Source organism: Balaenoptera physalus, assembly GCF_965194825.1.
Source record: "Balaenoptera physalus genome assembly, chromosome: 9".
In the NCBI taxonomy this organism is placed as follows: Eukaryota; Metazoa; Chordata; class Mammalia; order Artiodactyla; family Balaenopteridae; genus Balaenoptera; species Balaenoptera physalus.
The window spans coordinates 51,388,389-51,904,061 of NC_138888.1; the positions used below are offsets into that span (position 1 = coordinate 51,388,389).

Below are 515,673 nucleotides of genomic sequence, written 5' to 3' on the forward strand. Positions count from 1 at the left end.
GTTCCTCATTCATAAAATGAGAAGAATACCATCTAGGATTGTTGGAAGGGTTGGGTGAAATGAGATTATGAATCTAAAGCATTTAGGATTAGAATCTGAGGAGGAGGGGGCGCTTTTTAAAATAATGATGCCCAGGCTCCTTCTTGGACCAACCAAATTAGAATCTTTAAGAGCAGGATCTAGCACTGATATTTTTTTAAATGTTTGCCGTGTGATTCCAAGGCAGGGAAGGTTGAGAAGAGTGAGCTAGAGGTCTTTCTTCTGCACACTCCAGTGTTTGCCCTCAGCTATGACTAACTGGCTTCTGCTTAAGAATGATGACAGAGCCATTAACTAACTACACACAGGGGGTAGGTTCCCTACATGTAACATCTCAGTTTATCTTTAGAACAACCTACACAAGCAGGGACCATCCCCCTCATTTTACAGGATTTTCCCTGAGATCACACAGTAAGCGGAAGGCCCAGGATTTGAACTGAGGTCTGTCTGAATCCATGGCATGTGCTCTTCCCCCAACCCTGCACTGCCTCTCCAACAGCAGTTCTTTATGTGGGCCATTTGGCCTAGAGAAATGAGGATAGAACTAGATAAGCAAGCATAACCACAAGCACTAACCCAACCAGACAATAGCTGGTGGTTATCTGGCCAAACCTGCCCCCCTCAGGTTGTTTTAGGGCTCTCTCATATGTTTTTAAAGTTTCTGAGTCAATTGCCAACATTTAGAAAGGAGATATCACCTAAGAGCTAGATTTCTAACTCTCCTTGAAAAATCAGATCTGGTAACACTGGCACCATACTCACAGGGCAACAATGAGCTGGTACATGCTCTCCAGTTCCCCTCTTCCTCATCAGGCCCTCTTCCCTCACTTATGCATCCTGACTGATCTCTAGGCACTTGATTCAGCCACCCTGTCTTGCATCTTCTACCTCTGCTAGAGCTGGTTCATTCCAGTGTGTGAGAAACAACTGTGTACATCTCTTCCCAACTCTTTGTTTAGTGAATCAAACTGGTAGCTTGAAGTAGACTGCTGTGGAAATATTCAACCCCCAGAAATGGCAAATGATAATAACCAAGTCTTCTGTTTTTCTTTCTGAGAGCCAGTTTGCTAGCACACCATTATCTCTACTCTTCTCAGCCACTGTCTGGTATTCTGAGGACAGAGATGGGTTCTGAATAAAAAGTGAAGGCAACAAACACTTGAGAAACTGCACCTCAGCTCTGCTTAGCAATTGATTATACATTTCTAACCTTGTTTTTATAGTACTTCAATTTAACATGGTGGGTAGATACCCAGAACAAACCTCTTGATGAAAACTAAAGCTGGATAAGATTTTAAAATATTTTTTTAAATGAATCATTGAGCTGGCAAGAAAACCACGGAAACTAAAAACAAAGTTAAAGTGGGACCCCTGGGAAGTGAGCAAGCTCGTAGAAAATCTGTCAAACAATAGTATCATGAGTTTTCACATTGCCAAGGTGCAGGGGCTGAGAGACAGAAGATAAAGCCTCACGCCTCCACAAAATCATGAGCAAAATAAGAATCTGTCCCAATGTAAATTGATACAACCACTATGGAAAAGAGTATGGAAGTTCCTCAAAAAAATTAAAACCAGAATTACCATATGATCCAGCAATCTCACTTCTGGGTATATATCCAAGAGAAATGAAATCATCTCAAAAAGATATCTGTACCCCACATCCATTCATAATAGCCAAGACATGGAAACAACCTAAGTATCTGTCAACAGATGCATGGGAAAAGAAGATGTGGTGTATATATGTAACGGAATATTCCTCAGCCATAAAAAAGGAAATCCTGCCATTTGTGAAAACATGGATGTACCTTGAGGGTATTATGCTAAGTGAAATAAGTCAGACAGAAAAAGGCTGTATGATCTCATTTACAAGTGTAAACTAAAAAAGCCAAACTCACAGAAACTGAAAGTAGATTGGTGGTTGCCATAGACTGGAGAATGGGGGAAATGGGAAGACGTTGGTCAAAGGGTATAAACTTTTAGTTATTAAATGAATAAGTTTTGGTGACTATAGTTAAGAATACTGTTGTATACGTGAAAGTTGCTAAGAGAGTAGATCTTAAATATTCTCACCACATACAAAAAACAAGTAACTATGTGAGGTAACGTATATGTTAATTAACCTTATTGTGGCAATCATTTTACAATATATATGTATATCAAATCATATATACCTTAAACTTACACAATCTTGTATGTCAATTATATCTCAGTAAAGCTGGGAAAAAATAATAATTTCATACAAACTAAAAATTTATGTATTAAAAAAAGAAATTCGCCATAAAACTGGGACTCCAAAGAGCCAAAGTGAAGATGAATGTGAAACTGATCTGCTATGCAGAAGAGGACCCCCTACAGTTTGGTTGTCTTGATCCTGGTGCTGGGTGAATTTAGAAAAGATGTCTAAATCTTCCTTGAGAGCTCATAACTATGGTGTGGTCTACACGTAAGATTGTGACCCAAATTCATGATACCACAGAATTTAAAAATCTTAATGAGTTCAAGTTTTGGGTGCTCCAAACAACCGGCAGAAGCAAACACAACACCTCTCTGAAGGAATATCTGGAACCTACACTGCTAAGGATGCAGATGAAGTTGCAGGAACAAAAGCTCACAGCCAGAAAACACAAAGCACACATGAAAGCAAGCCCCCATAAGTAAGAGCAGACAGAAACAAAACGTAGGGTCAGACACATGAAGATTTGGGGTACTGGGAATAAGCAGATGCAGAAAATAAGTGTGCTTAATGTATTTCAAGAAATAAAAGAGAAGTTTGAAAATGTAAACAAGGAAAAAGAGTCTAAAAAAAACCTGAGTATTGCAATTTAGGTTAAAAATTTAAAAAGCTGAGTGGATTTGAAATCAAAGTACTTCTTTCTTATTTTTAATTTTTTCTCCCCAACTAGATTTTGAGACACAAGCCCCTTGAAGACACAGGATCCAGGCTGAACACTTCATAGGTTATTGCTTGCCGGACGAAGGAAAGTAGTACTCAACTCTGCTTTTGAAAGTCAGCAATAAGACTCAGTTTGTGACTACTTTTTCAATATTCTATTGTAATATCCAACAAATCACTTCTAAGGGAAAGAAAGACATGAAAGCAGACTTAGTGCAATGCTGCCAGTGACTGGCCTGCAGCAGATAGCATTGGGCTTGGTAAGTGGTCCATCTACTCCACTTCTCATCTTGGGAAAACTTGTGAAGTGAGCATGTGTCCATGTCCACTTGGTAGAAAATCTATTTTAAATGCCTAGTGACTGGAATATTAAATACAAATTACTATAAAACATTGATGTGGTACTTAAAGAAATCAAGGCCATATGGAACCATTCATTGCTCTTCAGAATGTATGGCATCTCCCTGGTGCAATGTGGCATGTCCACTAACGTGTGAAGTTTTCTGGAATAGTCTGATACTAAAGCCCACACAGCGTATGATTTAGGGCTCAGGGGACATCAGATCTGATTTTTGCTTCTCCCAAATCCACACCTGGAAATGGAGCAAACCTGTGAAACAGGAAGATGACAGAGAAAAAATTTTACAGTTTGACAAAGTTTGCAGGTATGATTTGAAATTCTCAAGCCAGCAAGGTATGAGGCCTGTGCTTATGTTACAGTGAACCCTGGCTGTAACATAGAAAATACCACATAAAGCTACTACCACAGTTGCTGTGAGGATGGTGTATTTGAGCTTGAATGCTATTCATTAATGATGGTTCAAACATCTTAGGAGAAAGTTTTCCTTCACTGAAAGAACTTTTCTCTGAGTTCGGTTCTTCTTGGTGGCCTATCAGAGGAGGGTTGTTCATGGGACGTGCTTTGTGAGCCCACTCGGCCCACTCCGGGGGATGGAGTTCAAGGCGTGTGACCTAAGAGCGCCTGGGTTCTCACCAGAGAAGAAATTCTGGTCCGTGGTTAAATCCCCGCTTCTCAGAAGGTGGCTCTTCTCCTCATGTTGGGAAAGGCTCACCTTCACTCCTTTTCCCGCTCCCTGGAGTAGCTCACATTCCTTTAACACATTTCTGTGCCCTCTTAAGGGCTACTTATGCTCATTTCTGGAAGGACACCTGATGCCGTCAAAATGGGTGACAAAATCCCTAAGTGAGACATATGTGAGGAGGAAGTGTCTAGGCCTCCAGCGTTAAATCTGAACCTCACGCATTTGCACAGCATTTTGAGTCCTTTGTTATCTCATTTCTCAAATGTATAATTTGGAGGCTTTTTTTTTTTTTTACACTTAAAATGACTTTCATAAAATCTGTATTTGGGAAACAAATAACTAAGCCAAGTGAATAATGCCATAAAAGAACACAATCTCCCAATTCATAATATATGCAAATGTCAAATCACTATGTAGTATACCTGAAACTAACATAATATTATATGTCAACTATATTTCAATTAAAAAAAAAAAACCATCATAATCCCTGGGATACCTGTCCTGTTTGGGGAACTGATGAAACCCAAGTACTTTTGGTCAGGCTTTCCTATTCTCCATGAAACTCCCTTTGGAGTTTGTGGAGATTTTCCCAACCAATAAAAGGATGAGGTTTGAGCTGGGCCTTTTTTTTCCCACTTTTTGTGCCATAAAAATATGCTGTTGACATGGATGGACCTAGAGACTGTCATACTGAGTGAAGTAAGTCAGAGAGAGAAAGACAAATATCATATGATATGGCTTATATGTGGAATCTAAAAAAAAGGTACAAAGGAACTTATCTACAAAACAGAAATAGAGTCACAGATGTAGAAAACAAACTTATGGTTACCAGGGGGTAATGGCGGGGAGGGATAAATTGGGAGATTGGGATTGATATATACACACTACTATGTATAAAATAGATAATTAGTAAGGAGCTACTGTATAGCACAGCGAACTCTACTCAATACTCTGTAATGACCTATATGGGAAAAGAATCTAAAAAAGAGTGGAGATATGTATATGTATAACTTGATTTTTTTGCTGTACACTTGAAACTAACACAACATTGTAAATCAACTACACTCCAACAAAAATTTTTTTTAACAATGTTGTTGAAGAGTGAATGGGCTGTCACGACAACTGACTGGAAGGGTTGTGAGTGACATGGAGCCTTAAGATGGGAGGGACTGGGGGCTGCACAGGCGGCCTTTCTCCAGTGGACAGGCAGTGGAGAGGAGGGCCCAAAAGCTAAGGGAAAGTCAGTGGCCTCAGAAACCATTGTCAGCAGGCCCCCAGACCTGATGACTCTCTGGGTTAAATGGCAAAATTAAGTTTCTTTATCTGCTGAGTAGAGAATCAGGCCTGATCTGAGGAAACCATAGGCAAAAGAATTCCATGAGGCCCAGACTAAAAGAGGTGGCCATTTTGACCCATTTCCCACCTAAAAATGCAATGTTATCAATAAATTGTTCTTCTCAAACTAATTGATCCCCAAGTGAACAATTAGAGTTGCATTCCTTTCTCAGTAGTATAAGACTTGTTTGTCTATATAGGTTTTAAGTTATTCCCCTCCACTTTTTCACAGTTGCTGTACATTAATACTGAAATTAGGCCAGGTCGAAATTCATCTGTCATTGTTTCTTAACTTCTGAATTCAAGAAATACTCAGGGGGCTTCCCTGGTGGTGCAGTGGTTGAGAGTCTGCCTGCCAATGCAGGGGACACGGGTTCGAGCCCTGGTCTGGGAAGATCCCACATGACGCGGAGCAGCTGGGCCCGTGAGCCACAATTACTGAGCCTGCGCGTCTGGAGCCTGTGCTCCACAACAAGAGAGGCCGCGATAGTGAGAGGCCCGCGCACCGCGATGAAGAGTGGCCCCCGCTTGCCACAACTGGAGAAAGCCCTCGCACAGAAACGAAGACCCAACACAGCCATAAGTAAAAATTAATTAATTAATTAGTTTTAAAAAAAATCTTCCAAAAAAAAAAAGAAATACTCAGAAGGTGAGAATGTTAGATGGCTTGAAAAATTCCTTCTGGAAGTCCTTAATGTTGTCTACTAATGCTACTTCATTCTGTCAGATATAAAAATTTATTAACCTTGAATGTCCCAACTTATCCAATATGAATCTCAGGCACTTAAAATGTTTTAAAAAATACTTATATTTTTTACTTGTCCTATATCTCTGAGGGTGGATCTCCCATCTCCCTCAGCATATACTTTTTTTTCCACTTTTTATCAAGAAATCTAACCTGCTTTCAGAAAATCACAGAACAGTTGACAGTTTATGTAACAGTGCCCAGTTTAATGAGTGGTTACCAAGAGAACACCCATATTAAAAGTAACACCTGGGTCAAGAAATAGACTATTACTAGCACCTTACAAATTCCTGGGGTGCCCTTCCCCATCGAAACCCTCCTCTCTCCCCCTCAAAGTAATCACTCCTAACTTTTGTGGTAATCATTGCTTTGCTATTCTTCATAGCTTTCCACCTATGTTTGCATCCCTAAACCGTATCATTTAGTTTTGCCTGGTTTTGATCTTCATATGAATGGAATCACACCGCATCTGTTCTTTTGTGTCTTGCTTCTCCCTCTTGATATTATGTTTGTAAGCTTCACCCATGTTGCTGTGTGCTGCTGTACGTCACTCATTTTCGTGGCCACGTGGTACTCTGTTGTATGAAGAGTTATCTATCTATCCATAACCTGTATAGAGATATCTAAATTTATCTCTTGTAATATTGATGGCTAATTGGGTTGCTTCCAGTTTAGGGCAATTGTGACCATTGTTTTTCTGAACATTCCTAGGCATGCATGCATGAGTTTAGTATATACTTAATAAAGGCACTTCCGGGTCAAAGCCACGTGCATCTTCCAATTCACTGAATGCCAGACAGTTCTCCAAAGTGGTTGTACAGTTTACACTCTCACCAACACAGTATGAATGTGCACCTCATCCACACTCTCACTAGCACTTGGAATCGTTGGACTGTTTAAATTTTTAATTTTCTTCTTTTAGTGATGATGGATTTAAACAATTTAGATGTAATTAAGATTAATTGGGCAACTGCTAAGACGCAGTGCCTGGACTAGGAGTTTCTGTACATATTTAATCATCATTAATCACAATAGCCCTATAAAAGAGATGATGTTCTCCCCATTTCGGAAATAAGGAAACTGAAGCCACAGCCGGGAGTTTCCCAGCTGAGGCCCTGACAGAGCTGGGACTGGAACCCAGGTCTGGTTCACTGTAAAGGGCACGGTCTCTCCACATTATCACGCAGTCCCCCCTCGTCATCATCTGGAAGACGGCTGACTGGGTTGGAGTGCCTCCTACGGCCCACCTAAGGCCTTCACTGGGGGCTGGGCCCTGACTCTGACCTCACACATGCCCAGCTCCAGATGACAGATCTCACCACCCAAAGGAGACATTACAGGAGGTTTCCGCTGCACTAACCCGGCAGAACCACATTTCTCTTGTTATAAAGGATTCCTCTTAAATGCTCTTTAACTAGCTTATTCTGTTTCGTTTAATGCCCTTCTAGAAACCCACTCTTCTCTTTCAGCTTCAGCCTTAGTCCTTTTGCAATGGGATTTTTCCTTTCCAGACTGAGCTACTTGAGGGCAAAGACTGTGTCTTGATCCCTTTTTTAAAAAATCATGGGGACTTCCCTGGTGGCACAGTGGTTAAGAATCTGCCCACCAATGCAGGGGACACAGGTTCGAGCCCTGGTCTGGGAAGATCCCACATGCCGCGGAGCAGCTAAGCCTGTGTGCCACAACTACTGAGCCTGCACTCTAGAGCCCTCGAGCCACAACTAATGAGCCCGCGTGCCACAACTACTGAAGCCCATGCGCCTAGAGCCTGTGCTCCACAACAAGAGAAGCCACCGCGATGAGAAGAGTGGCCCACGCACCGCAACGAAGAGTAGCCCCCGCTCGCCACAACTAGAGAAAGCCCGCGCACAGCAACGAAGACCCAATGCAGCCATAAATAAATAAATAAATAAATAAAATCATGTTTGGGGCGGTGTCAGTCAAAAGATACAAAGTTTCATTTATACAAGATGAATAAATTCTGGAGGTCTTACAACATGCGGCCTATAATTAACAATACTGTATTATACACTTAAAATTTTGCTAAGAGGGTAGATCTTCTGTTAAGTGCTCTACTATGAAAGAAAAAAATCTAATTTAAAAAACAACAACCCAAAACGAAAGAAAGAAATAGGGTGGAAATAAACTTTTGGAGGTGATGGTCTCATGGGTGTATACTTATCTTCAAAGTCATCAAGTTGTATGTTAAATATGTACAGCTTTTTTTTGGTCATACCTCAAAAAATGGTTAAAATAGAATAAAATAAATTATAAGTTGAATGCCCAGGTCAGAGATCAACATGGGAGAAAGAACACAGGGACCAGGAGATGTGGCTCCCGTTCTCTGCTCCATCCTCAAGTCACTCAGGCCTTTTGACCTTCCCCAGTCTCAATTTCCTCTTCTATAAAAATGAAAGGGCTGACGAGAGAATCTCAGAGGCACTTTCCAGCGCTAGCATCTGTGACTGTGTTAATTTCTTCAACAAGCACTTATCTAACACCTTCTGTTTCCACCCTTCTACAAACAAAACTTCTGGCCCATATCATTGATACTCAGGTAAAATGTCATGGAGCCGTTTTGTTTTCCCTTGTTTCATGTTCGTGGGTATTTGTTATTTCTTCATGGTTTACCTATTTCTAACCTTTAGATTTAGCTCTTTTTTAATCAAGGGCCACCTTTGCTGTTTCCCCAATTGATTGTGAGGCCAGGGATTGTGTCTAGCTTGTCTTTGTCTCTTCAGCACATAGAAGGCACTCAACAAATGGAGAAGGAAAGAAGGAAGGACAGGAGGAAGGAAGGGAGGACAGATCTTTGGAATCTTCCTATACCTGTGATATCACTGAGCACAGATAGTCACTATTTAAACTACACTCCCTGCTCATGGAGCTGCCATTGGTAGCAGGCTCTGACCTTTTACTGTATCAGCAAATCATCGGAGCTATACAAAATTACATTACTTTTATTGAAGCCTTTTGCAGGTACCTAATGTAATCATGGCCTTGATAAAGGATGCCAAGTGCTCCTGAGTGCAAAGGAGAAGAGAAAAATATTATAGCAAAGTTACCAGACTCATTTGGCTCCTAACCATAGAAAATCTGCCCTGGAGGATCCTTATTTCTGCTGAATTGGCATTACTGTAAAACAGCCTGCTTTCTGTTCGTTTGTGTTAGTGTGTTTTAGAGATGCTCTTTAGGAAGGTCTAATTTTCTTTACCTGGGTCCAGCTCTGGCCCTGCCAACTTCCTGGTGACCCGTAATTTACTATGAATATGTCCCAATTACACTTGCTTCCAAAGTTGCCACCATGTCCCTAACTCAAGTGTAAAATACAAAATTCTTGTTTGCTCAACCGTGTTTTCCCGTGCTTAGCCAGGGTGCCCTCCTGCACTCATGTGACAACCCCTGGCCCTTGGAAAAAGAAACCTATGGACTTCTGGACCTGGAGTGGGGAGGGGGAAAGGGGCAAGGTGGGGGGAGGGATAGACTTGCCAACACCAACTCCCCACCCCACTCCCCAAAGTCTAACCACTGGCTGGTTTTGGAGCATTAATCAGGTGGCCTGATTTATTTTTCCTTTACCACTTAGCTCTAAGGTATCCAGGGGAGGAGGACTAATCTCTAGGTAGAAAGGTGAATTCCTTTTTAAAGCACTGGAATGAGCCTGTAATAGAGCCAGACTGCCTTCAGGCTAAGTTTCTCTCTACAAGGTTTGTCTTTCTCAAGCCAGCCAGCCCTTGGAGAGGTTCTGAGGGAAGACCCCGTTTCAGTGGGGAAGGCAGAGAGAACTGTCTCAGCTCTATACCAGGTGAGGCCAATGAGGAGTTAAGGTCCTGGAGTAGGGGAACCGGTGGGAAGCAGACATGACCATCTAACTCTTGCCCCTTTTGGCTCCCCTGGAGCACATCACAGCAGATGCTGTGTGTCAGGCCCCAGAGTTGATTATGGTACCATCCCTCCTCCCCTTCTCCCCTCCCCGCCGTCCCTTTCTACCTCCTCTCCCCACCCTCATAGTCCCCAGTTATTCAGCAACAGAACCTTGTGGGTGGAGGGTCCGATGTCAAGTGCCACGTCCTTGCCTGTTTGTCCCAAGGCTCTCAGCCTCCCAGTGCTGTGCTAACGCCAAGGCTCTGAGGTCAAAGCTTCTGTGGGCCCATTTTTAAAAACTAGATGATAGATTTCTTAAGGGTAGGGATACATCTCAGCCTTTTTCCCCTCCTGGGTTTACTGGAGCTGTTACAACGGCTCTGCCAATATCCTCCAAACATTGTCTGAGATTGAAAAACAGTATCTCACACATCCATGCATTACTATTTTTGAATGGTATTTAGGCACCATTGTAAACACTTATTATGAATTTTTCTCAATTCATCAATAATAAGGTAGAGCCACAATCATGGGAGAGACCTTGGCTCCTTTTGACATTAAAAGGGGGCCCTCATATACAGAAAGGTTGGGCAAAAGATATCGATGGATGTTTTTACCTGACTGACTGTTGATTATCCCCATTCCCAGATCCCTGGCTTCCTATTCTTTTGTGATGAGGCTAAGGAAAGATGCCAACACTCTCTCATGGACAAGGGGGTTCTGCATTACTGGGTGATGGGCTTGATGTCTTTGCACTTCTGCCTTAGTTGACCTGCAACTGTTGTCATAGGAAAGATTCACCTTGGGGGGAAATACCCCTTTTTAAAAAGAGATGAACAACTAATAAAGCTCTTAACATCTATTCCGGGTTTTATAACCACAACCAATGCCCACATTCTAATCTTGCCTATCTTTTTTTTTTTAAACAGACATTTTTCACAGTTCTAGAGGCCGGAAGTCCAAGATTAGGGTGCCAGCATGGTCTGGTTCTTTTTTTTTTTTTTTAACACCTTCATTGGAGTATAATTGCTTTACAATTGTGTGTTAGTTTCTGCTGTATCACAAAGTGAATCAGCTATACATATACATATATCCCCATATCCCCTCCCTCTTGCATCTCCGTCCCACCCTCCCTATCCCACCCTTCTAGGTGGTCACAAAGCACCTAGCTGATCTCCCTGTGCTATGCAGCTGCTTCCCACTAGCTATCTATTTTACATTTGGTAGTGTATATATGTCCATGCCACTCTCTCACTTCATCCCAGCTTACCCTTCCCCCTCCCCATGTCCTCAAGTCCATTCTCTACGCCGTCTTTACTCCTGTCCTGCCCCTAGGTCCTTCAGAACCATTTTTGTTTTAGATTCCATATATATGTGTTAGCATCCAGTATTTGTTTTTCTCTTTCTGACTTACTTCACTCTGTATGACAGACTCTAGGTCCATCCACCTCACTTCAAATAACTCTATTGCATTCCTTTATATGGCTGAGTAATATTCCATTGTATATATGTGCCACATCTTCTTTATCCATTCATCTGTCGATGGACACTTAGGTTGCTTCCATGTCCTGACTATTGTAAATAGAGCTGAAATGAACATTGTGGTACATGACTCTTTTTGAATTATGGTTTTCTCAGGGTATATGCCCAGTAGTGGGATTGCTGGGTCATATGGTAGTTCTGTTTTTAGTTTTATAAGGAACCTCCATATTGTTTTCCATAGTGGCTGTATCAATTTACATTCCCACCAATAGTGCAAGAGTTCCCTTTTCTCCACACCCTCTCAAGCATTTATTGTTTGTAGATTTTCTGATGATGCCCATTGTAACCAGTGTGAGGTGATACCTCATTGTAGTTTTGATTTGCATTTCTCTAATGATTAGTGATGTTGAGCATCCTTTCATGTCTTTGTTGGCAATCTGTATATCTTCTTGGGAGAAATGTCTATTTAGGTCTTCTGCCCATTTTTGGATTGGGTTGTTTGTTTTTTTGATACTGAACTGCATGACCTGCTTGTATATTTTGGAGATTAAACCTTGTCAGTTGCTTTGTTTGCAAATATTTTCTCCAATTCTGAGGGTTCTCTTTTGGTCTTGTTTATGGTTTCCTTTGCTGTGCAAAAGCTTTTCAGTTTCATTAGGTCCTATTTTTTTATTTTTGTTTTTATTTCCATTTCCCTAGGAGGTGGGTCAAAAAGGTTCTTGCTGTGATTTATGTCATAGAGTGTTCTGCCTATGTTTTCCTCTAAGAGTTTTATAGTGTCTGGCCTTACATTTAGGTCTTTAATCCATTTTGAGTTTATTTTTGTGTATGGTGTTAGGAAGTGTTCTAATTTCATTATTTTACAGGTAGTTGTCCAGTTTTCCCAGCACCACTTATTGAAGAGGCTGTCTTTTCTGCATTGTATATTCTTGCCTCCTTTATCAAAGATAAGGTGACCAGAGTTTGAGAGGATAGGTGTTAGCTCTTCTCTAAATGTTTGACGGAATTTGCCTGTGAAGCCATCTGGTCCTGAGCTTTTGTTTGTTGGAAGATTTTTCATCACAGTTTCAATTTCAGTGCTTGTGATTGGTCTGCTTATATTTTCTATTACTTCCTGGTTCACTCTCAGAAGGTTGTGCTTTTCTAAGAATTTGTCCATTTCTTCCACGTTGTCCATTTTATTGGCGTATAGTTGCTTGTAGTAATCTCTCATGATCCTTTGCATTACTGCAGTGTCAGTTGTTACTTCTCCTTTTTCATTTCTAATTCTGTTGATTTGAGTCTTTTCCCTTTTATTCTTGTTGAGTCTGGCTAATGGTTTATCACTTTTGTTTATCTTCTCAAAGAACCAGCTTTTAGTTTTATTGATCTTTGCTATCATTTCCATCATTTCTTTTTCATTTATTTCTGATCTGATCTTTATGGTTTCTTTCCATCTGCTAACTTTGGGGTTTTTTTGTTCTTCTTTCTCTAATTGCTTTAGGTGTAAGGTTAGGTTGTTTATTTGAGATGTTTCTTGTTTCTTGAGGTAGGATTGTATTGCTATAAACTTCCCTCTTAGAACTGTTTTGCTGCATCCCATAGGTTTTGGGTCATCGTGTTTTCATTGTCATTTGTTTCTAGGTATTTTTTGATTTCCTCTTTGATTTCTTCAGTGATCTCTTGGTTATTTGTAGCATATTGTTTAGCCTCCAAGTGTGTGTATTTTTTACAGTTTTTTTTTCCTATAATTGGTATCTAATCTCATAACACTGTGGTCAGAAAAGATACTTCATATGATTTTAATTTTCTTAAATTTACCAAGGCTTGATTTGTGACCCAAGATATGAGCTATCCTGGAGAATGTTCCATGAACACTTGAGAAGAAAGTGTATTCTGTTGTTTTGGGATGGAATGTCCTATAAATGTCAATTAAGTCCATCTTGTTTAATGTGTCATTTAAAGCTTGTGTTTCCCTGTTTATTTTTATTTTGGATGATCTGTCTGTTGGTGAAAGTGGGGTGTTAAAGTCCCCTACTATTACTGTGTTACTATCGATTTCCCCTTTTATGGCTGTTAGCATTTGCCTTATGTATTGAGGTGCTCCCATGTTGCATGCATAAATATTTAAAATTGTTATATCCTCTTCTTAGACTGATCGCTTGATCATTATGTAGTGTCTTTCTTTGTCTCTTGTAACATTCTTTATTTTAAAGTCTATTTTGTCTGATATGAGAATTGCTACTCCAGCTTTCTTTAGATTCCCATTTCCATCCCCTCACTTTTAGTCTGTATGTGTCCCTAGGTCAGAAGTGGGTCTCTTGTAGACAGCATATATATGGATCTTGTTTTGTATCCATTCGGCCAGTCTGTGTCTTTTGGTTGGAGCATTTAATCCATTTACATTTAAGGTAATTATGGATATGTATGTTCCTTTTACCATTTTCTTAGTTGTTTTTGGTTTGTTTTTGTAGGTCCTTTCCTTCTCTTGTGTTTCCTGCCTAGAGAAGTTCCTTTAGCATTTGTTGTGAAGCTGGTTTGGTGGTGCTGAATTCTCTTAGCTTTTGCTTGCCTGTAAAGGTTTTAATTTCTCCATCAAATCTGAATGAGATTCTTGCTGGGTAGAGTAATCTTGGTTGTAGGTTTTCCCCTTTCATCACTTTAAATATGTCCTGACACACCCTTCTAGCTTGCAGAGTTTCTGCTGAGAAATCAGCTGTTAACCTTATGGGGATTCCCTTGTATGTTATTTGTTGCTTTTCCCTTGCTGCTTTTAATATTTTTTCTTTGTATTTAATTTTTGATAGTTTGATTAACATGTGTCTTGGCGTGTTTCTCCTTGGATTTATCCTGCCTGGGACTCTCTGCACTTCCTGGACTTGACTATTTCCTTTCCCATATTAGGGAAGTTTTCAACTATAATCTCTTCAAATATTTTCTCAGTCCCTTTCTTTTTCTCTTCTTCTGGGACCCCTGTAATTCAAATGTTGGTGTGTTTAATGTTGTCCCAGAGGTCTCTGAGACTGTCCTCAATTCTTTTCATTCTTTCTTCTTTATTCTGCTCTGCAGTAGTTATTTCCACTATTTTCTCTTCCAGGTCACTTCTCCGTTCTTCTGCCTCAGTTATTCTGCTATTGATTCCTTCTAGAGAATTTTTAATTTCATTTATTGTGTTGTTCATTATTGTTTGTTTGCTGTTTAGTTCTTCTAGGTCCTTGTTAAACGTTTCTTGCATTTTCTCCATTCTATTTCCAAGATTTTGGATCATCTTTACTATCATTACTCTGAATTCTGTTTCAGGTAGACTGCCTATGTCCTCTTCGTTTGTTTGGGCTGGTGGGTTTTTACCTTGCTCCTTCATCTGCTGTGTGTTTCTCTGTCTTCTCATCTTGCTTAACTTACTGTGTTTGGGGTCTCCTTTTCGCAGGCTGCAGTTTCATAGTTCCTGCTGTTTTTGGTGTCTGCCCCCAGTGGGTAAGGTTGGTTCAGTGGGTTGTGTAGGCTTCCTGGTGGAGGGGACTGGTGCCTGTGTTCTGGTGGATGAGGCTGGATCTTGTCTTTCTGGTGGGCAGGACTGCGTCCAGTGCTGTGTTTTGGGGTGTCTGTGAACTTAATATGATTTTAGGCAGCCTTTCTACTAATGGGTGGGGTTGTGTTCCTGTCTTGTTAGTTGTTTGGCATGGGGTGTCCAGAACTGGAGCTTGCTGGTCGTTGGGTGGAACTGGGTCTTAGCGTTGAGACAGAGATCTTTGGGAGAGTTCTCGCCGATTGATATTACGAGCGGCCGGGAGGTCTCTGTTGGACCAATGTCCTGAACTCGGCTCTCCCACCTCAGTGGCTCAGGCCTGACACCTGGCCGGAGCACCAAGACCATGTCAGCCACACGCCTTAGGCTTCTAAAAATGCATCAAGCATCCCCTGCATAGAAGTCTGATTTTCTTCTGTTGTAATTCACTTTCCAGTCCTTGAAGATTGGCTCTATTAGGTCACTCTTCTGACGCTCAGCAAGGCTCTAATCTTGCATATCTTTAAAAAATTAAATAGTTGCTGAAAAGTGAATCAATCACCTCAGGGATGAGACCCAAGCTTGCAGCATTTTTCTCCTGAAAGGGTTGTTTTTCAGAACAATCTTGGGAGGCAAAACTGGGGCTTGCCAAATCAGTATTTGGGGCCCCAGTCAGTATTTGTGTCACTGTTTTGCCTGCGTGAACCCTGCGTGAACCCAGGTCCACTATGTGTCCTGAGCCAAATGTCATCCCAATGCTCCTGACACCCTTGCTGTTGCCATCCTTGTTGCCATGCATGTGATGCTGTTTGACATCAGTCTCTCTGCAGGGGTCACTGTGGATTGTCATTAACCTCCTGGCTGTGGGCTCCCTGCTCTTGATGCCACTGGCTGCCAGGTACCCTGGATCCCTGGAAAATGGCCAGTGGCAGGGCACCCCTGAGCTCACTCAGTCACACCGCAGGGCCCATCAGGCTGTGCTCAGGGGCCGGCAGCTGTCCGAGCACTAGATTACAGACTTCTCCAAGCTCCCAGTGCATGACCCCACCAATGCCTCCTTGTTCCAAAGTCATTTTGTACCAATGACACATCTCCACTTTAATTCTATTTCTCAAGTTCCTTTCATCTGAACCACCAGACTTTCTCCCGATGCCCAATCCAGAAAACATGCCAACTGAAGAAAGGTTCATTCTTAGGCCAGGCTTTCCGGGTCCCCCAGAAGCCAGTCAGAGTCTGCTCCGTGACTGCACTTGGAGAAAGCCAGACGCCTTGAGACACCCTACTCATCAAGGCCCAAGCACCCTGCCTACTCCTCTACGGCCTTCATCCTAGTAACTCTGGAGTCTTCAGTTCGTTTTAATTTTCACCTCCCAGCCGCCATGTGTAAGGCATTCAGAGGGTCAGGATGGGAACAGAAAGAACTTCGGTAAAGTTTCAAGAAGAATCTCCTGATTAAAATGAAAATACATAGTGACCACAGTTATGTTGCTTCTCTCCCAGCCTAAGATGCCAAGAAACACAGCGATGTGTATGAGATAGGATGAAGTTATTCACCAGAAGGAGTAGCCCAAGCTGGCGGAGCAGCCGGCCAGAGGCTGCACCCTCCCCCCCACCTCTAACCTCACGAGGCTCCTCTAAGCACAGAGACTCCACGTTTCCCTGGTGAGGACAATCAGATACCCTGAGGAAAGAGAGAAAGTGAACACGAAGGACCAAGAAGAGACAGTCTCTAACTGCCACACATGGTTACGTACAAAGTTTGTTCAGACCAGAATTCATGTTTCTCGTCATCTCAGCTGAGCCCGTGAGGGTTCATGAGACAGGTGTTGCCTTCAGGTGCGGGGAGTTGAGGCTGAGACAATCAGGTGGGGTCACAACAAGACTGAGGTCTCAGCCACAGCACCTGTCTCCAAATCCATCCTTCCCAGAATCCCCCTGACAAAGAAAATGTCTTTCTCCACTACCTCTGGCACTTGTCAAGAGGCGGCTCTTTCTGGTGAGTGTTTGTAACTCAGTTGGTGTCACTGTCTCCCTTAAGTAGAGAATGATGTCAGAATTTAGGGATCATCCCAGGGACCACAGCCACCTGAATCCCAGGCATTTCACTGTTCCCGGAGGTTCCGGGAAGGTCGGACACACGTGGTGCCCTGATACCAATCTTCCCAGAAAAACACCTTTCACCTGCCACACTCAGGGCACTTCTCTTACCTGCTTTATCGCACTGAGGTAGGCCACAACCAGGACCCCCACTTTGCAGATGGAGAAAGAGAGGCAGAGGGCAAAGGAAAAAGCAGAAACAGGTATCCGTCCCTGGTGGTTGCATTCACTATCAAACTTCACAGCATCCACTTATTTGAGTTGGCACCTCTTATTGTTTTACAGAAAAAAAAAGTGATTTCTCTCCTTACTAACTTACCCCAAACGGGGAGCTGGCCAGGCACTGGCAGGTTGTGGTTTTCCTAAGTGGAGCAAGCGACCCCAGGGCCTTCTTCTGCGCAGCCCAGAAGTCGCAGGTCTTTGCCTGTTTTTACTGATCTCCTCCTGCCATCTTGTGGCCAAGAGCTGAGCATACATGCGAATTCCGATCATTTCCCTTGCTCTGAATTATCAGTCTCTGTCTCTCGCAATCCACACCCTGGGAGGGAAAATCCACTGGACCCATAATTTATTTACTCCTTAGAATGAAACAGGTGAAAAGAAACTGATTGTCTGAGAACATGGTAAAGTTACCAAAAGGGAGGCGGAAAACATCAGATGCCAACTTTTAGCAAGTTGATCTTTTGCTGAAATTGGGTAGCTGAGGTGCCCTGAGAATCGGGGCCCTCTCATTAACTCAGCTTTGCTTTGAATGCAAAACTAACTAGGATTCAGGACAGATTCTACAAACAAGTCTTAATTTAACCAGCAATGCAGCCAGCCCATTAGTGATATTCCAGAACATTTATGATGCCTCTGTTGCATAGTTCAGCTAAATTTACTGTTCTCTCATTGTTTAAATTGGGACTGTTCATGTTTTAAGTAACAGCAAATATCAACCAAATCAAAGGAATTTCTTGGCTCCTATAACTGAAAAAAAACAAAAGTGGGGGAAAACCCAGGCACAGATTGATCCAGAAGTTCATGTTGTATTAGGCTCTGGGTCCAAGTCTCTGTGATTCTTTCTACTCTGATCTCCACTGAATGTTGGCATCAACCCCGGGCTGCAGAACTCACTGTTAGCATTGCCAGGGCAGGCCTCATATCGTCAGGCTACATGGTCCAAAGAAAGATAGGATCTCTCTTCTAGTAGTGCCCAGAAGATCCAGGAAGCTTCCTGGTCAGAAGTCTGTGGTAAATATTTCCCCCTCTTTGTGAGGACCAGGCTGGGTCCTGTGCTCACCCCTAAGTCAATCACAATGCCCAAGGGGAATGGGATCCTCTGACTGGTGTAAGCCAAACAGGGGCCACTCCTGGAGTTGGAGTGGGATCAGTCTCATGCAGCACCCTTGGCTGTCACAAAACAAGGTGGGGCATTGCCAAAGAAAATGGGCAATTTTCTGAATTTTGATGGAAGCAAAGGAATAGATGCCAGGGAGGTAGCCCATACAAGTGTACTACACTAATGTGTGGTCTCCAGTGTTTTTCACCGTATACTTCAGTCAATAAACATGATGCAGGGGCTTCCCTGGTGGTGCAGTGGTTAAGAATCCGCCTACCAATGCAGGGGACACGGGTTCGAGCCCTGGTCCGGGAAGATCCCACATGTCGCAGAGCAACAAAGCCCGTGCACCACAACTACTGAGCCTGCACTCTAGAACCCGCGAGCCACAACTACTGAGCCTGTGCTCTAGAGCCCGCGAGCCACAACTACTGAGCCTGTGCTCTAGAGCCCGCGAGCCACAACTACTGAGCCCGCGCGCCTAGAGCCTGTGTTCCGCAACAAGAGAAGCCACCGCAATGAGAAGCCCACGCACCGGGATGAAGAGCAGCCCCCGCTCGACGCAACTAGAGAAAGTCCGCGCACAGCAACGAAGACCAAACGCAGCCAAAAATAAATAAATAAAATACATAAATTTATAATAAATAAACATGATGCATATTTTGCTACCAATGTAGCTACCACTAATGTAACAATATATGTGTACATTATAAAACAAAAATATATTTTAAAGGCTGAAATAAAAGAAAAATTGTAAATAGTTGTTTTATGTTATTTTATTTATTAACAGGGTTCAAAAGCTCTTTGCCATCAAGACTGTGATTGGAAATACTTTATTCTCTTTTTTAAAATCTTAGCTTAATACTTTATGATGCAAAGCCCTAGTCTTTCTTTAAAAAAATTTTTAATTGATGTATAGTTGATTTACAATGTTTGTTAGTTTCAGGTGTACAGCACAGTGATTTGGTTATATATATATATTCTTATATATATAACATATATATTCTTTTTCAGCTTCTTTTCCCTTATAGGTTATTACAAAATATTGAGTATAGTTCCCTGTGCTATACAGTAGGTACTTGTTGGTTATCTATTCTATATATAGCAGTGTATGTTAATCCCAAACTCCCAGTTTATCCCTCCCCATCCCTTCCCCTTTGGTAACCATAAGTTTGTTTGCTATGTCTGTGGGTCTATTTCTGCTTTGTAAATAAGTTTATTTGTAATTTTTTTCAGATTCCACATATAAGCAATATCATATGATATTTGTCTTTCTCTGACTTACTTCACTTAGTATGATAATTTCTAGGTCCATTCATGTTGCTGCAAATGGCGTTATTTCATTCTTTTTTATGGCTGAGTAATATTCCATTCTATATACGTACACATCTTCTGTATCCATTCATCTGTCGATGGACATTTAGATTGCTTCCATGTCTTGGCTATTGTAAATAGTGCTGCAGTGAACTTTGGGGTGCATGTACCTTTTCAAATTAGAGTTTTCTCTGCATATATGCCCAGGAGTAGAATCACTGGATCATATGGTAACTCTATTTTTAGTCTTTTAAGTAACCTCCATACTGTTCTCCATAGTAGCTGTATCAAGTTACATTCACACCAACAGTATAAGAGGGTTCCTTTTTCTCCACACCCTCTTCAGCATTTATTATTTGTAGATTTTTTTGAAGATGGCCATTTTAACAAAAATTTAAGAAAGTAAGTTTATAGAAGTATGTCAGGTAGTTAATAAAATGTTTTTTTCTGTATTTTGGATGTTTGTGGCATTTCTCAGCCTTTGAAAATTTCTTATGACTTAATTATAAAACAAATTTATTAATGTGTTATAATTATTTATACAGTAATTTTCTCATTCTAAGTAAATATTCACTTTCATACTTAATTTTACATTTGGAACCTTAAGTGGGTTCCCCCAAGTTATATAATCTCCAAGTCCCACAAAACCTTGATTCAAGCCTGCCGATGCCCTGAGATTTCAAACCCAACTCCTGCCCTTCTGCACCCCTCTGCCACTTGAGTGGTGCAAGTTGTTTCTTTCAAACCTTGTTTTTACTTTTGATTGTCTCACAAACCAGCTGTTCTTTCAATTAAATTTTCATGTTAGGGTTTTCTGAATTAATGAAGTTTATACTTATTTAACACTGAAATCTCACTACTGAAAAAAAAATCCCCAAATTTGGAGTTATTTGTATTTCAACACTCACTTTCATGTCCCACAGTGAAATGCTTTGACAACATTCTGTCAGGCTGCTTTGCCACACCAAAGGCCTAGTCTTAAGTTTATATCTATACTTGGTTTTAATGGCTTTTATAGAAAAATGAGATACTGATATGTAGATTCAAATTAGGAAAATTATATAATTATATTAATGGCTGTACTTCCTAATTCTTGATACTAGTTTTTCAGTTCTACCCACCATTTACACAGTTTTTTTTTCCATCTCCTTGATACCAAAAGGTTTTTTTCTTATACAAATGAACCCTTAATTTGGAAGATCATAAGACTTTATGTTTTTAAGCGTGTAGACGTGGGAATTTTTATAGATGATGTCATTTTTGGCCACAAATCACATCTTGATGCAATATTCCCAGACATGTTCAAATTGTTCTCTTTATAGCAGCAGTTACAGTCATTGTAAAGCTGCTTCTTTCTCACTCTTATTTTTAAAATATCACCCATTCTTTCAAGGTACTGTTTTTAAAAATACTCATTAGTAGCATACTACTAAACTACTTATCACAGGAAAAGTTGGCAAATTTATAACAATTAAGGTTTTTTTCTTTTCTTTGTCAAAGAAAAATGCATAACTCATCTTTAAGTCCAAAAATTTCTTTTAAGCACTTTGACATGAGCAATTCAAAAACCTCTATGTGGTACAAAAGTTTTTCATGTCCACGTCTATCCTCCACCATTTCATTTACAAAATACTGTAAAGATCCTCTTACTGAAAGGTCTTGTTTTTATAAAAGTAGCCACGTCAATGACAACCTGCAACACTAAACTGTAGCGAGAGGTGATTCATTGCTGGCGAATGGACAAGAGAGGGAGCCATTGTCAGGTCTCAGCACTGTGGTTGCCACCTCGCCCTAAGGACAAGTCACGTGACTCTGGCTGCCTGCCAGTGGACCTAGAGAGGCGCTAAGGGAAAGCCAGATTGTGAAAACAAGTAAAACAATTTTTATTTCTAAGTTTTTAGTTTATTTCTAAATTTTAAATAATCAATAAAATAAAAGAGAACTTCCATGCTTTCTTCCTGCATCTCAGGGTTGTCATGTGCTCCTGTGGTGTGCACTCCCCCCAGTTTGGAGACCACTGCCCCTTGGTAGTACTTTCAGGATGCTGGTCATGCCTGTCCCGCACCAACCATGGATTTCTAAGCTTCTCAGGAGCAGGGGCTGTGCCTGGTCCTTCCCATCCCTCCGGAGAACCCAGCACAGGGAGAGCAAAGCTCAGCTGCTCCGTGATGCTGGATTGATGGATGACTGCATTCTGCCAGCCAGGGGTCCTAGGTTGTGCAGATGCCTGTGCAGACCCAGCTGGGGTAAGGCTCAGAGATGAATAAATCCCAGGCCCTATTCTTTTTTTTTTTTTTAAATTTATTTATTTTTACTTTTGATTTTTGGCTGTGTTGGGTCTTTGTTGCTGCGCACGGGCTTTCTCTAGTTGCGGCGAGCGGGGGCTACTCTTTGTTTGTGGTGCATGGGCTTCTCAATGCGGTGGCTTCTCTTGTTGCGGAGCACGGGCTCTAGAGTGCACAGGCTTCAGTAGATGCGGCACGTGGGCTCAGTAGTTGTGGCTCACGAGCTCTAGAGTGCAGGCTCAGTAGTTGTGGCGCATGGGCTTAGTTGCTCCAGGGCATGTGGGATCTTCCTGGCAGAGCTTGAACCTGTGTCCCCTGCATTGGCAGGCGGATTAACCACTGGGCCACCAGGGAAGCCCCCAGGCCCTATTCTTGAGCCTTCCTCATGTACTGGGGTGAGGGATGTCTAAACATGAGATGTCATACAACCCAGGGCAGAATGAAGTAGGAGCTGCTGGAGAAATGCAAGAAGGGGTGCGGGAGAATGGAGTAAAAGACTTTTGGTTCTCATTCATTCTCCTTAGAAGGATTACAAAAGGCTTCCTGGGGGAGGTGGCATTTTGTTCAGTGGTATAGTTTTTTGTACCATTGAAACAAGGGGAAAGGATAGAGAGAAGAGGATGAAGTGGCCTTTAGGAGATGTCATCAAGGAGGAGTGCCTGTTGGGAGAAAGTATAGGTGGAGGAAGGAGAGCTCACCATATCACTCTCAAGGACAGACTAAAAAATTCCACGGGTGGTGGGCTGGGACATTATAGTAGCATCTCCTCAGCATTCCAGATACATTGGAGTTTTAATAAAAGTGTTTGCCTAATGGGTAAAGAAAGTCATTAGATGTGGACTCACAGATACTCTTCCTCTTCCTCCCACATCAGTAATATGGTCCTATTTTAGGGAGGCAATAGCTTCCCTCTGTCTAGAATGCCCTCCCCAGAGGGTCACACAGCTGGTCCCCGTGTCATCTGGGGCTCCACTCAGATGTTGCCTTCTCAGAGGGCTTCTCTGACCCCCTAATTGAGGGGAGAGCGCAGGCACTCTCCATCACATCACCCTTCTTTTTTGTCTCAGCACTTAAGACCCTGATGTTTTCTTGTTTATTTTTATAGTGATTTGTTAACTATTGTTCCCTCCACACTTCCCCCACCCCCCCACATACAAATATAAGGGTCAGGGCTGCTGTGCTCACCCAGCACAAGTATTGAGTGAGTGACTTCACCCAGGTCCTCTTAAAATACTTGTTATAAGGTCATTTTGATGAAATGGTCCAACTTGAGATTACCCCAAATCCACTTATGGGAAAAAAGAGAGGGGGAGGGAGACAGAGAGAGACAGAGACAGAGGAATATAAGAGAGTGCGAACTGCTCCAGTGAAATCTGATGTACGAGGTTACCAGGCAAATTTAGTTTAACTCCTATTTAAATCTAATTAATTATTTTCTCTTACTTCAGTTAAATAATCTTACTGTGTTTTATGCACCTCTCAAAGATGCCTTAGGTTATAGAGAAATGTGGTAGAACTAATAAATACATTAAAAATATTTGGGGTATGTAACTTTTGAGTATTTGATTTCTCCACAGATTTCTTTAGGAACATTAAAGGTATTGTCTTTGTTTCTCAATTTTAGTTAATCCCAGTTTCTCTGAGAGCACTTCTTTGAAATACAGATTTCTAGGCCCCTCCACTGAAGATTCAAATTCATTAAGTTTAGGGTGGAGTCCAATAATCTGCATTAAGCTTCCCAGGTGATTCTGCTGGTTCAACAGGTTTGGGAAACCATATATAAATGATCTTATACCATCATCTAGAAAACAATATCAATGGTTCATTCTACTGCTTGAAAGTTCTGTAAGGAAAATAGTGTTGTACGATTTTACTTACAATTTGCTGATGATAATGTCGACACTAGGCCAGACTCTCCCTGAACGTGCAGGACACCTCAGGGGGCCTCTTGGGTGGCCGAGGGCCTTTGGCCTCCCTGGGAGGAGAGCAGTGCAGGACCTCAGGCTCTTCTGCACCCTCAGCATCACCAGCAGCCGTGCCTGGGCGGGGGGGCACCCTGACCCTGTTACCTTCCAGAGAGCAGGAAGCACTCTGAACCCTTCCCTTCCTGGAAGAGGCTGCTGCACACAGACATGGATTGACCATGACTGACAGGTGCTTAATGTGGTGTCCATGGGCCCCACAAGAATCCAGGCAATGGCGTTGAGGGTCTGTGTGCAGAACTCGGCCGCGTTTCCGTTACCTTGAGAAGAGGTTTCTGAGCATCCATCCTAGGTTCTCAGTGGAGGCCACGACTCAGCTTAGAGAAGGAGGCCGTTTCTTCACAGCATCACAGGGCCAACTGGACGCACTCCTCGGCAGCCCCACCCCACAGGGGGAGGTTTGTGCTGGGGAGGGACGCGGGGCCCTCCTTACGCTGCTGCAGAAGAAGCACAAACACAAACACTCCGGGCAGCGATCCGCAGGAGGAAGCTTGAAGGTGGAAATGGGCTGCCCCAGCCAGGGTCTGGGGGCAGGAGTGCAGGGGTGACAACAGCTACCATCTGGGCCTCCAAGTTCATGGGCAGGTTCCTCAGGTCGCCTCTCTCATTCTTCAGAGGGCACTAAAGTGTCAGCCTGAAAAATGGGGAGGAATGGGCATCCCTGTGACCCAGCACAGCTCTCAGGAGGACCATCATAGACGACAGTTACCATCAGACGGATGTCGGCTGTGTCACGTGCTCGTCCCCAGAACACCTGCAAGATAGGTGTCCTTTCCCGGTTAGGAACATACCAGGGTCACGCGGCCGTTGACGGGCAGAGCAGGCACTTAACCCCAGGTCTGTCTGACTCCAAACAGCAAGCTAGCCCCCTTGGATGAGTGAGAAAAACCAAGGTCCGTAGGCACTGGGCTTTACTGGGACTCAAGCCAGCCGGCGTCTCCTGGTCCTGGTCCGGACCGTCCTACCTCCCACGGAGCTTGGCAAGAGGAGGAAGGAAAGCAGGAACCGGAAGCTGTGCTCTGCAGAGGACGAGCAGGCGGAGGCATGCTGTGAATGCAGGGAGAGAACAGGTGTGAGGACACCCTCTCCCCAGCCTCGAAACCCCGGGGCACAGTTTCTGGCCTTGAGGCAGAATTGAAGGGGCTAAAACCCAGGGGCACAATCTGGGGATGGCCCGGAGCCTCGGAGGAGAAAGCTCTTCCGGAGCCAGGGGTCAAGGTGAGTCTAGAGGCCACACCCAGGCTGCAGACCCAGTTCAGCCCCGAATGAGGAGCCGGGCCCTGGGCCTCACTAGGAGCTGTCACACCAGTTCCAGCAGGAAGAAGGACCTGCTCTCAGCTGGCATCAGAAAGCCACCCTGGAACCCTCTATCTGGTGCTCTGACCCCAGCTCTGAGTATCACTGTCCTGCCCCTCTCCTCTGCCCCCTGAAGGGCTCCTCTCCCGCCATCTCCCAGCAGCTCCTTCTCTTCCTCCTCACAGCGTGGGTTACACTGCAGGGATCCCACCATGAGGGTGTAGCTCACCCATACGCTGGGTGTCTATTTTGCCCCAAACTGAATGTTACCTCATCATGCTTTGAGGATTACCTTTGTGCTGTTAAATTATGTCAGTACCACAAAGGTATAAGCAATTATTTTTAATTCTGTAGACTGTTACTCTAATCAACAGAAATCAACTGATGCTTCTTTAGCAATTGAATTTAATAGTCTTCATGTTACAGAATTTGGTAAAAATATGATAGGTTATTAGTGCAAAACAAGGGGCACGTTTTGATGACATCAGCAGTTTTCACACCATGCACCCTGAATTTTGGGTTCTAAAGATGAACTGTGAAGTCTGGGAGGACCACATTACATCCCAGTTCTCTGTGACCATTCAGAAGAATAACATTCAGGTCATTATATCTCCCTCTTCTGAATTTCCACTTAGTAATTTCTCATAGTATTTATCGCACTCTGCCCTGTGTATTAGCACTGTGTATCCACACTCAGTTCATCTCCTGGGCAGGAGGGATGGGTCTTGTCACCCTGCACCTCTCCCCCAGCATACAACATCTGTTGCTCTGTCCTTTCTCTGCCTTTTACTAAACTTCCTGGCTGACTTAAGTGCTCTCAGTGTTCCCAGGATAGCTGGGCAAGCTGCTCTCTTGGCACTTACCACATTATGTCCATTTGTTGTCCCCGAAAGGTCAGGAGCCCATCACAGCGAGGGAGTTTGTCTCATTCACCTCGGTGTGCCTAGCTCCTGGCACAGAGCAGATGGCAAGTAAATGATGAATGAATGAATGATCAGTGAATATCTGTACAAGATTTTTTAACAGCTTTATTGAGATATAATTCACATATCCTAAAATTCTACCATTCGAAGTGTACACAGTTCAGTAGTTTTCAGTATATTCTCAGAATTGTGCAATCATGACCACAATCTAATTTCAGACCCCCTGAAATTACCCCTAGAAAAAACCCTGTACCCATCAGCAATTATTCCTCACTCCTGCCACCACCTCTAGGCCCTACTTTCTGTCTCTATGGATTTGCCTACTTTGGACATTTCACATACATAGAATCATACAGTATGCAGCTTCTGTGACTGGCTTCTTTCGTTTAACATAATGTGCTCCAGGTCCGTCCATGTTGTAGTTATGTATTGGTACTTCATCTTTCAAATGCTGAATAATTACCCATTGTATGGGTATACCACATCATGTGTATTCATCAGTTCGTGGATATTTGGGTTGTTTCACTATGGGGCTAATATGGATAATGCTGTCTATGAACATTCACGTACAAGTTTTTGTGGGGACATATACTTTCATTTCAATTGGGTAAATACCTAGGAGTGGAATTGCTGGATTATACAGTAACTTTAAATGTTTAACGTTTTGTGGAACTGCCAAGCTACTTTCCAAAGCTGCACCATTTTACATTTTCATCAGCAATGAATGAGGGTTCCAGTTTCCCTTCCTCCTTGCCAGTACTTGTTTTACCTGTCTCTCTGATTCTAGCCATCCTAGCGGTGTGAAGTGGTAGCTCATTGTGGTTTTGATTTGCATTTCCCTAATGAGATATTGAACATTTTTGCTCAATATATGGAATATTTTTCATGTGTTTATTGGCCACTTATATTTGTGCACTATTCAATCAAATTATAAATATCAGAACTTCACAGAGAAAAACTTCGTAGATGAGGCCCAAAGAATAATGCTAAGTGACTTGTCCAAGGTTATGTAAGCTACAGCAATACAAGGTCTCAAATACACTCCTGACTCCTAACCAGTGCTCTGTTGTTACCCCGCTGGCCCTTCTGTCAGGTTGCCTCTGGATCCCTACCCCACTGGATGAGCGAAGTGTCTGGATTCCTTATGAGTCAGGATAAGCATGTGCTCGAGCTAGTGCTGCTTGATTTTATGCCTGTTGGCCATCTGTTTATCTTCTTTGGGGAAATGTCTATTTAGGTCTTCTGACCACTTTCTGACTGGGTTGTTTGTTTTTTTGATACTGGCTATATGAGCTGTTTGTATATTTTGGAAATTAAGTCCTTGTTGGGAGCATCATTTGCAAACATTTTCTCCCAGTCTGTAGGTTGTCTTTTCGTTTTGTGGATGGTTTCCTTTGCTATGCAAACGCTTTTAATTTTAATTAGGTCCCATTTGTCCCACTCCGAATAGACTTTCTACAAACCCTCATCGCCAATCCCAAAAATGTCTGTTGTCTTTGTACCTCCCTGGAGTCCCAGTATGCTGGAGAAATTCTGATGATTCTGCCCCAAATATTTTCCATTCTTCTCTCTTTTGAGGGACCTCTGGTGCATCAAATTATGTTGATCATATGCCTCAGTTTATGATACACTGACATCATTTGCCCATGGGAGGCAGCCTTTTTAATTTTCCTCTCTCATCCACCATATTCAATCTCATTTCCTTCCTCCCATAAGCATCCACTCTAGTGTATGCTGTTTCCCTCTAATCTATTTCCATAAGTATATTTAGATTTTGTGTGCCCTAGAAAAATATTTAGTGTAATTTTGCATGTGGGTTTCCAAACTTATGTTAATGGTATTAACTCTAATTTTCCCTCAGTGGTATGTGAGCCTTGTCCATGATGCCGTACATAAACACGCTTCGTTGCTTCTGACCCTGCAGAGGATTCCCTTGCGGGCAGAGTCCACCTTCCTTAGCCGTTCATTCCCCTAGTGATAGATTCCCAGTGGCCTCCAGTTAGTCCATCTTTTTGACACTCAGTTTTCTCATCAGACAAAAACACTAGTGGTGATAATACCTCCTTTTACATAATGATCGTACTGATTGATACTTCAAAGCTTTGCCGACTACCGTGTTCCAGTTCTTTGCCATCCCATATGGTGCTGTGAGGAGCAATCCCCTTGTCCATGCCCCTACACCCACATCTTTCCTATCCCAGCCCTCAAGGTCCACAATTGCTCAATAAATGGGGACTATTATTAGTACTGCTGTGGCAGACAAGGCCATTAGCACAAGATTTGGGTCTAGAAGACATGTTTCCGGGCTGTGTCACCTTGAGCCTCCATCTCCTCTTAGGAAGTAAAGATAATCACACCTTCAGAGAACTGCTGTGGATGAAATGATAGGGTAGAAGCGAGTGCTTTGCAAAGTAGGAAGCACTGCTGGGTTAGCTAGTCTGCTGTAGTAGGGGTGGAGAAGGCAGGAGAGTCTAGGGAAGGAGGAGAAGCAGAGGAAGGAAGAAGAGGAACAGGCTCTCGGAGGCGGCAGGGAGGCCCTTAAGAGGCCTTGGTGTGCATCACAGCAGCAGCGTTTACTCTCTGGGAAGTGCCCTGGTGAGGAGTCACGAGTCCCACATGGGCCCAACTCTGTGTGGTCAGGGGAAAGACCTCCTGATTGGCGGTTATCAACCCTGGCTGCACATTAGAATCCCCTGGGGAGAATCCCACGGGGAGCTCTACCAAGTACCTACCTGGGGTCCCACATCTCACCAACTGCGTCTGACTCTCCGGGGTAGGCCTGGGAACTACAATTTTGAGAACCTTGGCTCTCCAATTCCGTGATTCTTAGACAATTTTTTTGTCAGTTCTTCCCACTGACCACAAGATGGTGCCCTCTTTCTGGGAAATCTTTGATGTTCGACGACAATCCATTTTCTCTATTAATCCTGAAAGAATGGGTTTGAAATTAACAATCTTCACAGCATCTCATTAAGCCAGAATTCTGTGCCGTTGGTGTCTAGCCATGTAATGTGCATCTTTTCCCTTCTGCTAGAAACCGTATTGAGTTGGGATAGGTCATCTCTTGTTTTGCATTCTTCAAGGGGCTATGATGCAAAGCAGAGGAGGCATTTATTGTTGCTTTCTGATCATAATCATCACTATCAGTAACAACTAATATGTATTTAATTTTTTGCCATTTGCAAAGTGCTCTTTACCAACTATCCTCAGAATAACCTTATGAAATGGAAATTGCTGCTCTCATTTCTAGATGAGAAAACAAAGGCTCAAAGCACTAGCTCAAGGTCACAAAGCAAAAGTTGGCAGAACCAGATCCAGGGCCCTTCCCTCTGTACTCGGATAAGAGCAGGTGCATCAGAGAGATCAGCTCTCAACTGATGGGGCCCCGACAAGTACAGCCCTGAGAGAGGAAACTTCTCAGGATGACCTCTGGAAGACTTCCTGAGTGAGCTTGGAAGATGGACAGATGTCCTTCTGGAATTTCACACCATCACAGATGACAAACAGGTCAGTAGGTGACACATTTGACTGGGTTGAGTCGAGACGAGATGAGGTGACGTATGTGAAGTTTTTAGTGCAAAGCTGTATAAGGCAGCAGACACTCAACAAGAGGATAGATTGTATTATTTTAAATTTTCTGTACCAGGAAAATAAACTGCTGTGCCAGTGGGTAAAATGAATCTGCCTTAAAGAATAAGTTATAAATTCATCTCCAAAGAAAATCCTTTTCTACTAGCAAGTGATGTCTTATGAGGCTAGTGGATCTGAGGAAGGTCATTTACAAGATCACCGACTTACTACCAGACGGAGTCCCACAATTGATCAGGAACCCAAATGTCAGGACCCAGGACCCCAATCCCTCTGGGTGTTTTTACCCCAGATGAAGGGGCTGCAAGTGTAGGTTCAAGTTACTTGGAGTAGCAAGAATGTTTTCAGGACAGAAGCAGTTACATGGAAGTTTATTAAATTAGTAGTTTGATCATTTTACTGACTCCAGTGTACATCTTAGCAGTTGTTGGACCCGCTTTCTGTACTTCAGCTTCCCTGTCTGAAAATGGTATAACAGTATGTATCTCATTGAATTATTATAAGGATCAAAATAGTTTATTTATAAAGCACTTAGAACCATGCCCAGCACATAGTAAGCATGATGTGTCTCTTAAATAATGTTAAATAAATAAATGGATATGAGTATACCCATTTACATATTTTACAAATAAAATTTTAATATTTTTCAAAGTTCCAAGTAATTTAAAAATTATGTTATTTGCACACTTGTAGGTACAAGGAATATATATATTCAGGGAGATTAAAATATTGCCTATGACTAAAATTTGAAATCCCACTGAAAATGCATAAATTTGATTAGAACAGTACTATAGTCTTTGGTGCCTTGTAAACATCAGAAATAGGTTGAAAATTCTTTAAGTCTATTATATCATTATTACTGATGTTGACAAATAAGCCTATCAACTGTCTAAAGAAATACAAGAATAATGCAGTGATCAGATTTTTTTTTTCTTTTTTTTAAAGAGAAGTGTTCCTTTTTCTCCACTTGATTTCTTCTAAATTCGGAGATTAGTGGTCATTTTGGAGGGTACTCTTGGCATTTTCCCAACTATAAAGACCCTCAGTGTGACCCTCGGTCACCTACTAGGTGAGAGGGAGTGTTCCACAGCAATAGTCAGCTCAAACCTCCATCTTCAAAGTATGAATTTAAAGCATTTTTTAAAAAAGAGAGAGAGAGCGTATTTGCTCTGAGAGATTTCATGCAATCCCAGGGAGAAAGACTGGAATGCTGAGAGGGTAACTGGGACAGGACTTGGAAGAAAAAAACACATGAATTGAAATGTTGCTTTCCAATCTAGGGGTCATTTTCATGTTTCACTTTAGCATCAATTTCCTTTTTAGTAGAACTACCATACTGTTTCCTTGTAGGAGTTTTTCTTTAAGTCTTTGGTTTCTTTTTCTTGCAGCCTGTTTTATGAAACAGACTCTGTGGAGAGGAGATAGGGATAAAAATGTACCATCTCCAGCTACCTCCTGATAAGCCCTCCTCTGCCTTCCTGGTACCTAGGCCCGAATTACAGGGCCTAGGTAAACTGACAAAAACTGTATTTTAAAAGGAGTTTAAGTTCTTTAGTACCAAAATTATAGGGCGTTTACACTGAGAACTCCATAGGCTTCTGTGCATTGAGCCAAGGCTCTAACTAACATCACATTATTGTTTCTATGGAAAAATGAAATTCTCGTTTCAAATATCTGACCTCAAATAAACTTTTGCAACAGAACTTGAGTGGGGGACTATTTCACATACACCCACAGACTCAGGGACCGTTCCTGTTTCTATCGATCAGGCTGTCTACCAGTCTGTCTAGCCATTCACACTGTCTTTTTATTAAGGAATAGCATAACTGGCAAAGAAATGTGAAAACAAAAAGCTAAGATTGAAAGACTCAAGTTAAACATTTTATACTTTTTGAGTTCAAAGCAATGGTTCTATTGTAAGTTCATCTTCACTGAGTTAAACAAAAAAGAATCACTATTAAAAATGATCTCGTTTTTATAGAGGTGGTGTGGTATAAAACATAGTACATGAGTTTTGTAGCTGTAAACTATGAATCTCAGGTCAAGCTACTTTTCTAAGCCTCAGTTTTCTTGTCTATAAACAGGGATGATTATATTATCTCTCTAGGATTATTTTTTATGTGAGATTTAGAAATGTCTAGCAATAAATCTGGCACACAGTGGTTATTTCCTGTCCTTTCTCCCTTATATCCTGTTTAACCTCTTTTTGAACTCACTGTTTCACTTCCATAAAAATATTTTCAAATCACATTTAATTTTCAGAAGGCTTGATTTAAATGTTTCTCTATTCTTGGGCACCTTATCTATCCATCTGATTGACTTAGGTTAATGTCCAAAATAGACTAATATGGATAGATTATTAACTTATAAATTATTAATACATAGGTTCAAAGAGCTTACTTACGTAAATTATAATCATTTATTTAAACTGACTCACCTGTGCCTACTCCCCCAAAATAGTTGATTTTCACAAGACTTTGTGGATTTCACATTTTTTTCTTTTCTCTTGAATAGGGATTTAGACTCTTGTAACAGCCTCAACCAAGTCCTTCTGTGACAACAGTTAGCAAACTCAGGTTGTACTTGAATAGTCAAGGAATGACCTCAATGGAGGACAAATTGGATTTTATTTAAGTAGGTTCGTCAAGCGTTCTTTCCCATTTACTGTTAGGCCCATTGCGCAGCAGAAGCAGAGGCAAGGGTGGCAGTGACATCCTGTGACCAGAGCAAATGCATGTGAGCAGTGGGAAGGAGCCGTGGTCCACAGGGTCCTATGACCTCAGGTGAGGAGAGCCCATTCTGCTGCTTAGCGTATCCAGGACTCCGCCCCTCCCAACACTCTCTCACTGGTCCCCATTCCTGGTGTCTGTCCTCCTCCTGGCTGTCAGAGTTGGGGGATCTACCTGTCAGTTGGAATTTGACACCCTCGCTCCTTTTTCTATGGTATCATAATCCTCGATTTTTTTCAGGCAACTCTGTGTCCACTGGAGATCAGGTCCTGCCTGCCAAGCTTGAACTCAGGGTAGAAAACATATTCTCTGTTGTAAGGAAGTCTGGAGGCCTGGGAGATTTAGAGTAATTCATAGCGCCCAACAGTCACATGGATAAGTCCATATTCTAAAATGTTACTGACTTCAGTTTAAAATAAGATCAGAGAAGGGGGGTCCTTCAAGATGGCAGAGGAGTAAGACATGGAGATCACCTTGCTCCCCACAAATACATCAAAAATACATCTACATGTGGAACAACTCCTACAGAACACCTGCTGAACGCTGGCAGAAGACCTCAGACTTCCCAAAAGGCAGGAAACTCCCCTCATACCTGGGTAGGGCAAAAGAAAAAAGAAAAAACAGAGACAAAAGAACAGGGACGGGACCTGTCCCTCTGGGAGGGAGCTGTGAAGGAGGAAAAGTTTCCACACACTAGGAAGCCCCTCCGTGGGTGGAGACGGGGGGTGGGCGGGGAGGGGAGCTTCAGAGCCACTGAGGAGAGCGCAGCAACAGGGGTGCAGAGGGCAAAGCGGAGAGATCCCCGCACAGAGGATCAGTGCTGACCAGTACTCACCAGCCTGAGAGGCTTGTCTGCTCACCCAACAGGGCGGGTGGGGGCTGGGAGCTGAGGCTCGGGCTTCGGAGGTCGGATCCCAGGGAGAGGACTGGGGTTGGCTGCGTGAACACAGCCTGAAGGGGCTAGTGCGCCACAGCTAGCCAGGAGGGAGTCCGGGAAAAAGTCTGGACCTGCCTAAGAGGCAAGAGACCATTGTTTCGGGGTGTGCGAGGAGAGGGGATTCCTTCCCTGTCTGTCCACAGAAGGCAGAGCACCAACTAAGCAAGCTACAGAGACGGGCGTGAGCCACAGCTATCAGCTCAGACACGAGAGACGGGCATGAAACGCCAATGCTCCTGCTGCAGCCACCAAGAATCCTGTGTGCAAGCACAGGTCACTCTCCAAACCCCCCATCCCCCCAGAGCCTGTGCAGCCCATCACTGCCAGGGTCCCATGATCCAGGGGCAACCTCCCCGGGAGAACACACAGCACACCTCAGGCTGTTGCAACATCATGCTGGCCTCTGCCGCTGCAGGCTTGCCCCACATTCCAATTATACTCCACCCTCCCCTGGCCTGAGTGAGCCAGAGACCCTTAATCAGCCGCTGCTTTAACTCCCTCTTGTCTGGGCAGGGAACAGATGCCTGAGGGCGACCTACATGCAGAGGCGGGGCCAAATCCAAAGCTGAACCCCAGGAGCTGTGCAAACAAAGAAGAGAAAGGGAAATCTCTCCCAGCAGCATCAGGAGCAGCGGATTAAATGTCCACAATCAACTTGATGTACCCTGCATCTGCGGAATACCTGAATAGACAACGAATCATCCCAAACTGAGGAGGTGGACTTTGGGAGCAACTGTAGACTTTGGGTTTGCTGTCTGTGACTGACTTGTTTCTGATTTTTATGTTTATCTTAGTATAGTTTTTAGTGCTTGTTATCATTGGTGGATTTGTTTCTCGGTTTGGTTGTGCTCTTCTTTTTTTTATTATTATTACTATTTTATATTTTTTACTTTAATAATTTTTTTTATAACTTTAAAAATTTATTATCATTTTTTTCTTTCTTTTCTTCTCCCTTTTCTTCTGAGCTGTGTGGCTGACAGGGTCTTGGTGCTCTGGCCTGGTGTCAGGCCTGAGCATCTGAGGTGGGAGAGCTGAGCTCAGGACATTGGACCATCAGAGACCTCCCAGCCCCACGTGATATCAATTGGTGAGAGCTCTCCCAAGGATCTCTGTCTCAACGCTAAGACCCAGCTCCACCCAACGACCAGCAAGCTCCAGTGCTGAACATCCCATACCAAACAACTAGCAAGATAGGAACACAACCCCACCCATTAGCAGAGAGGCTGCCTAAAATCATACTAAGTTCACAGACACTCCAAAACATGCCACTGGACACGGCCCTGCCCACCAGAAAGACAAGATCCAGCCCCACCCACCAGAACACAGGCACCAGTCCCCTCCACCAGGAAGCCTACACAACCCACTGAGCCAACCTTACCCACTGGGGGCAAACACCAAAAACAACAGGAACCACAAACCTGCAGCCTGCGAAAAGGAGACCCCAAACGCAGTAAGTTAAGCAAGATGAGAAGACAGAGAAATACACAGCAGATGAAGGAGCAAGGTAAAAACCCACCAGACCAAAGAAATGAAGAGGAAATAGGCAGTCTACCTGAAAAAGAATTCAGAGTAATGATAGTAAAGATGATCCAAAATCTTGGAAATAGAATGGAGAAAATACAAGAAACGTTTAACAAGGACCTAGAAGAACTAAAGAGCAAACAAACAATAATGAACAACACAATAAATGAAATTAAAAATTCTCTAGAAGGAATCAATAGCAGAATAACTGAGGCAGAAGAACAGATAAGTGACCTGGAAGATAAAATAGTAGAAAAAACTACCACAGAGCAGAATAAAGAAAAAAGAATGAAAAGAATTGAGGACAGTCTCAGAGACCTCTGGGGCAACATTAAACACACCAACATTCGAATAATAGGGGTCCCAGAAGAGGAAGAGAAACAGAAAGGGACTGAGAAAATATTTGAAGAGATTATAGTTGAAAACTTCCCTAATATGGGAAAGGAAATAGTCAAGTCCAGGAAGTGCAGAGAGTCCCAGGCAGGATAAATCCAAGGAGAAACACGCCAAGACACATGTTAATCAAACTATCAAAAATTAAATACAAAGAAAAAATATTAAAAGCAGCAAGGGAAAAGCAACAAATAACATACAAGGGAATCCCCATAAGGTTAACAGCTGATTTCTCAGCAGAAACTCTGCAAGCTAGAAGGGTGTGTCAGGACATATTTAAAGTGATGAAAGGGAAAAACCTACAACCAAGATTACTCTACCCAGCAAGGATCTCATTCAGATTCGACGGAGAAATTAAACCTTTACAGGCAAGCAAAAGCTAAGAGAATTCAGTACCACCAAACCAGCTCTACAACAAATGCTAAAGGAACTTCTCTAGGCAGGAAACACAAGAGAAGGAAAGGACCTACAAAAACAAACCCAAAACAATTAAGAAAATGGTAATAGGAACATACATATCAATAACTACCTTAAATATAAATGGATTATATGCTCCAACCAAAAGACACAGACTGGCTGAATGGATACAAAAACAAGATCCGTATACATGCTGTCTACAAGAGACCCATTTCAGACCTAGGGACACATACAGACTGAAAGTGAGGGGATAGAAAAAGATATTCCATGCAAATGGAAATCAAAAGAAAGCTGGAGTAGCAATTCTCATATCAGACAAAATAGGCTTTAAAATAAAGAATGTTACGAGAGACAAAGAAGCACACTACATAATGATCAAGGGATCAATCCAAGAAGAAGATATAACAATTGTATATTTATGCATGCAACATAAAAGCACCTCCATACATAAGGCAAAGGCTAATAGCCATAAAAGGGGAAATCGACAGTAACACAATAATAGTAGGGGACTTTAACACCCCACTTTCACCAATGGACAGATCATCCAAAATGAAAATAAATAAGGAAACACAAGCTTTAAATGACACATTAAACAAGATGGACTTAATAGATATTTACAGGACATTCCATCCAAAAACAACAGAATACACTTTCTTCTCAAGTGTTCATGGAACATTCTCCAGGATAGATCATATCTTGGGTCACAAATCAAGCCTTGGTAAATTTAAGAAAATTGAAATCATACCAAGTATCTTTTCCGAACACAGTGTTATGAGATTAGATACCAATTATACGGAAAAAAAAGTGTAAAAAATACAAACACATGGAGGCTAAACAATATGCCACTAAATAACCAAGAGATCACTGAGGAAATCAAAAAATACCTAGAGACAAATGACAATGAAAACACGACGACCCAACACCTATGGGATGCAGCAAAACCAGTTCTAAGAGGGAAGTTTATACCAATACAATCCTACCTCAAGAAACAACAGGGCTTCCCTGGTGGCGCAGTGGTTGAGAGTCTGCCTGCCAATGCAGGGGACACGGGTTCGAGCCCTGGTCTGGGAAGATCCCACATGCCGCGGAGCAAATAAGCCCGTGTGCCACAACTACTGAGCCTGTGCGTCTGGAAGCCTGTGCTCCGCAACAAGAGAGGCCGCAACAGTGAGAGGCCCGCGCACCGCGATGAAGAGTGGTCCCCGCTCACCGCAACTAGAGAAAGCCCTCGCACAGAAACAAAGACCCAACACAGCCAAAAATAAATATAAATAAATAAATTAAAAAAAAAAAAAGAAACAAGAAACATCTCAAATAAACAACCTAACCTTACACCTAAAGCAAGTAGAGAAAGAAGAACATAAAACCTGCAACGTTAGCAGAAGGCAAGAAATCATAAAGACTAGATCAGAAATAAATGAAAAAGAAATGAAGGAAACAGTAGCAAAGATCAATAAAACTAAAAGCTGGTTCTTTGAGAAGATAAACAAAAGTGATAAACCATTAGCTAGACTCATCAAGAAAAGGGAAAAGACTCAAATCAACAGAATTAGAAATGAAAAAGGAGAAGTAACAACTGACACTGCAGAAATGCAAAGGATCATGAGAGATTACTACAAGCAACTCTATGCCAATAAAATGGACAACCTGGAAGAAATGGACAAATTCTTAGAAAAGCACAACCTTCTGAGACTGAACCAGGAAGAAAGAGAAAATATAAACAGACCAATCACAAGCACTGAAATTGACACTGTGATTAAAAATATTCCAACAAACAAAAGCCCAGGACCAGATGGCTTCACAGGCAAATTCTATCAAACATTTAGAGAAGAGCTAACAGCTATCCTTCTCAAACTCTTCCAAAATATAGCAGAGGGAGGAACACTCCCAAACTCATTCTATGAGGCCACCATCATCCTGATAACAAAACCAGACAAAGACATCACAAAAAAGGAAAACTACAGGCCAATATAACTGATGAACGTAGATGCAAAATTCCTCAACAAAATACTAGCAAACAGAATCCAACAGCACATTAAAAGGATCATACACCATGATCAAGTGGGGTTTATCCCAGGAATGCAAGGATTCTTCAATATACACAAATCAATCAATGTGATACACCATATTAACAAATTGAAGGTTAAAAACCATATGATCATCTCAATAGATACAGAAAAAGCTTTCAACAAAATTCAACACCCATTTATAATAAAAACCCTCCAAAACGTAGGCATAGAGGGAACTTACCTCAACATAATAAAGGCCATATATGACAGACCCACAGCCAACATCGTTCTCAATGGTGAAAAACTGAAACCATTTCCTCTAAAAACAGGAACAAGACAAGGTTGCCCACTCTCACAACTATTTTTAAACACAGTTTCAGAAATTTTAGCCACAGCAATCAGAGAAGAAAAAGAAATAAAAGGAATCCAAATCAGAAAAGAAGTAAAGCTGTCACTGTTTGCAGATGACATGATACTATACATAGAGAATCCTAAAGATACTACCAGAAAACTACTAGAGCTAATCAGTGTATCTGGTAAAGTAGCAGGATATGAAATTAATGCACAGAAATCTCTTGCATTTCTATACACTAATGATGAAAAATCTGAAAGAGGAATTAAGGAAACACTCCCATTTACCACTGCAACAAAAAGAATAAAATACCTAGGAATAAACCTACCTAAGGAGACAAAAGACCTGTATGCAGAAAACTATAAGACACTGATGAAAGAAATTAAAGATGATACAAACAGATGGAGAGATATACCATGTTCTTGGATTGGAAGACTCAACATTGTAAAAATGACTCTACTACCCAAAGCAATCTACAGATTTAGTGCAATCCCTATCAAACTACCACTGGCATTTTTCACAGAACTAGAACAAAAAATTTCACAATTTGTATGGAAACACAAAAGACCCCAAACAGCCAAAGCAATCTTGAGAAAGAAAAATGGAGCTGGAGGAATCAGATTCCCTGACTTCAGACTACAGTACAAAGCTACAGTAATCAAGACAGTATGGTACTGGCACAAAAACAGAAATATACATCAATAGAACAGAATAGAAAGCCCAGAGGTAAACCCACACACATCTGGTCACCTTATCTTTGATAAAGGAGGCAAGAATACACAATGGAGAAAAGACAGCCTCTTCAATAAGTGGTGCTGGGAAAACTGGACAGCTACCTGTAAAAGAATGAAATTAGAACACTTCCTAACACCATACACAAAAATAAACTCAAAATGGTTTAAAGACCTAAATGTAAGGCCAGACACTATAAAACTCTTAGAGGAAAACATCGGAAGAACGCTCTTTGACATAAATCACAGCAAGATCCTTTTTGACCCACCTCCTAGAGAAATGGAAATAAAAAAATAAACAAATGGGACCTAATGAAACTGAAAAGCTTTTGCTCAGCAAAGGAAACCATAAACAAGACGAAAAGACAACCCTCAGAATGGGAGAAAATATTTGCAAATGAAGCAGCTGACAAAGGATTAATCTCCAAAATATACAAGCAGCTCATGCAGCTCAATATCAAGAAAACAAACAACCCAATCCAAAAATTGGCTGAAGACCTAAATAGACATTTCTCCAAAGTAGATATACAGATTGCCAATAAAGACATGAAAGGATGCTCAACATCAGTAACCATCAGAGAAATGCAAATCAAAACTACAATGAGGTATCACCTCACACTGGTCAGAATGGCCACCATCAAAAAATCTACAAACAATAAATGCTGGAGAAGGTGTGGAGAAAAAGGAACCCTCTTGCCCTGTTGGTGGGAATGTAAATTGATACAGCCACTATGGAGAACAGTATGGAGGGTCCTTAAAAAACTAAAAATAGAACTACCCATACGACCCTGCAATCCCACTACTGGGCATATACCCTGAGAAAACCATAATTCAAAAAGAGTCATTTACCGAAATGATCATTGCAGCTCTATTTACAATAGCCAGGACATGGAAGCAACATAAGTGTCCATCAACAGATGAATGGATAAAGGTGTGCCACATATATACAATGGAATATTACTCAGCCATAAAAAGGAACGAAATAGAGTTATTTGAAGTGAGGTGGATGGACCTAGAGGCTTTCATACAGAGCGAAGTAAGTCAGAAAGAGAAAAACAAATACTGTATGCTAACACATAAAATATGGAATCTAAAAAAAAAAAAAAAAAAAAGGTTCTGATGAACCTAGGGGCCAGACAGGAATAAAGATGCAGATGTAGAAAATGGACTTGAGAACACGGGGCAGGGGAAGGGTAAGCTGGGACCAAGTGAGAGAGTGGCATGGACATATATACACTACCAAATGTAAAATAGATAGCTAGTAGGAAGCAGCCACATAGCAAAGGGAGATCAGCTCGGTGCTTTGTGTCCACCTAGAGGGGTGGGATGCAGAGGGTGGGAAGGAGATGCAAGAGGGAGGAGATAAGGGGATATATGTATACATATAGCTGATTCACTTTGTTATACAGCAGAAACTAACACAACATTGTAAAGCAATTATACTCCAAGAAAGATGTTTAAAAAAAAAAAAAGCCAGGGTCATATAAGGTACCATGGGGGAAAAAGAAAAGAAATAAGATCATAAAGCTTTCCTTGTTTTGAATTGAAATGTAGAGTTTTTTCTTCCCCTATCATAAAGATGTGTTTCTATTGTGTGTCTACCATGTAGCCAAAGCTCAGAGATGTCCGGACACCCTGCATTTACCGTGTGTGTGTGTGTGTTCAAGGTTCGTTCAGGTGGCTTAATATGAAACCAAAATGCCTAGTCCTACATTCAACTTCAGGAGTGCTGATTTTAATTTTGTGGTGCAGAAATAAGGCCAAATAAATAGGCAAAAAGTAGACCTAAAAATGGCTTTAACTTACTAATCCACTACATCTTTGACAGCAATTTTAGATAAAAATGGTCCAGAGGACAAAGTGCTTAATTAATGATGAGAAAATGATTCCTTCAAGTCCCATAATAAAGAGTTCTCCCTGCGGTAATGATTTGCCCAGAGTTTTATTCATGCAAAAGTGACGGCTACTTCTTGCTTCTGTCCCCTTCATTCCAGTATCGTTCAGTCTGCATTTCTGTGAGTCGGGAAATTGTGCGCTGAAATGCAAAGATTTCCTCTTCTCCAGTAAACATGGCGAGTCCTTCTGCTGAGTCCTGGTTACCAAAAAACAAAACAAAACAACAACCTAGCACCAATTAAAACCCCCACAACTAAAAATTTAAAGAACTAAGTACAGGCTTTAAAAAATACTTCTTGGGTTTATATTACAAAATATTCTATAAATTTTTTTCATATACAATTTCTTAAATTAGACTAGAGAATCGGCTAATTTAAACCAATAATCAATAAACAGAACAAATTACCAGGGAGGAAACATTCGATGAATAATTAAAGCTGAAACAACACCCCAAAATCCAAATAAGAAAATTTTTGCTCAGATGAAAGTTCTCTACAAAATCTAACGGAAGGACATTCCAGACAGAAAAGGAATTTTTTCTCAAAAAGTGCACAGCAGAAATAAGTAACAGAAAAACCCAGAAGTTCTGGTATGTCAGGACAAGGCTGAGACCCTCTTCTGAAGCTCCACAGACAGGGCCACATTCCTGAGGGGAGGCCTGAAGACGAACTTCTGAAGAGCCTTTTCCAAACTGGGTGACTGAGATGTCTCCTGTGGGCCTGGAGATCGTGCCTGGGAGCTTACTTCGGGAAGGCCAGAGCTGCTTTTGGTCTTGAACTGCTGGGACACTTGATCCTCCCATGTAGCAGCTGAGCTGGGGAGCCCCCTGTGAGGCCAGTAAACATCCTGGGACTGGTGATTCCAACACCAGCCTGTGGCCAGAAGTGAACGTTGAATTTTTGTCTCTTTCCTTAAGGGTTTGCTATTACACTCTTTCAGAGAAAAGTTCTGGACTCCTAAGTCCAAGTTACTGACCTACTGTAAAACTGCATCACCCTACGGTCACATGCCCTGATTTCTTCATGATTATTAGCCCCAAGTGCTTAGCTTACTTTGCCCTGTATCTGAACCCTGATCAGAAGAAAAATTTTAAAGCCAATGATTTAAAGGACTTTAGGAACTGAGATCATGTAGCCCCTTAAGTGTATTCTTCCAAATTGTTGAAGACTTTATTTGGATGTATCACTCTTAGAGAAATGGGATCATAAGCAGCTATTTATTTCTACATGTAGATTTAAATAATCATATTTTGAAAGTTTACTTTTTAAAGAATTATTGGCCTCATTTTCCCAGATTCCTGAGAACGCGTAATTTCTACTCAGGTCAATAAGGAACTGTCTCCTCATTCCAAATAGCCTTTCAACACCGGGGTTGAAAGAATGGGGCTGGCCTCATTCTGGGGGTGAATGTTCATAGTTTTAAATTTTTGACTAATACTTCAATTGCCTACAGTTGAGAAATATACCCTGTAACATTCATGCAGAAGAAGGAAATGCAAAGTCACTTCTGCTTGGCTTGGGGTGAAGCACCAGACTCCAAGCTCCAGGAGAACTAGGCCAGCATAGGCTGGTTACCAACAGTGTGTCCCCAGAGCCTGGCACCCACAGGTGTTCCACAAATGTCTACAGAATGGGGGTTAGGAGATGAAGCATGGATTTCTTTTAAAGCAAGGGCCTTGCCAGGCACTTCATAGTCCTGGAATAGCCAGTTCACATGGTTGGATACTGTATCATGCACTCTACAAATCCAGCAGACATGAAGAAGGATATCCAGAAAAGGCAGCATGGCGTAGCAGAATGCCGAATGAGCCCAGAACCAAAGACGGTGCCTGGATCCAGCTCTGGCCTGACATTAGTCAGTGGTGTAACCGCAGGCCCATTAATCCACTTCCCTGGACTTTGTTTTTATCATATGTAAAAATGATCACGAAGATTCCTTCCACTCTAAGGCTGTAATTCTCTACATTTAGTGATGCTGAGGATACGTCTGCTATACTGGCTTTAGAAGAGAGCAGCAAATCAGTGGTTAAATACATACTGCATTCCTTCTTCAAAATGTAGCCATGCATCAAACCAAAAACAATTAAGCTGTTTTATAATAAAAAGAGATTATGTTAATATCGCCTACCTGGCTCAGCCCCAAATCATCCATCAGTATTCTGCTTTGCTCCAACTCACTGTCATGATGTTCATACAAAAATAAGCTTGATACGGGAGTTGATGCAGAGCAAATTATGCGCACCTGAAACAGAGGAAAATGAGTAAATGGTGTTACTCCTTACCTTTCACAAGTTGAAGGTAAAAACAAATTTCTCATAAAATAAAAATCTGTTTGTCATAACAGGGAGCTTGGATTTTTGCTTTTAAAATGTTCATATTTGTTCTAACAGTTTGAGTCTCTTTAAAGTGATATATATATTTTTAAATGGTTCTAAATATATGCAGCAAAACTGGTACTTGGTGAAAATACACTTTTATGAGTTTATAGAATGCATATTTACAAAAGAACAATGCCTTGAACTCCTCTTTCAATCTAAGTAACAGTCTTAACTTTATTTCTACTTCTACACATTTTCTCCGAGTCCTATCTTTATTTTGGAAAAAAAAATATTTTAAAGCTTCAATCTATGACATTTTTTTTCCTATTTCATTAATCTGTTTTTCTAATTAGAGATTTTAGCTGATTATCCTGAAGTTATCCTAAATTATCCTAAAGCTACTAAAAATTTCATTAATCTCCATGCTTAAACGTCCATAAAAGAAGCATAAGCAAAATGTGGTTGTCAAAGTTTCAAAACTGGCAGGACCCATTTACACTGTATCTTCTTCATGAATAAAAATCTTGCATAAATAAGTGAATATAGCATTTCTTTTTTAAAAAATAATTATATGGAAATCTCTCTTTTTTAAAATTTATTTTTATTTATTTTTGGCTGTGTTGGGTCTTCGTTGCTGCACGCGGGCTTTCCCTAGTTGCGGCGAGTGGGGGCTACTCTTCGTTGCGGTGCACAGGCTTCTCATTGCGGTGGCTTCTCGTTATGGCACACGGGCTTAGTTGCTCCGCGGCATGTGGGATCTTCCCAGACCAAGGCTCGAACCCGTGTCCCCTGCATTGGCAGGCAGATTCCTAACCACTGCACCACCAGGGAAGCCCCAGCATTTCTTTAAGGTGGATTTCAATATTTGGAAAACTTTTTTCCTATTTCTGGAATATCTCTGAAATGTAAATAGACAAACCACATAACCCATATTCAGATAGCCTAGGATCACAGATGTTTCCAAATGTATTTTTGAAACAAAATACTTTTTAAAAAAGCCTTTTGACCACGTCCATATTTTTTCTTATAGTTTGAGTCTCTTTAAAGTGATATTTTTAAACTGCATAGTACTTTACAAATATTTCCACACAGCTTATACCACCCTCTGAAGTAGGGAACAAAGGTTTTTTGTTTTTTTTTTTTTTAAATAAATTTATTTATTTATGGGTGTGTTGGGTCTTTGTTTCTGTGCGAGGGCTTTCTCTAGTTGCGGCGAGTGGGGGCCACTCTTCATCGCGGTGCGCGGGCCTCTCACTGTCGTGGCCTCTCTTGTTGCGGAGCACAGGCTCCAGACGCGCAGGCTCAGTAGTTGTGGCTCACGGGCCTAGTTGCTCCGCGGCATGTGGGGTCTTCCCAGGCCAGGGCTCGAACCCGTGTCCCCTACATTGGCAGGCAGATTCTCAACCACTGCGCCACCCGGGAAGCCCCCGGGAACAAAGGTTTTATTGGGCAACCTGGGGCCTGGAGAGGTCTCAACTTGTGATAACAGCCCAGATCTTCCAGTTCTAAGTTCAGTGGTTTTTCCATTACAACTGAGGTTGACATTTTTACCTGACTGTTTGGAGCCCATCTCTGTGTGCATCAAAGATGCTCCCCAGATGCACCGTTACCACTTTGCTGCATAGGTGACTGCTAAGTTCAGTGCATTGCTACTCTACTTATACCCTGAGTTTCCAGAACCTACATTTATTTCAGCATCCTGCCAGACATCCTTCAAAAAGACTAAGCTTGACATTAATATTTCTTGATTACATAGTGTTTGAGTGTACATACGTGATCATATATCAGAAACAGCTTTTTTATCTTTATAAATTTTATTTCCACTAGTTTATATACAAAACATACTCTTCTTGATGTTTAAGGAGACCTGAATTTGTTTTCAGGATTCACAGCCATCTTTTTAAAATCATTATTTAAGTAAATATGCTGATACTTTAAAATAATGTATTGATGTTTGGGACTAGTCTTTCTATATCCAAATGGCCTTTTACCTCCTCTTATAAATTATTTAAATCACAAATGATACTTTTTTCATTACTTAGATGGGAATGCCCTCATTTCACAGATACATCTAGAATACATTCTAGAACAATGTCTGTTTAATGCTCCCAATTTCTGAAATAAGATAATTTCGACTATGCTTTAAAAAAAGAGTATAAACTCCAAATGCGTGATTTAGTTAAAGCAAATGTTAGGAGAGTAGTTCTGATATTTCATCATATTGCCAGATAAATCTTTTTGTCTAATGAAGAAGTGAAATAGTGGGGGGAGGTAGGATCAGGGGGTGGGACTAAGGGGTGGGGACCATAAGCTTTCTTTAAGGTATTCCTAGCCGAAAGATTAAAAAAAAATAAGAGTTTATCAATCCTCCAGTCTAAGAACCACCTACCAATGCCCCTCTCCCACTTTCTTCTTGAAGCACTGCCCTCTAAAAACAGAGTGCCACCTCCAGGCGATTTATTCTGGACCCCATGCGATTATTTCAGAGCAGAGTCTCTGGATGAGTGACCCAGAAGGAGACAAGTGACAGGACTTGACCCCTAAGCTCTGGTGTTCTCAGCTTCCTGCCTCTGCTGACTCCCTGCTCGCACACCCCCTGGAAGCATGCAGCAGATTTTGATCGTGCTAAGGCAGGCTGCCCTCGGCGTTGCACCAGAGCCACGCAGGCTGCCCTTCATGCTCAGGCCCATCACAGGGCCTTTGCTGCAAACTCGCCACCCTGGTGAGGGCTCTTCACCCTGCACTTTGAGCTTGGCCATCACACCTCAGCGTCTGTGAGCAGCACCTGAGGAACTGGTGAACGAGCAGGCTCCAGGCCCCATCCTTGGTCCTCATTTGCTGGTGGGGGTGGGATGGGCTTGGAATCCGGATCTTAAGTAGCTCAGGTGATTCTGGTGCAGCTGGTCCTCAGCAGGACTTTCCATGCCCACCCCCATGTCCCACACAAAGATCAGTTTACTCTCCCCCTGTACTCTCACAGCACCAACTCCCCTCTCTTTCCAAGAGAACATCCCAGTGAGGACTTTACACTCAGCTCTGCGCACATTTCATTAGTGTTTCTTCAGCACTAGACTATCAGCTCCATGAAGGCAGGCACCATGTCTGGCTTTGCTTGTCACTGAATTAGCACTGTGCTTGGCATGATAAAGGTTGTTGAATGAATGAATAAAGGAAACATTAAAAATCTCACCTCTCCCTCCCAGCAGATTCTGGTACTTTCTCCTCCCCTCAAAGTCCCTTCAATTTTAGAATCACTGCTCTATCTCTTTCTGTGCAAGGAGTAAGGAGGAAAAACTGTATCTAACAGTGAAACAATATTTTACTCTAAATTGAAGTGGTACTTATACTTTACTGTAAATATATATTTATAGGTATATACTATTAATCGTGGCTCACCTTCATTGAAAGCTTACTGTACGCCACACGATGTTCTAAGTACTTTACATGCTCACGTACCTCACAACAATCTTATGAGGTAAATACCATTATTGCCTTCTTTTGCTAAAGAAGGCAATTCAAGTTCCAGAGGTTAAACTGGTCTTCAAGGTATTCAGCCTGGTCCCAGGGCCTACTCCTTAACCACTAGGCAATACTGCCTCTGATGAAGGGACAAAGGCTCTGCAATTCATGCTAAATCACCTGGATTTTTTTTTTCTTTTTTAAAAAAGAGATGACAGTTACTGGGATTTCTGGGTCAGAGGGAGAGAAAACTCTAATACTGAGGAGGGCACTTTAGTCATTCATTCATTCATTATTTTATCAGTCCAATAATTTATTCATGCAACAAGTATTTATTGAGCACTCAATCTAGGTGAGGCATTGTGCTGTGCATCCTCATAGGCAGAGCACATGATATGTCTGGTTGAATGAAGGATTTGGTAATATAGCAGACTGTCTTATGATGGGATTTTTAATATAGTACTATTACTATTACTGCTACTCCCAATAGTACTTATACAGCATTCAGCTTGTGCCAAGTGTTGTTTTAAATGGTTTACCTGGATTAGTTTATTTTGTCCTCACAACAGTTCTCCGAAGTAAATACTATTATTATCTCCAATTTGCAGATGAAGAAACGGGTACAGAGAAGTAAGTGGTAGACCAGGATTCCAGCCCAGATAATCTCGCTCCACAGTCCAAAATGTTTAGTTCTGAGAAAATGTACCACATCCTTACCTTGAAATCATAAAAGTTATCAATGAGAGTTATGAATCTCCGAGCTTCGGTCCTCTTTGCCAGGGTAAATTGTGGAATGTTTCGTAAAAATACTGTATCAAAATTCTTTGACAGTTCCAAATAGTCACTGGCTCCAAGTGGCTATAATTAAAATGAAATAAAGAATAGAAAATTGAAATAAGCCAATTCTGGTTGAAAACATCTCTTTTTCTTGTCATGGTGTGATCTAGGTGGTAGCTTTGGGGTAACTTGACCAAACGGGGCAGTGTTTTCAGAGTAGGCTGAGGACAGAGTTCACTATACTGTAACAGTGCTGTAAACAAGTAAGAGAGAAGGCAAGACCTTGGTGGGAAGTGAAAGAATAACTCTGGCCACCTCCGCTGGTATCTTGTAGGCCCCCCATCCTAAATCCAGTCTTTACTCTTTTTTATTTATACAACATGACTTTAAACACACCCTAACAAATCCCTCCTACGACTTAACTGCAAACTGTCACTACTGGTAAATAGAGCTGTCTTATCATGGCAGCTGAATATTATGTCACCATTTTGAAATAAAGACTATGCTCCAGCATGAAAAGCATCAGAAAATATCTTTCATTTAATTTGAGGTACAATTACTCAAGTACAATGTAGTAAACACTGCTAACCTCTGTAAGGAATACCAGAGGGTTTTCATGAGCAGAAGTAGACCAAGACCTCAAGCATAACGTGGTGCAGCTGCTACCTCTACACACGAGGAGGATGCAGCACTCAGGGTCCACAAAACCATTCACAAAGGTGCCACCTACAGATGTAAAGTGCTTGCTCCTGAAACAGGAAGTTAACTCACGACAGTTATGAAAACGACTTGCGAACACTCTTTGGGGTTAGGAACACTCCCAGGAGAGTCACTTCTCATTTTAAGTTGTGTGTGGATGACTGTGCCCTGTGGGCAGGAACCATGAGCAGGGCCAGGAGAGTGTTTCTGGCCCTGCGAGAATGTGGAGGAGACTAGCAGGTCAGGAGCTGCTCTCAGGTCCCTCTGGAAGCTCTTGGATTCCAACAACTGATCCCTGGGACACAGATGGCTAAGCCTCCTCAATTTCTGGCAGAATTCATTAATACTCCTCCCTGTTCAAAAATGTCTCCCTCACTGGGGTGGTAATTTGCATTAAAACTCCTGCTTTCAGAAATGTAGACAGGGCTATGTTCCTGGGAGAATCAGGGAATTGCAAGGAAGGGGAGAGTCATTCTCACCTTAGAGTCCATCCATTTAAGGCCACCACTATACTAATGACCAGCTAAAATCAGTTATATTCAGAAAACTTCTAGTAGAGGTGTGGGGAGGTAAGAGTAAATCAGAGAGTGAAGCTTGGGGGAGGTGGTTCCCTCAAGAAGAGCAGTTCTAAGAAGGATGCAGTAACTACGAGCCTAGGGCGAAGGGGCACAACACCAGAGAGAGAGCACAAAGAATGACATGATGCCTTTGAAATCTGCTTAGAGAGGCCCCTTCCCCCCCTCTCCTCTCACCAACCAAATAACAAATGGGGCCAGAAAAGAGATGACCTTGCCTTTTCCATTTCCCTTCCCTGGCTGGATAGCCTCTACCTCCAGACCCAGTGCCTGACCTTAGCTGAGACTCCCTGCTCACCTCAGCCATAGGGGCTCGAATGTGCGTGTGGTTTATTTTGGTCTAACCTTGACTCTGTTAGTCAAGAGGAAACACTGCTGTCAAGCTTGATGTGGACCAGGAGGGTGTGTTAACAGAGCAGCTCGGAACAAGGGCTCTAGACAGCCTGGGTTTGAATCCTCAGTCTGTAACTTATTAATGGTGTGTCTTTGGCAAGTAACCTAATCTTTCTGTTCCTTAGTTTTCCCATCTGTAAAATGAGAATTGTTTCCTATCTCACAGCGTTGTGAGGATTAAACAAAATAATACATGCAAAGCATTTTACACAGTGCCTGGAACACACATTACCACTCAACCCACTTTAGCTGCTTTTTATTTTTATTATTTTCAGCTCAAATGATTAGGCTCAGTACAAATGAGTTGAAGGTGTGAAGAAGTGTCATTCTCAATAGGACCAGTTAGCGTTTTGCTCTACCCCCCCGACTACATGCTAAACCCTAAATCAGCCTTTGTGCATTTGCCTGTCCTCAGAGTCACAGCAGGGACCAGATGAGACTGTGGAATCCCATGTAATGAAAACAATTCCCGAAAGGGGGAGGGGGAAGGTAATATACAGTGTCTTCCTGTAAAAAGGAGAACGCATACAATAAGACACTCATGCTCTGAGGGTGACACTACTTTTCTGAGATCAGTTAGAATTTAGAGTCTCATCTTTTGTAAATCAGAAATTATATGTAAAAAAAAATGTAAAACCTCATCTTAGGTATGTAGTTATGTATAATTAAGCTCACTCTTTATGCATGGATATGATTTCTATCAGTATAACTACATGCCCAAGGAAAATCATTATCAGAAGTGCACTGAAGTGCCTAGGGCAGCTGAAAATCAGAATTCTGCCCACTCAGCTATTTTTACAAATTATATACCTTTGTCAGTAGGCTCTGCATTTGCCATTATACTGGCAAATATCCCTTTCCTTCATATCCCTCAGACAATTATGTGCTCATTCATGTAAAGAAAACTAAGCTTAATATAGTTATCTATCTCCTTTAAGAACAATAGTCATTGGGGGAAGTTGTTTAATGGGTGCAGAATTTCAGTTTGGGATGATGAGAAAGTTCTAGGGATGGAGAGTTGTGATGGTTGCACAGCATGTGAGTATAATTAATGCCACTGAAATGTACACTTTAAAAATGATTAAAGTGGTAAGTTTTATGTCATATATTATTTTGCCACAATAAAAAAATAGTCATTAAATAAAGGAGAGCTTATTAATTGCCAAAGAAATCCCAATTTAGGCTATGAAGAGAGTAATATCACCTTTTTCTTTAAAAATATGAAAAATAATGAAATGTATTAATCAAAGAAGGAAGTCTTTTCCCCAAAGAAATCAGCTCCAAAAAGATTAATTTAAAACATAAAGTTTGTGGTGCAGTGGTTAAGAATCTGCCTGCCAATGCAGGGGACACGGGTTCGAGCCCTGGTCTGGGAAGATCCCACATGCCACGGAGCAACTAGGCCCGTGAGCCACAACTACTGAGCCTGCGCGTCTGGAGCCTGTGCTCCGCAATGGGAGAGGCCGTGACAGTGAGAGGCCCGCGCACCGCAATGAAGAGTGGCCCCCGCTTGCCGGAACTGGAGAAAGCCTTCTCACAGAAACGAAGACCCAACACACCCAAAAATAAATAAATAAATAAATTTAAAACATAAAGTTTTAAAAAATATTTATTTAAAGAGTCTGTTTTCTTATCCTGGCTTCGATGTTGAAGTGTCTAAGAAGTGACACTCAACAAACTTCCCCAGGATCGAATCTGGGGAGAGATGGGGGTTTCTTATTAGTTAGAAACACTATTTTTCATTAATTAAATAAGTTAAATAGTTGTGAGAGAAAATACCATAAGGACTTTGGAATTATGGTCTGTCACGTCTAGTATGTGACCTTGAGCAAGTCTTTCTGAACTTCCATTTCCTCATCTGTAAAAGAGGGATCATAACCTGTCTCATAGGTTTGTCCCAAGGATTTGATGCATTGATTGCATGTAAAATCTTACAACAGTGGTGGTTACACAGTAAGTGATCAATAAATGTTAGTTCTTAACTTACAGAGTTCATGTGAGAAGTAAGTAAAATGATTTATGCATAGTATGCTGTTTGGCATACAACACTTAATAAATAGTAGCTATTCTTTTATTAACTATTAAATAACCTTCTCCTCAGCTCACAAAGCCAGGCAAGTGAACAGTTCAACAGTTCAACAGTCCAGTCTGACTCTGCCTTTGCACTCAGGAGGTAAGAGCCACTCCCTCTGGTCCTTCCTGTCTGTGGTCCACCAAAATATCTGCCCTCCTGGAACCTCAGCCCTCCATGAAGTCATATGTAGAGGACAAAAATAGCATATGTCTCAGGCCCTCTCCTTCCCACATGTCTTGTGGTAATAACACGAGCACCTGTGTGTGCTAAAGCCTCAGGCCCACATAATGAACAGCCCCTAACCCAGTACATGTCACATAGGAAGTGCTTAATATTTATTGAACGCATTAGTGAGTGTATGAATAAAACACAACATAGCCTGGGGAGCAGGCCTACTCCTTCTTTTATACACATTTGTCACCAAAGTAATTGAAACACCTACCAAAAAATCCCACTTTTTCTTAGTTGGCCCAAATTCCTCACTCCCCAGGTAAGCCTCTGTTGTATATCCTAGAAAACACATGTAGGAACATTCTAGAAAAGATATAGACCATAATGTTAACAATGGTTATCTTTGGATAGTGGAATGAAAGATTAATTTTGTTTCTTTGTTATACTTTGTGGACTTTTTATCCCCAGTGAACTTGTGTTACTTTTGAATAGCAAAAACAATAATGCTTTTTTTGGAGATCATTTTTAGAGCGGGCATCTTATCATTTATGCCTCACCTGTGTGAGATCATAGTATCGGTTTTGTCATGGACATTTCTCTTTTTATCCCTAAGCTTTCTTAATCTATAGAAGTAGGATTTTTTTCAGGGACATTTAAAAAAATAAATCATAAGCTGAATGCGTGTGTTCTCCTTTAAAGTTTGGAAAAGGAAAACGGATTTGATATTTGGGATGAAATCTGACTTTGGTTGTATAGTTACATTCAGCTAATGATTCTTCACACCAGGGAGACAAGAGGGAGGGAGGGGATGGGATGAATGGCAGCATTCCCAAATAGTTCATGTTAAGCCCTCATGGCCGAGCACCAGAGTCCCCAGATCAAAGGCCTAGTAATGTCAAAATGCAAGTCTTTGCCTTTAACCCTTGTTGTTTTGTGTGTATCAGTAAAGAGTTCACCCTGTATATTACAAAGAGGAGAGACACATATGGACCTCAGAAATGGTCCTGAGATTAGACAGTGGATGATGTTAATTGTGCATCTTTTCTTTAAAGCAATGAATTGGAATCTAGATCTCGTCTTTGCAGACCAACTTTCTATAATCAAAAATAACTTGCATATATTTATTGCTACCCTTTGAAGAAAATGAGTGGTGAAAAATAATTTAAAATAAAGATCGACATCTCTATGCTTACCACAATTAAACCTGATGCTTACCACAATTAAAATAACTAAAATTCACTGCAAAATTTGTTTTCTCCAGGAAATTATGCTATATACTCAATGAGATCTGTACATGAATTGGAAATTAAAAATTGCTTATATAAAATTAAAAATCAATAGTATACAATATTTACAGCTTGTTAGGTATATGTTAGCCCAGCTTGTTAGCCCAGGTTGATATACTCCCATTGATATCGTGTCTTAATCTGAGCAATTTTTCTCCACGTGAGCTTGATGACCAGCGCATTGTGTTCCTTTTTTCCATAACTGTCAGACAATATCCAGTCCATCTGCACGTGTTTATTACCTCTGCTCTGTTTTCTCTCTCTCTCTCTTCCCCTTCTGCTACTCTAAATGAACCTAAGTTAAACTTCATCATCTCCATTTCTTTTATCCTTTCTTTTGTATTTTCTTTTTTTCACTTCTTCATGATTCATTTTGGATAATTTCCTCTGACCTATATTCTACTCCACGATGCTTCTCCCTAGCTGTGTTTTATCTGCTCTTAAACTCATCCATTGAGTTCTTAACTTTGGTTATACACTTTACAGTTCTGGAAATTCTACTGGTTCTTTTTCAAGGTTGATATCTCTCTTTTTATATTTTCTAGATTCCTACACTTAAATTTCCAAGCCTACCTTTCTTTTTAAATCTCTTTGAATATGTAAGCTTAGTTGTTTAAAATATGAACTCATAATTCCAATATCTGGTGTTTTAATTTTATTGTCTTGTCTCCTCATATGTTTGGTTAACTTTGTGTACTGTATTTTTTCTTTGAAAAAAAAACACTTGTAGAACGAATTTCAAGTTCAAGGCTTGAAAGTATTCTGAGCTACTTGGCTCACACAAAGTTTGACTGAAGTCCACAGAGAGCTGGTTTACTTTTGGCTCACTCTTATTCCTAGAGTGCAGTCCTTTAGGGCTCCAACCAAAGTGGAGAGCAGTTTACTAGGTCCCCCACCTTTGGTTGGCCCTAGTCTCTGCCTTTTGTCTCACTACCCAACTAGGCTGCCAAAAGCAAGTTCAGTTCAGCTCAACTTGTTTTTTAAAAGAAGACTTCTAGTGCTCACCAATGTCTATGTTTTCTTCATTTTCCTGGGCACACAGATAGATTACATTTAGGTGTGGCCGTGTGATCATATTCAGGCCAGTGGAATGCAACAGAAGGTGATATGCATCACTTCTAGGTATGGCCCATAAATACCTCCCACACAGACTCCTCACTTCCTTTACTCATCTCCTGGTTGAACAGAGAGGACTCTGAGGACTTAAAGGAGGGTGGAGGCACAAGAGGGATGAAGCCTGGATCCATGAGGGACCACATGGAGCAGTTTCCTGGCCAACCTGCACTGGATGGTGATATGAGCAAGAAACACATGTTTATTTGTTAAGCCTCTGAGATTTGGGCGTTGTCTGTTTCCACAGTTAGCCTATTCTAATACTTAATTCATCCAACTTCTTTCATTGTCCTAACTACAAGGTTGGTGCAAATTACTGATAAAGAGTCCACAATTATTGGAAGTGGATGGCTTCCTAACACTTCCTGTATGAACAAGGATTCTTATTCACATAAGATGGTAACTATCAAAAATTTCTCTTCAAATTTTCTTCAGATTATCATTAAAATTTTTTAAATCAGGAACTGCATTTAGCCATTTCCAACATCAAATGTGATTCTTAAAAAGCTATATTCATAGAGATAACTTTTCTCATTACAAATTTGAAAAGATTTTATTTGACAGTTTTGTTCAAATTCAGTGTTTGACATATTTAAAACATCTTTGTAAATTTATTTTTCTTCTCATGATTACATAATATACAGAAATATAATAAATGTTTTCACCAAACCACATATAGATGCTGCCAAATCATATTATATAGCCCAGTGTGCCATGGTATCACCAATGGTATCATTTTTGATGTGTGACATCTTGATCACTATGACCAATAAGCTGATACTAATGTTTCCACAGGACCACTCACCCCCTCTCTTTCACTAGCATTCAGTATTTAAAGGTGTCTGGGGCATTCAAATGCATTAACTAAAAAATTCTCTGTAAGATTATGATAATTTAAAATTCATTTAAAATATTTTTGGAGAAATGAAGAATGTCTATATGGGGTAGTCTGATTACAATTATGGCTCCAATTATTCTTGCCTCTTTGTCCACACCCTTTGGATTGTGACTTTCCAGCTGTAGCATGAAGACATGGAGTCTATCTGCACAACTCTTCAATCTGGGCTGGACTTGTAATTTATCACAGCCAATAGAATGAGGCAAAAGTGACAAATTTCCAGTTGTGAGCTTAGGTCTCAAGAGGCTTTGCATGCTTCTGCTCACTCTGTTGCAGCACCTAGGCTGGCCTGCTAGAAGAGGAAGGGACAGAAGGAGAGCCAATTGTCTAAGCTGAGAAAGCATCTCAGGCCAGCCTACAGCCAGCCAGCCCCCCAAACAGACGAGAGAGCCCAACGAAGATCAGCAAGGCTGAGTGCTGATGCATAAGTGAGCCCAAAATAGATCAAAACAATTTCCCAGCTGACTTCCCAACTTCCTAGCCGACTAGAGAGCAATAATAAATGCTTATTTTTTTTTAAGCCACTGAATTTGGGGTGATTTGCTGAAATACTATACTTGCTACAGAGAGATTTACTAAGAAAAGCCCATGTTTTAGAAGTCATTAGCAAGTTCAGCACATGTAGAAAAAATATGACCTAGCTTTTATAGCAAAAGATTGATTTTACACTAAAAATAGAACTACCATATGACCCAGCAATCCCACTACTGGGCATATACCCTGAGAAAACCATAATTCAAAAAGAGTCATGTACCACAATGTTCATTGCAGCACTACTTACAATAGCCAGGACATGGAAGCAACCTAAGTGTCCATCAAATGGATAAAGCAGATGTGGCACATATATACAATGGAATATTACTCAGCCATAAGAAGAAACAAAATTGAGTTATTTGTAGTGAGGTGGATGGACCTAGAGTCTGTCATACAGAGTGAAGTCAGAAAGAGAAAAACAAATACCATATGCTAACACATATATATGGAATCTAAAAAAAAATAAAAAATGGTTCTGACGAACCTAGGGGCAGGACAGGAATAAAGATGCAGACATAGAGAATGGACTTGAGGACACGGGGAGGGGGAAGGGTAAGCTGGGACGAAGTGAGAGAGTAGCATTGACATATATACACTACCAAATGTAAATTAGATAGTGGGAAGCAGCCGCATAGCACAAGGAGATCAGCTTGGTGCTTTGTGACCACCTAGAGGGGTGGGATAGGGAGGGTGGGAGGGAGACGCAAGAGGGAGGGATATGGGGATATATGTAAACATATAGCTGATTCACTTTGTTATACAGCAAAAACTAACACAACATTGTAAAGCAATTATACACCAATAAAGATGTTTAAAAAAAAGATTGGTTTTACATAATTAATAAATACATGTAAGCACATATAGTGTCATTTATTTTATGTTCATTTATTTTTGTAATCAATTTTGGAATTTTTACGGTGCAGTATAAAACTTATTTCCAAAAATAAAACATGATTTACTGTATACAAGAACTAGAAGAAAAAAAGCCAGAAAATTATGTGGCATCCTTATTTAGAGTACAAGGTGACATGGACCCAATTGAATGAAAACAGAAAGCCATAGAGAGAAAGCAAGTTGACATGAAAAAGGAATTGGGGGAGACAAGGACTGACTGCAATAAAATTAGAATTGTAAGAGCATTCCAATAGAAAAAGAATGAATTTGAACAGACAATTCATGGAAAAAAAATTATAAAAATTATAAGGGGCTAATAAGCAAACAAAAAAAATAGTCAAGTTCAGTAGTAACCAAAGTAAGACAAAATAAGAATGATGTATCATTTTTCATATTGCAATTCTGTAAAGAAAAATAAATTACACTACTCAATGCTGGAAAGCATATAATGAGATATCCATTGCTGCTGGATGAGTAAATCAGTTCAGGTGTTCCAGAAAAAAAATTGTTGGGTTGTATTAAGAGCCCTAAAAGAAGTCATAAACTTGACCCAGTCATTCTGCTTCTAGAAATCAATCTATAGGAAATAATCAGAAATTCAACCAAAGGCTATACACAAGGATTATTTATGACTATGAGAACCCAAAAGCAACTTTAAAGTATAACAAACAGAGGAATGGCTCAATAGGGCACATTAATATAATGCAATAATATGTTGCCAACAAATAATGGTGTTTATGAAAAATATTTTATGATATGGAAACATGCTTATGGTAAAAAGTTAAGTGAAAAAAGGATAACGAAAAATTATAATTGTATTCAAAACATATATGTAGGACAAAGGCTAAGTAAATAAGTAAAAAATACTAACAGTTGCTATCTCTAAGTGGTCTGAGTGATAGACTTAGAGGTATTTTTATGATCTACTTTAAGATTTTTCTGATGACTCTTAAAAAATACGGTTTGAACTGTGTGGGTCCACTTACACGCAGAATTTTTTTGGTAGTAAATACTGCAGTGCCACATGATCCATGGTTGGTTGAATCCAAGGGTGCGGAACCTTGGACGTAGAGGAACAGAGTATACAGAGGGCCAACTATAAATTATACATGGATCTTCAACTGCGTGGAGGGCCAGCACCCCTAATCCTGCATAGTTCAAGGATCAACTGCACTATTTATTCACCTCAGTGTCCCTAGCACCTTGCACAGACCAGGGAACAGAGTCTTGCATAATACAAGATTGGTGAATAAATGAATACAGTCACCAATTCTTCTTCAAAATCAATTATATTTACTGAATGTTTAATAAATACAAGGTATTGTACTAAATCCTACAAGGACTTTGCAAAACACAGAGAAGACACATTTTTCCACTTTTTTGACTTCACTAACATACCACTAAATTGCATGCACGTGATACCTATGGCAGCTGCAAATATTTATAGTTACGTTTTGCATTAGTTGATCTGCCTATGTAAGTAAACCATAGCATAAGACACTGTTTGAAATCATAATTAGTATTATAAATTCATGCATTGTGTCCTATGAATAACTAAAGCATATGATTATTTTTGAGTACTAAATGGCTCCCCAGTTAGTAGCATCCTTAAGTATATTATTTTAGCTCAAAATTCAAGTAGCATTACCAAATGCAGATTCTTCTTATGATAGATAAGGATGACAGTCTCCATCTTTCTACCTGAACAATTAAAAAGTTTGTCTTTTATGTGGCTGGTTATCTGGATAATTTTCTAAACAGGAACAATTAAAATCCACTTATTCAATGGTTTATGCATTCTTGACTATTGTTTCAAACTCTTTGTTTCTGTGGAAACCTGATGAAAACTTAAAGAACTTTAAATCTATAAAGAGTTTGCTAAGGGCATTTGTTTTCCTTAATTACCAAGAATATACAGCTGGATTATAGGTAGCACAGTTTCTCTAACAAATTTTTAGGAATAAAGAGCTCGCCTGCTGTCTTATTTCTCCTGTATGAGAAACAGCACAGCTGTCTGTTTTGGTTTGACCCCTGGGCCGGGAGTGAGGATTTTCTCAATGCCACACCAATGTGAAAGGCACGAGCATTACCACCAGCCTGCCTTCTGCCCTGCAATGAGCAGTTGATCCACTTCAGTGACACGAATGAGCTGCCAGCTTGAGTTTCTTTTTTCTCTGCCTGGCTAATGCTTGTTCTGCCACCATTATTTCAGCTCAAGTAGGACGATTATTATTTCAAGCGCTGTCTAGATTATACTGTCCTAAGGGTTACTCTTTATCTGTATAGACTCCTCTTTATAAATTCCTTGTAGTGATGCCCTGATAGCTCCTAATTAAACAAGTATGTGTGGCACCTTGCTTTGTTTACACAGAAATGACAATATCTCAGATCTTAAAGAGAAGTACCTTTTAATAGGAAAAAAAAATGCTTGAATGGAATTCAGATGAATGTGTCCTTTTCAAAACAAACAAAAAAAAATAAAAAGAATTGACATTAAAACAACTATGTGCACCAAACTAATAAAGATAATAATTAGAAAAACAGCACTGAAATGTGTGCAAATAATTTCCCAAGGTTGGTCATATGGTGCCTTAATATGAGAAATCTCATTAATATGAAGACCATAACATCCAGCTGGGAAATATCTCACCATTCCAGAAAATACTACCAACGCTTACACATTCTACTTCAGATGTTCTTTTTGTGCTGAGGAAAAGTCTTACTACTTGATTTACACAGTCTCAATGGCAGGAGGCTAGTTCTACCTAGATCTGCCAGATCTTTGCCTAACACTCTATCCCCTCTACGGCCAAATAACAATGGTTAATACAGTATTCTATTGGGGGGGGGGTGTCATATTTTTATTTTAAGAGAATTTGTAGAAACAATGACTCAACAAAAACAAAAAATCAATGTGGCAAACCAGAGGCAATTGTACCCTTTCCCCACCCTGACGCAACTAGCTCTGCGTATCTAATAGATCTCCAAATCCTGGAGATGTCTAATTCTGGAGATTCTGGAACTGAAAACTTTCTCGAAACACAAACCGCATCATATCAGATCTACTGAGTGCCTACTATGTGAAAAGCACTGTGCCGGGTTTATTTCTAGGAATTCTTCTAGTTCGATTGGGGAGTGGAAAACCCATTTGACTTAGAGCCTGTAGCATAGAAAACCAAAATGAAAAATATGGAGATAGGTTAAAAACACAACATTAGAAGAACATGAAGAAGTAGGAAATCATTAGCATCATCATTATTATTAATAAGCACCACTGAGTGTAAGCATCAATACCACTCTAAGGCAATACATTAAAACCACAAAAGAATCTCCATGGGATGGTAAGAATTACTGGAATGGATTATACTAACCACCTGGGATTGAGTAAGTAGAGACCATAATTTGTTAAGCAATTAGCTGGCATCTGACTGGAACGTCCAATTGTTTAGTAGACGTCTAAAATTTGAGGAGCGTCAAGAGTTGCCCCTTTAGGAAATGCGATAACTGGGTTTGATTATGCCAACAAAATTAACATCATGAATGAGCTAGTGTAGCTTAGAACCCTCTATTCAGAAAGACCCTAAATACTTCTGGAATTAGAAAGTCCTGCCCAGGTAATTTATTCAGTTTAAGCTTTCAATTTAACTATGCATGATAGTCAGAAAGCAGCCTAGAGTCTATACAAAACAGGACTGCTTCTTTGGTTTTTAAGTCTGAGACAAATGAGCCTTCACAGCCTCCTTCACAGACCTTGGCTAACCATGTCCCAGAATCTACCCTCACCATGGGATTATTCAATCTGGCTAGACTCTCTTGCTAGTTCTCAGGGTATCTAAAGTTTCTGAATTAAGGTAATGAGAGGGTTATGCTTTAGATTTTATAAGAAGCCATGGGGGTGGGGGGAGCGGGGGGACTTCCCTAGCAGTCTAGTGGTTAAGACTCCGTGCTTCCAATGCAGGGGGCATGGGTTTGATCCCTGGTCGGGCAGGAAGTTCCTCATGCAGCATGGAGCAGCCAAAAACAAAAAAACAAAAAAAAACCATGGGGATACTTTGAATTACTAGGTTTTGTTTATAATGACTCCCAAAATTTGTTTAAGCTTTAAGCCAATTCTAACCAGATTCTAGAAAAATGGGAACAACACAAGTGAGCTGAACAATGCATTATACTGATCATTTAGCCTAATAAGAGAACCCATATTCTCCATGTCCGGGAACACAGGCAGCAGGACAGTTTTCAAAAACATGCCATATACAATGTGTGTGTGTGTGTGTGTGTGTGTGTGTGAATAAGTATTTCACTAGTTAAAGATTTTTTTTTCTTTGCCTGCGTTGGGTCTTCGTTGCTGCATGCAGGCTTTCTCTAGTTGCAGCGAACGGGGGCTACTCTTCGTTGCGGTGCGCGGGCTCCAGGGGCGCGGGCTTCAGTAGTTGTGGCACGTGGGCTCAGTAGTTGTGGCACACGGGCTTAGTTGCTCCGTGGCATGTGGGATCTTCCCAGAGCAGGGTTTGAACCCGTGTCCCCTACATTGGCAGGCAGATTCTTAACCACTGTGCCACCAGGGAAGTCCTAGTTTTTGATTCAAGTTTTTGATTGGAAGGTATTTAGTTTAATGTGGTCCTCTACTGTTAAGTAACCATGTATAATCAATCTTTTAAAATCATAAACCATGAGGAAATTTTATTTTAGCTGCACAAACAGCTAGTTCTTTGAAATGATTAACCTAGATATTAGCAATCCAGCAGACATTGAAAAAAATATTGGCAGGGGGAAGAAAAATAGCCCAATGGTTGCTAGAATCATTTCACAAAATCATTTGTTAAAATAATGCTATAACAACCCCCTTCTAATTTCCTACTGCAAAAGAGATTTTCTTAGCTCATTCAAAACAAATGGAAATTTAAGCATTATTGTTAAAGCCTCAGACATTATGATATCTGATTGTATAGACTACAGAAGGTAATAAATGTACGTGGCCAAGGCTGATACATGTTTCCATCCTTTTCATTTTCTATTTTTAATTTAATGATTTTAATAAGAATGTACATGATAATGATGAAGTAATTAGTAACAATACTACCAAAATCATTGAAATCAGTAACTGATAGAAGATTAGCACTTGATGGTGAACATAATTGAGCCATCCTGAGCATCCCTCAGTAGAGGGCAGTATTTGCTACATCTCATGGGAGGAAAGGCAGTATTATAAATTCGTCTGGCTTTGAGATCTATCCGGAAGAAATTTGAAAGATTACCCCCATATGGTGCAACATGAGGTTCTATACCCTTTGCTACTGGTTCTACACGTGCATATGAAATGAAAGGTCGATCAATGTTAACTTTTCCCTCTGGATTTCAGGGGCATGAAAAGTTACATTTAGGACACTAAAAAGTAACTTTGTAAAGAACTTTAGAATAGCAAAGAAATTATTTTAAATTTGAGAATGATGGCTTCTGAACGTGTTAAAATCTAACAAATGAAGAGATTGTATTGTTTTTGTTTTGCTTTCTTTGTGAGCAGTCATTGGGAAGAAACTGAATCATCTTAGAGGTGGCTATTAGAAAAGCCTAAGCAGAGTTGGAAAAGTAGATATTAAAGAGTTATCCTTCCTCATACTCTTCTGCTTTCCAAATCATGGAAATACTCAGTGAAAAATGCTAAATTCATACTCTAAAGATATTAAAACATGAAACAGAGCAAGGTTGTATGCCTCACTGTACCGCTGCATACACAAAGGGCCAACTCCTTGAAACTAAGACCAATAGAATTCTTCACTCCATCTTCTTGTCAAAGAGACAACTGTGAATTATCTGCTACCCAAATTTTATTAAAAGATACAGCATTCGTGAAAGGCTTGAAAGTGAGTCTATCCAATCTCTAAACATTTAAAACTATTTCTCTGGATCAAGTCAAATAATAAAGAGAAAAGCTTAGTTGCAAAGTACTTTTTTGACCTCTATAGCACTAGTTTCATTGAACTGTACTTTGTCATTGTGCCCCTGGCTTATATATAAGAATCTGTACAATACAAACTTGTATTAGCAGCAGGAATGGTGCTGAGAAAATTGTCCACTGGCATCTTTCAGATGTCCCTTTATGAAAGGTACAAGTCCCGCTCCCTGCTCTGCCCCACCCCCCCGGCAAAATCTTCACTTCTTCTGAGTAACTAACTTGCTTCTATCTTCTAACTTACTAAGTATCCTTTCCCCTCTTTGGCTGGAGGGAGGCTAAGTGTTGGTTTAATTTTTCAATTTTAAGAACTTTGTAGAAGTTTATGATATAGATTGATGTATATTAACTTTTCTTGTCTTTCAACTTTTCTCTATTTTCCCTTTGCTCTAATTTTTTTTAAAGTCTATTTAATTCTATTTGTGTATGTATGTGGGTGTCTTTGTATACATATGGGTACACATACATACAAAATGCTTTTTGGAATCAAGTAATGTATAAATAAATACACACTAAAATTAACTCTTTTTCTATTTATTTTTAAAGCTTATTTTGTTATTTAGTTTCCTTTAGATAGGCGATAAAACAGAATCAGGGAAATAACATGTCAGTAAGAACTTAGATAATAAACAGCAGTGCCTCTTAATTTTGTTAGTTAACAATTATGCACTGAACACCTATCAGTTACACAGTACTAAATGTAGAGAGCAGTATTCTTAGAGAAGGTGGGTTTTCAAAGGAGAGGGAATTTGCCCAGTGTAGAAAGTAGAAATCTATTTCATAAACATGGACTTAAATGGAATTTAGTGAAGACAGAAGAAGCCTGAGAAAAGCAAACCATCACTGGCTATAGTAAAGCACTGAAGGGGGAGATTAGAAAATGTATTGCAAGGGCTGCAGCAATCCAGAATGATGTGAATATTTAACAATTTGGATTTGTATTAGGACATGATAGGGAAATGCAGAAAGTTCAGGAAAGAAGCTGAGAATATAATAATTTGCTGTTTACAGAGTTTTTTACATACATTAAAGCTGAAAGCAGTAAGATTAGGTTAAGTTGCTTGTTATATACTCCTATTAAGACCTTCTACAAAGTAACATCCAAATCCTAAGATGTTACCAATCTAGTAAATTACTTCCATTTTAAAAAATTCAATAAAATGGTGGGAAATTTTATTGCTCCTACTGTACCTTTGATTCATCTACAGTAGTACGTTGGCTGTTTCCTTCTACTGACTCTCGTGATAACACATTTTCCAACCCCACCCCTACCCATCATCTCTTCCTTTTTCTATGTCAGTTCAGGTGACTTCATTGACCCCTTTAGGCTCCAAACTAACACATCTCTATAAATATCTTCCAGGTGTGTATCTTCCGTACTAGACTTCCAAATGTTTGTAAGAGCTCTTCACTTACCTCTGGTATTTCTGTTAAGGGTTCTGCTGTTCCTCTGGTCATCCAAACTGAAAATGTCAGAGCTCTCAGTGACTTGCCTTGAACCTGAGACCCCTCTACATCCAATCCCATAGATTTCTCTCATATCCATCTGTTTTTTCCAATCATGCAAATTTGGTTTATGTCCCTGGTTGAGGGGTCAATTAGGAACTGAAACCAAGTCCATGCTGTTTGCTAAGCCAGGTACCCTGATGAGGGGCAGCATCTACCTAGAGGAAGGGGCACACTTTGTTCCACACAAAGGCATGACTTGCTCACTTAGGTCCATGCCCATCTTCAGGGGTGGCTTTATCTAATGCACACAAGGCTCCACATATGGTAGCAGCAGTGCCAATCTTGCCAGATTATCCAATACTGATCTGTTAAAAAATAATGACTAGTTTGTTTTATGCTGACGAAGGTTCTAATCCAAACTCTACTACCTGATATGCAAACCCCTTTACACTGACTTCAACCCTTCTATCCTGCCTGAGTACACACCACTCTCCCACACATAACCGAAGTTCCAGCCATGACTCTTAAATTCTCTACATAGAGAATTCTGGATTGTCAGTTTTTTCCTTTCAGCACTTTAAAGATGTTGTTGTACTGTTTTCAGGTCTCTATTGCTTCCAATGAGAAGTCAGTTCTTAATGATATCGTCGTTCCTCTAGCTGCTTTGAAATTTTTTTTATCTTTGGTTTTCAACAGTTTGACCATGATGTGCCTAGGAGTGATTTTCTTTGTATCTGCTAGAAGTTTTTTGAGCTTCTAGAATCTGTAAAATTACATCTTTTACTAAATTTCAGCCATTTTCTTCAAAAATTTTTTTTCTGTCCCACTCTTTCTTCCTTTTCCTTCTGGGACTCCATGACACATGAGTTAAACCTTTTGATAAAGTTTCTTAAGTCATGAGAGTTTGTTAATTTTTTTTTATTGTTTTCTGTTTTTCAGATGGCATAATTTCTATTATCTGTCTTTAAGTGCACCAGCTCTCCAATCATCTGCAATCTAGTGTTAAGTACATATAGTGAACTTAAAAATTTTTAAGTCTAGAATTTTTAATTTTTAGTATTAGAATTTCCATTTGGTTCTTTTTTATAGTTTCAATTTCTCTAAGATTTCCTATTTGTTCATTAAATTCCAGTATATATTTCCTTCATATCCCTGAGTATAGATATAAAAATTACTTTAAAATCTTTGCCTCTAATTCCAACATCTGTGTCATTTCAGGGTCAGTTTCTGTTAATTACCTTTTCCTCTTTTAAAATGGGTCAGATTTTCCTGTGTCTGCCCACATCTAGGAATTTTGGATTGTATTCTGGATATTGTGAATGATATGTTGCAGAGACTTGGGATTCTTTTATATTCCACCAAAGTATATTGATGTTGTTGTTGTTGCTAGTTTAGCAGGTAATTAAACTGGCTAGTCTCAAACTCCAAACTCTGTCTCCTCTGTGATGGGCAGCGACTGAAATCTCTGTTCAATTTTTTTTAGCCTTAGTTGCACATATATAGTTCAGCCCAAGATTTAGGCAGAGTTTATATGAAGAATGTTGGGCTCTTTCTCTGTGTTTCTCTCCTTTCCATAATTTCTCCTCTTATTCTCTAGCTGCTATGGTCACTCTCCTCTGATTCCTCAAGTCAGGAATACTGCAGGTTTCCATCTATTTTTAAATATCCCATAAGAAGCCAACTGTGATCTGCTCTCAGGCAAAAAACTACAAAAATAAGAATTCATCGGTATCAATTTCTTCTTCCGTGTGTGGATAGTGTTCCACTTTCTCCCTGCTTCTGGTTGCTCAATAATGCCTTCCAGATAATTATTTTTTAGATTTGTCCAGAGTTACAATTGTGATCTATAGGTGGGTTGGTCAAATAGGAGCTACTCTGTCATTAATGGAAGTAGGATCCTCCAGAGTCTTCAAGTCTCTAAACATACTCTGTCATTTCCTACCTGTGTGTTTTTCATAGAAACATAAAACATCAGAGGAGGAAGAGGTCACAAAAGTTGCCCTCATGATCCCTTACCCTTAGGAACAACCAAACAACCACCCCTCATGCGCTCTTCCTCCTCCCCTGCACCAGCCGAGTCTCCAACCATGCGGCCTTCAAGGCTCACTTCCTCTTTACTACCCACAGCATTCTGGTCATACAGATTTTGTGGTACTAATTATAATCTGCCTCACATTCTGGTGACCTATATACGAGTCACGTTCTCTCCTCTAAATTAAGACTAACTATGGTGACTGACTCTTAATTCATCTTGTTACCCCCTATAGCACCTAGAACTATGCCAGCTTTCCATTAAGTACAGTAGGTCTCACTTTCCATGGTTTCAGTTACCTGTGGTGAACCCTGGTCAGAAAATTTTAAATGGAAAATTCCAGAAATAAACAATTTGTAAAATTCTAAATTGCACACATGAGCAGTGTGATGAAATCTTGCACGGTCCCATTCAGAATGTGAATCTCCCCTTTGTCCAGGGTATCCCGCCATTAGTCACTTAGTAGCCATCTCAGGTATCAGATCGACTCTCCTGGTATCCCAGTGCTTATGTTGAAGTAACCCCTATTTTACTTAATAATGGCCCCAAAGTGCAAAGGGAGTAATGCTGGCAATTCGGATATGCCAAAGAGAAACCGTAAAGTGCTTCCCTTAAGTGAAAAGGTAAAAGTTCTCGACTTAATAAGGAAAGAAAAAAATCGTATGCTGAGGTTGCTAAGATCTACAGTAAGAATGAATCTTCTATCCAGAATATTGTGAAGGAAAAAGAAATTCGTGCTAACTTTGCTGTTGCACCTCAAACTGCAAAAGTTACAGCCATAGTGCATGATAAGTGCCTAGTTAAGATGGAAAAGGAATTAGCTTTGTACAATAAGGTACTTTGAGAGAGAGAGAGACCACATTCACATAACTTCTATTATAGTATATTGTTATAATTAAGCTATTTTATTATTAGTTATTGTTAATTTCTTACTATGCCTAATTTATAAGTTAAACTTTATCATAGTTATGTATGTATAGGAAAAACAATAGTATATATAGGCTTAATAGTATCCATGGTATCAGGTATCCACCACAGATAAAGAGGGACTACTGTACTCAGTAAATATCTACTGAATGACTGGGGAAAAGGGACATAAAATATAAAATGGGTAGGGCTCTCTCTGTTACCCTGCTTCCCTCCCTCCCTTCCTCCCTCCCTCCCTCCCTCCTGCCCTCCCTTCCTTCCTTCCCTTCTCCCTCCCTTCCTCCCTCTCTCTCTTTCTTTCCCTCCCTCCCTCCCGTCCTTCCTTCCTTCCTTGACCACGGGGCATGTGGCATCTTACTTCCCAGACCAGGGATCAAACCCACACCCCCTGCAGTGGAAGCATGGAGTCTTAACCACTGCACTGCCAGGTAAGTCCCTGTTATCCTGCTTTAAAGGTTACTTAAACAAATATCTAGCATGTTGGTTTATTTATTTAGCAAGTTTCCTTCCTGAAAGGATGACATTCCCAAGAGGAGATACTATTTGCTGACCCACTAGAACATGCTGGTGAAAGTTACAACCTTTCCTAGAGTTTACTGCCCCATTAATTTTCCTAAAACATTACTTTATGTATCATGTTCCTGCTCAAAACCTCTGTAGATGACTCTCTGTGGATCAGGGTAAGAAGTCTATACTTCACTGCCTGATTTTATAGCAAATCTGTCTAGGATTTTCATTCTTCCCTTTTCTCTCCAACATGCACTCTGCTCTTATTAGGCAAGTTTCTTCTCTTCCTCCTGAAACATTTGGTGCTTGGCTTCAGATCATGGCTGAAATACCTTCACTCTGCTTGTCTAAATTCTACTCACCTTTCAAGGTCAAGATAATTTTCCTCCTTAAATTTCATGTCTCCTCAGAGCCTTCCCAATCCTTATTATCCTTACCTTTAACTCCTGATGCACTCATAATAATGTATTTAACTAGTGAGCACGGCTCTTTAAAATACTGTTATAGCTGAAAGGAGTGACAGAAATTAGCTGATCACATCATGCATTTTACAGATGAGGTACTTGGACCCAGAGAGGTTAAGTGACCTGCCTAAGGCCACTCAGCTACATAGTATCTGAGTAACGATTCGGATTCATATTTCTTGATTCAGTTGGGCCTCTTTCCACTCTACTGCATTGTTTGGTATTTGGTTCATGTTATTTCCTTTATTAAATTGTAAACTCTTTGAAAAAACTTCTTCCACTCCTTTTATATTCTTCATAACATAGTGGCATACAGATATGGAAGCACTTAAATAGTTGCTGACCACTGAATCATTGTAGCAGTCTTGGGAGGGAAATCTTACATAACATATATTTCTTGATTAACAATAAAAGATAAAAGAGTTAAGTAATACTTGACCCTTGACAATAAATAATATTGCTCACCATCTGGTTCTACAAGAATGAAGTCACTAGCCACTGACCTTTAGTAGTCACTGACCTTTAACACACCCTGAAAGGAGTTCAGGGTGGAGATCAGGAAGGAGGTACTCTATGCTCTGGGGAAACTGGCAGAACAGGCCTGCACGTAGATATTTTCAGATAGATTTTACTCAATTTCTTGCATCTTCCCATACTTAGAAAAGCACTAAAATCATTAATGGAGACACCTGCTCCTCATGACTAGCAGCAACCTTGATGTATGCTTGATTGCATGTATCCTCTTTGCCAAAACCATATATATACTGATCTACCCCTTACCTCTTTGGAGCAGTTCCTCAGAGCTATCTGAGAGGCTGTCTCCTGGGCTATAGTCCTCAGTAAGTCCCCAGATAAAACTGAACTCACAGTTCTCACGTTGTGCTTTTTTTTCTAGTCCACACCCTAAAATACGTGGAAATCTTATGATTTCTTAATACTATACCTCACTTCCAGTTTTTTCTCAAAATCTTTTGCCTGACTCCACAGTATCTTCACAAGTTATTTTAAGAAACGAAACAGTATATTCTAGTAATTCTCAAACTTTTTTCTATAAAATACATCTCAAAGTAATAATATGTCTAGTGAGATGTACCTTATTGAATATTCTAACTAGCAATGTAGTAAATAATTACTAATTCTGAGTTAACTGATCTAATCTAGAGGAAGGTACTATGGAGTATATCAAATCGTGTACTTTATGATGAGAAACAGAAAAACTTAAAAATTACAAATCAAAGAATTACTTGATTAAAACATTTTTCTATTAAAAAAAAAATCAAGCCAGTTGGAGGTTAGCGTTAGGAAAGCCATCAGTGTTAAAGCTCTTTTAAAAATCAAGCAAGTACTTTTAAAGTGTTTTATAGTCATGTTAATTGATTGGCCTAGATTTTCTCAACCCTTTACTCATCATTTCATTGTATAGGTCTTCTGTTTAGAGAACTATTCCCAATAATTATTTAGGGCTGTGATACATGTATTATTAAAAGCCAAGTGAGATCACCTACTCTAAATTCTTTTTTAAAACTCTCATTTTACAAAGTTAATGACCACTTTAATTTTTTTTTTTTTTTTTTTTTGGCTGTGTTGGGTCTTCATTGCCGCCCTTGGGCTTTCTCTAGTTGTGGAGAGCGGGGGGCTACTCTTCGTTGCAGTGCACCATCTTCTCATTGTGGTGGCTTCTCTTGTTGCAGAGCACGGGCTCTAGGCACGCGGGCTTCTGTAGTTGTGGCACGTGGGTTCAGCAGTTGTGGCTCGCAGGCTCTATAGTGCAGGCTCAGTAGTTGTGGCACACAGGCTTAGCTGCTCCGCAGCATGTGGGATCTTCCCAGACCAGGGCTCGTGTGTTCCTTGCATTGGCAGGTGGATTCTTAACCACTGCACCACCAGGGAAGTCCAATGACCACTTTAATTTTTAAAGTTTTAATTCACACTTCTTAATCATTGTCTGAGCAGACACATTCCTCCCAAAGACCAAAGCAAATATTAAATATTAGTTTGTCATGCCTTCCTAGAGTAGGTCTTAAAAGGAATATGAGGAGTTGCGTCTACTACTAGCTCTGATTCTCAAAATAATTTTATTCCTAAGAAAGAGGACATGTTGAAGGTATACAGTTCTTAGCACACTGACTCGTCCCTTGAGGTCCCCTGCAAATTCTGAGGCAACTTCTCCCCACTACAGGGACTGGATACATTTTTTTTTTTAAATTATTGGAGTATAGCTGCTTTACAATGTTGTGTTAGTTTCTGCTGTACAGCAAAGTGAATCAGTTATACGTATACATATATCCCCTCTTTTTTAGATTTCCTTCCCATTTAGGTCACCACAGAGCATTGAGTAGAGCTTCCTGCGCTATACGAAGGTTCACATTAGTTATCTGTTTTATACATAGTAGTGTATATATGTCAATCCCTGTCTGCCAATTCATCCCATCCACCCCCCTTCCCCGCCTTGGTATCCATAAGTTTGTTCTCTACTTCTGCTTCTGTGTCTCTATTTCTGCTTTGCAAATAAGTTCATCTGTACCATTTTTCTAGATTCCACATATAAGCAATATTACATGATAGTTGTTTTTCTCTTTCTGACTTACTTCACTCTGTATGACGAATACATTTTTTTTTTGACGAATACATTTTTAAATCGTTTCAGTTAGGCAGCACAACATAAATATATTCAGGAAAATGAAAGCAAATTTTCTCCCTTAGAGAAGCTTCAGGCAGCTGAGTCTGAGAAGTCCATAGCCTGCAGAGCTTAAAATTTTTGTTGCCATATTCGCTGCATCAGCTAAGGAGCTGTTCTTACCCCAGTTTGGGAACAGAAGCTGAGCAAGACTACTCAGACTCACAATGAGTCCTGCAACAGAAAACTTCCCATGTGAAGAAATTTGGAAGGCACTCTCTCCACCCAGTTTTTCTCCATTCCTTCAGATTCTTCTTACCTCCCTTTTTATCATGGAAATGACCACAATTATTTTAAGTGGCCACAGTTTTCTAACTTCTAATCTAGCCCCTTTTTTCTTAATATAAAATTTATTTATTTATTTATTGGCTGCGTTGGGTCTTCATTGCTGAGCGCGGGCTTTCTCTAGTTGCGGCGAGCAGGGCCTACTCTTTGTTGCGGTGCGTGGGTTTCTCATTGCAGTGGCTTCTCGTTGCAGAGCACGGGCTTCTAGGCACGCAGGCTTCAGTAATTGTGGCACACAGGCTCAGTAGTTGTGGCTCGCAGGCTCTAGAGCACAGGCTCAGTAGTTGTGGCACACGGGCTTAGTTGCTCCACGGCATGTGGGATCTTCCCAGACCAGGGCTCGAACCCGTGTCCCCTGCATTGGCAGGTGGATCCTTAACCACTGAGCCACGAGGGAAGTCCTAATCTAGCCCCTTTTTAATGGGCATTTCTCTTAAAGTCCTTTTTCCTTTAAAATAATAAAACATAAAAAACATAACAATTTTTAACCCAATATATAGTTATTTCCCTGGAAGAGACAAATCATCATCAACAATTAGTAAAAACTGATCCTTCAGTCTAACTTCCAACCTTATAGAGAATTCTTTTTCTTTCATTTACAAAATTTCAGGATAATTATGTAAATTCAGGTTAAAAGTTACTTGTATACACCTTAACTTTTTAAATCAAATTATGGTATAGGTCAATTATGAGGTTTTATTCCAAAAACCTTCTTTATAATTCAGAGGGCCAATATGAAACAGCTGGCTCCAAGATGTATGTTGAAATTTGACATCTTACTGCATATGTCCTATATTCCTTCTCACACATTTAACTGTACCCCTCAAACTGGCACAGCAAGGCAAGCATGGGTTTGTAGGGAGGATTCAGGATTAGTTGAATGGTTAGATAAGATGGCTTCAAGGTGCCTTTCTACACCAAGACTATGACTCTTTAGCTTAAGGGTTGACTAGGAATGAGGGTAGGGAAAGACAAAGGACAGAAAGACTTAGGACTCATTTTTGACATTGGATTCACATTCTACCCTACAAGAATCTGACCCATTCTCTACTAAGCTCTTTGCTATCTCACTTCTGCCCTACCTGTTCCCTATGCTTTAGCCAGGCTAGCAGACTGCCTTATTTGCACATGGTATTAGCAGAGGTCAGAATATTTGGGAAAAGGACACACACGGATCAGCAATGCTACCAGAACGGTTTTGCTGCTGGGAAGGTAAAGGGCCAAGGAGACTCCTGGGATGCCTCAGCTCTGGTGATTAATTCCCTTACTCCCTGATGCTAATCACCACCACTGGCATCCAAACACCATCAGCCTTGACTCTTGGCCAAATAGTAGAGATAAAAGCTATTCATCCTTTAATATTTACTGAGAGTATACCAAGTACACAAACCAGAAGTAGTTCCCAATCCCTGGTTTCATTTGGAATACATGAAATGAAATAGAGACAGAACAGAGAAAGAGAAGGGAAACGTCTTTTAGCAACTCCTCCAAGAGATTCTATTCAATACAGTTCGATAATTCTAACAATATACAAACTAATATGATATAATAAAGACTAATAGACAGTTGAAAGCCAAAACACATATCTGATGGATCTCCATTCCTTGAATACCAAGAACCAAAGAAGAAAGCTAATGAACAAAAAGTTGATAATGAACAATGTATACACCCATGCATATGCATCAACCTATATATTTTTCCGCTCAGACTTTTTACAAACACACCTGGCCACCTGTCATTATTTTTAAGACACAAATAACAAACTACTCTTGCAAACAGTTACTTGTGAGCACAGTTATCAGTTGAGGAAACAATTTTCTGCAGGTGTAAAAATTACATTTCTCAATAAGAAAAATTTAGGTATAGTCAGTTTACTCATTAAGCCTTTAGAATTTAGTTTTGGCCTGCTTTCTTTGAATAGGGTACTTTCGTTTTAGGTCCACAGAAATTTAACTCTAAAGAAAGTAGTTCTCCAACTTTTTGGTTTCCTGACCCCCTAGCACTCTTAAAAATTACTGAGGAACCCATGAACTTTTGCTTATGTGGGTTATATCTCCCAATAGTTACTGTATTAGAAATGCAAACTGAGAAAATTTTAAAATATTTATTAATTTATTTAAAATAACAATGATAAAACCATTATATTCAACCCATAAAATTAATAGAAATAACATTTTTATGAAAATAATTATATTTCTAAAATGAAAATAGTAAGAAGAGTAGCATTGTTTTATACTTTTGGCAAATCTCTTTAATGTCTGGCATAATAGAAGATAGTGGAATTCTCATACCTGCTTCTACAGTCAAACTATTGTGATATGTCGCTTTGGTTGAATCATAAGAAAATCTAGCCTCACACAAATATGTAGTTGGAAAAGGGAAAAGTATTTTAACAGCCTTGTTAGATAATTGTGGATTTTCTTCTTTGCTGCTACATGAAAACTCAACAAGCACTTCCTTCCAAAGAGCTCACTATGGAAAGAGGGGAAAAAGAGTAACTTTATAGTGGAGACAAACACTACCTCAGACAAGTGTGATCAAGGTTAACATCAACAGTGATAAGTCATGTTGATAATATGTACCCTTGATATGATCCGATGAAAATAGCACTTGACCTCTGTGGTCTTCCTCCCAAAGCCCACAATTCCAGTCAAATCATGAGAAAAACATCAGACAAATCCCATCTGAGGGACAATCTACAAAATAACTGACCAGTATTCCTCAAAACCGTCAGGGTCATCAAAAACAAGGCAAGTCTGAGAAACTGTCATAACCAAGAGGAATCTAAAGAGGCATGATGACTAAAGGTAATGTGGTATCCTGGATGGGATCCTGGAACAGAAAAAGGATACTGGGTAAAAACTAAGAAAGTGTGAATAATATATGGACTTTAGTTAATCATATCAATATTGGTTCATTAATTGTAACGAATATACCATACTAATGTAAGATGTTAATAATAGGGGAAGTTGGATTTGGGAGTATATGGAAACTCTCTGGACTACCTTCTCAATTTTTCTGTAAGCTTAAAACTTCTAAAATATAGTCTATTTAAAATTTTTTAAAAACTTGACAAGAAGTAATTTTTTAAATGATAGTTGCAATGTAGAGTCTGAAACAATATTAGTGTATTTTTTAAATTCTGTTATATTAAAATCCATTAGTCTTTCTTGCATTTTAAATGGACCTTCGTCATGCATGATTTTGTAAGAGTATGCATTGGTTATTGGAAAATATTCATTCAAAGAGTAATGCATATCTTCTAAATGTTGACACATTTAATTATACAATACCAAAACTTAGCATTTGTTAATATCACCATCGATCTCATCAGAAAAAAATACTTTAGAATTGGGAAGAGGTGCCAAGTTCATGGTGGCACCAACAAGTTTTCCAAAATTCTATTTTTTACTTGTTTGCTCAAATTTTATCATTGGCAACAAATACTTGTAGTTGTTTTCTTAAAGTGACAGTTTTATTGAATCTTTGTTCATTTTCAAGAAAATGTCTGTCAAACACTGTGAGAAAATGTCTGCCAAACCTGAATAACCATAGTCTATCTGTCACTTATTCTTCCAAGTGAAAATGGTGTTCCAAGAAAAAAGTGACTAGTTTAGCTAGCAACTCAAACAATTGCACAAGTGCTTTTCCTAAAGACAACCATTGTATTTGGTACACAGCAGAAGAGCTTTATGTGTACTTCCTTCATGACAGTGAGTATTAAAAAGACATGTTCTCAGGGCTTCCCTGGTGGTGCAGTGATTAAGAATCCGACTGCCAATGCAGGGGACACGGGTTTGAGCCCTGGTCTGGGAAGATACCACATGCCACGGAGCAGCTAAGCCCGTGCGCCACAACTACTGAGCCTGTGCTCTGGAGCCTGTGAGCCACAACTACTGAGCCTGTGTGCCACAACTACTGAAGCCTGCATGCCTAGAAGCCCGTGCTCTGCAACAAGAGAAGCCACTGCAATGAGAAGCCCACACACCACAAAGAAGCATAGCCCCCCGCTCGCTGCAACTAGAGAAAGCCTGCGTGCAGCAACGAAGACCCAACGCAGCCAATAAATAAATAAATAAATAAATAAATATTTTTTAAAAATAAAAAATAAAAAGACATGTTCTCAAGGGTTGAGATTTAACAATATTAATCATTTTTACTGCTTCTTCAAGGACATTTTAAAGTAGAACTGTAAGTATTCTTCATGGGCAATGAAGAATATAACATGGTTTGGTGCCATTGCCTTGATTCATGCTAAAGCGCCAGCAATTTTATCCACCATTGCTTTTGCACCATTACTGCAAATGTCACCACAGTGGAAAAGGCAAACAGTATCCTAGTATTATTATAGAGAGTTTTGACCTCCAGGACCTCTGAAAGGGTTTCAGGACGCCTAGATGCCTAAGAACTGCACTTCAAAAACCACTGACTTAAGTGATGACATTTCTGACTTCTCCATTACCTTCTGATTGAGCCAAGTAACTATGTCAAGGAAAGGAAAGGAATCCCTAAAGCTTATGTCATGTCTGGAGAAATGAATCTGCCTCACTTTCCTTTACCACGCCTCTGATATGGAGGTAATGACAGGGAACAAAGACCACCCAAACATATTCTCTTTTACCCTCCCATAGTTCTCTAAAGCAGGGCTTCCCAACCTTTTTAATATCATGGCCAGGAGAAAAAAATGATAATATTTTCACTAAGGAGTAAAGGAATGAGGCTGCCTAAGGCTTGAGGTCCCTGTCCTGGAGGCACAGGCCCTATATTGCCTTCAGGAGGATGGAGGGGTCAGTAGCTGGGCCCATTCCCAGTGGGCATGCCAAGGCATATGAGTTGGACAGTTCTGCACTAAGGTTCTAGCAGAGAGGCAGGTCTCTCAGACTGGAGGATATCTTGTTCCCCAGCCAGCTTCACGCTTTATAAAGGGCTCGAAGCTTAGCTCAGATGTGGGAATTCACAAAGTATCTGATTGTACTTCATGGTAGAACCAGAATTATATTAAAGGTTTGATGTAGAACCTTTCCAGAACATTTTCAGATATACTGTAGTGATTAAGAGCACAGAATCTGACTCCTAGACTACCAAGGAGTTCAAGTCCTGGCTCTGCCACTTACTAGCTATGTGATCTTGGGAAAGTAACTTAACATCTTGGTGCCTCAATTTCTCCACCTATAAATGGGGACAATAATAATGCCTACCTATTGTAAGTATAAAATGAATTAATAAAGTACTTAGAACGATGCCTGATACATGGTAATATTTGCTATTATTACTATGCAGGTGCTATAGGGTCTCCGAATTGAGACTGCTTCTCTGAGCATGACAGTGTTGAATTGTAGATTTGCAGAGAATAAGAATCCCACAGATAACAAAAGATTAGATGTTAACCTGAAGGATTCCAGATCTGAGGAACTGTGCTTGGTGCTGGGAGGGGTACAGGTGTGAGAAGAGGGTAATAGCCCAGGCCTTTTTAGTTTTACTTATGGCATACGTCAAGGGCTTAGAGTTTGAACTTCCTTTAACATGTTAAGATACTAATAGATAAGTTTCTACCTAATATATATGTCTATAAATATATTATTTTTTCTTGGAAAGGGCCATGGTTCAAAAATACTGGTTATAAGCTATCAACCCATCCACTCCTGGCCAAAGGTGTTTTTCATGATAGTGTCAGGATGGGTGGTTGGGTGAGTCTCAGACTTCAAGAGCCTCCCAGAAATCTAGAAGGGCAATCCAATGCTGGGACTGTCCCAGACACACTAGATGCCCGCTTCTTTACCTTGAGCTGGATGTGCTTTCTTCTTTACTGAATGGTTTGTGGCAACTATTTAGCCTAGCTCATAATATCATTATAACTAATAAAGAGTTTTAGGCTACCTCTGAAAGTACAATGATTTTAAGAGTCCTCTTCATGCAAAGTGTTCTATATCTGAATTGCCATAGTTATAATGTTGCAAAGAAATGCAAAATCATCATAACAAGAAAATAGTTACAAATAAACTGACCACTTAAAAATGTAGCCCTTCCAGAAATAACAAAGATCAGAGTGGAAATAATAAAATAGAGACTACAAAGACAATAGAAAAGATCAATAAAACTAAGAGTCAGTTCTTCGAAAACATAAAATTGACAGACCTTTAGCTAGATTCACCAAGAGAAAAAGAGAGAGGACTCAAATAAATAAAGTCAGAAATTAAAGAGGAGATGTTACAATTGATACCACAGAAATACGAAGAATAAAAGAGACTATTATGTGTTCATAGTAGCACTATTCACAATAGCCAAAACATAGAAACAACCTAAATGTCCATCGACAGATAAATGGATAAAGATGATGTGGTACATATATGCAATGGAATATTACTCAGCCATAAAAAGGAACGAAATGTCACTTGCAGCAACATGGATGCAACTAGAGATTATCATACCAAGTGAAGTAAGTCAGAAAGAGAAACACAAATACCATATGATATCACTTATATGTGGAATCTAAAATATGGCACAAATGAACGTATCTACAAAATAGAAACAGACTCACAGACATAAAGAACAGACTTGTGGTTGCCAAGGGGGAGGGGGGTGGGGGCTGGAAGGACTGGGAGTGTGGGAATAGCAGATGTAAACTATTATATATAGGATGCATAAACAACAAGGTCCTACTGTATAGCACAGGGAACTATATTCAGTATGCTGTGATAAACCACAGTGGAAAAGAATATTAAAAAAAAAGAATGTGTGTATGTGTATAACTGAGTCACTTTGCTGTACAGCAGAGATTGGCACAACATCGTTAATCAACTATATTTCAATTAAAAAGTTAAATTAAAAAAAAAGAGACTCATGAACAATTATATACCCACAAATTTGACAACCTGGAAGAAATGGATAAATTCCTAGAAGCATACAACATACCAACACTGAATCATGAAAAAATAGAAAATTTAGCAGTGAACTTGAATAAATAATCAAAAACCTCCCAACAAACAAAAGTCCAGGACCAGACAGCTTCACTGGTGAATTCTACCAATCATTCAAAGAAGAATTAATACCAATACTTCCCAAACTCTTCTAAAAAACAGAAGCAGTAACACTTCCAAATACATTTTATGAGTCCAGCATTATCCTGATACTAAAACCAGACAAGGATACCACAAGAAAAGAAAATTATAGGCCAATATCCCTGCTGAACATAGATGCAAAAATCCCCAACAAAATATTAGCAAACCAAGTTCAACAATACATTAAAAGGATCACACGCAATATTAAAATGGGATTTATTCCAGTGATACAAGGATGGTTCAACATATGCAAATCAATCTGACACAGCACATTAACAAAATGAAGGATAAAAATCATTTAATCATCTCAATAGATGCAGAAAAAGCATTTGACAAGATTCAACATCATTTATGATGAAAACTTTAAACAAAGTAGATATAGAGGTAATGTACCTCAACATAATAAAGGCCATATGTAACAAGCCCACAGCGAACATCAGACTCTACAGTAAAAAGCTAAAAGCTTTTCCTCTCAGATCAAGAACAACACAAAGATGCCCACTCTCAGCACTTTCATGCAACATAGTATTGGAAGCCCTAGCCAGAGTAACTAGGCAAGAAGAAGAAATAAAATGCATCCAAATTGAAGGGAAGAAGTAAGACTGTCACTGTTTGCAGATGACATGATATTATATGTAGAATACCCTAAAGACTCCACCAAAAAAACTATTAGAACTAATAAAAAGAATTCAGTAAAGTCACAGAATACAAAATCATATACAAAATTTGTTGTGTTTCTATACACTAACAACCAACTATCAGAAAGAGAAATTAAGAAAACAATCTCATTTACAGTTGCATCAAAAAGAATAAAATGCCTGAGAATAAATTTAACTAAGGAAGCGAAACACCTATATACTGAAAACTACAAGAGATTAATGAAAGAAATTAAAGATACAAATAAATGAAAGGATAGTCCATGCTCATGGATTAGAAGAATTAATATTGTTAAAATGTCCATACTACCCAAAGCAATCTATAGATTCAATGTAATCCCTATCAAAATTCCAGGGTTATTTTTCACAAAAATAGAACAAACAATCCCAAAATTTATATGGAACCACAGAAGATCCTGAATAGCCAAAGGAATACTGAGAAAGAACAGGCCTGGAGGCATCATGCTCCCTGATTTCAAACTATATTAGAAAGCCATAGTAACCAAAACAGCATGGTATTGGCATAAAAACAGATGCGTAGATCAATGGAACAGAACAGAGAACCCAGAAATGAATCCATATATATGGTCAATTAATTTATGACAAAGGAGCCAAGAATATACAATGGGGAAAGGACAGTCTCTTCAATAAATGGTGATGTGAAAACTGGACAGCCATATGCAAAAGAATGAAACTTGATCACTATCTTACACCATACACAAAAATTAACTCAAAATGGATTAAAAAATTGAACATAAGACCTGAAACCATAAAACTCTTAGAAGAAAACACGGGCAGTAAGCTCCTTGACGTAGGCCTTGGTGATGACTCTTTGAATCTGACACCAAAAACAAAAGCAACAAAAGCAAAAATAAAGCAGGATTACATCAGACTAAAAAGCTTCTGCCCAGCAAAGGAAACCATCAACAAAATGAAAAGGCAACCTATTGAATGGAAGAAAATATTTGCAAATCATATATCTGATGAGGGGTTAATATCCAAAACATATGAAGAACTCATCCAATTTAATAGCAAAAAAAAAAAAAAAAATCCAGTTAGAAATGGGCAGATGGGACTTCCCTGGTGGCACAGTGGTTAAGAATCCGCCTGCCAATGCAGGGGACACGGGTTCGAGCCCTGGTGCGGGAAGATCCCACATGCCACAGAGCAACTAAGCCCATGTGCCACAACTACTGAGCCTGCGCTCTAGAGCGTGTGAGCCACAACTACTGAAGTCTGCACGCCTAGAGCCTGTGCTCCACAAAAAAGAGAAGCCACTGCAACGAGAAGCCCACGCACCGCAACGAATAGTACCCTCGCCGCAACTAGAGAAAGCCCATGCACAGCAACGAAGACCCAATGCAGCCAAAAATAAATTAATTAATTAATTAAAAATAAAAATGGGTGGATGATCTGAATAGATATTGTTCCAAAGAAAACACAGATGACCAACAGATACATGAAGAGATGTTTAACATCACTAATCCTCAGGGAAATGCAACTCAAATCCACAGTGAGATATCATCTCACACCATTTAGAATGGCTATTATCAAAAAGACAAGAAATAACAAGCGTTGGTAAGGATGTGGAGAAAAGGGAACCCTTGTGCGCTGTTGGTCAGAATGTAAATTGGTACAGACACTATGGAGAATAGTATGGAGGTTCCTCAAAAAAATTAAAAATAGATATGATCTAGCAATTCCACTTCTGAGTATTTATCTAAAGAAAACAAAAACACTAACTTGAAGAGATATATGCACCACATGTTCACTGCAGCATTATTTACAACAGCCAAGACATGGAAACAACTTAAGTATCCATCAATGGATGAAAGCATGTGTGGTATATCTATATACTGTAATATTATTCAGCCATAAAAAAAAAAAGAAATCTTGCCACTTGCAACAACATGAATGGACCTTGAGGGCATTATGCTAAATGAAATAAGTCAGAGAGAGAAAGACAAATACTGTATGGTCTCACTTATATGTGGAATCTAAAAAAACGAAAACAAAAAAACAAAAAAACAAGCTCATACATACAGAGAGCAGATTGGTAGTTGCCAGAGGTGGGGGTTGGGGGGGGTGTGGGAGAAATGGGTGAAAGGGGTCAAAAGGTACAAACTTTTAGTTATAAAATAAATAAGTCATGGGGATATAATGTATAGCATGGTAGCTATAATTAATAATATTGTATTACATATTTGAATATTGCTTAGAAGATAGATCTTAAAAGTTCTCATCACAAGAAAAAAATTTTTTGTAATTATATAAGGTGACTGATGTTAACTAGATTTATTGTGGTGATCATTTTGCAATGTATACAAATACTGAATCATTATGTTGTACACCTGAAACTAATATAATGTTATAGGTCAATTATACCTCAATTTTTAAAATGTAACCCTTCCTCAAACTTCCATCACAGCTTAATACTAGTACTTAATCCAACCTATCATATCAATGTCTAATGTCAGTCATCCAGTCTGACATAGTAAACATCCTACAATTACAATATGGATATAAAGCAAACTTATCCATGCAAAGCCACTGACAAATGAAGATCTGGCTAACTTGAAGAAGAAAAAACTCAACAAGGATAGTGACACCATAAAAACTTTAAAAGAATAAAAACACTTTAAAAGAAAGTAACTGAAATATTCATGAATTAAAACAGGACTTTGAAAAAACTGATGATATCCTTAAATGTTTTTATAAATATGATTTTCCATGTACTCGAACAACCAGTCATGAAGTGTAGGATATACTATTTTATCATCCTAAAATTTTGTCAAGAAAGTTATGCCAAAAATAAATAGTAATTTGTTCACTGTTTATTTTAGGAATTTAGTTCTTAGTTGTTATTATAGTCCATATTTTTGTCAAAAAAAGATAAAAATATCTATTTTTATAAGTGTTATCTTAATTTTTCAAGATAAAGTCCCAATCAATCTTCTTCCTCACCACCCCAATACAGTAGACTATGAAGATGTTGGTCTCTGATTTAGTGGCTTTTTCCTGGTACTAAGTCTCCTGAAATAATGAGCACATAAAAAATAGAGATAGGGCTTCCCTGGTGGCGCAGTGGTTGAGAATCTGCCTGCTAATGCAGGGGACACGGGTTCGAGCCCTGGTCTGGGAAGATCCCACATGCCGCGGAGCAACTAGGCCCGTGAGCCACAACTACTGAGCCTGCGCGTCTGGAGCTTGTGCTCCGCAACAAGAGAGGCCACGATAGTGAGAGGCCCGCGCACTGCGATGAAGAGTGGCCCCCACTTGCCGCAACTAGAGAAAGCCCTCGCACAGAAACGAAGACCCAACATAGCAATCAATCAATCAATCAATCAATCAATCAATCAATCTTTAAAAAAAAAAAATAGAGATAAATACTCAGTAGCTGCTCCAAGAGACCACCTTTGCCTTACTACCTCAAGACACAACAGGTCTGTCCTTCCCCTTTCCTCACTAGGTCCCCTTCTATGGAAGTGGGGGGAGCTTCTCAGATATATAAAATTTTTCTCAAGTGGCAAAGTAAGTAAAACTTAAATGGAAGCCTTAATAAAATTATGTCTGAAGATATTAGGTTATTAGGACCTTGATGAGATTGATGCAATAGAAGTGTGAAGTGTCCGTATCACACAGAATAACCTTCACAATCAGAGACTGATGTTATCACCTTGTCAGAGGATTCTAATTCATCCTAATCCTTATTGGTCTTGAAGTGCTTTATTTCTGTGATAACATTTGTAGATTGGTTTCTCTCTCTGGTTTGAAAATTACAAATTTAGAAGTAATGAAGTCACTAGTTTTTAAGAAAAGTAGTCATAATATGGCTAGCAGGTATAAAAAATACTTTCTCTTCCCCCTGAAAAACAATTCTTTTTTAGCTACCTAAAATTCAAGATAAATCAGAGAGACTAGTTGGAATGATAATTTATATATAATTGAGGTATTATGCTTAAAGATATATGTAACTGGCTTTGTTTTTCTCAAGATTTACAGTCAATTGAATACCCATTGAGTACTGAGAATTCCCAGAGCTTTTAAAAGGCAGAATTCATATCTATAATTACTCTGTAATCAACACTTCTCATTTATATGAATATATATGTACATATTTTTTTCTCTGTTGGATATATTGTTATATAATATAGATGTCACAGTTATAAAAATTCACTTTCTTTGACCTTGGCCCAAATAGGTCAGATATTACGACAATAACAGATAAGCCATAAGAACAAGGAATGGAAATTCTTTTATGTCATACTTCCTTGGATCATGGTATTATTACTTCGCCTTCCTTTCCCCTGGTACTAATCTCACCTCATTTTTTTAAAAAATTTTCTTATGTTTGACTTTTACAAAATATCCCTAAAGCTGATTTTAGTTTTGCTTCCAGTAATAGCTGACAGTTCTCTCTGTTTCTAATTTTGTTTTAGAGCCCTTCTAAGAGTAAATTTCATGCCAGTATCTATAAAAAGCACATGGGTATATACACATGAGTATTTCTCTTAATGAGACTTTTAAATCAGTTCTGACTCTGTGAATTGTATTTTAAGGTCTGAAACAGGAAGAGAGGAAAATATGAAGTATTTTAACATGTGAAAAGGCCAATGAGTCTGAACGTGTCTGGATACTCACTCTCTCACATAGCTCTTCAAATGTGCAGTCGGCAACGGTTCCACAGGCTTTATTCAGCCGCAGCTCTCTGCCTTGCACTTTTAGAATCCTTGGTCTAGTTACTATGGGAACATGAACAAAGACTCAATCTTGTCTGGATAATTACTATAAAATTCATCTCTTACAGATAGGAAATGCATAGCTTGATGAATAATAGCACATGATTCAACACATAAATTAGACAAAATGCTGATACAATGACTGCCACTTGAGTGTGGCATCAACCCATATACAGCAATGGAACTTATTAATTGGTCAGTGGAGATTGGGCATTGTGTTCTAAATGTATTCTCTTTCAAGAGAAATTAACTTACGTACAATCATTTTGTTTCTGAGCCAGCTCATCAAACAACTTATCCATGACAGCCTCCACATCAGCTTCACTTGTGCTACAGTGAAAAGAATAATAGAATATGAAATTAATAACACTTGAAGCCAACATCAAACAGCTGCCTGAGCCTGCTTAGCTTTTTGCCCATAAAAAAAAAGAACAGGATGTTATGCTCTAAATACAAACATCAGATTTAGAATACACTTAAAAGCAGAGAATATTAACTCTCAGGTAGATGATTCTGCCTTATTTGCATACACTGAAAGACTTCTGTGCTTCTGGCTGTTTTCAGTAATGAGACGATACAGGCAGAGTAAATCCATTAATACTATGTGTACACAATGAGAAGAAAGGCTTCTGGCTCTCTCTTGCATGCAAAACAAGAGCAAATAGACAAGGCAGTCAAGCATCCAGCAAAGTATCCTTTGAAATCTCTACTGCGAGGGTACATGTGAAATTAAATACTGAATCTGCCTTTTAAAAAAATCAAGCCAAGCCACTGACTGAGAGGATCAAACATCCAGAATTAAATTACCAGCTTCAAAATACCAACTTGATCTGCACATCAATAACTTTATCAGACTTTGAGTATAAGGACGATTATAGACCACACAGTTTCTCTCAAAAGTGTCCTTGTCGGAAACTCAAGAAAACTCTCTCCTTCTGTGATGCCCACCATTGCAGCTACTATGAAGTTAGTCTCGACAAAGAATCCTTTGTATTCTAATTAGAAATCACCATATGGTTTAGGGAACCCACATATACAAATGTGATAATACTATGGCTTTTTTTCCTCTCACTTTTTTTTTTTAAAAAAGGACTGATAAATTAACAGTCAATAAAATAAAAATAACTGGCAGAAGAAATAAACGTTGTTAAAAAAAAACCTTCAAGTTAAAATATAAGTTTACTTCAACTCTATATACAAACTTATACAGGATGACCTGCCAATATGCTTAATTTTGACACACAAATCACTCTTATCTAGGAGTGGAAGCAATTAACCTCCATTCTGGACATCCGTCTTAATGAAGTCTTATTGAAAACTAATATGATAAATTATTTTTTCTTTAGATTAAGCTTAAACTAAACCAAAATAATTTCTCCCTTGAGATAATTATCAGGTGGCAAGCATTTAACACATAAGCACCTAATTCTTCAAATGTTCTACAGTAAAAGCACACAGTCATTATGAAGGGTTTGGAACTGTCACATTTCAAGTAATAACCACTCCACCTCAAGGATCTTAAAAATATCATTTGCAATGGTTGGCTTTGCAGGGGAATGCTATTTGACTTATATAAAGTCTTGTATGATATTTGAATAGAGCTGTATTAAAGTAATAAAATGATACTACAGAAAGAGTGATTATAGAGATTAAACAATTTTAAAGGTACAAAGAAATCATACAAGCCAATGTAAATGTCAATGTCCACACCAAGCACATGTATGTTTAGATGGCTTTGCCAACATCATTCATAGGAATTCATTTGGAATCATCTCCACCTTGCAATGGAGATGTACACACATACAACTGATGGAGAAGGGAGCTACTTTTTAAGGGATATATAAAGGAGAAAGCAATGTCAGCCACCCAGGACATCTGCTGGCTTTCAGAAAGTTAACCTGTCCTTAGGTTAGGCATGTTACCCAATAAAGGGGGAGAACTGAATTCTGAAAAATAACTAAAATAGAAGACAGTCACGTTTCTCAAAGCATATTTGGTTAACAAACAATTGCTTATAAACTTCCTCAGTGGTGATTTCTTTGTTATTCTGTGCTCAAATATACTATAATATTAAAATATGGCTCACTAGACTTTAGTTAGGCCACATCTATGAAATTGCTATATGTGATTTCATTTATAGTGAAATTATATGTGAAATGATACAATTATTTTTATTATGATAGTACCTTATAAGAATTCTATTATATTATCATAAAAAGTTACTCAGGGACTTCCCTGGTGGAGCAGTGGTTAAGAATCCGCCTTCCAATGCAGGAGACACGGGTTCGAGCCCTGGTCCGTGAAGATCCCACATGCCGCAGAGCAACTAAGCCTGTGTGCCACAACTACTGAGCCTGCGCTCTAGAGTCTGCGAGCCACAACTGCTCAGCCCGCGCGCCTAGAGCCTGTGCTCCCCAACAAGAGAAGCCACTGCAATGAGAAGTCCGTGCACTGCAACGAAGAGTAGCCCTGGCTCGTCACAACTAGAGAAAGCCCGCAAGCAGCAACGAAGACCCAACAAGACCCAACGCAACCAAAAATAAATTAATTAATTAATTAATCAATTAATTTAAAAAAAAGTTACTCAGAAGTTACAACATGTAAAATAAAAAATTTTATTGGTGTAAAGTGGTCTAAAAATAAACATTCATAAAAGCATTTTATGTAGCTCACAACTGAACAGACTGTTATCCATCTAAGCCAACTTGCACTTGACCTCAGGGAATAAGAAGCTCTACTGACCTGCTGGGGGACAGAAACCTTATCTGCATATTGTCTTAAAAGCAGGAGGGGCTAGTGTGTTATTTTGGTTTTATCAGATGTATCTATATTGATATAAAATAAACAATGAAGCTATGAAAGAAATCATTACCAGAAATGAATGTATTCATAATCCCTTAACAATAACTCACAAGAAAACACTAGTCTTCTCACACTCCACTCAGACTTCAGATTTCCCTACTTAAGAGGATGCATCAATCAGAGCTCATTAATATTTTTAAGAATAAAAATGAGAGTAGTAAAAAAGAGAAATTAAAAGTTACCTGTCTAGGGGCTTCCCTGGTGGCGCAGTGGTTGGGAGTCCGCCTGCCAATGCTGGGGACACGGGTTCGAGCCCTGGTCTGGGAAGACCCCACGTGCCGCGGAACGGCTGGGCCGGTGAGCCACAATTACTGAGCCTGCGCGTCTGGAGCCTGTGCTCCACAACAAGAGAGGCCGCGATAGTGAGAGGCCCGCGCACCGCGATGAAGAGTGGCCCCCGTTTGCCACAACTGGAGAAAGCCCTCGCGCAGAAACGAAGACCCAACACAGCCATAAATAAATAAATAAACAAATACTTAAAAAAAAAAAAAGTTACCTGTCTATACTGGCCTAAAAGATACAGAGTTTTACTTAATATTCAGGTTCATATCTGGTTTAAACATCTTTGACTATGTTTTTTAATTCTAGTACAAAATTTGGATGATTCTGAACTTTTTCAATGTGTCACACAGGAAATTAAAAAAGCTATCATTTGCTGAGCAACTATTATGTAGCAGTTAATTTACCTAAACCATACCCACATTACCATGTAGTATGTATTATCATGTTTTTACTGAAGAGAAAACTGAAACTCAGAATTAAGTCATTTTATCTAAGATCTGAATACATAAAAATTTAAATTTTCTGTATAACGGAAAGTATTACAAATAAAATGTACACATCAAATTGGGAAACATAGTGGCAACATTTATGGCATACAACTAATATTTTCAATGTATTAAAAACTCCAACATATAAAAAATTGAATACCCCAATAGAAAAACTGTGAAAGGACCTGAACAGGCAAATTGCATTAAAAAAAACAGCTCAGTAGGCAAAAAGTATGTGTAAAGTGTTTCATTCTTACTAGTGATAAAAATGCAATGTAAAATCATGAGAGGCCATACTTTTATCCAAACTGGCAGAGATAAGGAAAAAGATAAAATAGCTGGAGCAAGCATAGGTAAGGGGAAAAAGAACCCTCTTATGTACCACGGGGAGGAATGTAAAACTGGTTACAAGAGTTCAAGGCAACCAGATAATATGTAATAAAAGCACTAAAAACATGCATATCATATCACCCAGCTATTCCACCTGTAGGAATCTCACTTATGGAAATAATAATGTTTAACGACTACAAGGATGTTCACTGTGACACTGCTAACAACAAAAAAGTGAAAAAGAACCTAAATGTCCAACAATGGGGAATCTAAAGTACATTTGGATACACCCATACAATGGATCATTATGCAGTTTTTGCATTGTGCTATTTTTCCCTCTTGTCCTGGAATTGTAATTAAGGCTCAAAGTTGATGGACAGAAGTGTTGAGTACCCTCAGATTTCTAAAGAGAACCACCAATAAGCCACCAATAACTGGATCCAGACTCCTGCCCCTGTGGTTAAATAATGAGAAGAACCAGCCCTATTCCAAATGCCACCCTCCTCCACCTTCCCCCCTATTCCTCACACCATAGTGTCTTTCTAAGGAGGGGAAAGAGGATCAGGAATCACTGGCTTTTGTGTCTAGTATTTGTGGTAAGAACCTTTTCCCTCCCTTCCCCTTAGGAAAGAAGAGGGTGATTTACCCTCCCCAAAAAACAAGTGATGAGGGAAAGTGATTCTTAGAGAATCACTTGGAAAGATTAGGGAAGCCTGGAAGAAGAAAAGACTGGCATTGCTTTCCTTAGTTGGATGAGCAGGACCTTAGTAGATTGAGAAATCAGAAGGTGGGAGGTGGGGTACTGAGTTAAGATGAAGCAATCCAGTTCTCACCAAAATCTCCCCAAAGGTTTGGCACTACTAGATATACTCAAAAATGTAGGTGAGGGGTCAGGCTGGAAACACAGGAATTGTTTGAAAATAAGACAAAGGCAGTTCCTTAGATTCTCTCCTTTCACCTGGACAGTCAGACTCCTATAATTCCTCCACTCCAACTGAAACTGGCAAGTTTACTGTCTGGGACACTTTTAACACTGAGAAAGGGTGAGAGACACTGTACTACAATTCTACAAAGTAAACAGTGAAACCAACAGTCCTTACCTCTTCAGCATCCAGAACCCTACCAGTCCAGGAAGCTTCCATCCCAAGAAGTAGACAGAAAAATTGGAGGAAACTCAATAGCCAAAAAAAAAAAAAAAAGACCTGCAGATACTGACATTTGGGGGTTTTTCATTGGAAAACCTGACCTGCCACCTTATTACCCTCTAGTGAAGCCCACCAATCAATAAAACCCTATCTATGCACACAGAACTTCTAATCGGCTTTTCAGTGCTTGTGAATGGACAACAAGTACTTCTAGGCATTTAAGGAAATCCTCTAGGATATAAGATAGAGATCACAATAAAGAAGTAGAGAAAAGGATCTTGGAGGAAGGAAAGAAAAAAATACAGAGACCAAAAGGGGAAAAATACACTCTAATATGCCTAGTATTATATAGGCATATTGCACTGCATAAATGCTATAAACAAAAAGGACAACTTGGGGGCTTCCCTGGTGGCACAGTGGTTGAGAGTCTGCCTGCCAATGCAGGGTACACAGGTTCGAGCCCTGGTCTGGGAAGATCCCACATGCTGCGGAGCAACTAGGCCCGTGAGCCACAATTACTGAGCCTGCGCGTCTGGAGCCTGTGCTCCGCAACAGGAGAGGCCGCGATGGTGGGAGGCCCATGCACCGCGATGAAGAGTGGCCCCCACTTGCCGCAACTAGAGAAAGCCCTCGCACAGAAACGGAGACCCAACACAGCCATAACTAACTAACTAAATAAATAAATAAATAAGACTTAAAAAAAAGGACAACTTGGGCATAAGAAAGAACTCTGAATATGACTACTAAATAAAAAATTTAGGGAAAAAGGTTGAAGTAATCTTTCAGAAAATAGAGCAGAAAGACAAAAAGATGGAAAATAAAAAAGAAAATAAAAGAATTAGAAGATAAATCCAGAAGGTTCAATATCTAACCAGGAGGTGTTCTAAAGACTATTGGCGGGCAGGGCGGGGGGTGGCGGAAATTATCAAAGAAAAAAAGAAAATTAAATTTCTTAGAACTGAAGGACATGATTTTCTAAATTGAAAGAGTCCCAGCACAAAGAATGGGGGAAAAGCTCCATTCTAAGGCACATTATTATGAAGTTTCAGGAAACTAGAAATAAAGAAAGACTATTCTAACAACTTCAGAAGGGAAAAACAGGTCAAATACAAAAGATCAAGAAACATTCACATCGAACTTTGCAACAGCAATAATGGAAACGTGAAGATAATAGCATAGTGCTTAAAAGTTTTGAAGGGAACATTATTGTCAAACTATCCATGACCAGTCAAACTATTAATCAAGTAAAATAAGGACATTTTTGGACAGATGAGCCCTCAAAAAATATATTTCCCATGCAGTCTTCTCAAGAAGATAGTAGAAGTTGTGCTCTATCAGAACAGGGAGAGGAGTTATGCTTCTAGTAGGGCCAACTAAGCTCTGCCCTAGCTGACTCTCCTGCTGATGGCAGCTGTAAACTCTGCACAAAGTACAAAAACAGGTAACCTGAAGGCACTGGAAAGTGAACAGAAGCAGGCAGATTCTAGAAGAAGCTGACACTTGGGAGAAGGGAAAAATGGCGTGTTACTCATTTTTACAGCTTTTTCAGGCGAAAGACAATAAAATCAGTACTGCTCAGGGCAACTAAAATTCCAACAGAAAACCTACAGTCCTTATGGCATGAAGAACCAGAGGAGAGTTGCAGGTAATCACACAGCTGGAAAATCGGGGAATTCCAGAAAAAGTGTTTCCAAATTCCCGAAAGATATTAATCTGGAAAATCCCTGAAATCCTAAGTAATTCTGTATTTATCACAACACTTTATGTGTTCTCAAATAATGTGCCCATAATAATAATAAACAGTGAACCATTTTTCTATTATAGGATTATACTAAAAGTTTCAGCAGTTTTCTGTCCAAAAAACTCCATAATAATAATAAATTCATGGCTTATCACTAGTATAAGTCAATATACTATGACAAGATTATGTATTTCAATAACATGTTAAAATGATCTCTACCTGATAAAGACTTATGATAGTAGAAAACATTAGAAGGAAACATTAACACAAAATAAATGCTAAATAAAAGTATTTTAAAATTTAAATACAACAGAAGTTTAATATGTGAAAGTCACCATTTTTAAGGTTTTTATTTTTATTATTTCTTAAAGGTTTTTAAAACACGAAGTATTAATTACCGAATCTGATAGTCCTGACCTTTGCTGGTTAACAAATATTCCAGACATAGGAAAGTGTCTTTCATTTTGCACCGACATTGATCAAATCAATGACAGTGTGTCCTAAATGATTTTCAAATTGGATATCAGGGTACATATTGCTTCATATAAACTCATTTCCTTTATTAGCAAGTGTCTGGCTTTGTTTACTCAATATTATGAGATTCATCCATGCATGTAGAAGTAGTTTGTTTATTTTTGTTTCTGTACAGTAATATTCTATTGCATGAAAATACCACAGTTTATTATCATTCTACTGTTGATGAGTGTATTAGTCTGCTAGGGCTGCCACAAATGAATATCACAGACTGGTGGCTTAAACAACAAAAATTTATTTTATCACAGTTCTGGAGGCTGGAGGTCTTAATATCAAGGTGTCGGCAGGTTTGATTTCTTTTGCGGTTTATCTCCTTGGCTTGCAGGTAGCCATCTTATTGCTGTGTCCTCACATGGTCTTTCCTCTGTTGTCTCTTCCTCTTCTTATAAGGACACCAATCCTATGAGATTAGGGTTCCACCCATATGACCCCATTTAATTAATTACCTCCTTAAAGGCCCTATCCCCAAAAACAGTCCCACTGGGGGTTAGGGCTTCACCTATGAATTTTGGGGGAATACAATTCAGTCCCTAACAATAAACATTTGTGTAGTTTATAGTTTGGGGCCACTGTGAATAGTTCTACTGTGAACATTCTAATACATGCCTTTTGGTAAACTCATGTATACATGTTTGCTGGGTATACAACTAGGAGCAGAATTGCTATTCATAGGGTATATCTACATTCAGCTTAGTAGATACTGCCAAGCAGTTTTCCAAAGGAGTTGTAGCAATTTACTCTCTCACTTGCAGTGTACAAGAAGTTCTACTTGTTCCACATCCTTGCCAATACTTGGTATTTTCCATCTCTTCCATTTTAGTGATTATGGTGAAGGTATGATAAATAATTTTAATCTAAGTTGCTGCAAATCATTTTTGGAAATGGAATAAAAATACAAATATAATCAATGCAAGTTAATCCAGAAGGATTTTCTTGGTAAAATGTCACTATGATAGACAAGAAAATTTGTAAATCTATTCTTAAAAACACCTAAGATCTCTGGACTTTTTTAAGTAGGAAATTTCAAGAATGCAACTTTATTGTAAAATTTCAGCCAGAGAAAATGCCTTTAACTTCAAAATGGGGCTGGTGGTGGTGGTGGTGATTCACTTATAATGGAGAAAAAAAACTAGAGTAACAGCAGTGAGTCCGCAACTCCAGGGCCCTCTTGTCAGTTTTCCAGTGAAACTATTTAAAAAGACAGCAGCATTACCTTACACTAAAAATCTATACTCAGAAATACAACCATGTCTGTGAACCTTACACTAAAAATCTATACTCAGAAATACAACCATGTCTGTGAAACTCTAAAAAAGGATGAGGGTCAGCTAGTTTCAAAAAAAAAAATCAAGTGTTTGGAACATACAACCCAAGGTTGGCAACAGGTATATTCAGAAAATGAATGTACAAAAACCACACAAGGATATAGATTATACAAAAATACAGTGATTAAAATTATAACATTATAATTATAAACATACTTGAAAAATATTTCAGCCTAACCAATAAAACTGAGGAGGGATAAAGCCTGGTAGTCAAAAGAAGTTGCATGGAAAAGCTACAGCCTAAAGAGGGCACTAAATTAAACATGACTTTTTAATGTAAAAGGGGAGATAAATTCAGAGTTTTCTTCTGGGGCTACAAGAATATCATGTCACATGGATGGAAGAACATGTTCTGCTCAGCTTTGTGTAGTTCAATTTTTTTAAAAAAAAATTTTAATGAGATTCTTGTCTGCTTACGTTCTTTTTTTTTTTTATGTATGTATGTATGTATGTATGGCTGTGTTGGGTCTTCGTTTCTGTGCGAGGGCTTTCTCTAGTTGTGGCAAGCGGGGGCCACTCTTCATCGCGGTGCGCGGGCCTCTCACTATCGCGGCCTCTCGTTGTGGAGCACAGGCTCCAGACGCGCAGGCTCAGTAATTGTGGCTCACAGGCCGAGTTGCTCCGCGGCATGTGGGATCTTCCCAGGCCAGGGCTCAAACCCGCGTCCCCTGCATTGGCAGGCAGATTCTCAACCACTGTGTCACCAGGGAAGCCCCTGTGTAGTTCAATTTTAACCACAGAGGCATATCTTAAGGAAGACTGCCTTGAGTAGCATCAAAATGATCAGGAGAAAATACAGGAATTAAGCTTAGATGCTTTGAATTGTATCCCCCTTTCTCTCATGAGGGGAGACAGAAACATAAGCTCTTACAAGTGAGTAGGGATAAAGAATTTAAGGGACTTTAATTCTGGGTAACTGCCCCATCAGTGGGATGCTACGTAGAGCAGATAAGATGCAAAATAAAAAACAAATATAGTATATTAACGCATATATGTGGAATCTGAAAAAATTGGTATAGACGATCTTATTTACAAAGCAGAAAAAGAGACGAGACGTAGAGAACAAACGCATGGATACCAAGGGGACCAGGGTGGGGTGGGGGGAGAGATGAATTGCGAGATTGGGATTGACATATAAACACTATTGATACTGTGTATAAAATAGATAACTAAAGAGAACATACTGCATAGTACAGGGAACTCTACTCAATGCTCTGTGGTGACCTAAGTGAGAAGGAAATCCAAAAAAGAGGGGACATATGTATACGTATAGCTGATTCACTTTGCGGTACAGTAGAGACTAACACAACATTGTAAAGCAACTACACTGCAATAAAAATTTTTAAAAAAAGAAAAAATCTGCTCATAGATAATCAAAAGGCGACCATGGTAAGAGAATTAAAAGTCATTCTGAAGAAGAAGCAGAATCACTCTTTTCAAATGCTTTTTGTTGGGGGGCTGAGTGTGAGGGGCCCAAGCAGAGCACAGACTCTGTTTCCTTTGTTCTAAATGCTCTGGGTAAAATCTACCCATTTCATTGCTTCTGTCACCTTTTGTTAAGCTCAGAAACTGCACTGGAGGGGCAAGTTTCCATTTTCTGTTGAGTAGAACTACTCTGTCTTTAAGTCAGAAAAGCCCTGGAATCGACCACTGTTTCGTTGCCAGGAAATTTGGCATCAACAACTATAGGAATCCTGGAGTACAGTACCCTGGATTAAAAGCCTGACTGCTTCGGAAGTATGAGAATCATGATTTATTATTCCATAATAAATTAGTAAACGGAGAGGAAAGTAATCAGTCATTTCAATTTTGAGAAAATTTCTATAGCTGAAATAAGGCATTCAACATAAGACTTACACTCAAGAAATAGAATATGTCAAAAAAGACCTTATTGTTGCTGAATCATTTGAAATTCTCTACAAAAATTCCAAAACAAGTGGAGATTTCTAGAAGAGGGTCACACATGAATTTAAATGGAAATTAATTTCTTCAAGAACCTCCTACTTCATTAGGATTGACTCAGAGGAACAGAATGCTACCCACACTTTACCCCTTTATCCCCTTTTAAAAATCAACAGCTTGTTAAGGTATCAACAAGTAGAATAGGGTTGGCTTTCCTTGGTCCCTCTCTCTCCATGTTCTCTATTCCAGAGAGCCAAAGTTGATTCAACGAGAGAGAAATTTCCCCTTCCTCTTAGAGTTCTTGTGCCAAACTTCCCTGGCAGTGAGCCTTCTCACTCTACTGATTCCTTGTGCATTCATGCTGTACAGCTCTTTGTGCTCATACCAAACATAATCTGGGGCTGGAGGCAGGTCTAAGATTAAGTTGGTTTATACTCGCCTTAATATAAAACGGACTTGGTTGCATTTCAAATACTTTAGGTTTGTTTTACATAACAGAACCAGTTGTTAGGATGGATTTTGTCCTAGTATTTATCTTCTTCTCAATCACTCAAAGGCCTAATTGACTGTTCAGAGATCCATTTCAGTCTCTAAATTTCCCACCCTTCTCAATCACCTGGAGAGTAACTTAACTGGTTCCATTAATCTTGACCTATGCATAATGCAGCAAGCGGGATCTAGCACCTTTAGCTCTCAAATTCCAGACCTTAATCACCTCCCCCTTTCTCAGCCCCAAACTCTACATAAAATTTCTACTAAATCTATATATTGCATTCCCCCCAAAGAAATCAGTGGTGTAACATGTAAAATTGCAACTTGGTAGATCTAAAAATAATTATTTTTCATAAAATTTCAGAAAGGCTATAATGATTAAATATTTTAAACAACAACAATAAAAATGAAGAAGAAGCTGGAGAGTAAGAATCTCTAAATCCTCTTTAGGTGAAGAAGATAGTCACATCCACCTCAGAAAGAGAGGCCAGGGAGTTTTAATAGGTATAAAAAAGGTACACAGCAAAACTAACTAAAGATATAGGACTTCTGCCGGATCAGCTTTACTTATGTTGAAGATTTTTAGTTATAAATGTGATATATTTGAAGATGAAATAACAAGACAAGAATTCTAAGGAAATTTAGCAACTTTCTTCTGTACTTTTATATGTATAAGTATATATATTATCTACTCATGTACATGTTGTATATATAGCTTATTTATACTTTACTAGATGAGTACAGTCATGTAATTGAATACTTTGTCAATGTGTTTAGCTGGAAATGGTGAGCCAGCTCTATTCTGGTTGTGTCTGGCCTGCTGGAAAACAAACACTGTAACATGCTATTGTCAAATTACAGTTCAGTAAAGGAATATAAGATAAAAGGTGTGCTGAGCTGACTGATGGAAACTGATACCCAAATATATACAAGATGGACTTCTTTCGCTGCTTTCCCACTTTTTAGGTGGTGTTTCAAATAGTTTCAAATCCTTGAAATTAATTTTTAATTCAGCAGTCCTTGTGTTAATATAAGATTAATTAATATTTAAATGTACAACTAAATTATGTCAAATAGGACAATTTTGTGATTTTTAAGAGACATAATAAATGGCCTGCCTGATGCCCTATAATGCCCTATAATACATAAAGCAGAAAATGCCCTATAATACATAAAGCAGAAAACTCTTACTGTTGTATTTTACTAATATACAGTTGTAAGATTGCAATGTCACAGAGCCTTACTCATTGATAAAATATCAACAGGAGTTCTTATGACAAAGATACTACTGTGTATCTACTTTTGAGAATCAACTATATTTTCCCACCATAGAGACCTTTTCCCTACAGGTGGTCTTAGGGTAAAGATTCATTACCATTACTGATATTTTAATTATCAAAACATATAGCAACATGCAATGCTTCATTTTGAATTTGAGACAACATTTCAGTTTGAATGAAACTTTATACTTCTCATAGAGATAAAAGTTCTTCACTAAAAAATGTCAAAAAATATAATGGAAAACAATCATTAAAAGGATGAAAATATTACACTAAAAATATTCACTTAATGTAATAGAAATCAGTAAAGGAAGAACAGAGAAACAAGAAAGTCATGAAACATAAAGAAAATGAAAAATAAAAGAGCAGATGTAAACCCAATTATATCAATAATAACATAATTTGTGAATGAATTAAACAATTTAATCAAAGGCAGAGATTGGTAGACTGGATAAAAAAGCTAGTTCCAACTATATGCTATCTACAGGAGATATGCTTTAGGTTCAAAGATACAAATAGGTTGAAAGTAAAAGGACGAAAAAAAGATACATTGTGAAAAAAGCAACCACTACTAATATCAGACAAAACAGCCTTTAAAACAACAACAAAAATGTGATTAGAGACTAAAAGGAATATTTTATAATGATAAAAGTATCAATCCATCAGGATGATATAACAATTACAAATATATATGTGCCTAGAAACAGAGCCCTCAAAATTCATGAAGCAAAAACTGACATAACTTAAGGGAGAAACAGACAATTCAACAGTAATAGTTGGAGACTTCAATATCCAACTTTCAACAATGGATAGAACAACTAGGGAGAAGATCAACAGGAAATAATTAGACTTGAACTACACTATACACAAATTAGACTAACAGACATCTAAATAAACACTCCACTCAATAACAACAGAATATACATTTTCTCAAATGCACATGGAACCTTATCAAAGAAAGATCATATCCTAGGCCATAAAACAGGCCTAAATAAATTAAAAAGAATTGAAATTATACAAAGAATGTTCTCCAATCACAGTAGAGTGAAATTAGAAATTGGTAACAGAGAGTTATTTGGGAAATTCACAAATATGTGGAAATTAAACAGCACACTCCTAAATAACCAATGGGTCAAAAAAAGAAATCTAAAGGAAAATTAGAAAATACTTTGAGACAATAAAAATGAAGACGTAACATACCAAAACTCATGAGATGCAGCAAAAGTAGTGCTTATATAGGGAAATTTATAGTTATAAATGCCTACATTAAAAGAGAAGAAAGGGCTTCCCTGGTGGTGCAGCGGTTGAGAATCTGCCTGCCAATGCAGGGGACACGGGTTCGAGCCCTGGTTTGGGAAGATCCCACATGCCGCGGAGAGACTAGGCCCGTGAGCCACAATTGCTGAGCCTGCGCGTCTGGAGCCTGTGCTCCGCAACAAGAGAGGCCGCGATAATGAGAGGCCCGCGCACCGCGATGAAGAGTGGCCCCCGCTTGCCGCAACTAGAGAAAGCCCTTGCACAGAAACGAAGACCCAACACAGCCATAAAATAAATAAATAAACAAAACAAAACAAAAATATCCCAAGTTCCAAAGTCAAGTTTGGAGTATAACTTTAAAAAAAAAAAAAAAAAAAAGAGAAGAAAAATCTCAAACCAACAACCTAACTTCTATCATAAGACCGTGGACAAAGATAAAATTAACCTAAAACAAGTGGAAGGAAGGAAATAATAAGGATTAGAGTGGAAATTCATGAAATAAAGAATAGAAAAATAATACAGCAACTCAATAAAACCAAAAGTTAGTTCTTTGAAAAAGTGAATAAAATGGACAAACATTTAGCTAAATGGACTAAGAAAAAGAGAGAAAACTAAAATTACTAAAATCAGGGATGAAAGAAAGGACATTACTACCAACCTTATAGAAATAAAAAGAATTATAAGGGAATACTATTAACAACTGGGTACCAACAAATTAGATAACTTGGATAAAATGGGCAAATTCCTAGAAGGACCCAAACCACTGAAGCCAACTCAAGAAAAAAGATATAATCTGAACAGAAGAGGAGGGATCTCTTCAAAACTCATTCTATGAGGCCAGTATTACCTTGATAGCAAAATCAGACAAAGACACCACCAAAAAGAAAACTACTGACCAATATCTCTCATGAGTATAAACACAAAAATCCTCAACAAAATGCTAGTAAACTAAGTCCAGCAATATATAAAAAGTATTATACACCACAACCAAGAGAGATTTATCCCAGAAATGCAAGACTGATTTAAAATCCAAAAATCAATTAATAAAATACACCATATCAATAGGATAATGGACAAAAACCACATGATCATCTCAATAGAAACAGAAAATGCATTTGACAAAATCCAACACCCCTTCATGATAAAAACACTCAAAAACTAGGAATAGAAGGGAATGTCCTTAATTTAATAAAGGGCATCTAAGAAAAACCCAGAGCTAACATCATAATTAATGGTGAAAGACTGAAGTCTTTCCCCCAAGCTCAGGAATAAGTCAAGGGTGTCCACTCTCTATGATAGAATATACCACTTCTATTCAACATTTCACTGAAGGTTCTAGACAGGAAATTTAGGCAAGAAAAATAGATAAAGGGCATTCAGATTGAAAAGGGAGAAGTAAACTATCTCTATTTCCAGATGATATGATCTTATATTTAGAAAATCCTAAGAAATCTACTAGAAACTATTAGAACTAATAAACAAGTTTAGCAAGGTTTCAGGTTATGAGATCAATACACAAAAATCAATTACAATCACCATTGTAAAGCAATTATACTTCAATAAAGATATTTTTAAAAATCAATTACATTGCTATACAGTAGCAATGAACAAACCAAAAAGGAAATTAGGAAAACAATTCCATTTACACTAGTTTAAAACAGAATAAAATGTTTATGAATAAATTTAACAAAAGAATTGCAAATTTTATACACTGAAAACTATAAAACATTGTTGAAAGGAATTAAAGAAGACCAAAATAAATGGAAAGACAGCTGTTATGAGTTGAATTGTGTCCTCCAGAAAGATGTTAAAGTACTAGCTCCCAATACCTGTGAATGTGACCTTATTTTGAAATAGGGTCTTTGCAAATGTAATTAAGCTTAGATGAGGTCATACTGGATTAGAGTTGTCCCTAACATGATAACTGGTGTCCTTATATGAAGAGCAAATTTGGAACACACACACACACACACACACACACACACACACACACACACACACACACGGAAAATAGCATATGAAGTTAAAGGCAGAGACTAGAGCAATGCACCTACAAGCCAAAGAACTCCACCAGAAGCATGGAGCACATTGTCCATACTGCCCAGAAAGAACCAAACTGCCAACACTTTGATTTCAGACTTCTAGCCTCCAGAATGAGAGGATAAATTTCCACTTTCTAAGATATCAGTTAGCAGTACTTTGTATGGCAGCCCTAGAAAATGAAAAGAACATTACATGTTCATGGATCTGAAGACTTCATACTGTAGTCCCCAATGTAATTTACAAATTCAACACAATCCCTATCAAAAGTCCAGCTGGCTTCTTTGTAGAACTTGACAAGCTGATCCTAAAATTCATACGGAAATTCAAAGGACTCAGAATAGCCAAAACAATCTTGAACACCCAACAAAACAAAACAAAGTTGGAGGACTCACACTTCCTAATTTCAAAACTTAGAACAAAGTTATGGAAATCAAGACAGTGTGGTATTGACATAAAGTTAGACAAATAGATCAATGGAATATAATAATTGAGAGACCAGAAATAACCCTTTACATTTACAGTCAGTTGATTTTCAAAAAGGGAGTCAATACAATTCAGTAGGGCAAGAAGAGTCTTTTCAACAAATAGTGCTGAGGCAGCTAGATATCCACATACAAAAGAAAGAAGATAGACCACTACCTCACACCACATATAAAAATAACTTGAAATTAACCAAATACCTAAATATAAGAGCTAAAACTATAAAACTCTTAGAAGAAAACATAGGCATAAATCATTGTGACCTTGGATTAGGCAATAGTTTCTCAAATGTGACACCAAAAGCATAAGCAACAAAAAAAAAAATAAATTGGACCTCATTAAAATTTAAAAATTTTGTGCTTCAAAGGACACCAAACAAAATTAAAAAAAAAAAGAATGTGAGAATATTTTTGCAAATCATATATCTGACATGGAACTTGTATCTAGAATACATAAAGAACACTTAAAATTCAACAATAAAAAGACAAATGACCCAATTTAAAAATAGGCAAAGTATGTAAAAGAATGAAATTAGAACATTTTCTTATGTCATACATAAAAATAAACTCAAAATGGATTAAAGACCTAAATGTAAGACCAGAAACCATAAAACTCCTAGAAGAAAACATAGGCCAAACACACTTTGACGTAAATCTTGGCAATATTTTTTTGGATCTGTCCTCTAAAGCAAAGGAAATAAAAGTAAAAATAAACAAATGGGACCTAATTAGATTTAAAAGCTTTTCCACAGCAAAGGAAACTATCGACAAAATGAAAAGAAATCAATAAAATATAAAACATAAAGCAACAGAGAGAATAAAACAAAGCTGTTTCTTTGAGAAGATGAATAGAACTAATAAAACTCTCGCTAGCATAATCAGAAAAAAAAATAGGGAAGATTTGTACCTTTTTTAAAAAAACTTTTTATTGTGGAAAATTTCACACATGTATACATGTAAAGACAATAGTATAATAAACCTGATGTAACAATCGCCCACTCAATACATGGCCAGTCTTGTTTCAACTATACCTCCCCTTAATTCTCCCATCCTGGATTATTTTAAAGCACATCCCATACATTGTATTATTTTATCTGTAAATATTTTAGTTTTTGACTATGCTTATGACTAAGTAGATAAACCTATATGTTCCGTGTCATGATGCTAAGAATAAAATTTAATCTGTAAATGTCAAAAATGTCCCCAATGGTCTTCTTCCCTTCCCCAGACTTAAGAATTAACCAGATCAACAGTCTGAACCTCATGAAACTAGACAGTTTCTCTAATTGCCAGAGGCAGAAATCCTGTACCCCTCCCTCTGAGGAACAGACTTCAGGAAGGCCTAGTCTGGTCTTGTTGAAGAATGGGAAACTGACCTTTGATTCACACTGATTGACAGTGAACATTCAGGCATGTCCTGGGGTTTGTACCTGGTGAGCAGGCAGGCACATAGCCAGAGTGTCTCTAAACCACTCACCCAAGAATGATAAACATGACCTGTTGGGATCCTTGTCCTGATCAGGTGCTATATGTCAGCTTCACAGGCCAGAAAAACTTAAACTTCCAATGAGAATATGCTATGTTGTCTTCTGTTTTACTCAACTGTCTCCATATGGATACGTTTCTGTATCTTTTGCTGCTAAATAAATTTCATATTGTTTACCTGTATGGTATCTTCTCTTCAATACCATCATGGCTCCACTGTGACACCATGCACTAGTGTCAGAAGTAGGACTGATATGAGTGTAGAAGACTCTAAAAGATACATGAGAGAATTCAGGGAACTGAAGGGAAAGTATAGCAGGCCCACGTTTGGCATCAGTCCATAAAAACTTTGGTGTAGGTGACCAGAGATCAAGTGTTTCAATGGGGTTATGCACACAGCCTAACCTATGCAGGGACCCTGGGCAGCCTAGTCCATGGAACTGAAACAAATCACAGTCTAAAAGGAAGGGGGGACTTCCTTGGTGGCAGAGTGGTTAAGAATCTGCCTGCCTATGCAGGGAACATGGGTTTGAGCCCTGGTCCGGGAAGATCCCACATGCTGCGGAGCAACTAAGCCCATGTGCCACAACTACTGAGCCTGCGCTCTAGAGCCCTTGAGCCACAACTACTGAGCCCACGTGCCACAACTACTGAAGCCTGCGTGCCTAGAGCCCGTGCTCCGCAACAAGAGAAGCCACCGCAATGAGAAGCCCACGCACCCTAACGAAGAGTAGCCCCCGCTCACCGCAACTAGAGAAAGCCCACGGCCAGCAACGAAGACCCAGCACAGCCATACATACACATATACATACATACATACATACATAAATAAAAATTTAAAAAATAAAAGGAAGGGAGCCAGACTTAACAATTTTCAAGTTGCCTCTATTGGCAGGTGTTTCAGAGGTTCTTCAGTGGGAACTGAAATAGGAAATGGCTGGGCTGGTACTCTGGTGAGAAAAACTAAGACTGAAACTGCAGATTCCAATGTCTGGGGCAGAAACAACTGGAATGGTAATGATGGGGGATGAGGAGAAGGTCCCAAGATGCCCTAGAGACTCTGCTGAACCAGAAGGTGGCAACGTTCCAGGCAGAAGACAGATCTCTGTCAAAGTTTTAGGCATGAGAAGATATGACAAACAAGCTAAGAAATGTTTTAAATTTTCATCAATGGTTGTCCCAGTTGGGGGCAGGGGAGTATGTGTAGGGAATATCACAGGCAAAAAAACAAGAAATTTTTAATTGTGGGGAAGTAAGTTGTAACATGCTTGAGTTCCAGTCTTTGTTTTCACAGACCTTTCTTCTAAGACAGAGCTGTACCTTGAGGCTGTGTGTTTTTAGCCAGCAAACTTTTTTTTTAAAACGGTGTTCAAAGATATATTCTTAGAAGTAATTTCCTATTTGGAATAGATGTTTCCCAAGTGGAAAATTAAGAGTACTTGAGACATGAAGTTTCCATTGGTAAAAGTATTTAAGAAGAAATTCCTTAAAACTGTTCAAAAGATGGATGAATACATGTACTATGTTAGCCAGGTAAGAATACGTGACTATTTGGGCTGTGAAAAGTTGCAACATATATTTTTCATCATTTCAGTATGATCCATAGTCCCCATATACATGGAATTGAAATGGTCTTGAGACAATTTAATTGAGGGATTAAAAAACTGAATAACGTATTCAGATATAATTTTGTTGAAGTGGTGGATAACTTTGGTGGATAGGAGCCAAATGAAATAAAGGGAGAAAGTCTGGCTTCTTTAAGGTTAAAAGTCTGATAAATGTCCCCTGTGAGGAGAGACAGTTATCCCTGGGTCTCTCACTCACCCACATTCTTGCTAAGTATGCCAAGAATGCAAGGCCTTAACAATTTCTTAAGGTGTATTTGCAGAGAGAAATCTTGAGGGATGAGGCAACGTCTCCCTTGAGAAAAAAGCAGGCTTGCTTACTTCTGACTATAAATTGGTACATTCCCCAAACTCAGAGTTCCTCTCCTGTAACACAACTCACTGCCTATGCAGGCATCCATCTGTGCCCTCAGCAAAACTCCTCCTCCCTTCCCTAACGGGACTAGGGAGCAAGGAGGGAACTGACTCAACATGCTATCTGTGCCTAGAGTAATAAAATCCTTTGTCTCTGACCCAGGTTTCTTGTGTCTTCTGCCAGCATTCATGAAATAATACAGGCAAAGCTATTACTTCATAAGTAGGGTAAAATCAAATCCAAAGCCCAACACCTCCCTCTACCCCTTTTGGTTCAGTTTAAAATATTCCACTGAGGCCATGGCTTCTATGTTGGGGGTAGGGTGTTTGTATGTGAGTATGGTGGAGATATGGTGTTTGAATAGGAAACCTCTCCCCAACTTCCTTCCTTCCTTCTTTTTAGTAGAAAAAAAGAACCTGCACTACTCAGCTCCTGAATGAAAAAGAAAAAAGACAGAGAGTGACGGTGAGTCCAAGGTGACCTGACCTCCTCTCTCCAGGAAAACATAACCCTTCACAGAATTTACAGCAAAATGGTCTGGGGCAGCAACCCATGGACCCCTCAGCAGTGGTGCGTCCTGTCAGAAAAGAGATGCTCATTGTTGCATATATAAAATGATAACCTCTAGTGTCACCAGCCCCATAGCAGAGAGCTAATCTGAAGCAGTTAAATTCTCTGGAAGGCATGGGATGGGGCCTCCTTTGGCAAACACCAGGTAATTCACAATAAATTGCTGGTCCAAGTTTCCACCCAAGTGCAAACAAGAAGCCCAATGTTTGGTTGAGCTGTATGGATTTTGGCAAACCATAGTCCCCTCATGGGGAATCTTACTGAGCCCAATCCACCAAGAAACCAGTAAGAAAATGACTTTGTGCTCACCTCTGGGGAGATCAGTTACCACAGAATGAAAAACTGGAGAACCATGGGATGTTTTAATCTATGCAAAAGTTTGGATTTTTGCACTCAAGCTCTGTGGCTTACAACATGCTAAATTTAAATTCTCTTTTGAGTTAGTTTTATGTGAGATTAAAAACTTCTTGGGATGAGCCAAAAGCAACTGGAACTTATTTATAAAGGTACTCTAGGATTTCTAAATTTAATGTGATATAAAACTACAACTGAAATAGATTACATACAAACATACAATGGCTTGTATGAATTAGTTCTTGTGTAACTCAGACAATATTATGAACTATAGAAATTGTTCCATGTCAAATTTTGGAGCAGTTTTTTAAATCTCTGGTAATTCTTGATATTATATGAATTACGTTTTGGGACATTTTAGATTGGCTTTTGGAAAGTTAGACTAATAAAATACTGAATTAATGACTATTTCTATTTAATTAAAGATCATATATGGGATTCTGCATATATGAAATTCTGAGATAGTGCGTGATGTTCCCCTAGAGGGAAGCTAGAATTTTGCTTTTCTTTTTTTTAGTTGGAATGCCAGTGAGATTGACAAAGGGAGTAGTCAGGACTTGTATATTCAGGAACCAATTCCAGATGTTTAGGCAGAGGGTAATAAAGAGAAATACATGCTTTAATAGGGCAATATATAGCATGGCACATTAAAATCTGTTATAGAGGGGAAAGTAATGTTTTCCTATAGGAACAAGATAAAACGAAACCTAATTAAATTAGAAATGTTAACATGACCCCAGGAACTTTTCTTTTACTCTTTCATGAAAGAAGTTCTACTCAAGGGCTCATCTGAAACAATACAAATGACATCCCTAGCATCCCATCTGGGTATCTAATACTATTCTCCCACTTCTGAGATGACTTTAATTTCTAATACTCCTCAGGCACACATATCTGCCTTCCCTCTGAGGTGTGCCCCCAGGCTCTATATTCTTGATTATCAGATTATGATAAAGCTCTTTTGATGTTAAATTCATAAATAAATCTACTTCCCTAGGACGTCCCTGGTGGCCAAGTGGTTAAGCATCCGCTTGCAATGCAGGGGACACGGGTTCAAGCCCTGGTCTGGGAAGATCCCACATGCCGCAGAGCAACTAAGCCTGTGCGCCACAACTACTGAGCCTGCGCTCTAGAACCTGCGAGCCACAACTACTGAAGCCCGCGTGCCACAACAACTGAAGCCCACGCGCCTAGAGTCCATGCTCCGCAACAAGAGAAGCCACCATGAGAAGCCCGCGCAGTGCAACGAAGAGTAGCCCCCACTTGCCACAACTAGAGAAAGCCTGTGCACAGCAACGAAGACCCAATGCAGCCAAAAATAAATAAATTTTTTAAAAAAATCTACTTTCCTTGAAGGTTAAAGAATTTACATATTTTTAAGAAAGCCATTCTAGGGCTTCCCTGGTGGCGCAGTGGTTGAGAGTCTGCCTGCCAGTGCAGGGTACACGGATTCGAGCCCTGGTCTGGGAAGATCCCACATGCCGCGGAGCAACTGGGCCCGTGAGCCACAATTACTGAGCCTGCACGTCTGGAGCCTGTGCTCCGCAACAGGAGAGGCCGCGACAGTGAGAGGCCTGCGCACCGTGATGAAGAGTGGCCCCCACTCGCCGCAACTGGAGAAAGCCTTCGCACAGAAACGAAGACCCAACACAGCCAAAAATAAATAAATAAATAAATAATTTTAAAAAATAAAAATAAAAAAAAGAAAGCCATTCTAGAGTTCCACGGTAGCTTTTGTAGATTCTAGTTTTCTGGATTCTGGGACGTTGTTAGATTCTGATTTCCTCCAGTACTTGTTTAAAGTACAAACCTGAATTTCCATGTGTTAGAACTGTATTACTTTTTTCAGGAAGAGGAAGAGGCAACACAGGGTAGGTCAGAGAGAAAGTGGCTCTGCTAAAGCAAAAGCTGCCTTTCCAACTCCTGTAAATTCCACCGAGACCTCTCTAGCACCTGGAAACAAATTTCATGACTTAGAGTCAGGCAACCGTCTTTACTGAAGGAACTCCCCTTTAGGAAAATGTTTTAATTCTTCCACATAAGGATATACTTTGTGGGAAAACAAGGAACAAGGATTTGAAAAAGAATAAAAGGAATAATAATAAATTAATTTCTAAGTACCATACATCTGGCACATCAAGAAATAGGTAGCAAAGCTTCAGGGAAATCTTGTGAATATCAGAAAAATAAAAAGACCAGAAAGCACAAACATAAAAGAAATGGAGAGGAAAAAGTCCAAGTTAAAGCAGAAAAAAAAGTGTTCTAAGAATTTTTCAAAATTATAAAGTATTTAAAGACAAAGTACTTAAGGGCAGATGAAGAACCTCCTATAATAATCATCAGAATCTGAATAATAAACTGAAACAGTCCCCTTGGTACACTGTAAAGTATGCAATTTTAATTATGTGATTTTTCCAGCTAATTTCTGCTTCAAAAACAGTAAAGTATTTCTGCTTACAAGGCGGCAGAGACAAGAACTTTTCTGAACCTCTCATATGCACGTTGTCATCAAAATTTAAATTAGCAGAAACATGCCTTAGAGTTAAATCACAATTAGCCCTTAGACAGACCTATTTACTGAGAACCCACTAGGTGCCCAACACTAGCAGCATACACTAAACAACACTTTGCATTTGTAAAGCACTTTTCCTTTTCAGGTTCTCACAAATGACATTTTAAAACAAACTATATTTGTTTTTCAGCATTAACTACACATGCTGAACACATCTATTATTATAAATTGCTCCTACTCAGGAGTGTCTGAGCTTTTTAAAAAATAATTAATTAATTAATTAATTTTTTGTTTGGCTGTGTTGGGTCTTCGTTGCTGTGCGTGCGGGCTTTCTCTAGCTGTGGTGAGCGGGGGCTACTCTTCATTGCGGTGCGCAGGCTTCTCATTGCGGTGGCTTCTCTTGTTGCAGAGCACGGGCTCTAGGCATGCGGGATTCAATAGTTGTGGCACGCAGGCTCAGTAGTTGTGGTGCACGGGCTTAGTTGCTCCGTGGCATGTGGGATCTTCCCGGGCCAGGGATCGAACCTGTGTACCCTGCATTGGCAGGATGATTCTTAACCACTGTGCCACCAGGGAAGCCTGAGTCTGAGCTTTTAAAAGACAAAATATATCCAGTTGTACTTGTGTATATATATATATTTACATAGTTATGTATGGAAGTCAATCAACAATGATAAATACAAACAGATTGACAAAATAAAACAATTTTCAGGGAACAGAAATGACACATTTGTTAGAAGATGTCCACAAATAATTAATTACTTGAGCACAATAAAGATATTCTCTTAATACTAGAGTTTCTTAAAAAGGATACTCATTACTTTCTAACCATCTGTCATCACTCCTCCCCAAAAAACTAATTAGGGTTTCCTCCAATCACACATTATAAATCATGCAAATGTGGATGGCAAAAAACACAGTTTAAAGAAGTTAACATTATAACATTTTGTATTTTAAAAATCACAGGCTTTAGAACTAGGCTTTCATTTTCTAATAATTACCCTGCTTATTTTTGTCATCTTTTCCTGATTAATTATTAGATATTAAACTAGAAAATTAAAATTAAAAAAAAACTTACAGGTAGTAGAGTTCTCCTGCAGCAGGAAGTTCCCTTTTCCGATAATCTATCCCAGAATCTAGCTGGACCGTATTACAGTATTCCTACAATCCAAACACATAAAATATCTTTTTAAACAAATGGTGGCTTAGAATTATAATCTTTCTGCTATCCTATTTTTTTTTAATTTTCCTCAATAAAATAATGAGTTTAGGACAAAACAATAGAACTCATGTAAGAATCATAAATGTTGCAATATTAAACATATATTAAGCCAAAAAATATCAGTTTAATAAAATTAAGATTTGTAGCATGCCTTCCTCAAACTTTGCTAAAACTGTGCTGTCAGCAAATTCCCCAAATAACTGCATTAGATATTTTAAAATTCCAATTTCCATTACTCTGAAGTGAGAAGCTGGAGGCTATCAGAAAAAATAACTCATGGGTCTTAAGCATCACGATGGGAGACAGACAGTCTAAGAAAGCTGCATCAGAACATTAGCATCCACATTTTAAACTGAATGATCATACTAAAGTGATGCTATAGGTATACCTGCCCTTCACTTCTAAATGATAGCCACTGCCCTTGTTCCTTAGCTCCCTCTCTAGCCATCAATGTCTTCAGAGTTCTTTCCTGCTTTGAATGCTTCCGTTCAACCTGAATGGTCCTGTGCCACTGCTGTCCTTGTCTCCTCCCAATTACTCTTTCCTTTCCATCCTCTGGGGTGCATGTATGCATGGAAACTCCCATACACACACACACACACACACACACACCCCTTAACATTCTTACTATGGAAGCAAATGAACTTTTACTACACCTATGCTGGTCAGCTGGCTTTTTGGGAAGATACACACACACACACATACACACAAACACACACACACACATACTCATTCCAGTAGAACAGTGGTAAGCAAGAGTTCTCAGAACAATTCAAGTAACATTTACAGGCTGACCTTTTTGTTTTCATTTGAAATAAAAATTGCATTAAGAAAATTCATGAGGAAAAACCGTATTTTAACAACTTTACTACTTTTATTAATGAAAAACTGCATTTGGAAGCTAAGGTAATTGTGGTGGATTATATTTTCCAAAGATGGCTGCAGTAATGTCTCCATCTCAACAGGTTGTGACGTTGACCTTCTAACCATCATGAAGTAGGGTCTAGGGACTTCCCTAGTGGTCCAGTGGCTAAGACTCAGCGCTTCCAATGCAGGGGGCCCAGGTTTGATCCCTGGTCAGGGAACTAGATGCCACATGCTGCAACTAAGAGTTCGCATGCCATGACTAAAGATCCCGCGTGCTGCAACTAAGACCTGGTGCAGCCAAATAAATAAATATTTTAAAAAAAAGAAGTGGGGTCTGTGCTCCCCACTTGAATCCTGTGGCTATGGTGAAAATGATGCTATACAATAATATCTGATGTGACATTTGAGGCAGCTTCTTTCTTGTTGGCTAGAATACTTGCTCCAGAACCCTAAACTGCCAGGTAAGCATCACCTGTCTGGAGGCAACCAGGAGAGCTTAAAGTAGCCCATAGAGAGGCCTTGAGATGACATGAAGACAGAGGTGTTGGACCGGTCTCCAGCTGTTCCAGTTGTAGCCACTGTCATAGTGAGGGAGCCAGAACTGCCAGCTGAGATTTTCTCAAATCCCAGAACCACAGAAACCAGAAGGGATAATAATGTTATTTTAATTTTGCAGTCATTTGTTATGCAGCAATAGATAATCAGAAGAGCACTATCTGGGCACACTTGGGATGTAGCAACATTCTTCCTCCCTGAAATTACATCCTGGGTTGTACTGCTATGCAAGAGCTCTTCATCATCTGTACTACAGGGAAGAGACTGTACACAGTGGCAGCGAGAATGCATTTCCCCTCCTCCTATGCTACAGCCGCTAAAGGCTCAGGGAAGTAAAATAGGGTGATCAACCATCCCTCTGAGACTGAGAGGTTTCCCCAAGACTGAGGTTTTTTTTTTCTGAAAGCAGCACTTTCAGTGCTAATACCACGAGAGTCCTGGGCACACTGGGATAGTTGGTCACCCTCGGAGTGAAGACCAACTGGCCTGGAAGGCTGGAAAAGTTATGGCATTTTGAGTAGCAATTGTGAATTAGGTTAGAATAAAATAATCCTCAAGAAGAGGCCGCTCCCCTGGGGAGCCTACAAAGCTAAGCTTTTTAACTACACATTTGAAGAACCACCCCCTGAAGCTAACAGAGTCACGCCACTGTGCAATGCTTGGCCTAAGCAGCCACCCACACCTCCCGAGCTCATCATCCCAAGTGGCTCAAACCCACCCTCAGGACTCAGGCCCTTAACTCATCTCAGCAGAAAGAAATACAGCATTGCCCAAATACATGCATCCCACTCTCCCATTGCCTCAGAGACCTGTTAAAAAAAAAAAAGGTATAGCCATACATCTCTCTTCTTCTCAACTTTGAGTTAATGTAGGAAACCTGGGAAAGGAGACATTTCCTCCCCTGACCCCTTCTATAACTGGGGCTCAGCCACCCAGTGCAAAGAAAGAAGGCGATGCACTTGTTCAGGTAGCACTTCTTTCTCTCTCTCTCTCTGAGGGAAATCTGTCCTGGTTTGGTAAGGGCCAACTATTCATAAGCTACCTATAATACATACAATATAGTACATGGTGGAAAAGTATATTCACATAAGTGTATTTCCCCAGGTTCTCTATTTCTTTTAAACAACAATTTATCTTATATTACTCAATATTCCTAATTTAGTCAAAAATTATTCTTCTTTATTTTTTTGCTATTAAAAAAATAAGGCTAATGAAAGTTATACGAGCTTCAATTTCTCCTTCTGGGTAACAAACTTCTCTCTCATATGAGTGATTAAACCCTACCAAATGATTGCATTTGTACATTCACTAATCACCACCAAGGAATACCTAATCAGCAGCATAAGAACTACAACCGAAGCCCTTAGATGTTAGCCCTTAATTGTCTGAAAAATACTAACACTCAGTATATATTTTTAAAGAAAAATAAACCTCAAAATTTCTGATCTTATTCACTTAAGCTAGAGTCTTCAAACCACTGTGCAGAAGGGTGGAGGAAGGTGAAAACTAACTTTATTTCCAAGTTGAGGATGAATCTAGTCAAAAGGGCCTGATCTCTAAGCAATTTCCTAATTTCCAGGGATATTTACAAGACCTGTGACCTCTTACCACCATCCAATTCAAATGCATAAAACTAATCAGCCAGCAAACTGAATTTATTTTGAAATAGTTTGTATATTTATATATACAAAGGACAAATACAATTACACAAGCTAAAAATGCAATTAGGAAACTTGAGGAGGAAAAGGAGGCAGGTTAACGCACCCTTGGGAGCATATTCATGAGTCAAAGGCTTTTGACTTTGGAAAGAAAAATATACCACTAAAATAATTGTATTCCAACAGTTTGCATTTTCCTCAAGATCTATTGTGTGTATTTTTAGCAATTCTTAATAATACCATTAGAAAAATAGCATCTCACAAAATAACTTTTTATAGCTTCCAGTCTGGCTTTTCCCTTCCCAGTTGGAACAAAAGAACAATAAATATAGTGGAGAAAAATCCTTTAAAAGTACAACATATTAACCTTGTCAGCAAAGATTGAAATAATAAAGATTTGCCTCCCTTAAATACTTTTATTATAAAGTAATTTTTGCTTACTCTAGAAAATTTGGAAAAACAGAAAAACAAAAAACATAAAACCAATCACATAAATCAAAGTTTTATGTCTTATCTAAGTGATGACATTAAATAGGAATTTAAAGATCTAAATTATTGGTGTTTTTCTTGACAGTATTCAACTGTTAGGTTTTTTTTTTTTTTTAAGTATTTGTTTAGTTATTTTTATTTATGGCTGTGTTGGGTCTTCGTTTCTGTGTGAGGGCTTATCTCTAGTTGTGGCAAGCGGGGGCCACTCTTCATCACGGTGCGCGGGCCTCTCACTATCGCGGCCTCCCTTGTTGCGGAGCACAGGCTCCAGACACGCAGGCTCAGTAATTGTGGCTCACGGGCCCAGTTGCTCCGCGGCATGTGGGATCTTCCCAGACCAGGGCTCAAACCCGTGTCCCCTGCACTGGCACGCAGATTCTCAACCACTGTGCCACCAGGGAAGCCCAAACTGTTAGGTTTTATACATTTTTAATAAGTAAGCATAAAAGGAAAAAAGGTTGAGACTTTTTCTAGTTCTAGGATATAAAATATTTTAATAGCTAAGATCTATCTTTTTGCTTAATTAGTAAAAAGTGTACCTTTTTAAACTAAAAAAAGAGACACATGCTTATTGTAAAAAATTCAAATATCAAACATATAAAAATAGAAAGTTTACCCCCTTCTCAGAAAAAAGTTTGCTTATCGCTTATATCCTTCCAAGTTTTTCCTTTACACCTAGAAATGATGATAGAAAGATAGAGAAACTGGGATCATAGTACACACAGTTCTAAGCTTAATCCTGTTTGGTACCTTAAAATTTCTGAGAGAAATAACTATTTAAATACTGAAAAGCTATACTGCATACTGTACTATTTTCTTTGTTAAAAATACAATTCCATAAGTAAACAACAAGTAAGAGTACAAAAAAAGATACTGAACCAAAAAAAGGGTGGGAGACTGGGTGGGGATGTCTTTTTAAATTCTATTTATTTTTTGAGGCAGCATACATTCAAATATACATACTGAAGCAGCTATACATTCTGACAGCTGCTTCAGTCTCATTTAAAATAATCATGTGATACTACTTCTAAGATATCAATGATATATAAAAATTCAATACATACTTTTAAGCCTTTTATAATTTACGTATAACAAATACAGAAAAGTATACAAATAAGTGTTCAGCTCAATCAAGAAATATAACATTACTAGCACCTCTGAAGCCCCTTAGTATCCTCTTTTACCTTTCCAAAGGTAACCAGTATACTGATTCTAGCATCATAGAATTTTGCCTGTTTCTGGAGCTTTATATAAGTAGAATTATATAGTATGTATTCTTTTGTGAGTGGGCTCCTTTATGGTTTACAAGATACATCCATCCACATGTTTTGTGTAGTTGTAGCTTATTGATTGTTGTATCATACCCACAATGTGAATATGCCACAATTTATTGATTCATTCTACTGTTGATGGACATTTGGGTTGTTTCTAGTTATTAGCTCTTTCCAATAATGCAGGCACAAACATTCTTCCACATGATTTTTGGTACATATGTGCACATGCTCTTCCTGGATATATACTGCCTAGAAGAGTAACTGCTTGATCATAGGATAAGAGTATACTCAGCTTTAGTGAATACTGCCAGTTTTCCAAGGTGATTGTGCAACCTACACTCCCACCAGTGGTGTATGTGCATTCATTAGTATGTATTAGCTACGGGTATAAAGAAATACAATTGATTTTTGAATAGTGGCCTTAGATCCAGCAGTCTTAGAAACTCATTTATTAGAGTAATTTTTTTTTTTAATTTTATTTATTTATTATTTTTATTTATGGCTGTGCTGGGTCTTCGTTTCTGTGCGAGGGCTTTCTCTAGTCGCAGCAAGTGGGGGCCACTCTTCATCGCGGTGCGCAGGCCTCTCACTATCGAGTTGTGGCGGAGCACAGGCTCCAGACGCGCAGGCTCAGTAATTGTGGCTCACGGGCTCAGTTGCTCCGCGGCATGTGGGATCCTCCCAGACCAGGGCTCGAACCCGTGTCTCCTGCATTGGCAGGCAGATTCTCAACCACTGCGCCACCAGGGAAGCCCTAGAGTAATTTTTTGTATACTGATCTCCAGGATGATACTAAAGATATTCCATATATTTCATAGGTATGCTGCATTGTTTTATTCACAAAAATGTACACCTATGGTTTAACAAGTCCCCTGCAAATTCAATATTTATTTTGAATCATCCTAACAATCATCACTGAATACTATATGCTGGGCACATCCCTGGTAACTGGAGATAAATAATGAATAAGATACAGCTTTTGCTCTGACAGTCTGGTAGAATTCAGATATTTTCCTCAAGTTATCATATTCTGCTCCTCCCAATCATAGACATAATTTTTCAGAGTTGATTAGTCTTCCACCAATTGCTTAGCTATGTGATTTTAGCCTGCTACTTAACCTCTCTGGATGGCAGTTTTCTCCTCCATAAAATAAAGGAATTGAATCATGATGCCTTTCAGTCTAAAATTCTTAACATTATTGCTGAAGTTCTCTCACTTCAGGGCTAAGTTCTTCTTTGGGCTTTTTGAGTTTTGGAGTCTACCTCAAGCCACCTCAGCTCCTTTGCTTTCTCGATCATCTCATGCTCCAAAGTAAATACAAACTTTTTTTTTCTCCACTGCCCCACTCCTCCTTCCCTGGCTACCCCAGTTGTCTCTGACACTTAAAACACCCACACCCTATCACTGTAGCAGGTAAGGTCTGTGTCTCTTTTTTTCAATCAAGCAACTTCAGAATTTCTCTCCCCTGCCAAAGGCAGGAAAGGAAGATATTTAACAATTGCGAAGTACCTATTATATGACTCAACTGTGTCAGTCAACTGAGGTGAATTTCTCATTATAATCCTCACAATAAGCATACACAGAACAAAGTAATCATTTTTATATCCCTATTTTACAGTTAAAGAAATGTATGAGGGAGGTTATTACTATTTTTTTTTTAATCACTGCCATGGGTTGAATTGTGTCCCCTGCAAATTCATATGTTGAAGGCCTAATCCTAGTACCTCAGAATGTGACAGTATTTGGAGATAAGACCCTTTGAAAGGTGACCGCATTAAAGTGAGGTGTTTATGTGGGCCCTAATCCAATATAACTGGCGTCCTTATAAAAGGAGGAAATTAGGACACAGACGTGTGTGCACAAAGGAAGGACCATGTGAAGACAGAGGGAGAAGAGAGCCATCTGCAAGTCAAGGAGAGAGGCCTCAGAGAAAATCAACCCCATCAACACCTTGATCTTGGACTTCTAGCCTCCAGAACTGTGAGAAAATACATTTCTGTTGCTTGAGCCACCCAGGCTGTGGTATTTTGTTATGGTAGCCCTATTGAACCAGTATAATCACTAATACTCTTGTCCCATTAATAAGCATACAGGAAGGCATTTTTTAAAGAACAGTAAAAAAGGAAAGAATAGTTCTGAGATTAAAAAAAAAAAAAAAAAAAGCCAGGACTGAAGCTAAAAAGCACACCTATATATACTTGCTTCTAAGCTGAGCCACAAATCTTACCCTTTCTGCAGCTACAGCTGCAAGGGAAAACAGTTTTCCTTTGAATTCGTAGAGCTCCAGAGAGGCCACATAGTTTGTAGGTAGCTGAGCCATGATTTGCCCAGATCATTCTTGCCCCCAAATCCATGGTCTTCCCACCATGTCACACTGCTTTATTAAGCAGCAGCCACAGGTTCATTTTTCTTTCACCTTATACAATTTACTGTATTTTGGGGATTAATTTTTGCTCCCCAACTCCTCCATCCCTGTCCCAAAGTAATTACCTCTGCCCAGTATAAATATGCTAATTGCTCTTCTAGAGATCCATGCTGTATGATTCAATTTTTTTAATTTTTATTTATTTATTTGGCTGCGCCGGGTCTTAGTTGCGGCACACAGGATCTTCGTTGCTGCGTGTGGGATCTTCATTGCGGCATGCAGGATCTTTAGTTGCAGCATGTGAACTCTTAGTGGCGACATGTGGGTTCTAGTTCCCCGACCAGGGATCGAACCCGGGCCCCCTGCATTGGGAGCGTGGAGTCTTAGCCACTGGACCACCAGGAAGTCCCCATACTGTATGATTCTATTATGATTTCCTTCAGGTATTTAGTCCAAAACTGTGTACGAGATATATGCACCTATACTAAATCTACACTTTAATGGGTTGTATTACAGTAAACTTCCATTATATAGGACATTTTCTATGTTTAAAGTGTCTGGCCAACTCATAGTTCACTGTTTTTATGACCTTTACTTGATCATCTAAACTGATGTTGTCAGTCTTGGAAGGTAAACTCCAAGAGAGCAGGGGCTGCCTGCTTAACTCGGGGCACAGCACCATATACTCATGGGCCAACAAAGCAGGACTGGAGGCCAATGATGATGATGATCTCCCCTCTCTCATGAGTAGAAAAAGGAAAGTACAAACTAATCTCTGATGATTACCCTCTTCTGCAAACTACACATGAAGATTCTGCTCATATTTTAAAAGGTCTCATAATAAGACTGCCATAAAACCAGTAAGAGAATTTGAGATATAAATAAGTGGGTCTATCTTTATCATCAATATCATCAAAGAGTAAACAGTGATATACGGGCGTACCTTGTGCCAGAAACCATTCTAAACTCTTTATATTCCTCTTAACCACTCTAAAAGGTAGGCATTATTATTAATATTCTCATTTTACAGATGGATAAGGAAACAAAGCACAGAGAAGTTATGAAACTTGCCCATTGTCAAAGAGCACAAAAGTGGTAGACTCAGGATTCAAACCCAAGCATTTTGGTTACAGTGTTCATATTCTTAACTACTTTGCTATGTTGCCACCCCAGGATATGTTCAAGCAACCAGGGCTCTTACTTGGATATACAAAGCAATGCAAAATTCATGTGGGCTTGTGGTCACCTTATCTTTGATAAAGGAGGCAAGAATATACAGTGGAGAAAAGACAGCCTCTTCAATAAGTGGTGCTGGGAAAACTGGACAGCTACATGTAAAAGAATGATATTAGGACACTCCCTAACAACATACACAAAAATAAACTCAAAATAGATTAAAGACCTAAATGTAAGGCCAGACACTATCAAACAGAGGAAAACATAGGCAGAACATTCTATGACATAAATCACAGCAAGATCCTTTTTGACCCACCTCCTAGAGAAATGGAAATGAAAACAAAAGTAAACAAATGGGACCTAATGAAACTGAAAAGCTTTTGCACAGCAAAGGAAACCATAAACAAGATGAGAAGATGACTCTCAGAATGGGAGAAAACATTTGCAAATGAAGCAACTGACAAAGGATTAATCTCCAAAATATACAAGCAGCTCATGCAGCTCAATACCAAAAAAACAAACAACCCAATCCAAAAATGGGCAGAAGTCCTAAATAGACATTTCTCCAAAGAAGATACACAGATCGCCAACAAACACATGAAAGAATGCTCAACATCATTAATCATTAGAGAAATGCAAATCAAAACTACAATGAGGTATCACCTCACACCAGTCAGAATGGCCATCATCAAAAAATCTACAAACAATAAATGCTGGAGAGGGTGTGGAGAAAAGGGAACGCTCCTGCACTGTTGGTGGGAATGTAAATTGATACAGCCACTATGGAGAACAGTATGGAGGTTCCTTAATAAACTAAAAATAGAACTACCATATGACCCAGCAATCCCACTACTGGGCATATACCCTGAGAAAACCATAGTTCAAAAAGAGTCATGTACCAAAATGTTCACTGCAGCTCTATTTACAATAGCCAGGACATGGAAGCAACATAAGTGTCCATCAACAGATGAATGGATAAAGAAGACGTAGCACATATATACAGTGGAATATTACTCAGCCATAAAAAGAAATGAAATTGAGTTATTTGTAGTGAGGTGGATGGACCTAGAGTCTGTCATACAGAGTGAAGTAAGTCAGAAAGAGAAAAACAAATACCGTATGCTAACATATATATATGGAATCTAAAAAAAAAAAAAATGGTCATGAAGAACCTAGGGGCAAGACGGGAATAAAGACACAGACCTACTAGAGAATGGACTTGAGAACACGGGGAGGGGGAAGGGTAAGCTGGGACAAAGTGAGAGAGTGGCATGGACATATATACACTACCAAACGTAAAATAGATAGCTAGTGGGAAGCAGCCGCATAGCACAGGGAGATCAGCTCAGTGCTTTGTGACCACCTAGAGGGGTGGGATAGGGAGGGTGGGAGGGAGGGAGATGCAAGAGGGAAGAGATATGGGGACATATGTATAGGTATAACTGATTCACTTTGTTATAAAGCAGAAACTAACACACCATTGTAAAGCAATTATACTCCAATAAAGATGTTTAAAAAATAAAATAAAAATAAAATGATAAAAAAAAAGAAAATTCATGTGAGCTTATTGGGAAGTTCTTGCAGTACTCTGTTAGCCTGCTGGGGAAAGTCCTACTTCTGTTGCTCATATGCTAACCAGGTAAGGCATCTAGTATTGACAGTTATCTGGAGAAGCAGCTATACTGCAATGAACAGATTTGTTTATTTATATACAACCTAGCTCCATACAAAAATGATACAGGGCAGCGTTTTAGAGACTCCGTCCAGCTATATTATACCACATATAACAAACTGGAAGTTTTCCTACAGTGATTAAGATAACAGAAACAGATTTGGGTTTCAAGCCTGTTAAGTTCTATGAGACGAGGATCATATCTATGTTGTTTATTATTGTGTCCCCAGTACTTAGCACAGCATCTAGTACATAGTAAATGCTTGGTAAATACTGATTAACTGAACGGATCATTAGCAAACTCATCTATGTGCAAAGCTTAGGTATAAGTTAGTATGTTAGGAACTACAGAAAGAAGCCAACCAATACAGTCCTCTTCCCAAGGAACTTTTATGGGAATTGACTGAGCAAGATTCTTGCTAAAACTGGACTCAGCACGGACGGACACAGACATTGTAGGCCAAAGCTGAAGCCGAGTAGAGAATAGGGGTCAGAGGAGGATAACTAAAGTATGGTCCAGGAAAATCTTTGTTAAAACTCAGCTGAGACAGGAAACTCAGCCAAGAAGTTCTGTCTCCTCCAAGTAAGAGTTCCATCCCAAAGCAGGATTTCCTCACACCAAAGAGATAGAACAGAAAATATTTCCACAACCATAAAACAAAAGTCCTGGGCTATGTTGATTAGGCTGATTATACCCACCACAACCAATTCATGTAGCTCGGGGAATGGCACAAGCTAACTGGTTTAGGTTTGAGTTTCTTAAATCAATGCAAGTGGCAGGGAAGATGGAAATACCCTGGTGAGTAGACCAGTGGTTCTCAACACTGGCTGCATGTTAGCTTTAGCTGGGAATTATTTAGAAAGTGCCGCTCCACTCCCAGGCATTTTTGCAGGGGAGGATTTGGTTGGCTGAATTTGTCTCTTGTTTGAAGCTCCTTCAGCGATTCTAATGGGCAGCCAAGGCTGAGAATCATTGGCTCAGCCTAATCAGGCCCCACCTCTGATCAGTTCCATCCAAATCAAATGGCTACTACACAAAAGCAGAAAGATGAAATGGATTTGGGGGAAATAACCACAATGTCCACCACAGGTGGTAACTAAAGCCACAGGATGACAGAGGGTTGCTGTTTATGATCCTAGACTCACAGAGCCAGAGATTGGTAGCATTGATACCCTTCTTGTTTATGTTTGGATAAAGTGAGGTGAAAAGGAAATCAGCATTACTCTGCAATGGGGTAATGGACATAAAAGCCTATGAGTTGTCAAGCACTATTTGAATGAACAAAGGAAAAAAAATAAAATAACAAGGAAACAAAGGATTGATAAAACTTAATGTGGGCTAGAAAAATGTTCTAAAGCTGGAGTAGTTTGAGTAGATGAAAAGGGTTTGGAACAAATTTGCCTAGGAAAAAAACTATGGGAATGTGCAGAAAGGATAGAAGGAGACCTGGTGGGAAGATACTACAAATGAGTCCAGCAAAGGATTGCAACATCTCAAACACAATGACCGTTAAGTTTATAGATGACCATAAGTTTTCAACTCACATTTCCCATTGTAAATGAGGTGACATCTTTATCTTTTTGAACACCACCATGATTTGGAACATCCCAATATTCCTTTGAAATAATAAGTTTCTGAATATGTCACTAAAAATAGTTTCAAAGTAACTGATTACAAAAAATTTAAAAAAAAAAAAAAGGAAGCAAAGCACCAGCATCTGGTGGCACACCTCATCAAGCTCAGCAAGTGCAGCACTAAGGCCAGCACAACAGTTGTAGGGTCTTCCCGTCAGTGTTTGGAACTCTGAGATGGAACCATGGTCCTTCAATCACACCACCACTCTCACCACCTCTAAAAGGAAAGGTGAAACAGCTGACTGTGGCAACTGCTGCTGTGAACCAGAGGTCTTGTTCAAAATGTCAATGACTTACTTTCTCTTCCATATGCTTTACCTTAGACATACTGATTTCTAGAAAATATTTGGACTCTAGTAAAGTATGGTATTTATCATCTTTAAGCTATCAGGAAATAGGAAATTGTGGAGAGCAAAAATCTGTACTGTCAACCTGGTCAAGACTTTGAGTGTCGTTAGCTTATCAGTTTCCTGATAAGACTTAATTAACTTGGATGATCTAAGATATCAGTGTGCATCCCAAATAGCTATGTGGCAGGATGGTGAGCAACAGAATTGATGAAGTCATGTCCTATCAAATTGTTTTGGCACAGAAATGGAAAACAAAACAAAGAATCCTAATGTTTGTAAGAAGAGACTGTTTCTGTTCATCAGAGAAGTGGTAATCTTTGAGCCAAGGGATGCTACAGAGAGGTTTACATGTTTTCTATTTGTTATACAGAGGATGCCCCAAAGCCATTTAATCAAGAAAATAAATATTTAATCATGGTTATCTTTGTAAAACTGCCATAGAAGAATAAAAATTACAACAGCTACCATTTATTGGTAGTTAATTTTACAACAACCTATAAAGATAGAATTATTGGCCTCAATTGACCAATGCAGTACTGGAAATTTAAAAAGATCAAATATTCTGATCTCTACTTGTCTGGAGTTATTTAGCTCATAGGGAGCAGAAGACCTGAACTCAGGTCTGCAGACCATGTGCTCTTCACCACTACACATACCTCCTATGTTCAGAGTAAGACATAGAACAAAAGTTCAAAAATTCCACCACCCTTAAATATTTTGGTAATTACGATTTTGCAATAACCTGCTGCTGACTCAGTATGTAGAAGCAACTTCTAATGAAATTCCCAGAGCATATTACCTCAACTCCACATGATTTCTTGTCATTTATTTATATCCTACTGTGTTGTACAAGGGTTAATGTGGCTTCTTAAAAATATGGCATCTTACCATTTGTAAATTCAATTTCGCCATTTAATTATCAGTGACAAATAAAGAGTAATTTGACAAACCAACCAAAGCTTTAATTGCATAGAAACTTTGATTTAGAAATTCCATTTATAGGAATCTAACCTACAGAAAACATTGACTCATGCAACTAAAAATACATTTGTAAACAGGCTTTTTAAGCATTATTTAAAAAGCAAAAAACTAGAATAAACCTAAGTATAAAATAGCAGATTAGTTATAAAAATGATAGTGCAGCTATAATGTGAAATACAAAGCAGCCATTTAAAAGAATGAGATAGAGTCATATTTGAGATCAAAAGATCTCTAGGATACCTCCAAGGGATAAAAGCACAAGTCAGATTAAGATGTAACTATTACCCCACTGATTTACAACAAAACAAAACTGTATGTTTAGGCATATACAGAGACATGTATGCATATCAATGCTTGAAAATATACACTAACTTTTTTCCAGCTTTACTGAGATATAATTGACATATCACATTGTGTAAGTTTAAGTTGTATAACTGATACACTTGGTATATTGCAAAATGATTACCACAGTAGCATTGGTTAACACCTCCACCATCTTACGTAATTACCATTTCTTTTTTTGTGGTAAGAATATTTAAGATCTACTCTCTTAGCAACTTTCAAGTATATAATACAGTATCCTTAACTATAATCACCATACTGTACATTAGTCATCTCGTAACTGAAAAGTTTGTATCCTTTAACCAACATTTCCTCATTTCCCCCACTCCCAAGCCTCTGGTGACCACCAATCTACTCTCTGTTTCTATCAGTTCAGCTTTTTTAGATTCCACATATGAGTGATATCATCCAGTATTTGTCTTTCTCTTGTCTGACTTACTTCACTTAGCAGAATGCCCTCAAGGTTCATCTATTTTGTCACAAGTGGCAGGATTTCCTTCTTTCTCTTGGCTGAAAAATATTCGTGTGTGTGTGTGTGTGTGTGTGTGTGTGTGTGCGCGCCACATCTTTTTTATCCATTCACCCATTGATTGACACTTAGGTTGTTTCCACATGTTGGCTACTGTGAATAACACTGCAAGGAACATGGGAATGCAGATATCTCTTCAAGATAGTGATTTCATCTCCTTTGAATAAATACCCAGAAGTGGGACTGCTGGGTGATATGCTAGCTCTCTTTTTAATTATTTGAGGAACTTCCATACTGTTTTCCATAGTGGCTGCACCAATTTACAGCCCCATCAACATTACACGAGGGTTTCCTTTTCTCCATATTCTCCCCAACATATATCTCTTATCCTTTTGAGAGCAGCCATTTTAATAAATGTGAGGTGATATCTCATTGTGGTTTTGATTTGCATTTCCCTGATGTGATTATTGATGATGAGCTTCTTTCCATGTATCTATTGGCCATCTGTATGTCTTCTTTGGAAAAATGTCTATTCAGTTCCTCTGCCCATTTTTTGAAGTACCCTATTATCAGTGTAATGTTGCCCAGTTCTCCCTGCAGATCTGTTAGTATTTGCTTAATATACCTAGGTGCTTCAATGTTGCATGCATATGTATTTATGATTGTTATATCTTCTTGATGAATTGATCATTTTATCATTATAATGATCTTCTTTGCCTCTTATTGCAGTTTTTAATTTAAAATCTATTTTGTCTGATGTAAGTAGAGCTATCCCTGTTCTCTTTTGGTTTCCACTTGCATTTAATATCTTTTTTCATCCCTTCACTTTGAGCCTAGGTGTCCTTAAAACTCAAGTGAGTCTCTTGTAGGCAGCATATAGTTTGGTCTTCTTTTTTAAAATCCATCCAGCTACTCTATATCTTTTGACTGGAGAGTTAACCCATTTACATTTAGAGTAATTATTGATAGGTAAGGACTTACTAATGCCATCTTGTTAATTGTTCTATGGCTGTTTTATAGTTCCCTTGTTCCTCTCTTGCTGCCTTCCTTTGTGAACAGATAATTTTCCTAGTGGTATGCTATGACTCCCTTCTCTTTATCTTCTGTGAATTTTTGTTTTGTGGTTACTGTGAGGCTTACATAAAATATATTACAGATACAACAGTCCATCTTACACTGATAACAACTTAACTTCAATCACATGCAAAAACTCTACCATTTTACTACCTGATCTTTTTTGTTTTTGATGTCACAGTTTACCAATTTTATATTGTGTACTCATTAACAAATTATTGTTGCTATACAGTTATTTTTAATACTCTTGTCCTTTAAGCTTTATACTAGAGTTAAGTGGCTAACACACCACCATATTACAGGATTAGGGTATTCTGAATTTGACTATGTACTTACCTTTACCAGTGTGTTGTATATTTTCATATGTTTTCATGTTACTAATTACTGTCCTTTCATTTCAGTTTGAAGAACTCCTTTCAGCATTTCTTGTCGGGCAGTTCTAGTGGTAATAAACTTCCTCAGCTTCTGTTTGTCTGAGAAAGTTGTTATCTATACTTTACTTCAAAAGAGCAACTCTTGGTTGGCAAATTTTTTTAATTTCAGCACTTTGAAATAAAACACATCCCACTCTCTCCTGGCCTGTAAGGTTTCTACTGAAAAGTCTGCTGCTAGCCTTACAGAGGATCCCCTATAAGTTACAAATTTCTTATCTCTTGCAGCTTTTAAGATTCTCTCTTTGTCTTTGATTTCTGACAGTTTTTTAAATAAATTTATTTATTTTATTTATTTATTTTTTGCTGCATTGGGTCTTCGTTGCTGCGTGTGGGCTTTCTCTAGTTGTGGCGAGCAGGGGCTACTCTTCATTGTGGTGCATGGGCTTCTCATTGTGGTGGCTTCTCTTGTTGCGGAGCATGGGCTCTAGGCACACGGGCTTCAGTATTTGTAGCATACAGGCTCAGTAGTTGTGGCTCTCGGGCTCTAGAGCACAGGCTCATTAGTTGTGGCGCATGGGCTTAGTTGCTCCACGGCATGTGGGATCTTCCCAGACCAGGGATCGAACCCATGTCCCCTGCACCAGCAGGCAGATTCTCAACCACTGGGCCACCAGGGAAGTCCCAGACAGTTTTATTATAATGTGTCTTGGAGAGGATTCTTTAAGTTGAGTTTGTTTGATGACCTATAAGCTTCATGAACCTGGATATCCAAATCTCTCTCCGGAATTGGGAAGTTTTCTGCCATTATTTCTTTAAATAAACTTTCTACCCCCTTTCCCTCTCTTCTCCTTCTGGAACCCCAATAATTCACAGACTGTTTCTTCTGATGGTATCCCATAGATTATGTAGTCTTTCTTTATTCTTTTTTCTTTGTTATCCTCTGATTGGATAATTTTAAAGTCCCTGTCTTCAGTCTCACTGATTCTTTCTTCTCCTTGATGAGGTGTGATACTGGATGCTCTCTATTGCATTTTTTTTTCATTTCATTCATTGTATTCTTTTTTATGATCTATCTCTTTGTTAAACTTCTCACCTTGTGTATTGTTTTCCTGATTTTGTTGAATTGTCTTCATGTGTTTTCTTAAAGCCACTGAGTTTCCTTAAAACAGCTATTTTGAATTCCTTATGGTGTAAATCCCATATCTCCGTGTCTTTGGGATCAGTTATTGGAAGATTATTGTGATCCTTTGGTGGTGTCACATTTCCTTGATTTTTGGTGTTCCTTGATGTTTTGTGTTGCTGTCTTCACATTTGAAGTAACAGTCACTCCTCTAGTCTTTACTAATTGCTTTCAGGACAGAAATACCTTCCATCAGCCCTACTAGGGATTTTGAGGCTTTCTCAGACCTTCTAAGCAGGGGTCCCCAACCCCCAGGCCACGGACCAGTACCAGTCCATGGCCTCTTAGGAACTGGGCCACACAGCAGGAGGTGAGCAGTGGGCAAGTCAGTGAGGCTTCATAGGCTGCTCCCCATCGCTTGCATTACTGCCTGAACCATCCCCCCTCCCCATCCATGGAAACCAGTCCCTGGCACCAAAAAGGTTGGGGACCGCTTCTTCTAAGGATACGCCTGCTTGATAATTCTTGCTCCCTCTTGTGGAAGAATTTTTAAGCTTGTATGCCTTCTCTGGATCCTGCAACACACCAAGCCGAGTGCTGACAGCCTCCCTTTTGTTTTCCCAAAGGTGGCACTAAAGCTCAAGTTTGTGGTCTCTCCCTGGTCTGCATATTCAGGCTGACTTTCTGAACATGCTCACAAATCATCTGCTAAAGCTCACTCTTAGGAGCACACACAGGGCACCAGCCCCAGAGTGGGGGGTTGGGGGGGAGAGTACATAAAGCACTGGGAATGACTTGGACCAGTTGGGGGGGGATCTGTGGGCAAGGTGTCCCAGGGGCTGGTAGGCAGGCTTCTTGATGGTGTCCATGAAGCAGTCAGTAGGATCCACCTCCCTTTAATGTCCTCCAAGAGTCCTATCTGCTGCTCTCCCAGCCTCTTCCCACCCTCCAATCATGCACCTCTTGATTCAGTACTCTGGATGGGGCAAAAGATAAATGAGCCTCTTTGGAAGCATCTGCATAGCTGGGGAAGCTGGAAGATCATTCACGTGCTCTTTCCCCTGCAGGAGAACTCACAGGCCAAGATCTCTCTTGGTCCCAAGCTGTGCTGCCTTGGGGGGGACAGTGATGTGGATAAAGTCAAAATATTCCTCTTACCCTCTCCAATGCATCCAAATTCGTATTTGTTTTTTGCTCCAACAGTGTGGTGGAACCTCTCCACTAGAAATCTGGACATCCACAAAGGCTCTCCCTAGTCCTTGGGTGATTGTTTAAGATAGTGTTTCCAGGGGCTCCCAGACCATGGTCAGGATGGCTGGAGCTGGTTCATGGGCCACTGCAGGGTCCACAGAAAGGACCAAGGTCTGTATGTGTTGCCTGACACATGGGTGGGCAAGCCTTCTCCCAGGTCCCGTGGTGTATGGTGCTGAATCTGACAGCTCTCACAAAGGCAGCTCTCACAAAGGTCTGTGGATGGATGCCAAATTGTTGGTGGTGGAGGGGGAAACATGAACAAGACGTATCTTATTCAGCCAAGATGCTGATGTGACTCCTCCACATTCAATTTTTAACAGTGGTTACCCCTGAAGAGGAAAGAGTAATGAGGTTGGGGTGGAAGGTGGAAGGTAATGGGGAGAAAATGTGGGGAGTAGTGAAGGGGGAACTTTCAATATGCAATATATATACACTAATATGATGTTTGGATTTTTTAACCTAGCACAGATTCATATATCTCTCATGAAATTTTATAAAAGGAAAGATCTTAGAGAACTCCATGTATTGTGCCCAAATAGTGGTGCTCGGAGAAAGCTGATAGCTATCTTACTGAAATCACAGCTATTATACATTTCCAGCTCTGTCATAACAAACAAAATTTTAATTAATATTCCATTCTTCTCCCGCTGTTTACTTTATCCAAGAAAGCCAGAGTTCTCATTCTGGAGGTAAAAAAAAGAAAAACATAAGAATGACATAGACGGGAAAGAAGTTGATGAGTGTACCTTTTGAGAATCTTTCTTTTTTTAAATTAATTAATAGATTAATTTCTTTCTGGCTGCGTTGGGTCTTCATTGCTGCACACGGGCTTTCTCTAGTTGTGATGAGTGGGGGCTACTCTTCATTGCGGTGTGCGGGCTTCTCATTGCAGTGGCTTCTCCTGTTGTGCAGCATGGGCTCTAGGTGCACGGGCTTCAGTAGTTGCAGCACACAGGCTCAGCAGCTGTGGCTCACGGGCTTAGTTGCTCCACGGCATGTGGTATCTTCCCAGACCAGGGCTCGAACCCATGTCTCCTGCATTGGTAGGTGGATTCTTAACCACTGCGCCACCAGGGAAGTCCCGAGAATCTCTTTTATAAGCATGCTACCAAATGCATAACTGCAGCTCCTATAAGTTTCATTTTCTCCCACAAAAAGGAACTGTGTAATACATTTCCAGGCGAATAGGAACTTCCCACTATACATGCAGCTTTGCACACTCTGTTTTTTCAAATCTAGTCAATTTACCCACAAGATTTTTCCTTCTTCTGTACAAATAATCAGAGGTTAAATAATAACTTTTCGATCTCAAAATATGTAACCATACTATAAATACACAAAGTCCATGATGCATATGACTCATTTACACTATAATCACAACTTTTAGAATAATAAGAAAAACTAAGTCTCAATAATATGTTTCTGTCTACTTTCAGAGAGTTCATTATTAAGACTTCTAGTATCCAGGGTAGCATTATAAATACTCTAAACTCTGGTTCTGCTCTTTCTTCATTGTATTTGCTCAACTTTTTGTCATTTCACTAGTCATTAGCACTTTTATCTGAAGATGAAAAGAGAAAGAGAAAGAAGACAAATTCAATCTTTCAGCTTATTCTTATCTCTGATAAAAGATGTGAAGAGTAAATTTTAAGCTACTAGCTAAAACAAGATTTGGATATCACTATATTTAACTTATCACTGCACACGACTAAAGGTAGATTAATAAGGTAAATTATACTTTTATAAAAGAAACGTAAAGATTGATAAATATTTTATCAAATATTCTTATTGATAAAAGCAATTGAGAATTAATTCTACCCAAAGACAATAAGATTATAACATACAAATACAGTGAATATATAATGTTAATACACACACACACGGTGCAACATGGTTTGAAAGAAAGAACTCTCAGTAAAAAGCAGGAAATCTGGGTTCCAGACCTGGCTCTGCCAGTAGCTGGGCAATCTTAGGTAAGATGATCTTAGGCATGTGTCAGTTACCTCCACTGCACGACGAGGTGGTAGGATAAATGTTTCTAAGGCTCCTTCAAACTCTGACACCCTGTGAGTATGTGTGTACACACAAACACACACACACACTTATTTTTATTTACAGGCAAGGCTGTTCTCACTAGCCTATACCACTATGGCATGACTGATGTTCACAGCCCAGCACCCATTCTGATTGGTCTGTCAATGCTGTACCAGTTGTTAAACAGTTTGAATTATCATCCTATTTACAGCCACCCCCAAATTACAAAATGTCTAACATGTGTATAGCCCTGTGCTTGCAGTCTGCCTTTTCCACCCACAATGAGGATATTCCAAAGTCAAATAGGCTCTCTTAACCTCCAGTTGTAACTTAGAGTACAACCCCTTTCCTACTACCATTTGCCCCCTCAAAAAGAGTTTCTACACATTTCGTGTTCTGTATTTCTCAGCTCTCATTATTCATATCTTATTTAGTTCCATGTCAGGTAACTTCCCACATACACTGAAACTATTTTTAGCTTTCTTCCTCTGCCTTCACCTTCTCCCTTCTAAGCCTTGTCCAGTTTTCTCAAGAAAGCCTCTACTTCATTCCAATTAGAGCAAAACAAAATCGTAAGCATGACTATTAAACTAAGAATGATGGCAGTGATACATCTAAATAAAGAAATTAAAAGGCAAAACACACACACACACAGAAGAAAAAAAAGGCAAAACAAACGAAAAAAAAAATTTTTTAGGGACTTCCCTGTGGTCCAACGGGTAAGACTCCGCGCTCCCAATGCAGGGGGCCCAGATTCAATCCCTGGTCAGGGAACTAGATCCCACATGCATGCCACAACTAAGAGTCTGCATACCCCAACTAAGAAGCCCACATGCCACAACGAAGATCACACATGCCGCAACTAAGGCCTGGCACAGCCTAAATAAATAAATAAATAAATAAATAAATAAATAAATAAATATTTTTAAATTTTAAAGGCAAAACAAAGGTCCAGTTTCATCAACCTCTAAAATTTGTAGACACATACAGGAGTCCATTCAAAATACACAAAAATTTCCATTTCATCCTCTCATCCTCTATAATTATCAGCATTACAGAAGGTAGAAAACTTATTTAAAATTTGTGATTTTACTTTAATATATTGCTGTTTTATATAACTGTTAGCATTATAATCTCCCAACACACAGTTAATCACTCCTCACTCATTCTGTACCGTAGCAGAGTATTTCTCCTATACTGTATTATAATTATTTGTTGGTGTGTCTAATTCCTTGACTAGAACATCCTGATTTCCTTGATGGCAGAATTCACCTCAGGACAATATTCATCACTGTAACCCCAGTGACTAAGCACTTAATAAATGCATGTTAAAATCTGAATATTGTTTTCTTCTATTTTGTCTTAGAAAGGTATAATATTTGAGCTACTTGGGCAATTAGGCTTTTGTAGACTAGCTAGCCCAGGACTTAAACACCACATTTAGGACAATGTTTGGGGACGAAATCTATCATAGTTCAAAAGAAATAACTTACAAGTAAACTTCTGAAACAATCTTTTTGAAAATTCGTAGCATGATAAGGGCCTTGGCAGTCTTGTAGTCCAATCCCATCATTTACAGAGGAAAAAAAAGTAAAATCAAGCAGATTCAAGGGACTTGCCCAAAGTCAGTGACAGAGCCAGTTTCACAACAGACTGCCTTCTTAACCCATTGTTTTTTCTGCTGTATCAAGGAAACCACATAAATATGCGACATGACTGGGTGGTTTCTTCTGTTTTCAGTTGTTAAGAATTTTAAAGATTTAAGTTATTTTAGACATTATGCCAGAGTTTATTCAGTTAATGAACTATATTTTTATAATCTATGAATTCTAGCAATTATTATTCATTCATTATTGGTTGAGGAATACACTAAAAGGGCTTCCACATGTCTTCAGAGACAAATTACAAAGTTCACATTTAATAACAACAAAAACAAGTTGAATACTGACTACAGATAGTAAGAGTACATTCTGATTATACATTAAGAAGTCTTTTTATTAAGTCTAATTTAAGTGCCAATCTACACTTTGTTCTTATTAATTTTATATATTTGTGTGACTATTCAGAGTGGTCATTGTCTCAATAACCTACATATACTATTTAACACCAACTTAAAAATGGGAAGTATAGATACAGTCAGTAGTAAATAAATATATAAAGTGTTTTGGACCAAGCACCCCTATATACTATTTTGAGAGAGAAAAGCTAAATTTACTATAGCAGGAAAAGATTTCTTGGATATCTTGAAGCCTCAAAAACTTGGCCAAACTATTGTTCAGTGTGCACACAGTTTGTGTCTTCATGCTCAGATGTTGTTGAAACAGCAGACTTAAAAGAAATAATGTCAATGAATCCTACCAAGCACTATACATGACCTCTGGGGTAATTAGCAATCATTCAAAAGCAACAAGACTAAAATGTTCTATTCTTTATTACTGTCAGCTCTTATCTTGATCAGCATTTTAATAAAGATGGTTCGTTTCTAAGACAGTTTCATGAATCAGTCATAATTACATTCTGACATGCAGTGAATAGTAAAGCAAAACTAAATATCACTTCATCAACCTTTCTAACCTTTATGCAAGTGTTAACTGTAAATAATTTTTACACAATCCTACAACAGAGAATCTGCATATTTCTTAGCTTTGTACATACTTTACCCCAAATGAATTTCCTGTGACCTATACCTGAAAAACACAATCAGCCATAATTATCCAGTTTTGTGAGATGTTCAGGTGTTGCCTTTCAGAGTTCAAATCAACTTCAAGTATAAAAGCCTACTTTATTCTACAAATGGCACAATATGCAAAATGGGTTAAGTAGCCAAAAGCATCTCAGAGCATTGTGGCTTGAAAGAAGTCTATCCAGAATCAAAATGTCAGAACAAAAATACACTAAAGCAAAGCAGTACTTATAAAAATAGATTCACAGATTGCACACTAAGAAATGGATCACATAGGGGCTTCCCTGGTGGCGCAGTGGTTAAGAATCCGCCTCCCAATGCACAGGACATGGGTTCGAGCCCTGGTCCGGGAAGATCCCACTAGCCGCGGAGCAACTAAGCCCATGCGCCGCAACTACTGAAGCCCGAGCACCTAGATCCCATGCTCCGCAACAAGAGAAGCCACCACAATGAGAAGCCCACGCACCGCAACAAAGAGTAGCCCCTGCTCGCTACAACTAGAGAAAGCCCGCGCGCAGCAACAAAGACCCAACACAGCCAAAAATAAATAAATAAATATTAAAAAAAAAAAGAAATGGATCACTGATGACTACTGCAGAAAATCTTATAAATAAAATATGTTAAAAGAATATTAATTAGAAGGAAACCTGAACATTTAAGTAACTGAAGGGTAGATTTTTTAAAAATGTAATTCCAAAATAGCTGATGGAAGAGGGTAAAAATTTATCAGAAATATAAACTTACTTAGAGATAAACTATTCTGATACTAAAGATAATGTGTAAACTGTTTTAGCCACCCCCACCAAATACATGATTTACATTAGAGTTTTGAAATAGCTAATTTCTCTTTTTGCTGAGGGCTAATTTTAAAAAATATTTTAGATAGTCAAAGTGAACATAATTCAACTACTAGAATAAATTGTTACTACATTTTAGATGATTTATCATTTCAGGTCTCAGAAAATTTGAAAATAAACGCAATTCTTTCTCAAGAATATTTCTTGTGTTCCCAGTAGTAGACACAGAATATCCACACAGAGCCAGGTTCCCAACCTGTATTTCCACTAAGTCCCTCAAGTAAGTAGTAAAATTTTGAAACCAAACTGATATCCACTTAAGAACTAACTACAGTGAAATAGAAACATAATTACCACTTTACTTTGTGTAATTTCAATTTGAAAAATAGGTTCTTTTGAAAACCAATCTAAAATCATCCTCTATATGTTTTCTTATACATTTTATTATAAAACAACCTCACTAGAATGTTACCAATCTGAGGCAAAAAGGAATATAGTAAGCATCTTTTTCATATGAAATTAAAAACAGAAAAGTATTAAGTCTTTTATGTGATAATTTTTAACTCCTCTATTTAGTTTTCTTGATCATTATTCCTTTCTCTTACTGGAGGTGCAAGCAAAGAAGGGAAAAGAAGTGCTGATTTAAGAAAACAGATTTCCCAGAAAGAAAAAAAACTGTGATTAAGATTTAAACAAAAGCTAAAGATGGCTTCCTCTGAGCACTGATGAGGTCTGCTACCTCGTTACTAACAACTGAAAACTTGTGATGCATTTTGTTTCAAGAGAATCCAAAAGTCCTTGCTATAAAGCAAAAGTGGGGGGGGGAAGCGGATCCATTCACTCTTTCTGTATCACCACCATTATGTAAGAAGTATAAAACACTGCCTTTATGCTGCCAAACCACAATGACTCTTCCTACATCAAAGGATTTTCACCACTAGGGTTTTTTCTTCAAAATTTATTCAAGCTAAGGGCAGAGAGACAACAATTCATACACGCTAATTACGTCTAATTATCTATTCCCTTTTCTGACCAGCTCCGACCAGTGTTATTTGCTATCTGGATTTCTCACAACCTCCCTTTGCCCTGTCCATCCAGCCTAACAGTGAAGGCTTTGAAGAAAACAGTTGTGGCTTTTTTAGAGTTTTCTCAATATAGAGTTCAAGCAATTAAATAATTATTCTGTTAGTTTTGACACATTTATGCGTTAAATATGAGGACCTCTTGGTTAATTTGACAAATTCCTCACATCTCTTCATGGTTGGAATCATAGTAACACCCTCTCTTACAGGAGCTTCTCCTCATGCTTTCTTTTCATGATCTAAATGAAATGTTGATTGGATTAAAGTTCTTCTCTGCAGACCTCCATGGTGGCCTATGACAAAGAGCTTAAAAGTTCTATTAATTGGCTTGGGTTTTCAGGGAGGGGAAAGGGAGAATTTTATTTCACATTACATCACTAGTCAAGAAAATTGCCACATGTAATTAAACTAATTTGTCTCATGAGTCAAAGAAACAGCTAATTCATATTTAAGACACACTTCCCTTAAACCATTTTCATCATCAAAGAATTAATTTCTTGTAATTTAACCAAAAATAACTATTTATTATTCTAAGAGAAGAGAATTCAAGACTTAAACAGTACGTGTTTTACATATAAGCAATAGCTTGCTGTATTCTAGTTTGATATAAATATGTAGTTATATATTTTATATATAATTATACAAATACAAATATATATTTATATATTTCATGGGAAATAGTTTTTCTCATTTTATATAAGACATTGATGGAAAATAGTATTTTAAAAGGCATACATCCAAAATTACTTTTTCATAGGTAGGTTCTGACTAATAGAAGGTGTACATTCTGGTATGAAGATGGACAAAATTACATTTTAAATCCATATCACAACAATTTTTATTCTAGATACTTATTAATTTCATGGACACAGCACAAAAACACTATTACAAATAAAGCTTAATGCCTGTACTATAGCCAATTTTTTAAAATATATTTTCTCAAACATATATAAAATAGGTTTATGAAAATATCTTAGGTAATTTACTTAATTTATCTGCCTAAAACTTGCTAATTATAGGAATGTTTTACAAGTCAAACAGTAATTTTTGTATCTTAAAATATTAAATACTAAAATTCAAATGAACACTTTAGTGGTTTTGGGGGGAAAGCCAAAACTCTTTTCAATTCAGGATTCCAATTTACTACTTTTGTTCTGTCTTTTGTTTCTTTCAATCTTAAGTATTAAAAAGCCAACTCATAAGTAAAGACATTATCACACTAACAAAGGATTAATCCCTGCTAGGCTGACTCAGGTGACAACACAGTGGAGGTCAGTGGGGCTGACACTGACCTCAAAGGCTGACTCTGATTATTTAGCCCTGTGAAAGCTCTAGTATTGAAAGTTATAATGAACAAACTGACAAATCAATTTCACCAATGAAATGAAAATTGTGGCCGGAAAAAACAGCAAAAATACACTTAGCAAGTCTATAAATCCTTATGCAGGTGGCTGGACAAAGGGTGAACACTGAAGAATTTTATATAAGGGTTATACACAATTTTGCTAAAGTTTATAACTAGAGAGCACACTATGGTAATAGTCTCAAAGAGTTCAGTATAGAAAAAAAAAAAAAGTTCACTATAGGTATAAGATCCCTCAGGAAACAAAAACATAAAGGCTAATACATAGCTTAATTTATTTTTTTCAAGCTTTAGATAAAGGATGCATAACAGCTAAGAAACAATAACAACCAAGTAGAAGAAATGAAGTCATTGCTTGACATTAAACTAATATTACAAAAATAGTAATAATAACAAAACTATTACTACCTTAGATTACAAAGTATTTTTATGTGTTGCATATTTACACTCAACAAATGTTAAACCAAATCAGATTATGATGCTTTCCAAGTGGGCAACTCTTTTATCAGGAAAAGGAAAATTCGTATTTATAAATGTTAATGCTAGTATCTTATTTTTCTCCAATTTCATCATCTGACACTCATCAAAGAGAAAATTATACTGTAGAATTCCTTGCTGGTTATTTTTGACCAGCTTACAGTTATCATTTCAGTAATCTATTAATCACCTAACTCACTTAATTTTAAATAGAAATAAAAAATTTAAGGATTAGTTTGCTAAAATGTTAGTGTCAACGAGAGTTAAAGTGCTGTATTATTGATAATAGATTCTATTGTTTTGTGGCAAAAATACTACATACGAAATTGCACAGGAACATTTCCCACGAGGGGATTATTTTAGATTTGTCCATACTGTTAAACCAAATAAGAAAATCGTAAAAAGAAAGTTAATGAAATTCACATGGAGAATTTTTTTTTAACTCTAAATATTATGTATAGCATTTATCTCTTTCAGGGCTCATTACAGAATGAATCAAACAAAATGGTTGATGTAGGTGTAAGTGATGGAGTGAAGAGAGAGATTTTTTTTACCTAAATATAAAACACCCTCCAAAATATGGAGTGCAAGATTTGACCACATGGGAAGAGCAATGCTTGCCAGGCAATCCATTTATCAAGAAGGCTAATAATAGCAGTCCAGTTGAAATTAACCTAAAAAACTATTCTGATCAAAATATCAGTTGGTCCCCTTTTTCTTTTAACCACAATAGTTTTAAATAATGTTTACAATGCAGTGAGATTATGTTCAAGTATTATTCAATGCATGTACATTTAAGATATTATTCTTTTAAAATGTATACAATTGAAGACATTCTAAGAAAGTTGGTCCTAGCAAAGCTGATATCTCTCAAGTTACCAAATTATTTGAAACTGATACTAGACCACCCTCTTGCCTTTAGTTCACCAAGCATCCTCCTTTCAATTAACTATTTATCCAGAAAGCTCTTGAAATGTTGCCTTCTCCAAGACCTACTAATGAATCTATGCTGACACATAATTTCCATCAAATAAAACAACTCATAGTTTATGGAAAACAAGTGTTATTTACATTTTATTTTTAACAGTTGTTTGTCACTCTGTCCTTTGTATGTTGCATAGATCAGGGGTAAGAAAACCTTTTCTTTAAAGAGCCAGACAGTAAATACTTCAGGCTTTAAAGACCATAGTTCTCTGCCATAACTACGCAACTCTGCAACTCTGCAATAGTAGTGTGAAAACAGACATAGAAAATACATAAACAAATGAACATTAAGTTTTTCAATAAAACTTTATTTACAAAAACAGGTGGCAGGCCAGATTTGGCCACTGGCTGTAGTTTATTAACCCCTGGTATAGATTATCACAGTCTGCTTTAAAATACTGCAGTGCAGAGACTGAGACAGATGTATTTAATTTTATAAATTGGTGCTATGTAGATACCAACAAATGCTTCCAAAACTATATCTGTTTGCATACTTCAGAAGAATTACATAAGTTTTACTAAAATCACAACAAAGATTCTTCAAGAATAAATCAGCAAAATCAGGACATCAAGTCATAACGAAGTTTCAAGTTTGAAGCAGGCACGATAATCATAATACTAACCATCTTTTTTATATAAATAAGGGAATATTAACTACCACAATGTTTCTTTTTTTCCACTTACATACAATACAAAACATATTCTGCTTTTATGTTGGGTGGGGGAAAATCTGAGTTTTAAATAAATTCCCAAGCCTCAAGTAAACAGAAGAATAGTGATAGTTATTTTATGAAAACTCAATGAGCTAAGTACTAATCACAACATTTTTAATCTATAATTCTCATGCTTCTGTCTTTCCCATGTGCTTTTTCTTCCATGATGAATGCCCTTTCTCACTTTGCCTGGTAACTTTAACTTGTTACTTAGTTCTTAATTTAAACCTAATCTGCTCTTAGGAAATACTCCTTGCATGTGCCATCTTCTCTACTCAAACTGCTAGTGTGGGTTGAGGCCCCTTTTTTATACTGTTTGCATTCTGTAGTTAACTCAACTACAGAAGTTCACACATGATATGAAAAAAATTTTATTGTCTGATTTACAGACCAAAGTAAGACACTATTTAATCAAATTCAATGTCCTACCACCACCGTTTTCTTACCATAATATCTCCATTAATAAGTTATTACTAACACACCACTGTAAAGCAATTATACTCCAATAAAGATGTTAAAAAAAAAAAAAGAGGAGAACAAAAATAAATAAATAAAAAAAAATAAGTTATTAGCTTTGACTGGTAGTACAAAATCTTAAAGTAGGTTCTTCAGGAAGCTTCATGAGAGCTGTAATTCTTGAGTTACCATATATCCAAAAATATACATCTGTGGGCTTGGATTTTCATAACAGCCTAGCTGACAAGAGGACACATCTTTTCTTTTTTAATATAGTAAAAACTATTCTATTCTATTCCAGTATCAACTTGTGGTGGAAAAGTCTCAGTCCAGCTTGATTTTTTTCCCATTGGTTCTTCTTCTATGTAATTGTAGATTCTCTCTTTATCCTTGAAGTTCAGTTTTGCACCAGAAAAATACATTATTCTTTTATTTTATGTTCTCTTTTTTAGAAATACTAATTATGTGAATATTTGATCTCTGTTGTCTATTTTCCATACTAGCATCTTCTCTGTAATAGTTTTTATCTCTGACTTCATTTAGTGTGATTCTTTTCTTAACTCTGATCTCTGTATTGCTGATTTTATTTTCAGTAGTGTTGATTCTTTAACTTACTTTTGCTAAAACACTTTTCACTTTTTTAATGGGTCCACCTTCAATCTGTTTTTTTTTAGCTCTGCCAGCTCATTTTTCATCTAATTTTACATTTTTTCATCTCTGATCTCTTATTTCATCAGTACCATAACTTTAATTTCTTTTTCTTTTAACTAGTCCTATTGTATTTTCGCTCTCCTTTTAAAAAAAAAAAAAAAAGATTTATTATTTATTTATTTATTTTATTTTTTGGTTGCATCGGATCTTTCGTTGCAGCGTACAGGCTCTTTGTTGTGGTGCATGGGCTTCTCTCTAGTTGTGGCGTGCAGGTTCTCTCTTCTCTAGTTGTGGCGTGCAGGCTCCAAGGCGTGTAGACTCTGTACTTGTGGTGTGCGGGTTCCAGAGTGTGTGGGCTCTGTAGTTTGCAGCACGCAGGCTCTCTAGTTGAGGCACACGAGCTCAGTAGTTGTGGTGCGCAGGCTTAGTTGCCCTGTGGCATGTGGGATCTTAGTTCCCCGACCAGGGATGGAACCTGCGTCCCCTGTACTGTAAGGTGGATTCTTTACCACTGGACCACCAGGAAAGTCCCTAATTTCTTTGAAAATATAACAAAGTGTTATCTGAAAAAAATCTCCCATTTCCTGAGATAATTCTTCTTCTAAAGCATATTCTTCAAGTGCTTTTACTTGTTGGTTCATGCCTACCTCTCCCATCTGCTCCTGATGCTTCCTTCTTATGCCTGTCATTTCATCTTTTTAACAGTCTCTATACATGGGACCCATGTTCAGTCCATTTTGCTTTTTGCTGATTTCTCAGTTTTGAATATGGGTAGTCTTATACAGGTCTGCTGATTTTCTAGGAAGGGTGGGGAAAAATTTACTTACTTAAAAATGTTTTTTACTATAAAAATAATACAGTATCATTCCAGAAATCTTTGAAAGGTCTAAAAGAGATAATTTAAATCATCTATAATCTTATTATTCAGAAATAAATCCTCTTTACATTTTGGGATATTTATTTCCAGTATTTTCCATGTATGTATATTACTTCCATAGCTGAGAGAGTAATATACTCCTACATCGTATTTCTTTCACTCATATTATCCGTGAGCATTATTCTACATTATCACGTGTTTTGAAAGTGTCATTCTAAATAACTGTAGTATATCCCCTCATGTGACTATACCATCTTTTACTTAACAAATCCTCTAAACATGGGAGAGAAAGACGTGCCCATCATTGCTTTTTTTTTTTTTATAGTTATCCTATTTATATTTTGTATCTATGGAAAAATATGGCTCTGAGCTCCCAAATTACAAAAAAAAAAAAAAAAATCCTGCATTATTCTTCTTTACAACTAAAAACTAAGAAAGAGACTAATGCTTTTGACCAAGGCAGAGTAGCTGAAACTCAATTTTGCCCTCCTGCCATAAATCACTAAAACACTGGATAAAACATGTGAAACATCTGATGTCAGACATACACAATGGGTAGCAAAGGACAGCAATCCCTGAGATGTGGGAAGTAAATAAGGCAAGCAAGTATTATATTTCCCCTGGCTTTCCATCTACAGGTCATTTCTAGACTTCAGCACAGCAGTCTAAATGAGTTGAGGAGACAATATCAGGGTTTTGGAAAGCTGAGGCAGTTGCAATTTGTATGGTACAGTTCAGTAAGGAGGAAGTTCTACAGAGAAAGAGTTGCAGATAATCTACATAGAAAAGGTCTGTAATCTTTAGTTGAATGTAAAATTGCACATGTACATGATGAAACTTGACAAGACGGGAGAGAACAATCCACACAAAGCTGGGAGATGCAAGCATTCTGAACAGCCAGAGTAGAGAGACTGCAGTGAACACTAAGAGGGGGGATTCAGTAGAGAACCTATAAGGGTGACATCCAGAAGAAGGGCTAAAACAGTCCTAGAGTAAAGGTTACACTAGACACGATAACAAATTTTAAAAATAAGCCTCAGAAGGATCAGGATGACCTGCAAGAAAAAACCACTTGCCAATAAAAGTCAACAGTCTTAAAGGAAATAACAGAGACTCAGTGCAATAATCACAATGTCCATCATCCCATCACAAATTACTAAACTTGCAAAGAAGCAGGAAAATATGACCCACAACCAGGAAAAAAAAAATCAGGCCATAGAAACAAAATCAGAAATGACAAGAGATGACAGAATTAGCAGACAAGAACTTTTAATAAACTGACTTCTGCTTTTGGGAAGACAGAGTAGCTGTACATTCCCCTGTTCCTCCTGCTATGTACAATTTAAAATCCTGGAAATTATATATAAAACAAACATAAGAAAACACTGAATAGGAGAAAGAAAGAAAAACAGCGAAGGACCTCAAGACCTGAATAACAATAGAATGGTGAGTTCTCTAGTCTTCTTTTGACTCATGTATCTCAGACTTAGAAGTGAAGAAGCCGGCGACCCAGAAATGCCAACGGACACAGACAAATGAGGCTCCAACAAAAGTCTGCTCTCTTTAGCCAAAGGACCAGGAAAATGGCAGTGTAACAAGAAAGAAAACTTTTAGACAATAACAGTTCTACTGCAGCAAATACCACAGAAAACTGTGGTGCCACCTCCACCCATTCTAGCAAAGGCTGAAGGGAGCCTTGAATTAAACTCTCACAAGGATGTAATGAGGCCCACAAACACTCCTGCCAGGCTAATGTCAAAGAAGGAAGGCCAGGGACTTCCCTGGCGGTCCAGTGGTTAAGACTTTGCACTTCCAGTGCAGGGGATGCAGGTTCGATCCCTTGTTGGGGAACGTAGGTCCCACATATGCCACGCGGTGAGGCAAAAAAAAAAAAAAAAAAAAAAAAGAGATGGAAGGCCAAGTAGGGAGCTGGAACTTTCATCCCTGCCAGTCAATAATGAGCATCCTCCCCATCCCCACAATGTCAGTGGAAATTAAACCCCTCCACCAGCAGTAACACGGAGTACCCTTGCCTCAGGTGTCAATAGGCTGAATAGGGAACCCAGACTTCTACGTATGTCTGGCAGTAACAAGGCAGTGCCTCTCCTCCTTCCAGAAGAGTGTCCAAATAGCCAGTTAAAACAGAAAGTTTAAATAAGATCCACAAAGAAGATATACAAATGGCCAAGAAGCACAGGAAAAGATGCTCGACATCACTAATCATTTAAGAAATGCAAAGCAAAACACAATGAAGGGGACTTACCTGCTGGCGCAGTGGTTAAGAATCCTCCTGCCAATGCAGGGGACATGGGTTCGAGCCCTGGTCCGGGAAGATCCCACATGCCGCGGAGCAACTAAGCACATGCACCACAATTAGTGAGCCTGTGCTCTAGAGCCCGTGAGCTGCAACTACTGAACCTGCACGCCACAACTACTGAAGCTCGTGCACCCTAGAGCCCACGCACCACAACTACTCAGCTCACGCACCACAACTACCGAAGCCCAAGTGCTCTAGGGCATGTGGCCAACAGATGAATGGATAAACAAAACTGGTATAAACATATAATGGAATATTAGCCTTAAAAGGTAATGGAATTCTAACTCTTGCTACAGCATGGATGAATCTTGAAGTCATTATGCTAAATGAAATAGGCCAGACAAAAAAGGACAAATATTATATGATTCTACTTATATAAGGTACCTAGAAATGACAAATTCACAGGGACAGAAAGTAGAAAGGTGGTTACCAGGATCTGGGGGAGGGGAAGAATAGGGAGTGATTATTTAAAGAGTACAGGGTTTCAGTTTGGGAAGATGAAAAAGTTCCGGAGATGCATGGTGGTGATGGTTGCTCAACAATGTGAGTGTACTTAATGCCAATGAACTGTACATTTAAAACGGTTAAAGTGGTAAATCTTATGTTATACATATTTTACCACAATAAAATATCAATTAAAAAATATAAGATTCAAAGTCTCATGACAAATTATGAAACCATCCAAGTTTTAGTTGAAAATCACTCATACCAAAAACCACAAAGACCTCAAACAGAATATAAAAAGACAAACGCCAACATCAAGATGACAGAGATGTTAGAATTATCTGATAAAGATTTGAAAGCAGGGTTTCCCTGGTGGCGCAGTGGTTAAGAATCCGCCTGCCAATGCAGGGGACACGGGTTCAAGCCCTGGTCCGGGAAGATCCCACGTGCCACGGAGCAACTAAGCCCGTGCACCACAACTACTGAGTCTGAGCTCTAGAGCCTGTGAGCCACAACTACTGAGCACACGTGCCACAGCTGCTGAAGCCCGTGTGCCTAGAGCCCATGCTCCGCAACAAGTGAAGCCACTGCAATGAGAAGCCCATGCACCGCAACAAAAGAGTAGCTCCCGCTCACCGCAACTAGAGGAAGCCTGTGCACAGCAACAAAGACCCAATGCAGCCAAAATAAATAAATAAATAAATAAATAAAATTTATAAAAAAAAAGATTTGAAAGCGGACATGATAAAATGCTTCATCAGGAAATAATGACTATGCTTGAAACAAGGAGAATTACTACTTCATGATAAAAAATAACTTTTAAAAGTTCCATTCAAAAGCAATATTGAATCATTTTAAATCTGTATGCAACTCACAACAGAGCCTCCAAATATGTAAGGTCAATGACAGAATTATAAGAGAAATGGATAAATTCACAGTCATAGTGGGAGATGTTTTCCATAAGCCTCTCAATAACTGATGTGAAAAATATGTAAGAATAAAGATTTGAACAGCATAATTAACAAACCTATTGATAATTTAATGGGTATTATATGTATCACACAATAACTGGCGAGTACTCATTATTTTCAAGAATGCTGAGAATATTTACAAAAATTATCCACATATTGGGCCATAAAGCAAGTTTCAACAAATGTGAAAGAACTGAAGTCACAAAGGGCACATTCTCTGACCACAATGCAATTAAGCATTTATTAAGAAAACAGTAACAAAAGGATAACTAGAAAATTCTCATATGTTTGGAAATTAAGAAATAGACTTCTAGATAATTCATGGGTTAAAGAAGAAATCACAATGGAAATTAGAAAACACTTTGAACTTGAGAGTGGAAATACTAAATATCAAAACTTCATGGATGCAGCTATTCAGAGGGAAATAAATAGCCTTAAATGCATTTAAGAAAGAAGGTTAAAATGAGATAAAAATTAATCTCAGTAAATTTTAAAAAAGAACAGCAAAATAAACTCAAAGAAAGTACAAGAAAAAAACAAGAAACTCCCTATTTAAAAGGCAGTAAAAAGTATATGTAAGAGTTTTCTGTTTTGTTTTGTTTTCCTTTGCTTTTTACAAGCGGTTTCTAGAGGAAATGTACCTGATCATTTCCTATATCCCTTCTAGTCCTATGGCTTCTTTTCTTTTTTTATAAATTGTGGTAAAATACAAATAACTTAAAATTTATCATTTTAACCATTTTTAAGTGTATAATTCAATGGCATTAAGTATATTCACAATGTTATGCAACCATCACCATTATCCATTTCCAGAACTTTTCATCATCCTAAACAGAGACTCTGCACCCACGAAACAATAACTCCCTTTTCCCCTTTCCTCCCAGCCCCTGGTAACCTCTATTTTACTTTCTGTCTCTATCAATTTGCCTTTCCTAGGTACCTCATATAAGTGGAATCATATAATATTTGTCCTTTTGTGTCTGGCTTATCTCACCTAACATGTTTTCAAGGTTTATGCATAATGTATCACATCAGAATTTCATTCCTTTTTATGGCAGAACAATATTTCATTATATGAATATATTATATTTTGTTTATTCATCTATTGATGGACCTATGGCTTGTACTATTTTTAATATTTATTTATTTATTTGGCTGCATCGGGTCTTAGCTGCAGCACGCGGGATCTTCATTGTGGTGCGCAGGCTTCTCTCTAGTTGTGGTGCCTGGGCTCTAAAGCGTGCGGGCTTAGTTGCCCCGCGGCATGTGGGATCTTAGTTCCCCGACCAGGGATTGAACCCGTGTCCCCTGCGTTGGAAGGCGGACTCTTAACCACTGGACCACCAGGGAAGTCCCAGACCTATGGCTTTTAATAACATATTAGTCCTCCTCATCATTCTTACTATCTTATGAAAATATTGTTCACTAATAGCTTACATAAGTTTTTGGTCATTTTGCAATACTCCAAGCAACAAATCACAAATTCTTGTGGTGAATTACAAACTTGTTATCACTCAGTTTACAGAGGAAAATGTAAAGGAGAAAAAGGATTTTACACTGTACTTTTCCCCAAAATAAATTTCTATCTCTTTTTATTAAACTAAGATCCTCTATTTGTTTTTTTTGTTTGTTTGTTTTGTTTTTTGACAAAAATTGTAGCAATATTTTATTGGCTCTATTTGTTTTAAGTCTATCTTAAAACAAAGTTTTGATATTTAGTATTTCCACTTCTACTATACATGTCTCTCAGCTGGGCAAAATGAAAGAGTAATGCTAGCATGTGTGAATAGGTAAAATGAATATGAAACAACTTTGCCTTACAAGGGAAACTTCATATGCCCACCAAAAAAGCTCCAGGGAAACCAGCTCTAGTGTACATTTCATCAGACTGATGTTTTGTTACATGTGAAAAGTCTTTTAAATAAATGAGACCTTTTAGATATTTTCTCATCCAATCTGGTATTTAGTTTCCTGGAAATTTCAGTTCATATTTAATTTCAAATTGTGTATTATCTCAGTTCTTGTTGGATCTCAAATCAGATTATTCATCTCTTTGGTTTTTCTTACTCTTTAAAAAAATTTAAGGGTGGGAAAGGGAAAGGAAATTAAATTCAATCTGGTCAATTTAGTTGTCTATTAGTAATGCTATTATATGTTAAAGTATGACAAATAACTGACCAAAAAATAAGGTTTGGGGTTAAAAAAAGTACAAGAAATGAAATGGAGGTATTTGTAATGAGGTGGATGGAGTTAGAGTCTGTCATACAGAGTGAAGTAAGTCAGAAAGAGAAAAACAAATACAGTATGCTAACACATATATACGGAATCTAAGGGGAAAAAAAAAAAAAAAAAGGCCATGAAGAACCTAGTGGCAAGACGGGAATAAAGACACAGACCTACTAGAGAATGGACTTGAGGATATGGGGAGGGGGTGGGGTGAGATGTGACAGGGTAAGAGAGTGTCATGGACATATATACACTACCAAATGTAAAATAGATAACTAGTGGGAAGCAGCCGCATAGCACAGGGAGATCAGCTCGGTGCTTTGTGACCATCTAGAGGGATGGGATGGGGAGGGTGGGAGGGAGGGAGATGCAAGAGGGAAGAGAAATGGGAACATATTGTATATGTATAACTGATTCACTTTGTTATAAAGCAGAAGCTAACACACCATTGTAAGGCAATTATACTTCAATAAAGATGTTAAAAAAAAAAAAAAAAAAAAGTACAGCTACAAAGTTCCCTGAGAATCTTTTAGTTTGTTTCATTTGTGAGCCATCTCTTTATATTTTGTGTATTTTATGCTACATGAAGAAACTATTTTTAGCATCTATTTTTCTTAGCTTCCCTGTTTATATTTTGGTATCTACATACACCACATTACTTTGGATTCCTGGCGTGGAGAAAACATGCAAATCTACCTTCTCCTCAAATGTAAAACATGAATACAAAGGGGAAAAAATTACTAACAGCATAAATCTTCAAAAAGTACTTTTTCCTACATCTGAAACTATCTCAGAGAAACTAAAATCTTCTGGGAACCTAAAATTGGTTAAGGAAACAGATGTTTGGATAGCACAGGGAATAAAGTTTAGCACTAACAATAGCTCCAACAAAAGTATATTTCAAAGAGATTGTCTGACTACATCTTCAGAATATTTGAATATAAAATGTTTTTACTCCTCCTTCTTGGTTAAGAATTTTTGAGGTTTTAGGTCTTTTTAAAAAAAAAAAATACAATTCTATCCTTTCTTTAGATATGTTGTTATGGACAGGGAAAAATGTGCCTGAGAGTTACAGGAATTATATTTTGGCATATACGCTTCTTTTTGGTAATTATTTTACCAAAAACATTTTGCTTTGTGTTATCTGTGTACATAGTATATGCCCAACCAGATTATAAATGACTTGCAAGCAAGAAACACAACCTAGTTAATGATTATATTATCCATTATGCCTAATGTAGCACTTTGCACATAGTAGGTTCCGAATAAATATTGGTAGAATGTAGAATTATTGAATAATCGTGTAAAAAATTACTAAAATTAACAGTGAAAAAGAAGGCTACTTTATTCTTCATCATATTGTAATGAAGCCTATTTTAAACTCTATGCAGTGATGATACACACAAATATTTAAACTATTTATGTATCTCAACTTGACATAATTTCATGATAACTTGATGGCAATCACATTTAAATATATTACAATATTTTTGTAATAATGCTACTTCAAAATAGCAACTTTAATAGCTGGGAAAACATGTTAATGGCCATTACCTGAAGGAAACAAGGAACATTAAACATTTTTTCAGAAATCAATGTATAAGTTGAAACATTCCACTATAATATTTATAAGCAAACCTCAAATTAAAATTTATAAAATGCAAACTATCAAATGCTGCAGCTGGACAGTAATTTAGACTATATTTTGTAATTTTTCCTGTGTACATATTGATGAATACTATATAAAAAAGATTTTTTTCTCCTTTAGAGTCTTTAACTATTACCATCAAGTATCAAAATAAATTCTGCTTGAATGCAAGACCATAGCAACCCTATAAAAGCCCTTGATTATCAATAAATATGTTATTAGTCAGTGAACATAAGTAAGTGATTTTCCTTACCTTCAGGACAGCTATGAATGGTACAAAGTTAGCTCTTTGGAGTCCATTCTTATAGAGATCTGAAAGAAAAAATTAGTATTAGCTTTTCACTTCACTTAAAACATGTTAGCTTATATTTTAGCCTGGCAAATAAAGCCTTCTACTGATGAAAAAGATAAAGAAGCAAAAAAGAAGAAAAATAACCAAAACTAATCTCTATTCTGGTACTATACAAAATTTATTATATTCTTAATAACAGAAAAAATTAACAATCACAGAAAGAATATCAAAAGGCATTCAATCAAATTAGCTTTAAATTATAATAAAAAGCAAGAAAAGAATTTGGAAGATATCACGAATAATCCTAAATCAATAATTCAACATAAAAAAATGATCTATTTAAAAGTATTTAATATTTGAACACACAGATTCTACTGGGAAACAAATTATATTTTCCTTTTCTCATCTATAATAAAAGTTCTCAGTACAGAAGACTGTGTAACACAGTTTGCCATTTAAGAAAACACATCAACAGACAGAACTGTGCATATATTTATATCAAGTTGATATATTTCCATTAAAGTAAATAACATTAAGGCCACTTTCAAAGAAACTACCTAAAAATTAAAACTCCATTCTTAATAGACTGTAAAGTTAATGTAATTATATATCATAAACAGGTAGTTTTTGTTGCCTTATAATAGTGTTTTTTATATATATGTATATGTGCCATGGTGTATGTATATTCATATGCATATATACACACATAAACACACATATTGTTAAGAATAAATAAATGGAAAGGAGAAACAAATTTTAAGCTTTGCATACTTTTTGTTAAAATGGAGACTTGGAATATTCTTTTCAGAAGGTTGAATTTTAATTGCACATAAAACATTCCTTTTAAGGAATTCCCTGGCATTCAGCAGTTTAGGACTCTACGCTCTCACTGCCAAAGGCCCAGGTTCGATCCCTGGTCAGGGAACTAAGATCTCACAAGCCGTGCGGCACAGCCTAAATAGATAAATTAATTAAATATTCCTTTTAAAAGTCAACTCTATAATGTAATGAGATTTAAAAAATAAAAAAGTATAAAAATGAGAACAGTAAAAAGTTTTCCAAATTATAAAAATCACAAGTTAGTTTGTGTCTCAATTTTTCTTTTTAAGTATTACATTATGGGATCCTTTCTATATTTCCTTGTTTAAAGAAAATTTGATAACTAAGATTTCAACTGCCACATTTACTTATGGAAATAAAATATGGTCATTAGGAAACATTTATTCTCTTTAGAAAAATATTCATCATAACATCATTATAGTGAAGAAAGTATTTGCATAAGCTCTTTGGTTAATTAAGGACTACAGGCTTTAAATTCAGTTACATTTAAAATTTTTATTTAGTGATATTATAAAAGGTAAGATAATGCAGGCTTTAAATTCAGTTACATTTAAAATTTTTATTTAGTGATATTATAAAAGGTAAGATAATGCTAGCCAGATATTATAAAAGGTAAGATAATGCTAGCCAGGATCTTTTCAAAATGAGATCTTTTTTTCCTATAATCAATACCTCGAATGAGTAAAATGGGTAAATGCAGGAAATGGGTTTAAAGTTAGGTATTTTCATAGTCTTCCCTAATTACAAAGTTGCTGGGGAAGGTGCACAAAAACACTGCTATACGATAAGAGTTGACAGCCATGATTGCCAGTAAGTGGTAAAAATCAAAAATGAAATACTTTTTTAAATACACTCGATGTTTATAGCAGCTTTATCATAATAGCTAAAATTGCAGCTTTATCTGTAACAGCCAAAAACGAGAAACAATCCAAATGTCCATCATTAGGTGAATGGATAAACTGTGGCATATCTGTGTAATGAAATACTACTCAGCAATAAAAAAGATAAACTATTCATACACACAAAAAAATAGATGAATCTCAAAATAATTATATGGGGTAAAAGAGGCAAAACCCTTCTACCCCTCAAAAAAAAGAGTACCATGCTGTGTGATTCCACATATATATAACTGTAGGAAAAGCCAACTAATCTATAATAATCTAAAGCAAATCAGTTGCCTGGGAAAGGGAGGGATTGGGACAGGGATGGCAGGGAGAGATGAAAAAGGGGAGGAGGAAATTTGGGGTGTGATGGAAATGCTAATTATATTGTTGGGGTGGTGATTTCACAGAGGTATACATATGTCAGTATTTTAAAAATTGTATCCTTTAAGTATGTGCCATTTATTGTATGTCAATTATGCCTCAATAAGCTCTTTGAAAATTTATTAGAGAAAGAAACATACACAACACTAGTGAATATCAAAAAACAAAATGTTACAGAATTAAAACTAAAATATTACAGTAATAAAAGTTTATGTTAAGGTAACATTTTGGTCTTACTCACGGAATATCTTTTTTTATGGACATATAAGGCAGGCTCTGATATGTAGTTTAACAGGCATGAACTGTTCAGTAGGTTAATGACAATGAGAAATGTAAAGGCCCACTTGTAATATTCTTGATTAAAAGATTTCCACTCAGCAAAATTAAAGTAGAATAACAATGCCTTTAAGTCTTTGAGATTTAATTTTTAAAGGGTAAACTTTTTTTTTTTTTTAACATCTTTATTGACGTATAATTGCCTTACAATGGTGTGTTAGCTTCTGCTTTATAACAAAGTGAATCAGTTATACACATACAATATGTTCCCATATCTCTTTCCTGTTGCATCTCCCTCCCTCCCACCCTCCCCATCCCACCCCTCTAGGTGGTCACAATGCACCAAGCTGATCTCCCTGTGCTATGTGGCTGCTTCCCACTAGCTATCTATTTTACATTTGGTAGTGTATATATGTCCATGACACTCTCTTACCCTGTCACATCTCACCCCACCCCCTCCCCATATCCTCAAGTCCATTCTCTAGTAGGTCTATGTCTTTATTCCCATCTTGCCACTAGGTTCTTCATGGCCTTTTTTTTTTTTTTCTTCCTTAGATTCCGTATATATGTGTTAGCATACTGTATTTGTTTTTCTCTTTCTGACTTACTTCACTCTGTATGACTGACTCTAACTCCATCCACCTCATTACAAATACCTCCATTTCATTTCTTTTTATGGCTGAGTAATATTCCATTGTATATATGTGCCACATCTTCTTTATCCATTCATCTGTCGATGGACATTTAGGTTGCTTCCATGTCCTGGCTATTGTAAATAGAGCTGCAATGAACATTTTGGTACATGACTCTTTTTGAACTATGGTTTTCTCAGGGTATATGCCCAGTAGTGGGATTGCTGGGTCGTATGGTAGTTCTATTTGTATTTTTTTAAGGAACCTCCATACTGTTCTCCATAGTGGCTGTATCAATTTACATTCCCACCAACAGTGCAAGAGTGTTCCCTTTCCTCCACACCCTCTCCAGCATTTATTGTTTCTAGATTTTTTGATGATGGCCATTCTGACCAGTGTGAGATGATATCTCATTGTAGTTTTGATTTGCATTTCTCTAATGATTAATGATGTTGAGCATTCTTTCATGTGTCTGTTGGCCATCTGTATATCTTCTTTGGAGAAATGTCTATTTAGGTCTTCTGCCCATTTTTGGATTGGGTTGTTCGTTTTTTTGTTATTGAGCTGCATGAGCTGCTTGTAAATCTTGGAGATTAATCCTTTGTCAGTTGCTTCATTTGCAAATATTTTCTCCCATTCTGATGGTTGTCTTTTGGTCTTGTTTATGGTTTCCTTTGCTGTGCAAAAGCTTTTAAGTTTCATTAGGTCCCATTTGTTTATTTGTGTTCTTATTTCCATTTCTCTGGGAGCTGGGTCAAAAAGAATCTTGCTGTGATGTATGTCATAGAGTGTTCTGCCTATGTTTTCCTCTAAGAGTTTGATAGTGTCTGGCCTTACACTTAGGTCTTTAATCCATTTTGAGTTTATTTTTGTGCATGGTGTCAGGGAGTGTTCTAATTTCATACTTTTACATGTATCTGTCCAATTTTCCCAGCACCACTTATTGAAGAGGCTGTCTTTTCTCCACTGTATATGCTTGCCTCCTTTATCAAAGATAAGGTGACCATATGTGTGTGGGTTTATCTCTGGGCTTTCTATCCTGTTCCATTGATCTATATTTCTGTTTTTGTGCCAGTACCATACTGTCTTGATTACTGTAGCTTTGTAATATAGTCTGAAGTCAGGGAGCCTGATTCCCCCAGCTCCATTTTTCGTTCTCAAGATTGCTTTGGCTATTCGGGGTCTTTTGTGTTTCCATACAAATTGTGAAATTTTTTGTTCTAGTTCTGTGAAAAATGCCAGTGGTAGTTTGATAGGGATTGCATTGAATCTGTAGATTGCTTTGGGTAGTAGAGTCATTTTCCAGGAGATTCTTATTTTAGTATAGATTAAAAGAAAATGGAGCCTTTAGGCCACGTAAGCAGGAAGAGCTACTTAGCTTCTTTTTAAAAATCTAACTGGAGTTCAAACAGTATTTTACTAGATGTATAGATAATACAGCTAATTAAATGTTCCCATTTGATGGTATATTACAATTTTATATTCAATTCAACATACATTAATGAATTCCTATTATTTGTCTGCACTGAAATGAGTGAAGACAGAAGATAAATAAAAGGAGGAACTAGCATTTAGAGAACACCTACTAGGAGCCAGGCAATTTGCTAGACACTGTACACAAATTACAATAACCCTGCATAGTAAATATTTCTACCTCCATTTTACAGATAAAGAAACTGATACTCAGAGTTTTTAAAATAATTTGCTGAATTCCCAGCCAGTAATTGGTATATCTAGAATTTTTGAGGAAGGTCTTTAATGAAGTTAAAACTCATAGGCTTTTTCAGAACCATGTTGTGACCAGCTGGACTTGTCACAGCTGACAGACACAACCAGATCATAACCATGATACAAGGTAAAAAGGGATACAAGGTATAAACATAATATATAGAACACGAACTACTCATTTTACCTGGGTTCAAAGGCAGCTTTGCAGGTAACAATGGGACTAGAGCACCTTGGAAAAATAAGCGGGGTGCCACCAAGCAGAGGAGAAGGAAGCGTATCCTAGGCAGAAGAGTCAGCACAAGCTCATGACTTTAGCTCTACCTTCTTTTCTAATACTATACAATCTATTGCTCAAATCCCACATTTTCTAACAAGCCTTCCTTGAATCCACTATTGTGGACAGACTTTTAGAGTGGCCTTCCATAATCCCAGACCTGGTCATCATAGCTTTATATGAACACTGGACACCAGAAAAAAGGGACAGTTATCCCTGAGAATAGGAAACAAATGCACTTAGTGTCTGGGGAAGTTTATAGCACTCTGCACAAGGAGGGGGAACCCAAACAGAGCCTGGAAGTCTCCCCAGCTGAGGAGATAGGTGAGAGTCCAGGGAGGAAAAAGCAGCTAGAGTTCACAGAGCAGCATACCAGAGAAAAGACAGCTGCCCAGTGAAAAAGCTCTAAAGATCTGCTGAGGGTCCCAGTTAAGTCCCCAGCTGAGTACTGATCAGCATATGTGTGTGAGGAAATTACCTGAAGCCAGGAGAAGAATCATCTGAAAGTACTCAAGGAAACCATCAATGGGGCTCACACATGGCTGGGAAGAGTGCCTGTCTCCACCAGACAGACTGGAAAACCTCTAAATTTATAGGGCATTGAGCAGAAGACTGAAAAGGGATTTATCTCAGTAGTGAGAAAAATTAGTCCTAGATTAAATGTGCTCTAGTCCTGCCATACAAAACTTAAAAGCAATACCCAAAAGAATCAAACTGTTTGTAAGAAAGAAAATAAAGCTCAAGAATATTTATAGGGATATAAAAATATCCAATACCCAACAAAGTAAAATTCATATTGTCTAACATCTAATAAAAAATTACCAAGCATGCAGCGAAATGGGAAAATATGACCCAGAACAAGGAGAAAAATCAACTGACAGAAACAGACTTAGGAATGACATAGGTGATAAATTTAGAAGACAAGAACATTAAAACAGTTATTGCTGTATTCCATGTGTTCAAGCAGCTGGAAGAGCAAGCACATCAAATAAAGACATGGGAAATATAAAAAGACCCAAGAAGAACTTTTTGAGATGCAAACTTACAATATGTGAGACAAAAAAAATATGCTGGATGGGAATGATAGCAGATTAGACACTGCAGAAGAAAATATTAGTGAACTTTAAATCATAGCAATAGAAACTAGCCAAAATGAAGCACAGAGAGGAAAAAAACTATGAAAAAATGCAGAGAATAAGTGAGCTCTGGGACAACTTTATGCAACCCAATATATGTGGAATTGCAGGACCCGAAGGGGAGAAGAGGAGGGGATAGAAAAAATATTTGAAGAAATAATGACCAAATTATTTCCAAACTTGATGAAAACTATAAACCCATAGATCTAAGTTGCTCATTAAAGCCCAAGCACAAGAAACATGAATAAAACCACATCAAGGCATATTATAATCAAACTGCTTATAATTGGTGATCAAAGGAGGAAACAAACAAACAAACAAACCCTTAAAAGCAGCCAGAGGCAAAAATATATATTACATACAGAGGAATAAGGATAAGAACAATAGCAACTTCTCATTGGAAACAATGCAAGCCAGAACATGGTAGAGCAACATCTTTAAAGGTCAAAAAGAGAAAAAACAAAACTGTCCACATAGAATTCTATCCTGAGCAAAAATATCTTTTCAAATACAGACTTCTTGTGACATACAAAAGCTGAAAGAATTCATCACCGGAACACCAGAACTGTAAGAAATCTTTAAAGGAAGTCCTTAGGCAGAAAAGTAATATTGGATGGAACCCTGGAATATATAAATGAGTAAAGAGCACCAGAAATGGTAACTGTGGGTTAATATGAGACTTTTTTTTATTATTATTATCTAAATTCTTTTAAAAGATAATTATTTAAAGCAAAAATAATATATTGTGGGATTTATAACATATTTGGAAATAAAATGTATGAAAACAATAGCATAAAGACTAGGAGGAGAGAAATGGGTGTACACTGTGGAAAGTTCTTAGACTATACCTGAAGCAGTCTAATATCACTTGAAGGTAGACTGTGATAAGTTAAAGATATATACTAAAATCTCCAAAGCAAACCATAAAACCTTATATAAAACTTCATAAAAATGAAACTACAGGGCTTCCCTGGTGGCGCAGTGGTTGAGAATCTGCCTGCCAATGCAGGGGACACGGGTTCGAGCCCTGGTCTGGGAGGATCCCACATGCCACGGAGCAACTGGGCCCGTGAGCCACAATTACTGAGCCTGCGCGTCTGGAGCCTGTGCTCTGCAACAAGAGAGGCCGCGATGGTGAGAGGCCCGCGCACCGCGATGAGGAGTGGTCCCCACTTGCCGCAACTAGAGAAAGCCCTCGCACAGAAACGAAGACTCAACACAGTCATAAATAAATAAATAAATAAATAAAAGATCGTGAATATCTTTAAAAAAAAAAAAAAAAATGAAACTACAGAGTATATATTCTTTTGTATAAGGCTTCTTTAACTCAGCCTAATGTTTCTGAAATTCATCCATGTTATTATGTGCTCATTCCTAGTCATTGCCAAGTACCAATAGTGTGTTTAGTGACACACAAATTTAAAAATCTGAAGGAAAAATTAGGGTGATCTACACATTTATTGTTGTTGATGTTAATTTTCCACGTGTATCCTTGGCTAATGTTTTCAATGAAACTGCTTTAGAGATGGCAGGAAGATGAAATCCTCTCCATCAATCCTATGAATAGTCCTATAAATTGAATCCATTTTTGATTCAAATAATAATTGCCAGCCTCCATTTTAGATATCCTATGCCATTTTAAATGGTGCAACCCTTTATAACAGTGATAATGGGGATCCAGGGAAATTACAGGCTCCACAGACTCTTTTTTTTTTTTAAGAAGCATGAAAGAGAAACTTAATAAAATGTTACATAAAACCTTCACTGCAAAAATACTACCTTATATATTTATTTTCAGTAAAGTCAAACACCAATGAAGTAGTTTTTCACACCAGAGTTTCTTTTTATAACAGAATTCAATGAACAGAAATATCATGACTGGAGTCTTCAATGAGAAAACAGACCTTGGGTATTTTGGGGAATCTCCTGTGCACAAAGAAGACTCAAAACCAGCCAGGCAAAAATTAGTCGCAAAGATTCGAACTCCCCTGTTAACTTTTAGAACCAACTATTTCATTATCAAGTGTGAGAGGCTGAGGGTCAGCCAACAACAGCTTTTTTTCACTTTGACTCTAAAGGTTGTCTTTGGAGTCAGAAGCCCTTACTACCAAATGGGGTGGGGGGGGGGGGTTGGTGTGATTGAATGGAATTCTTTGAGTAACTTCTTTAGAGTCCTTTAAGTTCACTGTGGTTTTTGCACTGATCTCTACAAAAATTATATGGCTGAGTCAGTGCAATCCTTAGCATCTCTCTCCATGACTCACCTTTTGCAATAATATCGCACTTATTTCCTGCTACATCAACTACAAAATTAGATGGGACTTGCTGTCAAAGATCTTTTAATTCATTCCTTAATGTTGAAAATACGTCTCCTTTTTGGCATCATAAATCATTATAAATAACATCGGTGGTAAGGCAGAAAATCATTCTTGTGTAGCTGTATCCCAGGTTAGGAATTTATGTCACTCATTTTGGTGCTAGACAAAAGATGCCCTGTTGTTGAACTGATCTTAGGCTCAGAACTGTTTTCCACAAACCACCACACAATACTTGATTTACCCACAACTGTAATCCCTAGTGGACAAACTCCAGCACCAAGGCCAGGAAGTCAGGGGCGCAGGACCCCTGCTGCCATGAACTGAGGACAGAGAAGCAGAGTCCAGCACAAGCATCCTCTGGTGGGGCCAAAGGGACCAGCAGGGCCTGCCTCAGTCAATTTAATCTGTCGTTAATAAGCCCACACACATCAGGCTTCGTATTATTACTGTTTGTAGAATGTATCTCTTTGCATCCATTTACTTTCAATCTATAATTATATTTAAAGTATATCTCTTGATATTTTTTAATCCATCCTGATAACCTCTACCTTTTACTGGAATGTTTAGTTCATTTAACATTTAGGTCTATGATTTTTTTAAAATATGTATTTATTTATTTATTTAGGCTGCACCAGGACTTAGCTGTGGCATGCAGGATCTTAGTTGCCACGTGCGGGATCTTTAGCTGTGGCATGTGGACTCTTAGTTGTGGCATGCATGCAGGATCTAGTTCCCCGACCAGGGATCGAACCCAGGCCCCCTGCACTGGGAGCATGGAGCCTTACCCACTGGACCACCAGGGAAGTCCCTAGGTCTATGATTTTATTATTTGTTTTCTTTTTGTCTCCTCTACATTTTCTTCCTCTGTTCACCTTTTCTTGCCTTTTTTCAATTATTTGAATATATTTTAAAATTCCTTTTTGTCAACTGGCCTTTATTTTATTCCTGTTGTTCTAGGGGTTACAATATATACAGGCATACCTCATTTTACTGTGCTTTGCTTTATTGATCTTTGCTGATACTGCATTTTTCCAAATTGAAGGTTTGTGGGAACCATGTGTCATGCAAGTCTATCAGCACCATTTTTCCAACATCATTTGCTCACTTCATGTCTCTGTGTCATATTTTGGTAATTCTCACAATATTTCAAACTTTTTCATTATTATTATATTTGTTTTGGTGATCTACAACCAGTGATCTCTGATGTTATTGAAAGCAGCTCTTTTGCCCCTTTCCTCTTTGTCCATTTCTGTTCCCTTCTAACCTTAAAAGAACCTAATTATAGGAATGAGATCATTAAGCAATTGAAACTAACTCCCGACTTATGCTCTCTTGAATATACACTGTACCTTGTCTAACCTGTTGATTATTTTCCTAGATAAAAAGTAAGAATGCATCAAAAAAAATCTTTAAAAAAAAAAAAAAGGAAGAATTAAGCAGTTAAAAAATTACTAGCTCTCTACACCCAACAGCCTCCTTAGCAATCCTGCAGGCAGATCACACAGGCAAGATAACATCTGAAGAAAGAGACAGCCAGTCTGCACTCAATGGAGAATGATGCAGAACCAAACCTCCTGCCTTGATGATTCACTGAGATTCTTTGCCCCCATTTTTCCCTTTAAAAACTGTCATGGTGGGCTTCCCTGGTGGTGCAGTGGTTGAGAATCCACCTGCCAATGCAGGGGACATGGGTTCAAGCCCTGGCCTGGGAAGATCCCACATGCCGTGGAGCAACTGGGCCCATGAGCCACAACTACTGAGCCTGCGCGTCTGGAGCCTGTGCTCCGCAACAAGAGAGGCCGCGATAGTGAGAGGCCCACGCACCGCGATGAAGAGTGGCCCCCGCTTGCCGCAACTAGAGAAAGCCCTCGCACAGAAATGAAGACCCAACACAGCCAAAAATAAATAAATAAATTAATTAATTAAAAAAAAACAAAACTGTCATGGTTGAGGAGAATCTTTGGAGTTGGTCTCTAGACACAAGTCCACCTTCTTCACAGATTGCCAGCTTTTCTGATTAAAGCACCTTTCTTTTCTACTGATGCTTGCCTCTCAAATTAGTGGCTTATGAATGGCAAGCAGCCAAACCTGGGTTCAGTTACATTACTATTGCAAAAAGATTACAACTCATTTAAGACTCAGATGATGGTTTGCATTTTTTAGCAATAAAGTATTTTTTACTTAAGGTGTGTAAGTTGCTTTTTTAGACATAATGCTATTGCACACTTTATAGACTACAGTATAGTATAAACATAATGTTTAAATGCACTAGAAAACCAAAAAATTTGTGTCACTCACTTTATTGCAATATTCACTGTATTGCAGTGGTCTGGATATCTCCACAGTATCTTAAAGGTATGCCTGTATCCTTAACTTTTCACACTCTACTTAGAATTAATATCATACCACTTCACACAAAAAAATGTAGAAACCTTCCATCCATATAAGTCCATCTAAACACCTCCCTTTATGCTATAGGTGTCATATGGATCATATCTACACACATTATAAACCCCACAAGACAATGTTATAATTTCTCATAAAATATCATTTCTATTTTTAAGAAATTAAGAAGAAAAACTAGTTACTGATAGTTACTCCAATATTTACCATTTCTGATGTTCTTCATTTCTTCTTGAGGATCCAAGTGTCTGTTAATATTTCCTTTCTACCTGGAGAACTTCTTTTAGAATATCTTGTGGTGCATATCTTATGCTGATAAATTTTTTAGTTTTCTTTCATATCAGAATGTCTTTATTTTGTTTTTATTCTTGAAGGAAATTTTTATTTGATATAAAATTCTAGGTTGACAATTTCTTCCCCAGCATTTTAAAGATGTTGTTCCACTGTCTCTGACCTCCATAGTTTCTAATGGAAGTCATCAAAAGCTAAACATTGTTCCCCTGTATTTAATGTCATTTTTCTCTGGCTGCCTTCTAGATTTCCTCTTTACCTTAGGTTTTTAGCAGTTTGACTACAATGTGCCTAAGCAGTGTTTTCTTGTATTTATTCTGCTTGCATTTAACTGAGCTTCTTGAATCTGTAAATTTATATCTTCACCCCAGATTGGGAAATTTTCGGTCATTATTTATTCAAAAGATTTTCTGCCATTTATCTCTCCTTGCCTTCTTGGATTCCAATTAGAAATATGTTAGAAAGCTTGTTATAGCTCTACAAATTCTTAAGTCTCTGTTTCTTTACTTCTGTCATTTTCTATTCTTCACCTTGGGTAATTTCAAGTTCTCTGGCTCTTTGGTCTGTTATCTCCATTCTGCTATTAAGCTCTTTAGGTTAATTTTTTTATTTAAGATACTGTCTTTTTTAGTTCTAGAATTTAAATTTGGTACATTTTTTATGGTTTATATTTCTCTGCTGATATTCCTTATCCTTTCATTCATTATGAACATATTTTTTTTACCTCATTTCCCCCAAAGTTATAGTTATAGTTCTTGCTTTAAAGCCCTTGTCTGCTAATTCCAACAGCTGGGTCATATTGGGGTTGCTATCTGTTGATGGTTTTTTTCTCTTGAGGATAGGTCAATATTTCCTCATTCATCACTTTGAGATGGTATCCTGGACCTTATGGATTTTGTTTCTGAAGAGTGTTGATATTTTTGTTTTAGCAGGAAATTACCTTGGTTGGACTCAAACTATAAACTTGAATCTCAGTTCACTACCCTATCATTAGGAAGCTTGTGGTTTGCTCTGCAAATGTATGGTTCAGAGGCCAGTCAGAGATTTGGGCAGAATTTATACACAGAACTTGAAACTTGGGGCTATACCAATCTAGTTCTCAGTGAGATTCGTTTTTCATTTTCCAGCAGTAATGCTTGCCCTAAACTCTGCCATCTGGTTCTTCTGGCCAGAAAGACTGTGGGTTTTCTATCAGAATTTTAGTCATCCAACGCAGCACTAACTTTACCTGTCCTAAAGCTGATAGCCATTCTTTAAAAAGAAAGAAAAAAAAAATTTTAAAAACAGGAAATTCTCTCCATTTTGGACCCTCTTCCAAGTTTTGTCTCCCCTCTATAATCTTTCTGACTTTTTTTCACTCTCTAGGACCTTCAAATAGTTGTGTTACATATTTTGTTCAGAATGTATTATTGTTGTCTGCAAGAAGGTCATTTGACTAGGAGCCTACTCAGCCACATCAGAAGAAGTTTTAGTTTTTAATAGAGGAATGTAACCCATTTATATTTCCTGTCATTGACAAGGAATGCCTGATCTTGTTTCACGCTTTTTATTTTTTATTTTTATTTTTTGCTGTTTCTTCTGCTTTCTAGTTTTTGCTCTAAGAAATATTTTTACTTTGATCCCTTGTCTTTTCTAGTAATTTGAAAAGTAGAAGGTGTATCTTAAATTCCAAAATACTTGACTGTATATTACCCTAGTTATCAGTGCCACAAATAATGATACTGTCACTCAGGATCTGTAAACCCTCTCTCAAGGGGAACAAAATTCACAAATATATAAGCAAGCAGTAACTACAAATATTCACTTATACTCAATTCATTGTTATGATCAATTTTCTTATTTCAACCACTTCTTTTTAATAAGTTCACATTTTAAGACCTCTTTCCTCCAGAGGACTTACTTAATTTTTTTAAAATCATTTCATTCTTGGGCTTCCCTGATGGTGCAGTGGTTAAGAATCCGCCTGACAATGCAGGGGACACGGGTTTGAGCCCTGGTCCAGAAAGATCCCATATGCCGTGGAGCAACTAAGCCCGTGCGCCACAACTACTGAGCCTGCACTTCAGAGCCTGCAAGCCACAACTACTGAGCCTGCGTGCCACAACTACTGAAGCCCGCGTGCCTAGAGCCCGTGCTCCACAACAAGAGAAGCCACACAATGAGAAGCCTGCACACCGCAACGAAGAGTAGCCCCTGCTCATCACAACTAGAGAAAGCCCGCAAGGAGCAATGAAAACCCAATGCAGCCAAAAATAAAATAAATTAATTTTTTTAAAAAATCATTTCATTCTTTATTCTCTTTCTACACATTGGCAGAGCTTCTTAAGTTGCTTCCCTTATCACTGATTTCATTTTCTATAGTTTTAATTCTACACTTCAGTGCTTCAAATGCTGATTTTAATTGATTTAATTTAATTAATTTAAACCCCTTTATGTCATGTAGCTTTCTTTAATTTCATCTAATTTCTCAGTAAAAAGGTTTTCAACTAATCTCTTTGTCTTCTCTCAGCTTAGATCTTCTATATCACAGAGTCTATGTTTTCCTGATTTTTAAAGAATACAAAACAGAAATCTTCTAATGCTTACTTACTTCTCTTTCCTACTTATCGTTCCCATATTAGGGTATTTTCTATTCACATAACCTTGAAAAAGGAGTGGTATGACTAATCTTGGAGAACCCCTCTAATCAAGATATGTGGTGATTCCCTTCCCTATCCACCTAGTTGTTCTTATACTGTCTGTAATGTAGTTCAGTGTTAAAAAGTGATAATTGACATCCTTGCCTTGTTCATTCTTGCAGTAGATATACCACAGTGTCCCCAATAAGCATATTTCTGACTTTTGAACTGATATACATATATTTGGTTTCATATTAAGAAACTTTCCATCTATTTACATGTTATGGAGTGATTCTATCAAGATGTTGGATTTTGCCAAATGCTCTTTCAAGCTTTTATGGCGAACATCAATAGATTTTTTTTCTTCCTAAAAATATTAATATGATAAATTACATTAGTGTGTGTGTGTGTGTGTGCATGCACCAACTTTCTAGTGATATCCAGTCTTTTATTTACTATAGATACATTGGCTTGAGTTAGAATCACACAGTGTCGTTGCCTAATAATCTAAGTAAGGCAGACTTATTCTTGGACATTCTAATGCTATCTATAGCATTTTCATTATAATAAATAGCAAATTAAAAACTAGAAAGTCCACAATGCACTCTTCAGTCAACAGGGGACTTTTTTCCTTTAGCACTTTGTGTTTTACTGTCAAAGAAGCATAGTCATTTCAAGTTACATATTCTTTTTCCCCATAAAAATATATTCTTATTTTTGATTGAATAAGTCCTTAAGTTTAATTATTAATTTCAATTTAATTAACTTAACCTACCAGTCTATTATTAATCTGTTCTTAGGGTCTCCATGCACTTAAATCTATAATATTGCTTTTCCCTGCTAGAATATCATGAAATTAACATTTTTTTTCAGAACCTAAAAAGTGAGTAGCATATATATGATATTTTAATTGTGGATTTTTGTTTCTGTCTTCTAATGACCTGACAGTATAATCTTTGAAAAGTAAAAATATGTCTATTTGTACATGAGCCATATAACCTAAATGACAAAAATGCTAAATAAATCATTTACTTGAGATTTTATAAAAATACAAAATTGAATATAAACTATCTCTAGATATAGTTTATCTAAAAATTTCCCAGCAATTTCCTACTCCTATGGATCCTCTTTGCTTCAAGTTTAAGAACCTTAACCAGATTACCCTAGAAAATATAAAATAGCACTACAAATGTTGTGTTACAAATGTTTAAAATATAATAAACATATTTTGAGCTTGCCAGAAAGTAGGAAAATCCCTGCAGATCAGTAAACAAACAGGAAGCTAAAAGCTAAAGTTGTAATCATGAACTGACATTGGTTTGAGATTTTAACAACTACACGGTGTACAGGATGAGGCCTTGGACCCAAGCAAGGCAGGACTTAGAAGTGAGGACTAGAAAAAAACAGTGACATAAAGGCAGTCACTCTTTGGTACCTTATTCCCTTCACCCCCTCAAGTATTGCTTCCCTTTCTTTTCTTCTACCGGACTTTCCCAGACCACTCTCCTCCATAGCTATTTTCTCTGCTAAGTTCCTAAATTCTGGTGTTGCTTTTACTTGGTTATCAATTGTTTTCTATTAAAATTATTAATTATTTATTAAATGTTTCTGATCATTTTCTATTAAAATTAATAATTTATTTGTCTATAAATTGACAATTAAGTTATTAACTGAGAAAAGATGAGTGTTTGTAATCTCCACCAACAATAACCCCTATTCTTGTCCAGGAAATTGATGCATTATAACTAGAAATGGAAGGAATGAGATGAATAATGTGGAAGAAAATTAAACACAGCAGCTAAAGAGTTAACAGAGGGGAAGAAAATACAGTGTTCTTGTCTACTGGGCAACATCTTCTGGACTTCTAACCTCCAGATCATTCTGTCTTTATTGAATGAAGGCACCACTACCCACCCAGTTGTACAGGCCAGAAATTTAGAAATTGTCCTTTCCCTTTTCCTCAGTATCCAACCTATAACAAGGTGCTATCCATTTTACTTCTTAACTATCTTTCAAATCTATCCTCTCTATATACTATATCAGGTTTTCTCAACCTCAGAACTATTAATATTTTGGGCTAGATAGTTCTTTGTTGTGGGGGGTATCCCTATACACTACAGGATGTTTTGGCAGAATTCTTGGCTTCTACCTACTAGATGCCAGTAGCAGCACCAAACCCCCCATCCTGTCTAGTGATAACCAAAGATGTCTCGAACATTGCCAAATATCCCTTGGTTTGCAAAACAGCCCCCCAGTTGAGAATCACTGCCTTATACCAAGTTATTATCATTTCTTGCCCAGTATACTGCAATAGCTTCCTAGTGTTTCTCCCTGAATCCACCATATCACCGCATCCCATCCTGTAACCCATTCTCCATACGATAACCAGAGTGATATTCCAAATCCAATCTTATCAGTCCCTGCCTAAAGCACTACAGTGGCTCCCCATTTCTCTTAGAATAAAATCCAAAATCCTTACTACTGCTTTATAAGGTCCTAGCGCTCACTTCTCCAGATTCATCTTGTACCTCACTGTATCCTACTTCCCCTACTTCACTGCACTCTAGCCACACTGGCTACCTTTCAGTTCCTCAAATGGGTCATTCTCTCTCCAACCATTGGGCTTTGCCTCAACTCTCTGCCAGGAAGGTTCTTCTCCCACTTCTCATAACACTCTTAGAATAAGTAGATGCTATTTTTAAAATAATAATAACTATCTGGGGGCTGTAGATTAAAAGCTGTAACCTAAAGAAAAAGTTGAATGCATTCTGATGGCTGGAAAAGAGGACACACTGTATCTGGGACAGAGTAGACAAAGATTAGTGATGACCAACAAGGAGAAAAGATAGAGGACAATGTGTCAAAAGAGTCACAAAACCTACTTTCTAGACCCTGTTCTATCACTCACTATCCATGTGATTTGTTTTTAATCTATATACAGGAAAATTAACTTTTTTGTTGTCCAGTTCTATGAGTTTAACACATGTAACGACCAGTACAATCGGGACACAAAACAGTTCCAAAACCCAAAATTCTCTGGTGCTGGCCCTTCGTGGTCAAACACCTCCCCACACCAGCCCTTGGCAACAACTGACCCATTCTTTGTCCTACACTTTTTCCTTTTCCTGAGATTCATACGTAATCTCTCTGAGTCTTGTTTCTTCAGTCATGAAATTATATACACGCACACACACACACACCATGAGGAGATGGTATATATACATACCATCTTCTTTATATTAAAATATTAAGCTACTTATGATGATTGTCTGTCACGGCTGAAAAACCTGGTATATGTTAAACATCCTGTCTAGGTTCATATTTAGAAAAGGCTTTCTTTGAATTTGTGGCTAATGCCCAATTTTTGGAATTCTGCATCTTAGACTTTCAGTCTTCTCCAGAAGGATGGCTCCATCTCGGATTTCTGTGTGCTACCTTGGTGGGCCTGTAACTTTGCTTAGTCCTACAAAGCTATGAGCTCCAGAATGTTCCTAACCTCTCCTGTGGTTGTCCTTCCTCAGTGGACCACACTGCAGTAGCTTGAGCAGCTGACTGCAATTTTCTTTTCAGCAGTATTTGTTGGGGGGCGGGGGGTGGCGTTCCAAGCTTGTTCTAGCACTTTGCTCTTTATGAACATAGCTTATCATTGAATGTCTAAAGGTAATACTGAAGATACTGTTAAGTGAACAGTCAACTGGAGGAGAATCAAGCCTCACATCCCCATCGATGATCTAATATGAAAAACTCACTGCCTTGTCTCATAGAGTTGTTACACTAATAAATCACAAGAATGCTATATATAACATTATAAGGATTTTAATAAATGCATCTGACAAAATCATTCATAATTCTCTTACAGTGTAACAGATTAGGTATAACTGTAATTGTTTGAATAACTAGGTCTTAAGGTATTGATTAACTAATTAATGTCTCCCTAAAATAAGGCCTCTAATGGTATACTACAGGAGTCTAAACTTGGCCCTACCCTATTTACACATTTTAGTTAATGAATGGCTGAAGACATAAAAGCACGATTACTAAGTTTATAAATGTCATAGCTAGTAGGGGTAGCTAAAAATAATTTATTAGAATCATACTTCAAAAAATATCAACATAAATCAATAATATGGAACAACGTAGGCAAAATAATAAGCTGAAATGTAATAGGAAGAAAAAAGAGATCAACTACAAATATATAGAAAGAGAGAGACCTAGTTTGACAACAGCTCACATAGTAATATCTGGGCATATTAGTAGATTACAAATTCATTATAAGTCATTAATGTGACATGACTTAATTTAAAAAGAAAAAACTCACACTATTACATTGCTCTTTTCAGGTTCAGTTATAAACTCCATGTTACCAATTCCAGTGGTCAATTCTCAATCTCATTTTTCACCTCCTAGCAGCATTTAACAAAGGTGATCATCCATCGTTTTTGTACCACTTTCCTTTTCCTTGCTTGACATTCTCTTGGCTCTCCTCCTACTCACTGGCTGCTCTTACCAGCTTCCTTTAGGACTGATGACTCCCAAATTTATATCTCCAGTCCAAACCATTCCATTGAAATCCAAACTCTTAAATGCATCAGCCTCATAATCGTAGAAACCCTACTTCCCTACCCAAATTAGCTGTTCCTATAGTCTTCCCCATCTCAGTAAACAGCAATTTTATCCTTCCAATTGCTCAGGCCAAAATCTTTGAGTCGTTCTTGATCTTTTTTTTTTTCCATACCCCATATTCATTCCATCAGTAAATCCTTTTGACTCTGTCTACAAAATCTGACCACTCCTACCCACCTGCGCTGCTCCATCATGTCCCCTCGGGATTGTTACAGTCATCTCCTAAATGGTCTCCCTACTTCCAACCTTGAAACCTCATCCCCACAATCTATTCTCAGTACTGCAGCCAGAGAGATCCTTTAAGAACACACATTTATTCAACATTCATTCTAAGACTATTTACTGAGATCCATCCATGTGCAAGGCACTGTTTCAGGTGCTTAAAATATGTATATCTGTGAACAGAAGAGATAAAAGTTGCTGCCCTCCTGAAGCTTTTACATCCTGGCAGAGGACAGATAATAAACTATATATATAGTAAATAAGTAAACTACATGGTGGGTCCATAAGTGCTATGTGAAAAAAATAGAGCAGGTAAAGAGAAGTGGTGCCGGGAAAAAAGAGCATGGGTTGTAGATTTAAATGGGAGATGAGTCTAGGCTTCATTGGCAAAGTAACCTTTGAGCAAAGACCCAAAAGAGGTAAGAACTTAGCCATGCAGGTATCTGGCAGAATAGCATTCCAGTCAGATGTTAATATTAAGAATGCATAAAGTATTATTTTTGGTTCCTTCAACCTTCAACTGACCACATGATGGGCTGAAAGACACAAAATTTAAACTTGTTGTTTTTATCTATATATTCTTGTATTTTAATTCTTAAATAATGTCCTAATAAGCCACAAGTGCTTTTTCAGAAATGATAAATGAAGTATCAGAAAACACTTATGCAGGAAAGCTTTAAGTCTTTATCCAAGATTCAGTTAGGAACTTTTTCTTTCATTTCATTGAATTTCTTTTATGGCCCATAAAATGCAGTTAGAGAGGCCTGTATTTTTTTGATATGCACACATGGCATATCTAATACTCAGGGAAAAACTGCAAGTGCATCAAACATGGGAGATCACCTGGATTTAGCTTGCTAAGAATATAAACATTTTTCAAATATTATACAAATACCGACTGATTTTTCAGATTAAGTTAGTTATAAAACGTAGGATAAAGCAAAGTAATCAGATTTATTAACACAATAAAATGAGTCCAAAATTGTGAATTTTTAAAAGCTTGTTCGTTTCTACCTAATTGGATAAGACGCTACAGCACAATGTTTGTTTTTACCTTCCGGTGGCCTGTTGGATGTTGCCACAACGACGACCCCGTTTTTGAACAGATTTTCAAAAAGCTGTTTCAGAATCATGGCATCAGCAATGTCAGTGACCTGTGGACAGCAATACATTTGTTTTATTTTAATTTCACTTCTGCTCTAACAAATTTGCTAATGGTTCATCCTTTTTTTTTTTTTTAAAGATAGAAGTGAATTCCAAGAGAAAAATTCTAATTATCATGAAGAAAAGAGTAGATAATTAAAAGCATGAAAGCCTGCAGTCTTTAAACTTGACTCTTCTTTTTTGCAAGCCTATCATTTCTATGCAAATTATCAAATGATTCTATGCTAACTTATTTTATAGAACTACAGGTGGAAAGCACAGATAATTGTCCTAAACATCTAGGAAGTCTAACTAATTAGAACTAACATGACCAACTCCCCCCTCCTACTCCCATCACAGCCTCCCTTCCCGAATAAAGAGGAGAGAGAGAAAAAGAAAAAAAAAAAAAAAAAAAAAAACACAGGCTATTTTAGATTTCTAATACCTTTCTGGCAAAGGTCCCTGAAAAGGTGACTTTAAATGGTCATGGGACTTTAGAAATAAGGACAAGTAGCCAGTGAGACATAATCAGCTGCTGTTGAAAATAGAATGATATGACATAGATACTATTGTGCAATTGTTGCACAAAACAATTCAACAGATGGCCCATCACAAAAATAAGCAATTTCATTGTTCTTTTTAAGTGCTTTCTATTACTGTCCATGAATAATCAAAAGGCACTGCAGTCACTTCCAGCACAGCCAGCCTCTGCTAACCTTCCCAAACACAAATATTCCTTCTACCAAAAAAAAAAAAAAACCTTACAAGAATGGTTAACACAGTGCTTAAAAAAAAAAAGCTTCTGACAAAACCAGAAATGCATAATGCAGATAAAACTATTTCATCTAAGTTACAGAGATACATATAACCACTGATCTTTTCTAAAATTATTTTTTAAAATCCACAATTAGCAAGTAAGCTTAATGGTAACTTTTTAAAAAGCTTTTTAAAATCCCCAAAAATAGAGTGAGGCTCAAGAGGGAGGGGATATGGGGATACACGTATGCATATAGCTGATTCACTTTGTTGTACAGCAGAAACTAACACAACATTGTAAAGCATTTATACTCCAATAGAGATGTGAAAAAAAAATTAAAATAAAAATAAAATACAGAGCTCCCGAAAAAAAAAATCCCCAAAAATACAGAAATTAGGGAGGGAATGAAGTTGACTTCAAAAAATAAATATATAGTGAAGATTGATGTTAATCATTGCACCTTCCTCTAAGAATATAAGAACATGGGTTTTAGATACTCCCAATGTAAAAATGCTTTGATCTTCCTTTAACAGCACATTTTAGATAATTCAATAAAACTTATTTTATATTCACAAAATATATCACATAATATATATCACATTGTTATTTTTAAACCATGTTAAAGTACACAGAAACTAGTGGAATTCTTTCAAATTAGATCGTAATACTGAAAGTTGCCATCTAAATGGTTATAACACTATGAACAACAACAACCTGGGTGACAGAGGTCTAAATCACTTTTCTCTTTCAGCTGATATCTTACTCAAAAGTTTAATTATTTCCTTTCCACCTGAACAAAACCAAACCAAACCGGGATATGGGAATGAATGTGCAGATCTTTTTTTTTTTTGCTGTTTCAGGCTATAACTTTAAAACATTAACTAAAAAACTACTGAAGATTCCTTAAATTAAAAAGACTTCAGGAACTTACAAAGTGGTGATTAAAATGAAAAGGAAAGTGGTACTGATATTATTTAATTTGGAGCTTAGGATCACTGTCAAATTTTGCTTCCGCCAAAACACTCACAGAGAAGGCCCTTTTCAAATGCTTAAACACCAGTGGCATTTCTGATGAGAGGACAGAACAAGCTTGCAAATTTTAGAAGCAACTGCACTTTTAAATTGGATTCCCAATACACTGACTTTTAAAAAGAATGATATCAATTAAAATTACCCAGTTTTAGAGAATAAAAATGATCATTCGACTATCTCGCTGAGGTTCTTGAAAAAAATAAAAATAGCTTTTGTGCCCTAAGGTTCAGAAAAGTGAAGGGACGTTTAGCTTATAACACTGTACAAAGGTTTAAACTGAAAGTTGAAGAAAGCAAACAATAAGGACTTGTGGTTGAATTATAATTTGTTGTTTTTGTATTACAGAATGTTTTTGCTCTAGCAGAGCAAATTAACTTGGAGAAGCTATGGCTAATTAATAAAGCAGGAGTCACTTGGTGTAGCCGGGTGCCAATGTATACTCTTTTGATCTTGTCCCCGCACTTGTTCAGCTTTGCTGGGGAACAGCAATTTTACAGTATAAGTGAACAGAAGACAATTGGCCACACATTCTTGAAGAGCGAGCTTTTTCAGCACCCAGCATTTCATTACCACCAGGAACAAAAGAGAAGGCTACAGATTACCACTAAGGGTAGTCTGCTAATACAGAGAGTGGAGACATTTCATTAGCATTAAAGAGAGAAGATTTTTTATGACCTAGAGTTGCTTTCCATTATGACTCACTTAAGTTAAAAAAGGAAAAAAAAAATCTAACGGTTAATTTACATGTGTAAGTGCTTGAGTCTCAGTCATCCACTGATTGGTACAGTGCCATGTAATGAGTGACAAACATAAGCATGCATTATTAGTAATTAGTATTAGCACAGAAATAAGCATCTATTTTTATTAGCAGTTTTTAATAGCTTTGCTGTTTTATAAAAACGGTCAAAACTATTTTTTAAATGATATTGATAGCTTACAGAGGAGAATTTTGAATGATATTCTGCTCATCAGAATTCTTTTTTTCTTGGGGGGGGGCCATATTAGTAAAACATCTATCCAGTGTCCCTAAAAAGAGACCTGAAAAAATAACATTTTTTAAAAATTCGGTCTCCTTCAGTATTCTGATATCTTCAGAATCACAAATGGTTTAATAAGAAATGTTAATATTCAAAGAGAATATAATGAAGACCCTAAAGAAAACTTTATTCTTTTATTTCAGTAATTAAAACACATAAAAACATCCTATCTACAAATTTCTCAAACAAGATAAGAATACTGTATCTATCACACGTAAAACTGAAATGCTACACTTAGTAAAGATGACCAAGCTAATGAGGAATACCTTCTGCAAATGTAATCCGAATGCTACGAAAACATAATCTTAAAAATGCCCTAAATTCAAGAGAAAAGACTATATTCTTGTTTTTAAGCAGCAACAACTCCCATTCATCCCCCTAGTAAAATAAGTATTATATTAATTAACACCACCTAATGGCCAATAATAACTAGTTAAAAATCAAGACCACTAATAGGATTCAATTTGAAAAGTGAAGTGGTGATTGCAGACATACTGTTGTTAAGATTAAAGTGCCTAAAAAATTCTTTGCTAGTAAATCAGCAATGTATCGTACTAGGCTTAATAGGCTTAAGGATAATTTTTAGGTTCCATCATTAAAACATCTACTAAAAGCCCACCCAGTTCTAGGTCTGTATATTTAAACACATAATAGAAGACATATAGCAAAGAGAACACATAACATAGCTTTTACTACTAGTGAATAAGAGCACTGATGATGGATTCAAACGTAGTTACCAGCTGTATGACCTCGGAAAAGTCACTTAACCTCTCTGACCCTTAATTCCCTCATCAATCCAATAAAGGCAGTAATAACAACTACTCTGCAAAATCGTTACGATACATACAGTAAATCCTCAAAAAATGTTAATTATGACTGTTACCTATATATGTTACGTATGCTAGGTTAAGTCCATATTATTTACATATAGCTATACAGAATTTTAGCTGTAGATGGAATGATACATAGCATAGTACAGTAGTTAGGAACACAGAAAGCACACAGTAAACAGTAGCTAATATTATTACAGAATATACTAATAGATAAAATAAAAGCTTTCTAATAAATAAATGGGCATTGAATCAAACAGTTCATAAAAGATGGATATTAACAGTAAGCAAATAGATATGAAAAAAAATCAACCATAATAATACTTAAAGAAATATACATTAAAACAATGAGATCCCATTTTTCACCTATTAAATTAGACAAAAATGTGAAGATAACTTAGAATGTTGACAGGAAAAAATGCAGGTTGTTAAATATAAGGGAAGTGGGACTTAGTTGGGGGACTACTTCAATAGTTATCATTTGGTACTAAGATTTATTCATTCATCCGTTTACTCATTATTATTGTTCATTAATTCATTCTCGAGCACTGTTCTAGACATTTCAGATACGTCAATTAGCAACACAAAGATTCCTGCCTTCAAGTTTACATTCCTGTAGAGAAATAATGATAATAAGCTATAAATACAATAAATAAGTAAATATATATCAGAAGGCAATATATGTTATGAAAAAAAAGGAGGGTAAGGGGCATTAGAAGAGTGGGGGTCAATGGCAAATTGCAATTTTAAACAGGGTATAGGCCTTGTTAAGGAAGTAACTGAGCAAAGATCTGAAGAAGTAAGAGAATTATCCTGATGGACATGTGGGGGAGGTTATTCCATGCAGAAAGTGCAAAGGCTTGGCTTGTTTGTTCTAAATTGTACAGATGTTGGGGGTCAGAGTGCTGGTACAGCAATATTCTGGGGTATCATTTTACCCTTTTGATTTTTAGAAAAGGGGGACAAGTAGAGATCTGGACTTGTAATTAATCCAGTTTTGATGTGCTAGAGGAGCTTCTCTAAGACCAGTGAAAGATAGTCCAGGATACTAAAACTAGGAAATCTAGGCTCTGCTCAGTGATCACTCTGCCCTTAGGGGACACATTCTTGCCCTTAGATTCTCGATTTCCCTGGCTCTTCTCCAAAAGGGGTGTATGCAAATATTGGTCTTTTCTTGCATGCAGTGGTAAGCTCCAAGGTTCAAGTTTGGTACTTCAGGGGAAACAAAACAGCAAGATTATTAACATTTTTCATTCTAGGACATTTAGGCCAACTTTGCTCAAGGGAAGAGGGTCAACTCTAACATACTAGAACGCTACACTGAAATTTGTGAGCAAATAAAAGCAATCAATTTGTTTTTCAGTCTTGTTCTGTTGTCTCTGTGCATATTTTCTTCAGCGCCCTGGTGAGAAAGAAGCATTTGGTATAACACCCACTATTAACTATGGTTCCCTAATCTATGAAGAAAATAGGATTGGAAAAAGTAGGGAGCATTGAGTGAATCTGAAAGTATAGGAGATAATGTTAGAGAGGAAGCAGGGGGGTTTGAGCAAGGGGAATGACACCAACTTATATAGCATAATATATCCCACCTTCAAGTTTAAGCCCTTTTAAGTTGGGTTTTCTGTTACCTGCAGCCAAAAGCTTCCTACTAGATACCTCATCTCTTTGCTTTTCTTGGGCTTTGGTTCATCAGGTAAACCTTCCATTAGAGGTAACAGATTTTATATTAAGGAAGGTGAGATTTCCTCACAGTACTCCTATTTATTCTATCTTTTCTAGATCATAGGGAAATCCTTCTTGACACAGAAGATAAGAGCAAAACATGAATTGAATAGTTCCTTTCTCATCAAGACTCTTTGCAAGAAACAGGCACAGGAGATTCAGCTAAACATAAGGGGTTTTATACTTGAGACCTCAGGATGGAAGAGCACTGAAAGCACCTCCTGGGAACAGGAACTGGAGATTGGCATGAAATTACAGGTAGCTCTGCAGCTGTCTAGGGAGCACCCTGGTACTCCTCCTCCTAATGTGATTCAGCTACTTCCTATGTCTCTTTGTTCCTGTCTCATTACTAAGTGGGCACTTCCCTCTGCATCTTTTAGTTCAAATACACGAGAAAAAGTATATGATTGGCTCAACCCCCAGGGCACACCACACAAGTCCAAGGTTGTTGACAAGCTTGTGGACTGGCTACTCATAGATCAGATATCCAGACACGATCCATTTGGCTGTGGGACAGATAGGGTTCTGTAGTATGGAATAAGGCTCTTTAAGACAACTGGGATGAATGAGTAAGTGAATGAATGAATATCAAACCAACTCTGGATAAGGCAGGAGAAGACAGACAGAGCCATCACATCCACTTTCTTCTCTTCGTTAGCAAGAAACATTTTATAAGCAAGAGGTCTGTCTCCCTCTTGATCTCCCTTACACATCCTTAATATATAATTTGAAAAATCCTTTTTGTTGCCTTACATTTCTTTTACAAGATTTGGTTCATCCTGATAGATAGTTGCTTTTGTTTCCTTCTTCCCAACCATGTATCAATCTTCTAAAATCTGAACTCAATGGAGAATGCCCAGAGCAACCAGACAGGTTTCTGTTAGGACCTCACTATCAGGGTGGCATTATGACTTTCATGGGCCCTTTAACCTTCAGAAGCCCCTTCCTCAATTAAAAACTAAATTTACTTAAAAATATATATATATAAATATACATATATACATAAATTATATTTTATAACTGTATTGGTATAAGACAAATATAGTACAGATGCAGACAGATACAGGCTGGATTCATTATTGACATATTCATTTATTCTTCAAATTTTAAAAGAATTTAAATTAAAATATTTTCATGGGCCCCTAAAACTATCATGGACCCTCAGCACCATACCAATGTTGCCTAATGGGTAATTTGGCCCTGCTTGCCATAAATCTTCTCAGGATCTGCTTTGTACAACCATACTTTTAACTTTTCCTAACCTTCTGAAACAGTCTTGCCAATGGTCCTCATGTCACAGAAACATGCCACTCATTTCTCTGAATGTTTTAAAATTTACATTTTTTAAGTTAAGGGTAATGAGTTTTACCTGATACCTAAGAAATTCTGATGCCTTTATATTCCTCATATACATGTTGGAAATAACAGTAACTATTTAATAGAATTAAATGAAGTAAGGAGGTAAAAACACTTGGTAAACCATGAATTACTTTACAAAGGTTGGGTATTAATATACTTTTAAAATTTTAATTTCAATACCTTAATCAAAAATTTAACTGTGATGGATGAAGGAACAACATAAAACCCCAGAAAAACAACTAAATGAAGTGGACATAGGCAACCTTCCAGAAAAATGATAGTGAAGATGATCCAGGACCTTGGAAAAAGAATGGAGGCAAAGATCGAGAAGATGCAAGAAATGTTTAACAAAGACCTAGAAGAATTAAAGAACAAACACCTAGAAGAAATAAAGAACAACCAAACAGAGATGAACAATACAATAACTGAAATGAAAAATACACTAGAAGGAATCTATAGCAGAATAACTGAGGCAGAAGAACGGATAAGTGACCTGGAAGACAGAATGGTGGAATTCACTGACACGGAACAGAATAAAGAAAAAAGAATGAAAAGAAATGAAGACAGCCTAATAGGCCTCTGGGACAACATTAAACGTGACAACATTTGCATTATAGGGGTCCCAGAAGGAGAAGAGAGAGAGAAAGAACCCAAGAAAATATTTGAAGAGATTATAGTCAAAAACTTCCCTAACATGGGAAAGTAAATAGCCACCCAAGTCCAGGAAGTGCAGAGAGTCCCATACAGGATAAACCCAAGGAGAAACACGCGAGACACACAGTAATCAAACTGACAAAAATTAAAGACAAGGAAAAATTATTGAAAGCAACAAGGGAAAAACGACAAATAACATACAACGGAACTCCCATAAGGTTAACAACTGATTTCTCAGCAGAAGGGAGTGGCATGATATATTTAAAGTGATGAAAGGGAAGAACCTACAACTAAGATTACTCTATCTGGCAAGGATCTCATTCAGATTCGACGGAGAAATCAAAAGTTTTACAGACAAGCAAAAGCTAAGAGAATTCAGCACCATCAAACCAGCTCTACAACAAATGTTAAAGGAACATCTCTAAGGAAACATAACAGAAGAAAAGGACCTACAAAAACAAACCCATAATAATTAAGAAAATGGTCATAGGAACATACATATCGATAATTACCTTAAACATGAATGGATTAAATGCTCCAACCAAAAGACAGGCTTGCTGAATAGATACAAAAACAAGAGCCCTGAGATATGGGAACATATTGTATGTGTATAACTGATTCACTTTGTTATAAAGCAGAAGCTAGCACACCATTGTAAGGCAATTATACTTCAATAAAGATGTTTAAAAAAAAAAAAAAACAGGAGCCCTATATATGCTGTCTGCAAGAGATCAACTTCAGACCTCGGGACACATACAGACTGAAAGTGATGGGATGGAAAAAGATATTCCATGCAAATGGAAATCAAAAGAAAGCTGGAGTAACTATACTCATATCAGATAAAATAGACTTTAAAACAAAGAATATTACAAGAGACAAGGAAGGACACTACATAATGATCAAGGAAGCAATCCAAGAAGAAGATATAACAATTATAAATATATATGCACCCAACATAGGAGCACCTCAATACATAAGGCAACTGCTAACAGCTATAAAAGAGGAAATCGACAGTAACACAATAATAGTGGGGGACTTTAACATCTCACTTACACCAATGGACAGATCATCCAAACAGAAAATTAATAAGGATACACAAGCTTTAAATGACACAGTAGACCAGATAGATTTAATTGATATTTATAGGACATTCCATCCAAAAACAGCAGACTACACTTTCTTCTCAAGTGCGCATGGAACATTCTCCAGGATAGATCACATCTTGGGTCACAAATCAAGCCTCAGTAAATTTAAGAAAATTGAAATCATATCAAGCATCTTTTCTGACCACAATGCTATGAGACTAGATATCAATTACAGGGGAAAAAACGTAAAAAACACATGGAGGCTAAACAATACGTTACTAAATAACCAAGAGATCACTGAAGAAATCAAAAAATACCTAGAGACAAATGACAACGAAAACACAATGATCCAAAACCTGTGGAATGCAGCAAAAGCAGTTCTAAGAGGGAAGTTTATAGCAATACAAGCTTACCTCAAGAAACAAGAAAATTCTCAAATAAACAATCTACCTTTACACCTAAAGGAACTAAAGAAAGAAGAACAAACAAAACCCAAAGTTAGTAGAAGGAAAGAAATCATAAAGATCAGAGCAGAAATAAATGAAATAGAAACAAAGAAAACAATAGCAAAGATCAATAAAACTAAAAGCTGGTTCTTTGAGAAGATAAACATTAGCCAGACTCATCAAGAAAAAGAGGGAGAGGACTCAAATCAATAAAATCAGAAATGAAAAAGGAGAAGTTACAACAGACATGACAGAAATACAAAGCATCATAAGAGACTACTACAAGCAACTCTATGCCAATAAAATGGACAACCTGGAAGAAATGGACAAATTCTTAGAAAGGTATAACCTTCCAAGACTGAACCAGGAAGAAACAGAAAATATGAACAGACCAATCACAAGTAATGAAATTGAAACTGTGATTAAAAATCTTCCAATGAACAAAAGTCCCGGACCAGATGGCTTCACAGGTGAATTCTATTAAACATTTAGAGAAGAGCTAACACTCATCCTTCTCAAACTCTTCCAAAAAATTGCAGAGGAAGGAACACTCCCAAACTCATTCTATGAGGCCACCATCGCCCTGATACCAAAACCAGAAAAAGATACTACAAAAAAAGAAAATTACAGACAATATCACTGATGAATATAGATGCAAAAATCCTCGACAAAACACTAGCAAACAGAATCCAACAACACATTAAAAGGATCATACACCATGTTCAAGTGGGATTTATCCCAGGGATGCAAGGATTCTTCAATATACGTAAATCAATCAATGTGATACACCATATTAACAAATTGAAGAATAAAAACCATATGAAAAAAAAAATTTAACTGTGACAAATACCTGATAACTGTGGCAAAAGGAGAAGGTCCTGAGTCGTGTATAAGTTTATTTTGCTTTAAAAAGTTGACACAATACAAGTAACATATAGAAATAGTGCTTTGTTCACATCACTTGTTTCCCTGTTTCAATAAAACTTCTGTTTCTAAATGGAAAAAAACATTTAACTGTGTCGATTCAACTTTGTTTAGAGATATTTTGGTTAAAAGACTCATAATAAGAAACCAAGAGAAATGGCCTTCACTGATTGAACACTGACTTTTGTTGTTAAAGTCCACATAACTGCTAACTTGGTGCTATTTTTAGAACTAAATGAGGCCCTTCTCTTTCTGCAGTACACCGGTGTACTTAGTATACCTTCAGAGTAGCAGAGGAACATCTCTTTTCCATAAGCCTTTCTTTTGAAGACCTTTGTAGTTCTACAATACAAAGTGCGAATGCCAGGCCGTCTGAATATGATTGAAGGGAGAAAGAAATAAAAATTCCTCCTCCCCACTTGGTTCAGTATAACACCATTCCTGGTAAAAATTCTCCTTTCTCCTCTATCATAAATCGAGACCACTGTTAGCTATGAGTATCGAGTTGCTAGAGGAGACCTACATGCCTCATTTGCGATACAGGCATCCTGGCCACATCATCTTTCCACTAACCCAGGTTTTTAAGCACAGAAGAACAGGAGATAACTCACTACCAATTTAAATGCATAATTTCAGAGAATCTTAAAACTGGAAGAAACTTTAAAATTCAACTAGGGCAATTTCCTCACTTCATTACAAATACACTGTGAGGCTTAGATGAGATGTATGAATCACTCAGGGCCTGCCTCAGGGTAGGCATATAACAAATGTTAGTCTGCTACTCCTGAAAGTTCTCTGGGCCTTTATTCTAGGCAATGAGACAGGAGTTTCTGAACTCAGCCCCAGAAATATTTTTTCAAAAGCTTTGGGTGTGATGTCGTTTTTAAGCTTATATTCAGTCCTTGTGGATTTTTCTATTTTCATTCCAATAATCAATTGCTCTTATGGTAAGCATCTTAGAAAAACCAACTATTACATTTCATAACTACTAAAAAGAGCAGTCAAATAAAGAGAAAGTAATTCTTAACCTAGAGTATCTTCTATTATTATTATTATTGTTATTGTTATATTATTATTTATTACTACTATTATAACACTGGGCATGACATAGGATACAGAATAAGCATAAGACATGGTGTTTGCTTTGATGTGTTGTTCTCATAAGAAATAAAGATCAGGAAATAATGTACTACCAATTTAAACGCACAATTTTGAATCCTAAAACTAGAATAAACTTTAAAATTTCAACTGGGAAAGAGAAATTTCACCTAGGGCAATTCTCTTCCTTCATCACAGATAAGTGGTGAAGCTTAAATGAGATGTGTGAATCACCTGTTTTTTTTTAATAACAGTTTTAAAAAACAGTCTAACATCTTTAAAGACATTATTTTGTAATAATTATATTATCTCCATCGTGGTGTAGGGGAAATGTGAATCCACTGACTAGAAAATAGGGGTAGGCAAACTTCCTATAGAAGGCAGAATAGTAAATATTTTAGGCTTTGCAAGCCATATACGGTGTCTGTTACATTTTCTTTTTCTTTTTTTTTTTAATAATAATCTTTTATTTATTTATTTATTTTTATAATTATTTTTGGCTGTGTTGGGTCTTCGTTTCTGTGCGAGGGCTTTCCCCAGTTGCGGCAAGCGGGGGCCACCCTTCATCGCGGTGCGCGGGCCTCTTCACTATCGCGGCCTCTCCTGTTGCGGAGCACAGGCTCCAGACGCGCAGGCTCAGTAGTTGTGGCTCACGGGCCCAGCCGCTCCGCGGCATGCGGGATCCTCCCAGACCAGGGCCCGAACCCGTGTCCCCTGCACTAGCAGGCAGACTCTCAACCACTGCGCCACCAGGGAAGCCCCTCTTTTTCTTTTTTTTAATGACCTTTTACAAATATAAAAATCTTCCTCTTCTCACTGGCCATACAAAAGCAGATGGGCCAGATTTGCCCTGTGCAAGCTGTGGTTTGCTGACCTCTGGACTAGATAATAAAATTAAAGCCATAAGAGATAATGTATTAAATCAATTTATAAAACTGATAAAATCAGGAACAGAATTTAAATACTCATACTTCATTCAGTATACCGTTCTACATCTATGAAACATCTCTACCTTACCTGAAATTCATCGAAACATAAGAGACATGCTTCTTCACTGATTTCTTCAGCTATAGGAGCTATTGGATCATATGATTTAGCCATAAATCCTGGTTTCCTTTTTGGCAAACTCTGTTTAAGGCGGTGTATTCCTTAAATGGATGAAATTAAACACAAATCAAATATTGTATTAACAGTACATTTTAGATAACTAAAACATATTTTTAAAATCTCTAAATGAAACACAGTGTGAACATAAAAATGAAGTTTAAATTTCACATACAAACAAATATGATTATTGAGGTTGGTTGCAGTTTCTCTACCTCAAAATAAGTTGTTCACGTATTACTATATTCCCATGGTTGTAATGACACTTTGTGGTCATTCCATCTCCACTCTTCAATCACTTCAGAGATGACAAAGCGATAGAATAGATGATTATATTGTGACTGATGGATCAACACACGGATCTTAGCCCTGAGGATTTCACAGATGCAGGCAAAGGAGGTGATCCTGCCCTCTATGTCTAGCGTATCTAATCAGGATGTTCCCTTGTTACCAGCCAGTCCCACTTCGTTCACTATATGTTACTAAATGCTGAAAGTATTCTAAGAAAAGTACAATATTCCTGCCCAGAGAAGGTTACTGTATAGCTAGTAAACAAATAATGCAAAGATGAAATAACATAACCCTGACAAAGAAATAAAGTATACATACAAGAACAAACTGAATGCTTACATGCTAAGGTGACACAGAGGAAAAGGCCTAATCCAGAATAACTTTGTGAAACAGGTGAGGCTTAAACATTTCTTATTGATCCTTAGTAGAAAGAGAAAATGCCTGACCTTCATAGAGTAACCTCTGTTCTCTGATTTGGAAGTAATGAATTTGTCTCTAGGATCAACTCTGGACACATTACTAATTGCTTCAATATAGCACAAAACAAATGAAACCAAATAAAATCTTACTTTAGCAAAAATCTAACTTTTTAAAAGATTAAGAACTTTAAGATGAGAAAAATTATTTTGTAGTGTTTGTCCATTTAAAAATCACTTCTTTCAGATCATTAACTTACTTTTGTGAACATCTAGCATGAAACCATGAAAATGAACCCGTTTTTTCCTCTTCATTTCCACATAAGCATAAAACATGTCCATCACCATTGTTTTCCCTGTACCTTAAAAAAAAAAAACAACTATTAAACAGTATGTACTGATTGCTCTAATGATTGTTCATTAGCTTTGGGATAATGAAACCACACTCTGCTACTGGAAAGCTTAAGACTATGTTAACTTTTTTAAAAGCAGTGTTTATTTCTTATGCTAAAGTACCTAAAAATAAAATATTGATATTATTCTTTTCTGTTAAAATCCTGTTTTTAGGAAATACAACATTTAGTTAGCACTCCAGGGACTATTTCCTCCAGAGAACTATGCTTTTAAACTGGCAAGATTTACAGATTATTCATTCTTCAGTTTCTCTTCCAAAAGGCACAGTATAAATAAAATAACTTTAATTAAGTAATTATTTATTGGGCCATTACAAAGGATGAGGAACTGTCTTAGGCACTATAGGAAAATTTACCAGTGAAAAATAAGAAAATACAGATTAGCACCTAACATAAACACTGAAAATAAATAATAGATGTTAGAGCTGGAGAATTGCCAATTATGACACTTTTTTCCAAAAAAATTTATTTATTTGTTTATTTATTTTTGGCTGCATTGGGTCTTCGTTGCTGAGCGCGGGCTTTCTCCAGTTGCGGTGAGCGGGGTCTACTCTTCCTTGCAGTGCACGGGCTTCTCATTGCGGTGGCTTCTCTTGTCGTGGAGCACGGGCTCTAGGTGCGTGGGCTTCAGTAGTTGTGGCACGTGGGCTCAGTAGTTGTGGCACGCGGGCTCAGTAGTTGTGGCTTGCAGGCTCTAGAGCGCAGGCTCAGTAGTTGTAGCGCATGGGCTTAGTTGCTCCACGGCTTGTGGGATCTTCCCCCACCAGGGCTCAAACCTGTGTCACCTGCACTGGCAGGGGGATTCTTAACCACTACGCCACCAGGGAAGTCCTATAACACTTTTTTAAAAAGCTGAGAATACTGGCTTTCAAAATGAGGCTTACTTAAAGAAATTCAGATACAGTTAACCCTTATAATTAAATTATCTAATTTTCAGCACTCAAACTGTTAATCACTGCAATCAGATTAGTAATCGAATCATCAACAGCCTGAGCATTTCACAAGGCATGCACAGGAAGCCTATTCCCTCACAGAAAGCCCAGAGCTCTGGGGACACTGACAGTGGTCAAGTTTGGTTCACACCGAGCATTACCCAGCAGGCAGGCCAGGGGATGCTGGTCTTGCCTCTCATCCTCACTGCTTCCTCCACCACCACTTTACCAAAGCGTCCAGGCTCTCCTTGCAGGAGCTGCAATTATTATTATTATTATTATTTTTAATCAGTCATCAATTTTATAGACATCAGTGTATACATGTCAATCCCAATCGCCCAATTCAGCACACCATCATACCCACCCCACCGCAGTTTTCCCCCCTTGGTGTCCATACGCTTGTTCTCTACATCTGTGTCGCAACTTCTGCCCTGCAAACGGGTTCATCTGTACCATTTTTCTAGGTTCCACATAACGTGCGTTAATATACGATATTTGTTTTTCTCTTTCTGACTTACTTCACTCTGTATGACAGTCTCTAGATCCATCCACATCTCAACAAATGACTCAATTTCGTTTCTTTTTATGGCTGAGTAATATTCCATAGTACATATATACCACAACTTCTTTATCCATTCGTCTGTCGATGGGCATTTAGGTTGCTTCCATGACCTGGCTATTGTAAATAGTGCTGCAATGAACATTGGGGTGCATGTGTCCTTTTGAATTATGGTTTTCTCTGGGTATATGCCCAGTAGTAGGATTGCTGGGTCATATGGTAATTCTATTTTTAGTTTTTTAAGGAACCTCCATACTGTTCTCCATAGTGGCTGTATCAATTTACATTCCCACCAACAGTGCAAGAAGGTTCCCTTTTCTCCACACCCTCTCCAGCATTTGTTGTTTGTAGATTTTCTGATGATGCCCATTCTAACTGGTGTGAGATGATACCTCATTGTAGTTTTGATTTGCATTTCTCTAATAATTAGTGATGTTGAGCATCTTTTCATGTGCTTCTTGGCCATCTGTATGTCTTCTTTGGAGAAATGTCTATTTAGGTCTTCTGCCCATTTTTGGATTGGGTTGTTTGTTTCTTTAATATTGAGCTGAATGAGCTGTTTATATATTTCGGAGATTAATCCTTTGTCTGTTGATTCGTTTGCAAATATTTTCTCCCATTCTGAGGGTTGTCTTTTCGTCTTGTTTATGGTTTCCTTTGCTGTGCAAAAGCTTTTAAGTTTCATTAGGTCCCATTTGTTTATTTTTGTTTTTATTTCCATTCCTCTAGGAGGTGGATCAAAAAGGATCTTGCTGTGATTTATGTCATAGAGTGTTCTGCCTATGTTTTCCTCTAAGAGTTTTATAGTGTCTGGCCTTACATTTAGGTCTTTAATCCATTTTGAGTTTATTTTTGTGTATGGTGTTAGGGAGTTTTCTAATTTCATTCTTTTTTTGTTTTTTTTTTAATAAATTTATTTATTTATTTATTTATTTTTGGCTGTGTTGGGTGTTCGTTTCTGTGCAAGGGCTTTCTCTGGTTGCGGCGAGTGGGGGCCACTCTTCATCGCGGTGCGCAGGCCTCTCACTATCGCGGCCTCTCTTGTTGCGGAGCACAGGCTCCAGACGCGCAGGCTCAGTAGTTGTGGCTCACGGGCCCAATTGCTCCGTGGCATGTGGGATCTTCCCAGACAAGGGCTCGAACCCGTGTCCCCTGCATTGGCAGGCGGATTCTCAACCACTGCACCACCAGGGAAGCCCCTAATTTCATTCTTTTACATGTAGCTGTCCAGTTTCCCCAGCACCACTTATTGAAGAGGCTATCTTTTCTCCATTGTATATTCTTGCCTCCTTTATCAAATATAAAGTGACCATAGGTGCGTGGGTTTATCTCTGGGCTTCCTATCCTGTTCCATTGATCTATATTTCTGTTTTTGTGCCAATACCATATTGTCTTGATTACTGTAGCTTTGTAGTATAGTCTGAAGTCCAGGAGCCTGATTCCTCCAGCTCCGTTTTTCTTTCTCAAGATTGCTTTGGCTATTCGGGGTCTTTTGTGTTTCCATACAAATTGTGAAATTTTTTGTTCTAGTTCTGTGAAAAATGCCATTGGTAGTTTGGTAGGGATTGCATTGAATCTGTAGATTGCTCTGGGTAGTATAGTCATTTTCACAATGTTGATTCTTCCAATCTAAGAACATGGTATATCTCTCCATCTGTTTGTATCATCTTTAATTTCTTTCATCAGTGTCTTATAGTTTTCTGCATACAGGTCTTTTGTCTCCTTAGGTAGGTTTATTCCTAGGTATTTTATTCTTTTCGTTGCAGTGGTAAATGGGAGTGTTTCCTTAATTTCTCTTTCAGATTTTTCATCATTAGTGTACAGGAATGCAAGAGATTTCTGTGCATTAATTTTGTATCCTGCTACTTTACCAAATTCACTGATTAGCTCTAGTAGTTTTCTGATGGTATCTTTAGGATTGTCTATGTATAGTATCATGTCATCTGCAAACAGTGACAGTTTTACATCTTCGTTTCTGATTTGAATTTCTTTTATTTCTTTTTCTTCTTTGATTGCTGTGGCTAAAACTTCCAAAACTATGTTGAATAATAGTGGTGAGAGTGGGCAACCTTGTCTTGTTCCTGATCTTAGTGGAAATGGTTTCAGTTTTCACCATTGAGACCGATGTTGGCTGTGGGTTTGACATATATGGCCTTTATTATGTTGAGATAAGTTCCCTCTTTGCCCACTTTCTTGAGGGTGTTTATCATAATTGGATGTTGAATTTTGTTGAAAGCTTTTTCTGCATCTATTGAGATGATCATATGGTTTTTCTCCTTCAATTTGTTAAGAATGGTTTATCACATTGATTGATTTGTGTATATTGAAGAATCCTTGCATTCCTGGGATAAACCCCACTTGATCATGGTGTATGATCCTTTTAATGTGCTGTTAGATTCTGTTTGCTAGTATTTTGTTGAGGATTTTTGCATCTATGTTCATCAGTGATATTGGCCTGTAGTTTTCTTTTCTTGTGACGTCTTTGTCTGGTTTTGGTATCAGGGTGATGGTGGCCTCATAAAATGAGTTTGGGAGTGTTCCTCCCTCTGCTATATTTTGGAAGAGTTTGAGAGGATAGGTGTTAGCTCTTCTCTAAATGTTTAATGGAATTTGCCTGTGAAGCCATCTGGTCCTGGGCTTTTGTTTGTTGGAAGATTTTTCATCACAGTTTCAATTTCAGTGCTTGTGATTGGTCTGCTTATATTTTCTATTACTTCCTGGTTCACTCTCAGAAGGTTGTGCTTTTCTAAGAATTTGTCCATTTCTTCCAGGTTGTCCATTTTATTGGCATAGAGTTGCTTGTAGTAATCTCTCATGATCTTTTGCGTTTCTGCAGTGTCAGTTGTTACTTCTCCTTTTTCATTTCTAATTCTGTTGATCTGAGTCTTTTCCCTTTTATTCTTGTTGAGTCTGGCTAATGGTTTATCAATTTTGTTTATCTTCTCAAAGAACCAGCTTTTAGTTTTATTGATCTTTGCTATTGTTTTCTTTGTTTCTATTTCATTTATTTCTGCTCTGATCTTTATGATTTCTTTCCTTCTGCTAACTTTGGGTTTTGTTTGTTCTTCTTTCTCTAGTTCCTTTAGGTGTAAGGTTAGATTGTTTACTTGAGATTTTTCTTGTTTCTTTAGGTAGGCTTGTATAGCTATAAACTTCCCTCTTAGAACTGCTTTTGCTGCATCCCATAGGTTTTGGATCATCGTGTTTTCATTGTCATTTGTCTCTAGGTATTTTTTGATTTCCTCTTTGATTTCTTCAGTGATCTCTTGGTTATTTAGTAACGTATTGTTTAGCCTCTATGTGTTTGTGCTTTTCACGTTTTTTTCCTTGTAATTCATTTCTAATCTCATAGCATTGTGGTCAGAAAAGATGCTTGATATGATTTCAATTTTCTTAAATTTACTGAGGCTTGATTTGTGACCCAAGATGTGATCTATCCTGGAGAATGGTCTGTGTGCACTTGAGAAGAAAGTGTAATCTGCTGTTTTTGGATGGAATGTCCTATAAATATCAACTAAATCTATCTGGTTTATTGTGTCATTTAAAGCTTCTGTTTCCTTATTTATTTTCATTTTGGATGATCTGTCCATTGGTGTAAGTGAGGTGTTAAAGTCCCCCACTATTATTGTGCTACTGTCGATTTCCTCTTTTATAGCTGTTAGCAGTTGCCTTATGTATTGAGGTGCTCCTATGTTGGGTGCATATATATTTATAATTGTTATATCTTCTTCTTGGATTGATTCCTTGATCATTATGTAGTGTCCTTCCTTGTCTCTTGTAACATTCTTTATTTTAAAGTCTATTTTATCTGATATGAGTATAGTTACTCCAACTTTCTTTTGATTTCCATTTGCATGGAATATCTTTTTCCATCCCGTCACTTTCAGTCTGTATGTGTCCCTAGGTCTGAAGTGGGTCTCTTGTAGACAGCATATATATGGGTCTTGTTTTTGTATCCATTCAGCAAGCCTGTGTCTTTTGGTTGGAGCATTTAATCCATTCACGTTTAAGGTAATTATTGATATGTATGTTCCTCTGACCATTTTCTTAATTGTTTTGGGTTTGTTTTTGTAGGTCCTTTTCTTCTCTTGTGTTTCCCACTTAGAGAAGTTCCTTTAGCATTTGTTGTAGAGCTGGTTTGCTGGTGCTGAATTCTCTTAGCTTTTGCTTGTCCGTAAAGCTTTTGATTTCTCCATCAAATCTAAGTGAGATTCTTGCCAGGTAGAGTAATCTTGGTTGTAGGTTCTTCCCTTTCATCACTTTAAGTATATCATGCCACTCCCTTCTGGCTTGTAGAGTTTCTGCTGAGAAATCAGCTGTTAACCTTATGGGAGTTCCCTTGTATGTTATTTGTCATTTTTCCCTTGCTGCTTTCAATAATTTTTCTTTGTCTTTAATTTTTGCCACTTTGATTACCATGTGTCTCGGCATGTTTCTCCTTGGGTTTATCCTGTATGGGACTCTCTGCGCTTCCTGGACTTGGGTGGCTATTTCCTTTCCCATGTTAGGGAAGTTTTCTACTATAATCTCTTCAAATATTTTCTCTGTTCCTTTCTCTCTCTCTTCTCCTTCTGGGACACCTATAATGCGAATGTTGTTGCGTTTAATGTTGTCCCAGAGGTCTCTTAGGCTGTCTTCATTTCTTTTCCTTCTTTTTTCTTTAGTGTGTTCTGCAGCAGTGAATTCCACCATTCTGTCTTCCAGGTCACTTATCCGTTCTTCTGCCTCAGTTATTCTGCTATTGATTCCTTCTAGTGTAGTTTTCATTTCAGTTATTGTATTGTTCATCTCTGTTTGTTTGTTCTTTAATTCTTCTAGGTCTTTGTTAAACATTTCTTGCATCTTCTCGATCTTTGCCTCCATTCTTATTCCAAGGTCCTGGATCATCTTCACTATCATTATTCTGAATTCTTTTTCTGGAAGGTTGCCTATGTCCACTTCATTTAGTTGTTTTTCTGGGGTTTTATCTTGTTCCTTCATCTGGTATATAGCCCTCTGCCTTTTCATCTTGTCTATCTTTCTGTGAATGTGGTTTTTGTTCCACAGGCTACAGGATTGTAGTTTTTCTTGCTTCTGTTGTCTGCCCTCTGGTGGTTGAGGCTATCTAAGAGGCTTGATGGGAGGCTCTGGTGGTGGGTAGAGCTGACTGTTGCTGTCAGGAGCTGCAATTATTATACTAACTTCAAAGGCAGCTCAGGAAGCAAGATTTGAGTCTTAAATCTGTTGAGCTTTCCTCCATTCCATAAGATGACTTTGGGCCATGCCATTTGAATTGTCAGAAAGTTTTCTATATATGAAAATACAATTCACAGGACCTCCCTGGTGGCTAAGACTCCGCGCTCTCAATGCTAGGGGCCCGGGTTTGACCCCTGGTCAGGGAATTAGATCCCGCATGCAGGCTGCAATGCAGACCCAGCGCAGCCAAATAAATAAATAAATAAATAAAATTTTTAAAAAAAGAAAATACAACTCACCAGACAGATTTTTAATGAGAAGACCATTTAGATTGGAAAGTAATTTTTTGCAAAAATATTCAGTACAAGTCTCTTGATACAGTGAGTGGCAGCAAATTTTATATCATTACATTTACACAAAGAAGTAAATTAATAAAGTTTTAAATTCTGCTGCATGAAGCATAGTATACTTATAGATCCAGAAAAGAAGTCATGAATTATCTAACAAAAAATGTGAACAATATATATTTGAACATAATCATCGTGCTCTTCTTCAAAAATGTGCTTAAAATGTAACAAAACCGTCATATAAAAAGTTTCTGAAAATAAAAGCAAAAAGAAGAAATCATAATGGAAAAAACTGATAGACTAGAATATGTAAAATTCAAACTTCTGAATATCAAAATCACCATAAATAAAATATTCTTATTTATTTAATCAACATATTTTCATTGAATGCCTACCATGTGTGAGGCCCTATTCTAGGTGCTTATTAGGAAATGGCAGTGAACAAAACTAACAAAAATCCCTGTCCTCATGGAACTTGGCAGTTTAACATTATATATCTTTATATCTTTTCCTCATACACTGTTGGTGGGAATGTAAATTGGTGCAGCCGCTATGGAAAACAGTATGGAGACTCCTTAAAAAACTAAAAATAGAACTACCATGTGATCCAGCAATTCCACTCTTGGGTATATATCTGGAAACAATGAAAACACCAACTTGAAAAGATACATGCATCCCAATGTTCACAGCAGCACTATTTACAATAGCCAGGACATGGAAGCAACCCAAGTGCCCATCAACAGACAACTGGATTAAGAAGATGAGCCCTATGTCACTCCAACTTTTAGCTTGGAGGCACCTTCCAGATTGCTGCACAGAGAAGGTGAATCCAAGTAGAACACCCAGGTCTGAGTGAGTTGAATTAAGAGAGATCAGGATTATGGGAGTCCAAAACGTAGGTGAAATTTGCAAGGCAAAGTGCCAGAGAGGAGGAAGCTATATAATGAAAGAGCTCCAGAAACCAACAGGTGGACACTCTTGAGTCTTTGGCTGAATAATAGCTGCTCATGAGTAGGGTTATACTTCATGATGTGAGGCAAGGGAAGCTGTGTTATGAACCACTAGGAAACTGTGTGATAAACAATTTCCAGAGATACTGATACATACAACAACTTGAATGACTCTCCAATGAATTACACTGAGGGGAAAAAAAAACCAAAGCCAATCTTAAAAAGTTACATACTTTTTCATTTATATAACATTTTTTTAAATTGATTTGTCTCCATTTAATCTTTTTTTTAAATTAATTTATTTATTTGTTTTTGTTTTTGGTTGTGTTGGGTCTTCGTTGTGGTGCACGGCTTCTCATTGCGGTGGCTTCTCTTGTTGTGGAGCACGGGCTCTAGGCTCACAGGCTCAGTAGTTATGGCTCGCGGGCTCTAGAGCGCAGGCTCAGTAGTTGCGGTGCACGGGCTTAGCTGCCCCGCGGCATGTGGGATCTTCCCGGACCAGGGCTCGAACCCATGTCCCCTGCATTGGCAGGTGGACTCTTAACCACTGCGCCACCAGGGAAGCCCTATATAACGTTTTTGAAATGACAGAATTTTAGAAATGGAGAACAGATTAGTGACTGCCAGGATGTAGAAATGGAGTGTGGATATGTATGGTTATAAAATTATGGGCAATACAAGGGATTCTTGTGGTGATACAGTTGTTCAGTATCTTGACTGTGGTGGTGGATACATGAACCTACAGAGGTGATAAAGTGTACAGAACTAAATACACACATAAATGAGTACAGCACAGCTGATGTGAAACTCGTGGATACAGAGTGCTGACTGTATTCCTTGTACTAGGCCATTTTATATAAGGGACCTGAATATCACCAAATTTTGATATCCTTGGGGACCCCTAGAGCCAATCCCCTGTGGATACCAAGGGATGACTATACAAGTAAAACTGGAGAAATCTGAACAAGATTGGTGAATTGTATCAATGTCAATATCCTGGTTGTGATATTTTTACTATAGTTTTGCAAAATGTTGCCTTAGAGGGGAAATGAGTGTATACAGATCTCTCTGAATTACTTCTTATAACTGTATGTGAATCTATAATTATCTCAATGAAATTTTCAATTAAAAAAAAACTTCAAATGAATCAAACTGGCATGCAAGTAACTTATTTAACTCCCTGTCAAAATAAAATTCAACATATAAAAATTATATAATCCTCACAACGTTTGAAAAAAATTTTGACAAAATTCAACACACATACATGATAAAAACTCTCAGCAAACTAGGAAAAGAAGCAGACTTCCTCGACCTCATAAAGGACAAATACCAAAAAACCTACACTGAAAAGATGCTCAATATCACCAATTATTTGAAAATTGCAAAACAAAACTACAGTGAGATACCACTTCACATCCATTAGGATAGCTATTATGAAAACAACAAACAAACAGAAAATAATGTATTGATAAGGGTGTGGAAAAATGGAGACCCTTGTATATTACTGGTGGGAATGTAAAATTGTGCAGCTGCTATTGAAAACAGTGTGGCAGTTCCTCAAAAAATTAAACACAGAATGACCATATGATCCAGCAATTCCACTTCTGGATATACACAAAAGAATTGAAAGCTGGGATTCAAACAAATATTTGTTCATCAATGTTTATAGCAGCATTATTCACAGAAGTCAGAAGATGGAAACAACCCAAACATCCATCGACAGATGAATGGATAAACAAAATTGGTATATACAATATAATGCAATATTATTCAGGCTTAAAAAAGAATGAAAAAAAAAAAAGAAAAAAAAAGAATGAAATTCTGACATATGCTACAACATGGATGAATCTTGAAGATACTATGCTAGGTGAAATAAGCCAGAAACAAAAGGATAAATATTATATCATCCCACTTACATGAGGTCCCTAGAGTCATCAAATTCATAGAGACAGAAGTAGAACAGTGGTTGCCAGGGACTGGGAAGGAGGGGGTTATAGAATGGGTGTTATTGTTTAATAGGTACAGAGTTTCAGTTTGGGAAGATAAAAATGTTCTGGAGATGAATAGTGGTGATGTTTGCATAACAATGTCAATGTACTTAATGCCACTGAACTGTACAGTTAAAATGATAAATTTTATATTATATATATGTTGCCACAATAAAAGAAACTAATACATTAAACACACACACACACACACACACACCCTACAGTTAACATCATACTTAACTAGGGAAGACTGAACACTTCTCCCCTAAAATTTGACACAAGGCAAGGACATCCACTCTCATGACTTCTATTCAACATTGTACTGCATCCTAGCTAATGCAATGAGGCAAGAAAAAGAACTAGAAGGCATAGAAATTGTAAAGGAAAAAGTTAAATTGTCTTTATTCACAGATATGATTATGTTCACAAAAAATCCTGAAGAAGCTACCCAATAACCAGGAGTTATAAGAGTTAATAATTATAAGAGTTAATAATTGAATTTAGAAAGGTCATCAAAAAAATCAATTGATTCTATACACTAGCAGTGATCAACTGGAAATTTAAATGTTAACATACAATACCATTTGCAGTAAAATATCCGGGAATAAATTTATCAAAAAATATGGCAAACCTCTGCACTACAAACTACAAAACCCCACTGAGAGAAATTAAAGAAGATATTTCAGGGACTTCCCTGGTGGCGCAGTGGTTAAGAATCTGCCTGCCAATGCAGGGGACACAGGTTCGAGCCCTGGTCCAGGAAGATCCCACATGCCAAGGAGCAACTAAGCCCGTGCGCCACAACTATTGAGCCTGCGCTCTAGAGCCCGTGAGCCACAACTACTGAAGCCCACATGCCTAGAGCCCATGCTCCACAACAAGAGAAGCCACCGCAATGAGAAGCCCGCGCACCACAGTGAAGAGTCGCCCCCACTCGCCGCAACTAGAGAAAGCCGGCGCGCAGCAACAGAGACCCAACGCAGCCAAAAATAAAGAAATAAAGAAATAAAGAAGATGTTTTAAAATGAAGAAATATACCATGCTCATAGATTGGAATACTCAATATTTTAAGTTATCAATTCTCTGTAGACATTGCTCTATAGCTTCAACATAATCCCAATCAAAATCCCAGGATTTTTTTTTAAAGAAATGAACAAGCTTATTCTAAAATGAACATGGAAATGCAAAGGCTACAGAATAGCCAAAATAATCTTGAAAAAGACAAAGTTGGAAGACTCACATCACACCACAGAGATGCATCAGCAAAATCCAAGCTGTAGGAAATCCTACAGGACAAAGATGTTTATAAGTATGTATGTATACATATGTGTGTGGTGTGCACACACCCAAGCATATACTACCTCCGGATGTAAAATATAGTACTTACTGTGAGTCATTTTCAAAAATGTTTCAAAGCCATTGCCACAGTGTGTAAGCTTTGGGTGAGCAAAGGCTGTGTCTGCTTTTATTCACCATTACATTTCCAGAAACAATAGACTGCCTGGCACAAGGCAAGTGCTCAACAAGCATTTGTCAAGTGACTGGAAGAATGAGGACAGATGTTGGAAAAAAGTAGGGAAGAAACCAGCACTAAATTTCACCTGCTTCATAATTTTGCTTTGGTCTCTACAGAATCCTAAATAAAACCTTGTAATTTTCTCAGGATAAGATTCTTACTAGGGGAGTCATTTATAAAACCTAAAAATCTTTTAAATTCTAACTTTTAAGCCTATATTTGGGAAGCCAAAAAATGACTACTCGAGAGCCCCCTCTAGTGGTGCCCTTTTCACAGCTGACCCCCTGCAGAAGGAGCTGGAAGTGGTAATACCTCCACCACTGCCTCCCACCCGAGAAGAATTTTGCTTTCCAACTCCTAACCTTAAAACCAGTCTACCTTTCCACTGGTGAAATTACCAATGTGAAACAGGTAAGGTTAAACCAGGAGACAGCAAAAAAGGGACTGACAAACAAAAATGTACTTTATTCTCTTCTAATGTACGGGAGAAATCATTAACCCTGCCATCACCACTCATTCTGCTAGTCTAGAGCTGAAACCTTGTTGTAAGAAAGCCAGCTGTAGGGTAAGAATGAAGCCACAAAATACTACTACTGCAGCTTTTGACTTTTGCGTGAGATATGATAAGCATTTTATTAATGAAAACATTTCAAGATTGAACCATGATGATATCAATGCTCCTGGGGTTCCCGTATTGAGGGTCCATTTGAGTCAATCATCTCAACATACCTATGAAGATAGAGTAGAGTGAAGTGGGCATGACAGAGTCCAAGCCAAGGGCATGAATAAGGAGAGGGAAAGGGATGCTATGAAACAGACATCTCTTTTCCACCAAGTCTCTTTAAAATTTAATATCTGTTTCCCAAGTCTAAAAAAGAAAAATAATAAAGAATAAGAGCTTGTAAAGGCATTCTGAGGCTATTCTCCCAGCCAGCGAGCCCCCCCAAAGTGAGAATTTGACCTATCTTTTATTACCTATTTTGTAAGTATTCTAAACTAAACTGAGTATGGCCACCAAAATGTTCATCTCACTTATTTCAGAATTCCTTTCTCTTCCCCTCTCTACATTATGAAGATGTTTCTAGCCAAAGATTGCCACACACCCAGCCTCTGTGAATATCCCGTGTTACACATCTTTTCTAATCCCTTCAAACATTCAGATAAATTACGTTTATTGTACCTCCCTTCAATTCATTAGAATATGGCTGTATTTTCCAAACTAAAAATCCAACAACTTTCATAGTTGTTGTTGTTTTTTTTTTAAGTCCTTTTGTAGAAGTGGAAACAGTTGTGCCTTACTAATCATCTCCATTTATGGTTAAGTGGTTAAGGTAACAGGAGGAACAAAGATGCTGATTTTAGCAATGACAGAACATGAAAGTGAAGGTATAGGAAGTAAACGTTCTCCAAAGAGGCAAAAAATGAGAGATGACAACAGAATGATATCTGCTAGCGGTGCCCAAAGGTGCAGACACATAAAACTGCTCAAGTACCTGGTATAAATTAGATTCTAAATAAGAAGCATACATTGGTCTCAAAAATACCAATTAGCCAATGAACTTAGAAAAAGAATAGTTTGAGCTTCTTTCACATTTTTAAAATCTGCAAGTTTGAAGAACTTGAAGAATCTCTATCATTCGCTTTTTAGATACTAACTAATTCCCTTTATATTAGATTTGCTAAATCTATAAATGTAAAACAGGCATTTAGAGGCATTAGTAAACAAATCAGAAGAAGAGGGAGGACCCAGAAAAGAACAGTTTGCTCTCTAAGGCAGTATAACTACTTATTCAACTTCTATTATTTTTCTTACCCTAAAATTCTTATTAAGATAACGAACCTCTGCCGCCACTTCCTCACAATGCAAATTTGTTGATCTCGTTACATTAAATGTGCATTTTGAGTATGTAAAGAACTGAATGACAAGCCATAAGGTCAGAGGAAGGAGGAGCCACCTTCATGACATCAGTGAAGGTGGGTAACCAGGGAGAGGTTTAAAACTGGAGAAAAAGATTTGATTGAAGGAAATAGAAACCAGAAAACAGACAACTTCAGCAAGAATGAAGTCAGGGAAGAAGCAAGACGTTAACTGATTAGGAAAATCCAGAAAGTAAGTGACAGCTCATAAGGTTTCCAAGAAAATGTGAGTCTTTGTGCCCAGTGCATGGAAGTGGGAGACCAAGGAAATGTTACCACTCATATGTTAAGAACGTCTATTCAGGGACTTCCCTGGTGGCGCAATGGTTAATAATCCGCCTGCCAATTCAGGGGACAGGGGTTCGAGCCCTGGTCAGGGAAGATCCCACATGCCGCAGAGCAACTAAGCCTGTGCACCACAACTAGTGGGCCTGCACTCTAGAGCCCACGAGCCACAACTACTGAGCCCGAGCGCCACAACTACTGAAGCCCACACGCCTAGAGCCCGTGCTCCTCAACAAGAGAAGCTACCACAATGAGAAGCCTACGCACTGCCACGAAGAGCAGCCCCCACTCGCCGCAACTAGAGATAGTCCGCGCACAGCAACGAAGACCCAACGCAGCCAAAATAAGTAAATAAATAAATTTATTTTTTTTAAAAAGTAAAAACAAACAGCTTATTTTTTTTTTTAAGTTATTAACCTGAGTCAAATAGCACTGAGCAATGAGATTCTGGTTTATCTAATAACCTATCTAGAAATGACTTCCTTCCCTGAGATCAACTCACTTTGTACATTAAATAATGTTTGCACCCTAACATGCTAACTAACCCTGCCTTCAACTGCAGTCACCCTATGAGAAATAAAAGTAAAAACTAAGATAACTGCACTCCTCTCCTCTCTCCTATTTTACCTCACCTCATCCTGTTCCTGCTGGTAGTGTACTGAGGGATAGAAATGGAAGTTATCCCTGAGTGAAAGCTGGGAAACTTTTTGTTTGGACCACTTAAAACTTATTTTAACACACTTACCAACATCTCCATAAACATACAGGCCCCTTGGAGGTTTGCTCCTTGAAAAAAGCTGCAAATTAAGAACAAATTATAAATCTCCAACATGGAAATAATCGAATATCATCATATACATAGTGTTCCTAACCGTGCTATATATACAGGACTGAAATGGGCTACTGCACACAGTAAGTACAAAAAACTTGATATAAAAGGCTATGAAGCCCCACTTAGGTTTTAATATAGGAGGCAAGAATCATAGTAGCTCAGAGCAAGGCTCTGAAGTCACACAACTTAAGTTTACATCCACTTCACAATTTACTAACCATGTAATCTTCCCCCTCTTTCCCAAATGGGCTCCCCAAACAATGACAGCCTAGCTCATTCCCAGCAAGCAAGAGATCAGAAGACTTCTTCTAAAGAAAGTGAATGGTTTCCAGAAATAAAGGCCCAAAGGCACCTAGTGTGGGTTTCTCCCAAAGAAAGAACTGGGCCCCTATCAGATCACCTTACAGTAAAGCATACTAGTCAACAAACCTCTTAAGATGGAGCCTTCAATCAGCTCATTAGTATCTGAAAAGACTCTAAAACGAATTGACAGCCAAGAATCAATAGAAATTTGAAAAAACACCCCAAAAACTCCCATTATGAAAGTTGGAGACCACAGCAAATATACAGGGGGCAAAAAACTCCAAGGAAACAGAGACTACACACACAGCAAAAGGAAACTTCAAAATAAAACTGTAACCAATATAATTAATATGCTGAGGAAAATAAAAGAAGTTATTAAAACTATAAAGCAGGAACAAAATGCAATTTTTAAAAGCAATATTAAGAACAAAAGAGAGTACTTTGAAATTTAACATATGGTAGCAGAAACAAAATTCCAGAAAAGGTATTAGAAGATAAGCTTGAGGAAATGTTAAAGAAATACAACAAATAAACAATAACAATGAAAGATGGAAAATATAAGAAAATTACACGATTAATTCAGGAGGTCCAATATCTGACCAAAAGGAATTCCAGAAAGAGAAAATAGAGAAAAAAGAGAGGAGGAAATTACCTAAGATTTTTCTCAGATCTGAAGGACGAAATTTCAAGATTGGGAGGACAGAATAAGTGTCCAACACAATGAGGGAAATAAGACCCATACCAAGTCACAATCCTGAAATTTCAGACACCAGGGATATAAAGGAAATCCTACAAATGTCCAAGGTGGCAGTGGGGTGGGCATTCAGGGGGAAAGGTGGTGGGGGGCGGGTGGCTGGAGACAGGTCACAAACAACCGATAAAAACTTGAATAAAGTTTGAGGGACAGTGATTTCCAATCTAATCCATCCAATCTATCCATCAAGTGTGAAAATGGGAAACTGACATTCCATACATACAGGGTCTCAAAAAACCCTCCCCAACAGAAATAGGAACACCTAGGCTCCATGAAACACAGAGGATCCTGGGGAGAATGCCCTGGTAAGACGGAGGGCTGCTCTCTAGAACCACAGTGGCACAAGCAGGACAAGAAAGCAATCAAGTCCAGACCAAAACAGGAGGATGGAGGCCTCAAAGGAAGAAACAAAATGGAATTTCTCTTTGCCTGATATTATTATCAACCCAAATTACCTTCCTGAATTTTGCTCCACTTAGAAGAGTAACCTTCAAACTCTATGACAGTTCCTAGACACCTGTGCAAAAACCAAGGTGAGCCAGAGCTGAGAGAGTTCAGAAAGGGTAAAAGCAGAAAGAAGCGAAGGTTATGCCACTTAGCACCAACCAGAGCAGTCAATATTTTGACAGAGAACATTTTCAAAAGCTAGACTTCAGGATCCACTACCTAATGCTTTTGTTTTTTAATCTGTGGATTCACTCCAGCATGCCTCAGAAACCTCTCTCGCTTTCCTGTCCCTCAGCTTTCTCTATAAATCCAGCCTCTGACTCCAGCACGCCCCTTCCAAAAGAACCTTCACCCATGGTTTAGGCAAAAGGACCTTCTTTGCTTTGATTCTGCCAGGTGGATGCCTTCCCTGTGTTCCTCTGCACATTAACTCTCCATCTATTCTTAAATCTCAACTCAAAACAGATGCCACTCCTGACAAAACCTCTTAATTTGTCTTGTTGTAATATCTTATATGAACAATTCTTGTACATTGGTTATTCTATTTTCAATTTGCCAGAAAAAAAGCATCATGCTCCTCAATAACTTTAGAACAGCTTCAAATTAGAAAACTTAAATACAACCTAATAATCTCTAAGTATGTTCTATGTATTAGAAATCTTTTGAAAGCAACTTTTTGCATAAGGTAACTGGAAATGTTATAGCAATTCTTCACATCACATTTTGTAGAAACAGTCCGGGATCTAGTCATGATATAATCAACATATGCTGAATCAATGAAGTTCAAGCCAAAAATTTAACAAAGATGGGGGGAAATGATGACATGGGAAGAGCTCAACGCTGCTAAAAAAAAAAAAAAAAAAAAAAAATCACTTGGGCCTATCTTCTGTTTTACCCAAACTCAACGTATTTTTGAAAGAGCACTTTGGCAAATATTATAGTACATTATCTATTACATATATAATTTATATTATATTATATTTTATGGCAATATTTAGAAGATGATAAAGAGATATGGTTATAGAGTATCAAAGGAAAAGATTCTCAAACATCTGAGATCACAAATATCTCGTATGGCATAAATACTGTTTAAGAAGCAGATTTTACTCCAAATAAATTGATAAACACAATGGATACTCCTCTAACAATAAATGTTAGACATCACCTATCTAAACTATGTTATATACACACCAAGTATTTTCACTTGGAGAGGCAGGTTAGTTTTCTCCTCATAAAATTTCAGTCTTCCAAAAATTATTGAAATTATCTCAAAGGATTAAAAAATCTATATTTTAAGGGGAAAATCAGAGGATTGAATGGAGAACAGAAAGACTATTTAGAAGGCTGTAAAATGGGTCCTGAAGAAGTTTTTTAATTCTTTATTCATAGTGGTCAATTCAGGGAGAGTTAGGTTCACACAGTTTTCTTCAAAATAACTACACAGGCACCCACATAATTTACATGCTCCTAATTTACATTTTCTCACAATTTACCGTATTTTTCAGGTCCATTAAATTTCCTTTCCCAATGTTTTAATTTCCTGTAATGTGTTCCTATGTCTCCGAGCACTCCACCCTGGCATAGTTCCTGGGTGCTGGGGTTCTACATGTGCTCCCATCCTCCACAAGCCTCTTCATCCTGCTCTCTACCCTAGGGGGCAACCTTGCTGGCTGGCTGCTAGCTGGGTTCAGCCCCTGGGAGGCACTACTTGCAGGAGATAGGAGGGAGGGCGTGGAGAGAAATCCGGGTCATTCTCTCCCGTTGCTTCCCTGCTTCAGTGCTGTGTCTCTAGCAGAGCTGCATCCCTCCAGAATCATTAGGTCCTCATGCCACAGCTACAGCTCTCTGCAGGCTCCTCCTTCACTCCTCCATCCTTTGTTTGCTGCCTTAGGCCTGCCCTGCCCATGACTAAGTCATCTCTTGATTCAGTCTTTAAAGTGCTGTGAACAGTTTCCTGACAGAACTCTGATACATGCCCAACCTCTAAAATACACACACTTAACACTAACTAGACAAAGACTTGAAGATCTGAACATGAATAAGTTTCTCCAGTGACCGGTTGTAAGATTTGTCATGTTACTTATATCTTAGGGAATTTGTGAAGTAGGATGATGACACCTTCTCTAATGTGTTTTTGATAAGGATCCAGTGATACTGTATTACAGATTGTGCAGATGGTAAGCTTAAGGATGATGTTGGAAGACCGTGGAAAGCTATCACCTACCTCCACTAAGCATAAAAGATATAAGGAAATAGTATTAGAGTTGAACTCAAAAGATCTGGGTACAAATTCTGGTTTGGCTACTTATTAGCTATGTGACTCTGGGTAAGCCACATCAACTCTACAACCAGCCATTTCCTTATCTGTTGGGTGCAGGACACAGCACTGGGGAGTTCCCACTCACTGCCCACCTCTGCACACCTAATCACAAGGCCCACTCACTCATGCTGAAGACTGTAAACTTCATGTACTGATACCTGCTTCTATCCAAACCTATGGACCACGAAGAAGAAACATCGCACCCTTTGACACACCCTTCTCAAAGATCTGAACAACATTAATGTACACTTAAGCTATTTTATATCTATACAAACTCTACCAAACAAATCAAGAATACATTCAAGAACATGGAGCACATTTTCAAATACTGTGCATATTCCAAGCCATAAAGGAAACCTCAATAAACTCCAAAGAATCACTGTACTCCAACCAAAATGGAATAAAATTAGAAATAAATGATGGAAGGATAGCTAAAAATAGAAAAACCTCATACTAAGATATTGACTTTTGCTCACATTCCCTCACGTCCACCCAGACTTCTGGGATTGCAATTTCATATAGGAAGTTGAAGGAGGTCCAACCCAACGCCTTCTGTTTTCTCTTTATAAAGATGTAGACGTCTGCTGAAAGTGATAGGGGAAGTGTAGTTCAGCTTGAAGGGAGCTAAGAAGGCTCTAGAGAATCGTTACAGAGAAGAGTGAACTAACCAGCGAAACAGATTTGTTGACAAAATGGAGGGGCACGCCTCAGAGCTTTCAGATTGTTCTCAACAATCTTCTATACCTGTGCAGTAGCCATGTCCTTTAGGTGAGAATGATCCCACTCCCAGCTCTATCCTCTACAACCGGATGAGGGGTTCAAGGGTGAGCTTATGACTAAATTCAGTCAAGCAGAGTTCTGTTGTTCAACTCTAGGTGAAAGAGAAGCTCTAGTCTTCTGGGCAGTATGCTGTGTAGATGTGATGCTAGTTTCCTACTTTGAGATAAGCCAAGCTGAACACAAAGCCAAAATAATCAAGAGGGCAAGATCAAGAAGATCTCCAAGTAAGTAATGGAGTCAGGGGCCTAATACACTGCACCTGAAGCATACTTATCCTTGGACTTCTACATGAGCCAATGATTACTCGTATTATTTGACCTAGTTTTAGTTGGGTTTTCTGTTATGCACAACTGAAAGCATTCTAAGTGATGTCATAATATATTTTACTAGGCCATATTAATGGTTTGATATAAGTATTTATAAAAGTATCTGAAAGTATCTATTCTCAAGAGAGAGCTATAGTAATCAAAACAGTATGGTATTGGTATTAAAACAGACACACAGATCAATGGAACAGAACAGAGAGCCCAGAAATAAATCCACACATATATGATTAATTAATTTATATCAAAGGAGCCAAGGGTATACAAAGGAGCCAAGGTCAAAGGAGCCAAGGGTCTATAAAGGAGCCAAGATTCAAGGATAGTTTCTTCAATAAACGGTGTTGGGAAAACTGGACAGCCACATGAAAAAAAAAATGAAACTGGACCACTACTTATACACAAAAACCAACTCAAAATGGATTATAGACTTGAACATAAGACCTGAAACCATAAAACTCCTAAAAGAAAACACAGGTGGTGAGCTGCTTGACACTGGTCTTAGCAATGACTTTTTGGATTTAATATCAAAAGCAAAGGCAACAAAAGCAAAAATAAACAAATGGGACCTTATCAAACTAAAAAGCAAAAGAAACAATCAACAAAATGGAAAGGCAACCTACCAAATGAGAAAAAATATTTTCAAATCATATGTGATAAAGGGTTAGTATCTAAAATACACAAAGAACTCATACAACTCAACAGCAAGAAAACAATCCAATTAAAAGACGGTCAGAAAATCTGAATAGACATTCTTTCCAAAGAAGTCATACACATGGCTAAAAGGCACGTGAAAAGATGCTCAACGTCACTAATCATCAGGAAATGAAATCAAAACCACAACGAGATATCATCTCACATCTGTTAGAATGGCTATTACCAAAAAAAACAAGAAATTAGTGTTGATGAGGATGTGGAGAAAGGGAACCCTCATGCACTGTTGGTAGGAATGTAAATTGGTGCAGCCACTATGGAAAACAGTATGGAGGTTCCTCAAAAAGTTAAAAATAGAACTACCATATGATCTAGCAATTCCACTTCTAGAAATTTATCCAAATGAAAACACTAGCTCAAAAAGATATATCTGCAACTCCTTTTTCATTGCAGCATCATTTACAATAGCCAAAACGTGGAAACAACTTAAGTGTTATACACACACACAATGTAAATTATTCAACCATTAAAAAAGAAAGAAATCCACATCTGTGACAACACTGATGGACACTGAGGGCATTATGCTATGAGAAATAAATCAGACAGAGAAAGACAACGTGTGAACTCATATGTGGAATCTAAAAAAACAAAAAAACTAAACTCATAGGTATCTAGTCAAGAGAGCATGTCAAGTTTAGGAGACTTACTATAATAAGTATTACAATACTATATACTAAATCAAAAGGGAGGATAATAAGAAAAGCAGTTGTCAGAAAAATGTCATTAAAATTTTTTTAAATGATATGAATAAATTGCCAATTGTCCAATAAAGAAATGTGCTGATGTCACAAGTGTTTGGGGTCCTAGTTGTTATGCATTTAGCGATGCACTTCAAACCACTAAATTTAGTAAAAATTTATGATTTGAATTTTATATACATAAAAGCCCACTTCCACACAGAGAATCTTTTGAACGTGAGGATTATATTTTTTAAAGTAAATATCTGATAATTATTCTATCAAAATTTTATTAGACAAAGTCAAATGTAAAGCATGATTACTGGATTCAAACACACACACAGTTAAAAGAACATTTGGGGGACAACTGAAGAAACCTGAATATGGGCTTCATATTTAGGAATGCCAGATAAAATACAGGATGCCAGTTAAATTTGAATTTCACACTGATATCAAATAATTTTTTAGTACATGTATGTCCCAAATATCACATGGTACATATATATACTAAAAAACTATTCATTATTTATCTGAAATTCAGGTTTATCTGGACATCCTGTATTTTTGTTTGCTAAATCGAGTGGCCCTATTTTAGATATCACTACATCAATGTTAAGTTTCTTGGGTGTGATAATGGTAATATAGTTATTCAGGAAAAGGTCCTTGTTAGGAGATACATAATGATGTTTTTAGAGGTCAAGTGTTATGATATTACAACTTACTTTCAGATGATTAAAGAAAAAATATTGAGAGAGAGAGAGAGAAAAAGAAAACAAATGTGGCAAAATGTTAACCATTAGTGGTTTTAAGTGTACTGTTGAAATTTTTCAAAATAAAAAGTTGCGAAAAACAAAACAGAATTTGGTAAGGTGATTAATTACTGTATTACTTTTACTTTTGAACTAAGTCTAAAATTATTCTAAAAATATCTACATATTTGCATTTTAGACAATTGCTTTCAAAACTATTCCTTTAACTTCTGCAAAGTAAACATTTGCCATCCATCATTCCAAATATTTTGATTTAATCATTCTAACTTTATCCTTTGTTCCTTATGATATTAAAATTCTAGCATTAAAAATAATCCAAGGTGATTCTCATCAAAGTTATAAATTAAAACAGCATGTCCTCCACCTTTCTGGGTTACTGTCTACCTGCTAGTCAAGTATAATTTCCATTAGGACAATTAGATAATAAGGGTGATGCTTTAACATAAAGAGTTGGTTTCAATTTGTTTAAAATGCAGGAATGCTCCTTTTCCTGTTTCTCCCTACTCCCCTCACCATTCCATTACTAACTCCTAAAATGATAGAGACAGTGATTCCAGCTGGAATACTGAGCATAATTACATCTTTTAAAAACAAGCATTATATCATTCTCTACATAGACCACTGTTTAATAAAAGTAGATCACTTCAGGTTTCTAAGAAGATCATTAAAACTAAAAAACTGAACCATATGTTAGCACCCACAAATTCTCTTTAAATGAAAATCTTTTTTGAAATACCATCAGTTGATTTGCAAAAGAACCCTTGTAACCTAAAGTACACCAATTTGTTCAGTTTACTAGTATAATTAAGCCTTTTAAGCACCTAAATAACAAGTGTGGGGGCAGAGTTTAACCTCTACAACTAGCATAAAAATGGCTCAATTTCTGATTATAACAGAATTTGAAGATGCAAATGACTTTTTACTGTTGCATGCACTCAAGCAACAAGCATTTCTAAGTGCCTATGTGTGTCAGTGGGAAACAAATGACAGGAGGCAATTTCTTCAGCAAATCCTTCCAGTTCACTCACTCCTAACTGATATTCGAATTCTGGACTAGCTTAGGAGAAGATAAGCTAGGTGTGACCTACTCCAGTCCACCACTTGTTCAGAGGGATGTCCAGGACTTAAGCATAATTCTCAAACCTACCTGGAGTTTATCAGAAGAAGGATGTGGAAAATATTCCTCAGTCTGAACCTAGTTGAGGTTCTGAATTTGAGGGATTAAAGTGGCCTTCCAGGCTTCTCCTGGATTTTCAAAGAACTGACACTATGGAGGAAATAAGAACACAAACATGTCCACAGAGAAGCAAGTGAATATAAAAACTCACAGAGGGCTTCCCTGGTGGCGCAGTGGTTAAGAATCCGCCTGCCAATGCAGGAGACACGGGTTTGAGCCCTGGTCTGGGAAGATCCCACATGCCGTGGAGCAACTAAGCCCGTGCGCCACAACTACTGAGCCTGCACTCTAGAGCCCGCAAGCCACAACTACTGAGCCCATGTGCCATAACTACTGAAGCCTGTGTGCCTAGAGCCCATGCTCCGCAACAAGAGAAGCCACGACAATGAGAAGCCCACGCACAGCAACGAAGAGTAGCCCCTGCTCACCGCAACTAGAGAAAGCCCGTGCACAGCAACGAAGACCCAACACAACCAATAAATAAATAAATTAATTAATTATTTTAAAAAACAAAAAAACTCACAGAGACACCTATGCTCTCACACAGACGTATGGATAGGCTCACAGCCACCAGGACAATTGCCTTCAGAGTCAGCAGAGAATTATTTTGTGAATCTTCAGTGATTGCTTTGTTATTCATTCAAATCTTCATGTTTTTTTCATTTATTCCAGAAACATGGATTGAGCATTGATCACCTACTTTGTACCAGGCAGTGAGCTAAGTTCTGCAGACCTACAAGATCCAGAAAATAATGACATGGTATTTACTAAAGGAGCATGTGGTCACCAGGTGGGCCATGTGAGATGGTCTACAGTAAAAAGATGGGGGCACAGGCAGCCTTAACAAAGACCCAAAGGCAAGAGAAGGCCCCAGTCTTGTCTAACAATCTTCAAGTAGCTTGTCATAGCTGCTGCTTTTATTGCCAGCAGACAACAAAGACAGATGAGGCTGGCAAGAGGCAGGGACCAGGCAGGCTCTCAAGGACCCTATAGAACATGCTAATGAGTTTGTACTTTCTCTGGAGGGCACTGAGAAGCCTTAAGCAGGAGAATGGTCCAATCAGATTATCCGTTAGAAATATCATTATTGATACAGTGTGGAGAATGCATTGAATGGGAGGAAACTGGAGGAAAAGACAACACTACCTACTACCTGCTCTGCTGACAAGCCACCCTTGCCAGGTGGAAGTGTGGTTCAGGGAGAAATACTTGTGGGGGCTTTTTGTGGTTCATCAGGGCAAAGGTAACTGAAGGCAGCTCTGTGGTGGTCTTCACTGCCATGAAGGGACTATGGATTACCTTGGAGCTTCATGCTTCTCCTGGAGAAGCTGTACATGGCTGTGGCAGTGTGGCCTGAAATGTGTGTTCAGTGTTCAGGTCCTAATATCTGCACATCTCCATTGGAGATGATGGCATGGATTGGAATTGCTCAGTTTTTCTTTATAGTTCTCTTGTTTCCAAATAGAGGTTTTCACTCAGTTAAAAACCAATTATAGGGACTTCCCTCATGGTCCAGTGGGTAAGACTCCGTGCTCCCAATGCAGGGGGCCTGGGTTCGATCCCTGGTCCAGGAACTAGATCCCACATGTGTGCTGCAACTAAGAGTTCACATGCCACAACCAAAAAGTCCGCATGCCGCAACTGAAGATCCCACATGCTGCTACTAAGACCCGGTGCAGCCAAAATAAATAAATAAATAAATAAATAAACAAAACTGTATAAAGCAAAATCAGAATTACTATCCAACTTAAAAAAACTAATTGAAGGCAAATATCTAACTCCTGAAAAGCTTAATATTGTTAAAAGACAATATAGCTTCTTAGAGTTATCCTTAAGAGATGCCAACTTCATAGAGAATCTTTAGGAACAGCAAATGTGGAGGCAACTGGTGAAGAACTCCAAGCTTCAGGCTTAAATAGATTTATGGAAAAACAACTGAAAAAAAAAATCTAAACAATTTAGAACTAGATTAATTGACTGGTAACTTTATAAGGAGAATGAAATCACTAGAACAGAAATCAAAATCTACCACATCCTATGGCTTTTCCAAATAAAGCAATGCCCTTCACCAAAGGGTCGGCCTATATCTGAAAAGAGGTCTTTCCACTGCCCTTTACTCAGATTCTCACCCTTACCAGCATGCTTTCCTCCCTACTTCTTCCTCCATGTCCTTGTTGCCAGTGGATCCAAGTGAACAAGCCTTAAAATAGATACCTGTTTCCCTTCTTCATAAATATTTTCTGCCAAGGGATTTTTCTAGTCTCCTGTCTATCCATCCTGATTTTCCTCTCTTATGTGCTGGATTTCCCCCCACCATTCCCACATCCTGAAAAGAATAAAGAATTATCTTTAGGGTTGATTCAGTCTTCACACAAGCCTACTATTGAACATTCTGAATCTGAGAAGAAACTTGAGACCTTTTTTTTTCTTTGTCTCTCTTCAAATGTAATTTTGATTTCTCAATTTTAGTTTCAAAAACTGCTGTTATTTAAGTGATAACACTTTTGCACAAGTGGAAGCTTTATAGAATAATAATTCTCAGAAATGTTTTATAAAGTTTATTTAAATATTAATCTTGAGTGCATTATTTACATTTTATTATTCTCTTTAAATAGTAAATATTGAATTTAATTTGATTAACAGTCCATTATTATAGGAATAATACTGAATTTATGTAATACTGAAACTGTTACATGACCAATTCAGAAACTGGACACATTTGAAATAGCAAAGCCATTCTATATACCAGAGCAGCAACCTATTTTAAGACAAATGTGAAAGTAACTTGAATATATTTTTAATTGATATATTTCTTTAACATGTGAAAAAGGAATTTTAAACATAGTTATATTGATCCTTCTTAGAGGCAAATAGTTAATACATATAAACTTAAATATATAAATTTGTTGCATATATATACATTTTAAATTTATTTATTTTTTAATTTATTTATTTTTTTGTTTTTGAGTTGGGTCTTTGCTGCTGTCTGCGAGCTTTCTCTAATTGCGGCGAGCCGCAGCTACTCTTCGTTGTGGTGCGCAGGCTTCTCACTGCAGTGGCTTCTCTTGTTGCGGAGCACGGGCTCTAGGCATGCGGGCTTCAGTAGTTGTGGCATGCGTACTCAGTAGTTGTGGCTCGCGGGCTCTAGAGCACAGGCTCAGTAGCTGTGGCGCACGGGCTTAGTTGCTCCGCGGTGTGTGGGATCTTCCTGGCCCAGGGCTTGAGCCCGTGTCCCCTGCATTGGCAGGCAGATTCTTAACTGCTGCGCCACCAGGGAAGCCCAGCATATATTTTTTATGGGATTTATGTTGTTAATTTTGATGTATACCCTTAGAAACTTGTCCTTCAAGAGTAAAGGAATAGTAATTTGATTCATAAAATTTCTTTATGAGAAACAGAATTAGAAGTCTCAAGTGAAGCAATAATATGGAATAAAATAAATTTAAATCCTTTTATTTAGAGTGGGTTTTCAAAGACTGTCCCCATATGCATTTATACCCATCTGAATTTTTGTACTTAATTCACTGAGTTATAAACAGCTGTTTATGACCATTTCTTCCACTGAATAAGGTATCACTGAAATAACAAAACGTTAACCTTAATTAACACCTGTATCCTTGGCTCCATGGAGCCTAGTACATAGTGAGGACCAACTCTTCTTGTTGTTGTTGAACTGAATTTATAAATGATAATTCAGGGCATTCTGATAAACAAAGAGATACATTTTCTAGTTAGGCATGATAAATTTTTCTGTAAAATGAAAAATCATTTGCTTTTTCCAGCTACACAATAGAACTTCTTTCCCCAGTGCTCACCCTGAAGATGAATTAATCTCCTAAAGGACAAGAAGACACTTGGTTAATTATTTCCCCAGTATGTAAAATGAACACATTACCTGGAAAAGACAAACTCTGCTGAACATGGGGTAAGATTAAGTCCAATGTACATAGAACTCAGAAACATCTGGCATTCATGAAAAAGATTTAAGGCCAAGAAAACTCAGCTCATGAGATTTCAGAAGGAGGAAAGAAGTTTCATCGCTAAAAACCTCTTACTAAGATATTCCTTATGTCTTGCTGAGTACTTTTTGAGCTAATAATACCCCTTCCTCACTCAGTCTATTTGTAAGAAGCAAATGCTGAACTAGTAGAGTCTAGAATTATATTATCAGGAAAAGTTATAATTTCCTCAAAATTATTTTCTTAAATCAACTAACCTGTTGAAATATCTCACAGTTACACTTAAAAATACTTTTATTATGGAATATTATAAACATGCTAAATTGGAGAAAATATTGAATACCTGGTTACCTGCCACTCAGCTTTATCAACTCTTTATATTTTGAAAAATATATTCCAAAATTTAATAACACATTAGATAGAGTTGAAGCCCCCCCTTTGTGCCCTTCTTGCTCAGAGTTAATAATCCTGATTTTGAAGTTTATCATCCCAACATTCCATTTTAAAAAATACGTTCTGATTTACTTATCTATTTTTGTGGCATCTGCTAGTTATCACCCCAAAACAGACTCTTCTTTGTCCATTTTTCTACTAAGTTGTTTGATTTTTTTTTCTATTTTTGGTAGGAGTTCTTTATATATTCTAGATATATATAGTCAATTATTATAGTCAATCTATTAGTCAATTATTTTTGATGCAAATATTTTCTCCCAGTCTGTGGTCCGCCTTTTCACCTTTCTATGGTGCTTATTGTTGACTAGAAGTTTTAAATTTTAGTGGAGTCAAGTGTATCCAACTTTACCTTTATACTTTAAACTTTCATATCTTGTATAAGAGAGTCTTCCTTTTCCCAGGTTCACAAAGATAATCCTCTATATTTTCTTCAAGAAGTTCTAAAGTTTCACTTTAAACTTAGAACACTGACTCTATGGAATTTATGTTTATGTTCAGAGAGGTAGGTACCTAATTTTATTTTACTTTCCACAAAGATCATCAATTGTCTCATCCCTGTTTACTGACTAGACCATCTTTTTTCCACTGATTTTCGGTGTCAACTCAATGGTATATCAAGTCTCCATGTATGTTCTAGACTTTCGACTTTGTTCCATTTGTCTGTTTGTCTATATAATAAATTAGTGAATAGTTCTTTTGACTAGAGGCAGGTATACATAAAGGGAAGTAATGGAAAATCAGATTGGAAAGCTAGACTAAGTAGAGTTCCAACAGAACCTTGAATACTATTAATGGTCTCCCACCAGCCCTCAAATCTAGTCAGGAAGCAGTCATCCATCTACAGCAGGGGTCGGCAAATTACGGCCTATAGGCTAAATCCAGTCTGACATCTGTTTTTCTAAATAAATATTTATCAGAATACATTTATTTTTGTATTATCCATGGCTACTCTGACTGCAATGGCAGAACTGAATAGCTATGACAGAGATCATATGGCCCCCTAACCCTAAAAGATTTCCTACATGGTCCTTTACAGAAAATATTTGCCAACCCCTGATCTAGAGACCTGACCAAAATCTCAGCATAGATTCCATGGCTCTAATGCCTCCTTATGGCCTACATAATTCTGCTGCCATAACCAAAGTAGTCAGTTTTGGCAGACAATGACAGATAAAATTCTTATCTCGGACATTATAAAATAGGGCTATACCCCTTTTCTTTAAATTTATTTTAAGGAATTTATAAAAGACATTCTCATCTGGCAAGGGGGTGGGGGGGGGGAGAACTGGGTGAAGGTGGTCAAAAAGTACAAACTTCTAGTTATAAGATAAATAACAGGGATGTAATGTACAACATGATTAATATAATTAGCACTCATGTATGTTATATGTGAAAGTTGTTAGGAGTTCTAAGAGTTCCTAAGAGTTCTCATCACAAGAAAAAAGTATTTTTTTCTTTCTCTTTTATTTTGTATCTACAGGAGATGACAGATATTCACTGGACTTATGTGGTAATCATTTCATGATGCATGTAAGTCAAATCAGTATGCTCTATACCTTAATTATACAGTGCTATATATCAAATATATCTCAATAAAACTGGAAGAAAAAACGCAAAAAAAAAAAAAAGACATTCTCATCTACATTGACGGCATAATTTTACCTTCAGAACTATGACAAAACTTAAAATGTAATTGCATACATTTGTTAATTATTCTGGAGACTGAAGCAGGCCCATTAAACTCTGAAATTTCAGACTTTAAATGAGTCTTTGGCATGTGTTAGTTCTCAAAAAACAATACAGTTTGACTCACTTCCTTACAAATAATGCTGTCATTGGGTTAGGACGTAATCTTGTTTCGGCTTTCATAAAAATTTGATACAAGAAAATATTCATTTAAAAATATTTCTGGTCTTTAATAAAGCTGTAGCTATAGATGTCTATTTCATACTCAATGTTGCTTATGATGTTCTGAAGGATAAACTACCAGGAAACAGGGAGGCTTTACCTAAATCACACTGCTCAACCTACTTCACCTATAGGAAATGCCAATTCTAAGAAGAGGAACGGAGAGTATAAATGCTCACTTCCTTAGCTGGGGGAGAGAAGGGAGGAACTGAGGAAAAACCAGCAAACTGCCTAGTCTTGGATAAATAACTGAAGGGACCCAGACAATAGGCCTCCTGCATCTCCTGAGAGAAAATTCCACAGCCCAGCATTCCAGGTATCCTATTCATGGTCTCCAGATGCTAGAAGCCAGATCACAGAAAGCACCAAGACCTTAGATTAGCCGGATTCAAGGCAGCGCAGGTCGTCTCTACCTGCTATATGCATTGTTCTTGGCAGAGTGAGGAGAGGCATCCAAATGAAAGACCATAGGTTGTAAAAGGAAGTTTGAAATAATAATTTCTCGTTAGGGAAAAGCAAAATTATTTTGTGAAGAGCACGAGAAAAGGAAAAAGAATTTTGTTCCCCGCTCCTCCTCCCAATTCCCAGGTCTCTCTGGCTATGGTTTCTCCTCCCCAGAGATGAAAAAACCTGGCTGCCTGTATACACCTGATTAATGGAAACAGAGATTTTCAGAGTAGCTCCACACTCTTTAATTCTCTCCCTCAATGACTCTAGAAATGCTTGATTTGGCTGTGTAAAAGTAATTCTAGTTATAGTGATTTACATGAACTACTTTACTTACCATTTATGCCTAATTACTTCACAGCGCAATAACAATTATGCATACATTAAATGTGTCAGATTAACCTGGCTGTAAGTTTTATTTGATAACAAAAGTAAAGTGTTCATAAACGCTTATTCTTCATAGTTTGTTGCTCATATAGCATAGTCATCTGCTCATAACTTTGTCAAATTTTTACTAGAGAAAACATTTTTATGTAGGTAGGTGAAAGCAGCCTAATAGTCTGCCACCAATTTTTTCTCACTGACTAATAATTCTGGCATTTTGTGAAGAAGGTGCATTTTATTCTAACATTATGGCTTACCCTTACAGAAAGTTTCTTAGGAGTACAATTTTTTTTTAAAAAGTCCACCAAAATGAATATTTAAACATCTGCATCAAAAACAAAATCAAATGCCCATATATGCTAACTGAAATAAGTCAGACAAAGACAATACTGTATGTTCTCATTTACACGCAGAATTTTTAAAAAGCCTAATTCATAGGATGGTGGTTACCAAGGGCTGTGGGGTAGGGGAAATGGTGAAATACTGGTCAAAGGGTACAAACTCTCAGCTATAATATGAATAAGTTCTGGGAATCATGGTGATTATAATTAACAATACAGTATTATATTATATACTTGAAAGTTGTTAAAAGAGTAGATCTTAAATGTTTTTACCACAAAGAGAAACAGTAATTATGTGAAGCGATATAGGTGTTAACTAACTTTATTATGGTAATCATTTTGCAATGTGTACAGGTATCAAATCATCACATTGCACACCTTAAACTTACATATGTTATCTGTCAATAATATCTCAATAAAGCTGGGGGAAAAATCAAATGTCCATGAAATTATAAACCCTATTTACCAAAATCAAGAACTCTACATACTAACAAAGTTCTACTGCTGGAAAACCTAACAGTCCAAAGTTTCCTTCTCTGATAATCAGCATATCAGTCTTTATTTTTAGAAGAAGTAGGTCTGTGGCACCTTTAGAATCTTCAAAACTAAAGCTTTTATATATGTTTTATTCAAATTACATTTGATATTTGGGTCTTTTTCAATGTTTGAAAAACATTGAAAAACAATGATTTGGTGGGCTTAAGAAACTACAGGACAAATACTATCATAAAGAGATGTCGATCCATTTACTAAACATTCATTCACATATGCATTGGGATTTAACAAATATAAGCTTTCATTAGACACATTTGAAACTACCTGACTTGTCACATTTCCTCCTTACATAAGAATTACCCAATAAAACCAGGACCTCTAGATAGAAGGTACTGCATTTACTTACTGCTAAATAGCTATCTATTTACTAGGCAAATCCAGCATAGCCAATTTACAAATCAAAGGTGGAAGTATGGGAAAATACCCTTAAGAAGAGCCAAATAATAATTTTAAAGAAAAAAACCAGGTTGTTGAATTGGCAACCAGATAAGTTAATTTAAGGAATATTTTATTAAGGAATGGAAGTTCACCAACCCCTGTAAGATGAGCCCTAGGGATGATACAGAGTGGGGAGGAGGAAAAGGACTGTATTTCCAAAAGGGAGAGGGCTAGAAAGGGAATAAGATACAACAGTCATGAGAGAAATTTAACTTTCAGATAACAAAAAAAAATCTGGTAAGTAAAACATCTTGTTTCCTGGCTATGACACGTAACAAAGTTGTTATTTTATTTGGAAGACCTCCTGTATTGCAAACTATAATTAGGTATGCAGTACCTAAGCAATCTGTATTTTCCAAACTTTTTCCTTCTTGACTCACCCATAAACTTTTGGAAACACAGGAAAAAGAGAAAAGGTTGGCCATCAAAAGGGATAAGTCATCATCATTTCCCATAACCACTGTTCTGGATTAGCTAACACACTCTGGCTCCCACACTCACAGTCCACTTCTGAGGGAAACCGCCCTGCTCACGGGAGCCCTGGATGGCACCTTATACAGAGATCCAATCTTTGTGCTGACTAGCAGCCTCTGGAAAACTGGTGTGAAAGCTCTGGCCAAACAGGGATGAAGTGTTTGGGTGGACTGTTAGATTTTTACTCAGGAATTTAAACCACGGATACAGGAAAAGAACTGAGAAGCTGGTAGAATGAACAGAAGTGGGTAAGGGCATGGGGAAAAGGAACAAAGAGTAAGCAGATTATGTGAATGGCAGGGTTCTGGAGAATCAATGGGTACCTCCTACTACAAGTCATCAAAGCTTTCAGAGCCGCTGACACTGCTGAAAGCTGGCACAGGCTCTGTGAGGCCTGGCTGAGTGATGGAGATGCCCTTCATTGCTATTTTCTTATGTAATCTTATTCTACATCTCCATTTCTCTCTGAAACCTAAATAATTCTCTATTCCTTTTAACCAAAAGATGTTAACACAATGGCAGCCTTTTCCTTATATAAAAATAAAACTATTTCATTACACTCTGAAGTGCTTTTTAAAAAGTAAAATTACTTTCAGTAGGGTTTTTAAATAAAGTACTACTAACATATTGTTATACAATACCTTTCTTATAAAGATCTTATAATAAAAGAATATTTGTGTAGGGGGTGGGGGGAGGAGGTTTGGTCAGTCAGTTAAAGGAAAAGCAGTTTCTTAGTTTGAACAATACTCTAACTCTTATAACGATTAATGCCCCTCATGATTTGAGGATGACGCCACTGATGACAATGGCTTCTACAGCAGGATAAGGAATGGGAGTTTTCCTGGTGTCTCAGAATTTCACCAAAAACTCAAAGCTGAGGACAAGGGGAGACAGGTCCCCCTACACACTAAAGAGAGGCACTAATTGTATCCATGCAGGAATTACTTAAAAAGAGAAAAGAAAAAAGTCAAAAAACAGCCCTAAAACCAAAGTAATCAAAGCAGAAAGTTGTTAGCTGGGTAAAGAATTCTGTGGCATTTCCCCCAGATGAACTTCATGCCAAGTGCAGGGGGTCCCCAAGAGAAACATCCAAGGAGATTAGCATTAAGGAAAAAATGGGCTGGATACTCATTTAGGTGAGAAAAAAATACAGACAGCTACCAAAGCGGGGTGTGAAAGAATTCATGGAAGAACTTGACACGTGTCCCCAGGAGTATAGGGGTGCACAGGACAAAGACAGACACTGGTGCTTGCTTCTTATATCTGCAGAAGTCCAAGGGCAGGAGACTGACTGAAGCTGCCCATGCAGAAGGGGTTGGAGAAATGAGATGTGATACTTCCTGTGGCCTAAGTAGATGCCATAAAGGTGACCTGGTTAGCGCTGTCCTGAAAGGACCTCCCTAAGAAGGCTAAGTGCAAGGGCAAGGCCATCTCAGCCCCACGTAGTGGTGTGAGGTGTTCCATTAAGAGTCATAAGAGGTCAGTCACAGAGTGGAGCAGCAGGGACGTCCTCATGGGAGTCCTGAAGAATCCACCCAGTGCCCCCCACAGAAAGCTAGCATGTCAGCATCTACCACACAAAAGGCCCTTAACTGGTCACTTAAGACTCTGCTGTTTCACTCTAATCTTCTATCCCCCTCATTCTGACCCTAGAGAAGCCAAGCGAGCAGAGAGAGGAGAAGAAGAGAGAGAAGAAGAAGCCACTCCCTCTTCTCTGCTGCTGATCCTGGGCCAGGCCTAACCTAGAGGGAGGGAGAAGCTTTGCAATGCACACAAGTTTTCCCTTTGACTGGTATTTAGGGTCTTTTTTTTTAAATACCTCAATATGAAGCTATTTGAATCCCCCTGAAGGTGAAAGAAAGCTATGGAACATCAAGAGGTCAGAAATGGGGATCCAACAGAGCTTGTTTAAAGGAACTGGTAGGAAATTTTCAAGCTCTTTCATCATTGTACCCAACTGCATTTAATCCATTTTTAAAATGCTTACATTTTTAACTGTTCAATCTTTAATGTCACACAAACCTTACCTTAGAAAAAAGGCCTTCTGCCTCTATACTGTATCCTTTAAGGTCCTCATGTAATTCCTGCAAACACTGTATGACTCTTCTTTGATGTTCATCGTCCTTTAGCTCACGAGCTTTGATCAGAAAGTCATAGTGGTCCAGTGGTCCATGGCAAACAGCTAAAGCTTTTGAATAAACCTCTGTAGCAGCAGTTGGAGACATACTCTTGGCTGTCTGAACTGTATAGGCTATAAACAAAAATATATATATAATTTTAGACTTTCTGAAATGAAGATATTTCATAGTGCTCTACATTATTTCTTAATGGCCACATTAAAACTTTTAACCAGTTATAATTATATATATTTGAGCAGTTGTTGTAAATATCACTTTGATGAAAATAATAATATAAAACACATTTTGTAACATAAATATATTTATAAATGTCTCAGTTTAATAAACCCCAAACTCATAAGCTATCACTACAACCCCTCTTCCAGGAAAAATGGAATGTCTGCTTTGCCTCCACTCCAATGAATGAGCCACCTGGGTTCATCACATCCTTCCTCACAGCAGGGGTGGTACCTTTCTTTACATTAGGCCTAAATCTGGTTCTTCAGTACAAAGACAGAGACTTAGACACTAGTCACAAAGGGTTTTCTACTGCCTCTTTATTCGCTGTCTAAAACAACACAGCATTCAGATGTTACCACATTGAATTCAGCCCACTGCTTGCCAGACTCCTTCCCTTTTCCATCACCTTCAGGTTGAACACAAAGAGTTGAGACACAACAGAGTGTCTGTCTCAAAGCAGGGAGGTGTGTTAATCCTTTTTTTAGCTTCTTGGGGAAGAAAACTGATTGCCTGTGGTAAGGTCCAGTTATAACTCCATTCCTTATCCAGGGCAGGTTTAGTGAGCAGCAAACTGGCACATTTTTAGACAAAGATTTTACAAGGGTATTCTGCCATTGTTTCTCTTGTTTCATTGAATACCATGTTTCCTTTGTTTCAATAATATGGAAAATACTTAATTTAGGAAAAAAATTAACAGTCACAACATTATTTCCATCATTTTCTAAAAAAGGCAAAAAAAAAAATCCTTAAATATACCATGACTGTTGGGGATAGGGCAGAGCTATCCTCTAATAACTGTTCTCCCTTTCTGAATAAAGGTTTTAGCTGGGTACAAGGCTGCCTAGTGAAATATTCCATATCCTGGCCTCTCTGGCAGCCAGGATGGTCATGTGAACAATGGGATGTAAGCTGAAATGTGTGCAGCTCCGCTCTGGAGCACTTAAAGGGAAAGGGCGAATCCCACTCCTCCCCTTCCCTTCCCTCCCTCTGACTGGAAAGAAAGTGCCATGACTGCAGCTGGAAGAGCCAACCTGGCAAGGAGAGGCGCACAGAATGCTGAGCAAAGCAGAGCAAAGTTCCCTAACAATGCTGAGCTGCCAAACCAGCTCTGGACCACCTGCCTGGATTTTTATGTAAAATAAATGTCTATCTTGCTTTTCAAGCAGTGTATTTTAGGGTCTCTTTGTTACGGAGGCCTAAATTGTACCCTAACTAATACAGGGGGCTTACAGCCTGCAAAAGAGAACTGGACTAAGGGTCTCCTGGAACCCTAGGCCTCATAGGACCAAGAACAAGGCTTGGGTTCATGTTGAAGCTGGAGGCATAGGTTGAGAGTTCCATAAAGGTTTCCAGCAATTTGAGATGTTTACCAGACTGGTATAAGAAACATATTTGCCCTTGGTCCACAGTCCCTAGTACAGAGCTCATAAAACTCTTGGAATTTCCTAAGTGATAGAGTGTTTTCTGTTTATCATAATGAGCCTCTTTCCATCCCACATATGCTAATGAACTCAGCGTAGGGCCCCAAGATAACCTCAGGACATGGCTGGTCCCCAGAAAGACCAAGTGTTTAGAAAGTTGGAACTTTCAGCCCCACCCACCAACCTGGGAGGGCAGGGGAGGCTGGAGATTAAATTCTATAAACACCTTTTTTTTTTTTGTATTTGAATACTCAAAGCAGCAGCTTTACTTATAATATTTAACAGCTGGAATGAACCCAAATGTCCATCAGTTGATGAATGGGTTAACGATGGTATATCCACACAATGGAATATTACTCAGAAGTAAAAAAGATTAAACTACTGATAAATATAACAATGTAGATGAATCTTAAAAGTATTACGCTAATTGAAAAAAGCCAGAAGCAAAATTCAATTTTATATGATTACAGTATACGAAGTTCTAGAAAAAGCAAAACTTTTCTAGTGAAAGAAAGCAAATCAGTGGTTTCTAGAACCCAGGAATAAGGTTATGGGATTGGTAGCAAAGGGGTAGGAGCAAATTTTAGGGGTGATGGAGATATTCTATATCATGATTATGATGGTGGTTACATGACTGTATACATTTGTCATAACTCATTGAATTGTTCACCTAAAATCAATGAATGTTATTTGTATACAAATTGTACTTCAATAAAGGTTTCACAGGAAAAAGGGAAACATTGGGCTATAGATGTGGTTTTACAAGTTAGCTTTTAAAAATTATAGGGCTTCCCTGGTGTTACAGTGGTTAAGAATCTGCCTGCCAATGAAGGGGACACGGGTTTGAGCCCTGGTCCGGGAAGATGTCACACGCTGCGGAGCAACTAAGCCCATGCGCCACAACTACTGAGCCTGTGCTCTAGAACCCACGAGCCACAACTACTGAGCATGCGTGCCACAACTAGTGAAGCCCTCACGCCTAGAGCTCATGTTCCGCAACAAGAGAAGCCACCGCAGTGAGAAGCCCGTGCACCGCAACAAAGAGTAGCCCCCGCTCGCCGCAACTAGAGAAAGCCTGCGCGCAGCAACAAAGAGCCAACTCAGCCAAAAATTAATTAATTATTTAAGTAATTTTTAAAAATTATATGTTTACATGCTTCTATAAACACTCTTGAACAATAAGATATGGAGAGCTTCCAGGATGGTGAAAACATCAAGGTGCCAGGAAGGTGACATACCCAGAGAGGGCACGGAAGCTCCACATCCCTGCTCCCATCCCTTGCCCTGTGCATCTCTTCCATTTGTCTGTTCCTGAGTTCTATGTACCCTTTATAATAAACTGATAAACATAAGTAAAGTGTTTTTTCTGAGTTCTATGACCATTACTAGTAAATTATCAAATTTAGCTAAGTATCAACCCCCTAAATTTGTAGTCAGACATGCGGAAGTGTGGGTAGCTTGGGCAGCCCATTTGCAGCCGGCCTCTGAGGTGGGGCCACTTTTGTGGGATTGGCCCTTTAACTTGGGGGATCCGATCCTACCTCCAGGTAGATCGTGCCAGAACTGAATTGACAGATACCCATTAGTGTTGGAGGATTTGAGAATCTCACAACCAGGGAAAATGCTCTTTTCCACTCCCTGGAATCAACCAAGTAAGAAACCTAAGATAATACTAATTTCCTTCTCCTCCATCCCATAAACCCTTTCCCCAGCCCTCAACCAGGTCCTCAGCCAATCAATCATCAGTGCTATTCAATTTTACATCCTAAATACTCTCTAATCCATTCCCTCCTCCCATCTTCACACAACCACTCCAGCTGGGCCTCTTATTGTCTCTGGCTTGGCCTCCCTGCTTCTGATCGCCTCCTGCCTCACATTTACCACGACCACACCACAATCTCTAAAAATATCTTCCATCAACTACAGGGATGATCTTGCTAAAATCTCAATGTGATTTTATCAATATTTTGCTTAAAATTCATCTCATTGTTTAAAGGCGTGGTTTTCTTTTTTTTTTTTTAAGGGAAACAGTTTTTTTCTTTGGCTGTGCCAGGTCTTAGTTGCAGCACGCAGGATCTTTAGTTGCGGCATGTGAACTCTTAGTTGCGGCATGTGGGATCTAGTTCCCTGACCAGGGATCGAACCCGGACCCCCTGCACTGGGAGCACAGAGTCTTAGCCACTGGGCCACCAAGGAAGTCCCTAAAGGAGTGGTTTTCAAATGCAATTTTAACAGCAGCACCTTTTTCTATACAAAACTTTCCATCGGATCCCAGATTTATTTAAGAGAAAAGAAGAGGGAGTAACAAAGTCCTGACCTCTTCACATCTCCCTCATTCCCACGCCCATACCAGCCCATTTCCAAAGCAGCCCCTAAGGCCACTTCCCCACCTTATAGAATCACATTAAGTAAGAATAGTGTGCAGAAAAGAGTTAACACAGCAGGCCTGAGACTACGGTCCTTAGCAATGCCTGCTTGCAAAAATGGGCCCTTGACTGGGAACTTGGGTTCCCATCATTCCCAGAAATGGTAAGAGTGACTCACTGTGCCTAAATGTTTGTATCGTATACAAACAATGTGATTTATGCTGAACACCTCGTTTCCTTCTATAAGTCTGTAATTTTGGCACATGCTAGGCAGAGGGTGCCTAAGTAACCACCGCTCAACTCTAGGCATTGAGCCTATAATGAGCTTCCCTAATAGACAACATTTCACACCTGTTGTCACAGTAAGTTGCTGGAAGAATTAAGCATGTTCTGTTTGACTCTCCTGGGAGAAGACGCTTGTAAGCTTGTGCCTAATCTTCTCTGAACGTTGTCCCACACGCATTTTCCCTTTGCTACTTGTGCTCTGTATCCTTTCGCTATAATAAATCGTAGCTGTGAGTATAACCATATGCTGAGTCCTCTGAGTCTCCCTAGTAAATCACCAAACCTGGGGGTAGTCTTGGGGATTCCCAACATAGATAGTGTCCTCATTCTGAGGTTCAAGGAATCCATAATAGGGGCACAGCCTGCATTTTCAGACTACTCCCCCTCTACTCTCCAAAATGCATCTATGTTTTCAATACAAGAAATGACTGAGTACCACCACATGTAATGGGTAATAGGGAATATCAAAGTTGACTTGTTTTAAGTGCGGATGGAAGAACAAAAAAATTGCAGCAGTAATGTATCAAGATCAACTGGAAATAGCAAGTAAAATGAATTTGGGTACAGAGAAACTGGTTATGAAACTATTCTAAGTGGGAATAATACAGGCCCAAATTAGGATGGCAACAGCAGAAATGTTAGGAAGCGGGGTAGAATGGAAAATGCAAAGGTAGATTCAATAATGTGGGTTGCCTTCTAGTCAAACTGGATTGCTCACCATATCTCAAACATTTTCCATTCTTTCATTTCATAACCATGCCTTTGTTCACACATTGTCCCAACTGGATAGCCTCCTCCTCCAACCCTCTGCCAGCCTAATTTCTCCTCCACAAATCTCAACTCACCCTCAGCTCCCTACCATCAGATTTCCAAACTCACCTGTATCTACCCCATTCTCTTTTCTTTCTGCAGTTACAGCTTAAGAGCTATTTCTCATTCCATCAAGGGCTATTAATGCCTTCACTCATCCTCTAATCAGTGGATTAATTTTTTGGAAAAAAAATCATGACCCAATATACACACAAATATACATAACTGAAAAACAAGTTTCATGAAGTAATAACTAATTTAGTAAAAGTATGAAATAGTAAGAAAAAAGGATTTTTCTATGCATGATATTCTCTGGTATTTTATACACATATATTTTTATTATTCACATCTAAAGAACCACTAGATTTAGTTATACTAAATGCCTTATATGATACTTATTTACCTTTTTGTTTTCTGTCCCCATCAGAACATATGCTCTTTTTTTTTTTTTTTTTTTTTTAATTTTATTTATTTATTTATTTATGGCTGTGTTGGGTCTTCGTTTCCGTGAGAGGGCTTTCCCTAGTTGCGGCGAGCGGGGGCCACTCTTCATCACGGTGCGCGGGCCTCTCACTATCGTGACCTCCCTTGCTGCCGAGCACAGGCTCCAGACGCGCAGGCTCAGCAATTGTGGCTCACGGGCCCAGTTGCTCCGCGGCATGTGGAATCCTCCCAGACCAGGGCTCGAACCCGTGTCCCCTGCATCTGCAGGCAGACTCTCAACCACTGTGCCACCAGGGAAGCCCAGAACATATGCTCTTTGAGGGCAACAGTGCCTGACATGATTGGTGCTTATTAAACATTTCTTGAATCCCCTCCCTTCTTACATTTTCAGAGATGTCATTCTCTTCATTAATCACCTCTGTACTATATCATCTCCCTTCCCCTCTCTACTAGTTTTTTTCATATCAGCTCAACCCTCTCCTCTTAAAATAATAACAACAACAACAAACAACCTCCTTGACTTGACACCTGCTCTCCCTCCTTCCCTTCATAGCCAAACCACTTGAAAGAGTTGCCTTTACTTTTTCTGGCCATCCCCTCACATCCTGCTCATTTCTCAACCCACTATAATCAAGTTTTTACTGAGATGGCTTCTGCCAAGTTCACCCAATGCCTTTTTTAAAAAAATATTTATTATTTATTTATTTATTTATTTATTTATTTATTTTTGGCTGCGTCGGGTCTTAACTGCAGCCCGCAGGATCTTCATTGAGGCATGCAGGATCTTTCGTTGCGGCATGTGGGCTTCTCTCTAGTTGTGGCACGTGAGCTCCAGAGCCCACGGGCTCCCTAGTTGTAGTGCATGGGCTCCAGAGCACATGGGATCAGCAGTTGCAGCACGTGGGCTCTGTAGTTGCGGTGCACCGGCTAACTGTGGCGCGCGGGCTTAGTTGCCCTGTGGCATGGGGGATCCTAGTTCCTCGACCAGGGATAGAACCCGCGTCCCCTGCATTGGAAGGCAGATTCTTAACCTCTGGACTACCAGGGAAGTCCCCACCCAACTCCTATTGTTACCAAATCCAGTAGCTATTCCTCAGTCTTCATATTCCTGTTTACAATTATAAAATGTCTAATTTTTAAAGTTATTCATAGGAACCATCAGGACTGTGGGCAAAGTACATTGTTTCTATTGGGATCTGGCTTTGGAGAGGCTTAAAGTCTTTTGCTTCCACTTTTATTTTTACTAACCCAACATCTTTATTGAGTAGTTTATACTTCATTCACATTTCTCAAAAAAGAAAACCAAGTTACACTGAAGATGAGGCATCACTTCAGGCAATCATCAGACATAAAAAGAGAATCATGGGTTATCTAGTACTGCATATAAGAAGCATATAAGTTGCCATTCTATCCCAACAACAAGTAAAAAGCTGAAAAATCAACGTACCTTCTCAGATCCATAAGAGAAGGAAGGACACAGGACAAACTGCTGCCCCCAAGATTGAAAAGAAAGTGATTGGTGTAAATGAACCAATTAAAAGATTGTCAGAGTGGCTCAAAACCCAAGACTCAATTACATGTTGACTAAAATAAACTCACTTTAAATTCAAAGACACATACATATGAAAAGTAAATGGATGGATACAGCAGAAACTAACACAACATTGTAAAGCAATTATAATCCAATAAAGATATTTTTAAAAAACAGATGGAAAAAAATACACCATGCTAACACTAATCAAAAGAAAGCAAGAGTAGCTATATTAATTTCAGACAGACCAGACTTCAAAGCAAAGAAAGTTATCAGAGATACAGAAGGATGTTACATAAAGATAAAAGAGTTGATTCCCCAAGAAGACATAACAATCGTTAATGTATATGCACCTAACAACAGACCATCAAGTTAAACTATATGAGGTAAAAACTGATAGAACTATAAGGAAAAATAGATGAATCCACTATCATAGTTGGAGACTTCAGTACCCCTCTAGCAGAAATGGACAGATCCAGTAGGCAGAAAATCAGTAAGGACTTAGTTGAACTCAACAACACCATCAATCAACTGGCTAAACTTGACATCTATAGAATAATTCATCCAACAACAGCACAATACACATTATTCTCAAGCTCACACAGAACATTCACCAAGATAGATCACATTCTGGGTCACAGAACACACCTTACCAAAGTTAAAAGAACAGAAATCATACAATGTCTGCCATCAGACCACAATGGAATTAAACTAGAAATCAATAACAGAAAGATAAATGGAAAATTCTAAAAGATGCAGAGACTATGGGACTTCCCTGGTGGCACAGTGGTTAAGAATCCGCCTGCCAATGCAGGGGACACAGGTTCGATCCCTGGTCCAGGAAGATCCCACGTGCCACAGAGCAACTAAGCCTGTGTGCCACAACTACTGAGCCTGCGCTCTAGAACCCGCAAGCCACAACTACTGAAGCCAGCACGCCTTAGAGACCATGCTCCGCAACAAGAGAAGCCACCGCAATGAGAAGCCCGCACACCTCAACGAAGAGTAGTCCCTGCTCGCCGCAACTAGAGAAAGCCTATGCGCGGCAATGAAGACCCAACGCAGCCAAAAAAAAAAAATTTTTTGAATTTAAAAATAAAATAAAATATGCAGAGACTAAACAACACACTTCTAAATAACATATGGGTCAATGAAGAAACCTCAAGATAAATGTAAAAATTCTTTGAGTTAAATGAAAATGGAAGCACAATTTATCAAAATTTGTGGGATGCAGCAAAAGCAGTGATTAAAGGCAAATGTATAGCAATGAATGCATATATTAGAAAGAAGAAAGATCTAAAATCAATCATCTAAGTTTCCACCTTAAGAAACTAGAAAAAGAAAATTAAATCCAAAGTAAGCAGAAGAAAAGAAATAAGAGCAGAAATCAGTGGAACTGAAAACAACAGAGAAAATCAATGAAACCAAACACTGGCTCTTTGAAAAGATCAATAAAATTGATAAGCCTCTGGCCAGGCTAACAAGGAAAAAGGAGAGAAGACACAAATTGCTAATATCAGAAATGAAAGAGGGATATCACTATAGATCCCATGGACATTAAAAGGATAACAAAGGAATACTATGAACGACTCAACCCATAAATTTGAGAACCTAGGTGAAATGGACAAATTCCTTGAAAGACACAATCAGTCAAAATTCACACAAGAAGAAACAGACAATCTAAATAGGTCTGCATCTATTAAAGAAACTGAATCAATAATTAATAGTCTTCCAAAATAGAAAGCATCAGGCACAGATGGGTTCACTGATGAATTCTACCAAACATTTAAAGAATTATACTAATTCTCTACAATCTCTTTCAGAGGATTAGAAGCAGAAGGAATACTTCCTAACTCATTCTATGAGGCCAGCATTTCCCTAATACCAAAATAAGACAAAGACGTTACAAGAAAAGAAAACTACACCAATATCTCTAGTGAACGTAGACGCAAAAATCCCTAACAAAATACTACCAAATCAAATCCAACAATGTATAAAAAGAATTACACACTATAAACAAGTGAGAATTATCCCAGGAATGCAAGGCTGGTTCAACCTTTTTTCTTTCTTTTTTTTTTGGCTGTGCCGCATGGCATCCAGGATCTTAGCTCCCTGACCAGGGATCGAATCCATGCCCTCTACAGTGGAATCATGGAGTCTTAACCACTGGACCACCAGGGAAGTCCCTGGTTCAACATTTTAAAATGAATTAATGTAATCCATCGCATCAACAGACTAAAGAAGAAAAATCACATGATCAGATCAATAAATGCAGAAAAAGCATCTGACAAAAACTTATACACATTCATGATAAAAACTCTCAGTAAACTAGGAATAGAGGGAACTTCCTCATCTTGATAAAGAATACCTACAAAAAACCAACAGTGAACATCATACTTAATGGTAAGAAACTAGATGTTTCCCACTAAGATCAAGAACAAGGCAAGGATGTCCCCTCTCCTCACTCCTTATCAACATAGTACTAGATAAATCCATAAGAGAAGAAAAGGAAATAAAAGGTATACAGATTGAGAAGGAAGATATAAAATGGTCTGTTCCCAAATGACATGGTCATCTATACAGAAAATACAAAAGAATCACTAAAATAACTCCTGGGACTAACAAGTAATTATAGTAAGGATACAAGGTTAATATACAAAAGTCAACTGCTTTCATATATGCCTGCAATGAACAAGTGGAATGTGAAATTTAAAACACAATACCAGAAAAAAAAAAAAAAAAACACAATACAAGGACTTCCCTGATGGTCCAGTGGGTAAGACTCCGTGCTCCCAATACAGGAAGCCCAGGTTCGATCCCTCGTAGGGGAACTAGATCCTGCATGCATGCTGCAACTAAGAGTGCACATGCCACAACTAAGAAGTCCACATGCCACAACTAAGAAGTCCGCATGCTGCAACTAAGAGTCTGCATGCCGCAACTAAGAAGTCCGCATGCTGCAACTAAGAAGCCCGCATGCCATAACTCTGAGCTCCCATGCCACAACTAAAGATCCCACATGCCACAACAAAGGATCCTGCATGTTGCAACTAAGACCTGGCACAACCAAAATCAATCAATCAATCAATAAATATATTTTTTTAAAAAACACAATACCATTTACGTTAGCACCCCCTAAAAATGAAATACTTTGGTATAAATCTAACAAAATATGTACAAGATCTATATAAACAAAACTACAAAACTCTGATGAACAAAATCAAAGAACTTAAAAATGGAGAGATATTCCATGTTCATGTATAGGAAGACTCAATATTGTCAAAATGTCAGTTCTTCCCAACTTGATCTATAGATTCAACGGAATCCCAATTAAAATCCTAGCAAGTTATTTTGTGGATACTGACAAAATAATTCTCAAGTTTAAATGAAGAAGCAAAAGACTCAGAATAACCAACACAATACTGAAGGAGAAAAACAAAATTGGAGGACTGACACTACCCAACTTTAAGACCTACTATAAAGCTACAATAATCCTGACAGTGTGGTATTGCCAAAAGAATAGACAAATAGATCAATGGAACATAACAGAGTCCAGAAATAGGCCCACATAAATATAGCCAATTGATCTTTGACAAAGGAGCAAGGGCAATACAATGGAGCAAAAGATAAGTCTTTTCAACAAATGATGCTGGGACAACTGGACATCCACATGCAAAAAAAAATGAATCTAGACACAGACCTTAAACCCTACACAAAAATTAACTCAAAATGCATCATAGATCTAAATGTAAAAGAAAAAACTATAAAACTCCTAGAAGATAACATGGGAGAAATACAGGAGACGTAGGAGAAACCTAGATGAGCTTGGGTATAGCTTTGACTTTTTAGATACAACACCAAAGGCACAATCCATGAAAGAAATCATTGAAAGCTAGACTTCATTAAATTAAAAACTTCAGTTCTGCAAAAGACAATGCCATGATCTCAAAAGACAAACCACAGACTGGGAGAAGATATTTGCAAAAGACCCATCTCATAAAGGACTATTATCCAAAATATACAAAGAACTCTAAAAACTCACAGCAAGAAAACAATCTGATTAAAAACTGGGCCAAACGGGACTTCCCTGGTGGCACAGTGGTTAAGAATCCGCCTGCCAATGCAGGGGACACAGGTTCGAGCCCTGCTCTGGGAAGATCCCACATGCCACGGAGCAACTAAGCCCGTGCGCCACAACTACTGAACTTGTGCTCTAGAGCCTGCGAGCCGCAACTACTGAGCCCACATGCCGCAACTACTGAAGCCCACGCGCCTAGAGCCCATGCTCCGCAACAAGAGAAGCCACTGCAATGAGAAGCCCGCGCACTGCAACGAAGAGTAGCCCCTGCTTGCTGCAACTAAACAAAGCCCACACGCAGCAATGAAGACCCAACGCAGCCAAAAATAAAACTAAAGTAAAATAAAATAAATTTAAAAAAAAACAACTGGGCCAAAGACTTTAACAGAAACCACACCAAAGAAGATATACAGATGACAAAGAAGCATATGAAAAGATCTCCACATCATATGTCATCAGGGAAATGCAAATTAAAAGAACTATGAGAAGGAATTCCCTGGTGGTCAGCAGTTAGGACTTGGCACTTTCACTGCAGGGCCCAGGTTCAATCCCTGGTCAGGGAATGCAAGCTATGTGACATGGCCAAAAAAAATGAGATACCACTACACACCTATTAGAATGGCCAAAATCCCAAACACTGACAAATGCTGCCCAGTATGTGGAACAATAGGACCTCTCTTTCCTGGTGAGAATGCAAAATGGTACAGCCACTTTAGAAGACAGTTTGGCGGTTTCTTACAAAACTAAACATACTCTTACCATACAATCCAACAATCATTATCCTTGGTATTTACCCAAAGAAGCTGGAAATTTATGTCCACAAAAAAACCTGCACACACATATTTATAGCAGTTTTATTCATAATTGTCAAAACTTGGAAGCAACAAAGATGTCCTTCAGTAGGAGAATGGATAAATAAACCGGTACATCCAGACAATGGAATATTATTCAGCACTAAAAAGAAATGAGTCTATCAAACCTTGAAAACACATGGAAAAAACTTAAACGCACATAACTAAGTGAAAGACCAATTTGAAAAAGCTACATACTGTAAGGTCCTATATTCTAATTATATGACATTCTGGAAAAGGCAAAACTATTGACAGTAAAAAGATCAGTAGTAAACAAAGGGAGGGGGTAGGTAGGAAGAAGGTGTGAATAGGCAGAGCACAGAGGATTTTTAGGATAGTGAAAATACCCTAAAATATACACTAATGTGCATATGTGTCATTGTACATTTGTCCATATTCGTAGAATGTACTACACCAAGAGTGAACCCCATTGTAAACTATGGACTTTGGATGATGATGCTGTGTCAATGTAGGTTCATCGACTGTAACAAATGTACCTCTCTGGTATGGGATGTTGATAATTGGGGAGTATTGATAACAGGGGACATGTGGGGGGCAGGAGGTATATGGGAAATCTCTGTACCTTCCTCTGAATTTTGCTGTGAACCTAAACTGCTCTAAAAAATATCAGTCTTTAAAAAAAAAAAAAAAATCAGTCTTTTTAAAAAGAAAAGGAAAGAGAGAATCAGTCAGGCAAGACACTCAAGGCTGAGAGATTGGCCAGCTTAGGCCTGGACAGCAGCTGTATAAATTGAATCACAAAAGACTTCTCAAAAGCTGCACTAAATTAAATCTGTTACTGCATCAGTGTACACAAATTATGTGATGCTGCTGCCATATTATTTTGATTTGTATTAATTTGTCTTATTGTACTCCAAATGGACAGTGGGAAAATGCCATTCTGAAGATCCACAAACTAATCTACAAACATAAATGGAAGATTTTAGAGTCACAAAAAGTCTGAGCTGTTCTAGTACTTCAATTTTGTACCGTATTTCACTACTTTTTCCTAAACAAAGTTTAAGGAAGATCCCACTATACTCCATAGCCCACTTGTTATAAGATTTAGTCAATATCATGATGTCTTAGCATCTGAATAATCTATTATAACTTTCTAGATAGTATTTTAACAAATACTTCAATTTTTCTCCCCAAGGAAAATAAATGAGTTTCCCCAGGCTTTGAGTGTATTTGTTATTACTTCAATTTCCCCTGCTCCAACTTTTTTTTGAAGTGAACATAACCTCCAGATTTTATTGTCTTCACAATAAAAAGATGAAGTTTAGAACTGGAGTACTTAGCCCTTTCTCTTATCTCCTCCCAGTTCAAAATGCTTGCTGGTCTTAACAGTCAGTACTCTCTAACTCTGCAGCACTTTCTAGGCTCAATGCATTCAAGCCTCAGCACAATCTCCACTTGTAGTTTTAGCCTTTTTTCCAGAAAAGCAGCTTAGTCTGCTTCCTGTCATAAGACCGCTTTCCCTGGGCATTCAGAGAGTCCTTGCCCTTCTTGTCCTGTGTCACTCTGTGGGTTTAATGCTTGGCACGCTTCTTACAGTTAGTTTGGCAAGTTTCAGGGATATACGCCACGTTTGTCTGTTTGTGGGGGTGCTATCGGCAGGGGAAGAAGCGATTTCCCCCAATATTTAAGTTTTCATCTGAAGACAGAGGTTTAGAACAAAAAAATTCTTCTGAAGTTCTCCAGTCTTACAGTCTATGCTAATATGTTCCACTTAAACAATCTCATGGCATTAATAAGTAATATAATAGGGACTTCTCTGGTGGTCCAGTAGTTAAGACTCCTTGCTCCCAATGCAGGGGGCCCAGGTTCGATCCCTGTTCAGGGAACTAGATCCTGCATGCCACAACTAAAAGATCCCACACGCTGCAACGAAGATCCTGTGTGCCACAGCTAAGACCCGGCGCAGCCAAATAAATAAATAAATATTAAAAATAATAATAATAAGTAATATAATAAACCACATTTATGCTCTTCTTAATGGCACATGGTAACCTATAACACAGAAAGAAGAGGCAACTCAACAGCAACAATTACAAAAGAAATTAGAAAAAGGCAAATTGTCACTAACAGCCCTAACAAGAATTGTTATATACACGTAGGTTTTTTTTTTTTTTAAACAAGGTCTTGACTTGGGGTCCATGACAAGTCAATTGGCAGGGAATGGGGGGGATGGTCTGAGAGCCCTCTGAAATTAAAAGAAAATTGTTTGTGTGTATGTGTGTATGTTTGTGCATTTCTTCTGAGGTAAGATCTCTAAATATACTACAGATTCCTTCAGATTTTCAAACAAGTGAACAAAAACTGATTAAGAACCACTGTTTTAAAAATAATTGTCAAAACAATTTTAGAAGGAAATTCTATTAATAGCATCTCACATTTATTGAGCACCTACTGTGTGCCAGGGACTAGGTTAAGTAACTTAACATAATTACTTGTTTTACTCCTCACAATAATCCTATTATACAAATAACTTAAAAATCCATGGATATGGACTTATATATACTGCCAAATGTAAAACAGATAGCTAGTGGGAAGCAGCCGCATAACACAGGGAGATCAGCTCCTTGCAGTGCTTTGTAACCACCTAGAGGGGTGGGATAGGGAGGGTGGGAGGGAGACGTAAGAGGGAGGAGATATGGGGATATATGTATGCATATGGCTGATTCACTTTGTTATACAGCAGAAACTAACATACCATTGTGAAGCAATTATACTCCAATAAAGATGTTAAAAAAAATAATTTAAAAAAAAATCCATGGATAAATCTGTTCATTGATTCATTCACTCAGGTTTCTTAAGAACCAACTATATAGCTCAGGCACTATTCATGTCACTGGTGAAACAACAATTAAAAACAAATTTCTTTCCTTATGGAGCCTTCCCTCCAGTCAAGGGGAAGAGAGACAAAAAATTAAATAAAGAGCAACAACAGATCACATAATAATCAGTATGATGGTGAAAATAAAACAGAGTGATATCCTAGGACCTCTGACCAACAGCATGGCATCCCCAGGGAGCTCAACAGAAGTACGGAATCTCAGGCCCTACCCTAGGGGTCTGAATCAAAATTTGCATTTTTAACAAAATACATAGGTGTTTCATATGCACACTGAAGACTGAGAAGCACCATGCTAGGGAATGATTGAGGACTCCTATAGATTATGAGGAAAAGCTTTCCTGTGGAAGTGACATAAGTTGACACCTGAATGCCCAAAGGAGTCAGCCCTGAGGAAGATCTGGGAGAACTTCCCAGGCAGAGCGAAGAGCTCTGGCAAAAACCCTAAAGTGAAAATGGAAATAAGCTTCACATTTTTAAAGAAAGAAAAGAAAGTTTACGTGGCTGATTTAAATGAACAAGGTGAAAAATAATAAAAATAAATAAATAAATAAATAAATGAATGAATCAATGAATGAATGAACAAGGTGGAGTATGTTACAAGGAGGTGAAGTTGGAAAGGAGAGGAAGGACCAGATCATGTAGTGTCTTGTAAGCCATGGTAAATAGTGTGAATTTGATAGGATTAAGATCAAGTAGAAGGTTTTGATCAGGGGTGTGTCACAATTTGTTTTTTAAAAGATTAATCTGGGACTTCCCTGGTGGTGCAGTGGTTAAGAATCCGCCTGCCAATGCAGGGGACATGGGTTTGAGCCCTGGTCCGGTAAGATCCCACATGCTGCGGAGCAACTAAGCCCTTGTGCCACAGCTGCTGAGCCTGCGCTCTGGAGCCCGCGTGCCACAACTGCTGAAGCCCGCGCGCCTAGAGCTCGTGTTCCAAAACAAAAGAGGCCACCGCAAGGAGAAGCCCGCATGCAGCAACGAAGAGTAGCCCCCAGTCGCCGCAACTAGAGAAAAGCCCACGCACAGCAATGGAGACCCAACACAGCCAACAATAAATAAATAAAAATAAATCAAAAAAAAAAAAAGATTAATCTGTTTGTAGAAAATAAGATAATAGGAATGCAAAAGGAAAGCAGAAATGGAGGAATAGTATGGTATTCAATAATGCTATTATATATTATATATAATATACATATATTTTTATATATGTATGTAGTTTTATATTGTATGGAATTCAATAAAACTATTATACATATATATATAAAATACATATATATGTAAATTTTTTTTTAAGTGGAAGCAGAGAGACTAGTTAGGAAACTCTTAACAATAGTACAGTTCAGAGATGTCTATGATTTGGACCAGAGAGTTAGCACTGCAAGTTGCAGGTTAAGTAAACTAACCAAGATCATATAGTTAATAACAACAGCAGCAACAATCGCTAACCTTTAGTGGGTACTCACTAAGTGCCAGGTACTTTTCTAAGTACTTTACATACCTTCATTCATTTAATCTTCACAACCACCCTATGATGTAGGTACTAACATATTCCGACCTTAAAGGTGAAGAAACTGAGGCACAGAGGGACTAAGTAAGTAACCTGTCCATGTTCCCATAGCTAGGTAGTGGCAGAGCCAGCATTTGTACCTACAGGTCCAGCAGGGAGGCAGGATGTTATAGTGGAAGCAGCATGGGCTCTGGAGTCATACCCTCCAGATTTATCTCCTGACTCCACCATTTTGACTCTGGATCATGGCAGCTTGGGCACATGATCACCATCCTAGCCAATGATGCCTAAGAGGAAGTCAGCTTCTGCCAAAGTTTCTCCTGATACTCTTCAAAAGGAGACCAGGACAGAAACTCATTCCTTCCTGCCTTTGTACTTTTACCTGTGAAATTAAGATAGCTGGACTGCTGCAAGCACCTTAAGAACATGAGGGGAAATGCTGCTCACACACTGAGGACAACAATAATCTTGACATATGTTGTGATAGTTAATTTTATTTGGCAACTTGACTGGGCCATCGAGTGCCTATACATTTAGTCAAACATTATTCTGGATGTGTCTGTGAGGGTATTTCTTTTTTTTTTTTTTTTAATTTATTTAATTTATTTATTAATTTATTTTTGTCTGTATTGGGCCTTCGTTGCTGCGCGCGGGCTTTTCTCTAGTTGCGGCGAGCGGGGGTTACTCTTCTTTGCGGTGCACTGGCTTCTCACTGCGGTGGCTTCTCTTGTTGCGGAGCAGGGTCTCTAGGCGCGTGGGCTTCAGTAGTTGCAGCACAGGGGCTCAGTAGTTGTGGCTTGCAGTCTTACTAGTTGTGGCGCACGGGCTTAGTTGCTCCGCGGCATGTGGGATCTTCCCGGACCAGGGCTCAAACCCGTGTCCCCTGCATTGGCAGGCGGATTCTTAACCACTGCGCCATCAGGGAAGCCCCAGTGAGGGTATTTCTGATGAGGTTAACACCTGAAGCAGAAGACTGAGTAGACTGTTCTCCCTTATGTGGGTGGGCCTCATCCAATCACTTGAAGCCCTGAATAGAACAAAAGGCTGACCTTCCCCTTAGTAAGAGGGAACTCCTTCCGCCTGACTGCCTTTAAGCTGGAACATCGGTTTTCTCCTGCCTTTGGACTCAAACTGAAACATCAGTTCTTCATGGGTCTTAAGCCTGCCAGTCTTTGGACTAGAACTACACTATGGGCTCTCCTGGTTCTCAGGCCTTCGGACTCAGACTGGAATTACACTACCAACTCTCCTGGGTCTCTGGGTCTCCAGCTTGCTGACTGTAGATCTTGGGACCTGTCAACCTCCATAATTGCATGAGCTGATTCCTTATAATAAATCTCTTTCTAAACGTATATACATCTTATTGGTTCTGTCTCTCTGGAGAACCCTGACTAAAACATATGTCATAAAGCTTAACTGTGTTGACACTGTTTCCATAGAGCTGAGAAATAACAACAAAGGGGATGTGTGGTCTCTGTGTTCTTTGCTGCTTTAATTTGGAATGGAATTTCAAATTCTACACAAAGGTAGATAGTTAAGAAAGTCTTAGAGATATTCTTTAGGAACTTAAGCAAAATGGTGGAACAGACTATTTCAACAAAAAGTAAGCATTTTCCTTTCAGAAATGTTATTTTAAAGGTTTGCTTCACCCTTAAGGTATTTTTGTTTTAATACCTGAGGTTAAATATTTTTTGAGAATCCATCTCCAACTTCATACTCAAAATCAGTAGAGATGTAGTTTAATGTGTAGAAATTTTACATACAACTTGTCAGTAAAGTGGGGTTCAGCTCAAAAACACTCTGTAAAGATTTCTCAGCTCAAAAGTATCCTATGATTAAAGGAAAGAATTGAAGATACGCAAGATAACACATGACCATACAAATTTAAAGAGTTTTCAAGGTAAAGAAAACTATCTTTTTGTACTATTCCTTCCTAGACGGTTGTGTGTTCAGAAATATTCAATACGATTTGTGATGAGCCTTGACTACTTCAAGGCATTACATGTGTTTACTTCAGTAGAATTAAGGATGTTATACAAAATTAACAGATTACGAGAGGTATCCATGTAACCCAGAAAAGTTATCTGCTTTAGGTTCATTTTAACAACTTAAGGTTTTCTTTGCAGACCTTGGATTCATTTGAAAATTTATAAGTGATAGAATTCTGAAAGGTATTCTATATATTATCTTCTCCAAAAAAATCTAAGGTAGATATTGTTATTTCTTACAAATGAGGAAACTAAAACACCACAAAATGTTAGAAAATTTAAGTGAATAGGCAAGACAGGATCTCAAGCTAAGTGACCCCAAACTACCACCAGGATATTGTCCTCATTAAAATCACCATAACACTACAGACAAGTGAAGATTGTGCTCCCATTTATCACAGCCAGGCAACAGAAAAAACACAAACCTCTCTCAGGCCCTCTAATTTGAAGTACTCAAGCCTCCTGGAGCAACCAACAACCCACTCCTCCTGGGTCTCCATCCTACTCAGGCCCAGCTAGAGCTCTGCCCTGCCTGCACTCTGGGCTCAACCTGCCTCTGCTAATAAACAGCACTCTTGTAAAAACCGGCAGCAGCAGGAGCAGCAGATTTTTTTTTAATTGAAATATAGTTGATTTACAATGCTGTGTTAGTTTCAGCTGTACAGCAAAGTGATTCAGTTATACATATACATATTCTTTTGTCAGACTCTTTTCCATTATAGGCTATTACAAGATATTGAATACAGTTCCCTGTGCTATATAGTAGGTCCTTGTTGTTTATTTTATATATAGTAGTGTGTATCTGTTAATCCCAAACTCCTGATTTATCCCTCCTCCCGCTTTTCCCCTTTGGTAACCATAAGTTTGTTTTCTATGTCTGTAAGTCAGCAGCTTTTTTACTAAAAGCCCGAAGTTGAAGTGTTAGAGGAAAGAAATTCCTTTCCATATAAATCTAAAAGTCCTTACATTTCACATAGCTGGCTTTTAAGAATTTTGACTAACTAGATTTATGTACACCTTTTTGAGTTTTGAGAACAAAATTTGGCACTAAATGAAGACCTAGCCCTCAAATACAAAGATGACACAAAGTTAGGAGACAAATCAGTGCTGTATCACAGTCAAGATGATGTTGCCGTACTACAAAATGGGATAAAAGTACCAACAGGTGCAATTAGGTTCAAAAACTTAATTATACTGAAAAGAATCATTTGAAAAGCTATTAAATAGAAAAACTGAATAAGCAACAACTAATTCCACAAATTATAAAGCAGCTATAGAGTGTAAGGCTCTGTACTAAAAACTTCAAACACAGCTAGCTAGATAGACACTGTAACTGCACTCAAAATACCAACAGGGCACTGGGGGAGATATAAACAAGTGGATAAACAACTTTAACAAAGTGTGGTACGAAGTAAAGGGAAGAAGAGGATGCTATGAGATCACAGAGCCAAAGCTAGTAACCTAGCTTAAGGAGATAAGTTAAGGGTACTCAGAGGAAGTGATGTTTCAATTGAGAGCAGAAGGACACACAGGAGTTAGCCAGGGGAAAATGGAAGGAAGGGAAGGAAATGCATTAAGCTGGGAGAAGGCTCTGAAATATGAGAGGATAGTACTAAAGAAAATGAAACAAGTTCAGTATTGAGATATAAAGTGAAAGGCAGAGGGGGCAAGAGTTGGGCTACTAGAAAAATATAAAGGAACCAGGTGACACAGGGCCTTACAACGATAAGCAGTTTGAATTCAATCCTGAAGGTTCCAGGAAGCCACTTATGAATTTTAAAGAACTCAGTGGCTTAATTATACCCCCTCTTAAGCAAAGGAGAATACTGGAAAACATTTTAACGGCTTTATCTTTCTCACATATTAGCAATGACCTGTTGGAAATACAATAGAAAAAAAAAAAAAAAAACGGATCCCACTTACAATTAAGATAAAAAGTCTAGAATAAAGAAGAGTCATAGTAACAATCAATTTGTAAGATCTATGTGAAGAAAACTAAAATCTTTCTCAAAGGCATAAATGAAAATTTGGGAAACTGGACACAGTGTTATAGAAAAGAAACGCACAACATTATAACATTGTCAGTTCTTCACAAATTAATTTGAAGACTAAATACAGTTCCACCAAAATCCAAATCCAAAATCCTTAGAAAATCATGAAGATGCAAAGTAATGAGGGGGATCTTGACTACCAGATGAGAAAATAAATATAAAACACTATGAACAAAAGATCAATGAATAGAATAGATTTTCCAAAAGGAAGTCTTCATGGAATAATTTAATATATAATAAAAGAGGGAGGCATACCAAATATTATCACTGTTTATTATCTTTTCTTTTATCACCCAACCTGTAATTATCTATTTGTTATTTATTTTATGTCTGTCTGTCTCAACTAGACTGCAAGCCACGAGAGGGAAGGTACCATGCCTATTTAATTCACTGTATACCTAGCACCTACAATGCCTGGCATATGACAGGCACACAATAAATATTTGTTGAATAAATAAATTAAGCAATGGGAGCTAAGAGATCATTCAACAAGTGACATCTGGACAACTGGAAGACAATAGAAAAATTAATTTAGATTATCCCCTCATACTGCATACCAAAATACTTTCCAGATGGTTTTAAAATGTAAATATATAAAAAATTTCAAACCAAAAAAATAAAGTATACATGAATATTTACCTAGTCCAGTGGTCTGCAAACTACAGCCTGCAGGCCAAATCAGCCATGCACATTAGTCTACTATCTCTGGCTGTTTACACACCACAACACCAGAGTTGAGTACAGTTGTCCCTCAGTGTCTGCAGGGGATTGGTTCCAGGACCTCCTGCATATACCAAAATCCACAAATGCTCAAGTCCCTTATATAAAATGGTGCAGTACAATGAATAGTTTACCCGCTATATCCGCGGATGCCAAACTCACAAATATGGAGGGTCAGCTAAAGTTGTAACAGAGACCATGGCAGGCAAGGACAAAAGTATTATCTGAATGTTTACAGAAAAAGGTTGCCAATCCCTGATCTCTCTTAACAGGTGTGGGCTTTCTAAACCCAATCCTGTCTGGACATCACAATCGCCTGTGAAACTCAGACTTAAGGATTCCCAATTAAATCCCAGTAGGAATGGATCAAAAACATAACTGTAAGAGCTAAAACTTTAAAATGCTTAGAAGAAAACACAATTGTAAATCTTCATGACCTTGGATTAGGCAATGATTTCTTAGCTATGACACCAAAAGCAAGAGCAGCCAAAGAAAAAATAAATTGGACTTCATCAAAATTAAAACTTTTGTATATCAAAGGACATTATCAGGACTTCCCTGGTGGTCCAATGGTTAAGATTCCGTGCTCCCAATGCAGGGGGCCTAGGTTCAATCCCCGGTCAGGGAACTAGATCCCACATGCTGCAACTAGGAGCTCGCATGCTGCAACTAAGACCTGGCACAGCCAAATAAATAAATTTTTTTTTTTTAAAAAAGGGACATTATCAAGAAAGTGAAAATACAACACACAGAATGACAGAAAATATTTGCAATCTGGCATAATTCATTAAGAAATAGAATCCAACAATTTCACCTATAAGTATTTATCTGAAGGAAACAAAATCACTATCTCAAAAAAATATCTGCACCTCCATGTTCATTGCAGCATTATTTAAATAGCCAAGACATGAAAACAACTTAAGTGTCCATCAAGAGATGAAAGGATAACAGAGCAACTAAGCCCGTGCACCACAACTACTGAGCCTGTGCTCTAGAGCCCGCAAGCCACGACTACTGAGCCTGCATGCCACAACTACTGAAGCCCGCGCACCTAGAGCCTGTACTCTGCAACAAGAGAAGCCACCGCAATGAGAAGCCCGCGCACCGCAACAAAGAGTAGTCCCCGCTCACCACAACTAGAGAAAGCCTGCATGCAGCAACGAAGACCCAACGCAGCCAAAAATAAATTAATTAATTTTCTAAAAAAAGAAGAGATGAAAGGATAAATCAATAGTAACATAAATCAGGATGTTGATTGCCATTGGGAGTAAAAAGCTAGTGACTTGGAGGGTGCACAATGGGAGCCTCTGGGTACCACAAATGTTCTATTTCTTGATTTAGGTTGTATTTACACAAATCTATTCTCTTTAGGAAAATTCAGTAGGCTTTACACTTACCACTTGCATACTTTACTAAATGAATCTTATACTTTAATAAGTATGCTTAAAAAATAAAAATGAAGTTAACAGTAATTATCTTTCCTGTGTTTTCTACTATGCACATATAGTATTTTTATAATTAAAATAATTTATTTTTTAATAGAAAAAATAACTAATCAAATACAAACAAAAGAGACCTGTCTTATAATAGCCCTAGGAGTCTTAAGGTGAGACATGAATATGACCTGGCCACCAACTTAATGCAACAGGACACAGAAAAGGTAACCTAAAATACTGCTCTGGCCAGACATGTCTGAAGGAATATATTGAGATATGTGGGCCACATTTTCAGAGTGACATTCAGAAAGCAGACTGTAATCTCAAGAAGGGAAGTAGTTCAAGGATCTAGAAACCATGTCATAAGATTTGACTGATAAGACAAGAGACAGTTGACATTGAGGAGAGAGTAACAACATCCCAGCACTCTGTGTCTAGCATACAGATGGCACCAAGAAATATTTGGGGAATGAATGAACGGATGAATGGGAGAAATATGTCCTTAATGTTTTAAAGGTTGTCAAATGGAATTGGGACAAGGAGGCAACCAGTAATATGATAAATGAATAAATGACTATATAAATGAATAAGATATACTTTAAAAACTGTCATAAGCACAACGAGAACTAGAGTTATATAAGTTGTGCCTGGGGAAAGAGTCAAGATGAATGAGGAGAAGTTACAGAAAAGCTCTACTTGAAGAATTCTACTTAAAGAATTTTCTAGCAATTAGGGCTATACAAAAAGGAACAGAAAAAAAAAAAAAAAAGGAACAGGATGCCTCAAAAAGAAACAATAAAGGCAGAAACTACCTTCCCACCTGACATTTAACTACATAACCCAGAGGTCCTCTTCAGCTCTATTATTCTATGATCCCATGAAACGTTATCTTCATATCTTGCTGCACAGCAAATAATTAACAACTTGAGTTCCTTTGAAAACAGTATCGATAAGCAGTATCTTACTAAATTAAGATAATTTACCTTAGTGACTTACCTGCATACTATAAATCAAATTTCAACAGCTTTCTTTGAAACATCATGATGAAAGCAGTAGCTCATATTTTCTAAGACCCTCTAGATATTCAGAATATCCAGAGAAAAGGTAGTTAAGTCCAGGATAACCATAACCATCCCTGGTTATCTATAGAGGCCCTCTGCACAATCTTAGAAAAATCAAAACTGCGTTTTCTGGAATTCAAAGCACTGAACTCAGACTGAGCCCTTTGCCATTGTTATTATAAGTGAGTCTTCCCAAAAATCAAAATGGTTTTAGTAATCATACATAGAGTTGAGTTCATCCCATTCCTATACACTGACTGGAATCCACCACCTCTAGCATTTCGATATTAATATTTCAATTACTCCCAGCATAGCCCTACATTTATATAACATTTCTTATAATTTTCAAAGGACTTTCTCATATTATATAATAACTTATCTGAGCCTCATAGATGACATGTGAGGAAGGCAGAGTTAGGATGACTAATCCCATTCTACAGATGAGAAAAAGGAAATACCAAATTAAATGATTGATCCAGTACCATAGGATGAAACCAAAATCACAATCTAGTCTTTCCAGGTCACATTTTATTATTCATCTGGTATCCCATATGTTCATTAGTCCTACAACAGAACTGATCAAAATTCTTCTAAGTAACAGTTATGGAATAAAATGAGCTTCACTTCTTCACAAAGAGAAAGAAGATTGTTGCCAAAAAAGAACACACGCTTAGTTAAATGAAATCAAAACTATATAAGGAATTTAGATTTCCAGTTTAAAATGTTTACCCAACTGCTGTGAGAAAAATGCACAATCAGGAAAAGCACGTTTAATATTTCTAAGGGCTGGATTAAAATTTCAGCTGTAATTTCATTACTGTAATTATATTTTTAATGCATATTTATTAAACATCCATTCAAATACTGTGTTCACAATTATTCATGAGTGTTTTGTACATTTGTGTTGATTTTAACAAACTGTAAACAGTGGCCACTGACCAGAAATGTTCTCCTACAATGACAGAAGCCCATGCTAAGGTCACAGGCAGCCCGTTTATGCTCTATTATGTTCTATTCATACCCCAAAGAGAAATATTCAGCTGCTTTTTTCGAAAACTGCAATGGTCATCAATGACCCAAAAAGTCAGATTTACCAGTGACATTAAACACCTATGTTTGATTCAGTTATGAATAAACAAAGTGCAGAATAGAAGAAAATCAAATCTTAATTAAACTCTTTCTTTAAAAAACAACATAAGCCATCATCAAGGAATGCATTTACTTTATTTATAAAGGGATGATTTAGGGGCCTTAAAAGGGTGCTTTTGATTTAAATAGAAAAATTATGAAAATTAAAACTAAATGCTTGCCGGTTATCATTCTTTTCCTTTCGAAGCTAGTTAATCTTAAATGTGCCAATGTGTGTAACTTTACAAAAGGAAAAAAAACAGTACTTAAATTTCATAACAAATCAGTAAAATACTGCCTAAAATTCTGAATAAAGCTATTCTGAAGTAATTATAGGCATGGCTTAGCATACTGAGTAACTCCTTAATATTCACCCTTTTCAAACACTATTTAATAATGAGATCTAAGGGGTCTATTTTCTTTCAAACAATAAAGAAAAATAACATCTATTTGTTATGTTCATTTATTTCAAATTTTTTTACACAAATATATAAATAAGAATTTTTAAATGGAATCTACAGGAATTACATTTAAGATATAAATTGCATTATGAAGCTTTGAAGTAACTACGTTAAGAACTACATGTTCAGGCTTTAAAAATTGTTGAAAACTGGCACACCTGGTCAAGAATATGGATAGATAATGTGTTGAAAAGTATCTTCTAGGATGAGCTGAACGGAGAGAAGAAATAAGAAGGACAAGTAGGACAGTGAAAGAAGGTTATGAAAAAAGATTTTGGAGATTAAAGTATGAGGTACCTCCAGCAGGGTACACATAAAAATGGGACCTCAACAGAGGACCTTAGGCAAGGAAGACAAAACACAGCAGGAAGAACAGACATAGTCAAAAGCCTCTTAAAAGAGAAATTAGAACAAATCTTAGTCACAAGTAAGAAAAAAATATGAGTGGCCTAGGGAAACAGTATTAGATATAGTCAAGCTGAGGCTACATGACCTTCTGTCAGAATTTATAGAGCGCATTATTGCACTGGGCCCTTGACATCTATTATTTCTGTGGTACTTTTGTGAAAAGACAAATCCAAAATAGGTAAAACCAGGACTTAAGTGGTTAAGAATCCATCTTGCAATTCAGGGGACACTGGTTAGATGCCTGGTCGGGGAACTAAGATCCCACATGCCGCAGGGCAACTAAGCCCGCACACCGCAAATGGAGAGAAGCCCACTTGGCGCAACTAAGACCCGACGCAGCCAAAAAAAAGTTAATTTTTTTAAAATAGTTAAACCCATTTAAATATTCATCATTTACTTAAACAAAGAGAATGACGCTCTGGAGGTATAACACAGTGCAAATCTACAGTAGATCAATATTCCATCTCTGGACTTCTAAAGTTCCTTTCTAATGGGTTCTACTCTTGAACCTACCCTATTTCATCTGCCCACCCTCCACCCCAGAACTACATCTGGGCACTAGCTATGCCATGTAATAAGTTGTGTTATGCTTAAAAAAAAAAAATTGACTGAAAGAAATCATTATCATGAAGTTTATCAGTCTCAGGAGCAGGCATGAACCTTCTTTTCTAATATAATAATAAACATTAACGGAAATCCAAGAAACATGAAGTTTCACACAGGGTGTTCATCTAATTGGGTAATAAAAGTCCAAAGTCCATTTTCTTAACCACTAATCTATACAGCCAATAAATAATACCAATTCATGTGGCTGAGTTCTACTCACATTAATACCTAATCAAGATCTCCAATGTATGTACTAAAGAAGAGATTGTGAGCTAAAGGTAAATACGAATCTTCAGTTAATAGAGAGATCTAAAAATAACATTGAGATACAGAAGGACACTACAATGATAAGAAATCACAAGGTGTGACTGTCATATTACCTTGCCTCTATGAAATAAACTTAATTTCTGGGACGTCCCTGGTGGTCTAGCAGTTAAGACTCCGTGCTTCCACTGCAGGGGGCGCGGGTTCCATCCCTGGTCTGGGAACTAAGATCCCACATGCCACTCAGTGTGGCCAAAAAGTAAAAAAAAAAAAAAAACAGAAAGAAAAAAAGAAACTTAATTTCTAAGGCTAGCTTAAGTAAAATAGATACGCTGATTTTAAGTTTTAGAAAACTTAGAAGCGTTCTCCTCCTTGGCTTCTCTCCAATTTCCCCTATGACCTCTCTAACTGCTCTCTGATGAGGTCACCTTCTGCTCATAAAACATCAGTTTTCCTCAAGAACTCATCCCTAGCCTTTTCTCCTTTTCATTCTACAAATATTCCAAGGCTAGTTCTTCCATTCTCATGGCTCTCAACACCTCATATTTCCTTTCTTAGACCCAGATCCCATATTTCCTACAACTACTTAGACTTATTTACCTGGAATTATCACTAACACCTCAAATTTAACATATCCAAAATGGAACCTCCCCCTAAAATGCCTCTGGCCTTACTTTTCATTTGTTTAGTTTCCTTTGATAGATGGAATTTGAGGCCATTAAATTACCCAAACTAGGAAACCCAAATTGACCTTAACTCCTCTCTTTCCTTGTCTCCCCCAGATCCTGTCAATTTTACCAAAGCAGGGTCTCTGAATTCCCTCCTTTGCTGCCCTGCTCTCCATCTTTACCACCGCAGTAATTCAGGGCCTAAATCACTCTCCCTGAACTACTACAACTTCCTCCTAAATAATCACCAAGCTTCCAATATTCCCCCATCCAGGCATTCCTGACCTGTTTTTCAGGTAGCCACAGGGATAATCATGCTAAAATGGACCTGATCACTTCTCTTTTTAAGAAATCTTCAACAGTATCCCCCTGAGCCTACACATCTTTGCATACTATACAGGACTCTTCTAACCAGAATCCAGCCCACCTGCCAAGCTTCATCTCTAGCTGCTCCCCCGAGGGACTATACATACACCAATAAGGGCCAGGTGCAGCTCACTTCCACACTTTTGCTAAAAAGCCCTCCCCTCTCCAAGCAGAGCTGCTTTCTCCTCTGTAGTCCTACAACACTTCAGATGGGCCTAGATTATGGTGGTGTTAATGTTCATTGTCACAGTAAAGAGGTAGTAGAACACAGTGGCTGGTTAAGTTTGTGCTTCTGGAGGGAAAATGCCTGGGCTCAAATACCACTTAAGTGGCCATGCCTGTTTAGTCATTTATAAAATAGAGATGACAATACCTTTATAGATAGCACAGGGAACTCTACTCAATACTCTGTAATAACCTATATAGGGAAAGAATCTGAAAAAGAATGGATATATGTATATGTATAACTGAATCACTTTACTGAACCACTAAAGTGATTCAGTTTCACCTGAAACTAACACAACATTGTAAATCAACTATACTCCAATACAAAATTTTTTAAAAGAAACATTAAAAAATAAAATTTTTTTAAAATTTTAAAATAACTTTACAATAGAGTTTTTATGAAGATAAAATTATGAGGGAAAGAAACGGCTAGCAGACTGCCTGGAACACAGAAAGGGCTCAATAAACATTAGCTATTGTAATTCCATCTCCCAAGACTGTAAGCTATTCAAGGCCTGGGAGCCAATTTCATTCACTTTCCCCCTCCACACACTTAATACAAGACTTCAACTGAATTAGCAATCTCCAGGCATTTTCCACCCACACCATGACCACTCTGATTTCTAATAAAATGTTTCCCCATAACTATCTGGAGATTGAATAACAGTTACATTAAATGAAGATACACTTAGACCTAAAAGAAAACAAGCCAGTAATATCAAAATTGACATATGTACTTAAATTATTTAAGATACCAAATTTTATTGATACTTTCAATTGTTTAATAATCTAACTAATGGAAATACATATATCCCAAAATGGAATTCATAAGTTGTACTTCCTAAGGAATTTAAAGTTAGGTGATCTGAATGAACAGCATTTTAGGACCCCTAAAGTTTTCACATTTCCAGTTTCCAAAATGTCTTAGAGCCAAGGCTGGCATTAAAGCTTAGATGGGGACTTCCCTGATGGTCCAGTGGCTAAGACTCCACGCTCCCAATGCAGGAGGCCTGGGTTCGATCCCTGGTCAGGGAACTAGATCCCGCATGTTGCAACCAAGACCCGGTGCAGCCAAATAATAAATTAAGGAAAAAAGAGAGAAAGCTTAAATGAAGCATAAAAACAAAGAACATGCTCTTCCTTTCCCCTCATTCCTTTCCTTTATCTACTTCCTTCTTTTGTTTAACATTAAGTGTAATGTGCTTCCCTCACATTACACCGCAGTAAACAGTAGACTTGAAAAGATGAAAAAAAGGAGATAAAACAAATGTCAACAGTAAATAACCCCCCCAAAACATCAAGAAAAGGATAGAAAACAAACTTAAATCAGACTCTAAATACCGGATAACGTTTCAACTTAAATTTTTCTTTTACTTAAAGAGGGGGAGGGAGCAACTTTAGTTACAATTAAATTGACCTCTACTCTAACTGCATTTTCATCAAATGTCCACATTCAAAACAAATTCTGCCACTTAACTAGCCAAATAACTTCTGCAACCTTGGGTTCCTCATCCCCAAAATGAGGATAATGGGAATTAAACAAGATAAGCACTTAGCATATTGCATGACCCAGAACAAACATTAAGGCTCATGTTGTTATGCTAATGTTCCTTAAATCCTAATTTTCATAAATTATGGCACATGCATTGAACGGAATTCTATTTTAACCATTTAAAACATGAGGTACAGGGACTTCCCTGGCAGTCCAGTGGTTAAGACTCTGCGCTTCCAAGTCAGGGAGGGCCCGTTCAATTCCTGGTTGGGGAACTAAGATACCACATGCCTTGTGGCGGCCAAAAAAAAGAGGCAGTTCTACACGTATTGATATGGAATGATCGCCAAGATATACTACATGAAAAAAAAAAGGACCAGAACAATGTGTATAGTATATTACCACTTCTATTCTTCTTTAATTCAGGTATTTATAAATATATATGGTGGATATATACAGAATGTCTCTGGAAGAATACATAAGAAACAAGTATGAGAAGTTGCCTCTGGGAAGGAAAACTAAGTGGCTCTGGGACAGGGGTGGAAGAAAGTCAACATTTTACCAAATTCCTTCTTGTACCTTTTGAATTTTGTGTTATTTGCTTGTATAGCCTATTCCAAAATTTTTTTAAAATAGTTTATATTAAGATCGAAACCTCATGCTACCAAAATATTCCATTATACAGTAAGTGGATTATGCTAAACTTTACAGTAAAACCTAAGGTGACTTAATCACAGTTTTGGTATTAATTTCAACTCTATTTATGATAATAATCAAAGACTGATAGAGTTTTAGCTAAATTGCCAATGAGAATCAGTTTATAAAGATGTATAAGGGTGGGGTGCCTGGAGATTTTTTTTAAAATGGAAAGCGTAAGTATGTGGATGAGGGAGCAATAAGAATAACGTCATTCATTCATTCAAAAAATATATCTGCCCATCAGGCGCCAAACACTGTGCTAAGTGCTGAGGAAACAATGACACCCAGTCCTTGCCTTTGAGTAGCCCGCAATTTAGTGGGAGTATATAAATATAGTAAAACTAGCACTCCTGTGGCCTTGGTTACTCAAAATACAGGTTCATTTATTCATGAATAACAATTTGAAAGAATGAATGAATGATGCAAGCCCGGTGACAAAATACGCCTCGCTGAAGCCTTTAGGACTTGAAAAGAACACAAAGAATCGATCCCTCAATCTGAGAATGTCTGTACACTTGCATTCCCGCAATCCAGAGAGCCCGCGGGGCCTGCAGATGTCAGAGGTACAGTCCCGGCTCAGCAGCCTGGAGAGCTTGGGATGGGGCAGGTTGGAAGAGTTCCCAGGCCTCAACCCCACACTTGAATCCCTTCAAGCGAGGTACTCCCCACACCTGGGTTTACAGGTCTCTACTCTCTAACAGCCAGGAGGGAACGAACCCTGGGTCGACATCTAACCCTCAAAATGAAAGTCACTCTGGGCCACCTCCCTCAGTGCTCCTTCAAGAGCAGGCAGTAACAGCGGTGCAAGAGAGGGTGGAACTCCTTTCGAAGAAACCTCTCGAAAACCGTGAACCAAGGAGGCAGTTTGGGGAGCTCGAGGAGGGAGGGTGACTGCCCCGAGACTGCCCCGGTCATAAGCAGTCGTCTCGGCTTACTCCAGATACAGTCACTAACCTTTACAAAAGGGGTTTCCAGGGGCGGTGACCGAAGGGGGGAGAGCAGCGGCCCAAGCCCTGCACCGGACACATCTTCCTCTCAGCCGGCTCGGCGCTAAGCGCAGGGTAACCAAGGGCGACCAAGAGGCCGCCATCTTGAGCTCCGTACAGGGGAAGGAAGAGGAAAACTTTATTGAAACCCAGAAGAGAGACGGTAGCACAGACAAATCCAGCCGTGCTCACGGAAGGCTCCGCCCGACAGAACGAAAGGGAGCAGCGGAAGAACGCGACCTCTAGTAGCGCGAGGGCAAGCTGATCTCCGGTGCCCTTCGATCCCTCCGGGCAGAGCAAACCGGGACTACGACTCCCAGCATGCAGTGCGGCGGCGCGGGGGCCGGGCGAAGGGACGGGGCGGAGGGCAGCTTTAGGCTGGGGGCAGGGGCAGTTGTCCGCCCAGCAGCTGCAGCAGCGGGTCTAAAAACACTTTCAAGGAGTTAGAACGTGTTTGCGGCGAGTATTCAAGTAACCACTCCTGAGCCTTTTCGGTTAGTGTACCTGATCGAGATTCCAAAACCTAAATAAAGTGTAGGTGGTCCAGTGGGCCTTCATATTTTAACGAAATATTGTTACCTCCGTGAACGGTATCCCCAATTTATTTGCCTCCAGCGTCCAACGCATCTTTGGCAGAGTACGTGAAATGTGCTCCTACCACTTTTGCTTTCTGTATTTCAAGAGCATAAATCATTTTCAATGTGGCATACACTCAAATGTTTTGAAAGAACATGGAAAATTCGTGTAACATGCGAAAGCCAATGGCCCGAGATGAACAAGTAGATAGAGTGGCTGTGGGACAGTGTATCTAAGGAGGAATTTCTAAGTGATCTGCCCTAATTTGATTAAACAAAAAATGTTTTGAGTCACTATGATAACTGTATTGGGAATACAAACTGCTGTCCAGAAGAGGCAGGCAATCTGGTAAGGACGGATAAAGAAAGCCACCAAAGATTCTACTAGGTGTTCTGGAATCAGTGAAAGACCACTTTGGCTGGGAAATCAGGAAGGCCTTCTAGAAGCTTTACTTTTAACAGGAAATGAAGACCTTCCAAGAACAGGGAATAGAGTGAGCTAAGGCAGGCAGGCAAGAAAATCTGGACTAGGGACTTTCTTGGCAGTCCAGTGGTTAAGACTGCGCTTCCGCTGCAGCAGGCACGGCTTCCATCCCTGGTCGGGGGAACTATGATCCCGGGTGGCGCAGTGGGGAAAAAAAAATAAAAATAAAAAAACTGGATTACAGGAAGGAGAAAGCCACGTTTCAGACTACACTAGAAAGAGTTCCAGGAAGTTAGGTAGTTGGTCTACAATAGAAGATTCCAAAGAAACAGGAAAAGGAGAGCATATAGCATGGTATAATACTTTGGAGATTTCTCTACTGACTCTGTCAAATCGTTTATAGAAAAATTATTTTGATTGTGTCTTTCAAAATGTCATTTCACATTTTTTTCTATCTTTAATTCCATTGTCTGACACGACAAACTATTCCTCCATGTTTGTTTCACTTAATGTTACTAATTTTTGGTGTGATGCTTTGTGAAAGGCCTTTTGAAAAAACTGGACTGTTTCTTCCTTGACTTACATATTCATTACACTCAAGACTTTCAGAGAGTGTCTGGGTATCATTTTGCTTGCTCTGGTAAAACAACTGCTTGTCTTGGTCTTGGTCAATGAAATTACCTCTTAATAGAGATTCCAAAGGCTTAATAATTATGGCAGTGAAATAGGAACTCATTGATAGTTTAATGCCAAATTGACAGGAAGATCTGCAGGAAATTTTCACATGACTGTGCAAGTGGACAGAAACATGGCAAATGAACTTTACTGTGTACAAGTATGAGGTAACTTGGAAATAATTTAAATTACATTTGTTGTATTCAAGAGAATTTATTATGACCAGAAAACTAATTAAGTAGCCACTGTAAACTATTTTATTAAAATACCAATCCCAAACTCCTGCCGTTCCTGCAATTGCTAAAACAAAAACAAAAAAAAAGCCCTAAAAGGAATTTTGAACATTATCAGAAAAAGTAAATCAGAAAATCACAAAGCGTTATCTTTTCCTACTAAAAAATCTCCCTAGAGAAGTGCCAAGTAGTTCTGGAATCTAATCTCAGGGACAAAATCAGGCCAGGGCTTCCCTGGTGGCGCTGTGGTTAAGAATCCGCCTGCCAATTCAGGGGACACAGGTTCGAGCCCTGGTCTGGGAAGATCCCACATGCCGTGAAGAAACTAAGCCTGTGCACCACAACTACTGAGCCTGCGCTCTACAGCCCGAGAGCCACAACGACTGAGCCCACGTGCCGCAACTACTGAAGCCTGCACGCCTAGAGCTCGTGCTCCACAACAAGAGAAGCCTCCGCTCACTGCAACTGGAGAAAGCCTGCGTGCAGCAATGAAGACCCAACACAGCCATCAATCAATCAATGCAATCATTAAAAAAAAAAATGATGACAAAAATTGGAAAGAAAGTGGTTGGTCGATAACATACTATGGTATGTGAGTTCCTGGAACTCACAAACCTGTTTCCCACCTCAAAGCTTTTATATTTCCTGTGCCTTCTGCATGGAATGCTCTCCTCCAAGATATCTACTTGGTTCACTTCCTTGTGTCCTTAGTTCCTTATGCTACCTTGCCAGTGAAGGCCTTTCCTAACCACTTAACTACCTAACTTCCTCCTTCCTAGCTTTATTTTCTCCAACATCACTATATATACTTTACTAATTTGTTAGCTTATTATCTGCTCTTACTGCTCTTCCTAGAGTTTAAGCTCCATGTGGACTGGGATTAATGTCTCTTTTGTTCACTGCTGTATCCCCAGGGCCTAGAATAGTGCCTAAGTTAGTACACACTCCATAAATGTGTATTAAGTGACTGAATGAGTTGTCTTAGTACAAATACAAAATTTATCATCATTTTAGTCTTTCTGCAAAAACCAGACTACCTGCTTCATGAAATCAGTGATGCTCCTAATATTTTGAGTCCACTTGAAGATTAATAAAAAACACCATCAAATTCAACATCAGAGAAGTAATTGGAATACAGCCAAAGAGCCCTTATTTTTCACTTATTTATTCATTCATTTATTTATCATCACACGTTTCCTCATAATTATAGGTTCTTCTAATTTAACAAAGAAACACTTTAGCTCCAAGAGACAATATGGTTCATTTGAAGACACATAAGGAATGATTTAAACCATAAAAACTCATTTTCTGGAGTCAGAGTAAAAATATCTAGCTTCTAAATTCCAATATTTGTAATTAAAGATCCTTAGCCAAAAATATAATTTAGGTTACTTAATTTCAACAAACTAAATAAATATGCCTAAGTGCCTTATTACCTATGGAAATTTCTAAACAAGATATACCCACCTCAGTAATATAAATTTATATCAAGTATAGATTTTGTGGCAAGCAGTCCATTCCTTCTAATAAGTAAGAATTACACATCTGCTGAACTTCCAACAAAAGCTACCATTTTTTTCCTTAATGAAACACTATTTCATCTGTAACTAGAGACTGGCCAAAGACAAAATATTTGAAGTCATGTTCAGCGCTCAACTCTTTATTTAGTTTCTTTCTACTTATTTTCAACAACAGATTCAAAATAACTGGTTCTGTTTGTTTTCCAGGTTTTTTTATTGAAATATAGTAGATTTACAATATTATATTAGTTTCAGATGTACAGCATAGTGATTCAGTATTTTTAGAATATACTCCATTAAAAGCTATTAATATTATAAAATAACAGCTATAATTCCCTGTGCTATAGAATATATCCTTGTTTCTTATCTATTTTATACATAATAGCTTGTATCTCTTAATCCCATACCCCTACCTTGCCCCTCCCCCCTTCCCTCTCCCCACTGGTAACCACTAGTTTGTTTTCTAAATCTCTGTTTCTGTTTTACATCTATGTTCGTTTGTTTTATTTTTTAGATTGCACATACAAATGATATCATACAGTGTTTGTCTGATTTATTTCACTAAGGATAATATTCTCTAAGTCCATCCATATTGCTGCGAATAGCAGAATTTCATTCTTTTTATGGCTGAGTAATATTCCATTGTATATATAATTTGTTTATATATATACATATACATATATATACACACACATATATATATAAACACATATATACACCACATACACATATATGGTGTGTATATATATTCCCTCTGTTCATGGACACTTGGATTGCTTCCATATGTTAGCTATTGTAAATAGTGCTGCTATGAACATTGGGGTGCATGTATCTTGTTGAATTAATGTTTTCTTATTTTCTATCTTATTTTCTAGATATATACCCGGTAATGAAATTTCTAGATCATATGGTAGTTCTATTTTTAGTTTTTTGAGGAACTTCCATACTGTTTTCCACAGTGGCTGCACCAATTTACATTCCCACCAACAGTGTATAAGGGTTACCTTTTCTTCACATTCTTGCCAACGTTTGTTTGTTTTCTGTAGACTTTTTGATGATGGCCATTCTGACAGGTGTGAGATGATACCTCATTGTGCTTTTGATTTGCATTTCTCTAATAATTTGCAATGTAAAGCATCTTTTCATGTGCCCATTAGCTGTTTGTATGTCTTCCTTGGAGAAACGTCTATTCAGATCTTCTGCCCATTTTTGGATTGGGTTGTTTGGTTTTTTTTGATTTTTTGTTTTTTTGATATTGAGTTGTATGAGTGTTTTTCAGTTTTGAATATCCTTTATCAGGATATTCTTTTTTTTTATTTGAACCACATGATAATATGTCTATTTGTCTATTTACCTATATATTTCCTCCTTAAATGTTTCTTACCCAAATTTTAAGGGGGAAGGAGAGGCTTTTCTTATGTAATTTCTCCACATGCCCTCTCTGCCATCTTTCTTTTAAAAATAGAAGCAACCCCCAACCATTTCTAACCTCCCCCAAATCCACATGCAAATTTGTAATCTGGGAGCCACCTTCAATTAATTTCTCTTCCTCATCATTCACATGCAATCTTTCATTAGATATAACTGAATCTATCATCTTAATATGGCATAAATCCACCAACTACCACTGGGTCTTCCTCCTGTCTTTCTGAGGGTAATACAGTCATCTCCTAACTGGCTCTGTCTCTCTCTCCTCTGATCCATCTTGCTATCAGGTTTGTTTCCAAAAATGTGACCTATCTGACCACACTGCATCACAGATTCTGAACTTGCAATGCCTCCCTACTCTATACCGAATGAAATACAATTTATTATGGACCTTTAGAAAATCAAGATCTGGTTCCTAACCTACCTTACCATCTTCTCATAAATGACTGAAACCCAGTGATTTACCAAGTATCTCATTTGTTTTCATGAACCTCCATATATACTATTCTCAAAACACTGGAAAATTGATCTCACCTTCCCACGCCCTACCCCCATCTTTATTTCCTAAATGCGTTCTGATACTTTTCTTATTGGGTTGGGCAAAAAGTGCCTTTGGTTTTTAAGTAAAAATAAAAGACACGTTTTTCATTTTCACCAAGAACTTTATTGAACAACATAGTCACCCTTTTGTTCCACTACCTTCTGCCATTTTTCAGGCAACTTCATAATCCCATCTTCCCAAAACTTTTTATCTTTTTGAGCAAAGAACTGTTCCAGGTGCCTTTTACAGTCTTCCAGGGAATTGAAATTTTTTCCATTAAGAGAACTTTGTAAAGACCTAAACAAATAGAAATCCGAAGGTGTAATGTCTGGTGAATTCAGTGGATGAATCAGAACTTCCCAGCCAAGCTGTAACAGTTTTTGCCTGGTCATCAAAGAAACATGCGGTCTTGCATTATCCTGATGGAAGATTATGCATTTTCTGTTGACTAATTCTGGATGCTTTTCATCGAGTGACGCTTTCAGTCGGTCTAATTGGGAGCAGTACTTGTTGGAATTAATCGTTTGGTTTTCCTGAAGGAGCTCATATTCGAGGACTTCCTTCCAATCCCACCATATACACAACATCACCTTCTTTGGATGAAGATCGGCCTTTGGTGTGGTTGGTGGTGGTTTATTTCGTTTGCCCCACAATCTTTTCCGTTCCACATTATTGTATAGTATCCACTTTTCATTGCCAGCCACAATTTGTTTTAAAAACAGAACGTTTTCATTATGTTTAAGTAGAGAATCGCATGTGGAAATACAGTCAAGAAGGGTTTTTTTGCTTAACTTATGTAGAACCCAAACATCAAAGAGATTAACATAACCAAGCTGGTGCAAATGATTTTCAATGCTTGATTTGGATATTTTGAGTATGTCGGCTATCTCCCGCGTGGTATAACATTGATTGTTCTCAATGAATGTCTCGATTTGATCGCTACCAGTTTCAACGGGTCTGACAGCTGACACATACAATCTAACAAAATTGTTTTGAATGAAGTTAAAGACAACTAAGTGCTACTAGAGCTATCTTACAGAAACAACCGAACGAACCTTTTTGGCCAACCCAATAATTAGAAAAAAATAATTACTGGGACTAGCAGATATAAACTATTATATATAAAATAGATAAATAATAAGTCCTATTGTGTAGCACAGGGAACTATATTCAATATCCCACAATAAACCACAATGGAAAAGAATATGAAAAAAGAATATGTATATATATGTATAACTGAATCACTTTGCTGTACACCAGAAACTAACACAATAGTAGTTCAACTATACTTCAGTTAATAAAAAGGAAGATAGAATTATGAAAACTAATAATCAAATTTTAGTATTTCCAGGGCAACTCCAAGAATGTTCCAGGTTTAATTAATACTGCATGTGTATTCAGTATTCATCATTACAAAAAAAAAAAAACTTCATGTATATGGATATCCAGACTTATGAGAAAAATTATTTTTAAATCTTCAAGGTACCTTAAAGATCTTCTGATTTTAACCCAACCATTTTACATATTGAGACTCAATGATCCTAGAGATAAGTGACTTAACCAAGATAATACAGGCACCACTCGTTCTTGAAGTTACCTGAAGAGTAAGAGGGACTGAAAGCTTATTCAATTAGATAGTTCTTCAAAAGGCCCTTAAATCAGATATATATATAGACAAAAAGTATACCATGCTATATAGAATTCTGATTGCCATGCAGTGACCAATCTAGTTCTGTTGTTTGGTTAAATTTGATGCAATGCATATCCAGGCAATCAAATAGACTCAGTGTTTTTCAGTTCTATAGATTGCTTCTTCAGAGGAACTAAAATTAAATTAAATTGCAGCTCTTCATCAAAACTCACAGATGCAATCATAAAGCTATATGAACTCATTTGTTTATAAGTATTAGTACTTGCACCTGGTGACTACACTCAGAATTAGCCATGATTTGGCCTAGACTTCAAAGGAATCAGCTGGGTGTTTTGTTTTGTTTTCAAATGGACCTCTTGGGAAGATTACTTGGATAAGTAATTACCCAACTTTACTGATAACAGAGAAGTTCTCAATCTAGAGTCTCTAGATGATAAAACTTAAATACCTTTTAGTCATGGGACATATCTAATTCAAGAAGGGTGTCTTCTGCCAAAACCAAGATTGGAGAAAACTAAGGCACCAGATGAGGAAAGTGTCATGAGATCTCTAATGTCTATAAACACCAATTATAAGGGCCCAATTTTCCCAGCATGTATCTCAGTTAGCCCAAGTAATTCTCATCAACTTCAAAGGGAGAGATGTGCATCCACAGATCTGAGTTTGCCATATCCAGGGCTTACTCAGCAGGAATACATACTATAATTCATGGTACCAGGCTTCATTTCTTTAGTCCAAATCAACTCAGCTGGATTTTGAAGCTTTTGTTTTTGGAAATAATCAACTGTCCCTTAAAACATCAAATCCACTTGGCTTTATTTCACATATCAATCCTGTTGATTACCTAAGATAAGCCATAGTTTGAGTTTATAGATTGATATGCAAGATGTGTATTTTAGAACTGTATGCTATACTACTATGTAGCTTTACAGTATTAAACTACTAAAATTTATTCTGGAGATGATTTTATTCATAGCAAAGAGAAAAACAAGAGATATAATTTCCTGTGTTTGCTGTTCAATGATTTTTTTAAAAATATAATTCTGCTTATAGGTACTGTTTTTCAGCTTTAATTTGATACTTTAATATCAGGTAAATTATCTTTTAATGTAATTACTTTTATATAATAATTATGATCTTGAAAGTCTGCAAAGTGATTAAAGGGCATTTTCTAAGAAATAGATTTCTGGATTTAAATTATACAGTTTTTCTGCTTATAGTTTTGGTGTTATCTAATTTATTATTATTACTATTATTAAATAGTTTTGAAGTGGCAAGTATAGAGTTAGACATTTACAAATATCTGAGATGTTAGGTCTAAAATGTTTTTAATCACAGATTTTGAAAGTTGAGACAAGTATATCCCCGTTATCTTTTTTTTTTTAGCATTTATTAGTTTTGACTCACTCTAGCATGTTATACACATAGCACCTGTGCCCATTTAGCAAAGAATTTCAGTACAAATCACTCTGAATTGAATAGACATCTCTAAGAAGCATTACAATTGTTGCAATATTTTTAGAAACTGAAACAAGGAAATAAACAACTTCAGTAAAAGTGATTTAAATAACAAATAACGTATCTTTATAAACAGCTTATCTCCTTGAGAACAAAGAATAAACAAGGAGATGAGGTTTTTTTTTTCCCTTCACTATTAAAGCAGATCACAATATGAATGGGTGAAATGTCATGAATAATTGGAGAAAATCACAGAGTAATCTTCGACAAAAACATCTGATTTATTTAAATTGTCGTTGTTTGTCTTATTAGAACCTTTATTTAACCTTGTTATCCACAATGCAGTATTCAAGCTGGTCTATCAAAAATATACTTTGGAACTAACGATATTTTGAAATTTTTGACTTTCTCAAATGCAGGCTATGGTAATGTAAATCTCCCACAGCAGATGTTTTACTTGGGACCTAATTAATTGACATTGCCTTAGACAGAAATGCCTGTGAAAACTAATATTTTGAATATAAAATGACAGTAAATAAATCAAGGCTTTGAAACACTCTGTCAATAGATTTAAGCTCAGTTTTCTGGTCAAGAGGATCATCAAGCTTTCCAGTACTAGATTCATTTAGTTACAACATAGATTGAATAGCCTCTGCTCACAGGCCTAGCCACACACCACCAGTCACTTCTAATCATGGCTTCAAGGCCTCATCCTATGATTTCCAACTACATTCTTTCTTTCTAGGTAAGGCCATTTCCTTACCGACTCGTTCACAGATTCTAGGCCTTTCAGGGCTTACCATGTGTCCGGCACTGTTCTAAATGCTTTATGAATATTAACTCTCAGTACTCATAATCACCTGGTAAGGTAGATACTATTTTTGTCCCCATTTTATACATGAAGAAACAGGGACAGTCAGGCAAAGTAACTTTTCTAGGGTTACTTGGCTACTAAGGATTTTGCCCATTTCCTCTACCAAACCCTCACTAAATATAATTGATTTGCTCATAGTATTGTCTTCAAGTCAGACACATTTATGTAAAATATAAATTTCTAGGCAAGAGATATTTATACTATAAAAACATATCAGAATGGTAGTATGTAAATCATGCTAGTATTGTGCCTAATGGATAGAAGAGATTAGAGAAAGCAAGGTGGCATGGAGATCTCTGTGGTCTAACATTAACCAAGCTAGGGTATGGCAAGGGGGTGAGGGCAGATGAGAAAGAGGTGAAAAAGATGATGCACAGCTAAAGCCCAAGCAATTCAAAAAATAATACTTACAGCAAAAAGGATATAAATATTGGGGGTATTGCTTGAGAGTAAATGGAATGAGAGTGACTTTAGATATGCTGAGTTTGGTTAGTCAATAGGACAACAAACAGAAATAGCACATGGGTGCCTGTGTGAGTGTGTGCTGTGGGGCGGCAAACATTGTAGTAATATGCCCATACTCCAAGTTGAGGTAAGTATCGATTTGGGAGCATTAAACAGCTGAGTGGATCAAGCCTTGTTGCAGCAGGCCTGGTCAATCTCTCTACTGAAACCAGCCCACAGGTTCTGGCCAAATACACCTCCTGTGAAGATGTGTTCCCAAATGAGTAGTTAGGAGAGCTTACTTCCTTTGCAAACACAACTAGGAATCAAAGCTGGTATGCCTGTGTATATCCTAGTGGCTAAGGCCTTTCACTAGAACACTGATACCAATCCACAGAGACTTGCCAGGCCTTTCACCTCCCAGTAGGAGTTACGGCGCTGTTTGCGTCCTGACACTCTCTTCCGACCTGGCTTCTCATAGATTTCCAGTCTGGGCAGTCCTCACCTGCTTAATGCAGTACTTTCTTTGGGTCAAACTAGAGAAATAGGGGCAACTATTTCTCAAGTCCATTCTTTTCTCTACATTCCCACTGCTGCTATCTTAGTTCTGCCAGAGTGATCTTTCTAAACTAAAAATCAAGTCACTCCCATTCAGTGGTTTCCTTTAGAATGTCTTTAGATAATGTCCTGAACCACAAACACTGTAATGCCTCATGGCCTTGTCCCTCTGGCCTTAGTCCTTGCCATTTTGCACTTTCATTCCAGTAGTACTAAACTATGTGTAGTTCCCCAGCAGTGCTTTCCTCTGGGCCTCTGTATTTATCTCTATCTCTGGAATTCACCTCCTACACACAGGCACACCCAAATCACAGGCACTTTGCACGTCAAACACTAACTTTATGTCTCAGTTTTGTTGCTTCCTTCTGGAATTCTTTCCCTATTACCCTTAAGACTGGGCTATGTGGCTCTCATCACGTTCTACTGACGTGTCCCTATGACCAGACTGAAAGATCCAGGAAACAAAAACCGTATCTTGTTCGCCACCTTCCCTCCTCTCCATGCTCCCTCCTGCCCTAGCACCTAGCACAGCACTTGGTTTACTGTAGCTGCTCAGTACATATTTGTCACATGAATGGCTAGAATGCTCTAAGTGTCCTAAGGGAGACATATCTGTTCAGCTAAGGAGACCACATGATGCTATTGGTTCTGGAAATGACCCTCTCCCTGCCCCACCAATTAATCAATACAATATATATGGCATTCTTCAGATTCTCTAGATCCTTGCTATTTGGTGTGGTCTGGAGACCAACAGCGATGGCATTTTCTGGAACTTGTCAGAAATGCAAAATCTCAGGTCTCATCCTAGAACTCCTGGATCAGAATCTGCAGTTTTACATAATCTCCAGGTGACTTGTATGCATATTAATGTTTGAGAAACACTGCTCTAGATAACATTGTTGGTTCTTTACTTAGAAAGTTCATAATCCATTTTCTTGAGAGAAGGAATACAAATGCCTGGTTCCCACTGTTCCGACAGCTCAGGACTTGTGTATTTTCACCCTGATTCAGGTTTACACTAACCTTGCCTGGCCTTACATGGTTGAAATCAGCCACTCTGCATGAGGTCAGGGGCCTTCAATTTCAAAAGGAATCCTGTGGCTTTTTTTTTTTATCCCCCCAGAAGTCAACCACTTGAGCAAGGACAGAAATTGCTCATTGTCATGGCTGCTTTTGACTCTTCCAGACACTGGATCCAATGTCATCTCTAAGAGGAGAGTCCCTCCTCACCCAGGAGTGTCTAAGCAGTCCTCAGCCATTGGCTGGTGTGCTCAGCATTTGGCTGCGAGCAGCCATGGGAAATGTGGACTCAGAGCAAATGCAGTAACGAATTTCAGCACACAGCAGCTGAGGCCATAGGTTAATTATGTTTCCTGAGGCTAGAGATCTGAGAGGCACATTCTCATGGCTACCACAAAGGGTTAAGAGAAGATATAGGGAAAAAGGCATAATTGGTGGAGAAGAACTTGGATAAAAGCAAGAGAGGGGGGTTCCGGTGTTGATACAACCAGCTGGGCACTGCCTGATTTACCAGTACAGAAGAGACACTAAATCACGCAAAAAAAAAAAAAAAAAAAAAAGTAACAAAATGTAGAATTGAGTGTGCGTTGGAAGAGACACTCTGTGAAGGATCTCAGGGTACAGAGTAAGACCCCTCAAAGGGCGTGCCTAAAACACAACAGATCAACAGATGCTCACTAACCTGCCTTCTGAGAGTGAATCACGTTACCAGGTTTATTTTGCTGAGTGGCTTGCTCCAGGTCTTGCCTCTTCTTTTTTTCTTTCTTTTTTTTTTTTCAGGATCTTAGTTCCCCAACCAGGGATCGAACCCATGCCCCCCACAGTGGAAGCACGGAGTCTTAACCACTGGACCACCAGGGAAGTCCCTTGCCTCTTCCTTAAATGAAACTGTGAACAAATATACAAAGAAAATCAGTGTGAGGATGTGTTCAACTAAAGTATTAACCTCCCCAAGATCCCGAACTCTTAGACAGTCCAAGGAGTAACCCTGCACTGACCCCTCCATGACTGTGGAAGTAGAGAACTTAACCTTTAAGGGAAGGATAGAGACTATCTGATATGCTCCTAGAAGGGCTTAACATCATCTCCAAAGCCTCTGAGTCTCCAACCCCAGCTGGTCGTCCAACAATTCAATTCAATTCTGACACTAAATACCTGGACTTAGCACAGACCCTGCAGGTTAAAGACTCAGTCCCACAAGACTGCCCCCACTGCAGACACCAGCCTTAAATGGGGTGCCTAAGCTACCCACTCCTGCCTGGCTGGTTACAAATTTGAGGATTCTCATGACCCCCTTCCCCCTCAGGTTTAATAATTCGACTCACAGAACTCAGAAAAAACACTTTATGTTTAACAGTTTATTATAAAGGATAACAACTCAGGAATAGCCAAATGGAAGAGGTGTCCAGGGCAAGATACGGGGGAGGGGCGAAAGGCTCTTCCTTGCCCTCTCCTGTCTGCCACATTCCCAGGAATCAGGGGGTGAGGCTGAAAATTTCACTGTGCTTTGCAGATATTGCAATTTTACAAATTGAAGGTTTGCGGTAACTCTTAGCGGAGCGAGTCTATCAGCGCTATTTTTCCAACAGCATTATTTTTTAATTAAGGTATGCACATTGTTTTTTGAGACATAATGCTGTAGCACACTTAACAGACTACAATGTAGTGTAACGTAACTTTTGTATGCATTGGGAAACGACAAAATTTGTGGACTTGCTTATTTGTGATATTTGCTTTATTGTGGTAGTTGGGAACTGAACCCATAGTATCTCTGAGGTATGCCCGTACAGGAGCTTATCCTGCAAATATAATCCCATGTGTGTGTAATGACGGCATATTCAAGGTTATTCACTGCAGCACTGTAATAGTGAAAGACTGAGGTCACCAAAGATATTCGTCAGTAGGGGATGTAGTGGAGAAAAATTTTTCCCTCTACCCTTCTAGGGTAGATAATAATCAAATTGACATAAAACAACGTAACAGGAGAGAAACAAATTTAATTTTGTATGTACAGGAGTCCCATAGAAGCATGAGACTAAAGAGCAAGTTGGGCAGTTGAAGCTTATGTACCATCCTGAGCTAAGGAATGGGATAGGGGCCTGGGGCTTCCAAGGGGGAGGACAGTAATTCACAGGACAATAAGAGGAACAGATGTTTGGTAATTAGATGTTTGCCCTGCCACAGAAATAGGTCATTCAGACAAAAGTTCTCTCTGGTAATAGCTCTCTCTAGGCCAGGACCCCTATCTACGTTCTTTTAGGTAGTGGCGAGAGAGGTACAAGTTTTTCTTGAGTCTGCTGCATCTTGATTGCCCTCTGTTCAAGACAATCCACATGCCAAACTGGCATATTTTGGGGTCACACATTCTGCTCCCCTTCAGGGACAAGTTAAATAAATTATGGTACATCAGGTAATGAAATACTTTGCTGCTGTATAAGTGTGGATCTATCTCCAAGATATATTGTTAAGTAAAATAAGGTGCAAAAGTGTGTGTATCCTATGAAGCCATTTTTGTTATATATACATATATATATGTAAGCATGCTAGAATATTTCTGGAAGGATACAAAGATATGTATGCAGCAAGAAACTGGTAACAGTGGCTGTCCATAGAAAGGGAAACTAGATGGCTGCAGACAGGGATTGGAGGCAGGTATATCAATGGATACTCTTAAGTGCATTTTGACTTTTGAATCATGTAAATGCTTTATTTAAAATTAACAAACAAACTACAGTGTTTATAATTTCCTCAATACCAAATCTGAAAATGCCCGCATTCTCAGAAGCTGGAAGTAGACTGGGCATGCCTTGAGCTCTCAGAAGTTCTGAGGGTGACTCATGTTGTAAGTAGTCTTCAGTGGAGAGGAGGGAGATACTAAACTTTGTGGCTTTTACTTTGCTTTGTACTGCATGAAGTGAGGTTACATGCTGAGAGTAAGGAACAGGGGTGTGAAATACAAGAAGAGGATAAAATAAGGGAATGCTGAGGTGTGTTGAAGGGTCAGCTGAGGTTGGAAACCATAAATTTGCAAAGGTGCCAGCTAGTTTGGGATTTTCTTCAGGAAATCACAGCAGCCTGGGAGCAGGGGTTTAGAGGTAGGTTAGGGTGTGAGCTTTGAATTAGAAAAATATATAAGAGTGGCCAGGCTGGTCCTTGAGAAGTTTACAGGACTTCACTAGGTTTGCCACATTTTCAGAGTCTGACACTCTGGAGGTCCAGCTACTTGGTTTTACCATTTTCCTCAGAGGTGATTAGGCCTGGGGGAGTGATGCATTAGTCAAGTTCACAAGACACTGATTGATAAGACAGAACCTCAATTTACAAATTTAAAATGAAAACTATTAACTAGCTGGTCCCACAAGGCAGCATCTCCTTTTGCCTACAAGAAAGTCCTCCTAACAAATAACCCTAAAATGTATATGGAACCACAAAAGACCCAGAATTGCCAAAGCAATCCTGAGGAAAAAGAACGAACCTGAAGGCATAACCCTCTCAGACTTCAACAATACCTCAAAGCTACAGTAATCAAAACAGAGTGGTATTAGCAAAAGAACAGACATATAGATCAATGGAACAGAATAGAGAGGCCAGAAACAAACCTACACACCTATGGTCAATTAATCTTTGACAAGGAAGGCAAGAATATACAGTGGAGAAAAGACAGTCTCTTCAGCAAGTGGTGTTGGGAAAGCTGGAAAGCCATATGTAAATCAATGAAGTTAGAACACACCCTCACACCATACACAAAAATAAACTCAAAATGGCTTAAAGACTTAAATATAAGACACGACACCATAAAACTCCTAGAAGAGAACACAGGCAAAACATTTTCTGACATAAACTGTAGCAATACTTTCTTAGATCAGTCTCCCAAGGCAAAAGAAATAAAAGCAAAAATAAACAAACAGGACCTAATCAAACTTACAAGCTTCTTGCACAGCAAAGGAAACCATAAACAAAACAAAAAGACAACCTACAGAATGGGAGAAAATATTTCCAAACAATGCAACAGACAAGGGTTTAATTTCCAAAATATACAAACAGCTCGTACAGCTCAATATCAAAAAGCAAACAACCCAATCAAAAAATGGGCAGAAGACCTAAATAGACCTTTGTCCTAAGAAGACATCCAGATGGCCAACAGGTACATGGAAAGATGTTCAGTATCACTAATCATTAGAGAAATGCAAGTCAAAACTACAATAAGGTATCACCTCACACAGTCAGAATGACCATCATCAAAAAGTCTACAAATAAATGCTGGACAGGGTGTGGAGAAAAGGGAACCCTTCTACACTGTTGGTGGGAATGTAAACTGGTGCAGCCACTATGGAGAACAGTATGGAGGTACCTTTAGAAATTAAAAATAGAGTTACCATATGATCCAGCAATCCCACTCCTGGGTACTTATCAGGAAATGATGAAAACTCTAACTTGAAAAGATACATGCACCTCAGTGTTCATAGCAACATTATTTACAATAGCCAAGGCATGGAAGCAATCTAAGTGTCCAACAACAGATGAATGGATAAAGAATCTGTAGTGTATATATATATATATATATATATATATATATATATATATATACACACACACACACACACACACACACACACACACACAATGGAATATTACTCAACCATAAAAAAGAATGAAATATTGTCATTTGCAGCAACATAGATAGACCTAGAGATTATCATATTAAGTGAAGTCGGACAGAGAAAGACAAATACCACATGATATCACTTATATGTGGAATCTAAAAAAAAAAAATTATACAAATGAACTTACTTATGAAACAGAAACAGACTCACAGACACAGAAAACAAACTTATGGTTACCAAAGGGGAAAGGGCGGGGGAGAGGGATAAATAACAGTTTTAACAGATACACACTACTATATATAAAATAGATAAACAACAAGGATTTACTATATAGCACAGGGAACTATATTCAATATCTTATAATAACCTATAATGGAAAAGAATCTGAAAAAGAATATATATATATACACATATGTAATATATAACTGAATCACTTTGCTGAACACCGGAAACTAACACAACACTGTAAATCAACTATATTTCAATTTAAAAAATTTTTAAAAAAGAAAGTCCTCATAGAAAATGAAATTATTATCAGCTGACTGTTCAGTGATCTCTGAATAAAGAGGAATGGATGATCTTAATGACTAGAACTATCTAGCTGTGATAATCTAATATACTACTCAAGGAACACAACTCTCAAGGTGTCCACAGTAATTCAGGCACATTGACAAATTATTTTTCTAGAATTGAACCATTAGGAAAACATAAAATTGGTTATAGTTTTCTATCATCTTAGCCCATGGTTAGAATATGGCTGTATCTTCTCGTCCCCACTGCCCACTTCAGTTGCCACCCTTGTGTTACCAGTGTTAACAGTTTGGTGTATATCCTTTGCTACAAAAATATGCACATATAAAAGTACATATATACAATGACAGGGTTTTGTTTGTTTATCCAAATGGGATCATACTGCACAGATTATTCTTTGATCCTTACTTACCAAAACATCGTGGATATTCCTCTTCTAATTCTAATAACTAAAAATAGATATATTCTAACACCTTAAGAAATAAAAATAGGGACTTCCCTGGTGGCGCATTGGTTAAGAATCCACCTGACAATGCGGGGGACACGGGTTCAAGCCCTGGTCCAGGAAGATCCCACATGCCATGGAGCAACTAAGCCCGTGAGCCACAACTACTGAGCCTGCACTCTAGAGCCCACGAGCCACAACTACTGAGCCTGCGGTCTAGAGCCCACGAGCCACAGCTACTGAAGCCCACGCGCCTAGAGCCCGTGCTCCGCGACAAGAGAAGCCACAACAATGAAAAACCCACGCACCGCAACGAAGAGTAGCCCTCCCCCCCCAAAAAAAGAGTAGCCCCCACTCACTGCAACTAGAGAAAGCCTATGCAGCAATGAAGACCCAATACAGCCAAAAATAAATACATAAACTTATTTTTTAAAAAAAGAAATAAAATAGAATTATTTCATTTGCTCTAGTATATAATTTATATATTACATATAAATTACAAAAAATAGTATATAATTTCCCATAGTTTGAATATACTATAATTCAAGCATTTCTAATTCAGGCTGTTTTCAGTTTTTGCCACTACAAATAAAGCTGCAATAAACAGCCTTGGACTTACGTCCTTAAGAACTATGGTCTCTTGCAGCAAAATTTGGATTTGGGGATCAAAGTGTCCTGAACATTTTCCTTCTGAATACTTTTAATTTTGATAAATATGAGCAAATTGCCTGTTTCCTTACAGTCTCCCTAACACTGTTTGTTTCTGTTCTTTTTGATTTTTGCCAATATGATAGAAAACAGTATTTCATATTTGCTTTAATGTATTGATACATTTATTTGATTGGTGAGGTTGAGCATATTTTTCCCACTTATTGTCCATTTGAATTTCTTTTCCTAAGAGGCAGCATGAAACAGTGGTTACGTGTATAAATTCTGGAGCTAGTTTTGCCATTTTGTACTTGTTATTTTGCCTTTGTGCCTCAGTTTCCCCATTTGTAAAATGGAGACAGTAATGGTACCCACCTATAGGGTTGTTAGGAGGATTTGACAAATTCATTATCTGAAAAACATGTAAAATTGTACCTATCCATATTCTTTGCTCATTTTTCTATGGGATTGTCTTTTTCTTATCAATTTATGGGAGTTCTTTTTATATTAGGAATATTAGCCATTCACTATCTTACGTGTTACAGATATACTTCCCCCAATATTTTTTATTATAATGCCTTTTGGTATGTAATTTTTATTAAAAATTTATGTACTTAAATGACTACATTTTCTTTATAGCTTGTTTCCCATATTGTTTAGGAAGCACTTTTTTTAAAAAATTTTATTTATTTATTTATTTATGGCTGTGTTGGGTCTTCGTTTCTGTGCGAGGGCTTTCTCTAGTTACAGCGAGCGGGGGCCACTCTTCATCGCAGTGTGCGGGCCTCTCACTATCGCAGCCTCTCCTTGCAGAGCACAGGCTCCAGATGAGCAGGCTCAGCAATTATGGCTCACGGGCCTAGTCGCTCCGCGGCATGTGGGATCTTCCCAGACCAGGGCTCGAACCCGTGTCCCCTGCATCGGCAGGCAGATTCTCAACCACTGAGCCACCAGGGAAGCCCAGGAAGCACTTTTTTTACTCAAGGTTATACAATTTTTCTCCTAAATTTTCTCTAAACATACTTTTTTTTAAAAAGATATTTCAATTCTACCTTGGAATTCCCTGGTGGTCCAGTGGTTGGGACTCCGTGCTCTCACTGCTGAGGGCCTGGATTCAATCCCTGGTTGGGAACTAAGATCCCACAAGCCACGTGGTGTGGCCACAAAAAACCACAACAACAAAAATAAATAAATTCTATCTGGAATTTTTCCATGGTATAATGCAGGGGACTAGCTATGTGGTCTCCCTATTCCCTAGACATTCAACTGTGTCAGCAACATTTCCCCAATGAATTGAAACGCTCCCCTTGTTATATATCATGTTCTTTGTTGGGATCTGTTCTGCACTCTATTTTATAGAGAGCCAAAACCACTCGTTTTGTTTTTTGGTTTTTTCTGGCCATGCTGCGCGGCTTGTGGGATCTTGATTACCCGACCAGGGATCCAACACAGGCTCTCGGCAGTGAAAGTGCAGAGTCCTGACCACTGGACCGCCAGTGAATTCCCCATACTCTTGTTTATAGTTAGCTTTACAGTGAGTTTTAACATTTGGTAAAGCAAATCCCACTTTGATTTTTTTCACTTTCATAATCTTCTTGGCTAATCTCCAACATATGAACTTTAAAAAAATCTTGTCCAGTACTACCCAATGCACCCAAGGCAGAGAGGAGGTTAAAACCAATCACAGTGGGATTCTATTTGCATTATTAATTTTATTATTTATTTTTTATGTGTCAAACATTTTATTAAATCATTAATGAGAGAATAAGATGTTACAATTGGTTCAGAGAAGTCAGAGGAACAGACGTATATATAAACAATCAGGAATGCTGATAAAATTTTTTTTAATTAATTTTTTTTATACAGCAGGTTCTTATTAGTCATCCATTTTATACACATCAGTGTATACATGTCAATCCCAATCTCCCAATGCATCCCACCCCCCCCACCCCCCCCACCACCGCTTTCCCCGCTTGGTGTCCATACGTTTGTTCTCTACATCTGTGTCTCAATTTCTGCCCTGCAAACCGGTTCATCTGTACCATTTTTCTAGGTTCCACATATATGCGTTAATATACGATATTTTTCTCTTTCTGACTTACTTCACTCTGCATGACAGTCTCTAGATCCATCCATGTCTCTACAAATGACACAATTTCGTTTCTTTTTATGGCTGAGTAATACTCCATTCTATATATGTACCACATCTTCTTTATCCATTTGTCTGTCGATGCGCATTTAGGTTGCTTCCATGTCCTGGCTATTGTAAACAGTGCTGCAATGAACACTGGGGTGCATGTGTCTTTTTGAATTATGGTTTTCTCTGGGTATATGCCCAGTAGTGAGATTGCTGGATCATATGGTAATTCTATTTAGTTTTTTAAGGAACCTCCTAAGTTATTTTATTTATTTATTTTTATTTTCAGCTGTGTTGGGTCTTCGTTGCTGCACGCAGGCTTTTTCTAATTGCAGCAAGCAGGGGCTACTCTGTTGCGGTTCGCAGGCTTCCCATTGCAGTGGCTTCTTGTTGCAGAGCTCAGGGTCTAGTTGTGCAGGCCTAGTTCCTCCCCGGTATGTGGGATCCTCCCCGACCAGGGATCGAATCCGTGTCCCCTGCCTTGGCAGGTGGACTCTTAACCACTACGCCACCAGGGAAGCCCCTGCATTATTAATTTTAGATGAAGTGATATTTTTCTGATATTAAGTCCTCCTATTCAGGAACATGGAGTCTTTTTTATTTAGGTTTTGGTTTATATCTTTTAATAAAATTTCATAATTTTGTTCTTATAGATCCTGTGTCTTCCTTCCTACGTATTTTTTTTTTTTTTTTACTTTTGGTCACTGACGTGAATAGGGTATTTTTTCCATCTCCAGTCTAACTAGACATTGCCTAGACAGAGGAAAATTATAAATTAAGTTCTTTACTTTCACTCGGTCACTAAATTCTCTTGTTAATTCTAGTAGCTTATTCTAGTAGCTTCTTTATGGATTTTTCTAGGAATACAATCATATCTTCTGAAAAATAAAGATAATTTTTTTCCTGATGTTTATCCTGGGAAGCTCTTCTTTAGCCATTTGACGGTGCTGCTATTTTCTATAGCTGTTTCCCCACTGCAGGCAATTGTTGCTGCTGCCCAAGGCTGCACTGAGTGGTCTCCAAAGAGACAGAAGCTTTCTAAGAGAATATCCCATGATTGCTTTGTACAGGTGTCACGGATGACAACACAATACAGTTGTTCTTGGTCTCTTAGCTCTCATATATTCCAATTCAAAGAGTCATTTGTACACATTTTTGAGTTCACTGCCCTAATCATACCAGTCAAGTTTCCACTGGGTCTCTTGCAACAGGTCGAGCAGGGAGTCCTGTCTGGGTACTTATTCTGATATTACTTTTACTCTTTGACAGGGAGATATACTCAGAGAGAACTTGTCTGACCACCCTAATGAGCTTGTCTGGGTCACTCTCACATTATCCAGTTTTATTTTCTTTATAGCATCAATCATATTGGCAGATATATTATTTATTGGTTTATTATCTGTCTCCCCAAGATAGAGCATATACTAGACAATTAATCTGATGAGACCAAGGAATTTCAATGTCTTCCTCACTCTTTTACCTCTAGTATCTAGAGTTGAAAACACCTACTGGGCCTTCAATAAATACTTGTTTAATGAATGAATGTTGAGTTTGCTTGAAAATAATCTACATCATGTTTAAGTAAATTTTTTTAATACCAACTTTTCTTATTTTTATTAAGAATGGTTGCTAATGATCCAGACAATTTTTCAGCTTAAGGGACAGATCAGATTATTTAAAGTGAATGGGTTTTCTGAAACTCAACATATAAAGAAATGCAGAAAGAGTTGTGAGACTATAACATCAAGGGAGTGAACTCCCCAGGCAGAGATAGACATCTATCCTTCTACCTCAATGCTCAAAGTCTGCATTTGTTGGAGATTAACTGCTATCTACTTAATTGTTTTGTCTTTTTTTCATTTCTGATAAAGGCTTTTTTGAGTTCCACTTCAAATGCTGTACCAATACGTTTAGTGCTTTTTTTTTTAATTTACTGGAACTTTGTGGGAACTTGAAGGGAAAAAGTTGCAAATCACTCAAACATCAGAAAGTCAAAGGAGGTTTCAGCCCATATACTGTTATCTTGTTTCAGAGGGCCGACCAGTCTCCCCAAACGGTTCGACCGTACGGTATGATCTCGCGACGTTGTTTTTATTCCACTCTACTTTCCCACGTTCAATTTACCAAGCCAGACACATGTACGGTGAAACTCTCAAGTTGATATCAAAATCATTTGAGGCATTAATTCAAGGTTATCTAGAAAGGCATTTTCAGTGGTTTACAGTGAGACGGTGGATAGGTTGGCACTGAGCGTAGGCAGTTTTGTTCGGATTGCGGGCAAACCTCCCCTACCTCGCCGTTTAACTTTTGTCCCCGCGGCTCCCAAGACCGCGAAGACCGTTTCCGGCGTTCTCCCCACTGGTCCAGGCCAAAACGGACACAGAAACACAGGAAGCGCCCGCCCTCGCACCCCCGGTCCCGCAGCACCTGGGCCGCAGACCCGCGGCGGCGCGCTCGCCCGATGCACTGTGGGCGCTGTAGTCTGGCCAGAACCTGTTCGCACCTACAAGTAACCTGACTGCGCTTTTCTTCCTCTGCCTGGTGCGCAGTCACCCTCCGCGGTTTCCCCTGGGGCTCCTGGCCCAGGATGCAGCGTTCCGGCGGGTCAGCTGCTCCCCTCTTGGGGACAGGAGGCGGAAGCCGGAGGGGCGCGGGGAGGAGCTACGCGTGCGGAGTGAACACCCACCGTACGTGCTCGTTCGCCCTGCGACCGCTGCGCGCGAGCCCGGCGTCCCCGCGGCGGGCAGCAGCGGCGGCAGCGGGGTCGGTGGAACGCCGAGGGGGTGGAGGGAGCCCGCGGCGGCGGCGGCGGCGGCGGCGGCTGCAGCAGCGAAATGGCGGAGACCGTGGCGGACACCCGGCGGCTGATCACTAAGCCGCAGAACCTGAATGACGCCTACGGGCCTCCCAGCAACTTCCTCGAGATCGATGTGAGCAACCCGCAGACAGTGGGAGTCGGCCGGGGCCGGTTCACCACCTACGAAATCAGGGTCAAGGTGAGGCCGTCTTACCCCCCTACGGAGAGACCCCTCCTGCGGTCCCTGGTGCCCCCAGCCGACCCTGGAGCACAAACCCTCAAACGGCCAAGGCCGCCTAGGCCGGGGCTCCCGGCTGTCCGCGGGCGGGGTCGTGGGCCAGGGCCCTTCTTCGTGTAGGGCTTGGATGGGGGCGGCAGAGTGAGCTGAGCCCAGCGCTGGCACTTGAAGAAGGTACTCGAAGAAGAGGGCGTGGGTTGAGCGCCGCTTGCCCCTCAAGCAGCTGATCTGGGAATGACATCTGAGTTGGAAAGGGGTAGATCTTTCGAGAACACAGCCCTTCATCGGGAAGGGAGCTAGCTGTGACTGAGAAAGGGGGTTTGCGCAAAGTTGAAGTATTTCCGGTTTTCTTTTCCTGGATACTTTTCTCCTAGGTGGCCAAGCCAAGCTGATTGCTTCAGACCCTTCCCAACCTACCAAACTCACCTAGGTTGTACGCTTTTCTGAACAGAACCTCATGGGAGTTCACAAAAGCCTGACAAATTTGGTAGGGCTGAGCCAGGCGAGAACGGTGATTGGAAATGATTGACGTTAGTATTTTGGGCCACCGTCGTGCTAAAGGCTGAGGAGTGGGGAGTGTTGCCTACCTCACAATCAGAACTACCACTGCTTTAAGAAAAGCCTGTTCATTTAGGGGTCTTGCTCTCCTAATTTCGAGATTTGCACTTCACTGAATGAAGGAATCAGCTGAAGTAGAAACACATTTATAATTTCATAACTAGTATTTGTTGGCAGTAAGTAATTCAGATGATTTGAAAGATGCTAATTGAGAATAGTGCTTCACTTTCACTCTCTAGTTCAGAATTAAAGAATTTCCTCATGTATGGAAGTATCCTTAAAAATTAGTTACATAAAACGAATCCAGCTGTTAATGACGACAACAACAAATTACTAAAAATTAAGCGTAAGAATTTGGTTTTAGAGTAATCAAAATTTACATAACAAGTTACTATTAACATTTAAGTGGAGTAATTTGTCATTAACTCACATTTTTTTGTGTGGTAGAATACAGCAAAATTTAACATCTTAACCATTTTTAACTGTACAGTTTAGTAGTGTTCAGTTTATTCACTGTTGTGAAACTTACTTTAAAAAATGATTTACTTTTCATGTGTTGCTAGAAAAATGTAACAGTCGTCAGACTTTAAGATATGAAACGAACAGGTTCATGTTACAAGCCACCGTTGTCTCCCTAAGGATGTGTGGGCCACAAGCAGTCTTGTTACAGTGAAACTGCAAAATTTGAGCTCCAGTGTACCTAGGGAAGTACATTATCACGTAAGCCAAGTGAAAAAAATGAGGCACTTTTTTTTTAACTTTTGGAATGGTTTGGGATTGTCTTAAATATATGGCAGATCGTTCACTAAAAAGAACTTCCTCTTTTACCCTTATTCACTAGCATGTTTTCCTTTATTTCTTGTGCTAAAACAGAGCTTGGTAGTCCTATTTCTAAACTGCCAGAGCTAGTACTTCCTGTCACACAACTGAAGTGGAATCTCCTGCCTACATTTCCTCCATTTAATAACTTTGTGTTAATCATGCTGAGTGCCTTATATTAAATGGACTCTAGTATGATAATTATTTTAAAAAATTCATCTGATATTTTATTACCAAATAGCTTATGTGACACTTAAAAATAGTGTTTATGGTATGATCATTTATATTCTGGAGATTAAAATCCTTTTTAAGAGTGATTAATGAGTTAAGGAATTAACAAAGTACACATCTACACTGGTTTGTTAGATTATATACACCAGTTTGTTTTGTGTTAATGACTGTTAGGTCATAAGTCATGTGCCCTCTAAGAAAATGTAATTGAGTTTCTAATGCTTATGAAATGCCATTGGGGATTCTCTTAATAATGTAATGTGTTAACTTAAAACTCAGGACACCATATAGTAAGATATTAGAACTTATTTTAGCAGCATGTGATTTTTGAGAAAAATTAAGGTAGAACTGCCAGAGAGATGAATAGGTAAGTCATTTTGTCATTTTTTTTATTACTACTTTTCTAAACTCTTCCTGCTCTCCCTAGCTCCTGCTGCTTGCCTTCTGCTGTTGAATTTGACATGTGGCAAACCATTTTATGTTCCAAAGTTTGGGCCCTTAAACTATCTTATAGTTACTCTCTAATTCTAATCTTGAGAAGAATGTTCCACTTTATAGGATCTGATTGAAATTACTCTAATTCACAGAGTAATTTTATCTGGATGGTGGCACTTTAGAATGCAAGTTTCCCAGTCTCCATTTATCTTTTGGTTTGAGGATAGTGTTTAAGACTATTAGGATCACTTGATTAATATCTCTGGGCTTTTGAAAATAATTGGTACAGTGTTAATGTTTTTTAAAATTGTTCTAATGATAGATATAGCAGAGAGCACCATAAATGATTAAAAGTTTTTGAAAGCTTAGGGTCTAGAATTATTTTGGCATATTAAAGGGAAGGCTAAAGGGGAGAGTCAGTCACTGTTTATGAAGTTTGTGCTATAACGTAACTTTAATTTTCTGGAGATTTTACGTTAATTAAGGTCTATTGTACCTAGAGACAACTGTTTTGAACAGGAGTGAAGTTAAGGATATTTCTTGAGCTCTGAGTTCAAAGAATAGATTTATCATTTATTAGCAGAGTAAGGTGCAGAATCTAAGCTCCACTTCCCCTCTGTAAAATAGGTATGCTAATAATAGTACAGTTGGCCCTCTGTATCTGCTGGTTCCTCATAGGAGGATTCAACCAACCACAGATCTAAAATAGAAAAAAATTCCAGAAAGTTCCAAAAAGCAAAACTTGAATTTGCTGCACACTAACAACTATTTATATAACATTTACATTGTATATTAAGTATTATAAGTAATGCAGAGATGATTTAAAGTAAAAGGGAAGGACTTCCCTGGTGGCACAGTGGTTAAGAATCCGCCTGCCAATGCAGGGGACACAGGTTCGAGCCCTGGTACGGGAAGATCCCACATGCCGCGGAGCAACTAAGCCCATGCGCCACAACTACTGAGCCTGCGTGCCACAACTACTGAGTCTGTGCACCACAACTACTGAGCCTGTGCTCTAGAGCCCACGAGCCACAAGTACTGAGCCTGTGTGCCACAACTACTGAAGCCCGTGTGCCTAGAGCCCGTGCTCTGCAACAAGAGAAGCCACTGCAATGTGGAAGCCCACGCACCACAATGAAGAGTAACCCCTGCTCACTGCAACTAGAGGAAGCCCACGTGCAGCAACAAAGACCCAATGCAGCCAAAAATAAATAAATAAATAAATTTATTAAAAAATAAAAAATAAAGTAAAAGGGAGGATGTGTGTAGGTTATATGCAAATACTAAGCCATTTTATATAAGGAACTTGAGCATCTGCAGATTTTAATATGGAGGTGTGTGTGTCTTGGAACCAAATCCCCCGTGGATACTGAGGGATGACTATACCTACCTCATAGGGCTAAATGCCATAATGCACATAAATCTCTTTAGCACAGTGACTGGTATATAATAGGTACTCAAAAGTTACCTCTTTCTAAATACAGCTACCTCTAAATTAAAAGTCATTGATCAGCTAACTACATTTTCTATGTTAATGTGCAGTTGAGCTACTAAAATCATTGAATTTTCTTGTCAAGAAACATGTATTTTGTGGCATTCCATGTGGGAAGTTGTGATGCCATTCAGAACATAGTAAATTTCACACTTAAGAACAAAAATAATGAATAGAATACTCCATATTTTAAGGTAGTATGTTTCCTATGATTGTACTAGTATTTTTTTTCCAGTTTGAGATATAATTGACATATAAAATTGTATTTGTTTAGGGTGTACAACATAATGATTTGCTATATACATATATATAAATGATTACCACAATAATTTTTAAAATAAATTTATTTATTAATTTATTAACTTTTTGGCTGCGGTGAGTCTTCGTTGCTGTGTGCGGGCTTTCTTTAGTTGCGGTGAGCGGGGGCTACGCTTGGTTGCGGTGCGTGGGCTTCTTATCGCGGTGGCTTCTCTTGTTGCGGAGCACGGGCTCTAGGCTTACGGGCTTCAGTAGTTGCAGCACGCGGGCTCAGTAGTTGTGGCTCGCGGGCTCTAGAGTGCAGGCTCAGTAGTTGTGGCACACAGGCTTAGTTGCTCCGTGGCATGTGGTATCTTCCCGGACCAGGGCTCGAACCCGTGTCTCCTGCATTGGCAGGCGGGTTCTTAACCACTGTGCCACCAGGGAAGTCCAATTACCACAATAATTTTAGTTAATATTCATCACTGCACATAGTTCTAAAAGAAGCTTTTTGAAATTGAGGCATATTAAAACGTAACACTGAATAGTAAAGTTTGCTAACAAACAGTGTGATGAGAAAGATAGTGAAAGTCGCATCTTGACAGTATTTGCCATTCTAAACCTGTATTGGTGATTCTTCTGTGGATGAGTCTTCTCATTTTAAATTGAGAGTCATTAATATCCTGATCAGAAATAAGTTAATTTTTAGACTTGTTTTTAGGATTTATAAGAATCAGTTGTTAAAGGGCCAAAATAGTATTTTAAAGAATCAAGGCATTTTGGAGCCAAAGGACATCTGCAGGATCTGTGTAGCTTTATCAGTTGGCCATGAGATGTTGTCTGATAAACATATTTGCTGCCAGCTACAGCTCACCTCCAGGATCTCTGTCAGGGAAAGGCATTTTGCTAGCTTTGAAGAGTCTCATCTTACCTAACCCATCCCTTAAGATGGGGGGAGGGAGGCAGTGGCAATTAAAAAGCAGCCCAGTTATATTGTGTTAAGGGAGTCTGTTCTATGTTGTTCATTTTGACAAATAAGGGAACCAAGGCACAGAAAGTTGTCTCTAACCCAAAGTAAATTATCTAACTAGTGTCGGAGCCAGGGTTGGATTTGAAGTATTCTGGTCCTGGGTCAGAATTGCTTCACAGCTGCAGTTAATTGAATTTAAAACAATGCATTAAAACCTTTGTTATCTACTGCCTAGTGTTGGGTAACCCTCAAGTCTCTGAACCTTTAGAAGGAAATCCCAGTGTTGGCACCCTTGAGACCTGAGAGTTGACTCTTCAGTAATCCACAGTAGATAAGATGCACCCAGGAAAAATAAATAGCTTAAAAGAGCTTACTGTTGAATTCTGTGCTATGATGAGATGACCTGAAGAAAAAGTGTGTTGTGGATTGGCTTTCTCATGTTATGTTAAAGCTGAAAAGTGAGGGGATTTATCACTTGAGTACCTGCTCTGTTCAATGGACTTTGCTATATATAGTATAATTTGATCTTTGAGGTAACCAAGCAGAGCAGATGATATCTTTGTGTTGCAAATGTGAAAGCTGAAGTCACTCTTGGTCCTCATCTATTGTCCTTCCTTCATTCTTATTTCAGTCCTGCTGAACTACTTGTATCTCCCAAGGAAGCTGACTGGTATCCAGGCCTTTGCACACACTTCCTCCTCTGTTAAAAAGTCTTCCTTTAGCAGCCTCATCTATCATTACTTGTCCTGCAGGACTCAGCCTTGATTTTACCTTTTTAGAGATTTTGCTGATCCCTGGAATCTAGACTGGATTTCCTTCCTGGGTGCCCTTGTAGCCCTATTAGGATTAAGTCTGTTTGCTTGTCTGCAGCTTCCTTTAGTTCCTGTTTCTTCTACCATAACCTCCTAGAGGACAGGGACTGTCATGATCACCCTTACTCAACACCTGACATTGTGCTTGGCATGCAGTGGATTCTTCGGGGTAAATGAAGTTTAGGGAGGTTAAGTAACTTGTCCAAAATCACAGCTATTAAATAGCAGAACTGGGATTTGAATCTATATTTTCTGACCTTCAGAGCCCTTTTTCTTCCACCCTCACTGAACATTCAGATCACCTGGAGCGCTGCCGAAACCCTTTAGATTCTCTTTTAATTGAGTTGGGGTGGGATTTGGGAAGTGGTAATCTAAAAAGCACCCCAGCCAGGCCACCTTACTGATATGCAGCAAGGATTATCCCTGGTGGCACCATGCTCTCTGTCTCTGAGAAATGACAGGTAGCAGAGAAGTATGAAGAAAAATATATGGAGCCACAATGGTTGGTAGCCTTGATGAGTTTTTTAAAAAGGCAAATTCTGGGGGGAAAAAAAGAAAGAAGAAGCAGATCCTGACAGCAAAGAGGAAAACCAGTGATATTTGCCAAAGATGAAAACTATTTTTAGAGGGGAGACAGTTTAGATACTAAGCTGAAAGCATGCCAGCAGCTTAGCTTTGGGGGAAGAAGGGAAGGCATTGACTACATTCAGCCAAGCCAGATCTTTTTGCCCCTGTCTTGCACCATCCATGTCTATATCCCTGTGTAATAATCATGAGAGTAAGCCAGAAATCAGGAAGAAACAAAATATGTATCCACTTAAATAATCTTTATATTTTATTAATATTCCCACTCTATACCTTTAAAGTGGAAAATCTACAAGTGCTTAATTTTTATCTATTTTGGTGATTCCATGAGAGATTTTTCATCTTCTCACCTTCACAATCATGCTTACAAAAAAAAAAAAAAAGGATTGAACTGTTATTTTTAGATACTAATATGTTTGTACCATATTATGCTGCTTCCATGTAAGCAGAGCCAGCAATTTTTTGAGTATTAGATAAGAAAGATGGTGTCCAAGAAAAGCAATAGTGTAATCTTGGTACTGCTGTTTACTGATTCCTTAGTTAAATGACTTAAAGCTCTCAGCCAAAGTTCTACTTCTTTTAAAGAAATATTTAACTTAGAATCTAGGAAATTGGACAGGGTAGTAAAATGTGACATATGCTGTAGTTTGCCAGAAAGCTTGTATCAATTAAGATACAGTTTGGACTGGTCTCACAGAGACCTCAAAAAATGAGTTTATTTTTTTCTTGTGAAGAAGTCTCTAGCAGTCCAGGGCTGGTATTGTGACTATCAGCTCCCAGTATCACATCCACATTCTAGCCAAGGGGAAGGCATATTCCTGCCCCACTGCCACATTTGGCTACAAAGGAAGCTGGAATTTAGTCGAGCTGGGCAGCCATATGAAGAAAGGAGGAACAGACACTGTTCTCTGCTTCACCACGGTGGCAAATAAGTGATTGGGATCAGCCTTCTAGGGTGTGGCTCTAGCAACATTCTGATCATGTCTCTTGATTCTTCCCTTTGTTTGCTGATGACTGAAATTTCAATGTTTAGAGAAAGTTCATTTGATTTGTAAGAAATAAAATTTGAGCTCCCGTTTTGACATTCTTAAATGAATAAGTTTCCATCCCTTCCTGAGAAAATTTTGGTGAGTAGAGAAAGGAGGCAAGCATGAAGACATGGCGTATTGATAGAGGTATATCATGGGGTTGAGTTTGGTTTAGAGGTACTGAAAATAGATGATTAACATTTTTTTGCCTTCAGTGACTTTAAAACTATGTAGGCGGTTTTACTTAGGACCAGCGTTTTAGCTGATGACATTGAATGATGGAGTATGTTGTTTGAGCCACCTAAATAAGTGAGGTCAGTGTCTCTTACCAGAGAATCATAGGAAGACTTTAAATCATTTTAATAAAATTACTTAGTGTCTAACAATATTGGAATGGTCACTTTCTAAATTCTGTGCTCTCTAGACTTTGATTTTATCAATGATGTAGCATCTCTGTTTCCTTGGCTTTCCTAAAATTATTCCACACCTGCCACCTATAGCTTGTTTGCTTTCTGTGTTTTCCATTCCTGTCCTTGTGGTATGAGCTTCTCTGTTCTGTAGGAAGTTTGGGCATTCTAATCCATAGAGAGGAACAAAGGAGCCTCAAAGCTCCCCTTCTCGTGTCTAGTTCTCAGTATCTCCTCTCTTGCCATGAAATTATTGATCATCTTCAGGTGGAAATAGAAGCAGATAAAAATCTTGTTGGCTAGGCATACTTCTGTGTATCACCAGATCTTTGTTTAAATTTACACTCAAATATTTCCCCCATATTATATAACTGAGAACATTCTTAAGACACTAATCACTCTAGAGCAGGGATCAGCAAGCTGTGGGCTTCCCTGTTTTTGTAAAGTTTTATTAGAACACAGCACACCTTTTAATGTTCTGTTTACATAGTATTTATGACTACTTTCGCACTGAAAGGGCAGAGTTTAGTAGTTGCAACAGCCTAAAATATTTACTGTCTTGCCATCTGAGAAAAAGGCTGCCAATGCCTGGTCTAAATTTTATGTAGCATTGAAGTATTGGAAATCAAAAGCACTTGGAGAATCTTATTTTCAAAACATGAGACTTTGAAAAAAACATTCAATTAGAATGCCAGTAGTAAATGATGGAGGAAATGGTAGTTAAATATAACACTGCTAGTTAGGTTTTTTTCCTTAGACATTCATCAAATACCAATAGGATTTTAAAGCATAGTCATATTCTTGGGTGCTGAATGGAAATATTAGATGCCATTTTTTCCTTCTGAAGGTCCTGTTTTTGCAAAGACACAATCTAACTTTGTGAGTTATTAGATTACATCTACTATTCATATTAAGGCCAAGCACAAGGATTTTTAGTTTATAAAATTAATTTTCTTACTTGAAGCCTTTTATAAACTCCTTTGAATAACTACTTAGAGAAAGTTGGTGCTGATAAAAACTGTTAAGCAGCTGGTTCATGGTAGTTGAGGTTCAGTCAATAAACCAGTGGCAAAACTGAAGATGGTGCCTGACAAAACTATAGTCAGTTCTAGCCAGGATTGGGGTTTGGATATTTTTCAGCTCAGAATTAATTTTTCATGCCATATCATCATTTAATGTTTTGTGTTCTTACATGGTAACTCTCTACATATTATGGCAGTATACCATTATTAAATGATTAAATTGGTATTGGTTGAACTATTGACATGGGTAAGTTTAATGTCTGAGTTGTAGAAAGGGGTTAAGTTGAAAATTGAGGAACTGTAATATTAGCTCTCAAAACGGGACAATATAGTAAATTGATAAAATTTTTATCTTAGTTTAAAGGGCAGATGATGTTGATACACTTAAGTTGAAATAAATTATGGAGCTTTTCACTAAGATGTTAGGATATGGTTCTTATCTGTAATCTGTGTATTTGCCCAGTTTTATTCTCTCAAGATTCTAATCTAACTAAATTTCTTTTTAGATTTAACTTGACATTTGAGTAGCCCCTGTGGGCCAGTTGTTTTATTGAGCACTTGGAATGCTAAGTTTAATAAGACATGGTTGCTGCATTTAGCAAGTTCACACCAACTTGAAACAGGACTAGACATTTTCTTTTATCAGTTTTCCCTAAAAGTGTCCAATAAATGAACATTTATGAACCACCTACTACATCCCAGACACTGTGCTAACATATGTCTTGCCCTTAAAGGCAAGAAACTTATAGACTGGAGGTAGGGAGGTAGGTCAATTCAATTCAGTTCAATTTAATGGTACTACTTGGTGAAGATAGTCATAATGTGCAGTAGGAACCCAGGCCTGCATGAGGGACGGGGTGGGGGGGTAAGGGCAGAATGGGCCGGGAGTGTTCTAGGCAGAGAGAGCAGCTGTCTTTTCCATCCTTCACTGCCAACATCTGATGTTGTCAATAACCTGCCAAAGTCACACAGTATTAATACTGGATTCTGACCACTTTATGCCCTGGGACCCCTTGTTACTATCTGGCTCGTACATATTTCTCTACCTCTTTATTTATGGTTTGTTTTAAGCATCTCTTGGGCAATTGCTATATCTCAGGTGGTATGGTAGGTACTTTCTTCTGTGTTTTCTTTGATATAGTTTTAGTTATCTGACTGCCTCTTCTTAGAAACTATAATGACTCTTACTTCCAGTTACAACAGATCATAGAAATAAACCAGGGTCATTCGTACTTAACAGTAGTCATTTCCTTTATCAGCCTGATCATGCTTTGTGATATAGCCAAGAAAGTTTACCTGCTGTCCTCCTCCCAAACCTAACCCAAGTGACCTTATCTATTCCTCCTTGCAAAAGCTCATCCAGATATATATACATTGTATAGGCTGGTTTTCCCACTAACCAATATTGTATCAGTTGCATAACAAACCACCCCAAAACTTAATGATATAAAACAGTGATTTATTTCCATCCATTCTGTGGTTTGGCTGGGCAGTTTCTCTGCTAGTTTTTGCCTGTGCTCTCCAGCTTTTGAGCTGGAGAGTTGTCATGTCTGGCATTTGATGGCATGTCTGGCTATCCCCTGGGGTGCCTCATTGTCTTCTATACGGCCTCATTCTCCAGTAGGCTATACTGGCTTCCTTATATGGCAGTCTTAGAATAGCATTCCAAGAGAATGAAGATAGAAAGTTGCAAGACCTCTTGAGTTTTAGGCTCTGAAACTTGCTTGTCACTTCTACCACATTCTGTTGGTCAAAGCAAGTCATAAAGCTAGTCTAGATTCAAATAGACTCCACCTCTCAGATGGAAGGAGCTTCAAAGAATTTGTGGCAACATTTATTTACCACACATTACTTGTTAGGGATCTCCAAATGTCATAGTTGGTGGCACCTGTGGCTTGGGTGATTGTGGGAGCAGAATAACAATTCCTCAAAGATTTCTACTCCCTAATAACTAGAACCTGTGAATATGTTACCTTACATATGTTACCTTTGGAGATAATGATCAAATTAAGGATCTTGAGATGGAGAGGTTATCCTGGATTATCTGGGTGGGTCCAGTATAATCACAAGGGTCCTTATAAGTGAAACAGGCAGGTAAGTCAGTCACAGAAGATGTGACAATGGAAGCAGAGGTTGGAGTGATCTAATTGCTGACTTTGAAGATGGAAGAAAGGACCATGAGCTGAAGAATGCAGGTAGCCTCCAGAATCTAGATAAGACAAGGAAACAAATTCTCTCCTAGATCCTCCAGAAGGAATGCAGCCCTGGTGACATCTTGATTTAGCCCATTGAGACTCATTTCGGGCTTCTGACCTCCAAAACTGTGAGATAATAAATTTGTGTTGTTTTAAGCTACTAAGCTTGTGGTAATTTGTTAAAGCAGCAATAGGAAACTAGTAAGAATGACATGCTGCTGTCCTAAAGATGATTTCCAACAGAAGGAAACACTGTAGACTCACTCCAAGAGAATGAGAGTCAGTGGGGACTGGGGCTCAGCCTGACTCTGAGCCTTGGTCATAGGCCACACAGCCGTATCGTTCTTTTCTCCATCAGAATCTAGCACCATCGGCTCTCATTATCCCTTGCCTTCTAGTCCGCCAAGGTGTTTTACCAAAGGCAGAGAAAAATATTTTTTCTCATGGAAAAAGTTAAGCGTGTTACTTAAGTTAATAGCCTGTAGAGGATTAGTTTTCCAAACTATAGAGAAAATTACTAAAAGACTGTCACTTTGGCTGTCCAAGTGTAGGTCAAGATTAACAGTGCATTTTTTTAAAAGGATTGAGTGTAAGAGGAAGAACCACCTAATCTTTGATACAGTTGTTTACCCTTGCTGTTGCGATATACTGCCTTTGTACGAGAGAGGGCTAACTTCTGAGACTAGACAAGTGTAAAATAATGTTTTAGGTGATGAATACCTTAGGTTATTGGCTCTTGATTAAACCTTAGAAAAGATTTCATACTTTATTGTAAGGCCTTTGACCCTCCATAATTCCAAGCAAAGTCTTAAAGCAAAAGTATCTTCCATTCACTGCACATCTTAGGAGAAAAGTATTTTGACTATTGCAACTTGTGATTCTAGGTCTCAAAGTCTAAAATATATTTAAGGATTTCAAACAGTGAATGTATAACTAAATAATTTCTTCTGATGTCACACGATTTTTTATGTTTCTATTTTAAGAAACCTGAACCTTAACTTGAGGCAGTCATTCAGAATGAACAAAAACAATCTTTTAAAACACCCACATCCATTTGTGACAGAATAGATTTTAAAAATCCAACTTAAAAGATTATGAAGCATATAAAAATATGTATCAAATATGTATGGTACCCAGAGCTTCTTTATGAAGAAAGTTCAAGAATGTCAAAGCTAACAGAGCATTGTAGAAGGATTATAATTATATAGAATCTGATCAAACTTTAATAAAATTAAGAAGAGCTTTATAGGTTGAAGTAGGACATCAGTTATAGATATACTTCAGTGGATTACTTAGAACTAATATGTTCTTTGATCTGCTTTTCTCTAGAACTTTTGATATTCTTTGTCTAAAACTGCTTTAATACAGTAGCCATTAGCTATATTGGGCTATTTAAAGTTTTAGACTCAAACTACCAGACATATCTTTGTCCAGTTTCCTTGGAATTCAGATTGACTTGTTTGACTTGTCTTTAGTTGACTATAATTGATATTGGCCTCAGATCTACAGAATGGCTCATATATGAAGGGACCAGTGCACACAGGGCTTTTTCTCCTGAGGTTTTGTTTTGTTTTGCTTTTTACCTTTTTGCCCTGTCTCACTGTGTTTCTGGTCAGTGGTCACTCACAATCTGGTCACTGTTAACCCCTGTGCCAAACTCTAGGTGTGACTGACTGCACACACACCCCATTCTTTATTGATTGAGAGAAATTTTCTTAATTTCTCTCTTTTAATCAAACAAAGGTTAGAGACTTCTTTTCTTTTTTTTTTTCTAAGTTGCCCAAGAGGCAAGATTTTTTCTTTTTAATAAATTTATTTATTTATTTATTTTTGGCTGCATTGGGTCTTCGTTGCTGCACGCGGGCTTTCTCTAGTTGCTGCAAGCCGGGGCTACTCTTCATTGCAGTGCGCAGGCTTCTCATTGCAGTGGCTTCTCTTGTTGCAGAGCACGGGCTCTAGGCGCACGGGCTTCAGTAGTTGTGGCACGTGGGCTTCAGTAGTTGTGGCTCGCGGGCTCTAGAGCACAGGCTCAGTAGTTGTGGCACACGGGCTCAGTTCCTCCGCAGCATGTGGGATCTTCCCGGACCAGGGCTTGAACCCATGTCCCCTGCATTGGCAGGCGGATTCTTAACCACTGCCAGCAGGGAAGCCCGACTTATTTTCTTGATAGGATCATTTTATTACATTAGGAAATTGAGTATCATGTGGTTTCAGAGACATCTTAGCAGTTTTTTCATGTCAGTATTGCTAGAAATTCTATATTCTATGCCAGAGTCTGCAGAGAAATTTTGTTTTAATTTGTAGTTGCTGTTATTTACTACTGTTATTTCCTATACTTGTCCTGACATTACATTTTGTTTCTCTCACTCTCCATCCATTCCTTTATAGGGCTCCCTGGTGTTATTCCACCAACAGAAGACCTGACGCATATCTCATTTTCTTTTTGGGTTTTGACTGATGGGTCTATCATAGTGTTTAAGTTTTCCTCTCAAGGAAGGTAGACTTCTCTCCCAGTTGACCTAAACATCTGGGGCAGTCTTTCCCGACCTAGTGATGGTAGAAGAGAACTGGAGGCAGACTTAGTATTATGTGTGTTGGGGGCAGAGGAACAAAACTATTGAGTACTTATGTACTATGGACTTCCATTCTTTTAGAGTCTCTACTAATTTTTTTGTTCTTTGGGAGATAACGTTTAACATATTCTAAGTGTTTAACACTTGAACTATGGACATGAACTCATATCCCAGTTTTGCCCTACCTGCTAATTGAGTGCCCTTGGGCAATTAACCCCTCTGAACTTTTTGTCCATCCTAAGATGAGAGTGTTAGGATCTTCCTCAGAATTACATGAGAATTAAATGACGTGTGTTACGGACTTTAAATACTATCGTGTTTATTTAATATTAGCCACTGCTGTTATTATCTGAGAGTTGGCTCCAGCTTTCTATTTATTGCATTGTCAAAAAAGAGAAGAAAGCTCTGATTTCAGTAAATGATTAGTTTTAAGAATCCATTACTCGTTCTCTTATAGAATGTATTATTTTAAACATTCTTATAGAATGTATTATTATTTGGCAATAGATGGTAGTGATGGTTGCACAACAATGTGAATGTACTTAATGCTACAGAACTCTGTACACTTAAAACTGCACACTTTGTACACTTAAAATGGTAACTTTTATGTTATGTACATTTTACCACCATAAAAAAACATGGAAATGAATAATGGGGGAGGGGCAGTTGTTTAATTTTATATCATCTTTCCTCTCAAGTTACCAAAGCAAGGGAGGAAAGCAGTTCTTCAAGACCTTTTGCCAAGAATCTCAATTCTTTTGTCTTAAAGTCTGTTTTATATGATACTAATATAGCTACTCCAGCTTTCTTACCGTTATTTGTAGGCTATATATAATTTCCCATCCTTCCACTTTTAACCTGTTTTTGTTTTTGAATATTAAGTGTGTCTCTTGTAGACAGGATATAAGTTTTTTATTCAGTCTCAATAATCTCTGCCTTTTGATTGGAGTATGTAATCCATTTATGTTTTATTTTGTGTTTTTAATTGAGATATAGTTCATGTGTAATATTATATAAGTTTCAGGTGTACAACATAGTGATTCACAATTTTTAAAGGCTATAGTCCATTTATAGTTACTAAAAAATATTGGCTGCATTCCCTGTGTTGTACAGTATATCCTTGTAGCTTATTTATTTTATACATAGTAGTTTGTACCTCTTAATCCCCTACCCCTATTTTGCCCCTCCCTCCTTCCCTCTTCCCACTGGTAACCACTACTTTGTCCTCTGTCTGTGAGTCTGTTTCTTTTTTGTTCATTAGTTTGTTTTATTTTTTAGATTCCACATATAAGTGGTATCATACAGTATTTGTCTTCCTCTGTCTGACTTACTTCACTTAGCCTAATACCCTCCAAGTCCATCCATTGTTGTCGCAAATGGCAAAATTTCATTCTTTTATGGCTGAGTAGTATCCACTGAAATACACACACACGCACACACACACACACTCTTATATACCACATCTTCTTTATCCATCCATCTATTGATGGACACTTACATTGCTTCCATATTGTGGCAATTGTAAATAATGCTGCTGTGAACATTGGGGTACATGCATCTTTCCAAATAAGTGTTTTCTTTTTTTTTCAGATACTTACCCAGGAGTGGAATTGATGGGTCTTATGGTAGTTCTATTTTTAGTTTTTGAGAAACCTCCATACTGTTTTTCACAGTGGCTGCACCAATTTATATCCTCATCAATAGTTTACGAGGGTTCCCTTTTCTCCACATCCTTCCAGCATTTGTTATTTGTAGTCTTTTTGACAGTAGCCATTCTGACAGGTGTGAAGTGATGTCTCATTGTGGTTTTAATTTGCGTTACTCTGATGATTAACAGTGTTGAGCACCTTTTCCCGTGCCTTTTGCCCAGCTGTGTGTCTTTGGAAAAATATCTGTTCAGGTCTTCCCATTTTTTAATTGGATTGTTTGCTTTTTTGCTGTCAAGTTGTAAGAGCTGTTTATATATTTTTGAGATTAACCCCTTATTGGTCATTTCATTTGCAAATATTTTCTCCCTTAATCCGTTTATCTTTAATGAAATTACTGGTATGATGGGTTTATTTCTGCCATTTTGATACTTGTTTTCTGTATGTCTCATATTTTTGTTTCTCTGTTCCTCCTTTACTGCTTTTTGTGTTAAATAGATATTTTCTATTGTACCATTTAAATTCCTGAGACCCTTTTACTTCTTTTTAAAAATTATTATTAGTGTTTGATCTAGGAATTACAGTATGCCACAGCTTTTCACAATGTACTTCAGATTATACCAGCTTAATTCCAGTGAAATAGGAACCTTAGTCCAATATACCTCCCCCTTCCTTCATGCTATTATTGTCATGTGTTACATTTTTATATGTTATAATGGCAATAATTTTATAATTGTTTTATGCAATTGTCTTTTTAATCAGCTAAGAAAAGAGAAAAATTTATTTTTTACTGTATTATCGATTTACATATGTAATTGCCTTTATTGCTGCTCTTTATTTCTTCATGTGGATCCCATTTACCATCTAGTATCACTTCTTTTCAGCCTGAAGGGCTTTCTTTATTATTTCTTGTAAGGTAGATGTGCTTACTATGAATTCTTACAGTCTTTGTTCATCTGGGAATGTCTTATTTAATCTTTATTTTTGAAGGATAGTTTTGCTGGATATATTAGTTTTCTACTGCTGCATTAAAAATTATCATAAATGCAGTACCTTAAAATATTACCTTACCAGTTTCTATAAGTCAGAGGTCTGGGCATGGCTTAGCTCGTCCCTTTGCTCAGGTCTCACAAGGCCTACAGTCAGGGGTTGGCCAAGGTTTTGGTCTCATGTGAGGCTTGGGATTCTTTCCAGGCTCACATAATTGGCAGAATTCATTTTCTTGGAGGTTATAGAATTTATAGTAGCCTTCCTCTTCAAGGCTAGTCAGACTATCTCTTTGGTCTAAGAGGAACTAAAGCCCTCTTTTAAGGGACTCACCTGATTTAAGTCAAACCCATCCCCCAAAAATCTCCCTTTTGATGAACTCAAAGTCAAAATGATTAGGGACTTTAATTCCATATGCAAAATTCTTTCACTTTGTCAGAAAATGTAATCTAATCATTGAAGTGACATCCATAGGACTCACCCACACTTAAAAGGAGGTGTGTACACCATGGGGTGGGAATTTGGGGGGCCGTGTCAGAATTCTGTCTACTACGCTAGGTACAGAATTATTTGTTGTTGTGTTTTCTTTCAACATTCTGAATATTCCACTGCTTCCTGGTCCCCATGGTTTCAGGGGGAAGTCAGCTGTTAATCTTATTGTGGGGGATTGGGGGGTATGTGATGAGTCATTTTTCTCTTGCTACTTTCAAAATTTTCTGCTTGTTTTTGTCTTTCAACATTTTTACCATGATGTGTATAGAGTCTCTTTGTGTTTCTCCTACTTGGAATTCATTGAGCTTCTTGGATGTGCAGATTAAAGATTTTAGTCAAATTTGGCAAGTCTTCAGTCATTATTTATTCTTCTTTGTCTCATTGTGAGACTCCCGTTTCACCTGTGTTGGTATGCTTGGTGGAGTCTCACGGGTCTCTGAGACTGTTTTGTTGTTGTTGTTGTTTTCCTGTATGTTCTTCAGAATAGAAAATTTGGTTGATCTATCTTCAGATTTGTTGATTCTGTTGTCTGCCAGTTCAGATCTGCTGTTGAGCCCCTCCAGTGACTTTTTCATTGCAGTTATTGTACTTTTCAACTCTAGAATTCCAATTTGGTTCTTCTTTATAATCTCTTTTTGTTGAGATTCTCTGTTCATTGAGTCATTGTCATCATACCTTGAATTCTGTAAGTATGGTTTCCTTTGGTTCTTTGAACATATTTGTGATAGCTGCTTTGAAATCCTTGTCAGCTTAGTCCAACAACTGAACACCCTCAGAGACAGTTTCTATTGACTGTTTTCACCCCCATATGGGTTACACTTTCTTGTTTCTTTGCATGTTTTATAATTTTTTTGTTAAACCAAGCATTTTAGATGATACATTTTAGAGACTGTTAAGCTAGATCACCTCTTGGCTTTCCTCCCAGGGGAGCTCTGATGCTATATCTTTATTTTTTTTAAGGACTTGCCTGCACTAAGTCTGTAGTTTGCAGTTGCTGATATTTTTCTTCTCTCTCTCTCTCTCTCTGTGTGTGTGTGTGTGTGTGTGTGTGTGTGTGTGTGTGTGTGTGTGTGTGTGTGTGTATGTTTTAAGCCTGGCTTCCTAGAGGGTCACCCTTGGATCAGGACTGCTTTAGTGGTCAGTGACTGGTCAGAGGTTCTGCATAAACACCTTGAGCTAGTAAGGCTTCTGCCCTTTGCTAGTGTATTCGTATGTAGGTTGGGGAACTGAAAGTACAGCCAGGTTACCAGTTTGTTTCAGCATGTCTTTCTCTCTCCTGTATCTCTGAAAGACCTCATACTCAGTTACAGGTGTATGGATAATGAGGGTCCTCACCAGTCTTTTGCATACAGCTTTGTGCAAGCACATAGCCTTTCAGACCACCAGGGGTAAGTGAGAGCTTATCAAGGCCTGTCATTGCTGTGCCATTCTCAGGATATCCCTGCTAAAATTCTGGCAAGTCTGCTGATTTGTTTCTTGCCCCAGTCAGTACTGCAACCTTGGTCTACTGCAGTATTGGCCTTCCCCAATTGTTTGCCACCAAGATCACTATTGTTAACAACACCCCTGTATATGGAACTTTTCTGCATTCTACTCGTGATCAGTGATCTGTCTCCCTCTAGCAGCAATGGTGCTGGTTTGCACAGCTTGCCTCACTGGTAGAACTACTAGTTTTATCTTTGATTTTTTTGGAGGGAGAGCGTTTACCAAGCTCCTTACCCCACCATTCCAGCAGTTCCACCCTTATCTTTTTACATTTGTTGACTGAAAAAAAAATAAAAAAAACACAACCTGAAAGATGAGAACTATGGTTTATTCTGCAGACTTGCTGAAGACAAGCCCAGGAGGCAGCCTCTCAGATAGCTCTGAGGGACTGTTCCATAGAGGTAAGGGAGGAGCTAGGATACATAGGAGTTTTTGCAACAAATACCAGGTAGTTGGAACATCAAAAGATTAATTAAAGACAAACAGACATCAAGTTAATGAATTTAGCGCTTTTTATGTATGGGAAGATGCAAGAGTCTGGGCTCATTGAAATCATTCCTTTGATATGCACCTTAACTATCTAAGACCAGTATCCTGTTTTTCTCCATCCTGAATCCCTTGAGGGTGCACAGTGTGGGGCGGGGGAGGGGGGGTGGACTGTGGCTGCAGTGGCTGATGGTTTGATGACCTCAACATCCTTTGTTTCTGATATGGCAGGTGACATTTTTAGTCCACACATTACACCTTTCTTTTAGGTTCCATATTTTAAAGAAACAAGGTTTTACGCATTATGGGTTTTTTGGGTTTTTTAAAATTTATTTATTTTATTTTTGGCTCCGTTGGGTCCTCATTGCTGCGCGCAGGCCCTCTCTAGCTGCGGTGAGCAGGGGCCACCCCCTGCCCCGGTGTGGGCCTCCCACCGCGGTGGCCTCCCCCGCTGCGGAGCCTGGGCTCCAGGCACACGGGCCTCAGTAGTCGTGGTGCATAGGCTTCAGTAGTTGTGGCTCATGGGCTCTAGGGTGCAGGCTCAGCAGCTGTGGCGCTCGGGCCCAGCCGCTCCGCGGCGTGTGGGATCCTCCCGGACCAGGGATTGAACCCATGTCCCCTGCACTGGCTGGCAAACTCCCAACCACTGCACCACCAGGGAAGCCCTCCTTTTAACTTTTTTTTTTTAAGTACTCTTTTTTTTTTTTTTTTTTTGAATTTTTGAATTTTATTTATTTTTTTATACAGCAGGTTCTTATTAGCCATTTTATACATATTAGTGTATATATGTGAATAAAAGTTTTTTTAACTTTTATTTTATATTGGAGTATAGTTGATTTACAGTGTTGTTAGTTCATATTATTATGATTTAATGTTAATTTATGGGTGCTCAGAAGCACTTTTTATGCAATGTTTAAATATTTTTAAAAGCCTCGTAACCAAGTATTACTTAGCTCTTTGCACATAGTAGTTGTTGAACTGTTTATTAAATGTTTAGTAGATTTTTAAAAATTTATTTATTTATTTTTGGCTGTGTCGGGTTTTAGTTGCAGCATGCAGGCTCTTCATTGCAGCATGTGGACTTCTCTCTAGTTGTGGTGTATGGGCTCCAGAGTGCGTGGACTCTCTAGTTGTGGCACACGGGCTTAGTTTCCCCGCGGCACGTGGGATCTTAGTTCCACAACCAGGGATCGAACCAATGTCCCCTGCATTGGAAGGTGGATTCTTAACCATTGGACCACCAGGGAAGTCCCTTTAGTAGAGTTTTTAACCTTTTTTATTTAACATATGTTCTGGGTCAGGTACTCTAACCATAGTGTTCCTTAAGAGCATGAACCTTGAACATAGGTAAGAATCCTCTCTATCTCTTTGCCTATTAGTAGACATGTGACCTTGAACAAGTTTCATATCGCCTCTTTTTGAGTTTCTTCAGCCATAAATTGAAACTTTACACTGCATATCCAATAAGTGATAATATGTGTGAAGTAATAATAGTTCCTATTTAATTGAGCTAAGTGGCAGTATCTTCATTTTAAAGATACTGCAACTCAGATATAGAGGGGGAAAGTAACTTGACAGGGTCATACTGTTTAGTTCCAGAGAAGGGCTTGAGCCCAGGTCTGCTTGATTAATTTATCTGGTTTTTTGTTTGTTTGTTTGCTGCTTCCAGGAATCAGAAATCATTGTCACAGATTTGTGATTAGCTTCTATTATGCTAAGTCTACAGTCATACAAAGGAAATACTGAATGAATGTATATATGCTCATATATATTTGCTTGCATTTTGTTCCCCCAACAATGTATCATGTCAGGAACTTCCACCACTAAAAGTGTTACAACAATTATTTAAACCTTATGTCTCTCTCTGAGATACAACCTTAATGGCTGTTACCTTGAATACCTTAAGTGAATGGAAGAAACGGGGACTTTAAACTTTTCATCCATATCTAAACTTGAAAACTTTTGATACATAATGATGTAAGCAGCCATGAAAATATACTTAGAAAATTTTTCTTTTAGCTTTAAGGCCTTTGACAGGTTGTACATACATGTCTTTATCATAATGTACTCCCCAAATTGAGTACTATCTCACAGAAACTGCCCCATGGTATTCCACTCTCCTTCGTGTCTACCTCCTAACCCTAACCTATCCTTGTCTGTATAAAATCTAAGTCAGGGACCATGTCAATATACTTAGTCAGCGTTCATGGTAGAGTCTCAGTAAATGCCTTTTATTCTGTATACTTATTAGCATTCTAACATCAGTTTAATGGCTTATGAGACTTCATAATTAATATTTATAAATATTAAATATTTATAGGGTTTCAAGTAGGGTTCGGGGGCTAAAGGTGAAGGATCTGGAATGATTTCCTTTTCTTACAAACTTCACAACACAGCTTGGAGGAGAGGTCATGGAAGGGAAAGTATGAGAAGAAAAGAGGCTAGACAGAGTACTCTGAAATGAACCTAAATTATAAGGGAAAGAACCAGAATGCCTTGCTTTCCAGCCCTACCTCAAACACTGATTACACCTAAGTTAAAGAGGATCTGCTGACCAGAAATTTTTTAAAATTATACTGACCTAATTATTAATGTATTGAAACCTTTGATGACAAGTTACAAATCCTCTTATGACCTGTGCTGTTAGTCATGGTATATTATGAGGATTCTTAGAGAGTTACTTACTATTTCTGATAAAAAGATTTTGCATTAGTGATTTGAGTACTTTCAGGTTACTAGAACAATAATCATTCTTTGTGCAGCTTTATGAAAGGAATAAAATATTGTAATGATACTGCTATCAATTTGTAAATTTAAAGCATGCATGTATATAGTGTTTAATATCATTGTCTAGTTGCTCTTACTATAGCTAATTACTCTGACTAGAAGAGAAAGGAGTCTATTACTATGGGGATCACTCATGTCTTAGAGAATTAAGACTTATTAAATACCCTCTTTGATGTTTTTTATAGTTTTCCAGGTAGTTCTTTGAAGAAACACCTCAGCTTCATTCTTTTATAATATTGGTGGCAAACTATTTCATACTATCTATTCCTAGAGATATATCAAGTTACTGTAGAGAAAGCAACTCAATCTTAAATTATAACCATTATTTTAAAACTTTGCCTTTGTTCAGAGTAGGAAATCTTCAGGTTCAGCTCATTTGATCAGCTTCTTAAGTTATGGAGGAACACTTCCTTTGCTGAATAATCCAGAATCAGTAAAATCTTTTGGATTTTCTGGGAACTTCAGCAACTCAGAAAATAGTCAAGAGCTGATAAGGAAGCAAAAAAGTAAACAGCAAAGAGTTTAAACATTTTTTAAGTCTATTCGCTCTTTAGGTATCACATTTTTATATATGAAATACTATCCTCTCAGTCTCTTCTTGATTATTAGCATGACTCTACCAAAGTCAGGTTACTGATTCAGTTATCTATTGCTGTGTAACAAAACTCCCAAATTTGGTGGCTTAAAACAACAATTTACTTTCACTTTATTACAGTTCTACAGTTTGGTCAGATCTAAGAAGGGACAGCTTATCTCTGTTCTCCTTGATATCTACTGGAGCAGCTTGATTGGGGCTGGATTTATTTCTAAGATGACTCAGTCATATAGCTAGCTGGCAAGTTGGTGCTGGCTACCATCTGGGAGATAAGCTGGGGCTGATGATCAGGTCCTGAGTTTTCCTCCATGTGGATAGTTAGATTTCTAATAGAATAACGGTGGCTGGGTTCCAAGAGACAATGTCTTTATGAAGAAGCGTTCCAAGAGGACGAGCCCTATTGTAATCAATAGATATTTGCTAATATACCATTGATCAAAGGCAGTTACATGGCCAGGCTGATATGGGAGAGGATACATAAAGATATGGAGGATACAGAAAGAAAGATACCGAGAGGCATTGTTTATTGTAGGCCACCAAAGTAATAGCCTGCTACAGTTGTGTACCTCCTTAGTCTACAGCAAAGTAGCCTCTCTGGAGGACATTTTGAAGCCTTAACATTCATAGCTTTTAGCCCAGTAATTTTACCTTCAGAGGTTTGTCCTAAAGACGGTATATCAGTTCCCTGGATCTATATTAAGGCTTCATCTAGCTCTCATCCATAGCATTTTGCCCAGGGTCAGATAGCTGATTAATGCCTGAGTTGGGATTAAAACCAGATTGTCTGGTTCCAGAGCTGCATGCTTTAACCATTGTACTATACTGTCTCTCATATAGATGATGACTGTATACAATCATGTTAACGATATCAAATGAGAAGCTGATATTTTTAATAAGAATAAAATTTGTATATATGGAAGTCTGAAAGGATATACTGTTGGTCCTTGAACAGCATAGGTTTGAACTGCATGGGTCCACCTATTAACGGATTTTTTTCAATAGTAAATACTACAGTACTACAGGATCCATGTTTGCAGAACCGCAAATACAGAGGAACCATGTATTCAGAGGGCCGACTATAAATTATACTTGGATTTTCAACTCTCAGGAGGGTCAGCGCCACTAATCCCCAGCATTGTTCAAGGGTCAGTAATGTATCAAAATGACATACCTGCAAATGAGCATGTACCATTGTTCTTTTTTTTTTTTTGGTAAGGATACTTTTTATGAGCCTGCCATGCAGACTTAACCTAATATATTCATGTGTGTATGTTTTATGTCTATTTCATTTCTACGCTGATTACTCTAGTGCAGGTTTCTACCCTTTTATCTAAACAGTAAGTCTGTGATGAATTATGGTTGTAACTGCTAAAGGTAATAAATCTTGGAAGACTACTTTGCTGTCCTCCCTCTACCCACCAGTTTTATGCTGTAAATATCTCTTAAGGAGGGTGTCCTTTTTAGATCTCTGTAGTCCATATGTGCCTGGTAATGCATATATTGAAGTTTAAAATACACTTACTGAAAAGAGCTTCTTAACTAATATTCTTTCACTGGTTTCTACATTATAGTTTTACTTACAGTGACTTTGCATCCTGTTTCCAGTTCAGTGTTCTCATAGTGTTAGTTCCAGATCACTATCCTTGAGGAGGTAAAATACTGCCCTTATCTGTCCTGGCTAAACTAGAATCACTGGTGACCATACAGATTCCTCAGTACCCCCCCCTACCCTGTTTCACACTTAGTAAGTCTAGGGCAGTGGTTCTTGACCCTGGTTGCACCTTAGAATCACCTAAAAATACTGATGTTTGGATTCCAACCCATACTCATTTGAATGAGATTCTCTAGATGAGGGCATTTGGAGTTTGTGGGGATGGGAGTATGTTTAAAACCTCTTGAGGGACTTCCCTGGTGGTAAGATATGATATATCTTATGATATATGATAAGATATAAGAATTAAGATAGTGTCCAGGGCTTCCCTGGTGGCGCAGCGGTTAAGAATCCACCTGCCAATGCAGGGGACATGGGTTCGATCCCTGGTCCGGGAAGATCCCACATGCTGCAGAGCAACTAAGCCCATGAGCCACAACTACTGAGCCCACACTCTAGAGCCCACAAGCCACAACTACTGAGCCCATGTGCCACAACTACTGAAGCCCACGTGCCCTAGAGCCCGTGCTCTGCAACAAGAGAAGCCACCGCAATGAGAAGCCTGCGAACCGCAACAAAGAGTAGACCCCGCTCGCCACAACTAGAGAAAGCCCGCGTGCAGCAATGAAGACCCAACTCAGCCAAAAATAAATAAATTAAGTAAATTTAAAAAAATATAAAACCTCTTGAGGCAATTCTTACAATTAGGCACGTTGGAAAGAGATAGAAAGTTGTTTTGCACTTTAAAAATTGTTCAAAAAAGGTTACCCTGTTAATAGGCTGTTTTCATTCAGCAGAAGCCTGTAGGATTATGTAAGTGTTCATGAACTATTAAGAACAAATTGTCCTTTACAGTAGAATTATTACTGCACAATTCCATTAAAGGTTGTTCATTGAAAACCTTGCATGAACTCACAAATGAATCTTGTTGCCATTCACAAATGAAGAATATGGACAAAGTAGGAAAAGTATTTGGAATTACTTGGTTTATACATTAAACCAGTCTAGATAATTTCTTCTCTACTGTTTCAGAAATTATACCATAAAGGATACTTCTTTTAAAATAACGGGAAATTGTATCACAGGAAGGCCACGTCCTTATTTTTTAAAAAAAGAAAGAAAGAAACTAAACTAAATACCTTGCTTGGCTTAATGACAATCTACATTTCAAAGGTTCTCCAGACTAAAAGCTTATTCTTCACTTCAATGACTTCTCCCAAGCCATATTTAGAGTTCATCTAGGTTATAAACCATATCTCCAGTTATTCATGCTGTTCCAGTTTGGGTAAAACAAGTATCAAAAGTACTGAAGGGCGAGGTAATAGCTTAAGCACTTCTCAGCTTATCCTTTATCTCTAGATGTAGATATTTGGAGAAATACAACCTTTTAATGAGAACTGTAGTGAGGCATCCATTTACATCTCTTAGGATTGGTTGAATAGAGTATGGTCTATTGAGTATACTTTTGATGTCTTTGCCAGTCTCTTTTTTCAAATGTACACATGACACTATCTGAAGAAATACTAGAAACACCTAGTAAACATTTTTCTAATATCTATTGTTAAGCTATATTCAGGTGACCACGTTTTGAGGCTTGGTTTTCTGCTTGGTTATCAGTGATAATCAGGTTACATATAGGGTATCTGTGAGCTGCTGACTTTAATAGGTCAGCCTGTGTAAGTGCGTAAGACCTAGCTTTATGGAGACCAATAATGTGGCCATTTCCTCTGCTTGAACATGAAGGGAGCATTTGTTTTAGAGCTCTATACCATGGTTTCAAAATCTGTTCTTTAGTATACAATGTCTGTTTGGATTCCTGATGATTTTACCCTATGTGATTAGTAATACCTTGTGGGAAATGACTGGTTTCTGTTTTATATAAATAGCCTTTTAAGAGTATCAGGCAGGGGCTTCCCTGGTGGCGCAGTGGTTGAGAATCTGCCTGCCAACGCAGGGGACACGGGTTCGAGCCCTGGTCTGGGAAGATCCCACATGCCGCGGAGCAACTAGGCCCGTGAGCCACAACTACTGAGCCTGCGCGTCTGGAGCCTGTGCTCCGCAACAAGAGAGGCCGCAATAGTGAGAGGCCCTCGCACCGCGATGAAGAGTGGCCCCTGCTTGCCGCAACTGGAGAAAGCCCTCGCACAGAAACGAAGACCCAACACAGCCAAAAATAAAATAAATAAAAGAAAAAGAAAAAAAAAAAAAAAGAGTATCAGGCATATAGGCCTCTCTCATAACATTTCATCCCTTTGCAGTTTTGTTTCTGGTGTATTATTAGGAAAAATAAAGAGCAATAAAATAATATTGAATGGTTCTCTTCAAGTGGTTAGTCTTGTTCTTTTCTAGTTTTCTGAATGCCCCAGGTTTCTTATTCAGTGATTAGTCCATCTCCTTTTCATAAGCTACACAGAAGCTTGAGAATTGCCCTGAATTTTGCATAGGACAAGTAACAAATATGCATGGCTTCATTCTAGCCAAGTAGACTATAAGTCTTCTTAATTTTTCTGAATCAACGAATTGTGAACATAATGTACTTACACATCTGCATGTTCACACTGTATTTGGCAGAGAGTAGGGCTTTCCTGCAGTAAGCCAGTCTCTCTCTTAATGGTTAAAGCCAGGCAAGTAATTTCACCTAAAAATGTGAATTCTCCAAGAAGAATTCATTCTGTGCTCTGCCAGTTCTATAAGTTTTAAATTTAGCTGGGTAAATTCCAAATGGCACTGAATTTTATTATGAAGGGTAAGTGCAAGAATAAAAAAAAAACTCACTATAAAGAGGAAAAAAGGTAACTTTACATGGGAGAAATCTAGCTGACCTCACCTTAACCAAGTGATCCAATAATAGGACAAGCTGACATCACGTGCTTTCTGATGTTGGGCACTGAGAAAGCTTCAGCATTCCTTCTGTAAGGACATTCCTGACAAAAATGAACGACATGAAACTGGTCATGAGGAAAAGGACAAACTCAAGTGTATAATGTATCTCAGATACATTCTTTAAAATTGCCAATGTCTTAAATGGCAAAAGGGCAGGAGGATTGCTCTAGATGGAAGGAGACTAAAGAGATAAGGCATATATAAATAAACTACAAGGATATATTGTACAGCACAGGGAATATAGCCAATATTTTATAATAACAAATGGAGTATAATCTATAAAAATTTTGAGCCACTCTGTTGTACACCTGAAACTAATATAATATTGAAAATCCACTATACTTCAATTAAAAAAAGAAAACTGCAGAATATTACTGATGTCACAAAATTCAGAAATTAACATAATTTTACTAACTGCCTAACACCATTCTATATTTTTTTGAGGTTTTTGCTGTTGCATACTCGATCACTTCTACATATGACAATAATTTTATAATATTTTACATACAAAAAATTTTTAAAAATTACATTCCTTCCTCCAGCATGGAGAATAAAATTTTGTTCTTTACTAATGATAGTTTAGGAAAAAAATAGTGTCATATATCATTATTTGTAATGCCATGTAGATTTTGGGGCTTGTCAAATTTAGGAAGTCTCTATCAAGTTTCTTTCATTTTATGAATTGTCATATTTATGGGCATTTTGAATTTTCTTTGTGCAGTGTTAAGCTTAAATACTCTGAACTGACATTCCTTAACCAATTTGTTACCAGTGTGAATCTTGTAAAGAATTTTATGTTATCTTCGTTTTGTGTCAAATCAGTAAAAACTTTAAACGTTAAAAAAAAGAGCAATAATGAGGCAGTGCTTGATTCTTTATTTTTAATATATTTATTTATTTATTTTTTTTGGGCTGCATTGGATCTTTGTTGCTGCACGTGGGCTTTCTCTAGTTGCGGCGAGCGGGGCCTACTCTTTGTTGCAGTGCGCAGGCTTCTCATGAGGTGGCTTCTGTTGTTGAGGAGCGCAGCCTTCAGTTGTTGTGGCACGTGGGCTCAGTAGTTGTGGCTCACGGGCTTTAGAGCACAGGCTCAGTAGTTGTGGCGCACAGGCTTAGTTGCTCAGTGGCATGTGGGATCTTCCCGGAGCAGGGCTCGAACCCATGTCCCCTGCATTGGCAGGCAGATTCTTAACCACTACGCCCCCAGGGATGCCCCATGTTTTGTTTTGTTTTGTTTTAGGACTACCCAGATTACTACCACTGGAAAATTTATTGAGCTGTACCCTCAATGTATTTGTGCACTTTTCTCTATTTGTGTTATTCTTCATTTAAGAAGTTGTTTTAAACTACTCAGGTAATTCTGAAGCATAACCAGGTTGAAGAAGACGTCTTTGACTTCAGTAGCAGGAATAGGATATGGAGTAGAGATTTTGGATTGACTTTCTTAGCTCTGACTTTTTAATATTATGTTCTATATTTAGATATGACTTTAAAAGCTCCTTTCAGTGCCAGATCTGATCACTCTTGTTGTATTCTCAGCTTTTGCCTCCCTTGTTAATATAGGTAACCTATTTTATAGTTTTCCAGAGAAATGTTATTAAGTAGTGGTGACATTTAACTAGTATTTGGCTTATAATGATTACTAAAAGCATATTTTCAATGTAGAATGAATAGTTTTTATAGACTTTATGGATTCCAGGCAACCAACTTAACTTTTTGAGGGGCAGATGATTATAATTCTCTGCTTTTTAAGTGTTAGTTTGGGCCATAGCCCTGACATAGCTTTAAATTATGGTTAATTTGTGATTTCTTACATGTATGACAATAGTTGATGTAAATATTTATAGGAGCCTCTGTCTTTGCTTTGCAGAACGTTCATAACTCCATGAATGAAACTGAAAAGTCTAAAATAGGCCAAGGTTACTTAAGCTCACCTTCAGCATTTACTAATAACACATACCTACACAAATAGCTGACGGCTGTGTCTTAGTTTATGGTTCCTGCCTAATGATGGACTTTAGTTTTGCTTGTCTCTGATCTTGCCTGTCTCTGGTCACTGTTCCTCAAATATTGTTATTTCATACAAATGGCTGAGTTTGACACTTTTACCTGTTAGGTAAAATGAACCATAGCTAGAGGAAAACAGTGGTTTCTAGTTTATGCTCAGCTTGAGCAACTAGGGCAGCTTTTCTTTTTTTTCCTTTTTATTTATTTATTTATTTATTTGGGCTGCTCCAGGTCTTAGTTGTGGCACATGGGATCTTTGCTGTGGCATGCGGGCTCTTAGTTGCGGCATGCAGACTTCTTAGTTGCGGCATGTGAACTCTTAGTTGCAGCATGCATGCAGGATCTAGTTCCCCTACCGGGGATCAAACCTGGGTCTCCTGCATTGGGAGCACGGAGTCTTACCCACTGGACCACCAGGGAAGTCCCTAGAGCAACTTTTCTTGAAATTAGGAGGAAAATATGAATGTAAGGATGAGAAAATACTAAATCTTGCCTTTTAAATTTCAGAGGTTTTAGTCATCTTAAGTTAACCATAGTTAAGTCTGATTTACGTTTAGTTTCAGAATGCAGCACTTTATTTGTCTCTGGATAAGTCAAGAGCATTTTAAATGATATCCAAAAGAAAACCTCTGAAGAATTTTTGCTATAATTTGCCTCAGTTGTCTGTCTCTTTTCCATATTCTTCAAGCAGATAAAACTTAAAAGTAGCTAGAACCAACCTTTTTCTTTTTTTAAGAAATAACTGACATCTAACATTGTATTAGTTTTAGGTGTACAACATAATGATTTGATATTTGTATACATTGTGAAATGATCACCACAATAAGTCTAGTTAATATCCAGAATCATACATAGTTACCAAAAAAATGCTTTTGTGTGTGGTGAGAATAGAACCATCTGTTTTCATGCTGCCCCTTAGTAGTACATGTAGCTAATCTGTTGAATTCATAGTAACTTCTCTGTTATACTTTTTTGACTTAAAGATATTTTCCTCTTCAGAGATGTTTGTTAACTCCTGGTGCTCACAGGAAGATACCTTAGCCAGACATTCAGGCTTTTCAGTTTTAATTCCCATCATCTCCTATGGTTTAGAATATACAAGAATTACTTCCTAAATATACTTCTTTCTTCTCTGCATGTAGTTCACACTATTTTCACCATTCTCAACTGTCTTCCTGTAGTATGACTGACTCCATGTGTTAAAGGAGTACTGACCAAACCAATCATCAGTTCCTTTATGCTTTTTCTTTTTTCTTTATACAAATGGTATCATACTGTAGATAGATACTGTTCTGAAACTTCTTATACTTTACACGTCTCAGGCAGGCTTCTTGATCAGTCTATGGCTGAGTTATATTTTCTAAAAGCTGTATAATAATTCATTTTATATTTGTAACAGTTTAATAAGATTTTTAGTTTTCTGGGTTTTTGTGTGTGTGTTGTATTATTTTTGTTTTTTGCTATTATATAAACAATGCTAAAGTAAATTTCTGTGCACTGATACCTTTCTGCATATGTGGAAATATTTGTAGGATTAATTCCTGGTGGAATTGTTGGCTCAAAAGATAAATGCATTGGGACTTCCCTGGTGGCACAGTGGTTGAGAATCTGCCTGCCAATGCAGGGGACACGGGTTCGAGCCCTGGTTTGGGAAGATCCCACATGCTGTGGAGCAACTAAGCCTGTGTGCCACAACTACTGAGCCTGCGTAGCACAACTACTGAAGCCTGCGCGCCTAGAGCCCGTGCTCCGCAACAAGAGAAGCCACTGCAATGAGAAGCCCACACACCACAACAAAGAGTAGCCCCTGCTCAACGCAACTAGAGAAAGCCCGCGTGCAGCAACAAAGACCCAATGCAGCCAAAAATAAATAAATAAATTAATTAATTGAAAAAAAATTTTAATTAAACTAAGAAAAAAAAGATAAATGCATTTAAAAGAGTGATAGATATCACCAAAACACCCTCCTTAAAGGTTGTACCAGTTTTCACTATTATCAGCAAGTTTTTTAGATGCCTATCTATCTTCACCATCATTGGGTATTAAAATTTAATACCTGCCTGTCTGACAAATGAAAATGGGATCTTAGTGTTTTGACTGGCATTTCTTGTGTGAGTGAGGTTGAACATTATTGACATAGTTTTTGTGTGTTCTGCCTGTTCTGTTTGTCAGGTTATTCATCTTTCATTAGTTTTTAAGTTCTTTACATTTTAATGAAATTATTTCTTTGTTTTTTATTGTATATATTTGTCTACAGTTTTTTGTGGTCTTTCAACTTTTTGTTTATGGTGTATAATATTTTTAACCATGTAAATTTAACTTTTTATATGCTTATCTTATAACCTAACATAAGCTTCATAAGGGCTGGGACTGCATCTTACTCATTGTTATAGTCCTCATCTTATCTAGCACTATGCCCTTTTATAGATGCCCTTAAACTGTAGTAATAGTTGCATCCTCCCAAAACTGTAGGGGAAACAAATTATCCTTACTCTTTTCTCTTTAGAAAACCAAAATAGAATATTTTATAAGGGTTAAATAAGTTGAAAGTGACCAATCATGAGAGTTTGTAATCAACAGGGATAGTCCAGTGGCTTAAACAAAAAACCTCAGCATCTTTCATTTGTATTTTGATCAAGTTGAATTGCAAGTCCTTGTGATGATCGGGGAGAAGTTAACAGGCACACTTACCACTCTAAAAATAATGGGCAAATAATACTAAGAATTACTTGATGTGACTTTATCAAAACTCTAAACAAACACACGAAAGGATGCTCAACATCACTAATCATTAGAGAAATGCAAATCAAAACTACAATGAGGTATCACTCACACCGGTCAGAATGGCCATCATCAAAAAATCTACAAACCACATGCCGCGGAGCGACTGGGCCCGTGAGCCACAATTGCTGAGCCTGTGCGTCTGGAGCCTGTGCTCCGCAACAGGAGAGGCTGTGGTAGTGAGAGGCCCGCGCACCGCGATGAAGAGTGGCCCCCGCTTGCCGCAACTGGGGAAAGCCCTCGCACAGAAACGAAGACCCAACACAGCCAAAAATAAATAAATAAATAAACAAAGTAAACAACGCGTTTAAAAAAAAAATCTACAAACAATAAATGCTGGAGAGGGTGTGGAGAAAAGGGAACCCTCTTGCACTCTTGGTGGGAATGTAAATTGATACAGCCACTACGGAGAACAGTATGGAGGTTCCTCAAAAAACTAAAAATAGAACTACCATATGACCCAGCAATCCCACTACTGGGCATATACCCTGACAAAACCATAATTCAAAAAGAGTCACGTACCACAATGTTCATTGCAGCTCTGTTTACAATAGCCAGGACATGGGAAGCAACCTAAGTGTCCATCGACAGATGAATGGATAAAGAAGATGTGGCACACATGTACAATGGACTATTACTCAGCCATAAAAAAATGAAATTGAGTTTTTTGTAGTGAGGTGGATGGACCTAGAGACTGACATAGAGAGTGGAGTAAGTCAGAAAGAGAAAAACAAATACCATATGCTAACACATATATATGGAATCTTAAAAAAAAAAAAAAGGTTCTGTAGAACCTAGTGGCAGGACAGGAATAAAGACGCAGACATAGAGAATGGACTTGAGGACACGGGGAAGGGGAAGGGTAAGCTGGGACCAAGTGAGAGAGTGGCATTGACATATATACACTACCAAATGTAAATTAGATAGTGGGAAGCAGCCGCATAGCACAAGGATATCAGCTTGGTGCTTTGTGACCACCTAGAGGGGTGGGATAGGGAGGGTGGGAGGGAGACACAAGAGGGAGGGGATATGGGGATGTATGTATATGTATAGCTGATTCACTTTGTTATACAGCAGAAACTAACACACCATTGTAAAGCAATTATACTCCAATAAAGATGTTAAAAAAAATACAAAAAACTCGAAAGCAGTCCTCATATAAAGAGAAATTATAACCAGCTGAGAAAACAATGAAATTTTCTTAAGCTAACCATGATCCTTTTTTAATATATAATCTATCAAACTCTTAGCTAATCATAGAAATGAATGGACTTTTTCTCCCTCCGACTACCCGTCTATTAAAGTGAATCAGATATAATCATGCTTGTGTCAAAAGTTCAAAAGGGAAAATGGAGGTAAAATGAGCTGAATTGGCATTCTTCCCTCAACATTGTACCTGTAAGCTTGATATGTTGTTTCAGAGATTAACTTTATAGACTTCCGTACCCATAAGTATGAAAATTCTTAGGGAACTCTATTCACAAGCTTGATCTTAACATATTGAATAAAGAGAGCAGCTAATCCCTTTTGTAAAGTAATTTGAGAGGAGGGAATTCAAAATGTAAAGTCTCACCTGCAGAAAACACTCAATTCTGTAAAGGCCTTTCTATCTTTAGACACTTACAAAGACTTAATATTTTAATGCGGAAGGGTGAACTTGGTTAAAAAGCCAATGGGTGAAATTAGAGAGAAATAATCCAGTGCTTTCTTTCTGGGAATTATCATCCTGCTCTCCAGGGGACCTAATTTTATTCCCTGTGGGGAGTGAGAATACCCCTCTGTACAGCAAGCCAGCATCTCTAAATATAAGCTTGACTTTTAGTATAATAAGAGTCTTGTTAGGTGCAATTTTGCTCTTAGTCATTAATACAATGAACAAATGTTGTGGTTACCTGGGAAAGAAAATTCAAGTGCTTTTAAACCTCTTGTGAGATTTGGTTTCGTGCTTGAATCCTATACAGTGTTATGCCCAATAGCATCTGTAGAAGATTCCAAGCTATAAGGTATACTACATAGAGAAGTTAATACACGTTGGAAAAAATTGAAACCACTGCAAAATGGGTTTACGGTCCTGAATAAAAAGCTTTACTTCTGCTGAATGACACTTACTAGTGGCATTAAGTTTAACAAATGATTGGAATTTTCTTAGGGGTGAATTTTACATGATGATGATGTCCCTGTAAGAAGCCAGTCTTTCCTTCGGGTGACACTTTTTCTTTTCAGCTTTAAAACAGTTTGTCATTCTACAAGTGTAAAGACTGAATAAAGGACAAAATATAATCTGAGAGTATATAGTATTAAATAGCATTTTCAGTATGGTATGGCATTAATTGTGTTAGGTCATTTCTGTCCCTACCAACTTTGTGATATTATGTGCATTTTAAAATCTATTCTTGATTATAAAATTGTAGTGGTATACAGCTTCTGCTAATAGCCCTCAATCGTAAACCATTTTAAATTGTATTTGGTAGTATATTTTCTCTTTAGGATCAGTAAAAGATAATAGAAATCTTTCTTATTACTTTAAGTTTAGAATTTGACAGAAGTAGTCATTGCGTTCTTTCTTGTAAAAATAGTCTTCCATTCCGATGTAACCTCAAGGTACTGGGCATTATGTTTTCAGTTCCTAAACTTGCCCTCAGCCTGTAAGCTCTGGATAGATGGACCTTATGTGTATGACTCCTAATTTCCTATTGGTGGTAAGAGTGCATTGCACTCTTTCCCTGCTGTTTTCTCGCATTTTTAAGAAGACTATTAAGAATAATTCTGCATTCTTTTCTTTCACTATGAAACATCTAATTTAGTCATAATAACAAAATATTTTGTATTTCATTTCAAAGTAGTTAAGGTCTGTTTCCCCTATGAGCATTGTATACTAAACTGTATAGCAATCAGAGCTAGCTTCATCTCACTCCTGACATTTTTACAGCTTACTGAAATAGAAAAACTGACCTATATTTATGTAACTGACCTCAGGCAGAATGACATCCAAAAGCATATGTACAAATGTGCATTTTTAAACGTTGTATTCTGGGCTTCCCTGGTGGCGCAGTGGTTGAGAATCTGCCTGCCAAGGCAGGGGACATGGGTTCGAGCCCTGGTCTGGGAAGCTCCCACATGTCGCGGAGCAACTAGGCCCGTGAGCCACAACTACTGAGCCTGCGCGTCTGGAGCCTGTGCTCCGCAACGAGAGGCCGCGATAGTGAGAGGCCCTCGCACCGCGATGAAGAGTGGCGCCTGCTTGCCGCAACTAGAGAAAGCCCTCGCACAGAAACGAAGACCCAACACAGCCAAAAATAAATAAATAAAATAAATAAATAAATAAATAAAAGTTGTATTCTAGTATAAATAAAATACTTTTTTAACAGCCATGTAAAAAATGTACTTTTTTACATTTAAAGGTAAAATGTCATCTTAATAACTTTATGATTTTCTTATATTAACATAACTAGGCTTGCCATATTATCAATTTGACAAACAGGTCCTCCCCCAACCCCCCACTTTTTTTAAGTCCCTGTAACATGCTTCAATTTAGGAGTGATTTTCTGTTTGTTTCAGACAAATCTGCCTATTTTCAAGCTGAAGGAATCTACCGTTAGAAGAAGATACAGTGACTTTGAATGGCTGAGAAGTGAATTAGAAAGAGAGAGCAAGGTAAGAATTATTTGTGATGTGACTTTAAAACAAAACATTCTAAATTTTAATGTTTAAGACTTCTCAGGAGAATTATCTTGAATAAAGTGAGTAAAAGCAAACTTTTTTTTTTTCAAATAGTTCACTTTCATTTTACTTCATAGGAGATGGGGGAAGTGTGCAGTTTTTCCTTAGAACTCTTCCTTCTCATGTCTACTTCAGTGGCCCAGTTGAGGCCTTTGCTGACTCACACTTAGATAACTCTTCTTAGAACTTTCTTGCTATTGCTTCCTTCCTTTCCGTGATCTTCCTGTCCCACCTTCCTCTCCTCCCCTTGCTAAGTTTCTCTTCTTTTTAGTACATCTCCTATATCAGTGTATTTCCAATTTTTTTTTAACTGACTCCATACTTTTTTTTTTATCATCACACATTTACATATAACAGAAGTTTCATAAACCAGTACTTACCTTACTCTGTGTGACAGGTGCTGATATTCCTCAGATTAGCTTTTTAAATGATGGCCATGATCTACTGTCGGGTTGCTACCTGCAGTTTTAGAACACTGTCATATATCCTGATAATAATTGTCTTCTCTTAGAAGAAATTTGGTGGCTTTGGCTGCAAAATAGAGAGAACAAGGTCGCATTCTAACGTCTCTTATTTCAGCCCTACATCAGAATGACATATATGGCATGGAGTCATGAAAAGTACACTCAGAATGACGAAAAGTTATCTTGTGACTAGAGTGTAGTAGGATAAGAAGTGGGTATGGTAGGAGCCCTGAAGTAGGTTAAGGCTAACTCGTTCTCGCTTCTGAAGCATACTAAGGTAGAAAAGGAAGGAAAACGCCCTTAACCAGAAAAATATGGCTGGATACAAGAACAACATATACAAATCATAGCATTCCATCAAAAATGGAAAAACAGTTTTACTCAAAAGAATATCCAAGTATAAAATACTTACAAGTAAAACTGGAAATATAAGACCCATGTAAAGAAAACTTTAAAACTTCATTGAAAGATCAAAAGAAGACCTTAATAAACAGAAATATTACATTCCTGGTTTGGAATATTCACTTTTGAAGATTCATTTACTCTATAAACATTTGAGAGCTCATTCTGTGTGTTCTGTCAGTTGCAGATAGAGCTGTGAACAAATGAAGGGTCCCTACTTTTATGGCACTTTATTGGGTAAGTTGGGGTAGTGGTGAAGGGAGACCAGAAAAAGATAGTAAGATATAATATGTCAGATGGTAATATGCTCTAAAAAACAAAATTAAACTAAGGGAAATAGGGAGTGCCAGGAGATCTACTGTCATATAGGATAGTCAAGAGAAGGCCTCTCTTAGAGGTGGCATTTTAGCAGTAGACCTGACAGAAATAAGGCAGTATCTCCTAACTTATTTATAAATTTGTAAAATTCTAATACAAATCTTAGTGGAGTTCGTTATAAACCTGCAGATTCATATAGAGCTTTAGAATCAGAGAAAGCTCAAGAATAGCCAAAAATTATTTTTACCAATAATTTAGCACCTGCAGACATCAGAGCATATGTTAAGACTATAGTAATTAAAACAATGTAGTATTGCTTTAGGGTGGACAAATAGATTAGCAGAATGTCAGAGAATTTAGAAGCTGACCACGTGTTTACTGGAAACTTAGTTCATAACAAAAATAACATTGTCAATTTGTGCAGAAAGGAATTTATATTCAGTAAATGGGGTTGCAACATTTGGCTATTTGGGAATAAAGATTTATAACTCACTGTCTATAAATTACAGATGGTTTGAAGATCTAAGTGTACAAAACAAGTTAGGAAAGTTTTGGGTAACAAAGAAGAAATTTTTTATGACCATAGGGAGAAGTGTCTTTTTTTTCCCCACCTTTATTGAGATAGAATTGACAAATAACATTAAGTTATATAACACAGTGATTTGATATATGTATATATTGTGAAATGATTACCATAATAAAATTAGTTAATACATCTATCACTTCACATAGGGGTTTTTGTTTGTTTTGTTTTGTTGTTAGTGGTGGTAACATTCAATATCTGTTTCTCTTAGCAACTTTTTTTTTTTTTAATATTTTACTTTTTTTTTTTTTTGTAATTCTTTATTTTATTTATTTTTATTTTTGGCTGTGTTGGGTCTTCGTTTCCGTGCGAGGGCTTTCTCCAGTTGTGGCAAGTGGGGGCCACTCTTCATCGCGGTGCGCGGGCCTCTCATTATCGCGGCCTCTCTTGTTGCGGAGCACAGGCTCCAGACGCGCAGGCTCAGTAGTTGTGGCTCACGGGCCTAGTTGCTCCGCGGCATGTGGGATCTTCCCAGACCAGGGCTCGAACCCATGTCCCCTGCCTTGGCAGGCAGATTCTCAACCACTGCGCCACTAGGGAAGCCCTCTCTTAGCAACTTTTAAGAGTACAATACAATCCTGTTAACTATAGTTACCATGCTATACATTAGCTCCCCAGAACCTACTCATCTTTTAACTGAAAGGTTGTACCATTTGACCAATATCTCCCCATTTCCCCCACCCTCAGCCCATCTACTACTCTCTGTTTCTGTGAGTTCAGCTCTTTTAGATTCCACATATAAGTGAGATCATACAATGTTTGTCTTTTTCTGTTTGATTATGGGAAGAGTGTCTTGATAGGCTTTTGGCTTTGCTTAACATAGCACCTGGCACACTGGAGTGTTTAATACGCATTTCATGAATGTATATATCACTTTTTTTTATGACAGCTTTATTGACATAATTCACATGCCATACAGTTCACCAATTTAAAGTGTACAATTCAGTGGTTCTTACTGTATTCACAAAGTTGTGCAACCATTACTATAGTCAGTTTTAGAACATTGTAATCACTCCGTAAGAGAGACCCCATACCCGTTAGTAATCACTACCAATTTCTCCTCACCCAGCCCTAAACAACCACTAATCTTCTTTCTCTATGGATTTGCCTGTTCTGGGCATTTCATATAAATAGAAGCATAGAATATGTAGTCATTTGTGTCTGGCTTCTTTCACTGGCTTCTTTCACTGAGCGTGTTTTCTAGGTTCATCCTATTGTATTTTTAATCACTACTTCATTTCTTTTTATTTCCCCAAAATATTCTTTTGTATGGATAAACCACATTTTATTTATCCATTTATCATTGGCAGACATTTGGGTCATTCCTGCTTTTTGACTATTGAGAATAATGCTGCTGCGGGACTTCCCTGGTGGTCCAGTGGTTAAGACTCTATGCTCCCAATGCAGGGGGCCCGGGTCAGGGAACTAGGTCCCGCAAACCGCAACTAAGACCCACGCAGTCAAATAAATAAATAAATAAATATTTTAAAAATAATAATAATGCTGCTGTGAACATTCATGTACAGGTTTTTGTATGGACATACGTGATTGTATCTCTTGGGTATATACCTAAGAATGGATTTACAGCCATATGATAACTCTGTTTAACCTTTTGAGGAACTCCCAGACTTTTTTTCCAGAACAGGTATACCATTTTTACATTTCCACCAACAATGTATAAAGGTTCCACGTTTTTCCACATCCTCACCAACATTTAATATTATCTGATTTCTTTATTATAGCTTTCTTAGCGTGTGTGAAGTGGTATCTCGTGGTTTTCATTTTCCTGATGGCTAATGATGTTGATCATCTTTTCATGTACTTATCAGCCATTTATATATCTTCTGTGGAGAAATTTTTTTTTCAGCTCCTTTGCCCATTTAATTGAGTTTCTTTTATTATTGAGTTGTATATAGAATATACTAAAAAAAAAAAAACTCTTACAAGTCTCTTATCAGATTTACAGTTTGCAAAAATCTTCTCCCATTCTGTGGATTGTTTTCACTTGATGTTGTCCTTTGACGCACAGTACTTCACTTTTAACATTAGACCAGATAATTATTTGGGGCATTTAACCTGTGTGAAAGTTGTACTTAACATTAGTATTGCTAAGAACAATTAATCAAGTTGTTTTATTTATATATTAGTACTTTTAATTAAGATCTGTTATACTAGACTAGAAAGTAGATGACATTTATTGTATTTACTGGTCATTATGGTTAAATCTTTTAGCTTTTTTTATTTCAGTATGCTTTCACTATATTATGCTGGCCAGATATCCTTCTGTCCACTTCTTGCCCCACATACACACACATATCATCAGACTCATTACTTTTAAATTGGTGTAAGAATTCTAAGTAGATCTTTTCAGACTGCTTAAGCAAAAATAATTTGATGTTGAAGATCTTTGGGATCTTAGCTGGACAAACCACTCATGATTTTTGTAGGTGATTAATCCTGTTGCCTACAACCTCACCATCCATTTCAATGAGTATTTTGAGTATTAGTAAGAACGTATCTCTACGGATGATAATACATAGTAATCTTTAATCTTAAATTTCATGCTAAATTCTACCCTGAATTAATGGTGGTCATTTCTGTAACACACTGGTTCTATATTCCTTTTTTTATAATAGCTTTATAGATACAGATGTTTTTCCCTGCCCATCATATAAACTATTCTACTGGAGCTCAGCTAGTGGTCATGATCCCTGTTTTTTAATTGTAAGTTCCCTGCAGGTTTTAACTCTTCAACTTGACAAATGCTAATATAGGGGAGAGATTTAAGAATGTTAAAGCAAACTGACGAAGACAAATCTTTAGATGTCTTAATCATTGGGTATCTGGGGAGAGTAAATCTAGGAAGGAATTACAAGGTTTATGTTGGGCATTGGTTTTGTGTTTCTTTTTTGCTCTTTGTTTTTTGCTGATCTGTAAGAAGTTGTATGATCTTTCCCTTTTTTACCTTGTTGAATTATTGTTTAGGATAGAAACTCTGCATCAAGGGTTTTAGGTTTTACCTCTTAGAATATGTATAATTTTATTACTGGTGTTTACTATTTATATTTCTCCTTGTTTAACTTGTTTGCCCACACCTTTTCTCTGTTTTAACATAAGGATTCACCTAAGTGGTTAGTCATTTAACAGATATTTGAGCTTCTGTTGTATGCCCAGCTTTTCTTAAAATAACCATAAAAAGCCTGAGACGAGGGTCCTTGATTTGAAAGCATTAAGAGGATAGACTGGTGGTTCTCCACCAGGGGCAGTTTTGTTCCCCAGGAGACATTTGACAGTGTCTCGAGACCATTGTTATTGTCACAACTGTGGGGTGCCTACTGGCGGTGTCTAGTGGGTAGAGGCCCGGGTTGCTGTTGAATAGGTATTCTACGGTGTACAAGAAACCCCTCCCCCCAGTACATTATCTAGTTCAAAATGTTAATAGTGCCATGGTTGAGAAATCCTGAGATAGAGAACCCAACTAACCTGTGAAATAAATAGCTAGGTGCTATTTAATTCAAACAAATATTTGAGCTCCAGATAATTCCCATAAGAGGGAGATCAGTCATAAGTTGTCCCTAGAGGAAAGTTAGGCTTTGACAGGGAAAATTTGGGATGTTCCTCTAGTGTGGGAAGGAAGAAATGACAGGTCTTTGGGGAAAGATAGGATAATGGGTTTGAGAGAAAGTTGACGTGCTTCTTAGCCTAGGAAATGGAAGAGTGGCAACAAGTAGAGTTGATTATTTTGTCATCACCTCAAACACAGTTAGGAAAGAGTATATGCAGATGGTATGAGGTGGAAGAAATTTACCACAGAATTCTTACCTGCCCATGCCAGAAAGAACATTGTTAGTATTTTACTTCTTCATTTAATCGAGAGTTGAGTTTGATCTCTTCAGTTACCATTGTAATAAAGCATTGTCTTCCCCAAGTGACATCAAAACTGAGGGGCATGGTAGCCTTTATTTCAGTATTGATTATTCTCTTTGTATACTTGTGCTTTGATAAGTCCAGGAAAAATGAAAATTAAGCTGTGGGCCCTGCCATTGAGGAGCTTTGGTTTGATGGACTATTCTGGCATTTTGGTTATCTTGCCTCCAAAACATTGAATCATTTTTCAGTGTATTTTTATTGATTCCCTTTTACTGTATATTTAAACTAGTTTAACAATGGGATGGTTCTCATAGTGAAGATATCCTTTGTCTTCGTGTTATGCTCTATAAATTTTCCCAACTCAGCCAGCATGTTCAAGAACTTTCTTTCCTTATCTTGTTTTAGGTTGTAGTTCCCCCACTCCCTGGGAAAGCATTTTTGCGTCAGCTTCCTTTTAGAGGAGATGATGGAATATTTGATGACAATTTTATTGAAGAAAGGAAGCAAGGGCTGGAGCAGTTTATAAACAAGTAAGTGCTTTCTGTTCCTCAAGGTCTAAGAGTGAATAGTGTTCTGAGATGTCTTTAGGTGACTGCTGTTTATTAATTTAGATATCAGACTAAACTGGTGCTTTTTCTTTTTGGTCATTTCCTAACTTTTTGTATCATTTAAACAAAGTGAAAATATATAACAAGTTGAATATCATGATAAATATTAACACACTTGAGTGAGTGATACGAGTATCTTTGTGTTGACCTAAGTTTTGTATTTGTTTTTCTTGGTTAATTTATGCAAATTACATTTAAAATTACAGCATTTAAAAAATAGTTTTACTTATGATTCTTTCTGATTTAAGGTATGTTCTAGCATGAACAGTAAAACTTACAATACACTTGCAATCATTTTGTTTGATTGCAGATGGAAGTATCATCAGCATGTCTTGTGTAAAGGTGCACATTTAAAATTTTTGTGGCAAAATATATTCTTTTGAAAATGTAAGGAGACTGTATCATTTATCTTTTACTTTAGAAACTTAATAAACTCAAACTCTAGCTTTTAATTTTATTCCTATTTGCAATATAGCCTCTTTTTTTTTTTTGGCTGCACTGTGCAGGATCTTAGTTCCCCGACCAGGGATTGAACCTGGGCCCTCAGCAGTGAAAGTGCAGAGTCCTAATCACTGGACTGCCAGGAATTCTCTAAATATAGCCATTATTTAAAAGCCAAAATGATAGGAAGAGTTATGCCTGGAAAGGGCTCACTATAATTGTGCATTTGGCCTTAAGTTTGACCAAATAAAGTCAAATCCTAGAGAATATGGTTGTGTGAGCTTATTTATTAGCAATACTTTAATTTTTATCTAGTAATTTGAAGATCTGTGAGTGGTAAACAGAGGGAAAGTTATACAAAGCCCTTAACTTTTAGTTATCTGAGAGCACACAACCTTCATTGTCTTCTTATGAACATACTTTCTTTTTGGAGAAGGCAGTGCTAGCTTGGATGTTTTTAAATTCTGAAATAAAGTCTGGTTGCCCAGTCTGATCTTGTGTTTAGTCTGATGGAAACCTTTAAAAGCAAGCAAAAAACAAAACCAAAAAAACCTGAACATTTGTGCCTATTTCTTAGTATTTTGGGGCTTTTATTGAACTTCAGTGTATTTCTAACTATAATCCTATATCTTTTCCTTCTTTAAAATGGATTCTTAGAATCAATGACATTGTTTCACTTTTAACACTAAAATTCATTTAGGTTTCTTACGAATATACCAACTAATATGTAAAGAAGTTAATTGGGTACATACGCCAGAGGCAGTGCAAAACTAGTGATTAAATGTTTTCTAAATTACCCTCATGAACTGAAGGAAAGAAAATATACTGTTAGTTGATAGACCATAGCTTTATGGGCAGTCCAGAATAACACTTATTATTACTAAATTGTTCATGCTTCCTAACCTTAAAATGTGTATGTTTGGTCCCCCTTCCCCACTTTTATAAAATACTGTACTGAATTTGTATCTTTTATTCCTAGGGTCGCTGGTCATCCTCTGGCACAGAATGAACGTTGTCTTCATATGTTTTTACAGGATGAAATTATAGATAAAAGCTATACTCCATCTAAAATAAGACATGCCTGAAATTTGGCAAGAAGGGGCAAGAAAAACTTTCCGTGACTATTAATGATTCATATGCACCAGTGAAGAAGTTCTAACTAACTTTAGCATGCTGCACAAAAACTGGTATAATATGCCTTCAGTATACTAACACTCATAATGCTCAGTTTTGTTCTGTTTTGTTTTGGCAGTTTACAAGAAGTTAATTTGCTTTCGTGAAAAAAATCCCTCATTCCAGCCTTTCTATATAAATAGTTCTTTCTTGCTGTTTTAATGTGGTACACGCTCTAGCTTCACAAACCTGTTACTCTAGGATAACTTGCAGTGTCCTAACTAAAGTTACTCATTTGGTCTTACCTGCAGTTTTTGTGTCATGTTTGCTTCTTGAATCTGATTAATAGAATTTTTCTCTTATCCCCTTTTTAATATGTGGTGTCACTTGACCTAATTTATGTGTGGAAACACTACACATTGGTTTCCAGTACCCTACACGTAAGATATACACACTTGTGTGCAGAAAGTATCTCCCTTCAGGCTTGTAATCCCCTTCACATGGAAGATCAATGAGGGAAATCTTTATATTCTGTATAAAAACAAAATCAAATTTATATACTAAAATCATTTGTCTAAAAATTTAAGTTGTTTTCAAATAAAAATAAAAATGCATTTCTGATATGCACTGATAGTGTTGCTTCTGGCTTTTCTTTTCTCCCTTCAGAAGACTTTCCTACTTAACTCACTTGTTGAGAGGGATTATTTACTAATTATATACTTCTCATTCCTGTAACTCCATTCCTCTTTAAGCAGTGGTGATATCAAATATGCTTCTACCCTTTGAATGGGGCTATTTTCTTTTACACAACAACAAAAGTGATGTACTAGGAAAAGCATTCCTTAAAGCTTACTGAGTTGTTATGAAGCACTTTGTGTATTTGGAAAATGCTCTATAATCCCAAGCTATTCTTTTCAAAAGGCCTTTTAAGATAAGTCAATAGCGTGCCCCCTATTTTTCAGAAGAATTTTTTCCCTAGCTCATCTGAGTGACTTGTTTAAACAAACTTAGCAAGGGTGTAATAACCGTTTTCTTAGTCAGCAGATTCATGCTTTCTCTTTAGTTTGGTTTAGGATAGGGGCACGCTTTCTCCTCTTTAACCAAGGGAGAAGGGCAGTGTTCTAGCTGACTTGTATTATTGATAAGAAACCAGCAAATGCATGACTCCCTGCTGCCTAACTTGTGTTGCGGCCAGACCTTTACAGCCAGGATGTGGTCTCCAATTTGAATCTGCACAACATCTGGTGGTTTGGGGACCCGTTGTGACCTAGAGTTAAACTCCAAGGTAAGGAAAGTTTGCCCTTGCACTCCAGAAGTGTCTCATTTAGAGACAGGTCAGTCCATTTGAGAGGTAATCAGCTTAGGCCTTGACCAAACTAGGATGTCCCCCAAGCAGATGGATATCATAGGAAGAAGTCAGAGCTGCTCTGTAGTATCTTTTGTTGCTTAAATATGTCACAGTTCCATAAAAGTACAGAGCTAAACAACTGTGAATTGTGTCTCAGTGAGCTAGAGCAGTCAAATCAAAGGTGGTCAGTTTTTGGTATGCAGAACAGAGTAATGGTAGTTCTGCTAAACTCAATAATTCCTCTAAAGCATACATGATTTTGCCTCCCGGGGAACATCTGGCAATGTCGCCAGACTTTTTTTTTTTTTTTTTTTTTTTTTTTACTTTTGACTGTGTTGGGTCTCTGTTGCTGCACGCAGGCTTCCTCTAGTCGTGACGAACGGGGGCTACTCTTCGTTGCGGTGCGCGGGCTTCTCACTGCAGTGGCTCCTCTTGTTGTGGAGCACGGGCTCTGGGTGTGCGGGCTTCAGTAATTGTGGCACACGGGCTCAGTAGTTGTGGGTCGTGGGCTCTAGAGCGCAGGCTCAGTAGTTGTGGCGCACAGGCTCAGTTGCTCCATGGCATGTGGGATCTTCCCGGACCAGGGCTCGAACCCGTGTCCCCTGCATTGGCAGGCGGATTCTTAACCACTGCACCAGCAGAGAAGCCCCTCGCAAGACATTTTTGGTTATCACAACTGGGGGATGCTACTGGAATCTAGTGGGTAGAAGGTTAAAGATGCTGCTAAACTGCCTACACTGTACCCGGGACCACCTCCCACAACAGAAAAATGTCAACAGTGCCAAGGTTTCTGCTCACTGTGGAATTCTTTTGCTTTTGATCATTTATAGACAAGGGAATAGTGTGGCTTAGGATGGGTTGTACTGGCCTGCTTACTTTTAGTCTTTACAATTTCCTAAGGGCAGGCCTGCTTTTAGAAACTTGAAGGTTTCAAGTTAGATGAAAGGTTGTTTATTCTAGGTAACATGTTTTTACCTAATGTAGGAGGGTACTTCTCAGTGTTGTCTCTTAGAGAACTGAAACCATGGTCTGTATTAAAACGACACCTTTAACCCTGTGAAGTAAAAATGCAGGCGCTGTTAACTCTAATGATATAGGAGGAAGTTCCAGAAGCCCTTAAGAGTCTTCCTAAAAGAATAGAAGTTAAACTGGCAGTGAGTTATGCAGCAAGAGTCTCAGGCTCCGGGTCCTCTCAGTAAGTTATCACCTTGTCCCAACTCCTGCAAGACGTAAAGGGTCAACAGCAGTGGTGCCTTTAGTAATTTATAGTTGTTGAGGACCAAATGTAAAATCCACAGAACAGCAGTGCCTGAGACATGTAAAGAATTAATGATGGCTATCCAATGGCAGTGGGAATCACAGATGTGGCAGTAGCAGCAGCAAATAGTACCACTAAGCCCATGGCAGTTCCTGGATAGGTTTATCTGGTATTTGGTTTCCTGCTCGGTGGTTCTGCCGTCATGACCCTCAGGAGTCATGATGACCTCTGGGCTGGACATGAGGGAGCATCTCCTTTTTATTACATCCTGCATCTTTTTAACTCAGCCCTCTTGTTAAGGGCCACTGCTGTTGCTTCAGCTTGCTTTGCCTGTTTTGGGTGAATATAGCCAATGAAAGGAGGAGGCTGCTGGCCTCTAAGCCTTTACAGATAAAATTTGTTTGAGGTATGGATGAACAGGGAGCTTAGCACACTGCTCGGTTTATAGGTTAACTGCTCCGTAAGTGCTAGCTGTGATTATTACAAATGAAAGTGTTTGGACTGGGAAACAAGTTAGAAACTGTTTTAGGAGGATGGAGTATGTTTTCCTTGATAGTTCCTTTGTGATCTCTGTCACAGAACTTCCCTATGAAGTAAATAATATTATCCTTTACAGATGAGAAGACGGAGGCTCTGCAAGCTTAAGTAATATGCCCGAGGTTACCCAGGATGTGACGGCTCTGGATTTAGACTGGAAGGATGTCTGCCTCTAAAAGCCATGCCTTGGTTCACTTCCTTCTTGTGGACCAGGGCTGTGACTTGGCACCTACCCAGCCCTTACTTAATGCTCAGTAAATTTATTGATTGAATGAAAGGGTGAATTTCCAGTAACGTTTCCAATGTCCTCTAGGCTGAGCATGAGTGAATGAATGAATTGATTTTGTTTTGTTTTTTAGTTTGATTTTAAGTGTGGGTATAAAAAGCACTTTGGGGCATGGAGAGCTACCTGATCAGAAGTATCTTATTTTCCTAAACTTAGCTGTGCACCACAATTACTGTCTAAGACTGAGTCCAGGATTTTTTTTTTTTAAGCTTCCCAGGTAATTCTGAAACAGCCAAGTTTGGGCACTTAGCTAGGAGGCCCTTTGATTTCCTGGTATTTGGTTAGATTTGATCTTAACCTGGCTACTTAAGTCATTACAAAAAGAAATCAGGAAATTGAGAAAAAGTCAGGACTTATCAGATCTTGAGAAATTACTTTTGTAAATCTTGATTTACAGTTAATCAAGTTTGCCTTACTCCAACTTTGCTAAGAAAATAGGACCTTGAGACCGGGAAAAGTCATTTAAAAGCACAAAAGGAAGTTTAGAGGATGCTGGGTTAACGCCTCACCACAGATGCTTTTTACTGTTAGAATGAGTGCCGTAAATGGAAGTGACCCAGTAAAATCAAACAGTAACACTAAGCATTTTATATGAGCAAAGTGTTAACATAGACCAGAGGTTAACAAAGGCCCTTTTCTCAAGGAACTCAGTCTTGTTAGGACACTGGCATGAAAAGACTCACATAGTACAGACAGGAGACATGGCAAATGTGAGGATGGAAGAGACACAGGAGTTCAAGTGGAGGGAGGGGAAAGGCCATTCCAAATAAAATAAATCGGACTTGAGTTTCAGCCCCAACGTGTAAAAAACTTGAAAGTTGGCACCCTTGTCTTACAACAAGGAAAAGCTGGACAAACTGAAAATCAATGACTTTTCTTAGACCCACCCATCAGTGAATTGAGGTTGCAGAGCAAATCACCACCCCCAAATCTGGAGAGAGGCTTATCTAGCCAGACTCAGTCAAAACCTGTTTACCCGGAGCAGGAACTGCTAGACCCATAAACTGGTAAGGAACACACATACGGTAATACTGATACTGAATTGCTGGGGGTTGAGTGTGCTCTAGCACAAGAGTGACTCCTGGAGACCACAGTCTTAGAGGGACCCCCACATGTACCTGGGCTTTACCTCCAGGAACCCCACCAGATTCCCACGGTGAAGATCAAGAAAGATCCCCTATGTCTCTGGCAGGGAGAGGAGATGAATAATCAATGTGAAATACCAGAACCTTCTTTATTACAAAGGCTTACTCTCCAGGATAAGACTTCCAGAGCCTTATCCCTGATGGGGGAAGGGCATGCTTCCCACACCAGCCCCTCTAGCCTTCCTATCTCACCTAAAGGAAAAATAAAACACAGTCAACAGGGGTCAAGACTTCAGGGAAATGCTGCAGCCAGAGAAGGGAGGAAGGGGCACAGGGGTAAAGCTATACCCCCTGGGAAACACCTGTGACGGTCACAGGCCAACTAAACACTGGGACTTAATCTGGAAACTACAGAATGTGCCCTTGCCCCCCACTTTACCACCGCACCACCAGGGCTCCAGTATAATAGTGGATTACAGCCAAAAGCTGCAAGACAGACTCTGAGGAGGAGAGAAACCCAGAGTTAAGAAAGAGACAAGGGCTTCCCTGGTGGTGCAGTGGTTAAGAATCCGCCTGCCAATGCAGGGGACACGGGTTCGAGCCCTGGTCCGGGAAGATCCCACATGCCGCGGAGCAACTAAGCACATGCACCACAACTACTGAGCCTGCGCTCTAGAGCCCGCGAGCCATAGCTACTGAAGCCCGCGTGCCTAGAGCCTGTGCTCTGGAACAAGAGAAGCCACTGCAGTGAGAAGCCCGTGCACTGCAACAGAGAGAAGCCCCCGCTGTCAGCAACTAGAGAAAACCTGCGTGTAGCAGCGAAGACCCAATGCAGCCAAAAATTAAATGAATAAATAAATAAATTTATTTTTTAAGAAAAGAATTAAATGCTGGAAATCAACATCACTGTCATAGAAATGAGGAATGGCTTGCATGGGCTCATCACTAGGCTCAACATAAAACAGGGACGAATCAGTGCATCTGAAGATAGGTCAGTAGAAACTTCCCAAACTGAAATGCAAAGAGAAAACAATAGAAAAAACAACGGAACTTCCAAAAACTGTGAGATCTTTGCAAAAGGTGTAACACACGTGTAACTGGAATACCAGAAAGAAAAGAGAACACAGCAAAAGAAATATTTGAAGTTCTAATGGCTGAGAACTTTCCAAAATTAAAGACAAGAAACCACAGATCCAGGAAGCTGAGAGAACACCAAGATAAATTCAAAACAAAACAACACAGGCATATCATAGTCTAACTGCAGAAAATCAGAGACCAACAGAAAATCTTGAAAGAAGCCGGAGGGGAAGAGTAAAATAAAGGAGTGCTGGTTTGACAGTTTTTAAATGCCTTTTTAAAATAATTAATTAATTAATTTTTAAATTTTTGGCTGCGTTGGGTCTTCGTTGCTGTGCATGGGCTTTCTCTAGTTGCGGTGAGTGGGGGCTACTCTTCATTGCGATGCGCAGGCTTCTCATTGCGGTGGCTTCTCTTGTTGTGGAGCACGGGCTCTAGGCATGCAGGCTTCAGTAGTTGTGGTACGTGGGCTTAGTTGCTGTGCAGCATGTGGGATCTTCCCGAACCAGGGCTCAAACCCGTGTCCCCTGCGTTGGCAGGCGGATTCTTAACCACTGCGCCACCAGGGAAGTCCTAAATGCCTTTTATCAGTCATCTTGAGGCCAGAGGTGGTGATATTTTATAATACCTGATTTCTTAACCTGGTGTCTCAATTTGGATGGGAAAAAAGTTGTGTCTTTAGTATTCTGTAACTGAAATGTAGCATTTTTTCATTATGAATGTAGTAGCAAACCAGAGTAGTAGCATAAGCAGAACTTGTGACTGTCACTAATTTAAAAATGCAAATATCACATTTATTGCTGCAGATCTTGAAATACTTTCACTATCTGAAAATTACTGTAGTGTTAGACCTGCCCCAAGATCTCATTTAACGTGTTTTTAAAAAAGCACATATTTTTTTACAAGTTAAAAAAGAATACTTGGATAAATGTATTTCAACAAATTGGTTGAGTGTGGTTTCCTTTGTATTCCTATGTGTTTTGTGCTTTTATAAACATCTGAGTAGGGATCTTCGGCACAAAAAGGGTTAGGAACCCCCAGGGTGAAAAATTTAGAAGCCTCCTGTAATAGAACGTAATTTGGATATGCCTGAGTCTGCGTGGCGTGGGGTAGGTTCACTCGGTATTCGTGTTCTGGTGTGCGTGCATGAGAGGGAAACTGGGAAACAACTGACCAACCATCAGCTGAGGACTTAGGTTTCAGCCTGGGCTTTTCACATTATTACCTCATTTAATTCTCAAAACAACTCTATTGGATGCGTGTTATCCTCATTTTACCAAGAGAAGAGTTGAGACAGAGTGTAAGTAATTTGTCCAAGGTCACAGAGCCAGTAAGAAGTGACATTGGGATACAAACCCAGGTCTTTCTGATTCTAAAGCCTGTGCCTGTGCGATGCTGCCTTCTATATGGATTGCACAGACTGTTGGCAGTCAGGCCAGGGCTCAGGCCAGAACATGCATCCTGACAGCCAGGGCCTCCGGCCTCCTGGGCATCATTGTCCGTCGTGCTCACACGGTTGCCTTGATGCCAGTGTTGTTATCAAAGAGGCCAATGCAAGCAGGGATTCATTATCTTGATCTAAAGGAAAGCTAAACATTTAAGAATATTTGGTTATAAAACTGGAATGGCCATCCCTGCTTGGCACATGTAGACACTGCAGCTTTGTCATTACTTAGCTTTCTCGGTACATTTCCTTTCCTTTCTAGCTAGATTATACTTTAATCCAGTTGTTTTCATGTTCAGTAAATCCAAACCATGTTTAACTGGTTTATTCATTGAAGAGTCTCTGAGGGTGAAGAAAGGTTTGTCCTTTCAACGGCACTGGGGATTTGCTGTCTTCTTTCTGCAAAGGGATTTTCCTGGACCTGTAATCTGAACACTTTGACCTGCTGAGGTTTTTTTTCCCCACTATGAGCAAATTTGTGAGGCTTGACCCTTTGTGTGCTGGGGAGCAGAGACAATGGCCTTCTGTGAATGTCCTCTCCTGAGGACAGTAGTGACTGAAGTTAGGAATGTTACTCATTTGCTCTCACTTCTTCATAGCCTTGCTGCCTCTGGCCGTTGCAGCCGCCCTGTGTGCCTTGGCTACGTGCTTCAGAATGGACGCATGTTCTATTGGCAGCATTCTAGAGAGGTTTGTTCATGAATATTTTGGGAGTTGACAGTATGACTTAAACTGAAGTGAACTGGTCTCTCAGACAAGAGTCTCTGTTGGTGAAATGACAGGCCCTCAAACACAGTGTCTAGCAGGAGGATAAATGGCACACCCACCGTGGAAGGCAATTTGGCAATAACTATCAAAACTATATGCCCAGGAATTCCACTCCCAGGAATTTACCTCACAGACATACTTTCTGTTTTGAGAAATGATATTTATATAATATAGATATTTTCTCTGATTATTCATTGAATATCTCTGAAAGATTATATAAGAAACAAGCAACATTGGTTGTCTGATTGGGGGGACTGGGCGCCCAATGGATGGAGCTGAGAGGAAAACCTTTCACTGTATATGAACTCTTAAAAAAAAAAAGCTTTTAATTTTGTAATAATTTTAGATTTACAGAAAAGTTGCAAAGATAATATGAACAGTTCCTATGTACCCCCTCACTCAGTTTCCCCTCATCTTATATGACCACGGTATTTTTGTCAAAATTAAGAAACCAGCCTTGGTACATTACTATTAACTAAACTCCAAACTGACTTTCACCAGCTTTTCTACTGATACCCTCTTTCTGTCACAGGATCCCATCCAGAACACCACATTGCATTTATTTGTCATGTCTCTTTAGTCTCCTCTGCTCTGTGACATGTATACATACCCATTGGAACTTTTTGAATTTTATATCATGTGACTGTTAACTATTCAAAAATAAGTAAATGGTTTAAATGAACTAGACTTACAGAATCATAGGACATTAGAACTGTAAGGAATCTTAGAAGCAATTCAATCCAAGCCTCTCATTTTTCCGACATAGGAAGGGACTTGGCTGAGGGCCTCCCCTAACAGCAGACCCACAGCCCAGACTAGAAACCAAGAGGCAGGCTGGGGACTAGTAGAAAGGGGTAAGCTTTAAAGTCACCCAGACTTGGGTTCAAATCCCAAGCTCTGTGTCCTTGAGCCAGTGCTCCTTTTGTCTGGATTCTTTTGTTCAACAAAACGTTTTAAGATTCAGCCATGTTATGCATGTGTCAGTAATTTGCTTAAAAGACCAAAGAAAAAACATTTAAGGGAGTCGTTGTGATTTCTAAGAATTAGTTGAGAAAAGAAAATGTGTTTTCCATCCTTGACCTCTGTGGATGTCAGTTCCCTAATCAGGGATTGAACCTGGGCCATGGCAGTGAAAGCCCGGAATCCTAACCACTAGGCTACCAGGGAACTAGATCTCTAGTTCTTATGAAGAAATATGACACCACTGGCCAGACTCTTTTCCCTTCCTGGGAGCACTCAAGCGCACTGAGTCCTGGGGCCCCAGTACTGCTGAGGGGGAAGCACTTGGAAGGAGCCCTGGGAGATAAGTGAGAAGAAAAGTAAGCTCCTGATATAGGCACTAACTCAGTAGACACATTCCATATTGAGAAGCAGGGGACTGGTCTTTTACATGGACTGCAAAATTCAGTTGTAGAAGCTGGGGAGCTTCTGAGTTCAGAGCAGCTGTGTGACCTTGGAGATGTCACTCACCTGCCTGAGCCTATGGAGCTGGGACCACCTGCATCGGGATTGTCAGAATGCAGATGCCCAGGCCCCACCTCACACTGGCTGAATCCCAATCTCAGGAGGTAGGAACCAGGAAACTACATTTTAACATTTTACATGGGTAGGTCTTATGTGTGTTGTTCCATATAATGTGAACTTACTTTATTAAACATTTGGGTTAATAATTATCCAAAACTGAATGAGAGGTAAATTATGGCACATGCCAAGTATCTGAATTATTATGAAAACATCAAAAGGAATTCTGAAGTTTCATAGATACTGTAAAAAATGTTAGTGATAGAATGTTAAGAGTAGTATCAGAACGGAAAATATGTTCACTGATTACAACTATGTTAAAATATATAGGTACATGTGTAAGAACTAGAAAAAATAGGCAAAAATAAAAATAGTGTTAGGGAGGTGGAATTATACATACTTTTCCCCTACAAATTTCCTATATTACTATCTAATAAAAGAAAGTCACTTTTAATATTGTTGTTTTATTTGAAATAAAAATAACTACCCCTTCACCTCTGGCCCATAATCCACCTACCACGTATGTATGAGATATTCCACTAGGCACTGTGTTTGTTAGAAACTCCATCAGCCAGCCCAATCCTCCCAGGAGGGAGAACAGCTGTAGTCCCAGGGCCACTCTGATCACCAGCTCCCAGCATACAGGAAGAATCCTGGAATCACTCTGGGCTGGGGGAGGGGGCACAGAGCGTGCATTGCTCCATGCTCAACTGCTATTTATGGGGTTCCAAGGTATCTCTAAGCAAGCGGTTTCGGGAGGAACGTGTCACTCCCTTGGGCTTGACAGCCTTAACCTCACTTCTGAACTACAGATAATCTGGACCCACTGCTCCTCCCTGACAAGACGTGAGTTGCCCAGTGTATAAAGAATCCACTGATCTTTCCTATTCCTCTCTTCAGAACCTGAAGAGACCTTCCTTTCCGTTGCAGAGAGCTTGGGGGTGGGCAAGGGTTAGCCTGAAGCGCTGCCAGCAAGAACTGGCTTCCTCGCCTTGACATTCAGGGCAGACGACACTGAGAGCTTACTGGCCCCTCTGGGAGCCAGTCACAAAGAGCTGAGGGAGTCAGTTCAAGGAGGCACAGCCCCTCCCTGCACACCAGCTCTCCCCTCCTCCAGCCTCCTCACAGACCCTGGATGCCCTGCTCCGAATCACAGGCTGCTGCCAATTACAAAAGCACTCAACTCTGTTTCGCAGCCCCTTGATTGATAGCACTGGTAAGTGAAATTATAAGCCTTAATGATCACGTTAATTTCTGGGGAAAGGGAAGCGGTCAGAAGAGGTTCTCAATCATAAGCGCCACAATCAGCTGGGTGAGCTCAATGACAGGCCAGACCAGGGAAAAGGGGGAAAGAATTAACTTTTTTAAAGGTCACCAGTGAGTAGGGGGAGAGCAACCAGGCATGAGGGATGAGGGACACAGATGATCTGGGAGCCTGAACATGACCCCTGTCCCAGGCCTCCCAACCGAAGGCCACCTCAGTGCCTCTCATCCTTAGCCGCACACTGGAATCACTGGGGAGCTTTCAAATACTGGTGCCCAGGCCCTGCCTCAGAGATTCTGGTGTTAATTGCTCTGGTGTGGATGCAGCTTGGGCACTGAGCATTTCGAAGGCTCCTGGAGTGATGCTATGTGCAGCCAAGATTGAGAACAATTTGAAATGAAAGGATTTGGGAGGAAAGTAGTCAAGGTTGAGCACGTTTGGAAATCCGATCAATCTGATTAGTTCTTGCCACCAAGGAGAATTTCTTCCAGTGGTCTCCTGGCCCCAACTAAAAGATAATGAAGAGAATGATGAGAACAGAAGAAGGGAAATTAGGCATCGCTAAGCCTAGTGCTCCTTTGCACAGATGAAAATACTGAGGTGCAGAGAGGTTAACTGACTTGCCGGAGATCACACTGGTCATAACTAGAACCCCAGTCTCTTCACCCTGGCCAGCGCTCCTTCCTCTAGGCTCATGGCTGGGTCAATGCAAAGAAGATGGCCTGGATGACACTTGGTGGGACAAGAGCTGGGAGCTGTTCTCCAGCCTTCACAGTAGAGGAGCCCAGGCCTCCACTGCCACTTGCTCAGTGTCCTGGGACATAACCATTGAAGGACGTTAGAGATACTACGGCCACAGACAGAATAAGGCCACCTGGCTCCCCTGAGTATCAAACCTATGACCCTGGCCTCAATACTTGACCCTACTCACAGTTCCCCAGCAAAACACTGCAATAGTTTGGTACGTCAGAAAGACGCCCAGGATATGTGGTAGCATCCTCATTTCTTCATCAGAGAGACTGCCCTCTGTACATTGCCAACAAGCCCAGCTCAGCGGTGGTCGAAAGCTCTGACAACCCTCCCTAATGGTCTATATGCAGGTCAGCAATACGTGGAGAAAAAAAACTTCACGTTCCAAAATGAGCCTCAAAAATCTAAAAACATAATTTGAAAAACAGACTACATTAAAAAATAAGCCATATGTTGTAAAGGTATTGGAGCTATTCAGTTAAAGAGAGTTATTATTATTATTCAATTTCCATAAGCCATTTTTTTTTCTTTTTTGGCTATGCCGTACGGCTTGTGGGATCTCAGTTCCCCGACCAGGGATCGAATCCAGGGCATGGCAGTGAAAGCCTGAAATCCTAACCACTAGGCCACCAGGGATCTCCCTCCATAAGCAAATATAAAAAATGTTATTGTAAAATGAGTGACTTGAGATTCTTAGAGCAGCTTCTTAGCAACAGAAAGTGTCTGCCAAGCTCCTTCTATATTTTCATTTATCCACTGTCTCTCAACCTTCATTGTGATATGGGTACTGTCAAAAGTTCACAGAAGTGGCCTGGATTGAAAATTTTAGGGAACCAAGCTCTAACCATGGGTGCAAAGTGAAACCAACTTCACCAGTCCAGTAGCAGAGGCATATTCATTATTGAAACATATGTATTCTCTGTATTTTTCTAACAGCTTCTGAAGTGTTCATCAAGCCTGTGTCTGATTAAGCACTTTTAAATTCTGAGCAATGAAATGGGCACTCTCATACCCTCTTCACAGAGTGCAAATTGATACAACCCTTTTGGAGAGCCACTTGGTTGTATGTATCAAAATTAAAAATGCATATAATGTTTGTGACCCAGAAATGCCACTTCTAAGAATTTATCCTACAGAAATACCCCACAAGTCCACAGAAGTGTACATAGAAGGACAGCTCTTTGTAGTTTAATTTACTACAGTGAAAAACTGCAAGCCACCCAAGTCCACCAATAAGGAATTCGTTGGGTAAACTGTAGTCCATCCATACAGTGAAGTACTAGGCAGATGGTAAAACGAATGAAGTAGAGCCATATGTACCATCGGGAGAGGGAGACACACATACAAACACAAATAACTTCAGAGAAGTATAGTGTTTCCTTTTTTTTTTTTTTTTCCTGTTCTCTACCTTGTTTGTTTTTCCCCCAGGTTTATTAAGAAATAATTGACATATATCACTGTATACGTTTAATTTGCACGGCATGACGCTTTGACTTACGTATTGTGAAATGATTAACATCTATCGTCTCATAGATACAATAAAAAGAAAAGGCAATTTTTAAATGTATAAATATTATGAGATGAAGATTTAGTACCTCCACCTCTCCTCCCTCATCCTCTCCCAAAAATTTTATCATATTTTTAATTACACCAATAATTAGTGTTTGTATTATTATAACAATGTAAAAATTGTTAACTGCAGAACCTATTAGAATACTGTGATTACATGTCCTTTCTTCTTTTAAAACTGAGGTGTAATTGACCTGTAATACTATGTTAGTTACAGGTACACAGCATAGTGATTCGATATTTCTATATATCACGAAACAATCACCACAGAGGGTTTCCATTTTTATATAAATGATTAAGGACAGCAACCACAGTGCAGGTCTCTGGCCAGTGGGTTCAGTTCTTGGGCTCCTAAACTGAACTGAAAATCTTGAACTACAAGTGAAATAATTTGGGAACCTCAATTCAGTTTCTGAACTCATTTTCTGTTCTTTCTCTTCCCTAGCATCAAAGAACAACTAAAAGTAATTCAAACACAAATGTAAGACTCCATATCTAATTGTCATCGTACACAATTACTACTCTTAAAAGGTGACCCTCCCAGATTCAGAAAAAGCATTTGTCAAAGGAGAAGCACTGAAGACTGGTTTTTGACTGCAATAATCACTTGGCTGGGTTCACCTTCTCTTGTTGGTATATTCAGATTGCAGACCTTGAAACTGTATGTCAGGGAATTTGTATATCCAAGACTGCAGTGACACCTTCCCACAACAGCAGCCCTAGAGGATGTCTGCCTTAAAATCTAAGCAAGCTGTGAGGTTCTTAAAGTATACAGGCTGCATACAGCAGAGATTTCAGAATCCCAGAAGAGAGCGCTACTGGGTTTTTAATTCTGGTCTTTCTCAAGTGTTGAAAGCCAGGGTTTTGTTTTGTTTTGTTTTGAAACTATAGTTGATTTACGAAAGCCAGGTTTGATTCTTCTTTGTAATGGCAGAGATGCCCCAAACAAAGGCAATTCCGGTGGGAAATCAGTATTCTGTGGCATGTCACAGAAAACTTACTCCCTTTTAACTTTACTGAGAGTATTTCAAATAGATTAGATTATGACTGTAATAGTTTTTTTTTTAACATCTTTATTGGAGTATAATTGCTTTACAATGGTGTGTTAGTTTCTGCTTTATAACAAAGTGAATCAGTTATACATATACATATGTCCCCCTACCTCTTCCCTCTTGCGTCTCCCTCCCACCTTCCCTATCCCAACCCTCTAGTTGGTCACAAAGCACCGAGCTCATCTCCCTGTGCTACGAGGCTGCTTTCCACTAGCTATTTTATGTTTGGTAGTGTATATATGTCCATGCCACTCTCTCACTTTGTCCCAGCTTACCCTTGCCCCTCCCTGTGTCCTCAAGTCCATTCTTTAGTAGAGAACGGACTTTATTCTGTGTCTTTATTCCCATCTTGCCCCTAGGTTCTTCATGACCTTTTTTTTTTTTAGATTCCATATATATGTGTTAGCATACGGTATTTGTTTTTCTCTTTCTGACTTACTTCACTCTGTACGACAGACTCTAGGTCCATCCACCTCACTACAAATAACTCAATTTCGTTTCTTTTTATGGCTGAGTAATATTCCATTGTATATACGTGCCACATCTTCTTTATCCTTTTATTACGCCAGCGATTCCCGCCTCCTCCTCCTCCATGAGAAGTGTACACTCCCTGCCCCCATGAGGTTGGGTTTGGCTATGTGTTTGGCTTTGGCTGGTGGAAAGTGAACACACATGTCGGGAGCAGCAGCTTTAAATGTGTTCGTATGGTTTGGCTCAGCCCCTTGCACTTCTGCACTCTGCCATGCAAAGAAGTTGCTCTAGGGAAGATGCTAGTCCAGAAGGAGGAAACACTGGAGCCCACTTGAACCCAAACCGCAGCCAGGTGCCCAGCCCAACAGTCCCATGAGCAAGAAATACAAGTTTGTTGTTCAAAGTCTTGGGGGCTGTAATTCAGCATTATTGAAGTAAAACTTGACTAATACATGGATGAACAGCCTTGAATCCATTGCTCATCTTTGCCAAATCTTGTCATTGAACTTATATTTGTTTCCAATTCTCTTTTGTTTTATGAAATCAACCATTTCAGAAACATTTGAGGGAGGGTCTTCTTGGTACCCTTCAGCAATCCCATCCATTCCCAAAGGTAACCACTATCATACAGTTAGTGTTTACCATACTCGTGTTTGTTTTAAACATATGCTATACATTTGTATATCTATAAACATGGTGGAGTATTGTTCTGTAGGTTGCAAAATTTTATATTAAAACCAATCTGTATGTATCCTCTGGGATTCACTTCCCCCAACACCATATTCCAGATTTACCGATGTTATACATCAGCTCTAGTCCATTCACTTGAACTATTGTAACACTGTCTGTATTTACCACAATTTATCTATTCTCTGTTGGTGGACATTTTAGTTTTTAAATATGAACAGTGTTGTAAAGAACATTCTTGTACACATCTTTGAGTAACTTGCTTTCCTTTAAGACCAACTTCTTTTTCTCAGTGGAATTAGTGGACTAGGAGTGGATGGCTGATTGAACTTCCACACATGCTATCTGCCAAGTCAGTTTAGCCAAGAGATGCTAGTGCCTCTGCTCCAGACTCTTGCTGGAGCTGCTGCCCAGGAGGAACGCATAGTGCCCATGGCCTTGGGCAACTCTGATTTCCACCACCGGCTTCTGGCTGTGGGACCAGTGCCCTGAGATTTGCTGGGAACATCTCAACGCACTTTCTACTGCTCTTTCCACATCTTACTCACCAATATGGTTCTTCACACTTTATCTTTTTGATCATTAAATAATTTTAAGTTCCTGGTCAGGACTGAAATGTTGGCAAGAGAGTTAGAAACAGAGGAGTGAGTGAATGAAGACTCTGTTAATCGGCCTCTTTCTTCCTCACACAGCAATTTTTCTAACAGATGCAATTACATTTGAGAGCTGCAGAGAACGGAATCTTATGTTTTATTTCTTTATTCATCGTTTTACAAATGGGATTCACTGTAAAAAGGAAATTGCCTTTGTGGTTCAGTTCTTCAGGCTGCAGTGCTCTGAGCTTCAGTTTTTACACCAGCTGCCACGGCCGCCTTATAACTGGTGGATAAGAACCAGCCAGGGAGGGAGGCTAAGAAATCAGGCAGAGTTCATTTAAATTCAATATATTTTTTATTCTTTGTAAATACAATGAGTACAACCTTTTAACTTCACAAATCAGTTAATTCACTTTATACAAGGAAAGTTTTACTCATCCTATAATAGTCCAAGTGCTGAATATTTTTCCTCAGTGCTAGTACCTAATAAATCAAAATGTGAAAAGTACAGCAGCTATTTTAAAATGTTTGTTTCTACATTTCCATAAGTAGAGATTCATACCAAAGGAGCAGCTTATAGTGTAGGACGAAGTGTGTGTGTGCACGTGCAGGCATTCAAAGCTTTACTAGAAACCGGTTTTCTGAAAGGCATTGAAGAGTCTCAGGCTGTTAGCATTGGATCAAGAAGCCCTTTAGCATCCATCTCCTTGAAGTTCCTTCTGGTCTCATGTCTCTGTTCATTTACCGTCTGGTGTGACTCGCGGAAACACGAGTTTGGACCCCCATTGCCTTTGGTTTCAGCACTATGTTAATGGGACAGCAGTCTGCCTCACTCCATCATTCATCTCCACTTTATTTGGTTTTGCTGTTTTTATTCATCCTCCCTCGACTTGTGTTCTTTTAGTAAAGCTCTTCTATTTTTAGATGTTATCCAACCTGAAGTCCTGGTGAGAATCTCATTTTCGTCCACCAATTCCTTTGACAAGGTTGCCTGGCCTATGGTATTAAGAAGAAGAAGGAGAAGGAGGAGGAGGGGGAGAAGGAGAAGGGGGAAGGGGAAGGGGAAGGGGATGAGGAGGAAGAGGAAGAAAGAAAGAGAAAGGAAGGAGAGAAAAAAGCAAATCTCACAGCATAAGCTACCTTTCACTTATTAACTCAGTTCTGAAGGCCACTTTATGAAGTAGTACAATAGAAGGGAAACTTTTGATAAAACTTTTGATTTAAAACCTAACCATTATTTTTAAAATAAGTTCTTCAACATAAGATAGTTCTGAAGGCTGCTGTATGATGTTACACACAGAACTATATTTGGTTACCCAACTTTATACGCTAAAAGGGAAAAAAAATGTTCTACTTATGTTTCAGCTGTTGATAGATCAGCCTGATCTTCCAGGTAAGAGGCAGAATGGCCTGGCCTGTGGCAACCCCGAATTCGGTCCCCTCCCAGGGCATGGTAGCAGTGAGTCCTCTCTGCTCAGGCGGTCCTCTTACACCCCCTTTCCTTCCAGGCCACCCCACCCTGGGTGAGGCAGCAGGTCAGAGCTACTGGAATTGTTTTGTGTCAATTGACATTTTTTCCTGAAGGCTACACATTCCCAGGTTTATGCTTCCTGAAGGGTTTGTTAGTTGAGGCTTGTTCTCCATGGGTAGAAGTTCATCAGATACTGTCCCATCCTGAAAAGTAGGGACTTGGAGAGCTTAGATATCACTGGATTTGTACATATCTGAAAGCAGTCTTGTAATTGGCACATTGCCGATCGTTTTTTTGAAAAACACTTCCTCTATGGTTGATGGACTAATAGAACGTAAAGCTGGCAAAAGTAACAGTAGTTTTCCAAAGCGACAGGGTTGAGTGGGATATCTGGAATAGGAGAAGCCATGAAAGCAAGGTAAGATCCATCACTAACAGGCTTAATATCTCATCCTTGAACACACACCATCTTCAGCTTAATTTCCTGATTCAGCCTCTTTAATAACATACTACAGAGTCCTAGCCAGGCACTACTGTCCCTGTTTTGCAGGTGGAATAATCGAGGCATGGAGAACATAATGACGCTGCCAAAAGCACACGGTGACTGTCTCCTCATTAGCACAGGCGTTGCAGTTTTTTTGGAGAAAAAATAATTTTAAGAAACATGGTACTAAGTTTAGACCAAATAATAAACTTAAGGTTGCCAGTGTAGAAACCAACCAATGGTACTGATGACAAAACTAGTGACAACATTCAATTTTCTGATTCTCAAGACTCCTTCATGAGGCTATTTCCCTCAAATAAAATGGATTCCTTTTCTAAGCAATTCTCTAAATTATTATTCAGGCACTATACTTAGTCACTCTCAGGAATAATTCCCTCCTTATTACACTGCAAATTAAAGACTAAGTTCTGTTGGCTGGCAGTGCCACCCAACTTTCATGTCAATGAAATTGGCATATAATTAAAGATGTGAGAAATTGCTGAACAATTTCCTCTCTTGATGTCCAACATGCATCTGTGCTCAGATGTGCAAGTTCAATTTTCTGCTGCCTTTAGATGCCTATAAGCCACCTCCTCGCTGCAGCCCTGATGCGTCTTCAGTCAACAGCTTGGAATCAGGTGTCAATACAGTCCACCAGGAGGTCTCCCTCCACTGACACAAACCACCCAAAAGACTGACCTCTGGAGACACTTATCTGTGACTCAGCCAGGTTCAATCCACGGCCACAGGTGCTAGAAACTGACAGATATCAATTCCTACACAGGAGTTAGGTGGCTGAACATTGAGTTTAACTGTCCAATAACCCCACCATGCAAACAGAGTCCAGGGGAACAACTTTCATGCTTGTCTCTTAGCTTTGGGCACAAGAGAGTCCCTCTCTTCAACCTGATATGAGGCTGATAATTCATTCTGGGCCTCTGAGGACCGCATTTGGCTCTTTCACTGCCCAGCTTCATGACCACCAATGGACAGGGACCACCAGACCACCTTTAATAATGTGGTATGGACACGGTGGAGGTCCTCTACATTTAAAAAAATACATAAATCCCACCTCTTACTCTACTTGCCAAAAACATCTCCTACGTTTCCTGGAAAGTAATCCCAAGACCCACGTCTCCCTTCCACCTTGGCCACTTACTCTCTTCAACAGCTCTGTTTCCCTTCTCAGGCAGGCAGAGGAGAGAAGGCCCCTGCAGTGGGTGGGAAGCAGTGGCTGCCTAAATAAGCCCCCACCGTGTCTGCAGCATCCACCCAACATGCTGAAGTTTCCCACAGTGAGAAAACACTGTGGGAAATAATTACTTTCAGAAAGGACGTATTTTGGTGACTCCATAGACAATTAACTCTTGATTTTCTGTGAGTAGATTATCCACTCACTTACTCACCCACTTCTTTTATTCTCTAGTTAGGAAGGGGCTGGTTAGTCAGTCAACACAAATTAAGTGTTTATTATATGTGGAGTACTCTACTACCCAGAAACAATAACCATGTGTATGTGTGTGTGAGAGACAGAGACAGAGAGAGAAGGAAAGAAAGAGAGGGGCTCTCTGACTGCTCAAAATTATTTTGTAGAGTATCTATGCCCTTGACTTCATCCATCAGCATACATAACTGGAAGTTTTCTTTCCAGGTGTAAGTATTCTGTGTCTGTCACAGATTCGGGTATTTGATTGTCAATTATATAGTTTATTATATATAACTAAATTATTTATTATTATATATAGTTGTTACACGTAGTTATATATAGTTTGTTTGAAATGCCAATTTCTAGCCCTCTCCTTATGTCCTAGATAATTAGAGAAATCACTTACCGGGCTGTAACAATTAGCTCAGTTTGCAGCTTTAACAATTAATGCACAATTAGCTCAGTTTGCCACATTAACTTCTCAATTTCAGATTTTATTTTTCTAGACAGGAAAGTGCTAGAGGAGAATGTTCGCTGATTTGAAGGAGCTAAGCAGTAAGGTATAGTCAGTTTTGTCACATGTATGACTCTAGATATTAATATTAAATTCTAGCTGTAGCTGATATCATGAAATGAAAGGCTCATGTCAAAGCAGATGTGTTCCTTCCATGAATAATTTCCTTGTTTTGAGGGTGACAGAGAAGTAGTATACTTGTCATTTCTCTAAAATAGACTTCTGTTAATTTGTGGTTTAACTCTCTCAGGTCGTCCTAGAAGCAGCTCCTGAAATGTCAGGCTCTCTCAGACTCTCCTTACTCCCTCTCTGGCACCTTCCATGGAACCTCTACCAGCCCCTCTTCTGCCTCCTATTGGTCCCCTTCTCTCCTGCTGGAATCCAAGAACTAGCTCACATGTCTTCTCCATCCATCAGACTTTCCAGATTTTTTTCTCACTCCCTCCAACTAGAATTCATCTCTCTCACTCCCTACTTTGCTTTTTCTCTTCCCTGGTCTGAGTTGGAGTAACACTTCTGCCTACTTCCTGTAATGATCATGGGTAGTATCTTGTCCTTTCTCGTCTTCCACAGTGCTCACCAGCCACCCTGCACAAAGTGAGTACTCAGCAAAGGCTTGACTGAATCAATACCTACTATCATGTTCTCCTGGTGTGATGTTCTTTATACCTTAAAGACTCTAAATGTCAGAGGTCAGTTATGATATACAATTTAGTTTTTAGTAGGGAAAAAGTGCCCAAATTAGGTACTGTTCCATTTTATAATTCTGAACAAACTTAAGTGCTTACTATATACATTCTGAAACTTAATGTGGATTTTAAATTTAAAACCACGGAACTTTAATTTGGAAAAACATACACAGGCTCTATCACTCATCACAGTTTCAGTGATATTCCATGGACAGGGAACAATTTGTTGTTGTTGTTAAACTCACATTTTACAAATTTACTTGTTTGTATACTCGCCCTACTTTTAGGGAAAATCATAATATGCTGGGTTGTAAGGCACACAGTAAGCACTCAATAGATATTGGTTGCTGTTGGCTATTGGAGATCTACTGTGAAGCCTAAAGCTTTCAGGAATAGGAATTCCGAAATCTACATTCAACGACTCTGGGACAGGGAACAGTTTTACTCATTAGTATTCAAAAGAGGATTTATAAAAGAAATAAGGAGATCCCTGCAGAAGTGGTATCATCCCAAATGACTACAGGTGACTTGGGGTTTCTTTGACCCCTTCAGTAATGGAAGCATTAACTGCCTCTACCCATTTGATTTAGTTACTCCCAGCATAGTGTCTATGGGTGATGTTGAGATGATAGAGACTGGTTTCCATGGGCTTCTCTTCAAGATCAATCTAGAGAATAAGTAAGAAGAGCAACTCTATTCTAACCCCAGATCTACTGCAGCCGTAACTTAGGAAGCTAGCAAGGTTTCACTGCTCTTTAAAAGCCTTGCTTTTTTCGTCTGAAAACGGAATCATAAAGTCTGTAGACCTCGTGGTGGATTTGCCCATTTGGTGGGCCAGGAGGAGCACTGCTGGAACCCCAGTGATGGAGAGTTTCTACAAATAGCCAAGAACAGCCTCTGTCAGTGGGCTTTGCTTGGCCAGAAGTAACATGACGGGTGCTATGACTCAAAATAGCTCAACAGATACCAATCACCAAAGCCAGACAGCAGTCATGATGGGGTTAAAGATGACCTCTTTAGAAAGTTCTCTGGTCCTTCTATTTGGGATTGGCATCCAAAGAAAGGCACTTGCCTTTTTTAAAGGATCATGTGACCACTCTCTAATATATCAACTAACATAACACTTCAGCCTTCATTTTTCACCTTTCTCACATCTGGGCCCATTCACCTCAATGCGTTTAGCTATATTGATGGATCAACTTGTTCATCCAGGAAAGGTGTAAGGTGTCTGGCAGTGCTTTCAGTTTTGTAATCTAATTTGATTTGCTCCTCTCACCTACCTTTCGAAATACGTGAGGACATAGATTCTAATTAAATTAACTGGCTTGGCAACAGGATAATTAGTCACAATGTTTGAACTGGCTTTTTGCTGTCTGCTCACACATTCACAATGGAAGCAATTTTCTTAAGTACATGTTCAAGGCAAACAAGGGTCACCTGGTATGGATGTAGCTGTTGAGAGTTAGCTGAGCCTCATCTTGAAGAGCTGCGATGGCGGCAGCATTCCGGAAACTTCTCAGTTCAGAACCACTGTGTGTAGGAACTAGAAATGAAGACCAGGAAATTGTGATAGGCAGCACAGGAAATGCAGATGGGGAAAGCACTCTCTGGAAGTGGATGGCCAGCAGAAGAACATGCAGGTTCCATGGCTATCGAAAATGGAGTCAGACTAAGAGTATCAGCTCTCTTGAAAACCATCACCTCTTTTTTGGACTTGGAGGTGCCTGAATTAGTGATGGCAAAACTGGGGAAGGAGAAGAGACAGCAGTTTGTGTCTGCTTACCAGCTTTGAAAGTGACGATGCATTTTAGACAGGCAAATTCAGTAGCATCTAACCGGAGTTGTCTAAACCGAGCCACCACCTCTTGTAAAGCCTGTATTTCAGATATGATCTTGTTCAGCTTCTGGGAATCTGTGTTGTCACCATTCATGCCTAGAATAAAAATATGCAATAAATGCTCTAACATGAAGGCATTTTCATGATTTAATATTGATTTTTGACAAAATCCTGCATATCAATATCTATTCAATTGTCACTCTAAGATATCTGATTCCATGTAAACTGGCTATATTGTATGAAAGTTAATATAAAATCTTCTCTTGGATGATAACAAACACAGTAATTTGCATTTAAATAACAATGCAAGCAGTCATGAATACAACAAAACAACATTATTTGCATTTAAATATAGATTTATAAATGACAGGTATACTCTATTGTTCAGCAGGAATTTGTTATTCTTTACATGTTGTTCTTTTTTCAGTAATGTATTTTTATGGTAATTTCTACAACAAAGTCATTAAATTGTGCAATTCTTACCAGATACAGCCAGTAGAGTGTTAGCATCAACCGGAATGGCCCATTGTGCTATTCCTAGAACAAACAGTTCTCTCCAAGCATCTTCCAAAAGCATCAGCTGTCATACAATAGATGTATAATATAATATAGTGTGTAATTTATAAATTTATAAACAATTTCAATATGTAAATTTCCATCATTTTAAGAAGTGTTTTAAATGCCTGTCCTGATAGTTTTTCCTCTGAATATTCTAGCTTTCCCTTATTTTCTCATATTTTCCTTTATTAAAAGGTGTCTATACTTAAGCACATGCATTTGAGAGTCAGCCATTCCAATTCCCCAAATTTTGCTTCCCTTGGAAAAGGGTTTACCCTTCTTGTTCTTGCATCCATTTGTTCCTGACCACCTAGAAACTTCTCAGGAGACCCAGGCTCTATGAAATGTCACCAGCAGCACAGCAGGCAGATTCCCCTCATAGAAAATGTTGATATTATCAGGGGTTGAGGATTCCAGACTAAGCATGCAGATGTGGGCCCCCATCTTCCTGGAGGGTTGAGCGGGCTGGGCTGGGAGAGCGATCACTAATTCCCAAGAGGCATGCAGGGAAATCAGGGTGTAATTATGTTAATCGGGTTTTGCTGAGTTTACCTCATCTCACTGCCTGATTTTTCTGAGACTCATAAGTGGACAGCATCAAGGTGCTTGTCATTTTCATTCTATTAAAATGTGCTACTGAATATTTAAAATGAAAATCTGGCTCCTTTTCGAAATTAATGTACTGGATTCCACTTCACTGCAGTTTGCTTGTTGTTGAGGGGTTTCCACCGAAGGGCTAAGTGGCAGACAGTAAGTAAATTTTGTTTGGATTAAATAGTCTACAAATACTTGTTTTGAGAAAAAATAGCCAACTTACACACACACACACACACACACACACACACACACACACACACACAGAGCAAATGGTCAGAGTCAACCAGGAAAGCTGGTCAAAGATAGAAACTAACCATCTTGAAAAATTTGTTTTTGAAAAATCTCTCAAAAAACAGTCAGTTCTGGATGTGAGAGGGTTTTCTTTTGAGAGCTAAGGGCTGAATTGTGAAGGCTTGTAACCAAAATCACAATTAGACCAAAAGGTTTAATTTTCAAAGTGCTTTATTTTCAGTTTTATTGCATTAAATACAGAAAATAATACTTTAAAAATGCAAGGTAAACAATGTCTAATTCTGAACATGTCTGAAAGTCCAGGCCATGAAAAAAAGAACATCCCATGCTAGAAGATTAAATGTTTTGAGCACATTGCCAGGGCTCTCTGTAGGAAATGTACTTCATATTAAGGGGCACTATTATGCTTTAATTAGGTATCAAATGAATTAAAGAAACAAATCCTTTGCTTTTGGAGCTACTTATTAGCCTTTTGGGAAATTTGTCATTAATTTCCATGAATGTGCTGGTGACAGCCAATTTTTGTGAACACTTCATTTTATTTCTTTCCCTTAAGGGCAGAAAAATTCTGGCAGAGGCCATTTCTGATATTCCTAACAACAAAACTTCTGAGTTTCGGTACGATGCAATTTTAAAGGCACATACTTTGTTTTCTCCCTCTTAATGTCATTTACAACCACAGGATTATGCACCAGACCTATTTGTTTACAAAAACTCTAAAAGCACTTGAAGAATCAAGGGAGGTGTGCAATGCACTCTTTAATCCTTCATGCTGATCAATCAGTGGCCAAAACTATGAGCATCACAATGGAAAATATAAAGCTGCAAATATAAAATAATGAGACTAGTTCCCAAAATCTTACAAGGGAATACTCTCATCACGTTCTATGTCTCTCAGTTCCAGTGTTCTTAAGAAAATATTGTTTTATTAACAATTTTAAAAATCATTAAGATTTTTAAAATTTGTGATTAAATTTGATGTTTCAATTAAACTAAAAAAAAAGATAATGGTCTTGTATATTTGTGTTTTTTTAGATCATATCCAACTTTCCTGAAATAACATAATTACATTTCTTAGTAAGGATTCCATAGCTAGCTATTTTGAACCCACAGCAAGAAGCTAAGAAAAATCATTTCCTACTGCTGTTAAGAACGGATGCCTGGCCTTGGTGATTTATCCAGGTAACTTCTAGTTTCATAAGACTGACTACTGTTGCTTCTTTCCCAACCCCCTTCCCCCAAGAGCTCAGCGCCCTCTTGGTCATACCTGGTCTTGCAAAGATAGCGTGGAGAAAGCTGGCACACTCTTAGCCCACTTGATGCTCATAAACAGAAGCCTGGCAGCTGATTCACACACTGACTCTGTGGCCACTTCATAGAGATACATTGGGGTCCCATTCACTTCATGGGGGTACTGGGTGGGGAAGAAAGAGAAACACCAGGGAGTAAGGAAACTGCAGCTTTGCAAGAAGAGCCAAATTTTAAACTTTCTAATTACACCAGTGAAGGAGATAGGAATATCTATAGAGTTTGGGGAATAATAATTGATGGGAGAGGCTCATTTCCACTCTTTGGCGGCCTGTTCCTTCAAGAGGGGCATCTGGCTTTTCTATCCCCTGCAGCAAATTTTCCCCAGGCTGAGCCAAGTGCCAAGCCTGTCTCCCAATTTAGACAAGAGCTTCTAGCATTTGAGTAAATAAAAATAGATGTGGAGAAAGTATAAATTAATAGGCATCCCAAACACAAATATGCATATGAGTATTTTTAGAAAGGATTAGTATATTATGGAAATATTTCAATTAGACATCTTAATCATTCATTGAGCATTCCCATTCATAACTGACGACATATTCATAACACTACTTTCCCAAGCTTATTATACACATCAAGGATAAGAAAGCAATATCAAATATTGTGTGTGTGCATGTGCCCAGGTATTTGGCTTCCCTGCAGTGTGGGGCTGCAGCTGGCCCTCCTCTGGGGGAGAGAGATCTGGAGCCCTTCTCGGCCTGGATTGGGGGCTTTGGGTAGGTACGAACTGGAAGCCTGGAAGGTAGTCCCTAGGTGGCAGCCTTTTGAGGTGGTTCTGACTATGTCCCTGCTAGTAGAGGCTCAATTCTTGTGTAAATTCATGCGGCTCAGAAGAGAGTACGGGGAGTGGGAAATGAAGCCAGGTTCTTCAAACTGTCCTAACAAGGTGAGCTCCACATTTCTCTCTTGCATTAGGGACCCATGGCTTTGCCCAAGAGATTAGATCCCTGCAGTTGCAATTCAGGAGCTCTTCTGCCAGCTGTAGGCAACTTCTTTCTTCTAAAAACAAACTCTGCTCTTCTGTCCTCCAGGAACACCTAGGCTGCCCTCTTAGTTCAGCCAGGGCTTTACACTAGGTGTTTTCTAAAGACACAGGTTCCTGGGCCCCACCTCAAATTTGCTGAAAGGGGGATGGGCCTAGGCGGCCACGTTTGTAGTCAGCTCAGAGAGTGACTTTACTGCACACTAAAATTTGAGCACCCCTAGCTCAACAGGGGAGAGAGGGAGGTCTAGAGCTCCCCGCAGAGCTCGGCGAAGCCCCGAGCACCCCGTGAGGTCTCTCTCTCTCCATCTTTTGGCTGAGCCATGCCAGCTGAGAAAGAATGGGCGCGCCCCTCTCCGCCCTCCACTCGGAAAGGTCTCGGGCCCAGCAAGGTCACTGACCTTGGGCGTGGGCTGAGCCAGGCTCACGAGGGTCTGCCGCTCAGGGGTGGCGGACACGGCGGCCAGCTCCAGGCCGTGGGGCTCCAGCTGCGTAACCGCGGTGAAGAATGCCGGCGCGGGTAGTGCTGCGGAGGGGAAGTGCGCGGCCGCCCCGTTCTCTTCCTTGTGTCCACGGAAGTATAGGGCCACCTGCTTGCGGATGGTGGACGTCCGAGGCCCCCGCTCATGCTGCACGGCTACAGAGACAGACAGACCGGCGCACGCCCGAGATCAGAGACTCGGTGACACTTAGACGCTGCCGCGCTCTCGGGCCAAAAGCTGCGTCTGGACAGGCAAGGGCACCCGGGAGGTGAAGAGAAGGAGGGAGAAGGAATGTGAGGGTGGAGGGCGCTCTGAGACCGTTTAACCCTGACACTGTTTGCATAAGGAAGCTGAAGCCGAGAAGAGCAGCCCGGCCCAAAGTGTCACACTAATACCCGAGCCTCAGGCAAGACTAGGTGTGTTCTCTGTCGGTTGAGGGCTCCTCCGCACCCAGGGAAGGTAGCAGGGAAACCAGAGACCCTCTGGGCAGGAGTAGCTAGGTCTCGACCGCAATCGAGGGTAGAGGGAGCATTGCGCACAGCTAGGCACAGCGTCTCTGCACACACTTTTCCCAATCCGCTCGACGACCACTCCCCCCCCCACCTCCATCCCCCGCCCCACTTGGAAATGCCGTTTGGCCTCCGAGGACCCCAGGAGAAAAGGACCCGAGCCCGGGTCCGCTGGGGAATGGGACGAGGGAAAGCCCTCTCAGAGTGTGCTGGAAGAAGGCAGGGGAGATGTGACAATTACCACCAACAGTTTAAACAAACAAATTAATTCAGGGCAATCTTCCGCTCGACGAGCTTGACAACTTGTCAATACACAAGTTCAACAGGTTGGACGCTCCCTCCTGCTTCCTGAGCCGCGGAGGAAGGAACTCTCCCCAATGGGCGCCGTACCTCGTGGAGATGCCACCCCGCCCAGGCCTCCGTCCGGGCAAAGCCCACTCGGCACCCAGTCCTGAGGCCCCATCCCTCCCTCCCAGCCAAGACCCCTGCCACGTCCCGGCCTGGGGCGCCCTCGCCAGGCCACCTCCGGGCACGAGCTTGGATTGCACTCTAAGCCCAAGAAGCATCCTGACGACCTAGTTCTTGCTGCGCGCCTTTAAGAGCCTTCTGGGAGCTGGGTGTCCGAGGCGTCACTCTGCCCCTCCAGCCCCTTTCTTTAGAACTAAGAGAAGGCCCTGAAAAAGCTCAGATCGCCACAACGGCCGTCCTGATTTTGTCATCTTGGTGAGTCTACAAACAAGGGGTGGACATTCCGCGTGTTCGTGTCTCTGCCCTTCCTCCTTCAACCCGTCTCCGAGTCCCCAAGATATCCTCTCCAGGAGACTATCCAGACAGCAAGACCCTGCGGGAGGCTAACAGGCTTAAGTCTGGCCACAAAAGGGCTGCAAGGAGAGGTGAGAAGAGGAATCAGGATGGGAGGCTAAGAATGTCACACGTGTGTCCCCAGCAGAGTGGAGGCCCCAGGAACGCTGGCTTCGTGGGTATGGTTGTGAGGCGCAAGTGTCCCACGTGGGCATGGGTCTTGCCCTGGGGAGTTCAGTGGGGTGGGGGTGGGGCTCATGCAGGGAGATGACTAAAGCCGGAGGCCAATTCCCAGCACCTGGAAAGAAATGCTCAGGAGATGATTTATATGCATAGGAGTGCCATTATTTTCTGTACACATAATTTACTTACTACTCAACCAACATAAGGATAAAAAGATGTACTAAGAATAGATTACCATCTTTGTTCATGTTGACTTCCAAACACTTCTTCAGCCGACACGCCCTGCACTGGTTTCTGTGTGTCTTGTCCACCGGGCAGCCTCCCTGGAACAGAGCGCAGGCGGTCAGCGGCCCCCAGGACCTTTAGACTGGGGACGCGACGCCGGCGCCGGGTCGGGGAAAAGGCGTGGAGGCGGGTACGGACCCCGCAACAGACCCCGGAGCTGCAAGCCTAGGTCCGCGAAACGCGAGGGCCTTGGGCACCAGCAAGGCCAGGAAGAGAAAGGGCTGGGATTCCCGGGGCTACTTCAAAAGGACCAGCCCCTGACCCTATGCAAGCGGACAAGAAGGAAATTCCTTCTCAAATCAGGTGAAGGGGCAGAGCTCCTGGTTTGCCCAGACTACGCTGCGTGGGGAGGAGCTCCCGAGGGGAACTTCCGCCAGGCGCAGAGGGGTTGGAGCGGGGCGAGACTTTTCAGGACCGAAGACAGCGACCTGCCCTGGAGGAGGAGGCCTTAGAGCTCTGCAAGGAGCAGGCTTGCCTGCCAGGACCCCTGCCACGTCCCCCTCCCACCAACTATTCTTTCCACTTTCAGGTCTTGATTCTACCTCTTTCTGTCACTTTCTGGGTGAACCCATTTATCCGTCAGATAAATATTTCCCATTATTCTCCACTCTCCTGTTTTCTCTCTTGCCTTTGTACTCAAAGCCATGCTTCTGACCAGCATGTTGAGAGTTGTCTTAAAGACTAGCTTTAGCCCAGATTCATAGAAACACAGCCATTCCTGGAAGGTGAGGCAGAAGCCAGAGTGGTTAGGAGGGCAAGGCTTACAGATGTGAGAGTGGGAAGGGAAGAGCCCAAGGCCTGGACAAATTCTAGAAATGCCCACCATGTAAATATGACCAGGAAGATAATGTGATGGACTGTCTGACAAAATGATAACATAGACTGAGAATATTAGCAAGATAACAGAAAAAAAAAGAGGCAATTGTGCCTTAGAAATACTTATCTGAGATGCATGAGAAAATAAATGTTTTATCCAATGCAATTTTCTGGAAAAATATTGGCCATTAAAAGAGGAAAGCAGAGAAAATTTCTAATGGAATTCACTCGATGTTAGGTGTTATTACTGAGAGAACATATACATAGATTCATAAAGAGTCATGTCTACATGTGTATTTTATACACAGTAAATACATAAGAAGTTTGGTGCTCTGTTTATACTACTTGCTACTTTTACATTTACAGTGGGAAGAAAGAGAATAAAATAAATGTATTTTTATTTTGTTTCATAATCTCAAAATTCATATACTCTGAATTTGGAGTAAGCATATCTTCTGAAATATCCCTTAGGAAAAAATTATATACTCAAACACACAGTTTTATGAGATCACACCCTCTGATTTAAAATACGTTGATTTATTTAAAATAAAGGTAGAGCAGAAGTTCATAATAATTTCTAAACATCCTCATTACTGTTAATAATAAATTAGAATGCTGTTTACCTAAGCTTAGAATAAAAGAGAGAAAGGAAATAAATTTTTTTCCTAATTGAATTCTTCAGGTCATCTTTGCTGGCCAGTGTAATAGCTCAATGTAAAGAGGTTTAAATAACTTATTATTAAATGCAATCATATGCCTATCCTCAAATGTTATCCTCCTAGTGTTCTGATAAACATACTAATGCATAATAGAAGTCTTCATTAGTTCTTAAGAGTGTCTTCAAATCAGATCAAATGTATATAAATATCTGGAGCCTGAGAGACAGATGCGCACCTCAGCTAAGTCCATTTATTCTCTGTGTAAGAAGAGGACCACCATGCCTGATGAGTCTATCAACACTCCTTTACAAGCACTTGGACTGACATCAATATGTTTGAATTGATAGCCAACCCCTTTGAAAATATCAGGCATAACATCTGAGGTTTTGATTCCCCAATTCTGTGCATTGCATAAAAGTAAAAGATAACTTAAGTAGAGGCCTGCTCAAGTCTGATGACCCACAGTAATCCCATATTCTTGTGGAGCTACTGGGATACAGTCCTGTGTGTATATAATGTGATGTGTCCATATGGTGAAGCGAGAAACTGATACAGAGCTATGGACCCAATTAAACAGGTAACAGGGCTGGAGAGTTCAAAATAACTTATCCAAATGCAGCATCTTCTTGTTCTTGTTTTTGTTGATAATCCAAATCTATCAGAAATTGGTATGAGCAGACATAGGTTCAGAAAAAGATAAACAATTCACTAGCACCAGACAATATATGTGTTTGTATATATGTGTATCATATATATTAATTAGCAAAAACGTTTTAATGTTTTGGTTACCAAAAGATGTTTTCTGATTACTGCGCTCTCCAGGATCTTCTTGGAAGTGGAGATGGTCACTTTGTATTTAGGGTCTGTGTGCCTGGCTAAGGAGAAGGCCAAGTGTGGGACCAAAAGGCTGATCTCCTAGGTTGAAATAAACGTACTACTGAACTGGAAACTGAGTCAGGGGGAGGGGTCTGCTCACTCTTTCAGGAAGCTTTGGCTCACACTCAACCCATGCCCCTACTCCTCTGTCTCTTTGAGACAGTTCTGCCTGCTCAAGATCAAAACAGAATCAACCAGGCACCTCTTCGAAGCAGAGAAAGTGAAGATATGGGGGCCGTGGAGAGGCTCCCAGTTTCCTTCCTTGGGCACCTTCTCTTCTTGCTCACTCTGCCCTTTTCTGACAAGGCCCAACTAAAGTCACATGGGTGCTGAAGCCTCACTGCCCACTACCAAGCAGCCCTGCTTCTCTGAAGTTGAAGGCACAGCCCCTCATACAGCACATCCTCTCTGTTCCAACTGGCCAACACTCACTTCGCTGACTGAAATGCCCTGTGCCTTTCACTTCTGCACGGACAGACCCGGGTCAGAGCACTGAGCTTAGGTGCTGCTAGGAATGGGACTGGGGTGGCAGTGACATAAAATAGCCCTTTTACCTGCCTGCACTTGTGGTTTAGATCCTAAAGTTCCTTAGATCCCCTGGGCTGGCTTTATAGTCACTGGGTGTGGGCCTTACCCAGTGTCAAAATCTGTCAGAGGATTAAAAAAAAGGGGGGGGGGGTATTGATAGGGGGTGTAAGGAGATGCTAGGACTTCAGCTTTCCTCCTTCAAACTCAGCTCTCTTCCCTTGCCTCTTTCCGCCTTTCCCAAGCAAAAGGGCCACTGAGAGTTGAGGCAGGAATGAGGGGAGAGGAAAGGAAAGGTCAGGGCCTGGTCTCTCCTCAGCAGCTTGGAAACTCAGAGGAGGCCTTGGCACAAACAAAGGAAGGGGAGGCGGCAGAGGGGAGCCGGGCAGCGTAGCCCTGCTAAGGTACCTGGTTTCCAGATTTGCAGACATACGTCCTATTCCTTCGGATACTTCGTTTGAAAAACCCCGAGCAGCCGTCGCAGGCGTAGACCCCATAGTGTTTCCCCGAGCTGCGGTCGCCACACACTTTACAGGGGATATCTAAAATACGGCCTGAAATCGCAGGAAAGACAGGGAAGGGGGGATGGGGTGAGAGAGAGAGGAGGGCGGAGAAGAAGGAGGAAAGGGGAGAGGGAGAGAGAGATGCTAAGCAATCTGACCTCTGAAGGGATTAGCACCGAAGCTGCGGTAAAAGCAAATAATGAAGTGATTTTATAGCCAAACTTTTTTTCCTTGAGCAAGTGTCAGTTTCCTACAATGAGCATTATTCATGCACCGCTACATGTATTTGGGTCTCCTCTAATCGCCGAAACCCATTTTGGAATAAAAGATTACAGCAGGCCGGGGCGGCAGCACGGCCGCCGCTGCCTTTCTGCTCCGCGGAAAGTTTGGCCGCCTCCCTCTCCTGCTCTTGCATTTAACAGAGAAAGTTGTTAGTGAGCGCGCGAGGAGACAAACTTGAAATGTAAAAGGGAAAAGAAGAAAAACAAACACGGCTGGAACCAGGGATGGCAGCTGGAAGGCAATCGAGTTTTCTCTGAGCTGCCGGGCGGTTGTTATTATTAGGATTATTATTGTAATGCTAATACTAGGATTATTAATGATAATAAGGGTAGTGGTAATTGCCCAACTTTCACTTTACCTATTTAAAATAATGCTTGATGGATCGCTTTTGAGAAATAATTTCTTTTAGGAAAAAATTTTTTTCCTCCCCAAAGTAACCAGCACCGAGGTAGGCAAGTAGGAGGAGAGTGTTGTAAGTATGTCGATTCCCTGGCAGGTTAGGGTGGGACGGCACCCCTCCACCCCGACTCCCCAACGTCTTCCCCCTTAAAGCCCTACCTTCTCACACTAGATCCTGCGGGGGTCCCTTGCTTTCTGTTTTTCCACTGCTGTCTGAGGCTGATTTTTTCAAGGATCTGACTGGTTTCCCTAAACTGCCCCCACCCCCAGTGGCCTCGACAGTCACCTGACTTAAGAGAAATCGCCTTGGAATCCCCTCTAGCCTGGGATGGCCGAGGCCCCTATAGGAATGTTAGGGAGAGGGTAAAATTCGAAAAGTTATAAGGGAGGGAACTATTTTTCTATAAGGTTCAAGGGTCCAACAAGCCTTAAGTGGCTCATAAGAACTTTGAAATCCTTCGTGCAAAAAAAGGGAGTATTAAATAGTTAACTTAATTAATACTTTGATAATGATGATGATGATATTTAACAATACTAGTTAATAATTAACTTCTTTACACTTAATGTTCCCTTTGCTACCGGCCCGAAGGCCTCCAGTCTGGGCCCCAGCGGCCTCCGGCTTGGCCTCTGTGAAGCTGGCACCTGGTTCCCGGAGCGCTCAGGTTAGGGACCACGATTAGGCTGGGGTGATGGGAGGCAAGGGGGAGGACGACTGGGCCAGGGGAGTAGGGGAGGCGAGGGCGCCGCGCAGGAAGGGCCCGAGGCCTCAGGGTGGAAACTCGCCGGTGGATTCCGAGGCATCCGGCGGGCGCGCACCCCCGACCGCGGCCGTCGAGGAGCTGCAGGGGGTGGGGGCGGGGAGAACGCGGGCGGCAGGGTTGGGGAGGGGGGTTTGGTAACCACCGGGCTCGGCCCGGGCAATTACAACCCCGCCGTAGCACCTGCCTATAGAGCCACCAGTGACCCGTCAAAAAAAGTAGCATGGGAATTCGGATGGCGACAAAGGGCGGCGGGGGAGGCGCGCGGCGCGGCGACCACCGCCTCGGCGACCCCTCTCCCGCAGGGTGGGAGGAGAGGTTGTGCTGGGGGAAGGAGGGGGTTGTAGAGAGCCAGGGGAGGCCACATCGGGTTTTGTCCCTCACCCCCTCGGACCTGTCACTGCGCCCAAGGGAACTCAACGGCCGCGCAGCAGCCGCCCTCACTCTGAAAAGCAGTAAACTTGGTTTCCATATTTTGCAACCATTCTCCTCTGCATAACGCTCTGGCTGAGCTGGGGTCGGTGTTTGGGGTCCAGCCATCCTGTCGTCCCAGCTGTCCTCCTCTTCCCGGTGGCAGTTTTGATGATGCCAAGATGAGCTAGCGGGAGGAGCAGTGGTGGGGGTTCTCTTTCCCGTCCCCCCATCCAGACGGGAGGCCAGGGACATGCATCTCTGGAGAACCCCGACGGGGTGGAGGGAGGACCAGTTAGGGGCGGGCGACGCTACTTGGGCTCCAGGGGCGGGGCTCCTAGACCATCGGCCCCCCGGGGCCGCCAGGGCGGCAGGTCGGCTCTACCCCTGCCCAGACCTCCAGGCCGAGGCTCCCGGGGCAGATTAGAGACAGGCGTACCCACCTGGGGCGGGGCACACAGGGGAGGACGAGAAAATTCCGGGGCAGAGCGGGTGTGCGCCTCAGACTCCGCCACCCAGCCACGTTAAGGTGACTTGGGTCACGAGACAAGCTGGTTGACCCCGTTGCAAAGCTCCCCTCATTTAGCAAGTCGAGCGAGCTCCGACGTGAGGCAGGCGGGAGTTTCCTGAGGCTGGAAAACCGTTCTTAACTTCCCTCGCCAGGGGGTCCCCTCGGGGCTTTTTGTGTGTCATAATTGCCTAAAGATATATGGCAGCTTCGATTACTGTAATTACCATCAGAGGCTGTTGAAAGAAGTTAGTCTGGGCTGCAGGGGTGACTGGCCGGGGTCTTGTTACCACCCAGGCGGGTCTCCCGGGTGACATCGCTCTGCTCTCCAGCTGTGCGAATCCGAGCAAGGCGGGAGTTGCAGACCTCGCGGCCGGGCTCGGCCCTGACCTCGCCCGCTGCGCGCCGACCCCATCGCTGCTCGGGGCCCTAGGGCCGCAGGCCTGGGCCCCGCTGCCGCCACCGGTCTGGAGAAGGCCTGGATGGCGCGGCGCCGCGCCGCGGGCGGGGTCTGCTGTTCTGCGGGCCTGAGAAACCCCTGCGGAGGCGTCCGGACCTGCGTCGGGCTCGAGGCTTAGGAGGCCCAACTCAGGCTCTTGGGAAGCTGGAAAGCTCCAAAGTTTCCCCAGTGTCATTCTGTCTTTTTTCCTAAAAGTCCGAACGGTCCGCCTGCGTCCTAGTCCATCTACAGCATGCGGGCGCGGTCCCCAGCGAACCCAGTTCGCGCCCGCCCCTTCCCTCACCTCCGAGGCCTCACTTTTCAAGGCTCCTCAACCCCGGCGACTGCGCACCCCAAGTGGGCGAGGGGTCTGAGGCTCCTTACTTCCAGGGAAGGAGGCGAGGACCTGTCACAGGGCAAGCAAGGACCGAGGCCTGCCGAGGCCTGCCGGCTTCAGTTTTAGCGGTAGAGGCTCGGAATGCACCAGGAAGGCTTTCCTTCTGCACCTCCCGGGAAGGACACACACACGCCAGAACATGGGCCACAAAAAATATGCGAGCTCGCCTCCTTTCCCAGAGATTCGAACAGCGAGGGCCAGGTAGGCCCGAGGCTAACTGGAAACTCCAGTCCTCCGCCAGGGTCGGCTCTGTTTCGGGCGGCAGCTAAGATTCCTCCTCTCCCCTCCCTCCGCCCTAGTTCCAAACATTCCTCCTTTTTTCTTCTTGTTCACGTTCACTTTAATTTTTAAAATGGCAGCGCCCAAAACCAAAACAAACGGACAAAGTAAAAACACAACCCACTTTTTGGGAGGGCGGGGAGGAATTGCATCCCACTCAAGTGGGACTTCATTATCAGTCCTCAGAAGTATCTCGGACTCTCCTAACTTTCAAAGACTCGGGACAATGAGCGGGAGTGAGGGGAGGGGGTGTTTGAGGAAAGCACAAGCGCCAAAAATGCTATAAGCGAAAACGACAAGGGCAGCGGGAGCACTCCGGGATGTGGGGACTTCAGCAGCGACCACCCCCAGCCTTGGACCCTGGAAACCGCAGCCCCGGGCCACCGGAAGGCGGGAACAGAAACGCCGCATGGAGACCCTGGCATTGCGGCCGTGCCGGCCCAGCGCCGGCTCTGGCCTGCACATTCTCAAGGTCCGCAGGCAAGGTGCACGCAAAAGCCCTCGCACGGACACTCAGCCCTGCACTTCGGCGTCTAGGGGCGGTTAGAGATCAGCCACGACTTGGCGTTCCATGGGAGAGCCTCCAGCTAAGCCGGGTTAAGGAAGGAGAGGAGCGCGCGGAGGGGAACAGGCCGCACTCTCCTACCTCTGCCGAGCTCCCGCTCGAAAACTCCTTGGGATTAGGGATTTGGTCCTCTCTTTGCTAGAGCGGTTCGCCATACTTTAAATTCCCCAGTTATGACCTACGCGGATTTAGGATTAAGGAAAATGTGACTTTTAAATTGTTTCTGCTTCCCAATTTGCAGGATTATTTGAAATAGCTAGAAAAGGGGTGCAAAGCATTCCATTCAAAATCCGCTTTGCGCAAAGTTGCTTTTGCGCTTTGGAGCTCGGAGTTTTGAGCGAGCGTGTTATTGTGCTGCAGCCTGGGGCTGCGGCCTAGTTCCCGCCCCCGCCACCTCCTCCCCCTCTTCCCCGCACCTGGCGGCTAAGTGGAGGCAACTCGAGGGACTGCTGGGCGGCCTGGGTCGCAACCTTCCCACCATACCAGAGAAAGGGGGAAATCAAGCAATCCAGAGGTAACGAAATTGTTCTTCCCTCACCACGAAAGGCACTGACTCATGGTCTACAAGGAGCTGGGCCAAAGCGCACACACCGCTGGAGTCCCTCTCCCAGGCTCGGCGTCTCGGAGATCGGAGCAGGACCTCCCTGGCCACCCCGCCCGCCCGTCCGTCCCAGCCTGCGCGCCTGAGCCCCGCGGCGGCCCGATAGGTACCCACTTGTTGATCCGGCCGGCTTGCTCATGCTGGCGGTCCCGGGGCGGAGCGGTTGGTGGGCGCTGCCCGAGTCCCGGCCGGCAACGCCCGCTTCGCCGCCGGGCGCCGCCGCTCTCCAGCCGCCCTCCAGCCTGGGAGGCTCCGGGGCCGGACAGGTGGGTGTCGGTTGCGCGCTGCGCTGCTCCCCGGGCGCTCAGAATTCGTTCCACAGTGGAAAATTAAGCATCCTTAAGTTTCTTCCCGCCTCTTGCAAAACCGCAGCTGCTGGGAATGTTGCTTGGTATGGACACAGGCATGTACAGACAAATGGAGAGACGGACAAGCAGATCGAGGGAGAAGGAAGGACAGGCAAGAGAAGGGTATTGAAGAACAGAGATGGAGACACGAAAATGGTCTTTCTACGAAGCAAAAAGGGCAAAATTCCTCTCTTTCCCCATTCCTGTCTCTCAGTCTTCAGTTCCTCCCTCTACATTAGGCAGGCAGAGTGTGGGCAGATCTCTACAGACCGCTGCTCTTTTACGGAAAGAAGGGAAACACAACCGCAGTCTCAGGCAGATGGGCTCCGCGCTGCCCAAATCCGAGCGCGGAGTGGGAAAAACTAGATTGCTGGGAAGTCTTCCGAGGGAACAGGAGGCCAGCTCCCGGTTTCCGGGGAGAGCCGAGCACGCAGAGGCAAAGGGTTCCCGAAGTTCATTACCCCGTGACTTTGTGCCTGTCGCTGCGGACTGGGTCCCCTGTAATATCTCCAGAAGCGCTCTGACAGGCAGCCACGGGGAGGGGAATAGGGCGTCCCTGGCCCACTTAGCTTTTCCCCCAACTCCTGGCGGGGTCTGACGTCAGCCATGTGCGGGGAGGGGATGGAAAGAGGGAGGGGGTTAAATGCTAATGATATTAATGAACCTCCAAGCGGCTCCCAAAGAAAATGCAGGCGCTCTCGGAGCTGAGGAGTTAAGAGTGTGAATATGGGAGTGTGGCTCTGTGCGTGCGAGATGGTGAGGACGGTGCAGCTCTCGTAATAAAAATGAATTATTATATTTCATGGCAAGGGGGAAGGGGAGGGGAGCTGGAGCTTTCTCAGAACGCTTTCCCCCTTCTCTCCAGAGCGCCAGACAGATTCGTGGAAGAACTGGGTGGCTGTGTGTTTGTGTGTGATTGTGCGCGCCGGATATGGCCATGTGAGTTGGTTCATTCTTGGTCTCGTGCCCCTTCTGTTGGGTAAAACTTGGATCTGGTCCAAGGTGAGTAATTATTCATTTTGCAACTATCTACGGAACGTTATAGGCGAGGACACTGTGTGCGTATTTGGGGCCTGGATGGGGTTTGCCGGAGGCTCCGCGTTCCTGTGGCCTTCGCGCTGTCCACTTGGGAACCAGCCGCCAGGAGGGTGCCGCGGGCTTGCCGAAGTAAAGCCCATCCGGAGCAGGGCGAAGCTATTTCGCCTCCATTATTTCTGCACTGGAGCGGCTGGAGGGTAGAGCTTTCCCTCCCGCTGCCCGTCCCCAGCGGGCTTCGCTTGCCCCCCACCCCCCCAATTCAGGGTCCAGGGATTCTGGAGAGCTCCCTCCCCCGCCTTAGCCCCCTACTCCTCCTGCCCGCCTTTCCCGCGATTCCTGTGCTCTCTCCTGCCCTGGATCCTGTACCGCGCTGGGAGAGCGCACGCCTAGAGAGCGGTGATCCCCGATCTCTAAGAGATTAATTCTTACTAAAGCTCTCCCAGCAGCTTGAACTTGTCGAACAAGAGCTTGCCAGCCTCACCTCCTGGCGTGGGCTTGGCCAAAGGTCAAGGGTCACACCTCCTGCTCTCCCGCCCTCCGCTCAAGCTCTGGGGGAGGTGAACAGATACTAGCACGCCGCAATTCTATCCGCCCGCTCCCGGTCCCACTTTCTCCAGACTCGGTGTCAACCCGGGCTTTCGATCAGAGTTATGTGTGTGCAAGTGAGTGCTTGCGTCCCCCGGACCCTCGGAGGGCGCCGCAGTTCCTCGGCCCCGGAGGTTCAGCGGGGCAGGCTGTGCGCTCCTGCTGGTGGCCGCAGCACGTGACCGCAACTTTCCGCAGCGGCCTGGGCTGGGCCTGGAGCCCCCCCCCCCGCGCACGCCCCGCACCGGAGCCCGCGTCCTTGCTAGTGCCGCGCAGCGACCAGGACTCGGGCCTGGGGACACTCGGAAAGAGCAAGAAAGGGGACAACTACCTCCCAAGTTATCCCTCCTCGGTTTTTCGAAGTGGGACGAGATCAGGGAAATGTGGAACAAAGCCACAAACCTGAGGGGTTTTTTAGGAGACAGGACAATAAGTCAACATTGTTGACAACCAAGTTGGGCAGACTTGTGCTCAGCTAGCCCTGCCCGAGACGTGGTGCAAACTCGAACTCCGCGCCTAGAAAAGTATATGATTTCCCGGCGGCGTTTGAGAAACACAGTTACTGTGCCATTTTGGAGCCTGGGGCTCCGGCTTCCGTCAGAGAGACACTTGCCACCACCCCCACCGCTACCACCATCACCACCGCCACGTGGACGCAAAGGGGGCGCTTGGTTCAGGCCTAAGAACTTTAGAGTCCAAATAATTTATCTTGGTCAAAGATAAAGGCCGGTGTGGAAGACTAGGCCCGGGTCTGTCTCCAGGGGAAAAGTTTAGGAGTCTGTGGCTAGGAGACCTGGAAGCCGCTGTGCAGGTGCCAGGGCTTGGAGGTAGGAGGACTATGGTTCTAGAGGGTCCAAACCACCGGTTTCCCTACTCCAGACACTCTCGCCCTACTGACTCAGTTGTAGGCACCAAAACTTGTGGAAAATACTCCCGAGGTTTACCAAGTTGTCTCAAAGTCAAAATGGGAATATCCCTTCTTACTCCCGCCACCACTCTTGAATCAAGCAGGGTGGCAAGAAGAATTCCACTGAATAGAAACACACACACACACACACACACACACCATCCAGCCCTGGCAAAAGACACAACATGCGCATACACACCCACAGCATGTTCTGCCCGCCTGGCTGTAATTATGCGCGCGCTTTGCATAACTCACAATGCAGTTCTGAAATCATCGTGATGACTTTCTGGCATGATTGGTTCGGTGGCAACGGCAGCTACAAGATCCAGGGTAGGCGGGAGGGGCTAGGGCCCAGCTGCCCACCAGGTCCAGGAGGAGCCTGGCACCAGTGTCCGATGGCTTCTACTCACTGGAAGCTGCTGCAGGACACAGGGACCTCGGATCTAAGGTGTAAGAAACTTGGGACTCTTGTGGTTGCAGCTCAGAGAAGAAAGACTCTGCAAGGTAGGGACTGTTACTTTTCATCTTCCTATCCATAGGCTCGAGCACGCTGCCTGATTCATAGTAGGTGCTGCATAAACATTGGGCAAATGAATGAAGGTGAATGTCGCCTGCAGATTTCCCAAGTAGTCACTGGAGGTACAGCAAGGCTAATCACTGGAAGCCAGGAGGTGGGGCTTCAGGCTCTGTCCCAACTAGCTGTGTAAATTTGGGCAAGTGACTAGACCTCTGTGGGCTCCAGATCATTATCTGTAAAATGATTAAGTCCTGTTCAACCTTAACTTTCAAAGATTTTTCCTGTGAGTCCACAAAGAGAAGTGATTGATAAGGGGCAAATGCCATGTATCTCAGAAATACCTTTTAACAGAGACAAGATATTAAGTTCAAGGATGAGTTTATAAACTTGGTTGGGAAAGGGTGTGACCACACCCCAGAGGTTCTCAAGCCTTTCTGACCAGGTCCAAACATAGCCTCTAGCATTGTCTTTATCCTCTTGTGAGTATGGAGTTCTCAACCAAAACCAAAGCAAAAAACACAGGGAAGACATCTTTTATCACAGGATGTTTACATTTTGGTCAAGGAGATAAGAAATAAGACATTCAGAAGGATGATGGAATCTAGGGGTCTCTCTGTCCATCCAGCAATCCACCCCATTCATCAAACACTGAGCACCCACTATGTGCCAGAGATTAATGACATGACCCCTTTCTCAAGGAGTCTACAGGGAGAGCAGACTCATAAAAGGTCATAAGTGCTTTGGACTGGACTAAAACACAGGACATTCTGGAAAAATATACAAGGGACCCTAAACCGGTGTGGAGTTGGGAAGGCTGTCAATGCCCTTGGAAAACTGGTTATATGTTAGGGGAATCTACTGCCTCTGAAAACTGTCTTCTAGTATAGCTCACTCTCCTGCTAATCCTCTTTCTCATCCATTTAAAAAGGGAAGTAGAAAAACAGAAATAGACTCACAGACGTAGAAAACAAACTTATGGTTGCTAAAGGGGAAAGGAAGGGGAGGGATAAATTAGGCATTTGGGATTAATAGATACACACTACTATATATAAAATAGATAATCAACAAGGACCTACTGTATAGCACAGGGAACTATATTCAATATCTTGCAATAACCTATAACGGAAAAGAATCTGAAAAAGATTATACATATATAGCTGAATCACTTTGCTGTACACCTGAAACATTGTAAATCAACTATACTTAATTTTTAAAAATGTTTTAGAACAACAAAAAAAGGGGGGAAGTAGAGTCCTGTGAATTAGATTGCACGAGAGAGGCAGGGGTGCAGGACACCTCTCTAGCATCAGATTATTTGGGTCTGACCTCTAGATCTCCATTCACTTAGCTTCCCTAAAAAACAGTGCCATTTTCTCCATTAACTGCCCCCTCCAATATTCTAAATTAAAACAGTAAAGGAGAAAGGAAAAGCTTTCCCATCAGCAAGCAGAGCTAAAGTTGGTGTGGAACAGAGACTCCCCTCCCCAACCAGTGATCAACCCCCTCTCAGAGGCTATCCTATCTCTAGAGATTCATTCCTTTAAAATTCCCCTCACCTCAAGGACAAGCAGGGTTGAGAAATACCCAGACCCAGAAAATGTCTGGCAAAACCTACCAGTTAAGGTTGCCTGAGGTTTGATGTTCAGTTTCCAAAAGACCCTGACACAAGTTTTATTTGTTTGTTTACATGAAGGAGAAAGTTGATTTTCATTTGCTTCCAGGTCATAAATCAACCTATACTTGCTTGTTGCTTCCCCAGTGGATGGGGAGTGAGAGAGAAGGTGGGTCATAGAGCAGAGTGTCCAGCTCAAAGTAGGTGCTCAGTGAGGGCTCACTAAGTGAATGCAAGAAGCAGTCTCACCAGGCTTGCTCCTGAGTCTGCTGTGGATCTTTCTACAAGTGGTTTGGCTCCTATCTAACTCTTCTCATAAAGAAACATTGAGAACAATCCAGAAAAGAGGCCCAGATGCTCTAGAACTGAACTGGTGCTGAGTTGTGGGGTTTTTCCTTGACATTTTCTAGAACTCTGTTAGCTAAGAGTTGTCTGTTACTCCTTACTAACAGCTCCCCTGCCTCTCTCATACAATCTAGTATTGGTGCTAACAGCAGCAACAATAAGAAAATGCCATGTGTGACGGGCTCCTTTTTTTTTTTTCTTAACAAATAACAAATTGTGTCTCTGCATTTATTCACACAGTCTCTTAGGGCCATATGAGCAGAAGAAATTCAGGTCTAGGGGCAGGTTGGGGATTAGAAGCTTAGGGAGTCTCACTACACTCTTATATTCATCTTGCCCCAGGAACAATCAAATAGAAACATCTTTCTCCCATCTTTTACTTTATTTCCTACATACAATATTTTAATTGTTTATATCCTGCCTTGTTGCAGGAAGAATTTATTATGGCTCTCATGTCAAATTGCTTTAAGTTAAGACCTGGGCTCCCTCCCTATAAGATGACTCACCTGAAATGTATTTAAAACAGAAACAACCAGAGACGTTACCAGGAACAAAGAAACAAGAAAACAGTGTCTCCCAGAAAGATAGGTAAGCAGAGACAAAGCTGCCTGTTTCTTATTTCCTAATGGCAAGAGTAAAAAGTTTAGAGGAGACATAAGGGATACTCAGCTCTCCAACTAGACAGGGAGCTCCGTGAAGCAGACTGATTCATCTTGGGTTGCCAGCCCCTAGCACTCTGGCACATAGCAGTGCTTGATAAATGTGGAATGTATGAGTGACCCTGCCTGGTGGTACTCACAAGGAAAGCTGAGGCTTGAGGTGGAGGACTTGCCTTTGCTCTGCCCCAGCAATGGGGAGGATAGGGAGTAGGCACAGTTCCTCTACGTCCCCAAGCCTTGGGAAGAGGTCAGTTTTGGCTTTCTAAAACAAAAGAATGACTAGAGAAACAAGAAAGCAGACTACATCCAGGGAAGGACTGGCCACCAAGCCTCCTTCAACCTCTTAATTTCCTGTGAACTGCACAGTCCAACTTGGCTCCCATTTAGCCCAGAATTATAGAGCACACAAACCAGAAAGGACCTTAGAGATCTGTACTCATCTAATTTCATCATTTTACAGATGAGGAAACTGAGACCCTTAGAGTCTAGTACAAAGCTTGTACTAGGTCACTCATCTAGAGACAAAGGCCAACCCCAGAACCCAGATCTCTTCATGCTGAGTCTAATGCTCTTTTAAATATTAATTCCACTGCATTGAGCTACCTCCCATTTCCCAGAAGGGCTTCTAGAAGCTCCAATTAAGGCAATTTCATTCACAAGTGAAGTAATCAGAATTAAGAAAAGTGTTTTGTGCATCTTGAAGCAATAGTTCAGTATTTCTGGAACTTCAGACTCTTCCACTTCACAGATTTTTCTTCACATTCTCCCTCTGCAAGTACTTAAAATTTGCTGTGTCCAAATGGATAGAAAATGTGTGAGGTCTCTTTCTGTTTTGTAGAGGGGATGATGTAGGCTACAAGAGGAACCACTTAGAGACACTAATTGTAGATGCTGAGAAAAAGGTCAATAATTAGATTGAACAATTAATCACAGAATTTGATCAGTGTGGATTGCCAATCTGGGCCTTTCAGATTTTAAAAACATCTCTCTATTCCCTCCATGGCAGGTTTAGAACCTGCTTTATCCAGATTACTGTTTCAACACTAGTAGAAACAATTGTTATGTAAAACGGGATAGCCCGGTTTAAATGTGGCTAACGTATTTGAGAATAAACTACAATTCTATTCTTTATTCAGTCAATAAGTATATCAGGACCACATATTCGATCTCTGCCAATGCAGTGAAAAGCATCATACATTCTAGTATGCTTTGTTTCTAAATGATCTAGTTCACACAGTACTCTGTTGTCCGCCTATTCTAGTAAGTAATTTCAGAATTCACATCACTTACAAAGATGCCAAGTGGCTATTTAGGGAAGTCTGATTCAAAAAAAAAAAAAAAAACCTCCAAAACAAAACAAACCTCCCCCTCTCTTCTCCCTCCCCCAAACCCCACGTGTTTTGTGCAAGACGGAGTCAACCAGTGGGATTCACAGGAGGTCCCCAAGTCAAATGCTGCAGCTGCGTTTTAAAAAAGGGTTGGATAAACTACAGCCGTTAATAACATCTGTATCTATGCAAGCTACGATGATGATAGGGGTAATCAGATCTCATGCTTCAGGGCATAAGATGATTGCCTGCTGGGAGAAGGAGGATTTAGGCTTTCAGGTATAGCAGCGCACAGCTCAGGAGGTAGGTTGTAGACATTTCTCCAAGTCTCTAAAATTTCAGGTGTAACTGACATGACTTTGGAATAGATGAAACATTTGAAATCTAGTGTTTCTTTCAGATCAGGACATTGAATAATTAGATATTTGAAACGCCCACACGTACCACATATAGCATATATGTATCTCTCTATAGATAAGATACAAATATTTAGATGCCTTTTTTGAAGGCTGATGTTTTGACTATCTTTAGTGCAAAGCAGATGCTTAATAAATGCTAAACAACAATGAAAACAGTGGAGGTAACTTAACTTTAGTCCATGCATTTATGATTAGCTAAAATAATGTATAATTACCCAAGCACTCATAATAGCACATATTTGGATCCCTAAATATATGTTTTCCAGTTGCATTAGCTAAATAATGATTGGAGTTGCATGTTTGGAGTGTACAAGGAATGTATTCATTTTAATGTCCTGATCACTAAAGTAATTTTTAAAACTTAATATTTGTCTGGAAGTGAGAAAGGAATTGCACAAAATAATCTTAACTTCTCTTTCTTTAATATTTTCTAACCCTAGGAGGGTGTGCACTTTAGGACAGTTGTACAATTTAATCACTTTTGAAAACACTGCAAGTGTTGAGTAGGGTCAAAGAGCTCTATTTATTTAGACATGTAAACCCATGCTGCAGGACATACAGAATCAGACAGTGGTCCACATTTCGAGACATGTAGAATCTTTTGAAGGAGCTGATTTCTAACTAGAGTCTTTTTGGCATGAAATACATTCTTACTACCGGCTTTGTCACTATTACTAAACCATTCACTTCTGTTCCACACGGAGGGACTGTTCTGAAGGATACGGTTGTTAAATGCAATTTTAAAAATGATGCACATAAACAGTTTAAAAGCGGGGTGTGTGGAAATCCTGCAGCTGTTTGGCTGCAGACAGGCATGGGAAATCAGTCAGAAGCCCAAAGCATCATAGTTAATAACCATTATTCTGTTGTCTGGGATGTTTGTTTAAATACTATTGACACTGTGTATGTATTGTCATCTTCTCTAAATTGTAGCTCTTAACCACCGAAATCTTGTTAAAGACCACCTAGGGTTTCCTCTGTATGATGCTGAAGTGTGTATTCACCTGATGGATAAACAAAAAACAGATTTTTTTGTTTTAACTTTTCTCTCATGTGCAACTAGCAGGAAATTTTCTGGACTAAAGAAAGAGACTGAGTGAGTACAGTAGAAATAGAAGCTGTGGAGTCCCAACCTTTGTATTTCTCCTCTAGTGACAGAAAATGAACAAACCCATCAACTGATTAATACAATTCAGTTCTGCTTAAAATTCACAGATCTGTTTGGTATGAGACTGTATTTTAAAAGACATACTTGCCATTAAGTGTGAAGAAATCAGTAACTATTCTTTTCATCAACAGCATGTTGGGATTTTTTCCCCCCATTTAGATTTTGCTTATTTAAGTGAGGTCATTTGGGGGAAGAGCGGCTCTGGCGGGTGGGAAAAAAAAAAATCTAACAGCCCGACTCCCAAGTTGAGAGCTACAGATCACGGGCCATTCAGTACAAAGCGTTTTATATCTTGACTTATGAGGGGACAATAGCCGGTCTTACAAAGACCCCACCTGTGATTTAGCACGGTTGACATCTTTGTTAAGGAGGAGCCGGAGGGCAGAAGAGAAACAAACACGTGCACCATCCGGAACTTGTTACCAAGACCCACCTTCAAGAATGTTTCACGTCGTCCCTGAGGTTTTGCTAGGTTTTTTCCTTACAGTTTTTTAAAAAAGAGGTGAGAGGAGAGAGAGGAAATGAACGTTGTCCACGCTAATTGACCCAAAGCGCTGGACTTAACGGCTTGCAAGCGACAAGCTGTTCCATTTTACAGACGGATAAATGGAGATCAGGTCTACGAAGCGTCTGGCTCAGCAGGTGCCGGGGATCGGGGATCCCCGAGGGGCTTCGGGCCGCCGGGCTAGGGGCGCGGAGGGCGGCGCGGCCGCGGGTGGGACGCCGAGTGTCGGCCCCAACCTTCAGGCCGGTGGCTTTTTGCTTCCTTCCCGAAGGTCGCTTCTGACAAATCTATCTATTTGGGGCAAATTGTCAGTGAGAAACTTCCGCTCGAACTGCCGTGGACAAAACCGGCTGTTTGAAAAGGGTAAATCCCGCGGCCCGGCGAGGCCGAACAATGGGCCGCTGGTGCTGCTGCGGCGGGGGCGGCCGGGCGGGCCGCACAAAGGGCGGATTAATTGGGGCCGCGGCTGAGCGATTCGCGCTAGCTCCACTCAGCCCGCACCGCGGGGCGCCCCATTGACTGGGTCCCGAGCCCCACTTTTCACAAACTCCAAACAAAAGTCAATTTCTTTTTTATAAGGCGGCGGAGGGGGCTACGGCCAAGATTCTCCTCTTGCTCCTTTGCCTCCTTGCTGCAGAGGGTGGGGTTGTAGTGGGGGGAGACTGGAAGGAGAGGGGCGTGGGGGAGCCCGGGAGTGGGAGGGGACGCGGGTGTGGCTGCCGCAACCCTGTCCCCACATCCGCTGCCACCTCCTGGCTGCACCCACCTTCCAGGCAGGCCCTTAGATCCCTGTCCGAGGCCTAGTAGCTTCAGAAAAACGTGGACGGGGTGATGGCAAGGACCGGGGTGACGCTTGGGGGCACCAGGTTGGGGGAAGTACTGGCAGGTGATTTAGGAGGAAGGGAAAGAGACGTACCCTTGGTATTCTAAGACCTTGGGAGGTGTCACCGTTCATCAGATATTTACTGAACAACTACTATGGCCCTGATAGGAGGGAGACTAAAACGAGTTTGCCCTCAATTTACACTCAGTTTGGGAAGGCTGACTCCTAAATCAATAAGCAGGTGGGGGAGAAGGGGTGCCAGGATGGGAGCCCCAAAGGAAGGCGTCACCATCCCTCTGTAAAGTTATGAGGTGGACTTGCCCATGTAACATATGGGACAAGATATCTAATTACTTTGCAGATACATGGTAGTGTTAGAAATGACAGTAATTTTAAAAAACCAAATTGTAGGATTAATATTGTCACTGGTCTGAAAAGCACATATGGAGGGACCAGGAGTTCATCTCTTGTTTCTCTCCTTTCAAAATAGGAGAATGAGTACAGAAGTCTCTTTGACACTGTTGTAAGCTGGGTTGGCAGTGGTTGCATACAAGACAACCCAGTCCGCGTGGTTAGTGCAAAGGCCACATTCTTCTTAGAGGACCGGCTTCCCAAGTGAATCAACAGGGAGGAGGGACTGCGTGCTGGTGTAAGGGAAGCCATTTGTTGGGTGGAGGGCTGGCATGTGCTAAAAGAGGATATCCCAATGTTTTTATTTCATGGAGGATGCTTCTGCTCTTGGACCTGTAGGCACTTGTGTGCTCTGAGGCTGGCTAACTGAACTCTTCAATAGCTAGGCTTTAGTATAGAGACCCTCCAAAGGCATCAGGTCAGGGTATTGGCGCAGTGAGAGGGGAGGCACAGTGAGAGAGGAGCTCTGATGGCAGGTACCGAATCTGTGGCAGGCTCAGTAAGAGGGGTGAGGAAAGCCTTCGAGGATAGGCTGAAACATGGCTGGAGACAGAAAGACCTAGACATTGACAACAGAAAACAATAGCAGCAGACAGACCTGCTGGCAGAATCCAACCTGGGCTCCTTTTCAACCCCAGTTTAAAACTGTAGATTTAAAATTATCTTCTCTGGGCCAGACTGTGAGCCCTTCTAGATTTCTCTTGAATGAAGGTCAAAGGCAAATATTTATCTAAAGATGTCACAACTTTGAATTTCAATAATAACTTATCTGCTGATCTCTGGTGGAAATCTAGAACAGCTGTTACTCCATTGTGTATTTTGAATTTCCAGAAGATATATTTGGGAATCAACATTTTTTTCCCCATCAATTCTCAGTATGTTTTCCTTTAGTTTATTGATGCCTTTGCTAATTCAAATCAAATAAATGACAGGACCTTTTTCTTAAAACCTACCAAAAAATATAGCATTTGACCTTTATTGGCAAGTATGACTATGCTGAGTGTGTGCATGTCAGCAAAAGTTGAGTGAGGGTGTAAAGACTGAGATGTCGCATTATTAGGAAGAAAAAAGAAAACAGAAGTATGAGTCGGAGTGATAAAACTTCGACATTGAAGGAATCATTTAACAGCAATGTGTAGGTTTAGACAGAATTGATGACAGATCTGTCTGTTAATAGAAAGCTTATGACCACAGCTTCTAAGAGCACCCAGCACGATTGCTTATCATTTCTATTTTACAGATGAAGGTCTTCTGAGAGGGGAACACTAGGTAATTTTGATAAGGTCAACCCCTGAAAGGGGTAACGTACTGGCATCAGGCCTTTCCATCACTCACTCTGGTTAGCTTTCAAGGCCTTAAATTACTCTCTTGAATTTTTCTGGAGTCACTTGATGAGAACATCATTAGAGGAAAGAAGCTCCTGGAGATCCGATTATAATTAAACTCTGTTTTTTTCTCCTACACTTGCTAGCTGAGCAAACACTGCTGGAAAGGGAGGATGGTGATCTTGGTACCCCCAGGCTTAGGTTGCCAGAAAAGTACAGAAATCTGACTTCTGATAATGGTAGAGCAGGTGCAAGTACAGCTCCAGATCTAGAATATGGTATTCATAAGCCAAAAAGAAGGAGCACTTGATCCAGGGATGGACTAGATTTAAATCAATAAGAGAATGAAGCCAAAATCTTAGAAATAACATATCTAACATTTGAGTGTGATTGTATCATACATATAAAATACTGTAAGAATACATCTGTATGATTTAAAGAATAAAATAAAATGACTGCTTTATCCCAGCAGCTACAGTAAAAAAAATAGAATCTCAGTAGTGTCCGCAAGGAGACTCCTTTGCGCCCTCTTGGATTGCATCTCTCCTCCCTACCAACACACCAGAAATAATCACCACCCTGAATTGTGTTTTACTCATTTGCTTGCTTCATAATTTTACTACTTATGTATGTATCCCTAAATAATATAGCGTATATATATTATATAATAATATATAGGGTTTCCCTCGTGGCGCAGTGGTTAAGAATCCACCTGCCAATGCAGGGGACATGGGTTCGAGCCCTGGTCTGTGAAGATCCCACATGCCGTGGAGCAACTAAGCCCATGTGCCACAACTACTGAGCCTGCGCTCTAGAGACCGGGAGCCACAACTACTGAGCCCACGTGCCACAATTACTGAAGCCCGTGCACCTAGAGCCCTTGCTCTGCAACAAGAGAAGCCACTGCAATGAGAAGCCCGCGCACTGCAACAAAGAGTAGCCCCCACTCGCCTCAACTAGACAAAGCCCGCGTGCAGCAACGAAGACCCAACGCAGCCTAAAATAAATAAAATAAATTTTAAAATATATATATATAACATAGTTGTCATTGATTTTTCTCCCACCACTGTGTTTAATGTTGGTATTAATTGTGGTACACTCACACAATGTGGTTTCTTCATTCTCATTGTTGTATAGTAATCCACTGTGTGAGCATGCTACAAGTGACTGCTCCTCACTACTAGGAGTGGACATTTGGGTTCTTCCCTTCCCTTTCTCTCTCTCTGTCTCTCAGACTATCTCTTGTGCATGCCTCCTGTACACATATGCTAGAATTTCCCTATTGCAAGGTTGTAATGGTGTTCTCCTAAATCGTTTTCCAAAACTTTTATAGTTTCGCCTTTCCACATCTAAGTCTTTAATCCAACTGGAATGAGTTTTTGTGTATGGGGTAAGGCAGGGATCCAATTTAGTTTTTTTTTTTTTCCCACAGTTGTTTAATAAATTTTCTTAGTACCATTGATTGAACCTTTTCTCTGTTTATCTCTAGTGCCTACTATATTATAAAAGCAAGTCTCTATATATGCCTTGATTTATTTCCAGGTTCCCTATCATATTCCTTTGGCTCCTTTGTCTAGCCCTTTGCCAGCATCCCATTGTCTTACTTACTATAGCTTATATGCTAAGTCTTGATAACTGGGAGGGCAAGTCTTCTTACCTTGTACTTTTTCTTAGGAATACTTGGCTATATTTGGCCCTTTGTCCTTCCATTTTAATTTCAGAATTAGTTTGTCAAGTTCCACAAAAACATATTTCCGGGATTTTCATCAGAATTGGATTTAATCAATATGGGGAGAATTGACATCTTCATGTGTTGAAGCTTCCTACTAACAACTTGGTATTTATTTAAGTCTTCTTTAATGTTTTTTTCAGTAAGATATATTTTTTCTGTGTAAATGAGGTGCACGACTTTTGTTAGATTTATACCTAGATTTATTATATTTTTGCTATATAATGGCATTCTTTTACAATATTTTCTTATTGATAGTTTTGCTGTATGAAAGTTATGCTGTATACTGATTCAAAACCTCTCTTATTAATTCTAATAATTTACCTATACTTTGAGTTTTCTATGTGGCCAATAATATTATGTGTAAATATGAGAGTTTTTTTATCTTTCTTTTTTAATCCCTAAACCTTTAACTTATTTTCTGATTTTGTCATACTTATACAGGTTAGGACTTTGAATACAATATTGAATAGCAGTGGTAATGGCAGTAACTTTGCATTTTCTCTGATGCTAAAAGGAAGTATATGATTGTGGGTGCATATGAGTGTAGACCTGACATATTTTCTTCTTTTTTTTTTTTGGCCTTACCACACAGCAAGTGAGATCTTAGTTCTCCAATCAGGAAATGGAGTCTTAACCACTGGACCACCAGGGAAGTCCCTTGACATATCTTCTTGGTGAATTAGGTAGGAACTGTTTTCATTTCTAGTAATGCTTTGGCCATAGTCTGTTTTCTCTGATATTAATTTTGCCACACTAGCTTTCTTCTGTTAATATTTGGTTTTCCATCCTTTGACTTTCAACCTTTCTATAACTTTATGTTTTAAGAATCTCTTGTAAACCGGTTTATAATTGTTTTTTTAAAAAAAATTCATTTTGATAATCCTCAACATTTAACTGGACATTTATATTCGTACATTTACATTATTATAAATACTGATATATGTACTTGGACTTATTACTGCCATCTTTTTGGTGCTTTATATTTCTATTTTTTGCTCCTTCTTTTTTGCTTATTTTGCACTGAGAATTTTTTGTTTGGAAGTTATATTCTTTGTGTGTCTATTCTTTCAGGGGTTGCCTCGCTGTTTGAATGTTTTCACTTAACAAGGTTAATCAACATCTTTCCTCCTCGGAAACAATATGAGGACCTTAGAAATCTTTTCAACATATCCTTTTCTAGTTCTGGAATCCAGTTCTAGCTCAATCCTTTCTCCCCCACAGATTATATATTATTGTTAATACAATCAAATTTATTTAGATCTACCCACGTATTTACCTATATCTTTTCTGATTATTTCCTTCTTTCTGAAGTACATCCTTTATACTTTTCTTTGGTGAGGGTCTGCCAAGTATTAAAGTCTCTCAATTTTTGGTTGACTGAAAGTATATTTTACACTCATCCTCGGAAGATATTTCACTGGGGATATAGTGCTTGATTCATAGTTATTTTCTCTCAGCACGATGATATGATTCTACTGTCTTTGTGTGTGCGTGTGTGTGTGCGCGCACTCCTGTTGTTGCTTTTTTTTAAAAAAGATTTATTTATTTATTTATTTTTGGCTGCATCGGGTCTCGTTGCGGCACATGAGACCTTCGTTGAGGCGTGCAGGATCTTCTGTTGCGGCACGCAGGCTTCTCTCTAGGTATGGCGTGCGGGTTTTTCTCTTCTCTAGTTGTGGCACGCAGGCTCCAGGGCATGTGGGCTCTGTAGTTGTGGCACGTGGGTTCCAGAGCGTGTGGCTCTGTAGTTTGTGGCACTCAGGCTGTCTAGCTGAGGTGCGCGAGCTCAGTAGTTGTGGCACACGGGGTTAGTTGCCCCATGGCATGTGGGATCTTAGTTCCCTGACCAGCGATCGAACCCATGTCCCCTGCATTGGAAGGCGGATTCTTTACCACTGGACCACCAGGGAAGTCCCAGCTCCTGTTGTTTTTTGTTGAAAAGTCAGTATTAGGTCTAAGGCTGCGCATTTACAGATGCTCTGTCTTTCCTGTCTACTTTTAAAGTTTTCCCTCCCTTTTGGAGTTCCACATTTTTACAATCATAGTTCTATATGTAGATTTCTTTTATTTATCATGCTTGGGATTCACTTGGCTTCCTGAATCTGAGCACTGTGGTCTTTAACAATACTGGAAAATCCTCCTCTATTATTATCACTTTATCTCTTTGGAAAGTGCTTTCTGCCTACTCTATTAGCTCCTTCATGAACTCTGATTAGGAGTTATAAAACTCTTAACATCTCTTTTATGTTTTTTGTCTCTTTGTCTTCTGGATTGTATTTTGGAAAATGTTTAAATATATTTCCTAGTTCACTGATTCTCTTTTTCATTGGGTCTAAACAGCTGTTTAAGCCCCTCTCCTCCATTTAAAAAATTATTTTATGTTTCATTTCCTGAAGTACTGTTTGGTTCCATTATCAGATCTGCTTGGATATCCCTTACAGTCTCTTGTTCCTTGCTAATATTTTCAAGCTCCCCTTTTATTTTATTAATCATATAGAATTGGTATTTGGTCACTAATGTCAATACTTGATGTCTGTGCAGGACCACTTTTGATGTCTGCTGCTTGCTTCTTCTGGTCTTCACTTCATGGTACCATGTTTCTTCCTAGGTTTTATGACATTTTTCTTCTGTGATCTTCTCATTTGTCTTGGCACAATGCTTTTCAGGTTTGGAAAAGTTTTTTTAATTGTTGTTGTTCCATTTGAGGATTTTGGGGAATGCCTCTAGCAGAAGTAGGTATGGGGGACTAGTGTCAGTAGTCAGTAGGAAAGGAGGCAAGAGAATCCTGTGCCCTCCATGTTCCTCTTTCTTGATCTTTCTCTCTTTTTTCTTTCTCCCTGTCACTAAAAATCAAGCATGCCTCAGCATGAAGCATTACTGCTTAAAACAGAACAGTGAAAGTCTAAACAAGGAATTTCAAAATATATGCCTAGTCAAAAGACTGGAAGAAAATATGAATAGTAGTTGTCTGGATGGTGGAATTATCGATTATTTTCTTCTTTATATTCTTCTGCATAAACACAAACAACGTTTTACTCAGAACATAATTTATCTTTAAATTCATTGTACAGAGCAAGAACCTAAAATATCTTGAGGAATTTTTATTTTAAACACAAATGGGTTTTCCTTACACACAGTATATAAGACTAAGCTTTTCCACTGTATAAAACTGTATTCAAATTAGATATTACAGTGTCAAAAAATTTGTTTTCATGCTAGCAGAATTAAAACTCCCCAAATGGTAACACATTAAGATCATTTGATACATTTGTGTGGAAAGTATCAATATTTTAGATTAATTCTTCCAGAATTTATGAATTTTTTATTAGCAGATTAAAAAAATCTGCTTTGCTAAAACTAAAATATTTTTCCAGCTTCTAATTTAAGCTGGCATTTTGTTTGTGAAATATACAGCTTGAAAAGCTGCAGTCTCTAACATTTGTTACCTCTTTCAAATCCCTATAGTTTATATACAGGTTAATAATAGTTATAGCTCTTAGAATTCCAAATCAGAAGGGAAGTTCATTTGTAAAAGCTGTGATTCTTTGAACTGCATAATCATCGGGAGGCCAGAAAGATCCGTTTAGGCAGAGGCTCAAGGTAGTTCCTTCTGGGGAGTAATCACATAAAACAGGAAATGTGTAAATCTGTGAACACAGATACATTCATAATTTTCTCTGCAGAGGGTAAGTACTGACTGAGCTAGAGAGAAATTAGTATTAGTGGTAAGACCTCCTAGTACTTAACTGGATTTTCTTGAAAAGGAAAAAAGAATATTAAAAGGTTAGGTAATAAAAAAAAAGTTCTGCATTCCATTGTTCTTCTCTGGAGGGTTATAAGGATGGTGCTCAGTGACCTCTCTGAAATGTCACAAAGAGCAGTGGCATCTGGATTAGGAGAGAAATTAACATGCAGAAGAGAGTTCAAAGGCCCTTACACAGATCCAAAAGATTCTTTAATGTATATGTATACATAGATTGCATGTATACTGAATTAAGTTATACAAAATACCTCTAGATAAATATATGGCCTCCTTGTTTGGGGATGGATATAAAAAGTGATGCTGCACGACCTGTAGTTCTTAATGTTAAACCTATCTTTTGTTTAGAGAAGCAAATTCAGAATCAAGACTTCAGAATTTCAGAATCAAGGCTTTGTTACTTCGGTGAGTAACATTAATATACTACTAAAGATTTATGTGATCAAAGAGAAGGGAAGGAGAGTGGAGAGGAATAAAATGAAGGCGCAAAATAGGAAGAGAGAAGAGAAAGGAAGAGAGGAGTCAGAAAGGGGGAATTGAATGAGGGGATTAAATTGGGGGGAATGAGGAATAATCCACCTCCACAGGGCCCCTCTGCCCATGGACTTTTAAAACAGAGAACCCCGTCCATAAACAAGATGTAACCTTTCAGCAGAGAAAACATCCAACTTACTTGATAGGAAGTTTCTTCACACTGGGAGGAAATCTTCCCCCTTGTGGGTGGGTCTTGCTGGTAATGAGAATAAAGGAAAAGGAATTGATACTAGGAATGGTGTGCAAGGGTGAGGTTGTCATCCATTATTTCTGGCCCAGTTTGGTGACAGCTAACTCTATTACTGCCTGGCATCAGAAGACTTTCTTATTCTTTGCTTCTATCTGTTCTCTCTCTTTTTTGTGGGGTGAGGTGAGGGGTAGTTAAGGGTTGGTGTGAACACACAGAATTGATTCTGACAGAGACTTTCTAATCTCTCCAGCAAATCACTTACTTGTTCATCTCTTCCCCACTTTTCCCTGGCCATTGTATTTTTCTCACAAGAGCAAACAAGAAGATTAACGAAGCATATTGATCTAATGGAAACTTGTGAACATATAAATGATCAAAATCTGGATTGAAACCTGCAAGAATGCACTTAAAAATCATGCACTTTCCATTTTCCCTATGCTTGTCCTTTCTCATAATATTTGCTGTCCCAGCTCGGGAAATGTTTTGCTGCTTGTCCATTGTTCGTCTATGTGTTGTATGATGGAGGGGGCTGGCGTGTTGTAGCAGCAGGAAAAAGAGCACCTTGTCCTGGACTTTCCTTTCAAAATCCCATTAACAAGTTATGTGATGCAAGATAAATCACTTACCTAAGCTTTTCCCTGTGTGAGATGGGAGGACCAAAGTTTCGCCTCCAGCACACCCCTACCTACTCCCAAACAATGGTTGACTCAATCTGTATCCTATGAGTATATGTCAAACTTCAAGTAAAGTGAAAAATATTTCACTCAAATGATGAGGGAGATGATTTAAAAACTTATAACAGAGGCTGAAAGATGACCTAAAGTTAACTTAAGGAGTTTGGTATTTTAAGCTTAATGGAGTATATGAAAAAATAGTAGAAGTTTAGAAAAATGTTTCAGACTAGGTAATTTATAGAAATTCAAATCTATTATACTTTTGTAGATTTTTTTCATGTACTTGTAGACTGTTATAAAATCCTATGATTGCTGAATCTGAATTTCCAATTATTTTTGTTTTAGAATCTGAAAATTGCTAATCCCTTCTTCAATTTTATAAGAGCAAATATATATTTAAACAATAATCACTCAAGAATTGCTCATGCCAGGTGGTAAGAAATTTCTACGCCTTGTGATGAGTAGGCATGAGGTCCCAAAATACAATAATAGTAATAATACTTAAAACAACAATAAAACAATACAGTAATGACTCCCTCTTGTTGACTCTTATTACATCCCAGGAACTTTGCAAAGTTTAAATGAGCTCCCTTAACTCATTTAATCCTCACACTCATCCTATAAGGTTGTTACTGCTCTAACCCCATTTTACAGATGAGTAAACAGAGGCCTATTTTAGGAACTAAGCCGAGAACTGTTCATAAGAAAGTGCACCAAGATCCATTCACTCACATAGTCTGTAATGTGTGTAGTCCAGCTGGATGTGCTGGCACCAAGACACAGGCAGGGACACTGCTTTCATGAAGTTTACAGTCTTCTGGGGGAGAGAATCTTCACTCATTTTTGCTTAAATGACTGCAAAGATGCAGCTCTAATTAGATAAAAAATAGTCTTTCTTTTTAACAAATTGGTCATATGTATTTTTGAAACTTTCTGTTTCTATGGATTTGCCAATTCTGGACATGTCGTACAAGTGAAATCATACACTACGTGGCCTTTTGTGTCTGGCTTCTTTCACTTAACATAATGTTTTCAAGATTCATCTTGTTGTAGCATGCATCAATACTTCATTTCTTTTTATTACCAAATAATATTCTATGTATGAACATGCCACATTTTATTAACCATTCATTAGTTGATAGACATTTGTATAGTTTCTCCCGTTTGGCTATTATGAATAATGCTGCTATGAACATTCCTGTATACTTTTTGTGAGGATGTTATGTTTTCAGTTCTCTTGAACATATATCTAGGAGTAGAATTGTTGGGTTATATGGTAACTCTATGTTCAACTTTTGGGGGGAACTGACAAACTGTTTTCCAAAGTGGCTGCATTATTTTATATTTTCATCAGCAATGCACATCATCACTAACACTTGTTATTGTCCATCTTTTTGATTACAGCCATTCTAGTGGGTGTGAAGCGGTATCTCATTGTGGTGTTAATTTGCATTTCCCTTATGACGAAAGATGTTGAGGAGGCATTTATTTTATTTTTTAAATTTTATTTATTTTTGGCTGTGTTGGGTCTTTGTTGCTGCGCGCGGGCTTTCTCTAGTTGCGGTGAGTGGGGGCTACTCTTCGTTGTGGTGCACAGGCTTCTCATTGCAGTGGCTTCTCTTGTTGCAGAGCACTGGCTCTAGGGCATGTAGGGTTCAGTAGTTGCAGCACACGGGCTCAGTAGTTGTGGCACTCAGGCCCTAGAGGATGCGGGCTCAGTAGTTGTGGCTCATGGGCTCTAGAGCGCAGGCTCAGTAGTTGTGGTTCACGGGCTTAGCTGCTCCATGGCATGTGGGGTCTTCCCAGACCAGGGATTGAACCCGTGCCCCCTGCATTGGCAGGCGGATTCTTAACCACTGTGCCACCAGGGAAGCCCAAGGAGGCATTTATTTTTATGATTTAAAACAATTTTGACTAGAAGAGTACAACAGAACTACTTGAGGAGCTTTTACAGGATACTACCTGGGCTTCATGCCACTTAAAATGGTGAAAATATTTACCAGGATGGTCTATTAATATTTGGAATATAATAGAAAACCAATTCAAAATGGCTTAAACTATGTGGAAAATTATCATTTCGTATAACAAGAAGTACAAGGTCAGAGGATTACAGAGTTGTTTAATACAACCATTCAATACTATCATGTAGATCCAACTTCCTTCCTATTTCCTATTGTGTCACCCTAGGATGCCCATTATGTCTGCACGCTTTGTAGTAGCAAGATGACTGCCAGAATTCTGGGCAATCCATCTGAACCTGAAAATGTCCAGTGGAAGAGAAATCTTTCTCAGAAACTTTTAGCTGTCTTTTCTTATATCTCACTGGCCTAGAACTGTATCACATGCCCAAATCTAAACCAATCACAGACAAGAGAAATGGGAATTCCATGTATATAGTTTAGTTGAATTGAGATTTACTACCTTCCTAAATGGAAATTAAATGGGAGTTCTGCTAACAGGGAAGAAGGGAGAAATGGATGGTGGACTGGCAACTATAACAATGTCTCTGTTATGTAGCTACAGGCTACAACATTATGATGATGAAAAATATTAGGTTGAATCTTGAAATTGCTGCTATTATACTTGACACACACTAATTGCATATGGTTCAGCCTAATAATTTCCAATGCCATTTTGACAGATTGGGTTGAGGAGTGAGGAGAGAATACTACTGGCTCCAGGTTTTAGTCCAGTCACTTAAAATAGTAGCTCATAAACTATGAATCACTTAAATTGATCGATACAAGTAAATCAGACTCTTGTGAGCAAGAAGAATTTGTGTAATACAAGATTTTATTTGGGAATTCCTTGGCAGTCCAGTGGTTAGGATTCGGCACTTTCAGTGCTGTGGACCCAGGTTCCATCCCTGGTCAGGGAACTAAGATCCCACAAGCTGCACTGCACGGCCAAAACAAACAGAAAAGGCCAACAAAAAAAGATTTTATTTGACTTCTTTATCTGTTTCTTGGCACCACTCAAATGTTAGGAAATATTTCTACAATTCTGAGGCCCAAAGCGTATGTCCCGATGCATGTGCTGATGAAGCCTGTGAATGTTTTATTTACACAGACGTAACAGTTTGTTGAAATTTAATTTTAAACAATTAAATCACAGAATGCCTTATTCTGTTTTCTTTCTTTTTTATTTTTTATTTATTTATTTTTGGCTGTGTTGGGTCTTCATTGCTGCGCAGGCTTTCTCTAGTTGCGGCAAGTGGGGGCTACTCTTCATTGCGGTGCTCGGGCTTCTCATTGCAGTGGCTTCTCTTGTTGCCGAGCATGGGTTCTAGAGCGCAGGCTCAGTAGTTGTGGCACACGGGCTTAACTGCTCCGCGGCATGTGGGATCCTCCCAGACCAGGGCTCGAACCCCTGTCCCCTGCATTGGCAGGCAGATTCTTAACCACTGCGCCACCAGGGAAGTCCCCATTATTCTGTTTTCATTAAGAATCATTTAAATATTTCAAAGAGAGAGTGACTGTGTACCTTCCATTTTAGGATTCTTCTAATCTAGGCAGAATTTGAGAAGTCTAAAATAAGCTATTTAGTATGTGGAAATGAATAGGACGCTTTTATGACTAGGCTACCCTTGAATTGTGCAGAGCTATGCACGGAGCAGACTGGAAAACAGCAACCCTTCTCTTTTTAAAATTTTTAAATTATGTATTTATTTTTTGAATAGGTAATATATTCACACAGTACAAATTCAAAAGATATAAAAGTTATAGAGAAGTCTCCCTCCCACAGCTGTTCCTCAGCCACTCAGGTCTCTTCTCCCAAGATAACTGCCACCAGAAGAAAATGTTTATGAATATTCAAACCATGCCTTTCTCTACAAATGGTAGCATACTTTACACCACTGTTCTGCTCCATTTTGTTGTTGCTGTTTGTTTTTTACCTAACAGGCTATTTTGAAGACCATTCCAAAATGGCATATAATGAGCATCCTCATCTATTTTTTATGGCTGTGTAATATTCCACTCAATGGATGTACTGTATTTCTTTAACCAGGCCCCTATTAATAGACATTTAGATAGCTTTCAATCTATTATGAACAGTGCTGCAAAGAATAACTTTATACATATGTCATTTTGTGCAAGTATACCTCTAGGGAAACTTCCTAAAGAGGAATTGCTGCATCAAAGAATGTTTATGTTTTTGTAATTTTTATAAATAATGCCAAATGTTCTTTTGTTAAAGGAACAAAACGAAGAATACAAATATGAACTGTATAAAAATTTGGGGATGCATAGGAGAAAGAATGGAAAGACATGATTAAAATATTGACAGTATTTAAAGTCTTTATACTTTTCTACAATTAGCTCTGGGTCTGTTTGTAATCAGAAAACAATACTAAAGTCACAGTACTGTTGTCCTTGGGTTAGAAATCTCATTCCCTTTCAGCAAAGCCCTCCTTTGAAGGAGGCTTCATCTCCGTTCCATTTTAGGCTGAGCATCTACTCTTCCCTCAGTGTCTCCTCTGTTTGGCCACAGATGCCAAGGAGCTGGGGCAGAAACTACAACACATCTGCATAGTCTGTCAAATCTACCAAAATGAAAATTCCAACAGGAACACGTCTTACATTTTAAAAAATTGTTCTGTCTTATCAATTTCACTGATCACAGTGGGGTTTCAGTTACTTTCTGGCTTTTCCACCATGGTGGTTTCTGTTTTTCACTAAGACCATTAAAATATTTCTGAACCCCCAAAGGCCACTCTATCCAGACAAAGACCTGCTCACTTGCTAATAGTCTTTGGGTCCCCTTGGCATCTCATACCCAGCATGGGCAAGGGCACTAAATTCGAAGCATTTCCTCCAGGAGGTGACTCAGATATCTGAGCTCGGCCCAGTGCTGCACTCACTCTGCCTAAAGGCCGATAGCTGTTGCAGTTGCAATGTTCTCTCTAAACTCCCGCTCCTTTTGTTGACTTGTAGAGGCTTACATTCCAAAAAAAGGTAATTTGAAAGTGCTGCTGAATTTAGATGCATTTTGCTAATTTGTTTTTATTATGCATAGAAATATTGGTATAAAAGGTGTTTCAATTATTTTCTAAGGGAGGGACCTATGCATTCTCTGCAGCCACAAAGCTTTTAAATGGAGTTATTTTTCTCAGCCTATAATTGTTCTCCCTTTTAAGTATCCCAGCAGAAAAAGTAAGTTTACTGCTCCTCGCACAATGGGCCTCTTCACTTTTTAGGTTTGGGAGACCTGGGTGACCTACGAAAGTTAATTAGAAGGTTAACAAAGGCGAAGACAGAGTCGAATCCATCGCCTCTCCTTCAGCCAAAGATGTCATCCATTAATTAGGGAAATCGTTAAGGTGGCCTTTATAGAATCCATAGAAAATCTGCTGTTGGCGGTCGACAGTTTTGATCAGATTTTCCTCTCCCCAATAATGCTATCCTTAATAGTACGAAAAGCAGAGGGCTGGGGTGGGAGAGGGGAGAGAGGAGGGGGTGGGAAGGATGTGTTTCAGCAACAGTACAGTTAACCAGCCGCTGATTGTGACGGCTTTGATTCTCAGGCTGCCCCGCATACTTGCTCCATGATGTAATCCTTATTGAACCTGGAAGCCGAGGGAGCGCGAGGGAGGCGGGAGAAGCCGCTGCTCCCGCCTCGCAGCCACAGGAGGCTCTGGGAGTTAGGAGCTCTCCCCCGGGGTGGGCCGCGCAGCCAGACGCTCTGTCCGCAGCGCCGGCTCTGCTTCGGCACTGCGGCTCCAGCCGCCTAGAGGAAGAGGGCAGCTCGGGCTGGTCGCGGCTGTTCGGTCCTGGTGGGTGCCCGCCCTTTTTTGGTTGAGGAGGAAGATTTCTCCCTGTCTCTCTCCCCTCCTGTTGATTCTCTGCAACCAAAACACCAGCTCAACTAAAGAAAAACTTGTCTGAGGAGATCTTTGCCATCTTGAGAACCACAAACGGAATAGAAAGCCTGGTGGTTGCATAGTCGCGACCTCTCTGCCATCCGGTTTCTTGTCTCCTCTCATACTTATTTGAACCTAGAATTTGTAATTTAGACAGTAGAGCCTTCAGGGTTTCCGTTCTGGTATTATGTATTTAAAATGGTGTTAATTCTGAATAAGAAACGCCTTTGTTTTTTAATGTGGAACTTTTTTTTTACACCACTTAAACCATTTTTAAGTGTACAGTTCAGTGCCATTAAGTACATTCACATTGTTGTGCAACTATCACCACTATCCATCTTCCCAAACCGAAACTGTCTACACTGTGAGACTTATTTTTGAAACTACATTGCAGGGTTGGTTCCATGGTTTTCCAAGCTATCAGTAAACTCTTAAGGAATTAGTATCTTTTAAGGTGTTAGTAGTTTTTGCATAGTTCTCCTTCAATGGCAAAAGCGGTAACAATACAATGTGGCCCTTGTTCACCATGCAAAACATTTCTATGTACCTTTGCTTCTCGCTGGATTGATATTGAGCAAATACTGTACTAAACCTTACCCAGAAAGTACATTGCCATTTTGCTTTGCCTTATTAGCCCACGGCAGAGCGGGTAAGAGTTGCTCAGAGAAGAGGGAAGTGTCACTTTCAGTTCTTAGCATCACCATGGAAAGAACCAGTACTATTCTATACATACAAAGTTACCCAGGCCCTTGTCTCTTCCTCAGCAAGGTAGAGAGGAGTTCCTTTCCTCTGTCATCCTCCTAGCTCCTCCCTCCTCCCCACCCCACAGGAGGCCAAACTCCATGGCTCAGACCAGGGCCTAGAACCTGCAGCTTCAAACCAGGCCCTGCCAGCAGCCCCTTTAGTCATCCTTCATTTCCTGGCTGAGGGCACAGCCCTGGGGAAAAAGAGAGAGGGTGAGTGCCCCCAGCCTTCCAGAAGAAAAAGTAGTAACTATCAAAAAATCGCTAAATAATTAAAAATGAATGGAATCAGAAATACATAAATTATGAAACACAAGCCATAGCTCTATATGTCACCAACACAGAATTTTAAAATAAGACCCCACCATTCCCTATCCAAAGGATCTCTATTTCCCCCCAAAGCTTTGTACCTTTGGTTTCAGTTTTATCGTTACGTGTACTTAGCATCTATGTTGTTACTGCTTCATATTTCTTTGCTGTTATAGCTAGCAGTGTATAAAGGACCCTCAACTAATTGAATTAAGAGACTCTTAGTGATTAGTTGGTGGTGGCTCTGGGCTGAGCCACACACATAAAGTGCTCCCATGTGGCTTCTCTGCTCCACCAAGTTTCCTTGCTGAGGTACTTCATCTGGCCAGCTTGACTGCATGTTAGAGTCACCAGAGGAGTTTTGAAAATTTCTAAGATGCACCTCAGACCAATTACATAAGGATTTCTGAGGGTGGGACTACAGAATGGTATGTTTTTAAAGCTCCCCAGGGGATTCCAATGTGTACTTATATACCTAAGGTGATTTATGGGGTTGAGAACTGTGATGGTTAATTTTATGTATCAACTTGAATGGGCCAAGGGATGCCCAGACATTTTGTCAAACATTATTCTGGATGTGTCTGTGAGGGTGTTTTGGAAAGAAGTGAACATTTGAATCAGTAGACTGAGGTTGAATCAGGTTGGCCTCCCTAACGTGGGTGGGGCTCATCCATCAGTTGAAGACCTGAATAGAACAAAAAGGCTGAGTAAGAGGGAACTCCTCCTGCTTGACTGCCTTTGAGCCGGGATATCAGTTTTTTCCTGCCTTTGCACTTGAAATCAAACATTGGTTCTCCTTGGATCTTTTTTTTTTTTAAATAAATTTATTTATTTACTTTTATTTATTTTCTTCTGGCTGCGTTGCATCTTGTTGCTGCCCACGGGCTTTCTCTAGTTGCATCGAGTGGGGGCTGCTCTTTGTTGCAGTGCGTGGGCTTCTTATTGAGGTGGCTTCTCTTGTTGCAGAGCACGGGCTCTAGGCGCACAGGCTTCAGTAGTTGTGGCTCGCAGGCTCAGTAGCTGTGGCTCACGGGCTTAGTTGCTCCGCAGCATGTGGGATCTTCCCGGACCAGGGCTCAAACCCGTGCCCCCTGCATTAGCAGGCGGATTCTTAACCACTGCACCACCAGGGAAGCCCTCCTTGGATCTTGAGCCCACCAGTCTTTGGACTAGAACTACAGTTGACTCTTGAACAATGCCAGGGTTGGGGAGCTGACCCTCAATGCAGTAAAAAACCCAAGCATAACTTTACAGTCAGCCCTCTATCTGCAGTTCTGCAACTGCAGATTCAACCAAACTTGGATGGTGTAGTACTGTAGTATTTAGTGAAAAAAATCTGCATATAAGTGGACCTGTAAAGTTCAAACTGATGTTGTTCAAGGGTCAACTGTACACCACTGGCTCTCCTAGTTCTCAGGCCTTTGAACTTGAACCACAACTACACCATTAACTCTCCTGGGTCCAGCTTGCTGACTGCAGATCTTGGGACTTGTCAACCTCCATAATTGTGTGAGCCAATCCCTTAAAATAAATCTCTTTCTATATAGATATACATCCTATTGGTTCTGATTCTCCACAGAACCCTGACAAATACAGATTTTGGTACCATGAAGTGGGGTGCTGCTGTAACAAATACCTAAAAATGTGGAAGCAGCTTTGGAACTGGAAAATAGGTGGAGGCTGGAGGAATTTTGAGGTGCGTGCTAGAAAAAGTCTATATTGCCATTAAGGGACTGGTGGTAGGAATATGGATGTTAAAGGTGATTCTGGTGAGACCTCAGAAAGAAAAAAGGAGAGCTGGAGAGAAAGCCTCCATCTTCTTAGAGAACACTTAAATGATCACTAGCAGAATGTTCGTAGAAATGTGAATGTTAAAGACTATTCTGGTGAGATCTCAAGTAAAAATGAGGAATAGGTTATTGGAAACTGGAGGAAAGGTGATCTTTATTATACAGGGGCTAAGAACTTGGCTGAACTGTGTTCTAGTGTTTTCTGATAGAACAAACTTGCCAGCAATGAAATTGGGTATTTAGCAAAGGAGATTTCTAAGCAAAGTACTGAAGGTGTGGCTTTAGTCTTCCTTACTGCTTTTAATAAAATACAAGAGGAGAGAGATGAGTTGAAGAAGGAATCTTTAAGCAAAAAGGAACTGGAACTTAAAGACTGGAAAATTCTCACCTATCCATACTGCAAAAAATGAGGAGGATGTTCTGAGGAGAACACTAAGGGTGTGGGTGGCTGAACAGCCCTTTAATAAGGAGATTAAGATAAGTGTGAACCATGGATCTAATCAGCCATCTCAGCAGAAGCCAGAAATAGAGATTATACCACCAGAAACACTGCCAGCTTCAAGAAAATGGGACGGAATGAAGGAAGGATGCTAACATGGGTTATCCTTCAAGGAAAGAGAATGACCTGAAGGTGATTCAGAGGGCTGCCTAACACAGGTCCAGGGGGCAAGGCTGTTTCCTCCCTGGTGTCAGAGGGTGGGGCTCTTGAAGAAAGCCATGGTGGGGGCCCTTAGCAGTGGCCCTGGAGGGCAGTGCATCAAACCAAAGAGGATTATTCCCAAGCCTTTAAGATCTAATGGAATTTGCCTTGCTAGGTTTTAGACTTACTTGGGACCCGTCATACTTTCCTTCCTTCCTGTCTCCTCCTTTTGGAACAAGAATGTCTGTTCTGTGCCTGCCTCACTTTGAAATCATATAACTTGTCTGGTTTCACAGGTTTACATCTGGAGAGGAATTTTGCCTTAGGATGCATCTCACCCATATCTGATTCAGATGCTATTTAGATGAGACTCTGGACTTTATACTTTAGAGTAGATGCTGGAATAAGTTAAAACTTTGGGGGTTGCTGGGATGGAGTACATGTATTTGCATGTGAAAAGGACATGAATTCTGGGGGGCCCAGGGTGGAATGTTATGGACTGAATGTGCCCTCCAATTTATATGTTTAAGTCCTAACCCCCCACTGTGACTATATTTGGAGATAGGGCTTATTGGGGGGGTGATAAGGGTTTAATAAGGCCATAAGAGTGGGGCCCTAATCAATAGGGCTGGCACCCTTATAAGAAGAGGAAGAGACACCGGAGCCCTCTCTTCCTCATGTGAGGACACAGAGAGAAGGTAGCCATCTGTAAGCTAGGAAGAGAGCTGTCACCAGAAACCAGACTGACCAGCACCTTGATCTTGGGCTTCCCAGCTTCCAGAACTATGAGAAAATAAATTTCTGTTGTTCAAGCTATACAATCTATTTTATTTTGTTATGGCAGCCTGAGAAGACTAATATAAGAACCATATAAAGGAGATACCAATCACTGACCCCACCCTTATCCCCTTCTAAAATAATCTACCCTGACCTGCCCCCTGGGGAACATGCTCCTGTGTCCTCAGCTTATTGGCCAGGGTGAGCACCTGACCCAGGAGATGGGACCCTGAAACATTTCAGGCATAAACCCCACAGATTAGAGTTTCATTTAAGTTCATAAGATCTTCTTTTGAATTGTTAATTCTCTAGGGATAACTCATGTTAGGGTGAGTTAACTTAATACCTTAATAACTACCTGAAAAGCTTGTTGTAACAGTAATTCTGAAACTTAAGGCACTTTCCAAAGAGGACAGGCTTAAAAGGGTAGCAGTTAGGATCTTTCAGAAGCAAAGGTCAGAATGGGAGTGTGGGACACCTATGGGGGAAGTGGCTAAGAAGTAGGTGAGGGTGGGGAGATTGAAGGACACAAGAGAAACATGCTTTGTACTGCAGTTTTCCCTGGGACTTCTGATCATACAGATTCTTCACCCTTCCCCTCCAATTAATCTTGAAGGTGGCCTTTGTCGTAATTGTCCTAATCAAAGCAAATTTGATTGTAAGGATTAAAGACCCATTCAAACTTACTTATGTATTAGGGGAGGGTGTGGTTATTGGATGGATACAGTGGAAGTATAGCTGGACTTCTTGGGAAACTACAGCTATTTCCTCCTCCCTCCCCCATCCCCGCTTCCTCCCACCAGGCCCTGTGGCTTCTTTTGTTAGTTCACCTGGGCAGGTCTACCCAACCTCTCTGTACAATAGCTCTCTCAGCCACCTCAAGGTGGGATGGGCCTGGCAGGGGTTGTAAGTCATCAAGCATCTATAGAGGAAATTCATGCTGAAAATTTCTGTTCAGATTGTTAGAAATGTCCAAAGATACCTTATTTTTTCTATTTTAAATCCTAAATAATTAGATTTAAATTTGGACTAATGGGCATACTGAGGAGTGAAGTATTCTGACTCATTTTCTGATAAAACCTTTGTGTTAATCCCAAAATGCTTTTATTAAAAACAACTCCACTGTTAAGTGTTTCTAAAATGTTTACTTTACTCCCTTTTTAAGACAGTGACAGTATTGCTCTCTCTTGGTGACATGTGAATCATAAGTTTTAATAGCATTTCCCATGGAAGAGATCCCAGGGAGAAGTGGAAACAGTACTGGGTTTAAGGGAGTTGGAACACCTCCTTTATCCCAGCTGTATCATAAGAGGAACCTCAAGCATGTCACTGAGCCTCTCTGAGCCCTGCTTTCCTCATATGAGAAAGAGGAAATGAAGGTGTAATACCTGTTTTTTCTTTTTATCTTGGTGGTAATCACTTTAAATTTATATGTGAAATTAATTTAAAAATTGAAAGCTTAAGTTATTAGCTCAGTCTCTGGTATATAGGACTTGCTCTATAAATGTTTGTTGAATGACTTCTATGGTACGAACGGTCTCCATATACAAGGATAGGAAATTGGGCTGAATCTGTGCAAATTCTAGATCATATTCTGAAAAATTGAGGTTAGTGGTTTTTTTTTGGATACTAAATTCCTCATAGGAGCTAGTTCTGTTAGCTTCTTTTTTTACAAAGTGAGATGAAGGAAAACAAACATGTAAATTGAGGGTCCATTCACTGAATACAGCTTTAACTGAGTTGCTACTGTACAAGAAAGTCATTAATAGTGTATTCATTTTTTTTTAGCTTATTCAACAAATACTTACCAACAGACACTGGGACATGCTGTTGAACAGAAACAGACATGACCCTTGTCCTCATGGAGCTGACAGTCTGGTACTTGAAACACCCTCACCCATCAAAAAGGCACTAACGATATATTCCACCTCCCCTGACCTGTTTTCTCAGTTCCTGCAAAAGTCCCTTTTGACCAGGGCCTAGAATGAGTTGGGGGAAGCAGAACAAACACCAAGGTCCAGCAGTTCAGAAGAGAGCTGGGGCCTGAACATAAATCCCACATAACAATTTTTAGATCACTGTCCTTGGCCGAGGTGGGGGAAAAGTTTTTTTTCACCAAGGCTGGAACACGCTCAGTGACTGTATATGTAACAGTACCCAAATGCCATGTCTTGGCTTTATTCCAGCCTGACAATAGCTAACACTTTTTGAGAGTCAATCCAGGGTCAGGCACTGTGCTGGACACTTTCCATGTTTTGTCTTTAATCTTCACATCAACCTTGCAAGATAGATACTTTCCTCATCCTCAGTTTGCTTATGAGGAGACTGCAGCTGTAGAGGACACAGCCAAGGTCACAATAGATGGTTACAACAGAATTAAACCTGTTCTGTCCTACTTGAGTACATACCCTCTTCCTGCCAAACCATGCAGGTTCTTCACTATTTTCTAAACAGAACAGTGGGAACCCTGCGTTTCTATCCCTTGCCACAATGGGGGGAAAATACACGTCTTTCAATATAATAAATGATAGTGATAACAACAGCGAATATTAATTGAGCAATTACTATGTGCCAGATACTATTCTAATCTAGTTATATGTATGAATTCATTTAATCCTCATAAACCTATGAAGCGGTTACTCTTTTTATTTAACATTATTTATCTATTATTTTACAGATGAGGAATTGAGACACAGAGAGATAAAGCAATTTGTCCAAGGTGACTCAGCTGGTATATGGCACAAACAGAGTTTAGACCCAAGTTGCCTGGGTCCAGAGCTTAAAATTTGTCATTTCAACCAAAAGAAATACATTATTTTCAGTGTCTGTCACAGTTTTCTTAGTTGCTGAAATAAAGATCACTAGCACAGGGGGGACCCTTCTGTTCTCACCTCCCACACCCATGAGCAGAAGACCCAATTCCATTCATAGTTTGATGGAACATTTCCCTCTATCATTGTGCAGTGTGCAACCTATACAATCAAGTGCAACATCTCTGAATTCCATCCACCATGGAATGGCACATGACAAAAAAATGTACCACGTATTCTAAATCCGTACTTACTAATTTAGTCTTTTTCTCCCAATGCATAACATTTCCCATAGACATGAGAGTTCTCTCAAAGAGTTAACAGCACTGCTTGAGAGGAGGAATTGGAGAAACCCAGAGCATTTTCTTTAGCAGCTCAGGCAAGTGACTAAAAAGTCAAAAATTAATTTTTTAAGATATCAGGTTTTGGATCTTCACTCTCACTATTTGGGTAAATTGGGCAGTGGCATCACTGATTGGGCAGCAACCTCAGTGGCCCAGCTAGGGGCAAGGCAAAGGCAGAAGGCAGCAGAAAAGCGATGGGGCATCGGGCTGCTGGATTCTAACTTCAGTCCACTAAAAACACTCTCCCTCTTTCTGTATCACAGAAACACACATGAGAGATTTCTGAAGCAGGCTGATGCCCTCAGACATAAACCTAGTTTGTGGCTATGAACCATTAAGGATGCTTGATAACAACTAATTAAATGAATTAGGAGCACAATATATAATTACTAATGTTCTACTTTCCCCCTGTCTTTGCTGCACCACAGGAAAAAGTTTCCACAGCAATTGGTTTGTATAAGCAAAGACCAAAATTAAATTAAGAGGTCACATACCAGTAGCAAAGACAAAACCAAGGAAACATTTTCTAATCAGAAACTGCAAAGAAATTGGGGCTTTTATATAATAGAGAAATTAGGATTTGGATAGTGGTATTCTTTCAACCAACTTTTCACAAATATTTCCTGGAACAGGCCCAAGGATTGAATCCTCATTTAGCCTATTCTTTTTTCAGATATAATTGAATTCACTTGTTTCGGTTTCTGCCTCCCCACCTTCCATCCAGGGGTAAGGGCAGCGCTACTCTGCTCTCATGCGGCACAGGCGCAGTCATAAACCACGTTTAGACGTCTCTTCTCCAGGTATCCGAGGCTCTTAGTCCTTTCTCCCACAGCTCCTATCTTCTCCTACCCCAGGGAAATTCCTCTACACACTCCCCTCCCCGGTGATGCTCAGTAACCTGCCCCCTCCACTGCCTTGCACTCCCCAGCCCCAAAAGTTATCCTATGAAAATGAACAACTCCATCAGCTGGGGAGAAGATCATCTGAAAAATATCCTCTGAGAGGAATCTGGTGCAGGAAAATACAAATAAAGGTCTAGAATCTTTGATTGAAATCACTTACGGTTGCGAGAGCTGACTCTAAGCTGAAGCAACATGCATTCCTTGTGGCTGAGGGATGCATGCATCAGTAGAAGGAGGAAAGATAGCTTTTGTTGTTGTTTGGGGCCCATGGGAGAGGATTTAGCAGCACACACATCAGGTTGGAGTGAAAAGTCTCTAAAGACATACTCGTTCCCACAGCAGGCCTCTGGTTTGGCATCTACTTAGCCCCCAGACTCGAAAGCCATCTCCACGGGGAGGGGGAGGACGTGACTAGTCAAACGATTCCCATCACCCGCCTGGATGCCCCCTCATGCTCCTGGAGTTCTCCCTGGCAGGTTGGCTGGCTGACTTTGCTTCAGAGTTTTACAAATATTAGCTTCTACTCCTGCTCCTTGAGATTAAAAAAATGTTCAAATGAAGGCACAACAGGGAAAGGTAAGAAGCCCATGTCTCTCTCCTCTCTGCTCTTGAAAGGAAGTTAAGAAGTAGTTTTTAAAAAGAAATTTGATTTGGATATAGAAACTTAAACAAAAAATTCCCTTTCCTCTTTGAGGATTCTTTTCCATGTCTGTCAGAGGCTAACTAAGGTGCTTTTGGAACATGAACACACACACACACACACACACACACACACACAGGCAAGCATGCTCATTCCAGCCACCGCAGTCTCTGCTCTCTTACTCACATTTCATCCCCAAGGACGTGCAGGCCTCCAGGAAAAGAACCACAGTCACTGGGCAGTAGAGTTTGGTGAGCAGCCAGGGGACTGGTGGGCCTCGTCTGTTCCTGCCATGAGTGGTTCTTTAGCCTGGTTTAGCAGGAATCAGAGTCTGTGTGATTTCTGCATGATGTCCCAGCATCTTGTTGTCCCGTCTCCAAGTGCAGCCTTCTACGTGCAACAAGGGAATGTGGGCTTCTTTGAAACAGACTTCTTAGAGCAAGAGCAGAGGGAGCCAAGTGTGAAGGGTGTCAGCAGCGGTGACACGCCCTGGGGGAAGATGTGGGACCAGCTGGGCTCTGAGCCAACAGCAGGAGAAGGGAAGTCTGCTGTGAATCAGAGGAGTTCTTCCAGGATCCTGATTGCTCCTGGACCATCTTTTGTCATTTTAAAGTGGTGCCTTCACCACTGGTCTTACCTTGGCCCCGGGGGAGTGCGCTAATTTTCATTCATTAACATATTACTTTGCAATCAAGTCATTCTCATACAAATGGTGCTTAGTCCTCATAATCCATGAATTAAGTGGCACTGACCCCATTTTATTAATGAAGAAACCAAGGCTTCAGAGTGGTTTAAGTCATGTGGTCCCCAAGGTAAGGCTGTTAGTACTGGCAAAGACAAGAAGTCTCCGTCTTTGTCCTGATTCTAAGTTCTTTCCCTTACACGCCTTTAGTCAACAGACAAGTGTGTACTGTATCCCTAGCACGGAACTAGTGTCAATTAGGTTAAGAATTCAAAGACATCGTGACTTGGTTCCTGCCATCCTGGCACTTACAACCTGGTTAGCCAGAATTAAGAGATAAGGAAGGTCTGGATGGTATGCATTTAATGAGTTACTGGTTCATTTATGCACTAACCAAATGGTTTTTGAGCATTATGTACCAGACACTGGGACAGCAGTAGAGGGACACAAAGATGAAAAGGACCCAGTCTCTATGCTCAAGAAGTTCAGTCCAGACAAGGGACTTTCACTGCTCAGAGCTGTTCAATGGCTTCCCATTGCTTCCAAGGTAAAATCCCAATCCTTGACGTGGCCCACAAGGCTGTTAGGAGATCTGACCTTTGCTCCTCTCTCCAGCCTCACTCTGCTCCAGCTACACTGGGCTTCATCAAGTTCCTCCGTCAGGCTAAACCTCCTTCCTTCCCTTGGGAGTCTTTGCACCCTGGGATGGCTTCACAGAAGTATGTTTTGAGCAGGGTCCTGAAGAATAGATAGGAGATTTCCAGGCAGAAAGTGATGGGGGCGGGAGGGGGGAGATTCCAGTTAGAAGAGTTTGAGTGGGGAGGGGACTTAGTGAATAAGAGTAGCTGGGGAAAGTTTCATAGAAAAGGCAAATGTTCTTTGTATGTAACTGATATTCAATAACTATCTGTTGAACAGAGTTGGGTTGAGAAGGCTAGGGATGGGCAGAGTGTGGCAGGATGGGAGAGTAGGAGAGTGAGAGCAGGACCAAATAAGCAAAGCCTCAGGAGCTCGGATTACCTGAGCATGACGTGGGGCAGAGGAACCATCTAAGAGGCAGGTTGGGGAGGTGGGGCGGTGAGGTGTGGGAGTGTAGGTGCTTGGTGGGACGCGATGGGAGATCTGAACTCCAGTCACAGCTCAGCTACTTGCTTTGTGACCTTGGACAAGTCACTTCTCTTTTCTTGGCCACAGAACTTGTGAGGAAGATGGAGTGAGTAGGTAATCTCTAAACATCTTCTTTCCAGGTGAAATGCGCTCTTTAACGTTAGGGTGGTGACAAAGAGCTGCAGATGCCAGGAAAGATCCAAGACACTGGAAAAGCAAAGGAAATCTCAGAAGGATAGAGAGCCCAGGCAGAGTGCTGGCATCAGAAACCTTTACAGCATGCAGGGCTGTGGAGAAGGACTAGAGGCTGGAGCAGAAGCCAGGGCTGAGTGACCTGCTAGGGGAAGCTGCAGCTTGTGACTCACTGATGTCCCAAGAGAACCAGATCAATGAAATCAATGGAATTTTCTAAGGCAACCTGACTGTTCCTTACTCTTACCCTGATCTGATGTCCAGTGTGGGGGGGACCAAGCTCGCCATCAGGGGAGAAGGCTGCTGTGGCCAGTAAAACTGAGGGCCAGGTTCAAAGAGTAGGAAGGAGGGGAAAGAACTGAAGGGGTTTTTCGGACAGTCCAAATGAAAGGACAAGCTCCCCACCCAGGTTTTTTTCTCTAGTGACCCCCATTCTGCGCCATAGATGTCACTTGTTTCTCTCTCTCTCTTTTCTTTTTTGGTACTTTTGCAGAGGGGGAGCAAGGCCAGGGAGGTGGGAAGAGACTTTTTTTCACAGGAGTCCTCAGAATTACAGTTCACAAACTATTCAGTAAACTGACCGGCCTCACCCTCCCCTTCAACGGCCTAATCTAAGGGGTGGATCTATGTGTTTTGTTGCTTGTCAGAAACAATCGCTGCGCGGCCCATTACATTTACAGCACGTCGCCCTTTAATTGGTGTAACACGCTGAGGCCTGAAAGGAGGAGAGGCCCACAAAAGCGCCCGTGAATGAGCCTTGACTCACACAAAAACACTCTGCAGAAGTTCAGAGCTGGCCACTAACAAGGAGGTAGGGAGTTAGTTTGAAAAGGGGGTGAAGTTCAGAAATGTGTCACCTTGAGGAGCCTCCCATCAAAGCAATGGTCGCATTGACAAGCTGCAAAGAAAAAAAGTTAAACCTTCAGGGCTATGGACTTGCCTGCTGGATTTATTCTTTTTAAACTTGAGAAGGTGGGGGCGGCGGTCAGGAGAGGGGAGAGTCTTTCTTTTCCTTCTCTTCCCTACCCTTGTCTCTCTGCTCCCCTTATTTACTTAAGAGAACCTTAAAGAAGTCGGTGTGAAAAAATATACCTCCCACCCCCCTGCTAAGATATGCTATTAAAAAAATAAATGTATAAAAAGTCAGGATGAATGCAGCAGCCTTAGGCTGCTGCAGCTGATTTCATCCTCTGTGGTAATAGTGTTTTGTCTCTGCCCTCTTGTTTCCCCCTCCCCCCATTTTCTAAGGCGACTCTCCGAATCCTGGGGCAGGGAACGCTGCGGCCTGGGCCTGGGTGCGTGCAGGCCTGGAGACTGCGCACCAGGATTCTGTGAGGGTGAGGGCGTGCATTCGGGTTCCTCGGTGGCAGAGGGGACTGGTGTGAGCCATATCAATGCAAAGGGGAGCAGAGTTCTGCACTGGTGCGGGTCCAGCTCAGCCGCGTACTGATGTCGGGCGTCCTGCCCCCGCCCAGGGTAGGGAGGGGACCCATCTTTCCCTCCTCCTGCCTGTAACATCTGGGTAAGTTCCTACCCAGACCGAGCGGGTTTCCACGCTTAGGATCCAGTTTGCAAAATAATGCGTCCCTAAAAGAAGAACTAGCATGCACAGGTCCAGGGTGGAGGTGGGGGACAAAGTCGCACCTTCTGTTCCTCTGCCCTCCACGGTCACCTGCTCCGTCCCTCTAGCACACCTTCCTCATTCCAGATGCCCGGAATTTACCCAGTGGCGGTGGTGGGGTGGATCTCTCTCGGCACCCTCCCCTGCACCCTGCCCCTCGCTTTCCTCGGGAGCTCCCCGCCGCACAAGTGCCGGAGTGGACGACCCTTCATCCAGTTCCTGGGTGCGCAGAGGCACCCTCCTCCGCTCGCCTCTTCCCGTCTTTGTCTGGCGACTGGACCCCAGCCCCTCGCGCTGCTCCTGTGAACCGACTGCCCCGTGCGAAGGCGGGGGCACTTTTCACTGCAGCGCCACAGCTCCCTCCAGATTTGTAATCCGCCAAAAAGCCGCTGATTGCTGCAATCGTTACTTTTCATTAAAAAAACTTAGAAGCAATTTGGGAGAACCCTTCTCAATGAATACATTTACCCCCGAACGGTCTTTATTCTCCGCCTCCACTTGATGAGTTTCTCTGGCACGAATCCGTTCTTACAGGCACAGAATGGGCAATCCCTTGATCCCCGTCAATTGTCATCCCGAGTCGGGGCCACTTTGACCGCCAATAGTGGGGAAGTCAGAGCTAATCCTCAGAAGGAATCACGGGAAAAGAAAAGCAACAATAACCAAGTCAAGCGTAAAAAATGAAAGAGAAATCTCTATTATCACTCACTACATTTCCCAGCTATGTACTGAAAAAATCAGCTCGCTTGTCATTCGAGTCAGACACCCACACAAGAATATGGGGTCGTGGTGGGTTGGAAGACTCACACGACGTAAGGAGCGATATTTGAGAGCGAAAGGCCTCTCTTCTGCCTCTGCCAAATCCCTCTCACATCCGCCATAACCATTAAATACAGACTGACTTTATTCTGTATGGGGAGGCCCAGGGTTGGGTGGCGAGGGAGCCCCCAGCTGTGCATGGATACAAAAAGGTCGCTGGAGAGAGGGATGGGGGGGGCAGAGGGTCGATGCTAAAGAAACGTGCCCTCTCGGGCACCTCCTGTTCGGGCCGCTGGGCCTATCCTGCCCGGGTCCAGCCGCCACCTGGGGCGCCCCCTCAACCCTCTGACCATGGTCCCTGAAGCCCCGCGGGCGCGCGGCCTCGGAGGCTGGGTCCTAGAGCAGGTGCCTGCGTGCACGGGGTCCGTGGGCCACCGGCTCCGCAGCCTCCAGTCTCCCGAGGGCAAGCTGCGGCCCACAGCGCCGTGGGCTGGGGGTGGGGTGTGAGAGGCTGGGGAACTGCGGGAGCAGACACAGAGAGACCTGTGAGAGTGTGCAAACACAGCCACTTTCCACGCTGACACCTACAATTATCTGACATAGGCCTTGATTCCTTTATGCCGCAGCCAAGTGAGGGGCAAAGTTAGTTCTAAAGAGGCCAAAGAAAAGCGGGACGCGGGGTGGGATTCCTGGCGCTGCTGCGGCGTCTCCGAGAGGGGTAGCCCAGCAGCTGCGCGCCTCTTTCTCTGTTCCTTTCGGGAAGGAACTACCAGGGCTGGGACTGCTCCCTTGCTCACGGACACGGGGGTCAACGGCCAGCACCGGGTTTGGAGGACCTGAATCCCAAATACCTCGGGCTGAGAGAGGAGGGCCGGGCCGGTGTGTGAACGCACAGTCCAGCGGCCTTTCCGCGTCCACTTATGTTACAAAGCCGGTCTAAGGTGCCTTTTGGCTACTTTCATTTTCCCCGGGTGGGTCGAGGGGATCTCCCGTGACCAAGAGGTGAAGCTGCTTCTCCTGGTTGCTCGCGGGCAGTGAGGAAGGACCAAGTGTGGGATGTAGGTGTTTTCTCGCCACCTTCTCCCTCAGGCCTTAGAGGCATGGCCTGCGTGCGGCTCCTGTTCCTGGCACCCCACCCCCACCCCAACCCCACGCCTGGGCTCCCAACCTGTGAAGCCTGTTCCGCTTATGCCTCTGGGGAACCTCTCCAGGCTGTCACTCCCTGCTCCGCACCACATACACATCACACACTACATGTGTACACATGACACACTGCATACCGTTTACGCATATGTTATCACATATGTACACACATGCAGGAAAAAAAACGTCAGGCAGCAAAAAGCTTACGAAACATAATCACATTTACACAAGACCTGGACTCACCCACATACACATAATCACACAGACATGCATACATTCCTGCATACCCAGGCACACATCAAATGTGCACCACTCTTGAAGTGCAAAAGCACGTGCCCTTGGGCACCCACGTACTGGCTCTGTCAGAAATGCCAGATCAGGCAGTGGGGACTAGAGGGAACAATCCGGGGAGGGGTCATGGACTTTGGCCCTGAGACCCGGGCCTCCTCTGGGGATCCTCACCCGGGCAGGTGCCCCCAGCTTCTCGCGGGGCCTGTGAGGCGCTCACACCCTTTACCTCACAGGCACTGCACCGGAGCTGGAGCCTCTCCAGGCAGCCACACCGATCAGGCCAGAGCCCGCAGCGAACACTGTACAGTGGGACTCACTCCAGCACCAGACATACGCCCATGAGCCTCCTTAAGGGAGTGGCCGAGCTGGCTTCCGGTCGCCTGGCCGGCCATGGGGCTGGGTAGTGGGATGGACAGGGAAGGAGGGGATCAGACATGACTGACCCGCACCCACTCAGGTCAGGCATTCCCCCCCCCACCCGGGGAGGATGGCGTAGGAGGTGGGGGCAGGTAGTGATAATCTCCATCTGTAAAGCCAGCGAGAGTGAGAGAGCTTTCTGCCCAGCCCCAGATTTACATAAACGTGGATCCCTGCTTCGGCGGAGATCTGGAAAGGGTGCTTGCAGAGAGGGCGACATTCTACAATCCTAATTAGTGATTTTTGTCCCCTTGTTACTGGGCTCAGCATCTCATGCAAATGAACTCTTCATTTCAGCCACATTACCCCAGCTCCAGAATTAACTGACTCTTATCTTTAATGATATGCCGCTGAAGTTCTCCAAGCCCGCTAGCTTTTTATCTTGATTACTCTAATCAATAAGAAATGATAGAGTAGAATTATAAACTCTATTGGCTTTTAAATGTTGCCGACAAGCCCTCTAGATGCCATTCCCGTTCATTGTTATTTATTAAAATGATCCTCAGCCTAACAGCGGATGCAAATAGAGAGGCGAACAAGAATTAGCCTTGGGAGGAGTCCCAGTCTTTTCTGACACCTTCGCCCCCTACTCCCCAGGGAAGAGTCATCGCTGTTTGGGCTTGAGAAAATGGAAACATATTAAAAAAAAAAAAAACAACTCTAAAAGAAAATTGCTCTTTTGGAGGTGCAAAAGAAACAAACAAACAAAAAACAAATTAAGAAACACCAGATTTGCTGCTTCATCCAGATAGTTTTAAATTAGAAGCTTTGAAAAAGGTACTTTGAGACACAGAGCCTCATGCTCTGGGAATGAATCAAATCTGTTATCTTTCTCTCTCCCTCCCGCCACTCGCTACCTTACTGACCCCGCCCACATACTTTTGCATAACAATATCTATAAACTTTTGTATATGTAAGTATGTATGACTTCAGACAGAACTCGGGAAATGCAATTTCCCCCACTTAGTTCTCTTGGGAGAAAAATGGGGCTTGCATCTCTTCCTGTCTGCAGACGATACCTTTAACTCCAGCTAGATGGTGGGTGGTGGTTGGCCAAGGTGTCAAAAGCACCTTGAATAGGAAGTTTTTGGGTTCCTAGATGTCCAGCATCAGGTGGGCTGAGACATCTCTCCCGCCTCAGGCAGCCCATCGCCCACACCCCTCTAAGGTCCAGGACCCCACGACTCTCCCGGTTGCACCTCTGTCACAGGCCCAATTTGCGCAGCACTCTTTCCCAAGAAGCCAAAAAGAGAGTGCAGGGCATTTCTTCTACTCGTTGAGAGTGAAAAAAAAATGTTTATGTTATATATGAGAAACATCCCTCTTCATCCTCGACCCGTGTATTAACCCTCCCCTCACTCCCAACCTCCGCTCTAAGTTTGGTCCCGGGGGGGGGGGGGGATGTCCTAGGAGGACCAGGGGCTGCTAAGAACACCAGCCGTCATCACTCATCAGATCATGTACAAATTTACTAGCTTTCGTTTACATCCCCCCAAACCCATGAAGAGCCTATTCTGCACCAGTTACTTTGTCAGGAGCGGGATTCAGGTTCTGAGGCACAGGGAACCTTCGCCTAGCTCGCGTGACCCTCCGCCCCCTCCGTGCTTTGGATGGGTTCTCAAGATCGGTGTCATCCAAAGCTCCGAAAACGCAGTAGGCACACACACTAACACACACGCGCCACAAACTCTGCCTGCCCCTGCCCAGCAACCCCGCAGGGCGCAGCACCGCTGTCCCGACGCGTTTACGCACAGCCCTACTCGCCCGCTGCAGAGAGACCGGTCCCCAAGTAGCTGCGCGGCCCCTCCAGCCCCCGTAGCTGCGAATTCTGTCCTCTCCCCCTACCCCCATTCCCCGCACAGCCCCAGGCGCTGCGCTGCACCGCGCCCTGGCCCGGCCAGCAGGGGAAACTGCGCGCTCAGTCTCGCAAAGGCGCATCCGGCCATTGAGCTGGGAACCAGCAACCGGCAACGGCGGACGCTCCTGCGAGGGGCGGCGCGCGGGAAGCAAAAGGGGCTGGAACACAAACTCAGGTCCTCCAAGGCCGCGGTCGATCTGTGCAAGAAGCTGGAAATCCGCCGGCAGGCTAAGCCTTTTTTTTTTTTTTTTTCTTTTAATGACACGTGGGGGGAAGGGCTGAATGTATCAAAATCATGTAAAATTTCTGTTCTTAGCAACATCCTTGTTATTAGGGATGATGACTAAACCGCCAGGATTATTCTGGACTGTAAGTTATCAAGAGCCCACTAATTTCACATTAAAGCCCATTGACTGCAACGGCGTGATTGAAGGGTTTTTAACAATTAACATAATCAGAAAATGAGCTGAGATAATTTTTATTCAACTCATTACTTTTTAATCATGTATTTCTTTTAATTAATATCTTCTCCGTGAACATAACACAAAGCGGAGCCCCAATGCTGGCCCAAGCCAGCCTGCGGGACTGAATTTGACACAACCAAACATTTCACCAGCCGCACTCATTGTATCTCTATTGTGGTATTCGTGAAACAGAAAAATCTTGTCCAAAAGTCACCATGTTGTTTTGAAACACAATTTAAAGTGGGGGAGGGGGACTTGGAGCGCACAAGCCATACGCTTTCAAAATTCGATTTGACTTGTACATTTGGGCGCCTCTCTTGGTTTACAGCCAGAGGGATACAAACGAGAAGGAAGAAACAGGAGGAAGAACAAGAAGTGCTTTTGGAGATGAACGTCCCATAGTGGGTTCGAAAAGAAATGGGCTTTGGCCGCTCATGCTTGCTACCCAGGCCAGCTGAGGGAAGCTTTGAAGGCACAGAGCCTGGAAGCAGCGCGCCTGCCTTTGGCCTCGCCTAGTCTCCGCCGGCTGCCTGGGCCTGGCCCTGGCTGTCAGGGCTGAGGTGTTCAGCCTCGGCTCCCCCACTCTACTCCACCTCCTGGGCTTGGACCCAGGGAATCAAATCCCTCTGCTCCTCAGGCCAAAAGGAAAGTGGGCAGAACCTGCGGGCCTTTTCGGTTAGGATATTGGACCGCCCAGGTATCTGCATTGCAGTCTTGGTGTCTTGACGCCACTGGTCCCCAACGCTTCCTGGTAATCCCAACCCAGAAGACTTGATCTAACTCAAATGCCCCAAAGGGGGCAGAGAACCGGCATTTTGGTGGCAGATTGGACTCCAGCCTCCCCGCTTGGCAGGCTCCCTCCTTATTCGGGTAACTCCAGCACAGGGGCACACCTTGCCTGTGGCCTGACAACCGAGTCTCCAACATCTCCAAAAAAAGGGTTGTTTCTGGACTAATATCTCCTGCCCTGTGGGAGCTGCGTCAGCCTCAGAAAAAAGAAACAAAGCCGACCCCTGGTGGAAGAAAATAAAAGTTAAGAATATAAGGAAGGCTTGGGAGAGCCTCTTACCCAAACATCTGTACATGGGAGAGGGAGGGAGGAAAGGAAGGAAGAGAGAGTGGGAAAGGATAAATAAGGAAAAAGAAAATTGGAAGAGGCAGAAAACAGGAGAGATCACATGCATCCTCAATGCTTGTGGCCTGACTAGTGTCACCCATCAGGCAGGGACCTCTGATTTCTTCTCTCTCTCCAGTGGAGGTCTGGAAGTTCTATGGTTACAGAGGGCAGATGGAGGTCTCTGTTGGACACTGGCAGCCACTGCCTGCCTGTCTCAGAGAGCATTCAGGTCCCAGAATCTTCCTTCTCTTTACTCTATACAAAGTTCTGCCTCCCACTATCCTAACCTCTCAGTCTTAGCTAAGTGATAGTAACTAAGGCAAAAATCCAACCTATCCAAGGGGGATAACAGCTTAGAATGCAAGCCCCATTCCTCTCTGGTATTTCTTTATCGCTGAATTTTCACGTTCTTTTATTTATTTATTTATGACTGTGTTGAGTCTTCGTTTCTGTGCAAGGGCTCTCTCCAGTTGCGGCAAGTGGGGACCACCCTTCATCGCGGTGCGCGGGCCTCTCACCATCGCGGCCTCTCTTGTTGCGGAGCACAGGCTCCAGACGTGCAGGCTCAGTAATTGTGGCTCACGGGCCCAGTTGCTCCGTGGCATGTGGGATCCTCCCAGACCAGGGCTCGAACCCATGTCCCCTGCATTGGCAGGCAGATTCTCAACCACTGCACCACCAGGGAAGCCCGATTTATCGCTATATTTTAATGAGGAACATCTAGGGCACAAGGTTTGTGCCCAAGGGATGGTGGTATTTCAGGCACTAGAGCAAACCAGTGAAGGGAGAATCACTGTACAAAAGCCTCTGCAATGTCCAGGGCCAGTTAGAAGAAAGAAAAGGTGACATCAAAGATAAAGATCCCACTGATGAGCAAGTCATTGTTTACTTGGAGTGAACACTTCAGGTTAATTAAGGAAGTGCAAAGGGTTGCATTTGTGTTCTTGAGTGCTTTTAAAATAAAGCCTTTCTGGACTCTGCTATCAAGATGTGCCTCTGTGTTGCTTCCTCCTCATCTTTCTACTTCATCTTCCATGCTCTTCTATGTGTCCTGATATTATAAGGGATTTCTTTCATACACCCTATGGATCAGAATCTATGACATCTCAGAATCATTTTCCTTTCCAAAATCCATCCTGCCTCCCCATCATCCATTTACCCAGAACTTTGCCTTGGGTGGATTCCCAGGAAATATTTGTTGAATTTTTGACTATCTGCTGAGATTCAGAGTTTGGGCTTATAAACCAGGCCTAGGAGCAGGGTGGCTCTGGGCTGGCCTTTTTCTTTTTTTAATTAATTAATTAATTTATTTATTTTTGGCTGCATTGGGTCTTCGTTGCTGACCGTGGGCTTTCTCTAGTTGCGGCGAGCAGGGGCCACTCTTCATTGCGGTGCGCGGGCTTCTCATTGCGGTTGCTTCTCTTGTTGCGGAGCATGGGCTCTAGGTGCGTGGGCTTCAGTAGTTGTGGCATGCAGGCTTCAGTAGTTGTGGCTCGCAGGCTCAAGAGTGCAGGCTCAGTAGTTGTGGTTCATGGGCTTAGTTGCTCCGCGGCATGTGGGATCTTCCCAGACCAGGGCTCGAACCCGTGTCCCCTGCATTGGCAGGTGAATTCTTAACCACTGAGCCACCAGGGGAGCCCCTGGGCTGGCCTTTCTGGAATCTGGTATGAACCACAACCACTCTTTGGCAACTGAGAACAACCCTTGCTGAGGGGTGTGATGAAGATGCTGTCAAAGGCTGTTTTGAGTGTATAATAGGAAGAAAAACCTACATGGTATGCCTATGACTCTCCAATGCAAGTGCTAAACATGGGGGAGAGGGAGATGTGGGCAGGCAGACACACAGAGAGCACAGCTGTTCTGAAATCTCCTTTGAGAAAAGCAGGTCAGGAGGACCAGTTTGGCACCCTGGACAGAGGGCAAATTGTCTCTCTTGACAAAAATTAATGAAATAGTTGTAGCACATATTTGCCAAAGAAACAGGCTGTGGGAAATATTAATAAGAGGTGAATACATGTTCTCATGAGAACAGACAGCACTGTGTCCCACAAAGTTTTGTCAGTGACAGCATATGCTTCTTTTGCAGTTTCTCCACTTTGCCTCCCCGGTAGAGCCATCATTGCCTTGAGCCTTGACCCAAATCTGACCCAAACAATGACTCAGGCTTGAGATAAGGGATGCTAAGTCAACAAAGAGAGCCCTGACAAATGAATCATAATTCCTGTGGCCACCTTGGAGCAAGAGGCAGAGTCGTGGTGACCCCACTTTGGAACAGGGCACCCTCCTCAGACCACCCCATCTCTTCGTTAAAGCTTTCACGAATTCTTGTCAGATGCATCCTGTTCATCAGAGCCTCATGACACACTCAGCACATCCTAGTATTGGAGCCACCGTTCTGAAAACAGCCAGAATGTCTCATGGCTGCTCTGGCTAACTTCAAAGATGATTTATTTTTTTTCCTACTTGGACTGAGTCTAAACAGTATGAAGCAAAGAGAAGAATGTACAATTATTAAAGCACTTTAAATTTTGAGACAGCCAAACTGCACAATTCAGGTCAGAATATACACTTAAAGACTGAATTATTTGAATTGTGTAGTCCACTCTCTGTCACCAGATGATCATATGATTTTGCTTTACTTTGCTCTCTGTAGATACAAGCTTGCTCTTTAGAAGAAGCTTCTTGGGCATTCTCAGGGTATGTGAGAAGAACTTAGTACCTTGAATGGTTTGTTGGGATGCCATCATCCCTTTGGTGAAAACTGAAAATCTACTTATGCTATGTCTAGATTTAAAAAACCCACAAATTAATATTCAGTGGAAAATAGCAAACTTGAATAAAATGTCACATTATATAGCATGTCACACTTTTTTTCATAGTTTTTATTGTGAAAATTTTCCACTATACACAAAAGTAGAGTACAGTAACTCCCCATGAATCCATCACCCAACTCCAATAAGCATCACACTTGCCTTCTTGTTTCCTATCTCCCTCTTGGTTTGGCTAGGGTAGTTTGAAGTGAATGCCAGATATTAAATGTCATTCTACCCTTAAATATTTCATTATACAACTTAAAAAATGACATATCATAGTCACAATGGCAATATCACACCTAATGAAAATAATAATTCTCTAGTATCATATACTATGCAGTCCATATTAAAATTTCTCTAATCATCTAAAAGAAATTTTTTATAGTCAGTTTATTTGAATCAGGATCCAAAGAAGGTACACTTGTCTTTGATTGTACAGCTCTTAAATCTTTTAAAAATGTTTTTTGGTTTGTTTGTGTTATGGCTTTTGAGTCTTTTGAAATCTTTTACTATAGTCTCTCCTTTCTCCTGCGCTTTCTTTTCATGACATTGACTTTTTTTTAAGAAACCAGGTCAGTTGTCCTGAGGAACGTTCCACATTCTGGATTTGCCTGCTTGCTTCCTCATGGTATTATTTAGCAGAAATTTCATGTGTCGATGAAGCAGATGTTTAACTTGATTTTCTATCTTCTACATTTCCTGAAAACTAGAAATAAGATCTAAAAATTTGAATAAATTCAGGGTCTTTTTTTTCTTCCATTTTCCGGGCAAGAATACATTAGAGGTGAATTTCATATTGCACAGAATCAGGAGGTCCACGATGTCTTGTTCTGGTTTGAGTGAAGCTCAGGTTGATCAATGGGTTCAGGTGATGTCACTCCCTCATTATAAAGTTCCCATCACCCTCTGACTTTGAATCAGGCATTTCATTAGGAGAAGTACATCATCCTTTTCAAAGTATATTTTCAAGTAAATTATTTCTTTTTACCAGTGATACATATCATTTTCCTTACTGTATAGAGGAGTGACAGAGAAGTCACTTTGGGGGCCACACAGTGACTTTGGGGCACACACGTAACCAAAATTCAAATCTTCTGATTCCTGACTCCAAATCCTTTTGTATGGCAAGAAACATGACAGACAATAATGTTTCCTGGTGTCCTGCCATTTGGAATCAAAGGAGTATTTAAAAACAGGACTCATAGATTCAGTGTTTTGACTTAAAAATCTTAATTGAGAATTAATCAGTTTGGATCACTCTGGTCTGGATTACCAGATACAAGAAACTTGATTTGCTTGCTTATTAACATCTAAAAGCCCACACCCCATCTTCATTGTTTGAGTCAACTTTCTGTTTGCATAATTTTGGACAGATAAACCAAAGAGGACACTCCTGTTACTCAGAAATATTCTGGTCCCCAGCACTGGGCTGTTTACAATAAGGGTCGTTTGTGTTCAGCTAAAAGTATCAGAAATGCCAATTCCAGGGCCTTAAACGAATAAGATTTTATTTTTCTCACACAACAAGAAGGCCAGAAGTTAGCAGCTGCTGGCTTTGCTTAGTGGCTTGATGATGACAGAGCAGATGTTAGCTCTCAGTCTTTTCCGTGTGGTCTCAAGATGGCTGCTGCATGTCCAACCATTATGTCTGCATTCAAGACAGAAGAAGGGGGCTCAAGAAAAGGCTATGACAGCCACATCTATTCCTGTCAATTGGGAAAACATGCTTTATCATAAACCCCCTAGCAGTTTTCTTTTGGGTCAGAACTGGGTCATATGGCATCCTGAACTGCTGGAGAGCTGGGAAAGCAGTATTTGGCTTTCAATCCTTTATAGTAGAGGCAGCAAGAGAGACTGGGGTTGGGCATAAATGAAATGCTGATCCACCTACACCAAGCCCACCCCTCTCTGTTCTTTGACACACACCATCTCCTACATTTTCATGAAACCAAGTTTCTCAGCCATTCATTCTGCAGAATAAATGCTAAAGAATAAGAATATCCTTATTCCTGACTTCTCTGACCACAGGGATGGTAATCAGACAAAGATTGGCTCCAACCTCCAGGAGGGAATGCATACCTTGGGTGCTAAGGTAGATGAAGTTGAATTTTACCAGTCTTTGGATTCCATGGTTTGTGTAAAGCTATTTGACTGGGTTGGAGTGAGAGTGAGAACAGTGAAAGATCTGCAGAACACAAAATGTAAGCCAGGGTATTATCAAAAAGGCTACAAACAACAAATGTTGGCAAGGATGTGTAGAAAAGGGAATCCTTGTACACTGTTGGTAGGAATGTAAATTGGTGCAGCCACTATGGAAAACAGTATGGCGCTTCCTCAAAAAACTAAAAATGGAACTACCATATGATCCAGCAATTCCACTCCTGGGTATATATCTGGAAAAAATGAAAACACAAATTTGAAAGGATACATGCACCCCAGTGTTCACAGCAGAACTATTCATAATAGCCAAGGCATGGAGCAACCCAAGTGCTCATCAATAGACAACTGAGAAAATTCCCTGGCAGTCCAGGGGTTAAGACTCCATGTTTCCAATGCAGGGGATGCAGGTTCGATCTCTGGTTGAGGAACTAAGATCCCATGTGCTGTGTGGTACAGCCAAAAAATAATTAAAAAATTAAAAAATAGATGACTGAATTAAGAAGATGGAATATTACTCAGCCATAAAAAATGAAATACTGAGAGGGCAGACAGCAGAAGCAAGAAGAACTACAATTCTGCAGCCTGTGGAACAAAAACCACATTCACAGAAAGACAGACAAGATGAAAAGGAAGAGGGCTATGTACCAGATAAAGGAACAAGATAAAACCCCCCAAGAAAACTAAATGAAGTGGAGATAGGCAACCTTCCAGAAAAAGATTTCAGAATAATGATAGTGAGGATGATCCAGGACCTCGGAAAAACAACGGAGGCAAAGATCGAGAAGATGCCAGAAATGTTTAACAAAGACCTAGAAGAATTAAAGAACAAACAAACAGAGATGAACAATACAATAACCGAAATGAAAACTACACTAGAAGGAATCAATAGCAGAATAACTGAGGCAGAAGAACGGATAAGTGACCTGGAAGACAGAATGGTGGAATTCACTGCTGCAGAACACACTAAAGAAAAAAGAATGAAAAGAAATGAAGACAGCCTAAGAGACCTCTGAGACAACATTAAATGCAACAACATTCACATTATAGGGATCCCAGAAGGAGAAGAGAGAGAGAAAGAACCCGAGAAAATATCTGAACAGATTATAGTCGAAAACTTCCCTAACATGGTAAAGGAAATAGCCACCCAAGTCCAGGAAGCGCAGCGAGTCCCATACAGGATAAACCCAAGGAGAAACATGCCAAGACACATAGTAATCAAATTGGCAAAAATTAAAGACAAAGAAAAATTATTGAAAGCAACAAGGGAAAAACAATAAATAACATACAAGGGAACTCCCATAAGGGTAACAGCTGATTTCTCAGCAGAAACTCTACAAGCCAGAAGGGAGTGGCATGATATACTTAAAGTGATAAAAGGGAAGAACCTACAACCAAGATTACTCTATCCAGCAAGGATCTCATTCAGATTCGAGGGAGAAATCAAAAGCTTTACAGACAAGCAAAAGCTAAGAGAATTCAGCACCACCAAACCAGCTCTACAACAAATGCTAAAGGAACATCTCTAAGTGGGAGACAGAAGAGAAGAAAAGGACCTACAAACACAAACGCAAAACAATTAAGAAAATGGTCAGAGGAACATACGTATCGATAATTACCTTAAACCTCAATGGATTAAATGCTCCAACCAAAAGACACAGGCTTGCTGAATGGATACAAAAACAAGACCCATATATATGCTGTCTACAAGAGACCCACTTCAGACCTAGGGACACATACAGAATGAAAGTGACGGGATGGAAAAAGATATTCCATGCAAATGGAAATCAAAAGAAAGCTGGAGCAGCAATACTCATATCCGATAAAATAGATTTTAAAATAAAGATGTTACAAGAGACAAGGAAGGACACTACATAATGATCAAGGGATCAATCCAAGAAGAAGATATAACAATTATAAATATATATGCACCCAACATAGGAGCACATCAATACATAAGGCAACTGCTAACAGCTGTAAAAGAGGAAATGGTCAGTAACACAATAATAGTGGGGGACTTTAACACCCCACTTACACCAATGGACAGATCATCCAAAATGAAAATAAATAAGGAAACAGAAGCTTTAAATGACACAATAGACCAGATAGATTTAATTGATATTTATAGGACATTCCATCCAAAAACAGCAGACTACACTTTCTTCTCAAGCGCGCATGGAACATTCTCCAGGATAGATCACATCTTGGGTCACAAATCAAGCCTCAGTCAATTTAAGAAAACTGAAATCATATCAAGCATCTTTTCCGACCACAACGCTATGAGATTAGAAATCATTTACAGGGGAAAAAAACGTAAAGAATACAAACACATGGAGGATAAACAATATGTTACTAAATAACCAAGAGATCACTAAGAAATCAAAGAGGAAATCAAAAAATACCTAGAGACAAATGACAATGAAAACACAACGATCCAAAACCTATGGGATGCAGCAAAAGCAGTTCTAAGAGGGAAGTTTATAGCTATACAAGCCTACCTCAAGAAACAAGAAAAATCTCAAATAAACAATCTAACCTTACACCTAAAGGAACTAGAGAAAGAAGAACAAACAAAACCCAAAGTTAGCAGAAGGAAAGAAATCATAAAGATCAGAGCAGAAATAAATGAAATAGAAACAAAGAAAACAATAGCAAAGATCAATAAAACTAAAAGCTGGTTCTTTGAGAAGATAAACAAAATTGATAAACCATTAGCCAGACTCACCAACAAAAACAGGGAAAGGACTCAAACCAATAAAATTAGAAATGAAAAAGGAGAAGTTACAACAGACACTGCAGAAATACAAAGCATCCTAAGAGACTACTACAAGCAACTCTATGCCAATAAAATGGACAACCTGGAAGAAGTGGACAAATTCTTAGAAAGGTATAACCTTCCAAGACTGAACCAGGAAGAAACAGAAAATATGAACAGGCCAATCACAAGTAATGAAATTGAAACTGTGATTAAAAATCTTCCAACAAACAAAAGTCCAGGACCAGATGGCTTCACAGGTGAACTCTATCAAACATTTAGAGAAGAGCTAATACCCATCCTTCTCAAACTCTTCCAAAAAATTGTGGAGGAAGGAACACTCCCAAACTCATTCTATGAGGCCACCATCACCCTGATACCAAAACCAGACAAAGATACTATAAAAAAAGAAAATTACAGACCACTATCACTGATGAATATAGATGCAAAAATCCTCAACAAAACACTAGCAAACAGAATCCAACAACACATTAAAAGGATCATACACCATGATCAAGTGGGATTTCTCCCAGGGATGCAAGGATTATTCAACATACACAAATCAATCAATGTGATACACCATATTAACAAATTGAAGAATAAAAACCATACGATCATCTCAATAGATGCAGAAAAAGCTTTTGACAAAATTCAACACCCATTTATGATAAAAACTCTCCAGAAAGTGGGCATAGAGGGAACCTACCGCAACATAATAAAGGCCATATACGACAAACCCACAGCAAACATCATTCTCAATGGTGAAAAACTGAAAGCATTTCGTCTAAGATCAGGAACAAGACAAGGATGTCCACTCTCACCGCTACTATTCAACATATATTTGGAAGTCCTAGCCACGGAAATCAGAGAAGAAAAAGAAATAAAAGGAATATAAATTGGAAAAGAAGAAGTAAAACTGTCACTGTTTGCAGATGACATGATACTATACATAGAGAATCCTAAAGATGCCACCAGAAAACTATTAGAGCTAATCAATGAATTTGGTAAAGTTGCAGGATACAAAATTAATGCACAGAAATCTCTTGCATTCCTATACACTAATGATGAAAAATCTGAAAGAGAAATTATGGACACACTCCCATTTACCATTGCAACAAAAAGAATAAAATACCTAGGAATAAACCTACCTAGGGAGACAAAAGACCTGTATGCAGAAAACTATAAGACACTGATGAAAGAAATTACAGATGATACCAACAGGTGGAGAGATATACCATGTTCTTGGATTGGAAGAATCAATATTGTGAAAATGAGTATACTACCCAAAGCAATCTGCAGATTCAATGCAATCCCTATCAAATTACCAATGGCATTTTTTACGTAAGTAGAACAAAAAATCTTAAAATTTGTAAGGAGACACAAAAGACCCCAAATAGCCAAAGCAGTCTTGAGGGAAAAAAACGGAGCTGGAGGAATCAGACTCTCTGACTTCAGACTATACTAGAAAGTTACAGTAATCAAGCCAATATGGTACTGGCACAAAAACAGAAACATAGATCAATGGAACAAGATAGAAAGCCCAGAGATAAACCCATGCACCTATGGTCAACCAATCTATGACAAAGGAGGCAAGGATATACAATGGAGAAATGACAGTCTCTTCAATAAGTGGTCCTGGGAAAACTGGACAGCTGCATGTAAAAGAATGAAATTAGAACACTCCCTAACACCATACACAAAAATAAACTCAAAATGGATTAGAGACCTAAATGTAAGACCGGACACTATAAAACTTAGAGAAAAACATAGGAAGAACACTCTTTGACATAAATCACAGCAAGATCTTTTATGATCCACCTTCTAGAGTAATGGAAATAAAAAGAAAAATAAACAAATGGGACCTAATGAAACTTAACAGCTTTTGCACAGCAAAGGAAACCATAAACAAGATGAAAAGACAACCCTCAGAATGGGAGAAAATATTTGCAAACGAATCAACGGACAAAGGATTAATCTCCAAAATATATAAACAGCTCATGCAGCTCAATATTAAAAAAACAAACAACCCAATCCAAAAATGGGCAGAAGACCTAAATAGACACTTCTCCAAAGAAGACATACAAATGGCCAAGAAGCACATGAAAAGCTGCTCAACATCACTAATTATTAGAGAAATGCAAATCAAAACTACAATGAGGTGTCACTTCACACCAGTCAGAATGGGCATCATCAGAAAATCTACGAACAACAAATGCTGGAGAGGGTGTGGAGAAAAGGGAACCCTCTTGCACTGTTGGTGGGAATGTAAACTGATACAGCCACTATGGAGAACAGTACGGAGGTTCCTTAAAAAACTAAAAATAGAATTACCATATGATCCAGCAATCTCACTACTGGGCATATACCCAGAGAAAACCATAATTCAAAAAGACACATGCGGGCTTCCCTGGTGGCAGGGTGGTTAGGAATCCACCTGCCAAGGCAGGGGACACGGGTTCGAGCCCTGATCTGGGAAGATCCCACATGCCACGGAGCAACTAAGCCCGTGTGCCACAACTGCTGTGCCTGAGCTCTAGAGCCCGCGAGCCATAACTACTGAGCCCGTGTGCCACAACTACTGAAGCCTGCACACCTAGAGCCCGTGCTCCGCAACAAGAGAAGCCACCAGTGAGAAGCCCATGCACTGCAACGAAGAGTAGCCCCTGCTCGCCGCAGGTAGAGAAAGCTCATGCACAGCACTGAAGACCCAATGCAGCCAAAAATAAATAAAATAAATTAAAAAAAAAAAAAGACACATGCACCCCAATGTTCACTGCAGCACTATTTACAATAGCCAGGTCATGGAAGCAACCTAAATGCCCATCGACAGACGAATGGATAAAGAAGATGTGGTACATATATACAATGGAATATTACTCAGCCATAAAAAGGAACGAAATTGGGTCATTTGTTGAGACGTGGATGGATCTAGAGAGCGTCATACAGAGTGAAGTAAGTCAGAAAGAGAAAAACAAATATCATATATTAACACATATATGTGGAACCTAGAAAAATGGTACAGATGAACCGGTTTGCAGGGCAGAAATTGAGACACAGATGTAGAGAACAAACATATGGACACCAAGGGGGGAAAGCCACGGGGGGGTGGGGGTGGAGGGGTGATGAACTGGGCGATCGGGATTGACAATGTATACACTGATGTGTATAAAATTGATGACTAATAAGAACCTGCTGTATTAAAAAAATAAATAAAATTAAATTTAAAAATTTAAAAAAATATAAAGGCTCAAAAAAAAAAAAAGAAACAGGGAGTTCTGGTTCAGACACTTTTCTAAAGGAAATGGAAATTGTTTTCTGCTCTTAAATTTGAAACAATTTTAATCCAAACCCATTGGCCATGAAAGGCATAATTGATAATAATAAGCCGTATTATCTATTGGGCAGAAACAAGCATATCCTGAATTATCTTGGAAATCTCTACTTTAGGATAGAATTTTTGCCTGTTCTAACTAATCCTTAGCATATTAAAATAAAATTCCCCTTGAGAAACTAACAAACAAAAAAGAAATACTGCCATTTGCAGCAATGCGGATGGACCTAGAGGATATTATGCTTAGTGCAATAAGTCAGACAGATAAAGACAAATACTGTATGATATCACTTATATGTGGAATCGAAAAAAAATAATAAAAATGAATGTATATGCAAAACAGAATCAGACTCACAAATATGGAAAACAAACTTGTAGTTACCAAAGGGGAGAGGGATGAGAGGAAGGACAAATTAGGGGTATGGGATTAACAGATACAAAGTACTATATATAAAATAGGTAAGGAACAAGGATATACCCATGTACTATGGGTATAGCATAAGGAATTATACCCATTACCAGGTAATATCCTATAATGGAGTATAACCTGCAAAAATACTGAATCACTATGCTGTACACCTGAAACTAACATAATACTGTAAATCAATTATACTTCAATTAAAAAAATTAAGCCAGGGTACCATGAGTCAGAAAGCAGTCTTGACACCAGGAGGTTTCCACTGTAGAAGGATTTCTAGTTACCTCTGTCCAAAAATGTCTGCTGCATATGATTTCTGAATGCTTGAAAATTCCTTTAACAGTGGGAAAAATCTATAATAATGTTAAAATTCAAAAAGTTCTGGAAAGGTAACATTAACTTACATTTTTAAAAAATATAAAGAGCCTCAAGTAAAATAATGTCATTCTTATTTAATTTAAATAAAGTTCAGATTCTTCACCCTAGGGACCAAAAGTGGGCAATCAGTCCTTTTGTTTCCCAGTAGCACAGCAGAGATCTGGTTAGAACATTAAAAAAAGATTTTACTCAAGGCTAAATAGCAAAAGGGATGATAAAAGGGAAATGAACACAGTTTTTGAGGCACAGGTTGCATCCATGACTAAGGATTCATACCATTAATCAGAAAACCCAGGGAAAAAAATCCTTTGGTTATCCTCCCTCCACCTGGTATATGGCATTTTGACCTCCATCAGCCAAGCATGCACTTAGTTTAGGAATCTAAATTGAGAGAGGCTGTCTCCCTCCCTGTATTCTGACCAGACTTCTAGTTTCCTGTCTGAACTTTCCAAACTCACTCACATGACTGGCCCTCCAAAATGACCTCCCTCTTCAGGTGAGAGGTGTATTCATAAGATTGAGGTCTGACCCTGACCTTTGCAAGCCCCAGCAGAATATCCTTCACATCAGAATAGAAGACATCAGCCCCACAGCTCCAACATTTATACACAACTGAGGAACAGAGAATCATGGCTGGTGGGGGTGGGGGGATTCAGTGGAAAGGTACTGTCCATACAAGGGCCAATATTAGCTCTTCTGACTGGAGAAGGACTGTCTGAAGGAGAAGTGAGGGGAAACTACAAAACGTGGAAATGAGCAGAAGGGTAACTATAGGGTCAAAAAATATAACTCATGTTTTCCAAACAGGTAGTAAGAAGTGCATCAGTATTTCTTTGTGGGGTCTCCAGGCCCGTTGCTTCTGAGACCCCCTGGGAGTCTCACATGTTGTCCCTAGAACTAGTCCTGTGGCCATCCTGGGACACTGACCCTTTTCCTCTGATGCACTCTGGCAATGCGTCCTACTGCACCCCGCCTAAGTCCCAATACGGGGCACCACTCACCACTGCACCAGCCTGGCTGTGCAAGTCCCTGGATGCCACCATTAGGGCACACTCCTGGCTCTTCTCCTGACACAGACAAGTCCCAGATCCTTTCTGGGGAGTCACTAATATTGATGTCTCTGGAGACTCATGATCTCAACTTTTCACAGACAGCATAATTTTAAAAACAAAACTACATCTTTTAGTTCTTGCTGGTTTAGTTCTTTCAGTCCCTTTGCTCAGAAAAGGATTCTAAGGGGCTGGACTTGGGAAGCGAGTCCATGCCAGACTTCTTACTATGCTCAAAATCACTTCTCTCCTCTACCCCTCCCTTTGTCCTTGAACCAAATGTCAAGTCCCTGACCCTGGGAATCCATTATTTCTCAGCAAGCCCTTGGGTTTCTCAAGATCCAGACTTTGGAAGGCTGCCTCCCCTCCTCCACCTCCAACATGCTCAGATGTGTGAATCCCAGAGCCCATCTCTGTTAGGCTTATGTTGGGACCTCTGTTATATATGTTTTGTCTGCCTTACTACTTTTCTATTTTTCTGCTACCAGGTAGGTCTCTAGACAAAGTTAAAACAAAGCATGAAAAATGTAGTGCCATACAAGTAAAAATACATATAAAAACAAGAAAAGAAAAAAGAAAAGGTGAAATAGTATGAAAATAATCATCAACACTCTGTGTAAGTAGGGGGAAGGGATAAACTGGGAGTATGGGATTAACAGATGCATACTACCATATACAAAATAGGCAAAAACAAGGACTTACTGTATAGCACAGGAAACTATATTCAATATCTTATAATAACCTATAATGGAAATAATAGAATACAGATACATATATATGTATAACTGAATCACTTTGCTGTACACCTGAAACTAACTCAATATTGTAAATCAACTATACTTGAATTAAAAAAAAAAAAAGACCACCACTTTTGTCTTGGAGGGATTGTTTCTTTTCCATGGGATGCAATCCAGTGGAACTATAACTCAAGGATCTTGCTCTCCCCCAGACCAAGGTCAGGGATGAGACCAAATTTTCATGATTTGATGATCTCTCCATGGAAGCTGAATTCTTGAGCAGAGTGGAAACAAAAACAGAAAACAATCCCCCCCCCAAAAAAAGCTGTAACAGCAGTGATTTATAATGTTTAAAAAATACCACTGCATTTAAAAATTCTAGGACCAATAGAACATTATATTTTGAAATTGCTTTGACTTTATAGTATACTATACTGACTTTAAGTAAAGGAGATTACCCTCAATAATGTAGGTGGGCCTTGTCCAGTCAATGAAGGCCTTATGAGCAAAAACAGATTTCTAGTCAAGGAATTCTGCCTCAAACTGCTGCCTGAGTTTCCAGCCTGCCTACCTGACCTACAGATTTCAGACTCCTCAACCCCCACAACTGCTTGAGCCAGTTCCTTTATTTATTCCATAAATGAATCACTTCATATTTACAATATGTATCTTATTGGTTCTGTTTCTCTAGAGAACCCTGACTGATACAACTTGCTTTACAGATCAGAATAATTTTGAACATTATATATGGTACATGTTCCAAATTAAACTGGATTCAGTGATCCACTGATTGTTTAGTAGCATATTGTTTAGCCTCTACATGTTTGTGTCTTTCGCAGGTTTTTGTTTTTGTTTTTTTTTGTAGTTGATTTCTAGTCTCACAGCGTTGTGGCTGCAAAAGATGCTTGATTTGATTTCAATTTTTCTTATATTTACCAAGGCTTGTTTTGTGACCCAGCGTGTGATCTATCCTGGAAAATGCTCCATGTGCACTTGAAAAGAATGTGTATTCTGCTACTTTCAGATGGAATGTTCTGCATATATCTATTAAGTCCATCTGATCTTGTGTGTCATTTAAGGCCACTGTTTCCTTACTGATTTTTCTGCCTGAATGATCTGTCCATTGATATAAGCAGGGTGTTAAAGTCCCCCACTATTATTGTGCTACTGTCAGTTTCTCTCTATATGTCTGTTAATATGTGCTTTATGTATTAGGTGCTCCTATGTTGGGTGCATGTATATTTACAATTGTTTATCTTCTTGGATTGATCATCCCTTGATTATATAATGTCCTCCTTTGTCTCTTGTAACAGTCTTTAAAGTCTATTTTGTCTTATATAAGTATTGGTACCCCAATTTTCCTTTGATTTCCATTTGCATGGAATACCTCTTTCCATCCCCTCACTTTCAGTCTGTGTGTGTCTTTAGATCTAAAGTGAGTCTCTTGTAAGCAGCGTATATAAGGGTCTTGTTTTTGTATCCATTCAGCCTTTTGATTGGAGCATTTAGTCAGTTTACATCTACAGTAATTATTGATATGTATGTTCTAATTGCCATTTTGTTAATTGTTTTGGGGTTGTTTTGTAGGTTTTTGTTCCTTTCTTCTTCTTTTGTGATTTGATGACTGTCTTTAGTGCTATGTTCAGATACCTTTTTCTTTTTTATGTATCTATTATTTGGTTTGTGGTTTGTGGTGACCATGAAGTTTATATATATATATATATGATTGTTTTAAGTTGCTTATCTCTTACTTTCAAATGCATTTTAGCAGCCCGTCATTTGTGCTCTCCTCCCCTCATGATTAATGTTTTTGATATTATATTTTACATCTAATTGTTTTGTGTATCCCTTACTGCTTATTGTGGATATAGATGACTTTACTACCTTTGTCTCTTTTATATATATATATATATATATATATATATATTTTTTTTTTTTTTTTTTAAATTTATTTTTGGCTGCATTGGGTCTTCGTTGCTGCACATGGGCTTTCTCTAGTTGCAGCGAGCGGGGGCTACTCTTCGTTGCGGTGCGCGGGCTTCTCATTGCAGTGGCTTCTCTTGTTGCAGAGCACGGGCTCTAGGCGTGTGGGCTTCAGTAGTTGTGGCTCGCGGGCTCTAGAGCGCAGGCTCAGTAGTTGTGGCGCACGGCCGTTGTTGCTCCGTGGCATGTGGGATCTTCCTAGACCAGGGCTCGAACCCGTGTCCCCTGCATTGGCAGGCAGATTCTTAACCACTGCACCACCAGGGAAGCCCACTACCTTTGTCTTTTAACCTTCCTACTAGCTTTGCGTGTGGATGAATTCTGACCTTTACTATATGTGTGCCTTTACCAATGAACTTTTTCACTTTGCAATTTTCATGTTGCTAGTTGTGGCCTTTTCTTTTTCACTTAGAGAACTTCCTTTAACATTTCTTGTAAAGCTGGTTTGGTGTTCCTGAACTCTTTTAGCTTTTGCCTGTCTGTAAAACTTTTGATCTCTCCATCAAGTCTGAACAAGAGCCTTGCTGGGTAGAGTATTCTTGGTTGTAGGTTTTCCCTTTTATCACTTTAAATATATTGTGCCACTCCTTTCTGGCCTGTAGAATTTCTGCTGAAAAGTCAGCTGATAGCATTATGGGAGTTCCCTTGTACGTTATTTGTTGCTTTTCCCTTGCTGCTTTTAATATTCTCTCTTTATCTTTAATTTTTGTCATTTTAACTACAATGTGTCTTGGTGTGTTCCTCTTTGGGTTAATCCTATATGGGACTCTCTGTGCCTCCTGGACTTGGATGTCTGTTTTCTCTCCCATGTTAGGGAAGTTTTCAGTTATTATGTCTTCGAATATGTACTCAGCCCATTTCTCTCTTCTCCTTCTGGGACTCCTGTAATGTGACTATTAGTGTGCTTGATGTTGTCCCAGAGGTCTCTTAAACCGTCTTTTCATTTTTTTCTTTTTTCTGTTCAGGATCAGTGATTTCCACTAGTCTGTCTTCCAGCTTGCTGATCCATTCCTCTCTATCATTTAGTATACTGTTGATTCCTTCTAGTGGATTTTTCATTCAGTTATTGTATTCTTCTTCTGTTTGGTTTTTCTTTATATTTTCTAACTCTTTGTTTAAAACATCTAACTTCTGGCTCTGTGTATCCATTCTTCTCCCGAGTTCTTTGGTCATCTTTACGATCACTACCCTGAACTCCTTCTCAGGTAGACTGCCCATCTCTACTTCACTTAGTTCTTCTTCTGGGGTATTATCTTGTTCCTTTGTCTGGAACACATTCTTCTGTCACCTCATTTTGCCTAGGTTGCTGTTTTTATTTTTATGTATCTAGTTAGTTATGTTTCCTGACCTTGGAGAAGTGCCTTTTGAAGGAGGCATCCTATGTGTCCCAGCAGCACACTCCCCTCTCATCACCCAAGCTATATACTCTAAGGGTTCACCCTATGAGGGCTGCATGGGCCTTCTGTTGTGGCAGGCTATGTGGGTCATCTGGTAGGCTTGGTTGGCCCCTGGTCTGGTTGTTGCCAGACCCTGCCTTTTTACAGAGGCTTCCAGCCATTGGTAGGTGGGGCTGGGTCACAAAGCAGCTGACCGCTGAACCCCAGGGGCTCCAGGGCTTATGCTGGCTCACTGGTGGGCAGAGTCAGGGTCCAGAAAACTCTGGACCACCCACCCTCGGTGGGAAGCCAGGTCCTGGGGGTTAGAGCTGGCCTATTGGCAGGCAGAGCTGGGTCCTGAAGTCTGGTTGCAGGACCCAGGAGTCCCAGAGCTGGCATCAGATCGCTGATCGGAGGGGTGGGGGGGAGGGGTGTGTGGCTCCTGACATGGCTCGGTACAGGGTCTGGGGTGTCCCAAAGCTTGTGTTGGCCTGCTAGTGGGCAGGGCCAGGGACCAGCTGGTCCCAGGGCAAGGTGTGGCCTGCTGATGGGCAGGCTGTGGGATTGTGGTTTTCTTGAGACTGGTGTCTGCCCCCTGGTGGATGAGGCTGGTCTAAAGTCTAGAGCAGACTCCCTGGAGGGGAGAGCCAGGGCCCAAGGGATTCTGGGACTGTTGGGTGGACCTGTGTCCTGGGCCCTCTGGTGGGCAGGGCAGTGACCAAAAGTAGTTGGGGACTCAGGAGGTATCTAAGCTAGCCTGTCTGCTGATGAGTGGAGCTGTGTCCCCACCCAGTTAGTTGATTGGCTTGAGGTGTCCCAGCACTAGTGCCTATAAGCTATTGGGTGGGGCCAGTTCTTGGCTCTAATGAACTAGGAGGATTCCACAATAGCACTGGCCAGCATCAGTGTCCACATGGTAGAAGGAGCTCCCCAAAATGTCCACTGCCAGTGTCTACATTCCCAGCATGAGCTGCAGTTGCTTCCTGACTCTCCAAGATCAGCAGGTGGGTCTGACCCAGGCTCCTCTCAAATTATTGTTTCTGCTCTGGGTTGCAGAGTGTGTGAGATTTTGTGCATGCCCTTTAAGAGTGAAGTCTCTATTTCCTTCAGCCCTCTGGGACTCCCGAAAGTAAGCCCCACTGGCCTTCAAAGCCAAAGGCTCTAGGGGCTTGTCTTCCTGGTGCAAGACCCCCAGGCTTGTGAGCCCAATGTGGGGCTCAGACCTCTCACTCCTTTGGGAGAATTTGCAATGTAATTATTCTTCAGTTTGACGGTCACCCACCCAGGAGTATTGGACTTGACTATACTGTGAGTCCGGCCCTCCTACCTATTTTGTTGTGGTTCCTTCTTTATGTCTTTAGTTGTAGAAGATCTTTTTTGGTAGGTTTCAGTGTTTTTCACTCATGGTTGTTCTGTGGATAGTTGTGATTTTTGGTGTGCCTGTGAGAGGAGGTGAGCTCAGGGTCTTTCTACTCTGCCATACTCTCTTCTTCACCTTTTAAAAAAATCCCTGAATAATATGCCACCATATAGATATACCACAATTTGTTTATCTATTCACTTTTGGTTGCTTCAAATATTATGGCAATTATGAATAATACTAATAACATTGGTTGAAACACTGATATAGTGGTATAAAAACCTATACAAATTTGGAATAGGTTGGATATAGATAATTATATAAAATAATGTAGAATAAGGAGGTATCACCAAAAAATTAAGAGGGAAGGTTTACTCAATAAATGTTATACAGATAACTAGTTGACAATCTGAAAACAGCGAACTGTTTAGGATTTCCTTTTACGTACTTGGCCTACTTAACAGTTCTCTCACTGTCCATAAGCTATTTCATAAAAGGATTCCTTCATTCACCAAAATAAAAGGTAAATGGAGGGTAGTGAGAAGTAGTATTGATCCCTTTCCCAGAAGGAGCTGCTGTTTTGTGGACAGTGTGGTACTCAAGTAGACAGGACCTGACCAGTATGTTGCTACTGTAGACTAGGTAGGTCCATCAATAAGTAGGGGTGCAGCACAAGTCAATTCTGTAACTTCCTGATGCATCTATAGAAGTCCCTATAGTAGTAACATGTAGGACCAAAGAAACTGTTATTTTCTTGTTTCAGTTAGGAGAGTTTAAGCTATGTTTTAGTAACAACCTCAAATCTTAGTGGTTTATAAGAACAAAGGTTTATTTACTGCCCATGCTACATAGCCATTGCAGTGAGGCTGGAGGCTTCTGCTCCTTGCTTTCTCACTCTGGGACCCAGGCTAATGCTTTCTTCTCCAATATTGCCAGTTGCCACGGCCAATAGAAAGAGGGCTTTGAAAGGTCTTATATTAACAATCAAATGCTCTAGCCCAGAAGAGATCTGCTCAAAATTCATTAGCCAGAACTAGTCACATGGCTCTATCCAACCACACGTTTACTAAGCCCACCCAAGCCTTGAGAAGAAAGGAGGGGAACTATATTTGTGGTGGGTGGTAGTTTTAAGAATTTAGTACCAGGAAAGCTTCATCTTCTATAAAGGAAAATTATGTTTTTCCTTTTCTGATGAGAATTTTATAACTACCAATAAAAAGCTACTTAGGTGCCAGGAATTCTACACATAGCTCCTATGATTAGCATACTTGCTTCTTTCTTTTCTTCTTTTCCAGCTTTTAAAAAACTCTTGTATTAATCTTAGGCTTGTGTATATATATTTTTATGTTATCCCAAATATTCTTAAGTACCAGGGAAAATTATTTATAGCAAGTGTTACAAAAATATTAATATATGTATATATATATATTATTTTTTGGCTGTGTCAGGTCGTTGAGGCATGTGGTATCTTTCATTGCAGTGCACGGTCTCTTCGTTGTGGCACTCAGGCTTCTCTCTACTTGTGGCACACAGGCTTTTCTCTAGTTGTGATGCTCGGGCTTCTCTCTAGTTGTGGTGTGCAGGTTTCCTCTCTCTAGTTGTGGCGTGTGGGCTCCAGAGCACGTGGGCTCTCTCGTTGAGGTGCACGGGCTCAGCAGTTGTGGCATGTGGGCTTAGTTGCCCTGTGGCATATGGGATCTTAGTTCCCCAACCAGGGATGGAACCCGTGTCCCCCGCATTGGAAGATGGATTCTCTACCATTGGACCACCAGGGAAGTCCCAAAAGTATTAATATCTCATATAAATAACTCATACACATTGGAAAGGAAACATTAAAACTTCAAAAAATAATTGGGAAAAATTATGAACAGATATTCCTGAAAAAAAAAAGAGAAGGAAATCTGGTTTTATAGAAAGTAAAACATGTTCAAATGTACTAGTTAATAACAAAAAATAACAAAAAAACCACCTATATTAAAAACTTTTTTTTAATTATCCAATTTTGGCAAGGTTTTGGTGTAACTGGGCTACTCACGTATCATAGGAAGCAGTATAAACTAACACAGTTATTTGGGATATAACTGGAACCCACATTAAGATTCATAAAAATGATCACTTTCTTTGACTCAACAATTATGAATATTAATCCCAAGGAAAAAGTAAAAAATAGGAAAATATTAAATATGTAAAAATGTTTATTACAGTATTAATTTCACAAATAAAAATTGAAAGTAATATCGTGTGGTTATGTTATGAAATGTGTATTCAATGAAATATGCTGTCATTGAAAATTATAAGTATGAAGACAATCTAGACACATGAAGAAATATATATGCTAGATATGTTACATGATTACAAGCATGAAAAATGTATATATATCATGACAAAAAAATATACAAAGAACAGTGAGAATGGCTGCTCTATGATGTTGAATAATTACTAGCCACTTTTTCCCCCTTTCCGATATTCATTTAATGCCTTTATATGATTTTCATAGTAATTATAACTTGAAACAATATTAAATATACTTCATTGACATGGCCTCTACAACTCACTAACTCTAAGGAGTATGCTTTCATTCAGTAAGACACACAGGAAAGTAAGGAAAACAGTAATTTTAAGGACATAGGTAGCTTTCATGGAGAAACAGTAACAAACCAGGACTCATGAAGATGAGAACATAGGTCCAGAACTGAGAGTTTATATACAAGGACACTGGATATGGGTGGGTTTGCCTACACTGGATCCTGCCTAGGTGAGACTTACATCATGGAATAGCAGAGGAGAACTCATGCTCTTTCCTCATCATTAACTTTCAAGAAGAAGGGAAGAAGAGTTAGGTCAAATGTCCTTAGTTCTTAGAAGAATTTAGAATTCTTCTAAAATTTACCAATCAAATAAGTCTCTTTACTTGCTCTGCAGTGAAGTAAGTAAAGGGATGGAGAGAGGCCAGGAGTATTACACTAACTGGGCTCTTTCAACATGGAAAAAATTGGGGGAGTGGAGAACATATTTGAAAATAAGAAAAACTAAAAATAAATGGAGTAAGCATTCAACTCCAGAAGCTACAAAAAAATCCATAGAAAGTAGAATAAAAGAAAAAATAAAGATAAAATCAGAAATTAAAATGAAAACAGAAAAATAAGAGATGATTAATAAAACCAAAAGCAGTTTGTTTGAAGAGGCCAATAAAATAGGCATACCCTTTATCAAGTAATCAAGAAAACAAGAGAATGGCATTAAGTGAACAATATTAGAACTTTTAAAAGGCAACGTAACTACGGAAGTTGTAAATATTTTAAAAATCAGGAACATTTTATTAATTTTGCCAGTATGTCTGAAAACAGACATAATAGTCAATTTTCTAGAAAAATAGAAATCACCAACACTCATTGAAGAAGAAACAGAAAAACTTAATAGAGCAATAACTGTTAAGAAAATTTTACTGGTATAAAAAAACTCTTACTCCTCTAAAAGGTACAAGGCTGTTTTAAAATGTACCCAGGATTTGTCTTAATCACGTGGTAAGACATTAAGACACAAAAATTACTGTCATGAAGTTTTTATACTTTCAGATCCCTAAAAATAGAAGGCACAGCACGCCAAGCAGGGAGGCCACACAGGAAAGCACCAGGGATGATCAAGAGGCAGAAGAAGCAAGGAGGAAAGCATGTCCAGATCCTTTATTGTGGTTTTTGGTGGGAAGCAATGGATAAGGCATGGCAGGCAAACTGAGCACATTTAGAATTGGATAGTTTGAATAATTCTGGCAGGCTCTGTGCTATAACGGGGTAGTCCCTAGTTGTCTAGCACCTGGCCCTAGGGTGATTTACCACAGGGGGATAAAAGTCCCAGACTGCAGCACTCTGATAAAAGGAGGAAGTTATAGACTCAGGATTGGTTGGTTTGCACAACAAAGATATGTTCAAAGGCAAATTACTTGTTATCTCTAGGAATAGCTAGTCCAGGAAGGAGTAGTCCTTCCTCAAGTACATAAGGCCCCAAGATGTCAAGGCATCATAGAATACCAAAAATAAAAAACATGATTAATATACAGGCATAGGTGAGTTTTACCAATCCTTGAAGAAAGAAAAATTCTATCTTTGCACACTGTCCTAGAGAATAGGAAAGAGGGAAAGCTACCAAACTCAGTTTATGAAGCTGGAATAACCTTGACACACAAAGCAGAGTAGAAGAAAATAAAACTTTAAGTAATCTCACGAACACAAATGCAAACTATTAAATAAATCATTAGAAAATTGAATCTAGCATTGTATTAAAAAGATCAGATAAGATTTATAGTAAGAATGCAAAAATGATAACTTTACGAAACTATTAATTTAATTCACATATTAACATATTAAGAATAAATATTGTATGATTATCTCAAAAGATACATTTAAAAGCATTTGATAAAATGCAGTCCCCATTCATGATTTTAAAAAACTTCTCAGTAAAATATTAATAGAAGAGGATTTCCCTAACCTGATTATTTGGTATCTACTAAAAACATACACAAACAGTATGCTGAGTGGTTAAACTTCAGAAACATTGCCTTTTAAAGTTAGGAACATGAGGGACTTCCTTGGTGGTGCAGTGGATAGGACTCTGTGCTCCTAATGCAGGGGGCCCGGGTTCGATCCCTGGTTGGGGAACTAGATCCCACATGTATGCCGCAACTAAGAGTTCGCATACCACAACTAAGAAGCCCATGTGCTGCAACTAAGGAGCTGGCAAGCCACAACTAAGGAGCCCTGGAACCACAACTAAGGAGCCTGCCTGCTGCAACTAAGGAGCCCGTGAGCCACAACTAAGGCACCGGACTGCCACAACTAAGACCCCACACAACCAAGACCCCACACCACCAAATAAATAAATAAATAAATATTTGAAAAAAAAAGTTAGGAACATGATAATACTCACTACTATCACTCCTATTATTCAACATTGTACTGGAGATCCTTGCAAATCCACTGAGATTTTTTTAAAAAAGAATAAGAGCTTTAAAGATCCAAAATATATGCTTTACCGTTCTTAGTTACGAGCAATAGATGCTGCTGACTCTGGCTGATTAAGCAGAAAGAGTTTGTTACAAGAATATTTGGCAGCTCACAGAATCATTGGGAGAGTTGAAAAACCAGGCTTAAGGCCGAATTTCCAGAAGTGCCCATAACACGCTGTATAAATAGTCTGACGAGGAATCCTTTGCTGCCACCATTGAGCCCCGTTACTGTTAGATCACTGTCACTTCTGCTCCTGCAACTTGACTGAAACTGCTACCCCTGCTAACACTGATGCCAGCTCTGCTCTATCACTACTGTTACTTCACTGCTGTCACCACTACAGTATCATTAAATGCCTGCTCCTCAGCTGCAAGGAAGGTTGGGAGGGAAGTTTGGAATATTTTAAGCCTACAGAGGCTTCCTCTTCCTACAGAGGAAGAAGTCTTTGTCTTACAACCAAACTCATAAAGCGGGAAATTTCCTTAAACGTAGAAAGGAGTTCAGATGCTGGATGGCTAAAACAAATGACAAATGTCCACCCAGAAAGAAAAAGTAAAAATTGTGGTTATTTGAAGATGCTACAATAATCTACATGGAAAATCTAAGGTATTTTATAGGCAATCTTGTAAAATTCACGAAGTTTATAACATAAAAATCAATGGCATTGCTATAAATCAGCAATAAAAAATTAAAAACCTAATAGGAAAAACGGATACTATTCACTATAGTAAACATACTATAAGGTACCTGGGACTAAATCTAACAAAAGATGTATACATTTTTTAAGAAGAAAACTATAGCATATCATGAAGGATATAAGGAAAGCTTGTGAAAAATGGAGACACATACTATGTTCTTGTTTGGGAAGACTCAATTTCAGGATATGTCAATTTCCCAAAATTTGATGTCTAAATTTAACGTAATTCCAGTAAAAATCCCACCTGGATTTTTATGCAACTTGAGAAATTGATTAAAATGCAAATGGAAGAGTAAATATCTAAAAATATCCCAAAAAATTCTGAAAAAAACAAACAAGGAGGTGGGACTTATTCTTTTTTTTTTAATTTTTTCAATTTATTTTTTGGCTGCGTTGGGTCTTCGTTGCTGCGCGCAGGCTTTCTCTAGTTGCGGCGAGCGGGGGCTACTCTTCATTGCGGTGCGTGGGTGTCTCATTGTGGTGGCTTCTCTTTGTTTTGGAGCACGGGCTCTAGGCGCACGGGCTCAGTAGTTGTGGCTCACGGGCTCTAGAGCGCAGGTTCAGCAGCTGTGGCGCACGGGCTTAGCTGCTCTGCAGCATGTGGGATCTTCCCGGACCAGGGCTTGAACTGGAGTCCCCTGCACGGGCAGGTGGATTCTTAACCACTGCGCCACCGGGGAAGACTGGGGCTTACTCTTTAAAATACTTAGTAATTGTAAAGTTTTATCAATTAAAATAGTTTGGTACTGGTTCAAGAGTGTTCAAAGAGATCAGCTGAGTGAAACAGAAACTCCAGAAATAGACTCATGCCTTTAAAAGATATTTATCTATAACAGAAGTGATATTTAAATCAGGGGTGAAAGGATGGATGAGTTAATAAATAAGACTGGAACAACTCAATTTCCATACAGAAAATTAAGATCCCTACTTCACACAAAACACAAAAGCAAATTTCAAATAGATTAAAGAAAGCTCCAAGTGTAAAAAAAACAAAACTTTTAAACTGCTTGAAGAAAATATAGGCAATATCTTTAGAATCTTGGGTCACAGAAGGTTTCTTAAACTAGAAACAAAAACAATAAATCATAAAGGCAAGGAACTAATATTGGCTACATTAAAATTTTTTTTTGTATGACAGAAGACATATAATCAAAGTGTAATAAAAAGCACAAGTAACTCAATAGGAAGATGGCCATAGTATATGAACAGAGAATGAAGAGACTAGGCAATCCAAATGATTTATCAACATGTGAAAAGATGCTCAACCTTATCGGTTATTAGGAAAAAACAAGTAAAATAACAATGAGATTTCATGTATTATTACCAACTAAGGATTGGCATGCAAGTTGAGTAAAGGTAAATCTCTTAAACTACTGGCATAAGTATAAACAGGTATAATCACTTTAGAACAATTTGGAAGTAGGCAATAATATTTAAATAACTTCTAGGTTTTTAGCAACTCTTGCTTATGTACTCAAAGAGACACATGCAAAGATACTCATTGTCACTTCATTAGTAACACACACACAAAAAAAAAAAGGAAACAAATGTCCATTAATAGGAAAATCAATGAGTAGAATTTTCAGTAAAATATGGTAATCCACAGATTGAATATTGAATAGTGGTTAAAAGGAACTAAATAGATCTAAATAGATCAATATGAATAGATGTCAAAAATATAATATTGAGATGAAAAAAGCAAGATGCATAATAATTCACACATTATGAAACCATTTTTGTAAATTGAAAACATATGTAACATTGTACATATTTATATATATAAAATGTTCATTGATAGATATTTATACAAAAGTATATAAAAATTAGCTGGAAAGATACACACTAGCTAGCCCCTAAGATGGTCCCCAATTAATCCTGCCTCCTAGACTTCATGCTCTGTTATAATTTCCTCCCCTTGAGTTTGGCCTGGGCTTAGTGACTTGCTTGTAATGAAAAGAGTGATGGGAGGTCACTTCCAAGATGAGGTATAAAAAACTGTGACTTCTCCTTTGTTGGCTCTGGCTCTTCTAGCTTTGATGAAGCAAGCTTCATATTGTGAGCTGCTCTTGTGGCAAAGAACTGAGGACAGCCACTAGCCAAGAGGCAGGAAGGAACTGAAGCCCTCAGTACAACAGTTATCAAGGAACTGAATCCTGCCAACAACCACTGAGTGAACTTGGAAGTGGATTCTGCCCCAGTTGAACCTGGAGATGACTGCAGCTCCAGGTGACACTTTGACTGAGGCCTTGTGAAAGATCCTGAGCCTGAGGATCCAGCTAAACCACACGGATTCGTGACACACAGAAACTGTGAGATAATAAATGGTGTTGTTTTAAGTCACCAACTTTTGGGGTAATTTGTTATGCAGTAATAGATACTAATACTCACACCAAATTATGAGGGTTACAGCCTGGACTGGGGAGGAAGGAGTAGGAGGGAATGGGATTAGAGGAAAAACAAAGGAGAATTTTAAAAATTACTTTTATAAAAATGACTTTAAACAAACACTACAAAATGTTATTCATTAAAATCTGGGTAGCAGATACATGGGTGTTTGGTACATTACTGTGTTTTTCTGTATTTTCTTTATATCTCAAAAAAGAATAAATGGCCAATCCCAGACTATCAAAAAACCTAGGGCTGAGATGTTATCTTCCAGCTCTCTGGATATCAGAAATACACCTTTTGTTTTCAACTTCAGTTCCACAAAGTTGTTGGAGCCTCTTTTGGTGTATTTTTTAAGTTATTGCTTCATTTATTCTCTATAGGGCTGTTTGCAGGAGATAATGGAAAAGAGAGCGAGCTCATTTAAATTCTAAATTCAAAATCACCAGATTTCAGGAATGATGACTCTATAGACAGGAGGAATTAAAAATGGAAGGGGCATTGATTTATTTTTGAAAATTATTTCATGCTACATTGAAAATTCAAATTACCCAAGCACATGCCAAAGAGGTGTAATGAGACAAATGTAATTATCCTACAATTCAGACAAAACTCCTGTTCCGTGAGAAAGCAGCATTGGGCTACTTACATTTTTGGTCCTTTCTTCTTCTGACCTTAAGATAAACCAACTTTAAAAATGTTTATTTCACAAGGATATATTAAATTGGTATATGATAAAGTAGCAACTAAATTATTGGCTGTGTCATTTTCATTACATTTGCTACCTACTCACTGCTCCTCATGCATTCTGGTGATTTACTATAACTAATCATATATATTTAAATCATATGGGCCTATAAAAAAGATATTATTTGTGATAATTTAATAATCATGCAACTTCAAATGTTAGGCTTTACTTTTAAGGATCATTTCCACATTTTACTCCTTTTCTTTGGATTAGCCAGCCATTTTATGAGGGCCATCTTGTGTTCCTCTTGTAGAAAATCCAGTATATCAGTGTTTCTTTCAATTCATAATGAATGGTACAATTAAGATTTAAGTAGAAGCACACTAGTACAGGAATTGAAAGCTACTCTGAACCTGTAAATGAAACGTTACACTTTTAAATTGTTCACATGTTGCAACCCAGCCTCTCTAAAAAGCTGCCATATGTAAACTTAATTTGAGATGGAGCTTTTTAAAATAACATGATTGCTTGTTACACTGAACCTCTTCCTTGTCATGTGCTCACCAAAAAAGCTAATTTTATCTAAAGAAAGACTCACAGATGCTTCAAGGAAGAAAAGGGGAATTTTCACTACATTTGTTTTAAAAGGAACATCCTGTACAAGTATTTAAGGGTGAGGAGAAGACTTTACACTCATTAACTCATGTCCTACCTACTTCTCCTCCCTGCTTTTCATAGCTTTACAAAGAAGCACATTTGGGAAGTGATTTGTCCATCATATATGAATCAATTTTGAATAAATATGTAGCTTTATATTTATTTTTTGTAGCTTTATATTTAAAACAATGCTTTAGAAAACTAATATTTCCTGTTAGAATTTGTGTCTTCAATACTGCTTTAAATCCCATTAACTTCTTTTCAAACTTAGATGTATCATTTCTAAGACTGAAGTAGAGGGTACATTTAAAGATGATGTTGCAATTATGGGTTTTCTCATTTTAATTGGGATTAATTAATTTTCTGAAAGGTAGAATGGAATAGCAACTTAGTGTAGAGGTTTGAGTCTTGGTGAGGTGAGAGAGATGAGTTCAAGGCTGCTGAAAATACCCTACTGACATGTCTTGGCTATAGGAAGAGGAATGGCTTTGTTCCAAAGTGGATTTCAGGCAATTATATGTACTACTGCCTAGGACTTAAAGGGTTTCTGACAACTTGGACTACACGTAGAGAATTAGTGTCTTAGAAATTTTTCCTATCCGTTTTATTGTTACATCTGGGTCCAGAGGACCTAATCATGGGATGAAGCAGAGAAATAACCAAGTGCTTATGATCATTATGGAGATGAGGACTTGCAGGAAATCCTAAACATCCAAGGTCTTGATATTCACAGGATGATCTAGAATTCATGTTCTAAAGGGAGAGCATTTCTGGAAACAACTTATTACCCACAGGTCTCTGTCATTAAGGCATGGTAGTATCCTAATCAATATATCTTCTAATAATGGGGTAGATGATATTTTAATATATTTTAAGAGGAAAGTAGAAGGATTTTCCAGAGATCATTATTTTAGAGAGCTGGCTAATTATCTCATGTTTATAGATCTCCAGTAAAGATGACTTTAGTAATCTTGAGCTTTAAAATTTCTCTTTCTACAGTCTTTATAATATAAACAGAGTAATAGCAGCCATATATACATTCATTAAAATCACATTTCTCCCGGGATGGAATTCATTTACCCAGAATTTATTTAACCAATCACTGTATATGTATATATCAATATCGATATCTGTATCTATGCATTAAGCCAGAGCTTAAGATCAGCATGGAAAAACAGACTTGCTGTCCTGACTTGATATAATTCCATTCTAAAACAGAGAAATTTGATGTTTTAGGTAGCTTTGTGTCAGGTAAGTACATGATTTCCTTTCGACTTTATGAAATAGTGCAAATAGCTTATGGATCTTCAATTCTTCCCTTACGGACTCCTAGATGTCTAGGGATCTCAGGCTGGAACCCACTGGTTTACAGGACAAAAACAACTGAGTCACTGCTTGTCCATTGTGGTCATGTCAGGCACTATGATAATTGAGTTGAATCTCTGCAAAGCTGACCTGGATAACTAACAAACATGTGAATTTGAAGATGGCTCAAAATCCAGAAATAAATTTGCTACAGTCAATTAAATCTCTTTGTTTAAGAATGGTTCAAATAATGAGCTATATTTTTAAAAAACATACTTATGGTATATATTGAAGTGACCCCCAAAAGCCCAATTGCCTCAAAATTCCTCCTTTTACCCAACATACCTTAATACCATCCATTTCCTTTTCCACAGCATGGACTCCAGGAGGCTACTGTTTAAGATCAATTTTCCATGAGGAGGGCCTTGCAGTAGATACCTATTAAGTGTGCCATCCAGCCTCCCTTCTCTGCAAACTTCTCCCGTTCCCTCTCATCTACATGGTCACAGGATAGCCTCCAAGCAGCCATGGGTATAAATTATGAACCCTAATTTTTGTCCTGGCTAAAGTTTGGGCTGAACAGAGATTCATCCTTGGAAAACTTCAAATTGGGAGTAAAAGATCTGGTCTTTGCCTAGGTTGAAATCCTTAATGCATGAGATATAAAAAATGGAGTTTGTTCAGCCATATTTTCTACCATGAAGACTGGGTAAAGAGATACATAAAGTGGGCAAAGACAGAGAGAGTGTCTGGTGCATAGTTTCAGTCCCATCCTGAGACATGGCCTTGGTTTGATCCTTATATTTTCTACTTTTTGCTTAAGTTAACTTGAGTTGGGTTTTGTTTCTTGAAATCAAAAGAGATCCAACAGACAGACTGTCCTGATGGAAGCCTATTGTCAAGTCCCACAGTCACATTATTGCCTCTATCAGATCAGCCAGTAGTTATTCTCAAACGCACAGAGAATCTCTGTCTCTGAAGATCTAGGAATACAAGCCAGGTACCCAGGAGAGTCAAAATGATATCTTAGTTCACATCTGACAAGTCCAAGATTGATTGATTGATTTGCTGTCAAACCAAGTAATTATTTTAAATAGTTGCCATACTCTTTAAAATGTTAGCAGACTAACAAAAGGGAACACAGAGAGGCAACTATCTCCTCCCTGGTACTCAGAAAAGCAGAACGGTTGCTTTTGTGTGGGTAATTTATTTCTCTAATTTTGGAGAGAAAAAAAAAAGACCTAGTCCACAGTTTTATTATTCAAATACAGAAAGCAGAGTTTTCCATTCTTCATACAAAGCTGAGGTGGACGCAGCTGGAAATAACTGAATAATTAAAATATCAATCAGAACAGGGGAGATTAAGTAACTTTACTTGAATAGAGCAATTGGGCAGAATTAGAATTGGAAGGAAAATAAAATAGTTTACAAAAGAGGGAAAGCAAACAGTTTAACATTGGCCGGGTCTTCAAGTAAGGGATGACAACAAGTGGTACTTGCTCCAAATGTTGCCATAGGTAAACTGAAGAACATCCATTTCTCTGAGACATGGACATTCATACATTTTACCTTGTTTGTAACATTTGCTTCCTCCTGCTTCTGTTGCCATGTACACAGTGAATATGACTTAACTTTCAAAGAATACTTAACTTTTGATATTTAAAAAGGCATACTGTATAGAAATAGCATCTTATTTATTTCTCTAGCTATCTATGTATCCCAGGAAATTTAATAATGGATAACAAACAATAATAAAATATACTTTGAAACTGCCAAGAGATACATAAAATCTATAGTATATGGTTATTAATAAGAATTGAATAATTAACAAGATTTTCAAAATAGTGCAATCACCTTTCTATTTATAATTAGGTATCTGTATTAGTCAGGGTTCTCCAGAGAAATGGAACCAACAGGAGATATAATATAGATATAGATATAGATATATAGATATACATGGGGAGGAGGGAGGGATATTTATTATGAGAAATTGCCTCACATGATTATGGAGGCTGAGAAGTCCTAAGATCTGTAGTGGGTATAGTTACTGATGTATAGTTACAGTCTGTGTCTGAAGGCCTGAGAACCAGGAGAGCCGATGGTGTAACTTCCAATCTGAAAGCTGGCAGGCTCAAGACCCAAGAAGAGCTAACGTTGCAGTTAAAGTCCAAAGGCAGGGAAAAAAGTCAACGTCCTAGCTCAAAGCAGTGAGGCAGGAGGAGTTTCCTCATACTCAACGCTTTCGTTCTATTTAGGTCTCTGCTTGATTGGATAAGGCTACCCACATTAGGGAGAGCAATCTGCTTTACTCACTGTGCTCATTCAAATGTTGGCTTACCCAAAAACACCATCACGGGGCTTCCCTGGTGGCGCAGTGGTTGAGAATCTGCCTGCCAATGCAGGGGACACGGGTTCGAGCCCTGGTCTGGGAAGATCCCACATGCCGCGGAGCAACTAGGCCCGTGAGCCACAGCTACTGAGCCTGCGCGTCTGGAGCCTGTGCTCCGCAACAAGAGAGGCCGCGATAGTGAGAGGCCCGCACACCGCGATGAAGAGTGGCCCCTGCTTGCCGCAGCTAGGGAAAGCCCCCGCACAGAAATGAAGACCCAACACAGCCAAAAATAAATAAATTAATTTAAAAAAAAAAAAAAGAATAAACTCTCTTTAAAAAAAAAAACAAAACACAAAAAACACCATCACGGACACAACCTGAATAATGTTTGACTAAATGCTGGACACCCCATGGCCCAGTCAAGTTGACACATAAAATTAACCATCACAAATCCACCCCTTGTAAACTTGGCACCCATGTGCATCTCCTTAAAACAAGCTTAATCTCTAAATAAAGACAATAACAAGGTCATAATTCTACCTACCATGATACAACTATCCTGCATATGGCCAGAAACACACTAACCACTTCCACAGAAGAGGAGGTAACGTCCTGGAATGGTGTTTACTCTTTTCCTTGATATCCCATAACTTAAATTCTACGATGTAAAATTAACGATACTTAAATACGATGTAAAATTAACGATACTTAAATACTTAAATGACATAAAGCCAATATATCTTATTTTATATGATAAAGGAATAAGAGAGGGAAGAAAACAAAGATATTTGAGATACACACACACATACTCATAACAAAATAAGGGAGAGTACTCATGACAATTACGTCCTCATTTCTATAACTAGTTATGTGGTCATAGCTGGTATTTATAACTACCTTCTTCCACTACCAATTTTGTATTCCTTTTGTCTTCAGCAAGCGCCTCAGCTGCTCACGGTTCTTTACCTGGTGGAGTGACCCAAATCTTCATTCCTGAAGGGTCTGGGTCATCAGTAGTCCTGCCTGGATTGGGCTGTTGTATTTTTCCATTGGCCTTAATCTCAGGGTATGGTGATACTAAGGGATCTCCTATATTCCAGACATACTCTTCCTTACCTCCATTGTGAAGCAGTAGTCCAAGTCCCCCTTGGTAGTCAGGATCAGTCACCCCAGCCAACACAGAAATTTCCTTCTTTGCTTACTGATTAAAATGCATGAGGAGCCCAGTGTGGTCAAGCAGCAGTTTTAACTTCCAGTTCAATGGAATCATTGTGTCTCCTGGTGGAAGCATTCCATCTTTTGGAACTAAGACCTCTAAGCTAGGAAAACATAAGGTCACATGGACAGGGAGCAAAAATTTTGGTAATAAGTCAATAGGGGTGATAGTGAGTGGTGACACTCCCATTTCTACCCCTTGAGTCCTGGACCTGTGAATCCTAGCAATGGGAGAAACAGCATCATGTATTAGGTATCTAATTAACAACCAGATTTTCCTGTTATATTAGGACATGGATTCAGTGATCAGAATTTGGTCACTGATAATGTACAAATACTGAACACACATATTAATGTGTATCTCTATTCATTTCTTTTTTTTTAAAATAAATTTATTTATTTTATTTATTTTTATTTTTGGCTGCATTGTGTCTTTGTTGCTGTGCACAGGCTTTCTCTAGCTGTGGCGAGTGGGGGCTACTCTTGGTTGCAGGGGGCGGGCTTCTCATTGCAGTGGCTTCTCTTGTTGCGGCACGCGGGCTTCAGTAGTTGTGGTTCGCAGGCTCAGTAGTTGTGGCTTGCAGGCACTAGAGCGCAGGCTCAGTAGTTGTGGCGCACAGGCTTAGTTGCTCCACGGCATGTGGGATCGTCCCAGACCAGGGCTCGAACCCGTGTCCCCTGCATTGGCAGGCGGATTCTTAACCACTGCGCCACCAAGGAAGCCCTCTATTCATTTCTTTATTGAGCAGATATTTATTTTAAAATATATTGCTACAAACATGAAGTCCTAATAAGATTCATCTGTTAGAAATATACATTTACAACCAGATAGTTTGTCAGGTAAATGTAATTAAACTTCACTGTTTTAAAAATATCTTCTAACGCAGAGGCTATAAAATACTCTATTTAGGAGCAGGAGATTTGGAAATGAGATTGGCCACCAGAGTAAGTACATGAGACTCTCTGCGAAGTGTCATGAATGAACATGATTTATGTGTTCCATGTGTTCCGGTCATTTTAGTCAGGCATGCAAAGTTTACGGACATTAGGAGTTAACTTATTGCATTTTTGCATATTAAAGAATTAGGAAAATAGAAGTATAAGTTTCCACTGATATATTAATGGAAAAAGCATTTAAAGCAGATGTGTAATTGCATTACATAAGTTTAGAGTAGCAAATGTACTGAGTACCTATTAAGGCCAGGTACTTCTGAGTATACAAATATAAACAGGACACAGTTCACATTCCCCATGAGGTTATCATCTCATGGGAGTGGGGGGTGGTGAATAAGAGACACATTCTAATTACTTTAACGAAGAATGAGGTAAAACAGAGGAAACTGCCATTTAAGACAGCAAGTTGAATGCATGATTAGATCTGCTTCTTCCTGAAATCTCACCAAAATGACAGTGAAAGGATTTTTTTTAAAAGACACACAAGGACATAGACAACAGGAGGGAAGAAAACAAAATAAGAATATTGGGGGCTTCCCTGGTGGCACAGTGGTTGAGAATCCGCCCGCCAATGCAGGGCACACGGGTTCGAGCCCTGGTCTGGGAAGATCCCACATGCCGCGGAGCAACTGGGCCCGTGAGCCACAACTACTGAGCCTGCGTGTCTGGAGCCTGTGCTCCGCTACAAGAGAGGCCGTGACAGTGAGAGGCCCGCGCACAGCGATGAAGAGTGGCCCCCGCTCGCCACAACTAGAGAAAGCCCTCGTACAGAAACAAAGACCCAACACAGCCATAAATAAATAAATAAATAAATTTATTAAAAAAAAAAAAAGAATATTGGAAGTTGGAAAGCAGATGGACTAATGATAACTGACTTAGCAGAACCAGGAAAATTGAATCCTAAGCCTGCAGTGGGAGGGAAAAAAAAAGCAAGTGAATTACATTATAGAACTCTCAAATAACCCAGGAAGTGGGGGACCTCAGGTACCTCTGAAAATGTAGGTGGAGGAGCTAAAAAGAAGATGATATTTGAAAGTTTGTTTACAATACCCTCCCTACAACTCTGTCTCATTCTGATTCCAGCAGAATACCCCTGAAGTTCTGATCTCTGGAGAAAGTGAAACAGAGGGAGTCTGGACCAAGAGGCACAAGCATATTTGAGGGCAGGAGTGTTTTACTAAAAATAGGGTAATTAAATAAAGGTTTACTAACAGAATGCAAAGACTGACAGTCTTTTTCCACTGCTAGGATCTCAGAATGCTGGCAGCCAGATAGCATATTGGCAAGTCTTCTCTGAAGAGCGTGATCTGCACAAGAGAAAAGATCTAAAATATTTCTGTTTTCAGTTCTTTGTTTTGGGTGACCATTCTGTGCATTGTAAGATGTTTAGTAGTCCTGGTCTCTACACACTAGATACCAGCAATACCCCTACCCCTGTTGCAACAACCAAAAATGTCTCTACACACTGCCAATGTCCCCAGTGGAGGAGGATAAATTGTCCCCAGTTGATAACCACTGGCCTATAGTGATCCCTACAGTCAAAAAGCCCTTTCCATGAGCTTCCATTCATCTTTGTAGTGCCTCTCTCTTAAATATAAGCAGAAAGAGCCAAAGTTCACCAGAAATCCAAGGAAAAATGAAGAAAAAAGCAGCTTGGAGGAACCAGGCTATGAGGAAGAAGAAAACTTTAAAGAGAGCATATAACATCTACAAAAAAAGAACTACTGGAAATTAAAAATGTAGCAGCAGAAATGAAAACTTAGAAGCAGCACTGGAAAACAAAGGTAATGAAATCTCCAGAAAGTAGGGTAAAAAGACACAGAAATGGAAAAATAGGAGAGGACACAGAAGATGAGAAAATTAAAGTAACAGCCTAGGGGGACTATATTAGGAAGCAGCTTAAGTTGTTATAACAAAGAGACTCCAATATATAGTGGCTTAAATAGCAAAGAAGTTTATTTCTCTGTAGCCTAGGGTAGGTAAATGGCTCTGCTTTATGACCAGCTGGCTCTGTCATGCCAAACATTTTACATCCATATCCATCCCTGTAGCCAGGGCTGCTGTTTCAGTTGTTAACATTCCCTAACTAGCAGGAAGGAGGTCAATAAAAGTCAAAACTTAAAGATATGACTCATAAGGTACATGTATCACTTGTGTTCACCTCTAGCTGCAAGGGAGGCTGGGGGATGTAGTCCTGCCTATGCTCTCAAAACTCAGGAGAGAGTTATTAAAAGGAAGAAGAGGATGGATATTGAAGGAAGTTGAGCAATTTCCTCGATAAAGTCTAACATCCAAATAAAAGGAGATCCAAAGAGAGAGAACCAGAGAAAATAGTGGAGAGAAAATCAGCAAATAAATATATATTACGATGACTAGGTTTTCCTGGGGTAAAAACCAATCCCTAAATCTTAGTAGCTTATAAAAACAAAGGTTTATTTCTCATTCAAGTTGAACGTCCATCACAAGTCAGTCAGCTGGGAGTTCTGTTCTATGCTTTCTCACTTAGGCCAACAGAATCTCCATCATTTAGAAAAGTGTTAGTCATTGTGATGGGTGGGTGGGACCCCTGGTGAATCATACACTCATCTCTAAAGCTTCCACCTGTCATTCTTGCTCACATTTTACTGGCCAAATTAAGTCAAATGGCTAACCTAACTTCAAGTCAGGGCAAACTTCAAGGGCACAGCAAAATGCAATCCTATTATGTGCACAGGAGAAACACTGGAAATATTTAGTGAAAAATATTAATGACTACCACAGCTCACCTAAATAACTGGTTCACTCTCCTTCCTGCAGGCAAAATACACTCATTCCCCCTCCAAAGGAAACAGCTCCAAAGTCCCATGTTGTCATTGTATAAAGCTCAAAGTCTAGACTCTGTGTTTGAGTCTGGACTCACTTCTTTGGGTGATATGTGGTAGTCTCTATAGCAGGTTCAAATGTGGTTCTTCTGGGTCCAAAGACCTATGAACTAAAAAGCTAACTTATCTGGTCTCATATACCAATACATGGTGGTAGAACAGGATCAGTATAAGCTTATAAATAGGAAGAATGGAGACACAGAGCAGACAGTAGGCCACTGCAAAAATGTAATAAAACAGTGGTTTCCAAACTATTTTTTTCCCCTAGTAGAACTTTTTAAAAAAATCTTATGTGGAATTCCAACATGTAAAGTAGATCAAAGTAAACTGCTCTGCTTGGGGATAGGAACGCTGCCTGATCTCCACTTACCCTTGACCTAGGGCTACTCTTGAGGAAGCTCCATGAAATCTTTAGAGGTCATGAAGCATAGTGGAAATGAAGTCATCAAAAGATACCCAGGTTTTGTTAGGGCAAAGAGGAAGAGAAAATATTGAGGGAAAGGAAGATTATGGACGATAGACTGTGACTTCCAAATGATCCAGTGGAATGATTTAGGAAGGTGGGAAGCCATGGGAGACTGGGTCAGGTGAGGAGATGTATAAGGTGGTATGTGCTCTCTCTTTTCATCGTACTGGATTAAGCAATGCCCCAACAATTTTAAGCTCAGCCTTTATGCTGCTCTATGCTTTCACCTGAACAGCTGACTGTTGCTGAAGAGAACACATAATTAGGCCGACTGGTCAAACCTTAAAATTGTGTCCACAAATCTCAAATAGGCATTCAATATTGGCTGGCAATCTTGTCACACTTACCTAATATGTTCACTTTCTCACTATCTAAAACAATTATTTCACCTTCTTTTCAAGCCTTGAGCTTCTTATTCTCCACCCTTTCCAAATGAAATCATCTTTCAATAAATATTTATTGAGCATCTATTAAGTGCCAAGCACTGTTCTAAGTACTAGAGATAGAGCAGTGGAACAACAACAACAAAAATCCAGTGGAAGGAGATAGAAAATAAATATATAGAATTTTGTATAGTATTAAGGGCTATGGAGAAGCAGAAAGCCAGCTGGGGGAAAGAGCATGCTGTTGGGAGTGGCAGATCATGTAGATTGTTCTAGGACATAGTAAAGACTCTGCCTTTAACTTTGAGTGAGATGTATAGCCACTGGTGTGGTCAGAGCATAAGGGATGATATCACCCAACTGAGGCTTTGAAAGGATCACTTTGCCTGTATGGTTGAGTAGACCACAGGGGAGAAAGACTGATAGCAGGGAGACTGGTTATTGGCCTTGATCTCTGAGCTCTTCTGATCATCTTTGACTACCTTCTTGGCTTATATCCTTAGTTTTCCTCCATTCTACATATTTTGAAGGAAAGAACTGTCAAAATACAATTTTCAAAAAGATAAAAACATGACTCTCATACAAATATAGAATAAAAATGTGTCAAGTATTTATTAGCTCATTAATGTTTCTCAAACTGAATAAAGGCACTGAAAAAAAGAAAGAATATTGCTAGGTTAGATGCAAAACATGCTAATGTCCCTTAGGGTAATCAAACCATAATCTTTGGGGTTATCTTTCCTAGCAGAGAGAAATCTACACATTAACATGTAGCTTCATAGTGTCTGAGCTCTAATTAAATAGTAAAGAGCCAAACACAGGTTCATTCTCCTAGACTTGAAAATTAAGTAATCTTTGCTTGCCCCAGTGTAGTGACTCTTTTGCTTTACTTCTAAATTTGGGGTAAATTTTCTTAAAAAATTTCCATGAAAACAAATTTTTGAGAAGTCTCATAGATAGTCTTGATTCACATTTTTAACTTACTAGAGGAATCTGGGATGGTACTAAGGTCAATTTCTCTTCTTCTCTGGGTTTCTTGCCTTTTTTCTTTGATCTCTATCCTTTGCTGTTGCACTAATGTATGTAAGAGATGCAAAGTACCTGCATTTAGGCAGTGGCATTCCTTTGGTTATTAAGTTTACACTCAGAACAAGACCTTTTCTTGATCCTATTCTGATATTCCAGGGCTATTATGCATATCATCTATGAAAATAATCTTCTTCAACAATCATTAATTAATCAGTGTCTCAATCTCTGGTTGACTTACTTTACCTCCAGGGATTCAACCACCACAACGATTCCCAATTCTAAATCTCTAACCTAGGCCACTCTACTATATACCAGATATGTAATTTAAAATGCTCCCTGGGTATCTCTATCAGAAGCATCCTGAACTGACAATTCCAGTTGAATTCATTGTTTCTATTCCAGTCCAAATGTATTCCACTCTTCCAATATTTCTATTCTATTCCTGTCCATGGCACCACCATTTACCCAGTTATCTAAACTTGTAAACTTCGAGTCATCACTGGTTCACATGCCCATATCTACATAACCATCAATTCTCATTCTTCTCTATCATAACTATCTCTTTAATCTAATCCCTCTTCTCTCCCACTTCCACCTCAGCCTCCTTTAGGCCTTTAATGTAGTTACTTTAATTAGGCTTTAGTCTTAGTACTGTAAAAAAAAAAAAAATCTCCACTGCTGTGAGTGTTCTCTTCCTAAAATGCCTGTATGATTATATCATTGTCCTGCTTAAATCTTTTAATGGTTCCCCACTGCCTACAGGATAAAACTTAAGCTTTTTAGCATAGAAAGTACCAAGTGGGCAGATTGCTTTTAGCACCATCCCTATAATCTCCATCAGTAACCCTAATAAACATAAGCTCTAAGTAAAAATAGTGTGCTTGCCATGCAGATTCTGCTTTAAGACAAGTTCTCCAGTCTTTCCTTCTATCTAGACTGCTGCCATTCACTCCTCTGATAGAGACATTCTAGAGCTGCCACTGGGTGAATTCCTATTCATTCTACAAAACCTCACTCGAAAATCACCTCCTCTTTGAAAAGGTTTCTGACTCTTCTCCAAACCCCTAGGCACAGTTATTTCAATATTTATTGCTCCTAAAACACCTCCACATTACCGCCTTTAATATTTAACTTTATTGTACACAATTTGATTTTATGTCCTATTCTTTGTGAGCACAATGGTGTTCTAGTGATCTTTGTTTATTCTAGTGCATACCACAATAAATTACTGTTTTTTTGTTTTGCTTTGTTTTTTGTGTCACATGTTCTAAGATACGTGAGATAAAAAGCAATTTAATGTAATTCTTAAACTTGTAGGAAGGAATTTTATTTGGGTTTATTTTAAATCTATGGTTCTTAATCTTTTGGATCACAGACCCCTATTAAAAACTATGATGAGGGGCTTCCCTGGTGGCGCAGTGGTTGAGAATCTGCCTGCTAATGCAGGGGACACGGGTTCGAGCCCTGGTCTGGGAAGATCCCACATGCCGCAGAGCAACTAAGCCCGTGCGCCACAACTACTGAGCCTGCGCGTCTGGAGCCTGTGCTCTGCAACAAGAGAGGCCACGATAGTGAGAGGCCCGCACACCGTGATGAAGAGTGGCCCCCACTTGCCGCAACTAGAGAAAGCCCTCACACAGAAACGAAGACCCAACACAGCCAAAATTAAATAAATTTAAAAAAAAAAAACTGATGAAAGTTATGTCACTCTTCTCAGAAAGATATACATACATACAAAATTCTATGAAAAAGTTTCGTAGGATTCACAAATGCCCTGAACCCACTGATAGCTGACAAGGTAAGAAACTATATTTTCATTTTTATTAATTTTTTGAGTAAGAATAATATTCACACGGAACAAAAATTTAAAAGTAATAAAGTTTACAATGAACAGTCTCTCTTCTAGCCCTGTTCCCATACTACTCAATTCAATTCCTCTTCTATCAAAGTGACCACACTTAGTGTATCCTTCTGGAGACAGTCTATGCATATGTATGCATGAGCATTAAAAATTTTTTCTTGACACTTTCTTTTTTTCCATTTAATTTATGTTGGCAATTGTTCCACATTGGGTACATAAGACGTCAAATGCACAGAATTCTATTGCACTGCTGTACCCTAATTTTTTTACAATGTATTTTAAATTTTGAAACAATATCAAGCTTACAAAAAAGTTGGAAGCACAGTACAAATCATTTCTTTCCAGAACCAACTGAAAGTAAGTTGCTGAATCAAAACGACAATGAGATATCACCTCACACTGGTCAGAATGGCTACCATCAAAAAATCTACAAATGATAAATTCTGGAGAGGGTGTGGAGAAAAGAGAACCCTCTTACACTGTTGGTGGGAATGTAAATTGGTGCATCCACTATGGAAAAAAGTATGGAGGTCCCTTAAAAAACTAAAAATAGAGCTACCATATGATCCAGCAATCCCACTCCTGGGCATATATCCAGAAAAGATGAAAAACTCTAATTTGAAAAGGTACATGCATCCCAATGTTCACAGCAGCACTATTTACAATAGCCAAGACATGGAAGCAACCTAAGCGTCCACTGACAGATGAATGGCTAAAGAAGATGTGGTACATATATACAATGGAATACTACTCAGCCATAAAAAGAATGAAATATTGCCATTTGCAGCAACATGGATGTACCTAGAGAATATCATACTAAGTGAAGTAAGTCAGACAAAGACAAATATTATATGATATCACTTACAGGTGGAATCTAAAAAATAATACAAATGAATGTATATACAAAGCATAAACAGACTCACAGACAGAAAACAAACTTATGGTTACCAAAGGGGAAAGGGAGGGGGAGAGGGATAAATTAAGAGTATGGGATTAACAGATACACACTACTGTATATAAAATAGATAAGCAACAAGGATTTACTGTATAACACAGGGAATAATATTCAATATCTTGTAATAACCTATAATGGAAAATAATCTGAAAAAAAATATATGACTGAATCACTTTGCTGTACACCTGAAACTAACACAGTATTGTAAATCAACTATACCTCAAAAAAAAGTAAGTTGCTGCCCTGATGTCCTATCACCCCTGAATGCTTTCCTGTGTATTTTATATTTACAAATAAAAACATTCTCTTGCATAACCACAATACAATTATAAAAATCAGGAAATTAACATTATACATTACTACCATCTAATTCTCAGATCCCATTCAAATTTCGCTAGTTGTCTGAATAATGTCCTTTATGTCAGGTGCAATTTCTCAATCTTTTCTTGACTCTTGTAGACATAACACTATAGATTACAGGCTAGATATTTTGCAGAATGAAACAACTTGATTTATCTGATGTTTTCTCATGATTAGAATCAGGTTATGCATCTTTGGTAGGAATATATAGAATTGGTGCTATGTTCTTCTAACTGCATTCTATCAGGTGGCATACAATTTCTATCTGTCCCATTATGATGACGTTCATGTTGATCATTTGATTAATGTGGGATCTGACAGACTTCTCCACTGTAAATTTACTCATTTTTTCCATTTATAATTAATACATATTTTTTGAGTAGATGACTTTGAAAATATGTAAATATTTTAATCCCCATGAAACATTCAGCTTATTCATTTATTTAAATATATCACTATAGGTTCCTGGTTTCCTGTTTTATTCAATGGTTTACGACCCATTGACCACCATTATTTGTTTTGATGCTCAAATTGTTCCAGATTTGGCCAGTGGGAGCCTAGTTAAGCTGGCTTCTGTGTGTTCTTGACACGTCCCCATCATTCTTTCAGCACTTCCTTACTTTCTGGTACAAAAAGATGATCCAGGCTAAACTTCTGCTTTTCCTACCCCAGCGGTAGAATTGGCTATTTCTCCAAGGATTCTTGATTCCTTTTAGTGGAGAATGACATTTAGAAGCCACAATCTATTTCTATATGAATTTGCAGCCACTAATAATACATACATTGCTAATTTTAATCCAACACTACAGAGTTCATTCTACTTTTCTCCCTTTTCATATTTGTAACTCCCTTCTTGGACAATGAGAAACCAGACTCCCATTATCCTTAATATATTTACCTATTTGATCAATCCTTCTGAAGGTAAGCAAACTCCCAGTCACTGCTGTACCCTCCCTTACAGGGAAACCCTTCTTACCCAACTCAGGATCCAATACCCTGCATCAGGATTCCCCGCCCCCCCCCCCCACCGTCATGTCTTCCTCTTCTTCCCTGTGCTCTGACACCCCTCTCTGGGCCTCTGACACCCCCACCCGACCAAGCATGGATGCCAACCTTACGCTACTTGATCTAACAGCTTTAGGATGGAATTGCTCCAGGAAGGGAAGTTTGAAATTGAGTGGTTCGCCCAGGATTTTCCAGGTTTTTGCATTGGATGCAGGTTTGTGCTGCACTCCAGGAACTCCTTCAGTCCTAAGGAACCCTGGACATTAGCCACCCCAGTAAAATAAGTTGTCTTAATTTTCTCAAATGTCATCCTATAACTTTTAGGTCTTTCTACATGTTAGAATTACCATTCTTAAGAGTTCTTTAGGAACCATTATGAGTAAATTATTAAACCTCCGTGGAAAGTAATATAGCACAATCAACAACATCACAAATGCACATACTCTCTGACCCAGCAAGTCTACTGCTAGGAATTTATCTTAAACATATACCAACCTGTATAGATATGATTATTACCTGCAATATTGTTTGTAATAGTAAAAGAATAAACAGGCATGTTAAAGAAATTATGGAACTTTTCTCCCTTCCCATTAGGAACACAAAACAATAATCAAGCAGACTGGCTAAAAAAGTAACTCTACCAACTCTCAGAAACATAAATTAGCACCATAAGATGAATAGGAATTAGTACAGTAGCTCTGCAATTTACAAGGCAAAAATGAAAGCGGGATAACACAAAACAGCCAGGAAATAATTCTTCTACCAAATCTGTCAGCAGATACTTGTCAGAAAACCGTTTTCCAGGTCATTAGCTAAATTCTTTTTACAGCCCAGTAGTGGTATCAGGACGCTTTTCAGAGTGTCCCCAAAGATTGTCCTGGGCTTGTCAGAAACTGGATAGGAGTTTGAAATTGAGCGGTTTGGCGAGGATTTTCCAGATTTTTACACTGGGATACAGGCTTGTGCTGCACCCCAGGAACCCCTTCAGTCGCAAGGAAACCTGGACATTAGCCACCCAAGGACCAGGCTACACAGTGAGAGAACTTAGACCGGCGCTGTCCGACACAGCACCGCTCGCCAGATAGGGCTATTTACATTCACATTAAATACAGTTAAAAATTCAGTTCCCCGATGGCAGTAGCCACATTACGAGTGCTCCACAGCCGCAAGTGGCTAGTGGCTACCGTATAAGCGCAGATACAGAATCTTTCCATCACCTCAAGAAGTCTATCGGACAGCGCTGACACAGCTGAGTTTAAGAAAAAAAAAAGCTTGTAAGCCGCTAGGCTCCACTATCAAAAATAATCAACACACGTCATTACTCTTTCCAAATATTTTGAGGGGGAAAATTATGCTAAGAAATACCAAGTAAAAAAACCTGCCAAGGCATGTGCCAGCAGGCTTTCTCAGGGAACTCACTCGTAATTCCCACGGCGGAGGCCGTCCGTCTTTCTGTGGCACATAACTCCTCAGACTTCTAGAACTCAGCGAACAACTAAAGAGGTGGGCAACCGAGGGCAAGACCCCCGAGATTTAACGGCTAAAAGCGGCCGACGCCTGTATTCATAGAGCAGGCGAGCCTCAGCTCGGGGCTCCACAGCCGACGCCACCCGAGTCTCGCGCGCCCCTCGGTCAGGCGCTTGGCACAGGATGAGAGCGCGAAACCGCCCGTGTGGGCGCGCTCCCGCACACGCGCCGGCCCGCTGCGCGAGAGTCTCTCTGCAGCCAATGGGGCGGGGCGCCGCGCGCCGGAGGCGGGGCCGTGACGCGCGCGCCTCGTGACCCTGCTCGCGGCCTGCGCCCAAGGAAGCCGGAAGCGGCCGCTGTCCGCAGCACAGACTAGGGGCGGAGAGGTGGAGGTCTGCGCCTTGGGGTTCGTGAACCCCGCGATGGACCCGGACCGGACAGTCGCGCGGCGGAGGTCATCGTTGCTGCTGCTAAGGCTGCTATTGGTGGCGCTGCTGTGGTCGGGGCTGGCTCTGGGCACCTTCTCCTTGGGCAGCAGTTCCCACCGGGTCCTCCACGACCTCCTGTCGGAGGAGCAGTTGCTGAAGGTGGAGGACTTGTCCCTGGCACTACTGCAGGGCGGAAGGATGGGGCCACTGTCACTACCGCCAGACTTGCCGGATTTGGATCCCGAGTGCCGGGAGCTGCTGCTGGACTTCGCCAACAGCAGCGCAGAGCTCACCGGGTGTCTAGTGCGCGGCGCCCGGCCGGTGCGCCTCTGTCAGACCTGCTATCCCCTCTTCCAACAGGTCGCCAGCAAGATGGACAACATCAGCCGAGCCGTGGGGGTGGGTAGAAGGCACACCCGGGACCTCTGGCGTGGATTGTTGGAAAGGGAGGAGGATGGAATGATGGTTAACTTGGGGTGGGGGCGGTGCTCAGTTTCCCCATTTGTGAGAAAAGGGGGTTGGATTGGGACTGTGGAGTTAGGGGCATCAGAAAAGTGGGTGGCATTATGGGGCTTGGGGTTTGGATTTTTGCTTCCATGGCTGCTGTTGGGCATCTTTTGGTACATATTTGCAGATAGGTATGACTAGTTTTCTTGGGGCTTCTGCACGCCAACTCTACCTTTCTTCACCTCTTTCCCCCCAGTCTGCCGCAGCTTCTTCCCATCTCCACCTGGAGTTCCCAGGAAGGACTCTTTCCTGAAACCCCAGGTGGAGTGGGGAAACTATAGTGTGCTGGTGGTAAGGAACTTGAGCTTTGTAGCCAGGCATTTTCAGATCCACCACTTTCTAGCAGTTTGACCTTGGATTAATTACCTTGGAGTCTATCTTGGCGTTTCCTCCTCTGTAGAATAGAGAAAAACCGCTGCCAGATGTGACTGTTAAAAAAATAAAAAGAGATAATGCATGAGAGTTCATTTTAGTCATTAATACAGCCTGGAGCCATTCTGCCAGGAGACCAGTTCTTCTCTGCTTATTCGAGGTGTACTCTGGGCAATTTATATTCTCTGTAACTGTTGTCTCATCTGTAAGATGGGTGTGAGAGGAACTCTGAGAAAACTATTACTACACATAGTAATAGTTCTCAGTAAATGGGAACTAAAATCTTACAAAATGGTAAATCTGCCCTCCACTCTTGGTACTCTTAGAGCTCTTCTGGTCATGTGGTTGGTGCTGTGAGGGTCTTGATTAAAAGAAAGAAAGAGAAAGAAAGAAAGGGAGGGAGGAAGGAAGGAAGGCAGGCAGGCACAGAGACATGTCCTTGTTCCTAAGTACCTTATAGGGGCTAGAGTAGGAAAGGATTAGAGTGTCAGGGCTGGCGGGAGTCATGAGGTATGGGCTGGATATGCCTTGTAAAGGAAAAACAGGAGAAATGACTTTGCGATTATGGAGTGGAAAGTTCCTCTTGTACTGAGAAAAAAAGTCTCATGAAAATGTGGTTGGAATTATTTCATAAATCATAGTTGATTTGACAAAATATAAACATATAGAGTTGCATCCTACTTTGTCAGCCTGATATTACTTGACATAAATATGTATTTTTTACAAAAATAGGGAATTTATTTGCATTAAATAAATTCTGTGGCCGGTCTCTGTAAAGAGCTACTTTTCAAGGTACTTTAAGTAAATGTAGACCTACATGCAGTATTTTTCAGGCATACTTCTACTGGGTATAGCAAGGGCTATATATATGTGTGTGTGTGTGTGTGTGTGTGTGTGTGTGTGTGTGTGTATACATATATATATAGTATATCTCACCATGATTTTAAAGTAGAACACCAAAGACTTGTCCCTGTCAACTACAGCAGGATATGATATGGCATCATATTCTGTTTTAAGCAATTAGGTGCATTGTTCTGTGGCCAGAATGACCGTGAGTCATTCTTTCTCACCTCTTTAGGATGAATCCATGTCCATGGATTGATTGAGAGGAGGGGATTATAACAAGGAGAAAAAGAATCAAAGGTAGAAATTAGCAAGCTATTTCTGTGGTACAGCAAGCTGATTCATTTAACTGTAATAGAGTTATCTGATGAGAATTCTATTTTTTAGTCACTTCCTCTTGGAATTACTGGGTCAAGGACTCCATATAGTTTTATTATCTCAAGGTAAAGAATACAGTGATTTGTGAAACCTGAATAGTAGAATTGACGGATTCGCTCTTACTTAGAGTCATACTTTCTTCTTTAATTTAAACTGAATAGAGATGTAGTTTCATTGAGCTGTTCAGCATCACCAGAGTGGTTGCCAGGATGCTTTGGCCCCCCAAATTCTCAATTGCTAATCTTCATCTTATTATACTTGGTTTGTTTAAAATTTATGTAAGCAGATAGATAGACATATAGATATGTATATATATATATTACCTATGATTGGAGGTATGTATCTAGAAGTGTTCAACATAGTTTTAGTGTAGATTAATAAATTGTTAGGAATATAAGGAGAAAATTGGAACATAGCATAACGTAATCTATGTCTTTCATTGGAGATCAGAAAATGTAGTACTTCTCATTCACTAAAAAAAAAAATTATTGAGTACCTATTATGTGCAGGGTAGTGGTAGTAACTAGGGATATAGCTGTGAATGAGCAGAGCTTGTAGTCTGGTAGGGGAAACAGACATTAAACATATTGTTATAAAAGTAATTATTTAATTCAGGTGTGATAAGTGTTGCAAAGAAAAAAATCCCAGATGCCACCAAAACATATAACAAGAATGCTGATCTTGAGCATTCAAGATCAGCTGGGAGTAGATAGAAGTGGTCAGTGATTAAAGCTGACAACTAAAATTTGAGAAGGTCGGGGAGGAGAGAGAATGTCTACATGTAACGAAGTAGCAGGTGTGAAGACTCTGAATGGGAGTCTGGTGTATTTGAGGACTAGAAAGAACTTAAAGCACTGTGAGCAGGAGGAGACTAGTGATCTGAGCCTGAGGAAGTGGGCAGGTGCCAGGTCATATTACCTATAGGGTAGTACTAAGGGTTTTAGTCTTTGATTTTAAAGCAGTGTGATATTACTGAAGGGTTTAATTCTGTGAATGATATGATCCGATTTGTACTTTAAAAGGTCATTATGGCTACATGAGAGAAAATGGAGGGGACAGGGACTGGGGAGGGTAGGGAAAGAGTATGTGTGGGGAAATGAATTAAGAGACTCTTGCAGTGATGTGAGAAATGTTGGTGGCTAGGCTACATGTGGGCCATTGTGACGGGGAGAAATGGATAGATTTCAGAGATATTTAGGAGGTAGAACTGACAAAACTTGGTAGTTATTTGAATATGGAATGTGAAGGAAAGGAACGATGATTTCCAGGGTTTTAATAAGAGCAGCTTAGTGAATAGGGTTGCTATTTAGTAAGATGGAGGGAGGAACCTGTTTGGTGGGGGAAGATCATGAACTTGATATTGAACTTGTTGATTCTGAGGTGTTTATGAGACGTCTAGGTGGAGATATTGCATATGTGGTTGAATATGTATGTCTAGAGATGTGGATTGGGGATAATCGGTTTGGGAGTAGTCAGCTTAAAAGTAGTGTTTGAAACCATGGTATGATGAGTTTGAGTAAGAAGTGAGAATACATAAGAAATGCTGGGTTGAAGATTTGGTTAGAGGATAAAATATTGAAAGAGACCAAGAAAGAAGAGTCGGAGAGATTAAGAAAAATCAGGAGAATGTGCTGTCCTATAAAAGGGAAAAGGGAAGGGGTGGTTATTTGTGTCAAATCCAGCTGAGAGGACCAGAAGTGAATCTATCAACATTGGCATTCTTGGTGCCATAAGAGCCATTTTGAGGGAGCACTTGGGGGTGAGAGTAAGATTAAAGTAGATTAAATAGTGAATGGAAGATGAGGAAGTGGGAATTGTGATACTACACAACTAAAAGTTTGGCCATAAGGAAGAGATAAGAAAGAGAGGTCACTAAAGAGGAATTGAGACTCAGGGATTTTCTTTTAATTTCTTTTTGTTCCTTTGTCCCTCCATCCCTCTGTCTCTACTTCCCTTCTTCCTTTCTTAAGATGGGAGAGACCTGAACATGTTTAAATGCTGATAGGAAGAATCCTATAGAGAGAGTGAAGATATAGGAAACAGTGGGAAAGTAAACAAGGTCAGTTTTCCTGAGAAGGCAGAGTAGTTGAGATCTAAGGCATCCACAGAGAGAGAGAGAGAGAGAGAGAGAGAGAGATGAGCCTTTGACAGGGGCAGGCACGTTCTGCACTCTAACAGGAGGGTAGAAGGAGAGGTTGGGTGTAGAGGGGTAGGCAGATCAGAGTTTCAGCTTGATGGTCTCTGTTTTCACTGTCAACCAGGAGGCTAGATCTTCACTTGAGAGTAAAGGGTGAGAGGGATATCAGAGTTTCAAGGGAGAGTGGAGAAGATTGCAATAGTGGTGTTAAAGAGGGGAGAATGAGCAGACAGGCAAGTGAGGAGTACAGTTTGGGATTATGGATTTATTGTGGAAATAATCTGCTTGGTTGTTTGCATTTTGCCAAATAGGCATGATGAAAGTGGATTGTTGGATTCATTGTGGTTAGGTTTCTGCTAAGTGGTTGTGACAGATTTGAGTATTAAAAGTTCTAAATATAAACCAAAGGCCAATGTTTTTTGTCATGTGCTAGGTGTTGGGAATACAAAGATATAAGACAAAGTTTCCATCCTAAAGGAACTTTTGTCCAGATGAGGAACCTAGACATATATAGGTGGATATCATGCTTTAGGAAACTGAGCCTCAGAGTGATTAAGTAACTTACCCAAGGCCATGCAGTGAAAGAGGCTGGGTTTGAATCCAAAAGGATACCACTGCCTATTTCATAGAGTTGTTACAAGGATTAAGTGAGTTATACATTTAGAGCTTTTAGAACCATTAGGTATTCAAAAGTACATCATCATTGTTGGGATTATTCATCACTTACCTTCCATTCTCACTGTTGCTACTGTCTTCTCATTATACATGAACTATGGAAATAGTCTATTTAGTCTCCTGCTTCACCCTACATATTGTGATATAGACCTATGCTCTCCAAACTCTGCTTTTCATGCCATCTTCCTCAAAAATCTTAAAAAGTTTCCCACTGTGTGACTCTCATAACCCTCAAGACCCTTCATTACCCTGCCCTGACTTCTCCCTATAATGCCTCTGCTTTCATAGAGGTACCTTCCACTGGCCTCCTGAATACTCCCTGAATACTACATAACCATTCCTATTTTCACCCCTCGATCATTTTATTTACCCCATTTTAGAACCTTCTTCCCTTTCTTAGTGTAGGGCTTAGTTCAAATCCTGCTTCCTCCATGAACTCTCCTTATTTCTCCCAACTACACTGATGTCTTCCTCAGCTGAACTATTCCTCACATTGACCACTCATACAGGTTATTCTGTATTGATTTTTTTTTCTTTATACAGCAGGTTCTTATTGGTCATCAGTTTTATACACATCAGTGTATACATGTCAATCCCAATCTCCCAATTCATCCCACCCACCCACCCCCCCCGCCACGGCTTTCCCCCCTTGGTGTCCATACGTTTGTTCTCTACATCTGTGTCTCAATTTCTTCCTTGCAAACCGGTTCATCTGTACCATTTTTCTAGGTTCCACATATATGCATTAATATACGATATTTGTTTTTCTCTTTCTGACTTACTTCACTCTGTATGACGGTCTCTAGATCCATCCACGTCTCAACAAATGACCCAATTTCGTTCCTTTTTATGGCTGAGTAATATTCCATTGTACCACATCTTCTTTATCCATTCGTCTGTCAATGGGCATTTAGGTTGCTTCCATGACCTGGCTATTGTAAATAGTGCTGCAGTGAACATTGGGGTGCATGTGTCTTTTTGAATTATGGTTTTCTCTGGGTATATGCCCAGTAGTGGGATTACTGGATCATATGGTAATTCTATTTTTAGTTTTTTAAGGAACCTCCATACTGTTCTCCATAGTGGCTGTATCAGTTTACATTCCCACCAACAGTGCAAGAGGGTTCCCTTTTCTCCACACCCTCTCCAGCATTTATTGTTTGTAGACTTTCTGATGCCCATTCTAACTGGTGTGAGGTGACACCTCATTGTAGTTTTGATTTGCATTTCTCTAATAATTAGTGATGTTGAGCAGCTTTTCATGTGCTTCTTGGCCATCTGTATGTCTTCTTTGGAGAAGTGTCTATTTAGGTCTTCTGCCCATTTTTGGATTGGGTTGTTTGTTTTTTTAATATTGAGCTGCATGAACTGTTTATATATTTTGGAGATTAATCCTTTGTCCGTTGATTCGTTTGCAAATATTTTCTCCCATTCTGAGGGTTGTCTTTTCGTCTTGTTTATGGTTTCCTTTGCTGTGCAAAAACTTTTAAGTTTCATTAGGTCCCATGTGTTTATTTTTGTTTTTATTTCCATTACTCTAGGAGGTGGGTCAAAAAAGATCTTGCTGTGATTTATGTCAAAGAGTGTTCTTCCTATGTTTTCCTCTAAGAGTTTTATAATGTCCGGTCTTACATTTAGGTCTCTAATCCATTTTGAGTTTATTTTTGTGTATGGTGTTAGGGAGTGTTCTAATTTCGTTCTTTTACATGTAGCTGTCCATTTTCCCCAGCACCACTTATTGAAGAGACTGTCTTTTCTCCATTGTATATCCTTGCCTCCTTTGTCATAGATTAGTTGACCATAGGTGTGTGGGTTTACCTCTGGGCTTTCTATCTTGTTCCATTGATCTATGTTTCTGTTTTTGTGCCAGTACCATATTGTCTTGATTACTGTAGCTTTGTAGTATAGTCTGAAGTCAGAGAGTCTGATTCCTCCAGCTCCGTTTTTTTCCCTCAAGACTGCTTTGGCTATTCGGGGTCTTTTGTGTCTCCATACAAATTTTAAGATTTTTTATTCTAGTTCCGTAAAAAATGCCATTGGTAATTTGATAGGGATTGCATTGAATCTGTAGATTGCTTTGGGTAGTATACTCATTTTCACAATATTGATTCTTCCAATCCAAGAACATGGTATATCTCTCCATCTGTTGGTATCATCTGTAATTTCTTTCATCAGTGTCTTATAGTTTTCTGCATACAGGTCTTTTGTCTCCCTAGGTAGGTTTATTCCTAGGTATTTTATTCTTTTTGTTGCAATGGTAAATGGGAGTGTTTCCTTAATTTTTCTTTCAGATTCTTCATCATTAGTGTATAGGAATGCAAGAGATTTCTGTGCATTAGTTTTGTATCCTGCAACTTTACTAAATTCATTGATTAGCTCTAATAGTTTTCTGGTGGCATCTTTAGGATTCTCTATGTATAGTATCATGTCATCTGCAAACAGTGATAGTTTTACTTCTTCTTTTCTAATTTGTATTCCTTTTATTTCTTTTTCTTCTCTGATTGCCGAGGCTAGGACTTCCAAAACTATGTTGAATAATAGTGGTGAGAGTGGACATCCTTGTCTCGTTCCTGATCTTAGAGGAAATGCTTTCAGTTTTTCACCATTGAGAATGATGTTTGCTGTGGGTTTGTCATATATGGCCTTTATTATGTTGAGGTAGGTTCCCTCTATGCCCACTTTCTGGAGAGTTTTTATCATAAATGGGTGTTGAATTTTGTCAAAACTTTTTCTGCATCTATTGAGATGATCATATGGTTTTTATTCTTCAATTTGTTAATATGGTGTATCACATTGATTTGTGTATGTTGAATAATCCTTGCATCCCTGGGAGAAATTCCACTTGATCATGGTGTATGATCCTTTTAATGTGTTGTTGGATTCTGTTTGCTAGTGTTTTGTTGAGGATTTTTGCATCTATATTCATCAGTGATAGTGGTCTGTAATTTTCTTTTTTTGTAGTATCTTTGTCTGGTTTTGGTATCAGGGTGATGGTGGCCTCATAGAATGAGTTTGGGAGTGTTCCTTCCTCCACAATTTTTTGGAAGAGTTTGAGAAGGATGGGTATTAGCTCTTCTCTAAATGTTTGATAGAGTTCACCTGTGAAGCCATCTGGTCCTGGACTTTTGTTTGTTGGAAGATTTTTAATCACAGTTTCAATTTCATTACTTGTGATTGGCCTGTTCATATTTTCTGTTTCTTCCTGGTTCAGTCTTGGAAGGTTATACCTTTCTAAGAATTTGTCCACTTCTTCCAGGTTGTCCATTTTATTGGCATAGAGTTGCTTGTAGTAGTCTCTTAGGATGCTTTGTATTTCTGCAGTGTCTGTTGTAACTTCTCCTTTTTCATTTCTAATTTTATTGGTTTGAGTCCTTTCCCTGTTTTTGTTGGTGAGTCTGGCTAATGGTTTATCAATTTTGTTTATCTTCTCAAAGAACCAGCTTTTAGTTTTATTGATCTTTGCTATTGTTTTCTTTGTTTCTATTTCATTTATTTCTGCTCTGATCTTTATGATTTCTTTCCTTCTGCTAACTTTGGGTTTTGTTTGTTCTTCTTTCTCTAGTTCCTTTAGGTGTAAGGTTAGATTGTTTATTTGAGATTTTTCTTGTTTCTTGAGGTAGGCTTGTATAGCTATAAACTTCCCTCTTAGAACTGCTTTTGCTGCATCCCATAGGTTTTGGATCGTTGTGTTTTCATTGTCATTTGTCTCTAGGTATTTTTTGATTTCCTCTTTGATTTCTTCAGTGATCTCTTGGTTATTTAGTAACGTATTGTTTATCCTCCATGTGTTTGTGTTTTTTACGTTTTTTCCCGTGTAATTCACTTCTAATCTCATAGCGTTGTGGTCAGAAAAGATGTTTGATATGATTTCAATCTTCTTAAATTTACTGAGGCTTGATTTGTGACCTATGATGTGATCTATCCTGGAGAATGTTCCGTGCGCGCTTGAGAAGAAAGTGTAGTCTGCTGTTTTTGGATGGAATGTCCTATAAATATCAATTAAATCTATCTGGTCTATTGTGTCATTTAAAGCTTCTGTTTCCTTAGTTATTTTCATTTTGGATGATCTGTCCATTGGTGTAAGTGGGGTGTTAAAGTCCCCCACTATTATTGTGTTACTGTCCATTTCCTCTTTTACAGCTGTTAGCAGTTGCCTTATGTATTGATGTGCTCCTATGTTGGGTGCATATATATTTATAATTGTTATATCTTCTTCTTGGATTGATCCCTTGATCATTATGTAGTGTCCTTCCTTGTCTCTTGTAACATTCTTTATTTTAAAGTCTATTTTATCTGATATGAGTATTGCTACTCCAGCTTTCTTTTGATTTCCATTTGCATGGAATATCTTTTTCCATCCCGTCACTTTCATTCTGTATGTGTCCCTAGGTCTGAAGTGGGTCTCTTGTAGACAGCATATATATGGGTCTTGTTTTTGTATCCATTCAGCAAGCCTGTGTCTTTTGGTTGGAGCATTTAATCCATTGAGGTTTAAGGTAATTATCGATATGTATGTTCCTCTGACCAGTTTCTTAATTGTTTTGCGTTTGTTTTTGTAGGTCCTGTTCTTCTCTTGTGTCTCCCACTTAGAGATGTTCCTTTAGCATTTGTTATAGAGCTGGTTTGGTGGTGCTGAATTCTCTTAGCTTTTGCTTGTCTGTAAAGCTTTTGATTTCTCCATCAAATCTAAATGAGATCCTTGCCAGGTAGAGTAATCTTGGCTGTAGTTTCTTCCCTTTCATCACTTTAAGTATATCATGCCACTCCCTTCTGGCTTGTAGAGTTTCTGCTGAGAAATCAGCTGTTACCCTTATGGGAGTTCCCTTCTATGTTATTTGTTGTTTTTCCCTTGCTGCTTTCAATAATTTTTCTTCGTCTTTAATTTTTGCCAGTTTGATTACTATGTGTCTTGGCATGTTTCTCCTTGGGTTTATCCTGTATGGGACTCGCTGTGCTTCCTGGACTTGGGTGGCTATTTCCTTTACCATATTAGGGAAGTTTTTGACTATAATCTGTTCAAATATTTTCTCACGTCCTTTCTCTCTCTCTTTTCCTTCTGGGACCCCTATAATGTGAATGTTATTGCGTTTAATGTTGTCCCAGAGGTCTCTTAGGCTGTCTTCATTTCTTTTCATTCTTTTTTCTTTATTCTGTTCCACAGCAGTGAATTCCACCATTCTATCTTCCAGGTCACTTATCCGTTCTTTTGCCTCAGTTATTCTGCTATTGATTCCTTCTAGTGTAGTTTTCATTTCAGTTATTGTATTGTTCATCTCTGTTTGTTTGTTCTTTAATTCTTCTAGGTCTTTGTTAAACATTTTTTGCATCTTCTTGATCTTTGCCTCCGTTGTTTTTCCAAGGTCCTGGATCATCTTCACTATCATTATTCTGAAATCTTTTTCTGGAAAGTTGCCTATCTCCACTTAATTATTTTTCTTGGGGGGTTTTATCTTGTTCCTTTATCTGGTACATAGCCCTCTTCCTTTTCATCTTGTCTGTCTTTCTGTGAATGTGGTTTTTGTTCCACAGGCTTCAGGATTGTAGTTCTTCTTGCTTCTGCTGTCTGCCCTTTGATGGATGAGGCTATCTAAGAGGCTTGTGCAGGTTTCCTGATGGGAGGGACTGGTGGTGGATAGAGCTGGGTGTTGCTCTGGTGCACAGAGCTCAGTAAAACTTTAATCCCCTTGACTGCTGATGGGTGGGACTGGGTTCCCTCCCTGTTGGTTGTTTTGCCTGAGGCAACCCAACACTGGAGCCTATCTGGGCTCTTTGGTGGGGCTAATGGCCGACTCTGGGAGGGCTCACGCCAAGGAGTACTTCCCAGAACTTCTGCTGCCAGTGTCCTTGTCCCCACGGTGATCCACAGCCACCCCCTGCCTCTGCAGGAGACCCTCCAACACTAGCAGGTAGGTCTGGTTCAGTTTCCCCTGGGTTCACTGCTCCTTCCCCTGGGTCCCGATGCATGCACTGCCTTGTGTGTGCCCTCCAAGAGTGGAGTCTCTGTTTCCCCCAGTCCTGTCAAAGTCCTATGATCAGATCCCACTAGCCTTCAAAGTCTGATTCTCTAGGAATTCCTCCTCCCATTGCCAGACCCCCAGGTTGGGAAGACTGACGTGGGGCTCAGAACCTTCACTCCAGTGGGTGGACTTCTGTAGTATAAGTGTTCTCCAGTCTGTGAGTCACCCACCCAGCAGTTATGGGATTTGATTTTGCTGTGATTGTGCCCCTCCTACCGTCTCATTGTGGCTTCTCCTTTGTCTTTGGATGTGGGGTATCTTTTTTGGTGAGTTCCAGTGTATTTCTGTCGATGATTGTCCAGCAACTAGTTGTGATTCTGGTGTTCTCACAAGAGGGAGTGAGAGCATGTCCTTCTACTCTGCCATCTTGATTCAGGCCCCTAGTTTGTATCTGTATTGATTTTTAAAATATCCAGTCATCCACTTACGAAGACTCTACTTAAGTAACTGGTTATACTTAGCCCGCTACACCCACTTAGAGCACTTCTTGTTGGCAACAGGTCGCTAGGTGAAATAGCACATATCAGTTACTTACTAGGTGCCAGACATTGTGCTAAGTGATTAACGTATGGTATTTTATTTAATACTGTACCTGTAGGACTCATGATCATGAAACTGAGCCTCAGAGAGTTTACCTCAGCTGTCCAAGATTACCAGCTAGTAATCCAGGTTTTTCTGACTCTTTAGGCCATGCTCTACTTTAATCTGGTGGGTAAATTATCACAAAACATTGTTTCATCTTTTATGAAATCTTCTATAGCTGATATTGCTCTGAAAGCAATTCCAAGAAAAGGGCTTTTTAAAATGTTTTGTTCAATTTACTATTTTAAAGGCAAGCGTTCATTTGGCTGCATGTTTTAATGAGACAACAAAACTAAACCACAGAAAGGGTAATCATCCCAAAATGATCTTCAGAGATATTTTAAAACAAGAATTCTGCTGTTAAGCCCTCCTTCCCTCTTTTCTTATCCCACATGGCTGATCAGTTCTTTTCTAGAGTCAACATATTCGTTCTTTTATTACTAATGACGCTATTTAATTCCTTATCTGTATGTCTTTGGGGAGGTTCTGAAGACCCAGTGTTGATGGCATTCCTTTATACTCTTTGTATACTCAGAACTCCAAGATTCTTATAGTGCCTGGTAAATAGTAGGAGTTAAATAACTTTGAAAGAATGAAGAGTCAGCAGGACTTAGTTCCTTGCTTGGGGCAAAAGGGAAAGGAAATAGATAAGGATCCAATAATTTAGGAACTTGAATTTATTATTTGCATAGTGTGAGTTTCATTATTAAAACGATCTGTGGAAAGCGTGTTCTTCTATCTGGGTACAAGCTATTTCGGTACAAACTAGATGTATCACATTTTCTTGTGGATTTTAAGATTTTGAGCCAAAAAATGCCCAGAAGATGAAACAATGTTTTGTGATCATTTGCCCACCAGGTTTTTAAAAATGTGTAAATAATATATGTTCATTGTAGAAAAATTTAGACAGTGTAAAAGAGGCAAAAAAGAAAATGAAAATCGCTCTATTTCCATTATTCAGAGATAACTACTGGTACATTTTGGTGAATAGCTTTCCAGAATTTTTTCCTGTGCATAAGGAGTAAGAAATATTACATGTGGGCCTAAGTTGAGATTGTAACTTAGAAGCAAGTACTTATTTATTTAAGAAGCAAAGATTTTCTTCCCTTGCAAGTGAACCTGGTGCCAATAAATGTTAGCTGCTATTGTTTTATTACAGTTGTTATTATTAATGATATCATTATTTGATTATAGCAAAAAAAAAATTAAATGCTTATAATAAATATTTGAATTATTTTTATAAGGTTTTTTGCCTCAAGTTGTTGTTTGGGAAGTCTAAAAACATTCAGATTGTATTTTTCTTTCTTTTTCTTTTGTCGTTATAGAATTCCTCAGAGAGTCATAATTGTGCCAGAAGTCTCTTAATGGCAGATAGAATGCAAATAGTTGTGATTCTGTCTGAGTTTTTCAATTCCACATGGCAGAAGGCAAATTGTGCAAGTAAGTAATTCTTGCATTTTCATGTTGCTGTTATGGTTCAACAGTATAGATGTCATTTTATTTTAGTGAATTTTGAACTCTGAAAATTTTGAATATTTTTTATTACTAAGTTTAAATGAACTGTGATTAGCATCACGGTTTATTAGTGAGAACTACTTGGGCAAATACTGAAAGGCAGGAAAGTGTAGCAGTTAACAGTGAGCTTTGCAGTCAGACAGATCTGGATTTTATTCTAAGCTCTGCCATTTATTAGCCCTAACCTACTACTGTCAGACCTTGGGCATGTAATGTTACCTCTTGGAGCTTCAGTTTCCTCATCCGTAAATTGGTGGTAATAATGGAACCTACTTTATATGATTGTTTTGAGGAATAAATAAAATAAACTATGTAAAGCACTTAGCTTAGTATCTGGCATATAGTTAATGTTCAAGGAATGTTAGCTGCTTAATATAATAGTAATTATGATGTTCATAATAATTTGTCATCTGGTGGTAGGGGGAGGTGATAACGTCTGTTCTACCAGTTTTGCAGGCTTGTATGTATTTGTATAATGAAATGAGATCTATTTTCAAGCATTCTTTGGAAAAATTAAAATCACTATTTCAATTCATAAGTGTTTTGAATACCAACTATGTACTAGGAAATTCTTATTTTCTATGCCTTATAATTTTTTTTTAAATTTTATTTATTTATTTATTTATGGCTGTGTTGGGTCTTTGTTTCTGTACGAGGGCTTTCTCTAGTTGCGGCAAGCGGGGGCCACTCTTCATCGCATTGCGCGGGCCTCTCACTATCGCGGCTTCTCTTGTGGAGCACAGGCTCCAGACGCGCAGGCTCAGCAATTGTGGCTCACAGGCCTAGTTGCTCCGCGGCATGTGGGATCTTCCCAGACCAGGGCTCGAACCCGTGTCCCCTGCATTGGCAGGCAGATTCCCAACCACTGCGCCACCAGGGAAGCCCTATGCCTTATAATTTTTGAGGAAGAAAGTTATAGTTACAATGTAACCTAAAGCAGACAAATAACTGCTATAATAAAGTTATAGAGTCTTGGGGAAGCTGAAAATAAATCAGATTGGAGAGAATTTGAAATACTTCCTGGAGGAAGTACCTTTTGATCCTACACTTTTATGGCTGGGCATGATTTCAATAAGTAGAGATGAGAGGAAGGACAGTGCAGATAGGGAGGCATCGTGAACAGAGGCACAGAGGTACAAAAGAGTAGTAGACGTTACAGGATACTGGAAGCACAATGGAGGTAAACTTGGAAAGGGAAGGTAGGACCTTGACCTATATAGTAGTTTATCACTTATGCCAACATTTTTCATACCGCTTAGAACACCAGCATAGTATTAAGAAATGGTTATATACTATAGTATCTTGGGAATTTACAATACACATAGAATATTAAAGGCAGTGAGAAGGACTATAGGTTAAAAAAAACTTTTAAACATCATTTAACCTAGTACTTTCTGAGCTTTTTTTTTTTTTAAACTACAAAGACCCTTTTTTTTTCTTTTTTTTTTTGTGGAACCCCATTGGAAGAGAGAGACCAGTGAGGAAATTCTTACAATGGTTTAGGCAAGAAGCAAAGAAAACATAAAGTAGGGCATGGGCTGTGGAAATAGAAAGGATAGAGTGAATTAAAAATCTGTGTACCTGTAAGTCATTAAGGAGCTTAACTTTTCTAAGGACTTTGTCTTTTTGTTTAGTTCATATGAAGGAAAACTGTAAATGGGAAAAAGACTCACTGCTAAGTTTCTTTTCCTTTGTAGTATACCATGCATATTGAATATTAACTCTTTTAATTTTGTCTCTATTAATTCAAATTTTCTGGTAATTTGAACAGAGGCTTGGCTGACAGCTAACTTTTTTTAAAGCAAATCTTTACTTTTTTGGAGTAAAACTTTTTAGTATAAATATGATTGAACAGAGTTTGCTTAACTTATACGGAAGAGCTGTTTTTAAGTATTCTTAGGCCTTCAGAAAAATCCATTGATATAGGAAAAAATGTGTTAATTGCAAATAATTTAAAATCAGTTAATTAGAATAAGTGGGGTATGTGTTGGGATTCACTTCTTTCGACTGATGTTACTTAATTGACATACTTGAGAGGTAAAGCATCTTTTCTTTAAAAGGTATTTTGTAATGAATTTACTAATTTAAAATAGCTTTCTTCTCCAGCTATTTAAAAAAAAAATAAAAAGGAAAGAAAACATTTTGCTGCATATTTACTCAGTATGGTAGGTATAAAACTCTTTAGAATAAATTCTTAGGGTTACCTTTGTTTTTCTGTGAGGCATCCTATCTTCAAAATATTCCTTGATTGAACTTCTTTTGAAGAAAAATGAAATGTTTACTTCCTAATTAAAATTAATTTGGCCAAAATATATGGCCAAGCAAGGTGCAGAGAAATATGACATCTTTTGGAGAATTAGATAGCTGATTGGGCAGGAAAGACAGGAAGACTTAGTTTTCATTCTGCTTACATTTGTACCCTTTGGATTGTATACCATAGCATTTAATACCTATTCAAAAATACATAAAAATTTTTAAAACTTGACAGACTGTCCAAATCTGCCATGATTATTCATATGTTAGATGTAATCAGAGAGATTGGCTATTTTCTTTTTCCAGATTATGCATTTTAAAAAAGTTATCTTCCATTCATTGTTTCATTCACATTTTAAAATTTATCATAATGTATATTCTGTATTTTATATGGAAATAAAATAGTTTTATAAATTTGTGCTCCTCAGCTGTTTTCCCTTGGGTATTCATTCTAAAGTAATCATCTAGGACTTCCCTGGTGGTCCAGTGGTTAAGACTTTGCCTTCCGATGCAGGGGATGTGGATTCGATCCCTGTTTGGGGAGCTAAGATTCCACATGCCTCGAGGCCAAAAAACCAAAACATAAAACAGAAACAATATTGTAACAAATTCAATGAAGACTTTAAAAGAAATGGTCCACATCAAAAAAAATCTTTAAAAAAAATAATAATCACCTTACCTAGAAATGAATAATCTTTACCAAATTACCTGGAAACACTTCTAATTATGTTCTCTGCAAATCTCTGTAATAAAGATAACATGAACATTTTCTGAAAAATTTTAAGAATTGTTCAAAAAACTTCGCAATTTTTACCAAAATTTAATAAAGCATTCTTAACATAGTCTTCTGTTACAAAGCAGTGAGAAAAGAAATTTGAAGGAAGGAAAAAATGAGCTAAAGAAGGTGAATAACAAGTCAGCAATTAAATTAAATAATATTTCTCAATGTCATGGCCCTTGGTTCATTTGAACTTCACAATAAGCCCTGTGAGGTAGAATGAGGGCTCAGAAAGTGTAAACGGACTGCAGATCAAGAGCCTAGAACTAAAATCAGAAGGCTTTAAGATTGTTCATCTGAATAGACAGTGTTCATGAATTAAGGCCTAATTTGGTTTTAAAGTGCTATTTGACAAATTCATTGCACAGTCTCCATTTTAAGAAATATTAGCCCTACACTTTAGCCCTGCAAAGTTTAATATCTATGCTATATACATGTTTGATATTATGGAAAACCTAGTCTTTTACTAAAAATATAAATGTAAAATACTCTTTTTTTTCTAAAGACCTATCAGTACTACATAAAATTAAAACTAGATAATGTGAAAAAAAAGTTTGTAATAAGGTTGCACATTTTCTAATGTTAATGCTCAGCAATGATCAGGAATCAGGCATCAGGTTCTGAGACAGTCGCATCTCTAGCAACCAGATCTGTTAAACCACTGATTTCATGGAATCCTCACTCTTTTATTTTCTTAATAAATGATGCTAAAGGCTTCTCTTTTCCTTTTACTTAAAAGATAATCCATTTGTTACCTATCCAGTCATTGATTTTTTTAAATCTTTGGCCTTTAGAAATAGGTAAAAGAATGAATACAAAGGATATTTACTCTTTTACTAAAATGGAAGAAAGCAATCATATCACACTATAATTTTAAATGAATTTGTGCCTGATCAGAAGTTTGCCTAGGATGTTGTCATTTTGTATTGTTGGAGACCAAAATGTGCCATTCCAAAATACGCCTCTTTGGCGTAAGGATTATTTTGAGCTGATTATTTTGAGAAACAGCAGACACAGGAGAAGCTCTGAAAACAGAGTAGAAATAACCATTTTGTATGAGAAATTTATATTTATTAAGGAAATCTCCACTTGTAAGGGTGTCTCCCTCTCTGTACCAGGAAGAAAAGGATGACTTTAAACCACTAGAGAGGGCTTCCCTGGTGGCGCAGTGGTTAAGAATCTGCCTGCCAATGCAGGGCACACGGGCTCGAGCCCTGGTCTGGGAAGATCCCACATGCCGTGGAGCAACTAGGCCCGTGAGCCACAACTACTGAGTCTGCGCGTCTGGAGCCTGTGCTCCGCAACGGGAGAGGCCGTGACAGAGAGAGGCCTGCGCACCGCGATGAAGAGTGGCCCCCGCTTGCCGCAACTAGAGAAAGCCCTCGCACAGAAATGAAGACCCAACACAGCCATAAATAAATAAATAAATAAATTAAAAAAAAAAAAAAAGGGCTAAGTTGACAAGCCTTGTTTAAATCACTAGAGAATCTTGTAAATGGAGAAGGCAGGGACATAATCTGCATAACCTTATGCTTGTTTACCTCACTTTTCCTGGTCATTTCCCCATAACTGACCTCCCCCACACCCATCTTTCTTTGTTTTTACCTGAAGATGATGTTCAAGTCTGACTTCTAAGCCACCCCTTTGAGTTACTCAATTTCCCTTTGTATCTTCCGTGTATATGCGAGATATACAAGTCAACAAACTTCTGTTTGTTTTTCTCCTATTGATATGTCTGTTGTTACAGGAGACCCAGCTGAGAACTTACAAGGGTAGAGGGAAAATTATGTTTCCACCCCTACCGTATATGCATGAAAACACAGTATAAATATTCCCCCCCAAATCTAGATTATTTGCTTTTTTATTTAAACATAAAAAAAGACGGGTTGTGCTTGCTTCAGCAGCACATATACTAAAATTGGAACGATACAGAGAAGATTAGCATGGCCCCTGCACAAGGATGACACGCAAATTCGTGAAGCGTTCCATATTTTTAGCAATTATACTCCAAGAAAGATGTTAAAAAAATAAAAAATAAAAAAAATAAACATAAAAAAAAAAGACTGGTCAATTTTCTCAGAACTTATGTAAAACTGTTAAATACAAGCTATGAACCCTTTTGTCTCAGTTAACTTTTTGTGGTGATCTAGTTATTAAATTTGCAAATACAGAGCTGATAAGTGATGCCAGCAATAGAACTCTTCAATGGTAAATAATCTGGAGTCTATTCAGTCTGGCACCTAAAAGATAAAATGGGAAGGAAAAAAATTACAAAGGAAGAACAAAAACTACTGAGGTGTTTAAAAATTTTGTTTTTAATTGAGACTTAAACCAATATGTGATCCATTTTGTAAGAATATATCTTTTGATATAAAATGACTATTCCTTTTTCATCCTCTGTGCTAGAAAATGCAAAACTATAATTATATAAAAATCTTTTAAAGTTAATTTAAGGGGCTATTAAAATTTTTTTAAATAATATTATTAAAAATATAAACATGTAAAAATATAAAAGCTAAAATATTGTTTAAAAGAATACTTATAAAATTAATACACTGCCAAAAAAATCACCTTTCTACTTGATCTAGCTGTGGGTTGGCACCTAGTCTTTGCCATTATTACTTGATGAAAGGAAGGCTAGACACTCAATGAAAGAGAGTGCCATCCTAATACAACATTGTTAATCAAGTATACTCCAATATAAAAAAAGAGAGAGAGTGCCCTCCGTTACCACTACCATCTATTTTATCTTTAGAATATCCGTATCTTTGAATGATATTAGTCTTCGTTAGAAATAAATTTTTGGAAACTGATTGAAACTCAAAAGGAGTGTACACAACTCTTCCAATTCATATTACAAATAACATGGAAATTAATTCTTGTGGAGAGTGACTGTTGAGAAGTAAAGAAAATATATCAAGGATTTCTCCTCTTCACAATTTTAAAGCTGTTATCAGAAGTGTATTGTTAACGCATATATGTGGAACCTAGAAAAATGGTACAGATGAACGGGTTTGCAGGGCAGAAATAGAGACACAGATGCAGAGAACAAATGTATGGGCACCACGGGGGGGAAAGTGGCGGGGCAGGGGGTGGTGGTGTGATGAATTGGGAGATTGGGATTGACATATATACACTAATGTGTATAAAATGGATAACTAATAAGAACCTGCTGTGTAAAAAAATAAAAAAAAGTCTGTTTGAAAGAAAAAAGTTTAAAAGAAAAAAAAAAGAAGTGTATTGTTGACATAGGGATAGCCTGGTTATTGAGATGCTTCTTGGTTATCTTATGCATATGACAGGTGAATAATTAGTAGAGTGACCAGATTTGATGAGACCATGAATTGCTTTATGGTAAAGTGTTTTGGTACTTTGTTTTTGATTTTTTTCTTTTTTCAACTTTATTGGGATATAATTGACATATAACATTGTTTAAGTTTAAGGTGTACAGTGTGTTGATTTGATACACTTATATATTGCAGAATGATTACCACCATAGTGTTAGGTAACACCTCCGTCATGTCACATAATTACCATTTTGTGTGTGTGTGTGGTGAGGTCATTTAAGATTTATTCTTTTAGCAATTTTCAAGTATAGAATACAGTATTGGTAACTAAAATCACCATACTGTACATTTGATCCCCAGAACTTATCTTACAGCTGGAGGTTTGTGCCTTTTGACCAACATCTCCCCATTTCTCCCACCACCCCCCCAGCCTTTGGCAATCACCATTCTGCTCTCTATTTCTAGGAGTTCAGCTCATAGTTGACTGTATATGCAGGAATTTATTTCTGGACTCTCCATTCTGTTTGATTGGTCTCCTTTCCTCTGATAGGAGAAAATCTTCCCTGGTTGATGAAACTCCTGGAGAAGGGATTTATGACAATTGAGTTTCTTTTGGAAGCTCTGTCTTCAAGCAGATAAGGGGAATTCACAGAAAGCTTCTCTCTGCCTTGGCTATTTTCCAAGTGCCGTCAGCTCAGAATAATCCTTATGGCAAATATTCTGCCACCCTTCACTTTTTATGTCTTGATTCTTTAAAAATCAATAATAAAACTTAATAGTTTACCAGAAGATCAATTAATCAGAACCCATCTTTCCCATATTTTATCTAAATGGTAACATACTAAGCATTGGACTCACTTATTTATATCTTATAACTTAAAATGTCCTAGTTTTCATACTTATTAAACTTAATTATGTTGTTTAGGTACAAAGTTCCCATAGTTTAATACTATGTTTTCTGAAGCTTGCCCTATTTTTCAGAAATTGGAAATTGTCTCTGTTGTTCTCTATAAAACTAGTTTTGAAAAACAGCAGAGATCCTTATACAAACTCCTAATAGGTGCCAAATACTTTACCTAAAGATGCATACATAATTCCTGTTATGATATTTAGTAGGTTTCTATGTAAGGTCTTAACTTGAATCCTTAACACCTTTAAGAATGCCTCTTGAGCTGATGCTTGAGCCCTCACTGAGAAAGAAGCTATGCTAATCTGTCCTTGATGAGGCTGCATTGATTATCTGAGATGAGGAAAATTCATAATGACCACTTCACTTAGTGCTTATAGGAAGCTTTATTACTACTAATATTTCTTAACTTACTAATTTCTAAAATATATAGCTTCTCACTGCTTGTAACCTTATGCTCCCAGTTCCTACAAAAGGATAAAAGAGGAATTTTACTGGAGTTCCTTTGTTTTAAATCAGAAAGTCAGGGCTTTTTAATAATGAAGACATTTAAAATCTCATTTTATAAGTGAACTTCTTTGTGCTTTATAATATCACTGTCTAATGATCATTGAAAAAATTTTGATGGTACTGCATTAATGCAGTAATAAGATGGCCAGTCTATATTAGCTTTGAGTTTAATTTTCAAATTATTTCAAGTGAAAAGGAATGGCTGTTAGTAAGATAAAAGAGATTAAGTTCTTTGTTGTTCAGAGAAGCTTCTTTATAAATTACTTCTTTCTGTTTATTTATTTTTCATTATTCTATAAATTACTTTTTTATAAAGAAATTATTTCAGTTACATACTTTGTATAGAAGTATGAATCACTCATATTCATGCTTTATACTGCTTTTGTAAGACAATACAGGGACACACACACCCCCATATTGTGCATGTCAGTTGCCATGACGTGGCTCATTATACACAGATGTACAGTTGTTGTGGATGAAATTGTATTCCCTCTACTTCCCTCCAAAATATCAACTACAGAAACTGAAAACTTCTTCAATCTCATTAGCACAATATAATATTATGCATATTTGTAACTGTTTGTTTTTATTTATGTATGCTCTACCTCGTGTAAAAAGATTCAAGGCTACTTTGTGATGATATTAAACCAGGATTAAGAGAGACTTATTTTTTTTTTTTTAAGAATTTAGTGTGTGAACTTTTTGAAAGCCAACAGAGAGAGTAACATTTTTAAATAGCAAAGGGAAAATGGTATAATTAAGATAATACTTAATCAAGAGCCTGGAAAGTATATTTTGTATTTCAATGCCTTACTAACTTGATGTATGATCCTCAGTATATCACTTTATTTCTCTAGTTGTTTCCTAATTTGTGAAGTGATCCCTCAGATTTTTAAATGATAAGGTGAACAGTCAGAACAGGACTTACATGCTGGAGAAGATAAAGCTGCAGAGAATGTACAGTGTGTGAGTTCAAAGAGGGAAAGACTCTTGGTATAGGTTCATCAGCAGGGCCCCAGGTATGCCAGGTGCAGGCCAAGTCCTACACTAGGGGCCCATGTAAGGGGGTGAGTGGGGCTGGATTCCAGCTCAGCTTCTGGAGGTAGGAGCACTCTTTTGTAAATAATCTACCTGGAGGGAATGTCTTTTTCCAGTTTGCACAAAGGAGTCTTAATGTGCTAGTTGCTGCCCTGTTTACAAGTTTTAGGCTTCATCTCAGTTGCCAGCACTGATCAGTTGGTAGCGACTGCCTGAATCCCTGCATGGTGTAAGAAATCTATGGGTGGTGGAGGGAGGAGCAGTGGCATGTATTTATTGATTCCCAGTATTGAACTTTAATTGTTTAGAGTGTAGATATTTTATATTTGTAGTGTTTGAAAGTGCAGGCTCAGGAATCAGACTGAGTAGAAATTCCAGGTTTTTACTTACCAGTTTTATGACCTTGGGTAACTTCTTAATTCCTCTCTGCCTCTGTTCCTTATTTAGAAAATGGAGATCATAATTCTTGCCTCATAGGATTGTTGTAAGAATTGAATAAATGTGTTTAAAGTACAAGAATGGCGCTTGGAACATAGCAACTACTCAGTTAACATTAGCTTTCATTGTAGTGATTGTTGTTTATAATAGTGCATGCATCGTATAGTGTGTTATACCCTAATGTCTACTCTAAGGGAGGGAAAAAATCTTTTTCCTCTATCCATTTTAGGTTCTCTGGCTGGAACTCTCTAATTAGACTGGCCAAAGACGGAGAAACAAGAGAAAACAAACAGAAGTTTATTAACAAGTGCATTGCACATGTACACACGGGAGCACCCAATGATCAGTAACCCAAAGGGATGGTTAGAATTTGGGTTTATATACCATCTTAGGATAATCAGAGGAGAAAGGGTTTTGGTCTTCTGGTTGAAGGAGGCAAGTTATGGGAAAGTGACCAGGAGAAGTATGGTAAACAGGATTGTTTAGGAAGGTTTGTTATATAGGTTTAAGTTAGAACCATCTCCATTGGTAAGAGTTAGTTGTTAAGAGTCCTCCCTTTTCTTTTTCTTGAGAGAGAGGGACATCTTTACAAATGGAAATTTCCTTTACAAGTGTAAATTTTATCTACAAAATAAAAACTCGTGCCCTGTTTTTAGAGTTTTTCCTGAATCTGTTGGTTCTTAAAGGCCTTTATTTTTTTTTAATTTATTTATTTTTGTCTGCGTTGGGTCTTTGTTGCTGTGCGCGGGCTTTCTCTATTTGCGGTGAGCGGGGGCTACTCTTCTTTGTGGTGCGCAGGCTTCTCCCTGCAGTGGCTTCTCTTGTTGTGGAGAACAGGCTCTAGGCGCGTAGGCTTCAGTAGTTGTAGCACACGGGCTCAGTAGTTGTGGCTAATGGGCTCTAGAGCGCAGACTCGGTAGCTGTGGCGCACGGGCTTAGTTGCTCCGCAGCATGTGGGATCTTTCCCAACCAGGGCTCGAACCCATGTCCCCTGCATTGGCAGGCAGATCCTTAACCACTGCACCACCAGGGAAGTCCTTAAAGGCCTTTAGCTCAGAATAATCCATATGCCAAAGAGGCATATTTTGAGTTGGCATATTCTGGTACTCTTCACTACCTATTCAGTGTATCTCTTATCCATTGATTTCTTTCTGTTTGCACTGCCACCTTTCTCCTGGATATTTGCAACAGCCTTCTATCCTGTCTCTCCACTCCCAGTTGAAAGATCATAATAGATGGCCCTGAGTGTGTATAATATACAGCTCTCAGTTAAATTTAAGAAGAACAAGAGTATGGTTGAGTACTAGAGAATAGAAAGTATTTGAACATCCCTTGTGGAGTAATTGGTAGGGCATCTACAAGGATTGTTTTGTGGCCCTGAAACTAGTTTGAATTGAGTCCCCTCATTATAACTTTAGAATTTTCTATAATAGTGTTCTACAACCACAGTTGGGAGTAGAGAAAGTTAATGAAGGTTTTAAATATTTGTGAGTATGTGGAATGTAAAAAGGACAAGGATTCTAGGAAAGTGAGATTGAAATGGTTGACCATGAGTTCCAGGATATGATGCCAGGCACTTGAACCTAGATCCCAGAGGGTAAGCTGAGAGCACAGGGAGAGGTAAAAGCAAACTGAGGATAAAGAATAAGTTCATCCAAGAAGGGAGAATAGATTTAAAAATTGTGCTATGTTCATACATAGAAAACAATTCACAGGAATGAACTTGAGCTAATGCTAAGTGAGAGTAGCAAGTTGCAGAGGAATATCATTTATGTAAGATTTTTAGAAAGACATAAAACAAGTGTATTTATTTCCAGGTTTTACTTGAAGTCCCTTTATCAGTATTTTATGCAAAATTCTCGCCAGCTTGTTTCTCTGGTCTCCCAACTCACAACAGATTAGAAAGAGCAGATTTTAAAAGATTAACATCTTAGATGCAATAACTGACCCACTAGTGAAGATGGAAGAGACCCAGAACTACTAAATTTAACACAGAAAACAATCAAACAGCATATGAATTTAGCTAAAATTAATGCAGGATAAATAGTCTTATGCCTAAACAGCACTAAGAGTACTCCTACTAAGGCAGCATTTGATAACTGATATTCATGATTAAGACTTTGCACCATCAAAAATCAATTTCAATTTTACTTGGTATATGGTTTTTACAAAGAGAGAAAAGTATGTGACTATTTTAATATTTTCATTAAAATGGTTATGATGTAAAAAAAATCTTTTGGAAACTAAAAAGGTTAAGCTTCATGTATTTGGAAAATTCTCTTAACGTGGAACACTTCATGCTTGTTTGAATAAAGGATTACGACAGTGTGAAACAGAAGATAACAGCTTGAGAGATAAATGACTATATGTAATTGTTGCTTGAGATATATTAATATATTTTTTGGTTTCTTGACAGATTGTTTAACGAACAAAAGTGAAGAATTATCAAATAGCACAGTATACTTCCTGAATCTGTTTAATCACACCTTGACCTGCTTTGAGAATAACCTTCAGGTATTTTATATATGACACTTGAAATTAAAATGCTGCCTTGTCCAAGTGAATAATAAATAATTCCAATTTTTATAGCATTAATTGTTGATATTTATCTACATACACAGTGTAGAGGTAGACCTGGATTTCTGCTAAATTCTTCTATTACTAGCCCTTAGGCAAATCATCAAAACTTCAGTTTTTTAATTTGTAAGATGGGAATAGTAAGATCTACCCTGCCTACCTTCCAGTATTTTGTAGTTAGGATCCAATGAGTTAATGAGTATGAACATATTAACTGAGGCATGTGATTGTTTAATTAAAACACAGCGTTGTTCTATCTGACAATAATTTTTCTTGACTTTGTTTATGCAATAATGTATTTTACAATTGTATGATTCTGTCTATAAAAAGCTTATTCGTTGCCTCAATGTTTGCTTAAATATATTCTACCTACTTTAAAAGGTGCTGTTTAATAAGGTAACTTTGAGTTTTGAATTATAATATAAAAGGTAGCCTTTAAGAAACCTACCTTATTGGGTTTTGTTTTCTCCACCTCTGACCCTTGAATGTTAGTACTGGAACGTTCCTGGTAGTGGTGAGGGGTGAAACTGGAATTCTGGTAAAATCCTAGTTTTGAAACTTGCTTTTTAACAAGTAGGTAATCCCCACAAATAGATAGAAATATATTTAGGATATAGGTATGTATGACTTTCTCTTTAATAAATGTGATAACATAGAATATGAATTTCCCTGAGTATAATAAAAACTATTAGATGAACATTTCCCAAAATATGTTCTGCAAGATTTTAATAGATAGCCCATAAAAAAGGTTTAGTATTCTTAATAAGGGTAAGAAATGCTTTAATACAGGACTGCAGAACTTTAGTGGACTAATGTACATTATATAGAACTTCAAATGGTAACTTTGTATACAGCATTTACCAAGCCTATTTGACTAGGAACTCTTTGGTTTTAGAGACCAAAGACACTAGTTCTGATGAATGTACTTTAGGGAAATTAGCATTTTTCCTGGGATGTTAGTTGCAAATATTTTTTCCTCATTTGTTGTTTGTCTTTTTATCATACTTCTCTTTTTGATATGAAGAACATTTTAATTTTTATGTTGTTAGATTTACCAAAATTAATTTAATGGCTTGTGGATTTTGTGTCACACTAGAAGGCCTTTTCCCACTTTGAGATTATTTTTAAAATTTCTCCTGTGATTGTTTTAGGAGTTTCATGGTTTTGTTTTGTATATTTAAACATCATTTATCTGTTTGAAATTTATTTTGGTGTAAGATGTGAGGCTTAGCACCAACCTTTTTTTCCTGATGGCTTCTTGACTTTCAAAACATGATTTACTAAATAAATCCATGAAATGAATTTTAGAACCAAGTTCAAAATAATCAATCATTTTGATATTTTATTAGAATTGCATTACATTTTAGAGTCATCATTTGGGAAAAATTGACCTATTATGATATTAAGCTTTCCTATCTAGGAGTACAGTATATATTCACTATTTTTTATTGCAGTAAAATAGAATATAAAATTTACCACATTGCAGTTTTTAAGTGTACAGTTCAGTGACATTAAGTACACTCACATTGTTGTACAACTCTACCACCATCCATCTCCAGAATGTTTCATCTTCTCAAACTGAAACTCAGTACACATTAAGTAATAACTCCCCATTTCCTCCTTCTCTAACCCCTGGCAACCACCATTATTCTTTATTTTTTAATGTTCTCTAGCACAGTTTTACTTATTTATTTAAATTTCATATAGGTTTACACATTTCTTAAGTTTATTTCAAGGTATTACACAGTGTTTGGTGCCCTTATGAACGATGTCTTTTCTTCCCCCACTACAGATTTTAGCTGCCTATTTTTAAATGGTTTTTTTTTTGTGTGTAATAATTTTAGACTGACAGAAAAGTTGCAAAGGTAATACAGAGAATTCCTGTATATCCCTGACCTAGTTTCCCCTAATGTTCACCTTATGTTACCAAGGTACATTAGTCAAAAATACGAAATGAACATTGGTATGTAACTATTAACTAAATGCCAGACTTCATTCTGATTTCACCAGTTTTTCTACTAATGTCCTTTTCTGTTTCAGGATTCATTCCAGGATAATGCATTGCATTTAGTAATTGGTTACTCCTTAAAATTTCTATAATATATATAGCTACATTTCCTTTCTATTTCCAAATGCTGTACTTGTGAGTCCTTTTTTCCCTTGAATTTTCTTTAGGCTTGTTGAAGATACATTTATATTTATTGATCTTTTTGAAAACCCACCTTTGGCTTTATTTATCAGTTTCTGTTTTCTTTTTCTTAATGTGTTAAGTTATGCTTTTGCATTTATTAATTCCTCCTGTATTCTTTTGGTTTTGTCATTTTTCTATTTCCTTGAATTGAATGGTTTTAAAAAATTAATTAACTAATTAGTTTGTTTGTTTATTATCAAGGGAGAGGTATGAGCTGGAGCTGTAGATTTGAGAGTCATCAGGTACAGATGGTATCAAACCTGGAGACTTGGATGTGAGTGAGTGTAGATAGAGATGATGAAGAGGCCCCAAGGACTGAGTTCTGGGCAATGCCTATGTTTTATAGGTTGTGTGTGTGAGTGTGAGTGTGTGAGTGTGTGTTTGAAAGGGAGGGGGAACCAGCTAAAGAGATAGGTGGTAGCAGTGAAATTAATGGTATTGGCTGTGGCAGTGCCTTCTGGCTCAGTGATGAGGCAGAGATGTGGGTTTAGGTTCCAGACCAGCTCCACCTTATGTAGTATGTGTTTGCAGGTGGCTTCTCTGGGAACCTGGACTGTCTGGGTGACTGTGGAGACTGCTTTTTGTGGGTGGTCCCGCAGGCAGGGTGGGGCTATTATTCCAGCCCCTCACTTCTCCAGAGGACAGTAGGTGGTTGCAGGGGATAGAGGGTCACAAGAGACTGTGGTTCCGGCTAGTTTCTCTGGGAGTGGTGTGACAGCTGTCATACAACCTTCCTGTGATGAAATGTGCATGTCATGCCTCTATAACTAACAGTGCTATCAAGGGCCTGGGTTTACTCTTCTGTTCTTGAGTCTCTTCAGAAAAGAAATCAGTAATGGCACATGCTGATGTCATCATTTTCCCAGAATCCTACTTCCTCATTTGCTTTAAACGTTGCAGGGCTTTTTGTTGTTTGACTATGCCACCATTTAGTCAGTCAGTCCCTGTATCGATGGAGATTTTTGTTTGGTTCAGTATTTTACTATCACAAATATGGACAGTCTTTTGCAGGTATTTGTATCTTTATCTGTCTGGTAGATTCCTAGAAGTGAAATTGCAACGTCAAACGATATGTACATTTTAAGTTTTAATATAAATGACTAAGTTATACTCCCCCATCAAGGTACTGTGCTCCATTTTTGATCGAACACATTTAGCTGAATGTACACTTGTTCTGTGAAAAACAGGCAATGGGCTATTTCTTGTGGCAGAACTAAAGAGAGTCTGAGTTTCTCTGTCAAGTAGATAGTAAGGGTAATGTTGTAGGGGCTACATCAGCTTAATTCCTTTAATTTTTCCTTTTCTCTTTCATTCTGATAGTCAGTTAATATTATTTCTCCAGGCTATAAGGTAAAGAATAAAGGGAATAGAAAACAAAAGTGTGAATTGACTGTTTAGCAAACTTGTTCTTGAAATACAAGTGTCAGTCCCAGAAGTGGAAAACATTGAGATTCACTAACATAATGTCTTATATCCAGTACCTGAGGTTATATTTTAGGTTATATGATTCATCGGTGTTAGTCCCTTTTTGTTGACTTGAAAGGCCTGGATTAAAAGCCTTAAAAGCCTTGGGGTAAGAGGGCTGGGGGAGGGATGTAGTTTGGGTGCCTTTTCGTAACTCATTATAAAGTCTTCTCTGTCTCAATAAGGCAGACTTCAGGGTTCAAGTCAGCACAGGCAAGGGTATACTTTATTTGGTGAGTGTAGGATAGATAAGGGCAGATGTATAAATGACAAGATAACTTAGTAAATTTTTGGTATTTAGGCATCAATAATTTGGTATATGAGCTAGTGTTGTCCTCAGTTAACAGTGGCTAGTGCAGTGGTTTTCAAAATTCAGGGGCAACTAGAAAGTGCCAAATATTTTGCCGTGTGCTACATACCAGTCTCTATTCCTTGGGACCTGTAATACAGGTAAGGGTATCCCTATTTTATAGATTAAACAGAGGCTCAGAGTGGTTTAGCAACCTGCCGCACATCACAGCTCAGCACTTTAATATACTCTATTATTTCCTCCAGGAGGGCAAATAAGTTTAAAAAATGTAATGTTTATTGTGTGTATTATATGTGCCTTTGACATTTTAGGGGAGCGCACACAGTCTTCTTCAGTTAAGAAATTATTCGGAAGTATGCAAAAACTGTCGTGAAGCATACAAAACTCTGAGTAGTCTGTACTGTGAAATGCAAAAAATGAATGAACTTGAAAATAAGGCTGAATCTGGAACACACTTATGCATTGACGTGGAAGATGCAGTAAGTACTTTGCTTCTGATACAACATATGGTTTGCAGTGTTGTTGAATATGCCTTCAGTATTATTATTGGAATTTGCATATGGTATCTTCAACCAGAAATAACTAGTTGCTAAGTAGTAAAGTTTTAGAATATCCTGATGTGTCAAACTAAAATGGAAATTAATCAGGTACTTCATAAGTAAGTTGATAATTTGGTATATTTGACTTCTTTTTATTAAGTATAGTTGATTTACAATATTATATTCGTTTCAGGTATACAACATAGTGATTTACTATTTTTATAGATTATGCTCCATTTATACATTTTGTTTTTTAAGTTTGATAATGTGTGTCATTTTCAGAGGTGTGGGTGTTGTTAAATGTTTTCATTTCAGTTTCTTGTGCACTTGTTGCTAATTCAAGAAGTCTCTAGGTTTTGCTACAATATGTTTCTGAAGCCATTCCTCAGTTACTTCCTATCCTGTTGCTTTGTTTATTTCTTTATATCTGTTACCATCTGAAAAGTTTTGTTTACTTATTTGTAGTCTTTCTCCCCTTACTAAAATATAAGCCATATGAGAGCAAGGACGTCATGTCCTTTTAGTTCACTGTTCAGTATCTAGAACAGCGCCTAGCAAATAGTGGGCCCTTAGTAACATGTATTGATTGAATGAATAGTCAACAGAAACTTTTTCCTCCGTTGAATAGCCTGCCTTTACATGGGGCACCACTAGATGGCAATCATGCCTTTTTATGGGACTACGATGCCTGACTATTGAGGCGTTAGAGGAAACTGAAAATTTATTGGCAAAAAGCAGAGAACTTGTGGTCAAAATTGGTAAACTTAATGTTTGAGAATGATGAGTGTGAATTATAGCAGCTCAGAGTGAACATAGTGGATCTGTAACATTCAGAATGGTAAAAAGCACTTAAAATGGATACACCATGGGGATTTTTGTTCGTTACTGCTCTGTTACTAATGTTTAGAGTAGTACCTGGCTTCTAGTAGGTTCCCAATAAATAATAAACATCTTTTTAAAGAATAATAGTCTATTTTTTTTTAATAAAGAAGAAAAATGAATATTGGTTCTATGACACAAGTTGGATTACACAGCAAATCAACATGACCAACCTATTTTAGAACATCCATCTTTGCAATAAACGAAAATTACAACAGACATACAGTGCACCATTTGTAAACCATATCTCAATTAAACAAAATCCAGGCAAGAACAGTTGTAAACGCTAAATTTGATAGTTTCCTTACATCATTTAACCTGTTTGACAGAAATCATGTGCTCAGTGAAAGTGAGATACTGCAGCCCCTAAGTGTAACTAGGGGCTAAATAAGATATTAATATTGTCTAATAAAGTTTCCATGACTCATTAGATATTATGTACTTAAAAAATTACTTGCCGTGAGTATGAATCTTTCATAGTATCTTAGATAAGCTATTAAGCATTTCATAGATATCATCTCTTGAAGAGAAGCCCTATAAAGTTGATATTTTTATCTCCATTCTAAAAATATTGCAACAAGCTCGGTGAGATTACATAGGTAACATATGAAAGAAAATATTTTGTTTGTTTGTTTTTGTGAGACTTCCCCTCCCCCCCAGTTTTATTGAGGTGTACTTGACAAATAAAATTGTAATATATTTAAAGTGTACAGTATGATGATTTGATATACATACATATTGCAAAAGGATTCCCACAGTCTAATTATTGACATTCATCACCTCACATAGTTACCCTTTTAAATCTTTTTTAAATGAATGAAGCACAGTATATTTCTATTGATACAAGTTCTGTGTTTGAAGTCTGTGAAAAGCTGACATTCTTTGGACAGTATTGAATTTACAATATGAAATTTCTGTATGGATATAAATTTATACAGTGACTAATCGTGAACCAACTTATTTCCCTGACAGAAGAAATTGTCCTCAACTATTAATAGATTTTTTAGGGATGTGTATTTAGTCTAAATTTGGGGTTCTTGTTATTGACAAAATAATTGTATGAAATTGAAGACAAATTAAATATAAAATAGAGTAACATTATTTGTTATTGTTTCAGATGAATATTACTCGAAAACTTTGGAGTCGAACTTTCAACTGTTCGGTCCCTTGCAGTGACACAGTGCCTGTAATTGCTGTTGCTGTGTTCATTCTCTTTCTACCTGTTGTCTTCTACCTTAGTAGTTTTCTTCACTCAGAGCAAAAGAAACGCAAACTCATTCTACGTAAGTTTCTTTTTATGGTTGTTCATTTATTTAGATTAAAAACCTGTATTTAAAAAAAATCTAAGCCTGTTTTAGAAGTAATATATACTCTGAGAACTCAAACTATATTAGCCTAAAACAGCTCTCTTCTTCAAATTTTACAACTGTGCTTACTAACAGAAGAGATGTGTAAGTTAAGTGACTTTATAATCAAACTTTAACATACAGTATCTTTCAGAAGCTTTAATTGAGAAAACTAGATTCCCTGGAATAAGGTTGACAACAACAAAGGAATAGCAACAAAGGCTTTGCAGACCTGAAATAGCCATAATAGGGAGATAAATAGTAGAGAGCTCTTAGGCCCATTGGCAGAACCACCAAACAAGTAGCAGGCAGGGAGAAACTGTAGCTTACACACAGACAAGTTGTTTATGAACAAATTGGAATTGTAGTTGCAAGAAAGTTACTTGACACATAGCATGTGCTCAGTATGTGTTCATTCCTTTCCTTTCTCCCCATCAAATAGGGCAGAGCAGAAAAAAACACTTAACTAGAAGGTCCCAACTAGCCAAAGAAAAGTGACCTCCAAATCTCGTAGGTTTCTTGTTTATTATCAGAATGAAAGTATGGGCTTATCCCTTAGTAATTTTAGTTTTTTTAAAAGAATGTTTTCTGGAGAAAAAAAAGTCAGGCTTTTTTTCTCTCAAATATTATTCCTAGTCTAGGAACCTATGATATAAAAATTCTTTCCCCTGTAAATTTCTTTCTGGCATTTCTTCATGATTTATCTAACTTCACTTCTAATATATCTAACTTAAAAAAAAAAAACAGATTGCTTGTAGATCAGTTTACATTGAATTTGTAATGTCTTGTCACCTCAAAAAGCTAGCTACTAGAGGAGAGAGTCTTTATCATGAGTGTATTTAGTAAAGTATTTTGAAGATTGCCAGCATTCTGTAAATATGTAATAACTCAGGCCTAAAAGTGCTTCTTTAGAGTAATAACAAAACATTGCAGGGACCTCACCGTTGAGAAACTTTATTTTTCAGGGCTTGGTGTACTTTTAAAGTTTAGCGTCTTATTTGCTTTGCAAATCTATTTAACTCTACAGAAGATATGTAGTACTTCTGATCAGTGTTTTTGTTTGTTTGATTGTTTTCACAATAAAAGTCATTACCATCCATTTGCTTGTATAAGCCACAAATCTTGTAGTCGTTTAATTTCTTTTAATATCTTTCAATATCTTAACTCTTTTTCTTTTCTTTTCTTTCCCCATTCCCTTATTCCCTCCCCTACCCCTTTTCAATTCATCAGCGAGTACTGCCAGCTCTATTTCCAAAAATATATCTTAAATTATCTTTTCTCTATCCCCATTGGTAATACCTTAGCCCAGGCCATCACCGTCTCTTACCAGCACTAAGGCAGAGGTCCCTTAACTGGTATCCCTACTTCTACTTCTTGACCCACTACAATCCATTGTCCGTATAGTGGCTAGAGTAAATTTTTAAACACAAATTTTACCACGTGCTCCTCTCCCATTTGAAACCCTTCCCGTGTACCCGTCGCACCTAGAATAAAATACAGACTTATTCCAAGGTCTGCTTTCCAAGCTGCATGTGACCTGGTCCCCATCTGCCTTCCTAAACTCCTGTGTCTACCCCTCTCCTTTCTCATGATGCTGTATGTAGGCAGTCTGGCCTTCTTTCTGCTCCTCTCAAACACCAAGCTCATTCACACTGCCCTCTTTCCGAGGTTCTTGTATTTTTCCCTCTCTGCTTTCCATGACTGGCTCCTTGTCATCCAGGACTTAGGTCAAAGGTTACTTACACAAAGAGAACTTTTATGACCCCCCCCAACCTAAGAATACACCCTTTTTAAAATTCTTCTGTATCATCTTTCTTTAATAGCATTTAATCACTATTTAGGCTATTTAAATTAACTTTTCCACTTATTTTCTACCTCATTTGTTTGTCTACCCTGACTCAACTGTAAGTTCCATCAGAAAAAGGATTTTGTGTATGTTGCTCACCACTATATCACCAGCATCTAGAAAGTACCTGGCCCATAGTAGATACTCAAAAATATTTGTTGAATAAAAGAACATTGTACTTAATGTTAGCAACTCCTAGAATGTGTTCCTTAAAATACTAGTCCTGTGAAATTCCTTTTCATGAGCTTCGTAATGTACCTGAATATAAATTAAGGCCTCTGAGATTACATCCCCCAAACTTGACAATAGGACCTTTGCATAATACCTATTAATGTTTCATAGAAGCATTGTTTATGAATTAAATGATGAACTTAAGGAAATGCTAGTGTAAGCAAATAGTTCTTGTGCTGATACCTCATGGAAATTTTAATTTACTTTTCTTTATGCTACCATTTTATATGCTTCCATTCATCAAGTCCTATGGTAGGAATTAGGGATTTAAAAAGGAACAAAGCACAATAGATGCCCTCAAAGAACATACCGACCGTAATCCAATCATTACAGCAAATGTAGTAGAAGTGCATACAGTGTGGTTGGACCACAGAGGGATAGAAGACGAACTCTGCATTTGGGGTGTTGGAATTCACCATTAGAAGATCCCTGGAGTAGAATTTTGGAGGATGTAGGGATTTATCAGATAGAGAATAAGGAAGCAAGGAAGTTGTAGTTATATGTACTCACTGGTATTGCTATCTGGTTAGTTTAATGAATTTGGTAAATAGAAACTAGATTACTTTTAATAATTTTAAACAACATTTAAAAAAAAAAAACCCTTTTGATTTAGTTTGCTTCCCAAATCCACTGAAGGCTTAAGAAGTAGACTTTCAGTTTAGGCTGTTTTTTAGTTTAAGTTGCTTTTTAAGTTTAGGCTGAAGCAATACACTGGTCCAGGAAGCCATCTTGTCATCTTCCACTTAGAGTTGTCAGGGGAGACCCTGACAGAAACTAGAACAGTGGTTCTCATCCTTGGCCACATACCAGAATTGTCTGCAGAGCTTTCAAAACACAAAAACAAAAATTAAATGCCTGAATCCCATTGCAGACCTTCTAAATCATAACCTCTATTCTAGTGTTGAGAACCTCTGAAGTAGAGCGATTTCTAGTTATCCAATGTAAGATACTCTCACTATGGCATGGTTGTTTTTAATTTCTGGAACATGAGAAACATTCATGTTTAACTAAAGAACAAAACATATTATCAAGCCAAATAGCCATGATTTTCTTATTAACTCTAATGACTCAGTCCCATTAGCATCATGATCAAAACTGATTGTACATATTTTATTAGCTGCCATATATGTTTGTGCACATGTGTGTAATATCCAACTCACTTTTCTTTGTAAGCCATTTGAATGTGTTTTTTTTTAAACATTACAGAGTTCTTTCACTGAATTCTTTTAAGAGAAATTTAGATTTGGATTTCTAGATTAGACTTTCAAATATATAATTTTATTATTATACTTTACAGCACTTCCATTTTTAAAGCAGAGTACTTTCATTTTTATTACATATTTAAGACTGTATTGTTCAAGATGATATAAATTATGTCTGTTTTATTTGGTACTACTTCTAACAAAATCATGTGCAGCTTCTAGCAAAGTTATATCTTTTGAGGTTGGTAGAAAAAAATAGATTTAGGTTTAATTCTTATAAGATTGAATCTATTCAGAGTCAAACATAGAATTAATAGATGAATACTATAGTTTACATAAAATAATGAATAATCATGTTTAGAGAATTAAATTTAAGTTAAAATATAATACTTTTGATTTATTTAGCCAAACGTCTCAAGTCCAGTACCAGCTTTGCAAACATACAAGAAAATTCACACTGAAACCTACAGAATGGAGAATTGACATCATATCCCATGGATGAATGGTGGAAGACACAGCTTGGTCCAAAAGAAGATAAACCGTGATTTAACAAGTCAAGTTCTTAAGAAATGCAAGGACTTCAGATTTATTTTTAAATAAGAATTTTCAATTTTTCTTTCCTGTTCCACCCCCTTTTTAAGGGTTTGGGTATTTTTAATTTACAGGCATAGCAATGTTGTCTATTTTAAAGTGTATTTGTTATAATAACAAAAGATGCAAGAACAATCTTGTTTTATTTTGTAGGCATATTGTTACTATTTGAGACTTCCAGTATCTCCTTAGTTAACATAGTGTCTCTAGTAGCAAAGTTTTTGAGAACTAACATTTAAAAATTAATCAGTTATAGCAAAGACTTTGAAAAAAATTTACTTGCCGAAAAGTAGCAAGTCCAAAGATTAAGTTTCTCACCATTGCAGTATTATTGTCACATATATTTAATATGTCATATATTACAAATAATATGTAATTCAATCTCTGGTTTCCTTAAAGTCATTTTTGAAACCACTAGTTATAAACCTCCCCCAAAATTTTTAGAAATGGAAAGGCACATTACATTTATCTTTGTAAAAAGATTTATGGTAACTGGTTTCTTACTTGACTTTTATAAATAGTGTTTTACACCTTATTTTTGCCTTTATTTCATAAGTAATTTGAAATCACTGGACTGCTTTATTATATTCAGGGTAAGATGTATTCTTTTTATACCAGGGATTTGCATTGTGGATTATATTATTTGGCAATTTATAATTTATTACCACTTTAAGTCAAATGTAACATTGTCACAATGTATTTAAATCATGATTTTTTAATAGGGATTTTCTCTTGGGATATATGGGGAGTTTGGGAGGGGAGAAAAAGGAGGAGTAAAAAAAAGCTTAAGATTCAGAAAATAGACAGGGACCGGAGGGGATGCTCACTATAAGAGTATTGAATGGTTTGTACTGGGGGGCATGAGTCAGAAAGAGAATCTGATACAGAAAGTAGTTCAGTTAAGATGATGCTTATTTTTTTTCTAAATTATTAAAATCAGATAAAAGTGATATATGATTGAAATGAAGTCAGATAGTTCACACTCGAAAACAAATTCCTTTTTGGAATGTTTATATCAACCTTTCAAAAAAAGCTTCATTTCAGAATTGTTCACATTTTTTTCCCTCAGGTTTTTAGCATTAGGTGTTTCACTTGTTAATTCCTTCTAGCTGTCTTGGTGGAAATAGGCTTTCTTTTCTTCTTTCTTTCTTTCTTTCTTTCTTTCTTTCTTTCTTTCTTTCTTTCTTTCTTTCTTTCTTTCTTTTTCTTTCTTTCTTTCTTTCATATAAAGCCTACTTTATATAGAAAAACAGTTTGCTTAATTGGTACAAGAATCAGAATCCCTTTATACACTGTAAAATGCTCTTATAGAGAGACAAAAAAGTGTTTTTATTATTTTTTAAAATGTTTACCATATATGCAGAGTGAAAGAGAAGGCTCATCCTTGGATATGCAACATATCCAAAAGCTGTTACAGTTTTTCTAGTCTGCTGTGATCCATTTAAAATGTGCTGGGGTTTATTCTGCTGTTACTGTTCATGCTGCTGATGCTAATAGCACTGTCTTGATTTGAAGCATATGGTTGAGGGCCATTGAAAGCAATCTTTCATTAATGCAGATAAAATCAGTTTACATGTACAAAGTTACAAAATGGCATATTTGATTCTGTAAGAAGTGACTCTTTGAGCACCTTTTAATATCATGTATTTCTGAAAACCATTGCTTTTGGATATGGTTGCTAATAAGCACTTTACAAAAGAAAAGGCAGCCGTTAATATTTTTCTGGTTGAGTCATTGCTCTTTAGAAGTAGCATCAGCAATAGATTTCAAAAATAAGCATTAAGCATTACAGTAAAGTGTATAAATATTTCATTTGTAAAGTCGTATTGAAAAGTTCTTTGCATAGTTCTGAATTCTTAGATTCACAGCATATGTGTGTGCACCAGAACATCTTCAGTTTTTTGGCACTTTGAAATAAACTAGCTTAAGGAAATTAAAGTGCTATATTTTATTTTTATTATTTATTTATTTATTTACTTATTTATTTATTGGCTGCACTGGGTCTTCATTGCTGCACGTGGGCTTTCTCTAGTTGCGGCGAGTGGAGGCTACTCTTCGTTGAGGTGCTCAGGCTTCTCATTGCGGTGGCTTCTCTTTGTTTCAGAGCGTGGGCTCTAGGCGCATGGGCTTCAGTTGTTGTGGCACATGGGCTCTAGAGTGCAGGCTCAGTAGTTGTGGCGCATGGGCTTAGTTGCTCTGCGGCATGTGGGATCTTCCTGGACCAGAGCTCGAACCCGTGTCCCCTGCATTAGTAGGTGGATTCTTAACCACTGCGCCACCAGGGAAGTCCATATGCTGTATTCTTACAATAAAGTAAGCTACAGAAAAGAAAATGTTATTAAGAAAATCATAAGGAAGAAAAATATGTTTACAGTACTGTACTGTATTTATCGATACTATAAGGATAATCAATACAGTTGCTTCATGGTAGCCTAGCCTGCTCACTAATGAATGAATTGTTATAAAATTTTTATGGCACGCATTATTGCAGTCATATTCATGATACAGTATTGGAAACATAATTATATATTTTAAAAAAACACTTCCCTGTGATGATAGGCTGATACACAGTTTCTCCAATTATGAAAGAGAGAGGCATACTGTACAGTTATGTAATTCTTTGAAAGCAAAGTTATAAAACAGTAAGAAAACTAATATCATTAATGTTATGTTAAATATCACTCACCTTGTGCCTATGTAGGGATAGGCTATCCACTTCAATACAAGTCTTGCACATGATGTTCTACACATATATTTTTGTATATATGTTGAAAAAAAAATCTGTGTATGAATAGACCTGCACATTTCAAAGACATGTTGTTCAAGGGTCAACTGTACCTTAAAGAAATCACTATTGCCTTCTGGCTTGCAAATTTTCTGATGACAGGTCTGCTGTGATTCTTATATTTGTTCTTCTTTATGTAACATTTTTATTTTCTGACTGCCTTCAAGATTTCCTCTTAACTTTCAATTTTCAACAGTTTTACTATGATGTGTCTTGGTATGTTTTTCTTTGTATTTATTCTGCTTGGGATTCTCTGAACCTCTTGGATTTTTTGGTTGTATATCATTAATTTTGGAAAATTCTCATCCATTATACCATCAAATATTCTTCTGTCCTGTTCTCTCTCTCTCTTCTCCTTCTGGGACTCCAATTAGATTTATGTTAGACCATTTGATATTGTCCCACAGCTCTGTTGGATACACTCTTCTGTTTTTATTCACTCTCTTTTTCTTTTATGTTTCAGTGTACATCATTTCTATCGACCTACTTCAGGTTCACTGATTCTTTCTTGTGCTGTGTCCAGTCTATTAATAAGCCTGTCAAAATGATTCTTCATCTCTTGATACTGTATTTTTATTCCCAGGGTTTCCATTTAACTCTTTTTTATAGTTTCTATCTCTCTGCTGAAATTCTCTGTTTTTGTATGCTGTCCACTCATTCCACTAGATCCCTTAGCATTTTAATCACAGTTACTTTATTTTTTTTTTTTTTTTTTTTTTTTTTTTTTTCATTTTATAGTTATAATCTCATTTATTCTTCATAAAAATTCTATGAAGGTGTTGCTATTGTTTTTTTTTTTTTTTTTTTTTTTTTTTTAACATCTTTATTGAAGTATAATTGCCTTACAATGGTGTGTTAGCTTCTGCTTTATAACAAAGTGAATCAGTTATACATATACAATATGTTCCCATTTCTCTTCCCTCTTGCATCTCCCTCCCTCCCACCCTCCCCATCCCATCCCTCTAGATGGTCACAAAGCACCGAGCTGATCTCCCTGTGCTATGCGGCTGCTTCCTACTAGTTATCTATTTTACATTTGGTAGTGTATATATGTCCATGACACTCTCTTACCCTGTCACATCTCACCCCACCCCCTCCCCATATCCTCAAGTCCATTCTCTAGTAGGTCTGTGTCTTTATTCCCGTCTTGCCACTAGGTTCTTCATGGCCTTTTTTTTTTTTTTTTTTTTCCCCTTAGATTCCGTATATATGTGTTAGCATACTGTATTTGTTTTTCTCTTTCTGACTTACTTCACTCTGTATGACAGACTCTAACTCCATCCACCTCATTACAAATACCTCCATTTCATTTCTTTTTATGGCTGAGTAATATTCCATTGTATATATGTGCCACATCTTCTTTATCCATTCATCTGTCGATGGACATTTAGATTGCTTCCATGTCCTGGCTATTGTAAATAGAGCTGCAATGAACATTTTGGTACATGACTCTTTTTGACCTATGGTTTTCTCAGGGTATATGCCCAGTAGTGGGATTGCTGGGTCGTATGGTAGTTCTATTTGTAGTTTTTTAAGGAACCTCCATACTGTTCTCCATAGTGGCTGTATCAATTTACATTCCCACCAACAGTGCAAGAGTGTTCCCTTTCCTCCACACCCTCTCCAGCATTTATTGTTTCTAGATTTTTTGATGATGGCCATTCTGACCGGTGTGAGATGATATCTCATTGTAGTTTTGATTTGCATTTCTCTAATGATTAATGATGTTGAGCATTCTTTCATGTGTCTGTAGGCCATCTGTATATCTTCTTTGGAGAAATGTCTATTTAGGTCTTCGGCCCATTTTTGGATTGGGTTGTTCGTTTTTTTGTTATTGAGCTGCATGAGCTGCTTGTAAATCTTGGAGATTAATCCTTTGTCAGTTGCTTCATTTGCAAATATTTTCTCCCATTCTGATGGTTGTCTTTTGGTCTTGTTTATGGTTTCCTTTGCTGTGCAAAAGCTTTTAAGTTTCATTAGGTCCCATTTGTTTATTTGTGTTCTTATTTCCATTTCTCTGGGAGCTGGGTCAAAAAGAATCTTGCTGTGATGTATGTCATAGAGTGTTCTGCCTATGTTTTCCTCTAAGAGTTTGATAGTGTCTGCCCTTACACTTAGGTCTTTAATCCATTTTGAGTTTATTTTTGTGCATGGTGTCAGGGAGTGTTCTATTTTCATACTTTTACATGTACCTGTCCAATTTTCCCAGCACCACTTATTGAAGAGGCTGTCTTTTCTCCACTGTATATGCTTGCCTCCTTTATCAAAAATAAGGTGCCCATATGTGTGTGGGTTTATCTCTGGGCTTTCTATCCTGTTCCATTGATCTATATTTCTGTTTTTGTGCCAGTACCAAACTGTCTTGATTACTGAAGCTTTGTAATATAGTCTGAAGTCAGGGAGCCTGATTCCCCCAGCTCCATTTTTCGTTCTCAAGATTGCTTTGGCTATTCGGGGTCTTTTGTGTTTCCATACAAATTGTGAAATTTTTTGTTCTAGTTCTGTGAAAAATGCCAGTGGTAGTTTGATAGGGATTGCATTGAATCTGTAGATTGCTTTGGGTAGTAGAGTCATTTTCACAATGTTTAATCACAGTTACTTTAAATTCCTGTTGGATAGTGTCAATATCTAGGTCATCTCTGGATCTAGTTCTGTTAACTATTTTATCTCTTGACAGTGGATCATTGTCATTTTTTTCTCTTGCTTTTTAATGTGTCTTATAATTTTGGATTGAATGTCAGACATTGCATGTAAAAGAACAGTAGAAACTGAGGTAAATAGTATTTATACCTACAGTGGGCACACCTCTCCTTCTCTTGGGCCATTAGTATGGGGGTAACAAGTAACTCTCAGTAGTAGTTGATCTGGGCTTGGGTTTTATTGTTGATATTGTAACCTTCAATATACCACAGCTTTAAAATTCATCCAGTGGTGAACTGCTGCTACTTTGTGTTTAGTGAGTGGCCTAGAATGCCAGGGAGTTTTTCTCAGTGTCCCTGCTTCACCCTCTTGCTTTCAGCAGACTGCACAACTGTACTACAAGTGGAATCTCTACAAGTCCTGCCCCTCCCTTAGCTCTAGGGATCTGTTGCTTGTTTCTTTGAGCAAGTTTTGTGGTTGGGGCAGGCAGTGTTTTCCCCCCTAGCCTCAGTCTCATGCAGGCCTTGGGCTCTTGAGCTTTACAGGTGCATCTCCTTCTCCCCATGGCAGTCAGACTCTGCATTGTAATGGGGGGGGGGGACGGTTCTTAAATGAGAGTAAGTTTCCTGTCCCTCTCTCACTGGCAGCAGACCTAATGCTTTGCATTAGGGCAGGATCCTGGTCACAGATGGGTTTCCTACCCCCCTCCAGCATCTGATGCTTTTTCCTTCAACTCCTTCTCTACTACAGCCTTTTCCTGGAACCAGGGAACAGGAAGGTTTTGTATCACTCCTCTAGTGGCAGATGGCTCTTTCTTTGTATTAAAGAACATGGGTTTCATGCCTTTACCCCAGTGGCAGATGGTTATCTGCATGCCTGTGTCACCAAAGGGTGGCTCTTTCAGTTTTCCTGATCTACCCCCCATTTTTCTTATGAACACCCAGTGGAGGCCTATGGAAAAGAGCTGGCAAGTGAGGGCAGACTCTTCTTGTATCTGTGGCTCCTGGGGATTCTAAGCTATCACACTGGCCCATACTTTGTCTTTAAGCATTTGTTAAAATTTCGGGTTTTTTCCTCTTACTGTTTTGGCTGCTACTCTTCCTTCTGTACTCTGCCCAAAGAAACATAGTTTGTAGGAGCAGAGCTTCTTGTTTTTCTATATCCTAAGTGGGACTGGAACTCATTGATTGCTTCTTTGTTGTCAAGTTTTTTCTTGACAGCAAATTGCTGTGCAATTTGTTTAATGGGTAAAGAGATGAAACAAAAAAAGCAAGATTGATAATGATGGAAAACATAAATAGGAACTAAATCCCAAACCAAAAATATAGTAGCTGAAATTAACTCAGTGGAAGGGTTTTATAACCAATAAGACATGGTTGAAGAGATGATTAAGAATAAGAAGAATATCTCCAGAAGGAAACCTGGAGAGAAAAAAGTTTGTAAATACACATGGGGGTGGGGTGGGTAAGAGATATAGGGGATATCGTGAGAAGATTTAATATAAATGTATTTAGAGTCCCTGAAGCAAAGGAGAGAGAAAAATGGAACAGAAACAATTTTTGAAAAGATAATAGCTGAGAATATTCCCAAACTGGTGAAAAACATTGTCACAAATTAAGAAGCCCAAAAAGGATTTAAAACAAACCCCAAAACCTAGTCACATTCATAGAAAATGAAAACCAAGGAGAAAATCATACATACATACAGCTAGAAAAAAGAGACATTACCTTCATGAGAGCAATAATTAAACTTATTGTTAGTTTCTCAAGAGAAATAATGAAAGCGGGAAGGTAAACGGAGTATTTTCAAAGTGCTGAAAGAAAGTAACTGACGATCTAGAATTCTCTGCCCAGCAAAAATGTGTTCTTCAAAATTGAAAGGGGAATAAGGCATACCTGGGCATAAAGTCTGAGAGAATTATCACAAGCAAGGCCTGCATTAAAGGCAATACTAAAGACCGTTCTTCAGGCAGAAATAAAATGAACTTAGGTGGAAACCCAAAGGCACAAGAAGGATAAAATAGATAAATAAATCTGAATAATTATTGACTGTATACAACAATAATGCCCTGTGGGATTAACGATGGCATAAAAACCAAAAGAGGATTCTTGGAGTTAAAATGTTTTAAGGTCGTTGTATTATGTGGAAAGAAGGTTATTTCTTTAGGCTGTTTCTGGAAGTAAAATTGATTGTCAAGTGGGTACTGGTAAAGAATTTTTTGTTTTTAAATTGGATTGAAGGTGCATTCGGACTCAGATCCAATTCCACTCCTTTCATGACATCTTTTATGATTTTCTTCTGCTCTTGACTCTTCATATTTAAGGAAGCAGCTTGTCATAAAGGAAAAAATGAGGCCTTTAGAATCAGACCTGGGTTTAAACTCCTGCTTTTTCCCTTCCTTGGACAGGCAATTTACTTCCCCTTCCTTGGACAAATGGGAGGTAATAATACTGGCCTCACATGATTATTATGCAAATTAAATGAGATTAGGTATATGAAGAGCCTGCAGTGCAATGCCCAATATCTAGTACTTCATACTGCTCAGTAAGTACTAGTCTTTTTCCTTTTGGACGGTACTATGCACAAATTGTACTATGCAATTTGGCACTTGATTAGACACCCTCTCACACTGTTTCCTAGGTTCCTTATGTTTGGGATTATTATCCCTCCTCTCCCGACTAGATTGTAATCCTTTCCAGTTCAGGGACTATATCTCTTTTTCCTCTTGTACCTGTAGTTCAATGAAGGGTTTTTGGAGTCAGGGTAACACTTGTTTGAAGAAAGCACCTGTAAACAATATAAAATACATTCCTGAACTACACACTGTTTTGTAGCAGGTCCACACAGAAGGATGTTTGAGATCTTGAAGAAAAGTCCTTCAGCTGCCCTTGAAAAGCATAAATGGTGAAAACATAACTATTTAATGGAAAGAGAGAAGTGCTATCTTACCATTCAGGAACCCTCCAGTTTAAGCACTGAAGATTCCAGGCTAGAGCCAGTATCGAGTGTCATGGATTGCTGCCCTTAAAAGTAGCATCTTAAGTTGCATATAATACCTTCTCTGGGCAAGAGTCCCATCTGCTTAATCTCTGCTAAATGAGTGTATATTAGATCTGACTCTTGAAAAATACCAAGTTGAATCAGACAGTTAAACTAAAATCAACATGATAACCATAACTGGTTTAATTTATCTTGCCTTTCAGTAATCCCACACATTACTTACTTATTTGCTGTAATGAACATGCCATTCAGCTAAAATAAGATTAACTGCTTAAACTGCAGCATTACAGGCAGAGAACGTTAATGCCACTTTGTGTTTCATTGTAAGGTTCAGCAGTTAAGCAATACGGTGTTGTCATTTCTTCCTTTGTAATCAAGATGGTTTCACTTAGGATTAGTGCTCCCCAGCTGATTCTCCTGATGGAACATTTGAAGCAGCACATTTATATGTCTAGGTTATAGCCTGGCAGCAATAACAATCTTCAGAATCAAACCTGTTGGCCTCATCAGCACTCAAATTACACTGCTCTTTGTGAAGCCCCCGTCTGCTCTAACAGTGATGAAAATCTCGCCTGCCATGCAGACTGTGGAAGGGAAGTTGGAAGGGGACTTGACCATACATCTGGAAAATAGCACTGTGACTCAGGTGGAATCAGAGTCCAGAAAATTAACCCAAGTTTCCCCCAAGTGAATGCACATTTGCCTGTTCTCTGCGTCAAGGTCAAATCCCACTTCAATGGATCTTTCTAGACTGTTCGAGCCCCACTCATCTCTCTTTTCTTTGTACTCTAATTGCAATTATAGTTCTCCCTACATTACTTAAGACTGATTATTTAGTGATTTATATGATTCATATCATTGTTCTATATGGGCTAAGACTATCTCTTCAGTTAGACTGCAAGGTCTCAGAAGTCAGGGACTAACGTCTATATGGTCCTGAACCCAAAAGAAGGGCCCAGTAATTGCTCCTTGACTGAAGGAAATAACCTCTGTGTGGTGTGACCCATTATGACTCTGCCTGGATAGTCTGGAGAGGGGACCATTAGCCCCGGCTGAGCCTGCAAGGAGCCCCATCCTCATCATGCCTTCTCTTCCATGGAGCATATTCCATTTTTGTGGTTTGTCAAAGAGAGTCAATATGGTGACCAACAGGTTTTTCCATCCATTCATTGATTTATTCATTCAATAAAGATTTATTAAGCACCTGCTGTGTGCTAAGTCTTACTTGTCAGCACTCTAAGAACTGAGAAACTTCTTGCTGGCTATTTTGGCTGAAATGGGGAAAACGGTTTAAAAGAGCTAGAAGAAAACTCCTTTCTTCTCAGACACTACCCTTCAACCCCAACTTTTGAGCAGAAGCACACTTCTGTAGAGCTTTCTTTCCCTGTGTTTATTCATCACTTCCTCCCATTCTCATCTCTCCTCCTACTTAAATTGCTGTCATGGGTAGGAGTTCTCCTCCCCTGCCTCCCTGGCTGTGACAATAGCAGGCAGTTGAATTTTCCTGTGTGAAACTCATTTGCTCAGGTCTCTGCTGGGCAGGCTGCACTTGCTATGTTGGATGAGTTCCAGCATGCTCCTCTGGATAGGATCTCATATGGATCAGGATTCCTCAGTGGGAAGGAAGAGGGTGGGGAGGGAAGAGGGCAATTAGGTGGGTTCTGCCCTCTCTGCCCAGGGCGTCTGATGAATTCTTTAATGAATTATAAGCAAGGAGCTCTGTCTTGGATATACCTCTACCCCCAGCCTAATAATTGTTGACCAAGTTTTGACCCTTCCAGGGAAAAGCCAGAGCCTCAATTGCCTGGGATGATCTGAGGCTGGTTTGGGGGTATTGGAACAGCTGCCTGCTGAGCTAGACCTCTTGGGAAACCTGAGGTCATGCTCTTGACAGCAGTGAATCCAATAGTGATGCACCCTACTCCCTTGCGTCCTTCATTTTCCTGCTAGAAATAAGGATATACTAGAAGGATCGACTCTTAGAGCCAAGATAGACCTTAATCACCTCTATTCCAGGCCTCCTTATTTCTCAGGTGTAGAAATTACAACTAGTCAAAGTGGTTCACCCAAGCAGACGGAGCAGTAGTGGCAGAGCCAGGGCTGTGACCCAGGTCCCCTGACTCCCAGGCTGGAGCTCTGATACTCCGTGCCATCTCTCACTATTCCCTTCTCCATCACTCTGTTCCCATACCTCCTTTTACTGCCTCTCCATCTATTCCTTCTCTCTTGACTGACTCATTGTTTTTCTTCTTACAATTTCAAAAGCAAAAACTACCAGTGTAAGAAGGAAGACAGCAAAAATGAGCAAAACTGACTTCCTCAACATTCTCCTAAACACCTTTGATTTGTCCATAGTATGCTAACGAATATTTCTTAGATACCAACCTGCTTAAGCATTCATCTCGTTGAATTTACTGTGGACTCATAGAAGTTTATTAAGTGGATTTCTAATAGAAAGAGCATGTTGTTTAACTTTTTTTTACTTTTTTTTTTTTTTTTTTTTTTAATTCAGACTTGTACAAGTGACAGAAATCCAACTCAGACTAGCTTAAGCATTAAAGGAGATTTATTGGATTACCTAACTGGGAAGTCCAGAAATTGATCTAGCTTCGGGTTTGACTGGACTGAGGAACTGCAGGGAGGTTGCCACCTGTGCCCTCTACCCATTTGTCTATATTATCTTCATTCTTTCCTACTGCAGACAGGTGTTCTTCATGTAGTGAAAAAAAATATGGCTGCCGTCAGTCCCCATTGACATACTTCCAAAAAGCAAGACCCCTTCTCCTCCAGCTCCAAACTGGTCTCAGAAAAGGGCTCTAATTGGCCCATACTGGGGCACATGCCCTTCCCTGGATCAATCACTGTGCCCAGGAGAATGAGGTGTTATGATTGGCTGGGCCATCCCTGGTTGGGGAGCTAAGGTCCTGCATGCCACGTGGCAGGCTGTCTCCACCTCTCGATATGAAATGTATTCTGTAATTCCAGTTACAGTCAATGTCTTTATCCAGATTTGTGCTCTGACTGCTTGGTATGTTTGGGCAGTGGCAACAGTCTAAGACAAAGTCTACTGATTGCTCATGTTTGGAAACCAGGCTCTGAGCAGAGTTCAAGGTGGGGCAGAATGAGACAGTACAGCTTTCTGTTTTGTTTTTGTTGTTTTTTCTGGCCTCGCCACAGCAGCATGCGGGATCTTAGTTCCCTGACCAGGGATCAAACCCGTGGCCCCTGCAGTCGAAGCGTGGAGTCTTAACCACTGGACCGCTGGGGAAATCCCTCTGGTTTTCTTTTAGTTTCACACCATACCTCTTCTGAGAGGCTGAAAACCACTATAAAATGGCCTCTTCTACTGTCAAGATGGCACTGGTTTTTAAAAAAAAATCTTGCCTTCTTTTCCTACTGACTGTGGTGAGGAAGGAGAGCGGTAGAGAGGAAGACGTCTTTAACAGAGGTTGCTTGTTGCCCCCAGTGGTCGCTCTTCATTTCTTCCATAGCTATAGAAGTTTGCACTGGACGCCTGACTTCTCAGGATAAAGACGACATTTCCCAGCCTCCCTGATGTGGGGGAGAGGAGCGGCATCCAGCTGAGGTTAGTGGCCCACGGGCTCACAGCGGGAATGTTGAATGGCAACCTCTAGGACCCTTGTTTTAAGAGAGAACTGGTGTAGGTGAGTCCCCACATTCCTCCTTTACTCTCACACTACTACTACACTTCACTTCTGATACCAGGTGTGTGGGGTTTGACACATCGAGCAACTCTCTGGCACCAGCTGGGTGTCCTACAATCTAACTCCACTCTGACACTACCTGGAGATAGCCTCAGATCCCACCCCCACTTCAGATGTCAATCACAAGTTTCAGCTTGTCACCTATACTTCTGACTGACTGGCTATAATTGGGGCTCCCATGACTCTCTCCTTGTGAATGGCTCAAAGAACTCAGGGAAACACAGTTACCAGTTTATTATATAATTAAGGATATGGTAGAGGATACGGATGAACAGCCAGATGAAGAGGAGAGGTCCAGAAGGGTCCTGAGTGCAGGAGCTTCTGTCTCTGTGGAGTTGGGGTACGTCACCCTCCCCACATGTGGATGTGTTTACCAACCTGGAAATTCTCCAAACCCCTGATACTTTGGGGATTTTTATAAAGGCTTTGTATGATCAATTATTAACTCAGTCATCAGCCCCTTTCCACACCTTCCCAGAGGATAGGGGTGGGATTGAAGTTCCAAGCTTCTAATCATGGATTGGTCTTTCTGGTTACCAGCCCCAATCCTGAAGCTATTCAAGAACCCACCAAGAGTTGCCTCATTAGAATAACAAAATTCCTATCCAAAATTCCAAGGGCTTTAGGAGCTCTGTGTCAGGAACTGGGGTCAAAGGCCAAATATTAGAACAAAAGATGCTCCTAGTGCTCTTATCACTTAGGAAATTACAAGGGTTTTAGGAGCTCTGTGCCTGGACCTGGGAGGCAGAGTCCAATATATATTTTCTATTATTTCACAAGGCCCTTTATCTTTCTCCCCTTTCTCCATCCTGCTGCTTGGAAAGTGGCTGTGATGGCTGGAGCTCCGTCTTGAAAGAAAAGGACAAGGGCCATGCATAGCAGAGCAACAAGCCTGAGTCCTTGACACCATGGAGCCCCCTACCAACTCAGGCCTGCCCACTCAGATTTTATGTGAAGGAGGAATAAACTTCCATGTTGCTTAAGCTACTATTATCTTGAGATTTTGATCATTCACAATTAAACCAATACCAATTGATTTAGTATATTTCAGGTGGAGCAGATGAGCAGAGGAATTCTATTTTATACTAAAGGACAAGGGAAAGTGTCATATCACCCAGGAAGGGCTGAGTGTGTGATAGCCTGGAGTGAAAAGGGTGAAAAGCTGGGCAATCGTTTTGGGGGGTTGGTAGGAGCAATGCTACTTCCTAAAAGTAACCAAGGCCAAGGCTTTTGAACTCCCTTCTTTCTCTGCTATTGGTCCTTAATCTTAAACCAGTGCAAATCCCTTGAGCATTCAATGTCCATATTGGTAAACTAATAATAATGTTTTATGTGTTTGGCTTTTAGTTTCACAAGTAAGAAACACTGAACAATTAATAGAGAGAAAATGCAGTATCACAGCTTGAAAATTGAAATATACTTAAATAGTAATAAGAAAGAAGCACTCCAACTTATAGACAGTCTTCTCTTTTAAGCACTGTGCTAGGCTAAGTACTTTATAAACATTAACTCATTTAATTCTAACAACAATTTTATGTGCTAAATGAATTAAATACTGTTTTTAGCTCCATTTTCTGGATGAGATACTTAGAGATACTTAACTGACACTTGGAGAGAAAGATTAAGCATACCTAGAATCACACAGTTAATAAGAACAGATCTGCATGACCCCAACACCCACACTCCTAAGCAATACTCTGACTGAAGTTGTGAAGAAATATATTCTACAAAATCGAGATCTCTTTTAACAATTTCATGTTAAAATGAGTGTCAGTTGGTGTAACAGTCAGGTTACCCACAGGAAACAGAATTTATCCCAACAGGTAAGACAGTGCAATGGGGAGACTGTAATAAAGGGACTGCCTCCAGAGGTGTGGGCGGGGTTAAGGAAATGAACGAAGGATTTTGAGGCACCCAGAGTCTGGCACCAGCAGGAAGCCATTAATTCCCCTAGGGCTGAAGGGGAAGAAAAATTGGTCTTGGAGCCTGGCGAGAGCTGGAGCTCCCTGAGGGGAGCCATAGGTGTGGAACATCACAGCTATCAACAGAGACGCAGCTACTAAGGAGGGAGGGCAAAGAATAAAGCCTGACCCCTCTCTCCTCTTGCCCTTTCATCAGAAGGGGTCAGTCTCCTTGGGCACAGAGCAGGGCTGGGAAGGATGGAGAATGGGTCAGGAAGGCAAGCAGAGGAATTACAGCCAGCACTGTCCATCTCTGAGCTACAACAGCTCTGTAATCAGCCATCATTCAGACTTTTCTAGAAAACAGACTCTTTGGGCAATTCTTTGAGGGAAAAATCCCACAGGACTGAGAGCAGCTCTCAGAGCTCAGGATCCACTCCCTTTCTTCCCCTGCTTTGCAAGGATAACCCTGCTGCAGGGAATCTTCAGGGCAGCATAGGCAGTTCAGCCCTGCAATCCCAGGGTTCTCTTTTCCTCCATGTAGCCTCTCCAGCCATCCTTTAGGACAGTCTCAGCCTTTAGTGCTGTATTCCTTCATGCCACAGGAGGAGAGGCAGCTGTCAGAGTAAAGAAGTGAGTGGATGATGGTCAGACAAAAGCTGCTTCAATGATTAAGACATATTTTTTACTTGGGCCCGGTCTAGTCATTTATTTTTGGAAAATCCATGGATATTATATCCACAGGAACCAAAAATTAGTTTCCACCTGCAGTAGACACCTCTTAAATGGTAAGCAATGATGGGCCAAGGCCCATACCACTATCAGTTGTGTTTACTTCATATTATTCATGAATTTTTTTTAAAAGGAAATAAGAGAGGTGCAGGGAATCTGTGAGAAAATATTTTGTGGGAAATGAAGGATAAATAAATTTATAATCTACTGTCTTTTGACTTCTGAAAAAGGAAAAATTCTAAACTCCGAAGCTTCTCCTTAGAGGATATTTTACACCCATTAACTGTGAAACAAAATTGGTATTACAAAGAAAAGGAAAAGGTAAATTCTGACCACTTAAGCCTCTGGGAAGCATGAGTGAGAAAGCGACACTGCCAGCCTACTGTACAATCTTGTTTTAATGAGAAAAAGTCTGAAAAGTCTTCAACAGCCCACACAGTCCAAATCAAGCCTTTTATAAGCAGATGTTGCCACCTTTGGGGCCACTAGAAAATCAAATCAAATCCTTGGGCAAATTATAAAATGGTACCCTTAGGAATTACAGAAATAATGAGTCATTCTACTCTTCAAATACATGGTAATAAAACCACATTATATCTCTGTTTTTATGGTTAAGTTTTATTTTTAAAGTATTTTTTAAAGTTATATTTTGGTAAATCATTTTTCTAACTTTGTGTTCTTTCACAAAGCAGTTTTGTCATATTTTTCTGTTTGTCATGATCACTAAACGGCTATTATATTTATATAAATTAATAATACCAGTTCTGGCTTCAATAGGCAAAAAAATAAAATTTAGGAGAAAAGAATATTTCTTTCTTACTGAAAAAATATATACTTCTGGTCTTTACATTTTCATTTGGGCTTTTGCCATGGCACAAAAAAAGAAAATGAAGCCGTCTGAAAAGTGTTGACATAGATGGGGAATTTCTTTTAGCAAAGAGTGCTTAAGAGGAAGGTGGAATTACTCACTAAGTCAATATTTTCTCCCCAAAAAAGGCTCTGCAGAATTGTAGTCTTCAGAGATGCTACTCTCTCTCTCTCTCTCTTTCTCTCTCTCTCTCTGAGACTCATAGTGTACATTAACATATTAAAGGCTCTGGGAATTACTGCAAGAAAGTAATCTGCTTAACATTTGTTTTACTCACCATTGTTTTTCCCTCCACAAAACCCACAAAACCCTATAATTCCCCATGAATAAGTCCTGGGATGTAATGTACAGCATAGTGACTATAGATAATAATACTGTATTGCATACTTGACACTTGCTAAGAAAGTAGATCTCAAAAGTGCTCATCACAAGAAAATAAATTTTAACTATGTATGGTGATGGTGATGTTAACTAGACTTATTGTGGGGATCATTTTGCAATGTATATAAATATTGGATCGTTATGTCATACCCCTAAAAAACTAACGTAATATGTCAATTATATCTAAATTAAAAAACAAAAACATCCCCCAAACAAACAACAAACAGCAGTCAATGCAACTGCCCACCCATCTACCACTCTAGCTTCACCCTTTTTGATTGTTTGTTTGTTTTTTATAAATTTGTTTATTTATTTTTGGCTGGATTGGGTCTTTGTTGCTGCACGCGAGATTTCTCTAGTTGCAGAGAGCCGGGGCTACTCTTCGTTGTGGTGCGCAGGCTTCTCATTGTGTGGCTTCTCTTTGTTTCGGGGCACGGGCTCTAGGTGCATAGGCTTCAGTAGTTGTGGCCTGCTGGCTCTAGAGTGCAGACTCAGTAGTTGTGGTGCAACAGGCTTAGTTGCTCCGCGGAATGTGGGATTTTCCCAGACCAGGGCTCGAACCCATGTCCCCCGCATTGGCAGGCGGATTCTTAACCACTGCGCCACCTGGGAAAGTCCCCACCCTTTTTGATTCTTGAGAGCTTTCTTTTTTTAAATCGTATACTCCTTGGAGGAGTTATAGCTTAATTTAGGAGTTATAGTTTATCAGATAACATGTCCAAAACTGAGATGATTTCCCATCTTGGTAAACGAGTACCAATGCCCACACAGTTGCTTAAATTAAAATCACACCCTTTCCCTGTATTCCTCATGCAGTCCATCGCCACTTCTTGTCAGTTTTTCCTCCAACGTATCTCAAGTCTATCTACTTCTCTCCCTTTCCCCTGCACCATCCTAGCCCAAGCCTCCCTCATAGCTCATTGGCAATGCCTTCCTATGAGCCCCCTCAGTACCACCCCACGGCCATGAGCTGTAATTGCTGTTTACTCACCTGCCTCCTCTCACACAAGCTCAGGGCCTGGTGTATCGAATAGATGAGTGAATCTGAGTGACACTATTTTCTAAGTCACTGCTGGAGACAGGAAGTTGGGAATTCTACTTAGTATACTCAACGAGAATATTCTTTCCCTAGGTCTGGCCTCTGGACACTAAAAACAAATAAACAGACAAACAAACAACAAAAAAAACCCACAGATATATTTTGAAGGATAACTTGACCTGAAATGAATCCTAATCAGTTTAGACAGTAAAATATAAGACTTGATTTAGAACCAAGAAACTTTTCTAAGCTTCACCTATCAAAGAATCTTCAGGGCTTTTTCGTCATGTCGAAATCCTTGATCAAGCACACTGCAAAGGGCTTAAGAGGCGATTCTGGATAATTTAAGCAACCAGGATACTTTTGAATTAAGGTTGTTGGGAAGAAGCCCAGGCAGAGTAGAGATCCCTTTTAATCTTTTGGACTTCAGGGTCAATTTGTCAGGTAAGGAGGGAAAGCTACCTTCACTTTGTTTTTCTCATATTCTGTCTCTTCTTGCCTCCCTCATCTTTCATTATATTTTCTTCATCCTTCCTCAGAAACATCTCCCTGCTTTCTAAAATCACAGCTCTTAGAGCTGGAAGGGACTCAGTAGACTCTCTAGTATGTGGCTTAACATCCCCTGAGGTGAAAACCTAGGCTCAGAGACTTGAAATGATTTGCCCACAGCAGTTGGAGACCAGTTTTTCATTGATGACCCCTAATTTGTCCCACTATGTACTGCTGCCTTGCTTCTTTCTCTAAGAGAATAGTAAGAAGAAAGAAGACTCCAGTACTGGCAGGAAAAAAAAAAGTTTATTTTTCTTTTATTTGAAAAAAATAATATAACATGAATTTGTGCTTTCAAAATATTAATTTCCTGAGTTAAAGAGTTAAACTCAGGTCACAAAACAAAAGAGAAATCCTGATTAAATTAGAAAATAAAAATACTTTGAGTAGAAGTTTATCATTAGAGCTCTGATTTGTTTCTCCAGTTCACTAGTTAGCTGCCCAGTAGTTCTTAAGTTCAAAACTCTGATAATGTCCTTCTAATCATACTCTATTGAGCCACGGGGACCCTTAGCCCTAGATTAGTGCAAGAGGCTTAGAACTCTCTCACATGCCTTACTTGTTTCTTTACTTTCTTTTCATGGATTTTGTTGACTACTTCCCAGATGTTTGAAAGGTACCCATTCAATGTCTCTTTATACAGGTGCACCATTAAAAATTAAAGTTGAAACAAAAATAAAATATCAAATAGATTATCCTTAATAAAAATATTCCTAGGGAGGGCTGCTCCCAATTCATTAGGATCTGTGGCTCATGGGGTAGACAAAGACTGACTTAATAATGCTTATAGTATACTGGGGTTTATAGAGATCCAGACTGCCCTGTTGGTAGCCTGCAGAGGAGCCAGTGCACACAAATGGAAAGCATCCTCCAAACAGTCTGTGAGAGAATCATGCGGTCAATGCAAACCCCTCACTTTGTTTAGCCTGCATTGTCCTCATGAACTGACCCCACCTGCTTCGCCCAGGCTCATTGCTGACCGCTCTCCCCTTGTTCACCATGCTCCAGCCCAGCTGTTTTCCATTGTGTTCCTCAAATTCCAGCTGCTGTTCCACACTTCCAGGCCCTGCCCCTGTCCTCACCTGATACCTTGACCTAGAACGCTTCTCCTTCCTAGGACTGGCTCCTCATCCCAAGGGAAGCCTTTCTGAGGCACTTTACCTGAAGCAGGCATCACCTCTATCCACTCAGTCTCCAGGCCATGATCCTAATTGTTTCCTTCATAGACCTGCCATAATCTGAAATTGAGTTAATTTTCTACCGTTTGTCTGTGCCTCTCGCCTCCCCCCAGAAGGTAAGTTCTGTAAGAATTTTCTTGTCTTGTTCACCGTACATAGCCCCAGCATCTCTACCTGGCACAGTGTAGATGCTCGATAAGTATTTGTTGAATATATGAAGTAACAAATAAAACAAGCTGGAGGATAGTAGATTATTGTTCAAATAGCAATGAGCTGTGCAATTATGATGTCAACTGGATTCAGAATTGCCTGCCAGGAATGAAGTCTCCAAGAATATCGCTGTGGACAGGGAAACACAGACTCATCGGCCCAAGGCAATTTCTTTCTTTTTTTTTTTTTTTTAGCATTCTTCTATCCAACTTCATTTATTTATTTTATTAATTTTTATTGGAGTATAGTTGCTTTACAATGTTGTGTTAGTTTCTGCCGTACAGCAAAGTGAATCAGCTCTATGTATACATATATCCCTTCTTTTTTGGATTTCCTTCCCATTTAGGTCACCACAGATCACTGAGTAGAGTTCCCTGGGCTATACAGTAGGTTCTCGTTAGTTATCTATTTATACACAGTAGTGCGTATATGTCAATCCCAATCTGCCAATTCGTCCCACCCCCCCCCACCCCCAAGGCAATTTCTTCTAATTGGAATTTTCCTAAAACTAGGCTGCATTCTAACAGTCCCTTGTAATGTTTCCCATCACATATCAGTCTGAATTCCTCAATAAGAGAATATCCAAGCAGTATTGGGAGGTTCTAGAGACACAGAGATGAGAAAGCCTCCATCCCTTTCCTGAGAAATCTTGTACTCTAAGGGGGTAAAGACATAAGGGGCTTTATCTTTGGTAAATTGCCCAGACCACAGAATTTTTATTAGTACATGAAGCAGTCTCAGGAGTGTTGTTCTACAATATGAGATTTTGAAATGGTTCCTGAATCCTTCACCTTTCAAAGCCTAGGATCCTTTGGACTCCACGAAAGTGCCCAGTGTTTCAAAACAAATAATGATTTTTTGAAAAAAAAAAATACTACCCATTACTGAGCTCCTGTTATGTGCTAGACCCTACCCTGGGCATTTTTTACATTGTTTTTCTCCCAAGGTAGTTCCGATTATATTAAACTCATTTTTACATATGATGAGACCGAGACTCAGGAAAATTCAGTAACTGGTTCGAGGTTACACAACTAGTAAGTGAAAGCCATGAATCAGATCTCAGTGTTTCTAGTGCCAGAGCCCATGTTCCTTGCACTATACCACAGGCTCTTGTTTCAAGTATTCCAGGACCCAGTTCCTCCATTTTTCACCTACAGTGGATCTCTTCCTAACTTCCCTTTTCTATATGTGTTAGAGAACATGTTATACACACCAGGTAAAAGCCCTGTAGATCCAGGCAGTCTTCCTTACAAAGAGGGTGCAGTCCAATGGCACACTGTACTAATGGAACCATTGAATAAGGCTGCAGGAGCTCTAAGGATACCTAGAAGACACGGGGCAAAAATAACACTAAACTATCAATTACAGATGTGACTGATACAAGACCCTTAATCGGCTCAGCTTCTGTTCCCACTTTGGTAACTGCAGAGCCCTTCTGGGTGACATCATTTATCCCCTAGGTCCGTTCAGGTTTCTCTTATCTCTTGCCTTAGCGTAGGTATTTTCAGTTCCTAATGGTCACCTAAATAGTATTCATTGATGAAAAGCAGCTGTGTCTTCCAAGGAGTGTGACTTCCCCAACGAATGGCAACAGTGAGTGCTGGTTTCCCACTGGAGCCAAACTCTTCCTCCATCTCAGGGAAGCAGTTCCATTCCTCCTAGCCACTGTGGATATGGTTTTTATTTTTTTCATTCAGATGTTACTACTTGAAAATTGCGGTTTTATTCCAGCTCATTAAGGCTTATAAATATTATGATTTGACATGTCACATCCCCCAGTCAATTTCACCTTCGTAAACTCTGGGTTGTTTGGACAATTGCAGAAACTAGGCAGGGAGGGCGTAGTTGGCAGGAATGAAGACAATCACCCCCTCCCTTCCTGCACACAGTATCCAGCCCATGGCAAGGCACTGCTGGAAAAGTAGACTATGAGGGAGAAAACCCTTTAAAAGTAATTATTACTCTGCTGAGGAAATGACATTGACTTTCCTTCAAACCACTTCTTTGGAGTATCAGGCAAATATCGAATATCTTTCAACCTCTTGAGTTTGAAATGGTTTTGTAGGTACATGTGACTATTGACTTCGAAACAAAGGCTTTTGGAACTAGCTGCTCTCCTCTCTAAATATGTTTCATAAGAAGGCATATGCCTATGGGAGAAGGAGTGGGATGAGGAACTAGGGAAATAATAGAAAATAAAAAGAGGGGGGATGGGGGAAGGGTAGGAGAGAGGAAGAGTCAGAAACAAAGGATACATGGGGTTTAAGTGTTCTGCTTCCTTTTCCTTTTCATTAGCGCAAATGATGGGGCTACCCGTGGATTTCAAATCCACTTAAGCTCTTCTTAGGGGCTGGTTGTGGCCTGAGGCACAGGCCGGCTCTCAGAGGAGAGCTTGGCAGTAACAGAAGCAGAAGTCAGACAAAAAGGCTCTGACATGTGAGCTGTCGGGTGATGTCAACAACAGCTGACCTATCATAAGACCTTAGGAAGTAAACCAATGGGAATCTTGTTTCAGAGCATCCAGTGCCGGCTAGCTCCCCGCTAGGTGCTTGGAAACAGATTGACTAGCATAATGGAGTGATTTTGTAATCTGTCATAATACCATAAGCCACAGATCCACAGACTTTGACCCCTCACAGATATAATAAGCTCCTTTGAATAAATCTGCACATGTTCTCCCTATGGGGAGGGTGGGAGGGGGCCTTTCCTCTAATTACATACCCAAAGCAGATGTTTTGCCTGAGAACAAAGCATTATATTCATTAGCAGCAATCTTATAAACCAGGTTCTTTTTACTAGCGAGTTAACTAATTGACAGTTAAGAATTTGTATTAATAATATACTGTAGCCAGGCATTGCTTAATCTGACAGTTTTAGTTAAAATGTAGGCAAGCTCTGCAAGCCAGCATGACTGCCAGCCTTTATGTAGGAATCCTGCTTATCCAGGGTCTTCAAATCCCAGGTCGAAGTCCAGGAGTCAGCAGAGTTACTCGCTTGGATGATTTTTGTTGCTGTTCCCTTTGTGACACATCTGAACAAGGAAGTGATTTTGTCCCTGTTTTCTTAAAATCTTATTGGCATGATTCACTTGTTCTCCAAACTATCCAGATAGTGAATTATCCTGACTCTTCCTTTCTGCTTTTCTGTGTCCCACACTCTCTTTTTAAAAATTTTGTTTTACGGTGTAGAAAGAACTATTTCTCAAGTCATTAGCAACTCCATCAAAAGTTGTGTAAGTGATAGTAGAAATGGTGAAATTGAAAATCTATCATCTCACTGCCCTTTCCAGTCTTTGCCTTCAAAATTCTACCCATTTTTTGAGACTCAGCTTAAAGACTTCCTCTTCCACGACATCTTCTCTAACTTCCCCCACTCATGAAAATCAAATATTTCCCTCTTCCGCTCTCCCAGCATTTTCACCAAACCTCTCTTGTGCCCATGACTCACCTGATTGTAACCCCCTTGAGACAGAATCTATCCTATCTATGCCCTCATTCTCCCTCCCAAGATCCCTTGTCTATAGTTAATACTTACTAAATATCTGCTAGGTCACATTGAAGTTGCTCTTTATTGTAGCTCTAATCTCAGTCAGTCTGTAAACACACATTTGATCTCTGTTTTTTAATAGCTATGTCTAGAATCTAGTCCTCTGTGGCAGGACCTTTAATACCTCTTGTCCATCTCCCCGCTTAAGTCTCAGCCTCCTTGATAGAGATCTTTCTAAGACACAGATATGCTCACGAGACTCCTCTGCTTAAAATCCTTCCACAGTTCTTCATTCATTCATTTATTTATTCATTCATTCATTCAGTCATTCCCCAGACATTTACAGAGCATGAGCTGTGTGCCTTGCGTTGTGTTGGGAGCTGGGAATTCAGCAGTGAACAAAACACTCCAAAATCCTGCACTTGTGGAACTGATATCTGTGGGGGAAACAAACAATACATAAACAAGTAAGTATATAGTGTGTCAGATGGTGATAAGTACTACGGGGAAAAGAAAACAAGTGAGGGGGATCTGGAGTGAGCGAAGGGAAGGCCAGCGCTACCCTGGCTTGGTCAGGAAAGGCTTCTGGGCGAAAGCCACTGAGTAGGGACTAGGGGAAGTGAGGGAGTGAACCAAGTGGAAACCGGGGCGAGGAAAGCTCCCCAGGTAGAGGGAACACAGAGGAAGGAAGGCACTGCGGTGGAGAGGAGCACACCAGTGTGCTTGGAATCGGAGGCAGAGGTCGGGAGAGATCACGATGGATTTGGGGGGCATTGTAAGGACTTTGGATTTTACTCTGAGTGAGATGAGGAGCTTTGAATGATTCTCAGCAGAGGAGAGTTTTGATGTAACCTCAGCTTTGAAAAGATGACTCTGGCTATCCTATGTTGCGTAGAATGCTGGGAGGGCTGCATAAGGACAGAAGTAGGGGGACCTGTTCAGAGGCTATTGCCACAGTCCAACACAGATGACAGTCACCTGGGCCTGGTGGGTCATACAGGTGGTGAAAAGTGGCTGGACTCGCTGTCTTGTAGAGGTAGAGCCAACAGGAGGACTTGCTATTAGAATGGATGTAAGGGGGCAGGGGGAAGAGAGAGAGATAGAGAGGCCTATGGACTTTTCATCGCAGTCTTCTATTTGGCCCACCTTCCAGTGCTGTCAGCTCCCTCTCGCTTTCTATATTCTATGCTCTGTTCACACCCATCTCCTCCATGTCCCACACTCACATTCTTTCACATGCCTGGGTCTTTGCTCATAGTAATCCCTCCTACTGGGTGCCAAAATGTGGTCATTTGTTCACCAAGCAAACTCCTCTTCCTCCTTCAAGACTTCTGAACTGACATATCCTCTGTGAGGTCTGCTTTCTTTTACACAAACACACACACACACACACACACCTGAGCAGGTTCATCCACAACCACCTCTCTTTCCTATAGACTTTTTTTTTTTTCCTATAGACTTTTACAAATGCCTCTCCTGCACAAAGCTCACTTATTTGTTCATGTTTCAGGCTTTTGGGGCCTCCTGGAGAAAGTGTGCTCCCTGAGGGTGGGACTCTATCTTCTTTATCACTCTTGCCTTTCCACAATAAGTGGAACATAGTGGAGCTTCGTTAAGTGTTTATTGAATCAGTGAATGAATGAGGGTCATGGAGGAATATGCCTCTTCCTCTAACTCCCTCTTCCTCCTCTCCTTTCCCTGCAGAAAAAAGTTTTGTCCCCCCCCCCCACCTCTGTAACCACATAAGCACTCATGCTACTTGGCAGGGCATGTGACAAAAGGACTTGATTGGATAAACACTGACTTAGCTTGGAAACTCAGGAATAAAATTTTATTTGCATCTTAAATATGTTTAAAAATATCAGATGAATTTAAGACGGCTTTAACTATCCACCAAATCAGGCTGTGTTGTAAGGAATGACAGCCTCCAATTTCACTCCCAGCAAAGCTTTCTTAGAGGTCATGGAATAGAAAGGCTCATGGACCAAATTAAATTTCTCGAATAACATTATTTATTGAATCTATTTAAAACACAGAATGGGAAACGGGGGGACATAGATGGGGGGGTTAACATCCTTAGGATGAGGGCAAGCAGCATGGAAGGAAGATCAGTCTTCTCTCTCTGCTTGTGTTGTAGTTAGAAGGACCAGAGTTGAGTTTGGACAAGGTAGGGGGGTTCAGTAGAAAGAACTCACCTAGAGCTACCCCATGCTTGCTTTATTGGAAAGACACAGGGCAAGTACACCCACACAGAGTCAAAGCGTGCCAATTAGTTTACTAAAGCTATGAGTTTCATCTGCATTTCTGGGGCAGAGCACACATGGGGCCATAAAGGATGATACTGAGATCACTGAAAGGTTACTGATTTAGGGATGACATAACTACCAGCCTAGAGGTAGCATAATCCATAACGTATGACATGTCTTTCTATCCCTTTTTGTCTATGAGTAACACTCTTGTTGATCTTTTTTAACATATAACATATTTTACAAGTTACCAATTACTACCTAATACTTAGCACATGTTATGAATTCTATGTTTCATAGGCTATTTGCTCACTCATGTATACTTATCAGATCCTGAGTTTTATTTCTCATAAACTACTCATTTACTTTCTATCTATGCTGAATCCTTCTTATGAATTTTATCCACCTTACGTGTTTTCCTTTCTTCTATAGTAGAATTGGATATTCTCAAATAAAGCAGCAAGCACATACACTATAGGCTGGAAAAGAGAGATTCTAAAATGCCAGTTTAAGTGTATCTGTGCCCTAATGCAATGTGTAAGGGAGATAATTACACCCAGCAGTTTATGCCTCTCACCACCTGCAGTGCATCTCCATGATTGGCTTATTGAAGAACATGTTTAAAGGCAAAAGAGAATGAAAGTCATAAAACCTCTGGGATCATTAATTACGTAAACCCATGCTGGCTGGTTAATAATCATAATAGTTCATCGGAAATTTTTGTTTTCACTCATCTTAGTAACTCAGAATCTCTTTATTTTCTTGCTTACTCTCAAGAAGCCCTAAACTATTTCCAAAATGGTATTGCTCAGCTGAAAGAAAGGAATTCCAGGGGCATTTATTTATTTGTTTATTTGTTTGTTTATTTTGGATTCACTCATTTTTTATTGTGCAAATTGCTTTTTAAAAGTAAACTTTTTTGAGAGGTATACTTTGCATCCAATAAAACACATCCATTTTAAGTGTGCAATTCGATGGGTTTTGACAAATATTTGCACCCATATAAATACCACCACAATCAAGACATAGAGCATGTCCATTATTCTCCCAAATTTCTTCATTCCCTAGCAGCAGTTTGACACAGAAAGGAAATCTCCGAAGCGCCCATTTTTAAAGGATTTCACTTTGCTTAAAGCCCAATTCGTGCCTTTGTGGGCAAATTGAGATAACTTTGTAAAACATCATTTAGCAATTTCTTTCCAATAGGCGCTGAATAGTGCTTATCCAACACATTGTTTTTAATTACTGGTGTCAATTAGGAGTACAGGTGCTTCTGATAATTGGTGTCAGCCTTGCCTTCTGCCCCTATCTTGAGAAATGTTCCAACCACCTTTCCAGCATTACTTCTTCCCACTTCTGGACCCACAGCCATGGTCAGACAGTATGTGTGATTACCCTTTACATGTACCACATTCAACATGCAACACAGTACAACTTCTGTGCACTTGCTCATGTGACGTTCCAGCCCAGAAAGCCCTTCTCCAGGGACCAGCTCAAGCCCTGCCTCTCTGAGAAGCCTTTCACAACCCACCCAAACTGTTGATCACCTTCTCTCCAGCACGTCCACACTGTACACACACAGCACACATGGTTAGCGTCGCCAGTTTAGTGTCTTTTTTTTTTTTTTTTAATTAATTTATTTATTTATTTTTAGTTGTGTTGGGTCTTCGTTTCTGTGCGAGGGCTTTCTCTAGTTGTGGCGAGCGGGAGCCACTCTTCATTGCGGTGCGCGGGCCTCTCATTATCGCGGCCTCTCTTGCTGCGGAGCACAGGCTCCAGATGCGCAGGCTCAGCAGTTGTGGCTCACGGGCCCAGTTGCTCCACGGCATGTGGGATCCCCCCAGACCAGGGCTCGAACCCGTGTCCTCTGCATCGGCAGGCAGACTCTCAACCACTGCACCACCAGGGAAGCCCTAGTGTCTTTTGTGTACCTGTCTCCTCCACAACTGGATAGTAGACTCCTCAAGGGCAGGGACCTCCCTTTACCCCAGTGGTGTCCAATGCCCAATGAATAGTCACTGAATGACTGAGCCCATGAGACTTTCCCTGGCAGGATATATTACATTTGAATAGGTCCCAAAACACTGCTTGACTCACAACAGATAATTGGATGTCTAGCCCATGCTCTAGCCAACAATCTCAGAGGGACACAATGGGAGTGTTGGGTCCTACACTCTAATATAGAAGCCATTCTGCCTTAAAGAAACCTGATATATGACAATCCAAACTTACAGAGTATATAAATTATGCATATTTTTTGGAGAGCAGGAAAGGGGTTGCACAAAGGGGAAGGAAGAGGAGGAAAGAGAGAATGTCCATAATTACTTTCCTTACAAATTGTTGTTTTACTGTACAGAAAGCAGTCATCACAGGGTTCCTGGAGTGCTTGATTCTGTCCTCCTATGCGCTCCTGTCGGACTTCCTCCATCATGCGTCTTCTCTCTCTCCAATTCCAGACTTCTCTTTTCTACTGGGTCTTAGCCCCCATGCCACGAACAACTCCAGTTTTCTTTAGGTAAAAAGAAAAAAGAAAAAAAATGTATCCTACTGAGGTCCTTGATCTCCTCCAGCTGTGACTGCATCTCCCTCCTTCCCTTCTCATCCAATTTTCTGAGTCCCCTCCATTCATTGTCTTCACTTGCTCTCTGTCTTCACTCCTAAACCTGTTCCGGCCTGGCTTCATTCCAGACCACCTAACTGACTTTGCTCTTGCAAAGACCACTGAACGCATAACTGCCAAGGCAAATGGTCAATTTTCAGTACTATCTTTGTTTCATTCACAGAGCTGATCATTCTTTTCTCTTCCAGGTTTTCTTCCAATTCTCCCAAAGCTCTTTCTCAGTCTCTTTTTTGTACACCTCTCTCTCTATCTGTTATCCTCCAAAATGTCATTACTCAAGATTCTGCCCTTGGCCTACTTTTCTTTTCCTTTATATCCCTTTATATTTCTCTTCCTAATTACATTTATTCCCAAGCTTGAACGGTCACCTGTACAATGATAACACTGGAATCTGTTTTTCCAGCCCAGCCCAGATCTCTTTTCCCAAGATTTAAGTTATCATCTATCAAAACTTCAATGTCAACATGTCCAGATTCTACTTATGCTATTTTAATAGCACCACCACCCCCTCAACACCCAAGTCAGAGACCTGGACATCATCCTGACTTCTGTCTCTGCTTTCTTTCTGCCCCTCATTCATTCAGGTCCCCCTCCAGGTAAACATTCCCCCCACCCACCCCAAATTTCCCCTAATAATCTGGACTGGAGTTGCATTTTACTTGGCGGAGTTTGAATCCCAAAGACAGTGAGCACAGTGACAATTGGAAGAGTTAAAATTAACTTGAAAGATTTTTGTTTCAGTCTATGAAGGATTAAATACTACAGGAATTTCCTTTTACCATAAACAACTGGAAAACCAGACAAGATATTTGAAACAGTTTCCTGACATTGGACAATGGGTTATGAATTGTAATCCCTGAGAAAAGGGAACGAACGAAACAAGGAATGCCTTATCAGCACTCTAGCTCATTGTCTGGATGCAAGAAGAAGGAATCTAAGCAACCTGATAATCTTGCCAAGTTGAAAGACAGAGATCAGAGTTTGGGGAATTTGTGGCGTACAGTACCAGAGTGGAGGCAGGTAAACAGAGAGCTCCAGAGAGCTCCAGGGGAGCCCCTTTGAGTCTTTGGCTGAGTACTGATCTGAACATGTATAAGAGGAAACCCCCCAAGTCCTGGGAATAATGGCCTTGCAAAAATGGTAGGGATGATCAAAGCTCAAAGCCCACACAGGGCTAGGAGTAGTTGTATTTCATCCAGTCAGAATAGAGACCTCAGATAGAGTGCTTGCTCTTGTAGATGGGCTAAATTAACTCTACAATAATGAGTCCTGTGTAGTGCAGTTCTGCTGGTAATGAATTTTTCTGGCTTTTGTTTGTCTGAAAACACTTTTTTTGTGGTTTGCTCAAAGATATTTTTGCTGCATGTAGAATTCTAGGCTGACAGTTTCTTTTTTTTTTTGGTACTTTAAAGTGTTGTTCCATTGTTTAACTGCCAATGAAAAATCTGCTGTCATTTTAATTGTTCCTTTGTATACAATGTATATATTTTTTCCTCTCCTGCTTCTATGATTTTCTCTTTATCACTGATTTTCAGCAATTTGATTATGATATGCCTTGGAGTAGTTTTCTTTATGTTTCTCATGCTTGGGTTTTTTGTTTTAGTTTTGTTTTGTTTTTAGAGCTCCTTGGATCTGTGAGCTTGTAGTTTTCATCAAATTTTGGAAATTATTTCTCCAAATATTTTTCTGTACCCATTCCCTCTCTTTGGAGGCTTTAATTATGTGCATATTAGTCTGCTTGAAGTTTTGCCACAGATCACTGATGCTCTGTTCATTTTTTTTTTTTTATGGTAGGTTTCTGCTTTTAAGATTTATTTATTTATTTTTATTGATTGATTGATTGGTTGCTATGTTGGGTCTTCGTTTCTGTGCTAGGGCTTTCTCTAGTTGTGGCAAGCGGAGGCCACTCTTCATCACAGTGCGTGGGCCTCTCACTATCGTGGCCTCTCTTGTTGCAGAGCACAGGCTCTAGACGCACAGGCTCAGTAGTTGTGGCTCACGGGCCTAGTTGCTCCGTGGCATGTGGGATCTTCCCAGACCAGGGCTCAAACCTGTGTCCCCTGCATTAGCAGGCAGATTCTCAACCACTGCGCCACCAGGGAAGCCCGCTCTGTTCATTTTTTAAATTTCTTTTTTCTCTCTATATTTCATTTTGAATATTTTCTTCAATCTCACTAATTTGTGATGTCTAATCTGCTACTAATCTCATCCAGTGTATAATTTATCTCAGGTTTAATCTCTAGATTTGGGTCTTTTAAAATACCTTCCATGTCTCTATGTGTAACTTTTTGAACATACGGAAAATAGAGTTTTAATATTTTCTGTTAATTCTAACATTTCCTCTAGTTCTGGATTGGTTTCAATTAACTGATTTTTTTTCTCATCATAATAGAGCATATTTTCTTGTTTCTTTACATACCTGGTAATCTTTGATTGGATGACTGGCATTGTAAATTTTACCTTGTTGGATGATGGGTATTTTTGAATTTTTATAAGTATTCTTCAACATTGTTCTGAAATGCAGTTAAGTTACTTAGGAATCATTTGCTCTTCTGGGGCCTCGCATTTATGATATTTTAGAGTAAACTAGAGCAGTGTTTAGTCCAGGACTAATAATCATTCCGCATTATTGAGGCAAGACCTTCTGAGGGCTCTACCAACGCTCCATGAATTATGAGGTTTTCTGTGCTGGCTGGTGGGAGCAGACATTATTCTTAGCCCTGAGCAAGTGCCAGGTAGTATTCTCTCTGATCCTGTTAGATCGTTCTTTCTTCAGCCTTGGATCATTCTTCCACATGCTTGTGCTGATAAATACTCTTGAATATTTGAAGGTGATCTTCTGAAAATCTCTGGAGTTCTTTCTTTGTTCAGCTCTCTCTTCTCTGGCACTCTGTCCTGTGAACTTTAGCTGCCTTATATCTCCCCAGACTCTCGGCTCCATCTCCTCGATTCACGAGTCCAACAGGATCCACACGAGTTCGACTTTTCTTTGCTGTGGCCTGGGAACCTTTCAAGGCAGAAAGCTGGGGCAATCATAGGACTCACCTCATTTGTTTCCTATCTCTCAGGGATCACTGTCCTTCATTGCCTGATGACCAATGTTTCATACATTTAATCTGGTTCATTATTGTTGTTTCAGGTGGGAGAGTAAATCCAGTCCCTGTTACTCCATCATGGCTGAAAGCAGAAGTCCTAAAGCCTCCTCTAAATTTGCCCTAAAGAAGCTTAAAAGAAAGCATTGACAGGATCAAACTCAAATAACTTAGCTGCACATCAGAACAAAGTCCCAAGCTCTTTAAGAATACAACAAAATCTAGTGTCCAACAATGTAAAATGCACAATGTCTGGCATCTGATAAAAATTACCAGCCATACAAAGAAGCAGGAAAATATGACCCACACCAAGGAGAAAAATCAACCAGTAGAGACAGATCCAGAAATGACAGAGGTAATGGAATTAGCAGACAAAGAGCTTAAAACATCTATTATAAATCATACAGGTATATTTGACAATGTAAAGGAAAACATGAGCATGATGAAGAGAGATATGAAAGATACTTATTTTAAAAAGAATCAGGTGGGAATTCCCTGGCAGTCCAGTGGTTAGGACTCCATGCTTCCACTGCAGGGAGCCCAGGGTTTGATCCCTGGTGCAGGAACTAAGATCCCACAAGCCTTGCGGTGTGGCCAAAAAACAAACAAACAAAAAACATAAAAAGAATGGGAGACTTGGATTCTAACATTGATGCTTCCAGAGGTTGGCTGTATGACCCTAGAGAATGACCTCCCCTCTCTGGGCTAATGACATCCTGCTAATGCTCTCTTCCTCTCAATCTCTTTCTTATCCCATAAATTCTCTATCCTAAATATCTACATGTCTCCGTCTCTATTTCCCAATCATCTCTGCCTAGACTATGCAAGTCTCCTATCCTAATCATCACCAATCCTTTTCTCCCGCAATTGCCGGAGAGATTTTTCTAAGATGAAAAATGAACCATGTCTCTCTCCTGACCTTTCACTGCCCTAAGGATAAAGTCCACAGTTCATATTGCAGACTCAAGGCCCTTCCTGGTCTGGTCCCACCTTTCTTGCTCCTTTGAGCCTTTCTAGAAACCGTTCTTTCCTTTCCTTCATGGCTCCACTCCTACCCTTTCATCTTGAGGCTTCCTGCCTAGAACATTTCCCCCTGTGATTTTTCAGTCAGTCAATTTCTGACCCTTCATTAAATTGCCAGGGTAAACTCTACTTCCTCAGGGAAGGCTTCCCTGACCACCTGTATCCCTCCCCATGACTCTGTTAAGTGCCGCTCCTGCTATGCACTCTTATATGTCTCTGGTTCAATGGTCACAGCACTTATCTCACCATATTATAATTGCCTAATTGTCTCTCCCCATCCCAGCCTCTGTGCCTGTTCCCCATATTATCACAGCACGTAACCCAGTGTCTGGTTCTAAAAAGAATGAATGAATGTTTACCCTCCATAATATATTTCGGTTCTGCTCCTTCCATCCCACGCCCGGAGCCCTGCTCTAGGCCATGTGCCTGTAACCCTGCATTCCTGGAATAACCTCAGATCAGCCTCGTGGCCTGAGAGTCTCCTTCATCTAATCCACCCTGCTCACAGCGGCAAGAACCATTGTCCTCAAGCATCGTTTTGATCATATCACTCCCCTTCTTAGAAGCCTACAATAGCTCCAATTGCCTCTTGAATTAAATTAAAACTCCTAATCATGGGTTTCAAGGGTCTCTACCAATTAGCTGCCTGCCTTCCCCCACACATAACTGCTGTCATCTTTTCACAGGCCCTCAAGTATGGCTTCTCCTGCTGCCCCGCAAATCTGCTCCATGTCCTCCTCTTTCCTAAGCCCGCCCCTATGACACTCTAGCCTCCTTTCTTAGCTTTCCCCCTCCTCTTTCTTTGTCTCAAATTATATCCCTTCCCCTACTTTAAAAATATTGCTCAATAATTATTTTCTTTGTGACCGTTTCCTAAATCAACTCCACATGGCTTTGTTCTTTCTATCACAACTTGTTTTCATGTGTGTAGAATATTGGTGCTTATATGTATGTTGTTAGCATTCCAGGCCCTGTGGCTTCTGCTTACTAATTTTTGGTACTGTCTGCCCTATTAAGGTCTGGCAACTCCAAGGAGAGGGATGACGTCTTTTCATCCCTTGTGACTTCTTGTTAGCCTCAGGCATGTTCTGTGCCTGAGGTCCTTGCTTACCTTTACAATAGTGATGGAGGGGAGACTGGAAAGTGGGAATTCCTAAGGAAACCTGATTTCCTTCAGGCTGATAGGTGCAGCCCTAGCTGAGCAGTAGATAGTGTGAACTCAGCATTCCTGTCATGGGGGAAATCTTAGTGTGGTGGTGAGCAAGAGGGACAAAAACAAACATTTCTGAGTGCCTACTCTGTGCCAGACACTGTGCTAGGAGCTTTACATATGCTATTTCATTTCTGCCTCCCAATAACCTGATGAATTAGGAATGATTATTCTTGATTTACAGGTACATTCGGTGTCAGAGAGGTACGTATAATCTGCGTTGTCACTGGTAAAAGTCTTCCTGATCCAAAATACATGCTTCTGTTCTCATACCAAGGAAAACATGTTTCTGGAAAAGTGGACCCTCTGGTAGAGTGGTGAAGAAGGGCACCAAAATCAGGACACGTGCTCTGACAATGCTGTGTTCATACTTCATATACAATGTTGACTATCGCTTTATGTTTGAAGAAGATGCTCACCAAGCCCACACCACATGGCTCTGTCACCCTGTTCGCTTGTCTTGGTCTTGTGAGACAAGACTCCTCCTATAAATGATTACATTTTAAATTTTAGTTAAAGATTCCTTTAAGAATTTGATGAGAGCCATGGACTCTTTCCCCAGAAAAGATAGTAAACATATGACATTTATGTACAAATCAGGGTGTTTGCAGACACTTCCCCTCTTACTTCTAGCCATAGGTTTAACAAGACCCCAGTCCTACACAGAGAACTACATGTTCTCCTTATGCTTTTCCTATTTTACAGAATCCAGAACCTATTAATGGTAAAAATTTTTGAGGACTCTGTGTCAATGTCTTTTATGTACATGTTTCAAAAGATATGTTGCATAAGTCTTTAGTTACTTAATGATGCAAAAGCTAGCTTTAAGGTGGAGACCTAAGAGAAAACCTAGAGATTGAAAAGAAGTTAGAGAAGGGGCTTTTGGGAAAGTAAACTTCAGGATCCTTCATTCTGGTTGTGCCCATATTAATCTGTGGTCCCTACTGTAGGTTTTAATCACAACACCTTAATTTCCAGATCAGCTTTTATCGTGATTGTAGAAAATATTATCATTTGTTTCAACCTAATTTTTTGAAGCACCGAACTAGAGTCTGCTCTGTTTACAGGGGAAGCTCCTTTACAAACAGTAAACTCATTTTCCTGGGAAACTCTTCCCTTTGTAGTTGAGGAGAAAGGAAAAAATAAAAACACTGGCATCTTTTGGGGTGGCTTTTTGAGGCTGTTTGAGGCTGAAGAGTGACATCTTTCGGTGGAGAGATGGAAGGGGCTTCTTATTAGGCCACTTTTAATTGGGACATGTAGGAGACCAAGTGTCCATGGCTTCAGAGTATCTGGGAACTCCCTAAAGTTGTATGCAAAGTTTTGGGTGTAAAATGTGCATTTTTCTGAAAAAATGGTCCAGGGCTTTCATCAGGTCCTCTTTGATCATGAAAAGTTGGTCCACTGAGTTGGGCCTGTGTTTTCTTCAATTGTTTGAGGTCAGAAGATTACCTGCTGCAGAACCACTGGGAGGGCAGGGGGAGCGTGTTAAAAACTCAGATTCCTGGGCCCCATCTGCAATCTTCTGAATTAGAATCTCTATGGGAATGACCTGGGACTCTGATTCTTTCACAGTTACCCAGCTGATTTGGTTAAATTTTTGAATTAGCTAGGTTTCAAAGGCTTAACATCATCTGTCAGAATAAGATAAAAAATTACAATGTAGGGAAGTACTTACATTTATCTAAACAGGCCTGGGTTCAAATGCCAGCTCAGCTACTTACTAGCTATGTAACTTTGGCAAATTATGAATCTCTTTGAACCTTAGTTCCATAATCTGTAAATATGTGACTAAATAATTTATCTGTCGAGATAATATTGCCTAATACATAGTAGGAGTCCAAAAAATATTATTTACTGTTCATTGCTTCTCTTAAACATTGAATATTCCCCAAACTCTCCAGGTCTATTTTTTTCAAGTGCTTTATGAGGCTTTTTTCATAAAGATATTGTCAATAAACAAAACAAAACAGATTAATCATTTTCTACAATGATCCACATGCCATGTATAATGGGGTTCTCTTATGCCATCAAATATGCCCGAACTGTAAACTATAAACCAAAATTTTCTTTGTCTCAATAGACAAATTAGCAATATTCATATTCTGTAGGCTCTGCTATACTGCAGCTCTCTCTGTGGACTCGTGGTGAGTTTAGCAAATGGAAAGCATAAATACCAGAATTTACCAACAGGGGCAAAGTCTTCCATGCTTAATAGACACATTACTGAGAATGCTTGATTTAATTGAGAATCTACTTACTAGTACATCTCCAGAAGCAAAAGGAGGAAAGAAGAAATTCCTATTTTTGTAAAATCGGTTGTAAAATCCTAAGTTTGGTAAGAACACCCTCACGAACCCTTCTCACTCCCATTCCCATGCACACACACTGGACTGTTTTGAGCAAATTCCTTCTTCTGGTGATTTTGCAGCTCTATTCTACTAGAGCTGTCTATTTTCTATCATTAGGAACTCATTTACACAAATGTTCAGTTTTATCCAAAGAACATTTACCCTGGCTCACGATGTAAGCAGAAAATCTAAAGGAAATACAATGCTTAAATAAAAACAACAAGCTCTTCTAATTCATTTTCACATAGAGTCCCCATTTGAGTAACTAAAAAAATCTAGGAGTTTGTCCCTGGTGCCTCTTCTGTGGCTAGACATTTATTTCAATTCCTGGTGGAAGAAGACTTGTTTGTTTGGAGCATAAGAAACTGTGGCTCTATGGAGAACTGGTATTCAAGAGGTCGAATGCAGTGGTGTGCCCACCTTCAATCTATCATCTTATCATTCTTCAACCAGTTGTCAAATATCTTGAATAGGATAAACTCAGGTTTCATATTCTTTGATTGCCATCTGCTGGTAATCCTCTGTACTAGAAAATAAAAATTCCCAGGAAGATTGCAACAATCTGGTTATTGCTTGGTTTAAGTAGTTCTCGAAATCCCAAAGAGAATGGTATTTTTCATGCCCACGGTGATACCAGAGAGTCATGCCAAAGTTCCAGAGAACGTATCTCTCAAAAAAATATATTTGTACGTTGTGTTGTTGTTTCCTGGGAAGATGGTTGCACAGCTACCGGGCATCACTCTACAGGGCCAGGTGCTTGTTTAAAAAACAAAAAAGACTTTATTGTTTAGAGTAATTTTAGGTTCACAGCAAAACTGAGTGATCGAGTGGAGTTTACAGAGAGTTCCTATGTGCTTCCTGCCCTCACACGCGCACAGCTTCCCCCGCTGCCAACATCTGGCACCAGAGTAGTACGTTTGTTACAATCAATGAACTTATATTGACGCATCTTTGTCACCCAAAGAGGTAAATAGTTTATATTCGGGTTCACTCTTTGTGTTGTAAGATCTATGGATTCTGGCAAATGTATAATGACATGTATCCACCACTGTAGTATCATACAGAATAGTTTCACGGCCCTAAAAATCCCCTTTGCTCCATCTGTTCATCCCTCCCTAACCCCTGGCAACCCTTGATCGTTTTACTGTCTCCACAGTTTTGCCTTTTCCAGAATGTCATTTAGTTGGAATCATACAGTATGTAAACTTTCCAGGTTAGCTTCTTTCACTTAGTAGTATGCATCTGAGTTTCCTCTTTGTCTTTTCATGGCTTGATAGCTCATTTCTTTTTAGCATTGGATAATATTCCATTGTGAGGATGTAGCACAGTTTATTTATCCATTCATCAACTAAATCTTGGTTGCTTCCAAGTTTTGACAATTATGAATAAAGCTGTTCTAAACATTCGTGTTCAGGTTTTTGTGTAGGTATAAATTTTCAACTTATTTGTGTAAATACCAAGGAGTGCCGTTGCTGGATGGTATGGTAAAGGTCGCTCGTTTTTAAGAGGACTAAGTGGGCAGCACTGGCTGTAAACATCTGTTAAAATCTACTTAACCTTTAGTCCCTGGACCCATGATGGGCTTCAGGCATTCAGAAATTCCACCAAAATAATACACAAACTATTGGGTAATGTGCATTTTCTGGGGGTATGGTTCATTGTTTTCATCAGATGCTCAAAGATGCATCAGGAAACAGCTCCCTGGAAACTTTGAAAGGAGTGTAGCTGAGGTGCCCACACAGGAGATATGTCAGACCTATAGTGGTTCTCTTTGCCACCAGACATCCATTATTGGAGCTGGAATTAGAAAATAAGAAAACTAACATTTCTTGAGAACTTACCATGTGCCTGATGCTGTTAGCTCCCACATTAAAAAAAAATAATAATAATAATGCTAAAAACAATAGCTGGGACTTATTAAGAATCCACCAAGCTAAATAGTTTAACTTTATTACTATATCTATAATCTTACAATTATCCTATGTTTAGAAATTATTTTCATTTTATAAAAATGACCAAGGATCAGAAATATTGCATTGCCCAAATTTGTACAGCTAATTATGGGGCTGAAATTCAAATGCAGACCTGTTTAGACTCCACTCCCGAATAACAAAGACAATAAACCCAAATTCCTGCCTTTGATGACTTCCATGAGGGAAGACAGAGCTGCACACCATCTGTGGTGAGGAATTGGACGTGGCTCCCTCTGCTGGAGTGGGGGGACCAGGGATCTCCAAACAGGAGGAGAAAATGTCGAGCTAAGTCTTCAAGAGCAATAAAGACCTGGCTAGGCAGAGAAGATGGAGGCAGAGATGGAATTTCAAGTAAGGAAGCAGCACATGTCACGGCACAGAACACGAGAAAGAGGCTGAATATATAGTCATACTGCCTATATCACAGCAGCTCCTGACAAGAATGACATGCCAGCTCTTGGAGCAATAGGACAAAGATCAATCATCTCTGGTCTTAAAGGGAAGAAATTTCAAAAGTGAATTCAAAATAGATAAACCAGACTTCATCAAAGCTATAAACCTTTGTGTTTCAAAGGACACCATCAAAAAAGTGAAAAGACAACCCACAGAAAGGGAGAAAATATTTGTAAATCCTATATCTAATATGGGACTTGTACCAGAGTAAAGACATTTTACAACTTAACAATAATAAGACAAATAACTCCATTTTAAAAAGGGCAAAAGATCTGAATCGACTTGTCTCTAAAGAGGACATACATATGGCCTGTAAGCGTAAGACAAGATGATTGACATCATTAGTCATCGGGAACATGCAAATCAAAACCGGAATTAGTAGGGGGTTTCCCTGGTGGTGCAGTGGTTAAGAATCCGCTTGCCAGTGCAGGCGACACATGTTCGATCCCTGGTCCGGGAAGATCCCACATGCCACGGAGCAACTAAGCCCATGTGCCACAACTACTGAGCCTGCGAGCCACGACTACTGAGCCTGCAGTGCTGCAACTACTGAAGCCCACGCGCCTAGAGCCCATGCTCTGCAGCAAGAGAAGCCACTGCAATGAGAAACCTGCACACCACAATGAAGAGTAGCCCCTACTCGCCACAACTAGAGAAAGCCCGTGTGCAGCAATGAAGACCCAACACAGCCAAAAAACAAAAAACAAAATAAACCCCACAATTAGTTATCATTTCATGCTCACTGGGATGACTAAAATTTTAAAAAGACTATAACAAGTGTTCATGAAGATGTGAAGAAAGTGTAACCCTTACACGTTGCTGTGTGATTGTTACCAGTCCAAGCTTATAGTGCTTGCCACACAACAGGCCAATAAATTGAGAGACAAGGGGTTGGGGCAAGGAATAGTGATCTTATTTGGAAAACCAGGAGACCAAGAAGATCGTGGACTACTGTCCCCAAAACCCATCTCAGTGGAGTTAGAGTTCAGACTTCTTTTATACTAAAAGGGGAGGGGTTGTGGCTGGCTGTTGCCAACTTCTTAGTGCCGGCCAGACCCTGGGGAGTAGGTGATGATCCTTTGTTCTTATAGCTGTCTGTATAGGTCTGCTAACAAGGTTCCTGAAAACCTCCAACAAGACAAATGTTCTCTGTTCCACAACTTTTTATCTCTATATGAATGAAAAGTGTTCTACCTTTAAAGGCCTGGGAGGAAGAGCCTTGAGTATGGGCTATTATGTATATTTCAGGCAACAGGCAGCATTCCTTTACAAAGCTGCAGAGCCAGCATGACTAAGCACAGGCAACAGAACAAGAAGGTTAGAGCTAAAGGACTAGATCCAATGTGGAGTCAGGTTTGTTCTTTGTTACAGAATTATAAATGGTTCAGACACTTTGGAAAACAGTTTGGCAGTTCTTCAAAATGTTAAACACAGAGTTACTATATGACTTAACAATTCCACTCCTAGGTATGTACCCAAGAGAATTGAAAACATGCAACCACACAAAAACCTATACATGAGTGCTCATAGCAGTATCATTCAGCCAAACAGTAGAAAAAACCCAAATATCTGTCAACTGATTGGATAAACAAAATGTGGAATGTCCATATACTAGAATATTACTCAGCCATAAAAAGGAATGAAGTGCTGGTACAGCATGGATGAACCTTAGAAACATTATGCAAACTGAAAGAAGCCAGTCACAAAGACCACATGGCATATGATTGTATTTATATGAAATATCCAGAAAAGGCAAATTCACATAGATAGAAAGTAGATTATTGGTTGCCATGGGCTGGAGGGAGATGAGGGAGAATGAGGAGTGACTGCTATTGGTACCAGGTTTCTTTTCAGGGTGATATAACTTTAATCCCCTCAACCACCTACGAGGTAGATACCACTGTTATCCCCATTTTACTGATGAGAAAATTGAAGTAGAGAAAGATGGAGCTGATATTTAAATAGAAACCTAAGTATTATCCTTTGATAACACTTTATAACTTTTCAAAGCTCTTTCATGAAAATGGAATAATATACGCAGAAGTGCTTTGTGGATGATAAAGTACTATGCAAATGAAAGTAATTATAACTATTTTAATGTAATCTGATTTGACCTCTATGGTATTGCTGTGAGAGAGATAAGGTGTGTAATATTATACCATTCTGTAGACAAAAGCAAACACATGCAATTGTGAAGTGCAAAGTAAAGTGACTTGCCCAAGGTCACAAAGTTAGTAATGGTATATTCAGAACTAGTACCCACATTTTTAAAGTTTTGTACTTTTTTTAGGATGAAGTATTTTTCTTGCCAAGTGTATTTATAACTACATTAATTATTAGAGTTAAAAACAGGTTAGTGCCATAAATAAATCTTCAAATTATCCCTTCTTCTGTATTTTCAATTCCACTCACTCCAGAGGTACCTTCCTTCTCCTCCCCATCCTTTCCCTATTCTCTAACTCCCAGTCACTGATAGACCTTCACATTCACACTCCAGGAATCAGGGAGGAGCCATCAGGCTTCAGATCCCTCTTAGTTAACACAGGGAAGAGATACTCATCAACTTAACAGAATGAGACCAGATCTTAGCTCTTAAGATAGAGTCAGAGTGCAGTTACTAGGAGAAAGATGGATGTCTTAAGGTGACTACACAGCATTTGAAAATCACTCTTCAAGGTGATTAAATGTACTTGATTTGAGATGCTAGAGATCAGAAGGGATTAGCAATGTCCCCAAACGTAAGACCCATTAAGTACAGATGAGGGAATTCTCTGGTGGTCCAGTGGTTAGGGCTCCACGCTTTCACTGCTAAGGGCACGGGTTCAATCCCTGGTCAGGGAACTAACATCCCGCGAGTGGTGCACCCCCCGAAAAACAAAAAAAACCCAAAAAATCCAACCCTCCCCTCCCCAAGCACGCACACACATAAATGATAGCATTTATTCTTCCCTTCATCCATGAGACCAGAGTTTGGCCCTTCACAGGCTATTGAGCACCACAGCTAGAGGCTATGAGACTGTAAGATTTCAGAAAACCCTGCAGTGGGGATTTGGTTTGTGAATGCTGCCTGGGGGCAAAGTGTCTGGTTAGGGAACTGAGGATAGGTACCTTAACTACACTCCTCCCTAACTCCCATCCTCTGTAAAGCTTGGTTCTGGACTTCTTTCCTAAACCTTTGAGTAAATTACTGCCTAAACCTTCCGTAGGGATTGGAGATAAGGCTGTATCTAAAACTGAGAGGCCCCTGCTAGTAGGCATGGGAAGTTCATGGCTGACCAGGAGGGGCCCAGCCCCAGAGGAGATCAGCAGGGGTGATTTATATAATGTTCCACCCAGAAGAGCAGCTAGAAACATCTTATGAGGGACAGAAAACAGAGGGACTGAGAGCATGTCATATAAACATGGCAAAGTCATCCATGTTTAAAAAGAAGAAAACCTCAGCAATTGGTTCTCCCTCAGTCTCTCATTCCCGATCCATGCCCCTTCTTCCAGCTCTCGTTCCTGTTCCTTCCCCTCCTGACAGAACAGTGCAGATGCTGACCACCCACACTTGTCTCTGTCTTTCCTTTTCCTTCTAATCATTACACACTGGCTTCTCCCCTCCCAACTACTCCATTGCAACTACTCTTGATAAAGTAATCCATCAGTGGCAACCATTTTGCTAAAACTACTAGACCAGCATTTCCCAAAGTGCATTTCTGTAGACCCTTGTCATGCCTATTTTTAAAAAGGAGGCAATGGTCAAATAATTTGAGAAGCTTCATCTTAGAGATTTACATTCTTATTCACAGACCAAAGATTTTGGGGTGTACTACAATTCCCTCTCTTCTCCGAGTTTTCTCTCCCTGCTTGATTCCAGTTTAGGACATCTTTATCTGACACCTTCAAGCAAGGGGTGAATCACAGCAGCTATCACATTGTATTAGTTAATCCTACCATCCAGCAACTCTTCACTTGTTCTTACGTTCATTTATTGGAGATGGAACTCTCCATCTGAAGCACCTGGGGCTGCCCTCATCACTGGTGTTGGAACACATAGCATTGACAGCCTGAGCAAATGGACCTGAAATTCAATCTTTTCTTCCTTTTCCCCTTTTTTATCCTCCTCACACCCTGTCCATTTTATTAATGATAGAGTCATAGAATTTGCCCATAGATTAAAGTCCAGATTCCTTATTCTGATTTGATCTTCAAACCCTTTACAAACTGGCTCCATCATTATCATCTTAATTCCATAACTGGGTGATTTTGCTGCGCCAGAGGTGAGAGTCAGATACTCTAGGAGAAGGAAGCCTGGTGACCCTCTTCACCTTGTAGCTATTTGCATTCACTGACATGCATCACAACTGGGGAGCCCTCTGGGCAAAGTACTTGAACCCTGTCCACAACTGGGGCTAAGACATATACAGACATGTCTGATTAACTGGGGGTTCCAGGTGGAAGCTAGGTTTCTGGGAAAGCACACTGGTAAGTAAGAGGAATCTGGTGCAGGGAGCAGGATAGGGATTGGAGGCAAAGAGGAACATCTCTGTCCTGGAGTCAGACTGCTTGGATTCCAAACTCACCTCCACTGCTGACCACTTGTGTGTCCCTGGGCATATTTCTTTATCTCTTTAAGCCTCCCTTTTCCTCATGTGCAAAATGGGAGCACTTCTAGTACCTACTTCATAGGGCTGTTTGAGAATGAAATGAGCTAAAGTATGTAAAGTACTTAGTGAAGATTCCTGTTATCAGCCAAAAGGCTTTAGCATTAAGGAGCCAGTAGTGAGCAGTTCTGGATAGAGTGGTGGTTGACCCTGGAACTTCCACTTCATTTGTGTGCTCTGGGGAGAAGGTGCCTATGTGTGTGGACTCAAGGTTCTGTGATCCTTTGGCACTCAAGAATCCTTTCTGTGGACCGCTCCGCTTGTTCCTCTATCCCCACTCTAACTTCAGAGAACTCTACTGCCATCACCAAATCCTGGACAAACAACACAGTAATACTAGGATATATTCTTTTTGCAAAAGCAATGGCATGGATTTCAACAATCAGATGCGAAGGATCTAGCATTTAGGCAATGACAGCAGTGGTGGTGAGGGCTGGGCAGTGGCCTCTCTGGGTTCTGTTGTAGTCTAAGCCTGCAGGGTTGTAACCTAATTAGCCATGGCGGAGAGCAATGAGCAAGTCCAAAATGGTCACACAAGAGACCTCCCTCTTTTGCATGAGGCTGGATTTCCTACAGGCTGCCAAGCAGGAACGAAGAGCCATCAAGACTGGATGAATGCTATAAATGAACTTCTTTACAAACCAGAAAGAGACTCACAGATTTTGAAAACAAACTTATGGTGATCAAAGGGGAAACGTGGCGGGGGAGAGGGATAAATTAGGAATTTGGGATTAACATACACACACTACTATACATAAAATAGATAACCAGCAAGGACCTACTCTATAGCACAGGGAACTCTACTCAATATTCTGTAATAAGCTATATAGGAAAAAAATCTGAAAAAGAATGAATATTCTATGTATAACTGAATCACTATGCTGTACACCTGAAACTAACACATTATAAATCAACTATACTCCAATAAAATAAAAAAAAAAAAGATTGGATGAATGAACCTAAATCTGGTGAAGCCCTGAACACTTGGGCTACAGTTGTATAGTTGTAACAATCATTTATTGAAGACCTACTGTTGCCAGGCCCTGGGCTGGGCACCTGTAATTTACTAAGCACACACACACACACACACACACACACAAAGTTCTTTCTATTTCACAGATGAAATTAAGCCATTTCCCTAAGGTCACATAGGCAGTAAGTGGTAGAGCCAGGATTTAAATTTTAAGCTGATTTGGAAACCCAAGCTCTTACCTTCTATGCTACCCTGCTTTTCTCCATCTACACCCTGGCCATATTTTTCAGTATTGGACACACTCTTTAGTTGAACTTTGACTATCTCAAATCTGTCTCATCAGATTTGGTCTGCAGTTCTTTCCACCTGTGTTACCTCAAACACCATTTTTATGATGTTCACTAGGCTTTGTTGTGCCCTGCCTACATGAGAGTCACAGTCACCTGTCCCTTCTATCTTAGCTTATTTGCCATAGCTATATATACTCCTGCTGCTTTTATTTATTGACACTAGATTTGGGGCACGATCTACAGCTTTGCTACTCCAAGTGTAGTTTGTGGTCCAGTAGCATAGGCATCACCTGGAGCTTGTTAGAAATGTGGACTCAAAGATCACACTCTGGACTTACTGAATTAGAACCTTCATTTTATTAAGATTCTCCATGGGATTCAAATGCGCATTGAAATCTGAGAGGCACTAGTCCAAATCTTTGAGCAGAATCCCTGAAGCCACCAAGCTTTGGGGTAGCTCCTGATCTAGTCCATAGCTTTCAAAAGCTAATAGGCTGCTGGCGTCAGCAGAACAAGAGCACTCAAGATCACCTGATAATACTTCACCTGCCCCAATACTTAAGTCTCCAATATTTAAACAGGATGTAGTTTTTCATCATGATGGAAAGCAACTGCATTAGGAAGAGACTGTGAAAAGTGCTTCAGTATGAAGAGGGGTTTAACTTACATAAATGATTGTACTGGTTCTAAAATTTGGCTGCCAATTGGACTCACGGGGGAGATAGGGAGGAAAGTTCTGATATAATTGATATAGGGAATGACCTAGGCTTTGGAAGTTCCCCGAGTGGTTCTTACATGCAGTGAAGTTTGAGGGCCACTTACCTACTGTGAATACCTTTTTCTTTCAGTTAATATGATTCTAGGGTCTATATTGTATTCAAAGATAGTTTTATTTTATATTTTTAAAATTTGTATTGGAGTATAGTTGATTTACAATGTTGTGTGAGTTTCTGCGGCACAGCAAAGTGAATCAGTTATACATATACATATATCCACTCTTTTTTATATTCTTTTCCCATATAGGTCATCACAGAGTATTGAGTAGAGTTCCCTGTGTTATACAGTAGGTCCTTATTAGTTATCTATTTTATATGTAATAGTGTGTTTTAAAACGAGGTTTCCCATACTTCTTTGATTTTAAGACTCACCTGGAGTAATTGCTAAAAATATAACAACCATGCTTCCTCCCCAGCTGTGTCAGAATCGCCAAGGGCCTGGGAGCTATAATTTTAACTAGCACCTGGGTGCTCTGCTCCTCCTCAGAGAGGAGGTTTGGAAGACACTGCCTTCAAAGACCAGTGAATCAGGAGCTCTAAAACTTGCAACAGCTGCCTGATTTTGTCATCTTCCTGTTTCTGGAAGGGCACCTGATCCTCACCCATCAGGAACAAAATGGTTATAAAAGAACAGAAAAAGGAACTCAGCATCATCCCACAGTTTTTATTTTCTAATTTTTAAATTTTTTTTAATTTTTGGCTGCATCGGGTCTTCATTGCTGTGCGCGGGCTTTCTCTAGTTGCAGCGAGCGGGGGCTACTCATCGTTGAGGTGCGTGGGCTTCTCATTGTGGTGGCTTCTCTTGTTGCAGAACACAGGCTCTAGGCACGTGGACTTCAGTAGTTGTGGTGCGTGGGCTTCAGTAGTTGTGGCACGCGGGCTCTAGAGCACAGGCTCAGTAGTTGTGGCGCACAGGCTTAGTTGCTCTGCGGCATGTGGGATCTTCCCGGACCAGGGATCGAACATGTGTCCCCTGCATTGACAGGCGGATTCTAAACCACTGTGCCACTAGGGAAGTCCCCATTCTACAGCTTTCTGAAGGGAACTGTTTTCTTATAAAATGCTCAGGCGGATGGTAATCTAAAGCCTAGCACAGATCTTGGCACAGGGTCACAAATATTTGTGAAATAAATGAATGTGTGGTTAAATAACTCTGAAAAGGAGCACCAGAGGGCTGGAGGAAGGAATCAGCAAGCAGATAGTCTCCCTTAATTCCTGACTTTTGACCTTCTGCTCAGACACAAATTATAGTCACACACATCCAACCACTACAACATATGTTGCTTCAGTAAACTCAACATATGACAAACAGACAAATTGGGAAGTGGTTATTCATTGTGCAAAAGGATGATTTGATTTATAAAAATGATTCATTAAAACAGTGTGGCTTCCAGACTAGAAGCATCAGCATCACTTGTGAGAAATGCAAATTTTCAGGCTGCCCTTTACCACAGCCTGATTCAGAAACTCTGGGGGTGAGGCCCAGCATTCTGAGCTCTAATGAGCCTTCTAGGTGATTCTCCTGCAACTAAAGTTTGAGAACTACTGTGCTAGAGCATTTCTTTAAATGAGAAGCTCCCCACCTGATAAAAGAATGTTCAAGAACATACTTACTGTCAAAGGAGACCTTACCTGTATTCTATGATTGAGCTTTTCTATGTATCTTCAGAAATCTTCCAGACCGTAGTTCAGTGTTTCTTTTTTTTTTTTTTTTTTTTTTTTAAATTTTTTTTTTTAAATTTTTTTTTTTTTTTTTTTAAATTTTTATTTATTTATTTATTTAAATATGGCTGTGTTGGGTCTTCGTTTCTGTGCGAGGGCTTTCTCTAGTTGCGGCAAGTGGGGGCCACTCTTCATCGCGGTGCGCGGGCCTCTCACTATCGCGGCCTCTCTTGTTGCGGAGCACAGGCTCCAGACGTGCAGGCTCAGTAATTGTGGCTCACGGGCCTAGTTGCTCCGCGGCATGTGGGATCTTCCCAGACCAGGGCTCGAACCCGTGTCCCCTGCATTAGCAGGCAGATTCTCAACCACTGCGCCACCAGGGAAGCCCCCAGTGTTTCTTTAATAAAGCATTTCACACATAAGTATAATTTATTACATATACATTTAATATGAATAAATGTATAGTGCATGATAGAAAAATATCACACCACATTGCACATGGTGAGGGTTAAGTATTCTTTTATGACACTTGTAATGTACTGAGCCATAATGTAAAATATATCTCTTGGGCTTCCTTGGTGGCGCAGTGGTTGAGAATCTGCCTGCCAATGCAGGGGACACGGGTTCGAGCCCTGGTCTGGGAAGATCCCACATGCCGCGGAGCAACTAAGCCCGTGAGCCACAACTACTGAGCCTGCGCGTCTGGAGCCTGTGCTCCGCAATAAGAGAGGCCGCGACAGTGAGAGACCCGCGCACCGCGATGAAGAGTGGCCCCCGCTCGCCACAACTAAAGAAAGCCCTTGCACAGAAACGAAGACCCAACACAGCTAAAAATAATAAATAAATAAATATAAATATAAATATAAATAATAAATAATAAATAAATAAATTTATAAAAAAATATATCTCTTGCTACGAATAATGGTCAAAAACAATTTTAAAAGCACAGCTGTATATGGCACAAGGTTTGGTAGCTCTTATCCATACGAACAGGTAATGACACGTGAATAGGCATACAGAAGGGCTAATTATAAGGATCAAATTGGTAATCGCTGCCAAGGAAGAACATTCCTTAGGTTCTAAAAAGGCTTTTTATTTCTGTGGTCCTGTCTCAGACTCAGGCAGTGAGTTTGAGTTCATAGGTTGGTTGGTTGGTTGGTTGTTTTTTCCTCAGAGTGTCTAGGTTTTAGTGGGAGGAGAGGTAGGCACTTGGCAAATCATGAAGACGTCTATGCTAGACTACTACTATGTAGTAGTATATGTAATACTATGTATACCTAACAACTGTTAAAAGCAATTCATTTATTATTTACATAATGTAGAAATAAGTGAAGATCTTCCAAATGAGAACAAATAGAGGCTATTTATTCAGACCTTGCTATAGCAAGAGATTCTGCCACCATTGTTTGGGTTTTGCAGAGACTGAAAGCCAGACAGGGGAGTGGGGAAGCTTTACAGTGAAAAAAGGGAAGGCTTCGGTGTGCTTTGATGGAGAAGCTGGAGACATGCTGACTAGGAGTTGGGTATCCTGCATGACTGATTAAGGCAGCATATTTGGCTGGTTGATCCTAATTAGCAAATGGGGGCAAAAAATTGGGAAGCTAGTCCTGATACTCTGGGCCAAGTGCTGAAGAGGTTGTGTTTTGGCTTCCTGGATTGCTTGCTGTAAGGGTTGTGGGTTAGAGTTCTATTGTCAGATTGGTCTGGCCATTGTCTCACTACCCATAAAGCAAGGCAACTACTGAACCTGGAAGGCAAGATTATTCACGTATTTCATATTTATGGTCTCTAGCCAACCTGTCCAGTGAATCAGAGATTAAAATGAGGGTTGAATCTAGTCAGCCTGTAGGTCAAAGTTTCCCTTCCTTGATCTGATTAGTTAACATTGGCAGGGAGGGCACACACCAAACTTTTGGTGAACTGGAAATGCTTGCTGATGCTGAAACCTCCTCACTGGCTATCAGTCAGCTCTAGGATGGCTACTCTGAGTCTGTGCTAATCTGACTGAGCCATGAGAGCTGAGGACCCCACAGTGACCATAACCACTCAGCCCTCTGCAGGCCAGCAGTAAGGGTAAATGGGTCTTGTCTCTACTGGTTTTGCAACTTCTTGTGAATCTATAATTATTTCAAAATAGAAAGTTAAAAGAAGAAAAGGATCCCTGGTTGCTGTGTAGAGAACAGATGTGAGGCAGGACAGAGGTGGGAATGCAGGATTGGAAGTAGAGAGTGAACAGGATGTGAAATATAGGAGCCAGCAGAGTGAGGTAAGGTATGTCAAAGAAATCTTTTTGGGGACATAACTATTGTATTAGATCTTAAGATTTGATTGATATCAAAGAATGGAAACTATATGCTCGGTAAAGGAGGAAGAAGAAAATAGTAGAAATCATGACCTAGTTCACCCTCTTGTTTTCTGCAGGCCCTTACTTAAACCATGCTAGTTAAAACCATTTCTTTTTTTCTCTCTCTTTTTTCTAAAGGTATCTAAAGGAGACTGCAATGTCTCCCACTTATGGACTCCTTTAACAAAGCTCATTAAATGGCAATATTGCTAACATGCTGCCTGTAACCTGGAAGCTGGACTTAAAAGTATTTTCCCACTTCTGTGATTGCCATTTACAACCAGACTGGACTTCATGCTATTCTTCAAATGTTCTCTGAGCTGATTCCACCTGGATTTTTTCCTTCAATTTCTATTTGAAGGCCTAGCTCAATTGCCACCTCGTCCTTGAAGCCTTCTGATTCTCTCTGCCAAAAGAAAGGACTATTTCCTATGAACTTGGAAATAATTTTATTTGTATATTC

General features: G+C 39.4%; 4 protein-coding genes and 1 long non-coding RNA gene across 12 annotated transcripts; 2 read left to right on the top strand and 3 right to left on the bottom strand.

Moving 5' to 3' along the window:
- Positions 1-11,774: 11,774 nt before the first annotated feature.
- On the bottom strand, positions 11,775-35,795 carry LOC309667189. 2 transcript variants are annotated; one of them, XR_014267602.1, is made up of 3 exons: positions 28,836-35,795; positions 24,676-24,931; positions 11,775-24,518 (listed from the first exon to the last, which is right to left on the bottom strand). It is a non-coding gene; the product is annotated as an uncharacterized lncRNA (long non-coding RNA). The 2 variants fall into 2 exon arrangements; XR_014267603.1 differs by having other exon boundaries at positions 11,775-24,931.
- A 4,765-nt stretch (positions 35,796-40,560) lies between these two features.
- AFG1L (AFG1 like ATPase) lies at positions 40,561-264,663 on the bottom strand. Of its 5 annotated transcripts, XM_082475319.1 has the most exons (14): positions 264,565-264,663; positions 254,379-254,584; positions 211,254-211,477; positions 191,919-191,970; positions 177,352-177,453; positions 176,298-176,428; positions 164,245-164,344; positions 144,526-144,584; positions 106,750-106,832; positions 82,870-82,940; positions 82,513-82,613; positions 47,170-47,310; positions 42,804-42,917; positions 40,561-40,872 (listed from the first exon to the last, which is right to left on the bottom strand). In XM_082475319.1, exons 3-14 carry the CDS (start codon positions 211,449-211,451, stop codon positions 40,744-40,746), a joined length of 1,281 nt encoding a protein of 426 aa, XP_082331445.1. In that variant the 5' UTR covers positions 211,452-211,477; positions 254,379-254,584; positions 264,565-264,663; the 3' UTR covers positions 40,561-40,743. The 5 variants fall into 5 exon arrangements, with proteins under 5 accessions (XP_082331445.1, XP_082331444.1, XP_082331442.1 ...); XM_082475318.1 differs by lacking the exon at positions 264,565-264,663 and having other exon boundaries at positions 254,379-262,480; XM_082475316.1 differs by lacking the exons at positions 254,379-254,584; positions 264,565-264,663 and adding an exon at positions 242,264-254,364.
- An 86-nt stretch (positions 264,664-264,749) lies between these two features.
- SNX3 (sorting nexin 3) lies at positions 264,750-308,412 on the top strand. 2 transcript variants are annotated; one of them, XM_082475473.1, is made up of 4 exons: positions 264,750-265,057; positions 299,819-299,914; positions 306,023-306,147; positions 307,646-308,412. In XM_082475473.1, the coding sequence occupies exons 1-4, from the start codon at positions 264,896-264,898 to the stop codon at positions 307,749-307,751; spliced, it is 489 nt and encodes a 162-aa protein (XP_082331599.1). In that variant the 5' UTR covers positions 264,750-264,895; the 3' UTR covers positions 307,752-308,412. The 2 variants fall into 2 exon arrangements, with proteins under 2 accessions (XP_082331599.1, XP_082331600.1); XM_082475474.1 differs by lacking the exon at positions 299,819-299,914.
- Positions 308,413-323,828: 15,416 nt separating this feature from the next.
- Positions 323,829-344,946, bottom strand: NR2E1 (nuclear receptor subfamily 2 group E member 1). 2 transcript variants are annotated; one of them, XM_082475383.1, is made up of 9 exons: positions 344,006-344,946; positions 339,158-339,303; positions 335,824-335,911; positions 334,015-334,250; positions 332,588-332,734; positions 330,397-330,493; positions 329,860-330,009; positions 329,514-329,619; positions 323,829-324,488 (listed from the first exon to the last, which is right to left on the bottom strand). In XM_082475383.1, exons 1-9 carry the CDS (start codon positions 344,028-344,030, stop codon positions 324,449-324,451), a joined length of 1,035 nt encoding a protein of 344 aa, XP_082331509.1. In that variant the 5' UTR covers positions 344,031-344,946; the 3' UTR covers positions 323,829-324,448. The 2 variants fall into 2 exon arrangements, with proteins under 2 accessions (XP_082331509.1, XP_082331508.1); XM_082475382.1 differs by having other exon boundaries at positions 323,829-325,353; positions 344,006-344,944.
- An 86,593-nt stretch (positions 344,947-431,539) lies between these two features.
- On the top strand, positions 431,540-468,995 carry OSTM1 (osteoclastogenesis associated transmembrane protein 1). The gene is made up of 6 exons (XM_082475422.1): positions 431,540-432,043; positions 444,481-444,595; positions 456,298-456,395; positions 460,735-460,902; positions 462,959-463,124; positions 466,872-468,995. The coding sequence occupies exons 1-6, from the start codon at positions 431,639-431,641 to the stop codon at positions 466,925-466,927; spliced, it is 1,008 nt and encodes a 335-aa protein (XP_082331548.1). The 5' UTR covers positions 431,540-431,638; the 3' UTR covers positions 466,928-468,995.
- The last annotated feature ends 46,678 nt before the right edge of the window (positions 468,996-515,673 follow it).

Bases quoted from the DNA above. Each gene is read 5' to 3' on its own strand.
- AFG1L (XM_082475316.1), bottom strand. From the start codon at position 242,399: ATGGCGGCCTCTTGGTCGCCCTTGGTTACCCTGCGCTTAGCGCCGAGC. The intron at 191,971-211,253 runs GTAAGGTTTGTG...CTTAATTTGCAG, and splicing joins CAGAAGGCCTTTTTTCTAAG to CTTTTTTCAAGGAGCAAACC. The intron at 164,345-176,297 runs GTAAGGTAGAGA...TGCTGTCCACAG, and splicing joins TATGTTTCGATGAATTTCAG to GTCACTGACATTGCTGATGC.
- SNX3 (XM_082475473.1), top strand. From the start codon at position 264,896: ATGGCGGAGACCGTGGCGGACACCCGGCGGCTGATCACTAAGCCGCAG. The intron at 265,058-299,818 runs GTGAGGCCGTCT...TGTTTGTTTCAG, and splicing joins CCTACGAAATCAGGGTCAAG to ACAAATCTGCCTATTTTCAA. The intron at 299,915-306,022 runs GTAAGAATTATT...ATCTTGTTTTAG, and splicing joins AATTAGAAAGAGAGAGCAAG to GTTGTAGTTCCCCCACTCCC.
- NR2E1 (XM_082475382.1), bottom strand. From the start codon at position 344,030: ATGAGCAAGCCGGCCGGATCAACAA. The intron at 339,304-344,005 runs GTGGGTACCTAT...CTGCGATTTCAG, and splicing joins CAAGCCGGCCGGATCAACAA to GCCGTATTTTAGATATCCCC. The intron at 325,354-329,513 runs GTGACCCTTGTT...CTCCTATTCCAG, and splicing joins AACAGCTACATCCATACCAG to ATATCCCACTCAACCCTGTC.
- OSTM1 (XM_082475422.1), top strand. From the start codon at position 431,639: ATGGACCCGGACCGGACAGTCGCGCGGCGGAGGTCATCGTTGCTGCTG. The intron at 460,903-462,958 runs GTAAGTACTTTG...TTATTGTTTCAG, and splicing joins GCATTGACGTGGAAGATGCA to ATGAATATTACTCGAAAACT. The intron at 463,125-466,871 runs GTAAGTTTCTTT...TGATTTATTTAG, and splicing joins GAAACGCAAACTCATTCTAC to CCAAACGTCTCAAGTCCAGT.